Source organism: Rhinopithecus roxellana, chromosome 12 (genome assembly GCF_007565055.1).
Source record: "Rhinopithecus roxellana isolate Shanxi Qingling chromosome 12, ASM756505v1, whole genome shotgun sequence".
NCBI classification, from domain to species: Eukaryota; Metazoa; Chordata; class Mammalia; order Primates; family Cercopithecidae; genus Rhinopithecus; species Rhinopithecus roxellana.
The window spans coordinates 44,666,924-45,230,588 of record NC_044560.1 but is presented as its reverse complement, the minus strand read 5'-3'; the positions used below and the strand labels follow the sequence as shown (position 1 = coordinate 45,230,588).

General features: G+C 41.6%; 2 protein-coding genes and 3 pseudogenes across 2 annotated transcripts; 1 reads left to right on the top strand and 4 right to left on the bottom strand.

The window, feature by feature from the left end:
• The first annotated feature begins 117,977 nt into the window (after nucleotides 1-117,977).
• On the top strand, nucleotides 117,978-547,581 carry ROR1 (receptor tyrosine kinase like orphan receptor 1). Its single transcript, XM_030912981.1, has 9 exons — nucleotides 117,978-118,476; nucleotides 356,382-356,453; nucleotides 404,317-404,604; nucleotides 405,360-405,390; nucleotides 503,501-503,628; nucleotides 506,252-506,569; nucleotides 508,579-508,824; nucleotides 525,332-525,543; nucleotides 543,544-547,581. Exons 1-9 carry the CDS (start codon nucleotides 118,386-118,388, stop codon nucleotides 544,969-544,971), a joined length of 2,814 nt encoding a protein of 937 aa, XP_030768841.1. The 5' UTR covers nucleotides 117,978-118,385; the 3' UTR covers nucleotides 544,972-547,581.
• On the bottom strand, nucleotides 132,506-133,090 carry LOC104668068 (annotated as a pseudogene).
• LOC104668069 (cytochrome b-c1 complex subunit Rieske, mitochondrial-like) lies at nucleotides 140,667-141,833 on the bottom strand. Its single transcript, XM_010370705.2, has one exon. The coding sequence runs from the start codon at nucleotides 141,766-141,768 to the stop codon at nucleotides 140,944-140,946; it is 825 nt and encodes a 274-aa protein (XP_010369007.1). The 5' UTR covers nucleotides 141,769-141,833; the 3' UTR covers nucleotides 140,667-140,943.
• On the bottom strand, nucleotides 187,867-188,353 carry LOC104668070 (annotated as a pseudogene).
• Nucleotides 376,597-376,692, bottom strand: LOC115892488 (annotated as a pseudogene).
• Nucleotides 547,582-563,665: the final 16,084 nt, after the last annotated feature.

The following is a 563,665-nucleotide window of genomic DNA, read 5'->3' as shown; positions in this document are numbered from 1 at the left end:
GCAGTGAGCACAGTATCTAGTGTGTGGTACGCTGTTAAATAAGTGAAAACTAGGATTATGTTTATGATACCATTTTTAGATTTTAAAGTACTGTATATACAGGAAAAACAAAAACTATAACACTAATATTTGTAACACATTTTACATTTCCAAGGTACTTCCACAAAGTCACCTTGCCATATGGGCTATTCCAGAAAGTCAGCCCAGCTCTGTACCCTTCCCCTACACAGTGTGGACTCCCTAGCACAGGTGGCAGGATCTTTATCTGGGGTAAGATTTCCATTGTTGCCAGCTCAGCAAACTGTGCTTTGACAATGATGACAATGATGGTTGTGGTGGTGATGAGTTTGTCTGGAACGTTAACCCCATGCCAGGCACAATTCTGAGTGCTTTCCGTATACTCTTTATCTTCCCGACAACTCTGAGGTAGTACCCTGAATATTCCCATTTTACAGATGAGGTTCAGTTACTCACTCAAGATCACACTGCTGGGGAGTGGTAGATGCCCCCAGACAGTGCAGCACCAGCCCTACACAATTCAAACCACTTCAGATTTCTTCTATGGACTGGCTACTTCTAGGCTACACCTAACATGTGGAAGAAAGGTGTGCAAATGCCCCCGTGCTTAACGCATTAAAGGGGGATACTATGTGCCCTGGATGCCAAAGACTTTGTTATTTTGGCATTATATTAGCTCCTGCAGAGATCTGGATATCTGGATGTATCAGTCAGCCTGGAAATATGTATTGACCCACATCAAGTGTGAAGTGTTTGGGAAGAAGAGCTGTATAACAGAGTCTGTGCCGTCAAGCTGCCTGTAAGACTAGCTGGGGGAATCAAGTCTAGCACAAGTAGAAACTGTATGGGATAAATGTTATGAGTTGTATAGGCAATACCTACATATTCTCCAAGCACCTATTCTATCTCAGATGTTGGGCTAGATGCTTTCCAGTAACCCTCGAAGCGAGACATTATTCTTCTCATTTCGAGTTGAGGCAACTGAAGCTCAACAGAGGCTTATTAATTTGCCCAGGTTCTCGGCTACCATGTGGTGGAACTAGAATTCTGACCCTAAGTCTCGTTCATGTTTCCTGACCCTTTTCTGCCTCCTCATCTGTTGAATCAGCTGCGGACACTCCCAGTTCTGTGGCCCCTGGAATGGCTTCAAAAATTTCCTTCTTCTCCCTGATCGTATTTCAGCTGCTTTCCCTGCCTCCACTTGGCAACAGCTTGGAAGTTAAAAGCTCAGGGAAGGAAGAAGAAGGTGGCTGGAGCCATGGGGCAGTGGAGGTGGGTGTGGGTAATAAGGATCACTATCTCTCCACGGCTTCCCAAGAAATACCGCAGTGCGTGTGCCCCAGGGAATGTGGGAGAGGAGTCCTGAGAGGTGGGCAGCAGCACCCAGCCAGGCTTCCCCGCCTTCCAGCGTTGATGTGGTCTGTGAGTCAGGCTTGTTTTCTTTGGGGTGTGGTGAGAATTTCAGTGAGAAAATTGGGTTGGAACTGTTTGGGGCCCAATTCTGAAATTCCACTTTTCCTCTCCCTCTTGACATTCAACTGTTCTCTCAGAGAAGCAGTTTCCTGTTCAGCAATGTGCCCCAGGCCTACACAATGGCCAGGCTCCCAGTGGCTGGGCTCTGCCTCAAAGGGAGTGAAAGCAGAGGCCAAGGTCACTGTGGTTCTGGGGAGTGTCATCTCCTTGGCCCTTCGAAACCAGGCTTGGGGACAGGGTACTTCTGCCTCTTCTGCCATGCTGCTTTCTTCAACGTTTCTTGTTGACTCATTAGAAGCTGGCCGTGCTTATAAGAATTCTCCAGAAAACATATTACCATGAGTTAAGAGGCGCCCTCCTTGTGTTTCTGCATTCCGAACCCCTCAGCAGAAGGGGTTGGATATGAGTATAACAGCCTTCATGCAGGACTCACTGCATGGCCCCTGGGCTTTGGCGGTGGCACCCCATGGCCTTCTGGCCTTCCCACTTGCCCCTTCTGATCCATTCTCCACACCACCAGCTAAGTGCTTTTTCAAATGTTGAAGTGCAGAGGCCTTTGTGTAGCCTCCAGGCCCATGTGACTCGCCTGCCTGTCGCTTACCTACCGCTTACCTACCCGCTCCTCTCCCTTTACTCTCAGCCTTGCATTCCAAGCTTCAGTCATGGGGAACCACGGCAGCTCCCTCCTGCCCCCAGGCCTTGGAAGCACCTCTTCTTTCCACCTGAATCACCTTTCCCCTCCATCCCACCCTCCACTACATTCTCCACCTTTCTCCACCTTTCCCCTCTATCCCACCCTCCAATACATTCTCTGCCTTTCTCTGCCTTTCCTCTCCATTCCACCATCTGCCATATTCTCCCAGCTCCTACTTGTTCTTCAGGTCTCAATTTCAACATCGTTTCCTCCAAGAAGCGCTTTCTGAGCCTCTGGTGTCTGGTTTGGGAGCTTTTTCTGTTTTTTCTATCACCTCTATTTCCCCCTTCGAGGTGCTTATCCCACTCTATGTTCATAACCTGTTTACTTTCCATTTCTTCTACTGCCCTGGGAACTCCCAGATGGCAGAGACTGCTTTTTTCACCAGTGTTTACCCAGGATCTAGGCCTGTGTCTGGCACATAGCAAAAGCCTCATTAAATATTTTCAGAATGAGTGAATGAAATCTACTAGTTGCACAGCAGAGTGTTTCATTATGCTGGAATCTCCCTGACCTATGAGGCAGGATTATCTCAATTTTACAGGTGACAAGTGATTTGAGCAACTTCCATAGCTAGTCACTGGCTAACCAAGAACTCTTTCAAGAAGTGTTAGAGGCTGTAAGTGAGAAAACACCCAGGAGAGGGGGCAGGAGGGTACTGGCAACAGATGGGAGTTATGTGTCATGGTCACTTTGAAGAAAATGTTTAATTATTTCCCACTGCTACAAAATTAACTGGTGTGTATACTTGGGGAAGAGTTCTACTGAATACAGAAATGAATTCTTTAAGGAATAGAATCAATAAAACCAGCCTCAATCCCCAAAGCCCCCCTCTGAGCAGATTCATGGAAAGGAACCCACGATGGGTAAAGTGGGTACCCTGGCACTGGGTGTCATGCTGGCAGGGCACACAGCATCTATTTCTGGAAGACTGAAGGCTCTTCTCAGTTCTCATTATCAGAACAAGAAGCATTCCCACAAGTTGGTGTGTCGTTATTCAAAACAAGTGAGGTCACTGGCGGGAGCATGTCTCATGTCTGTCTGATCGTCCTATGGAAACTGTGGAGGGCTTTGGTTTGGTTTTCACCAAATATGAAAGCTCCACCTACATCCAGTAAGTTGTCATTGTGGGTTTGGGTTAATAACTATTTTCCAGAAAGCATGTCTTATGTGATTCACTGAGTGCAGCTCTCCAATTAACAGAAAGGCTAGTTATGAGTAGCAATCTCTTTGCTTCTCATGATGGTGTCATTTCATAAAAGCTTCATCTTCATTGGTTTCTGACTTCATTTTTACATGATGGTAGGAGGGCTATTATTATCCCAGATAAAGAAATGGAAGTTTTGAGAATTTATGTGATTTGTGCGGAGTCACATGAATGATGAAGGAGAAAGCAGACCAACCACCTCCAATCACCCTTGGAGGTTTGGATTTTTTTTTTTTTTTTTTCTGTTCAACATTTGCTGTATAACAAAGTACCCCAAAATCTAATGGTATTAAACTTTTGCATGATTTTATGATGCTCACAGATTCTGTGAGTCAAGAAACCAGTCAGGGCACAGTGGAGATACAAGCTTGTCTTTGCTCCACGATGTCTGAGGCCTCACCTGGTATCTTTGTCTGTTTGGGCTGCTATAACAAAATGCTATAGACTGGTTGTTTTGTAAACAGTAGAAATTTATTTCTTACAGTGCTGGAGGCTGGGAAGTCCAAGATCAAGGCACCAGCAGATTCAGTGTCTGGTAGGGGCCCACTTTCTAGCTCATACATGGTGCCTTCTTGCTGTGTCCTCCTATGGTGGACGGGGCAACAGGTCTCTCTCAGGCCTCCTTTAAAAAAGACACTAATCCCCTTCATGAGGGCTCCACCCTCATGACCTAATCACCTTCCCAGAGGCCCTGCCTCCCACTGCCATCACCTTGGGGATTAAGATTTCAACATTAATTTTGGGAGGACACAAACATTCAGACTTTGGTCCTAGGTTCCCAAATTTCATGTTCTTCTTACATGCAAAATATACTCATTCCAACCCAACAGCCTCAAAAGACTTTTTTTTTTTTTTTTTTTTTTTTGATACGGAGTCTCGCTCTGTCGCCCAGGCTGGAGTGCAGTGGCCGGATCTCAGCTCACTGCAAGCTCCGCCTCCCGGGTTTACGCCATTCTCCTGCCTCAGCCTCCCGAGTAGCTGAGACTACAGGTGCCCGCCACCTCGCCTGGCTAGTTTTTTGTATTTTTTAGTAGAGACGGGGTTTCACCGTGTTAGCCAGGATGGTCTCGATCTCCTGACCTTGTGATCCGCCCATCTCGGCCTCCCAAAGTGCTGGGATTACAGGCTTGAGCCACCGCGCCCTGCCGAAAAGTCTTAATTTATTCTGTCATCAACTCAAAAGTCTGAAGTCCAGAGTCTTTTCTAAATATCAGCTAAATTAGATATGGGTGAGGCTGAAGGTACAACTCATCCTGAGGCAAATTTGCTCTCCAGCTATAAACCTATGAAATCAAACATGTTATGTGTTTTCAAAATACTGTGATGGGATAGGCATGGTATAGACATTCCCACTGTAAAAGGGAGATACAGGGAAGAAGAAGAGGGGTTACAGGTCTCAGGACCAAGGTCTGAAAGCTAACCAGGCCAACAATGTTCAATCTTAAGACTGAGAATAATCTTCTTTGGTTTGCTATCCAACCTGCTGGGCACACTGGGGCAGGGATTGGGACCTCAGGCTCCAGAAGACCCTACCTCCATGACTTTGCTAGGTGCAGCCTATGCTGCAGCTCTCATGGGTTTTAGGCAAGTGCCTACCCTTCTCCCAGGCTGGAATCACACATAGGTGACTCTACTGATCTGACAGCAGCTCTACTAGACATTGACCTAGTGGGGACTCTGTGGTGGCCCAGCCTTCTTGGCAGCCCTCTGCCTGGGTCTCACACCTGAGGCTCTGGGTAGCTCCATCCTTTGAAATCTTGATGGAGGGAGTAATGCCTCCTTGGCTTATATACTCTGTGTGCTGGTCGAGGTGGCATCTTGTGGACACTCCCAAAGTTTACGCTCTGTGCCCTCTGGAGGAACAGCTACAGAGTACCACTGTGCACTTGAACTCACTAGACCTGAACTTGGGGCAGCCAAAGAGCTTGGCAAAGAGCAGAGTCTTGAAATTGTTCTGTTCCCCCAGTCCCTTGCAGTCTGGACCTGTGATGTAAGGAACAGCCTTGATGATCTCCAAAATGCCTTCAGGATTATTCCATTGTTTTGCACAATAGGTTCTGGCTTCTGTTTAGATGGGAGTCTAATCTCCCTATTGTCTGGATGAATAGCTCCTAGCTTTGATTGAGATGGCCCATCTGAACTAACTTCCTTATCAAACTTGGCCACACCCTTCATGTTCTTTCTCAAACAAGCTTTCCGATTTTTTTTAATATGGGTAGGCTGAGAATTTTCCAAATTTTTAGGTTCTGCTTCCCTTTTGATTAACAGTTCCATTAACTTTAAATCATTTCTGTCTTCTCATATTTCACTATAAGCACTCAAGAGAAGCCAAACAGCACATTTTATACATTGCTTGGAATTTCTTCAGTCAAATATCCAATTTCATTGCTCACAAGCTCTACCTTCTACAAAACACTAGAACATGCACATAATTCAGACAAGTTCTTTGCCACTTTATAAGAAGCATGGCCTTTCCTCCACTGTCCCCATAACATGTTCTTCATTTCTGTGTGAGTTCTTATTAGAATGGTCTTCACTGTATTTCTGTAACTGCCCGACGGGTTCAGTTTGCCCCTGCCTAGACAGAGCCAATTTCTCAAGACAGGGGAATTGCAATAGAGAAAGAATAATTCTTACAGAGCTGGCCATGTGGGAGATCAGAGTTTTATTATTACTTAAATCAAGTCTCCCCAAGCATTTGGGGATCAGAGTTTTTAAGGACAGCTTGGTGAGTGGGAGAAGCCAGTGAGTCAGGAGTGCTGATTGGTCAAGTAAGAGATGAAATCATATGGAATTGAAACTCTCCTCAGTTGCTGGGTGGGGGCCACAAGATCAGATGAGCCAGTTTATCGATCTGGGTGGTGCCAGCTGATCCATCAAGTGCACGGTCTGCAAAATGTCTCAAGCACTGATCTTAGGAGCAGTTTAGGAAGGGTCAGAATCTTCTATCCTCCAGCTGCATGACTCCTTAACATGATTTCTAATCTTGTGGCTAATTTGTTAGTCCTACAAAGGCAGTCTGGTCCCCAGGCAAGGAGGTGTGTTTTGGGAAAGGGCTGTTGTCATCTTTGTTTAAAACTATAACTATAAACTAAGTTCCTCCCAAAGTTAGTTCAGCCTATTCCCAGGAAGGAACAAGGACAGCTTAAAGGTAGGAAGCAAGACAGAGTCAGTTAGGTTAGATCTCTTTCACTGTCTCAGTTATAATTTTGCGGAGGCAGTTTCTTTTCTACCAATGTTCTGCTCACATCCATATAGGTATTCTGTAAGACTGAAGCTCTCTCTACAGCTCTCCTCTTTTTTTTTTTTTTTTTTTTTTTTTGAGAGTTTTGCTCTTGTTGCCGAGGCTGGAGTGCAATGGCACTATCTTGGCTCACTACAACCTCTGCCTCCCAGATTCAAGCAATTCTTCTGCCTCAGACTCCCAAGTAGCTGGGATTATAGGCCTGTGCCACCACACCCAGTTAATTTTGTATTTTTAGTAGAGACAGGGTTTCTCCATGTTGGTCAGGTTGGTCTCGAACTCCCAACTTCAGGTGATCCACCTGCCTTGGCCTCCCAAAGTGCTGGGATTGCAGGCATGAGCCACTGTCCTGGCCCAGCTCTCCTCTTTTTCTAAGCCCTTGCCAGAATTGCCTTTTATAGTTAATTCATGGTAATGTAAGTATTTTCTAGCATGCAACTCAGAATTCTTTCAGCTTCTGTTCATTACCCAGTTCCAAAGCCACTTCCATATCTCAGGTATTTGTTACAGTAGCACTCCCACTTCTCAGTACCAATTTCCTATCTTGGTCTGCCTGTCTGCTATAACAAAACATCATAAACTAGCTAATTGACACAACAGAAATTTATTTCTCACACTTATGGATCTGGGAAATGTAAGATCAAGGCAGATTTGGTCTCGTGAGGACCCATTCTTTGGCTCTGGTAGTGCTGTCTTGCTGTGTCCTCACATGGTGGAAGGTGTGAGGGGTCTTTCTTGGGCCTCTTTCATAAGACCACTCGTCCCATTCATTCAACCTTGTCACCTCCCAATAGGCTCCAGGTCCTAATACCACCTCCTTGGGGCTTAGGATTTCTTTTTTCTTTGTTTTTGAGATGGAGTTATGCTCTTGTCACCCAGGTTAGAGTGCAGTGGCACGATATTGGCTCACTGCAACCTCTGCCACCCGAGTTCAAGCAGTTCTCCTGCCTCAGCCTCCTGAGTAGCTGGGATTACAGGTGTCCACCACCACACCTGGCTAATTTTTGTATTTTTAGTAGAGATGGGGTTTCACCATGTTGGCCAGGCTGGTCTCAAACTCCTGACCTTAGGTGATCTGCCTGCCTTGGCCTCACAAAGTTCTGGGATTACAGGCATGAGCCACCACGCCAGGCCAGGATGTCAACATACGAAATTCAGGGAGACACTCATTCAGACCATAGCACCTGGAAACACTGAAACAGCTGGGAATAACTCAAATAGCTAGTGCTAGAGTCATCTGGAGGCTTCTTCACTCACGTCTAGTATGACTCAATGTCTTGGGTCAGCTGGGATTGTCAAATCTCACACCTGCACATGACCTCTCCTTGTTGTTTGGGTTTCTCACAGCTTGGTGCTGGCTTCCCAGTGAGTATCCCAAGAGCAAGTACACCAAGAGGGTCCAGTGGCAGCTGTATTTTCTTTTCCTTCCATTGGAAGTCACGCAGCATCACTTCAGCCATATCCAATTGATTACCATCAACTCGTTCAGCCCAGTCCAGATTCAAGAGGAGGGGAATTACCCTCTACCTCTTGTTGGGAGTGTGGCAAGGTCATATTGCAGAACAGTATGTGAGATGGGGGCTAGTGTAGCCATTTTTGGAAAATACAGTGTCACAACAGGATTCCTATTCTAAGCATTTCATCTCATTAGAACTGTGTGATACGTGGCCTTTTGTGTCTGTGGAGCTCTTATTTTAACACAAGGCAAATTTCCGTAAACTAACTGCTTTGCTCACTATAACTTCATGAGATGAGTACTGTAATATCCCCATTTTACAGATGGGAAACACAGAAACGTTCAATAACTTGCTGCAAGTCCCAGCTAGTGAGTGGTGGAGCCAGACTTTGAACCCTTGTCCCTGGCACTGCTAAACTGTGTACAAATGAATGTCTTTTAGAGATAGGGTTTAATCCCCTCTATCTACAGTAAGAAAATGGAAGTCAACGATGCATTCATAGCTATTTATTGAGCCCCTACAATGTGCCAGACACTGCTACATCAGAGGCCACAGATTAGGCAAGAAGAAAGGTAATTAAACCAATAATGGGAATTCCCGGCACCAGGCATTGGGATGGAGGTCTCTGTGCATTGAGAGCTGTGGGAATAGAGGGGTGAAGGCATCTGGTCAGGGCACACAGCCCAGGGCCTGAGCCAACCTTTCTGTCTCTGCCATTAGCAAATCACACCCCCAGATGTGAGCTCTTAGGGTTCATTGCCGCCCTCCTTCAATGCCCCTAGGGCCTGCCTGGGAAAGGTGCCTGGCTTCATCTGGCCTGTCAGGGTCCAGGCAGAGAATCCTGCCCTGGCAGTGGCTGTCAAGGCCCTGCCTTAATCTCTCAGGTAGGCAAGCAGCTGCTTCCTCTGACTGCAGGGCAGGGCAGAGCTGCCAGCCCAGTGTTTCTGGCACACTCAGGGCCTTTCTCTTCTCACAAAGACTGCTGTGTTGGATCTGTTTTTCTAAGTCAGATAGTTATTTGATTTCCACCTCAGATCTCAGTGCCAGCATTTAGTGTTGCCAGCCTCACCGCCACCGGCCATGGTGTGAGAAGGAATTCAGGTTCCTGGAACATGGTCAGAGAATGCACTCCTTGATTCAGGTGGGTGGAGGTCAGGAGTGGCTTCCCACACCAGCGGTCTAACACCTGCCTGACTTGAAGGGGTTCTGGTGTCAGGAGGAGCTCAGGCTGTACTCAGCCATGTCACCTTTGTAAGTTGCCACAGACCGTAATGAAGACCAACCCAGAACATGCTTCTAATTTGTCTGTTCCTTCTGTCTGGGTCTAGTAAGCTGAGCCAGGGCGAACAGAGAGGGCCATCATCTGTGTGGGGTCATGCCTGGATGTGAGATCATTCCTGGATGTGGGATTATACCAGGATGTAGAATCCCAAGGCCAGGCTGGGCCTAAGTGGTGGAGAAATATTGTTAGTGGGGGCAGCCAGAGCATCATAACCAAAGGGGACCCCAAACTAGGTTGAGAGGGAGGCAGGAGGTCTGAGCCAGACAATGAGACAAATATGAGGGCTCTGGCTGGCTCAATTCAGGCCACAGGCAGGAAGGGGAATCATGAGGACAGAAACCAGGAGGGTCAGAAACAGGTTGGGAGGGGGCCAGGAATGGCCAGGTAGCTGGCGGCCGGCTAAAGGTGAAGGACTGGCTAAAGACACCAGCTTGGGATTGTGGGCATGCACTCAGCGAGCATTTTCTGTGGGTGCTTGTGCATCCTAGGCTGAGGGTCTCTCTCCGGAGAATTTGTATGTGTGTTTCTCACAGATGCCTCAAGGGTATAGCTAGCCTGGAACCCTTTTTAAAGTTAATTTATCAGCTTAGGGATTACAGGACCCCACAAGTGGAATGAAATGTAATCCCAAACCCATGAGAATTTTCATGTTTAGAAAGTCCCAAAGGAGATGACTTTGTTCTACCCAGAGCCCAGGCCAAGACACAAATGATCTCTCCATGGTGATGGGTACATTTTTCCCCCTGGTCCATCATTTCATCATTTGCTGAGATGCTCAGCTCTTAAGTGGGGTTTGGGTAGTGGAGAGAAAGGATGTCAGATCTAAAACCCATGTTATTTAGGCCCAAGACCTTGTCTTGTTTCCCCATGCGACTTAAAATCCAAATCTCTTGGTTACCTAAGAACTTTCTTTTTTTTTTTTTGAGATGGAGTTTTGCTCTTGTTGCCCAGGCTTGAGTGCAATTGTGTGATCTCGGCTTGAGAGAAGAGAGACAGGCCCTCTCATATTGTTTTATATTGTTTTATACTCAGAAAAAGAAAGACAAGCAAAACTAAAGGCAGATAGCCTGGTGCCTAGGAACCAGACCTGAAACCAAGGAATCAGACCTGAAACCAGTCCTGGGCCTGCCTGACCTAAGCCTCGTAGTCAAAGATCGACCCCTGACCTAACCGGTTATGTTATCTATAGATTCCAGACATTGTATGGAAAGGCATTGTGAAAATCCCTGTCCTGTTCTGTTTCGTTCTAATTACCGGTGCATGCAGCTCCCAGTCACGTACCCCCTGCTTGCTCAAATCGATCACGACCCTCTCACATGGACCCCCTTAGAGTTGTGAGCCCTTAAAAGGGACAGGAATTGCTCACTTGGAGAGCTTGGCTCTTGAGACAGGAGTCTTGCTGATGCTCCCAGCCGAATAAACCACTTCCTTCTCTAACTCGGTGTCTGAGGAGTTTTGTCTGCAGCTCATCCTGCTACAGGCTCACTGCAACCTCTGCTTCCCGGGTTCAAGTGATTCTCCTGTCTCAGCCTCCCAAGTAGCTGGGATTACGGGCTTGCGTCACCATGCCTGGCTAATTTTTATATTTTCAGTAGAGATGGGTTTCTCCATGTTGGTCAGGCTGGTCTTGAACTCCTGACCTCAGGTGATCCGGCCGCCTCGGCCTCCCAAAGTGCTGGGATTACAGGTGTGAGCCACCATGCCCAACCTACCTAAGAACTTTCTAAGGGAGCTACAGCTTTAGCTTCTCACTCAACCTTGTTTTCCTGTTTCTACATTATCTTTGGCACATGAGGATTTCTCATACTTTCTTACAAATTCTATTGTGCATTTACAAGGGCCTTTGCTGTCGTGCATGGAGTATTTCTGGGTAACTCATAGATAGCTGGGAGGTGTTTCAGTGTGCCCAGAATCTGAAGTCCTTTTGCTTCCACTCATGCCCCTCCATTCCACCCTTACAATAGCCAGTGTCATCTTTAAAAAATAATAATTTGTTTATAGTTTTTCACTTGCAACTTTTCAATAGTTTCTCATAGCTTTTTGCTCATTATAATATTGTTTTGTCAGTGTTTTTGGATATCCCACAATCTTCCTAACTTCTCTCCTATAATCAGCACTCTGTTCCTTGAGCGAAACTCCTCTCAGATTCCATGTGGCCCCAGGGCTGTCAGTCACAGTATCTTCTGCTTCCTTTCCTTTCCACCCCCATTCCTGCTACAGGGGCAGGAACATGGCCCATGGTAGCCTAATCATTGGACCACATCCCTGTGGACATAGTGATTGGGCCAGTGAGTAGGCATGTGAACCAAGATGGACCAATCAGAGCCTTTCCATGATGTTTTTCCAAATGGAAGGTAAAGGGGTAAGCTTCTTTTTGAATCATAGGTTACAAGGATATAGGCCTGATGAGTATCAGTGACTCTTTTCCTACCAGATTGACAGATCCTGTCAGTGCAGGAGAGAATGAGGTAAACTAACAAATTTAGAAACAAGCAGAGATAATAATAACTTAGTGGAAAAGAAAGTCTTTTTACATTTTTTCATTTCTTTAGAAGATGGGATCTCACTTTGTCACCCAGGCACCATCATAGCCCACGGCAGCCTCAAACTCCTAGCCTCAAGCGATCCTCCTGCCTCAGACTTTTGAGTACTTGGGACCACAGGCGCATGCCACCACATCTGGCTGGAAAATAAAATCTTTTTTTTTTTTTTTTGAGACAGAATTTCGCTTTTGTCGCCCAGGCTGGAGTGCAATGATGTGAGCTCCGCTGATTGCAATCTCTGCTTCCCGGGTTCAAGCGATTCTCCTGCCTCAGCTTCCATAGTAGCTAGGATTATAGGCGTGTGCCACCACACCCAACTAATTTTTTTTTTTTTTTTTTTTTTTTTTTTTAGCAGAGACGAGGTTTCACCATGTTTGCCAGGCTGGTCTTGAACTCCTGACCTCAGGTGATCCGCCCACCTTGGCTTCCCAAAGTGCTGGTGAAGCGTTGTTGTCTGGGTTAAATACCTGAGATTCATTGTCTTGTGCCAAGACAATTCAGGACACGGACACACACAAGGAGTGACTTGAGGAGCAGAGGTTTAATAGGCAAAAGAAAGAGACAAGAGAACAGTTCTCTGTCTTGTGAGAGAGATGGGCGCCCCGATGGGAATTCTGGCCTGTGGCAGACTGCACCAGATTTTATAGACTGGCTTGAGGAGCTGGTGTCTGATTTATGTAGGGCCCACAGATTAGTTGGACTAGGCGTGAGGTTTACATAGCGAGGGGGGAAGGCTGGCCACCCCATCCTAATCTTATTATGCAAATGGCCTTGCCACTTGGCCGGCGCCATGTTGTCTGCTTTTTACTGTAAATGTGGCCGGCTAAAAGAAGAGAACATGAAGCTGCCATTTTGAATATGCCTAGTCCCAGGTAGCCTTTTCCTGTTGGCACAACTGCCGGTATTCACCCTTGCAGTCTTCCAGCTTGCTTGTCTATGTCTGCAGCTCAATTTTACAAGCTGCTCTTTGTTAGAAAAGAAAATGATTTGGGGGCTGCTTTTCATTAAAAGGAAAACCTTGCCGAGAACTTTCTTACCCTCACTATCTGCCTAAATAATTTCTTCTTAACTCCTATATCCCTGGGATTACAGGTGAGCCACCGTGTGAGCCACTCTGCCCCGCCACAAAAACCCTGGGCTCCTGGATCCAGCCATATCTGGAGCTTCAATTACATGAACCAGTAAATTGCCTTTTTACTTAAATGAGTTTCCATGTAACAAAAAGAGTCTTGACCGAATGTAGAGCCACATCATTCACTTGACACTCGAAGACAAGGCCTTTTGTGATCTCCACCCTCACCTCACACTACTGTTTTCCTCCTCCCAGTGATCCATCAATACAGAATTTCTTTTAGTTTTTTAGTTAGTTTTTTTTTTTTTTTTTTTTTTTTTTTTTTTTTGAGATGGAGTCTCACTCTGGCCCAGGCTGGAGTGCAGTGGCACGATCTTGGCTCACTGCAACCTCCGCCTCCCAGGTTCAAGCAACTCTATCTCAGTCTCCCGAGTAACTGGGATTACAGGTCCCCACCACCACTCCCGGTTAATTTTTGTATTTTCAGTAGAGACAGGGTTTCACCATCTCAGCCAGGCCAGTGTTGAACTTCTGACCTCATGATCCACCTGCCTCAGCCTCCCAAAGTGCTGGGATTACAGGCGTGAGCCACCGTGCCCGGTGTTCTTTTAGTTCTTCAAGCGGGCCAGGCTCCTTCTTATCTCATGGCCTCCTCACATGTGGTTCTTAACTAATTCCTATATATCCTTCAGGTGTCTGCATGTAGGTCATGTCTTTAGAAAAGGCTTCCCTGACTGCCTGACTAGGCCAGGGTCCCCCTACAATCCTCCTCTACATTATAAACTCCTGCAGCACCCATGCTCCCTCTCAGCACTCGTTGCAGTAGTAATGAATACATTCTTTGTTCACAAGATAATTCCTTGTTTACAGTCCATCTTCACCACTGGACTATAAGCTTCATGAAGTTAAGGACTATTTGTCTTTTTTAAATTGTTATTCTTTTTTTTTTCCAGAGTTTCGTTCTTGTTGCCCAGGCTGGAGTGCAATGGCATGATCTCAGCTCACTGCAACCTCCACCTCCCGGGTTCAAGCGATTCTCCTGCCTCAGCCTCCCGAGTAGCTGGGATTACAGGCATGTGCCACCACGCCCGGCTAATTTTGTATTTTTGGTAGAGACGGGGTTTCTTCATGTAGATCAGGCTAGTCTCGAACTCCTGACCTCAGGTGATCTGCCCGCCTCGGCCTCCCAAAGTGCTGGAATTACAGATGTGAGCCACTGCGCCTGGCCTAAAATTGTTATTTCTTTTGAGGCAGAGTCTCACTTTGTTGTTCAGGCTGGAGTTCAGGGGTGCAATCATGACTCACTGCAGTCTCTACCTCCTGGGCTCAAGCAATCCTCCTGCCTCAGCCTCCTGAGTAGCTGGGGCTACAGGTGTGCACTACCACATCTGGCTAGTTTTATTTTTTGTAGAGATAGGGTCTCACTATGTTTCCCAGGCTGATTGTGAACTTCTGGGCTCAAGTGATCCTCCTGCCTCAGTCTCCCAAAGTGCTGGGATTACCAGCGTGAGAGACCACTCCCAGTCACGACCATTTATGTTGTTCATCCTTGTGTACTCAGTGCCTAGCACAGTGCTTGGCACAAAGTAGATGCTCAGTAAACATTTGTCAAATGAAAAAAAAAGAATAATTGAATGTTTGACGTGGAAACCCATGCTTTCGATCTCCACAGGCTTTGTAATCTAATACACAAACCTAGGCAATCCTGATTCATAACGTGACCACAGAAGGTTCCCTGGGGTGATAGAGAGCCTCATGCACGATTTAGTCAGGTATTTTGAGCTGGGATTCTGTCTGACCAGGCCAGAGTGGACCTTGCTCCCAGGAGATGGCAGTGTTGTGCAGTCTCTGACTCGTCAAGGCTCCCACACTGACTTCCCTGAGACCCTGGAAGCTATAGAGCAGGACCTTGACCTCTCAAGCTATGGACGCCATGTCCCAGGGTCAGCTTTTTAAAGGAACTGCATGTGTTCAGAGCAACTGAGAAGCAGAGCCTTTGTTCCAGAGACTGGCAGTCCCCCAATCCAAGATAAACAACCCTCCTCCCCAGTTCGAATGATGGATCTGGTTTGGTCTTCTGTTCAAGAACTCTCTTTCCAAGAGTGGCTCAAAGGCTCCTTTGCAGCTTTTAAACTTTACAATCTCTTAGGAGAGAAGACCCAGGCCGCAGAGTTGCTACCTCCTGGTGCTTTGGAAGATTCTCCCTATTCATACTTTCTGTCAAATCCCACAGCTGTTACTTGCTGTGAGTGCAAACTAGCACAACCACCAACACAGACCCACAGGTAGACCACCCTGTTCAGTTCCTTGCTCTGCCACTTACCGTGTGACTCAGGACAAAGCCCTTACCTTTTCTCAATAAAAGGAATAGTCATACCTATTTCTCAGGCTTGTGCTGAATGATTAAGCCAACAGTGCCTGGCACCTGCACCTGGCACTGTGCCTGGAGCATAGTGGGTGCTTAGTAAACATCGGTTCCCTTCCTGTCCTCCTCCCACACTGTGCTGCGGAGGGGGTTGGGAGAGGGAATGTGAGAAAGGCTCCGCAGCAGGATTTCACTAGCAAATGTCTAAAAACAACAACCTTCTTCACTTCCCTGGAGCACCTTCCTATCCCCAGTGTGACTGGAAAGCCAGATTAAAAAGCGCCCATGGTCATTGGAACTCACCCAGTCAAATAATCCACGTTACCAGTCTAGTCCATGTGAGCCTGGCTCCTGCTGCTCCCCACTGTGGGGAGCCACGTGCTCCTGGGAATCCTGAGGTTCACCCTGGCCCAGGGGCCTTGGCTCCCTTTCAGTTCGTTGCTTTCTTTTGTGGTGGAGCATCTGGGCTGTAGCACTGGAAGCGTTTTGGCCCTGCTGCTGGGGCCTTTATCTCTGTGCTGTGTGAGCCCCATTCCTGCCATGTCAGAACCCATTAGGGACCAATCTGCTGAGGCTTTTGAAGGAGTAATCAGTTTGTAGAGGGAAGGGGCCGTGCCAAGCCAGGCCAGATGGAGTAAGTAATGAAGGCCCCAGATTAATCTCGCCTGTCTCTTTTTTCCAATATGAAGGCTCAACCCAAGAGCTTGGCAGTCTCAAGACAAATTATACTTGTCAGCTTCAAAGCATAAGTTCCCTTCCAAGCCAGAATGCACTTTCTCTCTTTCTCTTCCCATCTCCTTCTCCCTCTCTCCTGAAATACAAAACTGGAGTAAAAAACGGGGTGCATATGAGATGTTGTGACATTTTTGCATCATCGTAATAATAAGAGCCTCCACTGGGCATTTACAATGTACTAGACAACACACTGAGTCCTCTACATGCATTCAGCTTATTTATTTCTCACCATAGTTCTATAAGATCTATACTAGTATCCCCATTTTATGGATTAGGAAATCAGTGTTCAGAGAAGATGATTCATTCAAGGTCACATAGTAAGTTGTGAAGCAAGGATTCAAACCTAGGTTTGTGTTACTCCAACCGCTACGGTGTACACACCCTGTAGTTAATCTGTCTGACTTAAGTCTTTGCCTGAAGGGAGAGTCCCTCTCTGAAGCCAAGAATACAGTATCCTGCTCCTTTCCATTGTTAAATGTTTTCCCTGCAATCTTGGGGTGAGAGCAAGGGATAAGGGTTGGGTTCTCAGAAAAAGATTTCCAGAGGTTACTTTTAAAAAATCCTAGTCTTTGAGATACAGATACATGGGAACAAAGATCCTGTGGTTAAATAAATTTAGGAACCACTACATATAATTGTTTCTCCTGGAGTCACAAGACATGTAAGCAGGCAAGAAGTCTTAAGAGGTCCTCAGAGTAAAGAAGCCCAGTGAACTTAGTCGTATCCACTGTTTCCCCAAATTATTTGGTCCACTTATGTTTTTCAAGGCACAGCTAGAAACCCCCATGTCTGTACTTGCTACTTCAAGTACTGTGCTCAGATCAGCACAGCAGCATCGCCTGGAAGCTCGCTAGGAATGCAGAATCTCAGGTTGCACCCCAGACCCACTAACAGTTTCCTTCCTTGACAACAGGGCTGTAGCAGGGAATAAAGGGGATCTGGTAGGGAGAGGACAAGAACATTAATGGATAGAGAGAAACCATAGGTGAAGAATGGACCTTCCCAGTGTAGCAGTGCTTCAGTGTTGCTCGGAACCAAGCTTGACTCTGCTCTTTGCCTTTAATGCTTCCAGCTCATCCAGCTATTGTAGTGCCAGTAGCTCCTGTATGCCCCATTGCGAGCAGTCTCCAGTATCCATTCAGATCTGCTCCCCTGCGTTCACATGCAGCACCCCTCCATTGTTCTCTTCCTGGCTTTCTGATTCTCTTGGTTCCAGAGGCCCCCTCTGCTGACACCCACTTCAGGCCACTCTTGTTAAGAAGATTTAGGACACTTCTCTTTGGTTTTGCCCCCAGGCCCTCTCCTGGACCTGGTTGCAAAGTCTTCCATTACTCATTTCCCCAAAGGCTTATGCAAGATGCTGCCAAGAGGAGGATCAGAATTGTAGGACGATCTGCAAAACACTCTTTTTGGGGAATTTTAACTCATGGTCTCACATGGAGACCTAAGCATTCTAATTATCTTAACTGGCAGGATAAAGTAACAAGCAATTCTTGAGTGGCTACTGTATGCTCATTGCTGTATTTGGGATCATGTGGAAGGCATACTGGTCACTGGACAAGGATGCCAGTGGATTACTCTTTTTTCATTGGACAAAGATTACCCTTTTTTCTAGGTAATCCTTTCTCAAAGAAATTAACTGCCTGCATGCCTGCCTTCCTTTCTTCCCTCCTCCCTTCATCAAATATTTATATGCCAGCTGGGGAATGCAATGGTGAACAGGACATAGTCTCTGCCATTAAGGAGCCTCAGTCTGGTGAGGGAAAGAAAATACAATTATAGTTAAATGAAAAAGGTGCACACAGATGGCTGTGGAAGCACTGAAAAGGGGCTTCTAATCCAGCCTCGGGGAAGGGGAAATAGGGCTGTCAGGGAAGGTATGGAGGCAGTGATACCTGGCAGGGTCTAGGGCAAAAGCAGGTTAAATAAGGTTAAAATAAAGTTGCAGGCCGGGCACAGTGACTCGATCCTGTAATCCCAGCACTTTGGGAGGCAAGAGGTGGGCAGGTCGCTTGAGGCCGGGCGTTCAACATGGTGAAAACCCATCTCTACTAAAAATACAAAAATTAGCCGGGCATGGTGGCGCATGCCTGTAATCCCTGCTACTCAGGAGACTGAGGCAGGAGAATGGCTTGAACTCGGGAGAGGGAGGTTACAGTGAGCCGAGATTGCACCACAGCACTCCAGCCTGGGCAACAGAGCAAGTGAGTCTCTGTCTCAAAATAAATAAATAAATAAAATTTAAAAATAAAATAGGGTTGCTAAATTTTTCAAATACAGATACAGAATGCCCAGTTATACTTGTATTTCAGATGAACAACAAATAATTTTTTTAACATAAAGATGTCCCAAATAATGCTAAAAATATTTCCATTATTTAAATTTAACTGGATGTCCTGGATTTTACCTGGCACCACTAGAACTGTTAAGAGATGTGGAAAAAGAGTTCTAGGCAAAGGGAGGAGCTTATTAAATACTGGGAATTAAGAAGACTGTGAGTCAGGGAAACCACAAGATGTTCAGTGTCTGGGAAGAGATGCTCCTATTTCCCAGCCTACAATAAAGGGATCTAATAGCTCCTCGAGAAAAGAGCTCAAATCTTGCTTTTTTGTCTGTGCCTTCCTATAGCATCTACATGGACACCTGTGGGCATAAGGAGTCCTTTCAACTTCCACTGCCCTTGCCCACCTTCAGGCCCATCCCATTACATATCTCCCAGCAGATGCTCTGCTTTAAACTTCTCTACCAGCATGCATTCCTGTCACGTAAGACTGAAGCTTCCAGGATCACCTTATCATCATAGATGGCTGGAACTGGAAGGGCATTTGCATTTCAAAGATGAGGCAAGAGTGGTTCAAAAAGAGAAAGTGGGTTGTACCAAGGACACCCTTGATATACTGAAGGTTAGTGGCAGAGCAAGCATGAGAACTCACATCTGTGACGCCATCCAGGTTTCCTTCTTCTGTACCTCTCAGCACTCTTCCTGTAGTCTTGCTGCTATGACCCCTCCAAGCCTCACAATGAAATTTGGTCCCCAGTGTTGGAAGTGGGGCCTAATGGAAGGTATTTGGGTCATGGGGGCAGATCCCTCATGATTGGCTGATGCTCTTCTCACGCTGATGAGTGAGTTCTCAGTCTGTTAGTTCCTGAGAAATCTGGTTGCTAAAAAAGAGGCTGCCCCCTCCTTTCTCTTTTTGCTTCTCCTCTCACCATGTGATCTCTGCACACACTGGCTACCCTTAATCTTCCACTGGTGAGGCTGGTGAGCAGCCTGAAGCCCTCACCAGCAGCAAATGCTGACACCATGCTTCCTGTACAGCCTGCAGAACTGACAGTCAAATAAACCTCTTTAAAAAAATTAATTGCCCAGCCTCAGGTATACCTTTATAGCAACACAAATGGACTAAAACAACAGCTTTACCCATTTTGTCCAAATCTTTCTTTTTTCTTCATTATCTCAGGAGACAATTAGCATCCACTCAAACTTTGTCTTATTCATTGTGGATGATTGTGTTTTCTCACCTTGAGTAGGTTGCTAACTCTCTGAGAACAAATTAAGTATGTTTGGTGCTTGGGCGTCATGCTCTTCCCATGGGAACTTGTGAAGCCCAGGTGAGTTGATGTTAAGTTTTGGGTCCCAGAAGTCAGAATTGGGCACAGAACTCTTACCCCAATGAGCAGGAGTACAAACCACTAGAACAAAGGCTGAGCCAGAGTTCTTGGAATTATCCAAGGATCAAACTGCAGAACTATTATGTTGGTGCACAAGTAATCGCATCTTTCATAATTAATTGTGGTTTTTGCAATTAAAAGTAATTGTAAAGGCTGCAATTACTTTTGTACCAACCTAATATCTCCATGGGTGCCCTGAACAGGAGCATGTGGGGCCAGGATCTGGACAGAAATGGAATGAAATGGATGTAAGTCCAGAACAGAGAGAAGAGGCAGCAGAGTATGCATGGCGTTGTGGGATGAATTATATCCTCCACAAAGAAGGTTTTGAAGTGCTAACTTCCAGTACCTCAGAATGTGACCTAATTTGGAAATGGAATCTTTAGAGAAGTAGAGTTAAAATGAGGTCATCAAAGTGGTCCCAGTCCAATATGACTGGTGTCCTTCTAAAAAGGGGAGATTTGGACACAGGGACAGACATGCACACAAGAACAACACATGGACATGAAAGTGGAGATTGAGGTGCTGCATCTATAAGTCAAGGAACACTGAAGGTTGCCAGCCAACCCCCAGGAGCTAGGAGAGAGGCATGCAATAGATTCTCCCTCACAGCCTCAGAAGGAACCAACCATGCTGACACCTGAATCTCACACTTCTGGCCTCCAGAACTGTGGGACAATAAGCTTCTGTTGTCCTAAGTCATCCAGTTTTTCGTGCTTTGTTATGGCAGCCCTAGCAAATGAATATACATGGAGTACCTTGGAGTGCCTCAGGGTTCTGCCATGGACCCTTGCTGTCCTCTAGGTGGCATCATCTAGTTCCTTGGCTTCAAAGCCATACCTAAATCAGTAAATTCCTAATTTAGATCTCCAGCCATGGGCTCATCCCAGAACTTGAAGCTTCTATATCCCACTGTCCATTTGTCACTTTTTGGGATGTCTTTTAGGCACCTCAAATTCATGGGGCTTAAACAGAAATCTTGATCCCCTGCATGATCATAATCATCTTATTCTTTCCCTGGTGTGATGGTTAATTTTATGTGTCAACTTGGCTGGTCCAGAAGGTACCCTGATATTTGGTGAAACATTATTTCTGGGTGTGTCTGGGAGGGTGTTTCTGGGTGAGATGAACTTTTGTGTTTGTGGACTGAGGAAAGTTGATTGTCTTCCCCCTAAAGTGACTGGACTTTATTCAGTCGAGGCCTGAATAGAATAAGAGGCTGAGTAGAAATAATTCTCTCTATATATCTGACTATCTTTGAGCTGCAACATCATTCCTCTCTTACCTTCAGCCTTGGACTGGAACTTACCCCATGGGCTCTTCTGGTTCTCAGGCCTTCAGACTTGAACTGGAGCTCTACCGTCAGCTCGCCTTAGTCTCTAGTTGCCACCTGCAGATCTCAGACTTCTCAGCCTCCATAATCACATGAGCCAATTCCTTACTGTCTCTCTCTCTCTCTGGGGTGTGTGTGTGTGTGAGTGTGTGTGTGTTCTGTTTCTCTGGAGAACCCGGACTAATATATGTAGTTTTTCCTGTCTCAACAAATAATCCCCAGGCATCCAGATGCTCAGGCCAAAAATCTAGGAGCTATCCTTCAGTTCTTTCAGTTCAATGTACCTGACAGTGCCATCGACTTGACCTCAGAAATGTGCTCTGAAACTCTCCACTTTTCTCTGCTGGTGCCACACAGTTCAAGGCACCCGGATTACAGCAATGGGTAATTCCACAGCTTCCGCTCTTGCCTCACCCCCATTCTCCACACAGCAGCCAAAATGAACTCTTACAAACAAAACCACAGCATGCCACTCTCCTTTTAAAACCCTCTAATGACTTCACAACGCACTTAGAATAAAAACCAAACATCTAGCCCCAGCTCATAAACGTTGCAGGATCTCGCCCTGACAACCTTTTCAACCTCCTCGCCTGGTGCCCTGGCTACCCTGGCCTGTCATGGGTTCCTCACACACTTCGAGCTTCTTTTTATTGAGATAAGGTCTCACTCTGTCACTCAGGATGGAATGCAGTGGCACGATCTCGGCTCACTGCAACCTCCACCTCCCCGGTTCAAATGATTCTCATGCCTCAACCTCCTGAGTACCTGGGATTACAGGCGTCGCCACCACATCCAGCTAATTTTGTATTTTTAGTAGAGACGGGGTTTCACCATGTTGCCCAGGCTGGTCTCAAACTCCTGAGCTCAAGGGATCTGCCCGCCTTGGCCCCTCGAAGTGCTGGGATTATAGGTATAAGCCACCGCTCCCGCCTCAAGCTCCTTTTTGATGGACTCTGCACTAGCTGCTTCCTTTTTGCAGAATCCTCTTCATCCCCCGCCCCGTCAATATTCTTATGATGTCCCCATGACCTTCTGATCTCTGCAAATGCCACCTCCTCAGAGAAGTCTTCCCTGACCAGCCATGCTGAAGCAGTTGCTTCCTCATTTACAACCCCACAGTACAATTGTCAGCATGAGTGTTATCTAATGCTATCAAACAAGCTGTCTATGTTTTTGTGTGTTCATTTCTTTATTTGTCTCCCCCTCACAAGAGTATACAGTTCAAGAGAGAGACAAGGTCTGCCTTGTTCACCATTCTTTATTCACTTCCTAAACAATACCAGGGCCATGGTGAGTGCCTGACAGGCATTTGTTGAATGACTGCCGTGTGGCTTTGAGATGTATATTTATGGCTCTTTGGACTATGCAGGTAGATCAGCCTGGTTTAAAAATAGAGGATCAGATGGACATCGGCTCCTGGTACATGGTTGATATTTGTGGCAAGCATTCCCGAGGGCCCATGCCACAGCCCCGAAGCCCACCTCTGATTTCAGCTGAAGCTGTGGTGGGCAGTTCTATGCTTCCTGCTCCCTAAGCTTGCTTGCTTGCTTGCTTGCTTGCTTGCTTGCTTTCTTTCTTTCTTTCTTTCTTTCTTTCTTTCTTTCTTTCTTTCTTTCTTTCTTTCTTTCTTTCTTTCTTTCTTTCTTTTCTTTCTTTCTTGCTTGCTTTTGCTCCTTCTTTCTCTTTCTTTCCTTCTTTCTTTCTTTCTTTCTTTCTTTCTTTCTTTCTTTCTTTCTTTCTTTCTTTCTTTCTTTCTTTCTTTCTTTCTTTCTTTTTTTCTTTTCTTTCTTTTCTGACAGTCTCACTCTGGAGTCTCACTCTGTGGCCCAGGCTGGAGTGCAGTGGTGCGATCTCAGTTCACTGCAACCTCCTTCTCCCGGGTTCAAGCGATTCTCCTGCCTCAGCCTCCCAAGTAGCTGGGATTACAAGTGTGTGCCACCACGCCTGGCTAATTTTTGTATTTTTAGTAGAGATGGGGTTTTGCCATGTTGGCCTAAGCTGGTCTCGAACTCCCGATCTCAAGTGATCCTCCCGCCTTGGCCTCCCAAAGTGTTGGAATTACACGTGTGAGCCACCATGCCTGGCTCCTAAACTTTTCTTAGGGTTTTTGAAGAGGCAAGGCAAGGAAAAGCAAGAAGAAAAAGGCACAGTGCAAAAGAGCTACAGAGTTCATGCCCCTAGGATAATCTTCAACAAATGAGAGGTGGGAGTTTATGGATAAAAAGCCTCCAGTCTTACAAGGAACTACCCAAGGTGTATGCTTCACAATTTCTCATGAGGGCTCCTGCAGAAGTGAACCATAGTTGCCCTTAGTAGTAACTCACTCACACTCTCCTGTTGGCTGTTCCTCCTCCTCTGTCTTCCTCTCCCTGCCCCCTCCTTTCTGTTTTCTGGCTCACCTCCTAAGTAAACTACCTGTGTCCAAATCTTTGTCCTGGACTCTGCTTTCAGGGGATAAGATAATGCTTAATAGTTTTTGGATGAGTGAATGATTCAATTGTAGTAGACAGTTTCAAAGCAATTTAAGAAGTGTTCTTTGCCATATACTTGGAAAATATTATTAAAAGCTATTCTCAACTGCTTGTCTAGCCTATAGATTAATATGTTTTTGTTATGCTGTTCCTTTTTTTAAAACAGATTTTTATTTGTATGGATAATATCGATTTACAAAAGGATAATTTAGGTTTACATGCTTGAAGTTTCCAAGGTACCTTCTTTCCCATGGAATTCATTTGCCTGTTAGGCTCTAATTATTCCAGTCTGTATGACCTTGACCTAAACACTTCACTTCTTGTTCTCCCTGCATATAAAATGAGTGAGCTAGATAGATACTTTCTGCAGTATATTTAGGTGCTGAGGTTCTGTAGGTCTATATGCAAGACCAGATTGTGTTTATTGAAGGCAAAACAGTCCTATTTCGAGGCAGGGGCTGCTTCCTGTGACCAAAGGTGGATGTATCATGAAGCTAGTAAAGCCTAAGCTTCAGGATCCTGCCCTTCCTCTGGCCCCGTGCAAGGCCCCACTGGGAAGCACCCTAGCAATGTGCTCAGGTGGTTATATGCTTTGGTAAAATGTGCAATCGCAATATTGTTTCTTGTTTTTCTCGATGAAGGTCTCCCTTTTTTATTTTTGGAAATGGAGATTCAGTCTTATTGCCCAGGTTGGAGTGCAATGGCGCAATCTCGGCTCACTGCAACCTCCGCCTCCTGGGTTCAAGCGATTCTCTGGCCTCAGTCTCCCAAGTAGCTGGGGTTACAGGCATGTGCTGCCACGCCCAGCTAATTTTTGTATTTTTAGTAGACGTGGGGTTTCTCCATGTTGGTCAGGCTCGTCTTGAACTCCTGACCTCAGGTGATCCGCCCGCCTTAGCCTTCCAAAGTGTTGGGATTACAGGCTTGAGCCACTGCACCCAGCCAGGTCTCCTATTTCTCTCTTTTCCTTCCTTCCTCCCTCCCTCCCTCCCTCCCTCCCTTCCTTCCTTCCTTCCTTTTTTAGACAGAGTCTTGCTTTGTCACCCCAGGCTGGAGTGCAGTGACGTGATCTCAGCTCACTGCAACTTCTGCCTCCCAGGTTCAAGCCATTCTCCTGCCTCAGCCTCCCGAGTAGCTGGGACTGCCACCACGCCCGGCTGAGTTTTGTATTTTTAGTAGAGATGGGGTTTCATCATATTGGCCAGGCTGGCCTTGAACTCCTGACCTTGTGATCCACCCACCTCAGCCTCCCAAAGTGCTGGGATTACAGGTGTCAGCCAATGCGCCCGGCCAGATCTCCCATCTCTTATAAGCTCTGCAAGCCTGGATCTGCCCTGTGGCCTCTTCCTGTGCCCTGGTTAAAGTCTGTCATAACTTCCTGCTGTGGCCACAGTCTAGCTGCAATGACCGCAGCCTGAGGGGTCTGCATGGAGAGATGCAGTCCACTCTTATTTGCTGTGTAGGTAAACAGTGGGTGCATTTAGATTTCAAAATGACTCTATCTTCAAAGTCCCTGAATTGAAATCCTTGCGCTGCTGAACTATCTTTTAGATTTTAGAATCTGGGTGGTTCCAACCCTTAATTAGCACACTTTAGTCTAGACTACTTCTGTCTCCCTGAAAATGGTTTTAACAAATGATAGGTCATGCTTGTTAGGTAGACTCTTGGCCACAAAAAGGCCTCAAATTAATCTGCTCCACAGTATTTATTTATATGTAAAGTTTACTTGTCATTATTGAGTGTTAGGCACTGTGCATTAAGAGCTTTACAAGCATTGGTTCTCCTCCAAAGAATATTGTAAAGCATTATCCCCAATATATCGATGAAGAAACCTAGGCCCAGAGAGGTTAAGAAAATTCCCCAAAATCACACACAGCTCAGAAATGGGAAAGTAAAATTTTTTTTTTTTAGACAGATCTCTCTCTGTCACCCCAGCTGGAGTGCAGTGGTGCGATCTCGGATCACTGCAACCTCTGCCTCCCAGGTTCAAGCGATTTTCCTGCCTTAGCCCAGCCCAAAGTATAAATTTAACACAAAGTTTTAAAATCCTCCGGGCAAAATATCCATAGACTCTTGGAGATGACACATTTGAGGGACAACATTGGTTTTCAAGTTAACATCTTGATATACTTTTTAAAAATCACTACTTTTTCTTTTCTTTTCTTTTCCTTTTCTTTTTCTTTCTTTTTTCTTTTTTTTTTTTTTTTTTTGAGACAGAGTCTCGCTCTGCCACCCAGACTGGAGTGCAGTGGCATGATCTCGGCTCACTGAAACCTCTGCCTCCCAGGTTCAAGTGATTCTCCTGTCTCAGCCTCTCAAGTAGCTGGGACTACAGGTGCATGCCACCACGCCCGGTTAATTTTGTATTTTTAGTAGAGATGGGGCTTTGCTGTGTTGGCCAGGCTGGTCTCAAACTCCTGATCTCGAGTGATCCACCCACCTCGGCATCCCAGTGTGCTGAGAATACAGGTGTGAGCCACCATGCCCAGCCAAAAGTCACTACTATTTTTGTACTTACGCTTTATAAGTGACTATTATGCCATATATGCAGTGACATCATCATTCATTCCTTCATTTATACATCCACCCCTCCATCCATTCATCTACTCATCCATCCATCCATCCATCCATCCATCCATCCATCCATCCATTTGCTCATCTGTCCATCTATCCATCCATCCATCCATCCACCCACCCACCCACCCACCCACCCACTCACTCATTCATTGGTCCACTCATCACATTATCCACACATCTATCTATCTACTCATCCACCCACCCCTCCATCTATCCCCCATCCATTCATCCATTCACCATCCATCCTTCCATCCATCCTTCCATCCACTTGTTCATCCATCTCTCCACCCATCCACCCATCTGTTCATCTATCCATCCTACAATCTTCCCTGCACGGGGTCCTATTCTAGGTGCCAGACATCACACATCCATTTCCATGACACATTGCCTTTCATATTATTTCTCAAACTCAGAACAGCATCCCTTCTCCTCTCTGTCCATCCAGATATTACCAGCTCTCACATGCAGTTCAGATTCCTCATCTGCATTGAAATTTTCTCTGCCTATATTAAACCAAATAATTTCAGTCTAAATCTGGATTTGATGTAATATTAAGACCACAAGGCTGGGTGTGGTGGCTTACATCTGTGTGAGGCATTTTGGGAGGCCGAGGTGGAAGTGAAGATTGCTTGAGCCCAGGAATTTGAGACTAACCTGGGCAACATAGTGAGACTCTGTCTTTACAAAAAAAAAAAAAAAAATCAGCTGGTTGTGGTGGCATGTGCCTGTGGTTCTAGCTACTGGGAAGGCTAAGGTGGGAGGATTGCTTGAGCCCAGGAGGTCAAGGCAGCAGTGAGGAAAAAAAAAAAAATCCACAAGAGTTAGAATTTGGCAGATTTGGCTTAAAATCCCAGCTCTGCCCCTTCAATGGCTGTGTAACCAAATTGTTTTATTCTGTCTCTAGTTTCCTCATTTGTTAAATGGAAATAATAATAATAATTAGAATAATAATAATGGTAATATCTATCTTAAAGGTGATTGGAAGATTCGATGAGCAGCTGAATGTGAAATACATGGCAGGAAGTAGATGTCATTTTCTCTGTCTCCCTGTTGCTCCTTTCTTCTCCAAAAAACTGACCCAGTGGTCTGTACTGCAGCTGACTCAGATTCAATTTGTTAATCATTTAATGTGTTTAAATCATTTCTCTAATAAGAAGCCTATTAATTCCTCAAATGCATAGACTACATCTTATGAATCTGAAGCATCTTTCTCCCTGCATGGGGATCCATATGGCACTAGGGATATAGGAGATGCCCCCTAAGTAGTTGTCAGTTCAAATTGGATTCAGCATTTCACTCACTTCCTTCAGTTGCCATGAAAAAAAGAAGGAGTGAGGAAGCTCTGCCGGAGGTTCTGGAGGCCCTGAACCAGCCAGGGGTCCCGCATGCCTGCTTGCTCCTAGTCCCCAGCAAGGCTGCTCATGTCTTGAGGGTTTCTCTGTCAAGACTCTTATTCTCCCACCCAGGGTCTGGGGAAGGGATGAGGGTCAGGTGGAGAGGCAGGCAGTTGCAGAAGTCATGTCCTGAGTCTGAGTCATGTGCAAGGCTCAGGTTGGCATCTGGCCATGGAGCCCCACAGCTCTTGTCTATCAGGGTCTCTTAATGCTGAAGGGAAGGCAGCCCAGACAGCACCAAGAAGGCAGGTGAAGATGAATGCAGGGACAGCCAGGCGGTGGCCAGCCAGGATGCTGAGTTACGCAGGGGACCGAGACATCATGGGATTAAATTGGAAAGACGTAAACTGGTTCTTCTTCCGCCGAGGGAGATGACGTCTCCTCCCGCCGAGGGAGATGGCGACCGTCAGTGGGAATGGAATGAAGCACACTTGCTGGCCCAGGCTAATCTCTGCTGAGTTTTTGTGAAACTCAAACATTCTGTATGTGTGGGACTCATACATAATCTGCTGAAGTTCTAAAAACCACAGGATGAATGCATACTTCATGCTATTTGCCAGGAACTTTCTAATTTCAAAACCTTTTAAAGTGTCTCTTTAAGAAGTCTACTTTAGGAAGTCAGCAAGGAAAACCCAAGAGGGAACCAGAACTCCAGAAAGGGTGGAAATATTGTCAAATTTTCCTGAACACATATTCTGCTTTAGGCAGTAAACAAGAAGTAGTAATTAGATTGTTTCTGTAAGTAGATTCATTCATAGGAAATCAGCATTTACTTATGACATTTGTCCATAGGAAATCCCCAGCCCCACTTAATAGCTGTTGAATAAATAATTCGAGAATAATAGCGGATAGCACAGCAAATGATTGGCGCCAGGGTGTGCCTCTGAGGACAGGGATGTAGCTCATCTTGAGGGGAGTTTCCTCACACACAGGCTCCAAGACTAAGATTCTAGTGCAAATGGTTTATTTAGGAAGTGTTCTCAGGCAACTCTTGTAGGGGAGTAGGGAGGCAAGGCAGGGAAGGGAAGGAGGCCAGTGAAGAATGAATTTTTTTGATCACCTTACCATCTGGGAAGCTGGAGCTTAACCCCAGTGGGGACACACTGGGAGCTAATGTCAAATACCTGCCTTAGACTTTACCTGCCTGAGGAGTGGGGGAGCTAGAGCTGCCCTGGGGCTGTTAATTCTAAGACTTGTGTGTCCTGTCTTGTACATGGGTGCAGCAGGTTTCCTCCATTTTAAAAAAGAAAGGCCTTAAAGCAAAGACATATGGATGCTGAGAGTCTGTTGGGCTAGTTCACCCCAAAATGAGAAGACCTTAGGGCACATAGCAGCTCTGCCACCCTGCGGTATCACCAGCCCCTAGCACAGTGCCTGGCCACAACAGGCAGCCTGTGTTTTTCCACTAAATGAATGAGTCCACAGCAGCACCCATTTTATTTTTATTTATTTATTTATTTAACTTTTTTTAACTGTTTAAAAAATTATACTTTAAGTTCTAGGGTACATGTGCACAACGTGCAGGTTTGTTACGTATGTATACATGTGCCATGTTGGTGTGCTGCATCCATTAACTCATCATTTACATTAGGTATATCTCCTAATGCTATCCCTCGCCCTTCCCCCACCCCACAACAGGCCCCAGTGTGTGATGTTTCCCTTCCTATGTCCAAGTGTTCTCATTGTTCAATTCCCACCTATGAGTGAGAACATGCGGTGTTTGGTTTCTGTTCTTGCGATAGTTTGCTGAGAATGATGGTTTCCAGCTTCATCCATGTCCCTACAAAGGACATGAACTCATCCTTTTTTATGGCTGCATAGTATTCCATGGTGTATATGTGCCACATTTTGTTAATCCAGTCTGTCATTGATGGACATTTGGGTTGGTTCCAAGTCTTTGCTATTGTGAATAGTGCCACAATAAACATACGTGTGCATGTGTCTTTATAGCAGCATGATTTATAATCCTTTGTGTATACACCCAGTAATGGGATGGCTGGGTCAAATGGCATTTCTAGTTCTAGATCCTTGAGGAATCGTCACAGTGTCTTCCACAATGGTTGAACTAGTTTACAATCCCACCAACAGTGTGAAAGTGTTCCTATTTCTCCACATCCTCTCCAGCACCTGTTGTTTCCTGACTTTTTAATGATTGCCATTCTAACTGGTGTGAGATGGTATCTCGTTGTGGTTTTGATTTGCATTTCTCTGATGGTCAGTGATGATGAGCATTTTTCATGTTTCTGTTGGCTGCATAAATGTCTTCTTTTGAGAAGTGTCTGTTCATATCCTTACCCACTTTTTGATGGGGTTGTTTGTTTTTTTCTTGTAAATTTGTTTGAGTTCTCTGTAGATTCTGCATATTAGCCCTTTGTCAGATAAGTAGATTGCAAAAATTTTCTCCCATTCTGTAGGTTGCCTGTTCACTCTGATGGTAGTTTCTTTTGCTGTGCAGAAGCTCTTTAGTTTAATTAGATCCTATTTGTCAATTTTGGCTCTTGTTGCCATTGCTTTTGGTGTTTTAGACATGAAGTCCTTGCCCATGCCTATGTCCTGAATGGTATTGCCTAGGTTTTCTTCTAGGGTTTTTATGGTTTTAGGTCTAACATTTAAGTCTTTAATCCATCTTGAATTAATTTTTGTATAAGATGTAAGGAAGGGATCCGGTTTCAGCTTTCTACATATGGCTAGCCAGTTTTCCCAGCACCATTTATTAAATAGGGAATCCTTTCCCCATTTCTTGTTTTTGTCAGGTTTGTCAAAGATCAGATGGTTGTAGATGTGTGGTATTATTTCTGAGGGCTCTGTTCGGTTCCATTGGTCTATATCTCTGTTTTGGTACCAGTACCATGAACAGCACCCATTTTAGAATGGCCACAGTGAAGGCTGGAGAGGTAACCCAACACGCAATGGCAGAGCACCCAAGTGCAGGCATTTCTCCACATCCCAGGCTTTTGGATACAACTATAAGACAACTTTGACTTGGAGGTCTTGGGACTCTATTGTGATGGAGATGAAGAAAAAACTTAAAATTGTTAAAACCAGCTAAAGCTGGAGAGTAAACAAGATACTTGCCCAAGTCTAGAACGCTTCCTACAGATGTCCAGGAAATGCTGCCCCAGACTGATACTGTGTTTGCATCTTAGACCAGAATTAAAAGCAGTCCCTCATTTAGAAGCCAAGCCAGTTGGTGTGGGAGGCAACATTTTATGGCATTAGAATTGGATATCAGAATAGGTGAGGTTGAGGATGCAGCCAGAAGAGGCAGGGGATTGAGAAGAAGACCACACCCAAGCTCTTTGGCTTCAGGAAGCTTCCAGGCCACAGTGGGGACATATTTTGGCAATTGGGCACACTGATTAGCTAATCTTGTCTGGATTGTAAATCTAGTTTCATCATCTATTAGCTGCTGGCTTTGAACATTTTCTAGACTCAGCCTTAGTTCTCTCATTTACTCAGGGGGCTAATGCTCATCTCAAGGCTTTGTGAGAATAAAATGAAAGAATGGATGGATGACTTTGCACAATGTCTGCAAGGAAGAGTGCTGAACACACGGTTGATGTTATTCTCTCCCAGACTCTGATCTGTTGGGCTGCCATCAGGATCCTCAACATCTAGCACAGTAACTGGCATAGAGCAGATCGTGAGAAAGAATGTGGAACTGGGTGAAGTCATTTGTATTCTCCCATATCAATGAACTCATCACCTTCTCACCTTCCATCCAAGAACTGGAGTTTACTTCCAATGTCCTGAGCAAGTGAAACTTGAACTGAAAGTTTACATGAAGAAAACTTCATGTACCAAGTACCAAGGCTGGGGACAGATTTACCGATTTTACCTTTGTGCCAGGCACTGTGATAAGCACTTTCTATGGAAAGTTTGATCGAATCCTAAAAACAAGTAGTAGGTTAGAATAGGCCAAAATGGTTTAATATTTACAGTTTCATATGCTTATACTCTATACATGGATTAGGTCTTATTATTTTTTTACATTGTACACATGAAAACTGTGAGACATGAGAAAGTAAGCAATGTAATCATGGTCTCATGGATGGTGTTTCTCAAACTGTAATGTGCACTGAGGACCTTGTGTAAGCGCAGATTCTGATTCAGTAAGTCTGGGAACCATCTGAGATTCTGCATTTCTCCAAGTTCCCAGGTGGTTCCTGCTGGATGGACCACATGCTTTGAGTAGGGCATTTGAATTTTTCTGACTCCCAAAGGGACTCTAGAGCTGAGATGGCAATCAGGTAAGGAGACTACCAAACAAGCATCCTGTAATATATTAATATTTTCATAGAGGAACTTTTTTTTGATCCAACTTTATTGCCTACTATACATTGAGCATATGATAGACACACATTTGCCAACCAGAAGACTCCAGGATCTTTCTCTTTTCCTTCCCGCCCTCCCCTCCCCTCTCCTCCCCTCCCTCCTTTCTTCCCTCCCTCCCTTCTTTCCTTCCTTCCTTCCTTCCTTCCTTCCTTCCTTCCTTCCTTCCTTCCTTCGTTTTTTCATTCTTTTTCTCTCTCTTTTTTTGACTTCTCTTTTCCCTTTGCTTGTTATAAATTCATTAAATTTTTTTCAGATACAAGTAATGCAAGTAGCAGAAACTGAATTTGGTTTAGTTGAGTCAAAAGGGGAATTAATTGGAAAGTCTTCCAATGTGGGCTCACAAAATGTCCAGAAAGTCTGGAAGACCATGTTTGGAACAAAGGCTAGAGCCAAGATGTATTAGTCAGGGTTCTCTAGAGGAACAGAACTAGTAGGATAGATGTATATATAAAGGGGAGTTTATTAAGGAGTATTGACTCACACCATCACAAGGTGAGGTCTCACAATAGACCGTCTGCAGGCGGAGGAGCAAGGAAGCCAGTCTGAGTCCCAAAAGTGAAGAATTTGGAGTCCAATGTTCGAAGGCAGGAAGCATTCAGTGCTGGAGAAAGATGTAGGCCGGGAGACTAAGGCAGTCTAATCTTTCCACATTCTTCTGCCTGCTTTTTATTCTGGCTGCGCTGGCAACTGATTAGATTGTGCCCATTCAGATTAAGGTGGCTCTGACCTTCACAGTCCACTGACTCAAACGTTAATCTCCTTTGGCAACACCCTCACAGACGCACCCAGGAACAATACTTTGCATCCTTTAATCCAATCAAGTTGACACTCAATATTATCCATTACACAAGACAACTCCAGAGGGTCAAGAAGCTGGAGCCCCAACTTTCACTATCTGGAAGGTGCTATGTCTGGGGCATGGCCTCCTGATGGAAGCATGGAATCTCCAGCCAAGCTTACCCCTGGGTCTGTGCCCTTCACCCCCAAAACTACTACTATAAAATAACTCTAATGACCTTTCAAGTTTCACCATCCCCTCATGAGTCAAAGAGTATTCAATTGGCTGATGTTGCCTTACATGCCAGGTCTGTGACTGCCAGGTGACCAGGAGAAGGAGTCCCCTTTGTTCCCCTAATGGAAAGGAAGATTGATGCTAGCTAGACAGCACAACCTGCAAATGTCCATCGCAGCTCTGCATGACTAGTTTCTTTGATTCTGCCTTCTAGAAAAAAAAAAATAACTCAGCTGCCTTGCAGTTACCAAGAACCTCAAAGAAAAAAGTGAAAAGCACAGCCTGAGAGTCTGAAAGCCTAATCACCTTGATTTAAACGATGTCAGACATTCAATTCTGCTCAACTACAGGAAAAAGAGGAAAAGGGAAAAAATAGTTTTTTCCCTGATTTTAGAATCTGCCGATGAAAATTCGGAAGCACTTCTTAGTGATGAAACCAAACCTGGCTTTCTGTAGCTTGCCACGAGCTGAGAGACATAGAAAATCTTCCTCTCTTGGCCAGGCGGGGTGGTTCATGCCTGTAATCCTAGCAGTTTATTTGGGAGGCCAAGGCAGACGTATTGCTTGAGCTCAGGAGTTTGAGACCAGCTTGGGCAACATAGTGAGACTTCGTCTCAAAAAAAAAAAAAAAAAAAAAATTAAAATCTCCCTCTGGAGCTCCCTTCCTTCCTTCCTTTCACGCTTTAACTAATTTCCACATACATGTATTCAATGAACATTTATTGTGTAACTACTCTGTCTCCAGACCTGTGCTAGGTGCGTAGGAAACAATGATGAAAAATACAATTCCTTAGGAGAAGCTCTGATGGAGTGAAATTGTAGGATATGAATATGATACAATGAAAGTAAGAGTTGCCATAAAATTAGTCCTGGAGGGCTCTGAGAATTGGGGAAAGGTTTTTATTCAGGTGAGTAAATTGAGCCTGCCACTGGCAGGCAGATTTACTATTGAAAACAAAATGTTCTTAGCTACAAAAGCGACTGAATATTTTCAAGGCAAAAAGCCTCCACGCCCTAGCCTTATAGAACAAGTCACCTTCCATTTGTCACCAGTAGAAGGCGACAACACGACGGATTAAAGCTGGTCCTTAGTGAAGGAAGCCCAACAGGCAACATCTAACTTCCTATGTAAGAGCTGGAAAAATAGTCTGGCAGTAAATTCTTTTCTTTCTTCCTTTTTTTTTTTTTCCCCTTGTACAAAGCTGTTTCAAAACTTTACAATCTGTTCTCAGGGAGTAGGCCCTTATGTTAGTGAGGAAGGAAATTCACATAAAGAAATCAGGGCCAGTGTAAAATCAATGGGACTTAGGCTGTAATAAAAGTCTAGGGGACCAAAAACCTAACAAAAATATTCCTCATTGTTAAGATATAATGTGTCTCTATGCACCAATTGATTAACGGTATTTATAGAGTAACTACTTAGTGGCGTTCTAGGGACTCAGAGGTGTTCAAAAAAGGTAACCCTTCAAGAGAAATATGAATTTCAAGGTTTTGTTTTTTTTTTTTTTCTTTTAAGCACATGACATTTTTATTTTGGGCTGTACTTTATAAGGTATGAAAAGTAAATGGGATTTGCAATCACCATTTCTGCAGTGTAACTTTGGGCTGCTGGTTGATACAAACACCTCCATACTCAAAAAAATGCAAAATTATTTCTGTAGTTGAGTCATCTTGTTAGTCAACCGTTTAATTAATACAGCATAAGCACTCATGTGTTGGGATACTGAGGTTTCAAAGGCACATTTTTCTGTCCAGAAGGAAATTGCAATCCAGCTAGAGAAGAAAAACATGGGAACAAACATACTATTTAATAACAAGTAAAGGGCCTGGTATGGTGGGTCATACCTGTAATCCCAGCACTTTGGGAGTCCAAGGTGGGCGGATCACTCAAGGTCAGGAGTTCGAGATCAGCCTGGCCAATATGGTGATGGACTGAGACTGACTCAAAAAAAAAAAAAAAAAAAAAAAAAAGAGAGAGAAATAATATGAGAATTGCCACTTAAAAGGCACTCCAACATATTGCAAACTCTGTGAGACCAGAGACCATTTTGACTTGTTCATCAAACACCTTTCAAAGAGCTGGCATTTAACATAAGTTCTAAGCATATTTACAGAGTCAATGAATCAACACACAAATGAATACTATCTAAAGGGTAAAGAATAATTCATTAATGAAATAATATGAGGGCCAGGCTTGGTGGCTTACACCTGTAATCCCAGCACTTTGGGAGGCTGAGGCAGGTGGATCACTTGAGGTCTGGAGTTTGAGACCAGCCTCGCCAACATGGCAAAGCCCCATCTCTACTAAAAATCTAAAAATTAGCCAGGCGTGGTGGTGGGTGCCTGGAATCCCAGCTACTCTGGAGACTGAGGCAGGAGAATTGCTTGAACCTGGGAGGCAGAGGTTGCAGTGAGCAGAGATCATGCTACTGCCCTCCAGCTTGAGCCACACAGCGAGACTCTGCCTCAAAACAAAAACAAAAACAAACCAAGAAAAAGAATCAAGTGAGTGGTGGTTTGGATGGACAGTTGGGTGATGGAAGGCTGTCTAGAGCAGGGGGTGAAGCATGGGCTTGCAGATCAGGGGGTACCTGGTTCCACCTGTGCTTGGGGATGACCCTAGGCCATCATCATCCTCACTGAGAAGCCAGTGGGGCTGGGTTTGATCCTGGATGCGTGACCTAATCTCTATGAGAATTTGAATCAGTTCACCATTCTGAGCCTCAGGTTTCTGGTCAGTTCAGTTAAAATGACAGTAACAGTACCAACTTAATGGGGTTGTTGTGAGGATAATCTAGATGATCCATGGAAAGAATTTAACCCACTGTCTAGTACACGATTAGCTCTTATGTTGATGGGGATTTCATTCCCTCTTCTGAAAACTGGGGATAACAATAGCCCACATTTAATAGGCCTCTTGTAAAGATTAAGTAATAAAAGTAAACATATTTTATGTGTATTACATGTATTACATATAAATAATGCATGAATGTAAATTGCCAAGCACAGTTCTTAGCATACAATAAGTATTCAAGAACTGCTGCTAGTGAAAGTAAAGACCACTTATGACAGGGTAGTCAGGGGAGGCTTCTTGGAGGAAAAGAGGCTTGAAGGATGAATCATCTTTGGAGATAATACAGAAGCAGGCATTCTAGCGGGGGCCCAGGCATATAAGCAAGTCATGGAGATAGAAATATGAAAGATGTGTGCTCGAGAAAAAACAGAATCCCTAAAGGAAGCACCTGATCAAATCAGAAACTTAGAAAGGCCGTTAGACTCAAGGATGGTCATGCTTGCAGCAGCCAAAATTGAGACTGGGTCATGAGATGAATCACTTCAACAAGCCACTTCCCTCTCTGGGCCTCAGCTTCTGGGTTGGTAGGGTTAGACAGGAGTGGTTCCTCATCAGGGACTCTTTCAGTGCTAACATTCTGTAAATACAAGTTTGTTCCCACAGTGCAGTGTGAGCACACATGTTTATGCAGCCCTGGAGGACTTGAAAATGGATGTGTGAATGTCTTCAGTGCTTACACCATGGAGGCTAGGTTTCCTTCAAGCCATTCATTCATTCATTCATTTTTCTAAATATTTACTAAGCTCTGACTATGTGCAAAACACTATTCTACATGCCAGGGCTTTCTTTTTTTTTTTTTTTTTTTTTTTTTTTTTTTTTTTTTTTTGAGACGGAGTCTCGCTCTGCCGCCCAGGCTGGAGTGCAGTGGCCGGCTCTCAGCTCACTGCAAGCTCCGCCTCCCGGGTTCACGCCATTCTCCTGTCTCAGCCTCCCGAGTAGCTGGGACTACAGGCGCCCGCCTCGTCGCCCGGCTAGTTTTTTGTATTTTTTAGTAGAGACGGGGTTTCACCGTATTAGCCAGGATGGTCTCGATCTCCTGACCTCGTGATCCGCCCGTCTCGGCCTCCCAAAGTGCTGGGATTACAGGCTTGAGCCACCGCGCCCGGCCATGCCAGGGCTTTCTTTCTAAAACCAATATCTGACTGCATCCCAGCCCTGCTTACTTACTTCAATGACTTCTGGTTGACAAGCGCAAACTCCAGGCCACATAAACTATGTCCTTCCCTATTGCCATGCCTTTCTTTTGTTCCTGTGGTTTCCTCTCTCTAGATTGTCCCTCCAAGTCGTCTAGACTGGCCAGCATCTAACGATCCAGACTCCTTTAAAATTTCCCTTCCCTTCTGAAGCCATCACCAAATCTGCTTGGCCCTTGGCCCTAACCCACACTGGTGTAACGCTTTCTTCTCTGTGCTCACACAGCACTTTGTATCACCTCTGGTTACTGTGCTTGTCACTTTTTCAGTTCATTGCTTTTGTGGCTTTCTTTCCTGCTAGATTTTCCAAACAATGAGGCAGGAACAGTGTTTTATTCATCTTTGAAACCTCAGCACCTGGCGTAGTGCTTGGCACATGAGCAATAATTAAACATTTGATGAATGAGTTTGTTGAAGCTTTGGAAGTGGATGAGAATGGTGATATGAATAATATGACAATGATAGTGACTATTTTATATCATGTACTTCTTACACACCAAATTCTGAGCCAAATGCTCTACATTCATGATCTGTTTAGTTTTAATCCTTACAACATGCTGTGAGGTAGGGGCATAGGGGGTTGGTGAGATATGCTGTCTCTGGAGTAACAGAGGCCAGAGTTTGAATTCTGGTTCCATGAGTTCCTTGTACACTCTTGTACTTTGTGCCTTGCAGTAGGCGACTTGGTTAAGGAGATGAGTGGGGCTAAATGCTCCCTTTGCTTACCAAACTAAGTACTCTGAAATGGGGTTGCACCTGCCCAGAGGAAAGCTAGTGCCTGCCCATAGGGTGCCCTTTTTGGAAGTGGATGAGAATGGTGATTTCATATTTGAAAAAGGGCATCCTATGGGCAGGCACTGGTCTTGTCTAGCTCCAACCCATGCCAGCTGTGTGGCATTGTACAACTTACTTAACCCTGCTTTTTGCCTAGCCTTTCTCATCTTTATAATGAGATTATGACACCCCTAACCTCATCAAGTTTTTGTTAGGGTTAGGCAGGATAATGCATGTGGTATGCTTGGCACTTGTCTCAGATACATATCCCATAGATGTTAGTTTTTATTATTAGTAGCAATAATAGCCCTATTTGCCAAATAAGCAAATTTAGAGAGAAAAGAGTTGGCTGAGAGCAGAATTTGGGGGCACTCCTCCATTTAGAGGCAGCAGAAAGAACCAGGAGAGAAGGGCTGAAAACATTGTGCGAGGGTAAGTTAGAGGAGAGGCCGATCAGGTATCAAGAACTTCTGAAAGATTAAGCTAGAAAAAGCCTGCGAACAGTCCCCTGGATTTACAGTAAGAGATCACTAATGATCTTTGAATGAGAAATGTCATGACAGCAGTGGGAGAGGAAGCCAGATTGCTGTGGGCTAAGGTGTCAATGAGTGGTAAGGCAGAAATAGTAACTCTGACCTATTCATCAGAAATTAACTTGTGAAATGCTTGCTTCTTGCCCCCAAATTCATATGTTGACATCCCCAACCCTAAGGTAATGGTATTAGGAGGCAGGGCATTTGGGAGGTGATTAGATCATGAGGATGGAGCCCTCATGGATGAAATTAGTGCCCTTATAAAAGAAGCCTGAGGCTGGGCGCAGTAGCTCACACCTGTAATCGCAGCTACTTGGGAGGCTGAAGCAGGAGAATCACTTGAACCCGGGGGAGTGGAGGTTGCAGTGAGCCAAGATAGCACCACTTCACTCCAGTGTGGGTGAAAGAGTGAAACTCCATCTTAAAAAAAAAAAAAAAGAAGAAGCCTGACTGAGACAGACCTCTTGCCCCTTCTGCCATGTGGAAGGTGCTGTCTATAAGCCAAAAACTGGGCCCCCACCAGACACTGAATCTGCCTTGATCTTGGACTTTTTCAGCCTCCAGAATGGTAAGAAATAAATTCTTGTTGTTTATAAGCTACTAGGTTATGATATTTTGTTACAGAAGCCCAACCAGACTAAGACATGAAGGGTCAGAGGCAAAGAGGTCAGTTGCTTTAGGGGGATTCAAATTGATAAACACCTTCCACATACTTTATTTCTTTTTTTAAAATTTTACCCACATGCTTTATTTTAGGTGATAGGTATCCCCTTCAAAGGACCAGATCAAGGGAGCTCTAGGGAGACATGGACCCCTGCCCAAACCCCATATCTATCTGGAGAATCTGGCCATCTCACCATCTCTCCAGACTCCTGGGATGATAAGAAGGATGATTTATCTCGACTACTCAAACACTGAATGGGACTCTCTTGTATTTAAGGAGAGAAGAGAGCTGAATGTATTTTTTTTTTTTTTTTTTTTTTTTTTTTTTTTTTTTTTTTTAGGCACAGTACAGTCAACAGAATACAAAGCGATAGAAGGATGATGTCAATGACCCAGGTGGATGGATTCATCCTGTTGGGTGGTGGGGATGGAGAATGCAAGGGAGAAGACAAATAGACAAGTCAAGGATGCAGCAGAAGGAAGATGAAGGACTCTCTGATGGTCTGTCTTTCTTGGAACAGAAAAAGGTAAGGTCTGCGGAGAGTTCAGGGAGCAAAAGGTGAAGGGCCATACACTGGTCAGGACAGGCTAAATGCTGCAACAAACAATCCCCAAGTTTTAGTGGCTTACTATAATGAAAGTTTATTTCTCTTCATATCAAGTCCAGACAACATGGGGTTGGCAGGAGCCTCTGCTCCATGCAGTGATCAAGGATCCAGGATCCATCCATTTTATGGCTCCTTCATTTTGTGGGGCCTCAAAGCCCTTTTCTGAACCTTCTTCATCTGCTGGCAAAAGCAGGAAGAAAGAAAACGTGGAGGATGGTATAGGAGATTTTATAGGCCACTCCTGGAGGTGTCGCACATCACTTTTGCTTATGTTTTATTGGCTAAACTTCAGTCACATGATGAATCTTAACTGCAAGGGAGGCTAGGAAGCATCATCAAACAGTGTGCACAATACCATCTTATCTGTGTCCTCAGTGCCCAGTGCCTTGCACAATGTCTGTGCAATAGTAGATACTCAGAAACATCACTGAATAAGTACATAGGTGAACATGATCTCATTTGGTCTTCACTATTCTCTCTACTGGTACCCTGCTTGAGATTCAAAGACAACATAGACCTAATGTCCTAGATATGATCTAAAGGTTGGGCTTATGCTTAGAGCTGGTCTTCCTCTGATGCTGATGTACTGCAGGGATCCATTCATACTCTTTGCACTGGTATGTTTGCTAGCTGGGGTTAGACCTGAAGTCTGTAGTTAGTGAATCTGGCAGAATTATACTGCCTTCCTCTCAGGGAAAGAAATATCAGATCTTCTCTTTCAAAGTGCAGCACTATAACAAGTTGAGCGAGTGTTTCTACAAGTACATTAACCAACTACAATTTCCAGTCCAAATATGAGATAACCAGCCCATGATTTGGCTAACCAGATCCTACCTAAGCCATCCAGCCCCTTGCTAAACTAGCAAGTCCCAAGATGAGTGGACATGTTGCTGACTGAACTAACAAGTCCCCACTTAAGCTAACTAGTTCCTAGGGCCACAAGGTACCGCTGATTCGACTGTGTCCTACAGAGAAAGTTTAAAATCCAGGACTGGGGTTAATCTTCTCCATGACCTTTATAATGATGCTTTTTATGGATAACATGCACTCTAGAAGGGGAAGGAAAGCTGGTGATGTGAGTCATAACTTTTCTAAAGGTCAAATAAAGGGCTCTTTATCAGGCTGGCGAAGCTTGCCTGCAAGTGCAGCATGATGCGGAACCGTGTCGGGCAGAGAATGCCAAGGATATTTTTATAAACAACTCCAGAGCCATCAACAGTGTGGGTCTGGTGCAGAGATTCCCATATTTGCAGATGATATTTCATGAGCCAGGGTGCCTGTGAATGAGAGTGAGTGCCAACAAGCCCAAGAAGGAGAAGGAAGCAGAGGCAGGCAGTTCTAAAACAAGTCGGTGTTTCAGGCCTGTGGAGACACAGGGGCTGAAGCTGACATCTGTGACTCACTCAGCCTGGTATGGGGCAGTAGAGGCAGCGCTAGGTAGCAGGGTGTTGGGTGGATGGGAAGTGGGTAGGGTGTCCTAGTGCCAGGAGTCCTGCCCAGACAGTAGAAGGCAGCTGGGCCCTTAAGGATAAGAGTTCTGATGGCAAGGAGACAGGCATTCCATTCAAAGGGCAGATCCATGGAGCCCTCAAGGAACATGGACCACCCCCTGCCTAAACCCCAAGTCATCTGGAGAATCTGGCCATCTCTCCAGCCTCGTGAGATGACAAGGAGGATGAATTTCCTCAACCACTCAACTCCAGACAGGATTGTGTCCCGTCTCATGATAAGGCAACTCATTTCAAAGCAATTTAAGGTCCAGGCTTTGGAGTCAGTGGCTTCTAAGTCCCCAGTTACCACCTAGTAGCTATGTGGTCATGGGCAATTCATTCAACCTCTCTGGGCTTCAGTTTTCTCTTCTATAGAATAGTGATACTATTTTGCAGGTTAGTGAAGATTTATTTAATGAGATTGTGCATGAAAAAAGCATAACCAACTGCCCAGAAAGCAGTAGGTACGTAATATTCAAGTTTGATTTCCTTCCCCTCAAGCCTGGCTTAGCGCTCTCTGGACCAGGCTTAGGCCTTCCCTTGTCACAGTGGAGCCTTGGATAGGCATGTGGCATCACTTCTACAGTGCCCACTTTGACTGCCTGCCCAGCAGACATGGGATCCTGCCTTGCTTCCCTGGCCCATGTGGGCCTGCTGATGGCTCCAACCTCCCTGGCAGGAGTTCTCAGCCTATGATCATTCTGAGATCATTCAGGCTTATAGAGACACAGCGGGTAAGGCCTCATTCTCAGGCTATGATCAGGACTCATGCCCAGCATACTTATTCTTGGAAATAGCACAGTACAGGCAGGCAAGGTACTGGCAGGTATGGATCAAGGCTGGGAACCTCTGCCAGACTTCACGTAAAGAACTAAATCTTGCTTATGAATGAAGGCAGTTGAGGCTGGGCCGACCTCTCCCTCATGTCTCTTTCTAACAATGTCCAAATTAATGTTCTCCAGCTCTGCAGAGGAAATGTTCTAAAGCATAGTAGTTTGACCTAAAGAAGGACTAAAAATCAGACAAAAGCTCTACCATGTAATTTATATGTGCTGAGCTGATGTGGATGGGAATATGTTCGTGGTCAACCAGGGAGCCTTCTACATTCTTGAGTCAAATTGGAGTGGTGTTTATTGTGGTCTAGGGAACTCTTTGGACTGGCAAGACTCCAGGCCAGTGTTTATGACAATGGGGGATCTCTAGATCACCTTTCCCAGCACATCCAGGGATGCTTGTGCACATGTGCACACTACATTTTAGGAACTCTATCCTTCCTTCTTCTTCTTTTTTTTTGTTTTTTGTTTTTTGAGATGGAGTCTCGCTCTGTTGCCCAGGCTGGAGTGCAGCAGTGTGATCTCGGCTCACTGCAACCTCCACCTCCTGAGCTCAAGCGATTCTCCTGCCTTAGTCTCCTGAGTAGCTGGGATTATAGGCACGTGCCAGCACACCTGGCTGATTTTTGTATTTTTAGTAGAGATGGGGTTCCACCATGTTGGCCAGGCTGGTCTTGAACTCCTGACCTCAAATGATCTGCCTGCTTTGGCCTCCCAAAGTGCTGGGATTACAGGCGTGAGCCACCGCGCCCGGCCCATCCATTGTTCTTGACTCCATCTCCATTCTTCTCCATTCACTCTGCACCAGCCACCATGGTCTTCCCAACTTGAGCACTCTAATCATTACCTCTGGAGCCTTTGTTTTCACTCCTCCTCTTGCCTGGAAACTCTTTCTTCCCTCATCTCCTTCAGGACTCATCAGAGAGCGTCTCACTGACCATCCTTTATAAAATGGCACCCCCGCAAACTACTATTCCCTTATCATGGTGATTTTTCTTCTTACTACTTAGCTTCAGACCTATTACTACCTATTTTTTGTTTACTGTCTGTCTGTCTCCTACAAAATCAAGCTCCATGAAGACAGGTTTTCATTTTCATTTTGTTCACTGCCATTTGCTCAGTTCTTAAAACAGCCAGGCCCCTAGTAGGCCTGTAATACTTGGTCAATAGATGTGGGACTTGACCTTCAATTTGGCCTGCTGTCCATATACAGTGAATTAGGTAGAAAGCTATCATTAATCTCTTTACACAGATGAGGAAACTGAAGTTCAGAGAGGTTAAATGACTTGCCCAGGGTCAGTAACTAGTTAGAAAGAAGGTCATAACCAGAACCCAGATATCTTGAATCTCAATATTATGCAAATGATGTGAGTCATTTGTGCCTCCTTAATTCTTGAGCGCATTTCCCAAAGGACATCATATTGTGTTGCCTTAAAGACTGCCTTTAAATGGAGCACTGACATTTAAGCTTGATTGATTCTGCTCACAGACTTCTCAGAAATTGGAATTTAGAGGTAATAGGCAGAGACTAGTGCTTTTTAGTATAAACCACTTTTCAGTTTGTCCAGCATCTACTCTGAACTCTGTTTATTCCAGGTCTAATGCAGAAAATACATGCACTAAAAAACAAATTAAAAATAAATGATAAGTGAGTTAGAAACTGCCTGGGGCTGTCAGGAACTTATGCACCATGCTCTGTGGGTTTTGAGTAAATATTTGCTTTGCAAGTCAGGAAGCAGTATGTATTTATCGAGGCAGTCTCCGGCTGAAGGGCACACATGCTACTTCTGGGGCTTAGTGCAATCTTTCCAGAGAAGTGTGCACGCGGGCCTAAGCACCACGGCCTTCTGCAGAGAGGAGGCAGCTTGGCATCAGAGACCCGGGTTCTCGTTTGAATTCTGCCCCTCTCTTGTTGGGCAAATTTGGGCAACTTACTGCTCTCGCTGGACCTTTTTGCCCTTAGCATCTTATGACTTTAATACAGGCCTGAAAGACTTTTATCAAAATAAAAATAGTTAGAAAGAATAATAAGACCTAGTATTTGATAGCACAACAGGGTGACTGTAGTCAGTAATAATTTCATTGAATATTTAGAAATAATAAAAAGAGTATAATTCGATTGTATAGTTTTGCAATTATACAATACAATTACACAGATGAGGAAACTGCAGTTCAGAGAGGTTAAGTGACTTGCCCAGGGTCCCTAACTAGTTAGAGAGGAGGTCATAAGCAGAACCCAGACATCTTAACACAAGACATAAATACTTGAAGGGATGGATACCCCCTTTTCCATGACGTGATTATTAAACATCGCATGCCTATATTGAAGTATCTCATGTACCTCATAAATATATACACCTACTATGTACCCACAAAAAAAAGAAATAATAAAAGTAAAAATTAAGAAATCGTTTTGTGGTCAGGAAATAGTTCAGATGTGAGGGGCGGGAAGAGGTTGTGAGTGCTTTTCTGTCTCTTTCTTCTTCTGTCTTTTCCATTGAGTTAACTCTTTTCTTTCTTGTTTTTACTCTCAATTCAAGCATCTCTTTCTCTAAGCACTTGTAACCAATGCCAGAACTTCCTGAGGGCCTTTGCTGTGTTCTTAAACAACAGCTAGTACCTGTGCCAAAAACAATCTGTGCTTGCAGGATAAGTGTTCGGCTATGTGGGGTGATGCGGTGGGCAGCGCCTAGAGTTTCCTCTGTCTAAAACATCACTCAGCAGATCACACAGTGGGAAAGATGCTCACTGAACACGTTCACTCGGCAGCTGCATACTGAGCTCCTTCCAGAGGGATATGTCAGCCGACAGAGCTCAGCCTGGCCCTAGCGAAGCATAAGGTCTGGCAATGAGAGATGGTTAGGGAATTAGCCCTAGTTCATGCTCCTGTGAAACTACTACAGGGAGCTGTAGCCACAGGAGGGGCAACTCCTTCCAGTCTCAGTCTTGGCAAAAACCCTGGCGAACCTTTCCAAGATATAATATGTGACCTCTAAAACAAGATCTGAAATTATTCAGATAATTTCAGATAATAACTTCAGAGAGCTGAAGTTATTCAGGCAAAGGTGAGGAGGGAGAAAGTGTTCCAGGCTGAAGGTATACGTGTGTGTAAATGCAGAGGCCAGACTGGGGGTGGATGGATTCAAAGAAGGCAGAGAGCAGGGGCTGGAGTGGGAGAGGGGGGCAGGAGATGAAATTAGAGAGGAAAGGGGATGGGCTGGGTCTTGCCTAGAGCCTTGTGAGCACTTGAAAGAGTTTGGGCTGGCCAGGCACGGTGGCTCACGCCTATAATCCCAGCACTTTGGGAGGCTGAGGCAGGTGGATCACCTGAGGTCAGGAATTCAAGACCAGCCTGGCCCACATGGTGAAATCCAGTCTCTACTGAAAAAAAAAACAAAAAACAAAACCAAAAATTAGCTGGGTGTGGTGTCACATACCTGCAGTCCCAGCTGCTCGGGAGGCTGAGGCAGGAGAATCATTTGAACCTGGGAGGCAGAGGTTGCAGTGAGCTGAGATTGTGCCACTGCACTCCAGCCTGGGCTACAGAGCCAAACTCCGTCTCAAAAAAAAAAAAAAAAAAAAAAAAAAAAAAAAAAATTAGGTTTGGGCTCTGTGCCCAGGGCAGTGGGCAATTTCTGGAGCTTGGGAATGTCACATTCAGATTTGTACTTTAGCAAGGTCACTCCCCACCTCTGGAGAGTATACAGCCCCTCTCTGGAGGGAGGCAAGGCTGGAAAACCAGAGACTGGGTGACCAGGTGAGAGAAATCATGGAGCAGAGGAATCTTTTGACTCCAAGAGCAGGTCCGGGCTGTGGAGCTTCCAGAACAGGTTTTGTCTGCTGTTCTTTCTCAAACCCCCATGGTTCCTTTTCTCCATGTGGCCACAGCATTCTCAAACTTGATTTTAATACATTCTGGGGTTTTGTCACATTAGAACAATGGGATACAACCCCTTTGAGCATGAGAACTGTTTCTTAATGTAAAAGACTTCACCCCCACGTCACTGTTCTGGTGCTTTTAGTGTCTGTTAATTGAGAAAATAACTAAGGAACAAAGCCACCAGGAGATGGAGGCACACTTGAGAATTACACCCACATCTGTAAGGGAGCCAGGATTTAACCAGTCTGTTGACATGGCTGTTGTAAGGTACGCATCCCTGGAGCCATCTGAAAGAACTCTGCATCCCCCACCCCCAAGGGATTGGGAACCGTTGTGCTGGAACATGTGTGTTAAGAAGCCACATAGACATCTGTCCCCAGAGTGCAGTGCATGGCTGCCTTCTCTGTAAACCGTGGGGTGCATAAACTCAGCTGGTTCTAATTGCTCAGGGCATGCCATATTGTTGCCCGATGTAATGTCAATTTTTATTTATTTGTGTTTGTGAAAAGCAGGGCTGATTAGACCACTTAAAACTACACAGGCTGGTTAGAGCCAGGCTGGCGTTAGTGATTTCAGCTGCCTTCCCCAAAGTCATCAGTGCTCCCAGCTCTCAGCCTCCCTCTGAGAATGTAAACTAGGGGCCTTGTGCTATCATGATTTCTATTTCATCCTGACTCTTATAAACTACCATATAAAAAGCAGCCGCTGATGGTTTTTTTACATTTCAATTTCATTTTGAGGCTTGGAAAATCACAAAATAAAAATAGCCCTGAGAGTGGAAAGTTTGGGGGAGTTTGTTTAGCTTTCTTTGAAATATACTTTGTGAAGAAATGTCAGTCATGAGATCTCTCTTGGTGGAGTGCTTTACTGTTGGTGTAATTTTTTTTACATCGCTTTCTCCTGTGTAATCCTAAGGGAGACGCTGTGAGGTGTGAATGATTACTATCCTCATTCTGCAAATGAGACAGAAGCTCAGAGAGATGAAAACTCTGGCCTGGGACAAGATGGCATGACCGGGAATGTCAGAGTCAGTCCAGGTAAATCCTTACTCCAAATCCTGGCCTCCCCTTACAATCTTACGTCTCTCCATGCCTGGTTCCTGCCTTCCTCCTTCCTCGGGTGTCCAGACCGTGTCTGGACAAGCATAGGCTCTGGATTAGTCACCAGGCAACTTCCTCCCTGCCAAGAAACCTACTGCTCGGTATAAGACTATTTACTTACAGACCCTCTGGGTCCCCTTGCAGGTGGCCAGCTCCTTGAGGACAGGGCATTTGACTTTTGTCACCCCTGTGTCCTTAGGACCTAGAACAGGGTTTAGTACATAGTAGATACTTGGTAAATGTCCTCCAAATGGAAGCATCATTGAATAAGAAAGTTTTTTTTTTTTTAATCCTTCTATTTCATTCCATTTTGGTCCTGATTATAAATTGGCCATTAAGAGATTGATTAAAGTCTTGAGGTTATTACTGGGCTTATCATTTTCCAAACTGTGTTTTGAGGAATGTTCTGAGACATGTCAATAGGCATTCCCCTAAAATTAAAATTTTCATGGTCATAGAAGTTTGGGGAATGCTGATTAAATTCAGCAGGTTTTTTAAATTGCAGATGTTCTCAAAGCATAGATCCTTCTCCAGGTCTGGTTCCCTTCGAGATCTCCCCATCTGTATGAGTTGGAGGCATACTTCTCCATTCTCACGGTTGTTTAATGAGTAACTTTTAAACACACACATCTGTACTTGTACATGGAACTCTTGTCCTGAGCGGCCCATCGTTTTCAGGGCTGCTTCTCTCACGGTGTCACCAGTTCTTAGCAAAGCCGCGAGTGTGTATGTTTCTCTTGTTTATCCCCTTCTCTGCCTCCATGCATAGCCAGGCCATAGACCTCCTAGTGCCTGAAAAACTCCCTTCCCTTTTGCCTAAGAAGTACTGAAGTCTCCTTCATTTAAATAAACATTTCCTTGTTCATACTGCTTCCTCAGGCTGTGGCTCCCTTTTACGTTTACTTCTGCTCTTTGACTTCAAACTTTCTTGAGGAGTTGAGCACATCCAAAGTCACAATGCCTTCCTGAGGTCAGTCTGCCTCCAATGAGTAGTGAATGCAGAGGAGTCAAGCTAGCCTCTTCGCCCCAAGTCAGGATTACTCTGCAGGTCCATCCAAGCTCCAGAGCTCCACCTGGGATTAGCTGAGACCTTTGCTTCAACACGCCAACTTCTTCCCCTGGCCAATTCTGTTCCTTCATGTCTGTCAAGGTATTTATTCCAAGAATGCTCCCCAGTTCTGATATGTTTATGTCCATCTCCAAGTCTGCTTCTCGGGAAACCCAGCCTGCAGCAGATGGTTCTCAGAGTAGCCAAGAATGTAAATATTAGTGGGAAAATTTTAAGCTGCATTTTGAGCTGGCAATAAGAACGCCATCATTGGTGGTAGATGGAATAGAGATGGCTCCTGGCACGAAGGAGCAGTTCAGTTGTGAAAATTGTCATCATGGTGAACTGGAAAGGTATATACATTTAAGGAATATTTTGGTGGGTCAGGTGTTTGGGTAATATGGAGTCATAAAGAGAATGAAGTTGGATGGGTATATCTGAGAGTTAGTTATTGATGCTTTTGAGAAAGATAATGAAAGGCTGAGAGTAAATATTTAGCAGCATAGAAAGAAGTTCTCATCTCCTGAGATCTGGAATAGAAAGAGCTGAGGGTCAGGCCCAGGATTTAATTATAAGAGAAGTAGAGCTTCTAGACCCAGATGGGGCTATTCCACCAAGGTTGAGTCCCAACCGGGAAGAAATGGAACCCTGTGTTATGGCAGGAGCACATCTGGGTTGATGCGCTTCAAAATCTTGAGTGTCCAGATTCCCCTGAATTCTTCAGGCTGGCAGAAGTAGCCCCCCACTCCCTCTTAGAGGCCAGTGCTTCCCCCTTGCTTGTAGACAATGTAGAGACCATTACCCTGCAAGTAAACACATGACCTCCCTCTTTATCCACCTTTTGGCCATGAGACAAAAAAAGATAGAATTAAATCAAAACATATCCTTGCCAGGAAAGTACTGAGCCTATTTAGGAAAGAAAGAAACTAGATTTCAGAGAAGCTGTAGGAGCTAACCCACAAGTACAGAAGCTGGGAGAGTATGTGTGGGCCTGGACTCTGAGAGTGCTGGATCAAGGGGAGGCCGACCATACAACTGGATGAGGGAGAGTTTATAGGTATGGCAGCAATCTCCCCGCCTAGGACCCTGGGAGGCAGTGTTAGCACACCTCCAGGTGACTCTTAGAAGGTTGGAGAGGGCTTTAAGCCACAGAAGTGAAGTGGAAATACCAGAGTCACTCTGGAAGACATTGAAAGAAGAGACTGAATGGCTCAGAGAACTGTGCATACCAGAGTGAATAAACTATGTAAGGCTGGTAAATCCACCAGAAGACTCTGTTCCACAGGTGGGCTCCGAAAACACTTCGTTTGCCAAAGCAATAGGCAACACACTGACAAAAAGACCATCATCATGGAGAAGCTCAGTGATGGCTGCTGTCTATAGACCAGAGTTAATGCTGGGAGATTTGGGCTCCTAATAACAATAGGGATGATTAGATATCAAAAATAGAGGCCAGGTTTCAGCATTTAACTGTGAGAAGCAAGGGAGGTGCAATTATCATAGTAACAATAGGAATGATAAGATCTCAATAAGAATAGGGATGATAAAATCTCAGAAATAGAGGCCAGTTTTCAGGATTTAACTGTGAAAAGCGAGGTTGGCACAATTATTATAGTAAATTATTATTATATGGCACAGGGTTCCATTTCTTCCCGGTTGGGACTCAACCTTGGTGGAATAGCCCCGTCTGGTTCTAGCAAAGCCCAGTCTGCTATGGAGATGGTGTAATGTCCCCAGTAGGTCAAATACGCAGGTCAAGGAACCCAGGGGTTTGTGTAGGAATAGCCCCCTTATCATCACTCTCAGTTATTCACTTGGGAATTTGTGCTTCATTTTCACAGCCCTGGTTTCTAGAGGTTTAGCAGTGTTGGCTCACAGGGAGAAAATGCTTCAACCAAGGGACACAGCAAGAATCCCGTTAAATGTTAAGCCACATCTTTCTCTCTAGTCCTTTCAGGCTCCTGGCAGGAGTAATTGATCCTGACTATCAGGAAGAGGTAGCACCGGTGTTACACAGTGGGGGCAGGGAAGAATATGTTTGGCACCCAGGTGATCCATTTGAGTGTTTCTTGATACTTTTTGCCCAGTTTTGATGATAAGTAGGTAAGTGTAGCAGTCACTGCCTGAGAAGGGCAGAGGAACAAGAGTTCAAATCCCTCAGATATGAAGGTCTGGGTCACCCTCACCAGGTAAGCTATCTGAACCTGCAGAGGCAGTAGCTGAGACTGAGGGGTGTGATAGGAGATGAAGAAGATGCTGAGTATCTGGTTTGTCCTTGGGACCAGGTGCAGCAGGCAACACATTAGTTTACAGCATTAACCTTCTTTTAAGTTTCTCTAGAAAATGAGGTCCACTAGAATCCTGAAAGATCTGCTTTCAGGACACACACCAAAGGATCGGATCTGAGCCACATGAGGTATGGACTGGCGTGGATGCTGTGGTGCCCCAGCCAAATTCTGTCTCCCCACTCCCAGGACCAAAGCACTCATTCCCCCAGCTACTAAGAGTGTTGGCAATTGACAGCGTATGGCTGAGTCCAGTCCCAGAGGCTGCCCTCAGCTGAAGAGAGTTGCCTTGCTCAATGCCACACACCTTCCTTAAGGGCAGCCCTGAGCCTAATGGGTCATTGCTGTGCGGTCATAAAAGCTCAGCCCCATTGCCCCAGTTGGGAAAAATGCTTTAGGGCCCTTCAAACACCAGAACTCTCTATGGAATGGGATGAGGGCTTTTTTGTGACTGCATCACAGCCCAATTCCACTCTGTGCCCAGTCCTATTCCTTTGCTTCCTCCACAGATCCCAGTTCTGAGAGCCCTCCCGAGAGTTTTCGGCATGCTAATCTTTTACTCAGACTATGTGTTCCGGAGAACAGGGAGGCAATACAAAGCAACCCTCAGTTCCAAACAACAATAAATTCCAAGCTGGATAATAAAAAAATAGGTATATGTATATATGTGTATATATTAATATATGTGGGGAGATATATATATATATATATATATATATATATATAGGCAAATCATGGCAAAACTTCAGAAAATCAAAAAGATATTTAGGGATGGGAGGAAGGAGAAGATAATGTCAGAAAGACATAACTTTTCTCAAAAGAGCAGCAATTTTTCTGAGGGCTGACTTATCTCAAGAAAATATTGAAGCCGGAAAAGGGTGAAATGAAATTGTCAATGCAGTGACATAAAACAAGCTAGAATCTCATACCCAGGAAAAGAACCAGTCAAAAATAAGGGCAAAATACAGAAATTTTCAGAAAAAACAAAAATGCAGTAAGTTTACAAATAGCAGACACTTAATGAAATGTTTGTTAAGGAATGTATCTAGACAGAATATATGGAGGGTGCAAGGACCTATGGTGAATGTGTATTTTGGTAAATTTGCAGATAAAACTTAAGAAAACATTTAATTTATGAAATAATAATAATGTCTAATATCTGTTGGGGGCAAAGAGCCTAGAATAGACAAAAGTAGCATGTGAATTTAGAAGAGTGGGAGATCAGATTTAAGGCATCCTGAAGTCATAGCATATTTGGAGAAAAAAATACTATTTAAACTTTGTTCAAAAGAATGACATAGCACTTTAATTAATAAATTCCAAACATGTAGGGGGAGAATTAGGACAGGGAAGAGAAAAAATGCAGTCAATCCAAAGGAGGTAGGAAGGGTGGGTGTAAAACAGGAAAGGCAGAATGAATAGAAGGATAAACAGTAATAAGAGAGTAGACATAAATCCAAACAAGTCAGTAATCAAAATAAGGGAAAAAATTCTGGGCATAGTGGTGTACTCTTGTAATTCTGACTACTTGGGAGGCTGACGTGGAAGAATTGCCATAGCTCAGGAATTCAAGATCAGCCTGGTCAATTTAGCAAGACCCCATCTTGAAAGAATAAGAAAGCAGGAAGGAAGGAAGGAGAAAGAGGAAGGAAGGAAGGAAGGAAGGAAGGAAGGAAGGAAGGAAGGAAGGAAGGAAGGAAGGAGTGAGGGAGGGAGGGAGGGAGGGAGGGGGGAGGGAGGGAGGGAAGGGAGGGAGTGAGGAAAGAAGGGAGGGAGGGAAGGAGGGAGGAGAAGAAAAGAAGAAAGAAAGTGGGGGAGGGAGGGGAGAGACAGAAAAAAAGAAAGGAAGGGGGGAGGGAGAGAGAAGGAAGAAAGAAAGAAAGAAGAAGGAAGGAAGAAAGGAAGGAGAAAAGAAAGGAAAGGAAAGGAGAGGAGAGGAGAGCAAAGGAGAAAGGAACATGGTGGCTCACACCTGTAATCCCAGCCCTTTAGAGGCCAAGGTGGGTGGATCACGAGGTCAAGAGATTGAGACCATCCTAGCCAACATGGTGAAACCCCGTCTCTACTGAAAATGCAAAAATAATACTAATATTAATAATAAGCTGGGTGTGGCGGTGTGCACCTGTAGTCCCAGCTACTTGGGAAGCTGAGGCAGGAGGATTGCTTGAACCCGGGAGGTGGAGGTTGCAGTGGGCCAAGATTGCGCCACTGCACTCCAGCCTGGGGGCAGAGTGAGACTCTGTCTCAAAAAAAAAAGAAAAAAGAAAAAAAGATAAAGAGATAAGAAAGAAAGAAAATAAAGCAAGCAAGAAAGAAACAGAAGGAAAATGGATTAAGCTGTCCTGTTAAAGCACAAAAACCCTCATGCCACATAGAAACAGACTCCAGCTATGTCCTTTCTACAAGAGACTAACTAAATAAAACACAAGGAAAAAAAAAAGTTTGAATGTCAAAACCTAGAAAAAATATGTCAGGAAACTATTAACCAAAAGAAAGCAGGCCTACAAAACAAAACAGACTGAGGAAAAAAAGCATTTAAAAAGATAAAGAAAATCACTACATAATGCTAAGGTTTGATTTGTTAGGAGCATAACAATTGAAACTTATATTTACCTAATAGTACACCTTCAAAATATAGAAACAAAAACAGTTTGATCTATGAAAAGGCATTAACAAATCCTTCACTATTTTAATACAGCTTTCTTGGTTATTGGTAGATCAAATAGAAAACAATGTTGGCAAGGATATTTGAGATTTGAACAGCATCATTTAAAAGCTTTCAGGACACTGCTTTGGTTTACCGTTTCCCCCAGGTCTCCACTTCACCCCGTATACACTCCCATCGCTCGTGTCCTGACTTTTTCATTCACACATCTCAGGGTGGTCCTTGATTTGTGTCTGCGCCACCAGTTTTATTATCTGCCTCTGGTTTGTGGCTTTCCTCATATTCTCAATTTTGTCTTCATAGTTTCTTAAGCAAAATTTCTCTCTTCCAGTATCTTAGCCAAAGAGAAGCCTAAGCAGGGCTAGACTTAAACCCCCTTGTCTTCCTCATATTACAAAAGGAGTCGGGGGACAGGTTCAGACATATAAATGTTAGCGCTTGGCACATGTTAGGTAAGTGCTCATAAATGTATATAGAACAAAAACAATAAATATTAACTTATTTGAAGGATTTTTCTCCCAGCATCATTTATTTCTAAATCAAAGTGCTTAGTCATATCAGACCCTAACCCTAAATGCAGACAGCTTTATCCATTTTCCTTCTCCCAGCCCTGCATCCCTACACATTCCAGGTCTTTATCTTTCTTCTCTAGTCCCTATCTCCTACCACTTAGTGCCAGCCACAGAATGAGAGAGGCTGGGGATGGTTCTTCCAGTAGAGCTCATGGCAGAGACAGCAGTGGTGTATGGAAACTACCTCATATGCAGCGCTCTCCCAGCTGATAGCCTTCTTAGAAAATGAGAATTCATCTGGCAATAAATAATAAGGGCTACAGAGTTGTTCCTACTCTTTGACCCAGTAATTCCACTTCTGGGAATTTTGTCTAAGGAAATAACTTAAGGGAGAAAAAATCCATCTGTCTAAAGATGTTCACAGCAGATCAATGCATAAGAAAGGAAAACTGGAAACAATCCAGATTCCCAGTATTGGGGAAATGGCAGGCAGATTGCGACACAGTATCACAATGGAATACACTATAGCTATTACAAAGGACAGTTATATGCACTAGGCCAATTCTTGGAAGTGTACTTGTGAAGTTACATTCTGAGAGAGCAGCCTACCAGAAAACTCACCATTTATTGTCTATTGCTTGTAAGACACTCCAAACCTGGTTCTAAGGATGAGGAAACTGAGGCTCAAGGTGTTTATTGCCCTGCCTGGAAAGAAATTGGAATTCAAGACTGGATCTCTCTGATCCCAATGTCCACGTCCTCCTGTACATGTAGCTCCCAGCTGGTCTAATTTTCCAGCAAAATAGAAAGGGAACAGAGAGTGATCCAAGCAGATTAGAGTTCTGTTTTTTGATTTTTTTTTTTTTTTTTTTTTTTTGAGACGGAGTCTTGCTCTGTCACCAGGCTGGAGTGCAATGGCGTGATCTTGGCTCACTGCAACCTCTGCCTGCCGAGTTCAAGATTCTTCTGCCTCAGCCCGCTGAGTAGCTGGGAACACAGGCGCCCGCCACCATGCCCAGCTAATTTTTGTATTTTTAGTAGAGACGGGGTTTCACCATATTGGCCAGGATGGTCTCGAGCTCTTGACCTCGTTATCTGCCCACCTTGGCCTCCCAAAGTGCTGGGATTACAGGTGTGAGCCACCACACCCTGACTAGAGTTTATTTTTAATTGTCTTAATAATGAGAAATGTTTAAATTTTTTTTTAAAAAAAAGAGGAATTAAACAGATCTGTCTCATGAAGACCAGGCCTGACAATAGCTTGATCCAAGGGTCTGTGCCATGTAGACACCCACATTAACTCTCTCTCCATTATGTACCCAAATAACCTAAGGGGTTTGTTCAGTGCACACATGCTTTCTTCCCTGAACCCCTACTCTGCATTGAAACTTTATGTCTATGACACAGTGAGCTACTGCTCGTGTTAGAAATATGGATATTTATTTTTGGTTTGGAGCCAGAAAGAAAGATTGAAAATCACTGGTTAAAGCATTGTCCTCAAAAGGTCCCTGTGAAAACCCAGGAGCTTGTGACACAAATAAGAATGAATGTTTTCCAGTTTTTGACATATGACTTGATATAGGCCCATTGGGTAAAATGGAGGATGCTTGGGTGTTGTGTGAATTTTGGAGTAAGAGGGATTTAGGTTCAAGTCTTGGCCCAGTTGTAATTGTGGGTAAGATCTATTTTATTTTATTTTTAAAAATATTTATTTATTTATTTTGAGATGGTGTTTCACTCTTGTTGCCCAGGCTGGAGTGCAATGGCATGATCTTGGCTCACTGCAAACTCTGCCTCCCAGGTTCAAGCGATTCTCCTGCCTCAGTCTCCCGAGTAACTGGGATTACAGGCATGCACCACCACACCTGGCTAATTTTGTATTTTTAGTAAAAATGGGGTTTCTCCATGTTGGTCAGGCTGGTCTCGAACTCCTGACCTCAGGTGATCCACCTGCCTTGGCCTCCCAAAGTGCTGGGATTACAGGTGTGAGCCACCGTGTCCAGTCAAGATCTATTTTAAACACACACACACACACACACACACACACCCCTGGCATTTGCCCTTAGAAACTGTTAGAACAGCATGTCTACCTTGCCCTTTACTCTGATATCATTGAATTTTGCCACTGAGAAAATGTCATGGTTCTTGGGCTAATGATGTCTCAATGAAATGTAAGGATTAGAAATACTTTTTTCTAAAGATCTTCTGTTCTTTAGCTGATGCCTGCGTTTCTGTTCCTTGTCCTTCCCTGGTACATTCACCAACCAAAGTTGCAATGGCAGGAGCCTTTCTGGCTTCTCTTAGGGCCACCTGTACCTCCCTGCAGTCCAGATGGCTGACTTCCCTACTTCCTCCTTCATTACCTCTCATTAGAGAAGCAATTGGATCACAGGTTTGGACTGACCAATGAATAAAGGGCAAGGGGCCACTTCGAGGTATTTTTAGTCTTAAAGAAACTATAAAACCAACCCAGACACAGCAATGGGAGGACTCCAGGCTCAAGGGCAGTAGGCCCAGAGGACAGCTTGGCGTGAGTGCATCAACTTCAGAGTTGTGCTTCTTGGCTGTTCTTCAGAGTGAGCAGTTGTTCCCTCAATGACTTTGCAGAAGTGGCAAGATGAGGTTGGTGGGGAAAGACAAGTGGCATGGGTTTGTAAGACCCTTGCCGTCAACTGACCCACCCACCCTGCTAGGTTCCTGCTGCCATGACCACATCCTTCTAGTTAAAAGTAATACTTTTCTTCATATTTTATGGCAGATAGTTGGGATTTTTACTTTGCCATTTCAAATACACAGAAAGGAAACAATAACCCCGGGGTGAGGAGCGGGCAGAATAATTCAAGATATTAAAGTCAGAACTGGGTCACTGGACAGGAATTAGAAGAGGGAGCTTGTGCTGTACAGACCTCTAGGAACTACCAGCAAATACAGTGCTTACTTGCACTGTGACTTTGAGCCAGGTGCTTAACCTCTCTGACCTTGAGATTCCTTATCTGTAGAATGGGCTAATCCTTCCCATGATGCAGAGTTGTTATAAATATTAGAGAAAATATGTCCAACATACCTGGCTATTAGTGCCCAGAGTGACCTTAATATGGAAATAGCATCTGGTCAGAACGAAGGGTCCCACCCTCCATGTGCCCTGAACACATAGTATAACTACAGCCATGCACTATCCCAGCATATTTTAATGGCATGCCGTCTTTCTCACTGGTGTGTAAACTGTGAGGAGAGACTGAGTCAGATTCATCTCTGTGTCCTCAGGGTGTGGCTGGTACCTGGCACCATGACAGGCTCAGAGTGGATACTTTTGTATTTTGAAATTGTAAATTAGTATTTGGATGATGAAAGCACCTCACTGTTTTTCTCTTTCCTCTACGTTTGCCTCTTTTGTTTCTTAAATGCAAAGGAATTTAAACCAAACAGGCTTTTTGTGATCAGATTGTGCTAGGCTGTGTTTCAGTAACAGCCCACTCTGAAATTTCAGTGACTTAACTTAACAAAAGTTTATTTCTGACTCATGCAAAGTCCCCTGTGGTTATGGGCAACTCTCCAGGACAGCTGTTCTCCATACAGTGGCTCAGAAACCCCAGGCGCCTTTGATTTGGTGGCTCCATCATCTCAGTACAAGGCAAAGCAAGAGCCCACGGAGAGCTGTACCCTCCAGGCTGTGCTTCAGCCCAGAAGTGCTACCTGTCACTTCCCTGCAGAGCCCCTTGGCCAGACATAGTCATGTGGCCACATCTAACTGCGAGATAGGCGGGAAGAGTAGTTTTCAGTGTGCCCAGGACGGAGAGGTGAGCTGGATCCTAAGGTGTCCTAATCATGCGCAGTATAAGGGCTCAAGCTAAAATGCAAAACAGTCCAAAGCAAAAGCGGAAAAATCACCCACATTTGTTGTTCCTTTTATGAAACGTACATTTACTTATTTATCCAATGAGTATTTGTTGAAAACCTCTAAGGTACCAAGCATTGCTCTAAGTACTGGGGCATAGTGGTGAATAAAAAAAGGTCCCTGACATCATGACCTTATGTTCTGTTGGGGAGAGACAAACAATAAATAGGTATATAAACTCTCAGATGGTTATATGTACTATGAAGGAAAATAATAAAATAGGGTAAAAGGATAGAAAAGGAGAGAGGAAGTTACTATTTTGGATGTGGTAGTAGAGGAAGTCCTTGCTGATAAGAGACTTGATGAAGTAAGAGATGACATGCCAGTACATGAGGTGGAGGAGAGGAGGAATACAGTCAAAGGGAAGACTCAGTGCAATGATTAGTTCAATCATTTAGTTCATTAATTCATCAAACATTTATTGAGCTCTTACCACTGTGACAGACATTCTCTAATAGAGTTGGTGATACAAATGTGAATAAAACCCAGATGACAGCTTCCAGAAGTCCACAGTTCAGTAAGGGAGATAGATGTGCAAGCAAATATGTACCCTAAGAAGTAAGGAGTCAGATGGGACACAAAAGAAAGAGTGAAGTTTCCGTTTGGTTAGAGAGGGTCAATGAAGATGTTATACAAGAGGTGACTTAATAGTCTAAAGTAGAAATTAAGAAAGTCAGAGATTAAGATAAAAATGTTGTATGTATTATCTATTGCTTTATAACACAATACCCCCAAATTGTGGCATAATCCATATTTTTTTATTTCTCATGATTCTGTGGATTGGCTGGGCTCCGCTAGACAGTTCTTCTGGCACATCTGGCATTAACCAGGTCACTTGTGTGGATACATTCAGCTAGGAATCTGGAAGGGCTGAATATCCAAGATGGCTTTATTCCCATGTCTGGTATAAACATGGGGGTGGCTGGAACATCTGGGGGATGACTGGGCCTCTCTCCCTCCTGGCGTGAGATCTCTCCTCTAGTCTAACTTGAACTTCTTTACATGGTAGCTGAATCCCAAGAGAATGCACAAAGGCTGCAAGGTCTCTTAAGAACTGGAAGTTGGCCAGGTGAGGTGGCTCACGCCTATAAGCCCAGCACTTAGGCAGGCTGAGGCAGATGGATCACCTGAGGTCGGGAGTTTCAGACCAGCCTGACCAACATGGAGAAACCCCATCTCTACTAAAAATACAAAATTAGCTGGGCGTGGTGGCACATACCTGTAATCCCAGCTACTCGGGAGGCTGAGACAGGAGAATCACCTGAACCCAGAGATTGAAGTTGTGGTGAACCGAGATCACACCATTGCACTCCAGCCTGGGCAACAAGAGTGAAACTCCAATGAGATACCATCTCACCCCAGTTAGAATGACAATCATTAAAAAGTCAGGAAACGACAGGTGCTGCAGAGGCTGTGGAGAAATAGGAACAGTTTTACACTGTTGGTGGGACTGAAAAATAGTTCAACCATTGTGGAAAACAGTGTGGCAATTCCTCAAGGATCTAGAACTAGAAATACCATTTGACCCAATCATCCCTTTACTGGGTATATATTCCAAAGGATCATAAGTCATGCTGCTATAAAGACACATGCACATGTATGTTTATTGCAGCACTATTCACAATAGCAAAGATTTGGAATCAACCCAAATGTCCATCAATGACAGACTGGATTAAGAAAATGTGGCACATATACACCATGGAATACTACACAGCCATAATAAAGGATGAGTTCGTGTCCTTTGTAGGGACATGGATGCAGCTGGAAACCATCATTCTCAGCAAACTATCACAAGAACAGAAAACCAAACACTGTATGTTCTCACTCATAGGTGGGAATTGAACAATGAGATCACTTGGACACAGGAAGAGGAACATCACACACTGGGGCCTATTGTGGGGATGGGGGAGGGATAGCATTAGGAGATATACCTAATGTAAATGATGAGTTAATGGGTGCAGCACACCAACATGGCACATGTATACATATGTAACAAATCTGCACGTTGTGCACATGTACCCTAGAACATAAAGTAGAATAAAAAATAAATAAATACATAAATAAAAAAGATTAAAAGTAGCACAAAAAAATAAATAATATGCTATAAAAAAAAAGAGTGAAACTCCATCTTAAAAAAAAAAAAAGAAAAAAAGAACTGGAAGTCACAGGATTATTTCCACTGCATTTTATTGGTCAAAGCCAATCAAAAAGGCAGCCCAAGGCTGGGAGCAGTGGCTCATGCCTGTAATCCTAGCACTTTGGGAGGCTGAGGTGGGAGGATCACTTGAGCCCAGGAATCTGAGACCAGCCTGGGCAAGATGACGAGACCCTGTCTCTACAAAAAACAAAACAAAACAAAACAAAACAAAACAGAAAAACGGAGCACTGTGGTGTGCATCTGTAGTCCTAGCTACTTGGGAGGCTGAGGCAGGAGGATCCTGTAAGCCCAGGAGTTTGAGGTTGCAGTGAGATTCAAGAGGAGGGGAAACAGACTGAACCTGCAAGTCTGTCCTGGCTGGGAGGAATTTTTGGAGGCCATGTTTTCAGATGATCTATTAATGCCCTGAACATTAACAGTACAGTAAAGCAGGTGTGTCTGTATGCTTCCATGCTACCTTCTCCCCACCATATGTGCCTATGCAGAAATCACTAACTGATTTCAGCACAGTTACCTGCTGAGCCTAGGCTCTTTCTCAAGTCAGTACCTCAGGTAGACTGGCCAGAGTTGGGGCAAGAGATGAAACTCATTTGCCATCCCAACCAGAAAGGAATATAGAAACCACCAAAATTGTATCTCTGGTATGATTATACTGACTATAGCTCTTGGGTCTGCAAATGAAGAAGGATGGGGACAAGCAATTAGATTGTGAGTCACGCTTTTTGTCATATTTTTGTAATAAGTAGGCAGTTTTAGATGCCCAGGGGATGTAAACATTAAAAAAATTATATTATAGGGCAAAGATATAAAAAAGAGAAAAAAGCTCTCAACAAAGGGATTGAGTGGAACAAGCATGGCTGGCCCACAGAGAAAGGAATTTGGAGGGACCTAGAAAGGGGAGCAGGTGACACAGGCTTGTCAAGGGGTTCTGGAGTGAGCAACTTTGGTCTGAACAGGAAACTGTGCTTGGTTTCCAGCCAGAATGAGCTTGGCACTCCCAAGCTCTGAGGTTTGGGTAACTAGTCTAGTTGGGCTTAGAGATATAACAGGTTGGAAAGTCAGGGCAGCTTTATGTGTCCAACTGTGCTAGTTGAATTCTACAGCAAGGTTCAGTGCCTGCATTTGACCTGTTTCCATGGGGTTGGAATCCCCAGATGTGTCATAATGTGTTAAAATCAGTTTTGTGCTCTAAACTGCTGAGAGTATTGTATTTCAGGTACCTCACCATAAAAGAAGGTTACAGAAATTAGGGCTGCACCTGTAAGGACACAGGGAACATAGAAGAAGTCTATGTTATTGCTTTTGGTGGTGGCGGCAGCTGAATTAACTAAGCTCCAAGGCAAGGGGCAAGGCGTCTTCTGAGAGATTGGATATATGGCATCTCCTGAGCCTTAAAATCATAGATTATTTTAGCCCTACCTCTTCAGCAAAGCAAAATCCTCATGTAGAGGGACTGTGTGTGATATAAGGCAAAATGTCTTTCCCTTTCCCCTAGTCAGGGGTGATGTGGTGGGAAGTATGTTGGATTTGGACTCAGGAGGGGGATTACCTAAACAGCAACTGTAGTGCATAGTGGGTTTTGGTGCCATCTAGACCTGGACTTGAAGCCAGGTCTGCCATTTCCCAGCTGGATAACTGGCATTTAGTTAGCATGTTTGTAAAGTGATGGTAATGATACCTACTTTTCAGAGTTGTTGTGAAGATAAATATCTTCAAAGTACTAGTGATAAAGGAATAGTATTTGCAGAACTCTTGTCGTCTGGTACCGTCTCTCATCATTTTATTAGTGCTTATCAGCCTGCAGGCCTTCAGATGAATGACTTTCTTTTTTAGCTAAAGCATTTGTATTCAGCTGCAACTTAGAGGGAGCTAATCCAGTTGCCAAATGGTCCCAGAAGTAGTGGTCCAGATCCTCTCCCTAACAAGCAGAGGAAGATGCTTTTGTGTAGTGGCTTCAAATCAGACTATTTGTGAGGCCACGTCACTGTAGGTTCTGGAATTCAGGGAAAAACTTTTCCCCAGATAAAATAGAAAATTGCATTTCCTGACATCTCAGCAACCATCTGGGTTTCTTTCTACATCAAGTATCATATTTTGGCTACTGTACCCTGTTAAAACATTTACCATAAACTCTCCCTCAGGATATTTCAAGGACCTCCCCCCCGCCATAAAACTTCCTAACCAGAAAAACCCCTTTGGAATACAAGGGATGGTCATGGATTAGGAGCGGGATCAAAACACTTCAATTCATCACATAGCAAATCTTCTCTGGTGAGGCCTTCACAAGGATATTTTATGGAGAGATTCCTTCTTTTGTTTATTATCAATGTAATGTTGCTTAACTCCAAAATATTTCTCTATTGCCATGTGCTACAGTGTTTGTCTGATTCCTATCTGGGTGAGGCTCAAGGATTAGTTCAGATTCCCTCCTAAACATTCTAGAAATGCTCCCTGTGTTTCTGGTTTCAGGGTATTTGCCACTAAGTTTCAGTCTTGCAGCTACTCATGTGTTCTGGTGGCAGAGAGAAGCTGGAGGGTTATCACATTCAAGCGTGTACTAAGAATCTAATACAAGCCAGGTACTGTGCTAGACAGTGGAGTGAGGAAAGCCATGAGACAGGCTCAGCCCTGGGGTGTTCACAATCTGACCAAGGGCCTTTCCTGTTCTCAGAAAGCGTGGGTAGCCTATGTGTAGTGTACCTTATTGGTTTAACTGACCATCTTTGAGGTGGAATGAATTATTCCACAACAACCCAGAACTTTGGCACTTTGGCCTCATCTGCCATATTTAGTTAAGATAATGCTAGATGTCGCAATACACCCCCTAAATGTAGAATGAATCAACAGAGTAGAAGTTCATTTCTTGCTCACATTAAGCCCAAATGCATGTTTCCAATTGCCAAGCTGCTGTTCTCCAAGCAGGGATGCAGGGACCCAGCGACCAAAGGAGCCCTTGTTTTTCCCAGTTGCTGGGGAAAGTGGTTAAAGAAGGTGCCTCACTTCTGAAACACTCCAGCCCAGAAGCAACAGGCATCACTTCTGCTCACCTTCCACTTGTGAGAACAAGTTACATGGGCACACCAAGGTGCAAGGGGAAAGAGAGACCTTGGCCTGGCAGTCTCTTTCTGATGACATCTCTCCACTGTGAAAGGGGAACATGAACCTCTGTCGGACAGCTTGCTGTCTTTATCACATCTGCCCCCCATTGGTAGGTAAAAAACTTTGATTCCTTCCCCACCGATTCACTTGTCTGCCTCCTTTTTGCATCTCTGGTCATGTATCTTACTCAAGGATCTTCTAATTCTCTTTCTACTATGATGTGATTAAAAGAACACTGAGCTAGAATCAGAAGACCTGAGTTCTGGAATTATTCACACTTCCTCACAGGATGATCTTGAGCAAATCATTTTCCCTCATGTGTCTGTTTCCTTATCTGCAAAATAAAGGTATTAATAGCTGCTATACAGGGGCATTAGGAAGGTTAAATATGATTCACACCGAAAGCATGTAGTACAGTGCTTGACAAATAAGAGAAACTCAATGTATATTTAGTTATGAATTGAGTGAATGATGAAAGAAACTTTTATCAGTCATTTTCCTACCACCTTCTACTGGTCCCTGTGGCTGTGTATATTGGCATTATTTAGGTATATGGGGGCATGGGGAGGCGATGGGAGGGGAACTGGAGTTTTCCCAGCTGCTCAAAAAAGTCACTGAAGGCAGGAACTGTGTGTGAGCTCCCTTTTATAGGTCCGCCTTCAGGCACATGGAACGGATGCCTAGTAAACTGGTGAATGCATTTTGTTGAATCATGGATGAGCGTTTACATCTTTGCCTCCAAGGGGCTGAATACTGAGGCAACCACAGTTATGACTGTACCCTAAAACTGGAGCTGCCTCATCTCCAAGAATCAGACTATGTTTGTTCTTCTGGTTCCAGGGTGAAAGGCAATGTTTCCAAGGTGGGAAGGTCAGTCCTGGTCCTTTCCTGACTGAAAATTGAGAGGACCCTTCTGTTCACCAGGCAGATGGCTTCTGGCCTCTGAGCTGACCTCAGCAGTCAAATTGCCCACTTGGGTATTGAAAGCAATAAGTCCTTCTAGCAAACCATAGGCAACTGCGGTTAGGCTTGAGTTTGATATTCAAACTCAAGTCCTGAATGGGCCACTAACTTAACAGGGCTGAGTGGTCAAGTGAAAAGAGCAGGATCTTTGCAGTTCCACAGCGCTGGCTTCAACTCTGGGCTTGGCAGGGAGGCTTTAGGCGACTTCTTCAGCCATGCCAAAACTCAGTTTCTTCATCTGCAAAATGAGCACCACCATCATCCCGCCACCCTCTCTTCCTTTCTCCTTCTTGTACAGGGTTGCTGAGAAGCAGATTCATATTAAGGTTGAGAGGTTAGGTTCTGAAGGCAGACTCCTGGTTCATGTGATTGTGGCACGTTACCTGACCTTTCTTTGCCTCAATTTCCCTGTATGTAAAATGGGCCAATAATACTTCCTACTGTATATACTTGTGAGTTAATTTATGTGAAATGCCTAGAGTAGTGCCTGGCAATCAATAATAAACAATCAACTAAAATAAGTAATTAATAGCTACTATTATTTTTAAATCATTTATTTTATTTTTTAATTGACAAGTAATTATTATACATATTTGTGGGGTACATAGTGATATTTTAATACATATAATGTGTTGTGATTAGATCAGGGTAATTAGCATAGACGTCATCTCAAACATTTATCATCTCTTAATGTTTCAAATACTCCATATCCTCCTTCTAGCTATTTGAAACTAAATATATTATTATTACCTACAGTCTTCCTACAGTGCTATAGAACACTAGAATTTATTCCTCTTATCTAGCTATAATTTTGTATCCTTTAACAAATCTTGGCTGGATATGGTGGCTCATGCCTGTAATCCCAGCACTTTGGGAGGCCAAAGTGGGAGGATTGCTTGAGCCCAGAAGTTCAAGACCAGCCTGGACAACATAAGAAGATCCTGTATCTACAGATAAATTTTTTAAAATTAGTGCATCCGTGTAGTGCCATCATGTTGGGAGGCCGGAGTGGGAGGATTACTTGAGCCCAGAAGTTCAAGACCAGCCTGGACAACGTAAGAAGATCCTCTATCTACAAATAAATTTTTTAAAATTGGTGCATCTCTGTAGTCCCATCATGTTGGGAGGCCGGAGTGGGAGGATTACTTTAGCCCAGAAATTCAAGACCAGCCTGGACAACATAAGAAGATCCTGTATGTGCAAATACATTTTCTTAAATTAGTATCTTCTGTTTACCTTTCTACTTCTGTGAGATTAACTTGTTTTTTTTTTTTTTTTTTTTTTAGTTTTCACATGTGAATAAGAACATGTGGTGTTTTCTCCTGGCTTATTTCACATAACATAATGTCCTCTCGTTTCATCCATGTTGCTTGGAATGACAGGATTTCATTCTCTTTTATGGCTGAATGATATTCCATTGTGTATATGTACCACATTTTCTTTATTCATTCATCTCTTATCAGACATCTAGACTGATTCCATATCTTGGCTATTGTGAATAGCACTGCAATAAACATGGGGGTACAGATGTCTCTTAATTGCTCTTATTAGAGCTATGATTACTATTAGGAGAATTCAGTGAATGTAGCATTGTTTGATAACTCTGAAGTCACAACCCTTAGATTTTATTACTAAAGCAATAGGTCTTCCCTGGTCCCCACTGAGTCATGCTGCTGCTCCAGCCCTATTTTCTGGTGTCTTTGCACTTGTGGGAAATTCTCAGCACCCGTGGGGGCACTTGCTTGACTTTTATGCTTCTCTTTGCTGTGGCTGAGAGCTGGTGGGCTTCTTCCACGTCTGGGGCTGTGCTCTAGTGTATTCTACCCTACAGTGCTTAGAATACATGTTCTCCTCAGTACAACTCCTAATCGCACTCACTGAAGCATATCTGCGTGTTTATACTGTCCCTGGAGTGAGAGGGAACTGGCCCCAGGCCAGTATCACAGACTACAGAGGGGAAATTGCGATGCCAGGGTCTCTTTTAGTGTGAACCATCTTCTGATACCGTACTCAGGGAAACTGTGGGACACGGGGTTCGTGGAGGGAAAGACCACACACCTGGAGGTTAAGAGGGTGGGGCTTGGGATCTAACGAATCTGCATTTGAATCTGTTCCACCTTTCCATAGTTGAGTTATGTTTACTCATTGACTTCACCCTTCTGAGCCTCAATTTCTTAATCTAGAAACTGGGCATAATAATACCTACTCCATATTGGTGTTGTGGATCAGATGATTCAGTAGCTGGCATGCAGCAAGTGTTCCACTAAAGCCAGTAGGCTTCGAGTCAGCAAAACCGGGTCCTAATAAATCAGCTACAAATGTTCTGCAAAGCACGGGGCAAGTCACTTAACATCTCTGGGTCTTCATTGTCTTCATCTTTATACCACATCAGTTTAGCTAAGCTGGAATCATGTTTCTCAGAATTCCTTTTCCTGTGCGGATCTGATTTTAGAGTTGGCCACAACAGAAATCTGTGCCAGATCTGGAAGGTGGAAGTGAAGCAGCAGCCATTGTTACGCTGTAGCAGCATACACACTGTTGCTAATCTGCTTGCTCAGCTTGGTGAGTGGCTGCCCGGGTCCCACAGGATCAGCTCCTGCAAGATCCTTTAGCTTTTTCAAGTCCCATGCCAGGGTATATGCAGTTGCATGCTGTATTAGTCAGGGTTCTCTAGAGGGACAGAACTAATATATATAGATATATATATCCCATATATCTATATATAGATCCCATATATCTATATATAGATATATAGATCCCATATATCTATATATATAGATATATAGATCCCATATATCTATATATATAGATATATAGATCCCATATATCTATATATATAGATATATAGATCCATATATCTATATATATAGATATATAGATCCCATATATCTATATATATAGATATATAGATCCCATATATCTATATATATAGATATATAGATCCCATATATCTATATATAGATATAGATCCCATATATCTATATAATAGATATATATCCCATATATCTATATATATAGATATATAGATCCCATATATCTATATATAGATATATAGATCCCATATATCTATATATAGATATATAGATCCCATATATCTATATATATAGATATATAGATCCCATATATCTATATATATAGATATATAGATCCCATATATCTATATATATAGATATATAGATCCCATATATCTATATATATAGATATATAGATCCCATATATCTATATTATAGATATATAGATCCCATATATCTATATATATAGATATATAGATCCCATATATCTATATATATAGATATATAGATCCCATATATCTATATATATAGATATATAGATCCCATATATCTATATATATAGATATAGATAGATCCCATATATATATATAGATATATAGATCCCATATATCTATATATATAGATATATAGATCCCATATATCTATATATAGATATATAGATCCCATATATCTATATATATAGATATATAGATCCCATATATCTATATATATAGATATATAGATCCCATATATCTATATATAGATATATAGATCCCATATATCTATATATATAGATATATAGATCCCATATATCTATATATATAGATATATAGATCCCATATATCTATATATATAGATATATAGATCCCATATATCTATATATATAGATATATAGATCCCATATATCTATATATATAGATATATAGATCCCATATATCTATATATATAGATATATAGATCCCATATATCTATATATAGATATATAGATCCCATATATCTATATATATAGATATATAGATCCCATATATCTATATATATAGATATATAGATCCCATATATCTATATATAGATATATAGATCCCATATATCTATATATATAGATATATAGATCCCATATATCTATATATATAGATATATAGATCCCATATATCTATATATATAGATATATAGATCCCATATATCTATATATATAGATATATAGATCCCATATATCTATATATATAGATATATAGATCCCATATATCTATATATATAGATATATAGATCCCATATATCTATATATATAGATATATAGATCCCATATATCTATATATATAGATATATAGATCCCATATATCTATATATATAGATATATAGATCCCATATATCTATATATATAGATATATAGATCCCATATATCTATATATATAGATATATAGATCCCATATATCTATATATATAGATATATAGATCCCATATATCTATATATAGATATATAGATCCCATATATCTATATATATAGATATAGATCCCATATATCTATATATATAGATATATAGATCCCATATATCTATATATATAGATATATAGATCCCATATATCTATATATATAGATATATAGATCCCATATATCTATATATATAGATATATAGATCCCATATATCTATATATAGATATATAGATCCCATATATCTATATATAGATATATAGATCCCATATATCTATATATATAGATATATAGATCCCATATATCTATATATATAGATATATAGATCCCATATATCTATATATATAGATATATAGATCCCATATATCTATATATATAGATATATAGATCCCATATATCTATATATATAGATATATAGATCCCATATATCTATATATATAGATATATAGATCCCATATATCTATATATATAGATATATAGATCCCATATATCTATATATATAGATATATAGATCCCATATATCTATATATATAGATATATAGATCCCATATATCTATATATATAGATATATAGATCCCATATATCTATATATATATGAGTTTACTAAGTATTAAGTCACATGATCACAAGGTCACGCAATAGGCTGTCTGCAGTCTGAGGAGCAAGGAGAGCCAGTCTGAGTCCCAAAACTGAAGAACTTGGAGTCCAATGTTTGAGGGCAGGAAGCATCCAGCATGGGAGAAAGACGTAGGCTGGGAGGCTAGGCCAGGCTCATCTTTTCACATTTTTCTGCCTGCCTTGTATTCTAGCCATGCTGGCAGTTGATTAGATGGTTCCCATCTAGATTAAGGGTGGGTCTGCCTTTCCTAGCCCACTGACTCCAATGTTAGTCTCCTTTGGCATCACCCTCACAGACACACCAAGGATCAATACTTTACATCCTTCAATACAGTCAAGTTGACACTCAGTATTAACCACCACACATGCAAAGGGCACAGCTTCTCCTGCAGGTCCTACACAACACTGAGGGCAGAGGACATGGTAGACAGATGCAGCTTCCAGTTTACCTTCATGGGTTCCTCATTTTCCACTAAGTTCCAGTTCATTCTTGGTCTCCATCATTTCATGTCCAGCTGTCCTTCCTGACTTCTAGCCTGGCTGACCTGTGTGAACTTTAGGCACAACACCCAACACAGACACTTCGGCAGCCAATGCAGTTGCGTAAGGTCTAATTTCTAGAATAATTCCTTATGCTACCTCAGTCTTAGTGAATCTACTTTTCTGCTCAAACTCTAACAGATACAGTGGGGCTAGTAGCAGCAACCTCACAAGGTTACTTGAAGGATCAAATGAGATAATGGATGAGAAACTGCTTTGAAAAGTATAATATGCTTTAGGTGTGCCTTTTTAAAAAATCGCATATAGAAAAATGTATTAATGAAACTCAAAAGTTTAATTCTTTCAGCTATTTTAAAAGCAAAACAAAACTGCAAGCAGAACTCCTGGTCTCCCTAAGCCCTGCTCCACTATCTTCTCTCCAGTTGCTCAAGCCACAGTTCCTAGATGACCTTTGACACCGTTCTCTCCTACACATCCTTGCTCATATTCAGAGCTTAGTCACATCTCATTGCCTACACTGCTAACACCCTGGTACAAGCCACCATGCCTCTTGTCAGGTTTATGGCAACAGTCTTCTCCCTGGCCCCTTGCTTGTACTCTTGCCCCAAAATGATCTGGTTAAAACTCGAGTTAGATTATCTCATTCTCTGCTCAAAGCCAGTCAGTTTCTTCCCTCTTGGAGGAAAATCCAAATTCCTCTTGATGACCTGACAGGCGCTTGGCTCTTCCTGCGTCTCTCATCTCATTTCCTACCACCTTTTCCCTCGCTCACTGGGCTCACCATACTGGCTTCCTTGCTGCCCTTAAACAGGCCAAGTGTGTGCCACTTCTTAAAACCCCTTTTCCTGTTTTTCAGAGAGAAGGAATCATACCCTGAAATGATGTGTCTCTGGTGTGACTATTGGCTTAGACACATCTGGGAACTTTGCTTGCCACCCGTACACAAGTACTTACCAGTAAACTATATAACCACAGACGAAAGCTGGATGTCATTCTGGAAAATGCTTTTTACCAGGAATTAAATGAGAAGTGAGGTTGCTGTTAGTCTTATGGTTAACAGTGACAATTTAGATTTTAATTATTACTATCCAAAACAACATCTTGCATCTCTGTAGCTATCCAGGGTTTTCAAAATGCTTTCGCGTCTATTATTTACTTTGGTCCTCACAACAGAACGAACAATTGGGTATTATTTTCCCCTGTTTTACAGATAGGAAAACTAAGGCTCAGAGGAATCAATTGACTCCAGAGGCAAATAGATAGTGGTTGACAAGATTAACTTTCAGGCAGATTTGCTGATTCAAGGCTCTGTACTTTTTGTACTACAATTAGGAGCTTGCCAGAAGAACCTTATTTGTAAGTAGGGTCAGATACAACGCAAGGAAAGTTACTCTTGCCATTGCCACTGCCCATGATTCAAAATGCTCCCAGCATGCTGAAACTTTTGAAAATTTTACACTTCCTTTCCAATGCAAATATCCCTGGAATTTGTGTGAGCGTCAACCATTTTGCTTTCCTCCTGAGATACCGCCACAGCAGAAATGGCCTTTTTTATTAATTAGCTGGGTGTGGTTGTGGGCACCTGTAATCCCAGCTACTCAGGAGGCTGAGGCAGAAGAATCACTTCACCCAGGAAGGTGGAGGTTGCAATGAGCCAAGATTGCACCACTGCACTCCACTCTGAGCAGCAGAGTGAGACTCTGTCTCAAAAAAAAAAAAAAAAAAAAAAAAAAAAAAAAAAAAAAAAAAAAGGCCTTTTTTGTTTTATGGGAAATTGAGGAAGAGAGAAAGGAGAAGTGTTAGGTGACAAAAATTATTTGCTTAATGAGACTTTAGTCGTGCTCCTGAACCTTTTTCTAGGCCCATCTGTACACTTCCTTATAAAATCCAGTTTTAATAAATACCCCGCTAAGTCATTTTAGCAAGAATGCCCCACCCTCTGTATATGATCAGGTTTCTCATCCTCCACCATCCCCCAGGTGACCTCAAACCACCCTGGCCTGCCTTCAGCAAGAATCCTGTTAGGTCTGTGTATTAGTCAGTTCTTGCACTGCTTATACAAGTACCTGAGAATGGGGTATTTTTAAAGAAAAGAGGTTTAATTGGCTCACAGTTCTGCAGGCTGCACAGGAAGCATGATACTGGCATCTGCTTGGTTTCTGAGAAAGCCTCAGAAAACTTACAATCATGGCAGAAGCTAAAGTGGGAGCCAGCATATCACATGGCTGGAGCAGAAGGAAAGAGAGGGAGGGGAAGAGGTGCCACACATTTTTAAACAACCGGGTCTTGTGATCACTCACTTAATATCCCAAGAACAGCACCAAACCAACAGGATGGTGCTAAACTATTCATAAAGGACCACCCCATGAGCCAGTCACCTCCCACCAGGCCCCACCCCCAATGTTGGGGATTACAATTCGACATGAGATTTGGTGGGAACATAGATCCAAACAATAATAGTCAGTTTAGCCAGAATTCTCCTCACTAATTTCTTAGTAATTTTCCATCCACCCACTCCCATCCTGCTTCTTGGCTATAAATTCCCACTTGCCCATGTTATATTCAGCGTTAAACCCAATCTCTCTCCCAGTGTGCAAAATCCCATTACAGTGCTCCCTGTACCTATTGCAATGATCACGAGTAAAGTCTTCCTTACTGTGCTTTAGCAAGTATTGTTGAATACTCCCTTTTCTTTAGCATAGGAAGTATATCATTCAGGTAAGTGGAGTAGGCATATTATCCTCACTTTTTGATTGGGCAATATGATTCAAAGTGCTCAAAACGAGTTGTCAAAGGGCAAAATCATATCATGTTGTTTCCCTTGTAGAATGAAGGGTATTGGATTAAATACTGCTAAATTTGTTTCTGACATCCCATGAGCCCAACTTACTGAACTTTTGCAGCAAAGTTGTGATGAGGGGGCTGCAGAGAAGTGTATCCTTTATCAAAAGTTAGAAAAGGTCATATTTCTCAGCACTACAGGCATGCCCTATAAAAGCAAACAAGTGTTTCAAAAAATATAGGATTTTCTGTCACTCAAGTAAGAACCTTGGTTATACCGCTGGGACATTTGTCGCAGACTCAGAAGTGCAATGTTCTTTGCAAAGTGGAAAAGATTCTGGAATTTGGAGCTGAGAAACCCTCAGTGCATGTGTCATGGTTCTCATAGTTATTGCTTATTACTAATACTATTGCTATTTTTTTGGACACCAATACCAGTATTTTGTGTTTTCCCTGCATTATCTCACTTAACTAATCCCACCCCCAGCAATTCTGTTAGGGACATGTTATTACCTCCATTTTATATATGAAGAAATGGAGGCTTAAGATCACAAAGCTGCTATGTGTAAGAGCTGGGGTTTTTTTCTTATTTTCTTTTTAGAGACAGAGTCTCATTTTGTCACCCAGGCTGGAGTGTAGTGGCATAATCATAGGTCACTGCAGCCTTGAACTCCTGGGTTGAAACAAGCTTCCTGTCTCAGCCTCCCGAGTAGCTGGGACCACAGGCCTGCATGACCATGCCAACAAGGGCTGGGATTTTAATATGGGTCTCTCCCACTCTCAAATCAATGTTAGTCAGGAGTTTTGGGGAGGGCACAAAACTAGAGGTGATTGCTTTAATTGAATTTAAAAGATTTTAGGTAAAGTCCATTTGAATCCTAAAGGTTGCTTACTACTATGAGATACTGCCTCCTTTGCAGGATGGTTTTGAGATTAGAGAAACCCATTGATATGGTTTGGCTGTGTCCCCACTGAAATCTCGTCTTAAATTACAGCTCCCATAGTCCCCATGTGTCATGGGAGAAACCCAGTGGGAGGTAATTAAATCATGGGGCTGGGCTTTCCCATGCTGTTCTCATAATAGTGAGTAAGTCTCATGAGATCTAATGGTTTTATAAAGGGTTGTCCCCCTACACACGCTCTCTTGCCTGATGCCATGTAAGACGTGCCTTTGCTCCTCCTTCACCTTCTGCCATGATTGTGAGGCCTCCCCAGCCATGTGGAACTGTGAGTCCATTAAACCTCTTTCCTTTATCAATTACCCAGTCTCAGATATGTCCTTATAGCAGCATGGAGAATGGACTAATACACCCATATAAAGGACCCAGCATAAGGCCTTGCACATAGTTGGTACTGAGTAAATGGAACAGGAGGTGGTATAGGATGGCGATTGGGAACCCTGCTCTGGAGTGAGACTTAGGGACTACAAATCACTTCTTCTACTTAGTAACTGTGTGACCTTGGGAAAGTCATATAATCCCTCTAAGGCTAACTTTTTTCACATATAAAATGGGGATGATAACCAATGTATTCCAAGGATTAAATGAATGAACTGATATGCATGAAGAACCTAGAACTGTTCCTGGCTCATTGTTGTCACCAGGAAATTTTGACTGTTATTGTTATTAATATGATTATTTTTTTCAGTCTCCACCTGTGCTGCTCACTCCAAGAACAAGGATGGTGGCAGGAGTTGTGGTGAGTAGTGAATGGGGAGGGAGGTGGATATGGTTTGGATGTGTGTCCTCTGTAAATCTCATGCTGAAGTGTGATCCCCAGTATTGGAGGCGGGGCTGATTGGAGGTGTTTGGGTCATGGAGCAGGTCCCTCATGAACATCTTGGTGAGGTCCTTGGGTAATGAGTGAGTTCTCACTCTATTAGTTACCATGAGATCTCATTGTTAAAAAGAGTCTGTGACCAGGTGCAGTGGCTCACACCTATAATCCCAGCACTTTGAGAAGCCAAGTAGGGAGGATTGCTTGACCCCGGGAATTCAAGACCAGCCTGGGCAATGTGGGGAAACCCCATCTCTACAAAGAATGAATAATTTTCCCAAGTATGATGTGTGTACCTGCAGTCCTAGCTACTTGGGAGGCTGAGGTAGGAGGCTCACTTGAGCCCAGGAGGTTGAGGCTGCAGTGAGCCATGGTTGTACCACTGCACTCCAGCCTGGGTGACAGAACAAGACCTTCTCTCAAAAAATAAATGTATAAAAAGTAGAGTCTGGGGCCTTCCCACTCTCTCTTGCTTCCTCTCCTACCATATTCCATGCCTACTCCCCCCTTGCTTTCTGTCATGAGTAAAAGCTTCCTGAGACCTCACCAGAAGCTGAGCAGATGCTGGTGCCATGCTAGTACAGCCTGCAGAACTGTGAGCCAAATAAACCTCTTTTCTTTATGTTACCCAGTCTCAGGAATTACTTCATAGCAATGCAAAATGGACGAACACAGAAGTGAACACCCCACATTTCTGTGGGGCCTCCTCTTCAGCAAGCTCCCTAGCATGATGAGAAGGCCTCCAACAGTCTGCTGGACCCATTTCTCCATCTTCTATCAGCTCAAGCTCCCTTGAGAGGCTTGGATAGGGGGCACCAGTGAACCTGTGAGGAGAGCAGCTTAGGCCCTGTGGTAGGGGAGGACAGAGAGTGAGGGGGTGGAGGCAAGCAGGAGAGGAGAGTGCTGGCATTCCTAGGAGGTAGGGCAGAGATACTGGGAACCCCAGGCTAGGTGTCAGATTCCCAAGATGTGGTGGTTTTGTATTTACATCCCTGTGTGGGCAGGGCAGGAGGCCAGGGACTCAGACCGTGAAGCCTCAGGCTGACTGTCACAGGTGCAACACTGGCAAGCAGGGGCTGGTAGCTTGGTTTTTCCAAGGGCTCAAGGGCACGATGGACTATCTAGAGGTTTTGTGCTCTTTTTTGTGACAAAGTAACTAAGGCCTCCAGCCTGCCCAAGCCTCAGGTCAGCGAAGGTAAGAGTAGGTGTGGGGTGTGTGGTGTGGAAAGGCCTGCTCCTATCAGATGAGGATGCTTCTCCTGTTGAAAGGGCTTGTGTGTGACTGGGGCCGTGGAGCTGCCCAGAGATGAGTGACCAGCACTGCTCTTCAAGCGGTTAAAGCAGCCTGCTCTCCCCAGCAGAAATGAACATGAAACCTCCAGACATCATACCCTGCACTACCTCCTGCCTCCAGGATATCCCAAGAGGCTCCCGGGGCATCACCTCTGGCCTCAAGAACAGAGTTTAATTTTGAGTGTTTTTCAGTTGTCTTTATCTTTTCTAATGCTGGAAATATAAGCTGTTCATACTATTTGGTGAAAATGGGGAAAAGATTGTGTCTACCACAATGACTACCACAGTGGAAAAGAGCATGGTGTCTGACTTGTAGTTGCTGCTCAATAAATATTTATTGAATGGCTGAATGAAACTCAGACAGGGACAAAGACTTGAAGGAAAAAAGTCCCTCTAAAATGTTGTTATTGGTTGGTGGTAGGATTAGTGGTGATTTTTTATATCTTCTCTAGTCTCTGGAGTTTTGTATTGTGGTAATAAGATTATTATAATAACAGGTAATTATGACCAAAAGGAAATTAGAGCCAAAATTAAGTGGTCATTTTCATATGAAGCACAGGCCTGCTTGCAGCATCAGCAGTTCAGCTGTGGGAACCAAGGCCTGTTGAGGGGACACATTTTTACATCTATTTCAGGTCGTGTATTTCCACCTCTGCTCTTCTTCTTCAAAAAGAAGGAAATCTATCTCTACTCCAAGTGAACACATGCTGACCTTCTTCTTCCCTAAACTAGTGCCTCGTCTAAAATCCTGCTGAGATTCTAGAGAGGCAAGGTTTTATAGTGGTTAAGGGGCTTTAGGATAGACACATTATCTGGGTGCCTTATAATGTACCGCTAATTCTGAAAAAAAATTTCCTCATGGTATGTATTTTTTTTCAAAAAGCATTTTCTCCTTATTTTAACACCGCATTGCAACCTAGATAAAGTCGGCAGTAAACAGTCTGTCCCTTTACTGTGAACTAGCACAGTCCTAAAGACTGTTGTCCAACCAAGAACAGATTAGATTGGGGGAAACTCACTCCCAGGCCTCCCTGTTCTTTTATGAGGAGTTCATCCTAAAATATTTACCCATTGTCTTCCAACCCCATAACCCCCCCGGCTAAAGTAAAGCCTGCTAAGGGAGCTGTGGCCATTTGAGGATTAGGCCAGAAGAGCTGGCTCCTGTGGTATCAGGTGACAAGATTCAGAGACAAGATAGAAGCACCTTCCTCATCTCCTGAGACCTAGTCGTGCCAACTCCACGGGAAAGTGACGGTTGCTATGGTGACAGGCTACATAAGGCACACTGTCAGCAGAAGTGCCATTTAAAAAATAACTCCACCTTTTCTTTCTGCTTTTCTTTCCTTTTTGTTTTGAGACAGGATCTAGCTCTGCCACCCAGGCTGGAGTACAGTGGCACCATCACAGCTCACTGCAGCCTTTACCGGACTTAAGCGGTTCTCCCCACTCAGTCTCCCAAGTAGCTGGGACTACAGGCATGCACTACCACGCCCAGCTAATTTATTTTTATTTTTTGTAGAGATGGAGCCTCATTATGTTGCCCAGGCTGGTCTCGAACTCCTGGGCTGGAGGGATTCTCCTGCCTCAGCCTCCCAAAATGCCTGGATTATAGGCATGAGCCACTGCACCTGGCCCTCCACCTTTCCTCAAACTTTTCAGAAACCCTCTTTGACACAAGGTCAGGTTAAGATGCCTTGAACTTTTGGATAAAGAACAAGGCTGGGTGCCGTGGCTCATTTCTGTAATCCTAGCACTTTGGGAGGCCAAGGTGGGTGGATCGTTTGACTCCAAGAGTTCGAGACCAGCCTAGGCAACATGGTGAAACCCAGTCTCTATAAAAAATACAAAAACAAATTAGCCAGGTGTAATGGTGTATGCCTGTAGTCCCAGCTACTTGGGAGGCTGAGTGGGGAGGATTGCTTGAACCCGGGAGGCTGAGGCTGCAGTGAGCCATGATGGAGCCACTGCATTCCAGCCTGGGTGACAGAGCCAGATCCTGTCTCAAAATAAATAAATAAATAAATAAATAAATAACTTTAAAAAAATAAAAGAAGAAGAAAAGAAAAACATCGTGTCTGAGAAGTCCTAATAGAGATTTATAGAATGAATCCTGAATTCCTAATCAAGATTCTTGGAATGCATCCTTCATACCAGGGAATTTCCATTCCTTTCTTACTGGGCAATTGTTATGGGGATCTGGATTTACTTCTGACTCTGTCACTAACTTTTTGGGTAATTCTCATTCAAGTCACTTTGCTTCTTGAGGCCTCAGTTTCCTCATCTGTAAAATGGGAACAATAATCCTCACCTCATAGGGTTGTTGTGCAGATGAAATGAGATGAAATATGTGAGAAGATTCCCTTCCCTCCTTTCTCTACAAAATGTCAGGACTGCACCTATCACAGGAGAACAGTAATATTCTCCTCAGTGCAGATTGTCAACCGCTGTATCAACCTGTGCTAAGTCTGTCCACACATACTACCTGAGTCAGAGCTTTTCATTAACGCCAGGGGAATTCCAGCTCAGGAGTTCTGAGTCATGTTTCAATCAAGGATTTATTGCAGGAGTACTCTGGGAAAGAAGGACGCGTGCTGCTCTGAGGAATTGGGACCACACCCTGGTGCTTGGGAATTGGTAGCGGTGGTTGCATTTTGTTGTTGGCTTGTTTGTTTTAAAATATCCACATCCTGTCCCACAGCTGGAGCATAAAATCAAGCTTTAGTTGTGGGATTTTTGTTTACTTTATTCACTAGTTGGGCTGGTCAGGAGTTTAACGGAGGTCAATGCCTTTAACGTTGCTTGGATTCTGTAAAGAGAATTCTAGCAGTTTTTGGCTACTAAATATCCAAGTGTAAAAGAGGAACTTAAAAAAATTGACCCACATGGTCTGGTTGCTTTTAGGAGAAATTAATTTTTGTTTTGCTTGCAAAAATAATAACAACTTCTGAATGTTTATATGTTTTCATTTTGCACAGGAAGCTTTGGCAATAGAAAATGTTGGTAGAAAAACCAATTAAAGAAATAAATGTGGCAACTCTCACAGCTGTAAATCATTGATTTAGCCCCATTTGTCCCACCCCCCACTTCCCCCCAAAAAGAAAGAAGACAGAAAGAAAAGCGGGGAGGGAGAAAGACAGAAAAAAAAAAAAAAAAAGAAAAAGAAGGAAAGAAAGACAATCAGCCTTATTGCCAGAGGATGGTTCCCTGTCAGTTTTCAAAAATCTTCCTCATGTCCCTTCTCACAGAACATTTCAGAGGTCTGGAAAATATTTGATTTGTAAAGACTGAGAGTAGGCAAAGTAGAGCGTCTTAAAAATATCTTTCAAAATTGAGTAACACCCTGTGCTGTTTTCATGATGAACGTAATACTTGTTTATTCAAGAAAAATGAGAAAATATTGAAAAGCAGTAAGAGAAAGAATCCCTGTGCCCAACTGCAACTGTGACTGACATTGGGTGTATTTTCCAGCAGTCTTTTTACTTTACCTGTGTCTCCTCACTTGTTTTTCATGGAGATAATGATGGGGCGTACGTGCATTTGCACTCTGGGTCTTTCACATAACAGCAGCATTTGCTGAAGGCTTGCCGAGTGCGGGTACTGTCTGCCACTGCTCAGGGCCTTTAAGCCAGGCTGACAGTCTCATATGTCCACTGGCTCATTATTCAGCAGCAGCAGCAGCAGCAGCAGAAGTTACATAACCATGACTCAGTTTCTCTCTGTTTCCTTGGCTCCACAACATGTGAAAACAGCTGGATGAATTTCATCCAGTTTGAAGGGTATTTGAAGGTGGTTTCACTTCAAATATGGGGTATATGACAACAATTCACCATGGGAAGCTCAGGGTGAAGGCGAGCCTCAGTTTTTTATTTCCACCCAGACGGAGGACTGTGACACTTCATTCTGAAGATTTCCCTGAGTTCAGACATTTACCTTATTTAAAGTTTGTTATGATTCTATGAATGGGGAAGCTTCTCGGGTTCATTATATTTCCAAAAAATTACTTTCCCTCAGTGGGTGCACATAAGCAATTATACCTTACTGAAACCCCTTTAAAGGCATTAATTCAATGTCAGGAAGAATTTTTTCAGAAGAAAACGTTTTTAAAGAGTCTAAAATATTAGAATGGGAAGGATGTTTGAGGCCCAAAGAAGCGACATGCAATGAGATTTCTTATGGCAGTTGACCGAGAGAGACACACTTTTCCAAGGCACCTGGGGAAGATGTCTGACCCGGGCATGTTGAAACACCCAAGTCGATGGGTGTTCATCCTCTGCAGCAATGAAACTTAGGCATAAAGAGGGGCTCTTATGATGCCAATTGGGAGATACAGGTCATTGGATTAAGCTGCCAGGGTCATACAAAACCAACAGTGGTTTCAAATATGAGGCTTAACCCAAAATTCCTCTTGGCAGATACTCCACAATGTAACAATGAAGCTGTTTGTCACATGGCAGCTCCATGGACTCTTCAGGGTGAGACGTGAAAATGTGTTTATCCGTATCCCAACAACTAAAGTGTGTATACGGGCATTTTTTTTTTTCTTTTTACTGAGCTGAAAATTATTAGAGGTCTCTTTGAATTATTATCTCTCTGAACATTGATTTTCAAGCAGTTTCTATTAAACTTGATGATTCTTCTGAGCAATGATCGCTTGGAATTATAACAATGTCTATTTTTCTGGAGTTAAACACTCACTAATGCTCAATTAGAAATATGCTAGATGCTGTCCTTAGTACACTACATACTTCATTTCAAATAATCCCTACAGCAATTCCAGGAGATAGGTATAGGCACACCTCATTTTATTAAGCTTCACTTTATTTTTATTTTATTTTAAACATTTTTTATGGGTACACAGTAGGTGCATATACTTATGAGTTACATGAGATGTTTTCATACAGGATATAATGTGTGACTATCACATCAGGGTAAATTTTAGGTTTTCCCGTTTATTGCCATATAGTCGCTCATAGTGACCTCTAAAGATCCTTTGAATTTCTGTAGTATCGGTTGTAATATCTCCATTTTCATCTCTGATTTTATTTATTTGGGTCTTCTCTCTCTTTTTCTTAGTCTGGCTAAAGGTTTATCAATTCTGTTTATCTTTTTTAAAAAACAACTTTTTGTTTTGTGGATTTTTGTCTTGTTTTCTTCATTTCAGTTTTATTTATTTTTGCTTTTATTTTATTTTTTTATTTTTATTTTTATTTTTGAGTTGGAGACTCACTCTGTTGCCCAGACTGGAGTGCAGTGGTGTGATCTCGGCTCACTGCAACCTCTGCCTCCCAGGTTCAAGCAATTCTCCTGCCTTAGCCTCCTCAGTAGCTGGGACTACAGGCATGCGCCACCATGTCCAGATAATTTTTGTATTTTTAGTAGAGATGGGGTTTCACCACATTGGCCGGGATGGTCTCGATCTCTTGACCTTGTGATCTGCCCACCTTGGCCTCCCAAAGTGCTGGGATTACAGGCATGAGCCACCGTGCCTGGCCCTGCTTTGATTTTTATTATTTCTTTTCTTCTACTAACTTTGGGTTTGGTTTGCTCCTGCTTTTCTACTTCTTTAAGATGCATCATTAGGTTGCTTATTTGAAGTTTTTCTTTCTTTTCTTTTCTTTTCTTTCTTTCTTTCTTTTTTTTTTTTTTGAGGCGGAGTCTCAGTCTGTCGTGCCCAGGCTGGAATGCAGTGGCTTGATCTTGGTTCACTGCAGCCTCAACCTCTCGGGCTCAAACTATCCTCCCACCTCAGCCTCCTGAATAGTTAGGACTACAGGTGCATGCCACCATGCCTAACTAATTTTTTCTTTTTTGTATTTTTGGTAGAGACAGGGTTTTGACATGTTGCCCACCCAGACTGAGGGTGGGTCTGCCTCTCCCAGTCCACTGACTCAAATGTTAATCTCCTTTGGCAACACCCTCACAGACACACCCAGGGTCAATACTTTGTATCCTTCATCCTAATTCTTTTTTCTGCTTGATTAATTCTACTATTAAGAGACCCTGATGCATTCTTCAGTATGTTGACTGCATATTTTTAACTCCAGAATTTCTGTTTGTTTCTTTTTAATTGTTTTAATTTCTTTGTTAAATGTATCTGATAGGAACCTGAATTCCTTCTCTGTGTTATCTTGGATTTCTTTGAGTTTCCTCAAAACAGTGAATTTCTCTCTCTGGAATTGGCCCCTGGTGCCTTATTTAGTTCGTTTGTTGAGGTCATGTTTTCCTGTATGGCCTTCATGCTCGTGGATGTTCTTCAGTGTCTGGGCATGGAAGAGTTAAGTATTTATGGTAGTCTTCACAGTCTGGGCTTGTTTATACCTGTTCTTTTGGGAAGGTTTTCCAGGTACACAAGGGCACTTGGGTGTTGTGATTTGAGTTTTTGGCCACTGCAGCTTTACCTGCATTAGGGGGCACCCCAAGCCCAGTAACACTGTGTTTCTTGAAGACTTGTAGAGGTACCACCTTGGAGGTCTTGAATAAGTTCTGAAAGAATTCTCTGGATTACCAGGCAGAGATTCTTCTCTTCCCTTACTTTCTGTCAAACAAACAAAGTCTCTCTGTCTGTACTAAGCTCTCTGGAGCTGGGGAAGGGATGACACAAGCACCTCTGTGGCCACTACCACTGGGACTGCACTGGTTCAGGCCTGAAGCTAGCATGGTGCTGTGCCTCACTGAAGGCCCACTGTAAAATTACCTGGCTACCGCCTATGTTCTCTCAAGGACCTAGGGCTCTATAATCAGCAGATAGCAAAGCAAGTCAGGCTTATGTCCTTCCCTACAGGGCAACAAGTTCCCCTAGGCCCCAGGCGGGTCCAGAGATGCCATCCAGGAGCCAAAGCGTGGCGCTAAAAACCCTAGAAACTACCTTTACTCTATTCTACTGCAGCTGAGCTGGCACCCAAGCCACAAGACAAAGTCCTTCCACTCTTCCCTTCCCTTTTCCCAGGCAGAAGAGTCTCTGCCTGTGTCCATCATCATCACAGGCTAATGGGAAGTACTATCAGGCTACTGCCAGTGTTCACTTAAGGCCCCAGGGCTCTCCAGTTAGCTTGTGGTGAATGCTGCCAGGCCTGAGACTCACCCTTCAGAGAAGTGGGCTCCCCTCTGTCCCAGGGCAGGTCCAGAAATGCCATCCAAAGCCAAGGCCCAGAGCTAGGGATCCCAAGAGCCTGCTTGGTACTCTACTCCACTATGGCTGAGCTGGTGTTTAAGCTGCAAGAAAAAGTCCGCTTTACTCTTCTGTCTGCTTTTCTCAAGCAGGAGTCCCTCTTCATAGTCACCACAGCTGTGAATGTGCTGGGTCACACCTGAAACCACCGTGTCTCAGAGTCTCACCCAATGCCCGTGTTGTACTACTTTGGTATCACTGCTGTTTGTTAAGGGCTTAAGAGCTCTTTAGTCAGCAGGTGATGAATCCTGCCAGGACTGAGTCCTTCCCTTCAAGGCACTGGGTTCCCTTCTGGTCCAGGGTGTGTCTAGGTTGCCCAGGAGATAGATTCTGGAATGGGAGTCTCAGGACTCTGCCTGGTGCCCTATCTTACTGTTGCCAACCTGGTATCCAACTTGCAAGACAAAGTCCTCTTTAATCTTCCTTCTCCTCTCCTCAAGTGGAAGGAGGGGTCTTTTTCAGAGCTACAAGCTATGCTGTCTGGGTTTGGAGAGGGGTGGTGCAAGTGCTCTCTTAGCTGCTTTGGCTTGTGTCTCATTAGGTTGCATACCCCCAACTCCACTGGCTCTGACCCCAGCACAGCATTAGGACTTACCCAGGAGTTGCAGTCCTTGTGGCCTAGACTGCCTTTCAAATTTATTTAGAACCCCAGAGCACTTTAGCCTGTGGTGGTAAGGCATGCTGAAACTCAAGTTCCCATTTCTGAAATGTATGATTTCCCTCTGGCTAGAACTTGTCTAAATGCTCCCTCCATGGATGTTGTTCTGCCCAGTGTTAGCAGCACTGAGTTCCAATGCAAAGTTCCACAATCACTGTGCTCTCCCTCCCTCAAGTGCACAGATTCTCTTTCCATGCCCCGCAGCCACTGCTGGAGGATTGAGGAGGGGTGGTGTTGGCAATTCAAGATTGTCTTTCCTGCCCTGTTCATTATATTTTTCCGGAATCTATAGGTAAAATTAGGTACTGTGATTGCTCACTTGATTTTCGGTTCTTCTGATGGTGTTTTTTTTTTTTTTGTGTAGATATGAAATTTGGTCTTCCTGTGGGGAGGATGATTGATGGAAGTGTGGGATTATGGGTGTGAGCCACTCCACCTGGCCAAATGTGTGTGTTCTGACTGCTCCAAAGACCCACCATTCTCCCATCTCTCCTTCTCCTTGGGGTTCCCTATTCCCTGAGAAACAGCAATACTAAAATTAGGTCAATTAATAGTTCTACAATAGTCTCCAAGAGTTCAAGTGATAGGAAGAGTCACAAGTCTCTCACTTTAAAAAACTATAAATAATTAAGTTTAACGAGGAAGGCATGTTGAAAGCTGAGATAGGCCAAAAGCTAGACCTCTTGTGCTCAATAGTGACATTGTGGATGCAAAGAAAAAGTTCTTGAAGAAAAAAGTTTGACTCCAAGGAACACACAAATGATAAGAAAGCAGAACAGCCTTATTACTGATATGGAGAAAGTTTGAGTGGTCTGGATAGAAGAACCAGTCACAACCATCCCTTAAGCTAAAGCCTAATCCAGAGCAAAGTCCTAACTCTCTTTCATTCTATGAACAGTGAAAAAAGTGAGGAAGCTGCAGAAGCTAGCAGAAACTGGTTTATGATGTTTCAGGAAGAAGAGGAAGAGAAAAGAAGGGGAGGAGGAGGAACAAGAAGAAGAGGAGAAAGAGAAGAAGAAGAAGGAAAAGAAGAAAAGGACGAGGAGGAAGGGGACAGGGGAGGGGGAGGAGGGAGAGAGGGAGGCAAGGGAAGGGAAGAGAAAAGGAGTAAAGACAGGAGGGATGAAAGGCACCAGTAACCTGGTGTACAGTTTGAGATTTGAAGGACTAAATGGCACTAAAAATTTCCCTGATGAAGAGGAGACTAAAAAATATTTGATACCTAGGAATGTGTCTAACCAAGGAGGTGAAAGATCTCTACTATGAAAACTACAAAACACTGATGAAAAAAATTGCAGATGACACAAACAAATGGAAAAAATATCCCATGCTCATTGATCAGAAGAATCAATATTGTTAAAAATGACCCTACAACCTAAAGTAATCCACAGATTCAATGCAATTCCTATCAAAATATCAATGTTATTTTTCACAAAATTAGAAAAAGCAATCCTAAAATTCATATAGAACCAAAAAACAGCCTGAATAGCCAAAGCAATCCTAAGCAAAAAGGACAAAGCTAAATGCATCACATTATCAGACTTCAAATTATATTTTAAGGCTATAGTAACCAAAACAGCATGGTACTGGTATAAGAATAGACACATAGGTCAATGGAACAGAGTAGAGAATGCAGAAATTAAGCCACATATCTGCAGCCAATTGGTCTTTAACACGGCTGACAAGAACATCCACTAAGGAAAGAATACCCTTTTCAATAGATGGTGTTGGGAGAATTGGATTGCCATATGCAGAATAATGGAACTGGACCCATATCTCTCACTGTACACAGAAATCAACTCAAAATGGACTAAAGATTCAAATGTCAGACCTGAAACTATAAAAATACCAGGGAAAACTCTTATGGACATTGATCTAGGCAAAGAATTTATGACTAAGACCTCAAAAACACAAGCAACGAAACCAAAAATAGACAAATGGGATTTAATTAAAGTAAGAAGGTTCTGCACAGCAAAAGAAATAATCAACAGAGCGAACAGATAACTTGCATATTGGCAGAAAATATTTACAAACTATGCATCTGACAGGAAACTATTATCCAGAATTTACAAGGAACTCAAACAACTCAACAATAGAAAAGCAAATGATCGCATTAAAAAGTGGGCAAAGGACATGAATAGACATTTTTCAAAAGAAGACATACAAATGGCCAAGAAGCATATGAAAAAAAATGCTCTATATCACCAATCATCAGAGAAATGCAAATTAAAACTACATTGAGATGTCATTGTAACACCAGTTAGACTGTCTATTATTAAAAAGTCAAAAAATAACGGATGTTGGTGAGTATGCAGAGAAAAGGGAACACTTAAACACTGTTGGTGCGAATGTAAATTAGTATGACCTCTATGGAAAACAGTATGGAAATTTCTTAAAGAACCAAAAAAATAGAATTACCATTTGACCCAGCAATCTCACTACTGAGTGTCTACCCAAAGGAAAAGATATATACCAAAAAGATACCTGCACTCATATGTTTATCTCATCACTATTCATAATAGCCAAGATAAATCAACTTAGGAATCAACTTAAGTGTCCATCAACAGATGACTGGATAAAGAACATGTGGTACATATACACAATGGAATACTATTCAGTCATAAAGAATGAAATCCTGTCTTTTGCAGCAACATGGATGGAATTGGAGGCTATTATTTTAGGTGAAACAATTCAAAATAGAAAGAGAAATACCACATATTTTCACTTATAAGTGGGAGGTAAATAATGTGTACACATGAACATAGAGTATGCAATGATAGGAAATGGAGACTCAGAAAAGTCAAGGAGGGGATGGTTGGAGGGAGGAATGATAGGAAATTACTTAATGGGTACAATGTACATTATTTGGGTGATGGATACACTAAAAGCCCTTACTTCCCCACTATGCAATATAGCTAGGTAAAAAAAAATTATGCTTAATTACCCCTTAAATTTATCCCTTAAATTTATACAAATTTTCTGAAAGAGAAAAAAGAAAAAAAATTTAAGAGCAGAAACATCACTGCAACTCCTCCAGCCCCAGCCCAGGATTTTGGTAGTCTTCTGTACTACAAAAACTTGGTATCAGGAAGGTTTTGTATAGGCAAATGTGGGCAGGGCACAGCACCACTGCTAGCCCATGCTGTACATTTGTGCAAATTAGTAAAAAGGACCCCATTCTGGATGAACGCAGAAGGTGAGCAGGGCACAGACTGGTTTTTCAGAATGTCTTGCCCCCTTAGCTTGGTGCCCTTGAGCAAGGCACAGTCTACACACCCCTATCCAATGACCCAGGTGTGACCAGGGTCAACATTGTGCAGACTAAAGGAAGTAGGCATAGAAGCAGGAGCTGAAGACAGGAAACCAGGAAAATATAGACCCTGAGAAATTCACAGAAGCCATGGGAAAGTCTTTAGACTTTCACAAAGTATAGAATAGGGATTCAATGGACCTTATCCAGCTCTATGGGACTAAGACCTGGATTGCTTATGTAAACACAAAACCACACCAAAATATGATAAGTTTGCCAATGGAGGTAGGTACTTAGTGTTGTGGAGTCCAACAGCAAACCTTCTTTGGGACCTCTGGGGGGACTTCCTGAAGGAGGTGACATTCAAGATGCCATTCAAAGGATAAGCTTGCGAGAATAGAAGTAAGGAAGAGACATTTCATGGGAAAGGGCATTTTGGGTCAAGGGCATGAGGAGGGGTTCAATTTGGTTGCAATGAGACTTGTTTATGAGGAAGTGGCATATCATGGGGATGGAGGAAAACCACAGGAGACCTGTAAGAGATCACACATGCAAGGTTTTGACTATCCTGTAGGTACTGGACAACTACTGAAAAATGGCTGATTAGCACATTTTCTCTGGTATCAAAGGAGAAGATGAAGCAGGGAGGAAACTGTTGCCATGTTCCAGGTGAATCAGGGTGAGACCAGAACTAAGCTATGAGTAGCCGAAATGGAGAAGAACATGTACTTTGAGGAAATATCAATTAATGAGGGTTGCCAGGACTTGGTAAAAGTACCCAAGAAGCAGTCCCCAAATGAAAGTGCACATTGCTGTGTTTTGAAGGCACATTTGCCCCTTCATGTTTTGCCTTTCAGATAGCACAGAAAGTATTTCTCAGCTCTTGGGGAGGTTGTGCACTCTTCAGTCTCCCCAGGCTCAGGGTTAAACAAAGGGGGAGTCTTGGAAGGGAATGACTCCAAGGGCAGGGAAGCCATACACAACAAGCTGACTTCTTGCATGTTCGGGGTAGAGTGGCCACAGGTCATCTACAGTAGGTGTCCTGCCTTTCCAGATGATGGCTGATGAAACAGAGAGGGGACAGGAAGTGAGAAGGAATCCCTTCATGTATTTCTACTGGCTTCCTGACAGCAGTGCAGATTAGCTGAGCATAGCACCCGGCAGGAACACAGTAGAGTATGCGAGCATGGAATTAATGATACAGACAAGGAAATAGAAGAAAACTAGTAGAGGAATGACTGGATCCCACTTTCTCCTTCCAAATGCCCTATCCTTATGGGTCAGCCTGAACCAAGGCTTGTTTCCAAGACAGTTTCAGGGACAGGAAAGCCCATCTGAGGTCTGAAGTTGAAGGATCCAGTAAAGTTAGTGCTGTAGGTTTGACAAGGAATATTGCTCCCACTTTACAGATGATATCCAGGCAGCAAGAGTTAAGCCAATAACTATAGACAATGCTCTGGTGGTATGTACTCCTGCGTGCATTGTTCTCAGCATTTTAATTTGAATTATGTTATCCCTGTGAGGTTGGTAGTTTTTTTAATCCCCATTTAATAGATGAGGGAATTGAGAAACAGAGAGGCTAAGTAACCTGCCCAAGGCTATATAATGCATAAGACAGAGCCAGAATTCAGATCCAGGCAATGGGACATCAGAGCGTATGCCTGACCACTATGCTCCATTGACTTCAGCACCAGCCAAGTCTTCTGATTCCAACCCCATTGCTCTTTCCAATACATTGTAACAGTCACATCTTGGCATAAAAATGTCAAATATCATGCCAGTAGTATCATGTAGGGGATTTCAAAGGTGTACCTCTGGGAAGCGTATGATCTCAGCCACATTGTAGGAAATAAATTGCAGAAGTTTAGTGTCTTAAATTCAAATCACAAACATAGTATTAACAGTGGGGTGGAAGTATTAGTAAAAATTCATCTTATTAGATGAACATCTGTTTCCTGGAATTTGACAGCATTCTCATACAAGTATGGCCTGGCTGGGATGGCTCACTGAGAAAGTTTAAGTATACTTTCTAATGAAACTTTCATAGTTATAAAAACTACAGCGATGAAGTCAGTGGTTAGTAAAGAGTCTGAATTTTAGTACCTCTAAAAAAGAAGTCAGACACATCCTTTTATCTGCCCAATTCTAGAGTCATTATATCTCTCCCTCCCCAGTCTAGTGTTAATAAGACAGACAGACCGGGGCAGGGAAATGGCAGTAGTGAGCAAAGGGTTTTTGGTAGGGAAGTGGGCATAGTCCAGAATATTGGGAAATGCCACTGCCTTTCATCTATTTTTGGGACTAGGATGGTTTCCATGTCAGATTGATTGCAAAAAAATGGTTGCAATTCTTCAAGCACTTTGCACTGTGACTTTGCCAGCAACTCCATTAAGAAATGGAGTCTATTTCCCTACCCCTTGAATCTGGGCTGTCTTGTGACTTACTTTTAGCCAGTAGAATGTGGCAGAGGTAATGGTATGTCAGTTCCAAGTCTAAGGTCTTGAACCAAGACCTCTTGGTTGGTTCTTTTTTTTGAGTTGGAGTCTCATTCTGTCACCCAGGCTGGAGTGCAGTGGCGCGATCTCGGCTTACTGCAACCTCCATCCCCCAGGTTCAAGTGATTCTCCTGCCTTAGTCTCTCAAGTAGCTGGGATTATAGCCTGCAACCGCACCCGGCTAATTTTTGTACTTTTAGTGAAGACGGGGTTTCACCATCTTGGCCAGGCTGGTCTTGAACTCCTGACCTCGTGATCCACCCGCCTCAGCCTCCCAAAGTGCTGGGATTACAGGTGTGAGCCACCCCACCTGGCCATCTTGGTCAATTCTAAGATCGAGAGTTCTTGAACATTTCCATTCTCTTTTGCCCCTCTGCCTTCATTAGGAGAACAATCCCGAACTAGCCTGCTGGAAGATGAGACATGACATGAAGCAGAGATTCATATTCCCAGCCGAGACCATCCTAGATCAGCCAACTCCAGCAGACCTTCCAGCTGTGGGCAGTCACATAACAAGCTCAGCTGCATACTATGAGCCCATCCTGGATCAGCACGGTTGCTCAGCCAGCTCCTAGATGCATGAGAAAGAGTAAATGGCTATGATTTAAAGACACTAGACATTGGGATGGTTTGTTATGCAGCATTATTGTAGCAATAGAGAGCTGACAAAAGCACCAGAGGAAAATCTCATCACTGACTGGAAGTCTGCTCCCCTCTATCATGCCCTCTTTCCTATGCTTGTGGCTTTTGCATTTCCTTCTAATAGGGGCTGCCCCACTCTCACCCAGCCCCACAGAAACTCTGCAGTCAGGCCACTGGTTATCTACTGGGGAAAGATGGCCAATGCTTACATTACAAACACACAGAAGAAACCATACTCATGTTTTCTCCAGCCCAGAGCAAGTCAGCAACATGTCAGAAATCAAGACCTTCCTCCTTTGTTCCTTTTGTGTTTGCACTTTGGTCCACTTTCCACCCAATTCCCACCATGGCTCCTCGTTCTACTTAAAGACGGGTGTATCAAACGGTTTCTAATCAAGAAATCTGCAGTTGCACAGATTTGGATTCACACTCTGGCTCAGCCTCCTACTAGCTGTGTGCTGTCAGAAAAGTCGCTCAAGTCATTGAGTGTGTTTCTTTGTACATAAAATGGAGATGATAATTCCTACCTATAGGGTTATCGTGAGGATCAACTGAAGTATGTACTTAGGATGTATTAAATAATACATCAATAAATGGTAGTTTCAACTAACTGGTGGGCCCCATCCTCTCCGGTTCTCAACTCTAGGGCTCCTTTCAGAATTCTAGTTTGGGTTCAAACCACCTGCTAGCAGAACTCCATGGAATCTAGTCTCTTAGGACCTGCTCTAATCTCTAGTCCCTGCGGACACCCAGGCTGATGTATTAGAGTGTCCCCATGCAAGTTCCCTTTACAACAGAAAAGAGTCAAAGCCCTTTTGCAAGTGGGTCAGTGGGCTATCCTGCCTCCCCAAACCCCAAGCTCTGCTGACCTCCTGCAATTATTTCCACATGATGCAATGCTCCCCCTCCCCTTGGGAGCAGTATTAGGTTTCCTCCCATTCCCATACACTTCAGAGACTGCTAGCCTCTCACATTTCAGATGCTGACCTGCTCCTTTGCACTTTTCCCCTCTGCTTGTCTGGAGACCTGCATAATGAAATTCAGACAGCGGTGACTAACTTCCCCTCAGTACGAGGTGGCACAGGCTGGCAGGGAGCATGCTTCTCTGAAGGCTGGGGCATAAAGCTGGGTGAGAGGAAACTTGGTGACTTCATTGCTTCATGTCAGATCAGAGGTTCCTCGCTCTGAAGAGAAAGGTAAACACTTTTGATCTGCCTATGGGAGGCAGGGAGAATACATGCCATCTATAAAATGAAAGAGGCTTTCCAAAAGCAACAAGGCTGAATCATAAGAACTTACATTTGTGGAACACTCTGCCGTTTCCAAGGCTCTTTTCACACTCATTGTCTCGTTTGACTCTCACAGCAGCCCTGGGAGGCACGGGGGACCAGGATTAACATCGCTGTTAGACCAACTTTCCCACTAGACCTTCCAGGGGAGTGCTGAGGTCACACAGCAAGGAGATGGCAGAGACTGGGCCCACCTGCAGGCCTCTGGACCCCACACCCAGCACTCTGGTCTCTGTGTGGTGCCGCCTTCTCTCTTGCACTTCAGACCATGACTAAGGCCCAACATGTTTAAAGCTTTCCTGTAGAAACACCCCTTATGGTAGAGGGGAATGAACACCTCCAATGCAAACTTACTACCAAATCTTGTGTCTTATCTAAAAAATTCATTTGAACTATGAATTTTGTTATGTTAATAGCCACATTTATATTAAATATATTGTATATTCTTAACGTAAAGGTAAAGCTTTTTATTTTTGCTTCCCTTAGATAAATGTTTCAGGAAGACAGCTTTGCTTAGCCTCTGGTGAATTCAGGAGTCCGTGGCACCAGGTTCTAGATGCTTTCAACCAGTGTGGAAGACGAGTGTGTGGCCCACATGTGACCACCTGGAGAAATGCTTTATTGAGCCCCCACCTCAGTAAGGATGTGATTTTTTAGTTGGTATTGTTGACTGGGGCTTCTTTTAAACCATATGTCCCAAACATTCCATGCTACGTTCTTTGACAATGGAAAGACACATGTTTGTAAGGTGTGTTTAGTGTCTTGAGAGGCTGGAGGCAGGAGCTTTCATGCATTCCCAGATGCACTGAGTGCACTTGCAGAGCAGAAAACATGCACTTTAAGCAGGAACCAACGATGGGAGCAGACACAGCCAGAAGACCAGCTGTGTGTGGAGCTCAGCAGAGGGGTCAGAACACAAGATTTAGGGGCTCGGATTTGTTGTAACTCTATGCCATACCTTACGTCACCCTCCAGGCAGCTCTGTCTTGGAAGAGTCTTGGGGAGGAGTCCCACTGTCAGCCAGGGAGCATTCTCCTCTCTGTGCCTTCCAGGAGGTCCAAGATCTTTAAATCGTAACTTGGACACCACAGAGCCCTGCGGTGCAAGCCTCAGCTGACTCTGGCTAGCCTTGCTGACTCCTGCTGTCCGTCCCAGAGCTGACTCGGCCCTTGTTAGGGGATTTTTGCTTCAGAGAGGACTCCTGGCACCACCAATCTGCAAAGTTAGTTGAGACAATTATAGCACACTTATCAGAACAGGTGGGATCAAAATCTCAAGTCAAAGGTGAGTGAGGTGACCATCATGAGGGCCACCTCCTTTGACATGGGCTTGAAGTAGATGGGAATATATTCCAAAGTGGTCTTGCAATTGTTTGCAATTATAGACTTGGGATTTGCTGAAGGAAAGAAAGAGAGTCATCCAAGAGGACAGTCTCAACAGCTAGCATGTATGACGGTTTCTTATGTGTGCCAGACACTGGCCTTAGCATCTTAAGTGCATTTGTTCATTTACACCTCACAGCAGTCTTACAAGGTAGGTACTAGATGTTAACTTGCCAGGAGTTATATAGCTAGTAAATGACCCTAAAGCCGATACTCTTAATCATTCTATTTTGCTGCCTTCTACGTAAACTGCATAAACTCCGACTAGCTCAAAACAAATAAGAGGTTTTTTTTTTTCTTTAGAGAGTGTCTCATGTATTCTGGACACTAAATAAGTGCATACTCATTTCCAAGAAAATGCTTGTAGGATGTGAGATCTGGGTGGTAGGCAGTATGGTGAAAAGCAAAGAACCCTGAGCTTGCAGTCAGAAGATCTAGTCCAAGTCCCATCTCTGGCACTTGGCTTTCCAGTTTCCTCATTTGTAAAATAGAGCAAACGAGAAAGCCTGTCTGTGGGAAATGAATGATCAGACGTATGTGGTGCCGTTATTATTTAACATATGGAAATAGTTCTCTTTTTAGCCCAACTCCTTTCATTTTTTTTAGATGAGAAAATAGAATCCTAGTGAGGTTAAAAAAAACTTTCTCGAGTCCCACAGCTAGTTCATGACAGTCAGGACTTGAAATTGATTCCTCAGTCTTGCAGTCCAGCACATTAGCTACTTTACTGGGCTGATACTCTGATACTCCTTAGAGTTTGTGTTTTAGGATTCTCCTCTCGTTACTTGGATCCATTTGTTAAACTGCTGCTTCTCTTGTATCTGTGGATTAAGGGTCAAAAAGAGTTTTGATAAGGTGAATGCACACTCTCCACAACTATCTAGTGGATTCCTGGTTTCCATTTGCAGAAAAGAGCAGCTAAAAACTCATAAAATTGGTAGACAGCTCTCCATCTCCCTGTCTCTTGTTCATCTTTAAAGGATGTGCCACCAAATGGTGATGTGAGCAGAAAAACAAGGAAGGCAGCATAGAGCTCTCCCAGGTGATCTTGTCTGGTCTAGTGGCAGGTGTGGTGTTGTGGGGAGAGGGAATTACTAAGGAAGAAATCAATAAGGATCAATGGAAAGTCCCACAGTTAGGTTCAAAACATCAACTGTACCTCCAATGCAGGGTAAGTAGAATCATTCACACATAAATGACCTTGAGGTTTTAGTTGTATAAGCTCAGTAAGAAATAATATTGCTATGGATTTATCTAAAAATCAGTTGTATTCTGAAAGTGTGTGGTGGCTAATATTCTATGTCAACTTGACTAGACTAGGAATGCCCAGATAGTTTGCAAAACATGACTTCTGGGTGTGTCTGTGAGGGTGTTTCCAGAAGAGATTAGTCTTTGAATCTGTAGTCTGAGCACAGACGATCCATCTCACCAATATGAATGGGCATCATCTAATCCATTGAAGGCCCAAATAGAACAGAAAGGTGGAGGAAGGATGAATTCACTCTCTCTCTTCTTGAGCTGGGACAGCCATCTTCCCCTGCCCTTGAACATCAGAAATCCTGGTTTGGGGTCTGCAAACTCTGGGACTTGTATTAATGGCACCTCTCCTTCCAGGTTCCCATACCTTTGGACTTAGACTGAATTATACCACTGGCTTTCCTGCTTCTCCAACTTGCAGATAGCCTATGATGAGATTTCTTGGCTTCCATAATTGTGTGAGCCAATTCCCATAATAAATCCCCTCATATATCTATATATCCTATTGGTTCTGTTTCCCTGGAAAACTCTGACTAATACAGAGTGAGTTAAGAGTTACTTTTTAGTCCCAGCCTGGCACAGTGGCTACACCTGTAATCCCTGAACTTTGGGAGGCCAAGGCGGGCTGATAACCTGAGGTTAGGAGTTTGAGACCAGCTTGACCAACATGGTGAAACCCCTGACCAACAGACCAGCTACTTGGGAGGCTGAGGCTGGAGAATCACTTGAACCTGGGAGATGGAGGTTGCAGTGAACCAAGATTGTGCCACTGCATTCCAACCTGGGCGACAGAGCAAGACTCTGTCTCGAAAAAACAAATAAACAAACAAACAAATAAATAAATAGTTACTCTGTAGTCCTGATCCTTTCACAAACTGGCTGAGGAACTCAAGCAAGTGTTTTAAAGCCCTCAAAATGAGGAATGGTATAGTCCCTCTGTGTTCTGTACTTAAGACAGATGCATAGAAAGGCTTCTTTCTGAACGTCATATTTTAACGTTGTATTGACAAGCTGGAGCATAACCAGAGGCTTCGGACTCAGCACTGGAAAGAATTCACCTTTGTGGGGCTTTCCATCATGTACTAGACACTGAGCTAGGGTTTTACCTATATGATCTCAGTTAATCTTCACATCAACGCTGAAATCTTTTATTATTCTTTAAAAAAAAGAGTTTTGTCTTTTTTTTTTTTTTAAGAAACTTGCCTAAGATCGCTCCCACTGAAAGTGAAAGGGCTGACTCCTAAATGCATGTCCTTCCCACTACTAGGATAGTAAAACATCTAAAAACCATGCCATGAGAGGGCAGCTGTGGAAACCAAGTGTAACAATAGCTATCCAAAAAAATATATGAAGAACTGTTAGGTCCAGGAAAATAGATTTATTCCTTTTTGATCCCAGAGAAACTTGATCCATGGTAGGAAAATAGGAAGTTGGTGTCCGGAAGAGCTTTCTATTAGAGGCTATTCAACCAAGGACGCAGCTTCCTTAACTCATCCTGAGCATCCTTCAGCAAAGGACATGCTGTCAGTATCAGGCAGTGTCCCTCTAGCTTGCACCTCTGCTGGGTGTGGTGTACCAGCCTCAACTGCCAAATCCTATGAATCTTTACCTACGGGATTCTCTGGTCTTGGGAGCCCATCTACTTGCATACTGGAAGTGACCAGGGAGTAATCACTTCCCCCAGCAGCTGACATGGAATGACTGATGGGATAAATGCCCTGGCCCTCTTGCCCCTTGTGGGATAACTCTGGGGTGCATGATCTATGTTGTTTCCCAGAGTTCCCAGCAGGATGAAGCTCCAGTTGGTGGAAACTTGTTTCATTGTGTTCTTCTCTTGCCTGTCTCGCTTCCGCTGCTCAACCAGTGTTCCCTGGAATAACTTCTCAAATAAGCCACTTGCATTTGAATCTTTGCCTTGGAGTCCACTTCTGTGGAACCCCAAAGTAAGGCAAGCCCTATGATTCATGAGCACTGGACTGAATGTCAAGGGATTTAAGTTTTCATTCTGCTTCCTGACCATGTGCTTTTGGGCAAGTCACTAACTCTGTGTGGCTCCTCATTTTCTCATTTGGACTAGATGAAATATATTTGTGTCATTTATATTCATGATCATGAGTATACCTAGCCCTTCAATTTGTAGAGTCCTTTGGCTGCTTTTGTTTTTATTTATTTTGAGACAGAGTCTCACTCTGTTGCCTGGGCTGGAATGCAGTGGCACAGTCACAGCTGTCTTCAGTCTTGATCTCCCAGGCTCAAGTGATTCCCCCACCTCAGCTTCCTGAGTAGCTGGGATTACAGGTGTATGCCACTACGCCCAGCTAATTTTTAATTTTTTTTTTTATTTTGTGGGGATGGGGTCTCACTATGTTGCCCAGGCTGGTCTTGAACTCCTGATCTCTGGAGATCTTCCTGCCTCAACCTCCCAAAGAACTGGCATCACAAACATGAGCCACCATGCCCAGCTCCTTTGCCTGCTTTTGAAAGGCCCTTCCCATCAAGGCCCTTCCCATCCATGTCTCATTTGATCCTCAAAATACCTCTAGGAATTACACAAGGTATGAACAACTTTGCCCGTGTAGAAGATTAGATAATTGAACACCATAAGGGATTAGTGTCTTTTTTTCTCATCTAAATATTTTAACTAATTTGCTCATATTATTCCCCAGTCTGAGTGATTCTCATGCCTTATTCTTCTAAATTTCCATCTCCAACTTTGATGCATAGAACAAGTTTCCTGCTTCCTGATGGCTAGGAGACATCTGGAATTGTGGCCAAAATAAGAAGAGATTTGTAACCTTGAATGTAAAATTCTACCTTCAACAACCTATACTAGGTTAAGTGCTGTGTGAGACAAGCATGTGGAGGTGGACATAGTCCCTGGGCGCAGTGCTGGTGGGCTGGGGAACTATGTATGTGCACTCTGAGAAGTGTGCAGCACAGGACACATTTCAGAAATGACATAAATAAAGTTTGGGCTCTCTGAGAGCTGGACTGTGCGTGAGTGTGTTTGATCTCTGTATCATCAGTTTCTAAAACTGTACCTTGGATATAGCAGGTATTAAGTAAATATTTCTTAAGTGTTAATATATGCCTGCATAAATGAATAATAGCACCCTGGGAGTTCTGGGAAGATACTGTATCACTGTGAGAGTGGTCAGGGCAACTTTCCAAAGGGGATGGATGGAATTTGAGGTAGGCCTTCAATGACTGTCAATATTTCCATTGTCAGAGAGGGCATCCCAGGTGGAGGATATGGCATGGGCACATAAGCAGAGACAAAAATACTCTTAAGTATGTTCAAGAGGGTGGCCAAAGGCCTTGTGCAGCTGATGCCTAATGTTAACATGGGGCATGGTGGAGCCAGATTGGTGGAGGCCTTTGAGGCCAGGAGGAGTTCAGGATGCAGTGGTGAACTGCTAAGGGTTCTGAATGCGAGAGTCATGGTCATGGCTAGGGAGGAAGTGTAGTCAGGTGTCAGTGCAGAGTACGGACAGAGGAAGGCAGACAGAAACAAAATCGTGAGGAGCGGATTACCGTAATTCTGGCAGGAATGCGAGGGTGTCTGAATTAGGGAGTGGAAGTGAAAATACAAAAGGAAGAATGGGTCCAGAATTCACTAGAATATGGATTTTAGGAGCACAGGCTATGGGGTAAAGCAGCCTGGTGCCAAATTCTTTCCCTGCTGTGCAGTAGTAGAATTATGTATCCTCTGTTGTCTCATTTGCAAAAAGGGAGTCATAGGATGGTGATAAGAATGAAATGAAATAATGTATTTAAAGAACAAAGCAAAGTGCTGTCACATACACTCTACATGATAGAAGTTTTAAAACATTGTTATTTTATTAAAGAAAGACTCAGCTGCTGTTGAATTACCCAGCATTTAGAGATGGTTATTATTAGTGTGTCATACAGTCTGTTCACTGGAACTTTGTTGGTCCTGGAACTGTTTTTCTAGATCCATGAAAAATGAAGTGTGTAACTAGTACAGGCCAGAAGCACTGAAGAAAGTCAGTACTATGGGGTTCATGGGCACTCTGGTAGTGTATTAGTCCATTGTCACACTGCTATAAAGAACTGCCCGAGACTGGGTAATTTATAAAGGAAAGATGTTTAATTGACTCACAGTTCTGCATGGCTGGGGAGGCCTCAGGAAACTTATAATCATAGCAGAACCAGAAGTAAACACATCATTCTTCACAGGGCAGCAGGAGAGAGAAGTGCCAAGCAAAGGGGTAAAGGTCCCTCATAAAAACATTAGATCTCGTGAGAACTCACTCGGTATCATGAGAACAGCATGGGGGTAACTGCCCCCATGATTCAATTACCTCCCACCAGCTCCCTCCTATGACACATAGGAATTATGGGAGCTACAATTTAAGATGAGATTTGGATGAGGACACAGCCAAACCATATCAGGTAGTTATAATAAAGACCCCCCAAGGATGTCTACATTCTTATCCCTGAAACCTATACATATGCTACTTTATGTAGCAAAAGGGACTTTGCAGATGTGATTAAATTAAGGATATTGGGATGGGCAGATTATTCAGTAGGTGGGCCCAATGTCATCACAAGAGTCTTTGTAAGAGGGAGGTAGGGAATGCAGGCAGCTTCTAGAAGCTGGAAAGGCAATGAAGCATTCTCTTCTAGATCCTCCAGAAGGAACACAGCTCTGATGACCCATTTTAGACTTCGGACCTCCAGAACTGTAAAATAACAGATTGGTGCTGTTGTAAGCCACCAAATTTGTTACAGCAGCAATAGGAAACTAATCCAGGCAGTGTAGATGGTATCTTCATTCTTCACATTGAGCAGCAAAGGGTTTTCTAACTAACTTTTTGTTGGTTGCATGAGTAATGTTCTGTCTCCACAACAGTATAATTTGTGTTAGTTGGGGTAACAGTAGCTGCTCTTGCAAAGAGACTGCAATAAAGAATGACTTAAAGAATATTGATGCTGTTTCTCATGTAACATTCTGCAGTGAGTGTTTCAGGCCAGCAAGTGGTTCCACTCCATAATTATTCAGATAATTAGGCTAATGGTAGCTTGACCACCTTCAATGAGTGACTTCCAAGACTGCTAATTGCATTTAGCAGGCAACCCTGGTTGTGCTATGACAGCTACCAGGAAGTGGGGAGTTTTAGAAGGCAGTGGAAGAGGCAGACCTCACTTGGAGAGAACTTGGTCACAAGGCCACACTAGACACAAAGAGGTCTGGGCAGCCACATTCCAGTCAGAAACTATTACAATGGATGGAAGAAAGAAAGAGCTGATTTTAGGGGGCACCCAGCCATCTCTGTCACATCTAGTCCCTTTCTGACCTTTAGACTGCTAGTTTCCCAAAACTAGGACTGCACTTTTGCTCACCCGTTGCATCCCCAGTACTTGGCACAAGTGTTTGATATGTGTTATGTGCTCATAAACTATGTGTTGAATGAATGAAGGAGTGAATGAGTACATAAAAGGACAAGCGGACTTTTCTTTAATAGCGGTGTGACTTCAAGCCCATCTCTTCAGCTCCCTAAACCTTCACCTCCTCATCTAGAAAACGGGCCTAGAAATGCAGGCTCTGCTTGCCTCCCAGTGTTGTTTTGAAGACAAAATATAATCATAAGAAAAAACTTCTAAAAAATATTTCTCTGCAGTTTACAAAAGCACTTTCATATCTTTGGTCTCACTTGACTCCCACAAACTTGGGGGATGCTGTTATTTGTTATCCCCCTCTTGATGGGGAAACAGGTCGCGGGGGACTGAGTGCATGTGATCAGTGTGAAGCGCCCATTAGCATGTTGAGGCGGATGGACGTGGGGGTTGTCATGCTCAGGCCTGTTCCCTAGACAGCTGTGTTGTACGAGTTCTGATTCTGTGTAAATTCAGTCAGAGGTACTTGCCAGAATAAACCAGGCTCACTCTGTTGTAACTGTGCTGTCATAAAAAAGGAAGAGCGGGCCGGGCACAGTGGCTCATTCCTGTAATCCCAGCACTTTGGGAGGCTGAGGCAGGTGTATCACCTGAGGTCAGGAGTTCGAGACCAGCCTGGCCAAAATGGTGAAACCCCATCTCTACTAAAAATACAAAAATTAGCCGGGCGTGGTGACAGGCACCTGTAATCCCAGCTACTCGGGAGGCTGAGGCAGGAGAATCACTTGAACCTGGAAGGCGGAGGTTGCAGTGAGCCGAGACTGCACCATTGCACTCCAGCCTGGGCGACAGAGCGAAACTCTATCTCAAAAAAAAACAAAAAAACAAAAAGGAAGAGCAAAAATGATACTACAGAGTCCTTAAGTTATTATTAGATGACGCTGTGTCATTTTCTAGAGAGCAAAACCAGATTTCAGCACTCTCCACAGAATCTTAGCTGTCATTCTGGTCCAAATTCCTCTTGGTCCAGAGAGGGGAGGTACTTTTCTGAGGTTACACTACTCCTGGAGTGACTACCCATCCTAATTTGCACTGAAATTCCCCCCTCCCAGTAAACTCCTGAGTCCTGAGCAAGTCAGGATGATCGGTCACTTACAATGGGTCAATGTTTTCAGATTCCCAAGTCTCCCTGATTCCAGAATAGTACTTGTTAACCACACTGGCACTAAATGTAATCACAAGTTAGTTACTTTGCCCCTCCAATCTTAAATTTTCTCATCTGTAAAAGAGAGGCAATAATACTGAACTCAAAGAATTGTTGTATGGATTAATTCAGAAAATGCATATAAAGTGCTCACTAGATTATAGATACCATGACTATTATTATTACTTACCAGGACTAGAAGCAGGTTATCCTAGCCATCCAGCTAACTCTCTTTCTATTACCCTTGGTGGCCTCTGGTAGAGTTAATAAATCATCATTACGGGAATTTTCTGTATGTGAAATAAAGATATCATATTATAATTGGAAATTTTTGTAAACTTATATGCCCCCCCGCCCAAAAAAGTGTAGTGAACAAAAAGTTTTTGCTGTCCATACTAAAAGCCTCACCTTCCAAGAGGAATTTAGTCTATAGCTGAGCTATACCCAAATGATTTCTTTTTTAGATGGTGAGAACAAGCTGCTATCAAGTACACTATAAGACAGAAGGATTTAGATGATTCTGGCACCAAGGGTTTAACTAATGTTTATGGCAGGAGAGAATGACTGTATTTCTTATATCATATTCAGTTATGTATAATAAAGGCTATTTTGGATCTAGCTACCCTCTGACCACATTTTTCTGTTCTTGCTGTGCCTGCCCACGCAAATACGCTCTATGGCATTATATAGAGAGAATAACAAAATCTGGCGTTTCATGCTAGATTTAGAAGGCTGCCTGTTCCCCTGTTGTAGTGCTCTGAGGGGGTGTTTGAACTCTGAAGCCCTGGAGACTGAGTCCCTCAAACAGACTCTCTCTGTATCTCAGTGGGAAACTCTCTGCTTCTCTTCTTCAGTTTCTTCAGCTGTAAACAGGAATCCAAATAATTCTTTGGATTAGCCCAGGGATTCTTTGAGCTGGTCTGTAAAGTTACAGAGAGATGAAAAACCCTGTAGTGACAATGCATGCCTAGTGTTGCTGTGAATCTATAGCTCAGAGTTCCATGAAATTTAAAAAAAAAAAAAAAGATACAGCATCCAAGAGGTACTGCTCAAGCTGTTGTGGTTTGTGCATAAATGTGGGGAATAAATTTCTGTGCAAGTTCCTAGGGTGATCTTGTAAATGTTTTTCTAATCTTTTCTTTAAAGGCAGTCCTCTTGTTTTTTTTTTTTTTTTTTTTTTTTTTTTTTTTTTTTGGATTCCCTACACACATCTCTCCTTTTATTTTTGTAATAAAGAAAAAAAATGAGTACAGCTTTCTTGCTCATTGTGGGGAACAAATCTGTATCTCTTTGGAAGCTTGTTGATCAAAAGATTTGTGTCATCTGTGTGTAGTACATTTCTCTGAGGGGAAAAGGCAGAGTAATCAAGAATGCTTCTCTTTTGAGAGGAAAACAGATGTACTGTGTGTGTAATGGGACTATGTTTTTAAAACAGAGTCAAGAGCCCTGGAGAATGATAATAGTGATCTCTCTGAAAATGTGTGGAGATGATGGTAGCTGGAAAAGATATCCCCACATTCCAGAGTTTTTGGTGTCTGTGGTGAAAAGCAAAAGAAGTGTGTCAATAAAATCTGGCATTTATTAGAGAGATAGGGAAATCTGGAGTAAATAGTGGACTCTGAGTAAGACAAGAAAAGGAAAATAGAAACATTTCTGTACCCTGATACCAACTTCTTCCTTGGGTCTAGTGGTACCTGGGTTTATTATTTAAAATTTATAACATGTATCCTTAAAATTATCATTGGATTTTGAAGTCCTCCCTTTCTGGCTTGATAGTGTTTACAAATCACACCAGACAATAGATCTTTAACTCTGTTACTAAAAAGTAATAATAGAAAATGGGTTTTGTATATAGTACATTTTCTCTGGGGCAATGAAATCCAGAAAAATATTGACCACAAACATTTTACTGTTTAACAAAACAAAAATTGTAGACACACAAATAATCAGCTGATTCTCCTCCCGTGGGTGGCTCTTCCGTAGCTATATATAACCGTTTAGGGCAATTATTCTCACAGTAACCTGTTTAATAGTGGCAAAATCCAATATAATCAGAATGCTTAAAACTTTAGGTTATTCTTTGTGTTTTGTAGTTATGAGGACAGACAAATGGGAATATGTATCTGTTTCTAGAATTTGGTTTCCAAACATGTTTTTAGATTGGATAGTACTATATAGTTTCATTACAGGCTTCCTGATTCAATGTTTACATTGAAAGAGGAAAAATATTTTGTACTGACAGAGAATCAAGAGCAGATGTACTCCAAGGTCTCAAGCACACGTTTTAACTTACATTTGTATGCTGTGACAGACTATCTCAGAGCCGAAAAGTGATCTGTATTCACTAATTGTAGGTGGTTTGGTAGGTTTTGCATATAAAAATAATGTTTGATGTGTTACTGCTGTTGGGTTTCCCGTCTCTCCTCCTATGTTTTGTGTGTTTACTTCATGGGCTTATTTAAGGTTGAATGTGGAGCTATCTCACGTCCTAGGCTGCACTGGTTTTTACACCCATAAGTTTCCTTAGGAAATTTAATGTGGCTCTTAAATTCCACTGCTGGAGCACAGGTCCGTGGAAACAGGGCAGTTGCCAGGTAAATTTGATTAAGTTGGAATGTCAAGTTGGATTATTTGAGAGTCAGGACCTCCAAAATAGATCCACTTTGATGTGAAAAAAAAAAAAAAAAAAAAAATCCTGACTGCATATCTACGTTGCTGTAACATGCCGGAAGGTTGCCAGATCTCCACTTCAATTGGTGTGTGTATAAACTGCTTACATATGCAGCCTAAAGGGAGTGCTTTCTGTTGAGTGGTTGGCCGAGTGTCAACACAGCTAATTGTCATTTCTAGATAACAAATCATAAACACGGTTGGTCCACTAGAAATGAAGGTTAACTGCATGGGGCAGAATGGTGTAAAACGCGGGTTGCAAAAATCAATGCCTGCAGGGGCTAGGTTCCTGTGATAATGAATGAGGTGGGCCTGGTGTCAGGGCATGAGGAAATGGTGGGGACTGTGATGATCGGAGAGGACCCGCCTCATCTGAAGGGGCACTTGCTCCTTAGCTCTGGCTCTCCCCTGCCCTTCCTCCATGAGGGCTCCATGTTGTCTGATCTGTTAATTTTTTGCAAAACAAGTAGGAAATTCAGACTTTTATTTGAAATCTCTCAAACTCTAAATGTTGGCTTGAATTTCTTAAAACACCATGCACTCAGAGTCTAAAGACTTAAGAAGGCCGCATATGGCCAGTGGCCGCCATTTTGAGACTCCTGAATTAGGCGATTCTTTGAGAAGAAAAAAACCTCCTGACTTCCCACTTAGAGGCTTTTTAGCATCCCCCCGCCCCGACCAGAAACCTCAATGGGTGTCTTTTTTATAACAGAACACTGGACTAGGATTTGGGAGACTGGATATGCCAACTCTCCATGACATGACCTCTCTTGGCATGACCCAGGGTAAGCCCTTAATTTCTTACATCCTTGGCTTTATAAATCTATCAATTCATAATATATATTTCATTACTATCTCACAGATTAAATTCACCCAACTGATATTTATTGAAAATGTACTTGAGCATATCCTATTTTATTTAATCCTCAAGAAGTCTTTATGAGGTAGATATTTCTAACATCTGTGTAGAGATAAAGAAACAGATTCTGCAAACTAAGGAAATTGCTCAAGGTCATAGAGCTAATTGGTGATGGAGTGGAAATGCAGACCAGACCTTCTGATTTTTAGTTCTGCTTTCCATTGCAAAGCAATTCTTAAAATAGATAAAAAGCTAAAATCCATTTAAATCATCACTGTCATCATCAACAGCAGCAACAACAACAACAACAACATTATTTTGGCCTTTCTTATCCAGCCTCTTAATACTGACTTTATAAACAGAATCTGACCAGGTCAATTTACTATATCTCTCTAGGTCTCAATTTTCTTAACTCTTAAATGGCAGGAGCAAAACTCGAGCAAATTTGCATTTTGAGGGCTGTATTTAGCTTAGTAGTGTTTGGTTGGGCCTAAATGCATTTTTTTAAAAAGCAGGTTATTTACATATAACTGACATAATATGAAGCAACATATTTTAAGTGTACACTTTGATACATTTCATCACATGAACACACCCATAAAACTATTGCCACAATCAGGATAATGAACATATCTATCACTCCCAAAAGCTTCCTTATGACCTTCTGTGATCCATTTGTGTCTCTCCACACCTTGCCCCAGGTCACCATGGATCTGTTTTCTTTTGCTATACATTTTTTTGTTTTATACAAATGGGATCATATAGAATGTAATTTTCTTTACATCTGGCTTCTTTCAATAAGCTTAAATATTTTGCTATCCATGCTATGGTATATATCATTATTGGTTCATTTCTTTTGATTGCTGAGTAGTATTCCACTACATGAATGTACCATACTTTGTTTATTCACTCACTTGTTGATGAACATTTGGGTTGTTCCAGGTTGGGGCTATTAAAAATATAACTGCTATGACCATTTGTGTATATATCTTTATATGAACATATATCTTTCATTACTCTGGCGAAAAAGCCTAGGAGTGATTTGGCCGGGTCCTACTGTAGGTGTGTATTTAAACTTGTAAGAAACTGCCAAAATATTTTTCAAAGTTCTGCCATCTTACTTTCCCACCAGCAGTGTAAGAAGAGTTCCAGTTTCTCCCCATTCTTGTCAACACTTGGATGCACAGTCTTTTTTTCCATTCTAATATGTAAGCACTTATTATGATTTTACTTTGAAGTTCCTTAATAATTCATGATGTTGAGCATCTTTTCATGTGTTTATTTGCCATCTGTATATCTTCTTTGGAGATGTATGTAAGTCTTTTGCTTATTTTTATTGTGTTGTTTGTTTTTTAATTATTCTTTGAGCTTCATAGTTTTAGCTTTTACATTTATGCTTCATCTCAAGTTAATTTTTCTTTATGCTATGGAGTACAGATTAAGGTTCATTTTTTCCCCAGTTGGTTCAGCATAATTTGTTAGACTTTTTTCATTGAATTACATTGGTGCCTTTGCAGAAGAATCATTGTCTAAATATGTGTGATCCTATTTCTGTACTCTGTATTCTGTTCCATGGATACACTTTTCTGCCTTTATGGCATATTTATAGTATTGAATCTTTTAAGGTGTATATAACTCTCCCCTTATTTAGGTCTTCTTTCATGTCTGTCAATAGTATTTTGTAGTTTTTTCAGTGTAGGAGTCTTTTTAATTCTTTCATAAACTTTATTTTTTTTATTTTTATTTTTATTTTTATTTTATTTTTGAGATGGAGTCTTGCTCTGCTGCCCAGGCTGGAGTGCTGTGGCCGGCTGTCAGCTCACTGCAAGCTCCGCCTCCCGGGTTCACACCATTCTCCTGTCTCAGCCTCCCGAGTAGCTGGGACTACAGGCGCCCGCCTCGTCGCCCGGCTAGTTTTTTTGTATTTTTTAGTAGAGACGGGGTTTCAGCGTATTAGCCAGGATGGTCTCGATCTCCTGACCTCGTGATCCGCCTGTCTCGGCCTCCCAAAGTGCTGGGATTACAGGCTTGAGCCACCGCACCCGGCCCATAAACTTTATTTGTAGGTTCTTTATGGTTTTTGGTGCTATTGTAAATAAAATTTATTTTAAAATTTTATTTCCAATTGTTTATTGCTCATATATAGACATACAATGGCTTTTGTATATTGAACATGTATCCTGAGGCCCTGCTAAATTCACTTATCAATTTAGTAGTAGGGTTTTTAAATTGTTGTTGTGTTAGGCCATGTGAGGTGGGTCACACCTAATTCCGGCATTTTGGGAGGCCAAGGCAGGAGGATCACTTGTTGCCAAGAGTTCAAGACCAGCTTAGGTAGCAAAGCAATACCCCTTCTCTACTAAAAATTTTAAAAAATTTAGCCAGGTGCAGTGTGGCCTGTGCCTGGAGTCTCAGCTATTTGGGAGGCTGAGGTGGGAGAACCCCTTGAGCCCAGGAGTTTGAGCTGCAGTGAGCTATGGTCACACCACTGTGCTACAGCCTGTGTGACACAGCAAAACCCTGTCTCAAAAAGAATACACACACACACACACACACACACACACCAGCAAAATCCCAAAATGTTGTTGTATTGATTCTTTTGAATTTTTTGCGTCCACTATCATTACCTACCAAAAATAGAATTTTACTACTTTCTCAGTATTTTTGCCTTTTATTTCTCTTTCTTGCTTTATGCAAGACATGCATGACATGGCGAATACCTCCAGTGTGATATTAAATATAAATGGTGAAAGTTTACATCCTTTGCATTGTCCCTTACATTATATGGACCATTTTTAACATTTCACCATCAATTATGATGTTAACTCTAGGTTTCCCTTAGAAGCCTTTTTTTTTTTTTTTTTTTTTTTTTTTTTTTTTAAGGCAGCCTCACTCCATCATCCAGGCTGGAGTGCAGTGATCTTGGCTCACTGCAATCTCCACCTCCTGGGTTCAAGCAATTCTTGTGCCTCAGCCTCCCAAGTAGTTGGGATTACAGGCGTATACCACCATGCCCGGCTAATTTTTGTATTTTTAGTAGAGACAGGGTTTCACCATGTTGGCCAGGCTGGTCTCGAACTCCTGGTCCCAAGTGATCCTCCTGCTTCAGCCTCCCAAAGTGCTGGGATTACAGGCATGAGCCACTGTGCTTGACCCCTTTAATCAGATTTTTCAGAGGTTCTCTTGCATTTCTGGTTTTATGGGAACTATTTTAAAATATATAAATGGGTGCTGGATTCTTTTTCAAGTACTATTTTGCAGTCATCATTAGGTGATTTTCTTTTCTTGAAACGTCTTTTATCATAATGTTTTGGTGTTTGGGACATAGAAGCTTATACAGTGAATTAGGAATTGTTCCCTCCTTCTCTCTTTTGTGTACGAGTTTGCCGAATATTGGAATTATTTCTTCCTAAAATACTTGATAGAATTCACCTGTAAAGTCATCTGGGCTAGGGATTTTCTTTGTGAAAATGTTTTAATTTAAGATTTCAGTTGTCTTTTGTAGGTACATAGCTATTTAGGTATTTTATTTATTCTTCTATCTATCCATTGTGGTGAGTTGTGTTTTTCAAGGAATTTGTCCATTTCATCTACAACTTTATGTGTTGGCATAAAGTTATTCATAGTAGTCCCTTATTGTCCTCTATTGTCTGTAGAACCTGTGGTTATAGTCTCTCTCTCTCATGCCCTATGTTGGTAATTTGTAGGCTTTTTCTCCTCTTATTTTCTTTGATATCACTAGGAGTTTCCCAATTGTATTAATATTTTCAAAGAAAAGACTTTTATCTTTCTTGATTTTTATTATTTACTTGTTTTCTATTTCATTAAATTTTCTTCTTATCCTCATTACTTTCTTCTGCTCACTTTGGATTTACTTTGCTCTTCCTTTTAAAGCTTTCTAATATGGATGCTTAAATCATGATTTTAGCTCTTTCTTGTTTTCTAATATAAATATTTAAAATCATGAATTTTCCCCTTCATACCACTTTAGCTGCATCTCTCAAATTTCAATAGGCTATGTTTCCTTATTTAGTTTACATATTTTCTAATTTTCTTGTCAATTATTCTTTGGTTCCAGAGTTATTAAAATGTTGATTAATTTTTAAAAGTAAATGGATTTTCTACGTATCTTTTTGCTATTGATTTCTAATTTACTTGACTTGTGGCTAGAGAATATAGTCTATTATTTCAATCTTTTGAAATTTATTGAGACATTTTATTGCTTAGCAGATGGTCTATCTTGATGAATGTTATGTAAGTGCTTGAAAAAAATGTGTTCTTTAGTTGTTGGATGTAGCATTTCATAAATATCTACTAAATCAAGTTAATTGATAGTGTTCCCATCGCTTACATACTTACTGATTTTCTATATTCTTGCTCTATCATTTACTGAGAGAGAAGTACTTGGGTCTCCAACTATGATTGTTCATTTTCTATTCTCCCTTTACTTTTGTCAATTTTTGCTTTTTAAGCTCTATTTTTAGGAACATACATACAAACACACGAAAATTTAAGATTTTTATGTGATCTTAATGAATTGATTTTTAACTATTTGTGTTTTTAACAGTGTCTCTTTTTAATTTTATTTTAAAAATTCTAAGTTGACACATAATAGTTGTACAATTTATGGGGTACATAGTGATGATGCAATACATGTGATATATTGTTCTCTCTGATGATAGTAGAGACATGATAGTTTTTTAAATGATAACTGTTTGTATGGTACATCTTTTTTTTATGCTTTTGCTTTCAGCCTATGTCTTTATATTTAAACTGTATTATCTCCTGAGTGCTGCACTTCCCCTCCCAGTACCTTGGTCTCTGCTCCCATTGAAAGAACCCTCCCATAAGGCTCACAACAAGACCTCATCAAATGTGAAAGCTATAGCTATAGTCTATCCAGTTACTTCAGATTCCTCATACCAAGAGATCCATCATTGAATAAAGGAATTACCATCCTGGCAAGAGTAATTACGCCAATCATCAGCAAGGGGGTGCTGTTTTTTGGACAGTAATCCTTTGCTACACATGGCATGGCCACACAGAACCTTTAACGATCTATCCTGTGATTCTCTGATTGATGGAATTAATTGCCATTAATTTCATATAACACCTTTCCCCACTGCAGACACCCTCCAATAACATAGGGCCTCCTGGCTTAAATGGGCCAAAGCAGCAACAAGTTAGACAACAATTCGTACCATGGCTTGGTTCTGCAGAAGAGCTTTTTCTTTAATGCACTCACTGTGTCATAGGGAACGTCTTCTGAGGGTCTGACCTTTCATTTACTCAGTGTATTCTGGGTCAGAAAACTGGTCCTGGCCTAGAGCTGATAAACTACTGTGATATTTTATCAGGGAAGCTGTCTTTCACCTCCTTGATTTCTTCTAGCCAAATGGTTTGAACAATGTCCTTGTTGGCTGCCTACACATCTATATATCTTGCCCCTAGGAATGCTGTGTTCTATAACCATCTCCAGACTACCCTGGCGGCCTTTCCAATCTCACTGCTCATCACATTGATTGTGTCCCTGCTGCTTTCACCTGGCCTTTATTTTGGGATATTATCATCTTTATTACTATTAGCAATCCCAGTTTCATAACAGCATTTCTTACCTTCAGCTCTGGACTGGCCTACAGAGGAGAGCCACTACTGAGCTTCTCAGTGATGCCAGTGTCCTCCCATAATCCAGTCCCCTTTTCCACATCTATTTCGTGATTTCAATGCTTTCAGTATTTAGCTTCAGGACCTTAAATAACATATAGCTACATCTTAATATTTCAGTGGCAGGTATTACCTATTGACTTTCCACTATGAAATATGACCTCTCTTTTACAACCACCACCACTACCACCACCACCACCATACACTTCCTATCCTTCTGTGCTCCCATCATAATTAGATCATAATTTTGGTTAGATTCAGTGTTTATAATAGTATGTCTATGCAATCTCTATTGACAGGTAAGCCATGTAATACACAATGTTTACATTTGTCTTTTTTGTATAATTTCTTGTGTTCCATGGAACTAATAATTGTCTTATATTTGTGTTTATTTCGTGATTTCTATATGCTCATCACTACTTCATTCCAAAACTCTTCCTCAAAAGTGAAAGTCTCCTTCAGGCCTAAATCCATCTAGTAGTCTATTCTATGGTAACTTCTCTCCCAGAGCCTTAGACCTGTTCCAATCTTGGCTAATTGTCTCTAATCAGTTATTTGGGTTTCCTCCTGGAACCTCCCTTCCTTCTTATCACTTTGGGAATTTCCTTCACTTCTCTTTTTCCTAGATTTCATGTTGATTTTGGGTGGGGGGGGGGTAGGGGTAAGTGTTGATTTCTTGAGTAGCTAGAGTTTATTCTCTGTTAGTGTCTTTAGAAAGGGTGTCTGGTAGGCTGAGATCTTCATATCTGAATCCTCGAAACTTATTAATATGTTATCTTATATAGCAAAAGAGAGTTTCAGATGTGATTAAGGTAAAAATCTTGTGATGGTGATATTATCCTGGATCATCCAAGTGCATCCTATGGTAATTTGAAGGGTCCTTATAAGAGAGAAGGCATTGTGAAGATGGAAGCAGAGAGAGTTGAAGATGCTACATTGCTCATTTTGAAGATAGATATTGTTCTCAGCTCCAAGCCCACCCTTTAATATATGCTCGATGATAAACAATGGAATTTCTTTAAGCATTTCTCCTTTAAAGTGAGCTTTTAAAATAGAGGACTCTAGAGGGATATTGCAAGAAGAAAAGCCTTCTTGCAATTTCCAGCATGGGCCAAGTGGTGTGAGTGTGAGAATATTTGATGGAGGCTGCCTCGGCCTCAGGCCCAGAACCCACTTGCTCTGCAATCTTCTAGCCTTGGCCTGATGATAATATTTCTCACAGCCTTCTTGACATGAAAACCAGAGCTTTGCCGGGCGTAGTGGCTCACGCCTGTAATCCCAGCACTCTGGGAGGCCCAGGCGGGCGGATCACCTGAGATCATGAGTTGGAGACCAGTCTGGCCAACATGGTGAAACCTCCTCGCTACTAAAAATACAAAAAATTAGCCAGGTGTGGTGGCTAATTGTGCACCTGTAATCCCAGCTACTTGGGAGGCTGAGGCAAGAGAATCCCTTGAACCCAGGAGGCAGAGGTTGCAGTAAGCCTATATCGCGCCATTGCACTCCAGCCTGGGCAACAGAGAGAGAGACTCTGTCTTACAGGAAAAAAAAAAAGAAAGACAGACAGACAGACAGAAAGAAAAAGAAAGAAAGAGAGAGAGAGAGAGAAAGAAAAAAGGAAGGAAGGAAGGAAGGAAGGAAGGAAGGAAGGAAGGAAAGAAAGAAAGAAAGAGAAAGAAAGAAAGAAAGAGAAAGAAAAAGAAAGAAAGAAAGAAAGAAAGAGAGAAAGAAAGAAAGAAAGAAAGAAAGAAAGAAAGAAAGAAAAGAAAGAAAGAAAGAAAGAAAGAAAGAAAGAAAGAAAGAAAGAAAGAAAGAAAGAAAGAAAGAAAGAAAGAAAGAAAGAAAATCAGAGCCTCGATGTGGCTTGCATGCAGTCATCAGTGGTTGAGGGGGTCACACACTGAGAAGCTGCTCCTTCTGGAAGTCCCTAGAGCCCACCTGCAGCCGCAGGGTGGGAAGAGTGCACACAGAAGCTGCTGCTTCTTTGCAAGCTCCACATTGCCCACATGTTTTGAAGGCCTCCTGCCCACACCAGACTTTCACTGCATGCCCATACCATTAGTTGCTGCTCCCCCGCTAGAAATTTAGGAAATTCCCTTTGCATTTCTCCTGAGGGTGGCCTATCATTTGCCTTACTCTGGCGATACCAGCAAACTCCTCTACTGTCCAGTGGTTGACCATGCCTTCTCCAATGAGGTCTGAACCCTTTCCAAGTTTGTAATTCTTTAGGTAATCTCCCTTAGGGTACCATAGATAGTTGCTTTATATTTTATGATGATTCTTTATATCATAGTTAATATTTCTTTCTTTCTGTTAAACTTCTGCTTAATCTACTGTGTGGTTTCTATGTCTTGATTAGACCCAGATTGCTACAGTAAATTTTGATGTAGGTATATACCTGCGAAACATCATCACAATCAAGATAATGAACAAATCCATCACCCCCATAAATGAATGTCTCTATGCCCATCTGTCATTCATCCTTCCATTTCTCTGACCCCAGGTAAACAATGATCTATTTTTTGGTCACTGTAGATTAGTTTGCATTTTCTAGAATTTTATGTAAATGAAATTATGTAGTATATATTCTTTTAAAACTCTTTTTTTCACTCAGCATAATTATTTTGTTTTTCATCCATACTATTACATACATTATAATTTATTTCTTGTGTTTGCTGAGTTTTATTATATGTCTATACCAGAGTTTTTCCACTCACTTGTTGATGAACATTTGGGTTGTTTCCAATTTTTGGCCATTACACATGTAATCACTGTGTATTTTCATGTGTAAGTGTGTGGACATATGCTTTCATTTCCCTTGGGTAAAATACCTAGGAGTGGAATGGCTGGATTATATAGTAGATATAGATTTAGCTTTTAACTGCAAAACTGTTTCCCAAAGTGTCTGTAACATTTTATATTCTCACTAGCAATACATGAAAAATCCAGTTGCTCCACATCCTTGCCAAAACTTGATATGGTTTATCTTTTTTTTTTTTTTTTTTTTTTTTTTGAGACAGAGTCTCGCTCTATCGCCCAGGCTGGAGTGCAGTGGCCGGATCTCAGCTCACTGCAAGTTCCGCCTCCCAGGTTTACGCCATTCTCCTGCCTCAGCCTCCTGAGTAGCTGGGACTACAGGCGCCTGCCACCTCGCCCGGCTAGATTTTTGTATTTTTTTAGTAGAGACGGGGTTTCACCGTGTTAGCCAGGATGGTCTTGATCTCCTGACTTCGTGATCTGCCCGTCTCGGCCTCCCAAAGTGCTGGGATTACAGGCTTGAGCCACCGCGCCCGGCCGGTTTATCTTTTTAATTTTAGTCACTGTATTAGGTATATAGTAGTTTCTGACTGTGGTTTTAATTTTCATTTCCCTGATCATTAATGTTGTTCAGCATCTTTTAATGTATTATTATTATTTTTTTTGCCATTCATATATCTTCATTGGTGAAGTGTCTCTTCAATTATGTTGCCCATTTTTAAACGTCAGGTCGTTAGTCCTCCTATCATTGAGTTGTTAAGAGTTCTTTGTATGTTGCAGATGTAAGTTCTTAGTCAGACATAAGTGTTTCAAATATTTTCCCCTAATCCATGGCTTACCTTTTTATTTTCATAACAATGTCTTTTTTTTTTTTTTTTTTTTAATTTTACTTAAGTTCTGGGATACATGTGCTGGATATGCAGGTTTGTTACATAGGTATACATGTGCCATGGTGGTTTGCTGCACCCATCAACCCGTCATTTAGGTTTTTTTTTTTTTTTTTTTGGAGACAGAGTCTTGCTCTGTCGCCCAGGCTGGAGTACAGTGGCCGGATCTCAGCTCACTGCAAGCTCCGCCTCCCAGGTTCACGCCATTCTCCTGCCTCAGCCTCCCAAGTAGCTGGGACTACAGGCGCCCGCCACTGCGCCCGGCTAGTTTTTTGTATTTTTTTAGTAGAGACGGGGTTTCAGCGTGTTAGCCAGGATGGTCTCGATCTCCTGACCTCGTGATCCGCCCGTCTCGGCCTCCCAAAGTGCTGGGATTACAGGCTTGAGCCACCGCGCCCGGCCTAACCCGTCATTTAGGTTTTAAGCCCTGCATGCATTAGGTATTTGTCCTAATGCTCTCCCTCCCCTTTCCCCCACCCCCCGAAGGGCCCCGGTGTATGATGTTCCCCTCCCTGTATCCATGTGTTCTCAAATAACATCTTTTGAAAAGCAAAAGATTTTAATTTTGAAGAAGTCCAATTTATCAAGTCTTTCCCCTCCCTCCCTCCCTCCCTCCCCTCCCTCCCTCCCTCCCTCCCTCCCTCCCTCCCTCCCTCCCTCCCTCCCTCCCTCCTTCCTTCCTTCCTTCCTTCCTTCCTTCCTTCCTTCCTTCCTTCCTTCCTTCCTTCCTTCCTTCCTTCCTTCCTTCCTTCCCTTCTTCTTTGTCTCACTCTGTCTGGCACCATCTTGGCTCACTGCAACCTCTACCTCCTGAGCTCAAGTGATTCTCCCACCTCAGCCTTTTGAGTAGCTGGAACTACAGCTGGAACTACAACCACCTCTACCTCCTGGGCTCAAGTGATTCTCCAACCTCAGCCTTTTGAGTAGCTGGAACTACAGGTGCCCACCACCACACCCAGCTAATTTTTGTGTGTTTTTATAGAGACAGGGTTTCGGCATGTTGCTCAGGCTGGTCTCAAACTCTTGAGCTCAAGCAGTCTGCCTACCTTGGCCTCCCAAAGTACTGGGATTACAGGCATGAGCCACTGTGCTTAGCCTTATCAAGTTTTTCTTTTATACTTCATGGTTTTTGTGACATCAAGAAATCTTTTCCAAATCCAAGATTTTCTAAGATTTTCTCCAATGCTTTCTTTCAGAAGTATTATAGTCTATAATGTCTGGTAATAGCTTCAATAGCAATCCCTTATTCTTAAGTTTCTTATTTATGAATTTCTGATAACACTACACATATTATTTTTAATCTTGTTTTCTACTCATGTACAAATAGACCTAAGAGGCTAATGGAACAAAATATATGAAATCAAGATTGTGTTAGAAATTCAGGTTGTATGATCACCAAATTTATGCTTCTCTCCTATCTCATAATGTAGTTTTAGAGAAAAAACAATAATAACAATTTTTTGAGTAACATGCTAAACACTATTTTTAAAAATATGTATATTTCTACAGAAATGGGGGTCTTGCTATATTGCCCAGGCTGGTCTCAAACTCCTAGGCTCAACAGATCCTCTCACCTTAGTCTCCCTAGTAGCTGGGATTATAGAAACAAGCCACCATGCCCAGCTCCCCAAATACTGTTTTGCGACTTTTGTATTCAAAGTATAAAATACATTATTTTATACTAAAAATGACTTTATATGATTGGTTCTATTTGTCTCTCCTTTTAGCAGGTGAGAATGTTGTATCTTAAAGAAATTAAACAACTTGTTCAGATCATCTAGCCAGCTCCGTTTAATGTTAGAGTCTTTTTCTTAATCACTAACAATAATAGCTAATAAATATTGGCTGCTTACTGTGTGACAGGTACTGGGTTAAATTCTTTACAGGTATTAACTAATTTAATCTTCAGAACAAAGCTACAGGTAGGTATTATTATTATGTCTCTTTACAGATGAAGAAAGTAAAATACAGGGACCCAAGATCTCACAACTGTTAAGAGCAGAGAAGGATTTGAATCCATGCAATCTGGCTCCTGAGCCCTTCCTGGTAAGCATCATACTACACCGTTTCTCCAAGAATAACTAATGGTTGTATTTTTGGGGTAAATCAAGTGGATGGCCCAAATGAGTCTCTCCTTGCAATAACTTTTTGAAACGAAAGATAGTTTTCTATTTAATGCTTCCTTTGGCACCTGACCCCATTGATTTGCTATTGTCCTGCTCTTGTTCCATTTTCCCACTATGCCTCACAGTGATAATAAACAGAACTGTGTCTGCCAGTGCAAGAGGCCAGGGGAGATGAGTGCCTCCGTAAGTAGCAGGAGCCTCTGCCAGTACCTCAGCTTGAGCCAGGCCCCTGGGAAATGAATAGCTTCACCTGGATTCTCTAATCCATTTGTGTCAACTGCTGGCTTCCTGAAAGAGAGGGCAGGGCCAAAAGAGGCTTGCGAGAGGAACATTTAGATTGCCTGGAGCTTTTTTGATAGCCCACCAGGGATGAGACAGCGGTGTGTAGTGTAGAGAGATATTTGACTTGGGATGGAGTCCTGCCTTTTTGCTTTAATGTTTTGACTTTGGGCAAGTTTTAAAAACTCATTTCACTTAGCCCATTTGTAAAAAATGGGCTAGGATCAACCTTATTTTGATGATATAAATAGGTTCATGTAGTAAATAATAAAGAGAATATCTGCCATTTATTAGGTGCCTCTCTGTGCCAGATACTCATAAAAGCACTTGCTATGAGTTAACTCAGTTAACACTAACCACAGCATGAAATAGGTGCTATTATTATCATCATCATATTACAGGTGAGAAAGAAAAGTATAGGGACCTAAGATATTTGTCTATAGTCACTCAGCAGCAACCAAAGAAGCTGAAGCATGAGACCAAGCAGCCCAACTCCCCAGCCTGTGCTCTTAAACACTGGCATTTACTGAACTTGCATAAATATATATATATATATATATATATATATATATATATATATATACACACACACACACACACACACACACACACACACATACACACACACACACACACATACACACACACATATTTTGCATATATATATATTTTACCTCTTTTACTTTTTTAAACAGGAAAAGCCTTTTCTAACACCCCCCACCCCAGCTTTTTTTTTTTTTTTTGAGATTGAGTCTTGCTCTGTCGTCTAGGCTAGAGTGCAGTGATGCTATATCCGCTCACTGCAATCTCCACCTCAGCCTCAAGTACTTCTCATGCCTCAGCCTCCCAAGTAGCAAGGATTACAGGTGCGCCACCATGCCCGGTTAATATTTTATATTTTTTTGTAGAGATGGGGTTTCACTATGTTGGCTGGGACGGTCTTGAACTCCCGATCTCAAGCAATGAACCCACCTTGGCCTCCCAAAGTGTTGGGATTACAGGCGTGAGCCACCGCGCCAGGCCACTTCTAACCTTTTCTTTGGAAACGTATGTGCTATAGCTAAACTGAAGGAATCTGGGATGACTTAATGATGGTCCTTACCCAGGTCTGGACTGGCAGGTCTAGGTCCTAGTTTTGGCTCTGGCCAGCTTTGTGACCTTGGGCAAGGTGGTTTCCCCCTCCTGAGTCCCATATTTCTCCTGTATAAAATGTTCAGGGGGGTGTACTAGTTAATTTCCAAAGCCCTTTCCAGGTCTCACATTCCTTATGTCTATGATTCTGTGATTAAGTTCCTGGAAGGTTAAGAACTGATAAAAGTGCCATTAAGTTCTGTATACTCAGCACTGGCAGCCATCTGTTACCTAAGATACCTGGGCCTAGGAGTTATAGGGTGGGGGCTGGGGGCAGGGTGGGTAGATGAGAAAGGCTCCTTGCCTGACAACTGTGTGTATTGACTGTAGACAACAGAGGACTGCCCAGCACTGTGCAGTGTGACTGAGTATCCTCTGATTTCTGGGCTGTGATATACTAAGACTGACCATCAAAGACTGTTTCCCAACAAGAGAATCTTGTGCAGTAAGTTCCTCAGGCAAGAGGCGAGATAATTGGGACAGAATTGAATAGATCTCAGGCAGAGAAACTTGGGGGACAGATCAATGCAGGTGATGAACTGGTTGACCCAAGGCCTCTCTGTCTATCATTTTTTGACCTCAGGTCAGAGCGATAGAAAGGGGGAAAGCTACCAACACAGCTCCTGCCATGAAGTCCTGGAGAAGAATAAGTGACTGTTTGTCCCGCATGGGTTAGTCATTCACCTGCCTGAAGGCAAAGGGCTGGGAGTCTGGAGTCCATGACCTGCTGGGACATACTTTGGGCTGCATTTTTTCCCCCCTTCTAATGTCTCAACTCTCAGGGATCTGCTTTTCCTGGTGCCAAGGAGTATAGATGAAATTTTGTCCCTCCTCTGTGCACCCCTACAAAACAAATATGATGAAAAATTAATATTTTCCAAATGGTGACCTAACCTTTGCTCATTAATTGAGCTCCTATTGCATTCCAGGTACTGTTAGAGGCCGGTAAGATACCTAGATGATTGAGACAGAGTCCTTGCCCTCCACGAAGTGACTGTTTGTTTTAAAACCCTAAAGCTGGGTTCTTAGAGGCTACTGCAACAGCAACAACCCCCGAGTGAGTGCTTATCATGTGCCAGGCTCTGGTTACAGGCTTTTAGCTCTCTCAGTGGAAACAGCCTGAGTGCTGGCTTGGCTGCCCCATATCTGTGTGATTGTGGGCAAGTCATTTACTTTCCCTTTGAGTTTCAATTTCTAAAACTGTAATATGGGGATAATATATATAAAACAGCTAAGAAGTATATACTTTTAATGACTCTTTTTAGTGTCAGTGGAGGATTTGTGAGCAAATGCATATAAAACACAAGGCAAACGAGGTATTTAGTAAGTGGCCATGTGATTATTGATAGACTATGGGCTTCTTCCTGTTCCTCCAGAGCAAGACTGACAGTGTCCTATTACCCTGGCATCTTCAGAGCCTAGAGCAGAGCCCTGAAAACAGCAGGTGCTCACCACTTTTTATGATCAAAGGCAGTCTCGACAGGGAAAGTCAAATCATTATGGGTATTTATGAATTACAAGATCCATAAAGTTAAACCAGGAGAAATGGACAAAGACACACTCATTGCAGAGGTCTTTAATGATCCCTTGGCTCATGGCAGAGCAGCTAGACACACACACACACACACACGCGCGCGCAAAGATTCAGAAGGCCTGAAAAAATAATGAATATAAATATAAAGAAGATAAAATCGACACAATATTCTATCTTCACATTCGGAAGACAGAAACACCTTCTTTCAAGAAACCATGGGACATTGACAAAAATAACCACAGATAATCCTCAATAAATCTTGCCAGGAGGCGGTACGGATGACATTGAATTCAGTGAAACTACAAATTAAACACAAAAAGACGAAGTATAAATTACTTGTGTAAGAACTCTCTCAACTCTTGGGTCCAAGAAGAAATCAAAAGGGAAATTGTATGATAGCAATAAATGTTCCATTACCCGGAGTCACACAGCTAACAGTGACAGAGCTGAGACTGCTAGAACCTGAGTCTCCTGTCCAGCCACGAACTGGCTTGAGATCCCGGAAAAGTGTCTCTGAGCCTCGGTTTCCCCTTCTGTCAAGTAGCCTCGAAGGTCCCCCGGGCTCGGTTCGGTGGCGTGTTTGAGGCGTGTGGGGGAGGGGAGGGAGCGTGCCCGTGACGCGGGAGCCGCGACCGCTTTCTGCGAAGTCGGGGAGGGTGCGGGCGTTGAGAGGCGGCAGCAGAGGGCGCTGGGCCGCCGGCCTGGGCCGCGTCTCCCATTGGTCGGTGCTGGGGCGCTGGGCTGGAGAGTTGGTGGAAAGTGACAAGTTGAGCGAGAGAGGGAGCGTGGAAAGCGGGAGCAGCCGCCACCGCCGCCTGCTAGGCAGCCCCGGGACAGCAGCCCCTGGGCGCAGGGTGCGCTCTTCTCAGAGTCCGAGCCGGGGCGACTCGGCGCCCACTGGTGCGACCCGGACAGCCTGGGACTGACCCGCCGGCCCAGGCGAGGCTGCAGCCACAGGGCTGGGGAGGGATCGCGCTCGCGGCATCCAGAGGCGGCCGGGCGGAGGCGAGGGAGCAGGTTAGAGGGACAAAGAGCTTTGCAGACGCCCCAGGCGTCCTGCCAGCGCCAGCGGCCGGGAAGAGGCGGTCGGGAGCCGGGAGAGAGCCCGTGGATGTTCTGCGCGCGGCCTGGGAGCCGCCGCCGCCGCCGCCGCCGCCGCGAGAGGAGGAATGCACCGGCCGCGCCGCCGCGGGACGCGCCCGCAGCTCCTGGCGCTGCTGGCCGCGCTTCTGCTGGCCGCACGCGGGGCTGCTGCCCAAGGTAAGAGGCGCCCGCCGGTCCCCGCCCGCCCCCACCCCCTGACCCGTGGCCACCCTTCCTTCGGCCAGCCGGGCGCGGGACACGCAGGAAGCGCCGCGCTGGCCCCGGGGCGCGTCCGGTCACCCGCCACGGGGCTCGCCGGCGCCGCCAGGCGAGGGTTTGCCCCAGAGCCCCGCGGCGGGCCGGGGTGCGCCCAGGGACTCGTTTCTCGGCGCGCAGCAGCGGTTGTCAGCGCTGACAGAAGCGTGGAGGGGTTTGGGGGTCCTGGGGGTGATGGGGCACTTCTGTGCAGGGCGTCCCCCCTTGTCTCCCCGAACCCCTAGCGCGACCCAGCCGGTGTTGTGGCAAGTCTATCCTGCCCCCAAGTTGCGAGCCGGCCCTGAAGGCGCGGTCCAGGAGGGAGTTCGGATTTTCAGTGGTGCCTGCCAGAGCCCGGGCGGCTCTCGGATCGACGCAAACAAAAGCCCTGCCCTCCTGGTGCTCCGGCGGCCTCGCATCGCCACCGCCCCCGGCCCTCCGGCCCTTCCGAGGGTCATCATAGAGGCCAAAACTTGTGCGCCGCTGCAGCCGCTGCCACTTTGTGCAAAATGTGCTGTCAGAGGCGGCCTGCGGCTCCAAAGTGCTTTGGGTGTGCACGCGCGCGCGTGTGTGTGTGTGCGTGTTACAAACAAGAAGGGGAAAAGCCGTCTAATGCATACTTGATTTTGGTAATCTCCAAAGACAATCGCAACAGTTAGAGAAAGACTTGCGCCCAAGCGCTGCGGGAAGCTGGGGTCCTTGCTGCGTCTGGGCCGGTACACAATAAGAGGGAAGAGCCCGGCTGAGCCTGTGGAGACAACTGATTCATTCTTTGGAGGTTGGAGGGGGAAAGTTGATTAAAGTCTCCGGGGTCTCGGGCCTCACTTTTAACATGCATCCCTTGAGGGGTGAGGAGCCTTTGGATTTTGCCCTCCCCCACTCCCAGCCCCAAACCTGAGCGGGTAACTAGGTCTCTGCTCTTTTATCATGCATCTTTCATTTTTAAGTTAGCACTGTGTTTAGGAAAAGAAACGGCTCTGCGCTACTTAGCAGTTGAGAGGAAAAAGATGTATTCACTACATAGACTACGAATACAGAATTAGTTTTTACTGAAAGTTAGCTGACTTTCTTGGTAGAAAACACACTCTGGAAGGAAGTTGTGTGTAAATTTTGATTTCTTGGAGGTGGTTTTTGGAAGCTAGAGTAGCATTTTCTGAGGATGATTTCTGAAACGGATCCTATAATGTGGTCGTGCTAATCTGGAAGCTCCTGGGGGTAAATAGAGCTCCTAATTGTAATTAAGATGTACATCAGCAGGGAATGCACCTTCCTGATGAAAAATCCTAATGAAATGTAAACAGCTTGGTCACATAGATGTTTTGCTTGGTGATGCCAAACATCTGGCCCTGCGCCACAACACCTGGGTGAAAAGTAAAAATGGGCCATGCTGCCTACGTAATGTAAACATCCTTCTCAAGTTGGGTTGCCCAGCAAATTGAGGTGGAGATAAGCAGGGTGATTTTAACTAAGGTGGGACTCCTGGCTTGGGGCTTTGATTAATTCAGTTATTTCCTCTGTGGACTCCTTTACTTTGTACTTCACCTTTCAACAATGGTTGCTTTTAGATCATAGCCCCTTGTGGGGGTGGGGGTCACTTGCCTTTAAATAAATGTCCCTGCATTGATTTTGCTCACTGTAAGACACCCTTGTTATCAGAAGCCACCCCAATTCTGTCTCTTTTAACTGTGTACAGCCTTTTAGAATTGTTTAAAAAAGGTATTGCCTATTCCATACTCTTTAGTAATGAGCTAAAATCTGTTATTATTGTCTTATTTGTTGTTTTATGCATCCCTTTCCATTTCTGTGAATGTCTGATCTTCTCTCTGGGGTCAACACTTCTGCTAGAACTCACATTTACTTTCTCCTCTTGGACTCAAGATTCCTAAGGTAGCCCAGCCAGTGGCTCAGGAAATCAGCTTAAGGGGAGATATGTTTCATGTATTTATTTAAAAAGATACAAAACATTTCTCCCATCATTTTTCTATTTTATTAGCCAGAAGAAAGCCTTTAAATTTATTTTTTTCTGGTCTGTCCGTTGTTGAGTTCTCATCTACCCCCTCCCTAGGCAAAGCTCAATTTCTTTAGGAACCTGAAGCTTACCTTATAACTGCACCCAAGCCCAGGGCTTTAGGAACCTAACTGGCTTTTCTCAGAATCTTGTAGATTCTGTGATTTGGCTGCTCGGGGCCAGAGGGAGGTGGCCTGCTACTGTGTTTGCTATCATTTTGTAAACCTTCCGTCGCCATTTAAATAGGCGTTTGTCTGTACTTTTAGAATAGAAGTCTCTTGAGGGCATTAAGACTGTGAGCTTTTCCAGTGAAAACACTGAGAGCCCAAGTCCCCTAGTCCCAACTTTATTAGAAATGCCTGAAAATCCTCCCTGGCTGACTTGGGGGAGCCACACCAAGGTGGGATGGGTAAAGGGTGTAGTCAAATTGTCTCCTTCAGTTTTGGAAATATTTAATTTCCAATATAGATTCAGCGTGCATGGTAGGCTGTTTTGCTACTCTGATGCCTGAGATTATCTGCCTGATAATTAGTGAAGGGTCAGCTTTGCCCCATAGCATCCTTTTTCTTCTGTATCGTGAGCATAGGCCCCCAGTTAGACTTTTGGAAAGTTTCTGAAAGTGTCACTTGCTCTGAAATTAGTATCAGGTTTGGCCAGTGGTTTGATGGTGAACATCTACCCCATTTCAAATATTTCTGAAAATTTTACACAGCATCCTATGGAGAATGGAACACTTTGTAAGCTATATGTACTTTGATGTAAATGTATATGTACAGATAGACAGCATATGTATATACACACATATATAGTAAGTGGTCCATAGATTTTTGTTGAATGAATGGAGAATAACTTTTTTGGTTGTATGCAAAATTCTGATATATGCTTTGCTTAGTAAAAATGCAACGTAGCATATTTTCAAGGATTTTTCCTTTTCTTGTCCCATCTTCTAGTATGAAAGAAGTATAGTATAGCAGAACTTGACAGTAAAGCTAAATGGTTACAAGCACAGGCTTTGGCATTTAACAGACCTGGATTTGAATCTTTTCTCTGTTGTATAATGGGTATGTCAATTAGTTTTCCTGAGCCTTACAAGAGTGTTATGAGATTGAAGTGACGTCATGCATGTAAAGTACTGGAGAAGAGCACCCAGCCTAGAGGTGAGTGCATGAAATTAACTTGGGGTACATGAAATGAAGGATATGTGAACTCCCAGAAATAATATTCACAATTTTGTGTGCATTTTTACCGTTCTGTATTTATAGCTATAGCTATATTTTCCAAGAAAAATGTCAACCCCTGAAAAATAGGAACTGCTGACTTGGAGTGTTTGATGCCTGAGGCAATGGGTTGCCTTTCTGGGGAGGTTGAAAGGGGTTGAGTGTTGGTGGCCAGTTCTAGGCCTTATCCCAGGTTAGCACACTCCATGGAGCCTCCACTTCTCACCTCCCCAGTTTCCCTTCCACCAGGCAGGCTGTTAATTGGGCCTGAGAAAAGCTGAAGAATGGTGCCAAGTCCTTGTGACCTCAAGTAAGAAAATATGTCTCTGAATCCAAGCATTCTGAGATGCAATTTGTACAGTTTAGTTAACAAACATTTATTGAATCCTTACAATGGGCCAATCACTCTTCTAAGCCTTTTGCAAGTGTTAACTCACTGAATCCTCACAACAACCCTATAAGGGAGATGGCATAGCTCATTTTACAGACGGGTAAACTTAGGCACACAGAGGTTAAGTTACTTTCTTACACTGCTAAAAAGTGGCATTGCTGGGCTTATAAGCACTAACAGTTCATGCTCTTACCTTAATGGCTGTCCTAGACATTCTCTCCTTGTTTAATTCTTACAATTTATATTCTTTTAATGTATGGAACAAAGGTGGTATTTCCCAAGGTTTTCTAATAGCAGCAAAGGGAAGCTTGCTTAGCCATAATCTAGAGGTTATAAGAAATTACTGAAGACAGCCAATTTCAATTTTCCCTCCGGTGCTGGAGTTCCCTAAGACGGTCTTGCTGAAACTCAGAGACAGACTGGAAGCACCTTGTTGGATAGCCTGGATCTCTGGTTCTGGAAGAATTATATTTTTGTAGTGAGCTTCAACTTTGATGTGGTTAGAGAAGTGTGCTTGCCAGTTTTTTCCATCTATCAATGAGGTATATTGTGATGAAGTGCCTTTGTATTTGCATCTTGGTGGACAACTGTGGTTGTAAGCTGAGGAGGCAGGGATTTATTAGAGTGCTGTCTAGTGGGACAGCTGGCTTGCCAGCTCAAGGTCCCAGTGAGGACCAGACCCTGGCAAATCCAGCCCCACCTGAGAAACACTCAAGTCTTCAAGGCCTCTTTCTCAAACAGAAGGGCGTTAGCCTGGCTTCACCCATTCCCTGGGGTGTGACAGGAGAGACTGTTCTGTAGACACTCGAAGAGAAAGGAGAGTCTGAGAAAGTTCTCTGGAGTTGAAGGGGGAGGGGATGGGGGCAACTCTTCGAAAATCCTTAACTAAATGCAGCTGCTTGTTACACGGAGACTGACTTGCATGCCAGGAATATCTAAAAAGCTAACGAATACAAAATAAAAATAAACAGCAGTAAAAAGGCTCTCTCTTTGTTGCAGTAAGCTTGGTTGGGGTTTTCAGTTTGTTTAGGAATGGGATAATTGTGGCATCCACTTTATTTTGGTAAGGCAGTGAAACGTGGATTAGTATTATGTCATTGGGATGCTACCACCACCTGAACTTTTTCCTTCATCCCCCCGTCCCCAGCCGCACCTCCCAGAACACCCAGGCATGGACATCCATAGCGCCTGAGTCTCAAACAGTTGCCCCTTAGTGAATTACATTGGAAGAGGGCAGATAATTTAATGGGATAATCTTGGCAGGGCCAGCAAATTTCACACCTCATCTCTCACTAATAGAAAGGCAGCAGAAGGCTACAACATCCTCAGATGAAAAGGTTGTATAAAAAGGCTCTGCTTAACAGTAACTGTCTGTCCATAAATAAGGTTTTGTAGAGTCTTGATCCAAAAGCTGTTATGAAATACTGATAAGCCAAGCCTTATATTGTTTGGCCTCCTTACATTTCCTTTTCCCCCTTCTCTCCATAGAACCATAGATTTTTTTTTTTTTTTTTTAAGAGAAAGAAGGGGGCTAAAAGATCAACAGTCCAAACTTTTTTTTTTCAAGTATTTCTATATAGGATGGACTTCCTTTGATAGCTGTTTAAAGAGGTGGCATGGAGTAACGGAAATAGAATGGGATTTGAGCCTGATAGGGAATGGGGGTTTGAATTGGGGCTTTGTTGCCTTCTTGGGCAAAGTTACCTAACCTTTTGTGCCTCTGTTTTCTTATCTGTAAAATGGGAATAGCAATAATATGTGGCTTACTGGGGCATTTTGTGAGAATAAAAGAATGTTATGAACCTATAGCACCTAACACAGCACCATGGACTTAGTGAACGTGAAGTATGTTATCTTGCATCTTGGTGGACAACTGTGGTTGTAGGCTGAGGAGGCGGGGATTTATTAGAGTGCTGTGTAGTGGGACAGCCACTCAAGGTCTCAGTGAGGACCAGACCCTGGCAAATCTGGCCCCAGTTGAGAAACACTCAAGTCTTCAAGGCCTCTTTCTTCAACAGAAGGGCCTTAGCCTGGCTTCACCCATTCCCTGGCTTCACCCATTCCCATCATCATTATCAAGGACTTATTGGAGAAATCTGAAAATCTGGCTTCAAAACGATGGTCCTGCTGCAAGGTAGCACCAAAGCTCAGAGAATAGCAACTTTTACAAGGTTTTAGGACTCCAGAGTGTTTTGTTTTATAGGGAGCATGCAGACGCTCTAGATCTGAGCAGTACCCAGGCCAGTGCTGGGGACCTGGATGGAGGGGATTCCACAGTGCAGTTTTGCAAAGCCTTAAAACAAAGGCTTTTTTCAGAACAGCAAGCTCTTTGGGGGAAGAGCAACCCCTCCCGGGTGCGGGTGCTCGGTGTAATTCCAGAATCCTACAATGGGGAATGTTACATTTCAGGGACCTCCACTTGTAATCTGACCGTTTTTAGCTCCAATATCCAAATAATCTTGCTGAGCACAACTTGAAAGAGAAGGATAATGGCCGGAGGAAAGGATCCTGAGGTGCTCTGTTTGCCATTTAAATTTTCTGAGTAGAAGAAAAAAAGTTCATGTTACCCAAAGAGAGAAGAGTAATGAAGTGTGTGGGAAGGGGGAGGGGTGATAAAGAGGACTTCTAAAGACAAAGCAGAGGTTGGGTTTGTTATTTTATTTTTCAACAGTGAAGCTTATCACTCAGTGTATTTCAACTAACATTTATTATATATTTATCACATGAAAGATACAGTATTCGTGTCCAGGAATAAAATATTACCTTTGCCCTCAAGGAGAGAGAAGGAGAACAATTCTCACTTTTTTCAGCACCTGCTATATGCCAGGTATCATTTTTTTTTTTTTTTTTTTTGAGAAGGAGTCTCACTCTGTCACCCAGGCTGGAGTGCAGTGGCCAGATCTCAGCTCACTGCAAACTCCGCCTCCCGGGTTTACGCCATTCTCCTGCCTCAGCCTCCCGAGTAGCTGGGACTACAGGCGCCCGCCACCTCGCCCGGCTAGTTTTTTGTATTTTTTTAGTAGAGACGGGGTTTCACCGTGTTAGCCAGGATAGTCTCGATCTCCTGACCTCGTGATCCGCCCGCCTCGGCCTCCCAAAGTGCTGGGATTACAGGCTTGAGCCACCGCGCCCGGCCGGCCAGGTATCATTTTTTGAAAGCTATTACATTTACACTTCTCAGCATTCCTTGGAGTTTGGACTTCTGATCCTATTTTACAGATAAGAAAATCGAGGCTCAGGAAGGTAAGTATCTCAGCCAAATTCATACAATTATTAAGTTGGGATTTGGCATTTGAATCTAGGTATTTTGACTCTCAGGTGTATGCTCTTTTTGTTATCCTTAAGGTGTGATTGGGGAGACACCAATGAGCAGATATGTTACCTCCACACGCAACTATCTCTCCCACAAGTGAATTACAGGAAAGGGTTGTGGAAAAAATGCTGTGGGAACATGGGGAAGAATACATTAATTCTCAGGAGATTAGAGGGTCAGAGGAAGAACATGAGTGCCTCCTTCATAGACTTGTGAAGAGTCAATGAAATAATTCATGAAACACACTCAGACTGTGCTTAGTGAGTGCTCAGTGAGTGTTCTGCTATAGTTCTGTAGCCAGTGACAGGCCTGATCAGGATTTATCTTTCTCTAAAACCCATGTACTCTTGCTCCCCTGTGCACTTTTTTAACAGACATGTGGTTGTTGGAAGAGTAAGTAACTGTGCAGTCACCAAATGAAAGGGAAAACACCAATATAGTTGCTCTGGTATATTAGCCACCTGCCCTAATCCTGGCTTTTAGGACTGGACTCTGCTTTGGGTACAGAAGGGGATTTCGATAGGCATGGGGTTGGAGAGAATCAAGATGTCTCATCATGAACTACAGTGCTCCTAGAACTCTGGTCAGGATTTACCACCTGCCCTCATTCGTTCATTGATCATACATTTTCTGTGCACTTACAGTGAACCAAACATTCTGATAGTCTTACTGGAGATGTAAAGTTGAATAGGTTAGGTCATTGCCTTGGAGGGTTTTTCAAATGGCAGATTTATGGCAGAGATTGCTAGCTGATCACCAAATATGTTTCCATCTCTTCTGGTCACATGACTAGACAACATTTCTCAGCTTTCTCACAGTTAAGTGAAGCCATGTGACTAAATACTAGCCAATGAAATGAAGTTGGAGGTAATTTTTGTCACTTGTAGGCTTGACCCATAAAAAACTCCCCAGGCAGAATCGCTCTGATCCTTCTTTGGTGGCTTGGCAACCTTAGAAGTCATGTGTTGAAAGTGTCACAACATGGAAAGAGCCTGAGACTCCCCCTGAATCACTGTACGGTGGAAGCCACACTTGTTTAGGTTTTATGTGAACCAAAAACAAATGTCTATTATTAAGGCTGAAGTTTTGAGGTTTTTTTTTTTTTTTTTGTTACAGCTGCTAATGTTACCTTAACTAACATGAGGTTGTAAATCATATTGTGTGGTGAGATCAACTTAGTGGATTAGGACCAGCATTTTTAGATAGAATAAAATAGGAAACCTGGTTTGTGTCTGACCACTTCATGTGGAGCCTGGGGCTCCATCCACTGGGGAGTTTACCTCTTAGGGGCAACAAAATAGGCACTTTATACAGCCAGTGAGTACAGAGTTGGCAATTATATATGCAGAATCCCGAGAAGGGAGAGGTCTTTCGGGAGGAAGTGGGATATGATGTGAGCCTTGAAGGAAGGATTGAGAGGGTGCGGGATTGAAGGATGGGAGAGGAGAAAAGGAGTTAGACATTCCACTCCTGGAAAAGGGCTGGAGTTCCATAGCAGTCTGCAGCTGCTCTGAGGTCTCCAGGGACTTGCTGAGACTATCCTGGGTTCTTAAACCAGGCCTTCACTGTGGAATGAAGCTGATCTCCAGGGGATAGGAGAGTGAAGAAAAGAAAGACAGTGTTGAATGAAGCCTGTTGTGTTTTTAGCATATGAAGGGTGGAGGAGGAGAGAGAAGGAAGCAGTTTCACTCGGAGCCTGAAGACTTGTCTTTCTTCTCAAAGGGTGTCCCAGGGAGTTAAAAATGTGGTGCATTTCAGGGCTGCTTGTCAAAGGTATATGATTGTGTCGTATTCTCTCTAATGCAGCTGTTTTGTCTTATAGTGCAGGCTACTTAATTTTATTGCCCCCTCTTGTCTGCTTGGTGAAAATAATAATAGTATACTAATAATTAACACACTGAGCATACTGTGGGCCAAGTACTATTCTAAGTTCTTTAAGTGTTTTAACTTGCACAGTCTTCAGGGCAACCCTATGAGGTAAGCCAGAGTTCTAGGAGCATTATAGTTCACTATTCGGCATCTTGATTCTCTCCAGCTCCACACCTCTGTGAATCCTCTACCATGCCCAAAGCAGAATCCAGTCTAAAAGCCAGGATAAGGGCAAATGGGAGAAGATACAAGAGCAACTGTCTTGGTGTCTTCCCTTCCATTTGGTAACTACACAACTACTTACTCTTCCAACGGCCGCGTGTCTGTTGAAAAGGTGCACAGCAGAGCAAGAGTATGTGGGCTTTAGAAGCAGATTAATCCTGACCAGGCCTCTCACTGGCTGCTGAACACTCCTTGAACACTCACAATGCATGTGGCAGGGTGCTCAGTGTGTTCCATGGTATCCCCATTTTCCAGATAAGGAAACTGAGGCACAGAGAAGGTAAGTAATCTGCCCAAGACCACACAGAGAGTTAAATGGGAAAACTAGGATTTGAACCTACATATGCTAAGGCTTGGGTTTTGTTCCTAATCATTATTATGCCAAACTACATTGTAGTTTTTTTTTTTTTTAAACTCTGTCTGATGATTAAAATTCTCTGTAAGATCCCAGCCAAATAGCTGAGTCAAAATAATTATAATTAAATCCTCCATTTGTATAGGGCTTTGCAGCTTACAAAATCCATTTTATATATAGTATTACCTTTAATTTTCCAAAAAATACAGTTAAATAGGATTTATTTCTCTCTCCCTTGTGTGAGTTTGGCAGCTCACACAAGGTCATTCTGTAGCTGTCAGAGCCCGTCTAAAACCCAGCCCCTTTGACTTAGGGCCCATTGAACTTTCTGCTCTAAAAGACTACATTTGTTTGGAATTTGTGCCTCTAATATACTGATATATGACAATTTTCACTACTGTTTCACCAGCAGGTGAATTTGCCTGATTTTCACTTGTTTCATCCATAAAATCTTCAAATCGCTGTTGTCTTTAGAAACAGTTGAAAGACATTGGTAGATGGGACCTGGCTCTGGGATTTCTGCAACCTAAGAAAATTTACTTGCAAAAAGACAGAGAAGTTAACTTAAAAACAGGATTTTCCTAAGTGGTTAGTGATTGTGGCAGGGAGAGGAGCCAGAAAGAGAAGGACTTTGGCATCAGATGGACTAGGATCACTACTGCTCTGCCAGGTCAGCAAACTACATAACCCCTGAGACTGGCTTTCCGCACCTGTAAAATGGGAGCCATAATGGCGCCTACCTTGACAGAGGAGGAAGGACCATGGGCAGTGTTTGGCACAGTGCCTGGGCCATAGTTGGTGGTTGGTGTGTGATTGAAGCTACACCTCTGAATTGAATGGAGAGCAGCAATTCTTCCTTTAAGATTTTTCACAGATGGGATAGGGCAAAATTGCTAGTTCTCAGCACCTTGTTGGCATGATTTTATAATACAGTTATCTCTGGCGCGGACTTTCTTAGCATCTGGAAGTCTTAGGTTATAATTATATTAATGTTTCTCAAGGGCAGGGACTTTCTTATGCTCTGTGAAGGTTAAACATCATAAGGTAAAAATAGAACATGCTGCCTGAAATCCTAGATATCTTTGAAAGGCTCTTATCTGTTTTTCATGGGAAATTGACACCATTTCCGGATGGGTTTAGACAATGTACATGAAAGCAACTTATTCTACTTTTTCTCCGTAAGAGAGATTATAGCCTCGCCTTGGGGATTTCACTCCAACTGGGGTATATCAAAGTTTTTACATATTTTCACACCCCCTGGAGATTACTGACTGTTTTTCTTTTTTCTGCCTGAACCACACTGAAAGTGTGGTGATGGACTGTATTAGCCTTTCATATGCCTACCTTAAAGAAGTAATGCTTAACCCAGTCTGACTGTTTTATCTCCTCCCTTCGGAGAACTGTTGTGTGTTGTATAGGGATTTTCAGTCCCAAGATACTGCCTGTTGGAGACCAGTGGCGTCTAGACCACTGAAAACAGGCAGCAACAATTTTTTTTTTTTTGAGACGGAGTCTCACTCTGTGGCCCAAGCTGGAGTGTAGTGGCGTGATCTCAGCTTACTGCAACTTCTGCTTCCTGGGTTTTTTAAATGATTCTGCTGGCTCAGCCTCCCGAGCAGCTTGGATTATAGGTGCCTGCCACTATGCCCGGCTAATTTTTGTATTTTTAATAGAGACAGGGTTTTACCATGTTGGCCAGGCTGGTCTTGAACTCCTGACCTCAAGTGATCTGCCCGGTTCGGCCTCTCAAAGTGCTGGGATTACAGGCATGAGCCACCACGCCCGGCCTAAGCAGCAACAATTTTCGACGATGTTCTTAATCTACCAGTGATTTGCCCTCTTTTTCTCTGCGCAGCTCATAGCGCTTTGCCCACTCACATCTGGTGTCCCTAAGTCAAAGTGTTGAAAACTTTGCCTGTGACCAGATGGTCTTCAGTGGGTTAGAGTCTGCTGTCAGGGCCTCCCAGTGAACACTTGATAACTAATGTCCTTTTTCCCTGCTGAGGACGGGAGGAGCTGAACTGAGCATGTCCAGTCTGTGCTACCCAGCTCATCCATAAGTTGCTGCCTAGGACTGTGCTCCAGGCACCTGCAAGGAGAAGTTAGTAAAGGTGCAGAGAAAGTCCAGGACTTAACACTGATTACTCTCCCTCCCCAGAAAGAAAGCACCAGGCACAGGGAATAAAGCATTTTCCCCTTTATGCTGGCTATAACTTGATTTTTTTTTTTTAAGGAGCAATTGTCAGATTTGGTGGTTGTATTGGGGTTAAAACTATATAGATAAGGTGGTCAAAACCTTTTACAAATAATCCTCTCACATCTTTGCCCGAGGGCTTAGATTTAGAAAGTTTCTTAGCCATCCCAGGATGTGGGTGAAAGTGGCTTCACCCAGACTCATCAAACACAGAGCAATTGATCTGAGTGCTGGTGGATGGGAGAGAAGGAAAGGAGGGGTCCAAGAGGCATAGCTGCACCTGCCCAAGGGAGACATCCTGTGTAAACTAACAAGAAGTCACTGGTGCTTCCGTTTGGTTAAATACTGATTTAGTAACTGAAAGGGATGCGGGAGAAATATGGCAATATCCTCTCCTGTAAGAAGTTTACTGTTTTTATTAGGGAGGCAAGAGTGATACACCCTAAATGGTATGGAAATAATGAATTGATCCCAATGTCAGTGTCCTGCCCTTGGTTTAGGGCCCTTTGCCTATCTTGAAGCTTCCAGGAATTTCTTCCCTCACACCGGCCCACCTCCCTGGCAGACTCTTTCCTCTTTTCATTTCTTCTTGCTGAATTCTTACTTGTTCTTCAGCCTGTATTGCATCCACATCCGGGAAGGCACCCTGGCCTGTTTCAGCCTCTGTCAGTCCTTCTTTTGTGGTCTCACCTTCCACCAGTATTCTCACATAGTCCATCTAAATCACACCTGCTTATTCTGATTTAACCCAACACCTTTGCGATAATTGTCACTGTCAAGTATTAAGCATTGACTGTGGACCGAGCACCTGGCAAGGCATTTTGTATTTTGTAGTGGAATCATATTATTTTCTCCCTGTAGAACTATTGCCCGCCCTTCCTTCCTTCCTTCCTTCCTTCCTTCCTTCCTTCCTTCCTTCCTTCCTTCCTTCCTTCCTTCCTTCCTCCCTCCCTCCCTCCCTCCCTCCCTTCCTTTCTTCCTCCCTCCCTCCCTCCCTCCCTCCCTTCCTTTCTTCCTTTGCTTCCTTCTCTTCTTTTTTTTTTCTTTTTTGATGGAGTTTCGCTCTGTTGCCCAAGCTGGAGTGCAATGGTGCAATCTCAGCTCACTGCAACCTCTGCCTCCCAGGTTCAAACGATTCTCCAGCCTCAGCCTCCCGAGTAGCTGGAATTACAAGCACCTGCCATCACACCTACCTAATTTTTGTATATTTAGTAGAGATGGGTTTCGCCATGTTGGCCAGGCTGGTCTCAAAATCCTGACCTCAAGTGATCCACCCACCTTGGCCTCCTAAAATGTTGGAATTACAGGCGTGAGCCACTGCGCCTGGCCTATTGCCCTGATTTCGATCCCTCATCCGTCACTCCCTCCTTCTGGGAAATGCCCCTTCATCCGTTCCAAAGAGGAACTACTCTGGCCCACACTAATCATAGTCTTTCCTTGGGATTTAGGGGCAGCTCTTCTGGGGTGGGGAAGCTGAGAGATGCCCTTGGTCGTGTCTGAGCCCAGGAAAGAAGCTGGTGTGTAGGAGAGAATGTCTTCATATCCAGAGCAGGCATTGCTGAGAGGCGGAAGAGGTCTGACAGCCTTCCAATCTCTCTCCACCTCCCTCGGGTTTCCTTATCGGAGCCAGTAGACGCTGCTTTCATGAGGTTATTGTGTCCCTACAATGCACACAGCCTCACCTCACTAATCCTCATAACAAAATGAAGTGGGTGTTATCTTTTTTTTTAAGCCTAAGGGGAAGCAGTTTTATTGCTTTTTCTGATGAGAACATTTATTTCCATTAAAAGCAAATTCAGAAATATATAATGAAAACACATTTCACCCATTATCCTACCATTCAGAGATAACTTCTGATTGTGTTGTTTATACATGTGGATTTATAAAAGGAGGTTATGCTTTTATTCCCAAAAGAAAACTGAGGCTCAGAGATGTTAAGCAATTCCTCTAGGGTCAAAACCAGTGCAAATCACTAAAACATGTTGACTGTTAAATTCAATGTAATTAAGTGCCACAGGGAGTTACAGGCAGTGGGTTTTGTGGATCAAGAAGGAGAGAGACTGGCATTGATTGGAATTACTGGGAGGGTTTTCTGAAGGAGGTGGGGCTTGACAGAGTGATCTAATATATATATATATTATATGATATATCATATATGACATCTGATATATATCATGATACATATATATCATATATATCAATCATATGTATGATATATATGTATATTTATATATCATATATACGATATATGATATATCATGTATATTTATATATCATATATGATATATATTTATATATCATATATATATATTTTAAGGCTTGTTTTATTTTAATGGCTGATCTGTATAATCACAGAGGCCAGTATGTACAAAGTGGGAGCTTTTATTTCCTAGTCTCTTCCTCCTTGGACAAGGTCTTGATGATTTCCTTCTTCTTGGCCTAAAGGCACTCTTTACGACACTTGCATGCTTCCTTGGTCTTAGACCTTTGGGCCTCAACCTGTTCAGCCAGGAGCTTCTTGTGGGCCTTGTCTGCCTTCAGCTTGTGGCTGTGTTCCATGATAATTGCTTGTTTTTGAACATTCCCCTTCACCTTCAGGTACAGGCTGTGATACGTGTGGAGATCAATCTTCTTAGATTCGTGATATCTTTTGAGCAGCCGGCGCAGAATCCTCGTTCTCCTCATCCATGTGACCTTCTCTGGCATCCGGGCATTGGCTGTACCCTTTCACTTACCTATGCCCATGTGCCTGCCCTTCCGGTAGGCCAAAGTGTTTTCCTGGCATTGAGCCCGGGAATGGACAGTCATTGGCTTGCGGATGATCAGCCTATCTTTGATCAGCTTCCGGATCTGCTGATGGGAGTTGGCCTTGGCGATTTCATTGGTCTCATTGGGGTTCAACCAGACCTTCTCGCCACAGCGGAGGACCCTAAAGGCAAGCCTCTTCTGAAGCCTGAGGATATTCATGGCTGTGGCCGTAGCAGTGAAAGGCGAGTGATCTAATATTGACTTGATTCCTCCCATTAAGTGGCCTCTGAGTGGGCGAAGCCAGTGAGTGGGGCCACCTGAGCACTGCCTGCTGTCGAGACTGGGCGCTGCCTAAGACGATGATTAGTTTTGAGCTTTTCTGAAATGTGAAAATTAAAGTGCAAATAAGTCAGTGTGAACATGGCAAAGAGGGACAGAGAAAGAGACATGATATCTAGAAGGAAGCTGGCAGGTTAACAGGGTGCCAGGAAATTAAGACCTAAAGAAACAGAGTGGAGGAGTAGGAGGGTAGGGGCACAACAGTGGATTGTGGTTTTGCATTTGAATCAGGAGGAGGGAAAAACCACCCATCCTTCCTCTCCATTTTTTTTTTTTTTTTTTTTGTCTTTAAACAGGCACTGTCACTCTCTTCACTCTCTTTTAGGATTACTTGTTTATATGTTTGTCTCTCCCTCTGCACTGTGAGATCTGGGTGAGGAGGAATGGTGTTTAATTCTCATGCATATCTTCAGTGTTCAGCACATTGAGCCTGGCACAAATCAAAGAGACACGCATTAAATATTTTTCTTTTTTTTTTTTTTTGAGACAGAGTCTTGCTCTGTCGCCCAGGCTGGAGTGTAGTGGCCGGATCTCAGCTCACTGCAAGCTCCGGCTCCTGGGTTTAAGCCGTTCTCTTGCCTCAGCCTCCTGAGTAGCCAGGACTACAGGCGCCCACCACCTAGCCCTGCTAGTTTTTTTTTTTTTTTTTGTATTTTTTAGTAGAGACGGGGTTTCACCGTGTTAGCCAGGATGGTCTCGATCTCCTGACCTCGTGATCCGCCCATCTTGGCCTCCCAAAGTGCTGGAATTACAGGCTTGAGCCACCGCGCCCCACCTAAATATTTTTCAAAGCAAGGATCCACTGACGTGACTTTCAGGCAGGTCCTCCCAGGCTGTCTACAACCCCCTCTCTGGTCTCATAGAGCACCTATTCACATGGTGGCTTTTTGTGGGCTGTTCCCTCCCACAGGAGCACTTTTCCCCTACCCATCAGCTACAGTCCTTCTACCCTGGCTCAGATGTCACATCCCTGACTCAACAGGTGAGATTGGACTTCCACTCCCGTGCTCTCCTAGCACTTTGTATTCTTAAATAACCTTCATTATAATTTGTCGTTATTTATTTGTGTAATGACTATTTTTTGGGATCTTCTCTATCACCGGGTTGGACGCTCCTTATGGTAGGGTCTGGTTCTGGATCTCCTGAGCCTGGGCCTGTGGAATGGATTCTACTTTTACTAAGCTTTGTTCTTCCTTCCTAGAGGCCGAGATAACTCCAACTTACCTTGGTGCAACAATCTAGGAATTTAAAAATGCGTCTTTGGACAACTGAAAATCTCCAGGCTATCTCTTCCAACAGTTGAGGAATCCAGCCCTGGAAAAAGTCAATCAGGCTAAATGACACCTGCTGTGCGTTCTGTTTGCAGGAGAGCAGTGAGCAGCTCCAGAGCTGGGCTGTTTTCCCACATGGAGTCTATGATAACTGGGTTTTGCTGCTATAAATTAGGGTCACCCTGCTCTTAATTGGCAACCAATTCAGAGTCTCCCTTATAGTCCTCCTCTTTCTCCTTTTTCATGTGGACTGTGTTTGAGAGAAGGTGTGGAAAATCCTGGCACTATGCCGCAGGGACGGTGCACCTGCAGGCTGGGAACAGAGGTGGTGAGTGCTGGCTGCTGGCCCTCAGCATCTTTTTTCTCCCTCCGTGTTGCTCTGCCCTTCCCTTTCTTTTCTCAGGAATTTTGAAAGAGGTCTCATTACTAGGGAAATATCCCCTGGGTAGCTCTTCCTTTCTCTCTTCTTTCTCTCAATAAGTAGAGGGGAAAGTGTTCTCAGTTTTGAACCTACAAGCCATCTGGATGCAAAGATGTCCAGAAAGGCCCCCGTGTCTTTGGATTTCCTACAGCAACTCTGCCTTAGCCTCCCAGTGCCATCTGCTTCAGGCTGGGACATCTTTCCTTCATGCAGGAGAAAGGGGAACTTAATAAAATTTTGCTCGGGTTTCTTGGAGCCTGAGGCAGTGGTGGGGAGGAGAGAAGCCTGGGCTGTTTTATTTCTTGCACCTGCTGTGAGTCAGGAGTGGTCCTTGGTCAGCAGGCACATGGAGGTCCGTTGGGTGCCAGGTACTGGGCAGGTGTTGGGGCTACAGGATTATCTGCTAGGACCTCAAAGGCTGGCCTGGTGGGCAGCATGACAACAATGATGGTGACACAGTGAGCGTTTGGACACAGGTCCTGGAAGGTGTGGAGAGGGAGCAGCCGATGCAGGCTCCTGTTAGAATGCTGGAGGCAGAATCAGGAAAGGTGACTCAGGGGAGGCTTCACTGGAAAAAATGTGTCTGGGAGGCACTAAAACAAGAGCCCATTATGTGTTTTAAAATGATATTAGTAATAATGTATGGGTTTATTTGGACAAATGAGTTCACAAAATTATGCTGTCTGTAATGTTGATTCTTGACTGAGCGATGAAACTCACTTCCCAGGCCCCTTTCTGTAAGCCGGTCCTCACCATCCCCTTGAACCTCAGCTGCTCCACCAGGGCCAAAGCAACTCAGAAAGAGGCCGAGACCCCCATGCCTCATTGCTAATTGATGGGCATGGCATGTGGGCATGGGGGTGGGATTCAGGACCTTACCTAGCGTCTGTCTTCCCAGAATGTTGCTCTGCCCTTTCTGGGGACCAGATGTCTTAGTTTCTTTATCTCTGTAATGGGAATTATAACCCATTCCCTGAAAATTAGGAAAGATTATAGGAGATGAAGGCTATAAAGTCACCTTGTAAACCTAAAGTCCTATCTGAGATCGAGAGTTTAGACAGCAAGCACCATTTTGTCTTCATTTCTTGATGAATGGATCCATGAGGCCTTTTTTTATTCACTCAATAGATATTTACGTGGCAGGCATCATTGTTGATACTGAGGGTAAAGCTGTGAACAAAACAAAGACCCCAGTCATGGAGGAGTCAGGAAATACAGAAATATGCGTGACAGCAGATAACAGGAAGGGCTAAGAAAAATGATGCAGAGTAAAGAGTTTGTGATGGAGGTGGGGTGGGTGCTGTTTTATGGGGCAGTCTGAGAGGCCTCTAGGCTTAAGGGATTTGAGCAGAGAGACCTGTGTGAAGGGAAGGGGTGACCCCGAGACTGTCTGAGGGAGGAGCAGTGAGTGCGGAGGCATTCAAAGCAAATGCCTTGAAATGGGAGTGTTATCAGTTTACAATACAACCAGCAATTGCTTCTACTACCACTGGTAATATTTATAGAGTCTATAATGTGTGCCAGGGAGTATTCAGGCACCTCGACAACCCTATTCGGTAGGTCCTATTTTTATCCTTCCCCCATGTCACAGATGAGGCATTCTTAGAACAAACCGAGCATCCAGATAATACGAAGAGGGAGCAGTTCTCATTTACATGGGGAGTGTATAAGTCAGAGCCCTACACAGAGGGAAGAGTGTATGGTTTGGAGAGAAAAAATATCTCAGTTTGGGCCTGGCCTGCTACACATTTTATTAGCCCATTTTATAAATAATCCTCTTAATCTCAGAGGATTATTATGTATATTAAACGAGAGATCCAAGTAAAAGAGTGTTGCAAACTGCAGGGCACCATGAGAATATCACTTTATTCTTCTTATTTTTACATCAATTCTCATTCCTTGCCTCTTGCAAAGAGAGAGAATGAGAGAAAAATGGAAACTTGCAACTTACTTAACTTCCTTGGTTCTTTTCCTGAAAACTTGTTTTCTACTAATGTCTCTGGGAGTGAATTAACTAGAGTGTCCGGTTGAATTAAGTATTTTGCTGAAAGATGAAGGGACTGTGAGATAAAGTTGGTGCCGAGGATTCTCACATTTCTAAAGGAATCACTTGAGGTGCTAGAACTCCCAGTCCACTCTTCCACAATACCAGAAACCTGTAATCTCCAGACCCAGAATCTTTTTTTTTTTAATTATACTTTAAGTTCTAGGGTACATGTGCACAACGTGTAGGTTTGTTACATGTGTATACATGTACCATGTTGGTGTGCTGTACCCGTTAACTCATCATTTACATTAGTTATTTCTCCTAATGCTATCCCTCCCCCCTTCTCCCACCCTACAACAGGCCCCAGTGTGTGATGTTCCCCTTCCTGTGTCCAAGTGTTCTCATTGTTCAATTCCCACCTATGAGTGAGAACATGCGGTGTTTGGTTTTCTGTTCTTGCGATAGTTTGCTGAGAATGATGGTTTCCAGCTGCATCCATGTCCCTATAAAGGACGTGAACTCATCCTTTTTTATGGCTGCATAGTATTCCATGGTGTATATGTGCCACATTTTCTTAATCCAGTCTATCACTGATGGACATTTGGGTTGGTTCCAAGTCTTTGCTATTGTGAATAGTGCTGCAATAAACATACATGTGTGTGTCCCAGACCCAGAATCTTATGACAGCTTTCTCTGATTTCACATTGTGTAGATTATCTAGGCAAAAAAGTAAGTGGCCTCAAATAGTGCTACCCTTTAAAATTATTCTATGCATCTATCCCAGAGTCTTGTGGGCTGAATGGCTAAATCCTAGTGGATTAGGTGAGATGGGTATTATTATTTGGGGCTACAGAATGGAAAAACTCAGGTGAAGGAAGTTATCCCAAACTTCATAATTGATGGTGAGCCTGGATACTCATTCTCAAATCTGGTAAGGCATCGTTGGCTTATACCACGATGGCGATGGTAGGCTCATTTGTCAATCAAATGATTGATTGGCAGTAGGGTGATGACAGTTAACAATAATCTGTTGTATATTTCAAAATAGCTTGAAGAGAATAATTAGAATGTTCCTAGCATAACATTATGGCTATCCCAGTTACCCTGATTTGATCTTTATGCTTTCTATGAATGTACCAAAATATCACATGGGCTCTGAAAATATGTACATCTTTTATGTGTCAATAAAAAAAGTTAACCAAATGATCGATGAACACCTACTATGTGCCAGGCACAATGCTGGGTGCTGGGAATACAATGGTGAATGAGACAGGGACCTGGGTGCTTGCTCTAGGGAATGCCCTTAGGAGAAGCTCAGGGTATGTTTTTTTATTTGGAATGCTTGCTGATATCCTTCCCAGGACCTCCAGAAAGAAGTGGTGGTTGCTTCAGCGGTCACTTGCTGATGACTGGCAGGTGTGTACCCGTGTAGCCGGCACATCTGGTGCCTGTGATCACAGCCGAGCCATCCAGTCTGAGCTTTGTTTTCCCCAGCACAACAGTGGCTTTCTGCAGTAAGCTCCATCTTGGCTGTGCTGCCCTCCCCACTGGGGTTGGGATAACAGCCTCCTGGGGACTGTGGCTAATCTCAGGAGAAGCAGACCCCCCAGGGAAAGACTTCTGTCTCCGTTGTGTGCACCTAGGATTAGGTAGAACTACTGCTAATGCAGTTAGGTAAAGGCAAGGGCTCTGGTTGCTGGGGAACCAGGAAGCACAGGGTGAGCCTCCCATCTGCTGTCAGTGAAGGATATCCTCACTGTCACCGCTTTCTAGGGCCATAGGGGCTTCTGACAAAGCTAATGTGACCAAAGTTAAAATACTGGCTCTGAGAGTCAGCCAAACCCATTCAACTAACTGTGATTTTAGGCAAATCTCAAAGCCTCGGTTTCCCCATCTGTAAAAATTGGGGTACTAATCATATCTACCTCATTACCTTTTGGTGAGGGCAAAATCAGATAATACTGACGGACACTGGCATGTCCTGAGTGTGCTTGGTGAGCTGTCCATCAACAAGAGCTCAGATGACCATGTTCCAGGCGAGGAACCTGAGGCCCACTCTGGCCTTGATCAGAAATAACTACCCTGAATTCCTCAGTACCCGAGTCTGGTGTCGAAACTGGCTTCCCCGGCCTCCAGCACTAGGCCACGAAGAAACCAGCTTCTTTCTCTCACTGGTGGTGGCCTGCTGTGCCCTGCTGGCTGGGTGCAGAGGAGGAGCTCAGGACCAGTCATCAGAGGCCAGAGGGCGGCTCTCCAGCTAGACTGCTAGCAGGGCCACAGTGATGGAAGCACCTGAAGGTCTTCTTCAGTTTCCTCATCTGTAAAATGCGGTGGCTTGACTGCCCCTTCTAGCCCTAAAATTGTTTTAGGAAGCCCACTGAGGAAGCAGCAAGCAAGAAGGGAACAGTGGAGGGAGCATATCAATATGATGTAAGAATAATAGGTCTCATTTTGTAAGTCCTGACTGCATGCCTGGGACTGTGCTGGGTTATATAGGGTCCAGAACGTTATCCACTTTCTAGGGGATCCTGCACTCATGAAACTGGTGGTAGTGGCAGGGTGCAGTCATATGGGGTGGGTGGAGAGACATCATAACCGGCAGAATTAGAATTTGTTTTGGTACGTGCCTTAAGAGAGATCTGCACAGTGACTTGTGGACCTCAGGCGAGGCTGCCTGTGTGTGCAGAGCCTCGAATGCCATTCAGTGAAGGGAGGTCGGAACCCTGCATTCAGGGAAGCGGACTTCATGGTTGGGAGGGCAGGTTCAGGAAGATTCTGATGGGAGGGTTGGCGGCCAGGCTAGTGCTCCAGGGGGCTGATGGATTACATTCTTCGAGTTAGAAATCATCAGAAGCCCCGCTGAGAGGGCTCTTGTGGCTTTGGAGCTATGCCGGAGGTTCTCTCTTGCAAGGGGAAAACTTGGCTGTGCCTTTAAGTGTTATTCTCCTGTCCTCTTGGTTTCCTAGTATGGCAAGATTCAAATCCAAAGTATTTGCATTGAATTTGTTAGTTTCAACCAGTGGTAGAATATAATTAGAAGTCTAAACAGCCATTTTTTCTTTCCTTTGAGGGTATGTTTTCTGACCTTTTAAGGAAAATCCTGTTGAAACCTTGAAAACTTGTGACTCTAGGTGCTGGATATGACAGTGGGTCAGGGACATATTGTGGACCTGCCATGTGCTTGGGCCTGAGCTGAGCAAGCTCATGGAGTTAGCTCTCTTGAACTCTTAAGATCGTGAAAATACAGTTCCAAGCCACAGAAGCCCTTTGGAGTGATTCTGAATGGTGGGAGGGCAGAGAGGCTTTGAATGCTGTTTGAACACTTAGACTGCTAAGTGCGACTCTTCAAACACTTCACGTGCCTTAGATGGTCTGGTGCAAAGGCTATGCAGGAACATAAAATATCCTGCCGCTACTGGAATAAAGGCCCCTTATCTTCTGCCTCAATATTGATTTAGAACAATAGCTTGTTTTGAACTTTCTCCCCATAAATTAAATTTTAATTTAGAAAATGCCATTAGGGGGAACTTAGTATGTAAGTACAGAAAGTTTTGGAGATGGGGGGTGGGGGCTGGCTGCTCAGCAGGGAGTCTTTAAAGAGATGACAAAGGTAAAAGCATTACTCTACTCAGAACATTTCATTAAAACCCCCGTCAGATTAATCCATGGACACATAGTATTTTGAGTATCTTTTGCTTGCAACATTCTGTGCTGGAAACTGGGAGAGAGAGAGTTTAGCTTTTGTCCTCGATGTATGTGCACATTTTTTTTTTTTTTTTGTACACCAGTCTGTAATTTTTAATTAGAATTAGCTAAAAGACATTGTACCTTTCAAGTGTATGACTGAGCATAACAATGCTTAACAGTGGCTTTATTAAGTGAATGCTTGAAAGTATTCAACATTAAATTCAATTTACTTCACATTAATGTTTGCAAATATATCATCAATTCTTACATATTTCAAATCAACTTCAAGTACAGAAGGCTTGCTCTCAAATAAGTCTTCTAAGGTGACATAAAGACTGAAAGAAGCCTATGACTTGAGTCCAAGTCTCTAACCAACAACCACCATATCGTCACTGGTGAACTCATACGTGGGGACTTCAAGGTTGAGAGGAGCAGGGCCCAATCTGATCCTGCCAGATGCATCATAATGTGACCCATGGCAAGGGCAGTAATAACCACCAAAATCTCCTGCATTTGCAATGGGTACACAACCAAGATGAGTGCAAACACCTATCAGGATAACCCATTCAGGTTTCTTCACTCGATCTAGATCATGCTGTGGGTCCCTCAACTGGGACAATTCAACTGCAGCTTCCTGCTCAATTTCCTTCTGGGTTCTATGACGCACAAACAGGGGTTTGCCTCTCCATTTGAAAGCCATGTTCTTGCCTTCTGGAATATCGGATAACTTGATTTCGATTTTCGCCATGGCCAACACATCAGCAGAAGCACTCATGCTGGAAACGAACTGGGTGACCGCATTCTTGGCAGCATATGCAACACCCACAGTAGTTACTGCAGTTACCATATGGGAGAAACCTTTCCTAGCCTCGCTGCTCTCTCTGGAAGACTTCGTACTATCTAAAACTTCAGGGCGGCGGTAGTCACCGAAATCAGGCACCTTGACGTCTGTGTGAGAATAACAAACAGAGGCAGGGACACTGAGGCCCACGGAGGCGACCAAAGGCCGGCGCACGGCCTGGCCGCTCAGCGACTCCCGGCTGAGGAAGGGCCGCTTCAGGTCCAGCACAGGCGGCTCCGGGGTGGCGGGCACCGCGGCCTGCACCAAGGGCCGCAGCGCGCCCACCACCCCGCGGGACGTGGCCGACAGGACGGGCGCGAACGGGCCCGAGCGGGCTGCGACCGACAACATGGCGACAGCTGCTCCAACCGCCAAGCCGGTCACAGGGACGACCTTCCAACCACGGCGCAGGCGCGAAGGGGATATGTGCACATTTATATGTGTTTAGTATTGTCTTACATGGGAAAGGACAATGGGATTTTTTTTTTCAGAAACATTTTTCCCTCTACAAAGGATGACATCAGGGCATAGCAGAAATGGCTCTGGACTGAGAGTCAATAAACTTGAGTTTATCTCCTAGCCCTACCTCTAGCTGTGTGGCCCCAGACAAAACACTTGCCTTCTCTGATCCTCAAGTTCTCATCTGCAAAGCAGTAAGGTTGGACCAAGCCCTGTGTACTGGCAGCGTCAATATCACCTGGGAGCTTGTTAGAAATGCAGAGTCTCAGGCTCCTCTCCAGAACTACTGGATCAGAAGCTGTATTTTAACATGATCCCAGGTGATTTATATGCAAATTAAAGAACCATGGCTTTAAAGAACTATTCCTCCTCTAATAGTGCATTATTTTGTGTTTTTTTCCAAATGCATGTTAAAATATGGTTATGAAGAATTTATCCAAGACTGCATCAAACATTCTACATAAAATGAGTGTATCATCTCTTACCCTTCAAAAGTTTGTACTTTGTGAGAAAAAAGGGTTTAAAGGCAGAAACAGGCACAAGCAATCATACATTCAGTTCCAGTGCTAGATATACATATTTCTTCCTTTTGCCTCCTTTGTGTTTCGGGCCTTGACAGTGTGGTAAGGGCAGCGGTGGGGAGAGGAGAGGAGGAGTTGCAGAGTCCACGTGACTGAAGGTGGAAATGGCAATGCACTGAGCCCTGAGCTGGCAGGTGGTCCAGAGAGCAGTCAGCCTCAGCCCAGCTCCTCAGAATCATTGCAAGGGTTTTGAGAATCCAGCATCATCGGTGATAAGAAAAATGTTTCACATTTTTCAAGCATATGTGAAAGTGCTTTGGTTAATGGAATAACAATTCATAGTGATTTTTTGATGTTCTATATTTTTCTAATTAATTGATTATAAATGTAAACCTATTAAATGGGAAGATGACTCTAGTTCATTTGCATTAAAAGGGGTCTTTCTTACTTGAAGTTTGTGGGAACTATGGAAGAGGGCATAATAATTAATAATGATGATGATAACAACTAACACATGCCGAGAACTTTCTAGATGCTAGGCACTGCGCCTTGCAAGGAAGGACTTTAGGCATCTGTTAATTAATTTATGGATAAGGAAACTGAGGCTCGGAGCAGTGAAGTGACTTGCTCCGAGTCATCCTATGAGTAATTGGTGGATCCAGGGCTAGAAACCCAGTGTCCTGGCTGTGGGGCCAGCTTTTTTCTGCTGTGCCTGATTTTGTGGTTTGTCTGTCTGGTGCTCTGGAGTAGCATGTGTGGGAAGGCTGAATGGAGGGTCACGAATTTTCCCGAGTTCCTCCTCTGGGAATCACAGACTATCAGAGTCCAGAGGACTTCAAAAGCATGCAGGCCACAAACTCCATTTACAGGTAAGCACATCCAGCCCAGCAAGGGAAGAGAACTTGCCCAAGGTCAAACAATTAGTAGGGTTTATTTGTTCTGGTCTCCCTCTACCTGAAATTCAGGTCTATTTGAACAAGTGAAACAAGCCCTTCTATGAATGCAAATGAACATGGTTTTGAATATTGCATCTCAGGTTGCTGTGAGGACTATATCTATCTTTAAAAAGGATTCAGCATAGTCACTGGTAATTGATAAACACTCAAATAATGTTTGTTATTGTTATCATTTTTACTAAGCTTCACCTATTAAATTTAGGGACTTTTTTTTTTGTTGTTTTTTTTAAAGCAGAACTGATTGTAGTCTTGTCTTTTTTTTTTCCATGTTCTTTATCTTCAGGATAACCTTTGAGAGGACAGACCACCAAATCCCTTTTCACTGAATACTGCACCATGTAATCATTGGAAGCCATGTACTGGGAAGGGAGAAAGTTGTCCCTTTGAGAGGCTGTGTTCTTCATCTTATGAGCCCATGCCATGCTGGCTCTCATTGAGCCAAGAAGCTATCTTTTTGGCAGTAGGTCTCCTGATCCTGAAGATTTGAATGGAACAGACATTTTCTGAGAATCAGTCAGACATCTTTCCACTCTGCATACAATTGTTACCAATATAGAGAACTAGGGACTGGTTTAGAATCAGAGCCAACTTCATAGGTTTGCAACCTGTGCAACCGCACAGACCATCCACACTGGAGCCCCCGGTTGATTCACTGCTCTGTGGGGAAATTGGAATTCTTAATATTATTTTCAATAAGAGGCCCCACTTTTTTATTTTGCATTGGGCCCATCAACTTAAGTAGGTACTCTTGGTTAGAATAATCTAGAACAGGACCAAGAGCCTCTGAGGGACAAGTCAGTGGGGGTTGCAGTTTTTGGGGGAGGAGGAGGCCACAGACCTGACCCCTTGTGATGGGTTCTGGTATTATGCATGGGCTTGAGCCAGGCAGCATGCGGTCTGCTGCTGCAGAGAGGAGGTAAGCAGGGTGGTTTGTGGTCTTGCCCACCCATCACTTTGCCCTGTGAGTACAGACAAGTCACTAACTGCTCTGCATGTTTCCTGTGCATCCCCAGCTTTGATCACACATAGTACCCAGCACATAGTAATCACTTAACACATTGTGGCTATTTACTTTATTGCTGCTCTGAAGTAGTCCAGAGATGAACCATCTTTGGTTCATATTCAAAGGCTATTCAGGGGCCTTAACGTTAATTCCTCTGCTAGTAACCTCTTTCTTTTATTGATTCAACAGCTGGATTAACTTCCCCAGCATCATCATTTATTAGCCACGTAACCTTAGATACTTTTGCTTAATGTTTCTGAGTCTCAGTTGCCTCATCTGTAAAGAAGGGACGATCATGTCTACCTTGAAAGGCTGTTAGGAAAACTAGAGATAATACATGTAAAGCCCCTGGAATAGTAGTGACTGGCACATAGTAGGTGTTCGAGTCACTTTTCTTATTATAAAGTTGACATACAAACAGCTTTCACTGTGTTATTTCCCTTCCTCAAAAAAATCTTCAGTGGCTCCCCATTGCCGTGGCCATGGTGGATCAAAGCTCATCATGACCTAGCTATGGTCTACATTGTCTGACTTCTCTTACCAGTGTTTAAAAAATTCTCCAATGTTAGCTGTGTCTTTTTTTTTTTTTTGAGATGGAGTCTCGCTCTGCCGCCCAGGCTGGAGTGCTGTGGCCGGATCTCAGCTCACTGCAAGCTCCGCCTCCCGGGTTCACGCCATTCTCCTGCCTCAGCCTCCCGAGTAGCTGGGACTACAGGCGCCCGCCACCTTGCCCGGCTAGTTTTTTTGTATGTTTTAGTAGAGACGGGGTTTCACCGTGTTAGCCAGGATGGTCTCGATCTCCTGACCTCGTGATCCGCCCGTCTCGGCCTCCCAAAGTGCTGGGATTACAGGCTTGAGCCACCGCGCCCGGCCTGTGTGGCCACTGGAACCTCCTTGGTGATAGAAGTCCATGTTGTCACTTGAGTGCCTAGGAGCGTGCCTGTCACAGTGTCTGTATGGCTGATTGTTAACCACAGTGTATTTCAGGAATATTGTGCAATTCTGCTTTTTTCCCCATTTGTGTATAGCTCTTAGTTCCTTCAAACTGGAAATGGATTATGGTTTTGCATTTGACTCAGGAGGAGGAAAAAAACACCCATTTTTCCTCTCCTGTTTTTTTTGTTTTGTTTTGTTTTTAAACAGCTACTGTCACTTTTGGGATGATTTGTTTATATGTTTGTCTCTCTCTCTGGACTGTGAGATCTAGGTAAGGAGGAATGGTGTTTAATTCTCATGTGTATCTTCAATGTCCAGCACATTGAGCCTGGGACAAATCAGAGAGACACTCGTTAAATATTTGTCAAATCGATGAATATTGGAAAGCTCAAGTTTTTATGGCAGACAAGGGAGACAGTGGGAGCTGCCTTTTTACTGGAGAAACATTGTTTATTAGATCTGTATGGATCGTTTAGAAAATATGCAGTTGGTTATCTTTTATGGTCAAAGAAGAAAATCAGTATAAAATGCTTAATTAAAAGCAGGAGCTAACATTTCCCCTAGTAATGAAGGCAGGCTTGTGAATATTTTCCTTTCTTCAGCTCAGGAGATGGGCAGGCAACCAGGCTCAAAGATGGGGATGCTTCATAGACAGATGAGAAGGTTGGACTTAGGAGGACTGAGTCCCAGGGTTACCCTGGGTCCATTTTGCTTTAATGTTTCTCCTCATGGATGTTGAAAATGTGAATGAAGAGTGTTAATTCCTTAAGATATTCTGATGACAATGTCAACCCCTTTAAGGTGATTTTGCTGTTACCTATGAAATTACCACTTGTTTGTGAATTGATTATAATGGCATTATGTATTTTCTTTAACCCAGTGAGTCCAAAATATCGTCATTTCAACATGCAATCCTCATAAAAATTCTTATTGTGATATTTTGCACTCTTCTTTTTTTACTAAGTCTTTAAAATTAGGTGTATATATTACTTTACAGCACAGCACATCTCAGACTAGCCATATTTCAGGTGCTTACTCACCACATATATTGAAAAACACACCTCTGAAATTTGAGGAGAATATTGTAACAAATCCAGGCATGTGAACACTTGGAGATCCAAGCCTCTAATACTTTGGGGCCATTTAATCATTTAATTTCGAGACAAATAGTTTTACAGATTTCAGTGGCTCTAATAATGACTCCAAATCATTAAAAATAAGATTCAATTATCTACATTGTATTTAAGAGAGCCAAGTATGGTATGAAATATGTATTTAGAAAACTCTCCATCAAATTTTTTTTTTTTTTTTGAGATGGAGTCTCGCTCTGTCGTCCAGGCTGGAGTGCAGTGGCGCAATATTGGCTCACTGCAACCTCCGCCTGCTGGGTTCAAGCAATTCTCCTGCCTCAGTGTCCTGAGCAGCTGGGACTACAGGTGTGTATGCCACCATGCCCGCCTAATTTTTTGTATTTTTAGTAGAGATGGGGTTTCACCATGCTGGCGAAGCTGATCTTACACTCCTGACCTCATGATCCACCTGCCTTGGCCTCCCAAAGTGTGGGGATTACAGGCATGAGCCACCATGCCCGGCCCAAAAATATTTTTTAAAAAGATTTGACATATAACCCAGCCATTGTACTCCTGGATATTTGTCCCAAAGAAATGAAAACTGATGTTCACACAAAAGCCTGTGCAGGATTGTTCGTGGCAGCCTTGCTTGTGATAGCCAAAATCTAGAAACAAACCAAATGCCCTTCAGCGGGTGAGCGGATGAACAAACTGTGCTGCATCCGTGCCATGGAATACTACTTCACAACAGAAAGAAGTGAACTATCGATGCACTCAGTGACTTGGACGGGTCCAAAGGGAACTGTGCTGAGTGAACAAAGACTCAGCAAAACTCAGTGAAAATAATGTTTTACTGGGTAAAAAATAATGAGACATTAAAAAATGTACGCTTTTGAGATTATGCTGAGTAATCTCTAAAGGTTATATTTATAGAACATTCCCAAAATCACAAAATTAAAGAAATAGAGAACAGATTAATGGTTGCCAGGGTTAGGGACTCAGGAGGGGGGCGTCCTGGGAGGCGGATGACCGTGGCTGTGAAGGAGGATCATGAAGCAACTCTGTGGTGGTGGAACAGTCCTGTATTGTAATTGTAATGGTGGTTACATGAACCTATGTGTGATAAAATTGCACAGAACACACACACACACACACACACATACACACACACACACACACACACAAATACACGTGAGTGCATGTCAAACTGGTCCAATCTCAGTAAGGCCTATGGATGTACCAGTGCTGATTTCCTGATTTTTCTGTTGTATCAGTGTTATAGAAGATGTTACCAGAGGGCAAAACTGGATGATGGGTACGTGAGACCTCTCTGTGCTATTTTCACAACTCCCTGTGAATCTATAATTATTTTAAATTAAATAAAAGCCTGGTGCTTGAATGGATGTTCTATTATTTGTAAAGCCTCCTTCCTAGAACTCTGCAGTGAAGAACCCCAGTGAAGATGTATGAATGAGGATGAGCATGGACATCTGTTCAGGGATGCTTTTTATTTATTATTATTATTTTTTTGCCATTCTTTCTTTCTTTTTAATTATACTTCAAGTTCTGGGATACATGTACAGAATGTGCAGGTTTGCTGCATAGGTGTACATGTGCAGGGCTGCTTTTTCTACAAGCTTGGGGCTGGGCTTACCTCAGTGCACAGGGGAATGGTTGTGGCCTAGCTGCAAACTCTCCCCTAAGTAAGAAGGGACCCCATTCTTGTTCCAGTTTCTTGTTAAGGTCACTGCAGCAGAGGATGCTATCTCTAGGCTCCTGAATCAGAATGTCCCCTGAGGTGCCACTGGGCTGTTTGACCTCACCTTGGGAATGCTAGAGCCTGAGATCTTGTCGTTTGCTCTTCACATTTTCATATTAATGTGTCACTGGCTTTCAGCAGTTGCCTCTCAGTAATGCATTTAGTCCCTGGTGAGTATTTCATAGCCAGATGAACTTTAATCCCTGAATGTGCTGAAAGGGAGGGTTCCTTTTCCTCTTTTGAAGATTCTGCTCCCCTATAAGAAAAGTGCATGATTTAATTAGTGGATGAAAGAAAAGGGCCCAAATGGAGCCAAAAAAGAGTCAGCAGCATTGCCACCCACCTGCAGACACATGATAAGATAAAAGCAGCACCTGATCTGGGAGGGGACGGAACCAGGAGGGAGAGGGACAGGCTTGGCCACAGGTGTAGCCCGGAGTCAGGAAGCCCCGTGGCCCAGGACCAGCTCAGCCACTGGCTCAGTGTGACCTTGGAGCTCAGCCTCTGTGGGATTTGTTTTCTCATCCTTTTAAAATGGAGATGGTAATATAGAACCTTCCTACCTCCAGAAACGTGTAGACAACAGAAAGAAGATGTGGGCAAATCTATGAAAGTATAAAATGCACTATAAGAAAGTATAATGCAGTTTTTAAATGATTGCTCATAATGCATCACCTGGAGTGAAACTAGCCAGAGTAAGAGAGGAAAGAGGGGAAGATGCAGATCTCTGTTCTTGTATCTTTTTAAAAAAGCACAAAAAGATGATGTTTTGGTAAAGAGTAGAAGTTTGACATGTCTAGTTGTGATAAGAATAGAATTTTAGTGGTGATTGTCCATTTGTCCACTTGGGATCCAAGCATTCCAAAGTATAAGATGCTTCATTACAGGCTGGGTATGGTAGCTCATGCCTGTAATTCCAGCCACTTTGGGAGGTGGAAGCAGGAGGATCTTTTAAGGCCAGGAGTTCATGACCAGCCTGGGCAACATAGCAAGATCCTGTCTCTATAAAATATATTTACAAAATTTGCCTGGTGCAGTGGAATGCACCCGTAGTCCCAGCTACTAGGAAGGCTGAGGTGGGAGCACTGCTTGAGCCCAGGAGTTCGAGGCTTCAGTGCACTATGATTGCACTACTGCACTCAAGCCTGGGCAACAAAGCAAGACCGTGTCTCAAAAAATAAATAAAAATGCTCCTTGGCTGTATAAGACATATTTTATTGCCCTTTTGGAGATTTATAATGAGCACATTAAAGTTTTGGAAAAATCCTGCAACAAAGAAATCTGTTTTACTTTGTTTAGTTCAGTAACTCCTTAGTTTATTATCCATGGACCCCTCTCCTGTGCTCTGTGACTTCCTCCTAACTTGTTACATAGCCTGGTCAGGTTCCCTGGAACAAGGGTACTGCTTTGCAGAATTCTGAACTGAGTTCCTGGGGTTTTGTTGTTAGCTTGTTTGTGCCTGTCAGACTATTTTTGTTTTTGAGATGGAGTCTCGCTCTGTCGCCCAGACTGGAGTGCAGTGATGCAATCTTGGCTCACTGCAAGCTCCGCCTCCTGGGTTCGCACAATTCTCCTGCCTCAGCCTCCCAAGTAGCTGGGACTACAGGCGCCTGCCACCACGCCCGGCTAATTTTTTGTATTTTTAGTAGAGATGGGGTTTCACTGTGTTAGCCAGAATGGTCTCGATCTCCTGACCTCGTGATCTGCCTGCCCTGGCCTCCCAAAGTGCTGGGATTACAGGCGTGAGTCACAGCGCCAGGCCCAGACTATTTAATTTTTGTAAATAATTTAGTGTTTTGTTTTTGTTTTTGCTTTGGCCTCAAGGAAACTCAAGGAAAATTTGTACCTCAGGGTTAGTTTACATTTTAGAGTGTTGTGATCTTTGTATCTTTGTACTGTTTTTCAAGTTTTCTTTCCTTGACAGACTCACAGGCCCTGACTTAAAATTTCTTGTTACTATACTGTTTGTTGTATCATAAGCCATTTCAGAATCTCCCTGGATTGAGGTGAGCTATGAATATAATTAAGAAACAAAAACAAACTAATAAAATTACAATAACAACTTTTCTGAGGGCCTATCATTTTTCGGGCATGGTACTGGGTTCTTTGCATAAATGATTTCTTCCTTAATGTGATCAAGGTGTTCCTCAGTTTTGTCCTAGGAGGTTTTAGATCTCATGGTTCTAATTTAGTTTCTCAGAGTCTTAAAACTGGAAGGGACTTTTGAGAGCATCTGACCCTAAGAAATAACCTCGAGGGAGATGAAAGTCTAAACCAGCCAGGACAGATGGTCTTCTGAGACTCTCCATGGCAACCTGCAGCTAATCTCTGCCCTTCTGCCACTTCTGGGAAAATTGCTTTACGGAAATGCTGTTTTAACTGGGAGCATGAAATCACTAATGATGGGCAAGGTGGGGGTGGCTGGTTTGTGCTTGGGAAATCAAGGTTCAGTGCCTGTCTCTCTGGGGAGAGCAGCCACTGTGAGCCAGGATTACCTAGGACCATTTCTGTCTGATGAGAGAAGGGGACAATGCCTTCCTCCACTCAGGTGGGCAAAGCAGGACTCTCACATGTGCTGAGTTTGTGCTAGCCTCTCTCTTTTCATTGCCCTGCCTTCACATACCCCAGCATCTCATCTGAGATCTGTCCTGCTGACATGAGCCAAGTGATGACATTCTTCCTCATCCAGGGCCATTTCTGGCTGTCCCAGGCTTTAGAGAGATTTCCCTCACTTGGCACAGGGCTTTGCAATTTTGTGTTATGTCATATTTCCATGTGTAGGTACCACCTTGTCTCCTTGTGTAGACTGGGCACTCCTGAAGGCAGGGATGATGCCCTACGCATGGTTGTTTCTCAAGTTACAGTTCAGTACCGGGTGCATATTGGTCGTGGGGTGGGGGGCGGAATATTTATTGTTGCTGCTGATTGGCATCAGTATTTGGTAAATAGAGTGCAGGGATCTATGCTGGTCTCTGGAGATACAAAGATGCATGGACACTTTTCAGCTCATAGTAATAACTGAGCTTCTTGAGGGGAGGGACTGAAATGTATTCATGTCTATCCAGCACTGTACCTGGCATATTGAAGTGTAGCAGAGGCTGCTACTTGTTCTTCCCAATATTATTATTTTTAGTGGTAGTTGTAGTAATAGTATTAATAGTAGTTTTCCCCCTCCTTCTCTTTTTCTTCCTCTTCCTCCAACTCCTACTCTTCCTCTCTTTCTTCCACTTTCTCCTCCTCCTCCTATAGTAATAGGCTGGCATGTTTGCCAGTCTTCCTTGCAGCAGAATATGGTCATGTGAGATTCAGGTGAAAGAGGCATAAACAGAGGTGATAATTGTAACTTCCAACTTGTGCTTTCAAAGGAAAGCAGTGGGCCATCTCCTTTTTCTCCTGTTGGGCTGGAGCACATGTGAGCCATCTTTGACCATATGAATAAAGGTCACACTTTTGGGATGGCAGGGCAACAAAGTCGAAGGAGCCTGGGTCCTCGTCCTTGCTGAGCTGTCGCCATAACCCTAGACCGAATAACTGAACTGTTTTTATTTGTGAAGTAACATTTACATGAGAGACAAATATACTTCTATCTTGTTTAAACTTTTCTACCTTTGGGTACAAAAGGCACTTGTTATGGCTGCCTAGTCTGTATTCTGTTCAATTCAGGAGGTATTGGTAAATGTCTGTTAAATGGATGAATGAATTTCTGCCTTCCCTTATTGCGCAGCTTTAATAGTGGTCAGTGCATACATTTATATTGAGAAAGGAGGTTTTCCAAGTGACTTTCACCGTATTTCATTGGACAGAAATGTGTCATGTGGGTCTCTCTGGCTGCAAGGAGGCTGTGGATGTGAGTTTTATTTTCCAATCACTGCACATGAAGAAGGCAGAAAAGGGGTAGGAAAAAGAAGGAATGAGTGAACCAATCTATAGTACCTGTCAGCAGTCACATATAGGAAAATTAGTTTTGATTTTTTTTTTTTTTTTAAAGAATGTAAGCCACCTAATTTGAGTATTGCCAAGAAGAGATGTACTTCTTATCCTAGTTGAACCAGATTTTGGGAAGACAACATGTTTTCAAAAGAATAGATAATTATCAGTGTGGACTTTGGGGCTAGATGTAGTCATCTTGTCACACAACTTGATTCATGGCCATTTGGAACTGTCTACAATGGGATGGATGTTGATGCTGAGGCCACCTCGTGCTTCAGTGTTGTAAATGCTTTCTTTGGGGCCATAGCCAATTCCAGGCAAGGCATGGCAATCCCATAGTCTGTAGGTGATGTGGAAAAGGTAGTGTCAGGGCAGTCAGAAACCCTCAGCAAATACTTAAGTACTTCTGTGCACCAGCAATGCTCGGTACCAGGGAATCCCATAAATGAGCTCTCTGCCATCAAGAGGGAGATGAAGAGATAAACTGATGAGTGACCCACAGAGTAATGAATGCCATATAGAACATCTGTGGTGAGTATTGGGAGCAAAGCGGGAGAATAAGACAGAATGTTTCCCTGGAAGAGCAATAGGAGATACCTGGAGCCTCTATATTTAATTGCTAAAGAGATTCCAAAACAGTGGGTCTGAAATACATAGTCTGCTTCCAAATTCGGTTTAAATTAGCATCTTGTGTATCACATATACATTGTACTTGTTACTCTGGGGAACGGAGAGTTTCAAAGAAGTCCAGAGTTGAAGCATTGTCCTTATCTCTGTCTAGGGAGGACGCTTAAGCAAACGTGAGTCTACTTCCAGTGTGGCATCTAAGCAGAGAGACCATGAAAAGGCCAAGTTTTAAGAATCGAGTGTTTCTCCTTTTGATTCAAGAAAGAAAGCTGCTCTTGAATATATGTCACTTCAGGCAGTGGATATGGGATCCTGAAAATATCTGTGTCAGAAAATCTTTGCAAACAAAAATAATCTTCCACACCTTTCCAAAGTCAAGAATACGTTGGACATTTAACATTTTAGGTTTTGGATTTTCTTAAAGCAAGGCACACAAGAAGATCAAAGAAAGTGCACTGACATGTTGGCAAAGAAGATACATGGAATTCAATTCTGTGGAACTCATTTTACCAGAGAAATTTCATAAAACAAAGTAAACTTATCAGTGGTTTAAGTCACCAGCCCTTGGATTCCAACACAACGAGCAGGCTGGATGCAGGCAGCGTGCCCAGGTTCAACGGAGTTTAAAGGCCAGGTGTTTGTGTAGGGGAAGGAAAAACATTGTCCTTCTCAGGAAAAGTGTATTCCAATAAGAAACGAGAAACCCATTTTGAGAATTTAGTGCATATGTTCATTTTATAGGTGTGTTGGGAAATTATCGGCAAATGAATGGATTTGGTCACAAAGCCTTTGGGTTGATTTGGGGGAGGAATGTTGCTTCTTGGGAAACAGCCAGAGGAAGAAAAAGATATTTTTGGGAACATTCTAAGGTGTTCTCTTTCCTCTTTTTTGTTGATGGCTTCCAAGTTGTCTAGCCCTGCATCTCTTATGTGCATTGGGGAGTTACATAGCGGTAGAAGGCACGCATCATTTCTTTACTTAACTGTGTGTCCAGAACCAGTGTTGAGTTCTGGAGATGAAGAGACACACTTCAGCCTTTAATGAACTGCTAGGCAGGAGGGGGAAACACACATATAATCTAAATAATGTAATGTAATGCCTTAAGTGGTGTAAAGGCTTGTGGTTTTGGAAAAGAGGAACAGATTAACTGTCCTGAGGACATCAGAGAAGTCTTCACAGAAAAGATGGTATTTGAGCTGGATATTGAAGGATCTTGAAGGTGATTGCCAGGAATAAGGGAGGAAAGGGTAGACCAGATGAAGGTATCCACGTATGCAAAGGCATGGAGGTGTGAAACACGATGCCTCTAGGGGATGGCTCATTTAGCTGGAACAAGGGTTTTGGGAGGCCCATGGAGGCTATTTTGGGAAATAATACTGGATCACAAATGGCCTGATATGCTTGCTAGTCTGCAGACCTAAACTTAATCTTTTAGGAAGTAAATAACGTCTCTGTAGGAAAATAACTACAAATGATAAAGAAAGACAGGCTTGTCAAAAAGGCCAGAACTCCTGAAGGCGGAACCCAGGAACTCACATGGACTATCTGGTCTCCCCCAGGTTCTGCAGGGACATCAAAGACCTGAATTTTGCCTGGAAACTGACCCTAAGAGAGACAGGAAGTACTGAGAGGATACAGACCCAACCAACTGTAGAAAACTGTGGGATTGAGGTTAATATATAATTTGATTTAACTTGGGTGAATATGGAATAGGGAGAGTGGCAAAACGTTAAGTTCATACTCATCTGTTTATAGTTGTATGCTCTAAGCACCTTTTCCTTTAAAGTGGGCTGCACACACAGAGAAAGAAACATTTTTCACACAGTTTGGGGCAGTGCCTGAAAAGTCAGACTCGGAGCATCCAGGAGCTGAGCTGCCTGTGCTGGACAGCCCCTGATTGAAGAGGAGTTAATGATCAGATTCCCTAAAATTGTCACATAGGCAGCTGATTATGAGAAATTGGGCCAGATGTTTATGTTACTTTTGAGATCAAAATTTTGTGTTTTGTCAGGGGAGTGAGTTGTCACAAACCCCACTTGGTGAAGGAGAGACTAGTAGCCTGTCCTTGTGCCCAAATGTTGCAAGCTTCTGTGGGCAGCTGATTTTGGTAGACCTTATAGGGAAACTCCTTACTCCGTCTTTTTTTTCTCCTTCCGACACTGAGATGTAGCAGGAAGGACCCTGGCCTCCGGGACTGGAGGTGTGGTTGGCTGGAAGTATAATTCTGCTAGTTCCTTGGTGAACATGGAATGCCACTTCTTTTTTCTGTTTCCTCATCTATGTGGTAAAAACATTCAGAGACTCAGTGTTTCTTATGAAGCTGATAAGCTAAGTTTCCACTCCCCTTTCTGGCCTGTTTTGAGTTTTCCCTGTATACTCAGTGAGTGCATATGATCTAGAAAGGTCTGGGTGGCTCAGGAGGTGGGTGTGAGAAGAAGAGCTGCCTCACCTTGGGCTCTGTGTCCTTAGGTCCAGATTGGAATCAAGTCCAATAAGCTAAAAAAGGCTTTTGGGAAATAATAAAACCAGAGGTTTTTTGTTGTTGTTGTTTTGTTTTGTTTTTTTTTTTTTTTGAGATGGAGTCTTGCCCTGTCCCCCAGGCTGCAGTGCAATGGTGCGATCTCCGCTCACTGCAACCTCTGCCTCCTGGGTTCAAGCGATTCTCCTGCCTCAGCGTCTCCAGTAGCTGGGATTACAGGCATGTGCCACCACGCCCGGCTACTTTTTTGTATCTTTAGTAGAGATGGGGTTTCACCATGTTGGCCAGGTTGGTCTTGAACTCCTGACCTCTTGATCCACCCTCCTTGGTCACCACGTTGGCCAGGCTGGTCTTGAACTCCTGACCTCTTGATTCACCCACCTCGACCTCCCAAAGTGCTGGAGTTGGCTAACTAAGGCCTGCAGGCCAAATTTGGCCTGGGGCCTGTTTTTACCAATAAAGTTTTATTGGAACACATTCACCCACATGCATTTATACATCGTCTGTGACTGCTTCCATGCTATCATGTCAGAGTTGAGTAGTTGTAACAGGGATCATGTGGCCTGCAAAGGTAAAAATATTTACTAGCTAGCCCTTTATAGAAGCATTTTGCTAACTAACCCCTGTCCTAGATCATAAACTCCAGGAGGGCTGGGGACATTGAAGGTGTTCAGTAAGTTTTGATTGAACAAATGAATGGATGGGTAGGAAATCGGAATTTGTTGAATATGTAATTTGACAGCAAACTTTTTATGACATACTTCAGGTTCCAGTTTCCCTATAAATAAAATAAGAACAGTGCTACCTATGAAACAGGCAGTACTTAAGAGGATTATTTCCCATAATACAACTTGAGTGTTTAAAATGCTATTAAAAATATAACTACCATCTATGAAGCTTTATATGTGTTGAGCACTTTATTAAGAGCTTTATTTTTATTACCTCCTTTAGTCCTCAAAACCACCCACTGTGAGGGAGGAATTATTGATCCTAGTTTATAGATGAAGGAGCTGAGCCCAGAGAGGCTAAGTTACTTGCTGAGGTCACAGAGCTGGTAAGGCATTGAGCACAGGGTCCAACTCCAGGGTGTCTGGTTCTAAAGCCTTCCCACCATGCCCCATTGCTTCTGAGTGCTGTTAGGTGCTTCCCACCACTTTTTAAAATAAAAGAGACAGATACCAATTTTGGAGAGGGGTCTTCAAGATAGAAACAAATGGCAAAAGAAAAAAAAGTTGGTTATCAAACCTTTTAAGCTGTTTATGTGATTTAGAAAACGAAAGGTACTCATCATTAGAAGTGCACTTTAAAAAATTCTCTTCCTTAAGGTTCAGCTCAGTGTGCTTCATGGAAAGAGCTAAATAGGGGAGCATGTTTTATTTGGGAAAACAAAATGGTAAGTTTTAGGGAGTTGGAGAATTTTCATTTGTTTAGCAATGGTGTATGTAGTGGTAACACACATTTAAATGCTCCCTTCTCCCAGAAACCTTCCGCCAATTCCACACATTGCTCACAACTGGGTACCCAGCACGTAGCAGACATTCAATAAATATTGATTGAATGAATGAATAGAATGAATGAGTGCCTTCTAGCATTTCACACATACTGACTTCAGTATAGTTGGTTTTACATGTATGTGTGCCCTTACCTATTATAGTGTAAGCACTAGAAGGGCACTGGTGTCCTGCCCACTTATTTGTACCCCCTGTCGTGCCTACCTAGCACAAGGGCTGGCACTGAGTAGATGCTCAATAAACGTTTGTGGAATTATGCTGATGGACAGTCTGTGGCCCTCAAAGCTTTGTGGCCGAGTGAATGGCCCATTAAAAACCAGCATGATGAGGCCAGGCATGGTGGCTCACGCCTGTAATCCCAGCACGTTGAGAGGCTGAGGCAGGCAGATCATGAGGTCAGGATATGGAGACCATCCTGGTTAACACAGTGAAACCCCGTCTCTACTAAAAGTACAAAAAAAAAAAAAATTGCTGGGCATGGTGGTGGGCGCCTGTAGTCCCAGCTACTCGGGAGGCTGAGGCAGGAGAATGGCGTGAACCCCGGAGGTGGAGCTTGCAGTGAGCCGAGATCACGCCACTGCATTCCAGCCAGGGGGACAGAGCGAGACTCCATCTCAAAATAAATAAATAAATAAAAATAAATAAATAAATAAATAACCTAGCATGATGATCACATGCACTTTTCTCTGTCTAAGTGCATTGATTTAGACCCACATTTATATTGAGGGTTGAAAAGTCCAACAAAGACAAAGAAAAACATATTTATTACTTTAAATAGAAGTCATATTTGTTTCACTCTGGAAGATATAGTCACATAAGGTCATGAGCTATTTTTTCTTCCTACTTAGTTGCTAGTCTGTGGGTTGATATAAGCTCACATGCTTAGCTTTTCAGTGAAACCTTCACAGTCCATGTGGCTCTGAATCATAATTTTTTCCCCTATCTGCTTCTTCTGTTGCCAATTCGTTGTTTATCTCCTTTGTGTTTTACATCTGACCTATTATTTTGCATGCTGTTTTGGATTACTGAGTTAGCAACATCCAAATAGTTTCTGTGAACATTTTAGCTTTTGGGAGTCAGGCAGCTGCTCTGGGGCCTGCTTGAATCAGGCCAGGGGCAGAAATGCCCTTCTGCTTTTATTTCCATGGAAGAGTTGGCCTGGAACTCTAGAGAGACATGGGTACCGTCTGTGCCCTCTGGCAACCAGAAAAGCAAACTCATTCATCAAAATCTCAGATTGGAGCAACCCCTTAAAACAGCTTCCCCTGTTCTTGCACATACTCCTTTCTTGATTTGTTGCATATCATTTCAGGCACCTCTTTTTTTTTTTTTTTTTTTTTTTTTTTGAGACGGAGTCTCGCTCTGTCGCCCAGGCTGGAGTGCAGTGGCCGGATCTCAGCTCACTGCAAGCTCCGCCTCCCGGGTTTACGCCATTCTCCTGCCTCAGCCTCCCGAGTAGTTGGGACTACAGGCGCCAGCCACCTCGCCCGGCTAGTTTTTTGTATTTTTTAGTAGAGACGGGGTTTCACCGTGTTAGCCAGGATGGTCTCGAACTCCTGACCTCGTGATCCGCCCGTCTCGGCCTCCCAAAGTGCTGGGATTACAGGCTTGAGCCACCACGCCCGGCCTCAGGCACCTCTTTTAATGCAGCTATTCAGGCTGCTTAAGGCGGTGGTCCCTATCCTTTTTAGCACTAGCGACCAGTTTTGTGGAAGACAGTTCTTCCACAGACAGGGGTGGTGGTGGTGGTTTGGAGATGATTCAAGCACATTGCATTTATTGTGCACTTTATTTCTGTTGTAATATATAATGAAATAATTATATAACTCGCCATAATGTAGACTCAGTGGGAGCCCTGAGCTTGTTTTCCTGCAACTAGGTGATCCCATCTGGGGGTGACGGGAGACAGTGCCAGGTCATCAGGCATTAGACTCTCATAAGGAGCGTGCAACTTAGATCCCTCACATGTGCAGTTCACAATAGGGTTCGCTCGTATGTGAATCTAATACCACCACTGATCTGACAGGAGGTGGAGCTCAGGTGGTAATGCAAGTGATGGGGAGGAGCTGTAAATACAGATGAAACGTTGCTCACTTGCCCGCAGCTCACCTCCTGCTGTGCAGCCAGGTTCCTAACAGGCCATGGACCAGTAGGGGACCCTGGTCTGAGGGACAAGGAGAGTGGCCAGTGCTTTTCATAGCCTCTTAGTACTTCTGGTGGAATGTCTCTATTCCCCTCAGTTCCCTCTTATTCCCCTCGGAGTTTGAAACTGCTTTGCCCAGTTCTCTCCTGCCAGCCCTTTTCCTTTCACTGAATTGCCTTCACTTTTTGCCTATAGCTTTGATCTCTTTGGAAAAAAGGGCACTGGAGTATTATTACTGCCTTTGTTTGTTTTTGCAAATGCACTATGATTTGTGGCTGGTCTTTTGGCTAGCCTGAGACTACCTGACCCTCAGCAGCCCTAATTCCCCCAGGTCATTTTATAGTTTTGCCCATTTCTTTAATTAATGTTGGTGAGAGTCTTCCGAGCGATGAAGACTTTTTGGATATGGAGAAAAGCAGAACCAGAGGGATACCAGTAATTATGCTAATCTGAGAGCATTAAGTCTTCAAATATACATTTTTGGATAAGCAATTCTGTTGTTTTTGAAGTTTGGTTGTCTTTTTGTTCTGGGTGGTGGACTATAATTTTGTATTAAGGAAAGAATGCCTGCCCTTATATATTAACTTGCTGTGGAACACAGGACTGGATTTTTTTTTTTTTTTTTTCTTTTTGAGTACTCATGAAAGGAAACCAGGAGAATGTTTGGGTCTAATAATATACTTCCTTGTGTATGAAGATAAAACCAATAATATTATTAGTACTACCTTCAGTGGTGAAATGCTTTAACCTTTCAGAACAGCTCCTTTTATGAACTTATTCTATCAGTTGGCAAGGTGATTTCAGGGCTATCCCCTGTGGTGATGATGGATCTGAGGGAGCTTTTCTGATTGTGTGGATAAATTTGAGAGACCCCATCCCAGTGGTTCTTGTTCAGGGGTGAGTATGGAATCATGTGGGGAACTGCCGTGCATTACACATACCCCAGTCCTACTGACACAGTTCTGGGGTGGGGGACCTGCCCACTTGGAAAACTTCCTGGGACTTCCTCAGCTGGACCCTCTGAGGATTGGGAAATGCATTGCAGTCACCTGCCTAGGGTAGTGGGGGCTGCCACGTCATCTGTGACCAGAACCCAAGGAGAGCAATGACCCATCTTGGGATCATGCAGAACACACAGTGGCAGTCCCTTTTGGAAGCTGGCCACAGGCTGCACTTTATTCATTATTTTAACAGCAACGAAACATTTGCTGTATGCCTGCTGGTGGCCGCTGGACAGTCTTCCCACCCTTTAGCTCATGTAGCCATTTAAACTGGTTCCATCACCAGAGAAATGTGTTACTGGCCCCTTGAAGGAGAGTGGGCCTTCAACTGGATTCAGGAGGTGTGGTCTGAGGAGAGTGATTGATATGGTTTGGCTCTGTGTCCCCCCCCCCAAATCTCATCTGGTAGCTCCCACAACTCCCAGGTATTGTGGGAGAGACCCTGTGGGAGATAACTGAATCATAGGGGTGGGTCTTTCCCATGCTGTTCTCATGACAGTAAGTCTCATGAGATGTGATGGTTTTAAAAATGGGAGTTTCCCTGCACAGGCTCTCTCTCTCTTTGCCTGCTGCCATCCATGTAAGATGTGACTTGCTCCTCTTTGCCTTCCACCATAATTGTGAGTCCTCTCCAGCCATTTGGAACTGTTAGTCCATTAAACCTCTTTTTCTTCCCAGTCTCAAGTGGGTCGTTATCAGCAGCATGAAAATGGACTAATAGAGTGATTTAACAAGTTTCACCAGCATGGGTTTCTTTAGCCTCAGTTTCTTTGTCTGCAGTATGGTACACACCTCGAGGTTGTTAAGGGAGAATAGACAGGCTGAAGCGCTGCCTTTGTCTTACTAACATTATGAAGCCTCCTTGAGCAGCCATGTCTTCATTTGCAAGATGAGAATAAGAGCACCTGTTTTATGGGCTTTTTGTAAGGATTGCATGTGCTCATGTAAGAAAAACTCCTTGCACCCTGCATAGTACCTTGCAGACGCTCAATCCATGGTAGGTGTTTCCTTGCTACTTTGTACCATAGGTCTGTGTGGATGGCAGGGGTGTGTTTTTTCAGCTGTCATCCTGGAATGTTCTAAAGCCTAATGCCCTGCACCCCTGGTAATTGCACAGCAAATGGTGGTGATAATGACAGTGGAAGGAGCTGTCTTTATTGAGTGCTTACTGTGTGCCAGGCACTGTGCTGGGCACTGGACTACAACAGAGGGGAAAGATAGGCATGGTTCCTGACCTCACTGAGTTTAACAAAGAGAAGGCTCTAAGAGAAAGTTTTCAAAGCATTACCCTTCTCTGTATACGTAAGAGGAAAGCTTTAATGTTATAGGATGCCTTCTAAATATGTATTTTGTAACAGTGGGTAGAATGTGGAATGTGTCTTCTGGGAGGAAACTGAAGTTTTGCATTTCCTGCCTGCTTGTACTTTTGAATTTGTGGCTGTAATGCTGCCCTGCCTGAGGTTTCAGCAGTTAATATTTCCCAGGGCAGCATGATGTCAATGCCCTGTGGTCTCTTATCTACCAGAAGGGTATAGCCAGGGCAGAGGGAAAGAAAGGACTATTTTCAAAGCCCCTCTTGAAGACTTTGTTGAGCTTTAACTTAAAATTTTCCCCATCTCCTTCCTCAAACGTTTGTTCCTAGTGCTTGATATGCATAAACCACGCCAGTGTTTTGGAAGATTCAAGTTTGACCACCATAAATTGGTTCATATTCCAGCAGGGCAGTTATTTAATTTCCTGTTGGAAGTCTACAAAATGTTGGCACTGTTTGCTTTTTGGCAAAAGACCAAAACTCAGTACAGTATCATTAGCATGCTCTGGTACATAGATTAAAGCACAATTGTCTATAATAAGAGGCCATCCCTGTTTAGGATGGGGCTTTGGGGGCTACAAGGGTGCAGGGAAGCACAACAGAGCTTTCTAATCAAAATCAAAGTGCAGTTACTGGGACTCACTCAAGAGAAGGGTTAGAGGGAGGGCAGAATTCTGATTTCTTGTCTCAATTTCATTTGTTTGGGTTATTTTGCTCTAGACTCTGGGAGAGTTTTGGAGGCCAGGGCTGGCTGGTTTGTGGGATGCCCTGGTCTGAGGCCTCGTGTTTCTTCTGCCTTCCTCCCTCTTGGCAGTTTGGCTCATGGGAGAAGCCCACCTCTGAATCCCATAGAGAAATGCAGAGTGTCTCTACGGAGCCCACTGTAGTAACTGAAATGTTATAACAGTGGGCATTTACAGAGGCTCTGTTATCAGTGAGGCACTTTACATGTGCATGTTCAGCCTTTACAGTACCCCTGTGAGATAAGTATTATTATTGCTATTTTGAGGATGAGATTACTGAGATGCAAAAAGATTAAAGTATCTATAGCCAGTGAGTATCTGAGCTGGGGTTAGAACCCAGTTCTGTTCCTTGGAAAGATTCTTACTCTTCTTATATACCCTAATAAGGGCCTGGGGAAGGGAAGGATCTGAGTTTTCAAAAAAGTTTGAAAATTTGCCTAACATGAATCTTGGGGAATTATTTCTAGGCGCTTCTTACCAGATTACCTCTGTTTTTCTTTAGCAGAGGCCCTTCAGTGTTGGCTCTTTGGTAGAATGAGTATAGAAATGTATTTTTTTTGCTACAAATTATATTGTATCATGAAAAATGTCAGACAGACTGAAAAGTTGAACACCACCTAGATTCTACTATTGCTGTTTTATTCTATTTACTTTATCACTTGTTTCTCCATCTAACCTCCAAGATCTATTTATATTTGTTAGAACATCTTTTCTCTCTGCTCTTCTGTTCCTTTGATTGATGGCAATGGCCTGATGGGAAGTAATTCATAAAACCAGAGGGAAAGTACCATGCTTACAACAATCTTTTTTTTTTTAGGAAAAAGAGAAAATTGTTCTTATGTTTAGGTAGAGCCCCAAATGGGCATTTTCCCCCTCCTTAGGTCTGTCATATAAAGGATGTGACAGAAATAATTATGATGAGGCTGATGGTGAATACATAAGGTATAACCTATTATTACTGTCTTCTAGGCACCAGGCATGATGCTGACTGCTTTAGTAACCTTTTCTCATTGATCCTTTCAACATTCCCAATTTACAGATGAGCAAACAGCCTAGAGAGGTTGACTTTCTGAACTGGGATTTGAGACTGGTGTGTAGAGACTATGGTGTGATTTCTCTGCATTTCAAATTATGCTTCCTTATATTTTCTGTTCCAGGGTCTCAGTGGGAAGCCCTAGAAGGTTACTACTAATAAGGAAAAATTGCTAAAGCCCCAGAAATTGAAGGCTACCAGAACCTTGTAAAGATTCTCTGGGACTAGACCTCATTCCTCTGAGGATCCTTGTCAGACAGTCTCCAGGGAATGGGGAGATGTTCTGCTCTCCCCCGAGTGTCATAGAAAGTTTCTGTGGCTTTTGGAGTTTCTGATGACTGATTCACATCTTCTTCTCCAGCTTAGAAGAAAATCCAAACACTTACCTTTGGGTCATCAGTTGGTTAATGTTGTTTTCTTTTTATGGTAGGATCATCTATGGCCTCCTTAGACCTATACAAATGACATCTTTTCTTCCTGGGGAAGAAGATGGTTTCTGTAGGCACTCACCTATGAGGGCAGGTACATACCTTTTGTAAGGGATGAAACTTGAAAAACAATGGGTGCTTTTCGGCGTATTTATGCTTGAACCTGCTTCCTTGTTGAGTGTGATCTTGAGCGAGTCACATAAGCTTCTTAAACTCTTGGCATCCCTGCAGCAGTTATTGTTGTGAGGGAGATGGAAAAAAGGTATGGATAGAGTTCTTTCCGTTAGAAAATGTAATATTCTTCAGGAGCCCATGAAGAGGATGCTGCTGAAAACTGAGGACGTGGCATAGATAGGAATTGCTAGAGAAAGGCAGTAGACACCTGTTGATTGAAATAGTTGATTGGAGGAATAAAAAATGCGTGGAACTTACAGTTACCTTCGAATACCAGCACTGTCAATCAGCAGCTATACAAATTAGCCTCTTTGGTCATCAAGTTTCATCATAAAGTGGGATTATTAATACCTACATCATAGTCTTATTGTAAGAATAAAGTTTACATAATGTATGTAAATCTCCTAATATCGTAGTTCTTGGTACTTGGCAATAAAAGATATCTCTTAGAAGTAGGAAATGGGGAAACTGAGGTATACCTTGACGCCTGAGTAGGATTTGGATGCGTGAAATGGTCCAGTTCTGAAAGTATTTTACAAGTATCACCATGGAACACTATGCAGGCATCAAGAAGCATGGTTGAAACCCAAAACTCTTCTTTCTTTTGATAAGGCAAAGGTGGTTAACTTGTTAAGCCAAAAGGTCCAAATTGTTCAGTAAAATGTCATTGATAAGATATCAAAATATCAGATATCATTTTGGTTGAAGCTCAAGTTGGTGGGGACCAAGGGTGGAGTTGCTAAGCTGGGTGACACGTTTGAAGCCATTGGAATGTTTTAGTGATGTCCATAAAGCTCGTCATGAGGTTAGTGGCTCTCCCTGTCCACCTGCAACCCCTGCAATCTGGCTGCATTTTCTACACACTGGTTTGGTTGTTTCATGAAACCTACCCCCCTGTACTGCTGCAGGCCACAAACAGCAGTGTTCAGTAAGGTGGATTTTGGAAACCGAAGTTGTGATTGCACTGTAGAAGGCTTTCATTGTTTGTTTTGTTTTGCTTTTAGTTTATGGAGGGCTATTGGGAGATTAGGAGAAAGAAAATGCCCCAGGAGAACTGAAATCCTAGTCTAGTACCTGAAAAGATTGAATTTTGCCTTCTCTTTTTTCTCTGCTACCTTGCAGTCATTTCTGCTGTATGCAGATTCAGGTTTGATGTGAATTTTGAGTTTAGCTAGAATTAGTTCTTTTATGGCCTTGGGGAAGATGTGGATACAAGAATGAGCATACCAAGGGTTGACAGTAAAATTCAAAGGTCAGGTAAAGTTCTGCATGCATCTCCTGCCTGGAGCGGTTGTGTAGTGACAGTGTTAGGACTTTATAAATCTTTTTCTCATATCATCCTTATAACAAGCCTTAGAGATAAGTATTGTTTTTATTGCTATTGTGCAGATGGAGAAACAGATGAGGAATGGAGAAGTTCAATAACCTGTGGGAGGTGGTACAGCTAGGAGGTGGCAGAGATGGGACTTGAATTCAAATCTCTGACACGTAAACCCTTCCAGCAATTGTGGTGGAATATGCTATCTCTGTTACAGGCTTCTCTTGTAACAAGCTGTGCTTGTTAGTGCTCCATAAGGAGCCTCTGGGAGCAAGGAAAAGGGAAAGATTTTTTTGTGTTCACTTTCCATCCACACAGCCCTTTCTATTCTCAAGATTATGCTGGGGGGAGGAAGCACGAGAACTACCGTGAATTAAGTATTCACATTGTACCTAGATTAAAGCAAGGTGCTCTGCATAATTCTCACATTTAACCATGCTATCATTATCCTTATTTCATTGATGAGCTTCAGAGAGTCAAGTTCCTTGACCCCAGGTTCCACTCAGAGAGGAAGTTCTGATGGTGAGATTTGAACACAGAACGAGTCCACCATCTTGCCTCCCTCTTCGGTTTTCAATGACTTCTCCCTGACAGTCCCGTGATGATGGCATTTGTGGTTTTAATTTCAAAGACCCTTACAATTGTTGATGGTTGATAGCATTTGGTATCCATTGGAAACTGCCAACACTTTTCACTGCTGCATTTGGAAGAAAATCATAGTGGGTTGACGTGTTAGTGATTCAGGACTTCTGGGAAACTGAGAGCACCCGTGTGTACTTATTTTGAGTCAATACTTTATGAATGACTTTGGCCCAAAAGGAGAAAAATCTGTCTTCTGAAATTGAGTGCAGGTCTCTTAGTGGCTTACCTCAGCAGGGAGCCAGTTATTACATAAGCTGAATACCAGGTCCGTGGGTTTCCCTAGCCTGAAAAGGAAGCAGTGTCTGCAGTTATGAGGAAAACAGAAAGACCCATTTCTCTGTGGCATGATACTGAACAGGCGGCTTCAGCCATGAGGATATTTTGGCCAGAGGAAAATGTAGCTTAAGAAAAGTCCCAGCTGGTTCAAGTAACTTAAGCCCAGCTATTCATGAAATATTATCTGACAGCTCCCCCCTCTCCTCAAGTGGCTGGGGACTGAGTCTGAATTGCCCCAGAAACCTGTGTTCTCATATGGGATTTCGGTATTCCAGGTTTACTCTACTTTGCACACTGGACAGCTTCATGAAAAGCTGTATTTGGTGCAGACATTTTCTTGTGATGATAAAAGCATTTAGTAAATGTACTGGGAAGCTTGCCATGATGAATCCTTTTGTTAAGAAATTAACCAACGTTAATTTCGAATGTAGGACTGTCCCACGTGCCCAGCACTATGCTTGCTGATGTGGGGTTCAGAGATTATGGGACATATGAAACACTAGAATCTCCATGAAGGCAGCGATTTGTCGATTTTGTTTGCTGATGAAACTGTAGTATATGTAACAATGTCTGGCACATAGTAGATGCGAAATCGATATTTGTTGAACAAGCTCATAAGAGCTTACAACCTAGTTTGCTTGCATTAATTAATCAACTAATTATTAATTAATGAATAATTTTATTCCTTTATTCTACTTGTATGAGCATCCTGAAGTCCTCAATTTTGTTAGGATATCTTTAATTCTTTTTATTATTTAAAAAGGTAGACATGATGTGTTTGTTGTAGAAAATGAGAAAAGAGCAAAGATGTAAAAAGAAAAATAATTGAGACAATAATTATTTTCATTTAAGCTTATATCATTAGAAACTTTTTCCATGTAAATATCTGATTTTAAAAAATGAGTTTACTTCCCTTGCAAGTTGATTTTATAACTTGCTTTCCTCCCGCTTGTCAGTGTTATTGCGAACAGCTTTCCATATCAAAATACACTGTTCTCAAATCATCAATTTTTAATCATCACACAATTTAGCATTGTGTGTGATTGCATCATAGTTTTCTTAATCCCTACTGTTGAATTGCTGGGCATTACTCCTCTCTCTGTTTCGTTAGTATAAACAATGCTGCGATTATCTGTTAATTTTTGTGCATATCCATGATTATTTTCTTGGCAATAACCCTTAGAAGTGGAATTACTGAGTCAAAGGTAAAAGTCTTTTGATCTACACCATCATTGTGGCTACCATAAAGGTTACAGAAATGCATCCCCCTCTCTGTGTTCTATGGAAATAAAGTGGTTTTTTTCTTTACACATAACTGACACCAAGTATTGTCATTTAAAAAAATACTTAACTTTCTGGGTTAAAAAGGAATATTATTGTTATTTAAGTTAATCTACTTTTGATTACTGGTGATGTTAAAAATCCTTTAAAATATATTTTGTCATTTGTATTTCTTCCTTTGCAAGTTACTGGTTTATATCCATTTTCTTACTCAGAGACTGGAGGACAGCTCTTCTTTTCTCGGTCCCTCCCATTCCATGACAGGACTTGCTATGGAATTGAGTCCACAGTTACCCCCGGTAAATGTTGAATCCTCCTATCCACCCACTCATTTATCTACCCACTCACCCATCCATCCATCGATTTATATGTTGATTTATTCAATGAGTACTGAAGACCTAATAGATACAAGGTTTATAATTTAAGATAGCGCTTTGGAAGTTTTTTGATATTGCTGCTGTTAACTGCAAATATTACTTTCTTTTTTTTTTTCAGATAGGGTCTCACTCTATCACCCAGGCTGGATTGCAGTGGTGCTATCATAGCTCACTGTAACCTCAGTCTGGGCCCAAGTGATCTTCCTGCCTCAGCTTCTTGAGTAGCGGGGATAGGAATGTGTGCCACCACACTCAGCTAATTGTTTTAATTTTTGTGGAGATGGGGGAGTCTTGCTATGTTGTGCAGGCTGGTCCTGAACTCCGGGTTTCAAGCAATCCTCTCACCTCAGCTCCCAAAGTGTTTGAATTACAGGCATGAGCCCCCACACCCAGTCCAAATCTTACCTTTTTTTTTTTTTTTTCTCAAGACGAGGTCTCGATCTATCGCCCAGGGTGAGGTACAGTGGCACAATCCCAGCTTACTGTAACCTCTGCCTCCTGGGTTCAAGCCATTGTCCTGTCTCAGCCTCCCTAGTAGCTGTGATTACAGGCATGTGCCACTACTCCGGCTCATTTTTGTATTTTTAGTAGAGATGAGGTTTCACCATGTTGGCTGGGCTGGTCTTGAACTCCTCAGGTGATCCACTCACCTTGGCCTCCCAAAGTATTGGGCTTGAGCTACTGTGCCTGGCTCCAAATCCTACCGTTTAAGAAAAGGCATATTAATATGAATTAATACAATGAGCAACTAATCCAAAAAGATTTTTTTTTTCTCCTAATGAGTTTTCCTTTGGATAATAGAACTGATCTGGTCTTTTCTGTGCACCCATCAGGGTTGGGTAGACAGAAATCAACAAACGTTTTCTGTAAAAGTCTGGATAGTAAAGATTTCAGGCTTTGCAGGCCATATAGACTCTGTTGCAACTATTCCACTCTGAGCAGCAAGAGAGCAGCCATAGATAATTTGTAAACAAATGAGCATGGCTATGTTCCAATAAAAACTTATATATAGAAATAAAATTTGAATTTCATACAGTTTTCATTTGTCAGTTTGTCTTTTGTTTTTTCCCCCCAGTCATTTAAAAGTTTAAAAACTATTCTGAAGTTTGTAGGCCATACAAAAATAGACAGTGAGCTGGAGTTGGCCTGGGGTTTGCATTTTGCTGATCCCTGGGGTGGGGTCTCAGAAGCATGCTTTGAGGCAGTGAGAAGCGAATCTGGTTTTGCACATTTGCTACAAACAACCCCAGAATAGATGATTCATAAATGAATAATAGAATTCAGTTTAGCTGAGGCTTGGATATGTATCCTACCTCTTAATGACTGGCAATGCATAATTCTTAGTGTTTTAGCAATATTTTAAACTTCTAAAAATATTTTTATTATATATTTACTCATAAAAATTTTACAGTTATGAGCAAAGAAAAAAATGCTTTCCTATCCTTTGTCAATATTTTGACGTGACTTTTTTCAGTCTTCCTATACGTATAGGGCTTGCATATGTATAAGGTCTTTCTTTACAAACTATGTTGAATCCTGCTTTGTTTCTCTTAGTAATCTGTGGTAAATATTTATCAGTGTTGTTGAATATTCAAATATAAACTCAAACCACAATAACATACCACTACATACGCACAGAACGGCTATGATTAAAAAACAACTAACCATAGTAAGCACTGGTAAGGATGTAGAGAAACTGAAATCCTCAACCATTTCTGGTAGGAATCTAAAATGGCGCAACCACTTTGGACAACAACTTGGCAGTTTCTTTAAAAATTAAACTTAGCATATGACCTAGGAGCTCCAGTCCTAGGTATTTATCCAAAAGAAATGAAAACACATGCCCACACAAAGATATGTATGCAGATATTCAAAGCAGCATTATTTATAATACCCCAAAATTAGAAACAAACCAAATGTTCATTAACTGGTGAATGGATAAACAAGATGTGGTGTAGCTATACAATAGAATACTATTTAGTAATTAAAAGGAGCAAAATACAGATAGGCTACAACATGGATAAACCTCAAAAACATTATGCTAAGTGAAAGAAGTCAAGCACAAAAGACCACATATTGTGTGACTGCATGTACATTACATTTCTAGAAAAGGCAAAAAACTAGAGACAGAAAGCAGATCAATGTTTGCCTCGGGCAAGGTGGGAATGGTTAGCAGTCATTTCCAGGAGCAGCAGAACTTTTGGGGATGATGGAAATATTCTAAAAGTTGAATGTGATGATTGCACGACTGTATATATTTACTAAAATCATTGAACTGTACATGAAATGGGGTCAATGTTTTGTGAATTATACCTCAATATAACTGGTAAAAATATTCTTTGAAAGCTGAATTTTTAATAGTGTCATATTATTCCATCATGTAAATGTTTTATTTCTTTATCCTGTGTGACTTGGGAAAAGTATTCAGTGTTTATTTCCTTTTAAGCCAAAATCCAGATTCATTAGGTTCGATTTGAGCCATTGGACTTAAACAAGAATGATTCAGAGGAATGAATCCCAATCCAGTTTTCAAGAAACTTAGCGTGGTCTCAATCCTGCCTGCAGCTGGGTGGACCTCAGTTCCCTCATCTGTAAGATCTAGAACAGAAATAAACACAAGGAAATACTGGACTCCAGGGAATAGAGGATTAGAAATAGAAAACATAGTAGTGGCAGTAATGAATAAGACTGATTGCCCTAAAAGTAGGAGGCCAGGCACTGATTATTTTTATTTTTATTTTTTAGCTTTTGAGTTCAGAGGTACATGTGCAGGTTTGTTACACAGGTAAACTTGTGTTGTGGGGGTTTGTTGTACAGATTATTGCAACACCTGGGTATTAAGCCTAGTACTCATTAGTTATTTTTCCTGATCGTCTCCTTCCTCCCACCCTCCACCTTCCTATATGCCCCAGTGAGTTGTTCCTCTGTATGTGTTTATGTGTTCACATCATTTGTCTCCCACTTACAAGTGAGGACATGATATTTGGTTTTCTATTCCTGCATTAGTTGGCTAAGGATAATGGCCTCCCACTTCACCCATGTACTTGCAAAGGACATGATCTCATTCTTTTTTATGGCTGCATAGTATTCCATGATGTATATATACCATATTTTCTTTATCTAGTCTATCGTTGATGGGTATTTGGGTTGATTCCATGTTTTCGCTATTGTGAATAGTGTTGCAATGTATATATGCATGCATTTGTCTTTATAATAGAATGATTTCTATTCCTTTGGGTATATACCTAGTAATGGGATTGCTGGGTTGAATGGTAAGTCCATTTTTAGGTCTTTGAGGAGTCATCACACTGTCTTTCACAATGGTTGAACTAATTTACACTCCCACCAATGGTACATAAACGTTCCTTTTTCTCCACAACCTCACCAGCATCTGTTATTTTTTGACTTTTTAGTAATAGCCATTCTGACTGGTGTGAGATGGTATCTCACTGTGGTTTTGACTTGCATTTTTCTAATGATCAGTGATGTTGAACTTTTTTTCATATGTTTATTGGCCACATGATAGACTGGATTAAAAAAATGTGGTACATATACACCATGGAACACTATGCAGCCATAACAAGGAATGAGGTCATGTCCTTTGCAGGGACATGGATGGAGCTGGAAGCCATTATCCTTTTTTTCATATGACTGCTGGCTGCTTGTGTGTCTTTTGAGAAGTGTCTGTTCATGTCTTTGCCCACTTTTTAGTGGGGTTGGTTGTTTTTTTCTTGTAAATTTAAGTTATTTATAGATGTTGGATATTAGACCTTTGCTGGGTGCATAGTTTGCAAAAACTTTCTCCCATTCTGTAGGTAGTCTGTTTACTCTGTCAGTAGTTTCTTTTGCTGCACAGAAGCTCTTTAGTTTAATTAGACCCCATTTGTCAATTTTTGCTTTGTTGCAATTACTTTTGGTGTCTTTGTCATGAAACCTTTTCCTACAGGTGCTGTTTATTTACACTCCTGTCCCAATCTCACCCCACTCCCTTTCTTTTGCTGGTGGGAAGTCAGTAAAAACTGTGGGTGGGGTTCTGACGTAATCAATACAAAGGAGAAGATAAGAAATTGGAGGCGACTCAGGGGAGATGGCAATGCTGACAAGGGGTTGGATGGAATTTGTTCTGTAAACTGGAAGCATTCTACTTGGCCTCAACACTTGCCAAGGCATTGATGACGCACAATTTGGATGATTTAATCACTAGGAAACTATCTAGGTTTCTTGTTCTGAAGTATGAGAGGAGAGCCTATTAAAGGAAGACCAAGGCTGGATATTGCCATGAAAATAATACATTTTAATGTTTGGCTTCTGAGTGGGGAGCTGGTACCCTATTCACTGCAGGGAAATTTAAACTGGGTGAAACTGAACTGGTTTCCAATTCCTTGTGTTCTCCATTTCCAGCCAAGTTCCAGGTTTTCCTAGAGTACAGCCAGAAGCATCTGTACCCAGGGAACACAGAATAAAACTGTGGAAACCAAACTTGTAAATGTTTTTTTCATTAGCTTCGGGCTCGCAGCCACCAATAAACTGTAGGTTTTAAAAAATCTTGTATTATTTTGCGAGTTAAGAAAATGTGCATATTCTCCTTATTTATATGTTCAGGATTTTCTTAAAATGTTACACATCAAGCATTTATCTGCTAAGCCACCCCAAAGGTAACAGCATTCTAGTTTTTGTACAAAAGAGAAAAAAATTCCACTTAATAAACTTGCTGTAACTTGAGCCTGTTGGTGGTCTTGGAGGAAACCCAAATCCAGGTTTGGTTGATACTGTGTAAGTGAATGCAATTAGTAGTGGTTTTTCTAAAGTAGAAAGAGATGTAGAAAAATAATGCACAGCAAATTTAGGTCAGAGCTGGGAAGCTTATAAATCCTTATTTTTTTTCATTACTTTAAGTAATAGGGCTTTTGTCTTTATTATGTAATTTCCCTAGCAATAATACATTTTAAAACATTTTTCTGTTAGTTTCATACATTTGATCAGAAAGCCACAGTTCATAAACCCCTGTGATGTGGCAGCTGGCACTGTTTATATACAGAAGATGACTTCTTTTTCATCCCTGGGAGGCCAACACAAAAATTACTGATGGGGGCAACTTTCACTACCTGTTTTTCTATTTAGCAGAAGGTTTGCAAAGCAGTTTTCAGTTGATCAGCATCCTCCTGATAGGCTAAGAAGTGAACTGACCTTTACATGCATGGTGTATTTCAGAGCATGTGATTTGATTCCAGCATGTTTAAACCTAAGCAACTAGATTGTAAGGTCTGTAAAGACAGAGAATTTGTCTTTCTGGTTTTTTACTCTATTCCCCTGGCACATAGTAGGTGCTCAGGAAATATTAACTACCATTCTCCTCTCCAAGATGCGCTACTCCTCTCGAGCTGTACGGTCCTTGCTGCTCCTCCTTGAACTTGCCAGGCTACTCCTGCTTCAGCACTTTGGAGACCACAGACCAGCAGGGATCACTCCGTCTCCTCTTCTGGGTCTTTGTTCAGATTATACCATCTCAGTGAGGCCCTAACTATCTCCTTCCTGTCTTTATTTTTTTTATGTCATATCATTGCCATCTGATAAACTGATATATTGATGTACTGATATATTGACTTACTTATTTGGGAACGTGAGCACCACCAGGACAAGTGTTTCTGTCTGATTTGGTTATTGCTGTATACCCAGTGCCTAGAACATAGTTGCTATAATTTACTTGGATGAATTGAGTAAATGGATGTTCCACCAGGTACTGGCTGTGTGGTAATAGCTAATGCATTTGCTCTCTTGGATACTTTGTTTGAGTCCCCATTTGTTTCATATGGCATATGTGGGTCAGATGAGATGTTGCACATGAAAGCTCTTTTATGCTATGTGTTATGCAATGTATTCATTCATTTATTCATTTAATCAACCAGATGCAGTTCCTGCCTTCACAGAGCTTAATAATTGGACAAATAAGTAATTTCACCAAAGTGGGATAGCGGGTGATAGGGATAGTGTGATAGGGAATGTGCAGCCTGCTATGGGAGCACCCCCACGAGGGATTCCTAATTCAGGTGTGGGGACAGGACCCTGGAAGGCTTCCAGGAGGAAGGAGCATAGAAGCTGAGATCTGGAGATGGAATGGGCATTCAACAGGCAAAGGGAGTGTGATGTAATTGATGGCATGGAGAGTATTGCAGGTAGGAGGAATAATGTGCAGAGTCTGGAAGTGCAGAACCATAGAGTACTGGTGGAACTGAAAGTAATTCAGTCTTTCTGGAACATCCAGTGTGGGGGCAGATAAGTGGATAGGGACGTGGCTTGTGATATAGTCTGGGGACAGATCAAGGAGCACTTTGCAGGCCATGCTGGGGAGCTTGGACTTGATCCTAAGGACAGTGTGGAGCCATGGAAGTCTTCCAAGAAAGGAGTGACTTGGTCCGACTTTCATTTTCAACAGTCATTTAATGGAGTAAGACAGCTTATTTCCTCGCCAAGGAACTTGAACACAAGCTCCCAGGAAGGGAGGTTGTGAAAACAGTGAAAGGGCCTTCCAGAAAGTAAATCCTTAAGTTCCATGAAATCTGCTGAAATTCTGTTGAATCTGACTGGTGAGTATCATAGCAATGAGGCCAAAAAAAAAAAAATTTCATAAAAAGCTTAATTATCTTTGAGGCCATAGCTCATACTTAAGGGAAGGGACATGGTAATGCTACAGACATATATATTTGTGTTAACTTTTATGCCACTATGGGGCAGACAGTTAAAGCAGGGGTGGAGGAGTCAGAGCAGTTTTGAATCTGCTTTTAAGGCCCAGAAAGTGTCACAGTACCTCCTGTCCAGCACTGGTTGCCAAAGTAAAAGAAAGTGGCAACAATAGGGCATAAGGTGGTGGAGAAGAGGCTGGGTAGACCTTGGCTGTATTCTTGCTTTGCATCTTACTTATTGCCAGTGTTTTAATTCATTTTTACACTGCTATAAAGAACTACCTGAGACTGGGTAATTTATAAACAAAAGAGGTTTCATTGACCCAGAATTCTGCATGGCTGGGGGGGTCTCAGGAAACTTAAAATCATGGTAGAAGGTGAAGGGGAAGTGAGGCATGTCTTACATGGCAGAGCAGGAGAGAGAGTACTAAGAGAGAAGTGCCACTTTTAAACCATCAGATCTTGTTGGTTTAAAACAACCACTATCATGAGAACAGCATGGGGGAAACCACCCCATGATCCAATCACCTCCCACCAGGTCCCTCCCTTGACACGTGGGGATTACAATTTGAGATGAAATTTGGGTGGGGACACAGAGACACACCATATCATTTCACTCCTGACTCCTTTCAAAGCTCATGTCTTTTTCACATTTAAAAGCCAATCATGCCTTCCCAACAGTCCGCCAAAGTTTTAACTCATTCCAGCATTAACCCAAAAGTCCAAGTCCAAAGTCTCATCTGAGACAAGGCAAGTTCTTTCTGCCTATGAGCCTGTAAAATCAAAAGCAAGTTAATTACTTCCAAGACACAATGGGGGTACAGGAATTTGGTAAATGTTCCCATTCCAAATAGGAGAAATTGGTCAAAACAAAGGGGCTGCAGGCCCTGCGCCAAGTCCAAAACGCAGCCAGGCAGCCATTAAATCTTAAAGCTCCAAAATAATCTCTTTTGACTACATGTCTCATATCCAGGGCATGCTGATGCCAGAGGTGGTGGGCTCTCAAGGCCTTGGGAAGCTCTGCCCCTGTGGCTCCCCAACACACAGCTGCTTTCATGGGCTGGCATTGAGTGCCTGTACCTTTTCCAGGTACACAGGGCAAGCTGCCAGTGGATCTACCATTCTGGAATCTAGAGGCTGGTGGCCCTCTTCTCACAGCTCTACTAGGCAGTTCCCCAGTGGGGACTCTGTGTGGGGACTCCAACTCCATTTTTTCCCTCTGCCTGCCCTAGTAGAGGGTCTCCATGAGGGCTCCACTCCTGCAGCAGGCGTCTGCCTGGACATCCAGACATTTCCATGTATCCTCTGAAATCTAGGCAAAGGCTTCTGAAGTTCAACTCTTATCTTCTGTGCACTGGCAGGCCCAACACCAGGCGGAAGCTGCCAAGGCTTGGGGTTCCCATGCTCTGAAGCAATGCCTGAGCTGTACCTTGGCCCCTTTTAGCTATGGCTGGAACTGGAGTGACTGAGACTCAAGGTGCCATGTCCTAAGGCTGCACAGAACAGGGAGAGCGGGAGGGACCCCTGGCCCACAAAACCAGTTTTCCCTTCTAGGCCTCTGGGCCTGTGATGGGAGGGGTTTCCATGAAGATCTCTGAATTGCCCTGGAGACATTTTTCCCATTGTCTTGGGTATCAACATTCAGCTTCTCTTTACTCATGCAAATTTCTGCAGCTGGTAGCTCGAATTTCTCCCCAGAAAATGGGTTTTTCTTTTCTACAACATGGTCAGGATACAAATGTTCTAAACTTTTATGCTCTGCTTCCCTTTTAAACATAAATCCCAATTTCAGACCATCTCTCTGTGAATGCCTATGACTGTATGCTTTCAGAAAAAGGCAGGTCACATCTTGAATGCTTTGCTGCTTGGAAATTTCTTCTGCCAGATACCCAAACCATCTCTCTCAAGTTTAAAGTTACACAAATCTCTAGAGCAGGGGCAAAATGCCACCAGTCTCTTTGCCAAAGCATAGGAAGCGTGACCTTTGTTCCAGTTCACAGTAAGTTCCTCATTTCCATCTGAGACCACCTCATACTGGACTTCATCGTCCATATCACAATGAACATTTTGGTCAAAACCATTCAACAAATCTCTAGGAGGTTCCAAACTTTCCCACATCTTCCTGTCTTCTTCTGAGCCCTTCAAACTTTTTTATTCTCTGCCCGTCACCCAGTTCCTAAATCACTTCCACATTTTCAGGTATCTCTATAACAATGCTCCACTTCTCTCAGGACCAATTTTCTGTACTAGTCTATTTTCACACTGTTGTAAAGAACTGCCTGAGACTGGGTAATGTATAAGCAAAAGAGGTTTAATTGACTCACAGTTTCGCATGGGTGGGGAGGCCTCAGGAAACTTACAATTATGGCGAAAGGTAAAGGAGAAGCAATCTCCTCTCTTGACATGTGGGGATTACAATTCGAGATGAGATTTGGGTGGGGACACAGAGCCAAACCATATCAACCAGTGATGTGGCTTTAGGAATCATTTAGCTTCCCTGAGCCTCTGTTTCCTTTTCTGGAACATGGAATTAGTACTACCTATTTTTCAGTGTTGCTAGGATTCAATGAGATAAAAAATGCCTGCCTGCTTGCTTGCTTGCTTGCTTGCTTGCTTGCTTTCTTTCTTTCTTTCTTTCTTTCTTTCTTTCTTTCTTTCTTTCTTTCTTTCTTTCTTTCTTTCTTTCTCTCTCTCTCTCTTTCTTTCTTTCTTTCTCTCTCTTTCTTTTCTTTCTTTCTGATTGATCTAAGAGAATAGTTAGCACATGTGCATATTTATGCACTGATTTTTTTTTCTAGTCAGTGCTGCTATAACAGTTGTTTCGAAAACACACACATTTTTTTTCAAAGCTGATTGATATATTCAGAAAAATTTGAGAATAATGCAAATTTTATGTTTACTTACATAGTCAGTTGTATCCATGAAAAGCACTAGGTGGACTCAGAAGATGGTACTCAGCTAAAGTGAGCTGCATGGTAATATACAAACACACACACCTGAAACATCTACCAGCTCCCTCAGTTCACCAGGTGTGTGGAGTTACACTCGAGTTACACTCATCCACGTCTGCCATTACAACTTTCTGTCCATTTTCTGATAACCAGCCCCCCATCCACCACTTCACAATAACCCATACGCTGTAACCCTTACAATGCCCATTTCCACAAGAAAGTAGTAGTGTGTCCCAATCCTGTTTTCCCATAAACTCCACTCTTTTTACTGCATAATTTTGCATAGTATGGTGATTTCTCAGAACTCATATGTTGTGTTATAGCAGAACTGACTCTGTCTAACACAATTCCTGGCAGACAGCAGACACTCAGTAACAGGTAGCTGTTTTATTATTAATATTAATCCACTTAAGTACAATTTTGGGTTGGGGCAGGGATCACTAGTTACAATGTTGAGTTGCTTTGATTGTGAGTGTTAAGTGAAATGGACTGCCTGAGTGGAAAGGTTTCAGTGCTTTTATCTTTTCTAAGTGTGTGCTGGTCAGACCACCCTTGGGGTATGAACAGTGACAAACCAGGTATGTCCAGAAAAGAGCAAGCCAGAAAAGGAGAAGACATGAGAATGATCTTTAAATAGTTAGATGGCCATCTTGGAGAAGGATTGCTTTGTTTTGTTGGGCTTCAGGGTGACAAGGGGAAGCTCCCAGGGCCCAGGGTACTGGCGAGCTCAGGGACAGAGCCTCAGAATGATCCCTGGGGGTGATGTGTTCTCCAAGCTCTGACTGGCTGCTCTGGGAGGGGAGAGGACAGCGAGGAGTCAAACATGGGTTTGGAGGTTCTACCTATAAAGTTCCTTTTCTTTCTTTCTTTTTCTTTTTCCTTCGAGGTGGTGTGCAAGGACAGATTCTGCAGGGCTGATCAGAGTAAATTTCAGACAGAAACAACCCAAACTTTTTCCAGCAATATTTGGACTTCTGGTTGCCTTCCTTCCTTCCTTCCTTCCTTCCTTCCTTCCTTCCTTCCTTCCTTCCTTCCTTCCTTCCTTCCTTCCTTTCTTTCTTGAGTGATCTATCTAAGAGAATAGTTAGCACATGTGCATATTTACACACTGATTTTTTTTTCTAGTTATGTCCTTGAATGTTGCAAATATAAAGACTATGCTTTACAAATATTTATGGCTTCTGGCATGCTTAGGAATAGTGAAATTACATCAATGCTTTCCGTCCCAAGGGCTTTTATTTGACTTTTCTTCTTTTTTGGTTTTTTTGTTTTTTTCCAACTCAGGGAGAAAGCTCAGTTAGTTACTGACCTGGCATTGCTTTCTCTCTAACATCCTGTGTAGCTTTTGTCCTCTCCATCTAAGCAGGCTGTTAAGCTCTTGTAGTAAGAAAGATGTTACCCTGAGCTTAGACCCTCTTGGTGGAGCTGAGATGGAGAGGCCTCAGGAAGCATGGGGCATTTGAGCTGAGGGTTGGCAGGGTCTCCTTCAGATATTTAAAATGGGTTATTCTGAGCCTGCAAACTAGAGGGTCTAGTGTGGTGTCTCTAGAATAATTACTTTTGTACCCCTAGATGAATTAAAAAGTAATTATACTGAGTGTTTTATCCTGCCTGTATACAGATATATAAGATTCCATGTTTCTAGTTGGTGTTACTGTTAAGAACAGAATATGTTTCAAACATATTTGATTTTATTAAATTAGTTTACCCTGTAGATATAGGAGGGGTACTGCTGTTTACATGCTGAATCTTAACAAAACTATAAAATAGCGTTTTTTTTAAATGGCAGCTCTTCTGCTCTGATGCTTTGACAATGAATGTTATCTCTTTTTGTTTCTATGATGAGCACATGGGACTTAGCCTTACTCTTAAAATTGATTTTTCCAAAACCAAGAGTCATTAAATTTCTTCCTCTGAGACAAAGTATTCAGGCCTCCTCCTCTTCTAGCACTAGTCTAGAAAATGTGGTTAGTCTTTCCATGTGGGAGTTCTTGTGCTTTGTGCATTGGCTCCAAGATGGCAAGTGGACTCCTGTTCCAAGATCTAGGCCCAAGGCATTCCGATGGGCTCACCTGGACTTGTATATAATGACCAGAAGGAATTGGTCTGGACTGCCATTACCGCCAGCCACTACCTGGTCAGTTCTGCTTGGGAAATGGCTCTAATCAACATTCTTCAAGAGCTGCTGTTCATGGCTGCAGGTGGCAGGCCCATGGATCAATAATTGGCTGGGGTGGTTGGCCCCACTGGTCAGCTTCCCTCCTTGAACCCGATCTACCTGTTGCTGCCTCCTCCGTCCTCCCCTAAAGTCACACAGCTTCAAATAAGGTGGTCTCATCTATTTTGGTGCTTTCCCTTCTTTCTTAATCTCCCATAATGGAAAAAGCACAGGTTCCAGAAGCCTGGTTTTAAATTCCAGCTCTGTTATTTATCAGCTTTGTGATTTTGGACAAGTGACTTAATCTCTCTGAACCCTTGCTCACTCATTTTAAAAAGATGCCACTCATCCCTATCAGAGCTGTTGAGAAAACATCATGCAAACCATCTTGTACAATGCCAGGCACAGAGAAGGCCTTCTGAAACAGGAATCCACACACACCTTACCAATTACTTTTTGAGTAGGTCAATTGCTAGCATGTCTCCAGAACCAAAAGATTAGTTGATCCTCCTTTCTTTGTGCCAGGCTCTGCCCAGGCCCAGGGGCTACAGAGATGAGTAAGAGGAAGTCCCTACCTATAAAGGCACTCCCAGTTTTGCTCAAATCCATTTTCCAACAAATGTATTTTGATACCTACTATGTACAAAATTTATGTGCCTTTAGGGAGGATATTGAGATGATTCAGTCGCTCATTTATTCCTCGGTCATCTGTAGTGTGCCAGATATTCTTAGAAGCACTATGGGTAGAAACAACAGGCAAGACATTGTCTTTCCTTTTGAGAAGCTCATAGTGCAGTAAAATACTCTAAAGTATGGGAAAAGTAGATGGAAAGAGAATATGATTTCATTGTTAAAAGGCACTTGTGTTGTTGGACAATATAGGCTGCACACAGTAATGTGGATTTCATTTTTGCAAGTACTCAGATCTTGATAGAGCTTCATTGAGACCACCCTCTTCTTTTAAAGCTGAGGAAATGGAACTTGGGAGTGATTAATATGTCACACATTTAGGTAAAAGTAAAGCTGACACTAGCCCCACAGCAACTTTAATTTGTGTAGTGACTAAAGTGAAAACACTCTCTTCTTGATTCTGTTGTCTGCCAGCAGAGATTTTATAATTTGAAAACATTGTTCCTTAGGTGGCCCCAAGAGGTAGAATTTCAGATCTGCTGCTTGCTTTTTGTAAACTATTGCATTCCATCCTCCCAATAGTCCCACTGGGGTCAGGACCATTTTGAACTTAAAGAACTTGCTCAAGGTTACGCAACTTGATGTACAAAGTCAGGATTTGAATCCAGGTTTGCCTGATTCCAGAGTCCAAGCCCTAAGCCTCAACCCCATAGTCCATCCATGATTCACTCTCATTGTAGTATCTGATGGCTTTTGAGACTTTGTAGAAAAAAGCACATCTTATATCATTTTTAGGACCTGCTTATCTGAACCAGTGGGAAAACTACATTTATGAACCATAAATAGCATCTATAGATGTGGAATGCCAAGTGAGTTAGGATATATTAATAAATAGGAACAAAAAGTTATGACCAAAAGTTGTTTTCCTATAGCCAGTTTCTTAAGATTTCATAATTAGCAGGGGGGAATTCTGAATGGATGAGTATAAAAAGGCCTCTGCAGATAGCCCAAGAGACGATACTAAAGTCCAGAGGTTATAAACAGAAAGAGGAACACACACTGTAGATTTTTCTCTACTCCATGACATCTTTTTGCAGAAATTCTACACTTGGCACTAATCAGACCTAAAGTTAATTTCTTAAAATCACCAATGCCTTATTTAAAGAGGTTAACATTCTGCATGTAGCTGATCCACTACCAAACAAAAACACCCCTGGTTCTTTTGTGACCACTAATGCAATTGACTTTCTGTTTTTTAAAAAATGTCCCCTCCTATCCCTCCATCTTTGTCTCCCAATTAATTTGTGTTTATTTTGTAAAAAGCTTGTGGGCCTGTTGAGTTGATATCGCTAAAGGCTGACAACCACATAGAGGTACCTCTTACAGTGATGAAGTGTGTGTGCCTGTTTGAATTATCTGTTAACCAGCATCAAGACGTTGGTGCCCTGTCTTGGATGAATGGCAGGGGAGGCTGAGCTTAACTTGGCCAAAGCAGCAGGGGTCTAAGAGAATGTTTCTGTTCCCCATAAAGAAAGGTAGTCAATCATCTGTACTTTCCACTGAACTCCAGTTTCTATCCAGCTTTGAAAATTGTGCTTACCCTATAAGAGCCACATGACAAATGTTCAGTATGTCAGATTTGTTTTCATTTTATACTGTGTATGAATTTGACCTCCACAGTAGGGCTGCGTTAATTTCCCAAAGCTCTTCCAATAATTGTATTCTTTTTTAAAAAATATGCATACTCTTATTCTTTTTCGGATTGTGTTATGGCTGGTGTTTTGAAAGTGGTTAAAGCGTTACTGGTGGCATATGGAGCAATGTGTACATGATGCACATTTCCAGATGGAAACAGCCTCCAAAGTTCACTATGTAGTTTGTGTAGCTATTCTAGTCATTTCGTTGGACTGAACTCAGTACTTTCTGGCCAGTAGAGTAGGTTTTTTTCTCTGACAAAATTAAGTTTGGATAACCTTTTCTGAAAAGCAGTTTCAGTGTGTCATATTGACATTTATATTGATAATTAATTGTTTGTGGCTGCCAAAAGAAAGTGTGTATTTTTGCTTGAGGCCAGGAGTTCCAGACCAGCCTGGCCAACGTAGTGAGACCTTGTTTCTACAAAAAATACAAAAATTAGCTGGGCACAGTGGCGTGTGCCTGAAGTTCCAGCTACTTGGGAGGCTGGGGTGGGAGAATCAATTGAGTCCAGGAGGTCGAGGCTGCAGTGAACCGTGATCCTGCCACTGCACTTTAGCCTGGGTGACAGAAACGAGATTCTGTCTCTTAAAAATTAAGTATGCATGTAATTGTGTATGAGCTAAGTTACTCTTCCTGTCACATTTGTATGGTAGCTACAGTCAGGCACTGCATAATCATCTTTCTGTCAACGTTAGAACTGCATATAAGATGGTGGTCCAATAGGGTTATAATGGAGCTGAAAAACTCCTAGAGAGGCTGTAGTTGTTGTAATGTTGTAGTACAGTGCGTTACTCATGTGTTTGTGGTGATGCTGGTGTAAACAAACCTGCCCTGCCAGTCCTGTATAACTATAGCACTGCCAGTTATATACGTATACCTAATTGTATACTGATAATAGTATACTTGATACTTGATAATAGTAATAAACAACTATGTTACTGGTTTGTGTATTTACTATACTTTTTATTATTGTTATTTGAGAGTGTACTGCTTTTGCTTCTAAAATAAAACATTACCTGTAAAACAGCCTCAGGCAAGTCCTTCAGGAGGTATTTCAGAAGAAGGCGTTGTTATTGCCCCTTGAAGAGCTTCTAGGGGACAATACGTGGAGGTAGAAGACAGTGATATTGATGATCCTGACCCTGTTGTAGGCCTAGGCTGATGTGGTGTATTTTTAACTTAAAAATGTTTAAATAGAAAAAAGCTTATGAAATAAGGATATGAAGAAAATATTTTTGTGCAGCTGTACAATGTGTTTATGTTTTAAGCTAAGCATTACAAAAGAGTCTAAAGTTAAAAAATAAAAACTTTATAAAGTAAAAAAGTTACAGTAAGCTAAGTCTAATTTATTACTGAAGAAGCAAAAATACTTTATAAATTTAGTGTGGCCTAGGTGTCCAGTGTTTATAAAGTCTACAGTAGTGTATAGTAATGTCCTATGCTTTCACTTTTACTCACACCGATTCACCCAGAGCAACTTCTAATTCCTGTAAGCTCCATTCATGGTAAGTGCTCTCTACAGGTGTAACATTTTTAATCTTTTATACTGTATTTTTACTGCATCTTTTATATGTTTAGGTATGTTTAGCTATACAGATACCATTGTGTGACAGTCGCCTACAGTGTTCAGTGTGGTAACGTGCTGTACAGGTTTGTAACCTAGGAGTGATAGGCCATATCGTAAAGCCTAGGGGTGGAGTAGGCTGTACCATCTAAGTTTGTGTAAGTACGCTCTATGATGTTCACATGACAGCAAGCATATCAACTAAGGACGCTTTTCTCAGAACATATCTCTGTTGTTAAGCGATGCATGGCTGTAATTCATGCATTAATTGGTTACCTGTACCCTCTATTTAGGGCTTAAAAAGTCAGATCTATCCATCTAAGATGCTTTTAAGTAACATTTACCTTAAAGAAATAGATGGTTCATTGGTTTAAAGAAAGAGACAGCTGAATTGGACGGGGAAGCCAGGTTTTGACTGTATTTCTAAGAGGAGCTATTCTGTAATGTTTTGGTAAAAGAATGTCTGTCTCCATATCTATCTATCTATCTATCTATCTATCTATCTATCTATCTATCTATCTATCTAGTTTGGCATCTATTCACTAATCTGTCTGTAATACAAATATTCTGAATACTTAAAAAGTATAAGAAGGCTCTGTAGTGCAATGGATAGCACACTGAACTTTTTTGTTTTTATATTGATTTACTGCAATTAAAAAATAATATATGTATCAAAGAAAATTCAGAAAATAAAGAAACATTGAGAAGGTGAAAGACTATTAAATCTCCCCAGGCTCAAATTATTAACACAAAAAATCACTTTTAATATTTTGGTACATTTCCATCAGGCTTTTTTGCCCTATGCATACATTTTCATCCATAAATGTAATCATCTTGTCGATGCTATTTTGTAGCAAGTTTTTTTTTTCACTTAATATATAATACTATTTTTTCAAGTCTTTATAGCTATTGTTTTTCTTTTTTTTCTTAAGATTGGGTCTTTCTATGTTGCCCAGGCTGTACTTGAACTCCTGGGCTCAGGTGATCCTCCTGCCTCAGCCTCCTGAGAAGCTGGGACTTCAGGCGCATGCAACCTTGCTTGGCGAAATGTTATCTTTAGTGTTTTGTGTGATATAACACTGAGTGAGCACAGCCTACATGGTTTATTTAGCCATTACTCAGTGGTTGGATATTTAGGGTATTTCATCATTATTGTCTTTGAAAATTAAATAAAACAAAATTTGATGAAAGTCCAAGGTGGCCCAACACAGTGGTTGAATATATCCCATCAGTCTGTTACATTATTCACGTGTAAGGGAAAAACAACCCCCTAAAACTCTGCATCTGAGAGGAGTATATATTAAATTAAGCTTAAGGAAGTGCTTAAGTAGAAAATGAGAGTTGGTAAATGGAGTCATTTTATTTCATAAAGGTGCCTCAGAGCTTTAAGCCCAAACCCCTACACTTTGAGTCACTTTGGATTTTGTGCATCCGTCCACGATGCACCGTGATTTTGTCTTACACAGTGTTCAGTGAGACACATTAAATCTTCCTTCCTTCACAGTTGTCAGAATCTGTGAAATAGGACCCGAGCAAACCTAGAAAAGTCTCTCTGCTTGTCTGTTTAGATTTTTTTTTTTTTTTTTTTTTGAGATGGAGTTTGCCTCTTGTCACCCGGGTTGGAGGGCAATGGTGTGATCTCAGCTCACTGCAACCTCTGCCTCCCAGGTTTGAGCGATTCTCCTGCCTCAGCCTCCCCAGTAGCTGGGACTGCAGGTGCAGGCCACCATGCCTGGCTAATTTTTTTGTATTTTTAGTAGAGACGGGGTTTCACCATGTTGACCAGGCTGGTCTCGAACTCTTGACCTCAGGTGATCCACCCACCTTGGCCTCCCAAAGTGTTGGGATTACAGGTGTGAGCCTCTGCACCTGGCCCTGTTTAGATATTTTAAAACAATCTTTCAATTCTGAGTAGAATAGTATTTGTATAATAGTTTTGAGTTGAAGGCAAATACTTTCAAAGAGTTCAGTTCTTTTCTTTTCAAAATGTAAGTTATAAAAATGCATGATTCTCCCTGAGGAGCCAGCTAGGCATCAGACTCTGGAGCCAGACAGCCTGGGTTTATTTCCTGCTCCACCACTTTCTGCTGGGTGAACCTGGGTAAGTTACCTGACTTGCCTGGGTGTCAATTTTCTCATCTAGAAAATGGGAATAATACTATTCACTCATAGGTTTGTTGGGCTGGTTTAAATAAGTTAAAACACAGTGGTAACTACTGCTGTTCTCAACAGGTTCCTAAGGGTCTGCGTTTCTAGTGCTTTAGCACTTCAATGGCATTTATAATGTTCTGCACTATCCTTCACTGAGTGGTTTTTCTATGAGTAGTTCTTTGAGTATTTCTTCCCCAGTCAGTTTATAATGATGGTAATCATACTGCCCACCACTTTTGATGGAGTATTATAATACGCACTCTACATGTATTACAAAATGTAAGTCTCATTGCCTTTTATGAGGTATGCGTTTTCACTATTTTCTTTTTACAAGTTTAGTAACTAAAGGTTGTAGAGGTTAAGTAACTTGCTCAAGGTCATAAAATTGCTAAATCTGGAACTTGGAACTAAATTCTGGTCTGGTGTATGTGCCACCACCCTACTTTTGTAATTTCCTTTAAGGAAGGGACTTTTATGCTTTTTAGATCCCTTACAGATTTCAGCACAGTTCCATGAACATAGTAGATCCTCAGTAAGGTTTTTTTTTTTTTTTTTTTTTTTAATTTGAGATGAAGTCTTGCTCTGTCGCCAGGCTGGAGTGTAGTGGCACAATCTCGACTCACTGCAACCTCTGCCTCCCGGGTTCAAGCAATTCTCCTGCCTCAACCTCCCGAGTAGCTGGGACTACAGGTGCGTGCCACCATGCCCGACTAATTTTTGTGTTTTTGGTATAGATGGAGTTTTACCATGTTGGCCAGGATGGTCTTGATCACTTGACCTCATGATCCGCTAGCCTCAGCCTCCCAAAGTGCTGGGATTACAGACATGAGCACTGCGCCCAGCCAGTTTTTTGTGTTTTTAAATGAATGGAGGTAGAAGTGATCCTGTGGATAGTAGAATTTTTTTCTCCAGTAAGATAACCAACAATACTGCTTTTTAATCAATGAAATTATGAGTCTTAGAATTTTGTTCTGCTTCCATATTACATCTATGAGATGATGAATTTGTAATTATTTGTGTATGAAACTGGTTGTAATTCATGTGAAAAAGATGTACAGACCCTGTATTTGAGACTCTGATTTGAGAAAACCTGAATTAGCATTACTTCGATAACCGCTGAAGCAATTATAATTTAAATAAAGGATACAACTAATTCTGGATCTGTTTTTAGCTATTTCATTGACACACTTTTATTGAGCATATACATTGTGCAAAGCTCTCTGCAGGGGACTAAGGATTTGAGGATGAATATGATGGTTTCTATATGTAAGAGGATTTTATCCAATATCATGGGTTTAGCTACACCCTGATGCTAATGACCCCCATATATCTTTAACCCCAGCCCTTACCCTTTTGTCTTCATTATTCAGCTCTGTGTTGGATACTTCCACATGGATGTCTCATAGATCTCCAGACTGAATTATTATCTCATCCCCAGCACACACTATGCCTCATTACATATTAAATTCTTGTACCTGTTCTATATTCCACCTCTGTTGGTGACACCACTGTCTAAAGTAACCATTCAAACCGCTGTCCAAACTTCAACCTTCAAACAAACAAAAAAGCCACAAGTAATCTTTGATTCCATTCTCTCCCTAGCATTCTACATTTGGCCATTCACCAATCCTGCTGATTTTTTCCCGCTAAATATCATCAAGAACTGTGAAGGATTTGAGACTTTATCTTACTTGCAAATGAACTTGCCTGCCTCAGTTACATGGATGCTGGCAAAAGACTAAGGATTCCTGGGTTAAAGACAAAGAACGTTATTAGTCATAGCAATAGCAATAGCCAGAGTGTTTCTCCAAGACCCAACTCCCATAGGATGTCATGAAGACGGCCAGGTGACATCCATACATGCAGTGCATTGTGTTACAGGAGAGGAATTCTGAACTTAAGGAAACCAAATCTTTTATATTGGGTTACAAAGATCCTTCACCTTTGCTCCAGAGGGAGATCATTTCTTCCAAGGCTGTTCTCCATATTAACATCTTTGAAAAGTTAGTCTGGAAATAAGGGCAGCCTGTGCTTTGCTCACAAGATATGCAGAAACTGAAGGGACTCATGGAGAATGTCTCCCAACAAATACTTCTTGCATCTGTTCCCTCTGCTCCTTCTTCTTTTTTTTTTTTTTTAATCAAAGGTCCCTTACTGGTCGTGCTTCCGTGAGTAGCAGTGACCAGGGGAAAAGGGAGGGGAACCAGCCGTCACAGGGAGGCGTCATCTCCACAACATTCCATTTATACACAGAACTAAACAGACAAACACAGGGTCACTACTGCGGTTAGAAGTTGGCAGCAGAGGAAAGGGGAGGAACAGATGGGGAGTGGGGGTGTTGTTAAAAAAAATACAGGCCACCCCCACAACTGGGGTGCCTGGGGGGAATTTGGTTTGCTTCCACCCAAGAGGAATCAGAAGATCAAAAGCAGTTTGGGAAGACTAGAACCATCAGGGATGGAGGGAGGAGGAAAATCCGGGGGTAGGGGGGTCTGTTTGGCAACTGGGGTGAAGGGATTGCACTCCCTCTGCTGGGATCCTCCCCAGCGCTTCAGGTCTGAGAGGAAGGGAAGAGCCTGCAACCCCCAATGGCAGATGTGGGCCTGCCAGATGCTCCAGGCAGGGGACCAGAAGGGGCTCACAAAGGCTTATCCTCCAGGGAGATGACCGTACTGCCCCCCAGCTTCTCTGCCAGGGTGCAGCAGTCCTTGACCTCCTCATAGCAGTTTGCATGTAATTCATGCTTGACCCCTGTCAGGTTCTTCTTGATGGCGTCGTTGGAGCTGGCATAGGTCATTTTGCTGTTAAGGGGCGCAGACTCAGGGACCCAGAAGATAAACACCAGGTCCTCCTTCTTGCTCTCGTTGGTCCTGTAGGTTGTGTCATAGAGGGCGTAGTGGCAGTCCTTATCTGGCAGCATTCTGACAAAGGTGGTGTAGGGGTTGTCGATGGTCTGGCCCACATTGCCCACCAGGATCTTCTTGATGACGTTCTTCTTGTCCTCACCAAGGCAGAAGAGCACCACCTTCTTGTGCTTCTTCACCTCCTCTGGCATTGAAGACTTATGCACCTTCATGCCATTGAACATGTTCATGACACCATCAGACAGCCACACCGGAGGCCATGTTTCCAGAAGCGAAAAGGAGAGGTCTCGGAGAGCCGCAGAAGACGAGAGCTCTGCAGCCGCTGCCGGGACCTGACTGCCCTCTGCTCCTTCTTTGCACCATTAGATGAGGCTGCACATTGCTCATAGGAAGACTGCAACAACTTTTTAGCTGATTTCCCTGAGTCTGGGTGGGTCCCTCTTCATATCAGTCCTCCACACCTTGCTGAAGTAGCCTCCTGAGACACAGATCTGACTCTTTCCTGCTTAAAGCCATTTACTGCCTGCCTGTTGTCTATAGGAAAGGCCCAAGCTCCTTAGCATGACACCAAAAGGATTTTCAGACCAGCCCTTGCTGATCCGTCTAACGTTAGGGGGGCAGCATATCAGAGTGATTATCTCCTTTACTGCCCCAGTGGCTTAACCTTTGTAGCCTCGTTTCCTCATTGCTAACATTAGGATGATAAAATCTACCTCATGGGTTGGTGAGAATTAATCAGCTCACACAGGGTTAGCCCTCAGTAAATGTTGGCTGTTATGGTTGTGTTTTTCCACTCTCTGCCTCACACTTTAGATCAGGCTACATGGTTTTCTGCTCACTCTGTGTCCCTTTTCACCGTGGTTAGTGCCTTTATTCCTGCCACCCACTCTTCTTGCAATGTCCTCCAAACCCTATTGCCAGGCTTCACGCTGGTTAGGCACATCCTCTTCCTTCTCTTGGATGCTCCATGCACATGTCGGCCATTGAGCTATAAATATCTACTAGTAAGTCAGTTGTTGCTGCTAGACTATTAACTTTATGGGGATGGGGGTTGTTTTATTTGTCTTTGTGTTGCTAGCATATAGCATGTGTTGAAGAAAGTGGTGGATGAATACACGAAAGAACAAAAGGAATTCATAGTCTGTTAGGGTGTTTGGGGTCTAGGGATGAAGGGTGGAAGGCAGCTAAGTAGCTTAATAATAACAGGTGAGAGAATCTGGGTAAAGTTGGGGCTGAGGTGAGAATTAGGCCCTATAGGAGTCCAGTGTAGGGAGTTTGCTTGTTGAGTATGGTGCATGTGGTGAGGCAGCCTGTTTAAAGTTACCTCCTCAATGAAATAAAGCAGCCCCTTCTAGGCAATCTTAATTACTCCCTTTCCTGAAAGAATCTATTGCAATTGGAAGGTCATGCAATCTGCCTTCTTGTAAGATCTTCAATTCCTCGGAATACAATGAATTCTCTATTACCTGGAGGAGGGGGTAGAAAGGAGCTTCTTTTTAATTAAATTGTCTCTGCAACAGAAAGTGACTTTTCCCTGCCTTTTGAAGTCTTCCAGTTGTCCTGAGCCTGGCTCAAATCACTCTCCTTGAATTCATTGTTACATTAGTGCACCCTGCATTGTGAGTTATAATTTAATGTGAGCATATCTAATTCCCTAATGAGATGGAGACTCTTTGGGAGTTTATGTTTTTTTTCCTGAAATATTTAATGTCATGCTTTTGAATTAGGAAGGCCTTCTACATATATTTATAGACTGGGTGAGTTTCTCCATATATGTGTTAAGAACTTTCAAATAATTAGAACACAGCCTCAATTTCAGAATGCCAATGATCTTCTCCAGGGCTTCAGCGTCCCTGAAAGAACAGTTACTCAGGGCCTATTATTAAATGTTTAAGGTGCCATTTTTTATTAACTTTGAAATAAAAACAAGTATTTGGAAAATATTGATAAATGAACAAACAAAAAAACCTGATGTAACCCTACTAGTAGTTGTGATAACTACTATTATAATAGTATTTGGAGTATGTCTCTATAGTCTGTCTTCCTTGGCTTCATGTTTTTGCATCTCTGTCTCTTTCAATGAGTGAGGTCATCTTTTATCACTCATCTGGCAATCTGTTTTCTTCTCCTTAACATCAGTAACATCAGTAGATATTTATTAAAAGTGATGATGCTGGAGAATTTCTTTTAGGTTCCTGTTTCAACCCGTAACCCACTGTTTTGCCTTTTTTTTTTTTTTTTTTTACCACTGCCTGCCTTTTTTTTTTTGATTTCTGTTTGTCTCTCTGGATTTACCCACTATTGTGTTCTGATCTCTGATACCTGCATGCATCTTCATAGTAACTTCCAACTTTTGGAAGTGTCTGCTGTGCCCCAGATATTTGTATGTCTTTTACCTGCTTTAAATATCTAGTTTTGGATAGACTGGATATTTGTAATCTCCATTTCACAGATGAGGAATTTGGTGTAGAGATTTAGTAATTTATAAAAGATCATGAAGCTTAGATGGAGCCTGAACTTATGTTTTTATACTCAGCACTTCTCTAGTATGTGAAACTGCCGTCTTTAGCTTCAGACTTCTTCTGGAATACTGGTTTTTGGGTGCCGTGTCTAATCAGTTTTCAGCTCTGCAATATTCCTTGAAGGGCACCGCAACCCACACCCTGGGACCAGCATAGTGAATTTTATATTTTTTTATATTTTTTATTTGAGAGAGAGAGACAGAATGTGTGTGTGTGTGTGTGTGTGTGTGTGTGTGTGTGTGTGTTTGAGAAATCAGCTGTGGTTCTTGCTTTCACTCCTCATGATGAGGCCTGCCCCTCACATCTGTTTTCAGCCCCTGTTCCTCAATACCAGAGTTATTTTCTATTAACTCAATGCACCTTTTCTTTGTCATTCTTGTCAATTTTCCCTCCAGCCACCTGCACGGTCTCTGGCTTGCTCTCAGGCTGTGAGTAAGTTCTTTGTATACTTGCTGTTTTCGATAACCTCAGCCTAAGATTTAATGTCAAGGTGGGGGCCCTATTAAAGATGCCATGAATCATCCTTTCTTTGTTTGAAGATTTCCGTGTTGGCAAGTGGGCAGATAGAAGTAGCTGTAGGTTTCCCAACCAGATGTACTGGTAGCTGAGATGTGGGCATTCAGCTGAAGTACATTCCTATCATTATTTGGCAAAGAAAGAGCCACTGAGATTAAGAGCATGATCCTTGCTTGTGATCTGGCTTCATCAACGGAATCATAGAGCCTCTGTGTTGGAAAGGGACTTAAAATCATCTGCAACTGCATGGCTCGATACTTGAAGGAACTGAGGCAATAGATAAAGGAAGTGATGTAACGTTATAGAATGCTAAGCCTTCAAGGGACTTTTGACATGACCTAACTCTGCACTCTTATTTTATGGGGAAGAATAGTGAGGCCTCGAGAAGCTCACTAACACTCCTAATGAGGCACAGCATGTTACTGCAGAGCAAGGACTCTACTGACTACAGGACATGGGCCCTGGAGGTGAAGTCGCTAAGGGGGATCTGTAGGATTTGGCTGGTTACGAGAGCTCCCCGACTGTCTCCTCCAGGCTGGCTTCCATGGGCCTCTGTTGAACTATCAGTCCGGTGTTCTTGCCTCTGTCCCCACAGCCCTGTGGAGGTCTTCTTCCACCTGACAGATGGTGACTGCCTTGTCCACAGTGGTGGGAGTGAGGGAAACAGTGAGGGGAAATTGGGAAACAGGAAGCCAGGGAGAGGAGCAAGAGGTGTTGGGGCTGTACATGCTGGCTCCGTGCCTTGGTGTTATGTGTTTCTAGAGGGTTTTAACTTTGTAGTAAAGACAGAACTTGGGGAGAAATTCTCCCTGTGGTGGGACAGGAGTGTTCACAGCCTTCACAAAGTATTCCCCGCAAGAACTACTCATCCTTCACGGCCTACTTCCATCATAGCAGTTCAGTCTTCTGCTGTTTCTTCTGGTACCAGCCTATGAATTGGGCAAGGAGAAAGATCAAGTTTGTAAAGAGATCTTTCTGGTCCTTCCAGTAATAAAGCCCCTTGGACAAGGGCCAGGGAGATTCATCTCCCAGAGACTCCTGTGCTCTAGGTGGTGGTAGAGGCTTCCTGCCAAAAGGATCTGAGGCAGAGGACGTGAATGGTGCCATGCTGGCGTCTCTGTGCATCTGGCAGCGCAACAAAGAACTTCTGTCTGCCCTGCGAGGCTGGGTCGATAAAACCCACTTCAATTGAAAGCCACCACACTTTAGCAACTTGATAATTAAAATTCTAATATGTGAATTAAAGAAAACAAGGGGCTGTGTTCCTACCATTTTAAAATACAGCTGCAGTGATTCCACTATTGTTTCCTTTGACAGAGCTGTGGTTTTCCTATACACCTTTGTTTGAGGCTTTGATTCAGATATGCTCCCTGCGGCTAATAAGTCCCATGTGTCTACTCACTCGTTAGATGGTGTGTGGGGATGATTCTTCTATGATGTGGAGAATCAAAGATTGTGTCTTCAAGTTATGTGAGGTGGCTAAGTGGCATCTCATCAAGAGCAGAGGTAAAAACAAAACTCGTGGAAAAGGTACTTCCTGAGCTCCCTTTTTGTTTCCTGAATGATTTAAAACAATAAAGGCCAAATCGAAGAGAAAACCGGTGCAGCCAATACCTGGACCTACAGACTGGTTTATTTTCGTGAACACTCTGGGAAAATGGCTACTTGTCGCTTTCTGTTGTTAATAAAGAGGTCACTTTATCATTAGGCCTTTGAATCTGTATTTAATGGCTAAAGCAGATGGTTATAATTTCTGACTTGGTGTGGCCACCTTATTAATAAAAAAGAACTGATGGAGACAAAAAGGCGTCTTCATTTTTAACTCCAGAAGCATAACACAAATGCTTTCCAGTCTTTCTTTGTGTGGAGAGCAGACCGAGTGACTGCAGTAAGATCCTGTTACACATTTGAAAAAAGACTTTGCAGAGTGGAGGTAACTCAGTTTGAATCCTTCTTTTGTTAAACTTTAAAAGAACGCTATAAATATATGCCCCTTTTCTTGAAGAAGGTATTTCGAAGGAAGCTTCAGGATTATATTTAGAAGTCAATTAATATTTTAATAACATAAGGAAACTAAAAAACACCTAATTTATTTCAAATCGTGGAGGCCTGTGGTACTTTCTAAAATTATTCTTTTTGCTTAAACTACTATGAACTGCTTTTTTGGATTTAGTTACTAGGCTTAGATGAATGTGCCATGTATCTTATTTTGGTTATTTTAAAATTCATTTGGAATTTAAAAAAATCAATAATGGCACAAACGTCTGGCAGTGGATTTCTGCTTGATTTCATCAAGCCTGTATATTCCCCTGTAATGATCAGGAGTTTGAAATCATGGTTATCATCCTGGAAATTTTTTGTCCCCGAAGGGACAAACCTACATTCGTGAAGACAGAATGATTTAGAATCTTAATGTACCCAGTCAACCGAGTGAACAGAGCAGAAAAATGCTGCGAATTCTTCTTGTAGGCTCAGAAGAGCTCTTTAATTCACTTAGATACCTAAAGACTTACTGATATGTCAGGCTGTGGGCAGCGTCCTGGGGTCTGTTATGGCAATGAACTCCTGGTCCTTAGGTGACAAGAATGGGATGAGTGTGCTATGCCTGGCTCTGAAATAAAGAAAAAACATGGAATGTTAAGGATCTTAAAGTCTTCAAGGGTTTCTTTGCCCACTTGTTTTCAATCTTTTTTTAATTAATGATGTCTGTCAGAGCTGTCCATGGACTCACATTTAGAAGTGGTTTGAATTTCAAATTATCAATGGTAATTATTGTTTTCTATTTTCATTAACCAAAGGCATGTATAGCAACCCATTCAGTTCATTCATTTATTGTTTTTATTGTTTATTCTTCAATATTTAGCCTGTATTTACTTTTGGCTTGGCACCATGCCAAGAGTTTGTGATGGCCATCAGACTTGTTTAGAATGCCTAAAATAGGGTCAGGAGCAGTGGCTAACACCTGTAATCCCAGCATTTTTGGAGGCCAAGGCCGGAGGATCACTTGAGCTCAGTAGTTTGAGACCATCCTTGGCGACATCGTGACACCTCATTTCTACGAAAATGTAAAAAGTTAGCCAGGTGTGGTGGTGTGTGCCTGTGGTCCCAGCTACTCCAGAGGCTGAAGTAAGAAGATCACTTGAGCCCAGGAGGTCAAGGTTGCAGTAAGCAGTGATGGTACCCCACACTCCAGCCTGAATGACAGAGTGAGACCCTGTCTCAAAATAAATAAATGAATAAAAATAACTAAAATGCTCCAAAACAGTAGATGGATTTTTGTTTTTCCTCCCATCTCAGATTCCTGGATATCTAGACCAATCCATGGCTAAGCCATCATGCTTTGTTTTCTTTTTCAACCTCTGATATATTTTAAGTACACAGAAAAGCAAACAAAAGTGACAAAACCCATTTCAGATAAAAATATTTTTTATTTGTTTCAGATTTTTAAAAGAAATAAAACATTATAGATACAACAAAAGCTCCCAGTGTACCCCTCCCAAATCCTGTCTCTTTTCTTCTCCAGAGATAATCTCTCCTCTAAATGTGATGTCTTTTCATTCCCATGCATGTTTTTATATTTTTGCTCTCTGTGCATAAATGCACTAATAGGGCTACTAAAAATAGTGCTTTGCCTATTTTTAAATTGTGTATAAATGGGAACTTACTGGACCTGTCATACATCTTGCTATTTTTGTTTTTGATATTAACTTTGTTAATTTAGGAATTGCATGTTGATCTAAGAAGTTATTTTAGTACTGTGCAGTAAGTATGCACAGCAACTAAATCACAATTAATGTACCCATTCACCTGTCTTCATTTTTTGTGTATTATAAACAACGCTGCCATGAAAACTTTGACTTGTCTTTCTGTAAAAACGTGCGAACTTTTTCTAGGCCAAATACCTAGGAATAGAATAGAGTATGCATGTCTTCGGCTTCCCTAGGTGCTGCGGAATTGCTCTCCAACAGCCTTATGCCAGTGTGAGCTCCTTCCTGCAGGATATAAGTTCCCATTGCTCTTTACCCTTTCTAACTCTTGGTATTGGAAGTATTTTTAGATTTTGCTTATTCAACAGGTATGAGAGAAACTATCACAGTTTGGATGTATAAAGATATGTCAAGTTGAGTAAAGATGTTAGAGCAAAGACGAGATTTTTTTTTTTCCTTTTCCTCCTGTTCTAGCTATATTGTTCTAGCTATATTATAGGGCAGATATGAGTTTCTGCTTGAGTAGAATTATCCTCATCAAAGCCTACTTTGGCCCTAATTAGTTTGCTATACATCCATTGTACACAGAACACATTATATACCTTTCTAAGGAACTGAAGAAACAAAGTCCAAACTTATAGAACCTATGTTGGGGGTGCATAGCAGGAGATACTGGGGCCCAATTTACAGTGGGTTCATTGCACTGGCCAGTGAATTCAGGGGCCTTGCTCTCTATACCAGCAGAGATTGCTGCCTGGGTGGCTCTTTGGGTGTTTGGTTTGTTTATTTGTTTTTTGTTTGTTTGTTTTGAGATGGAGTCTCACTCTGTCTCCAAGCTGGAGTGCAGTGGCATGATCTAGGCTCACTGCAACTTCCATCTCCCGGGTTCAAGTGATTGTCCTACCTCAGCCCCCCAAGTAGCTGGTACTATAGGCGCATGCCACCATGCCCAGCTAATTTTTGAATTTTAAGTAGAGACGGGGTTTCACCATGTTGGCCAGGATGGTCCCAATTTCTTGACCTCGTGATCTGCTAGCCTCAGCCTCCCGAAGTACTGAGATTACAGGTGTGAGCCACCGTGCCCAGTTGCTTTTTGGATTTTAATGTCCATAAACTGAGAGATTGCATTAGTCATTCCTTCTTCAAGTGCAGATTTTCTTTTCTGCTTTCAAAATTGCATGCTTCTAAGTGGCGTTGACCCTTGTTACTTTAAAAAGTCTTAAAAATCACTAATACTTAATTGGTATTGAGAACAGAAGAACTTAATGCAGGAGCCACCACTAAGTGGAGAGCAGTTAAAAATGCTAAGAAGTCACCTTCAAAATTCTAGTCTAATTAAAATTATGTAAAAAAAAGACCACCATCACTTGTGTATAAAGATGACAGGGAAAAATAACAATGAATAGACTGTGGGTGATTATTCCCCTTGTTGCCATACTTTTCTGTTTTCCAAAGTTTTTTTAATGGTCATGGAGTAATATCCTTGGAAGAAAATAATAAGCATATGCAAACAATTATAAGCTCATTTGGTAGGAAAATAAGAAAGTGATTTACACAAAACATATGCTGGGCAAAGGAGAGAACACCTGTATATGAAAAATGATTTGTAATGATTTTGTGAATAATCCTATAATCCTTCCTTGGGTTAAGGTTGGTGGATGATAAGTGTTTTTCTTTAGGTTTTGCTGTTGGAAAGATCCAGGGAAGATGGAAGACAACTAGACTGGCATCTTACCTAAAAGCAGTGGTATAGCAGGTGGTAGAACAATTTGAGCTTCTCTCATTGGGTTTTAAGACCAAAGATGGAACGTGTCTGAAAATAATAAGAGCTATTTATGACAAACCCACAGCCAGTATCATACTGAATGGGCAAAAACTGGAAGCATTCCCTTTGAAAACTGGCACAAGACAGGGATGCCCTCTCTCACCACTCCTATTCAACATAGTGTTGGAAGTTCTGGCTAGGGCAATCAGGCAAGAGAAAGAAATAAAGGGTATTCAGTTAGGAAAAGAAGAAGTCAAATTGTCCCTGTTTGCAGATGACATGATTGTATATTTAGAAAACCCCATCTTTTCAGCCCCAAATCTCCTTAAGCTGATAAGCAACTTCAGCAAAGTCTCAGGATACAAAATCAATGTGCAAAAATCACAAGCATTCTTATACACCAATAACAGACAAACAGAGAGCCAAATCATGAATGAACTCCCATTCACAATAGCTTCAAAGAGAATAAAATACCTAGGAATGCAACTTACAAGGGATGTAAAGGACCTCTTCAAGGAGAACTACAAACCACTGCTCAGTGAAATAAAAGAGGACACAAACAAATGGAAGAACATACCATGCTCATGGATAGGAAGAATCAATATTGTGAAAATGGCCATACTGCCCAAGGTAATTTATAGATTCAATGCCATCCCCATTAAGCTACCAATGAGTTTCTTCACAGAATTGGAAAAAACTGCTTTAAAGTTCATATGGAACCAAAAAAGAGCCCACATTGCCAAGACAATCCTAAGCCAAAAGAACAAAGCTGGAGGCATCATGCTACCTGACTTCAAACTATACTACAAGGCTACAGTAACCAAAACAGCATGGTGCTGATACCAAAACAGAGATATAGACCAAGGGAAGAGAACAGAGCCCTCAGAAATAATACCACACATCTACAGCCATCTGATCTTTGATAAACCTGATAAAAAGAAGAAATGGGGAAAGGATTCCCTATTTAATAAATGATGCTGGGAAAATTGGCTAGCCATAAGTAGAAAGCTGAAACTGGATCCTTTCCTTACTCCTTATATGAAAATTAATTCAAGATGGATTAGAGACTTAAATGTTAGGCCTAATACCATAAAAACCCTAGAAGAAAATCTAGGTAGTACCATTCAGGACATAGGCATGGGCAAGGACTTCATGTCTAAAACACCAAAAGCAACGGCAGCAAAAGCCAAAATTGACAAATGGGATCTAATTAAACTAAAGAGCTTCTGCACAGCAAAAGAAACTACCATCAGAGTGAACAGGCAACCTACAGAATGGGAGAAAATTTTTGCAATCTACTCATCTGACAAAGGGCTAATATGCAGAACCTATAAAGAACTCAATCAAATTTACAAGAAAAAAACAACCTCATCAAAAAGTGGGCAAAGGATATGAACAGACACTTCTCAAAAGAAGACATTCATACAGCCAACAGACACATGAAAAAAATGCTCATCATCACTCGCCATCAGAGAAATGCAAATTAAAACCACAATGAGATACCATCTCACACCGGTTAGAATGGCAATCATTAAAAAAATCAGGAAACAACAGGTGCTGGAGAGGATGTGGAGAAATAGGAACACTTTTACACTGTTGGTGGGACTGTAAACTAGTTCAACCATTGTGGAAAACAGTGTGGCGATTCCTCAAGGATCTAGAACTGGAAGTACCATTTGACCCAGCCATCCCATTACTGGGGATATACCCAAAGGATTATAAGTCATGCTGCTATAAAGACACATGCACATGTATGTTTATTGTGGCACTATTCACAATAGCAAAGACTTGGAATCAACCCAAATATCCATCAGTGACAGACTGGATTAAGAAAATGTGGCACATATACACCATGGAATACTCTGCAGCCATGAAAAAGGATGAGTTTGTGTCCTTTGTAGGGACATGGATGCAGCTGGAAACCATCATTCTCAGCAAACTATCGCAAGAACAGAAAACCAAATACCGAGTGTTCTCACTCATAGGTGGGAATTGAACAATGAGATCACTTGGACACAGGAAGGGGAACATCACACACCAGGTCCTATTGTGGGGAGGAGTGGGGGTAGCATTAGGAGATATACCTAATGTAAATGACAAGTTAATGGGTGCAGCACACCAACGTGGCACATGTATGCATATATAACAAACTTGCATGTTGTGCACATGTACCCTAGAACTTAAAGTATAATAATAGAAAAAAGAAAAGGTAGAAAGCAGAACTAAAGAGATTTTATTCATTAGGTCATGTAGATATTCCTGTTCCAAAGGCATATGACAAATCCATAAGAGTGGAAGTAATCATAATGCCTACCATATATTAAGCATTAAATATACATATATTTTTCAATTCTGGAATAGCTGTGAATGTGGGAATAACTGTACTGACTGACAAGGGAGAGATCAGATAGGTTAAGAAACTTGCCCCATGTGCACAGCTCATCAGTGGTGCTGCCTGGACTCAGCTGCCATCTGTTTCACTCTGCTGGGGCATACATGTATGTGTACCCTTGCCCTGGCAAACTCTTCCTTTTGTAGAGATAAAAGCAGCCTCCTGCAACTTTCCTATATATTTATTCTCATCCTGCCCTCCTGAGCACCCATCCTTAGAAGTCTGCTCCCTCTTTCACACAACAGCCCTTCCGATCTTCAAAGAGGGCTATCGTGTCCATTTTTCCACTTCTCCCCCTCAGTCTGTCATCTTGGAAAAGCTCAGAGAGGTGTTTTTATTCACAGATGCCTTGAGAAATTTCATGGTTTTTAGACTCATGCTGAGTTTGTCCAGATGTGCCAATATTTGTCTTATATGATATAAATTAATTGCCCAGAAGAGGAAGAAACCCTTGTAGACACTCACTAATGCAAACCAGTTCCTTTGTGTATTGATGGAACTAAAAATGAAATATTGATGGAACTAAAAATGAAACAGATCATTTTCACTGTGAGAGTGTAGTTGTTGAATTCACATTCTACTTTTAGGACAAATCTGTTGCATGACAGTTCAGTCTTAGCACATGCATTAACCATGGGAAACCCAGGGCAACATTTGTAATAGAGTCCTGCTTTTCTGTAAGGACTTTATACAGATGGAGAAAGTATGATACTCTTACATTTTATTACCAAGTTCTTATTAAAGCCCAGGGTTTACAGGATAAGGTGGCAAATAATTTAGCTCCGCTCAGATTTGGAAGAGTAACTGTTATTATTATAAGTAAGATTATTTTATTATAAGTAAGATTTAAACTTATGGACAAGTACATACTCTTTAAGAAGAGTAAGACTAAGATGTTGTGTCATTATCAGTACCTGGCATAAATATATGTATTTGAGTTCTCTTTGAGAATCATAATGGAAAAGATGTCTAAGATGATTTAACCTCAAGACATTAATAATGATTACACCTGTCCCCTGCTCCCAGCATCATAGTCATCAACTGCGGCAACAGATGCTGCTAATGTTCTTTGAACTCCTGTGGTATGCCTGGTGACGTACTTTATATCAGCTAGCTCATTTTCAAAACTTGAGAACGCACTACATATACCATAGTAAGTACTGTTGTTAGCCTGGTTTTATAGATGAAAAAACTGAGAGGTTAAGTATTCTGCTCAAGATCATATATAGGTTGGGTATCCCTAATCTGAGAATCCAAAACCCAAAATGCACCAAAATCTGAAACGTTTTGGCATGCCAACATGATGCTCAAAGGTGCTCCTTGGAGCATTTCAGATTTTGGATTTTTGGATTAGGAATGTTCAGCTCCTATAAATGCATATATTCCAGGATCTGGAAGACATCTGAAACATTTCTGATCTCAAGCATTTTGGATAAGGGATACTCAACCTGTATCTTGTATATAGCAGAGTGAGAGTCTAGCTCATGCTTTGCTGTTATATCTTGTTTCTTTCTTCAGCAAAATAGACTATAAATTGAACATTAAACAGTGCAGTGGGAATGAATGAAAAGTTTCCAAATATGAGGTTTCCTTAGTGAAACACTCCTTTTTAGGAAAACTGTTGAACCAGGGCTTATGATAAAGGATCCATTCCACATCCAAATATACTTCTCCTGTATCAGCATAATTCTCTATTAAAATCACAGCACAAATTTGTTCACTGTAAGAGATGGATAAAGACTATATGGTTTCATGTAAAGATCGCCAGCTTCCCAGAACTAGGATGATGGGAATTTTAACTAATGCTACTACTAACCTTGCTGTGAATGTGGCCTAGCCTCTTACTCTCTCTGGATCTCAGTCGTCCCACCTCTAGAATGTGAGCATTGGCCTCTGTGATAATGAATGTTCCTTCTAGCTTTGTATATTGCATAGTGCATTACTGCTAGCTTTAGGAAAAATAAAATATTTTCAGTGGAAATATCAGATCACCAACCTGGTGCCAGTGAATTTTTTTTATTCACTTAGGCTTTATGTCATATAAAAATATATGACGTATTACTGCTCTGCTGACCCTCTATTTAAGGCGTTCTTCAATAGACTTGTCAGGGCTTATCTAAATCTTAGCACCACTTAGGCGTGGCTGATTGCTTGGCAGGAGGAGGTTCCTCCATTTTCTTCCTCTTGTGTATTAGTGAATTGAAACAAAGGGAAAAACTACTTGGCTTTCTGCTTCCTTTCATGGTACGTAGACTTTTCTACATATTTTCCAGCAGTTCTTTTTGACAGCCAAGTCTGGAAACAGGGCAGGATGGAGGTTTTAGAAATAGGTGACAGTTGTTTGTCTCATGAATTTCTTCTATTTCCTTTCCCTAGTGGAGTTAACTGCCTCCTTTCTGCAACAGTCTGAACATACTTGCATCACAGAGTATGTAGCAGTGTGAGAAATAGCCATTTCTCTCTTTTACCTCTTCCGGATTCTAAACCCCATCATACGTAGAGATGGAACATGTCTGTGCTTAGATAGTATCTGGCACATACAGGTTGCTCAATTAATGGTGAATGAATGAATAAAGAAGAAAAAGTGATGAAAGAAGAAAAACTAGAGTCGTCTGTTGGTATCTGTGGCATATTCATTGCAGCACCCTGATGGATGCCAAAATCCTTGGATGCTCAAGTCTCTGATATAAGATGGCATAGTGTTTGCATCTAACCTACATACATTCTCCTGTATACTTTAAATTATCTCTAGGTTACTTATAATACCTAATATAAGTGCTATGTAAATAGTTGTTATACTGTATTTTAAAATTTGTATTATTTATTTACTTTTGATCTGTGTTGATTGAATCCATGGGTGTGGAACCTGAGGATATGGAGGGCTGACTATATATACTAATGAACACTACTTTTGATTATATGAAAATGCCCATTTATGAAATGGACAATTCAAATGTTTCCTCTTTGACTATTCTTAACCTGACCTCCCAACTTGAAGTAATCTGTTCCTCTCCTCTAAACAGTTATGTGTACTATATGTTTGGTAATTAATTATGTACTGACTTATGACATTTTTTTCTGTTCTTATAATACTTTTTGATTTTCAAATACCTTATGACCTTGTTTTTTATTACAATTTGTTTTCCCATCAAGATTGTAAATTCTTGGAGGCAAGGACAATTGTTAAATACTATATTTAGTATATTTAATTCTCTCCTCTCCTTTGGGGGCTCCAGTTACATGTATATTAGACCAGTTGAAGTTGTTCCTCAACTCACTGATTCTGTTTATTTTTTTATATCTCATTGGATCTCAATGTATCTCATTGGATACAGAGGGAAAAAGGGAATTAAAAAAATAAACAATTTGATTTTTGTGTTTTCAAGTTTACTAATATTTATCCTCTGCAATGTCTAATCTGATATTAATCCCATCCAGTATATTTTTCATTGCATACATTGCAGATTTCACCTCTAGAAGTTTGATGTAGCTCCTTTTTTTTTTTTTTATTGAGATGCAGTTTTGCTCTGTCATCAGGCTGGAATGCAGTGGTATGATCTTGGCTCACTGCAACCTCCGCCTCATGGGTTCAAGCGATTCTCCTGCCTCAGCCTCCCAAATAGCTTGGACTACAGGCACGCGCCACCACACCGTGCTAATTTTTTTTTTTTTTTTTTTTTTTTTGTATTTTTAGTAGAGACAGGATTTCACCATGTTGGCCAGGATGGTCTTGATCTCTTGACCTCGTGATCTACCCACCTTGGCCTCCCAAAGTGCTGGGATTACAGGCGTGAGCCACCGCGCCTGGCCAATGTAGCTCTTTTTCATGTCTTCAAGTGTCTCCACTGAATTTTTGAACTTAGGAAATATATTTATAATAGTCATTTTAATGTTCTATCTGCTAATTCTAACATCTGTGTCAGTTTTGATTGATTTTTTTTTCCTCCTCATCAGGGGTTATATTTCCTTGCTGTATACGTGCCTGGTAATTTTTGATTAGATGCCAGACATTGTGAATTTTCCTTGTTGGATACTGGCTATTTTTGTATTCTTGTAAATATTTTTGAACTTTGTTCTGGGATGTGGTTAAGTTGTTTAGAAGCAGTTTGATCCTTTTGGAAAGTCTTGCTTTGAAGATTTGGAGGACTGAAATAGTTGTACTTAGTCTAGAACTAATTATTCTCCATGACAGAGAAAACACTCTTCTATGTGCTGTCCTCGTTGCCTGGGGAATCATGAGGTTTTCCAGTCTGGAAATATTTTTTCTGATATTTCTTTCCCCAGTTTTGGGTAGTTGCCACACATGTATGCATTGATCAGCCCTCTGCTGAATACTTGGGGAGGATTCTCTGTGGCTCTTTCTGCACCTCTCTTTTCTCTGATACTTGGCCTTGCAAACTCTAGTTGCCTTGGTCTCCCTGGACTGTTAGCTCAATTCACTCAATGCAGGCAGTTCACTGAGCTCTGCCTGAGTTTTCCCTTTCCTCCAGACATATGGAGCTGGAAACTCTCTCAGGCAGTAAGCTGGAGGACTTGTAGGATTTGTTTCATTTGCCTTCCTTCTTCCAGGGATCACTGCCCTTCATTGACTGTTAATCCCAGTATTGACAATTATCCTGTTACTCCAACTTCGCCAGAAATGGAAGTGATACATTTTATTCCTTCTGTCTCAAATAATCCTCCAACCCTAATGTTTAAAAACTGCCATCCTTGACTCCACGTGACTGGGTTAGGAGCCCTTTCTCTGGTCTCCCATCATACCTGTGCTTATAGTAACTTAGTGCAGCACTCCTCTCCCTGCATTGTTCTTGCATTTTTTTACCCTCCCTTTCCTCATTAGATTTTATTTCCATGAGGACAGGGAATGTCTTTAATCTCGGGATTTCTAACACCTAATATAGTCTCAAGTGTGTAAGAGTTGCTCAATAAGTACTTGTTGAATGAATGAATGAATGAACAAATAGGATTCAATTTTCTTTTTTTTTTTTTTTTTTTTTTTTTTTGAGAAGGAGTCTCGCTCTGTCACCCAGGCTGGAGTGCAGTGGCCAGATCTCAGCTCACTGCAAACTCCGCCTCCCGGGTTTACGCCATTCTCCTGCCTCAGCCTCCAGAGTAGCTGGGACTACAGGCGCCCGCCACCTCGCCCGGCTAGTTTTTTGTATTTTTTTAGTAGAGACGGGGTTTCACCGTGTTAGCCAGGATGGTCTCGATCTCCTGACCTCGTGATCCTCCCGCCTCGGCCTCCCAAAGTGCTGGGATTACAGGCTTGAGCCACCGCGCCCGGCCAGGATTCAATTTTCAAAGTATCTGTTGTTGAACAACTTTCAGAAGTTTTTTTTTTTTTTTTATGCAATTGAAATCTCTCTTAAATTTCTAGATAATCAGTTTTTGTTAATGGCTTGGACATGGTTTTTACCTATTTACTTTTGTAGCCTCTTATTAGAAGGTGTTAATAAAAGCCACCTAGTTGATGCTTCAAATAACATGTGGAAGTAAAGGGAACAAGAACAGAATAGCCATATTCTATAAATAAACAAAATGAAGGCTAACTTTTAGGTATCTATTTTATGATTGACCCTCAGGTGTGGTATATCGCAAGTCTGTAAGGAGATTGTTCTTATCTGAAGTGCCTTTTCCTTGTTGGACGTACTTGGAGCCTTTTATCCAGGTAGACTCAGATGGTTTGCCAATAGCTCTATGGATTTGGTATTGGAAAACCTCATTGTTCCCCAGGCAGTGGGGAGAGCACATAGAAGAGTGTTTTCTCTGTGATGGAGAATAAATAGCTATGAGTCGGTGCATTCTTACCAACTGGAGACAATTGACAGTGGATATGTGCCGCTAGAGTTATGGTCAAGTGCAAGTTCATACTATATTTGGATCTTTAAGAGTCGGTAGAATGAACCATATTTGGTAAGCCTCTTAAGACTATCTTGCTCCATTTCCTCAGCAGCTCTTGGTTACCAAAGGTGACTCTGGAGCCCCACCTCCAAGTCTCCATCCTGCACAGCTAGCCTGATGGAAATGGCTTGAGGTTCTTGTTCTTTTGGATTCAGTGTTTTCATCTGTGCAGTAGGATGTAAGTAGGATAAGATGTAATCTGTCAGGTTGCTATGAGGAATAAATGAAGTAATAAATGGTAGTTGCCTACAGTTTCAGGCACATGGGAACCCTCTCCCACCTCCCCCAAACTTAATTGAAAAGATAGCCATCAGCCTCTGAAGTTGAATTCTGCTGAGTGGTTACTAACATTAAAGACATATGGAGTTATTGTATCTGTATCTTTCGCTTATCAGCTTTTCCTTGAAGGTTTAATGTGTGTTCCTTTGCTTTTAGGCCACATGCTTATTTTCCTGAAAGGGGTCTTCTTGACTTAAAGTACAATCTTTGCTTTTTTGTTCTTTTTTCACTGCTCTTGCCTGGTGATCCAGTTGTTTCAAGACATCTCCATCCTTCCCTATCCTTCTCCCTTTCAAATCTATGGCCCAGACTGGGGGTGGCTTTAACACCACCACTCTGCATTAGTTAAGTAGAATGGAATTTCTCATTCTACCTCTCAGATATTGATGAAACCTCTCCCTGATGCACAAATTAAGACTGGGTGTATTTCGCATATTTTCCTAGAATGACACAGTGATTCTGTGGCTAAACCAAGATTAGACCCTACCACTTTAAAAAATCTGACTTTTTGCTTAAGGAGTAAACTGTGTTGCTTCTAAAACTACTAGTTGAATTTAACTTTCAAGTGTACTTTGTATTTAAATCTGATGATAGTGTTGTTTTTCCTTTTGTCTTGTTTAGATGAGGGTGTTTTCTTCACTTCCCTGACCCCTAGTGCCTCAGTGACCTAGGCAGCAAGTTTTTTGATGCTGTCCAGAATGCTAATTAAGATATTTATTCTCTTTGTCCCTATTGTTTATGATACTTGTAATTATGTCTATTAGATGGTAATCTCTGTTATCTCCTGCTATACTAAGTATAATACTCTGCACATAAATGTGTGAGTATGTGAATGTATGGTGAATAAATCAATATATTTGTATAGTTACTGATTTAAATGTGTTCCGTCTTGGGATGTGAGATGGGATAACTGAATAAGAAATTAGCCTGTGTGTGTTAAGGTAGTCAAAGTTCTTATGGTACCTTTGTACAAGCCGCCCCTTCTGTTGTGTGTGCTGACCCATGTCATGATGCTCAGCATGACTAGAGGACTCCTGGTATGTTTCTGTCCTCACTTGCTCCCTGGGTTGGACACCCCTGTGCAGGGTACAACCAACACAGTTGTATAAAGACCCTCTGACTTTCATTTTCTGGCTGGCTGGGGTTTTTGGTATTGAGTGCTTTTAAGGAAGACAGTCACCTTATCCTACTTAATGTTTTCTTGAAGTGCAGGCCCTGTGAAGATGAAGATCCCCTATTCCATTTTGGGGACACTTTTGTGATGCTTTTATCTGTCTCTCCAAAGTTTGATTTAATGAAAATATGTACCTCCCTCACTACATTCTACAAAGCTTGTTTGAGTTTTTAAAATTTAATAGTAAATATGTTAGTACATGTTGATTCTAGTGCCCAGCACATAGTTTCTGCTCAATACTTAGCTATAATTATTGCTTTATTTAAATTGCCTTAATCATTTATTCAATAAGCAAACGTCCCCTCTGTAGGCTCTTCTCCAGATCTGGGATACAGACATGGGTAAATCTTGGAGCTTGTGTATAAGCAGCAGGGTTGATCGCCTGCCAGTTCACTGGAGAGATGCCATGTTTGGAGGGTGGATGTCTGACTGTAAGGCCCTCCCAGTTGCCAGACTCTAAACTTCTAATGTGCCCTCCCTTACTGTATACCTGGTCAATGAGTGGCACTAGAAAGTGCAAAGGCTTCAGTGTTGGATGAGTGTGGATTTGAATCCAAGCTATGTTGTGGGCTAGCTCTGAGCTTCAGTCTCTTCCTCTTAAAATGGGAATACTAGGGTAATTGCAATGTGTCATTGTTAACTAGGCCCTGGGCTAAGTTCTTTACTCTTGTGATTTTATGAAATCCTCAAATAGCCCTATGAGATGTATCTTGTTAATATCTGTATTTTATAGATGAGGAGCCTGAGGCACAGAAGGGTGAAGAAACTGGCCTAAGTGGTAGAGCTTTTCACTGAACCCAGGCCTATTAGAGAGCAGAGGCCACATTCTTCACTGTTATGCAATGTCATGCTATATTATCTGTCCAGACATGTTATAATCCCTGGCACACAGGATCAGAGCAAATAGTAGCTATTATTATTACTATTATTGTTCTAAAATTCAGGCCTTTCTTCACCACACTGACACTGAGTAATATATATTGTAGCTGTTCAATAAAACTTTATTGGATTTAATTGGTTATGAATTTTATGTGTGGGAAGGTGGTTAACTTTCCTATCTGTAAGGAGAAATGCTCAATGGAATATCTTAAAATGGGGGAAGTTATGAAAATATAAAATAATAACCAGAGAGGCAAATCAGTTTATGAGAGTCTATATTGGAAAGCTGGAAAGAAGTTTTTAATAAGAAGAACAGGGGCTGGGTGCAGTGGCTCACACCTATAATCCCAGCACTTCGGGAGACCAAGGTGGGCAGATCACGAGATCAGGAGTTCGAGACCAGCCTGGCCAACATGGTAAACCCCATCTCTACTAAAACTACACACACACACACACACACACACACACACACACACACACACACTCAAAATAGCCAGGTGTGGTGGCATGAGCCTGTAATCCCAGCTACTCAGGAGGGTGAGGCAGGAGAATCACTTGGACCTAGAAGGTGGAGGTTGCAGTGAGCAGAGATCGTGCCATTGCACTCCAGCCTGGGCAACAGAACAAGACTCTGTCTTGGAAAAAAAAAAAAAAAAGAAGTATGGAAGGGTAGAATCTGGTGGTAGACAACATTTGAAAATATTCTGGCTAGCAAATAGTGTTTTCGACTAAAAGAAATAGACATGACGAATCAATTATGTGGCCATCCCTTATAACAATGATGAACAGATAGGAGGGTGTGCAATCTTTAAAGTTTAGAAACAAATTTGTCCTTCTGACATCCTTCCCTTCTCTTGACACACGGTTGGTAATGGCCAACATTCTGCTTTGCCTGATGGAGTCTTGAGTGAGTTAAGTTAGGTTGTCTTGAAAATAGCTGAGCCAGAAAATAAAAAGATTTTCTCTCTTTGGAAAGAGGCTTTACTCCAGGGAAGAACACAGCTGTCCAGGAGGAATCTGGGACTGTTGAGTCCAGAAACTTTGCTCCTTCTCCACCCTTTCCCCAGTGTTTCACCAGCAGAATAAGAATGTTATTAAAGTCTGTGATGAAACAAAGCTGCACACTGAGACGTGGCTGCCAGAACTTTCATTTTTATGGTTCTCTTGAGTTTGGGGAGAAATAATTAAATGTTGCAAATGTAAAAATTGGGAGTAACATTTTCCGTTTTGCCAATAGTCATTCCTTTGGTTTTCCCTTGGATTTTATTTATTTCTTTCTCCTTTGGGCCATTGCTGTGTCATAGCCTGCATGAGTATTGTGTCTCTAGGAAGGCCAGAACACCAGGTTTGGATGTTACATAGCCAAGAACATTGTGTAGCAGTGCCTGGTTTTGCCACAAGACGGGTCTGTGGGAAATACCACCGCCTTTGCAGCCCAGCACATTGAACTGACTGTGCTCAGGAATGAGATAGTTCACTAGTAGTAGGCTTACTGGAAGGTCTTTCTGCATCCGTGATTTGCAGAGGAGCATATGATTGCCTTGCTGCTGGAAACATAGGAAATACAGTTTTTGGGGCTTCTACTTTGAAATAACGGTACTCATCAATGCAGTGGGAAACTACAATATCAGGATGTTAAGAAGGGGTTCAAAAGATTTTAGGAAATCTTGGAAGAAAAATGCCCATTCTGATTAAGCCAGTAGGTCAGTCTTCTAAGGGTTTCTGTGATAATATAGGACCTTAGAGTGGAGAGGCCTTTCCTGACAAGTCTGGAGTTGTTTGCTAAGATTTATTAAAATAAAAATGACATATTCTATAAGGAAAAAGAATATTAATGGTATTTTAATTAAGCTTAAGCAATAAATAATGGTTATCACATAATTTTTATTTATTATTATTTACCTTATTTTAGGGTCTTTCTTACTGTGAAATTTCAATAAAATGCTTAGAAATACATTTTGCTGGCCAGGCACAGTGGCTCATACCTGTAATCCAAGCACTTTGGGAAACTTAGGCAGGTGGATCACTTGAGCTCAGGAGTTCGAGACCAGCCTGGCCAACATGGTGAAACCCAGTCTCTACTAAAAATACACAGAATTAACCAGGTATGGTGGCACATGCCTGTAATCCCAGCAACTCGGGAGGCCGAGGCAGGAGAATCGCTTGAACCCAGGAGGCAGAGGTTGTAGTGAGCCAAGATCATACCACTGTAATCTACCCTGAGAGACAGAGTGAGACTGTCTCAAAAAAAAAAAAAAAAAAAAAAAATATATATTTTGCTTTATTGCAGGCAGGATACATTTCAAGAGGCTTACTTCACCTTCTCTATCTGATCTATCCGCCAAATATCTTGGCTTTGTATTTCCCATAACCCATCTGATCTTCATCTAGCTGTGAAAGAAGTATATCTTTGAAAGTAGAATTTTGAGTAAAGAAACCTGGAAGTTAGGGAGAGATGATCAGATTCCATGGCTCCTTGTTAATTTCAGCTTCAAGCCATGTACTGCCTTTTCTTGGGCCCTTGATCTATGCTGAGCACATCTTTTTCTTTCTTGGTGTGAATTTTGTCTCTCAGTATAGGTGGTATTTGTTAATTTAACTCTGACATAAACAGGGGAACACTCTGTGCCTCAGTGTCATTGTCTGTAAAATGGGGCTATAAGGTATTTCCTGACCCACTTAAGGTTACTGTGAGGATTAAGTTATAACATACAAAGAAGACTTTTAAGAATTAAATATAGTATAAGCATAAAGTGACATACAATGAATTATAGTCTTTATTATTGAATTTCACTTTGTGACCTCATAAAATTTGATTCCTTTCAGCTCTATCAAGGACAGCATCTTGCCTAGTCATTTTTTTTTTGAGATGGAGTCTCGCTCTATCGCCGGGGCTGGAGTGCAGTGGCCGGATGTCAGCTCATTGCAAGCTCCGCCTCCCGGGTTTACACCATTCTTCTGCCTCAGCCTCCCGAGTAGCTGGGACTACAGGCGCCCGCCACCTCGCCTGGCTAGTTTTTTTGTATTTTTTAGTAGAGACGGGGTTTCACCGTGTTAGTCAGGATGGTCTCGATCTCCTGACCTTGTGATCCGCCCGTCTCGGCCTCCCAAAGTGCTGGGATTACAGGCTTGAGCCACTGTGCCTGGCCCCTTTTTTTTTTTTTTTTTTTTTTTTTAGAAAAGTTAGGTGCTTGTTCAATGTCATAAAGCACGTTAGGGTAGAGGTAGGGCAAAAGCCCTGGTCTCCTGACTCCCACACCAGCAGGATGCTTAGTTGTGATTTCTGCCTTGCTTTACCACTTGGGTCATCTTTTAGTGAAGGAGGTAACCATCTCTTCTTTCTTGGGTTAAAATGATACCTTAGTAGAAGCAAAGAACGCTATCACTTTAGTTCTTTTCAACCTTCATTTGCTGTTGCCTTCTGTGTCTAGGCATGCTGAGTTGGTATGAAGGTGACAAGTATGATAGATTCTGGCCTCTAAGGGGCTGTCAAGTCTAGTGAAAGGAGGTAAATGAGTAAACAGATAGACCCTTGGGTGTCTGAGTTTCTGGTGCTGGTCCTTACACACAGGGTCTATCTGGGCAAGTCATGCCTGTCTTTGGACTCAGGTTTCCCAGCTGCACATTGAGGTCCTGGACTAGATGTACAGAATGATCATGATCACTGAGCTCCCTTCTAATTTGTCTCCATCTATGGGTCTGTGATAATTCAAAGCTGTGTGCTTGCCAACTGAAACTGAAATGAAGGAAAGTGATTAATTCATTTCACAAACTGAAATGAAGGAAAGCTGTTAATCTGATGGTGTATTTTTCTTTATTTGTGATAAATTTCACAGACTACATTTTCCAATATTCATCACTGCCATTGTATTGTATTGTATTGGAACATAGATGGCGATACTTGTTCAGTTAACCAAATGGTCAACTTTGCAAAAATAGCAGAAGCAGACGTCTCATGATGATTTAATACAGGGCACAAAAATCAATGCTAGCATTAACTACTGTTTTTGGCCTTTCTGCAGTGTTTTCCTGATAGGAACCTTTATATTAAGCCACCTTCCTTTTTTCCTAACAAGGACCATAGAATAATAGCAGCTAGAATTTATTTAGTGTTTTCCTGTGTGATAGGTATGTGTTGTTACAACATTTTGAAGTAGGCATTATTATCATCCCTATTTTAGAGAGAAGACAACCGAGGTATAAGAAATTAAGTAAAACTTATTCAAGATGACATAGCTGTTAAGAGATGGAGGAAGGATTCAAACTCAGGCAGTCAGCCTCAGGCAGCCTCATGTTTCATGGCTGGACCATCGCCTAAATGAAAGCTGCTCACTCTCAGCCTATTGAGAACCTGGAGAAACCGGCCTTGTTACGAGGCCACAGGCTAAGAAAGCAGTTGTATCAGCTTACTTGTGGCTCTAAACTTGGCCAGATCCTCAAGTCTAAGGATTCTTACTATGCACAGGTGTTCTCAGTCTGGATTCATGTCTCAGGTGACTCATGAACCCTTGGAAATTGTGTGCCAAATGCATTTATGTGTCCATGTGTGTTGTGTTGGTATGACTGGGGGTAGGTGGCTTGATGGTTTTCTGCACAGTATCAGAGGAGCCTCCACTCTGTCACTGGCAGGATCCTAGCTGTGCAGGCCTTTGTCAGCCCAAATCTAAATCAGGATTCTGGGCTGGGAGTTAGGATATAGCTACCCATTGAACAAGTGAGTGGCTATAGGAACGTGGAAGAATTGGGCTTTCCAAATGTCCTCCCTCCCCTTGGAGCTCTGCTGCTGTGGAGCAGTTGTACAACGTCCTTTTCTCTCTTTGAAGCTTTCCAAATTTTTCAATCTTTTTTTTTTTTTGCCTCCAAATTTTGGAACCTCAGAATTTCAAGGTTGTTTTTGTTTTTGTTTTTGTTTTTTTCTTTTGTTTTACCTTTTCCTTTCTGGCTTTGTTCAGAAATCAGACATCAATAGGCTTTTTATTACTCATCCAATCTGTGAGTTCAGTTTCCAATTTAACTTTTATGAATGTTTTCTTTGTTAAGATGGGTCCTTTCAAACCCCTGTAAAGAATGTTTCACTATAGGCAAACATAAAAATGAAGTGTTAAAACTAGAAAATCCAAATGGAAACACAAACATGCATATACATTTTTCCCTAGGCAATTTAGCTTCATAGAAATTGAGTGCATTGGCAAGGGATTTCTTTTTTTTTTTTTTTTTTAATGTTATTGGTAGTTTTGTTATTTGTATTACCTCTTTGGTCCTAGTTTTTATAGTTGATTACTCTAGGTAAGTCTTTTTAGGACTGAAAATAGGTCACACATATCATGCTGATCCCAGTATTAGAGAGATGATAAAATTCTATTACAAAGTAGTTTTGTCGTGCTTTTGGTCTAAATGAGTAATACAACTAGCATGTCCAATGTCATTTTTGCTGTAATCTGGAAAACTTTTGCCGTCTGTCTAATCCTTATATACTGCAACAAACTTCTGGTATTATTTCAGTTGCAGTTCAGGCATTGCCCTTGACAGGCTTAAGTTCAAGTCTCAGCTCTGTTACTTACAAACCATATGACCTTGGGCAAGTTTATTTAATTTTGCGGAGTCCTTTTTTTTCTACACAAGGGGAAAACAATAATTATATGTTGCTCAAAGGGTTATGAGGAGTGAGGTCAGGCATGTTTATATGTTTCACTCTGGCCTTTTGCAGAGTAAGCACTTGATAAATGATGCTTGTGTTGTTGATTGTCATTATCATCATTAATATGTGTAATATGCTAAGTACAGTGCTTGGCACATAGTGGGCACTAAACAAATATTTTATTGGATTTGACTGTACGTAGTTAGTGCTTGTGACTGAATCAGAGGTTGCCGGGGGTAGCTTTTTGCTCAGTAGATTAACAAGGAGGAAATTGTTGAACAGAACAAATGATGGCTCTACCTTTAAGTCAACAAATTTCACAGTGAGGTGGTTTTGAATGCAAATGATGAAATGTGGCAAGTCTGGTGGAGAAAAAACCCAACAACCTTGAAGCTGTTTTAAGGAGTAGCAGTTGCCTAGTCACCCCAATTGCTGAAATTTTCCTTCTCTCCCTGGAATGAGGAGTAGAGAGGGGCAGAAAGGTTACTGGTCATGTTCATTAATTTTCTTTCAAGAACTGCCACATGTCACTAGTGGTGCCCCCCCAGCACCAGTGCTGTTTGGCGGTCTTCTCTTTGCCCCAGAGAAGCCAAAATGTTAAATTGGTGGAGCTTACTAGATCTGACAGAGAAATTCTTCACGTCTGGCCTGGATGTCTAAGTAAATTTGGTGTACTTCTTGTGGTCTGGGGCAAATGCTGGAAGCTATTAGAATTCTGAACAAAACCCTCCATTCAAAGACTGCTCGTTTCCTGCTGGGGTAATCCAAGTATCAAACATTAAGAAATATGGGCAAGGCAAATGTGGCTGCTCAATGCAAAACCCACCAAGGTGTCTACGACATCTCCCCAAATGACTTGGAATGTTACTTCCACTTGATCATCTTGAATAAGTGGTTTCTTTTGAAAACAAGAGATCTACTTTTCCTACACCAAGTATAGATGAGAATTGGCTGAATTTCCTCTTGTCAGTCAAATTTAGGGGAAGAAAGCTTTCCTCCTTCCCTTGAAGTTCTAGGGACCTACATTTTTTTTTGTTTGTTTTGTTTTATTTTGTTCCATTCTCCTTTCCTTATACATTTCTTTCTGAAATAAAAAAAGTATCTTTCATTAGATATAGTTGTGGATCTATTGTTTTAGACTAGGCCTGCTCAGTGGCTGGAAACGATTTTATTAAGAAGGCTTTATGGAGAAGCTTTGGTTTATCTCATGAAATATCTGAGTTTGTCATAAATTGTTTCCTTTCTGTACAGAAAGTTATTTTCTGTGAAATTCCAGGTGTTCTTTACATAGACTTGAAAGGATTTGATAGTCAGTTCAGGTTTTTTTTTCCCTAAGAAGAATATGTTCTTGTGGTAGATTAATTGAGGATGAAATCAGATAACATAGGTGAAATCACTGGGTAGGCATAGTGAAAACCATTATTTTAATTAATCTAGCTACAGTGTTTGTACAGCCAGCTATGCAGCTGAAGGCTGCCATGTAGTAGCTGCTACACTGTTTGCCTCCTGTACTTACACTGTATGGGGACCTCTTTCTTAGACAATCTCACTCCTGCTGGACTGTAAACTCCTGGAGAACAGAGACAAAGCCTGTTCATCAAAGTATTCCCACTGCATTCCACTATAATAGACACATAATTAATACTTTTAAAAAATGAACAAATGAATAAGACATTTGTACAAAACTTGAGTGTTAGACCAGGTGGTTTCACAAAACAAAGCGCTTATGGAGGTTTATTGGCCTTCCTCCTATGTCTTCGACCTTTTCCTTAGCTTGTGTCTATGCTTTGTTTCCTGTCTATGAGATGGTGGAGATGGCGAGTCCAGTTTTCTTTCATCATGAAAGGATTCAGCTCCATTACTTAATCGTCCCAGTCGCGTTCCTTTCCTCCTAGAATCTGTGTATGAGACGTGAAATCCATGAAAAGATAATGTTGAATGGGAGAAAATTAACCTATTTTGATGACTTTTAAGGAGTTCTAACTGTGCATGATAGCAGGCGACTCCCTTGTCAGTAGGCAGCAGGCCTGTGTTATGTCAGGGGTAACGAGGTGGTTCACTTGTGGAGAGTTTTCTGTCTTTTCTTCCAAGTTATGCTGACCTCGCCGACAAAAATATTCCCCATCTAATAAAAGTCAGAGCAAATTTATGGGCCTGCCCCTGACCACTTGTCCTTTATCCTTTAAAAGAAAAAATAAATCTAGGATAAGATCCATAGATTACTGTTGGACCATGGAAATGGTGGGCAGGGGCCAAATATCCCACCTTCCTTGGTCTGCTTCTCTCTTCCCGATTCCAGCTGTCTGGGGGATGCTGAAGCTTGTGGCGTGAGGGTTACTGCCGAGCATGGTCATGTCATTAGTTCTCTTTGGAAACAAGCTGTTGCTCTCCCTACCTGGAGGGCCACACGCCTTGGCACCACACTGAAGAGACCCCAGGCGTGGCTGGAGTGAAGCTGCTAATGAAAAAGCAGAAATGGCAGGTCAGGATGAATCAAGCAAAAAGGAAGACATTCTGTAATTGAAAGTTCAGAGAAAAACTAGCGTGTTTTCTTGTTGTTGTTTTGTTTTTGCCAACGTTATGACAGTTGCTCTTTCTACCTGTTCCCATGGGTTTTCTGTCATTTGATCACTCGTTAAACAGTGTTTATTAAATCTCTACTTTCTGGGTGCTGTTTACCTGTGTGCTGTTGACTATACTTCAGGGATTACTTAAAGCATCAATGAATGTGCGATGACTCAGGAATGAGTCGGGTCCTCAAGGATCTTGTCACCTAGTAAGAGAGAGAGAAATATGAGGAAGAGGGAGGCTGGTCCATAGGATATGGCAGGATGCAGAGCAAAGAGCTCCAGAGTCTGATAGACCTGGGATCAAATTCAGGCTTTACCACTTATGAGCACATTTGGCTTTGGGCAATTTACTTAATCTTGAACTTCAGTTTCTAAATCTTTGAATTGTACATAATACACAGCATCCTGGAAGGGTTGTTTAGGATTTGAAATAAGCTGTGAAAAGGGCTTGGCCTAGAGTTAGCACTTGACAAATGGCTGCTCTTATTATTTTATTATCTCTGGAGAGGTACTGATAACCATGTGAGTTCAGGGGAGGCCGTCTCCACCCCCTGGACAGGAGTGAGAGGATCAGCGAGAGGATCAGGAGTTTCATGGGGCACATGCATCTGCACTGACCTTGGGAGGATGAGTAGGATTTGGGAATGTAGTGAAGGAGAATAGAGAAGAAACTGTATTCAAGACATAGGTTTTTACACATTTTGTTTTGTTTTTAGCAAATAGGCACTTATTTTGCATCATTTTTATTTGCAGTATGTGAATCAAATTCTGAGATTACTTAAGCCTTGGCATGAATCCCAGTGCCAACAGTTGTGTATTTCTTTTTTCTGCTTTCTTTTGTTGTCCCCCACAACCTTCTCTAAACAGCATTTATTAAGTGATTGCAGAGACTCATGACTTGGCTGTGTTGGAATCTCTGCATTAGTGGGGACACCCTTCCAATTCCTTGTTAGGATCAGATGTGTTTTAGAGAAGGTATCTGGTTCCCCAATTCTCTGTTGTTTCTTGGAACCACGAAAGCCTAGAGATATTATGGCAGGATGTCCCTAATGTGCATGGCAAGCGCTCGACAATGATTATGGCAGTTGTTACTATTATTGATTATTTGTAACCTCTAATAATCCAGAATTTAAATTGATCAAAGACACACTGCTCCTCAGTGAGTCTGAATATGCTAGTATCAGCCCAGTGTCCTTCCACACTGGCCTGCAGCTCATTGTGACTGGGCCAACTTTGGCCTTTGTGCCTGGCTTCTATGCCAACCTGCCAAGTCCTTGAGATGCTGTGCACCTTCCTATTTTTTGTCAGGCCTGCTAAGAAGGGGGCTTGTGTCCTACAGATCAAGGACCAATAGGAAGCCCTCACCACAAACCTGATTCACAGTACTCTCTCCTCCTTGCACTTTCCAATCTGAATCATCCTCTCCTCCATACACATTCTTTCCCCAGTACAGAACTTAGCTTTGTGGTGCTGGGTTATTAAGGAACCCAACTGTATCCATTCTAGTTGTAATCTTGCTAGTCTTTGTCTGAGTTGCAAAACAACACTCATGGAAGGCCTCATTCAATTATTCTAGAACACTTGTTGAGCTCCTAGTAGAGGCAGAGTGCTGTCCACCAGATTTGTGCCTGATGGCACAAAGAATGATCAAAAGGAATCTCGCAACTGGACATAGTTTCTTTAGACAGAGACAGAGGTAAGTAAGTAACCCCAGATAAGTATACTAACTCTTATTTTCCAAATGCTAATGCTTGACTGGCATATTATAAAGCTAATTTGTTTATAGTTGTGCCACATAATTATGCACTCTCTACATAATATGCTTTTGAAATTATTATTTATTGCACAAATATTACAACAGAAACTGAACTCAAAACACAAGGAAAAATGTGTGTGGGCTCACCATTTGTACAAGTAAAACTTCTAATATATTTGTGCATTCACTCATAGTCCTTATCCATGAATTCATAACTTTTGCACACAGTGGAAATCATACTGTAGATACTATTGGGTGTTCTGTTCTCCCCATTCTCCTCTCCACATACACCATAATATTATTCATGTATGCTCTAAAGTTTAGTCATGTCTGCATGCAGACATTTAGCTATCCTTAGAGAGCCCATAATTTGAACTCTGAGCATCTAGAGGAAGCTGCTGCCCCCAGCCCACTTAGGTACTTTCTTTTCTCCTTGTGGTGAGAATAGGAATTAGGGACAGTAGCAAGAACGCCCAGACTTCATTGTCCAAGGCTGTGTTAGTATTTTCATCAGAAATCTAGAGGCATTGCCTATTAAAGCTTCTTTACCTTTCTTATTGCAAGAAGAGAATTTAGAAGGAAATATTTGAAGGACTCTAAGATGCCCAGGAGAAAGGTTCCAACATTATTACTTTTAGTAGACCAAGTTCGGTGTGGGTATATATTAATAGTAACTGAAACACCTCGCAATTTGGTATATTCTGGAATGCGCTTGAGTCGGGCTGAATGCGTCTGATGCTCTAGGTGTTCTTGCTGTCTCTGTCTGTCATCTGCCTGCCATTCTCCTCTGAGGGTGAGTAGGATCCCTTCCCAGACTGAGGATGGAAGTTTTGGGGGGTGTAAAATGATAACTCAAAGCTTTCCAAGAGTCCCCAAAGTGTGTGCAATGCATATGAAATTCTCCAAAAAGAGAAGAAGGATCTGGAAGTGCCACTGGGAGTGAGAGGCAGGGGAACCAGTGGAGTAGAGAATAGAAGTGGCTTGAAGTCACAAAGCAAGAGTTCAAAACTTTGCTCTGGCACTAGCTTGGTGGCCTTGGGCAAATTACTCAATGTTTCTGAATCTTTCCATGAGGAAGATAATTACATTGCCCACCTCACTTGGTTGTGGTCAGTATTAAACTGGATAATGTAAATAATGCACTTAGCACAATGCCTGGCATAAATAATAAGCACTCAATAAATGTGAAATGTTATTGTTGTTATTTCCTGCTTCACATTATAATTTTATTGCTTTCCAGAGTAGTGTCTCTGAACTTAGGTAGTAGTGGAGTCTGTGAGCTATTTTCAGTATTTCAAAACCTATGGAAAGGAGACAGTTCTGGTCACCATAGTAAGTACATGACAGATGGAGTCTTTGAAACATGGTACCCACAGGGGAAGAATCCAGAAGGGGTCCTTTGTGTTGAAAAGTTGAGGCCTCAAGCTGAGGAAGTTAGCAAGTGCTTCAGTGAAAGCTTGTGGGTTTCCAGTAATAATGGGAGTAAATAGAGGATGTCATGAGCAAAGAACTTGATTGGTTGCTATGAGGGATGGTTCCCCTGTGGAGCATCAGAAGTTGATGCACTCTGGAGTACCCAGTTGCTCTGTCATGTTTACCAGATTGTAGAGTGTGTTATCACTGCCAAGCACCTTGGAAGCAGTGAGAAAACTGCCAGGCAAATGGAAACCGGTTTCTCTACCCAACTTGGTAGAACATTTGCTCTAGGCAACCAGACAGGCTCCAGGAGACATTTGCCTTGACAGTGCCTTTTTTGTAAAGCTGTAATTTAAACTGACATAACATTGCAACAAGGTCTCTGTAGACTTAACACTATGTTCATTTTCCCATGCTCATCCTTACTGGATACTGATGGTTTTATACCAACATGGAAGCTGGTTAGAATGGAAACCATCCAGAAAATGATTAGGGAACTTGAAGCTCTCTGAAACTGGGCATAGTGTGTATTAAGTCATTATTGTTTTAACGAAACTTGTCTTAGCTGGGGTCTCTTAACCACTTGTTTTCTAGTTTTAAATATTGAGTCACTAATTTACACTAATGAGATGCTGTTGAGATTAAACACCAATCTTATACTGCGTTTGTCAAAGTGTAAGAGCTAACCTGAAGTATAGTTTTGCCAAATAGTCTATTAAATAAACTTGGTGGAGAAGTAGCAACAAACAAACTGCCTGCTTTGAGCAGAATCTGTTAACATACACATCTATGAAGAAATTCATGTTTTATACCAGGGTGGTCTACAGTAGGTCCCATTAGTAAACACTTAAATATCACCCTTCCCTGGTAAATTCGAATACTTACGTGTCTGTTGTGAAATGCTGTACACAGCCTCTTTTCAGCCTTTTTTGATGATCTGCCTGTGAATTCTCCATTATGAGAATTGTATCTTAAAAATGGGAAGCAGCAAGACATAGTAGAAATAATATAGGCATTGGTGACACACATATTTAGGCCTGAGCCCAGCTCCCAGTTGGTGACCAAGTAAGTTCTTTAACCTCCTTTTGCCTAGATTTTATTTTCCTCCCTGCAACTTGGGGGTGGTAGTACTTATAGGGCAGTGCTATCCAAACACTTAGTAGAGATAATAATGTAAGTAGTGAACGTAGCTCCTGACATATAGTTGGTGTTCCCTAAAGGATAGATTGAAAGATATGCACACCACAAAGTTGAATTCCTCTCAGATTTGTCCAAGGCCACCCAGCCTTTCTTGGCCTTTTCTCCCAAGATTGGTTAGTGTGTGTTCTTGAAGGCAGTCTGATTTTATCCTTGGCTTAGAAAGTGGGGAAATATTTAGGAAGCCTAGCTTAATGTAAGAGAACTCTTACTGTAGGATCAAATACAAATGGTTTTTGGATTGTCCATTATTTATCTTTCACTTCTCTTCATTAGTGATGCTAATGGAAATACAATTATCTTCATAGACTTTGTTAGTCACCATCTCTTGGTTTCTTCAAACCCCACAATAGCAAGAATATGTTGTGGCTTTTATAATCTCTATTGGTTCCCCAGACCCAAAGAAGGACAGTGAGAAGGTGGGAGGTGATTTGAGAGGGTATTTACATTCCCAGGATTTTCAGATATAATTTTATTTTTTTGGAGACAGTGTTCCAATAGAGGGGTATTCTGTCTTCTCTTCTCTTTTTTCTCTTCTCTCTCCTCCCCCCAAATCGAGGTTGTAACTGATGTGAGAGACCTACTGTGAACTGCTGTTATTCTCTTTGTACTTAGTTCTGAAGTCATCAAGGCTACATGGAGACATGTACCTTCCAGTGATATGTTTGCTCCTTGATTCAGGGCTGAGTGCCTGTTTGAGTGATTCTAGCTACAACTAAATGGTGTTTCTGTTTCCAATAGTATTATAAACTACAGAGTAAGAATTTTGTTGTTGTTGTTGGAAGAGTTTGTTTTTCTTCTTAGTGTATTACCTCCCACCCCACTCCTCCAACCCATTCTTTAAAAAAACAAAAAAACAAACAAAAAAAACTAACAAACAAAAACTTGCATTGAAGCAACACCCAGAAGGAGTGAGCAGGCCTAGGCTGGAGTCTTCTCCTGACATGGTAGGATCCCCTTACCATCTCTTCGAAGACTCATTTAAATTGTTTTGACTGATTCATGCAATCTCTCAGTCCATTGATCAAGTCAAAAGAAAAAGTATCACTAAAAACTCAGAGGATTGGTTCAGGTAGAATATTCTTTATCTATGGAAAATTCATTATCCTATCTAGAAGGATGTCTCAAAATAGCAGAAGATTTTTATTATGTTTTTTTTCCCCCAAGGAGTACATGGTTCAAGAAAAAAGAAATTTAAAAAAGCCACACTAATAGCAAAACTAAAATAAGCATGAACCTTAATTTTAACAAAGATTGCAGTAGTCCATGGGAAGTATTGTCTGCCTTGAATTTAAAAGCATTGCAGTGGGTTTGATTGGTTTTTTAATTTGGAAGTGCTCATATTCTGGAATGTGTTTATAGATGTTGACCTCAGATACTTCTCCTGACTCAGAAATTGTAAAATGTTTTGCTAGAGTAGCCAGTGGTGAGAGACCGCTACTGCTGTATGTTGCTGAGGGCTAACCTGTTAGGAGCTGGTCTTGTTGCCCAGGGAGAACCATGATGCTGATGCCAGTTTCTTGTTTATGTAAAAACATTTAAAAATGGGCAAGACACTCTCTAAGTACAAGACGGTTATTATTGAGATATGTTCATGAATAAATTAATGGGAGAGGAACTTGAGATAAAGGAAATGGAGGAGAGAAATTGCATTTTTCCTGCATAATTACTTGCTTGTTTTAGAACACAAGTAGTCCTTTGGCATATTTTCAAAGTGTGGTTTTGTTCACTTTTGTTCAAACTTGTCAAATTCTCAGTGTAAAAGCCATTTAAAACATTTTTTTTTCCTGCTTTTTTGAAGGTTGCTTCTTTTGGCCTCTTAAAGATAATTAAGAGCTGTAATTTGTGAGGATTTTGATGGCACTTTTTGGCAGTGGTAGTGCAGGACAGGATACATGAATCATACCATCTGCTTATTAGCAAGGTCTCATAGATCACTTGTCCAGCTTTCCACCAGGTGCTGAAATGGTTGATCTCTGTTATCTGTTCTTCCCACTTCTGCTGGATACATTCTGGGAAAAGAATTTCGTTGATCAGTGAGCTGTACTTCCATTTCTAAAATACAAAAGTTATTAAGCTAGGGAGCATTTCCTCCATTTGACACCTACAGGCCATTCAGTAAGAGCAAATGAATGATGAATGAGTAAGGTCCCGGGGCTGCTTCCTACTTCTTCTTAGAGTGGTTAAGGCCCTCTTGACATTTTTGGAGGATGATAAATGGGTGCCCTTGAAGTTTCCTTGTCCAGGCCAAACAGCCTCAATTTCTCCATGATCTTTGGACATTGCTTCCACATTTTCTCTCCTTCTTGCTCTCCACAGAGCAAGTTTCATTTTGTCAAGTTTTTTTGTAAAATACTGTAAGGATATCTGAATGAAGTAGGCCAGGTATAGTCTGATGAGCATACAGTATGGTGGAGCATTTCTCCTAAGGTTCTGGGCATTGTTATTATCCTACTAATGGAGCCAACATTTGCTGGACCTTTTGGGGCCACCATGCCTTAGACAGGTAGATAATGTAATGGCATAGAGAACAGCCTGAAGCCAGCTGTCTTGGTTTGAATTCAGACTTACCATTTATGAAATGTTTGACCCCAGGCAAGTTGTTTAACCTCTCTGTAAACTTGTCCTCATTTGTAAAGTCGGGGGTAATCATAGTACTTATTTATAAAGTTATTATAAGGAGTAAATAAATTAGTTTGTGCTAAGTGCCTACAACAATGCCTGGAGTGAAATAAGTTTTAGCTTTTATTGAATTTACAATGCAAAACATCCAGGTCTTACTATCTGAAGTGCAGTTAATTTTTTCAACAAGCCTTTAGAATTGGATAGGGCTATGTTTAAATCTTAGCTCTGCTGTGTGTTTTGGGGCAAATTACTTTGCCTTTCTAAGCTCCTATTCCCTCATCTGCAAAAAGGGCATAAAAGAATAAAATCAGTTGAATTTCTGAACCCTAATTAAGATCCTTGAGGGCAGAGCCATGGTTTACACTTGCTTTTTTTTTCTTTCTTAACTTTACCTGGTATGCCATGTTTATAATCACTGCTAAATTAAAATAGTAAATATTTAAACTGAGTTTTCCCTTCAGTCTACCTTGTACTGGAAAAATGAAATACTTCTATGTTACTTAAAACTGTGCACTCACAAGTTTATGGTGGTGTTTTGATTGGTTGTTCTGAAGAATGTATTCTGCTTGCCACCATGAACTGGGCTTCAGAATAAATAGGCTTCCTTGATCACTTTTCTCCACATTAACTACTGTCTGGAATTTAGAGAGAATACATAGGCTGGTAGCTACGTTGCCTACTAATCTTGCAAATGGCCTGTGAGGTGGGTAAGCAATCAGGTGAGTGACAAAGGTTATAGTCAATTTTCCTGGCACTCTGGGATTTATTTTTGTGTCCTTGAAGTTTTAAGCAAGTGAGTTTTAAGGTTGTTGAGAAAGTGGAAGACTATTTTTAAAAATGGTTTATAGTTATTAATGTTTTCAAATCTTGGTGAGATTTTAAAGGTGGGTTAAACTGCTAAAGTGAATATAAGTTAAAACCAGTTAAATAGAGGAGTCCCTCGTTCATTCTGTCTTTGGTGTGCTTAGGATTTCATAAATTTTATGGGTTTCAAAATCTTTGCCTTGTTTTGAATGTTTCTAATAAGATGGAGTGAAGTGGCTTACACCTCATGAGACATGGAACCGTTACCCAGGAATGCTGCTTGGCGCACATATAAAGAAAGCCCTGGTCTATTGATTCATAAAAAATGTGTGGCTGATTTTCCTGGGACATGTGCATTATTTTCACAGAAGAATTTCATTTTTTACTTCCTCCCACCCTGTGCATCACTTGCACACGTTTGCAATTCATCAACTCTGATTTCCAAAACTTCTGCTCCCTCCTCCCCCTAACCACCTCCATCCAACTACCTAAAGAGAAAGATATTAGATGGGGAGGAGGGAAATTTCCTTAAGTACCTAATTTTTATGTCTATTAGGAGCATGGTGAATTTGAGAAATGGTCTGAATGTTAGCCCAGATGACTCAATGCAATTATGAAACAAATTGGAAGCTGTTTCTATGAAAGAGAGTATGTATGCATATGTTTCCACGAAAGGGGTGTGTGTGTGTGCGTGTGTGTGTGTGTGAACATGTGTTTAGGTCAGTTCTTTCATTCGTTCTCTTTCTTCCTCTTCTTTTTGTCATTTCAAGGCTATATTTTAGGTTGGTTGTATAGAAATGAGGTTGCACTGCACAGCCTCATCCCCTAAAGCCAAAATACAGCAAGTAGAAGACTGCTTAGCTCATCCAGTGAGAATCTCATGTATTATACTCTTATTTATCATTGAGTTGCCAGAAAAAAAATAAATAGCTTTGTCTTAGAAAGCAATAACTTTTCTGCAATGAAAAGAACGTATTAAGAAACTCTGTGCATTATTTTTCCTTTGTTAGAAAACGAGGGCACACAATGATTAGTGCTAACTTTGTCTTTCACGTGTCCAACTTAAGATTTTCTAGTGAGGCAAAGTTATTTCCCCTTACATGCTTGGTGTAATGGAAAGGGCCTGGCCTTCAGTTTTGTTCATATTCAGCTCCCAAGACCCAAACAGTTAATAACTTTGCCTGAAGTTGAAAGAAAAATTCCTCTGGGTACAGAGTTAAATTCCTCCCAATGTAGAAGGCCATAGTGGTTAAAAACTTAGGCTTCAGAGCCAGATCAACATAGATTCAGATGTGCCTCTGCTGCTCAACATGTGACTAGGGCAAATTGCTGAACCCAAGTCTCAGTTTCCTCATCTGTCTGATGGGGATCATAATGCACATCACCTGACGTTATAATAATGGCACGACAATGCGTATAAGGCACTCATGTAAGATCTGGCACTTGGCAAGAGTAAGTTGCATTTTAGCCTATACTTTTTACTCTTCATTTGTAAAACTGTGGTAAAGGGATTGGCTCTGGAGGGAGTAGGATGAGGTGGCGTTTTCAGGAAGGTAGCACAAGGGTACAGGGAGGACAATAGTAATGTGTAGGATGGCTGAAGAGTCAGTAAGTAAATAGCATTGCTTCTTACAGCAGGCCAGAGGAGACCTCTATATTTTTCTTTATCAGAGAAAATTTAAGGGATATTGACTTTTTAAGGGAAGATTTATATTTCAATTTTAAAGAGGAAAATTTATCAGCTCCTATATTCAGAAGAAACAATTTATGAGACATTTTGAGGGGAAAACAGTGAATGAATAAGACTGGTCCCATTTGATGTATGCTGTCAAAGTTTATAAACGATCTGATGAATTAGTAAGAACATATCAAACAAGACAAAGAGGCTCCTTGTTAATGTGTGCAGGTGAGCCTTTGCAGGCTGCTTGTGGGTGAGGGAAAGCTTTCCTTAACCTCAAGCCTGGATTCTGACCGCAGAAACATCCCTCCTGAGTAAGTAGTGCTTCTGAAGTGCTTTCCTTCAAGGACCTCTCTGGCATCTGGCTCAATCGCATGCCATCTTTTTCTCTTTTACATCTGCTTCCTTGCCCCACTTTGGCACCCAGCTAAGTGTGGGCAGATGGTGTGGACTTGGGCACTCAGAAAGGTGTTGATGTCCTTCAGCAGCACGGAGTGTACAGCAGGGTCTGCCAGTGGAGAACCAGGAAGGTGAAGGGCCTTACAGGACTCATGTGGAATGCTTGTGAATGCTTTATTTCCGAATATCCCTGAGCATTTGCAAGCCTTTTTATATCCCTTTATTTCCATGTTGCTTAGACAACACCATTACCATTCCTTGGTGATGAGGAACTGATCAGAAATAAACCTAATTGTTATTTGCTTAACAGTTTCAACCTGCAACTTGCAGCAGTCTCCTGATGGTCTCTGTACATTTTCTCTGTCCCCTTCTAATCTATTCACCACATTATAGCTGGAGGGATTTTTTTTTTTTTCTTTAAAGCAGAAATTTGATCATGAGCCTTCTTGGTTTAAAACTCCTTCACGGCTGCCATTTGCTTACAGGCTAAGGACTGAAATCCTCGCGTGGCTTGGCTTCAGGACTCTGTGGGTCTGGCCTCTGCTGACTTTGCTCCTCAGCACCAACCTATTCATCTTTCATCCTTCCTTCTTTCCAGAAAACCTAAAGGTGAAGCCCTCTCTACTCCATCTGCTGCCCTGGTTACTCTCATCCAGGGCATTCTTTCTCTTTTTATAAGTACTGTGAGGCCTTTTCACAATTTGTTACTACTGCATAGTTATGTATTTATTTCTTGCCAGTCTCCCTCACAAGGCTGCAAACTTCACGAGAGTGCAGACCACAGCCTGTTCAGTCCCCATGTTATATGAAGCCTGTTGCATTACAGGTCCTGAGCCTCCATTTGTTGAATAATTTCATTAATTAATTAACCAATTAATTAATTTCCTCTAGAGAGTTTGGAAACCCCAAATGTTAAGGCTCATATTGAAAGGACAATTTAAAGGGAAATAAACTGGTAGAGGAGGGGGAGACAGAAGCCCCAGAAACTTGGAATGAGTCAGACCTTACAACTGAGCAGGAACGCAAGCTTTGAGGAAAGCTTTATTTATTTAAACAGCAGTCTCATAAGGAAGGCAGAAAAAGGAAACCCAAGCAGATGACTTGGTTCCTACTCTCTGCTGAGAGGAAGCTCATCTGGAGTGATGACTTTTTCCTGGCACTAAATTTGACCTGAAAATTATAAAATGAATCCATAATGAATAAAAAATACCCTCCTGCTCCCATTGTGGATGATGTCTTCTATTGTAGTTTGTCAAAGGAACAGGGTTTGCGAGAGGGAGTGAGTTGAGGTGAGGTGGAAATGAAAGCCTGTATATAATTTAGAGAGAACTTGAGGCAAACTAGGAAGACAGCCTGTGGTCTGAGATGAGGGCCAGTGCCACAGACATGGCTGCCCTTTCCTTTCTGGCAGCATTTTCTTGTGTGTATTCCGGGGGCCTTCAAGGTATTCTGTGACAAAAGGGCACTCTAGTCAGATAGGCTTGCAAAACACTGCATATTATATCCTGGCCCACCCTTGAAGATGTATAATGCATATCAATAAATAAAGACCCTGAGAAGTGAGAGTCTTATAGTGAAGAGATGTCTAGCTGTTTAATCCACCATTTTTCAAGCTTATTTGACCTCAGAAAACATAATCATAGAACTTCCCTCAGAACAGACCTAAGTAATGCTAATTTAGGAGTTGGAGAGAGCAAGAAGTACCAGCATGAGATCAAGGTAGAGAAACTCAATTATCTTTGTAGAAACATTTCTACTTTGAAATAGAAATAGAATGATCTAAGCTGAAAGAGAATTTTTTTCTGTTTTATTATAGTAGTGGTTGGAGTGGGGGTCCCCAAAAAGTAAGGATGAAGGGAGTCAGGATCTTCCCTTTATGAAAATGATATGAACCAGAGTCATTTAATGGAGGGTTTTGGTGGTTAGGAGGACAGGTTGCTGGGGGTGAATTCAGGGTCTACCATGTTTTAGCTGGATGACATAAGAAATCGCCTACCACCACAGTGCCTCCTTCCTCATCTGTGAAATGTGGGTAATAATAGTAATGACTACAAAAGCTCTTCTAAGAATTAAATGTGATGACGCATGTATAATGCTGAGAACAGTGCCTGGATCAAAGTAAGAGTTTAATCAATGTTAGCTATTAGTATTGCTGATTAAAGAATGCCAAAGAATTAATAAGCATGGAAAGATTGGAGCCCTTTACTCAGAACAAAATCTAGAAATGTCTAATAGCCAAAATATTCTTCTCATGGGGCCTTTTCCAGCTTGAGGCAAATGATAATATGTTTAGAAGCTGATGGAGTAATAGTTTCCCAGCTGGAGAAAAACCCAAGGCATCATACAAGGAGAGAGAACCACACTGTGTGTTCCTGCAGTACTGCTGTGGAAGTCATGCTGTATGCAAGTACGTCCAAATCAACAATCATAGGTAGCCCTGATGGCTGAGCCCAAAGTCTTTTTTATAGTCTTTTAAATTATTTCTTTAAAAGGCTCTTTGCCTGTAAAAGAATCTGAATCTAGTAAATTTACTCGTGATTTAATTTGAGCGCTGTTTGAGGTGTTGGCTCTGTTTGTTGATTATGCCAGGCTCTTTTTGGTTTCTAAGCATTGAATCAAGAGATAGAATGTCTGGTTTTCTAGTTGCTTCATACATTAATTGCATATCCATCCATCCATCCATCCATCCATCCATCCATACATACATACATACATACATCTATCCAGTAAATATTTATCAATTAAGTACTACTAACCACTTCCAATTTATGAAGCATCCTCACAAAGTCCCTAAATGTGGTTTGAATGTAGCACTAGAATTCTTTAGACCTCTGAAAGTTACTTTTGAAACTGAAGGAGACTTCTCTAGATTTTCTTATCCTCCTGATTTATAAGTTCTGTTCTGTGTACACTGTGACTTTGTAAGAGTAATGTTGGAGACTAGATTAAATCTAAAACCTAAAATATCCTGTCCATAGGCAGAGATAGGTAAAGAATGGCTAATTACTAAATAATTAATAATAGTCAGTGATGCTGCTGGCCCTTATTTGACCTTTACATAAGCACAGCTGCCTCTGGACTCATCCCAGGGGCTATCTTTATCAACATTAGAGTGTGATAATAAATGAGTTTCTTTAGGGAATTTTTCTTTTTGGTTCAGGCACTGTCTCTGAAGAGTGTTCCATGGGAAAACAATCTTCATGATATACATTTTTTTTAGAGATAAAACTTTGGCAGACCCATTTTCAACCCTGGCATTCAGATCTCCTAAAATTGCTATCAGCTAATAGAGATTTAGGATACAGAAAGCTGGGAAGGCAGTCAAATTGCTTCCAGGCCACTAAGGCCCTGCACGCATAAGTATCACATGAGGGCTATGGACACCAAGACCAATCAGGCCAGGCTTTTCAGGAAGCTCTGCTCAGAATCAGGTGGAGAATGTTCTTAAGCAGTAGTCAATTATTATTCTTGAATATTAATCACAATTAGTGCAAAAGACTACCTCTTGCCACTACTAGAATTATTTTATATAGAGAGATCTTATATGAGCATGGGAAAATTTATTTTTTAAATGCTAGCTCTCTGGTAAACAAGGTCATTCATTCACCAGATATTTATTGGGTTAATTTTATGCCAGACACTTTGCTAGGCCTAGGGATACAAAGGTGAATGAGGCATGGCATTGCCCCTAAGCAAATATAAAATCGTATGGAGTTTCAACTTAAGTGTCAGATCCAATCTATTAATTGGTAGTGGCTGCCTGGAAGATTGTGTTGGGGAGAATTCTGAGACTTTGTCTGGACACAGTGATTGATTAGAACAATCTTCCTTGAGGATAGAAAGGGGATAATATGGCAGATGTACCACCCATTTTCTGTACCTAGTCTTCTGAGAGACCGGCAGGCAGTTGCAGCTCCATATGGTAGGTACTATAGGAGAGGATCATACAGGGTACTCTGGGAACACCTAACTCGGCACATGAAGCAGATGTAGCATCACAGGCCGTTGAAACTTCGAGCTGAGACCTGAAAATTAGTAGGAGATTCCCCCGGTGAATAAACAAGAGAAGTGCATTTTAGGCAAAGAAGCAAAGTTGGACATGGAAGCAAGAAATAGTAGGATGTGTTGGGAAAGGCAAATTGTTCTTTGTGCCAGGAAACTTTGCCAAAACCAGATCTCACTGAAGGATTTGAACGTTAGGCCCAGGAGCCTTGGAGGACTGTGAGACAACACTAAAAAGTACTGATCCTTGAAAAATATTAATCTGAAAAGAAGGCACTGATGGCAGGCACCCTTTAGAGCTCTGGCCTCTGACCTGTTCTGTTCAACCTCTATACTGGTGGCTTGGTTAGACACAGATGACATGCATGTTGATCAAATTAATAGAAGACACAATGTTTGGAAGGTTTGTGAACCTGTGGATGACTCAATCTGAAACCAGATGTCTCAAACAGCTTGAATAATTCCAAACCAGAGGATATTTACTAGGGACAACGTAAATTCTGTACTCTGGCTGGAACAACCAATTGTACAAGAGCAGAATGGAGGAATATTTAGCCTGGCAATAGTATGTGTGACAAGAATCAGATTTTGGTTACAAATGTCACCAGTCCACAATGTGACATGTCCACACTGAGAAAATAGTAATGATAGGCATGAAGAGTTCTAAAAGAGTTCTAATCATCCTGTCCCCTTCTGTCATGGGCCAACTACAAAAGGAGTGTTCATTTTGGTAAAGATGTTAAGATAAAAATTAGGTGGCATGAGTCCAGAGGAAAACATCTAGGCTGAGGTGATACTTTGTTTGATGATTTTAGGGTTACTAAACCCAGCAAGAGAAAATTAAGGAAAGTCTTCAAATATTTTGAAGATAATCCGTAGCCTAGCACTTAGGCTTATGTTGTTTGGAGTGCTGAAAAATGGGTAGACATTTCTAGAAAGCAAACTTCAGCTCAGGTTCTCGATGAAGCCTCCAATGATGGGAGCTTCTTTGAAGTGGAAAGGGCAAATAATAAGTTTTCTGTCCCAGAAGTGAGGATGCAGAGAATGGGTTAACACTTGTTGGAAAGATTGTAGAGGAGATTTATGTATTAGATGTTGTTTGGACTCAAAGCCCTTCCAACTCTGAGATTTTTTTTTCATTCTAGAGAAAAAAAATATCCCTACACTGTACTGTCTTTGAAGCCAGAAAAAGAACTTCTATAAATTTGAGCCCAACCTTTAAGTTGTGTCTCTTGTTGGGGCAGGTTTCTTGACTTGCTGTGATGACAGTGGAGCCTTTCTGTCTCTCATCTGGACTTGACTTGTTGTATTCTTAAAAGTCCTCTCTCTCTCTGTCTTTTTTTTTTTTTTTTTTTTTTTTTTTTTAACATCTCTTTCCTCTGTTTTCTGGGCCATTCACTCAAAGACACCCTATAAAATATTTGCACAGGAAAGAAGGCAACTTCCAATAAAAATACCTATAACCTGGAGGACAAGACACAAAAGCCTCATTTCCCAGCTCTGAGCTTTTGTTAAAACCTGTGTTATGACTGGGTGAAATGAGCTGGCCTCAGAGAAAAGGCCAGAAAACACAGGGAATCCTTTGGCTGATTGGCATCCTCTGCCATTTGTGACTCTCCATAACCCATGTTGTTGTCTCTGGCCGCCAGCACCCCGTCAGATGTTTTGCCAGCTTGAGTTCTGAGTCTGATTTCTCATGCCAGCTTCATCTTGTTGTTGCTGAATAAAGGAGGTTCCCACCATCACTCCTTCCCCCGCCCCTAGGAGAAATCTTCCTCCAGAGGGATGGGCAGCCGTGTGACTGAATGGGTTCCTGCTCAGAGGAGAGGAGGTGAGGAAGAACACAGTGCATGTGCTGAGCAGAGATCCAGCTCCTACTCCTGGTTTCTTCCAAAACCTGCCTGTTAATCACCTGTTTACATTGCCAAGCAGGCTTGACTAGGTAATGATAGTAGGGGGGAAAGCAGTGAAAGGAACTTCACAGGTTTTACTCAAGTGCAGTAATCCCTTCCTGATTTACAGGCATTTCGGTGGCTTTGGTGCAGACAGAGTGGCTGGTCTCATTCTTTTCACACCAATGGCCAGCAGCCCCCAGAAAGCTGTTGGACTCTTTGTACCCCTTTGATGTCCCCTCTCGGGTGGTTCCCACGTGGAGGGTGGTGCCACTGGGCTTGGTTGCAGTCTGCCACCCCACCTTCCCAGTTAGTGTTCCCGCCTGCTGTTCCTGGTGACTCTTGGGAAAGTCAGACTGATGGCGCCTGCACCTGTGGGTGTGATGTGAGGGACACATGGAGACTAGTTTGCCTGTAGTCTCTTCTCTCACTGGCCTGCCCCAGTGCCATGATCTTAGGATACCACAGCTGAAAGGAAACTCAGAGGTCATCAAGCCCAACCCCTTCATTTTGGCAATGAGGAAACTAAGGACCAAAGAGGTGAAGGAAGTTGCTCAAGGTCACCCAGCTAGTTGGTGACAGGGATTGCAGCCTCAGCCTTTTGATTCACAAACCAGGGATCCTTTTTCTCTCCTAGGTTAAAGCATTGCCCTTTTTTTAAATGAATATATTTGTTTATTCAGAAATTCAGCAAATATTTATTGAACTGTGACAGAGATGAATAAAGCAAACAACTCGTAGACCAGGGGAGGAGACAGGGAATTATGCAAATTAACTCAAGGTGGAAAGTGCTGGCAAATGGAGGGATAAAGAGAAGGCTATTCTTTCCCTTCTCCGGGGAAAGTGCCTGACTCGTGTGTTTTTGTTTGTTTGTTTGTTTTTGTTTTTTTTTTTGTTTGTTTTTTTAGGAGAGTCAGAAAAGGCACCAAGGTAACCTGGAGACATAAAATAGCATAGTGACCCAGGAAATGGCTCTGGAACCAGACTGCCTTCATGTGAATCCAAGCTCTGCTGCTCACCTGCTGAGTAATGCTGAGCAAGTTGCTTAATCTCTTTGTGCCTCTGATTTCCACTCTAAAAATGTGGGAAAATTGATAATACTTGTCTCCTAGATTTGTTGTAGGAGTTCAGTGGGTTAATACATGGAAAATACTTTAAAAGTGTATTGGCATATGGAAAAAACATAATAGCTACTATTGTTATTATTATTTTCAAAAGCTGTGTTTGAATAGTATGCTGAGTAATGAGACAGATGCCTATGTTTCAATGGTGACCAAAGATTTAGAAATGTTAGCATAGTTGCTAGTGAGCGATGCTGGTTTTGCTTGCGGCTCCTCCCAGGGAAACCAGGCACGTGGGTGGGAATGGACAGGTACAGTCTGGAAGCAGTGGGTGAGAAGGGATTTGGGGAAGAAGAAAGCCTGAGGGCTAGTATTTCTTTTTTCCTTCCTGGGTTTGTCTAAGTTGGGGCTACAGAGGGGTGAGTATTGTTCTGTTTTTTTTTTGTTTTGTTTTGTTTTTGTTTTTGTTTTTTTTTTTTTGAGACGGAGTCTTGCTCTGCCGCCCAGGCTGGAGTGCAGTGGCCGGATCTCAGCTCACTGCAAGCTCCGCCTCCCGGGTTCACGCCATTCTCCTGCCTCAGCCTCCCGAGTAGCTGGGACTGCAGGCGCCCGCCACCTTGCCCGGCTAGTTTTTTGTATTTTTTAGTAGAGACGGAGTTTCACCGTGTTAGCCAGGATGGTCTCGATCTCCTGACCTCGTGATCTGCCCGTCTCGGCCTCCCAAAGTGCTGGGATTACAGGCTTGAGCCACCGCGCCCGGCCTGAGTATTGTTCTGTTGAACAAACGGGGGGATATGGCAGTGTCTGGGGCTTTGGGGGACTAGTGATGGTTTCTGGGTATGGCTTTTGTTCTGAAGGAGCTTCCTTCCAGAAGTGGGGACGTGTGCCCACAGATGCCTGTGCCCTGAAGAGGTGCAACAATGAGGTTTCTCTTTTGGGAAAGAGGAGAGAGACCAGTATCTTAGGATGTTGTCATCTGGTTCCAGTTTTCTCTCATCGCCTCTTTAGCATCTCTTACCTAATTATTTGCTTCCTGAAAGCATTCTTCTCCCAAGAGTTGGTGCCCAGAGATGCCCTTGGGTATAGGATCAATGCAACCAAGCAGACTGATTCCTTCAAACGTGAACCCTCATATGTGTTGTTATATCAGTGATCCCCCAACCTTTTTGTCACCAGGGACCAGTTTCACGGAAGGCAGTTCTTCCATAGACAGTGGTAGGGGAATGGTTTTGGAATGATCCAAGCACATTACATTTATTTTGCACTTTCTATTATTATTACATTATAATATATAATGAAATAATTATACAACTCACCATAATGTAGAATCAGTGGGAGCCCTGAGCTTGTTTTCCCACAACTAGGTGATCCCATCTGGAGTGATGGGAGACAGTGTCAGATCATCAGACATTAGATTCTCATAAGGAGCATGCAACCTAGATCCCTCACATGTGCAGTTCACAATAGAGTTCACACACTCCTATGAGAATCTAATGCCATCGCTGGCTGATCTGACAGGAGGTGGAGCTTGGGTGGTGATGCGAGCAATGAGGAGTGGCTGTAAATACGGATGAAGCTTCGCTTACTCTCCCACCGCTGACCTCCTGCTGTGTAACCCAGTTCCTAACAGGCCATGGACTAGTACTAGTCTGTGGCCCTGGGAGTTGGGGACCCCTGTGTTAGACCATTTCATATGAGCTGCATTCTTTTTTGGAAAATGAGGTGGTTGCAGTGCGTGGTTCCTAAGGTCCCTTCTTAGCACAAACATTCTTGTTCTTGGGCCCTGGTATTATGGATTTTACACACATGGTTTTTGCTACTTGCCAAGGATCTGGGAAGGCCTGTGGCACCCGGTAATTTATAATTCCGCTGAGACAAGGATTTGGCCAGAAGGAGTCACATGGCTGGTGAGTCAACCTAGCTGATCACCCAATCTCCACACTCAGTTCCTGGCACTTACTAACTGAGGTTGCAAAGGTCTCTGCGTCTTCTCCTTCAGAATGTTGAAGGTTGACTGCTACATCATCTTCCCTTAGATTTAGAGAAGAAAAGTTTTTCTACTAGAGTTCATATTTCTCTCTTCTTCAACAGAGGCTTTTATTTAAACTATTAGGAGAGAAAACCCTCCATATTCAACCACCCACCTCCACACTGGCACAAATCCAGCCTAAATCAGAACTCTCAGCTCACCCTGAGCTGAGCTGTGGACTTTTCTGCCAGGCAGGTGGGATGGGAATGGGAGTTGAAGTTTGAGCAACTTTTGAATTATTGCAGTTACCTAGATATATGATGTTTTTCTGTTCTGTATAAAGTGGGCTGGAAGGATCCTCACTCTTCCACACTCTATCCTCCTCCCAAATGAATTTCCTGTTTGTTCAAGTTTCAGGATTGACAGCCCAGGAGACCTCGTATCTCCACCTGGGCAGGTCAGACCGTGGCCTATGTGGGTGGATTGGAACATGTCTGTGGGAAGTGGGCACAGACCGCCTTTGAGGGAGAGAGGGGCAGTTGTCTGAGGACCTTCCTTTGCCCTACAATCTCCTGTTTTGTTTTGAGTTTTGGGATGGGGGATTTGGGGATGTATAGACCATGTCTGTTCAGCCTGAGTTGCTGTCCTTTCTTCCCATAACAATGTCTGAAGAAAGAAGAGGGTGGGCTTGAAATTATGACAGGGGCCAATGCTTATTTTGAATACATGAGGCAATTTTTTGGGTTTTTGTTTACTTTATTCTTTTTGTTGAGGTATAATTAACATAGATGAATTATGTGTTTGATTCCGTCAGTCTTAACAGTCATGTCCTCCCGTGAAACCACTACCTAAAGCAAGTTATAGAACATTTGTGTCACTTCAGAAAGTTCCCTTGTGCCCCTTTCTAGTCAATTGTAGTCCCCTGCCTCCCATCCCTACTCCCGCACCTCTACCCAGAGGCAATCATGTTCTGGCTTCTATCACCATAGTTCATACACAGGGTAATTTTTAAAAGCATGTATTCACTGCAACCTGTGTAAATCCAAAAAGGGTTACCGTTCATTTGGGACTGTTTTTAAAAAATCAGAAGGCTGGAGCTAGGAGCTGCTTTCTCCCATACCTTGAGCAAATCTTTGACGATAATGGGCCTAAGTGACCTGATCTCTAAAACAATTATAATAATAACTCCTACCACATAGCAGAAAATGATAATAATAGCTGTATAACTTTATTGATCACTTCACTCTTCTGAACATTTTACTTCATTATCTTGTTTAATCTTCATAATGACACCTTGAGATGTGTACCATTTTTCCTATTTTAACACACAGTGAAACCAAAGCTTTCGGAGGGGAAGTAACTTGCTTAGGGCCACAGAGCAGTCAGTCACAATTCAAATCAGGAGCCTTTGTGTCCAGGGCTTTAACCTAGAGCAGGTCTATGAGAGATGGACTCTTGTGAACTGAGGTAGCAGCTAAGCAGAGGTCATTATTATTTTAAAAGCAGTATCTATTGGTCAGAGAGCACAGTCTTCCTTTTTTTCTATTTCATTACCTTTTAAATATTTACATAGAAAAAAATCTAGTTTTCGGAATGCTTGACATCAGTGGGTATCTGCAAATTAGAACTGTGGGTACTAAGTTTAAACCTTGTAGTACCAACAGGAAACATGAAAAAAAAATCTGTTATTAAGACAATGCCACCTGGGCATGGTGGTTCACACCTATAATCCTAGCACTTCGGGAAGATGCGGTGGGAGGATTGCTTGAGATCAGGAGTTTGAGACCAGCCTGGGCAACGTAGGGAGATACCATCTCTACAAAAAAACACTTTAAAAATTAGCTGGGCATGGTGGCATGTGCCTGTGGTCCCAGCTACTTGGGAGGCTGAGACAGGAGGATCACTTGAGCCCAGGAGATCAAGACTACAGTGAACTATAATTGCACCACTGCACTCCAGCGTGGGTGACAGGGCAAGACCATGTCTCCAAGAAAACAAAAACAGACTGATGCTCCTTCTACTAGTTTCTTTCCCACAGAAAAGCATTATGATGGATCTATAAATATTATTTATAAATATAAATAACAATAAAACTAAATATTAATTGATATATACTTATTAGTGATATAAATTTTTATAGCTATCATTTGAGTTCTTAATATGTGCCAAGCATACGCTCAGCATTTGACATATATTATTTCAACATGTAATGCACAAGAGGCATTGTATTAGTTATCTATTGCTGTATAAACAACAACCCCAAAATTTAGCAGGTTAAACCGATGAAAGTTCATTATCTCATATAGTTTCTCAGGATCAAGAATCCACATGCAGCTTGGCTGAGTGGTTCATGAGATTGCCGTGAGGCTGTCAGCTGCATCTGCAGTCTCTGAAGGCCTGAGCCGGGCTGGAAGTTCTGCTTCCAGGCTCACTCAGTGACTGTTGGCAGGAAAATTCCTTGACATATCAGCAAGGAATCCATGAGTCTGTTTAAGACATGGCATTCCCAGTGAGTGATATGACAGAGGGGGAGAGAGAGAGCCCAAGATGGAAGTCACAGTCTTTTATAACCTAATTTACAAAAGTGACATGCCATCACTTCTGTCATATACTATTAGTCATAGAGTTTGACCATGATAAATACGGGAGGGAACTACACAAGGATGTGAAAGCCAGGAGGTGGAAACACTGGGGCTATCTTGAAGGCTGGTTACCAAAGTCTTTATTAGCCCCATTTTACTGCCGAGAAATGCATGCTCAGAGAGGTTCCATAAGTTCCCAAAGTCATCTACCCGGGAAGTGAGCAGGCTGGGATTTGAACACTGATCTGGTGAACTGTACTGCCTGTGTGCTTTCCAGAATGAATGCCCAGTGCAGAGAGTCCTGGAAGAATGAAGTGCATGCAGCCCTGGCCTTAGGTATTCTAGCATGTTTCTGAGGGTGCCCCCAGATGGCTGTTTGCTCACGGTTACCTATCCTTATATAGTTAGTATGTCCCTGAAGAGCTGAGCATAAACCAAAGATTTGCAGATTAAATTCATTTAAGATGCATGGTGGAAGTTCAATATTTAAGGGACTTCTGCTTATATCTTCCTATAGCACTTGGTCATTTATCATTGGCTTTTAAATACACATTCAGGTAGTGGAGTATACCAGTAGTATTGCAATTGTGGGTGAATGAAACTACCCTGAAGGGAAGATTTTATTTTTCCCTTCTAGGGTAAATGTGGAATTCAATCTTACTTAAAAATATTTTGAGATCCAAAGAGGATACTAATAAACCATGTGAAAGTCTAATTGTGTTTAAGATTCTAGGTGGTTGGTGTATAGATGGTGTTTTCCCAGACCATCCCAAGCCACCCTGGCTTACCACATCCAGAAAAGGGCATTTTTATAGTTGCCTCCACTGCAAGAGGAACTGACCACTGAGATATGTCTTCCTGTCATGACCTACTTAAGGGAATTTCATTTTAGGGAAAGAATTTGGGAAGATTATATGGTCTCTGGCTGGCCTATTAAAAATGTAAACATCTATCTGCTTTTTAATGTCCATACCAAGCAAATAATCAAAGTTACACATACTTCTCAAGATCCTTTTCTTTGGAGATCTTAGACTATTTTATAGAAACAGAGAAATATCACCTTTCTAGTCTTGTTGACCAATTCCTTTTTTCTTATTAATTTGCTCATCTGTCCTGCCTAGGTTAAGGGAATTTGTTATTCATTCTACTCATTCATTCATTTAACACTTATTTTATACCTGTCCTGTGCTAGAAATAATAGGTATAAAATTACATACTAGATATTAGAGGGAAAAAGATGAAAAAGACTAATTTCCTGCCCTCAGGGAACTCATAGTCCAATGGGAGATTCAACAAAGAGAAAGATGGTTACAACTCAAGGTATCTTTGATTTGTCAGGAGTCATGCAGGAAAGAGTAATTTACTCTGGTTAGGAAGTACTGGAAGATTTCTCAGGGGTGATGATAGATCTAGAAGGATGAGGGGGAGTTTGCTAAAAGAAGAAGCAAGGAAGGAAAATGAAAGTTTGGGGTGGTGATGGAGGAATTTCAGGTAGAAGAAATCAATCACAATGGCATAAAAGTGAGAGACCGCCTGATTCATTTTGGAACAAGAAATTGGGCCATAATTTATGTTTGTTTCTCTACCTTCCATAGTCTCAGCAACAAGAACATTTTTCTAGGACTGTTCCAAGTCAAATGTTGTATCATTTATCACCCAAAATATAGTGTATAACAAGGAGCTCAAAAATGGTCAGTTCTTCTTATTCTCATTGCCATGACTAATAATATTTTAAAACTACATTTTTCTGCCTGGTGTTCATCATGACCCTTAGGGACATATCTGGGACATGTCACATGGGCTCACCATGAGTCAAGTGTGGGAACGTTGCATGTCAAACTACTTTTGCTAATCAAATACACGAAATGCTGATTCCCTCACTGTTCTTGAGATTTGCAGCAGTCATAAGTTCCAGTGTGGTAAGAAATTCTCCCATGCCTGATTGGTTATATTATTGTTTCCATCTCTTTGCATCATTAGGGCCCTGTTGTTACAAGAAACAGCAAAATAAAAGTCTTTCTCTTTTTGTTGTGGTAAATTGGAAATACCCTAGAGACTGTCAAAGAGGGATGTGAAAATATTTTAGAAATATTATTTCATGACCGGGCGCGGTGGCTCAAGCCTGTAATCCCAGCACTTTGGGAGGCCGAGACGGGCGGATCACGAGGTCAGGAGATCGAGACCATCCTGGCTAACATGGTGAAACCCCGTCTCTACTAAAAACTACAAAAAACTAGCCGGGCGACGTGGCGGCGCCTGTAGTCCCAGCTACCTGGGAGGCTGAGACAGGAGAATGCCGTGAACCCGGGAGGCGGAGCTTGCAGTGAGCTGAGATCCGGCCACTGCACTCCAGCCTGGGTGACAGAGCGAGACTCCGTCTCAAAAAAAAAAAAAAAAAAAAAAAAAAAAAAAAAAAAGAAATATTATTTCATGCCTTGTGACTACAGGGTGGTGGTGAGGACGCCTTTGTCTGAGGCACTTAGAGCTGATGGAGGTGTGTTGCCTGGAAATGCACCTCATGGGAAGACTTGCAGGTGTGAGTGGTTGCCTAGGAATGTCATTTCAGGATTGGTTAAGTGTGATGTTAATTTTAGGTGTCAACTTGACTGGGCTAAAGGAGGCCCAGATAACTGGTAAAACATTGTTTCTGGGTGTGCCTGTGAGGGTTTCCAGAAGAAATTAGCATTTTAATCAGTAGACTGAGTACAGAATATCTGCCCTCAGATATTCATGCCTCAGGTAGGCATCATCCAATCTGCTGAGGGCCCAATAGAACAGAAGGACGGAAGGTGAATTTGATGTCACCTTGAGCTAGGACACTTTTCTTCTTCTGTCCATGGACATCAAAGATCCTAGTTCTTGGGCCTTTGGATTCTGGAACTTACACCAGTGCTCCCCTACTCCTGGTTCTCAGACCTTTGGACTCAGGCTGCATTATACCACCGACTTTCCTGTTTCTCTCACTTGACTTTTAGAGATGGCATATTGTGGGACTGCTCAGCCTCCATGATTGTATGACCCAAACCTCATAATACATTTCTACATATATATATATATCTATATCTATATATCTTCTTGGTTCCGTTTCACTGAAGAACTCTAATACAGCAAGCCAAAGAAGGAAAGTATATTCACCTTTAGTTTGTCCCTATCACTTAGTGATTTTATTCACTTCTACGCTAATTCAATAAGCATTCATTAATTCACTTCTAATGGACCATGAATAGTGCTAGGTGCTGGAAATGCAAAGATGAATGGACTATGATTAAGGCACAGTTCATTTCCTTGACTCTCACAATTGAATAGGGGAAAAGGTACAAGGAACGGTTATACTATGGTGCAAAGATAGATGTGTGTGGGGGAACTGGGCACTCACTGCATCTGGGAGGTCAGGTTCCGAAGGAGATAATAGCAAATTGGATCTAAAAAGATGAGTAAGAATCTGTCTGACCCGGAGGTTTCATGGGTCTTTAAGCACATTAAGGAGAATTGAGTGTGGTTTATAAAGTATGATTTGTACAAAAAGCACAAGTCATATTCCTGTAAACACTTGAAAGTATCACAGTTTCACATCCACGTAGTGAACTATAGCTACGTGAATGTTTTTGTATATTTATTGCCTATTTTACAGATGTGAAAGCCTGAGAAGGCAGATAGATAAATGCTACTTGCCCTAGGTCACCAACTAGTGATTAGCCACTCTAGGACTGAAAACCAGTATTTTTTTTCTTACTGTAAAACCCATGCTTATAGAAGTCCATATTGGACAGCAGTCCTGGGTTTGGCTAAGCTCTGCCACCACTAATGAGTCCTGTAAACTTGGACAAGTTGCCAAACTTCTCTAAACTTAGACTTTCTCATCTGCAGAGTAGCGAGAGTAGAACTTGAGGCCCTTCTAGCTATGCAGTCCAATTTCTAGAGACAGAACAGCAAAGGGCAATAGGGATGACAGGAGAGACCAGAAGCTGCCGTCACAAAGACTAGCTTTATGGCAAGTCTGGTTTCCCAAAAGCACAGACCCTTCAGCAGCCAGTGAAACTGATGTGTTTGGATTTATCAAGTAACTTTGCCAAGGACCAGCTGGCAGAAGAAAGCAAAAAGCAGCACGGCAACTTTAAAGATGAGTTCATTTATATGGTGTCAGCTGCAGAGGGTATGGTTTCCCTGTCTCTAGAGTGGTGGACACAGTCTACAGTGGGAAGCATGTTTCTTTGAGGGGAGATTGACTGTGCGCTTAGGCAGTAAACATCTTCTGGGCACAGTGTCACTGGGAGGATTTTTGTATTGAGAGGGCAGTGAGGCGTGAAACCTCAGACTTCTGTGGTACTTCCTGCTACCCAATGATGTCAGAGGCTTGCTGCTCAGAGTCCCCAGCTCAGGGCCCTGTTTCTCCAGCTCTGCTTACACAGTGTGGGAGAGGAGCAGCAGCCATGAGAAAACCTAGCTCCTGGAAGGGCAGAGATAGAGACTGGGATGAAAGGGGGGTAAAAAAAGAATTCATCAAATCTGGCCATGAAGACAGTTATTTACTTGTTTGCTGTGCTTGCTAATATGCCAGATGAATGGAAAAGAGGCTGATTTTTGATGATATCATTTCAAGTGTATCCTTCATGATGTCCAGATTAAAAGGTTTTTGTGGGTTTCTTAATTTTGTTGTTTACTGACTGGACATGGACATATGGACTCTGTTTTTTTTTTTTTTTTTTCTGGTTGCCTTTGCTACATTTACAGGCTTCCGTGTTTCTAAGGAACAAAGGAAGCAGCCGTCTTTTCATCAATTAATGGTATCAAAAGTGTTGGTAATCTCTGGATGGTGCTATACAAAGTGGGTCAAGAGATGTACACTGGTCCCCCCTTATCTGTGTACTGGGAATATGTTTCAGGACTCTTGGTAGATGCCTAAACTGCAGATAGTATCAAATCCTGTATATACCAAGCATGAATTTCTTTTTCCTTTTTTACAATTTCATGCATAGAAGATTCATTTTTACTGTAGATCTTAGCAACCTCAGCATACGATTTTTTTCTTTCCTCATTAAGTCAAGATCTTTTTCACCTTTTCACTTCAATCTTTTACCTTTTCACTTTATGGTTTATTGGTAAATTAAAATGCCAGCATCACTACTCTTGTGCTTTTGGACTATTAGTAAGTACAATAAAGGTTACTTGAACAAAAGTACGTGATATTGTGGCAGTTGACCTGATCACCAAGACAGCTACTAAGTGACTCATGGGCAGGTAGTATAGACAGTGGGAATACGCTGGACAAAGGAGTGACTCACATTCTGGACAGGATGGAGCAGGGTGGCCCAAGATTTCATTATGCTACTGAGAATGCTGTATAATTTAAAATTTATGAATTGTTTATTTCTGGAATTTTCCATTTCACATTTTCAGACCATGGTACCTTGGGTAACTGAAACCATAGAAACCAAAACTACAGATAAAGGGGGAGACTACTATATTGTAAAAGTTTATAAGAGAAAGCAATTTGATGGTGATATCAAATGCCATTGCACTGATCTCTGCAAAAACCCCTTCCATTCATTAATGCATCCCTACATACATATAGCCTCCCATCATCTTCACACACAACACACACCTTACATTTAGGCACCTGATTTTTGTGAAGCTGATGTTTATACTAATCATGTTCAGGATGGCGCTCCTGTAGCACAGGGGAGGTTTTTGGGATAGATGGGTAAGAGAAATATAAGGAATTCCAGAAGAGCAAAAAGGATTTGATTCTTTATTGTTTATACACCAAAACCACTGCCCTATGCATAATCCCTCCTTCTGGGCACTGGGTAGTGAGTTGGCAAAATGAGAAAGACGGAAATGGTAGTTACGAATATTCTACAAATTGTTAGAATAAACACTGGTTTTCATTTGAGTTGGCCATTAGGTTGGAATCTGCTTGGCCAAAAGGTCAAAACCCTTTATTTGGCAAGAGTGATGTATCTTAAGTGTACTTTTTTTTTTTTTTTTTTTTTTTTTTTTGCCAAGTAGACTAAAGACCTTCAAATCTTTGACAGAGGTGTGGGAAATCCTACAGAGCATGTTTTCTCTCAATCTAGAAAAACTCCTGCATGTGGATTACAGGAGCTTTTAGATCTTAGAATGCTCTTTAAAAAACATATTTGGATGACACAAGACACAGACAAAGTCTTATGGCATGCTTGTGTTTTATGTAAGTATGTGATTTGATCAGGGCTTAGTAAAGTTTATCAAGCTTTTTAGATATAATCTTATAATCTCTCAAGATAGAGATGGCATTTAATGGCATGATAGCTGATAAAGCTCACCGGACAATTTAATAGAATGTTGCATTCTTGTAATATATTCTTGTTCTTCTTTGAACACAGGACTATTACTCAGATTTAGAAATACAAATAATAGTTACCTGCATTTTTCTTCATTGTCTGTTAGACAGTGGGATATAGTATTGTCTTTAGTTTGGCTACATTGCTGGACTTGAAACTCTGGGTAAAGGCTAACACTCACTTAAGAAAATGAGCCCTGTATCTTGGTCTCATGAAGAAGATGGTTAGACCTGAGAAAGGATGACCTCTGTTGACCAAGGTGGAATTTGAAGTGGAGGTAGTGTGAAGTCAGGGTGAGGTTTTGGCATGTTTAGTCTCCCAGATAGAAAAGATAAAGACCAAGAATTGATATTCACACATCTCGATTAGGTACCTGGAATATCATTAGTCTTTCTTGAAGTCATCGACTCACAGACTGTTTGGACGGATAGTGAATTTTGAGGTGCTGTCTCTTCTCCCTCTCATTTTTCCCATGAAGGAACCAAATCTCAGAGTTGAAATCATTGACCCTGAACATTTACCAGCTATTAAATAGGCCTGTTCTTTGATAATTGTTGAAAAATTTTAGAATTTTTTCTTTTCATCTTGATTCTAGATGCCTTATGATTTTCTTTCTATTTTGTCTTGCTATTTTTATTTGATTTGATACTGAGTGTTTTGTGCTCAGAAGTTAATAACCAGTGGTGTCTTGGAGTTGGCACCTGTGAGATTAGAACTATGACATGACCCCTCTAAGTTCTGGATACCCTCTGCTCAGTAAACGGGCACACAGGTCGCTATGTGGACTTGAAGGTCCTGATAGCCAACCTCCTCTAAGATGAATGCTTGCACCTACAGTGCCCTAGATGAGTGGCTACCCCCTGCTTGAGTCTTTCATTCACAATGTGCTTCTTCCTTAACCAAAACAGCCACTCCCATTATTACATATTAGATTTCATATTATATCGTATTTATTCTTCTGTCAGACTTCTATCAGATTGTTAAAAAAAAAATACAAATAAATAACACATGTACTCTTTCTGGGGTTGTTTTGATAGCTCCTTTGATAGCAGGTGGAATTGTTACAAGATGCCTTTGGTGCCCAGATTGTCAGAACTTTGCTCGGATTCTGGTGGCACTTCTGAAAATGTGACTAATGACCCCTCCAGTGTTCTCAAATCTGTGTTCAATAACTTAATCTCCATGCCATCTGAAGCCTTCTCCAAAGTATGTGCTGGGTCCCTCCTTTACTCTGAAAGATTTCCATGATACTTGGTAGACACTAAAGAATGCTTCCTCCACCTTCTCCTTCATTATAAACTGACTTGTTGGACTTAACAGTTCCTTTCTCATCTAATCAAGGAGCTGGATTCTGTTTCCCAATAATGTAATCAGGGTAAGATGGTGAAGTTGGCAAAGCACCAGAAATGACTGGCAGGACACTGGGGAAAAACTGACTAGTCTACAGTTTCCTTAGAAGACAGCCTGAACTTGCTTATAAGCAGAGGGGCGCAGGTCACTGAAAATATAGACTCGTGTGTGAACACATTTAACCCTCTGATTTGGGGGGTGTTGGGGGGCTGTTTTCTGGAAAGCCCCTTAAGTATGCCTTGCACACCCACATCTCACCTTGGAGCCTTATTTCAGATGCAGAATAAAAAGACCAGAGTTCGAGTTCTGATTCTCTATTAATTATTAGCTGTTGAGCTTGGGTAAATCCCTTAACCTCTTTGAAGTTAATAATAACTACCCCAGAAAGCTATTAAATGTGTCAAATGAAGTAATAGGTATGGGAATGCTTTGTAAACTCTACAAGGTCATAAAAAGTCAAGCTGTTATTATTAACAGTATTTTCTGTAAATTTTTCATGGCTATTCCAGCTCTCAGGATTTTGTATTTCTCTTATTCACTATTGGTACTGCCCTTTGGCCCTTTCACGTATTCATCTGTGATGCTGGTCAACCCTTCCCCTGGATAGAAATTTTCTCTCTAGCAGGTTTATGTCTGTCACATTTTAAATTTTGTACTAGTTTAAAAAATGTAGCCTTCGATAAAAGGATATACATGACATACATACATTTTAAAGCATAAGACTGTTTTAGTCAACATTTATTGAGCACCTATGAAATGCTTGACATTGTGCCAGGTCCTGGGGATACCCAGACAAATAAGACAACCCTTGCCATGAGACATCTCCCTATCTGAGATTGCGTGCAGAGAGCAGTGTTCATATTCAATAAACAGAAAAAAGGGAAAAGAGGTTTTTCCCCTCAGTGAAATTGAGGCTATGTTCCAAAAGTATTTACTGTTTTCCATGTAAAGTTTCCTTGCTTCTCAGTTCCTTCATTCTTTTTCCTAAAATGTAAGCTCAATGAGTCTTTAAGCTATGTCTTCCATAAATATTTTTTGAACACCTACTCTGGAGCTAGGTACCCAACAGGAGGTCAGCAGCAGAAGGGCAGAGATATTTGTCTCTTTTGTTCACTGATCTATCCCCAGACAATATCTGCTATATAGAAGTGCTTAATAAATATTTATCAAATGAACTGTCACATTGTATTAGTTAAGCTAATACTAGCTGTCATAACTGATAATCCTTGGTAACTCAGCTTAATAAAATAAAAGTACATTTCTTGCTCATGTAAAGCCCAACTTGAAGTAGACTGAGCAACTCTGCTCCATATAGTCATTCAGGGACCCAGCCTGACAGAGGTTCTGCCATCTTCAACCTGTGTCTTCTTTATTTAACTTACTGTCAATCTCCAGCCAGGAGACAGAGGAGAGGAAAGGCGTGGAGGTTCCCAAAAGGGCCTTTTTGGCCAGAGCTCATTCTGTTGCCAACTACATTTAGATAACTGGAGGGGTTGTGGCAAGAAATGTAGATCCTTGCTGGTCTCATCCCAGCAATGATTTTGTATCTTGAAAGGGGTGTACAAATCTTTGAACACCTGACTATCTCTGCCTTATGGACAAAATGTCATTTCTTTTCTGTTCACTTATGGGTCTTTCATGACCTGTGAGCTCCTTGGGGCCAAAGGCTATATATTATTCAATTCTGTTACCCTTAGTTCCCAGTATAGTACAGCAGGTGAATAGATGTTTTCTGAATTGAAATTTAAAAAATAGTTTTTGTGTTGGATGTCGGTAACCATAATAGATGCTTACATTTTTTTTTTTTTTTTGGATAAAGGAGTTAAAAAAAAGAATAAAGGAAGAAGAAGACACCATTTGCTATAATAAAGGTCTGCAAAACGTGGTACCAGGTTCCAGGATGGTAGGTGTTCAAGAGATACACAGTGAAAAAAGGTGAAAGAAAAAAAAGAGAAAGAGAATGAAAGATAAGACAAAGGAGGAGGGAAAGAAAGAAGGAAGGAAAGAAAGAGAAAAAAATAAAAAAGAAGAGAGGGAAAGTGGAAAGGAGACACAGGAAAGGAGGGGGTGAAAGATAAGTTGAACAAGAGAAAGAACAGGGAATGGAGTGAGAGGAGGAGAGAAAGGAGGGAAGAGAGAGAGAACGAGAACACAGGAGGTTCCTGAGAGGTAAGCTGTATGACGCCATACTCACTGCAGAGGGAGTTTTTCCCCCTGCCTGGCAGGTCAGGGAAGGCTTCCCAGAGAGACCTTGCTCTTTGGCTTCTGCTTTTCTTGGTCCTTCTGGCCTAATTTCTGCAACTTTATGATCTGCCCACCCCAATAGAGGACAAAAATATCTCCCTGTTGTCTGATGGGGAAATGAAGTTAATAAATCTCCTGGAAAGTTTGTGCTTCTCCATGGAAACAGTACATAAAGTACTCCTGCCACCCACCAAGAAGCACTGGGACAGGCAAAGCTCTCCATCACACAGGACCTGCTTCTTCAAGCCTACAGTTTCTCAGGCCAGGTTCTGTGCAGCCCAGACACAGTTGTTCAGATCTAGGGTGTGGACCAGGTGGTGCCAGAGGTCCTAAGAACACTGTTTACTTTGCCTTCCTCATCAGTCTCTTTTATTCCTAACTCACTGAATTTCTCCACAAAATCTGCATTCAGAAGATCTTCAGTAATTTGACTGACTGTAGCCGCATATGCAGGCATGAGTATACTGTACTCAGATGCCTGCCAGAGTCCCCCGACCACAAACTCAGTACGTTGATAGTTGCATCCTTGCCATATACACAGTGGAATCTTTTGCCTTTTCTTTCCTTTTGTGCCTTTAACATTTTCCCCTTTGTATCTTCTAAATTTGCATACTTTGTAACAATTCTTCAAAGCAATATTAATATGCCCATTTTATAGATGAGGGATCTGAGGCTCAGAAAGTTTCAGTGTCTTGTTTATGCTGCCTGGCATCAGTCTGAATTGCTCCAAGCCTTAAGCCCAAGTCTCTTTTCAACAGTGCTGCAGCCCTGCTGTCAAAGATGTACTTGTGAATTCAAAACAGCACTCAGGCATATAGGTTACATTGGCACCAGGAAACCTGAGCAGCATTTCCATGACCAAATTCTAAGTGAATTCAACACCAAAGGAGAAAAGGAAATGTTCTTTGCTCTCTGTATAGATTCTTCTTCTGCTTGCTTGGGTTTTACAAAGTTCTTCTAATTTTTCTGTGCAATTGAACAATGCAGTTTTGGTAAAATTGTTAAAACCGTAGACTGTTACTCTTGGTTTTAAATATCAAACCAGGTAAAAGGGAGGGAGGAACTTCTTAATGTTACAGAAGGGAAAAATCACTTAAATATCCTAACAGACACCATATGGGAAGCTTTTTACTCCCCTTTCCCCCCTTAAAAACAGTGTGTTATTTCTCTCTCTAGATTCCAGTTACTATAGAGGGATTTAGGATTTAGTGAGACTAGTGTTGCTGAATCAGCTTTGTAAGACAAGTCTGTTTACTTTTTATACTAATTTTCATGCTTACCACTGACTCTGATTAGTTTGAAGAAAGCTATTTCTAAGAATCTGTTCTTAACATTATAGGAAGGAAAAGTTGGCCGGGCACGGTGGCTCATGCTTGTAATCTCAGCACTTTGGGAGGCCAAGGCGGGCAGATCACCTGAGATCAGGAGTTCGAGATCAGCCTGGCCAACATAGTGAAACCTTGTCTCTACTAAAAATACAAAAATTAGTTGGGTATGGTGGCAGGTGCCCATAGTCCCAGCTACTTGGGAGGCTGAGGCAGGAGAATCACTTGAGCCTGGGAGGTGGAGGTTGCAGTGAGCCAAGATGGTGCCATTGCACTACAGCCTGGACAAGAGAGTGAGACTCCATCTCAAAAAAAAAAAAAAAAAAAAGGGAAAAGTTAACGATTTAATTTTCTTCAGCTGGGCATCTGGTAACAATGTATCAGAAGGTGAAGCATGTGAGGTGCCTTAGAGATCATGGAATGCTGCCCCCATCCCATAGGTTAGGAAACTGAGGTCTGTGTAATTAATATGAATAATTATTACCATTTTTCTTACACTAAAATATATTAGAAACCGGGGAGAAAAAGACACAGATGATCTGCAATTCCATGTCTAAGAGAAAGCCTCATTAATATTTTTATTTACCACTCTTCTGTTTTCTATTTGTATGCATTATATATTAACATCTTACTGTATGTATCTGTTTTGAAATGTAATTTTTTAAAAATCTAAATACATCATGAACATGCCTCATATTATGGTTTCATTCTTCATTTATTCAACAAATGATAATCACTAACACTTAACATGGCTCTGTGGGCCATGCATTCTCCTATGCATATTACAAACAGTAACTCATGTATCCTCATAATGAGCTTCTGAGGTGGTAGCATTATTATCCTTATGTTACAGGCGAGGATGCTGAGGCCCAGAGGGGTTACGTAACCTGCAGGCTCATGCAGTTAGGAAGTGGCAGAGCCAGAATGGTCACCCATTTTGTTTGACTTCTCTGTCTCCTGGGACCTGGCCTGGCCCGCTGTAAGCTAGCAGACATGTGTGCTGAACGAGTGCTGGTGTTTAGAAGACTTATATGGTGCATGAGAACAGGGTCTTCATGGTTTGGGGAATGGTGCTGATTCACACTTGACATGTGTTTATTTCCTGGAGGTTCTATGGCCAGCAGAGCTCTATCCTGACAATGTTTCTGAACCACGAATCACCTACAGGTGTGCAGAGGTTGTGCCACAGCAGTTTTACACTTGGCCTTGGGAGTTGTTGTCTGGTTCCCCACTATCCCCAGTTTATACACTTTCGCTAAGTCAGGATTCCAAAGCCTGGAGCTGTAATAGCAGTGTAATAGCACTGTGCTCCAGAGCCTGGAGTGTTCCTTGATGTGTTTTGGGATTTCTAGCCAAATGAACTCAGTATAAGTTAATCTCACTTTTCAGATTCTAATGATATCTTTAGAGATTTTATCCTAAATCAGTGAACAGAATTTGATTCTGAGTAAATTTAATTTGGAAAAAAAAACAAAAACAAAAAACAAACACCCAGATACATACTTTCTTGTTTGTAGAATAAAACCTCCCTTTATTAATTTTTTTTTCTTAAAGGACACAACATTAGCCCTTTTAATTATGTCTTTTGATTTTCTGGGGTCCAGCATAACCTATTCTGTATGGGTTATACATACTTCCTTCCATCATATATTAATGAATACAACTCCCTTTAGATGGAGATTGTGCTAGCTAGTGTACAAACTAGATAGGCCCTGACCTCAAGAAGTTAGCAAGCTAGTGAGAAAGATAAACAAAGATACTATGTTCTGTTTCTTTATTTATCCTAAGACATATGAATAAAGAGTAAACAAAGGATACACGACTCTAAATACTGCAATACAGTATAGTGGAGGAAGGTTGAGTATGAACTTGGGAATAAGGAAATATCTTTTTTTATGGTGATGTTATTGAAACATCCAAACCATGATATAGTTAAGTTATATTTTCGGTGGTTGAACTTCAAGGCTTTTTTTGAAGATATTCAGTCTAAGTCTGCAGATAATAGGAAAAGAGCTTATCCTTAGCTTTAAGAAATTCTTTGTTCATAGCCGTTAAATGGAAAAGAAGGAAGAATTGTCATATGCAACATTTTAAATGTAATTCATAGTTTCATGTGAATTAGTGGAATTAACAGTAACCAGGGAAACTTCTGAACCTTAATTTGATCAGACCCTAGTAGAAAATAACAGACCTTTTTTTTTTTTTTTTTTTGAGAGAGAGTCTTGCTCTGTTGCCCAGGCAGGAGGGCAGTAGCTCAATCATGACATACTGTAGCCTCGACCTCCCAAGCTTAAGCAATCCTCCCACTTCAGCCTCCTGAATAGTTGGGACCATAGACACATGCCATCATGCCCAGCGATATTTTTTTTAAAAATTTACTTATTGTAGAGACAAGGACCCACCAGGTTTCCAAGGCTGGTCTCAAACTCCTGGCTTCAGCAGTCCTCCTGCCTCAGCCTCCCAAAGTGCTGAGCCTGCAGGCATGAGCCACCATTGCCCAGCCGAAAGATGTGGATTGTAAATCTAGCGCCATTACTAGCCACAGCTGTATTACAATCTGCATTCAGCTGTGAGTTCAGACACCTGAAAAGTATTGGCATAATACGTTATGGAGAGTTCCTAAAACTCATTCTTTAATTTTCTCATGTAATAAAAAGAGGAGATAGGCAGTAGACATTTCCATGGAAACAGACATTTCCATCCCATAATGTCTTCTGGGACCTAGACACCTTTTCTCTTTCCCCCAATCATCCTTAGTGTGTGCTTCTCATCTGTAGTCATAAGGTTGCTGATCCTCCTTTTACCTCACGTCCATGTTTTTGTTAGAAGAATGAGACGGGCAAAGTATAGGCACCAGTGGAATCAGCCCTCTTTCAAAAGCTTGCTCAGAAACCCTACCTAGTCACTTCCCAGTCCATCTCACGTGCCAAAACCATGTCACATGACCACCCTCAGCTGCAAGGGAGGCTGGAAAAAGTCTTTTAGCTGAGCACATTGCTGCCCCCAATAAAATCAGGGTTCTGTTAAGACAGAGGAAAAGTGGGGGCTGGATATCAGTTAGGAGTCTACTAATCTCTGTCCTATCAGCTGAGAAATAAACTTAATCAGCAGTTAGTTAACTTTTTTGAATGCACCCTCCCTGCCTTTTCTTCATTAAATCTTCACAGACCCAGGTTCACATTAAAGTGTATTTTCTTTAGTTGAAGTTCAGGTTGGAGTGCTAGGGATATTTCTCCCTTCCACTCCCTCTTGATGATATCATTCATTTGAAATATAGTTGGCTTCATTTATTTAGTTTGTCTTCCATTTTAGGTTTATTTCTTACCCACTTCACTGATTTTATTTATGTGTTTGTCTGCTTATATGTGAAACATTCATATGTTTTAGAAGTCAGAACAATACAGAAAGAAATACTCAAAGACACATCCCTCTCATCTTCCTTCTGCTCCTTTCCACCCTCCCATCATTCCACCTCATTCCTGCTCACCCCATGCCCATAGGTGATCAGTCTCATTTGTTTCTGGTTTAACTTTCCTATGTTTGCTTTTGCAAAATGTGCACAGATTATATAACTATATAGATATATAAACATACATAAACATAATTATATATAGCTATATACTTATATAATATATAGATATGTATTTTTATATATAGATATATTTTCTCATTCCCTTTTTTTCTTACACAACAGGTAGCATACTTTAGATACTCCTTTTTACTCAAGAGTCTATGTAGATAGTTATAAGAAACGAAATAATCATGAGACTAGGGAGAAAGACAGGTGTCCAGTAAAAGGTAAAACCAAACAATACAAGGGAGAGACCTCTGCTTAGGAAAGGTTTCATGAAGGAGGCTGCATTTGAACAGAGTCTTGAGAATGGGGGATATGGCAGGGAAGGGAAAGATTTTTCTAGACATTGACAGAAGGGGAGAACAGTCAGGGAATGATAGGGAAGCGGGGCCAGATCAGGGGCATCAGTTCAGGGGACCCCCATGGTGGAGCTGAAGAATGCAAGTCTCTAGGGAAGAGTGTGACAAGATTGCGATGATGCAGAAAGTAAAATCTGAGTGTTGTGTGCTTTTTGTGGATTACGGGGTTTCTAGAGAATTTAGGCATCATCTAGTGATTTGTTTTAAACTGACACTGTGCGCCCATGTTATAGAGGAGGAAACTGAGGCCGAGATAAACAAGGGTCTTGCTCAAGGTCTCATAGCCAGATGTTGGCAGAGTTGGAATAGTCATCCCTTGACTCACAGCCCCATACTCTTTTCCTCAGGATTTCCCCAGGATGTAAGGTGGCCCCTGTGCTTCACAGACCTGGCAGTTTTTCCTTGGCCAGCTTGGACTTCTCAATTCATTTAGTCCCAAGCCTCCAAATCCAACCAGACTAACAGCAACTTTAAACCAGCCTGTTATGAATTGAGGTGTGTCCCTTCCTCCTTCTCTTTAAATTTGTATATTGAAGGCCTAAGCCCAGTTCCTTAGGAAGAGACTGTATTTCGAGATGGGGTGGTTAAAGAGATTAAGTTAAAATGAAGTCATTAGGGTGAGCCCTAATCCTATTTGACTGTTGTCCTTGTAAGAAGAGGAGATTAGGAAACTCATCCCCACAGAAGAAAGACCACGTGAAGATGCAAGGAGAAGACAGAAGACAGCCATCTGCAAGCCAAGGAGAGAAACTTTAGAGGAATCCACCCTGCTGACATCTTGATCTCAGACTCCTAGCTTCCAGAATTGTGACACAAATTCCTGTTGTTTGAGTCTATGGCACTTGGTTATAGCAGCCCTAGTGTATCAGCCTATGCCTTAACCTGCTTTTTAACTGGCTCCTCGTTGGATCGTACACCCAGGCTGGTATCTTAGCTCCCGGTTGTTACAGCTCCTCATCCTTCCTGTTGTTAAGAGTCTTCTCTGGGCCCTATCCTATGTCACCCACTCACTCAGCCATACTGCTTCAGAGGCAAGAGAGTAGTGGAAGGGAGTTTGTCTTAGTGCAGAGAACATGGAGGGCAGATTGGGAGACTGATGGAGCCACTCACTGGCGAAGAAAATAAATCACCTAACCTTCTGGATTCAATAGTGCAGTTGAACTAGGAATCTCTGAAGCCATGGGGTTTAAAGGTATTTTTTTAAAATTATGCTTTTTAGCTTTTTTAATATTCTCAAATGTTTTGCCTCACTACAAACCTTAATATACCCAGGATATTAACAAGTTTTAAAAATCAGGTGATGGGATTATGAGTTTTAATTTCTCCCTTATGCTTTAAATTCCTCTTTATGTGAAGAAAACTAATCAACTTTCTAATGCAGATGGTAATGAAACAAAGGGTATACAAGTTTGTATTAATTGACATATAGCATGTGGAAACGGATGTAGTTTTTAAGATAACAAAATGTGAAAACACAAGTCAAGTTGAGGATGGAAAAAGCTGTCACAAGGTATCTATAATCTGTTGTTTGGGTCATGGCAAAGCATACATGGTAATAGACATACACCATCATGGAAAAGCTCATCCTGTTGATGTTCTGGCTGGACCTTAGGAAAAGGAAGGTGCAGATAAGAGTCTAACTTAAAATTAGAAAAAAGGAACTGAATTCAAAAATTATAAACAACCAAATAGTCTCATAAGAAAAATGAGGGCCGGGCGTGGTGGCTCAAGCCTGTAATCCCAGCACTTTGGGAGGCCGAGACGGGCAGATCACGAGGTCAGGAGATCGAGACCATCCTGGCTAACACTGTGAAACCCCGTCTCTACTAAAAACTACAAAAAACTAGCCGGGCGAGGTGGCGGGCACCTGTAGTCCCAGCTACTCGGGAGGCTGAGGCAGGAGAATGGCGTAAACCCGGGAGGCGGAGCTTGCAGTGAGCTGAGATCCGGCCACTGCACTCCAGTCCCGGCGACAGAGTGAGACTCCGTCTCAAAAAAAAAAAAAAAAAAAAAAAAAAAAAGAAAAATGAGAAAATTTTGCTGTGATTTATAGCTCAATTCTTCAAGTAACAGGAATTTTTAGTTACTTAACTTGATAATAATCAACATAAAATAATGTACTTGAGGTTATTGGCACTTCATAGATCAGGGAATATTATAATTATTACTGATAATTAGCTACATGTAATCAAATTGTTCCATTTAGAATGTTTTTAGGTAATCTGTATTCTTGTTATTTCCTATAGACATTTTATAAGCAAAGGTGAAATACAACATGCTTATGATATGGGGAAGAACAGATCTTGGCAAATGGGATTGTTTTGAGGCCTTGCTCCAGGGCACTAACCAAAACAAACTAGATGAAAAATCATCCACCTCTGTGAACGTTTCAGAGTCAACTGCCTGTTCTCAAACACGCCCTCAGCCTCATAGATACGGGTCCTGATAACCCGAAGTCCTATGCTTTGGTGTTAATTACAGCAGTGCTCTCTCCTCCTGTGTCCTCTTTTGTAGAAAGCAAGGATCATTTTGTAAACATCTGGTTTTACCTCAGAAGCACACGTGCTATCAAGATTTGTGTGTGTGTATGTGTGTGTTTATAAAAGACATTTTATGTACGCCTGCGAATGACCTTTCCAAGAATCTTGCACAGCTTGTGGCTATTCAGGCCTGTTCCATGGATTTTTCTTCAATGCAAATCCAGCTGTGTCAGTTCCCGTAACCCCTCCTGTGCCTGCTCAAGGTTAAGCGCTGCAGTCTGCTCCTTAGTAAGTGTCCAGAGGGTAATTACCCAGGTGCATCTGGGTGGGGTTTAACCCCTTTCACCCCCACCCTCTCTGCCAGATTCATGGGGGAGATTCAGATGTGCAAGAGAGGCAGTTAGTGAAATCAGTTCCCTCTCTTGGGGTAATTTGATCTTGTCAAACAATGCTTTTTACAGAACATATGTGCTTTAGTTTTATTTTAAGGTTCTGAAATACCATTCTCCATTTTGCTCACCACTGAGGCATATGTACAAATCCGAAGATCCTCTTTTGTTACACGTGAAACTTTATTATTTTTTTGTCAAAAGAAAAGTCCTAAGTTTGCCAAATACGAAGCAAAGTGAATGCTTCAATATTACTTTATCCAGAGCCAAGGCAGGAGAGAAAAGTTGTGAAAATCAATTCAGGAAAGACCAGGAGGAAAACAAAATGATCACCCCAGAAATGAATATTTAACTGTTGTTCGTTGGCTGGATTTGGGAGAAGAGGAGGTAAAATGGTTTAAAAGGCAAAACATTAAACTGCTCAGATTATGGGCAGCTCTCTCCATAGCTTTCGCCCCCAGATACTCTGGGTCTCATGATACTAGAATATCTGTCATGTCTCAGAGGCTAGGACATTCTAGGCTGAGAGTGGTTGTTACAATATTTTGCCCAGGAGTATGGTGTGGGAGCAGCACGTTGGACAGGGACTTGGTGATGTTCTTGCAGGTAGAGTCTGGCAAATAATGAGCATGGGGCTTGGGCAGCCAAGTGGTGATTCTGTTGTGTGACCCCAGGCAAATTGCTTAAGCTTTCTGAGCCTCAGTTTCCTTCTCTGTAAAGGGGCCACTGATTCCCACCCCCTGGGGTTATTTTACAGATGAAATGAAGCCAACTATGCTAAGTGTTCAGTGCTTGCCAGGCACATTACACTTAAGTGGTAGTTGTTATTTTATTATTTAAAAAGATAGCTTTTCCACAAACCAGATATGTGACATTGAGTAGGTCATGCCATGTAGGTGGCTGGGCTGTGGTTTTCTCATGTATAAAATGTGAAATTTAGAGCTATCGTCCCTTCTACTTCTAAAATCCACTGGGCCTTTGAATCCCCTCTGAAGCCTTAGTTTACTGGAAGAATAGTTTCTGTGCCTAGCAGTGTGCGGAGTTGCCAAAGTTTAGATTAAATTTTTAGTAGGAGGTTACTAGAACTTGAAACACTTCTTGTCCATGGATTTCAATGTAATTCGTCATTTGAAAGGTGAAAACATGTGTTCGAGTCCTGGGCAGTGACTTAGCCCAGGTGAGTTACTAGCAAATCCTAGGTCTCAGGCAGTTCTCTTTGTCCTGATACCAAAGCTAGAGAAAGAAATCTGCTTTATTGCTCCTCAGTCTTATTTATGAATCCAAAAATCCTTTCATATCCAAAATCTATATTATTCTGCATCTGAAACTTTTCTGATCTTCCTTAGTCCTTTACAATAATATGATCTAATGCAGAGATAATGCATGGTTGCTTCCAGAGCACTTTGATTTATATAATTACACTCATTTGCTCCTCAGAACAATTCCATGTGGCAGGTCTGTTATCACCCCCAATTCACAGATAAGGAAACTGAAGGCTGGATTTGCTGAGGTCACATAGCCAAGAGTTGTCAGATATGGGTTACATACTCACGTCTTTCACTGCAAAACACACATGTCTCCCCCTGAAGCAAGCTCCCTCTGCAGTGCCAGAGCATTTTGTTTATGAATGAGGAGTGGCAAAGCAAAAGTTGAGGTCACAGTTGGAAACAGGATACAGAAATGCTGGTTCCTTCGTGACCCACAAGTTCAGATCTGTGATTCCCAACATCTTTTTATATGAGGGCCTATTTTTCTTTGGTAAACAGAAGTTTATTATTTTATTATACAGGCAAAATACAGATGTGCGAAAGAGAAATATGTTCATATACTGGTGATTATCAGTGTTAACATTTTGGTGTCTTAACCTCTTCACTCCCCCATTTATGTCTTTATATGTATTTGAATGTGTATTCACCAGAATGTTCTTAATTTGCACATACTGTTGAGAACCCTTCTTTACTAACAAAACATGATGGATTGCCCACAGAGAGTTGTATGGGACCTAGATTTCTCACCAGATAGGCTTATCCTGCCTGCCTCTTGCTGAATTTTGCTAGAAAGTTGTTCCTACCACCTTGTACTACCTCATTCCCCAGGGGAAAACTGCAGCTCAGTCTGCATAACTCCTGGTGCAGCAGAGCCCAGCAGTGCCAGCAGCCAGGTGTGATCCGGCTCCTACCATGAAAGCCCTGACTTCTCCCACCATGCCAGGACTCAGATGAAGAATGTGCCAGGGAGTAGGAAGTGGTGTCTCCAGTGGCTCTCTAGAGCTACTGATACAATGTGGAAGTGCAGGGAGTTAAGGCCCACAGGTGAGCCTTGGCCAAGGGGAGATAGAAGCGCAGGAGACTGCTCTGACCCACCCATATGTGGTTTCCATAAAGCCTTTGTCTTGGCGATCCAGCAAACTGGACTTTCCTGTGAAGTTATGACAGCTTAGTAACTAATGCACAACTCTATATTTGCTCTATCTCGATTCCTACCTCACCTCCCCCTGCCCCCTGCCTACCTGCTTTCCACCCTGGGATCCCCACCCCTGCCCCGATAAAACTTGAGCACAAATACTTTTCTTCAGCTTCTTTTTTTTCCTTTTTAAACTTAGGAAACTGAGCTGATGGTCATTACATTTATAGTATCTCTGTTCAGTAAGTACTTACAAACAAAAATTCAATAGCTTTTAGTGAATGTGGATTTTATTAATTACAACAGAATCTGTATGCACTTGAAGAAAAGTAGTGTGTTGAGGTTATCTTCAGATGCCATTTGGTGATAGGTGAATTAAAGGATTCCTTGAAGCCACTCTGTGCCTCTCTCTACCTGCGTGTCCTCAAGAAGAAGACACAGTCGGGTTGTTTAGGTGAGATACAGGTCATCATAGCTATTTTACCCTCAACTTGACCTTTGTGCTGTAGTTGAAGACTCTCAGATAGAAACTCAGTCCATCCAGTCTCTTCCTCCAGCTGCCTTTCAAGTGCGTGAAGTTTTGAAGTCTGCACACATTTTCTCAGGGTGAGGCAGTATACACATCTGGGTCAGCTTTATTCCAGTTTTCTTTTTTTGAAATATATAAAGTCAATCAGTGTGAGTAACTGCTACATGAGACCACGGAGAAAATGAAATAAATATGTTGGAAATGCTAGAAAGTGATCTGCAGTTGTTTATTCGCCTCAGTCTCACTTCCTGGGCTTATTTTAAAGCATTCAAAGGGTTTGAACAATCTTTGAGTTGTTTGGCGTGCTGCAAAAAAAATATGGTCTGTCCTCTAATATGAAAGAATTTTACACTGTGCTTCCTGGCCTGGAAGTGTGTGGGAGAGTGAGGAAAACAGGGAGAAACTAGTCTCAAGGGACGGGACCTCTCGTGCTGATTAACATTCTCTTAACAAGGCACTTAATATATTATATAATTCAGTGCACTTCATCTATGAAGCCATATTCACAGGGTTTCCTTTCGTTTCTCAAGGCCAGGGATGCTGCCTGGTACATCTCTGCACTCTCCAACAGTGCTACATTTAACAGGTACTGGCTGAACTCTTTGAATGATGAGGTGGTTGGTGAACTTTTCAGCTAGCTAAGTCAATTATGGTGAGTTGCACAAGATGCCCATGTAACAAAGAACAAATGCTGGAAACACAATTTATATATGGACAAATTACTGACCAAGACAATGTCCTTGTTTGTACAATGGACATTGTTCAGGCAGAGCTCATGGCCTGTATTCACAGAAAGGGCTCATTGGCTGGTTTAAACAGAAACCAAGAAGAGAGGGGTCAATGAAGGCAGGACTGGTGAAGGAAGGCTGTGTCCAGTGCCTTATAGGGATGAAAGGGGATGAGACAGTGGACGTAAGGACTGAGAGTTCTGAGTTCCAGTCTTTGCCTCTTGAAATCTAGTGTCACTTTTGAGGCCTGTCCCCTCCAGAAAGCTTTTCCTGATCCCTGAACCAGTTAACTAACCTCCTATGACCCCATAGCCCTGTGTTGGGACCTTTATCCTGGTGTGCTCCTGCATGACCATTTGTGTTCTTCCTGATACCGTCCTCTAGATACTAAGTCATGTCTGTGAGGGCTGGGCTCTTTCTGGTTCATCCATATGATTCCCAGACTGCCTTGCACTCAGGCCACTGCACGAATGCCTGTCGAAGTAGACGTTCCAACCCAGAGGTTCAGCACGACAGGGACATGCATCCAGCCTTTGTAGTGCAGTGGGTTGAAGAGTGACGCCCTGAAAAAAGATGTGGCCACGTCCCTTCTCACCAGCCCTGGGCTGCATTCTATGTAACAGTTTTGTTTTTCTGTGTCAGAGAAAAATAAATGATGTTTGTGTGAGTCATTGTTATTGACTCCCTCTCTCTCCAACTTGAGAACTGCAGGAAGATTGTTTGCTCATTGCCTAGCCTTCAGGTATCTGATGGAACAGGAATCAAATGATAGACACTTTGAACCTCTCCTTCGCCATGATGCTTGGACAATAAACTGTGGCCTCAATTCTTTAATGAGGAGCCTTGAAGGATAACCTCTGGAGTTAAACAGGCCTGGGTTTGAACCTTGACTGTTACTCATTTCTGTGGTGTGGCTTTATTTCCTTGTGTCTCAGTGTTCTCATCTGTGAAATGGACATAACAATGACTGCCTCTTACAGGTGTTGTTCTGGGCATTAGAATGATACTCTGTTAGTACAGGGGTCCCCAACCCCATCATCTGTCCAGGGCTAGTTAGGAACCAAGCCTCACAGCAGAAGGTGAGTGGCAGGTGAGCGAGTGTTACTACCTGAGCTCTGCCTCCTGTCAGATCAGCATTAGATTATCACAGAAGCGCAAACCCTACTGTGAACTGTGCATGCCAGGGACCTAGGTTGTGTGATCCTTATGAGAATCTAACTAGTGCCTGATGATCTGAGGTGGAATAGATCCCGAAACCACCACCCCCCACCCGCAACGCTCGTCTACAGAAAAGCTGTCTTTCATGAAATTGGTCCTCGGTGCCAAAAAGGTTGAGGACAGCTGTAGATAGTAGATACTGTTAGTTGTAGTATTGTGTCATTATGTTGTTTGTGCTAGTGAAATCACTAAGACTCTTGTTCCAGGGAAAAGAAGAAACAAAAAACGGAAGGAATAAAAAGTTTAAGCCATAAAGCATTAACAGGAACACTTGGACCTGTACAAGAGATATGCTGAGGGGCATGGGGAAGGAATTCCTTCCTTCTCAAGCTGTACGTGTCAGGCTTTGGCTGTGAAGATGACACTGGATTTTCTACTCATTCACCAAACATTTCTGGAACCCACATCCCATGCCACATGTGTGTGGGGGTGCTGTGTGGGTGTACAAAGACGAATTAAAATGTGGTCCTGGGTCAGGGACAGTGGCTGCCACCTGTAATTCCAGCACTTTGGAAGACCAAGGTGGAAGGCTTACTTGAGCCCAGAAGTTTGAGACTAATCTGAGAAACATAGTGAGACCCCCATCTTTACAAATAATAATAATAATAATAGTAAGACTAGTTAGCTGAGCATGGTGGCACATGTCTGTAGTCCCAGCTACTCTGGGGGCTGAGGTGGGAAGATCACTTGAACCCAGAAACTCAAGGCTGCAGCAAGTCATGATGGTACCATTGCACTCCAGCGTGTTCAACAGAGTGACACCTTGTCTCCAAAAAAAAAAAAAAGACATGATCCTGATCTCTACTCTCAGGGTTTCATATCCTCCATTGAGGGAAGATAAAATTTATTATAATGCAAGTAGAAACCGCTCTAAATGCAGCATTTACAAAACCCTATGAGAGCACAGGGGTCTGTTTGAGGGAAGTGGAGAAAGGCAGAGCTATTGCCATTTGGATTGGGTCTTGAAAGATGAGTAGGAGTTCTTCAGGAGGGGTAGGAAGGATAGATAACATGTACAAAGGCAAAGCAATGCAAAAATACAATGGTATGATGTTGGCTGTGACTGGCCTCTTACATTATAGGGCTGGGGAGAGAGAGTTAAGCAGAACATTCAGCCACAGTTGCATCCTTGACACTGTTGGGCTAAGAGGCTGGGTTGCCTTGTTTTAGTTTGAGGAAGGCTGTGGACCTTTTAAAGGGAGGGAATGATACGGGCTGTTCTCATCTGATACTTGTGCTTCTCTTCTCCCTGTTCTTTTGAGTTGGACTGTGGCCATGGAAGGGCAGAGGAGGAGAAATCTTCCAGCAGTCATGGGAGACACAGATATCATTTATCTTAGTTGAGATTAACAAAACAAATTAACTTTGGGTGTGAGGAGAAGCACTTCAGATAAGAAATGGGCAAACTTGGTGGGGGTTACTGATAGTGGCACCACATCTTCCCTATCTTTACTTGGGGGCCATTTATTTTTATTTTCCCCCTCTCTTTAAAAGCTGTTGTATCTCTAGGAAAAAAAAAAAGCCTCTACCTTTAGGAATGTGGTGTGGTTTTACTTCTGATAGGTGAAGAAAATTTAGCTTCTTGATTTTTCTATGCTTGATAAAGGGTATAGTGTATAAATGTAGGATACAAAACTATCTCTAACAGGATCTCAAATTTTATGAAAGAAACACAAAATATGCATATATTAATGTAGAATAGACATGTGTAATATACATTGCCCTTTGGGTTGCAAGTTTTTCTTCTATATTTCTCACGTTTTTTCTGGGAGAAAAATAAATCTTAAATATTTTAAACAAAAGTTCTCGGTGAGTGTGATCTCTGTACTCAACCTTGGAAACAAAAACAGATTTCTTGGGAGGAAGAGGGATAAAATTGAGGGTATGCTGTGTATTTTGGGAAGAATTTGGCTTATTTCTTGTTCAAACCTTTCACTAGTTGCTGTAGATTCAGATGGTTCTTTCATTATTCATTCTACATATATTTACTGAGTAACTACTCATCAACCAGCTGTACCTTTCTGGACAGGCTTATTTTGGACTGAAAGGCATTCCCTTGCCTGTCCCATGGCCTCCTAGATTTTCTTAGCTGCGCTCAGTGTGGCCACAACACCCTGTGATTCTGTCATCACCTCCCTTGCTACGAGGCTGCTCTAGAGCCCTCCATAAACAAGCTGTCCAGGCTGTTTGGATAAGAGCAGGGGAAAGACAATAATAAACTCGGGAGGATGGCATGACCAAGGTGATTCGCAGTGGAGGTTTTTAATGGCTTTTTACACACGATGCCTTATTGTCTGCAGTTTAAAACGCTGTCCTCACACGGTGGCTCTGTGAATACCAGCCTCTCCTGGGGAGCCTTCCCTAGCAGTGCAGCCTCAAATTCAGGGAAGATTCTGGTTGTTTCTTCTGTGAACAAATATCAGAAGTTCCTGTGCCTGTGTCAGGAGCTCTAGGTTAGGTGTGTAAAAGAGATGGCTAAGTTTGGGACGCTACATTAGTGTTTTTTTGTTTTTTTTTTAAGTTTTAAGATTAAAAAAAAAATTGTTAGACTTCACTAGCTCTTGCTTTCTCCTTTTCAGCACCGGCTAAATAACCAGAACCCTGAGCTGAACTTGAGTATTCAGGAAGGTGAAGCACAGGGGAAAATGTTTTATTAGAAACAGGCTTTCTAGCTGTGACAAATTATATGTGAAATTTCAAGTACAGACCCGCAGGGCTGTGATGACTTCAAGAATGATCAACTATGGCTCAGCCTAGGAAAGTGAAGGGATGGGAACCCTGTGTGCCTGGTTTATGGTGTGGCTTCACTTCCTAGGGGAGAGGGAGGCAGAAGGAGAGAGAAAGTAGCATGCTGCAGGGTGCTGCTGAGTTCAGGCTGTGGCTGTCCCCAGTATTTCAGCTCATGCCAGCAATCAGAAGACCTCCAGAAGGAAGAGGCGGGAGCTGTTACGCAAAGCTGAGAACCTGTAAGTTGAGGTAGGAAGAAGACAGTTCAAATCCCTTTGGATGACTCTTGGGCTTTCTAAAGTCAGATCCCAATTTATCTTTCCAGATCATTCTATTAACGTGGCCAAACACCAAATCTTTTGTGTACACGTGACCCTTGGAACCCTCTTCTCTGTTTGGCAAACTCTAAACCCTCCTTCAAGAACCAGTTCAGAAGTGATCAGTGTAATCAGCCATTTAAAAAAATTGGTTTAAATCTGTACCCCTCCACCCCTATTTCTGCTTCATCTCTCCCCAAGGCAGAACCAGTCTCTCTTCTCTGTTGCTTCCATGTGACTTGGCTGATGGACGCTGTTAGAATTGACGCTCACAGCTTGGGGGAGCAGATGGGGTCTGGGAGAGCCTCCTGAGTTCACTGGCACAGGATCATACAAGACAACAAGTGTGAAAGTCATTTGTTAATTGCAAAGCACTGTACCAGTGTGTTCATAGCTACCCTTTATTGAATACATCATTGTGCTTGGTATTTTCTCATCAAATCCTCACAAAAACCATTTGAAGGTAGGTATTATAGTCGCCTTCCTTTTAAAGATATGAAAACTGAGTCTCTAAGAGGTTAAGAAGTGGGCTACCCATGGCCACATTAAATAGTAAGTGGCAAAGTTACATTAAACCCAATTCTGACTCCACCATCTCAACCCGTGTCACCATTTTGCTGGGCCTGTGGGCAATGCAGACGTGAGGGAGACATGGTCTTTGCTGTCAAAGCTTCTAATCCAGGCTGGAGGTAAGTCACTGCCAGCTGGTGTACAGCCTAAGGTGGGATACAGGCTCTAAGAAGGGTGCACATAAAAAGTGTTTGGAGAGCAATAAAGAGGCTTTGTGGAGAGAGCTTTCCTTCCCTGCACCTTGAGGAGTGGGCAGGGTTTTTATAGCAGACTTAGAGAATAGGGAATGGCAGAAACTACAGGAATAAAGGCTTAGGGGGGTGCAAGAAGACTGCAGCAGAGAGAAGGGTATGAGACTAAGGCTGTCTTAGTTACATGACTGTTACTAAGGACTTAGAGCCCATAACATCTCCCACCCTCTGCCCCCCATCCTTGGTCTTCTATGATGGGAGACAGTTGCTAGCCTGCATGCAGGGATAGCTATGCTTATACAGAGGTTCTCACATGGAGTAGTATGGCTTCCCTGGGTTTGGAAGCACTTTTGATTTTGCCACAAAAATTGACAGGGGGTGGGGTGGGGTGGATGCGTGTGAAGGTGGGGTGGATACATGTGAAGCCAGGGTGGTGTGCTACAATTGGCACTTGTTGCTCCCTGAACCAAATATACTAAATATATTGTAATGGATACATCAGTCCTGCCAGGGAATAATTCTCCCACTCCAGAGACCAGCATCTCCTGTGTGGGATCCCCCATCTACAAGTATACATGTAAACTTTCCCCTGGGCCACTGCAGTGTCCCTCTGGGAAACATGAATCTGTTCCTGGCACGTCTCTAAACACTCTAGAATGGTTCAGTTGTTTTATCCCTATACATACTTGACCTTCAGAACCTGCTATTTATGCTACTCCCAAAGCTTATAACTGAAAACAAACATGTCTACCCTATTTTTCTTCCCTTGAAATATCCTCTGGCTCTGAGGTCATTTAAGGAATAGGCAGCTCTTGCAGATTTTTTCAAGCTTCCTCTTAGCATGAACAATCACTGCAAAATGATCCATCTGATCTGGCTACTGTTGTGGAAGGGAAGAGGATAAAAAGAGCATTCATTGGGCCAGGCGCCTTCTCAAGAAGGGCTCATCAAGGTGTAAAACCAAGTGGCACATACTTGTGGAGAAAGTTTGAAAGGAGTAGGGGTTAAGGGAGTGGTAGGGATTGGGGAAAAGCCTAATAACATGGTAATAGGAGATAACAGACTACAAAACCCCTGTGAAACCAGGAATAAAAGAGCCCCATGCTTCACAAATACAAGATTGAATGGGTTTCATGTTTAATGTAAATACACCTGCCATTTGTTCTCTGAAGCACTGGTTACAGGTTTTGAGATAAAATAGAGTTTTGAACATTGTGCCAGTGTAATTTGCCTTTGCCCAGGCATAGACTGTACACTTTGTTCCTGAACAGTCTCTAGAGACAAAATAGTGCTCTGATCAGCTCAAAGGTCTCACCTCCTGATGTGAAACCTCTGCTTCCACCTGGCCTGCATCTGGGACTCCTTGGCTATTGACAGAGTAGGGGGAAGGGAGGCAGTGGCCCAGGGTGCCAGTGATCTCATGGCCAAAGTGGATCGTTTTACTCTCCTGCTTTGAAGTTACCCACTGCATTAAGGGTAAAGAGCAAAACCCTCAATTTCTCCTATAACGCCCCGGCCTACTTTTGCTCAAGTCTCACTATCTTTCTCTGCGGTTGCTCAGGCCTGCTTTCAGTTCCTAGACTGTTACTGTGCAGGGTCCAGCCTCAGGGCCTTTGCTGTTCTCTGCGTGTGAGCCCTTCTCCTCCCTTCCCCTTCAGCTTTTAATTCTTCTTTGCTTACGTCGACATTATATATTATTTCTTTAGGGACGCTTTCCCTGAACCCAGCCTCGCTGCAGAAGACATCAGATGACCTCTTACGTTGGTCATTGTGCACCATACTTTCCCTGTTGCTCCTGTCCCAGTTTATAATTATAAATTTGTGTGATTACCTGATGAATGTCTCATCTACCACCGGACTGTGAGTTCCATGAGGGTAATTCTGGCCTCAGTCTAAGCCTGACACCTGGCGGGTACTCAACAGGTATTTGTTTAAGAAATTAATTATTAAATTTATCACAGATACATCAGATGATGCAAATAAGCAAACAGGAAGAAAAAAAGCAATTGCAATTCTACAACCAAAGAAAAGCCACTTTCCATTTTTGGGCATATACTTCTTAAATTTTTTTTCTATTCTATAAAATAATATGATTTTCCCTTAATTGTATGGTAAACAGGATTAAGCATCCACTAAATTTAATTTGCCATGATTTTATTCAACCGATCCCTTATTGCTAGATTCAAATCAGATTGTATGATCTGTTGTTTCATGGACATTGATGCAAAATTTAAAAATTAAATCATTTTTGCATCTCAATCAGATTTTACTTTATCCAAAAGGAGTATATCATGAGAAATCAAGAGTGACTGTCCAGGAAAATGGAGATGTGGCGGATGGAGCTGCAGACCATGTGGGGAGAGCCCTGGCCACAGGAAATGGCTGTGGTTGGTAGAGGGGAAAGTATGGGGCAGTTAAGGAGTTGCCACTTGACCCTGATGGAGGCAAACGTTGTTTTGTGGAAAGCACATGGCATAATGGCAGGGCCTCTCCAGCCTCAGTGATGTGGGTGAGCAAAATGGCTGCCTTGGGATTGATTATCTGGGAGCTTCTGAAGGCAGTAGGGTGGTGACTAATTTCTTAATGCTGCTCTTCCATCCTAGTGATGGGGAGAGAGGATGAGAAAGCCAGCTCTGGGGAGACAACTCTTGTTCCAAAGTGAGGAGTCACCACCACCTGCCATCTCGCAGACTCTTGTCTAGTGCCCCCTTGAGGCCATCCTTCTTAGCCCTGACTCAGGTGCCCTGGCACCTGCTGTAAACCAAGCTAGACCCAGATTGAGTTTGGGTGCCTGGAACAGGAAGAAGTTTTAGAATTTATGTTAGAGATTCACCATGTTGTACTTTCTGCCAAAGCGTCCTTCCCTGAGTCAGAATAGTGGAAGGCTGACTGTATTCCATGCACTGCCACGCACTGAATGCTTGTTATGAGTAGCATATCATATGACAGGAATCTCACAACAAAGCAATGAGGTAGTTACCACTATGATCTCCACCTTATAGATGAAGTACATGAGACTTGGAAAGCATCAAAACCAGAATTTGAACGCAGGTCTGTCTGAGCCCAGATGCTTTGCTTTTTAAACCACTCTTTATGAAGAATCTTGGTAGGTTCTTAAGAATGGGGCGTGATACTCTCTAGAGCGTTTGTGACCCAACACTGTGAATTGAAACAAGGCAAGCTCTCTGCTCCCATTTGGGGAAAGTTAATATTTCACATGCTCTCGAGAATTTAGGAGCTTGGTAAAAACTTACTATTAAACAGGGCTTTTCTTTAATTCCTTTTGTTTAAAGATTTTCTTGTGAAACACTCTATGTACTGTGCCTCCCTCTGAGACGTCAGTGGTGCCAGAGACCGTTAGGGAGTTTGTGTAAATAGAGAGAGGGCCAAATGCTGCCCACACAAGTAGTGAGGCATGAGGCTGAGTGTGTGGAACAGTTCCATAGCTAGCCCGAGGCTCTGAGGAGTGCCCTGAGACCTCATCTGGGGCCCCAAATCGGTGGGCAGTGTTGTCTCTGGGAGACAATGACCAGCGTGAGGAAATATCTTTAACCATTTATCTTTTTAAAAAGATAAGTTTGCTAAGCAAATAAAACCAGTTGGCCTTGAAAGTTCAGTATTAATGAATGCTAATGCATATCTTGATGATTTCTTTAAAAACTGACAACTCTTACAAAAGACAGGAATATCTAGAGGGTAAATAACAGGACCAAAATGCTTGGAAACGTCTTTGAAATGATGGTTCAATGCACAGGGTCAAAGGGTAGGACTGGTTCTCTTCAAACATTTTTTAAAAATGCCTCATTTTTATTTAACATTGTTTTGGGAAGGAGTGCATTATATTGACACATTGAGAAAAAAATTTCTTTTTGTTTTTCTAAAACTAATAGGAGCTTAGGCATTATGATTAAGGACCAAAAAGAGCCAATGCCGATGAATGCCCTCTTTCTTCAGCTGTAAAATTTAATAGCTGCCACCGAGAGGTTTTTCTTTTAATCAGCAAAAAATTTATTTTGTCCTTGACATTTTATGCCAAAAATCAGCCCAGAGAATGTGTTTTATAGCCTGGGCTGAACTACCCTAAAGGTAGAGTTTTCCTATGAGCAGTGTTCATTGAATTGGCTTTTTTTTTGCACTAGATAACTATATTAATTTATTAGATAATCTTTTTATTGTTTCAGCAAGATAGAGGAAACTTACACAGAGACAGCAGAGCATAATGGGTATGCGCCTTGGTTCTTTTGGAAGATGAGATATTGGGTTCCATTGGCCTCGCTACTTCCTATCTCTCTGACCTTGAGTAAATTACTCTTCCAGAACCCATTTCTTCGTTCAGTTGGGGATCATAATAGTGCCGCCGTCATCATGCTGTAATGATTAGTGCGCCTAAAGCGTTTAGCACAGCTGTCGGCACTTATTGAGTATTGACTAAATATTAGTGATGCACAGTGATCTATAACTTAAAACTTCGTCTCAGAATATGAAACTTCTTATGATCTGATAATAATAGGAATCAGCAGAAAATAAGGTGGTTCAACTATCCGGGAAAACTACCAAATATCCGCTTAGCAGAGGCAAAATAAATGTAGCTTAAATGCAGCTGAAAATGCTGAAAGCTGCTTTTGTTTCTCACATTATAGAAATGCAGTTATTTTTATTAAAAGTGATGGGAAATCCATCTGAAATCTCCCGTCTCTCTTTTATCTGTTTGTAAAAATAGCTCAGTAAACCCATAAATGCCGAGACCCTGTTCAGTGTGAGGAACATTGTTGGGCGAGATGGGGAGTTCAAAGAAATATCAGATGCAATCCCTGCTTTGGTGGAATTTTTGTGTAATTTGGAAAATTAAATGGAAAAAAATTAAACAACAAAATAGCACCTATCTGCCAAATAAGTGAGAAAGGAAAGACCTCAGGCTGAAGCACTGGTAATAGGGATTTATTTGAGCTGGTTCTTCAAAGGATGGGTAAGGAAAGAGTAGCAGGAAAGCCTCTCATAGGTATGGTTTAATGGCAAGAGCAAAGTCAGTGTAGTGGCAAAGAACAAGGCAGGAGGGTGGAGTGGTTAGCAAGTGAAGGCTCATTAACGCTTAAGGCTACCTTTGAACCAGAAGTGTCTGTCTGACTGGATTCAGGAGGTCTGTCCATCATGCCATTCTCCACCACCATGATTCATTACTCCAGAGTCTCTTATCTTCAAATCAAAAGCAAGACGAGAGGCAGATACAGATATGAGGAAGTGCTTTGCTTTTCGCTACTCTGCCAAACATAGTTTACATACCAACACTGATAATCTGTCAGCCCACCTCTTCTGGACACTTAATCATTTCCCTGGAATCCACTGGAATAATTTTTTTATGCATTACAAAGTATGCTTCAGAGTGTCTGTTTCTTAAGATAAGTTTGCATTCCTTCAACCAAGTGGCATTCCCACAAAGCCCCAAGGTGGCCCGTGTTACACATTCCTTCTCACAGCCAAAGTGGTCAGTTAGGAAGGCAGCTGCCTTCATGTCCTGTTGGTAAGAATGCTGGACACTTGTTGGGCATTTACTCTGTGCGAGACACTGTTCCCAGTGCTTTACATGTCCAAATTCATTTAACTCTCCAGAAGAGGGAGCAGTAGGAGAGAAGGGTGATGAATAGACCCTACAAACGGACTAACTTATTAAATAATGAACCAGCAATTAGTTCTAAAAATGTTTATGTAGTGCTTACTGTGTGCCAGACACCGTGATTAAAGGACAATCGAAGTAACTCAGGAATCACCGCTGAACTGCCAGTATGGGTGTTTTATCACCTTCCATGTTCTGTGTTGATGGTTTATTGAACACATTTTTAGTTTTTCAGGGCAGTGCTTATGAAATTCAGTGTGCATTTGGATCGCCTGGGGATCGTGTTAAAATGCAGATTCCGATTTGAAAGTGCTGTGGTGGAGCCTGTGAGTTTGCATTTCTAACAAGCTCGTAGTGGGTGGCGACACTGCATGTCCAGGTGACCTCTTGAAGTAGCAAGATCTTAGAGAACCAAGTAAATGGCAGAGGAAATACAAGCAGGATAAGACAGGAACATATTGTCACTTTCACACCAGAAGAGGCAGCAGGCCTGGATTTGGCCCCAGGCCCCAGTTCAACATAATCATTATGATTGTTGTCGCTACCATGTGCACCAAAGGAATCTAAGAGCTTGGAACCTCAAGGCCCAATGGCACGGTTTACAATGCTAACACACCTTAAAGTTAAAGGAAGCATATACGCTCTCCTAGGAACATGACTGATAAGGTGCAACAGAGAAAGCCGGGTGCGGCGGGTGGGGTGGGACGCTAGAAGTCAGGAAACCTGTGTTCTCATCAGGGCTCATTTACAGACTTGCTATGTGACCTAGTTTAATCACAGAGCCTTTCAGTGTCCCAATATCCTCATCTGCAAAACAGACGGGTAACATCTTCTCTGCCCACCCAGGACTGCAGAAGTGAGAGAGGATGCACAAAAGCTTATGGAAAAACCAAAGAAGCACTGCAAATGTGCATTTTTATAATTAAAAATACGGAGTCTTCAGCAGTAGGCAGATAACGGGGTATCTTAGGAGCTCCCACTTTGGTTTATGTCTCTCTGAGGGCTTGTTATGCTTCTCAGCCTATTCTGTATTCAGGAGATGCATAGAGCTTCTGGGGAAACTGGCTTCGTGCTATTTCAGAGCAGCCCACTTCAGCCTCTTCTTCACCAATAGAAACCGCTAGACTATCACAGCTTGTCCTTCTTGCACTGAACCCATTAAGAATAAAGGAAGTCTCTGGGCTGGGGAGTGGAAGGGAGGGACGTAACATTTACTGAGTATTTTATGTGAGTTATTTTACTTAACCTTCACAACATTCCCAGGAGGAAGGTAGTTTGAATTATGAAATTGTTGCAGTTTCATAGATGAGGCACCTAAAGCTCAGACAGGCTCACTTGCCTGGGGTTTGGTTTTGTTTCTCTTTGTAAAAGGTAAGTCTTTTCAATTTAGTAGCTCAAAACACATGATTCTTTCCTTTTCGTAAGACTATAAAGTTAGCAACCTCTGGTATCTGCTTAACAGTTCACTTTGTGCAGGTTATTCCGGAGGTAGATAGCATGAGTTTAGGTCTAAGCCAAGAATTTTGTGCCAAACACCCATCTCTTTGCAACAGAATTGGAGTATTGTTTCAGAATTCTTTGAATTCTTAATTTGCAGAATTTCATAAAGAGTTCTACAGCTCACTTTTCGTAGCAATAGAGGAGAGCAGCAACTGAAGACAGCAGGCTTTTTCTTTTTAGTATTGATGATGATGATGATGATGATGATGGGCTTTAACACAGATTATCCAGGTAATCCTTGTGTAGTCCTATGATGTTGATGGTTTTGTTACCCATATTTTAGAGAATAGGAAACTGGAGACTTAGAGAGTTAAGAGACTTTTACAGAGCCTAAGTACTCCCAAGCATTTAGGACGAAGTGGACTTTAGTTCTGGTTATTCCAGCTCCAACTCTGAGGCTTGTTTCCATATTCCCCTGTATCACATGGATTAACCAGTGTTAGTGACCATCCGGCTAAAAAATTAGCAGTGACTCTCAGTGGAAAAGAGCTACTTGATTCTAATGATAATAATAATGAAAACAACTACCAGCTTCCTCTGCTGTTGGTAGGGCCTCCTGGGTTGGTCCTGTCACATCCCATCATGTCACGGGGCATGTGAGATCACGGGGCCGAAATAACCCTGGGCGACTAATGTAAAACAGATTGCATGTGACACCTGCCCTTGGGCTTCCCAGCATGGCACTTCAGCCCCTCTTGGCTCAGAGAGCATTTAATATACCCGCAGAGTGCTGGGTTCCCCCCCAAAACTTCCTGCAGACAGTGTAACTCTGGAACAGGATCCCAGGCCGTGTGGAATCTTGAAAAGGTGGATGACATTAGAGACACAAGGTCCTATTGCTTTGGGCTGGTTACTCAATGTCTCTGAGTCTCAGTTTTTCACCTGGAAGTGGGAATAAGGATAGTACTCCGTTCTTTGAGTTGTGAGGGTTAATTGAGCCACTGGTGCCAGATCCACAGTAGGTACCCAGGCAAAGAAGATCATTGTAGCTTACTTTCTTCTGGATTACATCATCCTTAATTTTTCTCTTTCCCTCTCCTCTCAGAAGTCATCACGAATTCTGACACTTCTAAATTATGCCTTAAGCCTATCTGTATTGTGCCTAGTTACCACCTTAGTCTAAATCAGCTTCACCTCTAGCCTAGATTACTATACTAACTTCTTACCTGGTCTTCTGCTTGTACTCCTGCTTGACAGAGCATCTAGAGTGATCTTATTAAAATATAAACCAGATCATTCATTCACTTTTGTAAAACTCTTCAGTGGTTTCCAATTGCACTTTAAATCAATCTGTACCCCTTACCCTGCAAGCTGCCACCTGCTCTGGTCCCTGCCCACTTGCCTACCTCCACTGGATGCCCCTTGCTCCCCAGCTCACTGTGCCTCAGTCATGATGGCCTTTTTCTTCCTTGGATGCACCAAAACCAGTGGCCTGAGGACCTTTGTACGTGCTGTTTGTCCCCTTCGCCTGGCATGCTGTTCTCCAAGATCTTTGCATAGCTGGGAAGTTTGTAGCTCTAAACACGTGGTTCTTTCATTTTCATAAGACTATAAAGTTAGCAACCTCTGGTATCTGGTTAATAGTTCACTTTGTGCAGGTTATTCCAGGTGTAGATAGCACGGGTTTAGGTTGTCATTTAGAGAACCACCTGACGTCTCCATAGAAACTCACCACATTCTCTCCCCCAGTGACTTTCTAACACATTACAGTGTTTTAATTTTATTCATGTACTCAGCAGTACTTGAAGTTTTCTCATGTATTTGTTAACAGTTTTTCTCCACCCACTGGAAGGTATACTCTGGCCAGGGTTACAGCACTAGTTCCAAGCAGTGTCTGCCGTATAAGAGGCACTCAGCAAATATTGATTGATTGAATGAATACATGTTTTTATTATATATTAAAAATAAGTAGAAATGAGTTTTTAAAAATAAGAGAGAAGTCTTTCAATGTCTATGTTCAAGCTGAGGTTTGGGATCCAGTGGCTGTGGAGAGGCCTGATGGGAAGGGGTGGGTGGAGGAATCACTCATCTTCAGAGCACTGAGGTATGGTGAGAGACCATCTCATACAGCCTACTGCCTCCTGATACTTTGATTCACTTGTTTGGTTATTTGACAAGAGCTCGCTGTGTGCTGCTCTGTGTGCTGAACTCTGAGCTCATAGCAACTAACCATGAGAGATCTGGCTTTGCCTTTACCGAGCTTATAGTTTGACAGTGAAGACTGGCACTGAGGGCAAGAATTTTCCACTGAAACAAGTATTTAACAAGAGAGCAGCACAGGAGGGTCTGGGAGCATTTTGTAGAAGGCCCTGTTCTGGAGGATCAGGGAGGCATCTCTAAAGGAGTGACATCTAATCTAAATCTGGAGAATGCCTGACTCTGTCCACATTTTCTCATCAGCACTTGAGGAGGGTGGAAGGTTTTGCAGATTGGACCAGCAAAGGGGATACTTTTTTTTTTTTTTTAATTCCTCCACCCAGATGGCACCTTTTTCTTTAAAAAAAAAAAAAAAACATAGAGTAGCCTATCTGGACTAGCAGCAATCCTGGGGAGATGTTGATATCCTCATTGTAGATGAGGAAGCTGTGGCTCATTCACACCACTAGTAATTGGTGGGTGAGGCCCATGTCTCCATGACTGAATGCCCCATCCCTTTTCAGACAACTAGAGCTGTACCCACTCCATTGTGATCATGAGGAATTTAAGTTTCAGGACATTCCATCTTGCTTCTTTTGTTTCCTCAACTACTAGATCTGTTCTGGATTTTTAGGAGTTAAAAAGTTGGCTGATGCTCTTTTCAATCCTAACAAAATGTCTCACTCTCTATAGTCCTTTGACATCCCCTGGCAAGTGAGAAACCAAAATGTAAAGGGGTCCCCCCCTTTTTTTTTTGCCAGCCAGCCTAATGATTTGGCATGCTGGCAAATGTGTGGTTTTGAACCATGAGGCTGCTCTGAGTACCTGCATCCTTGTCCTCATGCAAGTCACCAAAACCGTTTGTCAAATGGCCAATACCATCTTATGCAGGGAGTCGGGGAAATGCTCATGAAATTGATCTTGAAGCACTTGGCAATTGCAGGCTCCATAAGTATCCTGGGTAGGAGTAATTAACTTATTTTGGAGGATGGATTTACTTAGGAAAGCTCCAACTGCAATGAGGGTGGGCCCTTTGCCTGTTGCTCCTGGCATGTGCTCTTCTCCAAGTAACATTTGCAGCAGTCTGGGTGGTTTGTCTGCTTACAGCCATCCAGAAAAGTTGGTGGGAAAAGCCAAGAGGCCATTGGCACTCAGAGACTGGGGTTGGCACCAGTCACAGTGAGAAGCATTACTTTTATTAGCAACTTAGTCATTTTACAGCAGGCGTGGCAGAAGTGCCTCCTATGCAGATGCAAGATGCTAATGTGGTTATTAGGGTAAGAGGAGCAGATATACCCAGTATCCCACAAAAGTCCCAAATTATAAGCATAGCACACCTTTCACTAATGTGGTAAGTCTTAGCTTATAGGCTTGTGTCCTGAAAAACCTGCTCTCAGTCTCTCCTAGGTCATGTGCTGTGATGTTTGAATCCTAATTCTGCCATTACCAACAGCGGGACTTTGTCATCACAAGACTAACTTCCCTATTCTCATCTGTAAAGTAAGGATGTTAATAGCATCTACCTACTAGAATTGTTTCAAGGAATAAATGGGTTAATACAAGTAAAGCTCTTAGAACAGTGTCTGGCACTTAGTGCTCGGTGAGTCCTTGGGATAACCCTCCAGAGAGGCCAAGATCTGGGCTGTGCTGCCGACTGCTCTTTACCTCATCCTAACAATGAAAGGACACGGTGTGCCCTCCATCAGACCCTGTTACAAGCTGAAGCTCATAAAAGTCAGAGGGAGAGGTTTGGAAATTTAACCCAGCTGGGGCATCCCAGATGAAAAGGATTAGTATTTAAAGAGCCGTTACAGTTTATACTAGCAAACACACAAATAGGCAGATTGACACTTCCTGCCTCAGGGATATGGGGCTTCTACCATTTCCAGACTCCAAAACCCGCTTTGCTGTGTGTTTTCTCTTTCTTCCCTTTTCTTGTTTAATATAATGTTTGCTTCCTTTGCCCATCAGTAAGCACTGAATATTGGACGTCTATCTTGTAGAGGACTGGGATTGCTGGTGTGATAAGGGAAAGTCATAATTCCTGACCTTGGGGAATTTTGCAATGTTACAAGCAAGCTGGGAAATATACACTTATGTGTGAGCACGTTTACCCTGGCCAAATTCCATTTATTCTTTAAATCCCATCTCAAATATCACCTCCCCTAGGAAGCTTTCCCAGAGTTCTCTCTCTCTCTCTCTCTTTGTTTTGCTTTCATAAAACTTTGCCTTTACCTTATTGGAGATGTGATAATCTGCTTGTCTGACTCATGTGTTAGATTAGGAGCCCCTTGAGGGCAGAGACCATGGAAAAGCAGCCTAGGGGGGTGGTATACAGTTCTTATTTATCTCCATAGCCTCTAGTCCTTGGGGATGCAGTGTATGCTTATCGGTCAAAATGATAAATAAATGTAAATGGTAAATCATAAAATAATAGCTAACACTGAGTACCTCTTGAAAAGCAGTTCTTATTCCTTCTCTGCTATAATGGTAACCAACATTTACTAAAGGCTTTCTTTTGTTCAGTGTGCTTTTTCCTTCAGTAGCTCATGTGATCATCCTGCCTTAGGAGGAAGTATAGTTAACAGATTATAAACGAAGAGACAAGAGGCACATGGAAGTTTTGGATAATTCCTGCTAGTATTCGGATCCAGCAATCTGGCCCAGAACCTAGTCTCTAAACAACTACATGAATCTGTCTCTCACTGTGAGTCTGTAGACAGTTTTAGGACTTTTAATAAAATTATTATTATACTTTAAGTTCTGGGGTACATGTGCAGAACTTGCAGGTTTGTTATATAGGTGTACACATGCCATGGTTGTTTGCTGTACCCGTGAACCCATGATCTACATTAGGTATTTCTCCTAATGCCATCCCTGCTCTAGCCCCCCACCCCCTGACAGGCCCCAGTGTGTGATGTTCCCCTCCCTATGTTCCTGTGTTCTCGTTGTGTAATGGGGTCTCCTCTCTCTTACTTTAAAGGCAGGGATTCTGGCTTATTGGACTCTGCTGTGAACTGACCAAAGTCTTTATCTGTTCAACAGTGGTCAGGTTCTTTCTAGTGGGTTTGGGAACCACATTTCCTCCCCAACAACCCAAGTTACAGTGAAAGCAAGTCATAGGCTAAATTCTTCACAAGTACAAGCATTTATTAGCCAGCAAGCATAAAAATCATCATAAATCTCTTTTCTTTAGGCTCCAAGTAATTCCTTCTTTCTTTGAGGCCCATGCACCATTCTTGCATAAAAAATTCAGGATAAGACAAGCATAATATTCTGATATCAGGGTTGGCCAGTCTTGCAGCTGCATCAGGTGAGAGACTTACTGAGTGGGACACACAGAACCTTACAGAATTTTGGGCCTAGGTAGGACTCCTCTTGTTTGTGCTAGAGTGGAGATGCCCATACAACATTGTAAGCCAATCACATTTCCTGACCATCACTCATTTTATGAATGAAAAATTATTTCTAATGCCCCATATTAATTGATGCTCATTAATGATGCCTCAAATGCAGATTTAGATAGCAATATGTGAAGTGCTTATGGTCTCCTCCTTTATATTCTTACCAACTTCTTTTCACATGTGTGAATTCCTAATTAGGGTACTAGAAATGTGAATAACCATGCCAGGGATATAGGTCCCTATTTAGGCTACACAAACGTTAACTGTCCAACCCTCAGAGGTAGATTAAATTTAACTTAGAAACACACATGTTCATCTCACTATCAGTACTCAAGAGCTTTAAAGTAAATCACAGAAGGCTGGGCACAGTGGCTCAGCTTATGCCTGTAATCCCAACACCTTGGGAGGCCAAGACAGGTGGATCAGTTGAGGTCAGGCGTTTGAGACCAGCCTGGTCAACATGGCAAAACCCCATGTCTACTAAAAAGACAAAAAAATTAGCTGGGCATGGTGGTGGGTGCCTGTAATCCCAGCTACTCTGGAGGCTGAGGCACAAGAATCGCTTGAACCTGGAAGGTGGAGGTTGCAGTGAGCCGAGATGGCACTACCACACTCCAACCTGGGTGACAGAGTGAGACTGTGTCTCAAAACATAAAGTAAAATAAAGTAAATTACAGACAATATAACAGAGGTGCTCAGAGGTTGTGTGGAACAGTGGAAAGAGACATAGCTCTGAGGTCAGACAGAATGGGTTCAAATCCCAGCCTCTTTGTGGCAGTGGGCCAGTGACCGCATCTCAGAACCTCGAGTACAGTAGTCTTCCTTTCTCCAAGGTTTTGCTTTCCAAGGTTTCAGTTACCCTCAGTCAACCATGGTCTGAAAATATTAAATGAAAGATTCCAGAAATAAACAACTTCCAGGTTTAAATTATGTGCTGTTCCAAGTCGTATAGTGAAATCTCATGCCTTCCTGCTCAGTTCTGCCTGGGACCTGCATCCTCCCTTTGTCCTGCGTATCTAAGCTGTCTACAATTCCTAGGGCCTGTTAGTCACTTCATAGCCATCTGGGTTATCAGATAGATCCTCACAGTGTATACTTGTCTTGGTGTCACAGTGCTTGTGTTTGAGTAACTCTTATTTTATTTAATAATGGCCCCAAAGTGCCAGAGTAGTGATGCTGGCATATTACTAGGTTCTGTTTTATTATTAGTTATTATTGTTAATCTCTTACTGCTCCTAATTTATAAATTATACTTTATCACAGGTATGTGTGTATAGGGAAAAATAGTATATATAGGGTTCTGTACTATCCACGATTTCAGGCATCCACTGGGGTCTAGAAACGTACCCCTCCTTTGGATGAAGGGAAACTGCTATACTCATATTATCTACTCATAATAATGCCTACCTTACATGCTTGCAGTGAGGATTAAATTAGGTAATATTTACAAAGCACCTAGCTCAGGGACTGGCTCTGAGCCATCCAATACATAAAGCCAATATTATTAACCTCAGTTCCTGGCCTGTAGCAAGATCAATAGACCCGAGGGGAATGAGTGAAGGGAAGGCTACCTGGCATGGGAGGAAGAGGTGGAAAAGGTGGAGGGTTGATAGATAGGATTCTTGGCTGGCCTCTGGGGGCCCCAACTGAGTGGGAATGGAGAGGAAGTGGGTTGATGGAGTCCCATTATGTGTAGAAAGAGGGGACCTCTGCTTGGGTGGAAAATGAGGAAAAAAGGCTACACTCAGGTCTTGGCAAGAATAGCCTGGCCTCCCTTCCTTCAGCCCATCTTCTGAACTGGAAAAAGGCTGTTGGGTGCTGTATGAGAGGTGAGGCCTACCGATGAGAGGCATCGTCATGTAAATTCTCTACCATCCTGGCTTGGTCGATAGCATTTCTACTGCCCCCAAAGCCAAGGAAGAATGATGCCCCTGATGGTTCTTGCCATTTAGAAGAAACTGCAGTTTACACACATTACCTTGTCTGGTTCTCAGATGTCCTCAAGTGATGTTATCATGATCTATTATTATTTTCCTTGCTTTATAGAAGGGAAAACAGTCCCAGAGGAGGTAGGTGACTCCTTTAGCCAGTAAGTAGCAGAGGCAGGATTTGAACCTGCATTCAGCTGATCCTGTTGCTCTTGCTGTAGAGGGGAGGCAGTGTATGGGTGTTCTCCCAGCTTGCTTGGTATTCTTTCCATTGGTTTTTACCTGGAGCTTGAAGGCTGGAACTGGGTGGTGGAATGGCAGGTGTAGGGCCAGAGCTGGTAGAGTGAGTGGTGACAGTTCTGAGCCTTCTTTGCCCACCTGTCTGACAGCCCTTTATCTCTGTAATAATTGCCAAGAGACCTGAAAGATGCCTCTTCCCTTCCCAGTTGCAAGGCCTGAGATTGAGCCCAGGGATCTTGCCAGCCTTAATTGACTTGTGTTGAAAATTATAAGAACTGACCCTCTTTTTAATTTTCCCTAAATTAAACACTGTGGAAGGATCAAATGATGGAAAATGACCAAGAGTCCTGAGAAAGGATTATCCATCTGGCACCTGATGGAACTTAAGAGTCAGGGCAGCATAGTGGTGGTACCTGCTGCATCTTATAGCTGTGGGACCTTGGCCAAGCTTCTGGACCTTTCACAGTGCATTTCATTTCCTTATATGTAAAACAGGGCTAATAATACTGGCCTCAAATAGTTGTGACAGTCACTGAGATTCTCCATGTTACTTGCATGGTACTAGGCAGGAGCTTAATCAGTGTCCCTTTACATCCCCAGAAGTTGGCTTAAATAGCCCAGTAGGAGTATCAAACCCTTATTCAAATGTCTAGCATATAATAGGTGCTCAATAAGTATTTGCTGAATGAATAAGCGTGGTTGTTTTGCTCTCTTTCATAAATTTTCCAACTCCATCACAGAAGGGTTAAGAGACCATTAGGATCTTGCCTTTTCATGGGCAGAGATACTAACATTTATTAAACACCAACTGCTTTATATGTTTCGTTTAATTACAAGAATTCTGAAAAACTTTACTATGCCTGTATTTTAAATGAATAGATTAGGGCCTTGAGAGGTTCAGTGAGAAAAGCAAGGTCACCGAGCTAATTGGTAGAGTTGGGATCTGTAGGCAGAACTGTGACTATAAAACCTGTGTTCCCACCAGCAAATGCCATGCAGTGTTGAACATACACATCCCAGGTGAGACATGCCCTCTGCCTGGACTGAACATACAAGAGCCAGAGCAAGTTCCACACCTTTGTGTCTGGATGTGGGGTCAGTACAGCTTCTGCACAATGAGCCACAGTGAATGAGGAAGTACAGAGAAGCAGGGTGAGGGCTGATGGGAGCCCCAAGGCTCAGGAGCTGGGCTCTGTCTCAGCCTCAGCCTCCAGCTAGTTGCTGCTTTGCAGGTGCAGGATTTAGTTTGGGTTCTGGGTGGTGGTGAGGAACTATGTCAAGGAGAGCAATAAAGCAGTGATAAACATCCCTCATGGTAAATCCCCTATGGTGAACATAAGGGATTCGATGATAAGAATGAGGTCAAGATCCTGTGGGTGAACTCCACTGGTATGGACTTGGGTGACCGGTATGGAGCAAGAGGCCTTGAGCTTCCCAATGAGGGCCTGACTCTGAGCTGGACTCCCCTGGTTTGGACCGAGTCATACCACTCATCCTCTGTGTGACTTTGGACAGAGACTTACACTCATTAAGGCTCAGTTTGCCATCTGTTAGGTGGGCATGATGCTGGTGACACCAACCTCATGGACTTGCTGTGTGAATCAAAATGGTGTCAGGGCCATACAATCTTCAGCATAGCACCTGGCTCCTGTAGTAAGCGCATAACAAATGTTAGGTGCTATCATTGACAGAAAGGCCACATTTTACCCTCAACTTCACTTATTTCCTAAATGGATCCTATGGGATGGTTTTGACAGATAAAAGTATTTACCAAATTCTTACCTCCTAACTTGGACTTGCAAGGACTGCTAGGCAGAATCTAATTTAATACTTATTTAAATTTAACAGAAAGAAAACATTTGGGTTGGCTTTGGCAGGGTTTCCTTTTTTTAAAAAAAGTGTATTTTACAATTTTGGCTTTTGAGATATCAGGGTCTTGAGGGACAGACAGCCTATGTCTAATGTCTGGGCCTGAAAAGATCCTGTAACAGACAGGTCTATGGGGTCAAATTGGCCTTTCAGACTGAGCCTGCCATAGATTTTCTGAGGATTTAGACGATGTGAAGGGGAGTTAACCCATCCCACACTGTAAATTATTTTTTCAAAGGAAGGATGAGGGAGCCAAGAAACAATTTATCATGCTTCTTTTACGTTTTGACTCGGCAAGAATTTAGCAATCTGCCATCCATCTCCAGCTTTGTTTGATTTGGGAGAATTTTTTTTTTTTTTTTTTGGTAGAAGGGAGAATGATTATAAACCGAATGTTGAAAAGTAGCCTGTTGGTTTTTCGGTGCAGTGTAAAATATGGTTCAGTAATTCATTGCCCAGCCTCCCTCCCCTACCACCACCACCACCAAAGAAACAAAAACTAATGTCCATGTTCCTGGACAGCAAGAGTTAATTTTCAGCCTTTGGTTAGGAAAAGAGAATAGAGGGAACTTCATGAACTTTATGCTTATAACTTAGTTCTGCAAGCCCAGGAGATCATTGGTCAGCATCAGATGAGCTAAGATGCAGTTCTGCAGCTGCTGAAGACCAGGTCCTGTTGACAAATACAGTGAAACTGTATTTGTCTTCAAAATTTAGCACAAACAGTTGAACAGTTGAAAATACTATACTCTCAAAATACAACGAGGAATAGAAGTGTTCCTGAAGGGGGCATAGAACTTAATAATATTGATGAGGATGATGATGATTAGAACTTTATAATATTGATGAGGATGAGGATGGTGATTAGAACTTACTTACATTGATAATGATGATAATGATTAGAATTTTGTACTATTGGTGATGATGATGGAAGAGGAGTAGGAGTAATTGCCATGTGTACAGCATCTATGCCAGTAACTTTCTGTACCTTATTTAATCATCATAACAGCAAATACCTGTTTGAAGTAGATTTTTTAAGCCTCATTTAATAAATATGGTAGGGAAAGGTCTCTGATATTAAGCATTTTGCCCAAGTCTACGGAGAAGTGAGTAGATAAGCATGAATTTAGATGCAGATCTGCACTTTCAAAGACTGTGCTCGAAACCCTGATGCTACAGTACTGTCCAGTGATTAAAGCAATATGGAAGGAAATCACTAGAATATAGTGTCATGCACATTAAAACAATGGTGTCCAAGAGGCTCACCTTTGACTAGAATGCTGGGCAGGGTCTCCTAGAGGAGGTTCCACTTAACGTTGGGCCTGGGGGGCGAGTGAGCAGGAGTTTCCACTAGTGAGGAAGGGGAGTGAAGGATTTGCCAGCAGAAGGCATAGCCTGTGCCAAGGTACAGATAATGGGAAGTCAGAGACAGAGTGAAGTGGTCAGGTTAATTGTAGAGGGTGGCACAGATCAGGCCTAGGTGTGCTGAACTAAGTAAAATCAAATTTCTCTAATGGAAACCCCAAAAAGTGGTTAAAACACAACCTCCCTCTAATCATTTACCACATGGTTTTTAAATTCTGTGGTTAGTTTACCAAGAAGACCTCTTAGGATTATATATGATGTCCACATACTTGATTACTGAGAAAGGAAACCGAGACTATATTTAATCACAGACTGTACAGTGTCAGAAAAAGTCCTGCTACCCTGTCTTGTCACTATCCTGAGTGGCAGTAATTTATAGCTTGAAACAGCAGCTGGAGCAGGAAGGAGCCTTTAAAGCAGTCACATTTGTTGGTTAACTTTGGTTAACCCAGAGGTCAAAAGCAGTTTCTGTCTAGCACATTAGATAACTTTTGAAACGTTTGACATATTGCAGGTAGCATTACAGGAACATCCACACTTGTGATAAAAGGAGTTATTTATGAGGTAGCTGTGGTTTCCAATGTAAAGGAGAAAACAGTCCTGTAAATTATGAAAGCTTTGGTAACAATCCCAAGTTGGATGCTGCTGGCCTTTCTGAGAGGGTGAAAGGGAGATTAGACAGGAATAAAATGGAAAAGTCCATTTAAGTACACACTGGCATCCCAGTGGCGTTACCTGCTGATTGAAAGACCATTATGGAGAAAGGATTAATGCCTTCAGCCTTCCCATTAGTTGTCTTTTATGTCATGAGTTGCTATGAAGAACTGTACTACTGGTGCTTTCCAGCTGACCTGGTATTGTCCAGAAATAAGTGAAAAAGATCTATTGGTTCCAAACACATGGTCGCAGAGCACTTGTAATCTATTCATTTTCTGCCTTGGTTTATCAAAGCTAGGAAAGGGATGCTCTGAAGTGAAAAGGTAGAGACTTCAGATTCAGCTGCTTTCTGAAGTCTCTTCTCTTCTGCCACAGAACACTCATTGTGGTATTTAGTAATAAAATGCATGCTTTAGGGGGAATAATGACTTTTGTAAAACACCCTTACCTGAAACGCTTGAAGGTTTTGCTGGAATGCTAACTTTCAAGCATTTAAAGAATATATGACTAAGTTAAGAATTATGTTTTAACGCATGAAAGTTGAAGTTAATTGAAGAGAAATAAATTTATTTTATTTTATTTTTTTTTTTTTGAGATGGAGTCTTGCTCTGTCACCCAGGCTGGAGTGCAGTGGCGCGATCTCGGCTCACTGTAAGCTTCGCCTCCCAGGTTCACGCCATTCTCCTGCCTCAGCCTCCCGAGTAGCTGGGATGACAGGCGCCCACCACAACGGCTGGCTAATTTTTTTGTATTTTTAGTAGAGACAGGGTTTCACCGTGTTAGCCAGGATGGTCTTGATCTCCTGACCTCATGATCTGCCTGCCTTGGCCTTCCAAAGTGCTGGGATTACCATTAGATTCTTTTCTTCTTCCTTCTTTCCTTCCTTGTCTACATTCAAGTCACACACCACATGATGTAGTGATCTGGGAACTGGCCTTGGAATAACACATCCTGCCGATGCCATTTTTAGCTAGAGATCTGGGGCAGGTGATGTTACCCTTCTGAGCACTTTCCTTAGCTCCTTGTAAGGTTGCTATCAGGAACAAATGAAGTTCTGTGTATAAGAGTCCTCTGAACATTTGCAAAGTACTGAGCGGATGTGCAGTGGTGAATGTAAATTCCCTGAGGGCAGGGGCCGTCTCTGATTTAGGCCTCTTCATATTGCCATTACCAAACACAGGGCCGTTTGTTGACTCAATGAGGCAATCAGCCAGTAGACAACTTTATCTCATCAATAGCCCAGTTTTATTATGTGTCCAGTGTGTTTCCTGTCCGGAGCTTTGATAGTTTTTAGAGCTAGAAGCCAGTGATATGGTTTCTCAATTAGGAGATGTCTGATAATTGGCCAAGGAAATGGGCCAAGATGTTATTAATTTTCTGCTTCGTTCACTTGACTATATGCTCCTCCAGGCCAGGGGTCATGTCTCATTCATCTTTCTGTCTCTTAGTGACTGAGCTTAGCACAATGTTTTGCACTTCTCAGTAAGCAGGCAATGCTTCTGGATGGAATGTTCAGTGGCCCTGGGCCGTCCTTTTACTGCCATCCCAGACCCATTGCCACTCCCTGTTCTGAAATGAGATCTGAACTTCAGCAGGTTTGTGGACTTGGTCTTCTTCCACTCTAGGAATACTCTACCAGGTACCAACACTACAAGATGGACCCTTCTACATTCTGCAGTGAGTTCATTGCATAATCTCTATTGCCCACTTTAGAGTGCAGACATCCTTCTAACTTCTGCAGATGTCATTGAAGTTTTTTTTTTGTAATTATATGGCTGAATCATTTACACATGTGTGGTGACCACATCTCATCTTCTAGTGCAAGCTGCTCTGGATAGCCATCTTGGGCATGGCTGGCTCAGAGAAGTGAGTGGTCCTAACATTGAATAGAGAAAGGAAGGAGCCACATTGGCAGTACAGTTGTAAATCAGAGCCTGAAGGTGCTTTTGGGAAATGAGGATTATATGAACCTAGAGGCAAGAAATACATCACAGAAGGAAGTTAATAATTTCATTAGTGTGTTTTTAGTGTTCATGTGACATGGATTGCAAAGGAGGAAACTACTGAGTCTGTAGATGTTGATTAGTTACTTGTTCCAGTGTTTATATAGTTCCTGTTGCTGTAGAGCCCATGTAGACAGGCATTTAGACTTGATCACACATTCAGAAGGTTCACAGTTGGTCTACTACAGTGTTCTTCTGCCTAAATACCACCAGATTCTCCCTAGTCCTCCTTCCAAATCCTGGCTCCCTCTACTGTTTCTAGTCTCAGCTGAGATTTTACATCCTCAGAGAAGCCTTCCTTGATACCCCCAGAGAATATATATTTGGCCCCCCATATCCATGGGTTCTGGATCCACGGATTCAACCAACATCAAATGGAAAATATCAGAAAAAAAATGTGTCTGTGCTTCACATGAGCAGAATTTTTTCTTCTCATTGTTGCCTAGACAATACAGTATAGCATCTATTTACACAGCACTTACATTTTATTAGGTATTATGAGTAATCTAGAGATGATTTAAAGTATACAGGAGGATATGCATAGGTTATATTGCAAATACTAAGCCATTTGATATCAGGATCGTGAGCATCCATAGATTTTGGTATCTGAGGGGATCCTGGAACTAATCTCCCAAGATACTGAAGGATGACTGTATCTGGCTTGGTGTTCCAGAGCTCCCTGCACCTCCCCTAAGTGGCTTTCCCCATACTGAACACCATTTATGGCCATTACCTTTTTACTCAAGGCTCCTTGAGACCTGAGTGTACCCACTTACTCCCCACTGTATTCCCAGTGCCTTGCAGAGGGAGTTGCTTCATAAATACTGACTGGATTGCTGTTCAATGAAATCTCCATGAAGCCCATAATATTAATCACATCTTTCACTAAGGTAGGTTTCAAATTTTTGTTTGTTCTTGTAATTTTTTTGTTTTAATTTTTAAAAATTGGACTTTAGGCTGGGTGCAGTGGCTCATGCCCGTAAACCTAGCACTTTGGGAGGCCAAGGCAGGAGGATCACTTCAGCCTTGGAGGTCGACACCACCCTGAACAACATAGGGAGACCCTGTCTCTACAACAAAACAAAATAAAACAAATAGTCAGGTGTGGTGGCACATGCCTGTAGCCCCAGCTGCTCGGGAGGCTGAGTTGAGAGGATTGCTGGGGCCCAGGAGGTGGAGGCTGAAGTGAGCAGTGATCGTGCCACCGCACTGCAGCTTGGGTGACTGAGGGAGACCCTGTCTCAATAAATAAATAAATAAAAATAAAAATTGGAATTTTACTAAGGAGCAAATTTCTGCTTTAAATTCATTTCATATAATACCCTGGGTCATTGTCTGAAGGAAGAAGGGTCAGGTTGATTTCCAGAATGCCCAGATCACTCCTTAAATTTCTGAACAAATTGAGAAGCAGTTGTCTTTGCCAGATTCTTTTATTGCGGCTGGCAGTGGTTTCCAACCTTTGCTGCATGTTAGAATCATGTAGGCATCTTTTAAAAATTCCCATGCCCAGGTCAGCTTTAAACCAATGAAATCAGATATATGGGGATGAGAGCATATTTTGAGGATCCTAGGTGATCCTAATGTGCAGCAAAGTTAAGGAATACAGGAGTATGGATTATTTTTTCAAGAGGGTGGTATGCCAGGTATACAGCCCCTAAGTAGTAAAAACTTTGCTTATTTTTCTGAAATCTAGAGGAACAAAAGTTAAATAAATACTTTTGGAGAACACATTCTACATTCTATTTTAATGAAAAAATTTCCAGGCATGTCAGAAACAATGTTATTCACAAAAAAACAATGAAGTTAAAAGAAATACAAATGCAAGGAAAGTATCTACCTAATGGGCTTCTTTTTTTTTTTTTTTTTTTTTTTTTTGAGGCGGAGTCTCGCTCTGTAGCCCGGACTGGAGTGCAGTGGCCAGATCTCAGCTCACTGCAAGCTCCGCCTCCCGGGTTTATGCCATTCTCCTGCCTCAGCCTCCCGAGTAGCTGGGACTATAGGCGCCTGCCACCTCGCCCAGCTAGTTTTTGTATTTTTAGTAGAGACGGGGTTTCACCGTGTTAGCCAGGATGGTCTCGATCTCCTGACCTCGTGATTCGCCCGTCTCGGCCTCCCAAAGTGCTGGGATTACAGGCTTGAGCCACCGCGCCCGGCCCCTAATGGGCTTCTACAGTATATTTCAAAGTATGTGCTTTGGATTTGCATTCTGATTTTACAGTTCACCAGCTGTGTTACCTTGAATAGGGAACATTATACCTCTCTGAAACATGCAAAAATAGGGATGAAACCACCTACCATGGAGAGGTGTTATAAAGATTAGAAAGGATGTTGTTGGAGGATCTTGTTCTTAATGTTGGCTCCATTTCTCCTTCTGTTTCCTGCATGTTTTGAGTTATTGCATTCAGCTTTCTTTCCTAAACCTGCCACCACAGACAAGTCTGCTACAAGGATCTCTGAAGTTTAGAGAGATTGACTTCCCCAAGTACTTTCTCAGTTCCCAAGGATGATTCATGCAGTGGGTTTCTACACTCATTTTCTTGTGAAGGAAGAAAAATGAGTGGGAAGGGAGGAAGTTAGGAGTTGGACCTGAGTATCCTGCATACAGGAGTGTCTGAAAGTGCACTGTTGTGATCCGTCCATCTTTTAGGAAGAGTTGGATGATGATTTTCTGGCTCTGTAGTGACTCATGACAGGGAAGGCAGGTTTTTATTCGTTCAGTCATTTGATCAACAACTACATGCCAGGCCAAGAAGTATCAGGTTATACCATTTTTCACTCTAAAGAACCAGGGGTCCTTAAGTAAAAAGGCTAATTCCACGGTTTGGGCAGGGAAGGTATAAATTAAACCTGGAGCACTTTGTTGTACCAGAAAGTATGCAAACATGATCAGTGATGTCAAGAAGACAGAGAGAAACCAGCTTAAAGGTCTTCTGCTGGCCAAATCTGGGACAATTTGAGTAATGGAATCAATAAGAACAGCAATGGATTATAAGCCATTGAATAAAATATGAAGCCACAAGTCTATTCTGTGACAGGTAGGTAAGTATGTAGATAGATAGATAGATAGATAGATAGATAGATAGATAGATAGATAGATAGATAATGTGGAGGAAAGGAAAGGGCTCTTCCTTACAGTGTAATGCCAGCTGACATATGTGACATGTTATATATGTGGAGGAAGTAGTGAATTTGTAAAGTCATCATTTTGCAACCCTAGAATTGTTGGGCAAAAATCATCAATGGATGTTAAATCTAGAGAGAGAGAGGTTGATAAGGAACAGGATTTTTGCATGGGTTAAAGTATCTCCCCACATATTGCTTATTGGCTAAGACTGGGCAAATGGTAACTATCCAATGGAGAAAATGGACAACATCTCAGCCAGATGATCAGGTTAATAACACGAATCAGAAGCAGATGGACATCATGAGGCATCCAGGTGTCCAGATGCAGGTTCGTGATGCACTGGGAAGGGCACAGCATCATTTGTGTAGTATTCTGACCAACATCACATAACCTGAATTTAATCAGGAGGAAATATCAAGCAAACTGAGTGAAGAACATTCTGCATAATAACTGTCCTGTATTTGTTATAGGCTGATGTCATGAAAAGCAAAGGCTGAGGAACTGTTCCAAGTTAAAGGAGACATGGTCACTAAATGCAATAGGTCACCCTGGACTGGGTTTTGTGCTGGAGGGTAGAAAAAAAAATGCTCTGAAGTACATTATTGAAACAATTGAAAAAACTGGGATATGACCTCTGGATTAGATATATATAAATATTATACACATATATCTAAAAATACATACTGAAATATTAAGGGGCAAAGGGATATGGTGTATGCAACTTATTCTTTAGTAGTTCAGAAAAAATAAATATACACACAGAATGATATAGCTGTGCTGAAATGTTGAAATTGACAAGTCTGGGTAGATAAAGGGAATATAGGAGTTGTCTGGATTACTCTGGAGTTGTCTGGATTGTTCTCTAAATTTGAAATAATTTCAAAGTAAAAGGTTTTTTAAGTATTGGAGTATAGTAAATAAGTGGAGCCCAGCTGTCTGCCACCACTTAGCTGTCTTACTTTGGACAAGTCACTGAGCCTTGCTAATCCTCAGTTTGCTTGTCTTTCAAGTGGGGACTACATAATACCAGGTCTTTTTGCATTATAGGGTTGTGTGCATGACAGGCTTTCTAACTGCAAAGATGTATAGACATAGTTGTGACATTTTCATCTAAACCCTTCCATACCTCCAGGGCTTTGTATTGATCATAAGGCTTTGTTCCCTTCTATATATTAGACACATGTTTATAAACCATGAGGAAATGATACTACTACTACCGGTACCATTAATAATAACATCTTGGCTAGCCTTAAAAAATAATAATCGTATCTAACACTTACATAGTACTCCAGCTTGAATAATACTTATGAGCTTCTGGGTGCCAGACACTGTTCTAAGTACTTTACATGCATTATCTCATTTAACCCTTACAAAATTATCTCCATTTTACAGAGGAGGAGACTGTGGCAGGAAGAGGAGGCAGAGTGAAGTTTCAAATTCAGGCATTCTACTCTCAGTTTATACTCTCAACCAGAGCCCTCCAGTGAAACCTTTATCTCCTGTTCCCAGCACCCTGCCTGGCACGGTCTGGTGCAGACCTGATAAATGTCTATAGAATGAATGGTGGGAAAGAGTGTTTAGAAAGTGTAAGGACTCTGCAACTAGAAGGACCTGACCTAGAATCTTCACTCGTTCTTCAGTCTCTACATTCAGCTTTTCTGAGCCTTGGTTCCCGTGTTTGATAAGAACAAACGGCCGGGCGCGGTGGCTCAAGCCTGTAATCCCAGCACTTTGGGAGGCCAAGACGGGCGGATCACGAGGTCAGGAGATCGAGACCATCCTGGGTAACACGGTGAAACCCCGTCTCTACTAAAAAATACAAAAAAACTAGCCGGGCGAGGTGGCAGGCGCCTGTAGTCCCAGCTACTCGGGAAGCTGAGGCAGGAGAATGGCGTGAACCCGGGAGGCGGAGCTTGCAGTGAGCTGAGATCCAGCCACTGCACTCCAGCCCGGGCGACAGAGCAAGACTCCGTCTCAAAAAAAAAAAAAAAAAAGAAAAAGAAAAAGAAAAAGCTTTGCAGGGAGGAGAACTGGTCAGCAGATACCTGTATGTAAAGAAAAGGCACCCTGTCCTTGGAGGGTCACATTTCTCTGTTAGGAGGCACAGCTTGGCAAGTGAAGCTATATTTTACCTCCTACTCTTCCCCACCGCTGGGCATTTTGTGTAATCTACAAAATAAATGATTAAGTGGGCTTGGCATGGTGGCTCATGCCTGCAATTCCAGCACATTGGGAAGCTGAGGCCAGAAGATCATATGAGTCCAGGAGTTCGAGAGCAGCTTGGGCAATACAGTGAGACTCTATCTCTACAAAAAATAATAAAATTAACCAGGCATGGTGGAGCGTGACAATTGTCCCAGCTACTCAGGAGGCTGAAGTGGGAGGATCACTTGAGCCCAGGAGGTAGAGACTGCAGCAAGCTGTGATTATACCACTGCACTCCAGCCTGAGCAACATAGCAAAACCCTGTCTTAAAAAAAAAAAAAAAAAAAAGATTAAGTGCAGCAGCCATGCCTATGAGCTACTCAGGACATGTTGAATGAATGAATAGGTACGCAGATGACACCTCCTTCCTGGATTCCTTTATCTGTTTAGACTTCAGACTCCCATTGTGCCACAACTCACTCAGCCAGAGATATGATCCCAAGGCTTCTTGTTGAACTGTGGGAATGGTTGCTCCTCTGTAGTAATGCTTGAGCGAATCCCAAGAGAGGGCTAAACCTCAGCACAGGCACTGACACCCAAACTCAAATTACCCTTCCCAGGTTAGAACAATTGGTCTCAGCTTGGATACAGCTCAGGGCAAGCCTTCACAGCCTTGGTCTTTAAGAAGTCCTTAGAGGTACCTGGCTCCACTGGTCCCTCACCAGTGTGGTCTCCAAGTCCTTCCTGGAGAGCCACTCTCCCCAGGCCCAGGAAGCGAAAAAAGCTAATTTGGTAACTGCTGGCATTAGCAGAGCAGATACCTGGTGAGAGCTCTGTCTCTGCAGGCTGGAGGTAGAGCCATGTGGTTTACTGCTCCCGCCCCCAAGCTGGCTGCTCACATTTGCAGAGAGAACCTTGACTTTGTCATTTGATTATAGGTAGAGGCGTTCCTACTTTTCACTTGTGATTTATTATTGTTCTTTTTCCATTAAAATAATTTTCTTCTAAGATAGCAAAGTACTAAGTATTTATTATAGAAAAGTTATGATAATGCAAACAAAAAGAAAAGAAAGAAACCAGTAATGCAGCTCAGACGTAATCACTGTAAATACCAGAGTTTATTCTTTCAGTCTCTCTTTTCCCCCCATGCACACAGGCACACACACATATACACACATACACAACATAGCATCACCTTCATTTACTCATTGCATTTTGGAAACTTCATTCATTGCTTGGAAATTTAGAGATCATATTGATTTGTGAAAGCAGTTGAATGATCTAGGAATATAAAGTATTATTAACATGTTGGGAATGGAGGTGAGCTTATACCTTAAATTCCACAAATATATACTTCTAGTCTCTCATGCCTGAAATAAACTTGCTGGAATGTGAGTCTTTTATGCCAAGCATTTAATACACAAAGAACTTACTTCCCAGGAGATTGGCTAAACCAAGCACGTTGTGTTCCATCTTTATGATGAAATACAGATTTCCCATTAAAAGAAAATCTCTTCCTTTCAGAAGGTTGAAAAAGATGATACTTACAAAAAAGGGAAGAAGAAAAAAAAGAATCCCAGCTGGTTAAATTTAGGGTGCTGAAAGAGATCCAATTGGCAGATAATCCCTGGCCATGGGCCCACAACATTTTCATTTGATTGTGCATTGGATACATTTTCATTCATTTTAAGCCCTTGCCTTTCAGTATTTTGTTCCTTGGAGACAGGCAATCTAGTATCAATAGCTCTCTTAGCCTGCGTCAAATGGTTTGATTTACTTAAGTGGTCTATTTCGTTATTCCAGTAAGGAGGAACTTGTATTTGTTGATGCATTTCTGAGAATGCTTATGCAAAGAAAGGCTGAGATTCTAACCATTTTTCTTCTGTCCTCTCAGTGGTTGCCTTGTTTTAAATGGAAAGACGTTGGATAAAATGGTGAGTGTGGTTCATGGGATGAGGGTGCTCTGGATACAGAGTCAGGAGACCTGGCTTCTCACCCAGTTCTGATGCTGACATCATGGATACAGCCTTGGCCAAATCTCCTAATTGCCGTGGGCCTTAATTTCCTTGTCTGAAAAGTTGGGGTAATCATCTCTTCTCTGCTTTTCCCATAGGGGTGTTATAAGGATAAAATGACCTAATTCAGTGTCTCTCAACCTCTCTTACATATAAAAATTACCTGGGTAGGTGTTAAAAAAAATACCTTTTGTTAAGCCCCACCCAGACCAATTAGAATCCTGGGCTTTGATAATTTTTTTTCTATCCTAGGAGATTGTATTGTGAAAGAAGGGTTGAAAATCATCGAACATCAAGGAGATAATACACTGGAAGGCCTGAGAATGTAAATTATGAGAAAAGATTAAAACGACCCACATGAGTATGGTCCTCTGCAGTTTTCGAATGATGTCACTTGAAGACTTGTTAAGTGTCTGTAAGGCAGTGGACTTCAAACTTTTTTGACTGTTAAACTAAAAAAAAAAACATATCTCGTTATACACACGCAATAACATGTAAATACACTCAGTCCCATGTAAATACAGCTTTCACGGAACAATACTTTCTGTGTGTGATTCACTGTAATATTTTTTCTTATTTTCTATTTCATTGCAGTTTAAACTAGTCCATTTCATTTCTTTCATTGTATGCGGGTGCAGAGCCATGGAATTGATTTAATGATCTGTTGTACAGTCCCCTGACCTATAGTTTGAAAAACAGTGATGAAAAGATGGCCTATTTCTGGGGAGCAGGCTCACCCATTGTTTAGTGTTGATTCCGTCTAGTTCCAGAATCAGTCTACTGTTGCCTGGATCGACTTTCCCACTCTTCCTCCCTTTTGTACCTTTACTTGCTACATCAAACATACTCAGTAGGGTTGTCCTGGTTCTACACTTATTCGGCCCTTAATTGGGTGACTTAGAGCCTTGCCTTCTCTTCCACATTCTAATCTCTGAAGTGATAGATCTTAAACATTATACCTTATTCCTCGCATGAGATTTGTGAAACAAATTCAAGACATATTGTCAATTGAATTACATGTAGTTTACTAAATAGATTCTTAGCAAAAATACAAGAAGCTGCAGTTCATAGGTTGCTCTAGCTGCAACATGGTGCTAGTGATAATTTTGGTTCCTGCACTTTGGATAACTGGGGAGCCCCCAGGCCAGATCCTAGAGGAATCATCTTCCTCTTATTCTGCCCGGATCTTTTCTTCCATGCTTCCTGGTCCTCCTAGGCAATTGTGCTATTAGAAGTAAGTTTGTTTCAGCTACAGAGAATTCCCAGCTTCTCTCTTGCACTCATTAAAGTTTGGCTGTCATAGCTCAGACACATCCTCTGTGACATTTCTTTATCCGTGGCTTGGTACTGCTTCTGTTGGCAGGTGTGTGGCTCTAGGCAGGTGCTTGAGGCTCATCGTTCTCTCTCAGGACACACACTGTAATATTCACCCTAATCAAATAGCTATTGGTTCCTTCTCTCTGCTTTACTGCCAAGGAGACTAGAAGGTTTGGGTATAAATTTGGGCAGGAAGAGAACATCTTCCAGGTATAACTATCTCTGAAAACTTCCCCCAGCTTTTTTCCTGAATGTCTGTTTAATCAGTTTTATGTCTGCTTCATTTATGCTATATTGCCTCTAACTTTGTTTGACAATGGCACAGAATCAAATATATTCAAGTTAAAAAAATGTTTCTGTGATGTACAACATGATGTTTTGATATATAGGACATGTGTGGAATGGCTAAATCAATTTTCAGCATATACTAATTGAGCATATACCTCAACTTTTGTTTTTGTCATGTAATTTTTAAGGCAATCTTTGAAGAACGATATTATAATTTCCACTATATAAAGGAAGTAACAGAGGCTCAGAGAGGTGAGATGATTTATATGACTATTAAGCATCAGAGGTAGGATTTGAATTCAGGTCTTTAGATTCTAAATCATGGCCTCTTTCTTCTACGTCCAGGCTCTGTATATCTGTGACAGGCACAGGTCATCCTTGCTTCCTTAAGGCATGTTGAATCCAAGACAGAAAAACTGGTACAAAGGATACCCTAATGCCAGGCGTGATCTTGTCAAGGGTTGAGGTGGTGGATACCACCATATGCCTGGCTCCTAACAGGGGGAGTAAGGCTTCACCAGACCTCTGACCCTTCTGAAGCCATACCTTTCACAGACAGGTTTGCGTGAAGCTACCATGATTCACCAACATACCAAATCCTTCCTGGCAGTGGAGGTTGAATTAGGCTGGGAAGGGAATCTTGTGAAAAAATAGATCTACTTCTCCTGACCCATGCTCTCCAGGGGATTCAGGGAGTCCTCTCTCAGACGGCTGTCTCGGTTCCACGGTGATAGGCGTCCTGAGTAAATACTCTGATAGACTAAACACACGTTGCCCATGTTGGCCCAGGAGCAGCAGTCCGGGAGCGCGCCCAGTAGAGTCCCCTGTGCGGCAGCCCAACTTGTTAATCATCGCACTGGCAGGCTAGCCAGAATGGGGATATTTAGCTTGGGGCTTATGCATTACTGTCTATGCTAATATGGCATTCTTAGAACTATAATTTCCGTTCTGACCTCTATGGACACTCCTTATAGAGAACACAGACATAAAACAATTCTTGAAATGTCAGGAAGAAATTGCATCTAATGGAGGGTACCTCTGCCAAGGAAAACATACTTCAGTGTTAAAGCATTCCCATCCAAACAGGGAAATTTGAAAACTGCTCTTGGATCTGCATTGAAGCCCGAGCATTTTTCCATGCCCTTTAATAACCTGTAATGTATGTACCAGCCAACTCCACTGCAGGCTCCCCACCAACCAAGAGGGCTTACTGTGAAGGAGGTAGGGTGGCTGGCAGGAGGTGATAGTTGAGACCTGTGTGAGCTGGTGTCAGCTAGAAGACCTTCCTAGGGGCTAAAGCAAGAAGATTTATAATGGGAACAGATACCATATGCCATAATGTCCTGCCTGCATCTGTTTCAGTGAAGAATATGATCCCCAGTTGGGTCTTGAACCCTTGGCCCTCCTGATACCCGATACCAATGAAGCATATCCTCCACCCTTTAGGATTTCATATTAGGAGACACACAATCCGTCTTCTAAAATCATGCTGGTGAACAGATACCACTTAGTAATAATAATATTATATTGCTAATAGTTGCTGTCATTATGAGTGTTTATAATATTGCCAGGAATAAATACTTTACCTAAATTATCTCATTTTTAGCCTGTCAATAACACTGCATTGGGTACTGCTGTTTTCTCCATTTTACAGAGAAAACTGCAGTACAGAATCGTTAGATAACTTGGCCAAGGTCACACAGGTAGTGAGTGACAGACCTGGAATTTAAAATTGATTTAGCCATTCCACACTGTTCTAGACCTGTACAAGTTGATCCCCTGAGATAACAAAACAAACAAACAAATTATCTTATCCTTTACACATTTCTATTTTATGTAGATGTTTTACAATAGATACTGTAATAGTACAGAACTTCTTGTATGTAAGTCCTGAATAAATAAACATACATATATAATGGAGGTTTGTGGTCCATTTTTTTGTTTGTTTTACTAATTTACAAACAGATTTGGAGATTGCTATACTTAATACAAAGTCCAGTGGAAAGAAGAGAGTTTCATTTCCTGATAATATTATGGGAAATCTGATACTTCCAGAGGATATGAGCCAGATATTTTTGTCTCATTTGCTCACCACCGTATTCCCAGTACCAAGCCTAATGCCTAGTAGACATTCAATAAAGAAGATGACCATAAAGTTTAAACCAGTGAACATACATAATGCTGATTGAATGTCTGTGTCCACTCCCTGATGCCACAGATTCTTATATTGAAACGCTAACCCCCAATGTGATGGTATTAGGGGATAGGGCCTTTGGAAGGTGATTAGGTCATGAGGACAAAGCCCTCCTGAATTGGATTAGTGCCCTTATAAAAGAAGGCCCAGAGAGTTCCCTTATTCTTTCTGCCATATGAGATTTATAGCAAAAAGACAGCCCTGTGTGAACCAGGAAGCGAGGCCTTACCGGACTCTGAATCTGCCTCTGCTGGTGCCTTGATCTTAGACTTCCCAGGCTCCAGAACCGTGAGATTTAACTTTCTGTTGTGTATAAGCCACCCTGTCTATGATATTCTGTTATGCCAGCCTGAACTAAGACACACAGTAAATTGTCTATTGCTATGACATTATAACTCATGGTATGTTCTGTGACATTGTGCACTATGTTTAATGAGCCACCCTACATGTGCTTCAGTGTGCTGTGAAGAACTGCGGTGAGCCAGGTGTACTTTTCTCAAGCCCCAGTCAGGCATCTGAACCATTTGATATAATGGAGGCAGGAGTGAGCGCTTGCAATGAAAGGGGTTAGGGCAAGTCAGGGACATGGAAAAGGGAAAAGGAAAGGCTAAAATAGATGAAATCAGGTCCAAATTCAATTGCATACGGTGATTTTTCCTGATTACCTATTGCTCCTTACCTTCTTACCAACGACTTTCTTTTTTCCCACTCCATTCCCCGCCCCCAGAAGGAAAGGTTTTTGCCTGAGTGGAGGTAATGGGGTAAGCTTCCATTAAGGGGGATGATTTGAACCTGGCTTTGTGTAGGCAGGAGAACAGCCACATTTAAATAATGTTTCTGTAGAAACCTGAACTTGTTTCATTCTGTGAGATAGCCTGGTTTTCTGCCCATTTTATGAATTAAGAAACAGAGGCTGAGAGTGTTCCAGCAACTTGCTTAAGCTTACTTGGAGGGTTTCCTGTTTTCGGGTGCTATTTTCTTTCTGCTTCACTTCTCCAGGAGCTGGACCACATTGACAGAATGTGTCTGGAAAGTGCCGTCATTCCTCCAGGTGCAAAGGGCTTTCATTCACTCCTTCAGTCTCCTGCTTGGTTGTCTCAAAATTGAAAAGGTTTCACGCCATTTTCAGACATGCTTTAGTTTCTCAAAGAGGGTAGCCTGGGAACTTGAGACTTAGTAGTTTTTCCTTCTTGAATGCCCCTGTCCAGCCAGTGCCCTAACTTGTACAAATCAAGGAAAATGGTTTGTGTGGGGTGGAAGTGGGGTGAATGTTTTCATTTTTCATTAGACGACATTTATAAACATACTTGTTTTTTCTGGGTTGGTCCAGTTGTCTTGACCTTTGTTTTGTAAGTAACTTGGAGATTCCTTTCTTATCCAAATCTCTTGGAATCGCTGCAGTTTCCAAACTTGGCTAAACATCTGAATCACCTGAGGTGCTTGTTAAACACAGGGAATGTCCTGACAGCCTCTGGAGGTTCTGATTAAGTGGACCTGTTACCAGGAAGCAGTCCCGATCCAGCCCCTATGAGAGGATTCTTGGATCTTGCGCAAGACAGAACTTGAGTCGAGTCCACAGAGTAAAGTCAAAGCAAGTTGGTTAAGAAATTAAAAGAATAAAAGATGACCACTCCATAGGCAGAGCAGCCCAAGGGCTGCTGTTTGACTGTTTTTAATGGTTATTTCTTTATCATATGATAAATTAGGGGTGGATTGTTCGTGAGTTTTCTGGGAATTCTTCCTTTTAGACCATATAGGGTAACTTCCGGATGTTGCCGGAAGTGGCATTTGTAAACTGCTATGGTGCTGGTGGGAGTGTCTTTAAGTATGGTAATGCATTATAATTCACATGTAGTGACCAGTGAGGATGACCAGAGGTCACTTCAATCACCATCTTGGTTTTGGCTGCCTTCTTTACTGCATCCTGTTTCAGCAGCAGGGTCTTTGTGACCCCTATTTTGTGCCAACCTTCTATGTCATCCTGTGACTATGAATGCTTAACCTCCTTGGGAATACAGGCCAGGAGGTTTCAGTCTCGTTTTACCCAATGCCTATTCAAGATGGAGTCACTCTGGTTCCAAGGCCTCTGACAGACCTAGGGCAAGTTCCCCAAATGTTTGTTTTTAGCAAGCACCACAGGTGAATGCAAGGGCAGCCAGATTTGGGAGCCAGTGAGCTATCAAACACTTTTAAGGGGAATACACGAGAGATTCCCTGCAGGAGTTAAACTATTTGAAACCACAGTGAAGGAAGCAGAAAATGACATTGAAATTTCATCAAAGCTGTACACCTACACAGGTGAGATTACCACTCATCGTGGGAAAGGATGATGAAAATACAACCAAAAACCTTCATCAAACAATAATCTTTACTACATTTACTAGAAAATCCTGGCATCTCCAAAAATAACATGTGAAATAAAGCCCTGAACTTTCCATCCTTTAGGAGCAAGATGTTCTCTTTGGGGATTGGCTAAAGTAGAAGGAGCCCTGCAGAGCCAGTAAGTGGTTCATTGTCTGTGGTCATTAGCAAAAGAATGACCATGGCTCATCTCAGAGGTCACAGAGAAGGGAGGTAAAGAGGACAGTTAATTTCTTCACCAGGATCTAATTTATCATTTGGGGTTTCAGAGAACGTGGGAGGTGGCTGTTGGGCTTGTTTTCTTTTGCAGCAAAGCTTTTTAGAGCATGACTATGAGGCAGACATTGTTCCAGGCACCCTGCACTGTTGCACCAGACAAAGTCCCTTAAGAGCTGACATTCTTGTGGTAAAGACAGATAATAAACAACTAAATGAAATACTAATACAGATCATGTCAGTCAATGAAAGCGATATGAGGAAAATAGGGTAAAAGAGGGGGGCTACGGAGAACTCGTCTCTGAGGAGGGGACAACTTTGAATGGAGGCCTGGCTGGCACAGCAGGTGCCATCAGGAGACCTGAGAGAGAATGGTCTCTCACAGAGGCAAAGGGAATAGGAATGTGTGTGGGAGGATTTCCCAGGGAGCCATGAAGGTGATGTTCTGGGCTCCACCCTATATGCCTCTCCAGGGGCCTAGGAGGGGCCTTAGCTATTTTGCATTTGTAATTTCTCTTAAAGACACACACCCCGCCGCCCCGCCCCCCCACCTCCACCTACCCACATCTAGTTATAGAAGCTTTAGGCCCCATAAAACCTGGATCTGCCCCTGAGAACCAGAAATACAAAGACGTTGAAGTAGGGGACAAGCTTGGTGTAGTCTAAGAGCCTTAAGAAAAAAAAAATTGGTGTAGACAGAGCTGTGCTTAAGATGGAGTTTGATAGTAGATTCGTTCATTCATTGATTCATTTATTAAATATCAATTTACTGAGTGCCAGGCACTACTATGAAAAAAATAACGTCCCTGTCCTAGTAGAGTGTCCATTCTAGTAAAGAGAAACAGAAAATAAACAAATACCTATATAACATCCCAGGTGACAATGGTGAAAAATGAAATAGGCCAAGGTGGGATATAGGGTCAGGGTATGATGGGGTGGGAAAGTTTTGCTGTTTTATAAGGGATGGGAAAGGAAGGGCTCTCACAGTTCTGGTCTGAGCTGAGATCTGGAGGAGGTGAGAGAGTGGGCCATATGGGGGAAGAATACTCCAGGCGGTGGAATAGCAAATAGAAAGGCCCCCAAACAGGAACATGCTGGACCTTTTTGAGGAAGGTCCTAGAAATTGAGGAAAGCGGTACTAGGTGATGGAGGACCTAGGTAAGGAATTTGGATTTCATTCTAAGAGCTGTGAGCAGCCTTTGGACAGCCAGTACTCTAGAAGTCTAGGGAAGGAGAGAGCACAGGGCATCAGAGGCCTCACAGCTGACTTCAAGTTGGGTCTGGAAGGATCCAGTGGGCAGAGTTCAGCATAGAAAGAAGGCCAGCGGCAGCCACTGCAGGGCCCCAGGCACGGAGCTGGGAAAGGTGACCTGTCTGAGGGCCATTGACAGACCAGTGCTGCCTGGAGCTGGAGTTCTCTGGGGGAAAGTGCTGGGGATGAGGTTGCAAAGGTACCTTTGCCTGAAGCATGCAGAGCCTTGAAACCAGGCCAGGGGAATTTGATATTTACTAATATGCATACCTGAGTACCCTGAGAGTAGTGGGGACTCTGAAATTTCTGTCTAGGAGCAATTTGAGGATAGCTCTCAGGTGGAGGGTAGGGGTGATGGAAGAGATAGAGGATTTGTCTCAGAGCTAGCAAGCAAAAGATTTTACCTAGGTTGTGTATTTACTTGAGGGTGGTTTTGCGAAGGGCCAGTGGTAAAGGTTTGAGGTCTTGTCCTAAAGTTACACAGCATAGCAAACACACTGTTTTTACTTGGATGGTATTCTGTTTGGGGTTACTAAGGGGATGGGGATCAATGAAAATTATGGGGGCATTGATCCTTGGCTCTGTCCTGGGAGAATGAAAATTACATAATGAAAGGTGTGATTTAGAAAAGTGGACAAGAGTGAGTGTGGGGAGGCATTCACTCATTCATCCATTCATCCACTTAGCAATTGTTTATGAATACTCCACTGTGCCAAGTGGCAGAATGGAACTTGTATATTCCTGTGTTCACACTCTGTTCCTACCACTTACCACTTGTGTTACCTTGGGCAGGTTTTATTTAATCTCTTAGAACTTCAGTTTCCTTATCTATAGAATAATAATACCAGCAGTCCCCTCTTATCTGTGCGGGATATGTTCCAAGATGCCCAGTGGATGCCAAAAACCACGGATAACACTGAGCCCCTATTTACTATGTTTCCTACACATGTGTACCTATGATAACAATAATAACTAAAGGACATTGACAATTATATCAATGTCCTTTAATAAAAGTCATGTGAATACAGTCATGATCCCTCTCTCTCAAAATGTTGTTGTACTATACCACATGTAACTGAAACAGTAGAAAGTGAAACTGTGGATAAAGGGGGACACTATAACATGCCTACCCTTGTGGTGCTTGCGATTAGAGAGAATGTGCATACAGTGCCCAGCCCAGTGCTTGGCACCTAGTAGGTGCTCAATAAATGGTGTTACCTACTGACTTGCAGTAGATGGAGAGTACTGTAGGCAGAAAGCCATTACTGTGGCAGCACAGATTTCCCACAATGAGGGCCTTCATTAGGGCGAGGGTAAAGTTTGTAGGGCAGGAGATAGTTTTGAGAGGCTTAGAAGAACATCTTGAATAGGACTTGGGGCCTGAAGGATAAGATGATAATATGAAGATAATACGAAGGTCTTCAGCACAGAAAATGTGGAACTAGATGGCCAAACAAGAAGGACAATTGGGAAGAAAGTAGACTGGGGAAGGAGTCACACTTTAGGTTGAGTCTGGGGCTGGGGCCGTAGCCAAGTAGAGAGAGTCTCTAGATTTGGAGGATACAGTGGTTTGCAGGAGTGAGACCTGGGCTAAGCAGACACATTGATTTTAATATCACTGTGGTGGCATACTAGTCAGGATATAAACTTGGCTGCTATAACAAAGACTCCCAGATAACAGTGACTTATGTAAGAGAGATGGCAGAGTAATCCGTGCAGGGCTTTGATCCTTGTCCTGTTGCTCCACTGTTCCTAATTGGTAGCCCTCATTTGAATGAGCCAAGGTGGCACAGCAGTGTGCCTGCATTCCACTCCCAGGGAGGGGGAGATGGGAAAAAGTGAGGGCACACCCAGCTCATTTGAAGGCAAAACCTAGGTATTGCAAACCCAACTTCTCACATTCCGCAGGCTAGATTTGGTCATATGGTCACACCCAGCTGCAAGGGAGGCTGGACAATGTATACTTTCTTCCAAGAGGCCTGATTCTTAGCTACAGTTCTATTATTTTGGAAGAGGTGAAGAACAGATATTCAGGGCAGCTAGCAATCTCTGCCATAAGCAGTGTTAAATAAAGACCTGAGGTTGGATGAGAACATGGAGAAAAAGAGTGTGACAGAAGTATGGTCCGCCCTCAGTATCCATGGGTTCTGCATCCATGGATTCAACCAACCTGGGATCAAAATTATTGGAAAAAACATTGCATCTGTTCTCAACCTGTACAGGCATTTTAATACAGCATAACAGCTATTTACATTGCATTAACATTGTATTAGGTATTATAAGTAATCTGGAGATGACTTAAAGTATATGGGAGCATGTCCATAGGTGATGTCCAAATGGTATGCCATTTTATGTCAGGGACTTGAGCATCCTTGGAGTTTGGTATCTGTTGGGGGTCCTGCAACCAATCCCCCACAAATACCAAGGGACAACTGTAATTAGTTGGATTCCATTATGGCAATGGAGAAAGACCTAAGAAGTCAACGAAAAACATGGAAGACAGACAAGTAGGCAAAATGGGATGGTGTGGGTTGTGGGGTGGAGCAGTGGTTAGCTGTGTCTGATCCTGCAGAATGCAAGAGAATTCCATTTGGTGATTAGTAACATATTGGGTGGGGACAAGCAAAGTCTGGACTGAAGAGGTTAAGGCACAGACAATTAGAGGCAGTGGATGTGGATTAGGCTAGAGAGGTTTAGCAAACACAAGGACCTTGGAAACTCCAGGGGCCAGCCAGGTTATGTGAAATTAAGTTCAAATGTCTGAAGGGGTTTACAGATATTAAGTTTACTTTTTTTCCTAATTAGGAAGAAGCTTTAAAAAAATCCTCTTAACTACAAGGACCTAATCCTTTTGGGGAGTTTGCTAATATGAGCATAAATTTTTTCTTTGGCAGTTTTTTTCTCCATCTCCCTCAGATAACCTTATCTCAATTTTGAATCAGAAATCTTATTTATAGCTTCTCTGGAGAGAATTATTTCAAAGGGGGCAGATTCTTTGCCCTTTGGACTTATTTTCTTTTTAAGAACAGATAAGTTATCCCTCCTTTTTCTCAGGAGAGACAGTTAAATTATTAATTTAAAAATAATGATTGTGAGCTGAAAGGAGGCGTAAATCAAAGTTGAAGCTATAAATCCAGCTGCTTCCTGTTTTTGTGTTTCTTTTCTTATTCTTCTTCTTCTTTTGAAGGGAAACTAAAAATGCCAAAGCTTCATCTATCCCTCAGGACCAGAAGAGAACTTAGCACAGCTCACATCCTTAATAGACCTGGAATGAAACCGGGAATGGCATGGACTTCCAGGGTCCTTCCTTCCACCCTCTAGCTTCCTGCCCCCTGCACCCCGACCATAGCAGTTTCCATTTTTACTGTTATCCCAAGTACATTGCTAAGGAAGTGTGACTCAGGGGCCCTCTCAGCTAGAAGGCCTCTGAGCCTGGTTTTGAAGGCCATCTGAGTCCTAGGCCTTTGTGCGTGACCCATAATTATCTCTGCAAAGATGTTTCCATTGAGTACTTATTTGGGAAGAGAAGGCAGAAGGGCAGCTGCAGCACTCCCTGCACCTGGTGACTCACTCTGCTGGCCTCAGCCCATGGAGATGCGCAGTCTGGAGATCAGATGAGATGGGTTTGAGGCCTCTGAGCTTACACACTCACTGAGTCTTAGGAAAAGGAACTGTCACCGATGTTTCACAGGCATGGAGTGAGCAACTAGTCTGAGTCCCACAATGAGTCCCTGTCTCCAAATACATCTCTTCTGTATCACTCTAGCTGGGTGGCTGGTCCTCCTCAGCTGATCAGTTCCAGCAGAGCTCATTTCTAAAGAGGCCAGGGAGTCACTGATCAGCAGAGCTCAGCCCTCACGAAGCTGAAGAGGAAAGTGGATGAAACCAGGGGCCCAAGAGCAACAGCCCCAGATTCTTACCTAAGCTCCGAGAGCTAACTCATAGGGTTGTTGAGGAGTGAGTGAGTTAACGCAGGTGAAGGGCTTGACGTAGTACCTAATACATCGTAAGCATTTAAGAAACATTGGCTGTTATTTATTATCAGCTGGGCCCAAGGCAGTGGCCCAAATTCCCTTAATTCTCACTAATTCAGTGTATCCGAGGGGTCCTTAATACTGGCATCGATTTACTTTGTGAATCACTCACAAACATTGTGGTGCCTTGTGGAAAAAGCTTGTGGAACCAACTCTGTTGAGAAAGACATTTTTAAAACTTACGATTTTAAATATTTTGAAAGTAATAGATGGCTGTAGTGAAAGAATTCGAACCTGACTGAAGAGTATAAAGAAGTAAGTCTTCTCCCACTTTTCCCCTAATTCTCAGTCCCATTTCTTAAACATCAAAATGGTTACTTGGATATCCTTCTGAAACTTTAACCAAATGCATGTGCAAATATAATGGAGTTGAAAACACTACCTTGCAGATATGCCAAGAAAATGTAGCACCTATTTTATTAATTAACTACTTTTCCTGAGTGCTGCCTCCTTCCTAGTTTGGGAGGGCCAACAGAAGTGGGTAATAGAGTCGAATTTAAGTCCTGGAGTCTGGACTCATGACATCCTCTGCTTCAGGTCTGGCTGGGTGTCTTGGGCTGGTGTCTATTAAGGAAGTCTGTGACTGGTGAACCTGCAGACACTTCTTCTGGTGGAGGTTATATGCAATGACAAATGTAGCAAACATTTTGCTATCAATGTAGCAAACAAATTGGCTATCACCATTGGCTCCTTCTGCATTTTCCTGAGAGCAGTGGTAGCTTTGGGGTACTACCCTCTTGCAGTCTGAATGTGCTCAACTGCCAGTGTTACTATGTTGTTGTAATTTCATGAAACTGCAGGATCTTTGGGTATGGAAGTCCCTCTGTCCCTGAGGAGTTCCTAGTGGGAAGTAGCTTCAAGCAGCTTACTCTTAACAAACATAACTCTGACCCTCTTCATCTTTCTGGCATTTCAGTCCCATGTGGGAGATGCGAATCCATGATGCCAACAAGCACACCTCTTCTTTTTCCTTCTTCTCTTGTCCCAACAACAGAGCATGAGGACCCCCTTGCATCCTATTCTCCTCCTGCCCTCATTCTCCCGCCTTCCCTGAGAGGGTAGGGGAGTGGCTGCTGGGAAGGAAATGGAAAGTTCATGGGTTGCATACCTTCAGAACACTATCTCCACTGCATGAAGTCTGTCAGTCATCTGTCAGTTCATCTAACGTTTCTCTACATAATGTTTTGTAACTTTCTCTTTCACCAACTCATAACTCTTTTTTTTTTTTTTTTTTTTTTTTTTTTTTTGGAGACAGAGTCTCATCCTGTCACCCAGGCTGGAGTGCAATGGCACGACCTCGGCTCACTGCAACCTCTGCCTCTGGGGTTCAAGTGATTCTCCTGCCTCAGCCTCCTAAGTAGCTGGGATTACAGGCTCATGCCACCATGCCCAGCTAATTTTTTGTATCTTTAGTAGAGTCGGGGTTTCACCATGTTGGCCAGGTTGGTCTCGAACTTCTGACCTCATGATCTGCCTGCCTCGGCCTCCCAAAGTGCTGGGACTACAGGCATGAACCACCGCACCCTGTCTCAATAACTCTTAGTGACCTTTCCATTGCGGCACTTACTGGAGTTCCTCATTCCTTCTAACAGCTGTATAGAATTTTGTCATATAACTATATCAAATTTTATTTACTCATTTTCTTACCAACATGAATTATTTATGGTTATGCAAGTATGTCTGAAAAATACTTTATGCCCTCTGCCTATGTTTTCTTTCCTCTTGCTTTGCAAATTTCCTTACTTGTCACCTAGTGTACAATCAATAGTATGACAGTTAACTTATTCTTTTTTTGTGAGTCCCCCAGATACTGCCCATGCTTCCTGTACACCTGTAATCCTTTGCTTAACAATTTGACAATAGGAACATAGGATTATGGTTTCAGGAAAAGAAGCAGCAATAATGGTAGTTAAATTTTCAGATCCCCAGGTGCATATTTCTTCCTTAAGTGCATACTCTGAGTCCCAAGTGAGAGAATAACATATTTAGAAAGAATTGTAAATTATTTCTCTTTGCCAAGAGGAAGGGCAGGAGGGTCAAATTATGTGGTTGATCAGTTAGGATAAATCCTGAATATGGTAGCTTCCACAATTTAAAGTTTTATCCTCTTACATAAAAGAGGTCTGGATGTAGGTGGCAGTCCAATTCTCATATAGTGGATCTATGAAATCATATCCTTCTGCTACACCTATGTCCATAGTATGTAGTTTTTACCCTTAGGACCACAAAATAGCTGCTGGCACTCCATCCATCACATCAACATTCCAGACAGGGAAATGCAAAAGGGTAAAGGAAAACTGATGCATATGTCAGCTATCTGTCTGCCTTTTTAGGAGCTTTCACAGCATCCCACATAGCACTTCTCTTTACATCTCACTGAACAGAACTTGGTCACATGCCCACACCTACCTGTACCTAGGCACAGTGCCATCCTGAATAAAGCTAGAGATCTGTTAGTAAAGAATAAGGGAAGAGTTGTGTATTAGTCTGTTCTCACACTGCTAATAAAGACATACCCGAGACTGGGTAATTTATAAAGGAAAGAGGTTTAATTGACTCACAGTTCAGCATGGCTCAGAAGGCCTCAGGAAACGTACAGTCATGACTGAAGGGGAAGCACACATGTCCTTCTTCACATGGTGGCAGCAAGGAGAAGAAGAAAGAGTGAAAGGGGGAAAAGCCCCTTATGAAACCATCAGATCTTGTGAGAACTCACTCACTATCACGAGAAGAGCATGAGGGTAACCACCCTCGTGATTCAATCACCTCCCACTAGGTCCTTCCCATGACACATGGGGATGAGGGGAACTACAAGATAATATTTGGGTGGGGACACAGCCAAACCATATTAAGATGATACTGGGTAGACAGCTAGCAGTAACTATCTCTTGTGATTTGATCCATGGTTTGGATTTCTCATGTCACCAAGTGCTGACATGTGGGATAATAGTTGCTACTCAGAGCAGAGATGTGCAATGGCTTCAGTTGATTTCCTCACCCTCCCCCATCATCTGGGTTTCTTCCTCCTTCCTTCTAAGGATTTTGCCTCCTGAATGATCAGGGAACCCCAGTGTAGCATTTGGCCATAATGTAGAAGCATATCACATGTTTAAAGTTTCTTTTTCTCAACCTCCTCTTCAAAACTTACCTGGTGTGTGCACCATCTTTGCTGGGCACAGTTAGGCAGCTGGCTTGCTACCCAAATCAACATGAGCTAAGGAGCTAGGATTCACTGGCTTCCCATTCCAGCTCCAGTTCCCATTGCCCTCCTTACCCTTCCAAGTTCTTACCCTCCAGCTATGCTGAATCCCCTTCCTTGGATTCTTCATGTCCTTCAATAAGTCCGGACACTTGCACCAGCAGCTCCTTCGACCTGGAGTGTCCTCCTCATCCCTTCACTTCTTCTGCAGGCCCATCGCTAGCATTCTCTACTCATTTTAAATGACCCACTTCAAGCATCATCTCCCATGAGAAGTCTTCTCTAATCCCTTAGCATCACTATCCTCTTTCAACATCACAGAGTCCACCACATGCACTGCTCTGACAGCATTTATCACACTGGGTCATTGGAGTTAACGCACAAGCCCATTTCCACCAGGTAGACCCTGCACTCTTCCAGGGCAGGACAGTAAATTTACCACACAACCTCTTACATCTAAAAGAAACGTTGTCACCCATTGTTGAATGAAAGAATGAAGGAGAATTAATGACAACTTTCAGTACTTAGATCTACAGAGGGAATAAAATAATTTCCCCTCTGGTGGGGAGATCTTTTGGGAAGGGAGACCTTCCCACAGCCATGTTATGATGAAGGTGTCTCCCTACTTTGTCAAAGCACGAGCATGCTTGGAATTGCTGTTATATTAAACTCGCCAATAGCAGCTCTGTGGTCAAGACTGTCAAGGGAGAAAGTCTTAGTTTGTGCAGCTGAAGGGACTCATGAGACATCATCAGCCACTTGAATAAAATGCTGGGCTTTCTGTAATGGTTTATTTTTGAATAGGAACTGGTCCTCGGCACTAATCCTGTTTGAATTCTGAAGCTCTGTTCAGCAGAAAGATGAGCCGGAGACCTCAGGTTACATTTGTTGTTCAAGTTTGACCAGATACTTGTGTAAGTGTGTGTCATGCTGGACTTTGCTTAAGTAATTAACATTCCTGTCAAGGCTCCTTAAAAGAGTCCTGTGTTATAGAACCCCTCAACAGGCTGGTTTAAACCTTTGAACTCCCAACCTTTCCATTCATTGCCAATTACTGATATGCTTAAGTTTCATTTTTCTAAAAAAAATACAAAAAGGATTAGGTTTTCCAGGAGAAATGTTTATTATTAGGAGAACCAACCTTGGAAAGTAAGGTAATTTCGAAATGAAGAGAGTAAGTGTAGAGGTGGTATTAGAGAATGTGTTGAGGAGGAGTCTGAAAATATTTTTTAAATTAGGAAAGAGGAGAATTAACATAACTGTGATGGCGGCTTTCAGATATTTTAGGGACTGTCATGAGGATAAGTAATTTGATGTACCAGATGGCTGAACTAGCATTTTCTTTTCTTTCTTACCTTTCCTCTATCTCTTTTTCCCCTTCCTTCTTCCCTCCATTCAACCTTTCCTCCTTTTTGCCATTCCCTCCTTTTTTAAAACTCCTATTAAGCTCCTTTAATATTATAAGGTCTGGAACAAAAAATAACAAATACTGGCAAGGATGTGGAAAATGGGGAACCCATACACTGTTGGTGGGAATGTAAATTAGTATAGCCATTATGGAAAACAGTATGGAGATTCCTCAAAAAACTAAAACTGGAACTTCCATATGAGCTAATAATCCTGTTACTGGGTACATGTCCAAAGGAAAGGACATCAGTATGTTAAAGAGATGTCTGCACTCCTATGTTTATTGTGGCAGTATTCATAATAGTCACAATATGGAATCAACCTAAGTGTCCATCAATGGATGGATGAATAACGAAAATGTGGTGTATATACACAGTGGAATATTACTCAGCCATAAATATTATCAAATCTTTTTTTGTGGCAACACGGTGAGCCTGGAGGACATTATATTGAGTAGAATAAGCCAACCACAGAAAGACAAATACCGCATGTTCTCACTCATATGTGGGAGCTAAAAAAAAAAGTTGATTTCTTAGACGTAGAAGTAGAATCATGGTTACCAGAGGCTAGGAAGGGTAGGGGAGAGTGGGAGAGGGAGAAGCTGGTTAATGGATATGAAATTACGGTTAGATAGGAGGAATAAGTTCTAGTTTTCGACAGCACAGTAGGGTGATCATAGTTAAGAACAGCTTAGTGTAAATTTCAAAATAACTAGAAGAGAGAAACTGGATGTTCCAAATCCAAATAAATGACAAATGTTTAAGATGATGGATATTCCAACTACCCTGATCTGATCACTACGCATTGTGTACATATATTGAAATAGGACATTTATCTCATAAATATATACAATTATTATGTGTCATTTAAAAATTTTAAAAATAAAATTACCCAGCACTTTTGAGAGGCCCAGGCAGGAGGATCCCTTGAGCCCAGGAGTTCAAGACCAGCCTGGGCAACATGGCAAAACCCCATATCTACTAAAAACCCAAAAGTTATCTGGGCATGTTAGGGTGCACCTATAGTCCCAGCTACTCAGGAGGCTGAGGTGCAAGGATCACTTGAGCCCAGAAGGCAGAGGTTGCTGTGAGCTGAGATTGCACCACTGGACTCCAGCTTGGGTGACAGAGTGAGACTGTCTCAAATAATAGATGAAATAAAATTATTTTAAAAAATTAAATGAAATAAAATCATTTTTTTGAAAAATGATTTTTCATTTAAAAAAATGAAATAAAATGATATGTAAAAGATCTTTTACATAAGGTCTGTAAGATAGGAGATGGATCTAACTTGTTAGCAGAGGTCCTCTTGAATAAGTGAGCAAAGTAATGAATGTTATTACAGTGTGCCAAGCACTGAGAATACAGAGATGAAAGACATAAGCTAGAAGAGAAAAATGACAAGCAGTTCACTGCAACCTGGAGATGTTAAGTACCTGGAGATGTAAGTACAGAACTGCTAAGGGAGTGGGAGAGGGTAGGCATCTGTCCCTAACTGCAGAAGGAGGAGTAGGGGACTGAGAAAGCCTCCCTGGAGTTGGTGATGATTTAACTGCACCTCAAATAATGATCAGACATCCATCAGATGAGGGAGTAGGGAGAGTGCCTCAGGCAGGGCCAAGTGTGAGCAGAGGCCTGGAGTTGAGAGTGTCACAATGTAGGCTGAGCCCAAACTGTCTCTGTGCTACCTGTGGGAAAATCAAAGGTGGGTGTGATGGGAGATGGTGCTAGGAGAGGTCAGTGGGGCCACGCAGTGTATAGCAAGTGAAGGAATGTGGGTTCCATCTGGACGTGATGGGATACACCCGTGGATTTTAAGCAGGAGGCCAACTGGTAGCTGCGTGAAGGGCACCTCTGAGGGGAAAGAGAATATTCAGGAGCTGTTCAGTAGGCCAGGCAAGATGGTTCTCAAGACCAGGTGAAGGCTGGAACTTGGACATATAGGGTAGAGGTTGGAGAAGAAGGGACAGATTTGAGAAGCATTAGAACTTCCTGCTTACTCGGGTTGGTTGACTAGATAGACGATAGATAGACAGTGGGTTTCTCAGTTATAGATGACATCTGTTATCTTTATACCCTTAATCTCCAGATCAGTATTTGACACCTAATAAGGTTTGAATTTTAATACTGTTTTCTGAAAAAGTGCTTTAATGAATTATTTCATGATAGTAACTTAATATGCAATATGTGTCAAAGAGTGCTAGTTTTTTTTTTCTTCTAATATCTATTTCTCTTTTAGAAAAATAATCCTGGGCTGGGTGCAGTGGCTCATGTGTTTAATCCCAACACTTTGGGAGGCCGAGGTGGGCAGATCACCTGAGGTCAGGAGTTCGATACCAGCCTGGCCAACATGGTGAAACTCCATCTCTACTAAAAAATACAAAAATTAGCCAGGCATGGTGGTGCACACCTGTAATTCCAACTACTTGGGAGGCTGAAGCAAGAGAATTGCTTGAACCTGGGAGGTGGTTCTGCAGTAACTCCTTCTGCAGTTAGGGACAGATGCCTACCCTCTCCCACTCCCTTAATTCTAATCTTAATACCACTAGCCTCCCTAACCGAAAACAATTGCACTAACTGAAAACAACCTAGCCACCATTGCACTCCAGCCTGGGTGACAGAACAAGACTCTGTCTCAAAAAAAAAAAAAAAAAGAAAAAAAAGAAAGAAAGAAAGAAGAAAAAGAATTCTGATTTGTAGCTGAGTACATTGCTTTCCAGTGGAAGAAAAGCTGCATTTCCCAGGCTCCTTTACAGATACGTGACTAATTCCTCACCAAGGAAATCCAAGTAAAAGTGTTTTCTGGAACCCCAAGAAAGGCTCCTAAAAGGTGAAGAGGAAGCACCTTCGGCCCCTCCCCTCTGCTCTCCTCTCCCTTCTTCCTGCTGTCTAGAATGCAGATGCACTGCCTGGGGTACCAGCATCCATCTTTCTAAGGATGGCAGAGCAGTAAGATAGAAGAAATTTGGCCTTTTCTGACCATGAAGCTACTATATCAGTCTTACGTTTTTTTTTTTTTCAGCAAAAAACACACTTCCATTTAAACTACTTACTTTAATTTTGACTTTTCAGATACATGTAGCTGAGCCTAGTTCTAACTGGGACACTTACGAAGTGTTCAGGTATGTAATCTCTTTTGACTTTAACAGCTACCCTGTAAGATATGATCATTCTTATTTGACAGGTAAGGAAACTGAGACTCAGAGGCATTATTTGATTTCTTTAGGGGCATATATCCACCTAAGTCTTCTGACAGAGTTCACAGCTCTTTGCTACCAGATCCCACTTTGCTTAGCAGGCACACAGCAAAGGCTTATTAAATGGAATTCACCCGAACTGCACTGTGTTTCTATACCCGCTTTGGGCTGGGTTTCATAGCAAGAGTTCAGTGTCTTGTTGGCTTCCCTGGGATAAATAAAATCAGTTCTATCCTCTTTCTTCATACATACACCTACATATATATGTGTGTGTTTATGTAAAAACTGACATAGCAATCTGAATTCAACTTATCCATTCCACCAATTCCTCATCAAATATTTGTAAAAATCTTATTATATGTCTAGAACTGTGCCAGGAGTAGTGAAAACAAAAATAAACAAAAATAAATAAATCACATTCCCTGCCCCACTCGGAACTTACAGTTGATCTTCAAGGGTTTTGACGAATTTATTTCCCTTCCTAATTCTGAGGTGATAGTAGATTAATATGCCACTTTATCAGTTTGTATGAAATTAGTTGGACTTTTCAAAGAAAGCCCATACCCTCAGCAGTGGGGTAGTTTTGATGGCACACCATGTGCTGATATGAATACATAGTGGTCTGATTTAGGTTGTGATTCTTGGTTTCTGAATGTGTGCTGTCACATTTCACCTCCCGTGTCTGAGCACCTGGTTATGAGGGCCAGAGGCATGACCTGAAGTTTCACCAACTTTTTGAGAACTGAGGATGAGTTTCTACGCTGGGCCTTGAGATGCTTAGCAGTAGAAAACCTAGGCAAGGGGTGTGTTCAGAGTTTGCTTAGGTGTGAAGTTTGTGTTCAACTTTCCTTATGGCCTTATCTCTCAACAGGTACAAGAAAATAAAAAGAAAGTTCTAGTATTATTATTGTTTGTTGAACACTTTTAAATATGCCATGCACTTTACATACTGTCAATTATTTCATTCTAATAACTCCATGAAGTATCCTCATCTATATTTAACAGATTAAAAAACTGAGATTCAGAGAAGTTAAGAAATTTGCCCAACTTTAACACAGATGGTAAGTGGCAGAGCTCAAATCCAGCTCTATATGACTCCAAAGCTCCGCACTAAACTGGCCCGCCTTCTTTGGTAATTTTAGATGTGTGTACTTACAATCCATCCTCATTGAGGCTGGACCAGAAGAGTGAGACCACCTGGCTTCTTGGCACTTGCTCATCGCAAAAGTCGCCAGTACTAGCTGGTTACCACCATGAAGAGTGTTGTCGTTGGAAACTTTAGTAATAGTGTTTCTGCATTTAACATCTCCCCAGACATTACATTTGCTTAGGAAAAAAAACCAACTTGTTAAACCTATCTTAGCAAACTGACCACAATTTGTAATATTTTCTTTAAAGGAAGAAAAATTAAACCCTGAGTTTCCGAAAGCCCATAAAGGCAGTGAAAGGACTTTTTCCACCAGGGACTTGCATAGTTGCATGTTGTCGCCTCTGAGAATTAAAAGTGTTTAGAGCATTATTTTATTCTATTGTGCTGTTATCACCTCAATCAGTATAATTCTACAGTTTTACTTCCTGGTCTAGGGACTCAGTTTTGATGAGATTTATTGCTTATTATAGAGGATAGCCCTTTTTTGGAGACTATCGATCTTCAGATTAGTTGACAAAGTAATGGAGAAGCTTAGAGTGATCTTGAACTAAACATCATGGGAGGCAGTGGTGCTAGCAATGAATACCGCAAGGGCTGTGGAGTCAGATAAATCTGGCTCCTCTACTCACTAACTGTGTGATCTTGTACAAGTCAGTAAACCTCTCTAAGCCTCAGTTTATTCCTCTTTAAAGTGGGAATAGGACTGTTACTGATAGTAACCCCTTGTAGGATTGTTATGAGGATTAAACCTGATGTTAGAGCTTGGGTGCAGTGCCTGACACAGGGCAAACGCTGAACATCTGCCACTCATAGTTCATTATCATTCTTATATTCATGTTCTATCATGTAATTTCACCAATGTGGTTAAAACCAGTTAGTTCCCTTGGAAGTTGTCAAACAAGGAGACAGGCATAATATGCTGAGCAATTGGAGATGCCGCTCTCTTGGTTCAGTTATGCAGAGCTGTCAAAGCAACAGCCGGAATCTCCTTCCTGAAGCGTCGGCTGTGCGTGTCAAGGCTGTGCCTCCTGGGTCTCCCACGTGAATTCCTCACAGATGGCAGGGCACACCCCAGCTCCACATGTCGACATAGTCACCACCGTGGCTTTTAATGAGAACCATTCATTGTAGACTGTCGCTTTCGAGTTTTACACAGAGATAAACAGATGGCAAGGTTTGTATAATTTCCTGCTGGGTAATCTGGTACTAGAAGTATGATCTATCTGGAAACCACAAAACGTTACCTAGTCTAAGGTGAGTTTTTACAACAGAAGAAGTTAAGGAAAGGCTGAATGGGTCTCTTAATGGAATTATGCCCAAATGTTTTACCCTCAACTCTCATTCAGTTTGCTAAGCAACAGTTCTGTCCCATCTCAACTAAGCAGTCCTAACTTAGAGCCTCTTGTTTCTTTGTTTTGTCTTTTTGTAACTACTTTTTCTGTTTGTTTGGCTGCCTCTGAAAATATTGTTTCAGGATTGTCAAGTTTTAGCTTTCCTTTCAACTAACAGAACTGGCATTGCATATGGTGAGGCTCATCTTCTTTAATGCAAAATGACCAAGCATTGAACCAATTGCTTGAAAAGTTCTTACTTCAGATCAATTTCCTGTACCAAATGATATCAACTTACTAGGAGTCCTTCACATCTTGTTTTTCAATGATCCTTATTTCCTCTGCTTATATGCTTGCATTCTACTTTGGTTAGGTGCTGCCTCATCAGAATGGATTCTTAAACTTGATCAAATTTAGTTTTTTGGCCCCACCAGGTTTGGGATTTTCTAAAATTAGTTCTTAAGAGGACTTGATATGATTTAGGAGAAGCTCAAATGAAAGGGATTACTATAAGTAAAAGATTTAGAATGGTGCTTGGCACATAATAAGCACTCAATAAATGCTAGCAATTGTGGTGGTGGTGGTTATTATTCTGTCATTTTATGCAACTTGTTGGATAGATTCTGTCCAATTGTGGGAATAAGTATAAGAATTTTTCATTCCTTCTGGAGAAATCACATCATGAGAACCCAGACTGAGAAAAAAACATTCCTACATACAAGGTGAAGGGTGACATATTAAAGATACTATCCTATTACATAAAAAAATTCATAGTTTCCTTTAATGGCTCCTCTTACTTTTTAAAATTTGGAAATGGATTCTCGCTATGATGCTCAGGCTGGCCTTTGAACTCCTAGGCTCCATCAGTCCTCCGGTCTCAGCCTTCTGAGTAGCTGGGACTACAGGTGCATGCCACCACCCCTGGCTTCCACTCATCTTAGGAGTTCTCCTCCTCTATCCCTACCACCATCATCAACCCTGTTGTGTTCACCTCTATTTTCAGCATCTAATACAGTACCTGGCATTTAGAAGATGTTCAGTTGGCACCGAACTGCTCTAAACTGACCTGCCCCAGTTCCAATTCTGCCATGGACTATTTGTGTTACTTTTTCACTAAAGTTGGTGATAAAATCAGATTTTGTCCTCAGAGCCCCAGCTTCCTCAGGCATAGAATTGGAGGGGGAGCTTGGATTCTAGGATCTCCCGAGTTCCTCCTGGCCCTGAACTTGATGTTACCTTGGGGCATTTGGGTTTCTGTTGACTGGTGTTGTGCTGGAACACTTTACGCATAAACAGTCATGTGAAGGTGAAGTATAGTTTTACACACATTTTTTATCCTGGAAAGTGAAATTAGGAAGTTCTTCTTACAATAGATACATAAATTCCTTCTTACATTTTGTTCTCTTTAAGGCCTATAGAAATTAGTGGGGTTGTCTGTGTGCATATGCCTGTGCATACTTCTGCATCTGTTTATAATTTACAGATAGATGGTAAGAATTTTTTCTGTCAGATCCAAGAATGTTAAATAGTTGTATCCGAAGCTAGTCATCCACTTTTAGGAATCTGTTCTAGCAAAATAGCCTAGAATGTAGATAACAATTTATGGATAAAGTAATTATAACAATTTTATTTATAGTACTGACAAGCAGAATACAAAATAAAATGCTCAGCAATAGGAGAATGATTATATAAACTTGATATATACATAAATAAGAATATTTATACTAAAGAACCATATACAAAGATATTTTGTTCCATCTCAGCTATTTAAAACAGTAGATATAAAAAGTAGAGGGAATAACCCCATATGATAATGGTTATTACTGGATAGTGGATTATGAAATATTTTTATTCTCTTATTAACACTTTTCTATTTTTTTTACAATGAGAATTATTTTTCTTATGAAAAAATTATATTTCAAATTTCAAACCTTATCTAAAATATAGATAATCCTGGTAACAAACACCAAAAATGTCAATGCAGGTTTCTTCACTGTGTGGGAAATACCTTGACAGAAAACAGTGAGATGGATCAAACTCTTCTGCTCCCGAATTTATTGTATACACCCACTAGTTTCATGCTTAGCATCAGGACCTTATTTGAAACATCCTAACTATAGCATCTGTTGGACTGCCTGGCTGGGCTCCATGTCCATGGCACTGCGGTTACAGGCAGAAAGAAAAGGTCACCCTGTAAACTTTTCTGCCAATGACCACAGCAGCACAGCCAGCATATGTCTAAGTGTGCAGGAATTTGTTCAACACAGAGTTCAATGTTTATAGAAGGGAACACAGACCCAGGAAATAATAAAATGTATGAATGAATTTCCCACTAAGTGTTTTGTGATGGAGAGCATTAAATAGGAGCTTCCTTGGAATGCTATTAATGCAGCAAACCCTCCATATCACTTTACTCCAAATCCTGGATTCTGTCAGCCTGCAGGGGGGTGAGGGAGAAGAAATCCTATCTGAAATCATCCAGACTACTGTAGTTTTGCCAGTTTCTGATTGTGTGACCTTGGACAGTTTACTCATTCACTCACAAAATATTTACTGAGTTGCTGCTTTTTGTGCCAGGTGCTGGGAATAAAAGAATGAAGATGGAGGACTTGCCGTCATAAAGATTAATGCCCATTGGGGTTGGAAGGAGATGCAGACAAGATATTTCACTTCTTTGCAACTCTTGTTTTCTTTGTCTTTTCCTTGAATTCTTTGGTTTCTCCCAGTTTGGTCTCAGGCCTTCTCTTACATTGTGTAATCTCACTTGAGAGTTTCAGTCTCTCCCATCCTTGCAGATACTGCTTATTGAGGAAGGACTGATCATCTCTAAGTCTAGGCTGGGGTGCCCTCTTGAGCTATGGACTCATAGCGCTGGTAGTCAGCCGGATAGTTCCCCTTGTGAGTCTAACAACTGTGTAAAAGTTGGCTTGCTCAAAACTGAGTTTGGTGTCATCTCCACTTCCCTTCCCTGCAAACTGGCTTCTCCTGTGTTTCCTGTCTCCATAAATGGCCCCATTGTCCATCCAGTGTCTGAGCCAGAAATCTCCACTCTTCCATGTGTTTTCCTCCCCTCCATGTGTGATGAACCATCCAGTTCTGTGGATTCCCCCTCCTGTATTGATCTCATTCATTTCAGTCCCCTTCTTTCTAATCTAACCGCTACCTCTCTTCAGGTTTCCCTGCCACCTGTCTTCCTCCCTTTCACATTCCAGATAGATGAATCTCTCTCCTATGTAACTCTGATCACATGATTCCTCTGCACAGTGCCTCCTGCCTGGCTGCCCACTGCCCTTTCTCTGTAACATGGCTTACCTGAGTGCTCCAGTCTCATTACCTGCCCTCTTTTTCCTCAAATCTTAAGACTTTAGTCACATATCGTTACTTTCTTTCATCCATATTGTAATCATTTTACCTTATGACCTTTATATCTTCATGCATGCTGTTACCTCTGTCTAGAATGTTCTCACCCTTGCATCTTCCTCCCTGACTCCTTCCCTCGTTTCTCTGAACCAACCTATTTGATTCTTTAGATATTGAATCAGACAATACTTCCTCTAGGAAATCTTTATCAAATTTCCAAATCTAGGTTGGACACCTCTACTTCCTGTTCCCATAGACACTGTACCTCCTCCATCATCACCATTAAGGCACTGGTTGGTCTGTTTGCTCTCACTAGAAGACCATGGGCTTGGTGAGGGCAGAGGCCACCACTTTTTGTGTTTCTAGAATCTAGGCCAGTAATATGTAATTGTAGGTACTTAATACACATTGATTAAAAGATAAATTTTTGTTTCTCCAGATGCCATTAGTCTGGACATAAAAGTAAGGTTACACAGTAATAATAACCCACCAATTGTTTTGTTCTCTTGGTCCTTCCTTGGACCAAACCCTGGTTATAACTTTTGCTTTCTTTAGGAAGCTCTGGCAAAACCTCTCTGGCAAACTCACATCATGTAATTCATACCACTGAATCCTAAGATCAACCACACTTTAAAAAAATACATGGGAATAAAAAGAATCATACATGGGCTGCTGTCTAAGATTCTGATTAGAAAAGGGAAAAAAATTGCCTAAATAAGAATACTAGTTAACATTCACTGAGAGCCTGTTCTGCCAGGCACCTTCTAACTACTTTACATGAGTTATTTTGATCCTCCCAACAACGCTATGAGCAAAGTATAATTATTTCCATTGTACAGATGAGAAAGTTGAAATCCAGAGAAGTTAAGCAGCCAGCTTCAGGGCAGAGAGCAGAAGTGATGGAACCAATGCAGGCAGTCTGATTCCATGGTCACCACCCTTGCTGCCTCCCTCTATGAACTCTAAAGAATCTTTAGCTCTAACCTTCTATGTTTCTCTGGTTGTCAAAAGCAAAAGCGGGTCTGGCCAATAAGGCATTTGCAATTGCAGAGCTTCCTCTCGCTCAGACACTATCCCTGGTTGCCGGAGGATGCAGCCAATGCAGATGGGCGTCAGTCCTCTCTAAGCCCTGTGTGATCACATCCTTATTTCCTAGATAGATTTTCATATTGTTCATGAGAAACAGTGTAGTGCAGTGACTAAAAAGTGGACTCTGAATTCTGACTACCTGAGTGCAAACCACAAGTCTTTAACTCATTAGGTATATGACCTTGGGCAATTTATTTAACCCCCTTAGGCCTCACTTTCCCCATCTGTACAAGGAAGATATTAATAACATTACTTAACCCATAAGCTATTATAAGGATTAAAGGAGTTAATATATGTGTAACACACTTAGAACAAGGCTTGGCCCATAATAAGCACTAAGTGTGCTTAGTCCACTTTTTGATTAGTATTTTTGTAGTTTAAAATCATCTTGTTAATATTTACTCAAGCTGGTGTTAGAGTGCTTTGATGAAGTACCACGTTAGCTCAACTACTGATTGGACTGTAGATATGTGGTAGATATCTACCAGTTCTTTCATCTCATTATGGACTTTAAAATATGTATATTACCCAGAAAGATAAAAATAAATCATCTGCAAAACCCCACTTGAAAGGTTTTCATAAATCTTGTAAAAGTTGGGCCAAATTTAAAGATTGCTGCCTAGATTGGTTTAAAGCCCTTCATTGTCTATGATCTAATGGGGATACTTATAAAGGGAGGATCTGGAATGGTCTGTCTGGCGGTGTGTGTGGTCACCAGAATCACGGCCTTTTATCTACCTGATGGATATGAGTAGGAGGAGTTGGCTCAGGCTGCAGGAAAGTCAGCAGATGATAAAGTCCTTGTCCTCAGCTTGCTCATGCCAGCAGTTGGAGAGCAGTATATTGTGTGTTACCAGGTTCTTGGACCCTAGCCTGGCATTCATGGGCTATGCTCCAGCCTTGATCAAACCCATCTTTCCACTGTATACCCTTCCACACTTACCCTTTCTTCTGCCTAGAATTTTCTTACCCTATCTCAGTAAGACCTAATCTTATGTGTATCTTAAGGCCCAGATTAAAAGCCATTTCATTCCTGATGCTTTTTTCTCAGCACTTCACTGGCTGTGTTCTTTTCCTTCTTTGCACCATGCCTACGTCTCGTGCCTGTTTTCCCTTTCTATCTTTGTTGTACTTATAGGAATTTGCCATCTAGCCTGGGCTCTCAAATACTTAAAATTTTCACATCCATTCTTTTATTTAGCCCTTAAAACAGCCCTGTGAGGAATGTAGCATTTTCATTCTCACTTTTCTGATGAGGAACCCAAGGCTCAGAGAGGTTATGTGATTTGCCTAAAACACAAAGCCAAGTCAGACTCCAACTTTGGTGCATTTTTTCTCTGCCCCAGGCTCCCTCCTTGAATTCATATGTCATATCTTGCTCAAGTTTGTATCATCTCCCTGCAGTGCCTAGCACAGCTTTAGGCTCAGTAAGTTTTTTTTTTATTTATTCAACTTACATTTATTGTACCTATGAGGTGTTAGTTAGGTCTTGGGTACTAGCATTAACTAAGCAAACATAGATATTTGTGCAAGAAAAGAAGGAAAGAAGGTGATGTGGGCATTTTTGTTTTACTTAGTAAGGTGAGTTGCATACGATTCATAAGCTCAAATGCCAACCAGGGCAGGTAAAAATGAGTTAAGAAGGTTCAATTACCCATTGAAGAGTAATGGGGACTTTTGCTAACTGGACATCAACACTGTCTAATGGAAGTGACCACAGCTTAATTCCAGTCAATCATTGCCATGTTGGAATATGGGCCTCGTGTTTCGAGATTTTCCATTTTTTCAAGAAAAGCTGGAAGTCTAGACTTACTGTACAGTTTCTTTATAGTCAGTGTTGCCAACTAATTTGTTTTTATTTTTTAATTGAACAGCTAAACAATACATGCCTCATGGTTACCACTAACCCTAACCTCCTTGAAATGCTGAGGATTAAGCCAATCATGCAGCCAGTGGTGCCCATGCTTTGGAGGCATGGAGCCAGTGCTGAGGAAGAGCAGGCTGCTTCTTCTCTCCTTCTCCGCCTTGTTCGCCCTCATGTGGGTCTCACCCACCTGCAGGCCTGTCCTGGCTTTGCCGCAGTACTCCACCTCCTTGTCCCTGCCCTTTGGCTTGTCTCCCTTTCTTTCCCTGTTGTCAGGGGTGGTGACCGTCCCGTCTCCTTCGCAGAGATCCTCGACACTGGATCTCACTCTCGAATTTAGCTCCTTGTCTTTATTGTGATGAATGACATTGAGCAGATGACAAACAGAGATCCTTGGGCAGAAGATCAAACACTCCCCCTGGGCTGCCCAGAGCGTATTTATGACTGCTGCTTTGGGAAGTTCCACCCACGATAATGTGGTGCCTGCCGAGAGTGAACTTATCTACCCTCTCTATACCTCTCCCCAGTTCCAGTGGAAAGATAGAGATCTGTAAAGAAGACCTTAGAAAGCAGAATCCATGACAACCTGTTTGGAATTTTCTCTTCAGCTTTGTGATTTGGTGACTATAAATTAATAGAACACTCATTTAAAATATGACTGGAGATAGTTGTGCTAAGTGACTCCTGCTTCAGGGACTAGTCATAGACGCCCCAATATTGGGATACATGCTGGCTCAAAATATGATTTTAGGGGCATCAGGAACAGACTTGCTGAATGTTTGTTAAAAAAACCCAAAACCTGAACTGCATCCCATATTTAGGGGTGGGGTCTGGGAATATGCATCTTAACAAGGATCTCAGCAGATTCTAATGTATGTGAAGATTAGAAACCTGTGACTAATGATAATAATGAACACAGAGCCCTAAGTATTCTAAGTGCTATATATTTATTTCTTACAACATGCCTGTGAGACACCAGTTTTTCTGAGTGTGGAGTAGATATCACTGTTTGCAATTATTTTGGGTGCCACATGGAGACATTTTTTTTAAAAAAAATTTCAAAGTTATGTGTTTAACTTACATATAAAACTCATATGTGTAATAAATCCACCAAACTCATAATTTCATCAATATTGTTGCTTAAGTAAAGGCTAAATGTATTTATAAAAATAGTGAATCAATTTAAATGGAAATATTAAATAAATACTAATTCTAGTAACAAACATTGTGAGGGTAGAATGAGAAAAATTCAAGTTTGGAAAGCATTGAGATGAATGGAAAACCTCCGTAGCGAGTCAAAGAATTTGGGTTTAAATCTTGAATTAAATTCTTAATAGCTGTGTGGCCTTGAGCAAATCTCTTTGTCTCTCTGAGTTTTAGCTGCATTCTTAGCAAAATGGAAATGCTAAAACAAACTCAGCTAGGCTGTGGTGAAGAGCATATGAGAAGAAAAAAATAAAAGAACACCTAATAGCTGGTCAAGAAATATTATTAAATATAAATATTACTCTAATCTTTCTAGTATTAATTCAACATGAGCTGTTTTGTTGTTGTGGTTGCTGTTTTGAGACAGAGTCCTTCTCTGTCGCCCAGACTGGAGTGCAGTGGCGCGATCTCAGCTCAATGCAACCTCCGCCTCCCAGGTTCAAGCGATTCTCCTGCTTCAGACTCCAATATGAGTTTTTGATGTGGACATTACTTGAATCTCCTTTAAAACTTGTTAGAAATATAAACCCTTTTTTTTTCTTTTTTATTGTTTTTAGAGACAGGATCTTGTGCTGTTGCCCAGGCTGGAGTGCAGTGGTATGATCATAGCCCACTGTAACCGCACACTCCTGGGCTCAAGCAATCCTCCTGCCTCAGCCTCCTGAGTACCTAGAACTATATAGGTGCACACCATCGCCACCGGCTACCAACTCTTATTTCTCATATATTTCTCTGAGTTATGTTTTCACTATATTTACTGAGTGATATGAGGGGGAGAGTGCTGAACTTGGGTTCCACCTCTGCCTTTAGCTATCAATGTGATCTCTGACAAGACATTTTGCCTCCCTGTGCCTGTGCCTCAGTTTCATAATCTGTAAAGTGGGATTGCACTCAAAGACTTACAGGTTTTCTCCCAACCCCTTTGTATTGGAGCTATTTCTTTATTATCTATAATAAATTGAGAACAGTCAGAGCATAGATTAAATATCACTTTTGCCCAGTAGGCAATTGGCCAGAACTGCTCTACAGTGGCCCAACTTACAAAGGTTTCATCTTCTCACATTCTTTGGAGGTGCTAATGAGCAGTAAAACCAAATGACTGGCAGAAGGAAGAGGAAAAAGGAAGATACTGGAGCAAGAAATCTGGATTCTCTTCAAACTCAAAATATCTCCCCAATGAATAAAAGTTGACTGTGTTTTTATAGTACTATAGTTTGATGGTACGATATATCTTGTTAATAGAATCATGCTAGCACTGGACTAGAGAGATTCATGATTAAGTTGTGTCTATTTCTTTCTGCCTTAGAAATAGCAGTGAAATCTGGATTTTTTTTTTATGTGGGAGCTCCTCAGTCTTTAAAAAAATGAATTAATAACTGAGATGGCATAATTAGCTGCCTGGGTGAGCTCTCAGAAATCAACTTTTCTTTGGGTCAGCTGTCTCCTGGTTAAGCAGTTATGCGGAAATCTTTCTTTTTCATGCCCGGAAGTATAAAACAGAAAAATCATGGGATGCTGAAATTGCTGAACACACACGAAGTGGTGCCACAGTGTCCCCCCACTGTGCCAAAGCAAATTTCTGAGCATTATGTAATTTCTCCCTGGCTTTGAGCTCCCATGATCCTGTCTGAGGTTGATGCTGTACAATCTGCTAGAGCTGAGCTCCTTCAGGCATTTCTTTGGCAGGTGACATCTTGTCAATATTAGAGACCTGTGATTGGGAGAGGGGAGAGAGGCTCCCATCAGTTCAGTCTACATCCAGCGCCCTGCCGTTTTCCAAAATTCATGCTGGGGATTGCTAACACAGACGGCATTTGTTGGCTGCAGAGTAAATCACGACTTTTGTGGGTACATTCATTCATTTGGAAAGTATTTTTGATCATTCACCGGGCTGATAGTGCTGTGGGGAATTTGAAAAAATGTATTTTATATGGTTTCAAAAATAAAGTCTATGGTAGAGCTTTTGCCCTCAAGGAATTTACAGTCCTTTAGAGAGCCAAGACACGTATTTGTAAGTTAACTAACAGCACACACAAAAACTAGATACCACTGTGATGCACTAGTGGTAAAGCTAACAAAAGGTAATATCATGGAGTATGAGTTCTGGTTGGGTGATCTTGTCTAATTCTCTTATGTTCCCAATGAAGAAACTGAAGCACAGAGAGGTAGGAAAGGCTGACCTGAGGAAGCACAGCCAGGAAAGGATTGCATTTAGGGTTGAATGCAAATCTCCTAATGCTTTTTGTGCTCTGCTTTCTGCTACCCGACAGCCATCTCTCTGTATGTTTAAGCATGAAAGTGGTGATTTCGGAAAACTGTTGATGCTCAGAGGGAGAAAAGTGGCCAACTTTAGGAATCAAAATTCCAATATTACTCCAGGTCAATGCCAGAGAAACATAATTTGACTTAATATGGTCCACATCTTTCTAGTCCAGTGCCAACATCATTCATTAACTAGATATACACTATTATGTACTGTAAAACCATAATCAACTTTCCACGATTTTGGAGAAATTTCTAGCATAAGGAGAATCTAGATCCCTGGTTTGTCGGTGTCATCTTTTTTCTTCCACCTTTTGTCAGTCACTTGGTCATATTGCTCATTGGCACCTTCAAACGGAGATAGGAAAATGAAACTACAGGTTGAGTATCCCTTATCCAAAAATCTTGGGACCAGAAGTGTTTTGGAGTTCAGAATTTTTTGGATTTTGGAATATTTGCATATATATAATGAGATAACCTAGGACATGGGACATGGGTCTAAACACAAAATTCATTTATGTTTCATATACACCTGTCTTAGTCCATTCTCACACTGCTCATAAAGACATACCCAAAGTGGGTAACTTATAAAGAAAAGAGGTTTAATTGACTCACAGTTCCGCATGTCTGGGGAAGCCTCAGGAAACTTAGAATCATGGCAGAAGGTAAAGCAAACATGTTCTTCTTCACGTAGTGGCAGCAAGGAGAAGAATGAGAGTGAAGTGGGGGAAAAGCCCCTTATAAAACCATCAGATCTCATGGGAAATCACTAACTATCACGAGAACAGCATGGAGGCAATTGCCCCCGTGATTCAATTACCTCCCACTGGGTCCCTCCCATGACACATGGGAATTATGGGAACTACAATTCAAGATGAGATTTGGGTGAGGACACAGCCAAACCATTTCAACACCTTACACACATAGCTTGAATATTTATTTGAATAATATTTGAATAATTAAACATCTTTTCTTTATAAATTACCCAGTCTGGGATATATCTTTATTAGCAGTGTGAGAATGGACTAAGACAGGTGTATATGAAACATAAATGAATTTCGTGTTTAGACCCATGTCCTAGATATCTCATTGTATATACGCAAATATTCCAAAATCCAGTATTTTTAAATAATTTTGTGCATGAAACAAGATTTTGACTGCATTTTAACTGTGACCCATCACGTGAAGTCAGGTGTGGAATTTTTCACCCACAGTTTCATGTTAGCGCTCAAAATGTTTTGGGTTTTGGAGCATTTTGGATTTTGGATTTTTGGGTTAGGGATGCTCAACCTATAGTAAGTTGACTGTCACTTGGCAGCTCTGGAAAATTACCTGTCTGCACTGAATGTCCTCATCAGTAAAATGGAAATGATTATAGTACTGACCTTGTAGGATTATTCTAAAAATCAGAGAAGCTCATGCAGCTTAGAACAGTGCCAGGCACATGGCAAATGCTATGGCATTCTTAAGCATCTTCCTCTGTGGTGCCTTATCATTACCATGTGATTGTGCCTTGCTTGTCCCTGTTTCACTTTACAGAGGGAGAAAAGTGGCCAACTTTAAGAATCAAAATTCTGATATTACTCCAGGAAATGCATAGAGCCAGAAAGACACAATTTGACTTAATATGATCCACATCATCCCCTCAGGCTGAATAGTTGTAGCTTGCACATCTATACCAACATTTTTTACCTTTATTGTGGAAGGAAAATATTTATATCTTCTATTCCATATCTTAGATATTTATAAGAGTGCTTAAGTTCAACCTCCCAAGAAACTGCCAGTTCTGTTGATGGTGATTGTCTGCACAGATTTTCATACTATTTAGTGTTGGGAGTGCCTTAGGGACCATCAACAATAGCCCACTCCTTTTATCCATGAGAACACAGGCCTGGGAGGTTATTTGTCCATCCATGGCAGGTGCACACTAGAGGTTATCTGGTTAGTAGCCCAACTAAGATTAGAACCCAGGAATTTTTATTTAATCTCAAATGACCTCTTTTATTTCTGCATCCGGGAAGGAGAAGAGGAAAGTAAACAGGAAATTCATGTTATCTATGGAAAAGTTGATCAGTTTAATGTTTACTAGATGATTTGTTTCAGGAGATTGTTTACAAGTTTTATCTTCCTAGCCAATAATTTTCTGTAAGAGTAAAGTCTTGGTCATTAAGATAGTCGTATGAATGTATTCAGAAGCTGTGTGGTGTGGATAATTTTGGTTTTGAGAGTAATTATAATTTTATTGGGCACTTCCTGTGTGACAGATCATTTATATTCTTTTCTGCTGAAAATTCAGTATGGGCTGGGATCACATTTATTTTGTAGATTATTCTGTCTGCAGTTCCCAAATATAGTGGGTGGCACATGGTAAACACTTTGTAAATAATTGTAACATGTTGTAATTTTGTTATAGCTTTATTCTTTGTAACACTAAAAGTAGGTATATGCTTCTATGATCCAGAAATTTCACTTCTGGTTATATAAATCAAAGGAATCTTCATATGGTTCTATAAGGGAACATGTATAAGCATGTTCATCACAGCATTATTGGTGATAGCTGGGAATTAGAGACAATCTGAACACACATCTGTATTAGTCAAGGTTCTCCAGAGAAACAGAACCAATATACATAGAGATTTATTACCAGGAATTGGCTCATGCACTTATGGAGCCTGGAAAGTCTGAAGTCTGTGGGGTGGGCCAGCAGGCTGGAAACCAGGGAAGGGCTGATGCTGTAGTTTCAAGTCAAACACTGTCAGGCCGAAGAGCTGGGAAAGAGTGAATGTTGTAGTTCAAGTCTGAAGGCCATCTGCTGGATTATTTCCCTCTTGCTCTGGGGAGGTCAGCCTTTTGTTCTATTTAGGCCTTTAACTGATTAGATGAGGACCACCCACATTATGGAGAGCAATCTTCTTTATTCAGAACCTACCCATGTACATTTTAATCTCATCCTAAAGCACTCTCACAGAAACATCAAGAATAATGTTTGACCACATATCTGGGCCCAGCCAAGTTGATGCATAAAACTAACCATCGCACCATCTCTGTGAAATTATATAGGTAAAATTTAATGGCTGCTGACTCTGGGATACTGTATCAAATAAACTTCCAAAGAAGAAAGAGATGATATGCTCAAAAGAGTTCAACTGAAAAGAATTTAATGAAGGTGCTGCTTACGATGGTGAACAAAGTTAAGGAATCAGCAGAGACAGGCACCCAGGGCCTGGGAACTAGGCCTGAAGGGTAAGGGGAGAGAATGATGCAATTGGAATCCAATGAGACTGGAACCATAGAAGAGGGCCATGCTGCTAGAAGCTGTGGCCATAAAGGAATGGACCTACTGCCAAATGCTCAATAAGGCAGAGAGGGAGGGATAGGTGAGGGGCCAGGGTGGTAGCCTGTAAACTTGACCTCTTTCTTCTGGCCTTCAGTCTTCTTTGGGTGTCCCTCATTGGTCAAACACAACCAAAAGCCACTGGGCATGGGGCTCTGGGTGATGTGTCTGTAGAGATCAGCCTTAGGGGCACAGAGCTGGGCAAGGCATGACTCAGTGGCCTGGAAAGGGCACATGATGAAAGGCCATCATAAACAGCACACAGCAGTTAGAAATGATGAAGCAGATATGCTCAAAACCACATGGATGAGTCTGAAAACCTAGTGCTTGTTGACAAAGGTAAGAAATAGAAAGTTCTAAAACACAATTCTAGTTATGAAAGTAAAATACATATGCACAAAACAACAATGCACGTCTGCCAGACTATTTAGGAACAAAAGCATACACATCAAACACTGTGGAATAGCTGCATGTGGTAGAGGAAAGTAATGTGGATTAAAGGGAATAAATAGAAGAATAAATGAGAAGGAGAGAGAGGTCTTTCATGGACCAATGATGATAATGTGCTATGAACAGAAGAGAGTGATTAAGTCAACTCCCTGCACTAAGGATCCAACTTCATGAGAAAAAAATATATATTTATAAAATATATATAACGTACATATATGGTATTAATTTTTCTCATGCTGCCAGATTGGAGGAATCCGAGGCCTGAGGGGTTCAAGGAACTAGCCCAGAGTTATGAAGGTAGTGGGTGATCGCTTGAGGAAATGAGATGCCATGGATATTCTTGATGTAGATTCTTCTCTTCAGTGACATTGCCATGACCCCACCTCATTGAGACATTTGATCCACACAATACAGTGATTTAAGGCCTGTGTGAATGTAAATTACTGCTGTTCATTTTTGTGTTCTTGCCTGGGACCAGGGAAGAAATTCTCCAAATACAAACATCCTGCTTTCTGAGTTTGAGGACTTACTTTAGAAAAGTACTACCATTGACCTTATACCTATCATTAGCTAAACCTTCTGTAAATGGCATCATTTTGGGAGCAAGGTAATTGTCAGGTCGGGTCTGGGTAGACCTATACCTCATCTGTTATCTCCAAAGTGCTTTCAGTCTCTTTCTTTTCCATCTGTCTACAGGCATCTCAATTGGTTTATGTTAACCTTAGAAAATGGGGCTTGGGTTTAGCCAGAGGGGATGGAAGATGGCCTCAGCTACATGGCTCTGGAAGCGAAGGTGGTAGGGATGGCCCTAGTCACACTGGGCCTTTGTAAGAGGGCCAAGGAGCACTTACCCCTCTGAGGACCCTTGTCTCTGGGGCTGTACTTGCCACAAACCTAATCCTCTTCATTGCATAGCTCCGCAGGCTAGGTTTTCAGGAGACAGCACAGATGGAAAAGCTCCATAAAGCTGTTGTGATCCTGTTAGCACATTGTGCAAGGAGCATGGATAAGACTTTTGATTACTGGAAGAAAAAATATACATTTGTCTGAATCACTCATGCTGCCAGATTGGAGAAACCTGAATCAGTTTGGTGTTATTCATAACAACAATGGTAGTAATAGTAATAACAAAATCTGTCCCCACCATTTGTTTACCTACTCTGTAGGAGGAAGAGTGCTTGAAGGTTGGCATCCATGATCTCATTCCATTTTCACAAAACCTTGCATTTTGCTGGCAGAGAGACCAAAGTCAAACAGGTTAAGCAACTTAGCCAAGAACAGAGCCAGAAAGTGACCCAGTCCAACAGCCTCCTCAGCTCCTGCCCTGTCCTCACAGTGGTTGCATCCCAACTCCAGTAGCCAAGTCTGTCCTGAGACAGGGTGGCGTTGGGGTGGAAGCTCAGGAAGGCTGAAGCTTCCCAGGTGTGGCTAAGTGGAATGTCCCCAGGGCCCAGATTGGTGCCCATTTTAAGGGCAGGGTTTTCTTGTTGAGGTTGTTCTCTCTTCTCACCTGGAGAGAGAGCCTGTGTTATCTTCTGAAATGTCCCCTCAGGTAAGAAGGGAGTGCATTCTATTATATATCAGGATATGAATCCTGTCAGACTGCAGTGAGGCAAGGCCGCTTCATGATGTCTTGAGAGCTGGTGTCCTGGGATCCTTTGGCTGGGCTGGAAGGTTCAGCTGGTCCACATGGATAGGAGGATGTGTAGGGAAGACAGAAGGATGGCCTGTCCTAGGGGTTTATGTTTGCTCCTAGATAGCAGAAGTCCTGTCATAGAAAAGGGGATTCCTGGGCTGTCACAGTGAGTCCATATTAGTTTCCCTTACTCCGATACTCTTCAAAGTCCATCCAACTGGAGTCACATACTTCCTTCTTCCTTTTGCAAGCAGTGCTCAAAAGTGAATCAAGCCCACTCAGCCCAATTTGTTGTTAATGCTTGTTGCTCTTGCTTGACTCCCTTTTTGTTTTCTCTTTTTAAGGATGTTTTGTCCTAGTAACAAATGATACAAAAAATAAAATAAATAATAAAATACTACTACTACTAATTGGCAACAAGCACCATTCTAGTTGCTTTAGGTAGATGATCTCATTTGATCCTCTGCAGAACCTTATAAATTATTATCCCCAACTGGCAGATGAAGAAACTGAAGCTTGGAAAGGTTGAGAAACGAGTTCAAGGTCGCCCAGCTAGAACACTGAGGAGCGGGGAACAGAATGCTATTCTGTTTTCCTTCAAAGCCTGAGTTACTCTCTACTTCACCACATTGCCTATAAAATGGGGATGGTAATAACAGTTGCCCTGCTTGCTTTGCAAGCCTGCGGTGAGGATCAAATACGACAGTAATTGGGAAAGCACTTTGAAAATTGCAAAGCGCTATGTAAATATATGGTATTATTCTAATGTATCACGGGCCTACAAAAACACTGCTCAAACATTTCATTTAAGAGAAGACACACCGAATCATTATTCAATAAGATAACACCATATGTGATCCTTTCATCATTCCAAGAATGTTTATGAAGTCCACAAAACCAAAGCCATTAGGAAGGTTTTGTTTTCTGGGTAGGCTCAGCAAACTTGGAGCAAGCTCAAGTGGTCTTTAAATAGTCAAGTTAAATTGAAGAGACCGCATTAAGTGTCAAATAATTAAATGCCCTTACAGACTCTGGGAGTTTAGGATATATGCTTTCAATGCATTAGAATATTCCTAAGAGCTGCTTTCAAGGAGTTGAATGGGAATCCCTTTGGTACTAAAGGGAGAGGTAATAATAATAACAGAAAATAATAGCAGTAATTTTAACCAGTGGAGTAGTGTGAAGAACACTGGCTATCCAACCAGACTCCTGGTCTACTAGATATATAACCTGGAAAATAATTTAATCTCTCTGTGCCTTAGTTTTATTATTGGTAAAATGGGAGTGGTAATAGCACTGACTTTGTAAAGGCTGTTGTGATGATTAAATGAGCAATTGGAACTGCACCTACCATATATAGTGTGTACTCTGTAAATGTAAATGTTACCTCATGCTATTATTACGCTTTCTTAAGCACATAAAATATTCACAAAAAACATGAGAATAAAATGGTAAAGAAACTGAATTCAGCTGTAATAACTAAGGTCCTCCAATGTGCCAGGTACGGTGCTCCATACTTTATATACATTATCTCTTTAATCATCATAACAACGTCAGGGAGAGATTTTCTCACTCTCTCCCTCCTCATTTTACAGATGTGGAAACGGAAGTCCAGAGGACGTGGTGTGATCATCTGAATTGCTCTTTAAGATTTTTTTATTCTTTACTACTTTCCCAAGCTGCCGAAACCTGGCAGCTAGCAGCGACTCCTCTGCCCCTGGATCTAATTGGTTTTGAGAACGGGGAGCGCTAGTTCTAGTATTCCAGCTGTGCCTACGCTGCTGAGAGATGGGCAATAGGGGAAGCGGAACCCCTCTAGAAGTGATGGCTGAGACACTTGAGGCTGGACTTACTTTCCACACCTTTTTAGGGTTCTGGAGTGAGTCAGTGTTACTCAGCCCACTTAGAGCTATTCTTGAAGCTGCTTTGAACCAGGTTTTAAGGTTTTAGAAACATTCGGTAAGGCAGGAGTGTGGCTGGTACCCTGCAGTTCCTCCAGAATGGTCTGGTTTCTAACTGGGTTGATTTAGGATGACATCACATCAGTTCACAGCATTACAACTGCCTTTAGCTCCTCATTGTCCAAAAGGACAATGTCCTCATTCTTTAATATTGTGGTTGAGTGGAGTAAGTTTTGACTTCACAACCTAACAGACCCAGATCTGAATCTTGGCTCTGTCATCAATGAGCTGAATGATTTTGAGATAAGGTATATTTCTCAGAGCCACAGTTTCCTTATCTACTAAATAATCCTTACTTGCCAGATCAAATAAGATGTAAAGGGATGCAAAGCACCCCACACCCGGTGTGGCTCACAGTGAGTACTTACTAAACATTAGTTCCCTTCCTTTCTCTTAGCAAGGCACACATAACCCTTTCTAAACACACCTCGATCTATTTATTAACATGCTGTACTTTTTTAATATGTGCATGATAGTTCATGAAGACCAAGTTGAAACATGCCTTTCCTAGTTTTGCCACAGAAATGAGATAATCTATGTGGAATTACCTAGCTTACTGCCTGGGACAAAATGGGCTCTAAATAAGGAGGAATGAATGAAGGTGGCTGAGTGGTAGGAGCTAGGACTGTTAGTAATATTTTCTCCTGAAGGGTACCCAGACTTCTCTGGGAACCTTGAATTTAAGAAAGCTTATAAGGGGGACTGTGCAGTGGAAGGGGTCTGGTCAAGGAGAAACAGAGCACTGGTGCCTGTATACTGCCTTCCCTCAATAAAATATTTGTCTCCTCCACCCCACAAGCCAGACCACAGCCATTCACATTTAAATGTGAACATGGTTTGTCCATCCTTGGGAGGGTGCTACGTGGAATAGGATTATATTAAGTGCATAGTGATGCCTTTGTGGCTCAGGCAGGGAATTGTCCCTGGCTAATTTCACATTGGATACTAGTCCTGTAAATGTTATTAGGGTATGCAAGCTAGCTGCTACTATTAACTTTATGTTGACTTTCTTTGTTCCAAACACAAGCTCTCAAAAGAGTTCTTTGCGGAGTGCCATTTAAGGGCTCGTGCAGCCTTTGGAAGTTGATTTGGGGATGCCTGGGAATACAGACTCCTGGAATTGCATTTAGGATCCTGACTCAATGTGTATTTTCATTCTGGTGTTTCTTTTGGTCTTATTCCATGTGTTGGATAGCTGAACATGGACAGATATACAATATGAAGTCTCTTTGGTTTCCATAGTAACACATTATTTGTCTGGCATTGTCAGCTCATTAACTGTTCCACCCAAGTGAATTTTCCAACTAATCGAAGCATTTCTCATTAAATGCCAAACAGTTTGTTGTTTAATGGAAATCTTTCCTAATGGATTACCCACGCACCTCTGTCTTCCGAAGGAGGGCTGTCTTTTCACAATACTCCTTGGACTTCATTGTGAGTTTTTGAATGGTGCTGTCATATATAGTACTACGTATCTGGGGTGTGTTGAACTCTGGACTAATTGCCCTAAGCTGTTAAATTTTTTGAGTCCCTGGGTCTCCGTACTTTCTCCTGAGTAGTTTCTAGTTTATCTGCCTCCATCTCCTTTCCTGATCTCAATTTGTTGTGTCTAGTCAACTCCAGACTAGGAAATGTGATAACGAAGCTTGTGAAAAGTACATATTAAACAGCTTCTGAGTGAAAACCTCTTGAGCTTTTCTAAGGAGTAAGAGCTTCAGTGCAACAAACTGCACTGGTTCTCCACAACAGAAAGCATTCTGCCTCAGACATTATTTTGTCAGATATTTGTTTACCTATCCTGCCAAATTTGAGTTGCAGGAACCTAATCCAAATGTTAATTGGAATTTCCAAATCACCACAGATTGCCCATCCCTAATCAAAAAATTCTAAATGCTCCAAAACCTAAAACATTTGAGCACCAATATGACACCACAGGTGGAAAATTCCACATCTGACCTCATGTGATGGGTTGGAGTCAAAACTTTGTTTCATGCACAAAATTATTAAAAATATAGGGGCCAGGCATGGTCGTTCACACATGTATGTAATCCCAGCACTTTGGGAAGCCGAGACAGGAGAATCACTTGAGTCCAGGAGTTTGAGACCAGCCTGGGCAACATAGAAAGACCCTGTCTCTTAAAATAATAATAATAATAATTAGTATTATATAGAGAGAAAATAAAATTACCTTCAGACTATGTGTATAATGTGTATATGAAACATAAATAAATTTTGTGTTTAGATTTAGGTCCCATCCCCAAGATTTCTCATCATTTGTGTGCAAATATTCTAAAATCTGAAAAAATCCAAAATCTAAAACACTTCTAATTGCAAGATTTTTGGATAAGGGATACTCAACCTGGACTATCCAAGTGCTGGCTTTAAGTGGGATGTTACAAGGCCTTCAGAAAGGTTCGTTCAATCATTTCTTGTTCACTGCCAGGCACTGAGCAAAGCATTGGCTGACTAGATAGTTCTTGCTCTTGGGTTGCTGAAAGTCTAGGTCGAAAAAAATTTAGAAATATGCAGATAAACTTGAAAAACAGTATAGAGGAGTGCGTGACTAGGTTCCGCATAGCACAAAGAAGGGAATGATGTCTGCTTAGAAGAATCAAAGACCATAAGCAAGAGGAGACAATTTGCCTTCTCTCTACTTCCCTTTTAAAAATTCATTTACGTCTTTCTATATTTATCTCATTCCTATAGTCAATAAACACTTACTCAATACAAACTGTATTCCTTTCACTGAGATTGCAATAGCGTATAAAGGAGATATAATTCCTGTTTTCACTTTGACATAAAGGACGAATAGAGAGGAAGGGAAGAGGAATGAAAATGGGCATCCCGAGAAGGAGAATCATGGATTGAAAGGGCAGGTATGTTTGGAATGGTGAGCTGTAATGTAGCATGGCTGGAATTATGGGAAATGAGGTTTTAAAGTATGCTCTGCTGAGGACTTCAAATTTTATTATATGTGCAGGAGTTGCCCAGCGAAGGTTCTAACCAAGGGGTTCTTAGAACAGTGTCATCAGGCTGGGCATGGTGGCTCACACCTGTAATCCCAACACTTTGGGAGGTGGAGGTGAGAGGATCCCTTGAGCCCAGGAGTTCAAGATCAGCGTGGGCAACATGGTGGAGACCCTCTCTACCCAGAAAAAAATTTTTTAGTTAGTTAGACTTGGTGGTGTGGACCTGTGGTCCCAACTACTCTGGAGGCTAAGGCAGGAGGATCACTTGAGCCCAGGAGGTCATGGCTGCAATAAGCCGTATTCGACTCACTCCAGCCTGGGTGACAGAGTGAGACACTGTCTCAAAAAAAAAAAAAAAAAGAAGTGTGACCATATGATGGGGGATTGTGGCATGGAAGGTGGGCAGCAGCAGAGAACCAAACCTACAACATCTAATAAATGACATGTACTTTTCGACTTCAGATTTAGGTCTTAAATTTTGGGTTTTTTGCCTCAGTTACCCAGAATCTATCAATGGCTCTTCTGTTGTTTCTGCCTCTGCTTTTTCCCCTTGAATGCTGTCACACAGATACAGGAAATCAGAGCCTACAGAAACCAGTAGAGGCTGCCTGACCCTAGGAATGGGCTAATAGATGACTCAGCCATAGTTTTGCTGCAGAATTATGTTAGTGGAATTTATTAATGCCTGAATTGCATTCCATGTTATACTGGTACTTAACCCGTATCTTGAGGATTAAATGAGATAAAGAGTGTGAAATTTTCATGCCTGCCCCATAAGTACTAAATAAACAGCAATTGTTTTTAACCCATGCTTATTCCACTCTGTCATACTGCCTGCCAACTTAATGCACTTGGTCTTTTTTCAAGGTATATGTGCTCTCAGCTTATCTTCACTGAACTGTTAGCTCGTCAACTGTGGGGTCTGGGAATGTTAATCTTTGTATCATAGTGACTTTTAAGTTAGATTATTTAAACATGTCATTCTAATCGTAATGCAGAGACACACGCATGCTTTCAGAGAGCAGCAAAAATTCAATTTTAATTTATCATTGCATTGAAGCTGGAAGAAAACCTGAGGGTAGTGTTCCCAGAAGTTTTAACGAGAACAACATTTTCCTTGCATTATCAATGTTCCTCAGTCCCCAGTTGGCTGGAGCAACTACCTCTGGCTTCAGTTAGCTATTTACATTCCTCTATTTTTATATAAATTGTGCTATATTAGCATATATTTCACACTGTGACCTAGTGTTTCCCAGATCCTTTAAGCCAGGCTATTTGTACATTAGTCAATGTCAACGGAAGTAAAATAGCAAATTGAGTACAGACTATAGCCCTGCTGCATTGCCCACTCTGTCATGCTGAAATGGATTCCTTGTTCTAAGAAGATTTGCTGTGAAATACAGTCTATTTACATTAAGAAGACCTCTGTATATTTAAGGCATAATTGTTTCAGGGCCTTCATTAATTCTTGAACTGCAAGACCTAGATTTTCTTTGCTTGTATCTTTTCTATAACAATGGAAGTCAGGGGTTTCCAAAAAAATAACAAATTTTTCCTCATTAAAATGGAACTGGAAATAGTTTTCTGGTAATGTGCTTTACAAACAATGAGAGAATCTGATTGTAAATCAACTCCAGGACCCAGCTGTCTCAGGGTCCAGGCTGGGAAGCTCCAAGATAAAAGGTAGTCTGTATTTTTATGGAAAAATAAAACAATTTTTTACTTCTGTAATTGATGAAGTGCTTATCTTGTCATACAATTTTAAAGTTGGAAGAGATCTCAGAATTCATTTAATCCAGCCTTTCTTGGAAAATAACTTCTTCCTCGGTATCTCTGACATGTGGACATCTAGTCTCTTCTTGAACACTTTTAGCCATGGGCAACTCACTCCTTTTTCAAAAAAAATTGTGGTTAAACATACGTAACATAAAATTACTGTTTAACCATTTTATGTGTACAGTTCAGTTGCATTAAGTACATTTTGCATTGTTGCATAATCATTACCACCATCCAATGCCAGAAATTTTTCATCTCCTCCAACTAGAACTCTGACCCATTAAACACTAACTCTTGATTCCACCCCACCCCTGCCTCTGCCCCCTGGCAACCATCATTCTACTTTCTGTCCATATGATTTTGACTACTCTACGTACCACATTTAAGTGGAATCATATAGTATTTGTCCTTTGTGACTGACCTATTTCAGTTATCATAATGTTGTCAAGATTCATCCATGTTGGAGCATGTGCTAGAATTTTCTTCATTTTTAAGGTTGAATAATGTTACATTGTATACACATGCACATTGTGTTTATCCATTCATCTGTCAGTATCCATTTGGGTTGTTTCTACCTTTTGGCTGTTGTAAATGCTGCCATGAGCATGGATGTGCATATTTGAGTCCCTACTTTCAATTCTTTTGTGTATGTATACCCAAAAGCAATTCCAGACGTGGAGTTCCTGGATTACATGGTAATTTTATTTTCAATTTTTTGTGGAACTGCCATATTGTTTTCCACAGTGGCTATACCATTTTGCATTCCTATGAGCAGTGCATAAGCATTCCAGTTTCTCCACATTTTTGCCAATACTTGTCATTTTCTGTTTTGTTTTTTTTTTTTTTTTTTTTTTTGTTTGTTTGTTTGTTTTTAAACTCCTTTTTAAGCAGTATAATAGAGTTGTAAAGGGCATGGACTTTGGCTTTGAAACCTGGCTCAACCACATACTAGGTGTGGGAATTTGAACAAATTATTTATTCTCTCTGAGCCTGAGGTTTGTTTTTTGTTTTGTTTTGTTTTGTTTTGTAAAATGTGGGTAATGGATAATATTAATTTGTAAAATTATGTGGATGAAATGAGAAAAATTCATGTAAAAATACTTAGTTCAGTGTCTGAAAATAGGAGGCTATCAGTGAATATTTGCTCTTGTTTTTTTGGCGGTCATTGATTAGTCCATTAAATGTAGGGCTACTCTGATGTTAGACTGACTTCTTCATTTTGAATTAAAACCTACTTTGGTCTAACTCCTGTGGCTTATGTAACAGTTGCCTTTAATTCATCAGTCCTGACTCTGCTCTTTACAATGTCACATGAGAAATAATATCCCCCTTCCACATGTCACCTGTCTGATGTTTGAAGGCAGCTATCAGTTATTCACTAGTCTTCTCTTGCTTTGGTCAAACACTCTGGTTTCCTTCAATTGTTTCTTAAATGATGTGGTTTCTAGATCTCTCATCATGTATATCAATCAATTCTGGACTGCAGTCTAGTAAAATAGGATAACTGGAAATCACACCATCTTTCTCCTTCTTTTGGCTTTCCTGCCAAACAGTGATGGCCACATGAAAGATCAGATGCATGGATATGGGTCTCTCAATCAGTTCAACACATTGAGCCCTTGGCCATGCTTCCATCCCTTACTCAACCTCTCTCCTTCCTCATTGCTCAGAGTGCTTGATGTCTGAAGCACTTGCTTTCATTGAGTTTAGGATCAATAATAATTTCAAATTTTTTCCATTTTGTTTTTTTCTCTCCTGTTAGCTCCTTAAGAGAGACCAGGGACTACCTGTTCCCATATACCTTCCTCATGGTCCCACTAGCAGTCAGCAGGCATGAAAGCTGTACTTTTGAAATAAAATTCAGTTTCACTCTGAGACGTGGAGCTGTGTCTTCTGACACAATCACAAAAACCACAGAGGACATTGGCTAGAGTATGAGCCTTTTCTGTTGTTGAAGTGAATACCTAAAGACTTGCCCAGGAAGAGAAAGCTAGAGTGGGAGAGTGTTTTGGCTGGAACGCCAAGGAGCACTTTGAACTTGGGTCTTCAGACATGAAAGTGTAGGGAGGGCTTCACTCCACCCCACCCTGTCCATTCATTGACTCTTCAATGCCAAGCAAAATTATCAGTTTCTAAATTTGCCCTTAGGAGGGTGAATAGAGTGCCTTGGAAATACCAGTGCTGTTTCTGAAAGTTCCCAAGCAGTTGAAAGAATTCTGGATGTTTCTGATTTACATGCCTAACTCATCTAAATGTCTTTTCTTTATGAGCGTGTTGACATCCAAGAAGACTTTTCAGTTTTATTACGAACCTTTTTACCTTTAAAAACAAAAATCCCAAACCTCTATTCCTGAGAAGGGAAGTTGTAATTTTGTCAAAGATAAAATATTTGAATGGTGCTCTGTCCCAGCTCCTCCACTGTGTGTTTGAAAACCTAGTTCCTCATGTATTATCCTCCCAGGCACATGTTATGTGTTTACATTTAAAAAAGGTAAAAGCCAGATTCTCTTCCTTTCTTTAAAAATAGAAAAAAAAAAGTGAAGGAGAGGGAAGAGTAACTTATTTCTTGGCGTTTTAATACAGTACCCAGAATCCTTCTAATATAAGGCACTCTTATAGTTGAAAGGCATATTAAAACTATGTGTAAATGAAAAACCCTGTCTTTTAAAAATCATTTATTTATTAGACTGGAGTGCAGTGGTGCAGTAACAGCTCACTATAACCTTGAACTCCTGGGTTCAAGTGATCCTCCTGCCTCAGGCTCCTGAGTAGCTTGGACCACAGGTGCATGCCACCATGCCAGGGTTTGTTTTTGTTTTGTTTTGTTAGCTTTTTTGTAGAGTCAGGGTCTTACTATGCTGTCTAAGCTGGTCTTGAACTCCTGGCCACAAAAGATCCTCCTGACTTGGCCTTCCCAAAGTTCTACGATTACAGACTGAGCCACCGCACCCAGCCTAAAAGCCCTATCTTTAGTAAAGGACTGGTAGATTTACTTAGGATGCACATGCATGAGCTTTAAGTTTTGTGACTTCTATATTAACCACTCAGAACATGACAAGCTGTAAAAATATTATAGATCACAGCCATTTTTCAGATATTTGGGGGTTGCCAGATTGCTGATATGCAGATCTTATTTTGCAAAGTCAAGGCAAAGTGGTCCCTTCTTAGTTTGCCTGTTTGCCATATATGCATTTGGAATGATGTCACACTGGCTGGTGAGGCCCCAACAAAGGCATTACTTGGTGGTATAGAAAAATAACCATTTTCCAGGGAAAGACAGAAAGAGGCAGGTCTTCTTCACCCATATGGGCCCATTGTCTTCCAGGTCTAATGTGGGCTGTGTTTGGTCTATCTGTGTGGCAGATTTCACTTTTCTTACATTAATTATTTGTGATCTGCCACCTGGGGAAGTTGGAAAACATCAGGGGTTAATGCTGTTGAGTTTCTTTAAGGAGAAAAAAGTAAGGCCTCGAGGTGTCTTTGCAACAAAGAAGGTAGCTATTAACCTTTAAGGGTGTTGTAGAAGCCAGTATACCATCACTAATATGGTTGTCATGAAATGCAATGACCCTTCTCTTTTCTGTCACCTGTCTCGCTTGACTAACTCTACCACTCACATTTCATGATTCAGTGTGGAGAACATGATGTGACGATGGGAAAGGAGAATGTAAACACCTGTAGTAATGTCTGTCTAGTGTGACCAAAATCCCTGACCTTATATTTTAACACTATAACTTTTGGGAAGAATTTCTTTTGATATGTGTTTCTATTTTATGAACTTAAAAACAACCCACAACCCTTGTATATGTCAGAGTCTGTTAGTGCTGTGTGATACATTAAATAGCAGAGAATGGAACAAATATCTGTGGAATAGGTTAATTATTATTATTATTATTTTATTTATTTATTTATTTATTTATTTATTTATTTATTTATTTGAGATAGAGTCTTACTCTGTCACCAGGTGGGAGTACAGTGGTGCAATCTTGACTCACTGCAACCTCCGACTCCCTGGTTCAAATGATTCTCCTGCCTCAGCCTCCTGAGTAGCTGGGATTACAGGTGCATGCCACCATGCCCAGTTAATTTTTGTATTTTTAGTAGAGACGGAGTTTCACCTTGTTGGCCAGGATGGTCTTGAACTCCTGACCTCGTGATCCGCCCGCCTAGGCCTCTCAAAGTGCTGTGATTGCAGGTGTGAGCCACTGTGTCAGGCCAGGCTAATTATTTAATGCAGACTTCTGCTCAGGGTATTTGTGTTTAAAGAGATGGACTGTATAGACACATTGTAGTAAAAGGCTTGGGTTACTGGTAGTTTAAACAGAAGCCACTGATGAACAGGGGAAGAACTATTGGTTCAAATTCAATTTGGCATCTTTTTAGGAGTGACATTTGGCACATTACCCTCTAATCCTTGGTTTTGTCATCACTAAAATGGAGATAATAACACATCAGCAAATGTTTGTGAAAATGTATAAATGTTCTTTGCAAACTATCATGGATAGATAATATGTTGTTAGTGTGACTGCTCTGCTAACGAGTGTAGACTTTGCTGAAGTTCTCCTCCTCTTCTTCCTGCTCATTACCGTCACAACTACCCCTTATGAATTTGTGAGCCATTAGGGTAGATTCTGCATCTCTTAACTCAGGTCTTTTTCTGCCTGCCAGTCAGAGTCAGCAAATATTAGATACCTAATAAGTGCCCAACATGAAGGATATAAAGACCAGTATTCAAAATATACAAGTGGACATGCAGTGATACCTAAGCGACTGTTTATAGTTCCCCAAATTAATATGGCTCCCTGGGGCAGAAAAACCTTTTGTCTACGTAGCTAATGTGTACTCATCCTTAAAACTCAGCTCAAAGGTCAGTATCCCTTGGCAACCTTAGATGTTCATTTGTTACCCTCCTACCTGCTCTTATGAGGTGCTCTTTCTATGGAGTTCCATAAAACCCCAGGCATACCTCATGAGAAACACTTGTCATTTGAAAGAGGAATCTTTGAGAACTGAACTCTTTTTAATAAAAATTCTCCTATTTTGCACGTGGTATAAAATTTTAAGAGTGCAAAAGGATGTACAGTAAAACATCCTTCTTGCCCCTGACTTGCAACCACCAGTTCCCCTTTTCTGGTGTAGACACTGTTCCCAATTTTGGGGCATCTCTTTTATAGATATTTTATAAAGATGTATATTTATACATGTAAGAATATGCATACACAGCATACATAATTCATATTATACATTCCATATATATCTGTGTATAAGAACACACAAGCACATTTTTGTTTTTGCATAAATTATATTGTGGTATACACACTATGAGTACTTTGCTTTTATTTTTAAACCTAATGATTTATTTTGGTGATTGTTCCAAATACAGTGCATACAGTTTCCTTGTGTTTTATAACAGCTGCATTGTATTTCATTGTGAATTTTGAATAGCCATAATTCATTTAGATAGTCTGCTATTGCTGGACAAGTAGGTTGTTTCCAATCTTTTTATATTATAGACAATACTGCCATGAAAATGTTGTAACAATATCATTCCACATCTGTTTGAGGGCATCTGTCAGATTAAATTCCTAGAAGTGGAATTGGTGTTCACACAGTTACTAACATTTTAAATTTTCATAGATATTGTCAAGTTGTGCCAATTTGTGCTGCTTTTGATATAAGGGTTCCTGACTGTTCATATCCCTTTCAATATAGTGAGTTATCAAACTCTTCATATTTCCAATCTGATTGGGGAGAAATAACATCTCATTGAAGTTTTAAATAACATTTTTATATTATCAGTGAGGTTATCATGTTTCATATGTTTGAAGACCACTTATATTTCCGTATCTGTAAATTGTGCACTCATATCCTTTGTCCACTTATCTATTTCCTCCTTGGATTCTTTTTCTTACTGATTGGTAGGAAATTTTGCTTACTATATTGTAGCCCTTTGCCTTTTGAGCTGCAATAATTTTGTCTCCCTAGTTCGACATATGTCTTTTGATATTAATAGCCCATTTATGCCTAAGTGGCAATTTTTTGAATTTTTGCAATCAGACCTTGGCGGGGACCTTGAGCAGTAGGATATCAATAACTCTCACGTGCTTAGCTTACAATAATGGAACATGAGGCATAAATGGTTAATACAGTCAAATTTCTTACCTTTTTAAAAGCTTTTAGATTTTGTGTCAAACTTTGAAAAGGTCTTTACACTACAAGGACCTTGAAGCAGCAGGTCAGAAAAAATGGAGACAATGGAGGCGGCTTGTGGGGAAAGGCCCAAAGAAGAGGGGTCCTCCTAGTGGAATAGCTCACAGTGTGGGAGAGCTATGAACTCAAGGGAGAGGTAGTAAAATGAAACTCATCGCATTGCTTCTCTCTCCCAAGTGCTTCCACCAGCCACAGCAAATTCCCCCAAATACCTCGGTCATCCCTGACTGAAAATGGATGACCACATTCCATATGGGAAAAGTATACACCACCTCTGAGCATCCTCTTATCAGCCAGAGATCAAGTTGCCCATCTCAGAAGGAGATACACAGGAGCAGACAGGATGCCTCATCCATCAAGTGCACGGTAGCTTTGGTCGTTCCTGTTCATTGCAGTTGACTGGAAAGGCCTCTTGAAATGCTGATAGCTCTGGGAGGAGGGAGAGCCCTCCCTTTCCACATATGAGCAGATCTTTGGCAAATTCAAAGGATGGTCTTGCATTTTTGTGAAAGTTCCCATGCCTAGGTTGTTTGTAAAAGCTGCAGGTGGAACGCCATTTCATTTTGGATGTAGATATCGACACCTGGCAACCAAGTCGAACTGTTTCCATCAGATCTAAAAGCCAAAACAGTCTTGGCAGATTGATGGCTAATGAAAAGGAGTTGCAAAATTAATTACATGGAAAATTATTTTTTTCTAATAAGATAATGAAAAAATACGTATTGGATTAGGGAATGACTTGAATCACCAAGCTTCAATAGCAGTTGTTATTAGCTGAACTCTGTACTTTTGGATGTGAGAATATCATTCTTCCCAGATCATTATTTGAAAGAGACCTATACTTTTGCCCCTCTCGACTTTAATTAAATGAGCTGCCCACACAGGACCCTGTCAGACTAAGATGACTCACTCTAGTAGGCAGTTCTCCGTAGCGCTTCACAGCAATGAAAGTAAGTTCCTCACTCCATTTGTCTTTTGCCTTTAGTTTCTCAAACTTATTTCTGAATGCATAAGGATTTTTGAAATCTTGTCAGTTTATTTAGTGGAAGACTATGGGCTTTGCAATCAGGAAGACTGGATTTCAAATCCTGGCTTTGTTAATCTATTGCTTTAGATGAGTTCTTAACCTCATTGAGCCTTAGAGTTCTCATCTGTAAATGGACATGTATTACCCATAAATAATTCTGTATAGTAAATTACTCCAGAATGCAGTATCTTAAAACAATGAGCATTTATTTAGCTCAAGAATAAATGAGCTATTATTTGTTATTATAGCTATTATCAAAAAAGATTAGTTAGGCAGTTCTCTGATCTGGACTGAGCCAAGGTGATCTCGGCACATCGTATTAGCCAAAGCAAGTCTAGATTCAATGGTACAGAAATACACTCCATCTCTTCATTGGAGGAGATACAAAAAGATGTGGTTACGGGGAGGAATGAATTGTGGGCATTTTACAGTCTACTACACTACCTTATAGGAATAAATGTGATGACATAGGGAGCATGCAGCTATCATATCACCTATGCATTCGGAAAACATCTATTGAATACCTACTATGAGTTTGGTGCAACATTGATACTGTTAGTAATGTAGAAGAAAGTAAAATCTCATCCCCAGCCTCAAGAAGCATACAATCTTATTAAAAAGATGTACCCCCAAAGAAATTATAGATCACCTTACAAAGTGCAAAGTCTCTTAAGAGTGGAACAGATAAAATACTGTGGGGTTTCAGAAGAGGGAGAAATTAAACTAAGAGGCTCTGAGAAGAGATTCTGGTCCCAACTTATGCTCTGCTAATGTTTTCCTCAATTTAACTTTAATTCTTGATCTTCCTAGGCTATCAGTAATGACATGGTGCAGGAAACCCAGTCCAGACGGGTGAAACATTTTAAACTGGTGCAATTTTAGGTGAATTAAGTATTTGAATATTGCCAGCCATCCAGATTCTACACGCTCAAGCTAATATGGCTGCAGCAAAACCATCTTACTATCTTGCAGGATAGTAGTAATCCTCCTAAATTTACCTCTCTGATTGAGATAATTTCCACTAATCCAGGAGTCCCTCAATCCCATTAACTTAACTACTTGATTTCCAGGAATAGCCAGAAGGTACAAATTACACTTTCAATATACTTTTCTGAAAATAGTTCTTTTTTTTCCCCCTTTCACGCCTCACAGTTTGGAGCTTTGAAATAATTGAATTAACAGTGTGCTAGAGGGGGTTACACAAAAACAAAAACTGGGAAAGGGGCTTTACCAGCAGTGCAGTAGAGAGCCTGAATGGAGCCAGGATTGGGTGAGGAGAGATCATGGCAATGTTCTGGCAGTTGGTGACATGTCAGGGGACCTTAGGCAAGTTCTCTGCCCGAGTCTGGGTTTCTTCAAGTCCAACCCAGGGTATGATTATCTCAGGCCTTGATCCTTTGCATGTGGAGTCATGAGCTAATGTCTGTTCTGTGTACAAACTTTCTTGAAAGGAAAAGTGCTACCTAAATACAAGGTACTTGTATTACTGTAAGGTGCTTGGAATCTTAATAGGTTTCTCAACTGCAGCCAAAGTGGGCTTCTCTTTGTGAATGCTTTAAGTGGTTGAGAATCAGGGCTGAAAAAGGGTTCGTTTCTCTCCCCATCTATGTCTAGAGTAGGATGGCTGCACATTTTTAGGGCTTGCCCAATTTGCCCATTTAATGGAGGGCTCCACAGACATCACAGCCATTGAAATCCTATGTAAAATAGAGAATGGCTAAGACAATACTACCCTGCTTTTTGCAGGAAAATAATTTTCTATGTAAAAGTATAGTTGTCTAATTCAGTAGTCAACCAATTAAGAGAACCTTCAAGTTAGACATAAATATTTGGCTTTGAAAGACGTTCAAGAGGTACCAGTTTTGTTGCTGGTTAATATTTATTGAGCTGTCTCAATGTTGAGGTTGCTGCCCATATTGAAATTTTATGATAAAAACAAAAGTAACATTTTAGTTGGCTAACTCCCTTTCCCCTAGACTCTTAAATTACATTAAAGTTCTCAGTTCATTTAAAGCTTTTTGTGTTTTTCAGTTATTTTTACAGACATATTATCTGGGTTTCCCTACCCTGGTGATTTGCAGAGGATCAGTGCTAGGCTGCAGGTTATATAAGACTCACCTGGGGAGATTCAATAGTTTAGAGGCAGGGGTTCAAAAATCAGCATTTTTTTAAACATGCTCCCCAGCTGAGTTTGGGAATCACTGCATTAAACACCCTTCAGGCTGTATCTATGGTTAGTTTCTGTATCTATGATTAGTTTTTTTTTTTTTTAAAAAGTCTTGACCCAATTGTGACAGCTGCTACTTTGCTAAAAGTTTACCATTTGCTGGATACTGAAGTCATCTCAAAGTATTATCCTAGTTAAGCCTCATAGCAGTCCTGCAAGGTCATTACTATTATGCCCATTTTATGAATGAGGAACTGAGGCTTAGAGGTATGAAGTAATTTTAAGCTGGTGTGTAACAGAGCTGGGATTTGTGTTTGAACAACACAAAGTTGACATCTTTCATCCTTGTGCTGAACTGCCTCCCATCTAACCTATTCCGGGATCATTTAGTAGTCAGGCAGGACACAATGAAAGCATGAGACATGACCCTCCCTCTCAAGAAGGTTACTGTCTGAGAAGAATGAAAGGAAGAACATACTCACTGGTGGCCAAAGGAACATAAAATTAAGTGGAAAATTGTAAAGTAGAAAATTAGGATAATTCTAGGGTTTTTTGTTTTTTGTTTTTTCATCTTTTCAATAGTAAACTAAATATCATTGAATTAGGAGGTTTATTTTCTTTCCTGTTAAATTGCATGGTTGTTTTGCTGTGATTTGAGCATAGCGTGAATCAGAAGCATCCTTCTGTTTGAGATCCCGACATGAAAAATATTTTTATTGATATTAGTGTTATAATCTTTCAAGGAGATGGAATTTGTTCATCAACATATTCTGTTTTACATATTCTATTTTGTCATTTGTCTCTAATCACACAGGTTGGAGCAGAAATAATTTAACCTGTACCTAGTACCACGTTGAATGGACAATTATTTTATCTTTTGCAGGGGCTAAGTGTAAATTAGAAAGACAAAAGGAACCGAAAGTTTAGAACGTCTTAGACAAGTACGTTAGGCTAACCCTCCATTCCCAGCAGATATTTATGTTGCTAGGGAGATAAAAGCAATAAAGACTCAGTTTTGATTGAAGAATCAATTTAGGAGGTTGATATGGTTTGACTCTGTGTCCCCACCCAAATCTCATCTTGAATTGTACTCTCATAATTCCCATGTGTTGAGGGACCCAGTGGGAGATAACTGAATCATGGGGATGGTTTCCCCCATACTGTTCTTGTGGTAGTGACTAAGTCTCAGGAGAGCTGATGGTTTTATAAGGGATTTCCGCTTTTGCTTCTCTCTCAGCCTCTCTTGCCAACGCCATGTAAGAAGTACCTTTTGCCTTCCTCCATGATTGTGAGGCCTCCCCAGCCATGTGGAATTGTGAGTCCATTAAACCTATTTTTCTTCCCAGTCTCGGGTATGTCTTTATCAGCAGCATGAAAACAGACTAATACAGAAATACAGATATATATATGGCCAAGGCCAAATCACTAAAACTGAGGGAGGCATTCCCTGTTTCCAATAGAAGGCTCCTTTGAGTATCCAAGTTTGCAGGCAAAGACAGGTATGTGATTATGACAGGTGAAGATGTACCCACTGTAGACCATCTTTTCTATGAAGATCAGAGTCTTTCTTGGGGAGGTGATATCCTCACCAGGTCTCAGCTCACTGTTTACTTGTGGTGGAAAATTCTGTTTTATTCAAAGGAGGAAATTAGATTATCCAGGATCCCATGTCTATCTAAATATCTGGTTTGCCATAAGCCACGCAAGGCTCATCACCAAAATCTTTGGTTAGGACAAGATCCTCCAGGACTGTGCTAAGCCCTTTGTCCTTCCCAGGTCCCTATCACAGCATTTGTCATACTATACTTTAAGTTTTCGTTTACTTCTCTGTGTTCCTACCAGAAAATAAGCTCCATGAAGTAAAGAACTGTCTTGATTTTGTTCACCATTATATCCCAGCACCTGGCTAGCACTTAGGTAATCTGGAATGGAATAGGTGCTCAATAAATATTTGTTAGATGGATGGATGGATGGATGGATGGATAGATAAATCAATGAACAAATGAATGAATTTAATATCATTAAACTCCAAATGAGCATAAGGAGTTGTGTAGCTTCTTGTGGCCATATAGTTTTCCAAACTGTTTGCTAATATACTATGGCTTTAGGAAACACCCAGTATAACTTCATTCCCATTGTATATAGGACTTAACCAAGACTTCGTTTGTTTTTCAAGAGTCAAGAACAAACTCTCAGGCTGTCATGGAATTGCAGCTGTGAAAGCATTTTCCTTGTGTCTGTTGTTTCTTTTGAGTGGCATGTGACTTCAAATTGGCCAGAGACAGTTAGTAGGTAATAGACTTTTATTATAAAATGGATTATAGAATATGAAATGAAAATGTACGTGGGCCATACAAAGGGGGAAATGAAATGGCAAACTCCATAAGACAAAGACAGATGACACAGAAGGATGAGTAAGAAGAAAAAATTGCCTGGAGGCACTTTTCAGGGGAAGCATGTGTAAGGAACGGCAGTCAAGTGGAAATAGGAAAAAAAAGAATAAAATTTGTTGATGTCATTAGAAACCTGAGGTGTCCACAGCTACTGAAAGGAAGTGAAATGGAACCTCTGTAGGGAGCTGAGACCAGTTTCTGAGTGAACCATTCTTCAGTATGCTTCCTCCCTTTTATACTCTGTCTTTGCCAGCTTCTTCTGAGGCCAGAAATAAACCAATTCTTTTATTGTACTAAGCATCCATTGAATCCCCAGTGGCACCATGGATGAATGAGGGAGTGTTAACTTTGGGTTCACTCATTTGGACTTCTCCCTGGGGAAGAGCAAGATATGAACCATTTTGAAATTTCCTTTAGGACTTTCCACTGTCCCTGAGGAGATCCTGCCTCCTTAGTAACTAGTTGGGATGTTTCTTGTCTTTAACAAACAAACAAGCAAATAACAACAAAAGAACTAGAAGGCCCTGGATTGGAAAAAGTTGCCTTGGCTGTAGTGGAGTGAGACCATTATTGAATTATTTGCACTTCCTCCAATGTGCCATGGTCTTTCTAATACCTAGGTCTCCTCTTAACCCAGAACAATCTTTCAAAGGACCACCCTCCCGTCCTTTGGGATTCCTCCTCCCCAAACGGGAATATGTATTCTTCCTAAGTGATGTCTTAGAACCCTGTGCCTACCTCTGTTGTACCTTTTATCACATATTTACTTTTAGAGCCAAGCCTTATTTAAAAATATTAAACACATTTCCCAATGTATTTGCTTATTATTGCTTCTTACGTACAACTCCTTCCTTCTAAATGCAGTTTCCTTTTTACAGGAATAAATAATTTAGCATGGAAGTCTATGCATGGGTTCATGACAGCTTTATTTGTAACAGCCAGAAAATGGAAACCACCAAATGTTTGCAGCGAATGGTTAAACAAAGTGTGGCATGTCCATACCACACAGCAATAAAAACAAACAAATGATTGATACATGCAACAAAGTAGATGAATCTTAAGGGCATTATGCTGAGTGAAAGAAGCCAGTTTTTAAAAGGTCATATACTAAATGAGTCTGTTTATACAACATTCCTGAAACAACAAAATTACAGCAGTGGAGAACAGATTAGGGGTTGCCAGTGTCAGGAATGGTTGGGAGGAGGGGGATGGGTAGGACTGCAAAGGGGTTGCATGCGGGAAATCTTTGTGGTGACAAAGTTGTTTTATCTTGACTGTGGTAGTGGTTACTCGAATCTACACTTGCAATGAAATGGCAGAACTATATACACATATTTTAACAATGTCAAACTCCTGGCTTTGACATTATACCATAATTCTGTGAGCTGTTAACTATTGGGAGAAACTGGGTGAAGGGTATGCAGAATCTCTGTGGTCTTTACACAGCCTTTTGATGTCTTATGGAGACGTTTCCCCCAACCCCACCCAAGTCCTGAGTGGACTTTCAAGAGTCCTAGCAGCTTCTCTGGACTGTTAGGAGAAGTATTTCCAGGCCCTTCCCATGGTAAGGCAGGTCTCCCAGGCTCTAGTAAAGGCTTTACGCAGGAAGCTCAGATTTCGCTCTGGCCTAGGGCTACATCTTGGATTATTAAATGAACATTAAAACTGCAGCCCCTAGACCACAGGGCCCATATTCATAGGCACCTTCAGCATCGGCTTCCACTTTCTATTATCCTTTTTGGCACCAAGAATTTCCTTTTCTTTCCATCTCAGCTATGCATCATTTATTTCCTTGTGACGTTTTATTCAGTACTCTTCATGTTTTTAGCCTCGTTGTGGTAGGGGGGTGGCTAGGGGATGGGGAGGCTGTTTCTGTCAGGTCTTATTGTTAACCCCATCACACTGTTTATAATTGCCTGTTTGTGGTCATGTACTCCTCTCCCACCAGACTGTAAGGTTTTAGAAGGTGTTAGGGACCAGTTCAGCCTTTTTTTTTTTTGAGATGGAGTCTTGCTCTGTTACCAGGCTGGAGTGCAGTGGCACGATCTTGGCTCACTGCAACCTCTGACTCCCTGGTTCAAGCGATTCTTCTGCTTCAGCCTCTGGAGTAGCTGGGATTACAGGCATGTGCCACCACACCCAGCTAATTTTTGTATTTTTAGTAGAGATGGGGTTTCACCGTGTTGGCCAGGATGATCTTGATCTCTTGACCTTGTGATCCTAGCCTCCTAAAGTGCTGGGATTACAGGCGTGAGCCATCGCGCCTGGCTTGGTTCGAGCTTTTTCATCCGAGTTCTTACACATAGAAAGTGCCAATACATATGCATATATAATGAATGAACGAGTGAATCTCTATAGTTCTGTGGAAGAGAGCCCAAGTATGATAGTTTTAAAGTGAGATAGTTTTCAAGAATACAGACTATTTTTATTCACTTTAAAGATGTGTGTCATTGTGGTGCTTTTTGTAGCATAGTTTCTTTACATACAAGAACTGCATGTGATCTATAAGATGAATTTAACAGATTTAGAAAAGAGAACAGTATCTCCAAAGAGAAAATTAAAAAAGGCATTTAATTGTAATTCAAGAAATATTTCATCTCCTGCCTTTATGTGCTCTGCCATCCTTTGGGGGTTTTAGAATTGGTGAAACAAGCATTGATCATTGAGGAGCTTGCCCTCTGGTATTGGTTTTCCAGCTATGTACTGCAGAGCTTAGCATTCCACAGGGGACCTCTGGGGCTGAAGGGGGTTTAAGCCAGGGAGCAAGTGGTTATGTCTTTCAGCTCCTTCCCCCATCCCCCATATGGCACAGTTGAAGATACTCCGACTCTGCTCTCAGTCTTCTGGATTTGATGACGATCCCCCTCCCTACCCCGACAAACTGATAGGGCAGCTGCCTTCATATCTCTGCCTCAGATTCATCAATCATGAAATGAAGGTAATAAACGTACCTACCTTTTAGACTGTTGAAGGTTGAGAAGATCTCTGAGCACAAGCAGAGTCTTTTGGACTTTGACAAAACCTAGGCACCTTTTCCTTCCTTTTTTTTTTCTTTTTTTTTCCCTGCAGATCTCACCATATAAAAATACAAATAATAGCACAAATTTTGCTATATTATGAATTTTTCTTCAACAAAGTAGTGGATTCATGACATATATAATAATTATGCTGATTACAAAGTCATTACATGGTTAAAAAATGATTTCATACTGCGATATGGGTAGTGTGACTGTAACTGAGCAGGGGTTTAAGGTTGCAGGATTGTGCCATCTTCTTTCTTTGTGACTATATTGATAATTGTATTTAGAGATTACATCAGAAATCCAAATTGGAGGTCACTGAGGACTAGAAGATCCTTGTAGACATTGAGCATAGTACTTTCCAGTCCTGACTATCCTGTAAAGAATGAAGAAAACTCCAGATTTTCTCTCTCCTCAGTAAGTCAGCTGAATCCCTAGCGTGGAGAGGCCCCCTCCTTCAGGACCCCAGATGTGGGGCAATTGTGAGCATAGGGCTAGAGCATGGCTCAGGCTGACTGACCTCCTTCCACTACTGGGGAATGTAGCCTGCCTGTCCTTTTAAGTTACAGCAGACTCTTACTTTTTCAATAGGCACCTTTGGTTAAGGCAATTTACCTGGCTATGGGCTTCTCCACTGAGGCACTATGGAGAGGAAAGAAACAGGGCTAACAGCCTTCACCAAACAACGTCTAAAGTAACACTGAGAACCAACAGTCTTAAAGCCATCAACATCTTTGATTCTTTTCCCGCCACCCTCCAAATGATCACAAGTGGAGGCCTTCTTTTACCATAGGAAGAAAGTGTGCCCCTTCTATGTGACTGACCCTGGCTGCTTGGAAATTCCTTGAGTGTCTCTCAAAGGTCGGCCTCTGAGGATACATACCACATCTTATGGCTATACACAGCAGAACATGGAGCTCAGTGAGAAGTCAGCATGTATTTCCTTTTGAGCCACCTCTAAAGTCTGGCTCTATCTTAGAACTTCTGTGATTTTGGCGAAGCCACTTCCCTACCAGGGGCCTCACTTGCTTCATCTGAAAAGTGAGGAGATTGTATGACATAATGTTTTTTAAAAATTTAAAACATTGGAGCATTTTCCCCAGTGCCTGTAAACACAACAATATATAAAATAGATAAAAGTAGAGTTGTTCCTTCTGAAGGAGGGTCTAGAGCCTGTACTCTTGTCCTCTGGAACCCCAGATCCTCTTATGTTCCTCTATAAATAGCTCCAAAACATCCTGTGGCTCCAAAGAATATAATTTGATAAATATGTCCTGGGCCTTGAGGGCCCACCCAGTTATAACATTCTAAGACTCAGTGAGTGGTCAAGAAAGGCGCTGGGGTAGCCACTTGCTTCTCTTGCATTCAGCCTTTGCAGCTACTGGACTGGCCGCTGGTTTTGTGAGTTTGTGCATGCCTGTGCAACCTCACGCATCACTGAATCGGGGATACAGGATGTGGCATGGCTGGGAGCTTCTTGGAAGGGCTTCCACATCCTGTGAACGTTGGGTCTCTACCTGCCAACTGCTGAGATGAACCAGTAATCCTTTCAGAGAGCACAGGCTTTTATCAATGAGGAGGATTCAAGGCTTATTTTTTCCTTCCTTCCAAATAACACTCCCACTGTTGAGGCTTAAATACCAAAACCTTATGGTTTGCAGAATCAGTGCCAAAAAGTCAATCCTCCGAGAAACTGCAAAGATAATAGCTCCTATTGATCAAATCGGGAGAATAGCTTTTGAGGTTTGCCCTCCTAAAGGAGGTCGAGAAAGATAAGGGCTGGAGTTTTCTAAAACATGCTTGGTTTGCTCAAATTGGATAAAACCATATAAAAACACTTATGTTCTTAGAGAACTGGTGACCAATTCAGGAAAATCTCACGAAATGAAAAGATTGGCTTGGATCAGTGAGGCATGTGAAATGCAGTGTCTTTCTAAGAGCATGGTAAATGTGTTATTTCAAATACAGACAGTGACTTATTAGTTAACCAAGTACATCCATGCAGAGGATGGCCACTATCTGCCTTACTAGACAAAGGAGAGGTATGAAAGCCCTTGAGTCTCTATGCTGGACACTGTACAGGAGCCTTTTGGTCCTTTATTTAATCATTACCTCAGTCCTTTGAGATGGCTTTTATTGCTCCCATTTTATGGATGAGAAAATAGAAGTTAAATGATGTTCAGTAAGTTTCTCATGATCACAAAATTAATAAGTGTCAGATAGTAGTATTAAAATCTAGGTGTGTATTTCCATTAAATATTCTACTGTCTTCTAAATGGCACATACACATTTGCTATTACCATAATGCTTTTGGTGAAGAGAGGCTGCCAGGCTGGTGGTAAATATAGTTGGAAATGTCTCATGCTTTTGCCAATGGTGAGGCAAATAGGAATCTGTCAGTGAGGTTCCTACAGGGCCAAAACTTGTGGCCATGTCTCTCTGAAGCCACTGGTGGTCATGGAATTGATGGAGTTCAAGCTGACATGTGCTTGATTTTTCTCAAACTTCAGTTTTCCTTTCAGTGAAGAAAAAAACTTATTAAACATCACTTCGTGAGGGGAGATTGTTAATATTCAACTTTCTATATAAAATAATCAGACTTTATTTTTTAAAAATATGACCTTGGAAGATAATATTTTTCAGGGAAGTTATTCATATTTTAAAATATTTTATCTGTTTTTATTATCATTTTATCTGAGAAGCTGAACACGTGGTTATCTAAAGGAATGGATCTTGAGGCAGAGAACAAAATTCTCTAGAATCAGCACAATCACTTCATGATCTTGTGAACTGAAATTATCTTTGCTACAGCCCAAGAACTGAGTGGTAATTAGTGTCCAGGGACACGTGGGGAACAATTTCACTGTTAGCAGTGCCAAGAATCTATTCATTTGTCATCAGTCCCAAATTATATTCAATCAGCAATTCAACTCAGCTTGGAAAAACCAAGTGACATATAGCTAACTGTCTATAAAATTAACACTGTAAAATGAAACCTATATTTCTGGCAATTTCACTGTGAACAGCAGTAAGATGAAGCTATGAAAATATTGCATGTAAATGCTGTCAAGGTTCCTCTTAATCCCACCACTTTCCAACCTAGGCTTCCTTCCCTGAAATGCCTCCTTGGCTGCCAGCCTTCTATTCCCAAGCTCCCTGAAGTCTGGGTGTTGGAGTGTTTGATGAGCCTTTTCATAGGTGAACCACAGCAGTCCATAATACTGCAAACAAGGGCTGTCATTATTGAAAGAGCCAAAGTGGGTGGCAGCAGCATGGGGTTCAGAGTGGAGCTGGGGTTGGAGTCATATGTGGAAGGCCCTGAAATGTAGACAATTAGCTCTTCCTGGGGAAATCACCTGCATGAAATACCCATTCCCCAAACAAGGGGTTGATAACAGAAGCACTGCTTTCCATTGTGGCTTTGTATTAAGAATTTCTCCTACTTGAGTAAAATTTTCTTTTTGTTTTCATGTTTTGGAATTAAGATCCCTGCCATGATTTCTGGTCCCCTTAAAAGAGTCTATGCTATTTTTGGCTCAGGACGTTGGAGGAAACCAGGGCCATTGTAGGTGGGGAGGGTATGTGTGGTTCATCTACTTCTTTCTCACCTGTTTCTAGGACTGGGAAAGAGGTAAGCCAAGGAGGTCTGCACAAACCAAACAATCCTTTTGTCTCTGCTGTGGCAGGGAGATAAACTAGAAGTACACCTTTGCAAGGTCTCAGTGGGTCAACATCCTGTTCTTGTTCAAGCTTAGTCAGTGACGATGACATGTGGCCATTTGGCAGACAGTTACCATCAGTAAATATGGAAATACAAAAAATGTGCTTATCTCTGTGAAAAGGTGAGGCCAGAGGTAAGGTGGAAAAAAAAAGCCAGGTTTCACAGGCTTGACTACTTGTCAGCATGGGCTGCCAGAAGGTGTGGAGTGCTAGAGTCAACGAGACCTGGGTTTGAATTGCAATTCTTCCACTTAATAAAGTTCATCCTGCATTCTGTCTCAGATCCATTTTTAGTGGCTACCTAGAGCACTGTGCTTAAAGGACTCTATGACAGATCCCAGGCTTAACAGGCAAACAGAGCCATGATTGATTAAAGATGCCTACACTGGATTGAAGCGGGAGGGACTGACAGCTTGTATGCCTTATATCTAATGACCCTGGGTCCTCCAAGGTCCTGTCTAGTCCTAATATTCTCTAATAATGTTCGGAGTGTGTGCGTTTGTGTGTGTGTGCGTGTGTGTGTGTGCGTGTGTGTGTGTGTAGACATAGCCTAAGGGAAGGTTAGGATAACCCCATTACAATATATTAATAGCATGGCTTAAATTTAAAAAAAAAAAGAACAACAACAAACATTATTTGTATATTACAGTCTATTATTTAAGAGTTTTAACAGCCCGTAAGTACTTCTAACAGTCCGTAAGTACTTCATAGTGTATTATGTCCTTTAGATTATTGATTTGTGTGTTTGCTTTAATTCATGATGGCTTTGAAAATTATCTTTTAAGTTATTTACCGCAAATGACTCTCTATATTCAAATACTTAGCTTTCATTTGTCTTGACCTAAAGTTCCAATGTAGAGAAATGAATTTCTCTGTTCACAGAAATGCTACCAATTCCAAACACAACCAGTGAAGTTAGTTACAGGAGCAATGTTGTTCTTCCATAAGAAGGCTATTAAATTTATTAGTCTAAGACTGGTCTTTCAACAAGAAAAGGAGTTTATGTTTGATTATGTGTGGTCATTTCTGCAGATTTGTTTTCTTGTTAATACAGTATTTTAGGGCAAGGTGTATTTTGCCCTTGTTCTTTTTTTTTTTTTTTGCAAGTTTCATTTTTATTTTAGATTCAGAGGGTACATGTGCAGGCTTGTTACAAGATTATATTGCATGATCTTGAGGTTTGGGCTTCCACTGATCCCGTCACCCAGATATTAAACATACTACCCAATAGGTAGTTTTCCAACCCTTGTCCCACTCCCTCTGTCCTTTTGTAATTCCAGTGCCTATTGCTCCTATCTTTATATCCATGGTACCCAAGATTTTGCTCCCACTTATAAGTGAGAACACATGATATTTGGTTTTACGCTTCTGTGTTAATTCGCTTAGGCTAATGGCCTCCATCTGCATCCATGCTGCTACAAAGGACATGATTTCATTATTTTTATGGCTATATAGTATTCCATGGTATATATGTACCACATTCTCCTTATCCAGTCCCCGGTTGATGGGCACCTAGGTTGATTCCATGTCTTTGCTATTATGAAGAGTGCTGTGATGAACAGACGAGTGCAGGTGTCTTTCTGGTAGAATAATTTATTTTCCTTTGGGTATATACCTTGTGATGTGATTGCTGGACTGAATGTTAGTTCTATTTTTAGCTCATTGAGAAATCTCCAAACTGCTTTCCACAGTGGCAGAACTAATTTATATTCCCCCAACAATGTATTAGCATTCCGTTTTCTCTGCATCCTTGCCAGCATCTGTTATTTTTGGACTTTTGTTTTGTTTTGTTTTTTGTTTTTTGAGATGGAGTCTTGCTCTGTCAGACAGGCTGGATTGCAGTGGCACCTTCTCAGCTCACTGCAACCTCCAGCTCCCGGGTTCAAGCAATTCTTCTGCCTCAGCCTCCTGAGTAGCTGGGATTACAGGCACATGCCACCATGCAGGGCTAATTTTTGTACTTTTAGTAGAGACGGGGTTTCACCATGTGGGTCAGGCTGGTCTCGAACTCCTGACCTTGTGATCCACCTGCCTCGGCCTCTCAAAGTGCTGGGTTTACAGGCATGAGCCACCACGCCCGGCCTGACTTTTTAAAAATAGCCATTCTGACTGGTATGAGATGGTATCTCATTGTGGTTTTGATTTGCATTTCTCTGATGGTAAGTGATGTTGAGAGGGTTAATGTAATATTTTACATTTTAATTTTCAAGCCAGTGTTTTGAAGTAAAAATCTTTAAATCTGGCCCATAGATTGTTCATTTGGATGGCATCTAAAATGCTGGCACCTCTACTGGCATCTAGAACCTCCATTCCAGTCTAATAAGCTATGGGATTGCCATGGTCTCTCTCCAAAGGCAGGCCCTTTGGAAATCTGTAATGCTTCGAACAGCCCATAAGTTACTATATTTAATATTGCCCTTGTCTTTCTCCCTTCCCTTCTTTTTCTTTTCAGAAACAGAGCTGTCAGTCAGTGCTGAATTAGTGCCTACCTCATCATGGAACATTTCAAGTGAACTCAACAAAGGTACACAGTGGGGGCACACAGGGGAGGTGAGGAAAGAGGTGGGAAACTCTGTTTTTAATCCTGGCATGACCTTCTTTGAAATCAACTGTTTTTCAGATCACTGCAAGGAGGTGGGGGCCAAATGAATCCCCAGCTTACTTTGTGATCACTTAACACTGAATTACTTGGGATTCTATTATTTCTGGAGGGTTTCTTTCCCCCCTCATTCCTTTCTCTTCTTCCTCTAAAATGTTCCACATGGTAAAAATGCTTCAAGATGTGAAATAGGGTTGTTTCTGACCTTTCTGACACTACATCTAGTGGATCTTATTTAGACGATTTGATTCAGCCCAAGCCAGGATTGATCAGAGCTGTTTGCTCGGTGACCTTTCATGATGAGCATTTGATGTGCTTGCAGGGTTCAGAACTGAGTATCTGGAATGTTTGTAATTGCCTGCGCATAAGGATGGCAGCTTCCTTTGTGCACGTGGGGAACAGGTTTCTGCTAGGAGATTGTTGTTTAGCATTAATTAAGCCCCACCATATGTTAAGCATTGGGTATTTTATAAAGACCCTATATCCTGGAGTGGTATATCAGGACACATTCAAAACCCCTGCAGTCTGGCTCAGTCTACCTTTCTAGCCTTAGTTATCTTTATTCCCCTTTATGCATTTCTAGCCAAGTTTCGATTTCTTATATGTCCTGTGCTTTTCTGCCTCTCTGCTTTCGTCTTTTCACCTAGATTGCCTTTCCTTCTTTGCCAATACTCATTCTCCTCCTTTTGCAAGGCAACAAATTACTTCTCCTTCAAGACCAAGCATAAAATTTACATTATCCAGTCTTGTCTAATCCCTCCAGCTGGAAGTGGCCTTTCCCTCTTTGAAACTCCCATAGCTCCCTTCTCTGTTCTTCTTTTCACATTTTCTACATGATATTATGATAATTTCTATACCTATCTCACCTCCCCACACCGCCCCCCCGCCCCCACTTTTTTTTTTGAGACGGAGTATGGCTCTTTCGCCCAGGCCGGACTGCAGTGGCGCTATCTCTGCTCACTGCAAGCTCTGCCTCCTAGGTTCACGCCATTCTCCTGCCTCAGCCTCCCGAGTAGCTGGGACTACCGGTGCCTGCCACCGCACCTGGCTAATTTTTTATATTTTTAGTAGAGACGGGGTTTTACCATGTTAGCCAGGATGATCTCGATTTCCTGACCCCGTGATCTGCCCGCCTTGGCCTCCCAAAGTGCTGGAATTTCAGGCATGAGCCACCGTGCCCAGCCACCTCACCTCTCTCACCTTTAAGCTTAGAAGTTTCTTATAGGTAGGTTTTTTTTTTTTTTTTTTTTTTTTTTTGGTCTCCGTCACAAAATCTAGCACAAACCCTTATTTATAGGAAATTCTCAATAAATGTGTGTGGAATGATGAGTCACATCTTACCTGGTGAGAAGCCATAGCCATACATATGTGTGCACATACATTCAGCAGACTTACTGAGTTTCTACTTTAGTTCAGGTATGATTCAAAGTTCTGAGATTACAGTAGTAAAAGGAGCTCAAAATCATTGTCATAAATGGTCTTTTATGATCAGCTCTCTATTGCCTACTGATATGGTTTGGTTGTGTCACCACCCAAATCTCATCTTGAATTGTAGTTCCCATAATCCCCACGTGTTGTGAGAGGGATCAGGCGGAGATAATTGAATCATGAGGGTGGTTTCCCCCATTCTGTTCTCATAATAATGAGTTAGTTCTCATGAGATCTGATGGTTTTATAAGGAGCTGCCTCCTTCACTGGGCACTCATTCTCTCCCCTGCCGCCCTGTGAGAGGTACCTTCTGCCATGATTGTAAGTTTCCTGAGGCCTCCCCAGCCAAGCAGAACTGTGAGTCAATTAAATCTCTTTCCTATATAAATTACCCAGTCTTGGGCAGTTCTTTATAGCAGCATGAGAACAAACTAATACACCCACTAATACCTTCACTGTAAGTTGTATTTCCTCTCTGAGAAGAGATAAGTTTATTTTATAAAACAGCAATGGGTGAAGTTATTTTGCTGGTTATACTTTACTAGGCACTTTAGGATGGTGGAATGAAGTGAGATATCTTTTCACCTTAAATCAAAGGACATTTAGAATTTTTTTTTCTATTGTGAAATTTGACCTGACATTATTTTTCTATTAAGTATTAAATCAGGCACTACATGTTATTCCTCTCCACCTCCAGCACCAACCATAATGCCTAGAAAGAAGATTTTCAACAAATATTTATAGAATATGTTTAATGGAAAAGAAGAAATAAAAGACCCTGAACATTAACTTAGTACCTGCTCTGTGCCAGGCACTGTGCTGGGTGCTTTCATGTGAACTTATTCTGCAAGTTCCTTATGGTGCCAACAGAAAAATTGTATCATTGCACACTGCATGTTAGTGATCAGATGGCAATAGAAAAGCATCAGTGTGTGCTAAGAAAGGCAGCAGAGTCAGCAGTCTAGAACCCAGCCTGCCAGACTTGGAATTTCTACCAGACCAGCACTGTAATTAGTAGTAGTTGCCCATCAAGAAAGAAGTGTGTCGATAGTATGAACCTGCTGGCCGAAGGGAAGGATAAAGGCAGGCCCCAAACTCCTTTGTTTGTTCAACACAGACTTCCAGAGAGTGTGGATGGCTTTCTGGAGGTGTGAGGATGCTTGGCATCATCTTTCTCTAGAAGGTAATTAGTGTATATTCTTTAATTTCCATTTTGAATGAGAGAGGAAGATCATTTGTTAATCAAAACCTTATTGATTCCTCTGCTGTGGTCTAGGAACTCTGAAAATTAGGATATAAAGACAAACCAGACAAAGGCCCCTGTCCTCCATGAACTCAGAGACTATTTGGAAAGACTGATCGCTAAATGCATAATCAAAGCCTTCTGGTCAATTTGATAGATTGAGCTTTCAAGAGACACTTCTTCCAATCACAGAGAGATACTAGTGAAATATACAATGAAGAAAATAATCCATTGCCAGGCTGGTACACAAAGAGGTGAAATCCCTAGGCTCCAGAAATGAAGAACAAGTTCAATACTAGAACAATGATCTGTGAGGAGGAATTAAGCAAAAGAGTCCATGATAATTTGGAAACTATGTGTACTCCCTGGGGCCTGGAGTTTCGGTATCCCATGGGGATAAGAATTGGAGCCACAGGAAACAAACTTCCTGCATTAGGATATGAATGAAGAATGACTGGCCTAAGTATGAAATAAGGAAAATTCTGCTGAGGATGTGATTACAGAAATCTATCAAGCACCTTGGGCCATTGGGATCACCCATGAGAAATCAAAACCTCAGCCTGTACTACATGTGGGAATGGGGTTGGGGTTCTACTCAGGTATTGCACAAGCCAAAAACCAAGAAGGTAACATTAAAAACTTGGCCTGGAATTGATTATACTAGGAGACACTGACAGCAGCAAACCTAAAACCAGCTCTTAAAAATGTCTGAACATCCTGATGCATGAGGGTTTTTCACCAGAGACAAAACTTTAAAAATGAAAACCACAAAAAATAAATGGCAAACTCCTGCTGATGTTGAGCTTACTTAAAAAAATTATAATGCCTACAAGAGAGGGGAAGAAAGCCACCGTTACTAAGGGTCAGCAGACAAAACACATGGAAAAGTTCATACCTTAGAAACTACAAACAGTGGACCAATTTGACAGAGTATATATGTTTAAAACGATCCATGGTGAAAAAGTAGAAACCCTGGGGCAAGTGCAAGATAATATGACAAAAAAGGCATATTTCAAAAGAACTAAATTAAAATTATATAATTGAAGAATAGAGCTATGGAAATTAGAAGTTTATCAAATGGGCTTAAAGTGATACACTCAGGTCAAGAATAATAGTGGTCTGGGAGATAGATTTGAGATAATATGGTGGTTTAGAAAATGGACTTGAGCCAGGGTGACTGCCTAGGTTTGAATCTTGACTCCACTGTGTGTTTCCTGTGTGACTTTTGGCAAGCCTCTCAACCTATCTGTGCTTTGGTCTTCTCATTTGTAAGATGAGGTAAGAAAAGCACCTACTGCATAGGGCTGTTGTAAAAATTCACCTGGCCAGCAAATCTGATAAATTCATTGGAGAGTAAGAAGTGATAGCTGTTCTGGGTTAATATGGTTATTACTTTGAGCTTGATATTAAAATATCATGGGTACTTCGACAGTCTGGTAAGGCAGGCATATTTTAGGGTTAGGGTAGATATCTTAGATTCCGATAAATCATCCCATTCTGGCCTTCCACACTTGAGTGTTCATTCATACAAGTGACATACTTCTTAGCCTGGCAACACAAGATTCTCCATGGTCTTACCCCTACTGACTCTTCTTACCTTACCTCCAGTCCCTATACTCAATATTCAATTTATTTCAATAACCTGTGTCCAATTCCCTAAACATACCCTTCTCTTTCCAGCCTCTATACCTTTGTTCATGCAGCTTCCTCTGATGGATTTGTTCTTCACTTGGCTAACTCCTCTTTTACTTAAGCACACCTTTAACATTCCCTCCCTCCCCATTTCTCCACAGTGCCCCTAATGGACATACTTCTGAATAACACAGGCAGTATTCCTTCCTTGGTGGACCTCCTGGAGGAAGAGACAGATGATTAACAAATCCTTCCATCAACCCCTTTGACCATGCCATCAACAGTGCTCCAAATTATGGGGTACCATATTAGCCTATGTCTATCTTGATCAGAATCCTTACCTCGCTGTATTGAAATTATCTATTTCATGCTGCCTCTTTAAAGTCAGGGTTTGCCTTATCTATTGCATAACACCATGCAGTAGGTAACATATAGTAGGAAACATGGCATTAAATTATTTGGGTTCAAATCCCAGTTATGGTGCATAAATGCCTACCGGGTGTGAGGCACTTGCTAAGCAGGTTGCACACATCATTTGAATTCACACCACCCTTTGCAATAGAACAGATAGGTAACTGAGGCTCATTTGGGCTAAAGGATTTGATGGAGGGGAAGTGCCAGGATTCCCACCAAGGCCTCAGGGCCAAGTCCAAGGACCATGTCCATTGTGACAACTGAGTGCATTCATAAACCCTCCTCTTGTGGGGCAAGTTCCCTCACGTGGAAAAGCAGTAAAATACAATCCATCTCTTGGTGGGCTTTAATGCCTTCCTCTTCACCCAGCTGCTCTGTTCCACCCCTCAGTCTCACTGCAGCTCCCCAGCCACACTCAGTTCCTAGTGTTCTGTTAAATGAGTCCAGTCACTGGCATTAACCAGTTACCTGTCTATCCTTTCTAACAGGAAATGAAATTTCAAAGAGACAAGGCCACCCTGGAAGAGCCGCTGAACACTACTATTGATGGCTCATGGGGGTAATTTCTGAAACAACTGCTTCAGAACCAAATACCGCCTAAAATAAATGGATCTACAGGGGCTCAACCTCAGCTTCCCCATGAGAGTGTTGGGGTGGGTGTGATGAGGGCCTCTTTCCCCTTCTTCCATACTCAGTCACAAGAGGTCTCAGAGGTTCTCTATAGAAAGCCAAATGTTTCTTTTGGAGAAGGGGCTGGAAATTGCTCCCATAGGCAGCAGAAAGGGAGGGAACCTACTATTTAAAAAAAAAAAAAATACTGAGGCCTGTTTCCAACTGCAAATAGTTCTCTGTGCTGACAGACTATATATATATGTGTGTGTGTGTATATATATATGTGTGTATATATATGTGCATATATGTATATATGTGTGTGTGTGTGTATATATATGTATATTTTGTCCTGGTTTGCCTTTTCAAATGGCTTTCTTTACCAGGTTGGAGCTTTAGTAGGGAAGTGTGCAGTGTGGGGCTTATAAACAGGGCTCTAAAGTTACTTTGACTCTGAGCTTCCCTTTGCTCACCTGTGGATGGAGGTATATGTATCTATTACTGTATTAGTCCATTTTCATGCTACAGATAAAGACATACCAGAGACTGGGAAGAAAAAGAAGTTTAATGGACTCACATTTCCACGTGACTGAGGAGGCCTCACAATCATGGCAGAAGGCAAGGAGGAACAAGTCAAGTCCTACATGAATGGTGGCAGGCAAAGAGAAAGCTTGTGCAGAGAAACTCCAAGTTTTAAAACCATCAGATCTCATGAGACTCATTCACTATCACAAGAACAACGCAAGAAAGACCTGCCCCCATAATTCAATCACCTCCCACCCGGTTCCTCCCACGACACATAGGAACTGTGGGCGATACAATTCAAGATGAGATTTGGGTGGGGACACAGTCAAACCATATCAATTACCTAAGGTGGTTTTCCTAGCCAACTAGCATGTCTGTGGGTTTCATGCCCATGTTGTGATAGGATAGCAGCTTGCTCAGTCGCAATAGACAGATACATCCTAGACTCAGCCCCCTGGCCTGCCTCTTCCTTCAAAGCTTCACCATCAAGGCCTATGACCAGGTTCTCTAGCTCAGGAGTGGTTGCTCCCTCTTGTCCCCACTCTGTTACTTGATTTGTCCTTGGCACATGATCTATTTAAATGGTATTGACTGGCCTATAAGCTTAGAGCTTGATGCTTAGCTAGTCAGAATGGGGTGGCTGAGTCATTTTCTTGTGCTTCTAGTTGTATATATTTGGAGCTATAGGTTGAAGGTGGTAATGTAAGGATAGACTGGATCTTTGGCTCTTGACATGTGACAAGCTATTGAACAGTCTTCCTAGGACTGGGGTGTCTGAGCACTTATCCATCCTTGTGTTCCATCTTCAAAACTAGTAGCTGGTTGGGGTCATAAGCAACATCTTTCTAATATTGATAGCACCATTTTCTTTAAAGATTGTCACCTTGCCATTATCAACTACTAAACCGCTTAGAGCCTCTCTAACCTCATATGGAAAATAGAGGAGTGATTGATATGGACTTGAAAGAGCTGGTGTATGAATTAAATAAAGTATAAATCCCATCACAGTCTCTGGCATATATAGGTGCTCACTACTGGTAGTTCTCTTGACCGCCCCCTCCCCACCAACTCCCTTCTCTTTCCCAAGGGGAGGGCAGTATGATTTCAGGAAAGAGCACTTAACAAGGAAGCTGGGTTCTACTTCCAGCTCAGCTCTATCACCAGGTCAATGACCTATTTAAGCTCCGGGCCTTGGGGTTTTCACCTGTTGAAAGGGAGGCATCAATCCTTGTTCTGGCTGCATTACCCATTATGTGACTCCAATGCTGCGTGACCCAGTATAGTAGCCACTACCCACCTGTGTCTATTGAGAATGTGAAATGTGGCCAGTCCAAAGTGAAGGGTAGCATCAGTGTAAAACACACTGTATCTCAAGGCCTTAATATAAAAAAGAAAATATCTTACTAATAATTTTTACATTGATTACATGTTGAAATGATATTTTCATATACTGAGCTAGTAAAATACATTAACATTAATTTGTAGTACCTGATCCTTTTTAATGTGGCTACTAGACAGTTTAAAATTACACATCTCACATTTTTGGTTTATAATGTATTTCTATTAGATAATGCTGCTCTCAGGAAACGATCACTGGAACCTTAGGTAAATGTAACCTGTGTTTCCTCCTTGCAGCATAAAGAAATGCTCTCATATCCATTCCAGCTTTAAAATTCTAGGAACTACTTTTTATAAAAAGAAATGTTTCTAAACACTGATTTTGTTGGTGTGTGTGTGTGTATATAATGCTTTAAAATATATAAAGATTTTATGTGAGAGGGATTATCATTACTGATTATAGTCTGATCACTATTATAACTAGATTACAAATTGACCACTAATGGGATTAGAGACAAGCAATATCTGGAGTCATTTCTCATCTGTGGAGAAAAATATTGTGGGTTAAAAGCTGAAAAACACATAGGATTTTTTTTTTCTTTTGAGACAAGATCATTCTGTCACCCAGGCTGGAGTCCAGTGATGTGATCATGGCTCACTGCAGCCTCCATCTGTCAGTCTCAAGCAATCCTCCCACTTCAGCCTCCCAAGGCGCTGGGACCACAGGTGCACCTCACCATGTCCAGCTAATTTTTGTATTTAGAGACAGGGTCTCACTATGTTTCCCAGGCTTGTCTCGAACTTTTAGGCTCAAGCAATCTGTTCCCTTGGCCTCCCAAAGTGCTGGGATTATAAGCATGAGCCACCACACTCAGCCAGGAACACCTTCCTGATAGGAGAGTAGGGATTTGGATATATGCGGGGAGCTCCTTGCCTGCTGTATATCTCCTGTATCCCTTTGCTGGCAACCAGCTCTTATTCCCTTTGCTTACACCCAGCATAGAAGTATGCGACATGGAAATCAGCTCCCCTTCAACCAAGCAGCTCTCTCTCTCTCGGACCGGTATTAATCCTCTTTACTTGACAAGTCTATTCATGTTAGGGAAAGGCACCGGTAAGATGAGGGATATGGAATTCTATCCAGAAATAGAGGGAAAATGACCCTTTATGGTCCATCTTGATTCTTCAAAACCTGCTCAAAGGGGAGAGATTTGCCATCAGCCTCCCCTGTCATCCAGTCATCAATGGAGCAGAAGGGTCTTCCTCACCATGCAGGGGTCTTTCCAGCCAGTTATTCCAGGTCTTGGCACCCAAGCCCACCCATCATTCCTCATCTCCCCATCTGCGCTGTTAGTGGGGCATTCAGCCTAGAGGAACAAGGCCCTGGGGGTGCTCTGCAGATGGCTGCCTGAGCAGCACAGAACCCCACCTCCATCCTCCCAGCAACCGCTGCCCCAGCCTCTGCAGGTGAGCAACCAATCAAGCTTGGAAGTGTTTGTGCTCCTGTTGTTACCATTTAGAATGAGGAGAGAGCTTATCTACCTTCTATCTTGGGTCTCAGATTCCTTACTCCCTTGGTACCATTTTCAGTAATTCCTGGCTAAGACAAGGCACATTTTTGGACTCATAAATAATAAGGCAGTCACAAAGAAAGTGTATCTGGCTTTTTCCCAGGCTGCCTTTTCCTTGCCTGTGTGTCTTTTAGTTTGGATTTAAGCCTATCTCCTCCTGTTGCACCCACTTCAAAAATGGCTTTAGAGTTTGGCCTCAAGGTACTTCCAGAAACCTATGGACTGTTGTCCTGCTCACAGGGATCAGGGAAGTCTTTTCTAGCCCTGGGTCCACAGCTTTGGCTAACCTTATCTAAAGACTTGCTGGGACTTTCGGACTTCAGGGTCTGCTTGGCTAAAGGGAGGGGAAAGGGAGATCGTACAAAGTGCTTTACCATGGGGCTCCTCCCTCAGTTTCCTGCTTCTTCTCCACCTTTGCTTGTTGTGCTCTAAAACCAAACTGTTCATTGTTCCTTATCCTACTTCAAGCATCTGCACAAACCTTACCATTTGGTCTGGTGAGAACACCCTCCCCCAACCTTTTGTCATTGTTAAAGACCCAGCTCAGACTTCACCACTTCCGAGAAGCCTTCCCAGACTCCACCTTCTCCCACTGGTGATCACACCTTGTGCCTCCCCACACCAGGTGATGCTTATTTGCGAATATGTTCTTCCTCTTCTTCTCCCCATTCTTCTTCTTTCCTCATGCAAGAAATATTGAAGATCTTCATCATTTCAAGTAAGGCCCTCATGTGTCTCCAATTCAAACAGAGGTTGACCAGGAAAAGCAGTGTGGAGAGGGCTTTGAGAGAGAAAAGAAGAGTGTGTCAAGCTGTGAACTTCTTGAGGTCAGAAGTCATGTCTTCTTTATGCATCCTTATCTCTCCAGCATCTAGTGCAGTTGTTTGACTAAAGAGAGAAATGAATGACTGTTGAAAATCAGAATATGGGAGCTGAAAAGTACTTTAGAGTAGCTGTCCTCAAGCTTTGGTGGGCATTAGAATCACTTGGAGAGACCCAGGTTCGTTGAATCAGGCTAGACCCTATTCCCCTCTATTTTTACCATCTTCCAGGTGACTCTGATGACCACTAAAGAGGACCATTGATAGAGCAGTAATTCTTAACCTCAGCTGTAATTGGTATCACCTGGGGAATTTTAAAAATTACTAATGCCTGGGTCTGTTCTCCTCCTCCCCACATTCTTATTTTATTGGTTTTGTGTGTAGCCTGTGATTTGAGAGGTTTAAAAGGTCTCCAGGTGACTCTAGTATGCAACAAAGTTTGAGAACCACTGCTTTAGAGTTTTCTAGGCTAACCTGCCCTGTAGTTTGACTCTTCATAATATTCTGACAAGTGATTAATACAAGTATAGGTGCTTGGCACTTTGTCAATTTCTGTCCTCAATTTTCTGAGGTAATGTAGAAAAGACCTGGACTTGGAGTGAGAAGTCCTTGGTTTATATTTAACCTCTGTGGCTAACTCCAGATTCTTGAATATTAAGGTCTGGATTTTTTTTTCCCCATCTGTAAAATGGGGAGAATACCAGCCTTCAAGGGTTGTTGTAAGTACAGAATGTAATGACGTATGTGAGACAGCTGAGCATAAGCCCCAGCACTCATAAAATAAATACAGAGAAGGGTAGATTGATAGTGACGTTGATATATTTTTAAAATATCTGAATGTGTTGGCGTAACTTCATCACTTTTTCCTTGTGGACATCGGGAGTAACACCTCCCTTTCTCGTGAAATAATACCAATTATTAATAGATACCATCTATTGAGGGCTTATGATATGCCAAGAACCATGTTAAGTGACTTACATGGATTGTCACATTTAATCCACATAATTCTGAGATACTGTGACAGATTTACAGATGAACAACTGAGCCTTAGAGAAAAGTCACATTTTGAATAGTGACCTCCTTTCTGCAAAGATGTGTCCATGCCCTAAACTCTGGAACCTGTGAATTTTTCTTTATTTGGAAAAGGGGTTTTGCACATGTAATTAAATTAAGGATCTTGAGATGAGATCATCCGGCATTATCCCCAGAAACCTAAATGCCTACAAGTGTCCTTTTAAGACAGAGACAGAGAGAGATTTCAGACAGACCCACAGAGGAGAAAGCAGTGTGAAAATGAAAGCAGAGATCACAGTGATGAAGCCACAAGCTCAAGAATGCCAGGGCAGCCCTCAGAAACTAAGAGACAAGGAATGAATTCCACTCCAGGGCCCTCAGAAAGAGTGTGGCTCTGCTGGATTTTGTACTTCTAGCTTCCAGAAATGTGAAAGAATAAATTTCTGTTGCTTTAAGCCACTAAATTTGTGATAATTTGTTAAAGTAACATCAGGAAACTAAGAGATTTAAGCAACTTGCCGTAAGTCACAAAGCAGTGAACCCAGAACTCAAACCCATGTTCTTCACCAATATATGATATTGCCTCTAAGCTGAATTGAACTTTGTAATAAAATGTCTTGGATTCATTTATTCAACCAATGTTTATTCAGTGGCTACCATGGACAAGGCCTGTACTGGCTGAAGATATAACAATGAAAAAGGCAGAAACATTCTTCCTTTTGGATACTCTACAATTTAGTGGAAGAGAAAAACTTTAAACAAGTATTTTCACATACACACAAATACTGAAAATCATTGAATTCCAGCAGTGATAGGTGCTGCAAAGGAGACGAAAAAAATAAGACTTATCCTGGAATATAAGATCAGATCCATCCTAGGTAGGCCCAGCTAATGGCTGAGGTAGAGGTCAGCTCTTCACTCCCTCTGGCCTGTTTACTGAGGGTTTGAGGCTTACAGCTCCACTTTAGCCCTCCTGAGCTTGCAGAAGTTGTTCCCAACAGATTATTTGGGGATAAAGACCCACAAAAGAAGAAAGACAGTAAAGAATTCAGCAGAGAGCGAGCTCTGCAACCCACTGCAGACATTATTATGAGGCAGTGGAGTGTGTGGAAACTTCTTTTAGACAAAGTTTGAAAATGTTGTGTTCCTGTACCAAGCAAGATTTCCTGTAGGGTCATGAGAAGCTCACTAATCATCTCTTTAGATTCCAAGCTATATTACTTCAGGGAAGTTTCTGTCAAGGCTTCATGCTTAAGTATCTCTTTGTCTGGGTGTATTCTGTCAAATGCTTATTTGCTTTAAGAAAAGTAAAAAAAAAAAAAAAAAAAAAATGCCCCAAGCCTTAGCTGGTCTAGCAGCTTAGGAAGTTCAAATCCCCACATACCTCAGAGGCCTCCTAGCCTCTGCCCCAATTGCTGCAAATAACTTATTTTCTGACCATTTTCAGCAAATGATTTCATTATCTGTGGGCCCAAAGTCAGACCTAACGAACTCTGGCCGTTGGACTGTGGTTGTATAGAATTAAAACTGACCTACAAGATTTTTCTATCCATGGTCTTTACTTGTCTTCTGAACTCAGAGACCTGAATTCTTCCCAAAGATCCTTCCTAGGACTCTAATTTCAACCCCAGAGTCCTCAATAGTTACATTCACGGCCGGGCACGGTGACTCATGCCTGTAATCTTAACACTTTGGGAGGCCAAGGCAGGCGGATCACAAGGTCAGGAGATCAAAACCATCTTGGCTAACACGGTGAAACCCCGTCTCTACTAAAAATACAAAAGAATTAGCTGGGCGTGGTGGCGGGCGCCTGTAGTCCCAGCTACTCAGGAGGCTGAGGCAGGAGAATGACATGAACTCGGGAGGCGGAGCTTGCAGTGAGCCAAGGCCACACCACTGCACTCCAGCCTGGGCAACAGAGCGAGACTGCGTCTCAAAAAAAAAAAAGTTACATTCACTTATTCATTCAACAGGTATTTACTGAGTGCCAGCTGTGTGGCAGGCACTGTGCTGATACAGAGGTGAAAATACAAAATTCCTCTCTCGTGAACCTCACTTTCTGGTGGAGTTAGTAAATCCATGTGTGGGAAGTACTATTATACCTGACACTTCCTGAGCACCATTTAATGTGCCATAAAATTGCTGCAAGGTAGATACTATTATGTACATTTTACAGGCAGGAAAACAAGTTCAAGGTAAAGTGATGCAGCTAGTGTATGGCAGAGCCAGAATTCAAATCCAGGCTTTCCTGGCTATCGGGTCCATGTTCTCAGTGACTATTTATTTCCAAAATAATAATCTGTGTGTATAGGGAGAAAAGAAGGAACGGGCTTAGAAGGCTTTTTGCTGGTAGGATATCCCTTCTGGAAGGGGATATTCTTGATTACCCTTAGGTGGGTTTTCTTATTTGTATTTTTTCTTTGATTTTTACATTTTCTTTAATAAATATCTTATACTCTTATAGTCAGATAAAATATAAGTAAAAGATATAAAAATTGTAAAACTCATATATGCCCCCCAAAGAACTGGAAACAGGTATTCAAAAAAAATGCAGGTACGCACATATTCACAGCTGTATTACTCACAATAGCCAAAAGATGGAAGCAGCCTAAATGTCCATCAGTGGGATGACTGGTAAACAAAGAGTGGTACAGACATACAATGGAATATTATTTGGCCATAAAAAGGAATGAAGTTCTGATACATGCCATAACATGGATAAATCTCAAAAACACTCTGCTGAGTGAAAGAAGCCAGACCTAAAAGGTCACGTGTATGATTTCATTCATGTGAAATATTCAGAAGAGGTAAATGCGTAGAGGCAGAAGTTGAGTTGGTTGCCAGGGGCTGGCTAGAGTGGGAAAAGGGAGCAATCACTTTATAGGTACACACTTTCCTTTTGGGCTGTTTTCCAGTTAGATAGAAATGGTGGTTGTACAACATTGTCAATATACTAAATGCCACGAAATTGTTCACTTTAAAACAGTTCATTTTATGTTAAGTGAATTTTGCCAAAATAAAACAAAAATAAGAAAACTCTAAATGAACAAAACAGTCACATCTAAGCTTTGGTCTTGCTATTCTTCTGTACTGCCGGGTCTCTGAGGGCTACAAAATGAATGTAACATTGCAATGCTAACTGTTTTTACTTAGTGTTACAGCCCCAGTTCTGAGTAAGAGCCCTGGCATGTCCACTAACAAGGTAACCCTAGGCCATTCACTAAACCTCTCTGCACTTCCATGTCCTCAGTTGTCACACAAGGGTAAAAATGTCCACTGAAGTCATTCGCAGATCCTAATATGATAATGTTGTGCTTTGTAAAATGTAAATTGACTTGAATATGCGTTTCTTTATTTTTACATCAAGAAACAGTAGGTGATCTGAAATGATCTCTGCTTACCAAGCATCTGTGTTAAAAGAACTGTGAGCATAAGGGGTGAAATCTTGGTAAAGTGTCTATTTAGAGGCCATGCTTTCTGTTGATGTTGACATTGCTGTTTTTTGTTTGTGGGTGTTTGGTTTTTGTTTTTACTTCATAATAAAGTTTATTCATGTAAAAAGGAATGTTTGGGCTGGGGCTAAGAGAAATGTTGAGGTAATGGAAAACTCTAACAGTGCGATCATCCATTGAAGACATGCGCTCAGGGAAAGCCTTTCTGCTGGTGACAGGCATTTTTCTGCTAAGGATTCCTAATAGGAATCAAATACTGCTGATGATAGTAGAATCAGACTTTTGTTCTGGATCTCAGGTAAATCCTGGATAGACCTTGAGGATGCTACCCTTGCAATGGTGCTAAGTAACAGAAGGATGCTAGCATCCTGCACTGAGTGAGAGGAGCTCACCATAACCCATCCCTCCGGTCCACCCAGACTAGCTAGACAGTGCCCTCCCACCTCTCAGCAGCCCTCATCCTGCTGTGAGAGGATTTTGGAGAAGACCTGGGGAAACCTTGAAAGACCACCTCAGAATCCAGCTAAACAGCTTGGGTCCTCTTTCCCAGGGTCAGTTGAGGCAGGAGACTTCTAGCAGGAAGATAGATGGCTCCCAGCAGCCCAGCTCTTTTAAGGTAAGGCAGCCTGATGTGTCACCTGTACCATTTATTGCCCTTATCCTTAAATCATTTTCTTCCTTTAAAAACAAAACAAAACAACTAGCTCTTGTAATATCTAAACATATTTGTTTATTGTAGAAAACCTAGAAAATAAAATGAAGCCAAAATTATGTTACTGCTGACAGATACTCTTTTAGTCTTTTTAATGCATATATTTTTACAGGTATATTTACTGAAATGGAATCATATGAGCCATTCTCTTTTGTAAACATTTGTCCCTCAGAAACAATTTCACAAACATCTTTCTGTGTCATTAAATATTTTAACATCATTTTTATTGGCCATATTAAATGTTGATATGCTTTGGTTCTATGTCCCCACCCAAATCTTATCTTGAATTGTAATCCAAATTGTAATCCACAAGTGTCAAGGGAGGGACCTGGTGGGAGGTGATTGGATCATGGGCACGGTTTTCCCCATGCTGTTCTTGTGATAGTGAGTGAGTTCTCATGAGTTCTGTTGGTTTAAAAGTGTGTGGCAGTTCCTCTCTCTCTTTCTCTCCTGTCACCTTGTAAAGAAAGTGCTTGCTTCTCCTTCACCTTCTGCCATGATTCTAAGTTTCCTGAGGTTTCCCCAGCCATGTGGAATTGTGAGTCAATTAAATCTCTTTTCTTTATAAATTACCCAGTCTTAGGTAGTTCTTTATAACAGCATGAAAATGAACTAATACAAATGTGGGCTGGGCGCAGTGGCTCATGCCTTTAATCCCAGCACTTTGAGAGGCTGAGGCAAATGGATCGCCTAAGGTCAGGATTTCAAGACCAACCTGGCCAACATGGTGAAACCCCGTTTCTACTAAAAGTACACAAATTAGTCAGGCATGGTGGTGCACACCTGTAATCCCAGCTATTTGGGAGGCTGAGACAGGAGAATTGCTGGAACCTGGGAAATGGAGGCTGCAGTGAACCAAGATTGCACCACTGCACTCCAGCCTGGGGTCAGAGCGAGACTCCATCAAAAAAACAAAACAAAACAAAACAAAAAAAACACATACAAATGTGTTCCATTGATTTATTGAGACCTATTATCACCTATTGTTGAAAAGTTAGAATTATTCTAGCTTTGTGTTATTATAAATGGTAGGGTGATGAAAAATGCCTTAAAGGGTCCAGGACGGTACCTGGCCTCATGAAGGTACCTACAACACAGTGTTCTCTTAAATCTCTCTGCATATTTACATCCTGGCAACAGTGCAGGAGAATGTCCTATTCTACTATTTACCTTCACTCAAAGTAAATATCGTCATTTTCTTGGTCATTGTCAATTTTAAAAGCAAAAAATGGTATGTCATTGTTATTTTAAATTTCATTTCTTTGATAACTAAGGTTGAATTTTTTATGTTTAGTAGTCAGTTTTTCTCAAACATTCATTTCTTTTTCTCATTCTACTATTAAGATACTTGTCTTTTATTTGAAATCTGCATTTTTTCTAGTTTAACTTTTAATTTTGTTTGCATATATATTTTAACATGGAAAAATTTTATTTTTATGAAATTGAATGTATCAATCCTTGACTTTGGTGTCATGCTTAGAAAAGTCTTCCATTCCCCAAGGTGATCAAAATAGTCACTTATATTTTCTTGAAGGTGTTATAAGTAATCACTTCCTTTTCAGTCTGAATCAAATTGAGCAATATTTCCAGCCCTAGAAAGGGCAGCAGATTAGTCAGGTGCCAGAGACAACTTTTCTCCACAACCTAGACTCAGGAAATCTCCAAGTTGAATGACCTCTAGAAGTCGTATAATGTGGGCTCCTGGCTAATATGTGATTCCTGTCTTCCAGAAGCCTCATAAGTGGTGGTTCCTCACTTCTATACTAATGGTAGGAATATAAACTAGTACAACCACTGTGGAAAAAACAGCATGGAGATTCCTTAAAGAACTAAAAGTAGAACTACCATTTGATCCAGCAATCCCATTACCCAGAGGAAAAGAAGTCATTATATGAAAAAGATACTTACACACACATGTTTATAGCGGCACAATTTGCTATTGCAAAAAATGTAGAACCAGCCCAAATGCCCATCAATCAATGAGTGGATAAAGAAATTGTGATATATATATACACACACACATATATACACATATATATGCATATATAAACACATATGTATATATATGTGTTTATATATATACATATGTGTTTATATATGCATATATATATAAGTGTGTATATATATATATATGATGGAATACTTCTCAGCCATAAAAAGGAATGAATTGATGGCATTTGAAGCAACCTGGATGAAACTGGGGACTGTTATTCAAAGTGAAGTAACTCAGGAATGGAAAACTAAACATCGTATGTTCTCACTCATAAGTGGGAGCTAAGCTATGAGGATGCAAAGGCATGAGAATGATACAATGGACTTTGGAGACTTGGGGGAAAGGGTGGGAGGAGGGTGAGGGATAAAAGACCAAAATATCCCAAATCACCACTAAAGCACTTACTCATGTAACCAAACACCACATGTTCCCCCCAAAACCTATGGAAATAATTTTTTTTAAGTGGTGGTTCCTTCTAGCTCAACACTTTATTACGTGACATTACACAAGAATAACCTATTCTGCTTTTTGAGAAACTCTAAAATTAGGTAGGTCTTTCTTATATTGAGCCAACTGGTCTTCAGTCTCACTCTTCTCTGTTTTATTCCCTCTTCTGCTCAGAAAGTGACTGGGGGCTATTCTCTGGACTTTGCAGTAATATTGGCCTGAGTTTCTAATCTTATACTCAGTAGCTGTATGGCTTTGGGTAAATTACTTAATCACTTTGAGCTATAGTTTTATCATCTATAAAATGGGGGTTCAAAAATTACTATTACTACACATTCTAACTTTGAGACAGACAAAGCTGAATGCTGGAGCAAGTGGGCATCAATGCTATTTTATTTAGCAGTTATGTGTGGTCATTTTAGACTTGATTATGACTCAAGTTTTCCTTTAGTTCTATGCTTCTAAACTGTGTACGCTTTATTCAAAGCAGTATCTTGTAGCATAATTTATGCTTAATAAAGAAAACCAAAATATATCTCTACTAGTCCATTTTCATGCTGCTATAAAGAACTGCCCTGGACTGGGTAATTTATAAAGAAAGGAGGTTTAATTGACTCACTGTTCCACATGGCTGGGAAGGCCTCAGAAAATTTACAGTCATGGCTGAAGGGGAAGCAGGCATGTCTTACATGGCGGGAGGTGAGAGAGAGTGTGTGAATGGGAAACTGTCAAACACTTATAAAACCATGAGATCTCATGATAACTCCTTCACTATCAGGAGAACAGCATGGGGAACCGCTCCCATGATCCAATCACCTGCCACTGGTTCCCTCCCTCAACACATGGGGATTATGGGGATTACAATTCCAGATGAGATTTTGGTGAGGACCCCAACCATATCAATATTTCTAGATAAAATTGTAAATATTTTGAAAAGAAGCAAGAAGACTCACAATCAATGTCATAATATGTTAAAACCAACAATCTGTTATGAAACCTGTTGTTACATAGTTGTGTCCTCATTAGTTCCAGTGTTGCTTTGAACTTTGGATAAAATGACAGACAACCTTTCAGACCTTGTCTGTTTTTAGGTAGAGGACCTGGTATGTGGACACCTAGAGGTTGCTTTGAGAATTACAGGAGATCATGCAGAGCTCCGATAGTGCGTTTTCATTATGATGTTACTGCCCACAGAATCTCTTCTTTCTCTGACTAAAGTTTCCATTCATTTCATTATCCCCTTCCTAGCTCGTTTTCCAGATCCTTCCCTCATAAAAGGTGGTCTCCTGGAGTGAGCACACAATCCTTTGTTCTGCCACTTCATTTTGCACTCTTTTTTTCTGCTAATTCATTTTATGCTTTTATTTCTTGACCTAAATTATCTGCTGCTCAGTAACATCAACTTATTAACTTATTGTTGACTTTTAATCAGCGACAGTTAACTAAATCTCCTGTGACTTTCTTGCAGTTTTTACCATTCACTTGCATCTCCCTTTTCTCATACTCACTGTTTAATTCTCATCTCTCATTGTATAATCGGTGTTTTTGTCCCAGCACTCACTATAAACTATTCCTGTTATATTTCAACGTCTTAGATTTGTCATATTATTTGATGCTATCATTTTGCATGCTCATAACATCCCAACTTTGTGTATTATATTAATTTAGTTTTTTTTTTTTTTTTTTTGATGGAGTCTCGCTCTGTTGTCAGCCTGGAGTACAGTGGCTTGATCTCGGCTCACTGCAATCTCTGCCTCCCAGGTTCAAGCGATTCTCCTGCCTCAGCCTCCTGAGTATCTGGGATTACAGGCACCTGCCACCACACCTAGCTAATTTTTGTATTTTTAGTAGAGATGGGGTTTCACCATGTTGGCTAGGATGGTCTCGATCTCCTGACCTCATGATCTGCCTGCCTCGGCCTCCCAAAGTGCTAGGATTACAGGCATGAGCCACTGCACCTGGCCTTAATTTAGTTCTTATCTAAGGCATTGATATGGCTGTTGGCAGGAAAAGGATGGAGACAGAGCCTCTATCATCATTATACCTTGTCTTATTGCCAGTGTGGAGAACTGCCTCTTCTTTTACAAATGTACATAGTTTAGATTTTTTTAAAAAATTCTTTTCACTGATTTCAGCATCTTCCTGTTCCTCTGAACTTCAAAGTCAGCATTCCCATTTTGCCGCATTAATTCACTCAACAAGCATTCGTTGAGCTATGTGCCACATACTGTGGTAGGTGTATAAATAAGTAATATGCATCTGTCCTCAAGATGCTCACAGTCTAGTGGAAGAAATAGATCAAATGAATTGGGCACATAATAGGTTTGGGGAAGTTTGGGATAAGACTTTGTGGAGGTGACATTTGAGTTGGGTGTTACAGAATGCATGGGCGTTTGCTAAATAGGAAGCAGATCAAGGATACATCTGGCCGTGACCCACATCTCCTCTCTAGCCCACATGAGTGCCAACATTGCATGCGTATTTTCTCTCAGAGTTGCTGCTGTTTTTCTGAAAGCAGTGTTTTCTCATTCACAATTAGATTTTTGTTCTTAACATTCTAGAAGAGGCAATTGCCATCCAGAAATGCTAAGAAGAAAGAATATGCACCATTCTAAGAGGACTTAAAAATTTTTTTTGGATACATAGTAGGTATATATATTTATGGGCTATTTGAGATGTTTTGGTACAGGTGTGCAATGTATAATAATCACATTATGGAAAATTGGTTATCTATTCCCTCAAACATTTATCCTTTGTGTTGCAAATAATCCAGTTATACTCTTTTAGTTATTTAAAACTGTACAGTTAAATTATTATTGACTATAATACCCCTGTTGTGCTATCAATACTAAGTCTTATTCATTCTTTTAAAAATATGGAACACTTCATGAATTCGCCTGTCATCTTTGCCCAGGGGCCATGCTAATCTTCTCTGTATTGTTCTGCTGCCTAAGCGAACTCTAGAGAAATTGTTAAGATGTATTCAGATCATTGAACATCCTATATCACTCTTATGTCTTGTTTCAGTACTAGTTTTATGATCATTAATTATAATATATTTATATTAATAAAAATAATAGTATTTGTTAACATTTATAGAGTACCTTCCACATGCTAGGTGGAAGGTACTTAACCTATCATCGTCCTGTGAATAGTACCTGTGAATCATACCTGTGAATGGTACCTTACATATATTATCTCCATCTACCATTAACAAAGAAGAAATCTGAGAGGTTGAGTAACCTAAGGTCATGCAATTAATAAAGCAGCAAAACAGATTTGAACATTGGTTTCTCTGTCTCCTAAGCCTGACCATTTACATTTTCTTATTCTACCCCATTGGTCAATATACCCTCCAACTCTCTGCTTGGTTTTTACCCATTGATTCTCCTCTGTAATTGCCCTTTGTATTAGTCTGCTAGGGCTGTCATAACAAAATACCACACACTGTGTGACTTAAACAACAGAAATGTATTACAGTTCTGGAGGCTGGAAAGTCCAAGATCAAGGTCTAGCAGGGATCATTTTCTGATGAGGGCTCTCTTTCTGCCTTGCAGATGGCCACTGCCTTCTTGCTGTGCCCTTACATGGCAGAGAGAGACAGATTGACAGAGAGAGAGGTCTCTTATATTTTTATGAGGCCACTAATCTTATCAGATTTGGGCCCCAAACTTATTACCTCATTTAATGTTACCTCCTAAAAGCCCTGTCTCCAAATACAGTCACATTGGGGTTAGGGCTTCAACCCTAACTCCAATATAAATTTTGGAGGAACACAGTTCAGTCCATTGTACCTTTCTTAAAACCACATATATTTTCATTTCTCCATGGTTTTGCTTACGCTGTTTTCCCAGCATAAGCTTTCTGTCTTTTAAAATCTTTCCAATTATTCATTACCCAACTCAAACGTCGTTTCCCATGAAGCCTTGTCTGGTTTTCCAGTCAAATTTAGTTGCCTTTTCTCCTGCTCAATAATGATCCTTTGAATGTATTTTGATTGAGCTCCACTTTTACCCAAACTACATTATATACTTAAGCTCCTTAAAGTTAGGGACTCTGCCTTAATATGCTCCCAGTTTGCTCCCAGTTTTATTGGGACTCCATAACGTTTATGACTTGAGTTTTTCATTGGCTCTAAAGAATGATAGAGGCAATTGGGTGGGTTTAGGCTAGATAAGAGAAATGCTTGTGCCTGTCTCCAGGTGTTGGAAGTGATGCCTTACAGAAGACATAAAAATGTTGCTTGAGGAGTTTAGACTGAGACCACCAGGTAAAAGTTACAAAGAAGCACATTTCTGCTCAGTATGTGGAAGAACTTTTTAATAAATAACAAAAAGGTGAAGGAAACTAACACTCATTGATAATCAATTGCTAAACTGCTGCTTTACAATTTCCACTTCCACATAGTCTTATAAAATAGTTCCCATCTTTTATAGATGAGAAAACCAAATTTCCATAAAGTCTAAAGATCTGATATAAGATCATGTAGCCTACCTCCTTCACCCATTCCTTCATGGAGAAGTAATCTCCCTTTCTCTAGAGGAATTGAAGCCAACTGCATGACCAGTTTTCAGGAATGCTATATCGAGAATGCTCTGGGGGTGTTGGTATAACTAATATTTTAGTTTTCTTTCATCTCTAAAGTCTTATGACTCAGGAATTCTCCATCCCTGACATGGATTTAATGGAAATAGACCTATAAAACCTAACTTCTCCTATCCCTTTGTGGGTAATATATATTAGAAAACTTGCATTAAGATTATTACAAATTATTTTTACATTGTTTCGTGTATGTTGGTCCAGTGAATTAGGGGTGTGTGTGTGTGTGTGTGTGTGTGTGTGTGTGTGTGTGTGTTTTGAGACAGGATCTCACTCTTCGCCCAGGCTGGAGTGCAGTGACATGATCACAGCTCACTGCAGCCTCAACTTTCTGGACTCAATTGATATTCCCACTTCAGCCTCCTGAGTAGCTGGGATTCCAGGCACTCACCACCATGCCTGGCTAATTTTTGTAAAGACGGAGTTTTGTCATGTTTCCAAGTCTGGTCTTGAACTCCTGGGCTCAAGCGACCCCCTCCCCTGCCCACCTCTGCCTCCCAAAATGCTGGGATTATAGGCATGAGCCACCAGGTCCAGCTTCTATCAGTTAGTATTTATAAAGCTGTTTGGAGGACAGAGCTTGGAAATATCCAAACTAACAAAATTGACTTGGTTCTGACCAGTAGAGGCTATATTTTTCAACCAAGGGCTACCCTATCTGGGGAAGAAAATGGTGATATGCATGAGTTGTCCACAACTGTAGAAGTCAGATGGATGAGGTATTTAGCTTTGCTGTCCTGAGTACATTCCATGCTGAAGGTGGGTCCCAGCAGCCTGAGCGCCCCACGGTCAGCTTCTGGGGCAGGCAGCCAATGTTCTGATGTAGCTGCCATTTTTCTTGGATGATTCATGTGTGAAAGTGTCTACCCCGAAAGAATTTGGGTCATCTTTTTCTTTTTCCCAAAGCCAGGCTCTTATCAGACCAGAAGAGTCTCTTCATACAAATGGATCCCAGTTGGGAAGTTTATGAATGTTAAGGATAGTTGTTCATTCCGAATACATAACCCTTTTTGTCTATGGCATCTTATATTTGACTATATTGCTTTTTCTACTCAACAGAATTGGATCTTAGAATCCTGGAGCTGGTGTACATTTTGATGTGACTTCAGAGATAACTTAAAAATGATAATGTATCTCTGTCTTCTAAATTCAGATGGTTTAATGCATTATTTCTTTTTTTTCTTGTGAAGGCATAGCCTTGAATTCGATCACAGTTTTTGCTTGTATGTGTGTGTGTGTGTGTTTGTGTGTGTGTGTGCGCATGCAGTATAACATTTTGGCACGTGCTATGAAACTCTTTTTTTTTTTTTTCTGGTCAGAAGAAAGATGACAACACTGAATCGACTGCCAGTAACATCCAAAACCAGTTCAATATTGACCCCTGATTTCTTTTCCTAGGAAACATATCACAGGTATCTTCCTCCTCTTCCATTTTCATTATACAAAATATGTTTTTCCTGGATGGAGATTGGGGGAGGAAGAGAATTATATTTTGCAGTGTCTTGCAAGGAATAAATGCCATTAAAACACTTGAATATCAAGTTGTTGACACTACTTTGGAATAATGTAGCCCAGTGTGCCTGAAACTTAACAGACATGACCCAAAGAAAAGAATGGTTCACACAATATCAAGAGTACTTTGTGGCAGCAGTGGGACCAGACTCTATCCCCTGGTCCTCACTGCACAGCCTTATAACATTATAGCTTCTCAGAAGTATCCTAAGATTGCAATGGAGATCAGACCAAGCAGTCGGCCCCATCAGAGCTTGGAGGATGCTGTCATGGAAGTGTGTGTTCGTTTCTTCTTAATCACAGCCCTATTGTAAGCCTCAAGGATTTAGGACCCACAAAAGGAAATTCTCGATTTCCATTGCTTTTTGTACTCAACTTTTAAAGTCAAAGATGGAAAAGGTAAGAAAATAAACAAGGGGCTTTTTAAAAAAGCAATATTCTGTATGACACCACTTATATGAGGTACCTAGAGTAGTGAAATTTATAGACAGAAGGTAAGATGGTGGTTGCCAGGGATTGGGAGGAAAGGAGAATGGAAAGTTAGTCTTTAGTGGGCATGAGGTTTCAGTTTGAGAAGATGAGTAAGTTTTGGGATGGATGGTGGTGATGGTTACATAACAATATGACTGTATTTAATGCCACTGAGCTAAACACTTAAAAATAATTAAAATTGTACATTTTGTCATGTGTATTTTACCACAGTTTTCAAAAAGCACAACATCCTTGGTATAATCTGTAATCTCCATACCCCCATGCACAGGCATCCCCAGAAACAGGATATCATATTCTAAAGAATGATAATAACAAATGTATGCTGTTTTTAATTCACCTTAATTTTGTTGTTTTCAAAATAATTGCATATACATGGTTGCATCTGATAGTCACCAAAACTGGGAGAAAAGCTTAACAGATCTTTTATTTCACAGACAAGTAAACTGAGACTCAAAGTTACACTGCTGACAAGTAACAGAGTGGTACTAGAACCCAGGACTTCTGATATGTATTCCTGGAGCCATGCATGATCCCATGTAAAAGTTTTAAGTTGATACTTCATATTATACTTACTAATCTTGGAAAAGAGACTAATACATTTTAAAAGGATTTTCAAAAACTTGAAGTGGTTTAGAGCTTTTGAGCATGAAAATAAGTTAACTTAGTTACCTCATTGTCTAGACATTCTGATTAATGGAGGTTTTACTATATAGTAATAATAATGGCAAACCCTTATATAGAACTTCACTGTGCACCACGTACTGTTCTAAGTGCCTTAAGTATACTCTCATTTATCAAAATGTACTATTTGTATTTAAAATGTATAACGAAATTTATTGAGACTTCGATGTGCCAAACACTTTCCTAAGTGCTTTATATACTTTATCTCATTTAATCCATATAACAGTCTGAAGCAACAGGTATTACTAGAGCTTGGAGATGTGAAATAATTTGCTCAAGGATACGCGAGAACAAGTGACATAGCCAGGACTCAAACCCAGGTCCACCCATCTCTTTCCTATGATTCAGATGGTGTCATGTGGGTCTTTCTAATCACTATCATCTCTAAATGTTACTTACGTCATTCAGGCAGCTGGAGCAATGTCCAAGTAGGGATGCTGGTTGGCTCATAGTTTACTTCTTGAAGACTTCTAAGTTTTACCTTGAAATTCTGACTGGAAATTTGATTCCATTGCTGAAAACGGAAGAAATACAGCTTTCATGTTCATGCGCAATTTGCTTTTTCATTTTTTTTTTATTATCCTGAGACTTACTGTAAATCACACTTTCCCATCAGTCCTGGGGGTTCTGATTATGTTCATGGGGTCTAGCTAAGAGCAAGGGCAGTAAATTACTGCCACTTTGTTTGAAAATTTTTTTAGCCACAGTACATTAGCTGCTTTTGTTTGCTTTTCCACTGGTGGTGTGCCCATTTTTATTTCAGAATTTGTGTTTCTTGAATGTCTCATTTGTGAATAATGTAGCTTCCAAAATGGAATGATTGGAGAAAAAATATGAACGAGGGTGTCTTGTTTGGCACCTGTAAGATTTTAAAGCATTTATAGCAATGAATTATTGAGTCCACTCTCTTTCTCTCATACTCTCTCTCACTCACTCATGTGCATTCTCTTTCCTTCCTATTCTCTCTATTCTACTCCATTTCCCAAAAAACAATTGCTAGATAATGACCATTACGGTGGCTAACATCAGGTAACTACCATGAAACGCCTTCTTCCAGACTTCTCTAAGTATTCTTGTTTATTTTAAAGATTGATAGATCAGAGGGTCAGGGGACGTGTTTTACTGCAAGTTTCTGTTCCAAATTTCCTGACATTTTCCATTAAAAATATATAAACAAATAAGCCTTTTAAAAGGAAGAAATGGAACTAATAAGAACCAGACTCTAAAGTGATGGTCAAGATGTCAAAAATAACTGCTTTTCCTTCATTTAATATCATTAATCTTGAGGTAGATACCTACCTTCCCATAGAATCTCCCTAATAGCTTGACCTGATTTTCTTGCTGGGCTATTCACAAATAGAGTGACTTCTAAAGTGACACCAAAATCCTCACTAGCTCTCAGGAATTGGTGTGGGAGTTCAGTGGAGACATTTGCATATGTTTTTCAAATCACATTTTTTGGTAAAGTGATGAGAAAGGAGGCTGTGGCACACACTAGCAGTCCAGAGCACAAGGCCTCCTCATGAGTCTGCATCGTCATAATGTTTGTGGATCATCTTAAAGGTGCTAGAAAACAATGATGCTTGTGTGCAACCTAGATGAATTTGAAAATTAACTGACTTTCCTCAAGTTTATCACAGTTTCTAAAATGGCTTTGGAAGGGGTTCCAGTGCACATGAAGAGGAAGCTTAAGTTAGAGAATTTTTGTCCTTATCAATAATCCATACAAAAATTGTTTATTGGGGGATGCCCAAGATGGCTGAATAGGAACAGCTCCAACCTCCAGCTCCCAGCTTGAGTGACACGGAAGATGGGTGATTTCTGCATTTTCAACTGAGGTACTGGGTTCATCTCACTGGGGCATGTCGGACAGTTGGTGCTTGTCAGTGGGTGCAGCCTGATCAGCAAGAGCTGAAGCAGGGTGAGGCATCACCTCACCTGGGAAGCATAAGGGGGAAGGGAATTCCTTTTCCTAGCCAAGGGAAACTGAGACACACAACACCTGGAAAATCGGGTAACTCCCACCCTAATACAGCGCTTTACCAGGAGTCTTAGCAAATGGCACACTGGGAGATTATATCCCATACCTGGCCCGGAGGGTCCCACGCCCATGGAGCCTCCCTCATTGCTAGCACAGCAGTCTGAGATCTAACTGCAAGGCGGCAGCGAGGCTGGGGAGGGGTGCCTGCCATTGCTGAGGCTTAAGTAGGTAAACAAAGCCACCAGGAAGCTCGAATTGGGTGGAGCCCACAGCAGCTCAAGGAGGCCTGCCTGCCTCTGTAGGCTCCACCTCTGGGGACAGGGCATAGCTAAACAAAAAGCAACAGAAACCTCTGCAGATGTAAATGTCCCTGTCTGACAGCTTTGCAGAGAGCAGTGGTTCTCCCAGCATGGAGGCTGAGATCTGAGAACGGACAGACTGCCTGCTCAAGTTGGTCCCTGACCCCTGAGTAGCCTAACTGGGAGACATCCTCCACCAGGTGCAGACCAACACCTCACACCTCACACGGCTGGGTACACCTCTTGAGATGAAGCTTCCAGAGCAAGAATCAGACAGCAACACTCACTGTTCAGCAATATTCTATCTTCTGCAGCCTCCGCTGCTGATACCCAGGCAAACAGGGTCTGGATTGGACCTCAAGCAAACTCCAACAGACCTTCAGCTGAGGGTCCTGACTGTTAGAAGGAAAACTAACAAACAGGACACCCACACCAAAACCCCATTAGTACATCACCATCATCAAAGACCAAAGGCAGATAAAACCACAAAGATGGGGAAAAAGCAGTCCAGAAAAGCTGGAAATTCAAAAAATCAGAGCACATCTCCCCCTCCAAAGGAATGCAGTTCATCGCCAGCAATAGAACAAAGCTGGATGGAGAATGACTTTGACGAGTTGAGAGAAGAAGGCTTCAGTCGATCAAACTTCTCAGAGCTAAAGGAGGAACTACGTACCCAGTGCAAAGAAACTAAAATCCTTGAAGAAAGAATGGATGAATGGATAACTAAAATAATCAATGCAGAGAAAACCATAAAAGAACTGATAGAGATGAAAACCATGACACGAGAACTATGTGACAAATGCACACGCTTCAGTAACTGACTCGATCAACTGGAAGAAAGAGTATCAATGATTGAAGATCAAATGAATGAAATGAAGCGAGAAGAGAAGTATAGAGAAAAAAGAGTAAAAAGAAATGAACAAAGCCTCCAAGAAATAAGGGATTACATGAAAAGACAAAATCTACATCTGACTGGTGAGCCTGAAAGTGATGGGGAAAATGGAACCAAGTTGGAAAACACTCTGCAGGATATCATCCAGGAGAACTTCCCCAACCTAGTAAGGCAGGCCAACATTCAAATTCAGGAAATACAGAGAACACCACAAAGATACTCCTCGAGAAGAGCAACTCCAAGACACATAATTGGCAGATTCACCAAAGTTGAAATGAAGGAAAAAATGTTAAGGGCAGCCAGAGAGAAAGGTCAGGTTTCCCACAAAGGGAAGCCCATCAGACCAACAGAAGATCTCTCGGCTGAAACTCTACAAGCCAGAAGAGAGTGGGGGGCAATACAACATTCTTAAAGAAAAGAATTTTCTTTTCTTTTCTTTTTTTTTTGAAATGAAAGACCTCACGTATTTATTACTGAACCCAGCCAACCAACGCATTCATAATAGATTCAGAGAGGAAAATACGTCAAACATTCCAGAGAGTGGTGACATTTTCAGTTTGATATGGTAATGTGATCGTGACCTTCAGACAGCACAAATATATGTGCCATCTCGTGCAATTCCTTATAGACTCAGCTTGGTTCTTCTCCAATGTCTCCTTTTGGAGTTGTACCTTATTTTATTTCCAGTTTTCATCCAAATCCACTGGGGAATGGGACAATTTTGCTTTTGTTTCTTGGCCAGGAATCGCTTAATCCTGAAAGTCTTGTGAGAAGACATGGCGAGAAGTGGAGGCAAGAACACACCACGATGGCAGAGAAAAGAAAAGAGGGGGGGCAAGAAAAGAAATTTCAACCCACAACTTCATGTCCAGCCAAACTATGTTTCATAAGTAAAGGAGAAATAAAATCCTTTACAAACAAGCAAATGCTTAGAGATTTTGTCACCACCAAGCCTGCCCTACAAGAGCTCCTGAAGGAAGCACTAAACATGGAACGGAACAACTGGTACCAGCCATTGCAAAAACATGCCAAAGTGTTAAGTCCATCAATGCTAGGAAGAAACTGCATCAACTAATCAGCAAAATAACCAGCTAATATAATAATGACAGGATCAAGTTCACACATAACAATATTAACCTTATATGTAAATGGACTAAATTGTCCAATTAAAAGACACAGACTAGCAAATTGGATAAAGAGTCAAGACCCATCACCTTGCTGTATTCAGGAGACCCATCTCACATGCAGAGACATACATAGGCTCAAAATAAAGGGATGGAGGAAGATCTATCAAGCAAATGGAAAACAAAAAAAAGCAGACGTTGCAATCCTAGTCTCTGATAAAACAGACTTTAAACCATCAAAGATCAAAAGCGACAAAGAAGGCCATTACATAATGGTGAAGGGATCAATTCATCAGGAAGAGCTAACTATCCTAAATATATATGCACCCAATACAGGAGCACCCAAATTCATAAAGCAAGTCCTTAGAGACTTACAAAGAGACTTGGACTCCCATACAATAATAATGGGAGACTTTAACACCCCACTGTCAACATTAGACAGATCAATGAGACAGAAAGTTAACAAGGATATCCAAGAATTGAACTCAACTCTGCACCAAGCGGACCTAATAGACATCTATAGAACTCTCCACCCCAAATCAACAGAATATACATTCTTCTCAGCACCACATCGCACTTATTCCAAAATTGACCACATAATTGGAAGTAAAGCACTCCTCAGCAAATGTAAAAGAACAGAAATTATAACAAACTGTCTCAGACCACAGTGCAATCAAACTAGAACTCAGGACTAAGAAACTCAATCAAAACCGCTCAACTACATGGAAACTGAACAACCTGCTCCTGAATGACTACTGGGTACATAACGAAATGAAGGCAGAAATAAAGATGCTCTTTTAAACCAATGAGAACAAAGATACAACATACCAGAATCTCTGGGACACATTTAAAGCAGTGTGTAGAGGGAAATTTATAGCACTAAATGCCCACAAGAAAAAGCAGGAAAGATCTAAAATTGACACCCTAACATCAAAATTAAAAGAACTAGAGAAGCAAGAGCAAACACATTCAAAAGCTAGCAGAAGGCAAGAAATAACTAAGATCAGAGCAGAACTGAAGGAGATAGAGACACAAAAAACCCTCCAAAAAATCAATGAATCCAAGAGCTGGTTTTTTGAAAAGATCAACAAAATTGGTAGACCGCTGGCAAGACTAATAAAGAAGAAAAGAGAGAAGAATCAAATAGACGCAATAAAAAATGATAAAGGGAATATCACCACCGACCCCACAGAAATACAAACTACCATCAGAGAATTCTATAAACACCTCTACGCAAATCAACTAGGAAACCCAGAAGAAATGGATAATTTCCTGGACACTTACACTCTCCCAAGATTAAACCAGGAAGAAGTTGAATCCCTGAATAGACTAATAGCAGGCTCTGAAATTGAGGCAATAATTTTAAAAAGTCCAGGACCAGACGGATTCACAGCTGAATTCTACCAGAGGTACAAGAAGGAGCTGGTACCATTCCTTCTGAAACCATTCCAATCAATAGAAAAAGAGGGAATCCTCCCTAACTCATTTTACGAGGCCGAAGCCTGGCAGAGATACAACAAAAAAAGAGAATTTTAGACCAATATCCCTGATGAACATTGATGCAAAAATCCTCAGTAAAATACTGGCAAACCGAATCCAGCAGCACATCAAAAAGCTTATCCACCGTGATCAAGTGGGCTTCATCCCTGGGATGCAAGACTGGTTCAACGTATGCAAATCAATAAATGTAATCCAGCATATAAACACAACCAAAGACAAAAACCACATGATTATCTCAATAGATGCAGAAAAGGCCTTTGACAAAATTAAACAGCCCTTCATGCTGAAAACTCTCAATAAATTCGGTATTGATGGAATGTATCTTAAAATAATAAGAGCTATTTATGACAAACCCACAGCCAATATCATACTGAATGGGCAAAAACTGGAAACATTCCCTTTGAAAACTGACACAAGACAAGGATGCCCTCTCTCACCACTCCTATTCAACATAGTGTTGGAAGTTCTGGCTAGGGCAATCAGGCAAGAGAAAGAAATCAAGGGTATTCAGTTAGGAAAAGAAGAAGTCAAATTGTCCCTGTTTGCAGATGACATGATTGTATATTTAGAAAACCCCACCGTCTCAGCCCAAAATCTCCTTAAGCTGATAAGCAACTTCAGCAAAGTCTCAGGATACAAAATCAATGTGCAAAAATCACAAGCATTCTTATACACCAGTAACAGACAAACAGAGAGCCAAATCATGAATGAACTCCCATTCACAATAGCTTCAAAGAGAATAAAATACCTAGGAATGTAACTTACAAGGGATGTAAAGGACCTCTTCAAGGAGAACTACAAACCACTGCTCAGTGAAATCAAAGAGGACACAAACAAATGGAAGAACATACCATGCTCATTGATAGGAAGAATCAATATTGTGGAAATGGCCATACTGCCTAAGGTAATTTATAGATTCAATGCCATCCCCATTAAGCTACCAATGAGTTTCTTCACAGAATTGGAAAAAACTGCTTTAAAGTTCATATGGAACCAAAAAAGAGCCCGTATTGCCAAGATAATCCTAAGCCAAAAGAACAAAGCTGGAGGCATCACACTACCTGTCTTCAAACTATACTACAAGCCTACAGTAACCCAAACAGCATGGTACTGGTACCAAAACAGAGCTATAGACCAATGGAAGAGAAGAGAGTCCTCAGAAATAATACCACACATCTACAGCCATCTGACCTTTAACAAACCTGACAAAAACAAGAAATGGGGAAAGGATTCCCTATTTAATAAATGGTGCTGGGAAAATTGGCTAGCCATATGTAGAAAGCTGAAACTGAATCCTTTCCTTACGCCTTATATGAAAATTAATTCAAGATGGATTAGAGACTTAAGTGTTAGACCTAAAACCATAAAAACCCTAGAAGAAAACGTAGGTAATACCATTCAGGACATAGGCATGGGCAAGGACTTCATGTCTAAAACACCAAAAGCAACAGCAACAAAAGCCAAAATTGACAAATGGGATCTAATTAAACTAAAGAGCTTCTGCACAGCAAAAGAAACTACCATCAAAGTGAACAGGCAACCTACAGAATGGGAGAAAATTTTTGCAATCTACTCATCTGACAAAGGGCCAATATCCAGAACCTATAAAGAACTCAAACAAATTTACAAGAAAAAACAACCCCATCAAAAAGTGGGCAAAGGATATGAACAGACATTTCTCAAAAGAAGACATTCATACAGCCAACAGACACATGAAAAAATGCTCATCATCACTGGCCATCAGAGAAATGCAAATCAAAACCACAATGAGATACCATCTCACACCGGTTAGAGTGGCAATCATTAAGAAGTCAGGAAACAACAGGTGCTGGAGAGAATGTGGAGAAATAGGAATACTTTTACACTGTTGGTGGGACTGTAAACTAGTTCAACCATTGTGGAAGACAGTGTGGTGATTCCTCAAGAATCTAGAACTAGAAATACCATTTGACCCAGCCATCTCATTACTGGGTATATACCCAAAGGATTGTAAATTATGCTGCTATAAAGACACGTACACACGTATGTTTATTGCAGCACTATTCACAATAGCAAAGACTTGGAATCAACCCAAATGTCCATCAGTGACAGACTGGATTAAGAAAATGTGGCACATATACACCATGGAATACTCTGCAGCCACAAAAAAGGATAAGTTCGTGTCCTTTGTAGGGACATGGATGCAGCTGGAAACCATCATTCTTAGCAAACTATCACAAGAACAGAAAACCAAACACTGCATGTTCTTACTCATAGGTGGGAACTGAACAATGAGAACACTCGGACACAGGAAGGGGAACATCACACACCGGGGCCTATTGTGGGGAGGGGGTTGGGGGAAGGGATAACACTGGGAGATATACCTAATGTAAATGGTGAGTTCATGGGTGCAGCATACCAACATGGCACATGTATACATATGTAACAAACCTGTACGTTGTGCACATGTACCCTAGAACTTAAAGTATAATAATAATAATAATAATAATAAATAAAAAATAAATAAATAGAAATAAATAAATAAAGAATAAATAAAAAAATTGTTTATTTCTTTTTCTTGGACTTTATACAACGTACCATTCAGAGAGGCTGCCTACCTCATAATAACCCTCTGTTGTCTGATAACTGCTTTCACGACCTATCATGAGGGTCCTTCAGCAGCCATATTTGAATTTATAACCCTGTCCTTCTGGTAAGAGTTGATTGGACCATGGAAAGGACACCTGGCCCAGGTTACACCAGAGTCTCTTTCCCAGGAATTTGCAATTGGAACTCAGAGGTAGCCTGCTAATGTTTGTCAGTTGCTGTTAGTGCCAGGAGATCAATCTGGGGGCCATATAGTGTTGATCTTCTACTATAGGCATAGAAAAGCCAAGAAAGCTGCTTTTCAAAGAGAGATTTAAGCAGATTCATAAAGAGAATTAGAGTCTGGGAGTGAAGGGAGATTCCCGATCTGGTTCCCAGCAGCTTTCCAGTTCTTGGTTCCCATTTCTCCCAAAACCTGGCCAGACATCTTGCCAGAGTTTCGCAAGAAACCCTTCCATCCTATGTTAAATTCCCCATCCACCTCATCTGCTTTTCCTCACCCTCTTACACAGGCTTGAGTTAGTTCCTGTTGCATGTAATCAATGAGTCTTAACAAAGACAGATTGACACCTCTCTGGTATGTGTTTGTTTGATTATAGAGATGGCCAAGTAAACACATAGATGGATGTTCATACTTGCCCTTTGGTACTCTAGAAGGTTTGAGTTTGGAACAAACCTCAGAGATCTCCTAGCCTTATGCTCACATTAGACAGACACGGAAATTGAAGACTATAGACAAGTAAAATAAGTGATTTATCCAGGGTCACACAGCTAGGACTTGATCCCTAGCCTTCTGGTCCTCAGGCCAGCCAACATTCTTTCTAGTCTGGCTCCCTAGTACTATCCATCCATCCACCCACCAATCCATCCAGTAAATATAAACTGAGCAAGATTCTGCTACATGACAGGTACTGGGATACATGTTTTTTGTCCTCAACAAACTCACAGTGTGGAAGAACCAAAGTTCTTTGTTTATTTTTACTTCATTCCGTGGGGTTCCCCATCTGGAGGGCACTTTGCTAACTTTGCTAGCCCACGATCAAAGCGAGTTCATCCAGGAATCTCCCAGAATATACTCCCATCATATATTCTTTGTGCCTCTTGTGTCTATTCTTTCCTAATATTTGTGATAATCCATGTTCATATTGAATCTCCCCTGGGAGATCCTTGAAACCAGGGACTGTGTCTAAGTCATTGCTTTTACTTCCTAGCACAGAATCTGTCACAAGGTACTTCTCCAATAAATGTCTGCTCTTCTAGAGAATTTATTTCACTCCTTAGAATCTCAAGTAAGAGCTGTGTATCAGTTAGCTCCTGCTAGGTAACAAACCACAATAAACATAGTCGCTTCCAGCAACAATCGTGTATTATTATTCTCTCTCCTGGTTCTGAGAGTTGACTGGGATCAGCTTGGGATCAGCTTGATGATTCTTGCACAGGGTCTCTCATGTGGTTGCAGTCAGATGGTGGCTGCGTCTAGGGTCATCTTAAAGACTTCATCATTCACATGTCTGGTGTCTCGGCTGAGAGGACAAAAACAGCTGGAGTCTGGAACAGCTGGGGCTGTTCCACACACAATTGTTGTCTATACAAGAGATGTCCAAGAGCATCTCTTTGTTCTCTCCAAGTACTCTCCATGTGGTGGCCTCAGGGTAACTGGTGACTGAAGGCTCCCAGACGGATTGCCTCAAGTTTTTTAAACCTGACTCTGAAGTCTCTCACACAGTGTCACTTCTGCAACATTCTGTTCTCAGAGGTCCTGCCACATGCAGGAAAGACGTGATCACAGAGGTCCTGCCAAGTGCAAAGAGAGGGCACACAGACTCCACCTTCTCATGGAAGGAGCATCAAACAATTTGCAGATATGTTTCTACAGCTCTGCTTTATATGTCTTCCTGCATGAGAAATATGAAAAAATGAACACTTTTCAAGGAACTTTCATTTCAGCTGGAAGCCATGATTTTCAGACAACTGATAGTTTCTGGCTTCACTGACAGCTACATCCATTGCAACTAGTTTGCTAGCCCTAGCTGCAGTTACTCACAGAATTTGCTAATTATGGACTTTAGTGGCCTAGGAGTTAGTATGGGCAGGGAAGTTGGATCAGGGACTCATTTTATCATGCAATTCTTGTGTGCTGGGAACTGGCTAGGCTCTATGATTAGTAAGACCATGATGAAAAGATGCCTCTGGGCTCCTCAATGTAGTCATATATGAGTGGTTCTGTTTTTAGTTGTCACCATCATGAGGGTGTGCAGTTAACACTTATTGAATAGGGGTTTAGGATGTTAAACACCCTACCATGTGCAAGCAATCCTGCTGGAGAAGGAACTTCTCTACCTAAAATGCTAGTAATTTCTGACCTAATGTCAGAAACACAGTAAAGTGGGGAAGCTGTGAGAAGTGCACTGTGGAGTCCTCAGCAGACACACATGGTACATGTCACCAAGGATGGCATCTGGTTTGTGTGCCACACTCTCCCCAACAACTGCTCAGCTTCTGCCCTTCCTCTCCCCTCTGCACCCTTGCTCTCCGTCAAGGCCCAATGCAAGCATGCCCCACTCTTTCACACCTTCCCTGATTTCTAGAGCCGGACAGGTTCACCCCTCTCCTGAGCATAAAACAGCCTTTTTCTTACCTCTTTCCTTGTTCTGATTATTTTCATAAATTTCTTTTCTATCACTATTTTGTGAGGCCAGGGAGAGATGGGACAGGTCCCCCCTCCATGTTCGCACAAGTGTTTAATAAGTATTTGCTTATTTATCTTCTGTTTCCCCTCTCCTGTCTACTCCTCGCCTCCCCTAAAGGCCTGCACATTCCAGCAAGAGGACAGGAAGTCTGGGGTTTCTCTCCCTCTCCACTCCACACTGGATCTTGCCCACTCTGCCTGATAAAAGTCAGGGAACCGTCTGGCCTCTCTGCCACCACCTCAGTAACCTTGGCCAGCCTGTTTTGATCTCAGCCTCCCTCTCTCCACTCTCTCTCGTGAACACCTTCAACACTCAACATCTTGACCACACACTTGGCTTTTGCTCTCACTCTGACTTGTACTTTCAAATTAGATCCCTAGAATAGCTCCACTTTCCTTCCAGATCTTAAGGGGCTCCTGAATGACAGAGGCCACATCGCCTCTTTTTTAAAAACTTCCACTGATTGCAAGGTGTTACCTCCTTTGGAAACCCTTCTCTGACACCTCTGGCCTGGAAAATGGGTTGTTTCCCCCTTCTAGGGTTCTTTGCCACCCTGAACATACCGAGATCACACTTTATCATGATTATCTCTTTACCTGCATGACTCTGTAGCTAGGATGAGCGATCTTTGAGTACAGGCTCTTACGTATTTGTTTATCTATTCATAATAGATAATAAAATAAAAATAGATCTGTTCATCTCTTCATCTAGCATTTTACACATCTATCTTTAGCAAGCCTGTGATCAGTTTAAGGAGCCACAGCAAATGAAAAAGGCGTGGTCCCATCCTCAAAGTTCACATCCTTGTGTGTTGAATTGATTTTTGTCTCTTGCTGTGAAAAAAAAATAGTACCTCCTTCAGTCTTCATCTCCAAATTTCTCAGTGCTTTTTTTTTTCTTGAAAAGCAGTAGAGCAGATGATTTCTACTTGTTGAGGAATCTGGTTCAAAATTTGAAGGCAAAACCGCACCATTCATGAGAGAGAACATTCAAGTGACAGGGCCTTCACCATTGCACTGCCCTGCTAACAAGAGATCTTGACTTGTGGTCAAGTCAGCAGATTCTTTCAAATTTTGAAATACAGATCTTGCACAATGAATGGAGAAAGGGGGGAAAGAATGGCTTGTGTGCCCTTTTGTGCTCCCTGAAGTTTACAATCTGGGAAAACATGAAACTGGAATGTCAACCTTGGTGGAACTGAGTTGGAATGCTGACTGACACACAAAGGGATTCTGGTTGTGTTTAATCAAGACGTGACTTTAGAACACTGAGATTGTATGACTGTGTGATCCCCAGAGGAATAGAAATTCATGGGCCAGAACGACACACTTTTATTTTGAAAGCCACCTAGGCTCCACTTAGAGCCTAAATTCTCAACCATCAAATGCTTGAGAATTTATTATGACTGGGCAAGCCACTGCCTAAGAGTCAGACCAGGGTAGTGAAAATACACATGGACTTTGTCTTTGAAGGACCTGAATGTGGCCTAGTTCTTCCTAGCACGGGGCACTCTACCAGGGCTGAAAGCACAACTGTTGCATTTGCATGACGTAGAAGCAGCCAAAAGCTTCCATAGCGAGGATCATGTGTCATGCTGATGCTGAGGCATCTCCTGCGCATGGTACTGAAATCACAGAGATGACTTATGATGTGTTCTGTTTGTGTTGGCCCAAAGCCCAAACCAGAGATGTATTTCAGGCTTGGCTTTCTAGATTCTATCTCCAGTCATTTAAAAGTTCATTACGTGGACCCACTCATCCTGTCCTGCTATAGTTAAGGTCTGTCAGCATTTTTCAAAGGTTTATAATTTAACCACAAAGGAGAATGCAGTCCTTAGGTTGCAATGTGACCTGTAAAGCTTAAGCCCAGGAGTCAGAAACTTTGCTTTTTTGTTGTTGTTTTTAAGTTAGGCCCTTACTAAGTTACAGTAAAGCAAAGTAATAGCTGGTGGTTTTGTTATTATTATTAGGTTTGGTTTTACAGGGATGGGAAAAGCTGCAAGTGACTTCTTGGAATGTAGATGTACCCTTAACCTAAAGAGTTGTTAGGCCTATAGATTTACTTATCATCCTAGCCTTCAGCTAAAGATGGGGGTTTCGTTTTTAAAAATTTACCATTTTAAAATTGGGATGGATGAGGCTGAGAAAGTTAGAAACATGATTGGGAATATTTCACCAAAACTCAAGGACCAATTCTAAAGCCAGAAACTTTGTATTCAAATTTTCAGTTAAAAGATTTTGGTCATATTATATAAAATGCAAGTCATTGGCCTGATGGTTAAGTGTGGTTCTGCTCATGAATTCTAAGTATTCCCACTTAAAAATTTAAGTGAAAAAAACACATGTGATAGATATAAAGTAACAAAATGATACCCTCTCATAATAAAAATACTTGAAAATTTGAGGTAAAATAGATATTTAAGCCACATAAATTCACTTTCTATGTCTGTTCAGCTGCTATAATAAACTACCATAGACTGGGTGGCTTATAACACAACAGAAGCTTATTTCTTACAGTTCTGGAGGCTAGAAGTTCAAGATCAGGACACCAGCATGGTCAGGTTCTCCCTGGTGAGGGCTCACTTCCTGGTTCTCAGAGAGCCATCTTCTTGTTGTGTCCTCACATGGTAGGAGAGGCAGGGGGTGTCCCTGGGGTCTATTTTATAAGGGGACTAATCCCATTCGTGAAGGTACCACCCTCATGACCTAATCACTTCCCAGGGCCCCACCTCATCACCCTGAGCATTCAACATATACATTTTAGGAGGCCACAAACATTCAGACCATATATCCACAAAAGCTTATAATCAGGAAAAGGTCTCTTAGAGTAACCTAATTGGTGGTTACGAAGGATCCCATTAAATAACCTGCTCCTGGGGTAAAAATAAAGACTGGTAAAAATCATCACACCTTTGGTGTAGGAAGGAGGTTTAATCTGGCTGATCTCAGGTCAATTAATTGTGAGAAAAGTTATTAATGACAGTATGTTATAAAATGCAGATTGGGAGTAGGGACAGGAGAATAGTGTCAATGGAACTGAGTTCCAGTCCTACCTGTGTAGAGTCTAGCTATGCTAAGACCTATATAAACCTTGGTATCTTCCTTAAAAGGGAGCTGGAAAATCATACACACACACACACACACACACACACACACACACACACACAGGATTCTGGTGAGGACAAAAATGCAATAATACATGTAAAATACCTGATAGAATCAGTGCCCAACACATGTTGTTCCCTTCTCCTCCCACCTTTATTAATTATACCTGAGACATAAAGCAATCTAAATGCTGGAGACCAGCCACTCTCATTTGGTATAGATCTTTTCTTAAAAGGAAAAAGTAGTTTCCCTGAGGTCTTAAGAGTGTATTTACATACAATTGGCCTATTTGTAAAAAAGACCTATTCATTAAAATAAGCCTCTAACTAGCAAAATCGAAGTTTTCTTAAACTCCTTTGAGTTGCTCCATGTGCTCACTGGGCTTCCTAAGGAAAGACCTATAAAGGTGGCTGTCTTTCCCCATTAACCCTGATTTATAGGGGTTTTGCTCTAAGTGCATGTTTGCAGAGCCATTCCTAATGTATGTGTGTTCTCTCCCCAAAAAGGAGGCACATTATTGGCCATTTGTTGTCTTTGGTCCAGTGGATACTCTAACCCCACTCTTACTACTCCGTAGTCAATAGCCCAAGCTCAGCTTGTGTTTTCAAGAAAATGTGTTTGGCCAGCACCCAGCCCAGCACAGCACTTCTTTTCTTTTCACTTTTCACCATCATATCCCCTGCTTTCCAGCAGGTTCATTCAGCCAGAAAATGTTTATCTTCATTGTGCCACCTCAGTACTTAACCTGGGGCAGAGGTTTGGATACTGGAGAGTGCAAGACCAAGGGTTGGGTTGGAGATGCGGTTTCACTCTTTATCAGTAATGTGACTGTAGGCAACACACTTAATGTCTCAGCATTGGTTTCTCTTCTAAACAAGGGATTGTAGTGGAGAATACTCCTGAGGATTTTTGACGAATAAATTAATTACAGGGTTTAGCAGGAAGCCAGGCAAGAATCAGGGGTCAGGAAATGGTAGTGATAGTTACTGTAACTAAGTGTTCTCTTATTCACTGCACAGGAGAATCATCTGGAGAAGGGCTTTTAAAAATGCTCATGTCTAGATTCCATCCTCAGACAATTAAATTAGAATCTCTAGGGGTGGGACCCAGATATCAGTATTTTTTTCTGGAATGCTTTTGATATTCCAGAGATGGATTATATCCTTTAACCCCCACAGCGTCCCTAATGGGTGGGTATCATTATGAGCCCATTTCACATTTGAGGAAACTAAGGCTTATAGAGGTTAAGTCACAGCAAGTAAGAGGTGGTCCTCAGATATGAAGCCAAACAGTCTAGCTCCAGAGCCCCTGTTCTTGGTTGGTGTGACACAGTCTATTATTATAAGTAGCGTCTCCAATGATGTCCAGTGAGAACTGAGATCCAGCAGGTGGGTTCATCTGATGGCCTTGGGTCCCTTCATACCTTCAGGTTACCTACCTTCTGCTTTTACCTTCAGCCCTGTGTGTTTGGGACTTCCCAGCAGCCCTGTGTCAGATAACGAACTGTGGTTATTCAGAAGTCCCCTGCTATTTTCAGCTGATTTTATTAAACTCAGCTTGTGGCTTCGACTCAAGAATGTGCAAGCTGATTTAGATTATGCTTTGCATTGAGTTTATTAAGATAAAAAATATTTCCTGAGATAGTGAGTCAGAAGTATTTATGGTGAAGTGTGCTGAAAGTGAATGCAGGTTGATAGCGTGAACAGAATGTTCTCTCCAAGTCAAATGCGATGACCTAACTGTGTCTGGCAGCCTTCCTTTATGTTTAGCTAAGCATTTTATTTCATGTTGGGAACCTCCTCCCTCTTCTGAAAAGCATCAATCATGTGGGAGGCTAGAATTTTGGCATGTGCCTCTTTTGATACCGAGACCCAGGCCCTAAGCCTAATTGTGACTGGCTCCTCGGCTGACTGGCTGGGTTGCCATGGCAAAGGACTGCTCAACTCTTTATATCTCAGTTTCTCTCACCTGTCAAAATGGGAATATAACTCTTGGCCCCACCTCCCTCCCTGAGGAGAGATGGGGGCACTTTGAAAATTAAGTAATAAATGTTGGGAAGGATTTGTGGATTTGCGGATGTGACATCTTGTCAAGTGGGTAAATAATAAATGGGGTGTCTCCAAAGCTAATTTGCCTAAAATTCACTTGAGCCTTCCATTTACTTCATCAACCAACGTTTATTAAATGCCTATGAAGTTCACAATAACACATGAAGTGCTGAGGGGAATACAAAAAATGAAAAAAGGAGGAAATAGAGTCTCAATTCCCAGAAAGCTCATAAACTAACTTTTTTCTTGCAGTTTGCTTTTTCTGATTCATTAAGCCTCAGTACAGACCATGCCTGCGCTGTATTTAGAAAGCTCCTTCTCAATGATGACTTCCAGTTACGTCATAAGCAACTAGTGGTGATTTAGTTGTTTTCAGTACCAGTGGGTATTGTCATGTGCTTGATGAACTCATAAAAAGGCAAGAATATTTTTTAGTCCAGGTTATGAGTGGTTCAAAGGACAATGAAAGACTACAGGTTGGATTCATTGGGAATCTGATTGCATCAGATCAGAATATGGTCTCTGCTGTTCAAAGGCCTGGGTTTGGGTCCTGGCTCTGCCACTCTCTGGCTGTGTGACTTTGGGAAATTCCTTAACTTCTCTGTGTCTCAATGTCCTTATCTCTAAAATGAGGTTAATTTTAGAGTCTACCTCATAGGATTGTTGTCAAGTTTAAGTTAAAATGCATAAGATGCTTAGAATAGTGCCTGGCATTTTGTAAATGCTCAGAAAAATGTTAACTACGATCATCACTTTCTATTGTTAATGGGAGAAAATGGTGGCACTAAAAGGATACTGGCATTTCATTTTCCTACATTGTAAAAAGAACAAATCCTTTTTAATTCAGAGTCCTAAACTTTTGCCCAGATCTGACACAATCGCTTGGGATTGCCCCAAAGCCCCAATCTGCTTGTTCGGAAATAGAAAACATGCCATCCAAGCCACTCTGCTCTCTGACTCATACTGCTCAGGGCCTGAGCTAACCCATTTTGTTCTGAAAGTCTTACACCACTCTAGGACCCTGAGGACTGGGAAAGGGCAGCTATGGAGTGTGATGGAAACAGCACTGGGCTTGGTGTCCAAATCCTGGCTTTGCCTTTTATTAGCTGGGAACTCTGAGATAGGCCTTTAAGTCCTCTGAACTGCGGTTTACCCATCCTAATTGTGCAAAAGCAATGGTGGGTGAAAGTGCTCAAACAAATTCAGACAGTGGCACCAACTGTGTACCAAACTAGTGGTCACTGTACATTCCACTGCCATATACTTGCAGTTGAAAAAAAATCCAATTGCACTTAAGAATGTCTTCCATGAAGCAGTAAAAATTATTAATTGTATTAAATCTTGACCCTTGAATACACGTATTTTTAATATTTCATATGGCAGATGGGCAGTATACGTAAAGTACTCCTGCCAAATACTATGACTGTCTCAAAGAAAAGCATTTGAGTTCTGAGCTGAACTAGCCACTTTTACTTTAAAGAATGACCAACAGAAAAATTATGCTTATTCTTGAATATTCTTTAAAATGAGCAAAATGAACCTGCCACTTGAAGGAAACAGTAGTATTAGTTGCCAATAATAAAATTTGAACTTTTCAGAAAAAGTTAGAATTTTGCAAAACTTTTAGCCACCATCACGAGCTTGACAGCTTCTTCCCAGTCATAACTGATGACACTGGTGGTGATATTAATGCATTGGAGCTTTCTATATTAGATAAGTGAGGGTGTCCACATTTTGAAAATGAGCATAACTCAATAAACCAATGTTTTCTAAATGGGCAACGCGTGATGTTACAAAGTCGTATGTAGGTAGAATAACCATTTAAAGTACAAGATAAATCAATCCATTATAATGTAATAGATTATGAAAAGTTTATTGATATGATTTCAGATTTCACTTTGCAACCAACCTTTAAGAAACTACCACCTATCGAATTTTGGTGTAGTATCAAAGAAGAATATCCTATATTATCTGAAAGACTGTTAAAAACCCTTCCCTTTTCCAACTGTGTGAAGCCAGATTTTCTTCAACTAAAACAACATACCTCAACAGATTGAATGCTGAAACAGGAGGCTTCAGCTGTCTGATTTTAAGGCAAATAATAGATATTCAATAATAAAAAAAAGTGCCACTTTTCTCGCTGTTTTTGATATATGCATGTGGAAAATATTTTTCACAAAATATTTTTATTAAAATATTTATATTAAGCAATGGGATTGTTTTTATTTTTAAATAAGTTGACAAATATTTTAAAACATTCTCCCCTCAGCGGCATCAATATTTTAAAGATTATCTAGGAGTCCTGAGACCAAAAAATTTGAGAACTTCTATCCTGTAGTGTGGACTCTGGAGCCAAAATAATTTGTTTTAATCTCACTTCTACTTACTGTCTGTGTGATCTTGGACAACTTTCTTAGCCTCTCTGTGCCTTACCCTCTGTGTTTTCCATGTGTAAAATGTTCATAACAATACCTGTCATGATGATAAATACCATTTAGATGTTAGGTATTATCACCATCATTATTATATCATTATTGTTGTCAGTGTCATCATCATCATTATTACCAGTATTAGCACTGGGAGATATCATTTGCTCAGGGACACAGAGCTAGAGGTATATTCAGTGGGACTTGAACTTTTCCCTTAAGCTAGACTATACCCTACCTCCCACTTACCATCTGCCGTATCGACATTTGCAGTCTAGGGAAGAGGTGAAAAAAGGATGAGAAATCTTCCATAGCTCAAGCACGTATCATCAGAGCTACTGAATCAAATCACTGAAAAAGGTACAAACAGCCAGGTTTATACATAGAAGCCAGATTGCTTTGTCTGGCATTCAAGCTCACTGGACACCTGCTGTCTGTCATCCAGTTGTTCTGCAGCTGCCCATATAGAAACACAAACTGTCTCAGAAGAAACAGACCCAATCCCAAAGGCCCAGATTGTGAATCCAAAGCCCAGGGAGGCGAAGTGATGGCCTGACACACATCGCTAGTGAGTGGCAGAACTGCTACATGAGTCCAGTGTGTATTCCCTCTGGACCGGACACCTTTGCTGGGATGCCCAGGTGTTCTCTGAAGGGAATGACTAGTCCAGAACCAGCAGTGGTCACCTCAAGCTTTGGGTGTAGAGAGAGAATGGGTCCCCTAACATGGTCCATGAGGCTACCACAGAAGGATCCAGCTGGTTCTGGGAAGAGAATGGATCATGGCCAGAGGCTTGTTCACAACAGGAAAAATAGCAGTCAGTAACAGAAACGCATTTTTGTTTGATTTTATTTCAGTCACAGAATGCTTTTGTGTTCTTTAGGCAAAAGACTGTTCTGATGCTTCTGGTCTTTACCAAACTGAGGACCAGACTATCTGTTAGTTCTGCTTACTAAGTAAGCAGCTACAGATGGCCAACAAATTTGAACCTTCTTCTTTGTCAGTGAAAAGTTAAAACCAAATTCCCCATTTGTGGCAAGGCTCCTTTGTTCAGTAAACACAAAGATCTATTTACATTTCTTTTGTTCTCTCTGGAAATGCACTGCTTGGGTCATCTACTACACTGATTTCAAGGTGCCCTGCAACCCTCATGTTTGTTTTTAGATAGATATTTTATAGAGCAGATCAGGTGAGGTGCCTGGCCTCTGGAGGGAAACCAGAAAGAACATCGGCTAGCACCCATGGCTAAAGCTTAGGCCCATTAACCAGACAGGCTTGGCTGCAGTTAGGGGAAGAGCACAGCCCTGTGGGTTTATGCATGTCCATGGCCCACCTAGGTTTAGGGAGATATTCCAACTCTCAAAGGGTCTTGTGGCACCAAATCCCAGCCCTCATTGGGTCTCATGGTACCAAAGCAGTCTGGTGGAGTGAAAAGAGTTGGGCTTGGCAGCCAGAGAGATGTAAATTGGACCTCAGTTCTGCTACAAGGCCTCCGGCAAGTCACTAAACCTCTCTGATCCTAGCTTTCCTCATTGTGAAACAGTGATAATGACTTCTCCCTTGCAAGGTTAGCATACAGGTGAATATTAAAGTAAAGCCCTAGCATATAGTAGGATTTCAAAATAGTCCATTATTGGTCCAGAACTGACCAGCTGCCTCAAATGGACTCTCTTTAGGTGCTTGGCTGAGCCTGAGGATTAAAGGCCATTAGTGATGGAAGCTTTGGGCAGTTTCCTGTATAACCATGGGGCAAGTCTGCCAATCTCTGAGACATGACTTCCTCATCTGCACTGGAAATCATAGTAATTCATGTGCCTTTCTTACTTCTCTAGATTGTTAGAGGATAACAGGAGACAGAGGCTGTGAAAACATTGTGTAATGTGAAAAGCAGTATATAGAAGTTATTGTTATAAAAACAATAGTAATAACATTAATTAACATTTTTGAGTGCTTTCTTTTTACCAAACACCGGTTGAAGTGCTTCCCAGATGTCACCCACTTTCATTTTAATCCTATTCTAACAGTTCCCTCAGATAGAGCCCTGTTTATTGTTTTGGTTTTTCAGTTGGTTGAACTGAGGTACCAAGAGGTTAAGTAACTTGCCCAAAGTCACACAGATAGGCAAGGGGCTGACCTGAATTCAAACCCAGGCAATCAAATTCCAGAACCTGTCCAATGGAGTATTTATCGCTATGCTTATAGTGGCATTGTTATGTGATTGCTGTCTCTAAGCTTCTCTCCACAGAGGGTACATAGTTATCTATTCTCAATGAATGATATGGGGCTATAAAGGCATGATAATGGCTCCATAGAGTCATCTGCTAATTAGTCTCCCTCCTTTCTGGGCATACCTCAAACATCTTAGGAACATAGGTGCTTATATCCATGAGCAAACACATTCATGGATTGAGTATAGTTGTGTATAGATTAGAGAAACATGCCCAGAGATAGAGATCAAAATATAAATGTTAGGAAGCAAAGCATTAGCAAGATCATTTATGGGCTCATGAATCTGTTGTGAAGGATAATTATTCATTGGCTTAAGTGAGATGGAAAGTGTCATTATGGTAATGCAGTCATCATGCTTAATCTCTTTCCTACTGCACACGTGATAAATGCCATTCATATGTGAGACACACTCCTGTGAGGCAGCCCAGACGTTAACAATGTTTCTTCTGAATTTGGGGGGGGGGGGTGGGGGGGAATTAGAGCAAATAGTGAATCAATTATTTTTAGCATTTATGAACTCATTTTACAGATATTTGGGCAATTAAATTACCCAGTTAAATAGCTCAGAAAAATGTTACTTTTCAATAAACTTCCATTAAATTTAACAAATTTGCTGTGTTCTACCTGTGCTGTCCAGTACAGTAGTCACTAGCCACATGTGGTTATTTAAATTTAAAAATTCAGTTTTCAGTTGCTCCAGCCATATTTCGTGCATTCAGTAAACCCTGTGTGACTAGTGGCTATCAATCAGACAGTGCAGATTATAGAACATTTCCGTCATCGCAGAAAGTTCTGGTGGATATCGCTGCTAGACAGTAGTATACATTGAGGATGCAGTGATGACCAGAACATTCCCTGCCCTGCCCTTCTGGGGCTTATAGCCCTGCAGTGAAGACAGCTGCTGAACAAGTCACCGCAGATTTGAACCTAGGGAAGGACATAGGACAATGAGAAGGTATGGCAGGAGATCTACCCAAGAAGGGGTGCCTAGGAAAAATGAAACCAAAGAAAGCTCCCTACACATGAATAACAGAGCAAGTTTTTAAAAGAAATCAAACTTAATTAAAAAGAAATACTGTAGTCCCAGCACTTTGGGAGGCCGAGACGGGTGGATCACGAGGTCGGGAGATCGAGACCATCCTGGCTAACACGGTGAAACTCTGTCTCTACTAAAAAATACAAAAAAAACTAGCCGGGCGAGGTGGCGGGCGCCTGTAGTCCCAGCTACTCCGGAGGCTGAGACAGAAGAATGGCGTAAACCCGGGAGGCGGAGCTTGCAGTGAGCTGAGATCCGGCCACTGCACTCCAGCCTGGGCGAGGGAGCGAGACTCTGTCTCAAAAAAAAAAAAAAAAAAAAAAAAAAAGAAATACATTATTTTCTCTGCGACTGGATTCTACAACTAATATTAATATTGATGTTTAAATACTTTGTTAAGAATAAGCTTAAATAAAACTGATTTTGTTATTAAAATTTATAATGCAATGAATCTTAAGAGGAGCCAAATGCAAAATGTACGTGCAGCATGATTCCATTTATATGAAGTTCTGAAACAGGCAAAATTAACCTATGGTAATAGAAATTAGAACCTTAGTTGCTTTGAGGTGGGGTGGGAGGGAATGGTTGGGAGCAGGGACCAACTACAAAAGATTGTGGGGGTACTTTCTGGGGTGCTGATGTTCTATCTTGATAGGGGCATTTGTTACATGGGTGTATGCATTTGCCTGAACTCATGGAACTGTATAACTAAGATCTGTATATTGCACAGTATTATACATGAATTAATCTATATATATGTGATTGAAAGAATTACATAACATGCTATGGTTGATAGGAGTAATATTATGGAAATGTCCATTGCTTTATTGCTCTGTCTGCCTCTGACCTGGCCTTCATAACCTTATGTTGTCAGTAACATGAAAGTTTCAGGCACCCTTTCTGATCATGTGCCATGTGGATATGAATGTGTTGCTCCTACTTTTCCAATTTTTGATGCTTTCTTTCTTATCAAAAGTGAGCAAACTGGAAGGATGTTTGCCAGGATGTTTAAAATGGTGTTATTTTGGGGTGGGGAGATTTGAGATGAACTTTATTTTCTCTCTCTTTTGCTGTGTTGGAATTTGGAGCAAGGAATGTATATGATTTTTATGATCTGAAGCACAAAAGCTCATCCATGTAGTCATTTGGAGACTTTGAGTTTTATACTCTGATTAGTGACAAATTTTCTTCCAAGCAGCAGGCTCTATGGGTGGTTATTTAGCAGTCCTGTGGTCTTAGTCAGTGTGATTGTTTCTTTCCTTGTCTGTCTCACCTGCCTCTCCTGCTCAGCCTCTCTGTGATCCCGAGGGTACACTGGAGAGGATTTGGCTGCTTGGAAGCATTCTCAAGCCATCTGCCGCTCTCACCTGCCTCCTCTCTGTGTTCACAGATTCTTACCTGACCCTTGATGAACCAATGAATAACATCACCACATCCCTGGGCCAGACAGCAGAACTGCACTGCAAAGTCTCTGGGAATCCACCTCCCACCATCCGCTGGTTCAAAAATGATGCTCCTGTGGTCCAGGAGCCCCGGAGGCTCTCCTTTCGATCCACCATCTATGGCTCTCGGCTGCGGATTAGAAACCTCGACACCACAGACACAGGCTACTTCCAGTGCGTGGCAACAAACGGCAAGGAGGTGGTTTCTTCCACTGGAGTCTTGTTTGTCAAGTTTGGTAAGCAGACCCCTACTGGGGATGGACTTTGGCCCTCAGCCCAATGTGATAGGATGGCTAGAGTCCACAGGGACAGGAAGGAAGGAATGCACACTTAGTGAGAATGTACTCTGTGCCCACAACCCTAAACCTGATACGGTTGTACCCATTTTACACATAAGTAAACCAATGCCCAGCAGTTAGTTACCATGTTACCCAATTACCATGTTACCCAGCTAATAAACAGCAGAGCAGGAAGGAGGTCCAGATCTTTCTGACCTCACAGCCCCTACTTGAAACCATCGTGCCATTGAGCTCTTTTCAACAAGGATGCTCCTTGTCCAAGAAGTTGGAAATGTTTGCAGCGTGCATAGTCCTTTTCCTGCCATCAAGAACTAGAAGGAAGCCCCACTCATTGTTGCAATCAACACCTTCATGCAACCACTCAGCCCATTGGAAACTTCCTGCATAGTTTGAGGATGCTTACTCAATTCACTCACTTTTGAGTACTTGTCTCAGAATTTTCAGGCCCTGAATTGTGAGACGTAGACACGTTCTCACTGGTGTGTTTTTTTGTTTGGTTTGGTTTGGTGTTTTTTTTTTTTTTTTTTTCGTAGAGATGGTTGGGGGAATAGAGCAAAACAATAAATTCCAGAAAAATAAATACTACCTCTGGGTGGTTGAGAAATTTAATTTGTAATGATTTGACTGTATCCATACTCACCCTCCAATAACCCAGACTGACTGTTTCTTTTGTTTTTCTTTAATTTCTTCAGGCCCCCCTCCCACTGCAAGTCCAGGATACTCGTAAGTACTTTTATCTCCTTTCTTGTCCTTTCCAAGTATTTCTCCATGGTTTTCTAGGGCAAAGGCAATGTTGTCCTCTTTTTGAGCCAAAACACTGTGTTTCCAGATATCATTCCATTTTGCCCTGCCCTCATTCCATTTGGCTTGTTCTCTGCTCTAAAGATTCACAGGAGACCACCATTGGCAGAATTCTCAAGTGTAGTAATGTTGATTTTGAATGATCAAAGCAAAAATCTTCCATTTACTATTTTAGAAGGAATCTAACATTTAGTGGCAACAATGGATTGATTTGGTAAAATCAAACAAAAAAATGATATTGTGCTGGCATAGGAACCTTTACTCTCGCGGTCTTTGTTTCTGCAAGCATTTTTGATGCATTCATTGTTGATCGGGGCAGCAATTAGGTAATCACTTTATTTTTTGTTCCCTTTAAAAAACTCAAAAGCAGAAGTTCTGGCCGGGCGCGGAGGCTCACGCCTGTAATCCCAGCCCTTTGGGAGGCCAAGGCGGGCAGATCACGAGGTCAGGAGACCAAGACCATCCTGGCTAACACGGTGAAACCCTGTCTCTACTAAAAATACAAAAAGTTAGCCGGGCGTGCTGGCAGGCACCTGTAGTCCCAGCTACTCGGGAGGCTGAGGCAGGAGAATGGCGTGAACCCGGGAGGAGGAGCTTGCAGTGAGTGAGCCGAGATCGCGCCACTGCAGTCCAGCCTGGGCGACAGAGCGAGACTCCATCTCAAAAAAATAAAATAAAATAAAATAAAATAAAATAAAATAAAATAAAATAAAATAAAATAAAACGCAGATGTTCTAACTTACACTGGGAAGGAAAGTCCCAAGCCTGGATTGAGAGTTGCATGAAAGTTTGATTCATTTTGAGTCCCTTGTTAATGGAGTCTAAAGGTCCAATTTCTTTCACCGATGCTATTGTTGATGCATTTGTCCTTGTTCTGGTTAAAGGATTCTCATCTTTCACTTTAAGAGTATCTACTTGGGGCACTTTTCTTTATCTATATTTTTATTCTGGGGTAAGGACTCACTTATTAAAACTCTTACTCTACAAAAAAATATCCTCAATACTCTGTAGACTTGTGAAATACAATTTTTGTGGCTCTGCCACAAGAACATCCAAATGTCTGATCTAGACTACACCCATGGAAATATAACAGCCACTTAATTTGCTCCAATCCCCTCTGTGCCACTTAATTACAGTGTGGGGTATTTTAATACATTCATGTGTGCCTGGAGGCCCAGTGGCCCACAATCCCATTAATGAAATAGGTAATGGGTAAAAATAAACATTGGCCTTCAGCCACACAGTTCTGCTATTTCATCAGCTAGTTAAAGGCAACTGTAAAAGAGTCTTTAAAATCACTCAAGTGCTAATTGCATTCTACTTGCTTAGGTAGAAAATGCTGATTGATCTTAAAACAGGTCAGAAATTTGGTCACTCTGCCTTGCATTTCTTGATGCTAATCTGTTTTTTTGTTGTTGTTTTTTTAAATGGTCTCACCATTGGTTATATGTGGAATCCTTTTGAAGTCTTAGTTAAACAAAGATTAAAACTTTTGTTACTTGTAAAAATGTCTCCCACCCTGGTACCTTATTTGTTCCTGTTAATCTGTGTTTCAAATGTGGCTGATAATCTATATCCCAGGCTGATTAATGTGGTTCACTAATCTGCCTTTACTATTAAGTACTGTGTTGTTGACTTTCAGCCTGTTGTATTTACATTAGAGTTCTTTTTATTATCAAAATTATGATTATACCCTTCTATGTTCTTCTTGAAGTTTTCATTCTTCACTGCTGTCTTTCTGATGAACCCAGTCTAGGTCTCTCATGGTTTTTAATTTTATACGAAGATTTTATACCGCTGTTGTGAACCGATGTCTATGGAGAGGGTATTGAAGTTCCTTAAAGATGCTCAACCACAGCTAAAAGTATCCTTTGATGTCAGGCATCCATGTTTTATATTAGCTGTCAGATTATCTATTACATTAGTCAATAATAGCGTGAAATGTATAGTTACCATGTTTGCTTGCAGGGAGTTACAATAAAATGCAATTCAAATTAGAAATTCCATGGGACCTTTTGCAGTTACATTTCCATTCTGTTTTTGGCATTCCTAGTTGGCATTTTGGTACCTTTTTTTTTTTTCTTTCCCAGTGATGCATCCTGCTCTTTATCTCTTCTCTTAATTGCCACCACTTTCCCTGTCTCTAGGAGTTCTTCACTTCCTGAGACTAACTCCCAAAAAGAATGCTGGTTCCCATCCCTAGCCTCGGAGTAGCCCTCAATAGGCAGCCAACCCTCTTTCCAAGGGGACAGGCAGAACATAACAAAATGATAGCCATAGGAAATATCACAACACTGAGGTCCCTCTGAAGGTTGTTTGTCAAATTGTACACTACTATTTCCAAAAGAGGAGTGAAATACCATTGTAAATTGCTCTGTTTATTTGAAAGTGGCACAGAGTTACTGCAAAAGAAATAAAAGGAGCATCTATGACCCAATTCTAACATTCAGAACGTAAGGACTGTGAAATGCATTAGGCATATGAAACCTGGTGAGAGCTGAGGTCCACTGAGGCAACAGGACTAGTAACTCCTGCCTGGGAAGGGCTTGTAGGGACCCTTGGGACTATGGCCCAGAAAGGCACTTGTCACTTGCTCTGAGGGACTGCATCAGGTTTCCACATGAAGCTTTAGGAATGATATTTTAGTTTATAGTAGGAAGAAGCTTGATATTTTAGTTTGGTTTGCATTCATAGATTTAGGCTTCATTTCTTCTGTCATTGCTGGGTCCTGGCCTACCCCTAACAATTATAGGACCTGGGGCATGAGTACAAGTGGAAGTTCACATACCATATACCTAAATATTTAAAAGTTACAAATCAAGCTAGCAAAATTGTTGAATAAAATATGTTCTATCCTCCCACAGTGTCAAATATACCTTTTTAATGATAAAATTTTAAAATACATAGAAAGTTATGGGGTGTTTTAAATGATTAAGAGCCAGGAACTACAAAAAATGGCTATTTTAATCATTATTATGCATGTCTGGATGTTTTGTTCATGGGCCAAAGATATTATATATAATTCATAAGTTATATATTAGTTCCATAAAAATTTGTTTGCCTTCCTTTCAGGTAAATGACTACCTAAGTTGTTTTATGTAAGATTTTTACAGTGTATATTCTATTGATAACATTGCTAAATTAGACAAATTTTCTTTTTCTTTTTCTTTTTTCTTTTCCTTTTTATTTTATTTTATTTTTTTTTGACAAGGTCTGGCTCTATCACCCAGGCTGGAGTGCAGTGGCATATGATCTTGGGCCACCACAACCTCTGCCTACTGGGCTCAAGCCATCGTCTCACCTCAGCCTTCTGAGTAGCTGTGACCACAGGCACGCACTGCCGTGCCTGGCATATTTTTGTATGTTTTACAAAGATGGGGTTTCTCTATGTTGGCCGGACTGGTCTCGAACTCCTGGCCTCAAGCAACCTACCTCCCTTGGCCTCCCAAAGTGCTGGGATTACAGGCATGAAGTACTGCACCTGGCCTGAACAAATTTCGTAAGTTCTTGTCGTTCTTCCTTTTTTTTTTTTGACAGGTTCTCTCTCTGTCATCCAGGCTGGAGTGCAGTGGCATGACCTTGGCTCACTGCAACCCCTGCCTCTGCATTCAAGCAGTCCTCCCACCTCAGCCTCCCGAGTAGCTGGGACTACAGGTGCCAGCCACCATGCCCAGCTGTAACTCTTACGTTGTAAAACTAATTTAATTTGGAGAAACTTTACTCCCCAGAGCCAGTGGCAACTATAGTTATCAATAAAATTCCTAAAGTGATACTTAAATTTGGAAATGAACTAAGAATCATATATGTCATATTCAAACACAGAAATGGGATCATATATGACAATCATTATTGTAGAATATATTACATAATATTATAATTTAATCATATAAATCAATATCATACTTCATACATTATCCTAGGTTTATACAAATTTAAGAATAATCTGAATTGTTTAATGTGTTAATTTTCTCGGGCTGCTGGAAAGTATCACAAGCTGCATGGCAAAAACAATAGAAATTTAGTATCTCATAGTTCTGGAGGCTAGAAGTATGAGATCAATGTGTTCATGGGGCTGGTTCCTTCTTATGGCTATGAGGAAAGATTTCTCTTTTCTAGAAGTGTGTCAGAATTTTTCCGTATTCATTGGCTTATAGATGCATCTCCCTAGCCTCTGCCTTGGTGTTCACATGGTAGTCTTCCTACATGTGCGGCCCTCAATTTCCCCTTTTTATCAGGACACCAGTCATATTGTATTGGGATCCACCATGATGACCTCGTTTCAACTTGATGACCTCTGTAAAGACCTATTTCCAAATAAGGTCACATTCCGAGGTGCTTGGAAATTAGGACTTCAAGATACATATTTGGGGAGGACATGGTTCAACCCATAACACTTGATATTGCAAAGTTTTTCTCAGCCCTGCAAAACTCTTGCAAATATTATTCTAATCTGTGAGAGCTTTCAGAAGCGCTGGTTGGAATATAATGAAAATAGATGTTGGATAATATTGGGAATGATAGTTTGTTGTGCAAGAATCTTTTGCATTAAACTGAGAGGAAGAATTTGACACATTGGTTAATTGATCTTTTCTCCCGCTGAAGTGGCTCTGCCACTGTAGTTTCTTCTAGGCTCTAAGAAGTGTCCATCTCCTCCATTGGCAGTGTCACAATACACCAAACTTTGACCGTATGCAATTGTGGTCACCTTTTATTCCAAGGACAGAGGGCAATACATGTAGAGAAATGTTCCCTGGGCCAGAACAGTGCTGGTCACAGCAGTGGATGTCTAAGGTTTTGGTTACATTGTGCAAGCACTCATTGCCAGATCCCAAGAGGCGAAGGGTTCCATGCATACTCTTTACTCTCATTACATATATTCTCTGTATATTTTTTGTATGTAGGCCCAGGACAGGAGCCTTTCTCTCTTTTTTTAATAACAGTTTTATTAAGATACAGTTAACAGTAAAATTCACTGTTTTGAAGTGTGCAACTCAGTCTTTTTACTATATTCACAAAATTTTGCAACTCTCACTACTATCTTATTTTAGAACATTTTCATCATCTCAAAAAGAAACTTCTCCCAGCTATAGTAGCTTCTAATTTACTTCCTATCCCTATGAATTTGCCTATTCTAGACATTTCATATAAGTGGAATCAGACAATATTTGTCCTTTTGTGTCTGCTTTCTTTCACTTAGCATAAGGATGTTGAGGTTCATATAAATTATAGCATGCATCGGTGCTTCATCCTTTTTATGGCTGAATAACAGTCCATTGCATGGCTATACCACATTTTGTTTATTCATTCTTCTATTGGTGGACATTTAGATTGCTTCTACTTTTCGCTTATTCTGAATAATGCTGCCATGACCATTCATGTGCACTGGGGAGTATGTGTTTTGAATTCTCTTGGGTATATGCCTAGAAATAGAATTCCTGGGGTATATAGTAATTCTACGTTTAACTTTTTGAGGAACTGCAAAACTGTTTTCTAGAGGGGCTGCAGCATTTTATCTTTGCAGAAGGATAGTATATGGGTTCCAGTTTCTCCACATGCTCTCCAACACTTATTTTCCTTATTTAAAAATTATTTGTTTATTTGTTTGTTTATTTATTTATTTAAAATTTATTATAGCCAGCTGGGTGCAGTGGCTCATGCCTGTAATCCCAGCACTTTGGGAGGCCGAGGCAGGTGGATCTCCTGAGGTCTGGAGTTCAAGACCAGCCTGGTCAATGCGGTGAAACCCCCATCTCTACTAAAAATACAAAAAATTAGCCAGGTGTGGTGGTAGGCATCTGTAATCCCAGCTACTCAGGAGGCTGAGGCAGGAGAATCACTTGAACTCAGGAGGCAGAGGTTGCAATGAGCCGACATCACGCCATTACACTCCAGCCTGGGCAACAGAGCAAGACTGTAAAAAAAAAAAAAAAAAAAAAAAAAAAAAAAAAAAAAAAAAATTATTGGCCGGGCGCGGTGGCTCAAGCCTGTAATCCCAGCACTTTGGAAGGCCGAGACGGGCGGATCACGAGGTCAGCAGATCGAGACCATCCTGGCTAACACGGTGAAACCCGTCTCTACTAAAAAATACAAAAATCTAGCCGGGCGAGGTGGCGGGCGCCTGTAGTCCCAGCTACTTGGGAGGCTGAAGCAGGAGAATGGCTTAAACCCGGGAGGCGGAGCTTGCAGTGAGCTGAGATCCGGCCACTGCGCTCCAGCCTGGGCGACAGAGCGAGACTCCGTCTCAAAAACAAACAAAAAAAAAATTATTATAGCCATCCTTGTGAGTGTGAAATGGTATCTCATTGTGGTTTTGATTTGCATTTTCCTAATGACTCATGATGTTGAACATCTTTTCATGTGTGTATTGGCCATTTGTGTTTTTTCTTTTCTTTTCTTTTTTTTTTTTTTTTTTTTTTTTTTTTTTGAGACTGAGTCTTGTTCTGTTTCCCAGGCTGGAGCACAGTGGCCGGATTTCAGCTCACTGCAAGCTCCGCCTCCCGGGTTTACGCCATTCTCCTGCCTCAGCCTCCCAAGTAGCTGGGACTACAGGTGCCTGCCACCTCGCCCGGCTAGTTTTCTGTATTTTTTAGTAGAGACGGGGTTTCACGGTGTTAGCCAGGATGGTCTCGATCTCCTGACCTCGTGATCCACCCGTCTCGGCCTCCCAAAGCGCTGGGATTACAGGCTTGAGTCACCGCACCCGGCCCATTTGTATGTTTTCTTTGGGGAAATGTTTGTTCAAACTTTTTACCCATTTTTTAAATTGAATTAATTGTCTTTTTATTCTTGAGATGTAAGAGTCACTTATTTTGTGTATATACCCTTATTAGATATATGATTTGCAAATACTTTCATTGTATGGATTTTCTTTTCATTTTCTTGATAGTGTTCTTTGAAACACAGAAGTTTTTCATTTTGATGATATCCAATTTATTACCCATTATTTGGTTGGTTGTGATTTTGAAAATCATCGCCTAATGTAAGCTTACAAAGATTTACTCCTCTATTTTTTTCTAAAAGTTTTTATTTACAGTTTTAGCTCTTACATTTTGGTTTTTGGCCCATTTTGAATTAATTTTTGTATACAGTGTGAGGTGGGAGTGCAGGTTCATTCTTTTGCATGTGGATACCCTGTTGTCCCAATATCATTTGATGAAAAGACCATTGTTTACCCATTGAATTGTCTTGGCACTCTGTTAAAACTAATTAATCATGTGTCTATGTGTCTATCCCTATTCAGTTCTACATAGTCTTGATTACTATAGGTTTGTAGTAAGCTTTGAAATCAGGAAATATGAGTACTCTGTATTAGTATTCCACTGGAGAAACAAAACCAGTAAAATTTGTGTATGTATACATATATAAAGAGATGCATTACAAAGAATTTGCTAAAATCCTTAGGGCAGGGAGCCAGGAGGCACAGGCTAGGAACTCTGGAGAAGTTGCTCATACCATAGTCCACAGATAGAATTTCTTCTTCCTCAGAGAAACTTCTTCTTAAGGCCTTTCATCTGATTGGATCAGGCCCACCTAAACTATTGAGGATGACCTCCTACAACCAGTCAGTTGATTGTAGATGTTAATAAAATGTATAAAGTACGTTCACAGCAACACCTAGACTAGTATTTGAATAACTTGGGACTGTGCCTTGCCAGTTGAGACATAAAACTGGTCATCACATCTTTCTATATTGTTCTTCATGACTTTTTTTTTGTTGTTATTCTGAGTGCTTGCATTTCCATATGAATTTTAGGGTCAGTTTATTAATTTATGCCAAAAAGTCAGCTGGAATATTGATAAGGATGACATTAAATCTGTAGATTAATTTGGGGAATACTGTTGTCTCAACAGTATTAAGTCATCTAATCCATGAGCGTGGGATGTCTTTCCATTTATTTAACTTCTCTAAATGATATTTTGGAGATTTTTGTGTGCAAGTCTTGCTCTCTTAAATTTATTCTTAAGTATTTAATTCTCTTTCATGCTATTGGAAATGGAACTTTTTTCTTAATATCATTTCAGATTATTCATTGCTACTACATAAAGGATGAAATTAATTTTTGTATATTAATCTTATATCCTATACCCTTGCTAACTTAGCTCTTGCACTTTTTTTGTGAATTGTTTAGGATTTTCTATCTACAAGCTTGTGTCATCTGCAAAAAGAGATTGTTTTACTTTTTTCTTTTCAATTTGGATGCCATTTACTTATTTTTCTTGCTTTATTGCCCCTGGCTGGAACCCTCAGTACAATGTTGAATAGAAGTGGTGAGAGTGGACATCCTGGTTTTTTTCCTTATCTTAAGTGAAAAGATTGCAGTCTTTCACCATTGAATGTGATGTTAGCTCAGTTTTTCTATAGATGCCATTTATCAGATTGAAAAAGTTCCCTATTATTCCTATTTTCTTCTGTGTTTTTTTACTATGAAAAGCTATTGGATTTTGTCAAGTGCTCTTTGTGTGTCCATTTAGATGATCTTGGTGGGTTTTTTTTTTTTCTTTTTTTTTTTTTTGGTCCTTCATTATATTAATTTGATATATCACATTAATTGATTTTTGCATGTTAAACCAAGCTTGTGTTAGAATAATTTCTACTTAGCCATAGTATATAATTTCTTTTTATCTTTTGCTGGATTCAGCTTTCTGGTATTTTGTTGAGGATTTTGAGTCCATGTTTATAAAAGATACTGGTCTGTGCTTTGCATTTCTTGTGATGGCTTTGTCTAGTTCTGATATAAGGATAATATTGGCCTCAGAATATACTGGAAGTATTCTTTTGTCTTCCATTTTTTAAGAAGAGTTTGTAAAACATTTTTGTTAATTATTTAAATGTTTGGTATAATCACCAGAAAAGTAATCTGGGCCTGAATTTTTCATTGTGGGAAGTTTTAAAATTACTAATTCAACTTTCTTACTTGTTGTAGGTCTATTTAAATTTTTCTATTTCTTGAGTCAGTTTTGGTAGTTTATGTCTTTCTAGAAATTTTTCCATTTCATTGAGATTATCTAAGTTATTTTATTCCTTTATCATTCTTTTAATTTCTGTAACATCAGTTACAGTCCCTTTTCTATTCCTAATTTTAATAATTGGTGCCTTCCTTTTTTTTCCTTGGTCAGACTAGCTAGTCTAACTAAAGATTTGCCAATTTTGTTGGAAAGAACTAACTTTTGTCGAAAACTGGATATTGAAATAGTGTATTGTGACAACTGTGGAAATCAGATTGCCTCTCCTCTGATGTTGCTGTGTGTTGTTTTTGCCATTTGTTTAGTGAATTTCCTGAATTAATTCTGTATGGTCTGTATTTTCTGTCATGTACTCCCTTTAAAGAGAGGAGTCTCAGCCAGGTGCAGTGGCTCACGCCTATAATCCCAGCACTTTGGGAAGCCGACGAGGGCAGATCATGAGGTCAGGAGTTCAAGACCAGCCTGACCAACATAGTGAAACCCCATCTCTACTAAAAATACAAAAATTAGCCAGCCATGGTGACATGGGCCTGTAATCCCAGCTACTCAGGAGACTGAGGCAGGAGAATATCTTGAACCTGAGAGCCGGAGGTTGCAGTGAACTGAGATTATGCCACTGCACTCCAGCCTGGGTGACAGAGTGAGACTCCATCTTAAAAAAAAAAAAAAAGATGTCTCCACTCAGCCTAGTAACTAGTTAATGATTGGACAGAAATTTCCTTAAACCAGTAAGTCTCCTACCCTTTGCCAAGAGGTTTAAGGAAATCTCTGTCCAATCGTTAACTGATCACTAGGTTAACTGAGGAGCTCCGAATTCATCCTGCCTCCTCTAGTGACAGCTGGGGTGCTAGTTTTCACAGTTACCACAGAACTTGAGAAAGGAAAATGAGAATAGGGCAAATTAAAATGCCATAAAATTCCATTCTTAAAAAGCATTAGTTTTTTTCCTGTCTATCCATTCTCTCACCTATCTTATGACATATGAGAAATCCTAACATGGGACTTGGTGTATAATTAGCTTTGAATGAATTTAAGTTTTCTTTTATCTTCTGCAGTCTCCTGCAGAATCAGTCTATAAAAAGGGCATGGTTAAAAAAAAAAATCTATCTCATAGGGTTGTTGAGAAGATTAAATGACATAATAAGATGATGCATATATAGTAGCTAGCACTGTACCTGACACATATTAGGAGCTTGATAATATTACTAACATTATCATCATCAATGCTATCTGAGCAAAGAGGCTATTCCTTCTTTCCAGCCAGAGTTCTTCTGTTGGATAATACTTCCAGCTGTGAACCCCAACCAGAGACCTTGAAGCCTTTATTTCCTTTTCTCTCATTGGCCTTTGGCTAAAGTCCCTTTCTGCAGAGAACAAAGTGACCAGCTTTTGATGAACTATTTTCCTCTTTTATCCATTTCCAAGTGTTAGCCATAGTGAAGAAGCGTGGCTGGGTGCTAGCCCAACTCAAGAAGTGATAATGTATGCAACCCAAGATAAACTCAAGGATAACTTTCAACACAGCTACTCAAGCAGTTCAGGGGTGAGACATCTTGTAGAGAGGAGACCAGGAAGTCACTTGGCAGCTGGGCCGGGACACAGAGCACCATTGCTCCAGTAAAGCAGCTAACCTCCATCTCTTCATCAAACCATCCTAGACTCAGCACTCTGCAGAGAAGGAGCAGATGGAGGGAATGTGTGGAGAGATTAGATAAGAAGGATTTCCCAGTCCAGTGGGGGAGTGAGTAAAAAGTACAGAAGGTTCAGAAGCCAAGCTCTTATGTCACAATCCACCCCCATCACTCAACAATCCCCACTATAGGAATAAAGCCTGGAAACTTTCCTATTAAAACAGTACTTGTGAATATTGGCAAGTGGTATCTTTGTGTGCAGGGCACGTTTAAAGGGAGAAGGGCGAAGATACATCCTTGCCTTCTAGGAGTACAACTTTTTGAGAGCTTGTTCACCAGGCTGTGAGTTTCTCAGTCTATCTGTTTCTCAGTCTGTTAGTAATGAATGTATCTCCCACTTAGCACAGCAGCTAGCACATTGTAGATGCTTAACAAATGTGTGTTAAATTGAACGTTGGAAGTCTGTGTCCTGAAAGCTTTTCTTCACATACGACAAGGTTTTTCATTTGTTCAACACATTTTTACCAAGTTTTTTTTCTGTGTTCCAGGTCTTTGATTAGCTGTTTTTAAGTCACAGAAATGGGTGTCAGCAACAAAACCAGTCAAAAGTCTTCATTCTATGTCATTTACACTTTCCCTTCCTACATTTATAAGTTTTAATATCAGCTTCTACAATAGGTTGCAGAAAAAGTAGTGCTCAAGGAATGGAGAAAATGTCTACTCCAACCTTGGCTGTAGGTGAACCAAAAACCCCAGAGAAATCAAAGTGTACTTTAAAGCAGTGCTTCTGAAATTGTAATGTACATATAGATCACCTGGGGTTGTTGTTAAAATGCAAATTCTGAAAGAGCACGTCTGGGAGGGGCCTGGGACTGCATTTCTCACACTCTCCCAGGGGGTGCTGGTGCTGCTGGTTCACACACTTAGAGAAGCAGGGGTTTAGAGAAGAGGTGCCTGGCCAGATGCTAGTTCTTTCTATGTAACTCACTAGTTCACTAGCCAGTGACCCTGGGCAAATTTGCTTACTTTCTCTGGGCCCCAAGTTTCTTTCTTTGCAAAGTGAAGCACTTGGGCTCAATGTCTTTTATGATTTTTTTTCTATTTACATTTGATGACTAACTGAAACTCAGTATTTCCTCTATTACAGTAAGATCTTTCCATTGCTCTGAATTTCATGCAATTTGCTCCTAGATTCTCTTTCTGTACCCTGAGGTGTTAATGACCCTCTTTTATCTGTCAGGAACTTCTATCCTGTCCATTCTAAACAAGATCTTATCTAGGTAGTTTCAAACAGTGTGAACGATTTTTCCAGGGAACTCTCACCTGGAAACACTCCCTCAAATTCTGAAGTGACTGTGGTATTGTGCCCTCCTGGGTGCAGAGGAAATTACTGCTCCTTTTGCTGGTCAGTAGCAGGCTCTGCTTGCCTCCTGTTAAATAGAACAGAATTTTCTTGCCGTATTTCTTTACTAGGCCCCTGCCATGTTTGGTGACTGCCTGTGTTTTAAATTGAATGAAAGGATTATAGCAGGAGGCAGTGTGGTGGTGGATTCAGCCTCTTAATGTCTTCATTAAGACATTAATGTCTTAAGTGTTTGTTGTTGTTATTGTTGTTGTTTTAGATGGAGTCTTGTTCTGTCACCCTGGCTGGAGTGCAGTGGCGTGATCTCGGCTCACTGCAAGCTCCACCTCCCAAGTTCATACCATTCTCCTGCCTCAGCCTCCCGAGTAGCTGGGCTACAGGCACCTGCCACCATGCCCGGCTAATTTTTTGTATTTTTAGTAGAGACGGGGTTTCACCGTGTTAGCCAGGATGGTCGCGAAGTCCTGACCTCATAATCTGCCCGCCTCAGCCTCCCAAAGTGCTGGGATTACAGGTGAGAGCCACTGCTCCTGGCCCATGTGGGTGTTGTTAAAACACTCACCTTTTTGCCTGAATGGTAGGCCCAGAAGGCTGATAAGAAAACAAGATTTCTAGCTTTGCATGTGTGACTTGTGAATGCAGGTTCATTATTGATTCATCACATCTTATACACTCATAGAGCTTTTTGAGGGAAACAACTGAATCTCACAACAAACATAGCTAATGAAATGTTATGAATAATCTTGATGATGTTAAAGGGTGGCTAAGCATCATGATCAGTTCTTTGCATAAACGTTGTATTTAATTAGCCTTTGACTTTGTAGAGTAGGAAAGATACTCCTCTTCCCTCTTAGGTTCTGTGGCTGGAGCCTAAAAATGAATTTTGAAAAGACAGATTAACGAAAGAAAAAACATACAAATTTTATTTGATGTTAATATTTTTACATGATACAGGGCGTTTCTTAGAAAAAAGTGAAACCCCAAAGATATGGTTAGACCCAGGGGCTCATATACCATTGTAATCAAGAATGATAAATTTTGAAGACATGATAAGGCAAAGGAAAAAGAGGTTTGGGATAGGGTGGTAAATTGTGGGAAAGTGACTAGAAAATGCATGGAAGAAACTAATGAAAAAGAAGTGTTATGTTAGCAAGGTTTGTTTGTACAGATTCCTCTCATCTTCAACTCATCATCTTCTGTGGCATGAATGTTTTCTTCTTTGTGGTTTAGGGAGGAGATCTTTCTCACAGGAAATGTATGTGTTGACTTTTGATAGAAAGGGGGAAGACAGCCCTTCCTGAATCTTTTGTTTCTCAGTTGCCTTCAGCCCAAAATAGCGAATATGCCAGTGAAGCATAATGTGGGATGGCATATTCTAATCCCCTCCAACTTCTTCAGTGGAATGTGCAAGTTTCTTCTTTCTTTGTTAAGCCTCTGACTTTTGTCAGTGTCAGTGTTGACAATTTTATCTAATTGCTCTCCTCTTTTTTAAAAATTATTTTAAAAAATTTTTTATGGATAGTTTGTCATCTGTTGCTGTCCTCTATATGTCTCTTTCTCTGTCTCTCTCTCTCCCATACACACACAAACACACTCATTCACACAGTCACACATGCTCCAAAAGCAACAACAGCTGGGGTCTCATTATCTAGGGCAGTGCTTCTCAACTCCATCTCGACCTTAGACTCACCCAGGGAGCTTTATAAATTACCTATACCTGGGCTACACCCTAGATAAGATAAATCAGAATCTCTCAGAGTGGTGCCCAGTCATGATATTTTATCAAATCCCCCCAAGTGATGTCATGTCCATGCAACCAGATAGGACCCTCTCCCATCCCCCTTCTCACCTGAAAGGAACTTGTGTTAGTCCAGCTCTACCTCTCCCTCTCTCTGCCCCAACGCCATATTGTAGACACCAAAGGAGTTGCAGCAGCAGAAACTTTGCCTGGATGGCAACATGGCTACAGCATCACCAGGATCCAATCAGGAAAGCAGAACAAATTCTGGACTGTTTAACACAGGGAATTTAATGTAGGGAATTTGTTACACAGGTGATGAAGTTTGCCAAAAAAAAACAAACAAGGAATTGTGATGCAGCATCAGCAGCAGACAGAAACCCCAGCTACACTTAGGTTGGAGGAACAAATAGAAGGGGTAATATTACCAGAGCCTAGGTTTCGGGTCATCTTTGGAGGCTGGAATGGTGGCATGTCTGTTCTGTGGGCACTGGAGTCATCAGAAGATGCTTCCACTGCTGGGGTTATCACCCAAGGCAAAAAGAAATGGAAGAGACAACTTGGCTGCTCTCTTCCTTCCCACTTTCAAATGCCAGCCAGTTTCTCCCATTAGGGGAATGCTGCAAGAAAGTCTATGACACAGGGAGCCTGAGAATCACAGCCTGCAGAGGTCATCTGCCTTGCAGATGCTGACCCAAGCAGGAAATGGGCAAGGAACAGATCTGAAGACAAACAGACCCAGCAACAGCACTCATACCCCAGATTGATTTCCATGCAACTAGATAGCTGAGCCTGGAGACAGCCTTGAAGAAACAGGCTGGGGAGAAGATAAAGCATTCAAAGCTTCAATTCCTGCCCAACCTTCAGGTAGAACATTCAGTGGACAGTTTGGATTGTGGAACTGAGGCCTGGAGCAAAGGTCAGGGCTGAGGGGGCTAAGTTGGTGAACAAAGCTTTGAAGGGACTAAAACTCCCCAAGAGAAACTAAAAAGGAACAAGAATAAGCAGACCTCTTATATTTATAGTACTGTCTGTGATTTTCAGAATATTTTTTCTTTTCTCCTTTGATCTTACAGTCATCTGATAGCTTTGACTAGATACCCTGCTATTTTCTTTTTCTATCTAGCAAAATAAAAAATTTGATAAATCATCATACCCTTGCCCTTTATCATAACAAGTAATTTTTAATTGCATAGAGGGCTGCTCTGATCTAGACCTCAATATTAATGAACTTTTGAAGGCTAAAAACAGAGACAGTAAACTTCTAGATATTTGCTTCTTGGGCCTCCAAAGACAGAATTTGCTAACTGTGGCAAACTCTTACTGAGTGCTACTCTGTGCCAGGCATTTTTATAAAACTTTGCACAAGAACTAATAGACTGGCCAGGTGCGGTGGCTCAAGCCTGTAATCCCAGCACTTTGGGAGGCCGAGATGGGTGGATCACGAGGTCACGAGATCGAGACCATCCTGGCTAACACTGTGAAACCCCGTCTCTACTAAAAAATACAAAAAACTAGCCGGGCGAGGTGGCGGGCGCCTGTAGTCCCAGCTACTCGGGAGGCTGAGGCAGGAGAATGGCATAAACCCGGGAGGCGGAGCTTGCAGTGAGCTGAGATCCGGCCACTGCACTCCAGCCCGGGCGGCAGAGCGAGACTCCGTCTCAAAAAAAAAAAAAAAAGAACTAATAGACTATTAGTTCCCCATTTGCTTACTCAAGGAGATTCAGCAAAGGATGAAGCTTTGATTTGAGCCCATGCAGGTGGACTCCAGAGCTCAGACTTTGGCCAGTCTGCTATACTGCCTGTCCTTATTGTGGGGAGATGATCAGTTGATGAACTCTTACCTGAATTGCACATTTAGTCACCTTAAGTGTTTGATTGCTGAAAGGACTCACAACACTCAAATAGTTTATCCTCATGGGGCAGTTTTATTACAGACAAGGGAAACAGCACAGCAACAGCAGAAGACAGATAGGTAATGCAGGGGTCCCAGAGATGTCAGATACAGGCTTCTTTATCCTCCTAAAACTGGGTTGCATAGGGCACTCTATCTCCAGGTCTTGAAAGTTTACTGGCAAACATGTGCAGAACCTCGGTTCCAAGAAGTCCAGTAGTGGAGGTCACTTATAGTGAGCTGATCACATGGGCACATTCCAGCTGTGTGACATACACCTCAGTGATTGAAGCCCGAAGACTCCACTGAAACCAGGTGCAAATCATACATCCAATAATTATTACTAAGTAATGCTAACTGACTGATACATCCTGCCCCAAACAACTTGAAGACTCATAGTTTCAGAGCATCACTTACCTTTAGCAAATACATTTCATAGTGATTGCCGATAGTTAGTGGTTCTGAAGATTAGTCTGGGGTCAATTCGGTCCAGCTGGGATCACCCTGTGCTTTTCAACCCTCTTGGCCTTGCTTAGTATGTAATTCAGGAACCCACTTCTAGAACTTGAACAATGGTAAAGTCATCCAGGTATAAATACTTGCCAATGGGATGGGACGTATTCCATAGATAATAGAAAAGTTATCATGGTTCAGTCATTACAAATGCCTATTACTTCAGTGGATGGCCTGGTATTTTTGTGGCCAGCTTCTGATGTCCTTGTCTTCTACTCATTATTCTAAGACTGGCTGGGCAGCTGTCCTATGTGCTTACATGAAACCCTGACTTTCTCTCAAGGCCATTAAAATATAACATGATGAGGGCTGTGATACTTATCTGTGTCTTAGAGCAATGCTGTCCACTAGAAACATCTTACAGGCCACATATGTGATTTTAAACTGACTTTTTTTTTTTTTTTTTTTTGCGATGGATCTCACTCTGTCGCCCATGCAGGAGTGCAGTGGCGAGATCTTGGCTCACTGCAAGCTCCGCCTCCCGGGTTCATGCCATTCTTCTTCCTCAGCCTCCCAAGTAGCTGGGATTACAGGTGCCCACCACCACACCCAGTTAATTTTTTATTTTTAGTAGAGATGGGGTTTCACTGTATTAACCAAGATGGTCTCGATCTCCTGACCTTGTGATCCCCCCACTTTGGCCTACCAAAAAGTGCTGGGATTATAGGCGTGAGCCACGTGCCCAGCCTAAACTCACTTTTAAGCCACATTTTTTAAGGCTAGTCAAATGAAGCAGTGAGAGTGGAGAAGGAACAAAGAAATTTGCAATTGCTTGTGATCAATCAGTGGTAAACATGACGGCACTTGGGCTAGCCTTAAGATAAATTTTTAAAAGTTAAAAGAAACACATAAAGTTAATTTTAATATATATTTTATTTAACCCAACATATCCAAAATATTATCATTTCAACATGAAATCAATATAAAGTTATTACCCAGCTTTATTCAGATATAATTGACAAGTAACAACGATATATAATTAAGGTATGCAATGTAATATTTTGATATACATATACATTGTATTATAGTTATTATAATTATTATAATGGGATAGCTCATATTCTTTTTTTGTAAGTCTTCAAAATCCAATGTGTACCTGTAGTTTATATTTACAGTACATCTTAATTCAGATGCTAAATTTTCATCGGAAATACTTGAGGCCAGGCACAGTGGCTCATGCCTATTATCCCAGCACTTTGGGAGCCCGAGGTGGGTGGATCACGGGAGCCCAGGAGTTGGAGACCAGCCTGGGCAATGTGGTGAAACCTTGTCTCTAATAAAAATATGAAAATTAGCCTGGCATGGTGGCGCATGCCTGTAGTCGCAGCTACTTGGGAGGCTAATGTGGGAGAATCATGAGCCCAGGAGGCAGAGGTTCCAGTGAGCCAAAATTGCACTACTGTACTTACTTCAGCCTGAGAAACAGAGGGAGACCCTGTCTCACAAAAAAAAAAAAAAAAGGAGGCTGATTGAGGTGGCTCACACCTGTGATCCCAGCACTTTGGGAGGCAAGGCAGGTGGATCACGAGGTCAGGAGATCAAGACCATCCTGGCTAACACGGTGAAACCCCGTCTCTACTAAAAATACAAAAAATTAGCTGGGCGCCTGTAGTCCCAGCTACTCGGGAGGCTGAGGCGGGAGAATGGCGTGAACCTGGGAGGCAGAGCTTGCAGTGAGCTGAGATCATGCCACTGCACTCCAGCCTGGATGACAGAGCGAGACTCCATCTCAAAAAAAAAAAAAGTCATACTTGATCTGTGCTTATATTTTATAAAGTGAATAATTAAAAATATAGGTTTACATTCCCAAGTTATTTCAAATATACTCAATTTTCTAGTAACTGAATCAAATACCAAAACACTATTTTTCTTTCATTTTTGCATCCATGTTGATAAAACTGGTTCATCATTTTTAGAATAATTGAATTGACTTTGAACCACAGTGTATCATTTTTCAAACTATTTCTATCGAAGTTGAATAAATTCACTAAATCTTATATCAACTCAGTATTATTTATATTAAATTCAAAGGGATATTGCATAAATTGAAAAGCAACACTAAATTTATCAATGTCAACAAAACATTTAAATTCTTCTTGTAGTTTATGCAGGCAATTTACAAAATGATGTCAATTACAATTAAAATCTTCAGCATATTGATTTTCAGAAATTTAACATATTGTTAAATGTCTAAAAACATCATGATTGTTGATTTGTATTGTGAAAAGCCTCAGTTCCAACATACATTCTTATACCTGTCTAGCTAGGTTACAATAAGCTTTTCCTTTTCCTGGAGCTGCATATTAAGTTTGTTCACATACAACATAGTATCAGTACAAAAATGTAAATCATATTGCCATTTTTTATTTTACTTTGATTATTATTTGGCAACCATCCTTCCATTTCAAGAAAGTCTTAAGGTGGAGTTAGCAGTGCAGTAAATCTTTGTAATACTCTTCTACAGTCAATCAGCAAGCACTGGCAAAGAATATAAGATCATTAAATCCATTGCCTTTGTTTTTTTTCAACATCTCTGCAAACTGTCCATGATTCTGTTTGCACATATATATGAAATGATTTTAACAACTGTATCCGTGATACCTTAATTTATAACGTTTGTCTCAGAAAACTGGGCACATGCATTTTCAGTTTGTATCACAAAGTACAACAAAACAATAAAAGAACCGTCAGGATTGTTTTACAGTTCCACTAAATCTAGTTTTTTGACCTAATGGCTAGAGTACCATCCATCGTGATAGAAACTATTTTTTTCATACCTAAATGAAATTCTTTGATAGATATAAGAGATTATAAAGTACTCCACAAGTTCCGTTTTACAGGCTGCAAACTGACATTTCTTTGTGAATTTGGAAGTCCTTTAAAGTAAACATACCCAAAATATATATTTTCAAGTTTCTCTTGTATCTCATCTTCATCAAAAACTGAAGAAACGTTTCTGCAATTTTTCAAAATTTTAGTCAGTTGATTTTGTTTTTATATTCTATAAGCTAAATAATAGCTAAAGTAATTATTTCTTTTACCATCTCTGTATCTGAAAGTGGTTTTATAGCTGTCCAAGTTGCAAGCACAGATTCTGTTAAAATTATGTAGACATTTTTTTGTAGGAGATTTATTTAATTCAGTTTCAGATGACCAATTTCATCAATTTTTTTTTAACTGGGGAGGGGACTTTTAAAAGAAATCAGAATCACTGTGTATTTGCTGAAAAGGATCTCTTTATTTGGTCTGCTTTATTATGTTTAAAATTCTTTTTGCACAACAAACTGTTATGTGATCCACTATGAAATTTGTGGCATATCTTCTTCCCATCTCTTTTTTCCATTACTTTTCTGTTTCAGAGAGACTTTCTTTGCCTAAAACACTACAGAACTCATAACTTCTCCACAATAGTACATGTTTGAATCAGTTTTCTGTTTAGGGCTAAAAATAGAAATTCAGAAAATAGGAGCAGCAGTCTGATAGGATTTCAAAGCAGCGTTCAGGAGGCTACATTTCCTCTTGGGTTAAATTTGTGTGTGTGTGTGTGTGTGTGTGTGTGTGTGTGTGTGTGTGTGTGTGTGTGTATGTGTGTGTATGCACGTGTTCATGTGTGTTATTGTTTAGGTGATCATCGTGATTAAAGAGAAAGGGTAAATTGCAAAAAGAAACACCACGAAGTTGCAAAGTAAAATGTTATTCTTTTAGATTAGGGTTAATTTTGAAACAGCCCACCACTCTAGCAGGCAGATCCCTGCAGAGGTTCATGACAATGGGGGAAGGCAGCCAGTGCTGCAGAGGAGCCAGGGAGGCCACAGTTCCTGGCCCAGTCTCCAAGTAGGTGTGGGTACCTGGCTTTCCTGGGAAATCTCCCTTTCTTCTTCTTATTATTATTGTGGTAAACTATACATGACATAAAATATACAATTTTAGTCTTTTTTTTTTTGAGACGGAGTCTCACTCTGTCGCCCAGGCTGGAGTGCAGTGGCACGATCTCAGCTCACTGCAAGCTCCGCCTCCCGGGTTCACACCATTCTCCTGCCTCAGCCTCCCGAGGAGCTGGGACTGCAGGCGTCTGCCACCACGCCCGGCTAATTTTTTGTATTTTTAGTAGAGATGGGGTTTCACCATGTTAGCCAGGATGGTCTCGATCTCCTGACCTCGTGATCCTCCCGCTTTGACCTCCCAAAGTGCTGGGATTTCAGGTGTGAGCCACCGTGCCCTGCCCAATTTTAGCCATTTTAAAGTGCACATTCAGTGGCACTTGGTACATTCACAGTGTTATATGATCCTTACTACTGTCTAGTTGTAGAACAGTTTTATTACTCCAAAAAGAAACCCTGTACCCGTTAAGTGGTCACTCCCCGTCTTTTCCCACCCCCAGCCCCTAGCAACCACTAATCCACTTTCTGTCTCTATGATTTTGTCTACTCTGGACATTTCATATAGGCAAATGATCCTGCCTATGTCCAGGATCCAAATGACAATTATTATAAATGGAATCATACACAGTCTTTTGTGTTTGGCTTCTTTCACTTAGCATGTGTTCAAGGTTCATCCATGTTGTGACCTGTGTCTGCCTTGTGTTTTCATGACCCCTAGAGACTTCCTGTCATAGCAATGAGAGGCCTGGCATTGAAGCCATGCATACCTGGACTTGAATCTTGTCCCGCCTTTAAGCTTCAGTTTTTTATTTTGTTTTTTGAGAGAGGGTCTCATTCTGTCACTGAGGCTGGAGTGCAGTGGTGCAATCATGGCTCATTGCAACCTGACCCTCCTGGGCTCAAGTAATTGTCCCAAGTAGCTGGTTCTACAGGTGTGCGCCACCACACCCAGTTAATTTTTTTTAAATTTTTTGTAGAGATGGGATCCCACTGTCTTGAATTCCTCACCTCAAGCCATCCTCACACCTCAGTCTCCCAAAGTGCTGGGATTACAGGTGTGAGCCACCACACCTGGCCTATGCTTCAGTTTTTTCATCTGCAAAATGGAAATGATATTCATCTCAGGAATCCTTGTGGGGGTTCATTTGCTCATTCAAAAAATAGGGATGGAGCAGCCACTGTGTGCCAGGCTAAGGCTTCAGGGATATAGTGGTGAACAATACCAGGCAAGCTCTTTGTCCTCATAGAACTTTGTTCTATCAGGAGAAATGGACAATAAACATGGAGACTGATAAATAGGAAGAAGAAAGTCTAATGTGTCAGAGGTAATATCTGGGAGTAGGAAAGGGGCAACTTTGACAGCTTGGTGAGTAATGGTTTTCTGCCAAGGGGCTGACATTTGAGCTGACCTCTGAGGAACAGAATGAGCCAGGCTTGCAGAGAGCAGGGGAAGAAAGACTATTCTAGGCAAAATAACAGCAAGAACAAAGTCCGTGACATGGGAAATGGTTTTGTCACAATCATGGAACAGAAAGAAGGCCAGTGTGGCCGAAATTGGATGAGCGAGTGGTGGAAAGTATGACTTCAGGTTAGAAAGGCGAGCAGGAGCTACACCTTACTGAGCTGTGCAAGCCAGTGTTTGGTCTTCATGCCAAGAGCCATGGAAGCCTTGGGAGGCTTTCAGCTAATGGGGTGATGTGTCCTCATTTACAATAGGAAGAGCAGTCTGGCATCTGTGCAGAGGGTGGACAAGAGTATGAGCAGGAACTGGAAGAGCAATAAGGAGGTTTTTGCACTAGTCTAGATGTGAAAATAGGTGGTTTGATTACTTGGACCAGGTGGGGGTAGGTGAGTTGTAAAGAAGTAAGAGGATTTGAGATGGCTTGAAGAGGAGGCAGGTGGAAAGGGTTAAATTAAATAAATAAACAGGATAAATGGAATCAAATCAGAAAATGCATCCAAAATGCCTGACTGCTTAGAACAGAGGCAGTGGTCAACTCATGTCCCGTTCTGGTCCACCCTTCCACACACACACTCATAAAACTTGGTGGCTCTTAGAAGTATTTATGGGTTTCATCCTCATCTGGATTTTCCCATCATCAGCAAAGAGTGGAAACTGCAGGGAGAGGGATGTGGATGTATCTCTAATCTTCACAACATGAAGACAGAATAAGTCTACCATTTTCTATTCCTCTATAATCTTGGTCTCTTAGAATAGTCATAGCCTTCAGCAATGATGGAGAAGAGGGCTTCCGTGGGATGAAGCAATTAGCCGTGTTCTAGGAGACGAGGGAAGAGCCAATAAGGAGGGTGTTCTCTCCTCTCTCTCAGCTGCCAGAGCTCAGCCTGAAAGGGATTCCTTTTCTCTGCTCTCCCACCACTGTGATGCTTCCCTATGTTACATGATGTTGTGGTCCATGGTTTAGTTCTCCAAGCAGGACCACTCATCTTTGTAAACTACACCTGGCACGAAGAGGGCCTTGATTAATATCTAAACACTGAATGAGCAATGGAAAACACCAGTGCTTCTTGTCTTAGAGACGAGAAACTTCTGAGGTTGCAGAATAATCTGTGAAGTTTTTTCTTTTATAAAGATAGGAATAACAATAGCATCTATTCGAAGAATTGTAAGGATCATGAGAGATAATTTGTGTCATCCACTTTGCATGATGCCTGGCATATGACAAGGCCTTGATAGAAGTTTGCTATTACTAGGGACCTGCTTCCTATGGCTTCTTTAAGAGTTATTGTGTGTAAATGGCCCTCAGAGCCTCTTTGAGAGCTCTGGATTAAGAGGGAAATATATATGGCTAATCTCCAGGAAAGAAGGACTCTGGTGCAGGGACCCAAATAAGCTCTATCAGTTCTCACTGTCAGTAGGGACTTGACGGTGGAATTAATAAAGTGCCTTAGGTTTACTGCCAGTTCCCTGATAGCCTGATTTCCCGTGTATTGTGTACCAGATGAGACATAAGGGATTGTGAAGGCAAATGAAAAGTAGGATATTGTTTACTGGGGCCAATATAAGTATGTTTGTGGGGAGAGGAGAACAAAGACCTCAAGGCCTGTTGTTGACAAAAACCACGTTAGTGTTTAATACATGACGTCATCCTAGTAAAAATAATAGTTCCCACAGGCCTGTCAGAGAATGGGAGAGCCGGGGTTATCTGTACCCACACATGCCAGGAACCTCAGGGGTGCTGGCAACTGGTATATGACCCTGACCCAGCTTCCAACTAGCTCCATGGCATGTCCGAGGGAGGGCTTTGTGGATGGTGTGGATGGTGTCCTCCTCTGAGTTCCAAACACACAGATCCCAATGTCTGGATTCTATCTCTGCTAGACACCAGCTTGTAGCAGAGACCTCAGCTGGGAGCCTGGTGTTTTCGCAAATGTAAATTCAGATAAGAATTCAATACCCCCTAGAGTAGTTGTGATGAAAAAACAAGATACATAAAATAGACAAGATTTAAAGGAAATGCTAACTGCAAGAGAGCCTTTGGTATTCATGGCAACCTCACCCACTTCTGTGTGCTCCTCTCTCACCTAGGCAGAAGCATTGAAATTCCAGGCTTCATCTCCAGTCTCACCACCCTGAACCTCTACTTTGCTTAGCTTCCCTCCTCTATATAAATTTGTTTTATTTAATTAGGCCTCTTGTTAAGTGTGTGAAGGTATCTGGGCTAAGAGAGTAGAAGGTCAGTGAACCCCTGAGAAAATACTAGCCAACTGGGGGTCCCTATTCTTGCCCAGTCAGAATATCCAACTTCTCCTCTGTGTGCCCCTTCCTGCTGCATGTGCTCCTTTATTTTACCCATTTTTCTCCATGGTAAATGCAATAGTAAGGTTTTGAAGGCACAGGGGAGCCTCTACAAGCCCTGGGTGGAAATTCCCAGCCAGTAAGTGAAAGCATGACTTCAATTTTATGAAGACTGGTCCCTAAGAACTGGACATGATGAAGCTTACCAGTTTGCCAATCTTCACCTTCTATTTTCTTCCCCTGAGAGTTTCCACTAGAAATTCCCCAGCTTTGGTTTGAGTGCTTGGGTCTGTAATCTTGGAGACACTCTGCATACACCCCACAATTAAGACATTGCAACTCCATGCAGTGTTTCTTCAGAGAAAGTTAGATGCAATTAGATCATTTGAAGATGGATTAGCCTGCCGTCTGCACAATATTAAGAAAAATCATGTTGGCAAATGATGGGGCCTCTTTGAAGAGCTCTGAAGGAAAGCCACTAATGAGCTCTACACTGGGTCTCCCCCCTGTTCCCGAAGGGTTAACACAACGTGTGGGAAAGGAAAAAAAAAAATCCCCTGTGGCATTAAAATGCTGTGTCAGAGATTTGTAAGCTCCCCTTTGTAGCTCTGCCCTGGGGCCTGGCTCACTTCAGTGGAGCTGAGGTTAATAAGAGCTCTGTCGCTGCTTGGCAGTTCTTAACGGGGTTATAGTCTGGTGCCTGACCAGTGAAGGACAGTTATTATTAAAGTGCTGAGGAATTTAATTCAATAAGGTAAGGGACATCTGTTGTGCTTGCTTGCCCAATGTCCGTTTATTCTTCTTTTGACAAGAACTGCTTGCTTTTCCTTTGTGGCAAAACACCTCATGCCCATTCTGTCTGGGTGGAGCTGACCCTTACCTAACTGACACAGTATTTTAATACCATGTGACCCTTACCTAAATCAGGGTGGCCACATGACCAAGCTGGCCCAGTTGGTGTATTTGGGCATCAACCGTGCCCCAAAGTCACTGGACTTGTCAGTTACATAAGCCTATGAACACCTTTACCCCTCAACCCTCACTTTTCTTTTTCAGCTTCTGCCAGGTGGAATAGCTACATTAACTATTTAAAGGATTAAATGGCATGGAATATAATTAGATAGAAACTAAAATCTGTGGGAAGTCAAGAGAGGGAGAGGTTGATGTGGGTGGTTGGGCTTCCTGGCAGAGGCTGAACTTGAACTGGTCCTAAAGGTTGGAGAGGATTAGGTGAGACCAAGAGAATGCAGAACTCTGTGCAAGGCACCAGGAGAACTTAGTTAAAATGAAGATCTGTGGACAAGAAATGAAAAGTGGGTTTTGACAGATAGAGGCAGGGAAGATGCCAGAGGACTTGGAATCCCAGGATGAGAAGTTTGAACTTACCTGGATAGTTCTCCAGTGTGGACTTATATACAGGTAGGGAAAATCCATACCGGATTGTGCTACCAGTTTGGGCAAGTATATGACTCTGTGCCTTATCTGTGTTAGAGACTGGCACAGGTGCGGGCAGGGCACCAACCTTGGCTTTTCCACTTAATAACTGAGCAACAATGAGGGAGTTACTTAACCTCCAAATCTCAATTTTTTTCCATCTGCAAAATGAAGATAAATAACCGGACACTCATGTTTGTGAGGATAAAATGAGGTAACCTATGTGGGAGCCCTTAGGATAGTACCTGGCACATGATAATAATAGTAAATAATATCTCTTGAGTGCTTATTAGTGTTCCTGAGGCACTGTGCTAAGCTCCCGGCATAACTTATCTCATTTAATCCTCCCACTAGCCAGTGCTTTTAAAATGTTGGCTGAATCTGATCTAGGGTAACCTTGCCATTCCTGTGCTTGATCAAACAATAAGCTTATCAGACATTCACTGTCCAATGAGATCTGAGTATATAATCTGAATATTCTAATTTCTTAATACACACCCTAAAATGTTTTAAATTTAATAAAATTACACTTCAGAGCCTCTAGAGACTAGAGTAAAAAAAAATGTACATATAACTGCACTAACCACAACAGAACCATGTTTTTCTAATATAGAGGGGGTTAAGGTTACCTGCTTTTAGGCCCACCAGATCACCACAGTGTGATTTGGGGCAAATTACTTTATCTTCTCTCAGCCTTAGTTTCCTCGTCTGTCCTTATATGATGTTTCTAGAAACTTCTTCATAGAGGTGTTTTTTTTTGTTTTGTTTTGTTTTGTTTTTTGGCAAGGTTTAAGAGTGATAATTCATGCTGTATGGAGCATCTGGCACATAATACGCCGTCGGTGTTAGCTCCTGTGAATGCCTTTCAGTCACTGTCCTATACATTTTCCCTATGATTGCAGTAACCGTGTATACACAGTTGCATCCTTATTTTTTCACTTAACACTGTATCTTAGATATCTTTATAAGTAACAAGATTTCTCTATCTCATTCCTAATGTGTATGTTCTCCTAAAATCACTTTAAGTGTATCAACTTGCACTTGCTTCATCTTTTAAAAACATGTATAAATAATGCTGCACTACACACCCTTACACTTAATGGCTCTAAGAGTTCACATTTTAGTGCACTATCTCTTTGAGTTCAAATTATGGTTCTGCCCACACCTTTTCAGAATGTGGTGAGAATGAATGACACCCAAGTCAGTAAAGGCCTTTGACAAATTACAGATTATGCTGGCTTGATAAGTGACCACAGGAAAATATGACTGTCACTTTTCCAGCAGTGCGTTCCCTCCAGTGTGATATTCTGCACCTCACCTATCAGGAGGTGTTACTGGTGTTACTGTAGGTCTTCCTATCAGTTCAGTTCTCCTACCCTTCTTGCTGACAGAGCAAGAAGAATCCCACTACCTTTTAGCTGGAAGTTATTCTCCGGTCTTGCTGAATCTTATTTCTTGGAGTAGCCAGGAATCTGCAAAACAATTTGAGGCTGTCTTTCTGTTGCAAATCAAAGCCCCAACCTCTTATTTGGGTCTCAGAGTAAGAGTTCCCCAGGTACTTTGAAATTGGACCCTTCTGTACACACCTGGAGTCACCAGTAAGCCTGGCCCATAGATTCCCTGGTTGATGGACACACAAAGCTAAGGGCAAAGGTGATCTTTTCATTTCTTCTTCAGGTCCTACAATGCCTTTGAAATCTTTATGATCTGCACCTTCAGGGATTATGCAAACAGCTTGAGGAAATCCTAAAATTGTGTTTTCTCCAGATAAGCATCCAGGTCAAAGAAAAGACCTCTGCATGCCTTCCTGATAGAAAGAAACTTGCCTCAATTTAGAGAATGCCACCAAGAACAAAACTGGCATGCAGCCATTTGTGCAGTGCATTAAAAATCAATTTACAAATAGTAGTACCATTCTGGAAGTCTCAGACCTCACGGGCTTTGGAGGGTGTAGTGGAAATCCACAAACTACCATATTTCAAATGTCTTACTGTTTTTAAACAGCAGCACAGGATAACCAGAGTAACACATTTCTTTGTTTCTGTCTCAAATTACATCAATTAAGTAAAAATAAAATTTATTATCATGCAAGTTAGAAGCTTTCTTTGGCAATTATATTTTGATATATTTATATGCTAATTTTAACAAATTTGGGTTAACATATCTTACAGCAGTGTTTTTTATTTTAATAACAGTAAGAGGAACAGTTACTTTTTCACTTAGCTATTATTGAGATTATTTTAAAAGCTGTGTGACATTGGGAAACTGATTAACTAATACAGTTATTTATAAGATGTTTGGTCTAAAATAAGTTATTTAAACTACCTGATCCTCAGTTTCCTCATATAGAAAAAATATACACTCCTCATAGGGCTGTTATAAGGGGAAAAAGACACAATATGCCAAGCACATAGTACGGAGGCAAAGTCTTCAGCACATAATACGGTTCAATAGAGAAATAATTTTCCCATAGCAGCTGCAAATTTATATATGAGACAAAAAACATTTCAAGTGTAAGTTCTTGAGGGCAGGGAGATGTATGGTTTTTAAAGTGTCTTTGATAAAAAGGTTGGAGCACAGCTCTTTGGCTGTGACCACTCCATTGGATCCTTAAAACAATGATCGACTCTGTCATCAGAATGAAATGTCCATTGATTCATCTCCATTTCTTAACTACCAAGCAACATTCATTTGAGGACTTTCACACCCTTACATATCCTTTCCACCTGAACCTCAGTGGCTGACTTTACCCCGGGCCCTGAAGGCAGAGGTGGAGCTGAGCTCTGTGTCTGGGAAGAGAGAAACAGTCACAGTCCTCTGATCCTTGCCCAAGGGCCTGCTTTGTGAGTGGGGCATCAATGCCGCTTTTGTTCCACCTTCAGTGTCTGGCCCACAGCTGAACCCAAAAAGGCTGGCTGCTCAGGGCAACCCTGGCCCACAAAGGACAGACAGCACCAAGCCCAGCCAAGGGTTCACTCAAGACCCCAAGATCCAGCACGGTGGTTCTCCCTACTGGGGAGACAGCCTCAGGGAACATTCTCTCTCCCTTTGGCATTCTAAACCATTTCTAATTTCATGAAGATAAGTCAGAGGTTTGAAATGTGGTATCCCTGCTGAAAAGGCCAGAGCCATCAGCATCGAACCAGTGTGTCCTTGCTAACTACAATATACAATCATTGCCTTGTGTTGATGCAGTTATTTGCTCATTCATCAGCTATTGAGTTCCTACTATGTGCTCAATGTGATGCTCAATGTGAGGGACATGGAGGTGAAAAGATGATGTCCCTGCCCTTAACTATCTGGTATACTGGCAAAAATACTGTTGCCTGCTAAGACAAATAGAACATAATATCTGGACCCTTTAACAAACACCTAGAGAAGTAGAAATAGAGTCTACCGAAGGGGCCATAATACCCATCGCTACAATTGATCAAGCATTTGCTGTGTTCACTCACTGTGCTAAGCTCTTAGTGTGTATTATCTCATTTAATACTTAAAACACAGCTATAATAGTGGTTTCATTCTCTTCCTATCTTTCTAGGAAAGGCCATGCAAAGAAAATGGCATCTGAGGGTCTTGAAAAAAGAATAGGAGTTTGCCAACTAGACAAGCAGGGGAGATCATTGCGGGCACAGGAAACAAAATGGTCTGTTTGGAGAACATATCTTTTGGTATGCATGGAGCAAAGGGAACGTGCAGGGCCTGGTGTGAGAATAGTGATTGCAGTGAAGTGAGAAATAAGTGGGATGAGGCTTCAAATGTGGAAGACTCTAAGCAGAGCTAAGATGTGGAGGAAGGAGACGCAGTAGGATAGTGCTTCAGTTAGAAGGAGGAATGGCCACATTTGTTGGTTCACTTTGGAGATGCAGAGCCTACTCATAGGGTAGGCTATGAAAAGAGAACAATGAGAGGGAGAAACTAAAAACGCCGGACAGAGAGAATGACTGGTGGAGATAGGACCTCACCCTCCTCTGATTGGAGGAAAGATAAGAAGAGAACCAAAGACATAGATACATTCTAAGTATAGGTGTTGGGAGGCAGAACACAGGTAAAAGGGGACAGAAGAAAAAGATATGATCTTAAGAGTTGTACCTGCATGATGCCTGATGCCTCTGAGGTTAAAGGCAAGTCCAACAAGGAGAGTGAGAGGTGACAGAGTATTATAGGGGCCTTGATGAAAGGGGTAAAAGTTTGGAGTCATTGTTGAGTACGATGATGAGGTGCTGATGACACAAACTGTTGATTTCGAGGAAGGAGTGTTCAAAGAAGGAAGAGGAAAATGACTGCTAGAGAGAAAGGTAATGGATGGCATGTGAAAACAGTTGAGTGTGCTGAAAATGGTTTGATTAGAGTGGTGAAAAGTGATGAAGGAAAGACTTAATAGGTGATTTCAGGTTCTACCTTCAGACATCTGAATGAGGGCATGGACTTATTCCATGTAGTTTCAGGGGATAGAACGAGGTCCAACAAGTGGTCATTCCTCGGAGACAGATTCTCTACCCCCAAACATTAAATATTAAAACATGTAGTAAGTGTACATTAAACATTAAAACGTGTAAGTAAGTAGCACTACCCAGCAATGGAATAATGTTGAAGGATTTCAACATTGAAGGATTTCAATCATTTGCCAAGGATGTTGTGCTGGAAATTTGGTATACTTAATTAGATGACTTCTTCTATCTTTTTTAATACTAATATATCATAGATACTTAATACATGGAGCATTGAAATAGATAGAAGCAGTTTTGGCATTCTTGCAGGTTGTCCCACTGTCTGAACAAGATAATCTTGATTGGAATTTTTTTTTTTTTTTTTTTTGAGATGGAGTCTCGCTCTGTTGCCAGGCTGGAGTACAGTGGCACAATCTCAGTTTACTGCAACCTCCACCTCCCGAGTTCAAGGAATTCTCCCACCTTAGCCTTCCAAGTAGCTGGGATTACAGGCACCTGCCACCACGCCCAGCTAGTTTTTGTATTTTTAGTAGAAACGGGGTTTCACCATGTTGGCCAGGCTGGTTTCAAACTCCTGACCTCAAGTGATCTGCCTGCTTCGGCCTCCCAAAGTGCTGGGATTACAAGCATGAGCCACCGTGCCTGGCCTTGATTGGAATTTTCAGTAAGATTTATGCAGTTCAAGAACTGTGGAAACAATCTTGGAATTTTTCTTTTTTTAATTCCAGGAGGATTTTTGTTAAGATTGGCAGAAGCCATGCTCTAGTTTGAGAACAATCCACATGGTATTATTGAGTTAACAGGCATGATGTGTATATAATACTCACTATGGAGAGGGCTTCTTTCTATAATTAAGACAGAATGCCCATCCCTTCTCACTGTGGATCTGGAGAGGACTCTTAGCTGGGATGACTAAAGGAGGAGCCTCTGTTCTTACCTGATTTGCAGTCCTCTTTTCATAGGTGTTTGCACATCTTTCATACCCTGTACCTTTCTTTTCATTTGCACCCTGCGTTTAGGATGGATTGCTTTCTTTTTTGGAACCTATGAGACTATTTCAGTGGTTCTCAACTGGGGATGATTTTACCCTCAGAGGGCATTTGACAATGTCCAGAGATATTTTTGATCGTCATGACTGGAGAGGGATGCCGCTGGCATCTGGTGGGTAGAGGGCAGGGATGCTGCTCAAAGCCCTCCAGCACACAGGACAGCCCCTCTCAGCAAAGAATTTAGGGAATGGATGAAGAAGACAAGCCAGAGGGGGAATAAGCTAGTGGCGGTGATCTGTATTAGATAATAACCTATATGGATTAGCATGGTGGCATTGGGACATGCAAGGGAATAATAAAGCTGATAGGCATTTTAAAATAAATTAGGGTTGTAAATTACATGTGCGAGATGAGGGTGATGGAAAAGCCAAATATTACTTGAACCTCTCTAGCTTGGAATATGGAAGAATGCTGATGTCAAGGAAAGCGATGGGATCGTTGAAAGAGATGCATATATGGTAGGAGTGGGGAAGAGGTTAGGCTTAGTCTTGTATGAGTTGGGTTTGAGAGCTCCCTCCAAGAAAATAACTGCCCTAAGAAGTGCAGTTATCTGAAAGTCCCCAGCTGCAACCCCTTGGGGATCGGCCATACCATGCAAGCTGAGGTTACCCTCTGCCCAGGCAGCTCTCAGCCATGACTAAGCTTAGAAGCAGCATTAGAGCTGATCCTCTCTGCCCATGGGAGCCTCCTCTAGTAAGTAGGCAGTCCTTGCACATGGGCTCCCCACTAGGCAGGCCCAGATTCTGAGGGCTGACCTTGGTTTAAGCCCTTCCCATTCAATCTCCCTTCTTCCGCCTCTTCTTTCTCAGATATCAAGTCTGTATCATGGTCTGAATTCTCTCTCTGCCTGCTCTTCTCTCTGTCCCTCTTTCTCTTCCACAAACACTGCCCCCAGTTGATCCCTTGCACTTTTAATTCCATCTTGGCATCTGCTTTCCAGAGGACCAGAACCAACACAAGTGATGGTTACATATCCAAAAGAAATTATTGTGGAAGGAAAATAGTACAGTTCTTGAAAGCAATCAGGATTGAGGAATAACTGAATCTCAAGAGTCTCCCTAATCGCATAATTAGAGGGAGGAGTGGAGGACAAGGTTTGAACCTTAGGTTACAGTCATAATTGGGAAAGAGTACAGTTAGTCTTGTAATTGGAAAGAGAATTCAGGATGGTGGGGGGAAGTTATTAAAAGAGTAGACGGAAACCCTGGGAAGTGTAGGATCGTAGAACATGAAAGAGAGAGAGAGCTTTTTAGGAACAGTTGATAATCAGCTCAGATGTCATCAAAGAAAATCTGAGTAGGGACTGAGGTCTTACATTTAGAGACCGACACTGCGTCTGGCTAGCCATCAAGTGTTCATTTCAGGGAAAGAATGAGAATAGGTGCCAAGTTTATAGGAATGAAGAAGGAACGTAGTGGGAAATAGCTGGAGGTAATGACAGTAGACCTCACATTGAAAATGTTTGTCCGTGAATGGGAGGAGGGAAATTGAGCTAACCAGAGTAATAATTTCCAAGACTGAGTGTGTGTGTGTGTGTGTGTGTGTGTCTGTCTTTAAGAACACCTAACCATTTCCAGAAGAGGGCTTTAAAGGTGCTAGAGAGAGGGGAACAAAAAAAAAAACTATTGTAGAATTAAAATACTGAAGGCAGTGGGAAGAGAAAAGCTACTGAGGCCAGAGAGAGGGCTTAGATTTTAAACGGAAGAGAGAAACCTCTTTTCTGGAACATGGCAACAAGAAGATGGCAGAAATGACAGATATAAGGGGTGAGAATGAAGAACCTCACACTTAGAATGTGTTCCTGGTGAGGGAGGCTTCGTGGGCGTGGGACCCTCCCGGCCAGGTGTGATGGGTGCAGCACACCAACATGGCATAAGTATACATATGTAACAAACCTGCACGTTATGCACATGTACCCTAGAACTTAAAGTATAATAAAAAAAAAAAAAAAAAAAAAGAATGTGTTCCTGGTACAAAAGTAACAAGACCAACCTCTGAGAGTAAGAGAATGAGATGGGGAAAATGTGTAAAGACAGTGGAGATGATCAGGAACGACTGGTGAGCATACTGTTATCCCCTAAGAAACGTGATGGGGCAAAGGAAAATCTTGCCTTAAATGCATGAAGTTGGATCTCTGTCAAGTCCTGGTCCAAAGGACTATGACTCTAGTTGGTAAGAAAGTACTAATAAAGTCCTGGCATTTCTCTTACATTTTGAATTTTCCTAGTTCAACTATAACTCAAGTGTTCAGAGAAACAAATTGGTTTTATGCAGTCCACTTTTGTAATTATCAACAGTCATAAAAAAGGAACTAGTATATAGCTACTTGTTTGCTTTGTTTGAATGGTACTGTACTTTATCATAACAATGGGTGATAAAGATGATAAAAATATCCAAGAACCACCAGGCTCTATGTCAGAACTAGGTTGACTGGAGAAGAAATGCTCTCTGAAGCAAAAGTTCTGGATACTCAAAAATTGGACTCGTACAGTGGTCTTTAGTCATTATAACTCTATCCAGGCCCCTCAACACTTACAGCTACCAAGGAAACTTTATTATTGATATTCTACAGAAAAAAATCATGATTACTGCAAGTCTGTAAGCTCTTAAGTACTTTTCCCATTGAAATTATTGTTTCATTAGTATAATATATTCAACCTTGCGCTATCTTGTGTATGCAACTATACAGTTAGAGCAGATCAAAGAGCAGTAGCCTGAAAGCAGCTGAATAACAAAATCCATGGCATTTCTCATTAGTCTTAGCCAGACATGGCTCTTTATGGAGAGGACTCACCCTGGTCTTGTGAAGAGAAATGCACTGAAACTGGGAAGGAATGAGCCAGCCATATCAGTTTCTTCAAAGCTGCCAGTTGATATGTCTGTGTCTACAAATATGACTTATGCCTGTTAATTACCCCCCAAACTCCTTCAACAAGACAAAGCTCTTCATTCTGCTGACTTTGAAGTATAACTTGGGGATGCCTTGAGAAGGTCAACCCGACAGGCCAGCTTTTGCCTTGCAGTGGGCTGTGCAGGTGTGTGTTAGCTGCTGCCTTCCAGGGCTATTTTATTCCAGCCCTGGCAGAGTTTGCAGGAATGTCATGAGAAGAGATTTATAATATTTTCTGATTCCACCCAGTTTCAAATCACTTTATGAATAATCTTTCTCATAGCATACTAGTAATTCTACAAGCAGTCTTGGCCAAAATCAACGGAGTGAGCATGCTTAAGGAAATAATTTTCTTTTTCCTTTTCAAGAAATCATTTTGCTGAAGTTTTACAAACCTCATAAAAAGTAAGGGTTGGTTTGAATTTGGGAGAAAGACTCACTTTATCTGAACTCATTTGCCAAAAATATTTAAATGAGCACATGCTGGATGTAAAAATGCCAAAGCAATAGCATCAATTATGCATTCTCAACCTTCCAGACTTTCCAGAGCCATTAAAAGGCAGCGTTTTCCTACAGGTGTTAATGGGATCCTGCAAAGAGGAAGGTGGTTTTAGGTAGGATTGTGACAGAGTGGCTCGTGGGTTGGGTGCTATGGAACCCACTGAGGGGCTTCTGACCACAGTCCCAAGCAGAGCCAACAATGGCATTCGTTGTTATAATCAAGTGTCAGTCACAAGAGAGCTGCCGTTACTGAGTGTTGCCCAGCTTTCCGTATTCCCAACATGGCCAGAGGTTTCATTCTTTGAGAATGTGTTTATTCAGCCTAGTAAAAACATTAAAAAGGGGAATAAATCTCTGCCGACCCCAAAATGCTTTTCACCACAGCTGTAAACCATAAAACATTTAGAAAGGTAAGCAGGACTAAAGATAATATGGTTCCCCCAAGCAGCATGGAGGGCAGACCTGGAGGTGGCCCTTACAAAGACAGCTGCAGTGCACAGAGCTTCCCCGCAAAAATCATTAAGAAAGGGACAGGTTCTATAAGGTGCTAAATTATTATTAGTTTTTTTTTTTTTTAAGTTGGGGGAGGGCAATAATAAAAACCATGTGCTCAGCAGCCTGCTTGGCCATATAAAACAGAAAGGCCTGTGACTTTAAGTGTTGTAAAAGGGGTTAATTGTCGATTTCTGAATGTGGCAAGTTTACTGATCTTGTTAACAGCAACGGGGCATGTGCCGTTGGTTATCATGGCGGGAAAGAAAAACAGCCATCCATCCCTTGTTCCCTGGATGCCGTTATTAGTCTTGGAATTCAAGTTAAGGTACATATGGGTAAATGCAGTCTTAAAATTGCTCCTTTCAACAGGGGAAGTAGCGGGAGCCGGTGCAGACGCGAACGACTCTGTCTGACAGCTTTGGGGAGAGCCGTGGATCTCCCAACGCGGAGGTTGAGATCTGAGAACGGACAGACTGCCTGCTCAGGTGTGTCTCTGACCCCTGAGTAGCCTAGCTGGGAGAAATCCCCCACTAGGGGCAGTCTGACACCCCACACCTCACAGGGTGGAGTACACCCCTGAGAGGAAACTTCCAAAGGAAGAATCAGACAGGTACACTCGCTGTTCAGCAATATTCTATCTTCGGCAACCTCTGCTGCTGATACCCAGGCAAACAGGGTCTGGAGTGGACCTCAAGCAATCTCCAACAGACCAACAGACAGTCCTTCTGACTGTCAGAAGGAAAACTATCAAACAGGAAGGACACCTATACCAAAACCCCATCAGTACGTCACCACCATCAAAGACCAGAGACAGATAAAACCACAAAGATGGGGAAGAAGCAGGGCAGAAAAGCTGGAAATTCAAAAAATAAGAGCGCATCTCCCCCTGCGAAGGAGCGCAGCCCATCGCCAGCAACGGATCAAAGCTGGTCAGAGAATGACTTTGACGAGAGGAGAGAAGAAGGCTTCAGTCCATCAAACTTATCAGAGCTAAAGGAGGAATTACGTACCCAGCGCAAAGAAACTAAAAATCTTGAAAAAAGAGTGGAAGAATTGACAGCTAGACTAATTAATGCAGAGAAGATCATAAACCAAATGACAGAGATGAAAACCATGACACGAGAAATACGTGACAAATGCACAAGCTTCAGTAACCGACTCGATCAACTGGAAGAAAGAGTATCAGCGATTGAAGATCAAATGAATGAAATGAAGCGAGAAGAGAAACCAAAAGAAAAAAGAAGAAAAAGAAATGAGCAAAGCCTGCAAGAAGTATGGGATTACGTAAAAAGACCAAATCTACGTCTGATTGGGGTGCCTGAAAGTGAGGGGGAAAATGGAACCAAGTTGGAAAACACTCTTCAGGATATCATCCAGGAGAACTTCCCCAACCTAGTAGGGCAGGACAACATTCAAATTCAGGAAATACAGAGAACGCCACAAAGATACTCCTCCAGAAGAGCAACTCCAAGACACATCATTGCCAGATTCACCAAAGTTGAAATGAAGGAAAAAATCTTAAGGGCAGCCAGAGAGAAAGGTCGGGTAACCCACAAAGGGAAGCCCATCAGACTAACAGCAGATCTCTCGGCAGAAACTCTACAAGCCAGAAGAGAGTGGGGGCCAATATTCAACGTTCTTAAAGAAAAGAATTTTAAACCCAGAATTTCATATCCAGCCAAACTAAGTTTCATAAGTGAAGGAGAAATAAAATCCTTTACAGATAAGCAAATGCTTAGAGATTTTGTCACCACCAGGCCTGCCTTACAAGAGACCCTGAAGGAAGCCCTAAACATGGAAAGGAACAACCGGTACCAGCCATCACAAAAACATGCCAAAATGTAAAGACCATCGAGGCTAGGAAGAAACTGCATCGACTAACGAGCAAAATAACCAGTTAATATCATAATGGCAGGATCAAGTTCACACATAACAATATTAACCTTAAATGTTAATGGACTAAATGCTCCAATTAAAAGACACAGACTGGCAAACTGGATAAAGAGTCAAGACCCATCAGTCTGCTGTATTCAGGAGACCCATCTCACATGCAGAGACATACATAGGCTCAAAATAAAGGGATGGAGGAAGATCTACCAAGCAAATGGAGAACAAAAAAAAGCAGGGGTTGCAATCCTTGTCTCTGATAAAACAGACTTTAAACCATCAAAGATCAAAAGAGACAAAGAAGGCCATTACATAATGGTAAAGGGATCAATTCAACAGGAAGAGCTAACTCTCCTAAATATATATGCACCCAATACAGGAGCACCCAGATTCATAAAGCAAGTCCTTAGAGACTTACAAAGAGACTTAGACTCCCATACAATAATAATGGGAGACTTCAACACTCCACTGTCAACATTAGACAGATCAACGAGACAGAAAGTTAACAAGGATATCCAGGAATTGAACTCATCTCTGCACCAAGCGGACCTAATAGACATCTATAGAACTCTCCACCCCAAATCAACAGAATATACATTCTTCTCAGCACCACATCGCACTTATTCCAAAATTGACCACATAATTGGAAGTAAAGCACTCCTCAGCAAATGTAAAAGAACAGAAATTATAAGAAACTGTCTCTCAGACCACAGTGCAATCAAACTAGAACTCAGGACTAAGAAACTCAATCAAAACCGCTCAACTACATGGAAACTGAACAACCTGCTCCTGAATGACTACTGGGTACATAACGAAATGAAAGCGGAAATAAAGATGTTCTTTGAAACCAATGAGAACAAAGATACAACATACCAGAATCTCTGGGACACATTTAAAGCAGTGTGTAGAGGGAAATTTATAGCACTAAATGCCCACAAGAGAAAGCAGGAAAGATCTAAAATTGACACTCTAACATCACAATTAAAAGAACTAGAGAGGCAAGAGCAAACACATTCAAAAGCTAGCAGAAGGCAAGAAATAACTAAGATCAGAGCCGAACTGAAGGAGATAGAGACACAAAAAACCCTCCAAAAAATCAATGAATCCAGGAGTTGGTTTTTTGAAAAGATCAACAAAATTGACAGACCGCTAGCAAGGCTAATAAAGAAGAAAAGAGAGAGGAATCAAATAGATGCAATAAAAAATGATAAAGGGGATATCACCACTGACCCCACAGAAATACAAACTACCATCAGAGAATACTATAAACGCCTCTACGCAAATCAACTAGAAAATCTAGAAGAAATGGATAAATTCCTGGACACTTACACTCTCCCAAGGCTAAACCAGGAAGAAGTTGAATCCCTGAATAGACCAATAGCAGGCTCTGAAATTGAGGCAACAATTAATAGCCTACCCACCAAAAAAAGTCCAGGACCAGATGGATTCACAGCTGAATTCTACCAGAGGTACAAGGAGGAGCTGGTACCATTCCTTCTGAAACTATTCCAATCAATAGAAAAAGAGGGAATCCTCCCTAACTCATTTTATGAGGCCAACATCATCCTGATACCAAAGCCTGGCAGAGACACATCAAAAAAAGAAAATTTTAGACCAATATCCCTGATGAACATTGATGCAAAAATTCTCAATAAAATACTGGCAAACCGGATTCAGCAGCACATCAAAAAGCTTATCCACCATGATCAAGTGGGCTTCATCCCTGGGATGCAAGGCTGGTTCAACATTCGCAAATCAATAAACGTAATCCAGCATATAAACAGAACCAAAGACAAGAACCACATGATTATCTCAATAGATGCAGAAAAGGCTTTTGACAAAATTCAACAGCCCTTCATGCTAAAAACGCTCAATAAATTCGGTATTGATGGAACGTACCTCAAAATAATAAGAGCTATTTATGACAAACCCACAGCTAATATCATACTGAATGGGCAAAAACTGGAAAAATTCCCTTTGAAAACTGGCACAAGACAGGGATGCCCTCTCTCACCACTCCTATTCAACATAGTGCTGGAAGTTCTGGCTAGGGCAATCAGGCAAGAGAAAGAAATCAAGGGTATTCAGTTAGGAAAGGAAGAAGTCAAATTGTCCCTGTTTGCAGATGACATGATTGTATATTTAGAAAACCCCATCGTCTCAGCCCAAAATCTCCTTAAGCTGATAAGCAACTTCAGCAAAGTCTCAGGATACAAAATTAATGTGCAAAAATCACAAGCATTCTTATACACCAGTAACAGACAAGCAGAGAGCCAAATCAGGAATGAACTTCCATTCACAATTGCTTCAAAGAGAATAAAATACCTAGGAATCCAGCTTACAAGGGATGTAAAGGACCTCTTCAAGGAGAACTACAAACCACTGCTCAGTGAAATCAAAGAGGACACAAACAAATGGAAGAACATACCATGCTCATGGATAGGAAGAATCAATATCGTGAAAATGGCCATACTCCCCAAGGTTATTTATAGATTCAATGCCATCCCCATCAAGCTACCAATGAGTTTCTTCACAGAATTGGAAAAAACTGCTTTAAAGTTCATATGGAACCAAAAAAGGGCCCGCATTGCCAAGACAATCCTAAGTCAAAAGGACAAAGCTGGAGGCGTCACGCTACCTGACTTCAAACTATACTACAAGGCTACAGTCACCAAAACAGCATGGTACTGGTACCAAAACAGAGATATAGATCAATGGAACAGAACAGAGTCCTCAGAAATAATACCACACATCTACAGCCATCTGATCTTTGACAAACCTGAGAGAAACAAGAAATGGGGAAAGGATTCCCTATTTAATAAATGGTGCTGGGAAAATTGGCTAGCCATAAGTAGAAAGCTGAAACTGGATCCTTTCCTTACCCCTTATACGAAGATTAATTCAAGATGGATTAGAGACTTAAATGTTAGACCTAATACCATAAAAACCCTAGAAGAAAATCTAGGTAGTACCATTCAGGACATAGGCATGGGCAAGGACTTCATGTCTAAAACACCAAAAGCAACGGCAGCAAAAGCAAAAATTGACAAATGGGATCTCATTAAACTAAAGAGCTTTTGCACAGCAAAAGAAACTACCATCAGAGTGAACAGGCAACCTACAGAATGGGAGAAAATTTTTGCAACCTACTCATCTGACAAAGGGCTAATATCCAGAATCTACAAAGAACTCAAACAAATATACGAGAAAAAAACAAACAACCCCATCAAAAAGTGGGGAAAGGATATGAACAGACATTTCTCAAAAGAAGATATTCATACAGCCAACAGACACATGAAAAAATGCTCATCGTCACTCGCCATCAGAGAAATGCAAATCAAAACCACAATGAGATACCATCTCACACCAGTTAGAATGGCAATCATTAAGAAGTCAGGAAACAACAGGTGTTGGAGAGGATGTGGAGAAATAGGAACACTTTTACACTGTTGGTGGGATTGTAAACTAGTTCAACCATTATGGAAAACAGTATGGCAATTCCTCAAGGATCTAGAACTAGATGTACCTTATGACCCAGCCATCCCACTACTGGGTATATACCCAAAGGATTATAAATTATTCTACTACAAAGACACATGTACACGTATGTTTATTGCGGCACTATTCACAATAGCAAAGACTTGGAATCAACCCAAATGTCCATCTGTGACAGACTGGATTAAGAAAATGTGGCACATATACACCATGGAATACTATGCAGCCATAAAAAAGGATGAGTTTGCGTCCTTTGTAGGGACATGGATGCAGCTGGAAACCATCATTCTTAGCAAACTATCACAAGAACTGAAAACCAAACACCGCATGTTCTCACTCATAGGTGGGAACTGAACAATGAGATCACTTGGACTCGGGAAGGGGAACATCACGCACTGGGGCCTATCATGGGGAGGGGGGAGGGGGGAGGAGGGAGGGCATGCATTGGGGAGTTATACAAGATATAAATGATGAATTGATGGGTGCTGACGAGTTGATGGGTGCAGCACACCAACATGGCATAAGTATACATATGTAACAAACCTGCACGTTATGCACATGTACCCTAGAACTTAAAGTATAATTAAAAAAAAAAAAAAAAAAAATTGCTCCTTTCCACCTGTCCAAATTTCTACCCATTCTGAAGCTTCCAGTTCCACCTGACAACTACAGTTTTACTGCCATTTTTCAAGTGCCTGCTGTGGATCCTTTCACACAAAATGTGTTGTCTCTTTGTATGACAACCTAATGGAGTGGGCAAGGATGATACAACCATTTTACAGACAAAGCAACTGAGGTTCAGAGAAGTTAAGAAAGTTATCTATGGCGACAGAGCTATGAAGCAGAGGTTCAAACTCCAGTCTTTATATTCCAAGTCCAGGTCTTTTCAACTAGTTATTCAAATAATTCACTCATTCATCTATTTACTCAATAGATAGTTATTGGCCATGCACTAAGAGCCAGGTGCTGGTCTAGTTGTTGAGGATAGAGCCCTGGACACAACTGGCAATATTCCTGCCATCACAAGGCCTATGTTTTAGGAAGCACTAGTCTAACTTCCGATAACCATCCTCTCTTCTAACCTGCTTTCCCATGCACAGTCAGCATCTGTAATTTGATATTTTGCTGTTGAGTATTGTGTGTTATCTTTGGCTCCCCCAGCTGGGTGATGAGCCCGGTGAAGGTAGGGCTATTGTCTAATATTTCTCTTTTTCACAGTCTACGCAGCACAACTCATTAAATAAGTGCTTTTTTTTTCTCCTGTAGAACATCTTTATTATTACTGTGATCTTAAGATCATTTGGGGTTTTATTTAGAGCTTAGCTATTACAGCTTCTGCTATTGAGCACTTTGTCAAATGTTATGCTTATATTGTCTCATTAGTGCTGACACCACCCAACTATAAGACCCATTTTACAGTTGAAGCAATTGTGGCTTATGGGGGCTGAGAAAGTTGCCCTAGTTCTTAGAGTCAGTAAGAAGAAAAGCTGGGATTCTGCCAGTGACTGAATTCAAAAGCCCAATTTCTGTATACCGCGTACTTGAGCCTGAGCAGTGAGGGAATCTTTGCCCACCTGAAACATATAGAGAATATCAAAAGACCCTATGATATGATATACATGATAAATAAGGTGAATTTAATGCCAGCCATTGATTCATCCAATCACTCCAATCACTCAGACCTTCATAGTAAAATTCATGCTACATCTTGGCTCCTGCCCTACCCTCTATTTTGTGGTCTTCTTAAAATGCTCTCTTTTTTCAATAGAATAATTTTCAAAGGAATCTCTGTGTTCCTAGAAAGGTGACAAATCAAAGATTGACTAGCATGAGGAGGGTAGTGGAAGGTTCACACCTGTTTGTAATAACTGGCTTATTCAAAACATAAGTACAAACACAATGGATGGTGATTGTGTTCTGCCAATGCGGTTGGCATTCATTCTGAGAAAAGATGGCAGACCAAGGCCAGAGCATGGCCCAGTTGCTGAAAATCAGAACCACACTGGAGCCACCAGGGACCCTGGAAACTAGGTGGAGCTGAACCACTTATTTCCGTGTTGATGGCATAGTTTCCACTTTAAGTAATGTGGGCTTAATCTTCATTTACATTCTGCAGTCTACACAGAAGTGTATTTATTATTGTCTTGTGATAAGCAGTAATGTTAATATAAAGCAGTGCTCCCTGAAACTGCAGGCAGTTTCCAAGGTCTGGTCAAAAAGAAACAAAAATGTAGAGAGGGGAGCCCTGCAGTATGACAAGAGTTTTTGAAAATGAAAACCAAAAAAATTTTAAAGAAAACAAATCCTAATCCCTTTGAAACTTTTATCAATCAGTCTGTCAACAAGGAACTGATAATTTCTGAATGTGAAGATTTGGATAACAAATGAGTTACATGTATAACTAGGCTTTTGCTGGGTTGCTCTATGTGGATAATGACTCCATTGGTGAGTACCATCAGAGAAAGGCCAGTAGACTGGGTGGCCTGTGAAAGCTTGTGTTTATTTGATGCAAGGCTCCTGCTTTCGTTGGGGATTGCTGGAAGAGTGACACACGCCAAGCTATGTTTCTGCCAGTTGTGGTTTTGAGATAACAAGGCTTAACATGTGTATGCCAAAATTAAAATTCATGATCTTTTTCCTATAGGTACATTTTAGTTCAGTCTCTTTGCTCAAAAGATTTTGACAGCAATTATTGCTTTTCAATACTATTGAGCATGAGACAATCTAAAGAATAATCCAAAAAGGAGGATCTATAAGTGTACACCTTCTCATAAAGGGATCATGGATATTATTGCTATGTATGTCCAGAACAGCTCGTCTTACTTTTGAGGAGAGACTTCTCTCCATCTGTTAGAGTCTTACTGGGTGCCAACCACAGTGCTTCACATTCTTGCCACAGAGATTGGTCTAAGGATAGGCAGATGACAAAGCCAGGCAAATTCTTATTCTTCCACAAATGTTTTCTAATATAGAGCACCAAAATTGCTCTCCTGTGTTTTTTAGGTATGCAATTGTAATGTAAACCTGGAAATGCCCTTGGCCATAAAACCAAGCAGCTGAAATGAAAGATAGCATTATCTGATTCTTTGGATCTAGTCTTCCCTGAGCCAGCCCCACTTTTCCCATGCATTGGCTAGCGAGCCAATAAATATTCATTGATTGCTTAAACTAGCTCAAGTTCTGATTCTACCATTTGTAACCAAGTGTCCTGAGTGATATAAATAATTAAATCAGGTCCAGAGAAATATGACCGTTAGTATCTGACAATTAGGAGAAGCATACAAACCACAAATTAAATGACATAAAAATAATTCTTATGCAAAGGACAGCATACCTCAAGACATCAAGGGTTGCTTTGAAATCCTGAGAAAGCAATACAGACTGCAGAATATAATTCTTGTGGGAGAATCAGTCTCCACAATGTTTTCTGCAGAACTGAAAAAGTATCACCTACCTGCCAGAGCAGGGCTTTAACATGACAAATCTAGTTTGTTCTGGACACAGTGACTTTTTTAGAATGTTTTTTACTATACTTTAAGTAGTAAAAATACATTTTCATTGTTATTAAATATTATTATAATACTTTTATTGGTATTTTTTAGGAGCATTTCTCCACAGGTGATGAGAAATTATTATATACAAAATTGTAATGTGTTTCACCTTCAGAATGCTATTTTATTTTCTCAGCTAATGATTATCATTTTAGCAAGATTTGACCATAATAGTAAAATAATCAAACCAGGGTTTTTTTGTTTTTTGTTTTGTTTTGTTTTTTTGAGACATGGTCTCACTCTGTGTCTCAGGCTGGAGTGTAATGGCATAATCATGGCTCACTGCAGCCTCAACTTCCCAGGCTCAGATGATCCTCCCACCTCAGCCTCCCTAGTAGCTGGAACTACAGGCACATGCTACCATGCCCAGCTAATTTTTTGTATTTTGGGCAGCGTCACGGTTTTCCCATGTTGCCCAGACTGGCCTTGAACTCCTGGGCTCAAGTGATACACCCACCTCACCCTCCCAAGTTGCTGGCTTTATAAGGGTGAGCCACCATGCCAGGCCTCAAAGCAGTACATTAAGAACTGTTGGTGTAAATAAGCTCTGTTGAGGGACATTAACTGGGGAATAAAGTGGCTAGAATGGACATATTGAACTCATTTTTCATCTTCTCTGAAAATGTTAATAATAACTGGGGTACATCTCTGTGTCTATAGCTATACTTTTCATAAGTGAGGAAAGAATATGTGAAAATTTGACCAAAACTTAAAGTTTTTGAATGCAGGAAAATACTTGTCATTCACAGTGGAACAAGGGAAATATAAGAAGATGATATGGTTTGGCTGTTTCCCCACCCAAATCTCATCCTGAATTGTAGCTCCCATAATTCTCACATGTTGTGGGAGAGACCTGGTGGGAGATAATTGAATCGTGGGGGCAGTTTCCCCCATACTGTTCTCGTCGCAATGAATAAGTCTCATGAAATCTGATGGTTTTATAAGGTTCTCATTCCCTTTTGCCTGCCACCATGTAAGACACTTGGTTCGCATTCCCTCTTGCCTGCCTCCATGTAAGACTTACCTTTCACCTTCCACCATAATTATGAGACCTCCCCAGCCATGTGGAACTGTGAGTCCATTAAACCTCTTTTTCTTTATAAATTACCCAGTCTCAGGTATGTCTTTATTAGCAGCACGAAAACAGACTAATACAGAAGACTTCTGCATATTGAAGAGAAAAAAACCTGTTGTCTTCTCAACGTCCAGATCAATTGCATTTATTCCAAGTCTGGGGTGTCTCATGGTTCATTCAAGGAACACTGACAGTGAGTCATATGACAGGCCTTGGGAAAAAAACATAATTATGTTCATAAATATTATTAAGAAGAGCAGAGGATCTCAAAAGTCAGATTTGGATGAACTTTAGTTGATGCATTGAAACATTAATTATGTCAAATATGCCATGAATTCTAAGCTGCCTTAATTGTAAAAACTCTGATGCTCTGCTTAGTCAGTACGTGAGCACCTTCAACTGCTGTCACGTGTACATACAGCAACAATTAAAGATGAACAAATAAACAAATTGGGATATGCTGTCATCAGAGTACAGGGAAATGACCCAAAAACTCAATGTTTCCAAGAGGAAATTAGTTCCTACACCATGTGGCCATTGTTACAGACTAGAATCTGGATTTTGTTTGCACTTGATTACACAGAGGAAGAAACAAAAAATAAGTTGTCCTGGTGAGACGCAAATGGCTGGGATGGTTTTCCTCAGTGAAAATCAATGTGATGTCTTATTCCCAGGCCTAGAGAAAGGTGAGATATGGGGAGGGAAGCTATTTAGTCTACCAGTATCACTAAAGTTGCCCTTTTTTCCCTGGTGGATTTCCTTTTTCTGATTTCACAGCTTAGAGAGCTCAGTTCTGTCTAGGGGCCCTAACATCCGCTTCCCACACTCACATGGGCCTACTGCATTCATGGCCATTTTTTTATGTATAATTCAAGTAATCCTCAAAGCAGCCCTAATAGTTTGGTACCTTTATTGTTATCAGCCTCTCTTGAGAATTGGAAAAGTTAAATACTTTTCTAAAGATCCCTGTAGATGGTTAGAGGCAGCTAGGATTCAAATGCCCATCTGTCTGGATCTGAAGCCCATCTCTTAATCCCTAAATCCACTGCAACATGTAGTCCATTCCCACATGTGCAAGTGCATCTAACCCATAAATGCTTTTTTAAAAAAATTATTCAGTGTGAGCTGGTAGTGTTTCCTCCATACCCCAGCTAGTCACACTTCAGCATCGTGGGATAAGTGTGGGATAGGTCTGACTAGAGTAGAAATACAGATTGTGCTCAGCCTCAAAACAGAAACATGTTTCTTTCACATTTCACATTAACAAACCTAAACAGCTGATGAAATACTGTAATCCTAGGATTATGTACCATGAGGAGCCTAAGAAACCATTTTTAATTTATCAAAGATTCAGTATATTTGTAATCACACGTTATAAGTGAGGTTGCTGATATAGAGGAAAAAGAAATGACAATCTTTGATACCGTTGTACCCTGGGATCCTGAAAATCATCCTTAGCCTGCTGGTAGCCAGTCTGGTCTTTGGTGTTAGTGGGCATGTGTCCCATTCTGAGCCACGGAAATACTCCTTCTCATGTCCTACCCTCCCACGCATAATGCGCACCTGGTGTTCTTCCTTCTCACTCCACACCACACTCCCCAACTAACCACAGCCACAATTATATTCTCTTCTTGCCTCTTCTCCCCTTCCCTGCCCTTCCTTCCTTTCTTTCCCATGTCTCTTCTCCTACTCTGTTCCCAACATAAGACTTAGCATGAAGCCGTGCCTTTTCTCCTCAAAACTGAGTTTCTCAAAGTCCAGAATCATTCGCCTCCATATCCCTGCAGGAAGTGATGGGTATGAGCAGTGTCTACTAGTTGGATGGACAGATCAGTGTATGGGTGGGGCTTTTGACCATGTGTTTCTTTCAAGACTTGTTGAAGTCACTGAATTTAGTGAACAAATAGCCATTTTGATATCATCGCTTTTCCCCTTTCAAATTACTTATTACAAATTTGGGTATGGCTTTATTGTGGGCAGGGGTAGTAGCCCATGCTTTTGAAGCTGAGATGTAATTCTTCCCTCGCTCCCTCCTTTCCTCCCTCCCTCCCTGCATCCCTCCCTCCCTCCCTTTCTCCCTGCATCCCTCCCTCCCTTCCCCACTTCCTTCCAGATATTCTTTAGACAAGCAAAGAAAGAAACTTCACGGAGACTTTAAGCAGTTTATATCTGACTGTGTGACTCCCAAGAGGTGACCTCAGGTGGTTTCAAAAGTCTTCTGGGAATGACCCCATGTTGTATAATAATGAAAACACTGAGCTCAACATTAGAAGGCCTGGCTTTAGCTTTGGTCTCCCTTTTCAGTATGCCCAGAATTCTGGGCAGATCACTTGGCCTCTCTGTGCTTAGTTTTGTCATCTGTAAATAGGGAAGGTAGGACTAATGAGTGATTTTTAAACTGTTCCTGGGCCTCAAAGATTCATGGAGGTGTCCTGAGAGTCTGTCCTACAAGAGATGTTGTGGTAGAGAAGGAGGTGGTTGCATAGATCAGGCAGGGCTGATTCCCTCATTCCTACTTCAACCTGAATTAATGTTCTGGTTAAACTTTTTGAATGTATCCCATTTTTAAGCTTTCTGCTAGAAAACCAACTCCAAAAAAGTTTGAAAACTACCAGACTAGATTATCGTTAAGGTGCCTTCCAGCACACCTGACTTCAATATATAAATTATCTGTGTGTGATCTTCCTTTACAGAAATCATGGAGCCTTTCTTTTCCTCGTGTGGTTGTTGCTCTAAGAACGCGTTTCTTATCAAGAGAATAATCTGCTTTTCATTCTGCTTCCTACCTAGTTCAGCAGAGCACAAAATGCCCAAGCTAGATCCCTTATTCCCCTGTGAATATCTTCTGTTTAGACTCGTCCATCATCGGTGGGGCTTATGGCAGACATAGATGTTTTCACAGTTACCACACAGGGCCAACTGTTTTCGTAAGGGTGACCACTTAGGACAGCTTTGGGCTCTTGAGCTGTCCTCTGTTGAAGCCGGGAAACCCTAAGCTGTCATCTAAGCAACGCCGGGTTGTTCATCCACTTTGAAAGAGACAACTTTATGGTCCTGATGACATTTCCTATATTATATTAAGGATGCATCTTGAGAGGATGTGTTGGATTTGTTTTCTGGACAAGCTGGAAGAGTCTTTCTCTTTCTGTTTTAGCCACGGCCCTTTGTAGGGTTTGTTTTTCCTGCTGTCCCAGAATAGACGACTTAATGGGTTGCTGAAAATGTCCAGGCTGCCTCTGGCTCTGGGGGTAGCTCGGCCTTAACAATGGAAGGCATTTAGCAGAGCCTCATGTTTTAGAGCAAGAAAGACTTGAGAAAGCATCTCATCTGGTATTTTTCAAGATGCTTTTTAATTTTTTACACAGCAAGACTTTTTTTTCCCCAATACAAATCTGATGCAAAACCTCAATTTATAAAACAGATTTTTAAAAAAGGGGTGGGAGGTAGAAGAAATTCTACCAAATAGCACTCCCCCGCATAGTGCCTCCTACCACACAGGCACACACTCAGCAATACCTAAGCACTTCTAGGGAACCCTTGGCCTCCCAAAAGAAATAGAAACCCCCTGGTCCGAACCTCTTTTTTTTGTTGGTTAGGAAACTGAAAAACAGTGAGATACAGTAACTTGCCTAAGACCCCACAGCTAGAGATCTTATACCCATTTTACAGAAAGGTTAAATCACTTGTCCAGTGAAACTCAGCCAGAAATGGCACAACTCAAATTGAAAGCTAGGCCTATCTAATTTCAAAGCTGTTCTTTTTTTTTTTTTTTTTTTTTATACTTTAAGTTCTAGGGTACATGTATGTGCATAACGTGCAGGTTTGTTACATATGTATACTTGTGCCATGTTGGTGTGCTGCACCCATCAACTCGTCAGCACCCATCAATTCATCATTTATATCAAGTATAACTCCCAATGCAATCCCTCCCCCCTCCCCCCTCCCCATGATAGGCCCCGATGTGTGATGTTCCCCTTCCCGAGTCCAAGTGATCTCATTGTTCAGTTCCCACCTATGAGTGAGAACATGCGGTGTTTGGTTTTCTGTTCTTGTGATAGTTTGCTAAGAATGATGGTTTCCAGCTGCATCCATGTCCCTACAAAGGACGCAAACTCATCCTTTTTTATGGCTGCGTAATATTCCATGGTGTATATGTGCCACATTTTCTTAATCCAGTCTGTCACTGATGGACATTTGGGTTGATTCCAAGTCTTTGCTATTGTGAATAGTGCCGCAATAAACATACGCGTGCATGTGTTCTTATAGCAGCATGATTTATAATCCTTTGGGTATATACCCAGTAGTGGGATGGCTGGGTCATATGGTACATCTAGTTCTAGATCCTTGAGGAATCACCATACTGTTTTCCATAATGGTTGAACTAGTTTACAATCCCACCAACAGTGTAAAAGTGTTCCTATTTCTCCACATCCTCTCCAGCACCTGTTGTTTCCTGACTTTTTAATGATTGCCATTCTAATTGGTGTGAGATGGTATCTCATTGTGGTTTTGATTTGCATTTCTCTGATGGCGAGTGATGATGAGCATTTTTTCATGTGTCTGTTGGCTGTATGAATGTCTTCTTTTGAGAAATGTCTGTTCATATCCTTTGCCCACTTTTTGATGGGGTTGTTTGTTTTTTCTTGTAAATTTGTTTGAGTTCTTTGTAGGTTCTGGATATCAGCCCTTTGTCAGATGAGTAGATTGCAAAAATTTTCTCCCATTCTGTAGGTTGCCTGTTCACTCTGATGGTAGTTTCTTTTGCTGTGCAGAAGCTCTTTAGTTTAATTAGATCCCATTTGTCAATTTTGGCTTTTGCTGCCATTGCTTTTGGTGTTTTAGACATGAAGTCCTTGCCCATGCCTATGTCCTGAATGGTACTACCTAGGTTTTCTTCTAGGGTTTTTATGGTATTAGGTCTAACATTTAAGTCTCTAATCCATCTTGAATTAATTTTCATATAAGGGGTAAGGAAAGGATCCAGTTTCAACTTTCTACTTATGGCTAGCCAATTTTCCCAGCACCATTTATTAAATAGGGAATCCTTTCCCCATTTCGTGTTTCTCTCAGGTTTGTCAAAGATCAGATGGCTGTAGATGTGTGGTATTATTTCTGAGGACTCTCTTCTGTTCCATTGGTCTATATCTCTGTTTTGGTACCAGTACCATGCTGTTTTGTTTACTGTAGCCTTGTAGTATAGTTTGAAGTCAGGTAGCAGGATGACTCCAGCTTTGTTCTTTTGACTTAGGATTGTCTTGGCAATGTGGGCTCTTTTTTGGTTCCATATGAACTTTAAAGCAGATTTTTCCAATTCTGTGAAGAAACTCATTGGTAGCTTGATGGGGATGGTATTGAATCTATAAATAACCTGGGCAGTATGGCCATTTTCACAATATTGATTCTTCCTATCCATGAGCATGGTATGTTCTTCCATTTGTTTGTGTCCTCTTTTATTTCACTGAGCAGTGGTTTGTAGTTCTCCTTGAAGAGGTCCTTTACATCCCTTGTAAGTTGGATTCCTAGGTATTTTATTCTCTTTGAAGCAATTGTGAATGGAAGTTCATTCATGATTTGGCTCTCTGTTTGACTGTTACTGGTGTATAAGAATGCTTGTGATTTTTGCACATTCATTTTGTATCCTGAGACTTTGCTGAAGTTGCTTATCAGCTTAAGGAGATTTTGGGCTGAGACAGTGGGGTTTTCTAAATATACAATCATGTCATCTGCAAACAGGGACAATTTGACTTCTTCTTTTCCTAACTGGATACCCTTTATTTCTTTCTCTTGTCTGATTGCCCTAGCCAGAACTTCCAACACTATGTCGAATAGGAGTGGTGAGAGAGGGCATCTCTGTCTTGTGCCAGTTTTCAAAGGGAATTTTTCCAGTTTTTGCCCATTCAGTATGATATTGGCTGTGGGTTTGTCATAAATAGCTCTTATTATTTTGAGGTACGTTCCATCAATACCGAATTTATTGAGAGTTTTTAGCATGAAGGGCTGTTGAATTTTGTCAAAAGCCTTTTCTGCATCTATTGAGATAATCATGTGGTTCTTGTCTTTGGTTCTGTTTATATGCTGGATTACGTTTATTGATTTGCAAATGTTGAACCAGCTTTGCATCCCAGGGATGAAGCCCACTTGATCATGGTGGATAAGCTTTTTGATGTGCTGCTGAATCCGGTTTGCCAGTATTTTATTGAGGATTTTTGCATCGATGTTCATCAGGGATATTGGTCTAAAATTTTCTTTTTTTGTTGTGTCTCTGCCAGGCTTTGGTATCAGGATGATGTTGGCCTCATAAAATGAGTTCGGGAGGATTCCCTCTTTTTCTATTGATTGGAATAGTTTCAGAAGGAATGGTACCAGCTCCTCCTTGTACATCTGGTAGAATTCAGCTGTGAATCCATCTGGTCCTGGACTTTTTTTGGTTGGTAGGCTATTAATTATTGCCTCAATTTCAGAGCCTGCTATTGGTCTATTCAGGGATTCAACTTCTTCCTGGTTTAGTCTTGGAAGAGTGTAAGTGTCCAGGAAACTATCCATTTCTTCTAGATTTTCTAGTTGATTTGCGTAGAGGTGTTTATAGTATTCTCTGATGGTAGTTTGTATTTCTTTGGGGTCAGTGGTGATATCCCCTTTATCATTTTTTATTGCGTCTATTTGATTCTTCTGTCTTTTCTTCTTTATTAGTCTTGCTAGCGGTCTGTCAATTTTGTTGATTTTTTCAAAAAACCAACTCCTGGATTCATTGATTTTTTGAAGGGTTTTTTGTGTCTCTATCTCCTTCAGTTCTGCTCTGATCTTAGTTATTTCTTGCCTTCTGCTAGCTTTTGAATGTGTTTGCTCTTGCTTCTCCAGTTCTTTTCATTGTGATGTTAGAGTGTCAATTTTAGATCTTTCCAGCTTTCTCTTGTAGGCATTTAGTGCTATAAATTTCCCTCTACACACTGCTTTAAATGTGTCCCAGAGATTCTGGTATGTTGTATCTTTGTTCTCATTGGTTTCAAAGAACATCTTTATTTCTGCCTTCATTTCGTTATGTACCCAGTAGTCATTCAGGAGCAGGTTGTTCAGTTTCCATGTAGTTGAGCGGTTTTGATTGAGTTTCTTAGTCCTGAGTTCTAGTTTGATTGCACTGTGGTCTGAGAGACAGTTTGTTATAATTTCTGTTCTTTTACATTTGCTGAGGAGTGCTTTACTTCCAATTATGTGGTCAATTTTGGAATAAGTGCGATGTGGTGCTGAGAAGAATGTATATTCTGTTGATTTGGGGTGGAGAGTTCTATAGATGTCTATTAGGTCCGCTTGGTGCAGAGATGAGTTCAATTCCTGGATATCCTTGTTAACTTTCTGTCTCGTTGATCTGTCTAATGTTGACAGTGGAGTGTTGAAGTCTCCCATTATTATTGTATGGGAGTCTAAGTCTCTTTGTAAGTCTCTAAGGACTTGCTTATGAATCTGGGTGCTCCTGTATTGGGTGCATATATATTTAGGAGAGTTAGCTCTTCCTGATGAATTGATCCCTTTACCATTATGTAATGGCCTTCTTTGTCTCTTTTGATCTTTGATGGTTTAAAGTCTATTTTATCAGAGACTAGGATTGCAACCCCTGCTTTTTTTTGTTCTCCATTTGCTTGGTAGATCTTCCTCCATCCCTTTATTTTGAGCCTATGTATGTCTCTGCATGTGAGATGGGTCTCCTGAATACAGCAGACTGATGGGTCTTGACTCTTTATCCGGTTTCCCAGTCTGTGTCTTTTAATTGGAGCATTTAGTCCATTAACATTTAAGGTTAATATTGTTATGTGTGAACTTGATCCTGCCATTATGCTATTAACTGGTTATTTTGCTCATTAGTTGATGCAGTTTCTTCCTAGCCTTGATGGTCTTTACATTTTGGCATGTTTTTGCAATGGCTGGTACCGGTTGTTCCTTTCCATGTTTAGGGCTTCCTTCAGGGTCTCTTGTAAGGCAGGCCTGGTGGTGACAAAATCTCTAAGCATTTGCTTATCTGTAAAGGATTTTATTTCTCCTTCACTTATGAAACTTAGTTTGGCTGGATATGAAATTCTGGGTTTAAAATTCTTTTCTTTAAGAATGTTGAATATTGGCCCCCACTCTCTTCTGGCTTGTAGAGTTTCTGCCGAGAGGTCTGCTGTTATTCTGATGGGCTTCCCTTTGTGGGTAACCCGACCTTTCTCTCTGGCTGCCCTTAAGATTTTTTCCTTCATTTCAACTTTGGTGAATCTGGCAATTATGTGTCTTGGAGTTGCTCTTCTCGAGGAGTATCTTTGTGGTGTTCTCTGTATTTCCTGAATTTGAATGTTGGCCTGCCCTACTAGGTTGGGGAAGTTCCCCTGGATGATGTCCTGAAGAGTGTTTTCCAATTTGGTTCCATTTTCCCCGTCACTTTCAGGCATCCCAGTCAGACGTAGATTTGGTCTTTTTACATAATCCCATACTTCTTGCAGGCTTTGTTCATTTCTTTTTCTTCTTTTTTCTTTTGGTTTCTCTTCTCGCTTCATTTCATTCATTTGATCCTCAATCGCTGATACTCTTTCTTCCAGTTGATCGAGTCGGTTACTGAAACTTGTGGATTTGTCACGTATTTCTCGTGTCATGGTTTTCATCTCTGTCATTTCATTTATGACCTTCTCTACATTAATTATTCTAGCTATCAATTCTTCCACTCTTTTTTCAAGATTTTTAGTTTCTTTGCCCTGGGTACGTAATTCCTCCTTTAGCTCTGAGAAGTTTGATGGACTGAAGCCTTCTTCTCTCATCTCATCAAATCATTCTCTGACCAGCTTTGATCCATTGCTGGCGATGAGCTGCGCTCCTTTGCAGGGGGAGATGCGCTCTTATTTTTTGAATTTCCAGCTTTTCTGCCCTGCTTCTTCCCCATCTTTGTGGTTTTATCTGCCTCTGGTCTTTGGTGATGGTGACGTACTGATGGGGTTTTGGTATAGGTGTTCTTCCTGTTTGATAGTTTTCCTTCTAATAGTCAGGACCCCCAGCTGTAGGTCTGTTGGAGATTGCTTGAGGTCCACTCCAGACCCTGTTTGCCTGGGTATCAACAGCAGAGGTCGCAGAAGATAGAATATTGCTGAACAGCGAGTGTACCTGTCTGATTCTTGCTTTGGAAGCTTCCTCTCAGGGGTGTACTCCACCCTGTGAGGTGTGGGATGTCAGACTGCCCCTAGTGGGGGATGTCTCCCAGTTAGGCTACTCAGGGGTCAGGGACCCACTTGAGCAGGCAGTCTGTCCGTTCTCAGATCTCAACCTCCATGTTGGGAGATCCACTGCTCTCTTCAAATCTGTCAGACAGAGTCGTTTGCTTCTGCACAGGTTTCTGCTGCTTTTTTTGTTGTTGTTTAGCTGTGCCCTGTCCCCAGAAGTGGAGTCTACAGAGACAGGCAGGTTTCCTTGAGCTGCTGTGAGCTCCATCCAGTTCGAGCTTCCCAGCGGCTTTGTTTACCTACTTAAGCCTCAGCAATGGCAGGCGCCCCTCCCCCAGCCTCACTGCTGCCTTGCAGTTAGATCCCAGACTGCTGTGCTAGCAATGAGGGAGGCTCTGTGGCTGTGGGACCCTCCCGGCCAGGTGTGGGTATAATCTCCTGGTGTGCCCGTTTGCTTAAAGCGCAGTATTGGGGTGGGAGTTACCCGATTTTCCAGGTGTTGTGTGTCTCAGTTCCCCTGGCTAGGAAAAGGGATTTCCTTCCCCCTTGCGATTTCCAGGTCAGGCGATGCCTCACCCTGCTTCAGCTCTCGCTGGTCAGGCTGCAGCAGCTGACCAGCACCGATCATCCGGCACTCCCTAGTGAGATGACCCCAGTACCTCAGTTGAAAATGCAGAAATCACCGGTCTTCTGTGTCGCTCGCGCTGGGAGTTGGAGACTGGAGTTGTTCCTATTCGGCCATTTTGTTCCGCCTCCCCAAAGCTGTTCTTTCTATTATACCACAGGATTTAAAAATGCCAACTATTGCTTGTCATAAATGAAACCCTCTCTTAACATGACAAGTCTGTCTCAAAAAGCCTGACTCATAATTCATGAAATACTAAGCAACTCTTCTTAAATAACTACCATAGACTGTCCCTCTCCAAAGTTTTGTATGACTATTGCAAGCACGTTTTCCCTTTAACAAACAACACCCCTTTCTCTAGGAATCATTCCCTGTCACTCCTCTACCCTATCCCATCCAGAAATTGGGGCTCTAAAAACCATGATTTTGATGTTTAATTCAAGTCAGGTCTTGAGTGGGCCAAGCTAGGAATGAGGACCAGGGAGAGAGTTAAGATGTATGTAAAATTTTACTCACTGTATGGATTGAACAGTGGAAAGAGAACCAAAGAAATGAAGAGAGATCTTGTGACAACTTACATCTCCGGTTTTGCCTTTCAGTTCAATGAAACAGACTACTTACCATATAATTTAGTCTGCCTTTTTTTCCTGAAGCTTTGGGGTGTGTGTGTGTGTTGTTGTTGTTGTTGTTGTTGTTGTTGTTTTGTTTTGTTTTGTTTTGTTTTGTTTGAGACAGTCTTGCTCTGTCGTCCAGGCTGGAGTACAGTGGCACGATCTTGGCTCACTGCAACCTCCACCTCTTGGGTTCAAGTGATTCTTATGCCTCAGCCTCCTGAGTAGATGAGATTATAAGTATGCGCCACCATGCCCCGCTGATTTTGTGTGTGTGTTTGTGTGTGTATTTTTAGTAGAGATGGGGTTTCACCATATTGGCCAGGCTGGTCTAGAACTGCTGACCTCAAGTGATCCACTCGCCTTGGCCTCCCAAAGGGCTGGGGTTACAGGCATGAGCCACTGTGCCCAGTCTCCTTCCTGAAGCTTTGAATTTATGTTACTTGCAAGCCAAACAGTCCTACTGACTATATTATCAAATCGGATGGCCTGAGGATTCCTCAGATAGGTTCAGGCTGCCTTCCTGTTGCAGTCATGCTTATTTTACATTCACATCGTACAGTGCTGCCATGACTGGAGTCCTCAGCAATCAGTTATTCCAGTCCTCTTTGTTTATACTGAAACAAGTCGCTATAAAATCTCCTGTTCACACAGATAAGGTATAGTATCCAGAGAAAGCCAATCTGCTCTAACCTTATTGATTTTGTCTCTTAGACTTCTCCCTGCTGGACAGAAAATGTAAAATAGGAATGTTCAAATACATAAGCCAGGGATACTAAGTTCAATTAAATAGAACAAAATGCTTTATATTTTACAAACATTAACTTGAGAAATCTACGTTATTATGGTCTCCAAATGGCAATAGCCAAAATTTCTACTAGCAATAAGATAGATAATTATGAACTATATATTCATACAGCAAAATCACATACAGCAACAAAAAGTCATGAATTACAGTTACAGGCAGCAACATGATTGAATGCCATGTTATTTCTTGTGATAGAAATCAAAATAATAGTTACCTCATGAAGGGAATGACCAGGAAAGTCACAGGGTAGGTTCCTGGGTGCCATAACGTTTGATACCTTTATTTAGGTGGTAGTTACAGAGCTGTGTTCACTTTGCAAAAATTAATTGAATTCTATATTTATCATTTGTGCACAATTATTTGTGTATATTATACTTCAATTGTAAAAGCTTACCCCAAAAATATCTGAATTATTAGAAATTAGACATAAAACTTACTTCCTCTAGGTCATGCTCTCCCATTATACAAAACAAGAAATTAAACTCAACATTCTTAAAACTGGAAGTGATCTAAGAAAGAGTATCTAGTTCAAACATGAAATGTTTTACAGAAAGAGAGACCAGGGCCAAAGAAGTAAAGTGATAGGCTATAAATTATGAAGTTTATAATTGGTAGAGCCAAGATTAGTCCTTAGATCTTTTAGCTGTGTTAACAAAGATATTCTAAATAAACCTCTTAATACTATTCTAAAATAATTTGCTCTGAAGTATACTTTTGTACTAGGAACAAAGGGTTTGTAAAATAAATAAATAATGTGAACAATACCATCAGTGTTTGCATAGAAACAATATGATATCATTCTTAAAGATAAAATCCCTTTGTCTCTCACTCCATGAGATACCATCTGATTTGGTTTCTGAAAATTTTGGCAAAGTTATACATTGCTTGAAATCTCATTCCCAGGCTGTATTTGAAATAAAGCCCCCCCTTTTTTTTTTTTTAACTTTAATTTCAGGGCTACTTGTGCAGGATGTGCAGGGTTTTTACACAGATAAATGTGTATCATGGGGTTTGTTGTACAGATTATTTCATCAGCCAGATATTAAGCCTAGTATCCATTAGTTATTTTTCCTGATCCTCTGTGTGCTCCCACTCTCCACCCTCCAATAGGCCCCACTGTGTGTTGTTCCCCTCCATGTATCCATGTGTTCTCATCATTTAGCTCCTACTTATCAGTGAGAACATGTGGTATCTGCTTTTCTGTTCCTGCATTAGTTTGCTAAGGATAATGGCCTCCAGCTCCATCCATGGCCCTGCACAGGACATGATCTCATTCTTCTTTATGGCTGCATAGTATTCCATGGATTATATTATACATACCACGTTTTCTTTTTCCAGTCTATCATTGATGGGTATTTGGGTTAATTCCATGTCTTTGCTATTGTGAATAGTGCTACAATGAACATACTCATGCACGTGTCTTTATAATAGAATGATTTATATTCCCTTGGGTATATACCTAGTAATGGGATTGCTGAGTCGAATGGTATTTCCATCTTTAGGTCTTTGAGGAATCGCCATACTGTCTTCCACAATATGTAACTATTTACACTCCCACCAACAATGTATAAGTATTCCTTTTTTCTCCACAACCTCACCAGCATCTTGTTTTTTTTTTTTTTTTTTTTTTTTTTTAAATAATAGCCATGAAATAAAGTCTTGATGATGATAATGATAATGATGTCAGGGATTATGACAATGTAAACAATGATGACAATGGTACAGTCTTATGAGTGGTATGTTTCCTAATTTGCTAAATTAGTTTCTAGTGCCTACTCTAACAAAGTAGCACAAACTTGTTGACTATCTTACAGTTTTGAAAGTCAGAAGTCCAAAATGGGCCTCACTAGCCTAAAATTAAAGTTCCTTTTGGAGGCTTAAGGGGAGAATCCATTTCTTTGTCATTTCCAGGCTTTAGAGGTGGCCTGCATTTCTTGGCTAGTGGCCCTCTTCCAAATTCAGTCAGCAACAGACAGTGGAATCCTTCTGAACACTGCCTCATCATAGCATTCTGACTTTCTGCCTCTTTCCTCTATATTTAAAGGATGCTTATATTCCACTGGACCCACCCAGAAAATTCAGGAGAATCTCCTTATTTTGAGGTCAGCTGATTACTGAGCTTAATGCCACCTGCAGCCTTAATTCCCACTTGCCATGTAACATATTCAAATGCTCTGGGGATTAGGACATTCACATTTTTAGGGGCCTTTATTCTGTTTATCACAGACAAGATTGTATTTATGCATTTTTTAAATATATATACACATATGTATGTTTAAATACATATAAACATATATATGTTTAAATATATATAAAAACATACATATGTGTATATATATAAAGCCTTGAGACAATGCTTTACCTAGAACAAAGTTATTTGGTTCTAGGTATAATTATTTCCATTTTACCAAGGGAAAAAAAGAAAAGAATAAGGTGAAGCAAATTGCCTACATTTCTTGAACTGATTATGGCAGAGTCGGGACTGGAAGCCAGATTTCCAAACCCAGTGTTCTCATTCAGTGAAAAGCAATTTTCCTAAACCCAGCTGTCCTGTTCCTCATGCTCCAGAACCTCTGGAAGGTGAGCTGTGGTGGATAGTTTGAGAATTTAGGTGGGTTTTGTTTCAGAGGTTGAAGGATTTGAGAGATGAAGGATTGGCAGTTGCCGTATAAGAAGTGCTAGTCTATGGACAAATTTATGCAAAAGGCTGCATTCTCCATCAATTTACATACAATTGCTACTCATCTGTAAGACTTAGCATCTGCCTCACACTCGCCTATATTTAATCCTCAGCTTGGATAATGTGCTTGTCACAAATCAATATTTCTCCCACTCTACAGGAACTTCGGCCCTTTCAAATTTGTTCCAGGTAATTTGGGGAGACTCTAGGGCGGTGATGAAATGAAGTGAAAGCCCCTGATTTACTGGATCTGGAGGCTTGTGCTGTGAGTGAGTAGTGAGGGTGAAAGACCCTTATCACAAGTATTTGTGCTTTTAGATGCACTGAGTCCCCACCCAGAGGTAGGCTCCCTGCCAACTCAGTCCCAAATTCCCTCTGAAACGGGGAAGAAGAGGCCTGAGCTGTGCAGTTCAGTTCAAGCACCACAAGTTCTTTACTTGTCTTTGCAGCAAATCGAAAAGCATGTTTCTGGATTGGCCCCTAGTGTGAGGTCTGGTCTTGGAGGTTCCACAGTCTCTCTTAAGACTCTCACTGGCTCACTTCTGCTGCCCCTCCACATGCCAGAATTCTCAGGCAAACTAAGCTCAAGCACAAACTAGGGCTCCAGTGCAGCCCAGAACGTCAAGCACTTTGCTAGGTGCAGACCTGGCTTTGGTATGAGTCTGTGTAATTTGTCCCATTTTGTCACAGTTTTCAGTCACCCCTCCCTGTTTATAGTGGTTCCAGGGCTTTGGGATTCTTCAGGATCAGTCCTGCATAGTCCAGCCAGAGGGGATCACTGTTCTCCAAGGTACTACAGACCTCTTCTTTCATCCCAGATGACTGTGGGGCAGAATCAGCTTTGTGATATTGATACAGACCTGAAGTAGATCCTTTTAGACTTCAGGACTTCATCAGGCTGAAATAATTTTCTCAGTACTAAATAAATTGTTGCCCCAATAATGATGAAACATAAATATCAGGGCTATGGGTGAAATAAGTTGCTGAAGGAAACTTAATGTTATCAATAATATAATGGAATTTTGCCCTGTTTTACAGTTCATAAAGCACTTTCACACATGTTATTCATGTCATCAGGAAACGTTTACTAGCGGGCTCCAGTGCTATAGATACACCAGGAAGTGAAGCAGAGATTGTGCTCTCGCAGGCCTTCTTCTGGGATTATAAAGTGAGGCTGCTGAAGAGTGAACCTGTAATCTTACACATTAATGTATACTCCCACCATGGAGCCATATCCTGCTCACAGTGCATGTCATCACAAACAACTCCCTGAGGCAGGCAAGACTGCTGATACTACATCCATGTCAGGGATCAGGCAACTGAGCCTCAGAGTAGTGAAGAATCTTGCCAAAGCCCCAGAGATTGATATGTTAAATCTGTATTCAGTTCTGGTGATCCTTCCAGTATGCCAGTTTGTTGCAAAGCATGGTGCCTGGTCCATAGGAAGCCCTCAGTAAATATGAATAGCTGCTAAGTGCTCAGTCAATGCCACCTGCTATTATACTTGTCACGGTGGCGTGAGAAGGATGACAAAAGTCATTTGAGCATCTGAACTCATCAGAGGCCGCCAGAGGAACATTCTGTGCCAGAGCATTTGCATTCCAACTGGAAATTATAAAAGAAAAATAAAACGTTTATATTTTCTAGTTGGCTGTAAATAAAGAAATAATGATAAAAATAAATTAGTTGCCTGACCTAATGCTTTAAAGCTTGCAGATTGAGTAATGTCTTTTTCCAGCAGTAAATTTAGTTAACAGTTATTTGTAAAATAATTAAAATTTCAAGCAACACATGCTCATTTTGCTTAACTAAGTTTGTGGGTTTATTGTTGAAAATAAAGATCAAATAGTCTGCGTGCGGTGGCTCACGCCTGTAATCCCAGCACTTTGGGAGGTCGAGGCAGGCGGATCATGAGGTCAAGAGTTCGAGACCAGCTGGCCAATATGGTGAAACTCCATTTCTACCAAAAAATACAAAAATTAGCTGGACGTGGTGGCACACGCCTGTAGTCCCAGCTACTTAGGAGGCTGAGGCAGGAGAATCACTTGAACCCAGGAGGTGGAGGTTGCAGTGAGCCAAGATCGTACCACCACAGTCCAGCCTGGGCAACAGAGTGAGACTCCATCTCAAAAAAAAAAAAAAAAAAAAAAAAAAAAAAAGGTTGAGTTTATTGTTCAGCTAACTGGCTATTTTAAATTTTTGGAAAAATTTAAAAATATTACAAATCATACACAATAGATGTTGAGTTAAATTCAATTCAGTTGGCTTTTTTTTGATTTGATAATTAAAAAAAAAAAAAAGTTGGCCATCTGTGGTGGCTCATGTCTGTAATCCCAGCACTTTGGAAAGTTGAGTTGGGAGGATAGCTTGAGACCAGGAGTTTGAGACCAGCCTGGGCAACATGGCAAGACCTCATCTCTACTGTTTCTTCTTAAGCAATTGTTCTTTCCTAGCATCCTTGGGTTCCCGCTCAAGGATGTAAGCTCCACAAGCAATAGAGCAGAATTTGTGCCTGTTTCTTTCACTGTCATCTCCTTTTTTATTTTATTTATTTATAAAAAATAATTTTTAATTTTATTTATAAAACATAAAAAATTAGTTAGGTATAGCAGTGCATTCATATAGTCCCAGCTACTCAGGAAGCACAGGTGGGAGGATCACTTGAGCCCAGGAGGTCGAGGTTGCAGTGAGCTGTAATCACACCACTGCACTCCAGCCTGGGTGTCTGAGAAAGAACTTGTCTCAGGAAACAAACAAACCAAATAAGCCTATCAGTAATATCCTCAAATGTTAATAATTGATACCCTGATTTAAAGATAGTGATATCTATTTACTTTATATCAGCATCACTTAATTCTGATAAATACTCCAAGCCTTCATTTTGCTTTTAAGTAAAAGGTGAACAATTCATCTGGGAATATATCAAAACCCCTACTAGTGCCTGCCCTCAAATGATCAAGCCGACACATAGCTGAATCATAACAAATGTGTTTTAAGGGAATATCAAGCATTAGCAATCCACCCACCACAGGAAATCATCTAATTCTATGGAGTCAAGAGTTAGTCCTCATTCTAAATGCAGATACTCTGGGGTATGTAATTCAACCTATGCAAGTGCCCCCTCTGTGCCTGGACCATGGAATAGATCGTTCGTAAGATTGCTGCATCTCAGGAGACGGGTCTTTTCAGGAGCACTCGATGATTAGGCCAAGTTATTTGGGAAAGCCAGTCACTATATTTATTTTTACAAGCCAGATGCTGGCGCGTAGTGCATTCTTTCACAAAAATAAAAGGGATTTGGAGAAAAGGAAAGGTTCAGGGTCACAGATGAAATCATGAGGGTATTATACACAGTTTTATGGGTAGAAATTTTTACTTTTACCTTCTACAATGGTTCTGAAAAAACCGTTCGGCTGCTCTGTGCAGAAAGTAAACAGGGAAGAGTTTTATGCCCACAGTAGAGTAAAAACCTTAAACTGGGACATCAAGGGACTCCATGCCTAAGGCTATGGAGAGGCTAATAGTGCCACGGGGTAGGGAACAGGGGAGTCTCTGTTCACCGTGGTGCTGTCTCATTCCTAAGGAGTCTTTGGGAGCACATATTTAAGCTGTTTTGATAAACACTAAGTAATAAGCAGATATGGACATGTGGGATTGATTAAGAGAGGAGGGATTAACTAATGCACTAAATAACCCATCACACGTGATGGGTTGGGGAGGAGGTAGAGACATAATGGTACAAGCTCCTGACCAAGAAGGGCCCTGAGATTTTCCTTCAGTCCACAAATATTTACTGAGCACCTACTGTGAGCCAGCTCCTGTTCTAAGAACGAACGAGATGACAGTGAAAGAAACAAGCACACATTCTGCTCTATTGCTTGTGGAGCTTACATTCTTGAGCGGGAACTCAAGGATGCCAGGAAAGAACAATTGCTTAAGAAGAAACAGAAATCACAATGAGAAGAAAGAGAGTGACGTGGTAGAGGGTTGCTACTTTACATGGGTTGATTAGGGGAGGCCTCTCTGATAAGGTGACATTTGGGCAAAGGCTTGAATGAAGTGAGAGAGTGAGCCATGCGTTTATCTGAGAGAGAGAGAGACAGATAATTCCAGGCAAACGGGACAGCTAACCTAAAAGCTTTGTGACAGAAGCATGTTTGGCAGAATCAAGGAGTAAAAAGGCATCTTAGAAATTGCTTGGGTAATGCTTTACGATTAATTGTCATCTCGTTTCAACTTGTTACAGACCCCTGCTTGTAGGTGTATGCTATATAGTTATTGGCCAAACATTAAGAGCTGGTCCCCATTAATAACTGTAACACTTCCTGTATTCAGGCAATGAGGAAAAGAAGGTCCTGCTCTCAAGAGGTGCAAGTAGGGCTGGGGAGAGGTCTGGAGAGAATGGGAGACAGAGGCACCAACAGCTAAGTAGACTACAAGTAGGTAGCAGAACCCTGACCTCTACATTTCTCCTGTTTGTTTTAACAGCTCCACTTAGCAGCACCACAAGAAGGAGTGTGGAAAGTATGGAATCAGATCTGTTTGTGCGGTTTTTACATTTCAGGCGATTAAGTGAAATGGTAAATGCAACCAAATCTATTGCCTCTATCCCTGTCAGTGTGAGGCAAAGAAGGAAAATAAACTTCAACTCCTGGTGTAGACAGCGGAAGGGTGAGACAAGCAAACCCAGCTCCTTCACACACACCACCTTTCTTCTCACAAAGAGAAGTCCCTCTCAGTCCGTCAGAGCTTACATTAATGTGTCCAGAGAGGGAGGTTAAGGGAACCCTGGAGATTCATTGTTGGGCCTCATAGTTGTACTTTTATTCACCTGCCTTTTATTACATGTCCACAGTGTGTCAGCATTGTGCTGGTGATACAGGTGCCGTGATGGGAATATGCACAAAGGTCAGCTTAGAAAAAACTTACTGAAGAATGCAACAGGTATCTATCTCAAAGCCAGACAAGTAGGGTTTGATTGACTTCCCTTTTTTTAAACAGTTAATTCATTGTTCATCTGCCCAATTCATCTCAGAGCCATGGTCTAGAGCAGGATTTTTTAACCTTGTCACCTGAACCTGGATAATAATTCCTGGTTACAGGGGCTGCCCTGTGTATTACAGGATGCTTACCAGCATTCCCTGGCCTCCACGCACTGGATGCCAGCAACCCCTCTCTCCCCAATTTCAACAACCAAAAGTGTCTCCAGACAGTGCCAGGTGTCCCCTGGGATGGCAATCACCCCCCTGTTGAGAATCATTGGTCCAGATGAGGAAGTCCCAGGCCGGGCCTGGTGTTACTTACAATCTCCAGGTACACAAGAATGAGGCAGTGAGGCCCTTCTTATGAACATCTGGTCTCATTTTCCATGAAGCTTGAACAATAGGAAACAGGCTAAAAAAGCAGCAGGGAGACATTAGGTTCACTGTGGAAAAGAATTTCCTGCTTAAAAAGTTAGTAAGAAACTAGAAAATTTCAATGCAACATTTATAAAATATCTTCTACTTTATGTGTGAGTGAAACAAAACTTCATTAAGCTGCTTATTTAAAGGGAAAGTTAATCTGCAGTAAGAGGATAAAGTCAGAAAGAGTTTATTTGTTTCTTTAAAAATATATAATTGCCATTTCAATATATTTAACTACAATTATCAGTTAAAATTTGCCTGAAATGGTTGGTGATTTAAATGTGTTTTCTGAGGCTTTGAGAACTTAGTATATTAACTGAATGTAAATGACTTTCATGTGAGTCCTTATAAATAGTATGTTTTCATAAGTGAATACACAGTGTTCTCTAAATAACTGTGGACACTATTAATTTTTTCATATTACTGAAAATACAGATTTCAGTTCTCCCATTGTCTGAATTAACATGATTCCAAATTAGTCGTGTCTCACTTCACTTTAAAAAAAAAAATTTCTATCTAAAAGGAGGGAAAGAATGAACATTTATTGACCACCCATTTGTGCTAGACTTTGGGCAAGGTCAGCAGTTCTCTACCAAGGGTGATTTTGCCCTCCAGGGGACACTTTGCAATGTCTACAAACATTTTTGGTTATCACAACTGGAAGGGTATTAGCATCTAGTGGGTTAAGGCCAGAGATGCTGCTAAATATCCTACAGTGCACAGGCCAGTTTGCTCCAACAAACAACTCTCCAGCCCCAAACGTCAATAGTGCTGAGATTGAGAAACTCTGCACTAGAATATTTATCTATGTTATCTTATATCACCCTTAGGATGTTTCTTAAAACATCTTTACTATTATTAATCCCCTATTATAGATGAAGTAACTAAGGCTTAGAGGGGTGAAGCAACTTGTTCAAGATCCTAAAACTAGTACATGGAAGAGTCAGGGTTCATATCCACACCCTAGGTGCCATGGGCAGCTCTCTCTACCACACTGAGCTGTCCTCTTGTAGGTAGTTTTTTATTTATCATTATTATTTTTACTTAAAGCCATGTGTGACAGGACTTTGCAAGGTGGATGCTGATGAGTCCAAAGGAAAAGTCACAAGTGTACCCAGCTCTCTACTAAGCAAAATAGCGTGAAGTAATATATATCCTATCCCCTCATGGGTAATAAATTCTTTTTTTATTATTATTTATTTTATTTTACTTTAAGTTCTGGGATACATATATAGAACATGCAGGTTTGTTACACAGGTATACATGTGCCATGGTGGTTTGCTGCACCCATTGACCCGTCCTCGAAGTTCCCTCCCCTCACCCCCACCCTTCAACAGGCCCTAGTGTATGCTGTTCCCCTCCCTGTGTCCATGTGTTCTCATTGTTCAGCTCCCACCTATGAGTGAGAACATGCGGTGTTTGGTTTTCTGTTCTTGCGATAGTTTGCTGAGAATGATAGTTTCCGGCTTCATCCATGACCCTGCAAAGGACATGAACTTATCCTTTTTTATGGCTGCATAGTATCCCATGGTGTATATGTACCACATTTTCTTTATCCAGTCTATCATTGATGGGCATTTGTGTTGGTTCCATGTCTTTGCTATTGTAAACAGTGCTGCAATAAACATATGTGTGCATGTGTCTTTATACTAGAATGTTTTATATTCCTTTGGGTATATACCCAGTAATGGGGCTGCTGGGTCAAATGTTATTTCTGGTTCTAGTTCTTTAAGGAATTGCTGTACTGTCTTGCAGCAGTACAGATATGGCAGATATGGACATGTGGAATTGATTAATAGGCAGATATGGACATGTGGAATTGATTAAGAGAGGAGGGATTAACTAACTAATGCACTAAATGACCCATCACACGTGGTGGGTTGGGAGGAGGTAGAGACATAATGGTACAAGCTCCTGACCAGTAAGGGCCCTGAGATTTTCCTTTAGTCCACAAATATTTACTGAGCACCTACTGTGAGCCAGCTCCTGTTCTAAGAACAAAGGATATGACAGTGAGAGAAACACGCACAAATTCTGAGTTTTTAACATGAAGCAATGTTGGATTTTATCAAAGGCCTTTTTCTGCATCTGTTGAGATAACCATGTGGTTTTTGTCTCTGGTTCCAGTTTTACATTTAATTAGTGGGAGCTAATTTGCATTCCCACTAACAGTGTAAAAGTGTTCCTATTTCTCCACAGCCTCACTAGCATCTATTGTTTCTTGACTTTTTAATAATCGCCATTCTGACTGGTGTGAGATGGTATCTTATTGTGATTTTGATTTGCATTTCTCTAATGATCAGTGATATTGAGCTTTTTTTCATGTTTCTTGACCATGTAAATGTCTTCTTTTGAGACGTGTCTATTCATATTTTTTGCCCACTTTTGATGGGGTTATTTTTTTCTTGTCAATTTGTTTAAGTCCCTTATAGATGCTGGATATTAGGCCTTTGTCGGATGGATAGATCGCAAAATTTTTCTCCCATTCTGTAGGCTGCCTGTTCACTCTACTGATAGCTTGTTTTGCTGTGCAGAAACTCTTTAGTTTAATTAGAACCCATTTGTCACTTATGGCTTTTGTTGCAATTGCTTTTGGCGTTTTTGTCATGAAGTCTTTGCCCATGCCTATGTCCTGAATGCTATTGCCTAGGTTTTCTTCTAGGGTTTTTATGGTTTGAGGTTTTACATTTAAGTCTTTAATTCACCCTGAGTTAATTTTTGTGTAAGGTATAAGGAAGGGTGATCCAGTTTCAGTTTTCTGCATATGGCTAGACAGTTTTCCCAGCAACACTTAATGAATAGGAGATCCTTTCCCTATTGCTTGTTTTTGTCAGGTTTATCAAAGATCAGATGGTTGTAGATGTGTGGTGTTATTTCTGAGGTCTCTGTCCTGTTCCGTTGGTCTATATGTTTGTTTTGGTACCAGTACCATGCTGTTTTGGTTACTGTAGCCTGTAGTATAATTTGAAGTCAGGTAGCTTGATGCCTCTAGCTTTGTTCTTTTTCCTTAGGCTTTTCTTAGCTATACAGGGTCTTCTTGGATTCCATAGGAAATTTAAAGTAGTTTTTTTCTAATTCTGTGAAGAATGTCAGTGGTGGCTTGATGGAGATAGCATTGAATCTATAAATTACCTTGGGCAGTATGGCCATTTTCATGATATTGATTCTTCCTATCCATGAGGATGGAATGTTTTTCCATTTGTTTGTGTCCTCTCTTATTTCCTTGAGCAGTAGTTTGTAGTTCTCCTTGAAAAGATCCTTCACATCCCTTGTTAGCTGTATTCCTAGGTATTTTATTCTCTTTCTAGTAATTGTGAATGGGAGTTCATTCATAATTTGGCTCCCTGCTTGTCTATTGTTGATGTAAAGGAATGTTTGTGATTTTTGCACATTGATTTTGTACCCTGAGACTTTGCTGAAGTTTCTCACTAGCTTAAGGTGTTTTTGGGGTGAGACGATGGGGTTTTCTAAATATACAATCATGTTGTCTGCAAACAGAGACAATTTGACTTCCTCTCTTCCTATTAGAATATGCTTTTTTTTCTTTCTCTTGCCTGATTGCCCTGGCCAGAACTTCAATACTAGGTTGAATAGAGTGGTGAGAAGAGGATGTCCTTATCTTGTACTAGTATTCAAAGGGAATGCTTCCAGCTTTTGCCCATTCAATATGATACTGGCTGTGGGTTTGTCATAAATAGCTCTTTTATTTTGAGATACGTTCCATCAATATCTAGTTTATTGAGTTTTTAACATGAAGGGATGTTGAATTTTATCAAAGGCCTTTTCTGCATCTATTGAGATAACCATGTGGTTTTTGTCTCTGGTTCTGTTTATGTGATGGATTACGTTTATTGATTTGCATATGCCGAGCCAGCCTTGCATCCCAGGGATGAAGCCGACTTGATCGTGGTGGATAAGTTTTTTGATGTGCGGGTAATAAATTCTTAGCACACAGGTATGGTCTTTTGTTTCACTTTGTTTTCCTCATTATTCTCTAAACATGCCAGTTTATGCATGTCAGAGATCTAGAAGGTCTTGCCAGTTCCTCCATCCAGAGTCCCCGCCCTGCCACTGAGGAGTAGCATGCAGTTTCACAAGTCATGTTACCCCAAGAGCTTCAGTTTCCGCATCTGTAAAATAAGGATGATAACACTTTCCTCACATGGTTGTTGAAATGATCATAGAATAATAGTAATAGTCAGAGGTACCACTTATGGTGTGTGTTATGTACTAGGCATTATATTAAGTGCTCTACACATATTATCTTATTTAATTTTTAGAATAACCTTTTCAGTAGTTGGTGCGCCCATTTTGCAGATGAGAAAAGTGAGGCACTAAGAGGTTGTGTAATTTACTTGAGTGCAGGTGGTCAGTAAGTAGCAGAGCCAGCATTTGAACTTAGGATGTCTGGCTCTAAGTCTCAGACTCTCTTAACCACAAGCCCTCTGTCAAGTGCTATAAAACGTGAGAATGATTATGAACAATGATAGCTAGTTTAGGTGATTAAAAAGCTTTATGTGCTTCAGAGAGTTTTCACGGGGTAATCATCATAAATTCCTTTTTCGTTTTCTTTGCTGTTCCATCCTTGTGATCATTATGCAGTGCCTATTATGTTTCACCTTTGTGTTTTTTTCCTTCTTTTCACAAGTTTAAATAAGGGAACTAGGGGTCTTTTTTTTAAAGTCTGGCTTTGTTAATAGATTTTCAGAATGCACTTTAAAGTGCCAGCAAATTGAGTGCTTTTCTTGATTAGTAAAGATTATATTAGGTTTTTTTTTTTTTTTTTTTTTTTTAACAATTCACTTTTTAGATTTCTATTTTAAGCCCACTTAGAGCTGATTACAATAACCCCTATTTATAAATATACTTTTACTGGGCCTCACCTCTGACGTATTTTCAAATTTGGTCTCACTCACTCTATTACTAAGTAAAATAATCATTCATCAAGTGGAAGTAGGGTAGAATAAGAGCATATTTCTGCAGCTACCTCTGTGTTCTGAGGGAGCCAGTCATAAATATTCAGCATCAGTGGTCAGAGTTTAGCTCTGCATTAAATCATAATCATTTTACTGGTGAATAAATGACATGTTTAATTATTTTATATGGTTGTATAAATTTTGGTTTTGATTTGGGCATCATATTTTTAACATCTAGGTTTTTTTGTTCACTTGTTTTTTTTTTGTTTGTTTGTTTTGTTTTTAAATCACTGTTTAGGCCGGGCATGGTGGTTCATGCCTGTAATCTCAGCACTTTGGGAGGCTGAGGCGGGTGGATGGTCTGAGGTCAGGAGTTCAAGACCAGCCTGACCAACATGGTGAAACCCTGTCTCTACTAAAAATACAAAAATTAGCATGGCATGGTGGTGCATGCCTGTAATCCGAGCTACTAGGGAGGCTGAGGCAGGAGAATCGCTTGAACCTGGGAGGCAGAGGTTGCAGTGAGCCCAGGTCACACCATGCATTCCAGCATGGGTGACAGAGCGAGACTCCATCTAAAAAACAAAAAAAGTCACTGTTTAGCTTTAAGTGGTAGGACACAAAATGTGAAGTCACTGTAGTCTTTAAAAATCTCAATTAACCAGAACATTCAAATGACTGGGTGTATTCAGCACTCCACTTCTGGGAGGAAGAGTTAAGTGACAAGGGCGGAGCTGGCCGTGGGAATCACTATGGGGCTCCCAATGCCTAGGCAAGTCAGGTTGAGTGAGCCTCCAGTCCACCCATCACATAACACACACACACACAGACACACACACACACACACCAATACAACATTCTAAAACAAAAAGTGAGCGAAAGAGTGTTCAGCAATGACAGTCTGAAATGGAAAAATCAGAGAGATGAGGTCTCAAAGGCACATTCTGTGTTCTGGAGATTGTGTAGAGAGGTACAGAAGAAAGTCATTTGGCAACACGTTTCAACAAGCTTCTGTTATATGGGTCACCCTTACAGAGTCATAAGCATCCCTTGGGGGATTGTTGAAAATAATGTTTAGGACCCTATCCTGGTCCTCCCAAATCCAAATCTCCAGAAAACCCAGGGAAAATGATTTATTTAAAGGACCACAGGTATCTTGGACCCACCCTAGAACTACTGAATCACAATCTCTAGAACTTGGGCCAGGAATTAGAATACAAAAGAAGCTCCACAGATACTTCTGATACAGACCCCTGGCTTAGATCTCTGGGGGTGGTTCCTGGCAATCTGCATTTTAGTCCACCCTCTAGGTATGTCTTACAGATACCCCAGTTTGAGAGACGTGGCATCAACTATTGTTCTGAGTTTTATCAGAGCAGAGGCAGCCAAATCTTCTACACCTTATTGATCAGCTCCAATGCACAAGATGGGCATGAAAACAGCTTATATTAAAGTTTACTTAAAAATTATACATTTCTTATTTATGTTAATCTTCACAGTGTTGTGAGGCTGCTGTAGCTGGAATTATAAATGAAGAAAATGAGATTCAGAAAGGATAAGTAACTTCTCCAGGGTATTTTCTGAGCAATCTGAGCAGGTGGCAGAGTTTGGGCTCAAATCACATTTTTTGACTCAAGCCCTGAGCTCCATTCCTACACTTACAATTTGGTGCACAGTGCCTAGATAGCACCTTCACACATAGAATCTTCCTTGTGCTATAGAAGAGCCCTGTAGGCAAAGTTATTTATCCTTTCTGAAAAATCACAATCTCAGCTCACTGCAACCTCAACCTCCCAGGCTCAATCAATCCTCGTGCATCAGCCTCCCAAATAGCTTGGACTATAGACACACCAGCATGCCAGCTAATTTTTGTATTTTTTGTAGAGAACAGGGTCTCACTTTGTTGCCCAGGCTGATCTCAAACTCATGGGCTCAAGCAGTCCTCCCACCTCTGCCTCCCAAAGTGCTGGGATTATAGGTGTGAGTTACCTCATTCAGGCCCTCCTCCCTTCCTTTTATTATATGGTAGGGTGGGATGGGCAGGAATATGTTGTCTTTTGGGGGCTTCTGATTTCCAAATGTCCTATTACTTAGCCCTACCAACAGATACAACTCAGACCAGAGCTAACCCTGTCAATTTAGACATCACTTCCTCTAGGAAGCCTTTGCTATATCCCACCAGTAAAAGGTCACATGACCTCCTCTGCATACTCAGTCTCCCTGTCTTTGGCCATACCACATAGCACTATCTGTTCCATGAGGCCAGGTATTCTCCATAGGTACAATAGGAACATAACTCTTAATCAAATATTCGTGGAGTTAATGAACAAGTGCAATTAGAATCGGTGGGTAAATCCTGATATTCAAAGCAATGAAGGCAACTCACTTTTCTCCTCTGCCTATTCTAAAATCAAATTATTCTTTTATTCGTATTGTCTTTTTTAACTAGATCTTATGTGCATAAATGTATTGTAAAGTGGAAAGGAAGACCATTAGAGGCAAGTACTTCCTTCTCCATTTGATGATGAGGAATCTGAAGGTAAGAGGCAGCAAGTACCTTTTCTAAGGTCACACAGCCTATCAGGTGTAGAGCTGGGTTTTGCATTCAGGTCAGTTGAACATTGAGCCCTGAGGACAGGCGGCTGGCAAGTATCACAGCTGAGATTAAAACGCAAGTCTTTGAATTCCCATCCTCATCTTTTTTCTGCTCGCTTCCTGCCTGAAAAACAGGATAACTAAGGAGGGTTGTTTCTGTTTGTAATTTCAAAGTTAGTACTCAATTTATCACAAGGGTGTCTTAAATCATACAGTGTTCATTGCCTACATATTCCTTGTGAGGGTTAAGCTTTGGTCTTCCTCATTTTACCAGATGGGAAACCAAGGCCAGGAAGTTTCAACCTTCTCACCAGCTCTTCAGAAAGCTCATGTATCTTGGAAACAGAAGGCAGGATGGTGCTGGAGGGGCTGAGAGTAGGTAGGGAATTAAGAGACTATGTTAGGAGCAGTGGAGTAAAGACCTTTAACTTCAAACCATTTAAAAAATACTTTCATACCATATTTTTGTGAGCCCAGGTAATTTCTGAATTTCTGATCCAAATCTTTTCCTCCAAAATGCCTGCTAAGAAACTCTAGAGGTGGGGGGTGAAGCGGGGAGACAGAAGGGAAAAAAAAAAAAGGACAATGATTCCATTCAGAAACTTAGTCCAAATCCTTGTCTCTTTCTTCTCTCAGAAATCCTCTGTTGTCAGTCCCTGGCATCACCTAGAGATTTCCTTACCAGCAGCATTCTTATGTTTTCACTAAAACTTCTCCTAAAAGAGCATGTTTTGCTTTTAGGAGCCAGACTTAAGAAAGTGCATCAGCTTAAAAATGCATTTGGTTGTAATTTTTGTCCATGCTGCCATCTGACAGGATTTGAGGATGCTTCCATTTCTGCCAGGATAATAGCTTTGTTATCTGCTGAGATCTGCAAGAGCTCGACAGTACAGGAAATCTGTGTCTCAGCCCCCTGCTCCAAATTTAGCTCATGCATTACCTAAAATTGGGTTTACACAAGGAAAATTACTTTAGTGCTAATCCAGTTGACTTGTAAAGTAAATTTAGCTTCCTCAGGTTCCTAGTCCCATAATCTAAACTGATTTCAACAACAGCTTTAGGAGTCCTCCCACACTTCTTAAGCACCCTCAGGAGCATGGGTCCCCAGCAACTGACCACAGCTACTAGTCATCTTCAAGCCAGTGATGTTTGCTGCCTTGGTACATTGTCCATGGCTCCACAATTACACACTGCAGGGTAGGGCTGGGAGTAGTGGGAGAAGATAGCCTTGGACTATTCATTTCACATTTATGTGTCTCCATCTGTAAAACCCTGGTAACAAATGAGGTGTCACATAGAGGGAAAAAGTGGAATTAAATGTTTTGAACCTAACTCACAGAAAATCTGTGGAGTAAAAAGCTGTGATTACAAGTAACAAAATCTTCCTGTTTTCTCCCTTGTTCCTAAGTGTTAGACCTGGGTTCACTTGCCACAACTTACAAACCAGTCAAATGTGATGATGTTTAAGACTTGGTTACAGTGGTTTCCCCAAAGGTAATCAATGAAAAGTCCTTACATTCCACAAACTGGTCAGCTTTGCAGCAACAGCCTCACCTTCTTGGGGATGTACATGATGTGAGTCACACAATTTTCATGCCAGCCCAGAGTGTTGGATGCCATTACAAAGCCATGGGTGCCTTACATGAGTGGGAGCCTCGTGGGGGGTTGAAGAGGCTGATCTGATCTGTGCTTCCTCAATTCAGAGGCCATGAGCTTTTGAAAATACGCCTTTCTAGGTGGATTGGCCTGCATGTCATAGTTGACACATATTGAGTGCTGATCATATATCAATAATTGTTCTAAGTTCCATTGTGGGTGAGTGCTATTGTGTGTGTACTATTGGGTAAGTGCTATTGTGATGTTTATCAGATCCTCATAATAACCATATGAAGCAGTAACGGTATTGTCTCCAACTGGCGCACAGAAAAAAAAGGTTAAGTTGTCCAAGTCACATAGCTAGTAAGTGACAGGCCTAGAATTCCAACCCAGGCATTCTATCATGATTACTAGTGGCCACGAATCAGATGATTATAGTAACTTGTCCTGGACTTGGGAGAGCTGTATGTTGACTCATAGAGCCCCAACAATGTCTTAATTGATAAACCCAGTGGTTTCTTCTCAGTCACCAGTGAACTTTGTAGAATGGGATGCAGCTGGTTACCTTTTCATAGCAACTTTCACCCTTTTTTCCCACCTCTCCGAGACTCTTTTTAGTGTGTTTTGCTGACTTCTCTTCCTCTTTCAACCTCATATTTGTGCCGCAAGTTTCTGTCCCTGCCCCTCCTCCTTCCCTCACCATCTAATCTCACCTGCATACCTGGTGTGCTCATCAGTTCCTGTAGGTTCAACTGGCAGTTCTATAAGCATGACTGAAATTTATCGGCCAACCCTGACTCTTTTCCTGAATGCAAGACTTGCATTTCCAGCCTCCCATTGGACATTTCTCTATGGGCAGCCTGCCAGCATTCCCTATGTCACCTCTCCACATTGGCGCACTAATTTGCACAGTAGCCCGTACATAATAAGCATGTGATAAACTGGTAATAGATGAAAGAATGCGTAATTTAATGAAATAGTTGCCACCTTCCATAGATTTAATCTTCCAGACCGCTCTTAACTAAGCTACTTTCTTCCATTTTTCTGAATCCCCTCACTTAACCCTGCTCTCAGGTCCCCCTCAACCTGCATCTTGTGTTTCTCTTTGTTCTGGTGCCTGTTTTCTTCTCTTCTATACTCTTTTACAATTATTTCTGTAAATGTCTTTTCTATTCAAGAATGTGCATACATTAAGGCAAGAGATTGTATTTTCTTCGTCGGTTTTCACTAAATAGCCTAACACCATACATTTCACAAAGAGGTACACCATATCTATGGAAAGAGTGAATCAGTAAAAGTAGACATAGCACTCTGCAGTTTACAAAGGGCTTCACAGATACCATCCCTATATTCTGCAGTAGGCTGAAGAGACAGCCGTTGAGTCATTAGCCCCACTGAACAGATGAGGAAGCCGCAAGTTAGTGTGGTTGTTAACGGTCCAGAATCTCACTGCTCTTAAGTCTCCAAGCCATTCTTATGATTTTAAACTGGAAGGCAGATCATCCCCTCGTCATGACTTTCTCCCCCATGTACTCGGGAAAAATGAAGGAGAGAGAGAAGAGAACTTTGGGGTAAAAACTCACACTGGGAACAATTACAAGTGTGTCTGATTTGGTACCTTGGATATTACAACCACTCATCAATTTTCATGTGGCTTCAAAGACCCTCATTTGAAGCTCCTAAGAGCAGCTCACTTCAGAAGAGACCCAGGTACCAGTTTATTCTGGAGAGTTCCAGTGTTTCATCCTAAAAAACATAAGAAAGCATCAAGCTTAAAAAGATCCAAGGATTTTTCTTTTGGAATCTGACAGATCTGGGTTGGAGGCCCAGCTTTAACATTTAACAGTCGCCTCCCTGCCCCCATCTATAAAATGAAGATAAAAACACTCTTACTTGTGGTGACATATGTGGATTAAAAGGAGAAATTTTAAAGTGCTTGGCATGACTCCTAGCATGGGAACTCAGTCCATTTTCTCCCTCTGCCCCTGAATTGTGCTTCTGCCTTTAACTCCTTCTATATATGGGACCACGACCAGTGAATTTGGGGCCAAGATGAGACTTACCTACCATAGGGAGAGAGTAGAAAGCCCAAGCTGATGACTGAAGCTGGGAAGTGTCAGCTTCTTGCACAATTGCTGCCCTGTTGGAGCCGCTTGAGGCCATCTCAACGTGCAACATGACTGACATGCAGTTAGGTCATTGAAATCACACCATCGGAATTCTTCAGCTTAATATGTCACTTCTTAGAAAGTTAATGCCCTTTTGATACTATCAGTATGAAATGTTGAGAAGCAAAAGCTCAAAGGCTTAATTTTAGAGGAGAAAGAGCAGTTTCCAAAGGAGTGACTGACGGGAGAGAGACTCAGTTGTTGACTATGCAAAGGTGCCCAGGACAGGTGTGAACAACAAAGCTGGCTTCCTGAGACAGGTAATACTGAAAGAACCCCAGCTCCACAGCCCTGCAGCACCTTTAAAGAAAGGGTCGGGGAGACATGCTTAAGCATTTTTTTTCTGCTCCACAACAGGGCCCATGGTATTGACAGCGCTGACAGAGCAACTGAGAAGTTGTTTAGGTTGGCATTAACAAACTCGGCACATTGCCTTTTCTGATTGACACAATTCAAACGGGTATCAACTGCCTTTCAGTACCACCGAGAAGTGATGAACGATGAGGGAATCATAGGGCCATCCAAGTGCATTCCTGGCAGGGACCATGAATCAGCCTTATCTTGTCCCACCTCCTCTTTACACAGGGAGGTAAGCCAAGGCTCAGGACATCATCAGATGTGTGATAAATCCATTAACTGGAATAGTTAGTTGACAAGACTTGTTTGCCTTTTATACCTTTATAGTCCAATTTTGGTTAAGTAGAGGTACAATAGGTAAAAATAAGATGGTTGTTTTTTGTTTGTTTGTTTGTTTGTTTGTTTGTTTGTTTTTGAGACAGGGTCTTACTCTGTCACCAGGCTTTTTTTTTGGGGGGGGGGGAACTTGCTCTGTTGCCCAGGATGGAGTGCAGTGGCGCAATCATAGCTCACTGCAGCCTTAAACTCCTAAGCTCAAGAGATCCTCTTGCCTCAGCCTCCTGAAGAGCTGGGGCTACAAGGCACATGCCACCATGCCTGGCTAATTTTGTATTATTTATTTATTTATTTATTTATTTATTGTAGAGACAGGCTTGCCTTATTGCCCAGGCTGGTCTTGAACTGCTGGCTTTAAGCAATTCTCCCTCTCTAGCCTCCCAAAGTGCATTTCTTAAATTCTTATATATGCCTCAGTTTACTCATCTGTGTAAGAGGGTAAATAGAACTTACCTCTTATGGTTGTAATGATAAATAAATGAGATAAAGTGTGTATATATATGTGTGTGTGTATATATATATATCACTTAAAAAGAATAAGCACTCAATATATATTTATATTTTATTAATACTGCTATTATCATCTGCTTTTGCTCTACCTCTATTCCTGCCTGATGCACCTGAAGGTTGAGCGGCATTGTAAACAGAGGGTGGCAGCATGAGCTTAGGCATTGTGTGGAACTGGGTGTGAACCTGGGGAAGTTGCTTCATTCTCTAAACCTCAGTTTCCTCATCTGTTAAATGGGAGGAGTAATACCTGCCTCTGCGTGATTCTTGTATGGAACAAGTAAGATCATATTTACAAAGTGCTTAATACACACCTGACAACAAATGGTCAACATGATTATGGTTAGAATACAGATTCTAAAAGCACTATAAGGTGCTGGATCATGAAAGATCGTAGCTCTTCATTGATTCAGTATTTATTTCTTGAGTACTTACTTTATGCCAGATACAGAGTTTGGCACTGGGGACGCAGACTTACAACATGTTGAAACAAATAGGGAGTTTCTTGTGAACTCTTGGTCACTAATGAGATGAGACCATCCCGTTCCACCCCACTTTCAAGTTAATCCATGCTCTTCTGTAGAATCCTTACATTCCAGCTGTGGGATGGCTGTGTCTCACATCTCCTCAGATCAAAAAGCATTTCTGCGAACAGCGATATTGAACGTTAAACTGGCTGCATCAAACTTGAAAGGATGGGGCAGTAATTTTGTGTCACAATATTTTTAACATTATGCCTGGCGAATGTGCACATCACATGGTAGATATAAAGGAGGTTTCCAAAGGGGAAGCTTTACTACTTGGACTTTTAAATTGCCAGGCTGCATTCTTGGGAAAGCCACATAAAAGAATACCCCTTTTTAAATGAGTATTACCTCAGAAAGTATAGCTCTTTTACGAAAGGAATATGTTGTTCCGAAGCCTTGTCCTTGATGATTTTACTGATATTGTGATGGTTATTTCAACTAACATAAGAAGGAACCTATTAGATAACATTCACAGATTGCCTCTGCTTGCTGGGAATTACATCCAGCAGCTCAAAGAGCTGGGTGTATTTAAAGGAAAAGGGCATTTTAAATGTATAATCTACTCTTCCCTTTGGCACCAATCTGTGTAGTGAGACAACACTTGACTGGGACTCAGGATCTGGCCCTGGCTTCCATTCTACCATGACTTTGGGAGGAAACTCAAGTTCTGCCTTTTCCGGGAAGTTCTCCCTGACCACCCCAGCCTATGGTGGATTTTCCTGCACTGAATCTATTATGCTTAGATTCCATAGTATATGATTTAACACATTGCCTCTAGTTATTTCAACATTTTATATCTTGTCTCTCCAGAAAGATTACATGCTCCTTGAGGGAAGAAATCAAGTCTAACCTGCCTTTTGAACCCTCTGGGTAGTGCTAGAAAATAAATATGTCCTCAACCAAGGCCTGACTGACTAAGGAAACCAGTGGTTGGTCAATGATGTTACATTGTCTTCAGCGAAAGATTTTTGGGGCAGGGGATAGAGGGGTGTGGGAGAATGGGGGTTCAACTCAGAGGAAACTTAGTAAAGAGGAAAAGATGGAACAGACCTGGTATTGAGTCCCCATCTGGCCAATTAGTCACCAAGTTATCAAATAAAGCCTATTTGATCTCTTTGACCTCATTTTCCTCATCTTTGACATATCTGCCTCTTAGCATGATTTTGAGGATGCAATAGAGATAATGCATGGAAAATGCTTTGTATGCAGGAGACCACTTTGTAATGTTATTCATTGCTTCAATTTCCAATTTGGCTTGGGTTAAGAAAAAAAGCATTATTTTTTTCCTCTCAAACCAATGAGGGGGGGAAGCATGATAAAAATCCATTCTCTAAAATTACTCTAGCTCATGTAAGAAGTTAGATCTGCCAGTATTTGCCTTTTTCTCAAATCACCTGCTGCATGCCACACACCTGATTTGTCTGTTGTGTTCACGTAGGATTTTGTAGCTCACAGAAGCATTTTCACATGCATTATCATACGAAAACCCTGTGATACAGGCACTGGTGAAGTAAGTATTCCCCTTTCATTGATGAGCAAACTGAAACTCACAAAGGCTTTAAAAATGCCCCAGCATCACCCTGTCAGGCTCACAGTGCCTGCCTCCCTCCAGCCTTGTCCCCTTTCCACAACACCACACTGGTTCTCCTGTACAAATATTAGGCAGCTAATATTCACATTCTCAATCACAAACATGTTCACCATCTACTTCCTAATTAAGGAGATCAGTTCACTAGCATTTTGTCTTCATAAAAATAATTAAAACAGGAGCTGGGTACCTTTGGCTCATGCCTGTAATCTCAACACTTTGGGAGTTCAAGGTGGAGAGATCACTTGAGCCCAGGGGTTTGAGACCAGCCTGGGCAACATAGTGAAACCTTTTCTCTACAGAAAAAACACACAAAAATTGTCTGGGTGTAGTGGCAGGCACTAATGGTCCCAGCTACCTGGGAAGCTAAGGTGGGAGGATCACCTGAGCCCAGGAGGTCAAGGCTGCAGTGAGCCGTGATTGTGCCACTGCACTCTTGCCTGGGTGACAGCATGAGACCCTGTCTCAAAATAATAATAATAATAAAAACATTCAAACAAGATCCCATTCAGTTTATAAGTCATTAATAATTCATAATAAATGTAAACATTATAAGCCTGGCCTTTCTGTATTTAACAGTATAGCAAAATGGTTAAGAATTAGATGGACCTGGCCGGGTGCGGTAGCTCATGCCTGTAATCCCAGCACTTTGGGAGGCCGAGGAAGGCAGATCATGAGGTCAGGAGTTCAAGACCAGCCTGGCCAACACGGTGAAACCCCATCTCTACTGAAAATACAAAAATTAGCTGGGCGTGGTGCGCATGCCTGTAATCCCAGCTACTTCGGAGGCTGAAGCAGGAGAATTGCCTGAACCGGGACTTGGGAGGCAGAGGTTGCAGTGAGCTGAGATCGTGCCACTACACTCCAGCCTGAGCTACAGAGCGAGACTCCTTCTCAAAAAAAAAAAAAAAAAAGAAAAGAAAAAAAGAATTAGATGGACCTCATTCTAACCCTTGTTCTGATGCTTGGATCAAGGGGAAAATGAGGAGGTTTTGTAGGCCTTGGTAAATCAAAGTTAACAATACCTAGTTAACAATCCCAGTGTTGCAGTGACAGTGAAATGAGATAATGCATATATAGCACTTACTCCCCCATGTGACTTGTGGATAAAAGCTGTTGGTATTTCAACTGTTCTGGGCTATGTAAATTTAAAAAGATTCATGTCTAGGTGACACGTGAAGGTCCAGCACGTGGACCATAAATGTTGTCATAGTTTGACAGTATTAATGAAACACTTCATCGTGTGTCAGCCAGCCTCACCTTGACAGGTCATCTCTGGCTGGTGTAACCAGAGGGCCAATATGAAAGGGACATTCCACCTAGGACACAATGGGGTTGCCTTGTTTTTCCTGCTTCTTAAAGAGCTATTTCAATTGATGTTTTTCACACATATTCCTGAGCCCCTGGCCTCCCAGTAGAATGCTATACGTGCACAATGGGAATTTTGGCGTTTGTTGTTTGTCCTCTGGGGGAATGTGGTCCCCCTTTTACTGCCTTTTTCAGCCCTCTCCCCCTAGTAGGATTTTACTGAGAGGCAGTGGAAGGGAAAGTATATACCCCCATAGTCAAATTTTTTTATCCTTATTCATGATTCTAAACAGCTTTTTAACAGTGATGGCTGGCAGCCAGGCACGGTGGCTCACGCCTGTAATCCCAGCACTTTGGGAGGCTGAGGCGGACAGATCACAAGGTCAGCAGTTCGAGACCAGCCTCGCCAACATGGTGAAACCCCGTCTCTACTAAAAATATGAAAATTAGCCAGGCATGGTGGTGGGCGTCTGTAATCTCAGCTACTCGGGAGGCTGAGGCAGGAGAATCGCTTGAACCCAGGAGGCGGAGGTTGCAGTGAGCCCAGACCGTGCCATTGCACTCCAGTCTGGGCAACAGAGTGAGGCTCTGTCTGAAAAAAAAAAAAAAAAAAAAAAAGTGATGGCTGGGGGCCTGTAGTCTATAATCTGAGCTGACCTGCATCCATGGCACATGTGTTAAAGGTGGAACCAAGTAGGTCAGGACAGCCATGTAAGGTGTAGGTGATAATATCCTCACTTTGGAAATGAAGAAATGGATGCTTAAATGGCTAAGTAATTATTTAAGGCCACATGGCTAAGAAAGGGCAGAGCTAGGATTTGAACTCTGGTTTATTTGATTCCAAAGCCCTTGCTCTCGGATACTGTGACTTAGAGTTTTTCAAATGCCACTTTCTTAAAAAGGCGTCTTCTAGAAATAAAAACTTTTGAGAAAAGGCAACTTCCAATGGTGGAAATGTGTGTATTGTGGCAGTCCAGGCAGGAAATGCTGTGTTAGTTTTGAGAAGCAACACATTTTGGTGCTTCTCAACTGTTCTCCAAAGAGGCAATATGCACTGGGCCTCCACATAGGGAACTCCCTTTGTTGAGTCTTTAAAGGAACCTACTGGGTGATGATGATTATTATTAATAAACTCTAATATCCTGAGAGCAGGATTCTTTCCCATGAACAGTACCATGGAAAGGTTGGAGTTGGGGGAGGCCTAGGGAGTCAACAATACAAAGGTAGGTTCATGGAGAGCACTGTGTGGGGGCACAGTGAGGAATTACTATGGGGAGCCTAAAGCAGCATTGTCCAGTGGAACCACATACGTCATCTTCAGTTGTTAAGAGCTACATTTTAAAAAGTAAAAACGAATGAAATTAATTTTAATGATCTATTTTTAACCCAAAGGTCCAAAATATTTTCATTTTAACATGTAATGAATATAAAAATATGAATGAGGTATTTTACTCTTTTTTTTTTTTTTTTTTTTGGTACTACATCTTTGAAATCCAGAGTGTATTTTACACTTACTACACATCTCAGTTTGAGCCCACCATATTCAAATGCTCAAAAGCAGGCACGAGTGGCTAGTGCTACCATACTGGACCATGTAGGTCTAATGGTAACAATGGCACTGCAGCCTCCTTGACCCAGTAACACTCACTCTCCTCCACCCCACTTTATTTTCCTGCATCCACTTAACACCTGCCAGACTATACATTTCCTTTATTTGTTTATAGTCTACCTCCCAGTATTATTTAGGGTTCGTCTAAGTTGATGTAATAAAAGGATGGATGGGTGGATGGATGGATGGAGGATGGCTTAATCAAGGTAGAAATCGATTTCCCTCCAGTCTAGAGGAGGCTCTCCATAGCTGGAAGGGTATCTCTGTTCCCAGTGTTCACCCTAACATCTAGGCTCAGTCTGTCTTATTCCTCTGCCAGCCTCAACCTGTTTACCTTGTTCTGGATGACTTCTTCAGCATTTCTCTTCATGGCCACACTCCAGTCACGGGGATACCATTGTTTTTTTCTTTCTTTCTTTCTTATTTTTTTTTTTTTTTTTTTTTTTTTTTTTTTTTTTTTTTTTTAGAGCTCAGCCCTATCTTCTTTCCTTTCTTCTTTCCCTTCCCTTCCTTCCTGTCTCCTCACTGTTTCCCTGTCCCTCCCTTCCTCCCTTCATTCCTCCCTCCCTCCCTCCTTCCTCCCTCCCTCCTTTCCTGCTTTCCTCGTTTCCTTCCTTCCTTCCTTCCTTCCTTCCTTCCTTCCTTCCTTCCTTCCTTCCTTCCTTCCTTCCTCCCTCCCTCCCTCCTGTTTCTTCTTTATTTTGATAAGGATGTGACCCAGAGGTGGTACACCTTGATCAGAAGGTAAACACCTCCTTGATCAGAATGTAGTCACATGACCATATCTAGCTGTGGTCTCCAGCTGGTGGTCAGTTAATGTAAGGAGTTCTATTAAAATTGGGAGAGAAGAGCAGATCTTGATGGACAATTAGAAGTCTCCACCACTGTTCCTCCCCCGGAATGTAAACTGCCATGAGGGCAGGGATTTAGGGATCTTTTGTTCAATGTAGTAGACCCAGCAGTGGTGTACCAAGGGGCGGGCAGTGGGAACATCCACCCTGGTGGGGAAGAGTATTTTAAACAACATTGTTTGAATTGCCGGTGCATAATGGTAATAAAAGTGGACTAACTTATAATTGGTGTCGTTATTGTTTTTAAATTATCCACAGAGTCTGCACCCCATATTGGCTGCACCAGAGCAGACTGCTCTGTTGCCCAGGCCTTGGTACACCACTGAGCCCTGGCACCTAAAATAGTGGCTAGTCATAGCAAGCACTCAATATCTGCAGAATGAACCAATAGATCTACCTCTGCATCTTTTCCTGCCATTTCTTCCTGACTTCTACCCTTGGAGAGGCAGTCCTCACCAGGTAGTAGCCCTTATGGCATTTCATTATGGTTAGCTACTTCCTTCTCTTTAAACTGTGAACTCTTTGAGCACCAGAACCTGCACCAGCTGCCACAACCTGGCACTGACCAGGTGCTCAATTAGTGCTAGCTGAAGGAACCAGTAAAGTTCATTGAAGGCTGCTCCTCTTAGCTTCACCTGGCCTGCATTTAGTTGTCTCCAAGCAGGAATTTTCTATCTGATTCTCCTTGTTTTGTCTGAACCCGAGACGTTGAGGCAGGAAATATACTCAAGCTCCAATTTGTGAGCTAGCTTATGAGTCAGGTTAAGGAATTTGCACTTCATCCTAAAAACAGTAGGAGTCATCAATGCCATTTAACCAGATGGAACTTTCATTAAAATGTAACTTAGTGATGTGAGGATGGGGAAGAAGGAACTAATTGGCCTTTTCTCCTCAAACCTCTTGACTTCAGCTTTCTGGGGACTGGCATTTCCACTGTTCATCCACCATTTCTGAGGGTATCATTGGTTTACTCTCTCAATCCAAATGTTCCTCCATGGTTCCCCATTTTGATGTTTAATCTTTGAGGCATCCACTTATGTATTCATCCATCCTTCAGCAGTCATGTACTGCAAACCCTTAGGATGCATGCTCTGTAAGGCAGGGGTTCTGCCTTGTCCACTGCTGTAGCCCCAAGAGTGGGAGGAGTGGACTGTCAGTAGGCCACCAATAAATATCTGTGTTCTGGCTGACCCCCATATGCTAGGATACTGGAGATGAGGACCTGGAGAAGGCCCTTAAAGAACACATCTGTCTGGTAGAGGACACAGAGCTGTCCTTCAAGCATTTGAACGATGTTCTCATTTTCCTGAAGTCTTCTCTCCAGGCTCCCATCTCTAGCTCCTTCAATGATTCCTCTTGTTACATCATTTTAGTTCTCTTCCCCAACCTAGCCTCTTTGCTTTTGATGAATGATCACTGATGTATAGCCCTGATGATATCTGGTGTCCACAGTGGTACCTGATGCTCCAGGTGAAGTTGAAGTTTGACCAGTAAGAGGGAAGAAAGAATGGCTCCTCCCTCATTTCAGAGAATACATCCTAGTCACAAGTGCCCCTAATGTCACTCAGCTTTTTTGATAACTACATTCCCTCACTGATCCAGTAGAATATACTACCAACTAATGCACCATCTTGATTTACAACAGCAAGCCTCCCCTTCCTCAGCTTCTCTCCTGACATGGTCTCCCCCTCCAGCTTTGCTTTAAGCCTGCCACTCTGGAGGGGACAATAGAGATCATTTAAATAAAACATGTTATAGAAGTGGTTAACAGGCTACCTCCATAGTTTGGTGAGCATAATCAAAGACCAAAATGCTGTTTGATCCTCGTGGAGGGACACCATGTCTTGGTATACTATTGTAAATTCCCTGGGTTTCATTCATTTTGGCATTCAGTGGATTTGTCTTTGACATGTTGGATTTAAGGACATTATTATTCTTGGAATTTAGAAAAGAACACTGTGCCTGGCATGACATGAAGCCAACTTAGAAAACTCAAATTTGAATCCCATTTTTGCCATTTAACTAGCTGTGTGATCTTGGGAAAGCTGGCCAATCTCATAAAACCTCAGTGTTTTCATCTAATAAAGAATACTAATATAAACATAGAATGGACAGAAAAAGTGCTAAAAATGTACAAACAGTTTATGTAATAACTAGCACTAAAGTTTTACAAACATGAACATATGAAAAAGATGTTTCACTTTACTAAGGATAAAAAGTAAGGTATAATCTTAAAAAGTGATTATACCTAGTAGACACTTTAACAGGCACTTGCAGACATTGAGTGCAGAAAATACTCTCCCACATTGATGGTAGAAATATAAGTTATAACAATTTTCTTAGAAGACATTTATAAATACATGTAAAAACCCTGAAAAAGTGCATACTTTTTACCCCAAAATAATTCCACTTATTGTTATGAGCCTAGAAAAATAATCATAGAGGTATATAAGGATCTATCTACAAGGATGTTTATCTCAACATTTTTATAAATGATAAGTTGAATGTAATGGTAACTGTGTAATTGTGGTCACTGAAAGTAATATTTTAGAAGAATACTTAATAATGTAGAAAATACATATTACATTAAAAAGAAAAAACTATGTCTAGTATAATTCCAGTTTGCAAAAATAATTTGTGTTATATGTATGCATACAGAATATATGGTACATATTAACCTTAATTATCTGTGGTTTGTGGATATAGATGATTTTCATTCCTTTCTTTGTGCTTCTATTCTTCAAAATTGCCACAACAATTATTATTTTTAAAAGGGTGGAATGAGAATGCCCTGGGGTATCTTATAAGGATGTGATGAAAGTCTAAATTTAAATTATAAATTACATCAGGAACATTTATTGTATTATTATTAGATATTAGACTGATCTCAAGCTTTGCCTTTCTTTTTCTCCCTTCTTCCCTTTCTCCTTCCCTCTCTGTCTCCATCTGCCCCTTTTTCTTTTCTTCACTGTCTGCTCTCTCCTTTCCTTCTAGACCCAGTTTTCTCCTGCTCCTGTCCCTGGGGAGCATTGCTCTGCTGCCCCTAAGATTCAGAGTCAAACAGTTTGCTGACCCTGGTCTGAAGCTCAGTTGATCCAAACTGAGCAAGAAGTGAACAAGTTTCTTGCATTTCCTTCCAGACCTCTAGTAGCCCGGACACACATCCTGGACTAATCAAGACTGTGTGAAACATACGTCCATCAGTTCAGAGTTGAGCTCTTGTCGTATAGGAGCAAATTACCAACTTCTCAAAAACTGCCAGGGGTAGGAGGGTGTTCATTTCTTCTGTATCCCAAATGCTGGACGCCTGTGCCTTCCAACACTATTCAAAAATAGCTTTGTCAAACAAAGCATGAACACTAGGAGTTTCCTGACATTTTCATAACTATGAGCATATGATTTGCAGTTCATATTGAATAACGATGTAAGAAATCTGCCAAGAAAGCTCCAAATACTATTTCCAGCACTGGTTCATAACCAGTTACAGCTGCCTCACCACAGAATGTGAGCACAATAGCCTACCATGTTCCATGGTCTCTTGCTTGCAAAGTTTGTATTGAGTTACTAGGAGTCATTCTAATGGGGGAAGTCACTCTCCTGGAAAGAATTTAAGATGAATAAAGAGAAGGGTTTAATGTTCTAATGAAAAAATTTGTCAATATTTAAATCAAACGTGTGAACACTAAACGTTTTTACATATGTTTGCTGCAGAGGTTTCAAGGCAGGCTTTGGCTTTCCAGACTCAAATAAAGTAGATAGATGCACTGTTAAACTTTCGAACAATGACAAAGGAAAACATGGGGTAATTGCTTCACTCAAAGCCTGCCAGGAGATTAATTGCCTAAGAGATGTGTTTTATGCAGTATCCAAAAACTGCAGAATCTACAGGAGTGCCTTGCTTTCACTAGGAGAAAACATATGTCACCTCTCACCAAAGATGTTTATGTCTTTTCACAAACCTGTCTTTTTTCAGCCTAAAAACATTCCAACTGGAAATGACTACAAAGCCGGGAGTTGATAGGTTAGGGGTGTTTAGTAATGCTTCAAATACTCCCATGGAGTCAGATACGATTCTGTACTACGAGCCCCACACAACAGCAACCTGCATCCAGGGATTGAAGCCTTTCCATTTCTGGTTAGAGAAATCAGCGGGGGTTGGGAAGCCCTGAGCCTGCCTTTGACCTGCCAGCTCCTAAACTAAAAGACTTAAAGTTGCAGGGCTTAGGGGGAGCTCGCCTAGTGCACTTAAGAAGTAGGGATGGAACTTGCCTGTCCCACCTTTGGGATTGTGTTCAAATGAGGGCTTGCTAAAGGCTGATGGTGTTGGAATCTGGAGGAGGTCTGTATAGCCATAGCAGAGAAACATAGAGTGCACTTTTATAAACATTCATTTGGTGGCTTCTACAAACCAGGTTATATGTTCTAGACTCTGCTGGGAGTGAGATTGGGGTTGCATTACGACTACATGGAAAAGTAAGAACAGTTGTGTATTTCAGGAACATTCTGCCTGGTAGAGGAAAGACTTCTCAACAAATAATAATTATACAATGAAGGATGCTAGAGAGCACATATTTTCTCATTAACTAATCTGAAAGTTTCAGTAAAGTATCTTAAAGGAGATGAGATTGGACCGAAACTGGAAGGATGAGGGAGAGAGAGCCAGGTGAAGAAAGATGAGAATAGATTTCCTGGAAGGGAAATAGCCAAGGCACGAACATCAGTGCCAGTGTGATATGTTCAGAAACTATAAGCTGTTCTTTAATACCAGGACCTGAGGACCAAGAGGGGCAGTGCAGGAGACGGGGCTGAAGATGTCCATGGGGCATCTTCCCATGTAGGGACCTTGTGATTGCTGTTAATGTGTTGGGACTGCTGCCAGTTGACTTTATACAGTAGAGAGTCACTGAACATTTGTAAGAAAGAGATAATGTGATCTACCTATTAGCTCATCATTCTACGGCAATGGGAAAGATAAATTTACAGGCCCAGAATGGAGGTAGAGAGACCAGTTAGGGGATTCCTGCAGCCATCTTGGTGGGATATATTGAGAGCTTACACTAGAGTAACCGTAAAAGATTAGAATTGGAAAGAACATATTATACCGTTCAACTTCCATATTATACACATGGAGTAAGTGAGGACAAAGAGGGTATGTGACCTATCCAAGGTTGTATGGAAATAACTTTGTTGGCAGCCAAAGTGGGTCCAAGACCCTGGTCTTCTCATTTCCAGTCCAGTGACTTTTCCACTCAGCAATTCCAAGTTCATCCCAGCATCATGCTTTAGTTAGGCAATGCCCTAGAGAAACTTGAAATGTACTTGGCTAGCATTTTTCCTGGCCATATCTAGGAAGTGAGAACAATCCTTGTTGGATGGAGGGACCCTGAATCCGGCCAGGCTGCCTGGGAGGGATCTTTTCTGTTCATTGTCTTTCTGGCTTTAGGTACCTCCCACATCTTCCACCTTCTTCTTCCCTCTAAAAATCCTTCTTTAGCCATTGCTTACAAATTCTCTCCCTTCTGCTAAGTCTAGGCAGTGTAGAACAAAGCCTAGCACCTTTCCTCGAGCTTGTTTCCTCAGTATTTTAACCTAACTATTGTATCATTGTTAAGCACGTGGGCAACTGTGAGGATGAATAATCCAATAAAATCAAACTGTTTCCATCTAAACTCCTTTCTTATACATATCAGCACTTTATATGGCAGTGTTATTTGGGCAAGTACTGTTTTGTGTTGTCTCTTTTTCACTAAGTCAGATATGTACACATTTCAAAGCTGTTGGCTTTATTATATATTTCTTATAATGGACAATGCAAGAAATTTGGAGCAAGACCTAAGGTTTTGGGAAAGAGACTTAATCTCTGGACCTAATTTCCTCAACTATAAGATGGAGATAATACTACCTACCTTGAGGGGTTCCTGGTACAAGGCAGGTGTATAGTAACTTTCATCTCTCTCTCTCTCTCTTCTTTCTCTCTTTCTCTTTCCTCTGTGTGTGTGTCTGTCTCTTTCACTGTCTCCTCTCTGTCTCTCTCTTGGTTGCTTCTGGTTTGGAGCAATGTCGTATTTTCATAAACATGTATGATCACAAATTATATCCATAGCTGAAAGTCAAAGGTAATTTTTCTGATGTCTACCTCAAGACCTAGAATACTGTTGAGCATAAAATAAAATCTTGATAATGCATAATTGTAGGAAGAAGAAATGAAGAAGAGAAAAAGAAGAAGCCATCTTAACTTGAAAACCAAATTAGCTGAGATTCTTATGAGCTCCCAATCTCATACAGGCATTCTAATAACAAGTATTCACTTACTGTGGACCCAAGAATGGCCAGATGGCTTGTGAAGAACATCAGCCTCAGCAATGACACAGATTTCCACCTTAAATGGCCTTTTGCAGCCTTTGGAGGATGGATTGGAAGAGTGGAAGGTTGGAGGCAGGGCTCTCATTGAGGGGCAGCTGGGAGGTGGTGGGGACCTGAGCCAGGAGGGAAGAAAGTGGTCAAATTCAAGAATTTCTTTGGAAGCAAATTTAGTTTTCAAGGTTGCTACTCTTAGAAGCTGCCCCTCTTCCTCTTCTCATTATTTCTTCCATTTAGCAAAACTAAATGAATGAGGAGGCCAGGTATGGTGGTTCATGCCTGTAATCTCAGCACTTAGGGAGGTCAAGGTGGGAGGATTGCTTGAGTCCAGGAGTTCAAGACCAGCCTGGGAAACATAGCAAGACCCTGTGTCTACAAAAAAAAAAAAAAAAAAAAAGTGAAAAAACTAGCCAGGCATGGTGGTGCAAGCCTGTAGTTCCAGCTACTCAGGAGGCTGAGGCAGGAAGATCACTTAAGCCTGGAGGTTTGAGGCTGCAGTGAGCCGTGATCTCACCACTGCGCTCCAGCCTAGGTGACAGAGTGAGATCCTGTCTCAAAAAATAAAGAAAAATGCATGGGGAGTTGGGTGGCTGGGGTGGGGAAGTAGAGAGATTGACTACACATTTCAGATTGCTAGAGGATCCCTCTTTGCTGCCACCACACAGAAATTTAAAAGTGGGAGAGATTTAATTCACTTATTAAACATTTATCAACAAGTTGATACTTAATAGCACTATTCTGGCCATTAGGGACATAGTAGTGACCAAAACAAAGTTCCTATTTCCATGAAGTTTGTTTTTAAACAATAAACAATTGAATATATCAATACAGAGTATGCCCGATGAGACTAAATATTAATACAATAGGTAATAATCAAGTAAGGGGCAGGGGGCAGTGGCAGGGCATGAGGTCAGAGAGGTGAGGTGGGGCAGGAGAAGATGATGTAAGGACACTGTAAAGATGCCAGTTTTACTTAGCATGACAAGGGAAGCCTTTAGGAGGATTGAAACAGAGGAACAGGACAAATCTGTGCATTACAAATTAATCATTATTTTAATGCGATTTGCTGCTTCTGAAATTATAAAAATTTGTAAGATTGTACCTGTGACATGGGCATCTCTGTATTGCTTTTGGGTGGGTGCTGGAGTTGAGGGTACAGAGAGGCATTAAACTCACCACTGCTTTTTACGGAGGCCAGTAGTCTTTTGTAACCACCATCAGCAGAAGGAATGGGAAACAAAGCTGAGATGAAACAGAAAAGCAAGAATTGGGGATTGGGTTTCACCCCACTTCTGAATAGTAAGATGAAATTAAAACCCTCCTAAGATGTCCCTAAATTCCATTTACCACTCTTTCCACAAACCTTCTCTTTTTTCAATCCATGGCCAAAGGCATAAAAGGAAAGAAAAAAAAAAAATCAAAGCAATTCCAGTAACATCTGTGGTAGAAAATCTGCCCAGATTGGTATGTGTGAATTTCGTATTATTCTAAAGTCCCATTATTCTCAATAGGCAATTTTAGGGGGTAGTTTGAATGTCCGATATTTGGAAAACTGCCAAAGCACATCCAAAGGGTCTCTAATAAGAACTCGGGGGTCCTGAACTCGGGGACTCAAAGTGTCACCTATGCATTTCCAGCTTCAGCGTAACCTTGGGGGCAAAGCAGGCCCTTAATAGAGGAAAAGTAAAAACATCCAAAGCATTCTTAGAAGGTGCAAGGCCGCCCTACCCTGAAAACCTCAGTAGATTGTAGACAGTAAAAATCACTCATTCTTTTGATTAGCAATCTTCTGTATTCTTGCAAATACTGTACTAGTGCAGTCCTATCATTTCAAATGTGTGTTTCAATAGGAATAAAATATAGTACACATGTAATTTTCCCTCAAATTACATTTGTGAGATACAAGCCTGGGTAATTCTGCTGCTGTTCCAAGTGAAATGCAAACCCTTGTGTTTCCAAACATCACTATGAAGCAAAGCCAATGCCTTCTCTTTTCTGAGTTGGACACAAGTAACTCTTATGTGCTGCTCTGGAAACTATGACAGAACGTTATTCATCTGTTTGTTTTAATGGTTCATAGCCAAGGGAAAAAAAACTTTAAAAATTTGATTTAATTTTTTAAAGAAAAAAGGTGTTATGAAACAGGGCGAGGGACTCTTTAGCTAAGCGAATAAATGTTAACCAAGTTGTCACTGACCAGGTGTGGGAACCTACATGTGATATTCGATACAGTCACCTCAAAATTGCTTATCCTTACAAAGGCATTCCAATAAAAGAAAAAGGGATGTAAGGGTTAGCTGAATTCTCAACCCTATAGATTTAAGGCTTCTCTGTGAGTCGTTGGCCCTCTGGGTTGACATGCCTTGATTGGCTCCCTTTGAAAATTGACCTTAAAGGTCAAGTATGTTAACACGTACTTTTTGATGCCCACTTTCAGACTGGTCTTTAGAAAGGAGAGTTTGTGAGATAACTTCAGGATCACGTATTTAACCTGTAATCTCTTGACCACAGCCAGCCTGAGGCGAAGTCTGCTTTTGGTGCTCCCGACAGCTCCCCTTCCTGGATGCTCACCCTCCCCAGCCATCCCTTTCCATGTCTCTGCCTATACCTGTCCAGATGCTGCCTCTCCCAGGGCCATCATTTCAAGGTGTGTGCAGCTAGAGCTGATAAGATTTAAAGGATGCCCCCTCCTCCTGGTTAGCTGTTAACCCAGGTTGCTTCCCAGCTTGAAGGCTCCTCAGAAAGAGGAAGGAGGTGGGTTGGGATAGGAGGTAACTTTTCAGACCACCTCCAATTATAATCTGTTCTTAAAAGTGTCTGTGTCTGATCTTCTATCTACATTGGAATAATTCTGCATCTTTTACTTGGATCCTTAGTTTTATAATGTAGTCCCATTTTATTAAAAGCCAGGGCTATTTTTACCTTAAGAGATCTGTTTGCCCTCCCCAAGGGAGAAGAACCCTGCCTCTGAAGTGGGAAGCTTCACACCCAGCTCGAGGTTACTAGAGCCTTGTGTGGTCGTACTTTCAACCAGATCTGCTGATAGGTGGCCTGATTCACAAGTTTTAAAAAGGGGTATTTTCCATTTATTCATGGCCGTGATGGTCTTTTGGGAAAGCATTAGTAAGTTGTGTTTGCTTGGGTAAAGAGAAATTACTATCCACATGACAGAAAGTAATTCCCACATTAGTCAACTGCCCACTGAGCAAACCTGTGGACCCTACATCTCTTTGAGCTGTGTGATGACTTTCCTTCAAGGGTTTTAGGGGCAGCCATCTTGATGTGATTTCCTCTCCATGGCTCAAAACAGCGTCTACGAGAGGGGCTGGGGGGATCAATTCAGAGGTAAGAGATGCTGGGTTATTTAATTCACTGCACTCTGTCCCTATGAAGCTGCCATGCTGTGGGATTGCTGAGCCACTGTCCCTGGCATTCCATTTGAAGAGCCATGAGAATCAGAACAAAGGAAGCTGCTATACTGAGTAAACTGCTCATGCTTATATCAGATTAGTCTGCTTGGAAGTGACTTACAAAGCTACCCCACAACCTCCCCCACCTCAAGGCTTGAATCTGAGACCATTGGCCCTCTTCCAAGGTCCCTCTACCTTGGCCCTTGTGTAAATGATATATTTTTAAATTATGGTGAAATTCACACAACATAGAGTCCACCATTTTATTTTATTATTTATTTTATTATCCTTATTTTTTTAAAGAGATGGTCTTGCTCTGTCACCCAGGCTGGAGTGCAGTGGTGCGATCATGGCTAACTGCAGCCTCGAACTCCTGGACCCAAGCAATCCTCCTGCCTCAGCCCCCTGAGTAGATAGGACTACATGTGTGTGCCACCATGCCCTGCTAATTTTTTTATTTTTATTTTTGTATAGACAGAGCCTCACTATGTTGCCCAGGCTGGTCTTGAACTCCGGGCCTCAAGCGATCCTCCCACCTTGATCTCCTAAAGTGCTGGAATTATAGGCGTAAGCCACACTGCACCCAGCCAGAATTAACCATATTAAAATGAATAAGTCAATAGTAGTTAGTATATTCATAATGTTGTGTAACCACCACATCTGTCTAGTTCCAAAACATTTTCATCATCCCAAAATAAAATTCCATGCCCGCTAAGCAGTTGCTTCTCATTCGTCCCTGTGCCCAGCCCCTAGCAACCAGCAATCTGCTTTTCTCCGAAGACTTATCTATTTTAAATATTTCATATAAATGGGATTATACAATATGTGCCCTTTTTGTTCAGTTTATTTCCCTAGCATGTTTTTGAGGCTCTCCCACATCGTAACCTGTTTCAGTACCTCATTCACTTTTCATGGCTGAATAATATAGTCTATTGTATGTATCTACCACCTTTTGTCTATCCATTCATCTGTTGATGAACACCTGAGCTGTTCCCACCTTTGGACTGTTGTGAATAGTGCTGCTCTGCACATTTGTGTACAAGTGTGTGTGTTTGAGTACCTGTTTTCGATTATTTGGTTTAAGTTAGATTTTACAGTCAGGAAAGTCCCTCTGCATCTCATTAAGAAGAGGTAGGAGGCTGGGCGCGGTGGCTCATGCCTGTAATCCTAGCACTTTGGGAGGCCGAGGCAGGTGGATCATCTGAGGTCAGGAGTTCGAGATCAGCCTGGCCAACATGGTGAAACCCTGTCTCTACTAAAAATACAAAAATTAGCCAGGTGTGTTGTCACATGCCTATAATCCCAGCTACTCAGGAGGCTGAGGAAGGAGAATTGCTTGAACCTGGGAGGTGGTGGTTGCAGTGAGCTGAGATCGTGCCACTGCACTCCAGCCTGTGCAATGGGAGCGAGACCCCGTCTCAAAAAAAAAAAAAGAAAGAAAGAAAAGAAAAGGAGAGGTAGGCATTTTAACTGAAATTATCCCCAAAAAGAACATTTTAGGGCCAAATTTGTCAGTACCGATCAGTTCAGCTATGTCTGCCCATGCCCTGTATATTCTGATGAGGGAGAAAATGGCTTCCAATTTAGAGGATACTCCTGGTATGGAGAAGGGTCCACATTGGTGGGCTAGCCTGGGATAGTCTCCTCATCTCTTCTAGTTCTGTTGGCCAGTCAGTGGTAAGATGGGCGCTAAACAGATTAAATAGTATATGAAACTGGAAATCTGTGGAATGGTTTGATGAAAGTACTGGGATTGGGTGGGGTTAGTGAGTAACTAACTGTCCAGAGAAGGTAGGGGCATTTGGATCTTAAAGATGAGAACATTCACAAGGTGAATGAGAGGGTGGAGGGCATGCCAGCCCTCAGGATGAGCATGGGCCACGCCATGTCAGCATCGAAGTGCATCCTGTGGTTTGAGACTAGCAAGATCATATGACTAGTATCATCAGGCTCGTAGGCTTGTCTGGCAAGGAAGGAAGCTGGAAAAGCTGGCAAGAACTAGATTATAAAGTCTCTGCAGAACAGCATTTCCTTCCCTTGCTCTGCAGTCATTCCTAGATGTGCACTCCTTTTGCTGCCGCAGTGTTCCACAATCCCTTTTAGCACTCTTCAAGTATCCTTCATAAGCTCCTTGCCCTGGAGAAGGAGGAGACCCTGGAGGTGGAGTACAGACCACATTTGCGTTTCCCAATCCCATGGCAGAGAATATGGCAGGTTATAGAGGCTGGCAACATGGTAACTCAGTTACCTTTATGAGAAACATGAGTTCCCATCACAAAGCACCCCTGCAGCTTGACATCACGGTGAGGCAGCCGGTGCACGCTGGTGCCAGCCACTGTGATCAATGGCCAAATTCCATCTGCCCTTTCCCAATGCACTTTTCTTCTCCATTGCATGCAGCCTTGGGCACACTCATGGCAAGTGCCCTTGCACTTTTGCTGCTTTGCCACTTGCTTCACGTTTTTAATTTGCTGAGTGTGGAGTGAGGCAGGAAGACATCAATGATGAAAGAAGTGTGAGCCGGAAAAAAGCATAAAGCTGATTAATGCTGGAGGAGCATTTCTTCCCCTCCAGCCAAAGCCAGTGGGGAAAAATGGTAAAGAATGAAAAGTGATTTTGACTTTATGTTTAAAAGCAAACCTTTTACCACCCAGCATACCCTAAAGCTTCTCCACAGCAGAAAGCCCCTGTAAACATTGCGAAAGCTCCATCACCAAACTACTTGGAAAGAAGCTATAGAGTGTAGTTAGAAACGCTGTTTAGGGCAAATCTAGCTCTTCTACTTGCTGTGTAACTTTGGGTAAGTTCTCTATGCTTTCTGACTCTCACTTTTCTCATCTGTAAAATGGGAATAATTACATCTTTACCTTCTTCATAAGATTGTTAGGATTAAATGACTTAGTATCTGTTTTAGAAGTATATGAAACTTAGTAGTATATGGTACAGAATCAAGACTCATTGTAAGTCTCCTTCTCGATTAGGCTGATTTAACTAAGAGTAGTATTGAAAAGCAGAACATAGTTACAGACCTAACAACATGGGATAGTGGCCTCATCTTGAGTTTCAGTTTAAATCCTACCTCCACCACTGACTGGCTTTGTGAACTTGAGCAAGTTACTTAACTTTGAGTTTAAATAACTTTGCGTTTCTCCTTCATAAAATAAGGATAATAGCTCATCAGGGGCTGCTTTGAGGAAAGCACCTAACACAGTACCCAGCCCAGAGCAGCAGACACTCAATACATGTTTGGTTTTTTTTTTAGTGTTGTAGTTCTCAACCACATTCAAATCACCTGGTAGGTTTCTTTAAGCATGGGTACCTAAGCCTCATCCCCAGAGACTATGATTTAATAGGTCTAAGGTGGGGCCTGGGCATTGGTCTTTCCTAAAGCTTCTCAAGATTTTTTCTTTCTTTTTTTTTTTTTTTTGAGATAGTCTCACTCTGTCACCCAGGCTGGAGTGCAGTGGCATGATCTTGGCTCACTGCAACCTCCACCTCCTGGGTTCTCCTACCTCAGCCTCCTGAGTAGCTGGGATTACAGGCACCTGCCACCACACCCAACTAATTTTTGTATTTTTAGTAGAGATGGGGTTTCACCATGTTGACTAGGCTGGTCTTGAACTCCTGACCTCAGATAATCCACCCGTCTCGGCCTCCCAATGTGCTGCCAAGGCAATTCTCATAAGGAGCCGAGACAGAGCCACTCCCCAGCAGATAACAGTACATACCGGTTTTGGGCTTTTTTGTGTTCTTTTTAAAAAATCTGTCCCCCAGGAGACTGAACAGGATAGGAGGAATTCTGGGAATAGTCAAAAATTTAATACACCTGCAGCTCTAAGCCCTTGATAAGAAATGTGCAGCCAAGGAATTGCATTCCATTTTATTCTGAAAAAAAAAAAAGTATTCAAAGAGTCTTTTTAAGAGTCGTGAACTGGAAAGGTGGTAAGAAGTTTAGCCTAAGCCTCACACATAAAATATGGGAACTCCCAGTAGGTTGGGGATTTATATGTGGGGATAATTCCAGGGTTTTGTCCTCCCAAGAGATATAAATTGAAGCCTTGAGAGTTTAATGTGGGGGAGAAAGAAGTGTTCTCATAATGACACCTTAAAAATCCAGGGCTCTGCTAATGCCTAGGGATAGAAAAGCATCATCTGTAATAGCAGGGGGGTGGCATGGGGGTGTATTCTGGTCTCTGTACTTAGGTTTCCAAGATCCAAGTGTAGGTCATCAAGAACCTTCTTTCTCCCCATAGGTTTATGGTATTAGTTACCCAATAAAAGTTGGGTTAATTTTACAACCCAAGTAAAATTTAAGCCAAAAAGCCTTCAGCATTACTCTAGGATTTATGAAAGTAAACATGTGGAGTGCTTGCAGGATTGTGCAACAGTAAAATTTCAATGTCTTTATGTCAGGTATATGATATATTCATTTGTATGTGTATTTAAAGGTTAAGTTTTTAAGAGTTTTGCAATACAAACTATTTTCAGGACTAAACTGAAGATAATTCCCCCACCTTCACCTTTAAAATGATTCTTTTAATGAATGGGAGTAGAGAGAAGCAGAAATTAGTGTCCTATCAGGTGATTTTTCCACTTGGTTTGCTGCTATCCTTTGACTTGCTAGACTCCTGCACTAGACCTTCAAGTGGGAAGTGCAGCACCACAGCGCTAACCACAGTCCCTCTTACGATGTAGGAGCTTAGTAAATAACTGTCTTTTAAATAAATGTCTTCTTTGGTCATTGTAAATACTTTAAGAATAGCCATATGTTATCTCTACAATTTAAAAAAGCTTTTACATTATCTGATGGGATCGTCATGACTTTCCCTTGTGGGGCAGAGAAGTCAGTTACTATGTCCAACTTGTAGATGAGAAAATTGTGGCTCAGCGGGCTCAGACAGCTTGCCTAAGGGTGCCCAAATGTTAAACTCAGGAAGAGAATTTTGTTCTCCTGACTTTGCTCTGAGGGATTTTTACTTAGAAGAAACCAAAGAGGAAAAACAATATATATATATATTTTTTGAAATGATATATTGAGGAGGAGCATCCGGGGTTGAAGTCAATTCATACACGTGGCAGGCAGACTTTGGTTTGGCTATGGTCTGCCTTTGAGAAACAGCTGGATGTTCTGCAATGGGGGGATCTTGTGCTCCTCGTAGGCCCTCGTGGGAGATGGTAGCCTCTGCCCTTTCAGGTTGAGCCTGCCATCTTGGGTCCTCATCTCCAGCTTTAGATCTCCAGTCCTTTTACCTGGCACATGAATCATGTGATTTCTGGTGTCCCTCTGTCTTCAAGATGAAATCTACTACCCCTTCTTTTAAAAAACTATTATAATTTTGAGGCCACAAAATTTTAATAAGACTATTTTTAAAAATTTTAGGGAAGCATGAAAGCAAAATTTCCATGGACATTTTCTCTCGATTTCCTTGGATTTAGTGCCTCAATTCAAACTCTCCAGGCCGTGGTTTGCCCTGGCCTCTTTGGGCAGGGTAGAGATAATGGAGGTTAAGCAGTGAAGAGCCACCTAACTGGGCTGCCCTCGGGTTTCTTTCCAGCTGCCCCCAGCTTCTCACCCCATGGATCCCCCTAATTGACATGTCAGTTGGAGTGGATCTGGTGGCTAATTCACCCACGCCTTTATAGCAAATGAAGCAGAAATAATCTGTGCTTAAAAAACAAAAAACTGCAGAACATGTGCCCAGATTTCCAACTCATTTCCTCTTTACTCCTATAACTACATCATCTTCCAGTCCACCACCAGCTGCGAAAATAAAAGCATTTTCTCCCATATTTAAGAATGATTTTGTGCTTCAGGACGACTTTCTGGGGGTGTAGGAAACTTGACCAATATGACCAACAGATGTTTTAAGAACTGAGCAAAAGCCCAATTCCTTAGCCCAGTCTTTTGTATATTGTGCCCAACTGTGCCCCCTAGTGACTATTTAGGGTATCGTGCAGTCAGAGCTTGCTGTGCCCTATATGTATGTGGTGCATCGGCTAATGTCTGTCTATGCTTCCTTTCAGAGATGAGTATGAAGAAGATGGATTCTGTCAGCCATACAGAGGGATTGCATGTGCAAGATTTATTGGCAACCGCACCGTCTATATGGAGTCTTTGCACATGCAAGGGGAAATAGAAAATCAGATCACAGGTAAGTAGCACAAATGAAATTATATTTGTCCCTTGAATAACTATTTTTCTCACCAAAAGTTTTATTGAGCTCCTCTCTTGACAAAGGATTAAGCTCGGCATGGGGGTTGGGAGCAGGACCATAAAAAAGCATGAGACATGATCTCTGTGCTCTGGAATTTACATTAAAGTAATTTATTGAAGGTTGCTCTTAGAGGAAAAGGAAGCTTTGCAAAATCTCACATTCATTCAAACACTCAATAAATATTATTAAGTGCTTTCAGCGTACCAGGAACTGAACCTGAATGGGAGAGATGATGGTGTGTAAATAAGCCAGGTATGTCTCTGCCCTCACAGAGCTTACTGTTTAGAAGCAACATGATGTCAACTGAGAGGGGATGAATTTAGAGTTTAGAATTCTGAATGCTCATCCCGGAACTATTATGACAGTGAACTTTGGGGAAATCGATTACTTTCCCAAAAAGTCCCCTTCTTCATCTGTGAAGTGAGTGATGAGGCAAGATGACCATCGGTCTCTTCTTGCTCTAGCTTTTAGTATTTCACCCTTCATTTTTCGTAATTGAAAGTATCCTTTTGATGGAAATCTAGTAGCGAAGCACTTGCTAGCAACATGAGTTAAAGTAGCATAGGCTACCTTGTAGGATTTTGCATGCATCGTTCTGGTGCTTACAGCCGCTTTGTCCCCTTCCATTAGTGTAGTTAAGATGCCTCTGTGTCACGTACCCTTTGCAATCCATTCACATTCCCTTCGTGAGATTCTAATGAGGTTGCCATATCTAGCAAATAAAAATTCAGGATACCCAGTTACATTTGAATTTCAAATAAACAACAAATACTTAGTATGTCATAAATATTTATCTGAAATTGAAATGTAACTGTTGTCTTGTTCTTTATCTAGCAACCCTAGGGTTTAGGAGAGGTAAGAACAAACCCAAGGCAGAAACATAGAACAGCAAAAGGTCCAGAAGCTATGTGGAAGCTGTGTGCTATGAGGAATGTGAAGGAACTGAGAGGAGGCCAGGGAGAACAGGGGGGAGGATTTTTTCTTTCTTTTTTTTTTTTTTTTTTTTTTTTGAGATGGAGTCTTGCTCTGTCACCCAGGCTGGAGTGCAGTGGCACGATCTTGGCTCACTGCGAGCTCCGCTTCCCAGGTTCACGCCATTCTCCTGCCTCAACAACCCAGAGGACTTTTTAACCAACCAAAAGAAGCAACTATAGGAATAGGTAGTTGCCATTTTCTGAAGCCCTCATTTCAACAGGAAGAAAACTCTGAAATTTCAAAGAGCAGTAGGACTGACAGAGAGGTGCTATTAAACACCCATTTCAACCTAATGTGAGAATGCCTTAACGTACTTTTAACTGAATATCCACAAAAACAAGTAGACATTTTGGGCCAGGCACAGTGGCTCACTGCTGTAATCCCAGCACTTTGGGAGGCTGAGGCGGATGGATCACTTGAGGCCAGGAGTTCGAGACCAGCCTGGCCCACATAGCAAAACCCCATCTCTACTAAAAAACATTATAAAAATTAGCTGGGTGTGGTGGTGGTACGTGCCTGTAGTCCCAGCTACTCAGGAGGCTGAGGCACGAGAATCCCTTGAACCTGGGAGGCAGAAGTTGCACTGAGCCAAGAGCGTAACCCTGCACTCCAGCCTGGGTGACAGAGTGACACTGTCTCAAAAAAAAAAAAAAAAAAAAAGTGAAAGTTTTGATGTAAATAATTGGTAACACTATTTAAAAATCCTCTCTTGGAGATTTCTAATGGTTATCAGCCTGGTGGAAAGTATCACAGTTTTTTAAAAAATTCATTTGCCTTTGTTTATCCCAGCTTTTCCCAAACTTGTTGGCTTGTTTCTCAAGCACTATTCTATTTCACACAATTAATGTTCTGAGCAACATACTTGGGGAAATAATGTGTCAATAACCTCATAGATTACCTTGTAAGGTGTAAGCTCCTTGTCAATAGCGATATTCAAAGGTAGGCTAGTGCCCTTTTTGTGCATCTTACCCTACTGGTAAGAGATTAAGCTAAGGAACCACTAATATTCGATGATACGCATTGGAACAATTGCACTGTGCTCTTTGAGAACTTCCAAGTAAGTTGCCTCATTTTCAGTAGATGGAGTAGAAAGTATTTAAGCCACACAGAAATTAAGCAAGTTACCCTAAGTCATCCAGCAACTCTTGCCATCCAGCAAGACACAGAACTGGATCCTGTGCTCAGGCTCAGCCACTGCAGAAACAAGTTCTGTCCCTACAGCTGTCAGATGTTTTAGAAGCCCCACAAAACCAATAAAAAGCACCAGATGAAACACAAAGTTCGATTGCTTTGTAGTAAAAAAATGAAAAATATATTGTACTTTAACCTAATTAATTTTTTTATTAGGAAATGGTACATATGTAATTTAATCCTGTTTTTTTAGCTTTGTAGTCAAAATGGTTTTTTTCAAGCCAGTGAAAGTAAGCTGCTTAGACATCTGAAATGAATCTTCTTCTCTGGGCCTTGTCTGTTTCAGCACAGCGGATTCCTCGCAATGTGTATTTATATCTGATATCTGTTGACGAGATAACCAAAGAAGATAAACCCTGGCCTCTGGGAGTTAATAATTGTGTTTGTTTTCCAGCTGCCTTCACTATGATTGGCACTTCCAGTCACTTATCTGATAAGTGTTCTCAGTTCGCCATTCCTTCCCTGTGCCACTATGCCTTCCCGTACTGTGATGAAACTTCATCCATCCCAAAGCCCCGTGACTTGTGCCGCGATGAATGTGAAATCCTGGAAAATGTCCTGTGTCAAACAGAGTACATTTTTGCAAGATCAAATCCCATGATTCTGATGAGGCTGAAACTGCCAAACTGTGAAGATCTCCCCCAGCCAGAGAGCCCAGAAGCTGCAAACTGTATCCGGATTGGAATTCCCATGGCAGACCCTATAAATAAAAGTAAGTGGTAGCCCCTGACCTTCTGTGCTATTCTAAGGGTCAGCAACCTCATGGCACAGGGAAAGCTGGACCTTGACCCATAGTGATTTTGATACTATTAATCAAATTATTTTCCAATGGGCTGAGTACTGTGCCTGAGCATTCAGTGGTGGATTAGACATAGTTATCTACAAGAAGCTTCATGAAGACAATAATTTTAAAATATGGGAGCTGGTTTCTCAATAACTTAAACATAGAATTACCATATGACCTAGCGATTCTACTCCTGAGTATGTAATCAAAAGAACTGAAAACAGATGTTCAAACAAAAACTCATATGAGAATGTTTATAACACTATTTACAATAGCCAAAGGGTGGAAACGACCCAAATGTCCATCAGTAGAGGAGCGGTTAAACAAATTGTGGTATATCCACACAGTGAAACATTATTTATCCATAAAAAGAAATGAAATACAAATACATGCTACAAACCTGGGTGAATCTGGAAAACACTATACTAAGTAAAAGAAGCCAGACACCATTGTATGATCCATTTATATGAAATTTCCAGAATTGGTAAATCCATATAGACAGAATTCAGATTAGTGGTTACCAGGGGCCAGGCTAGGAGTAGTGGAGAGTGACTGTTTAATAGATATGGGGTTTCCTTTTAGGGTAATATAAGTATTCTAGAACCTATAGTGGTGACGGTTGTACAATATTGTGAATGTACTAAATAAATGCACTAATGGTACACGTCATGGTAAGTGTATTATAGCAAGTATCAGCACATTCTTGCATTGCTATAAAGAAATACCTGAGACTGGGTAATTTATAAAGAAAGGAAGTTTAATTGGTTCACATGTGGTTCTGCAGGCTGTACAGGGAGTATAGCAACTTCTGCTTCTGAGGAGTCCTCAGGAAGCTTCTAATCATGGCAGAAGGTGAAGGGAGAGCGAGCTTCTTACATGGCAGGAACAGGAGAAAGAGAGAGTGAGTGGGGAGGTGCCACATGCTTTTAAACGGCCATGAGAATGAGAACTTACTATCCCAAGGACAGTACCAAGGGCGGTTGGTGTTAAACCATTCACAAGAAACCTGCTCCCATGATCCAATCACCTCCCACCAGGCCCCACCTCCAACACTGGGGATTAGGGAGATTTGGTGGGGACACAGACCCAAACCATATCATACCACTATTTTAAAGATATAGATGGGTTTGCCTCCATCCCCTACCCCCTCAACACCACCAAGCAAAAGACTATTTCAGTGTACATTTCCCTTTCATCTAGAATTAATCTCAGGGGCAATTTTTTAGTTTCCATTTGGTCATTAATGCTATTTTATGAGTTAAGTAAATGAATGCATCTAAAATGCTTAACACATGGTAAGGGCTCAGTAGCATCATTATTATTATTGTCATTACTTCTCCCAACTCCAGTTCAGTTCAACTGTACAGATTCTGTAGTGCTTTTAAGTCCCTGTGGCCACCTGGGAGGGCTACTTAATGGGATCTGCTTCTCAAGGGTGCTGACCCCATCAGCACAGAGATAGCCCTAACTTTTGTTAGAAACCCAGAATGCACAGCCTCTAATAAGCATGTTCTGTATATTACAATACCAACTAGATTCCTTATTACATGATTCATGTCTAAAGCTGTCAATCAGAATGGAAGGAAAAGTTTGGCTTGAACCTTCCTTGAACCATTCACTAAGAAATTACTTCTGTGCCCCTAGGTCCCACCCCAGTTCCGATTTCTTCTGTGTTCAATGTTAAAAATACTTTTGGAAGACTGATTTTATTACTGAAGCAAAAGCTTTAAATCCTCCCAGGAATGTAACTGCGAGGCAGGCCCTGGGTCCAAGCCCAGCAAAGCAGGGAGATCGCCCTGCATGGCGCCTGACCAGCAGGGAAGCTGTGGCCACGAGGTTAATTACCTGCCCTCCCCTCCAGAAACTGCTGGCTAGAGGAGAGCTCCAGCATCTCCTGTGTTTCTTTCTAATTGTTTGGGCTTTTGTGTGTTTTTCAGATCACAAGTGTTATAACAGCACAGGTGTGGACTACCGGGGGACCGTCAGCGTGACCAAATCAGGGCGCCAGTGCCAGCCGTGGAATTCCCAGTATCCACACACACATACCTTCACCGCACTTCGTTTCCCTGAGCTGAATGGAGGCCATTCCTACTGCCGCAACCCAGGGAATCAGAAGGAAGCTCCTTGGTGCTTCACCTTGGATGAAAACTTTAAGTCTGATCTGTGTGACATCCCAGCTTGCGGTAAATAGAAGTCATTGCCCCTAATGTATTCAAGCACCTTTAAAGATCCCTACCCTACCCCTCTTCATTTAGGAGAATCCTATAAGGGGGGCAAAGGAAATGGATAGTATTTGCTTGATCTCAAATTGTTCTTAGGGTAAACCTTGCTGTTTCTACATAAAACACATTGTAAGGTACCAAAACACACTCTCAAGAACTCAACTGCCTTTATACCTGCAGCCATTGCACTAGGGGATGTAACAAGGACCCAGCCCTCCAGAGGCACAGTTGAGACAGTTTATCACACTGATTTGTATAGAAAAAGATGTTACCCAGAATGGTCTGTGTCCGAGTAGACCTTTTTAGCAAAAAAGGAGTATTGGAAGCAGAAAGAAAATTGTTCTCTGTATGCCTTAAGAACACCACAAGGCAGGATGAATCTACAACCATTACTCGGTCATCCGGAGAAGCTGTGAGTAAACTGTGTCCTTCGTTACGTCTTTTAATACTGCAATAGAAGTATATAGGTGTCTAGTAAGAAAATGGAATTCCTGAGTTAGTTAACTGTTCCTTTTTCTAGAAAATGTTTGGAGAAAATAATGAAAATAGGCCAAGCATGGTGGCTTACGCCTGTAATCCCAACACTTTGGGAAGGCTGAGGCAGGAGGATCATTTGAGCCCTGGGGTTCAAGACCAGCCCAGGCGACATAGCACGACTCCATCTCTACCAAAAAAAAAAGAAAAAAAGGAAATGTTGGTGAAACCTGGAGTTAGGAACTACTTTGGAACTGATTCATCTTCCTGAGCCTAGTTCTCGTAGATATCATAGATAACGCCAAGTTTCCCAGGCATAGTGGGAAAGTCAGGATGTCACTGCTAGAAAAGCAAAAGCGACAGGTAGAGGGGTGGGCAAGCAAGAGCCATAGTCATGGGACACACAATACAAAGTGAGCTCGGTGTTTAACCAGATGATTATTCAAGCCATTCATTTAGAATATTTGTTGAGCATCTACTATGTGCCAAGTACTTACTCATCTGGGCATGGGGAGACACCAGGGACCCTAAAGAGGGAGTAGGCATAGCACATCCACAAAGGAGCAAGAAGTCATGGAGGTGGAACAAGCAAGAGGGAGAGTAGCAGAAGATTAGGTCGGGAAAGTAACAGGACCCAATCATGTAAGGCTCTATAGGCCATTGGAGGACTTAAGCTTTGACCCTGAATGAGTTGGGAAAGCGTGAGAGGGTTTTGAGCGGAAGGGTTACATGACCTGACTTACATGTTTGAAGGCTCACCTGGGCTGCTGGGTTGAGACTAGCCTGTGGGAAGGATGCAAGAGCAAAAGCAAGGAGATCAGTTGGGAAGCTACTGCAGGAATGCAGGGGAGAGATAAAGTGGACTTGACGGGAGGAGGAGTGGAAGATGGAGGGACATGTGGGCAGATTCTGGATATGTGTTGAAATTGGCAAAAAGAGGAGTCACCGATGGATCAGATGTGGGATATAAATGATGGAAGGAATCAAGAGTGACTATGGAGCTTCTCCATGGAATTGCCTTTTGCTGAGATGGAGAAAATTATAGGAGGAGTAAATTTAGTGGGAACTGGAATCAGGAGTTTTTGTTCATGCTGAGTTCGAGATGCCTTTTAGAAATCCAAAAAGAAATACTGAGGAGGCAGTTGGATATCACAGACTGAAGTTCAAGTCAGGGTCTGGGATGAGATGGATACGAAGGAAAGGTTGGCATACAGATGGCCTGTAAGGCCATGACACCTGAAGGAAAGAGGAGCATATCTGTTTAACAAGAGAGAAGGAAATGTCAGTGCAAGACAACGAAAGCTGGCTTTAGACTCTGGTAAGAGGCAGTAGCCTCAGTTCCGAATGTAATAATGACCTAACTGAGTGGCTACTATGTGCCAGATCCTATGTGAGACACCTTACCTCTGTCACCTCGTTCAGTCTTCATATCCAGCTTCTATCATCCCCATTTTATGGGTAAGAAAACTGACACTCAGTAAGAATTAAGAGGTTTGCTCAAAGACACTCAGCTTTCAGTGACTGAATCACGATTTTAACTCAGGTCAGCCTGATTCCCAAACCTATTAGCTCTTTCCACTAAGCATACTCTCTCTAGAGAAAGCAAAATGAATCTGCTTAATGGCAACAATAACAGGTAAACAACAAATACATAGTTTGTAGTAAAAGCACTTTATTGTAATAGGTAAGGACTTGGGTTCTCATGCTTAAGTGCCTGGGTTTTAATCCCAGGTCTTCAATGAAATAGCTGTGTGCTCTTAGCCCCTCCTAATCTCATTTTTCTTATCAGTAAAATTAGAAAATAACATATACACTTAGGATTTATTGTGAGAATAAATTAGTTGTTAACTGAAAAACTCTATGTTATCTGAACATAGAAAATGTTCAGGCGGAGCTTGCAGTGAGCTGAGATCCGGCCACTGCACTCCAGCCCGGGCGACAGAACGAGACTCCGTCTCAAAAAAAAAAAAAAAAAAGAAAAAAAAGAAAATGTTCAATACATCTTATCTATTATTATGTAGCCAATATATAAAGATAAATCTATTTGAATTATCACATAGTCAACATATGTAAAGAAATTCTTGCTCTCAGCTCAGCAAATATTGTTTGAGAGCCCACTATGGAGTGGGGAGGTTATAAGAGGAATAAAATGATTCATGCTTTTGAGGTATGTCACTTCTAATGCAGTATGTATGATACAATAGAAGTTAGCACAAATGTTATAGAACAAAGAAGAGGAAGGGCTTAAAAAAATACTAAAGAAATCCATAAGAAAAAGTATTAAAAATATTGAAAAGAACCCTAATGATGAAAATTTGAGAAACTCTTATTCTATAATTTTGTTCCTACCTGTTACTTGTTATTATAGTGACTTTACTTGCAAAATGGTTTTACGGATAGTTGAACACACCAAATTTTAGAAAGATCACCACATTCCCTTTTTGTTGCTGGGCTTTCATACACCTTCATATGGTCTTTAATATACCTTCATACATATTACAAAGTAACCTCTTGCAGAGCCATTGTTGATCATTTCAAGGAAAATTATTCTGTATTTTTAAATGGTTTACACATCATTTATGACATTTTCCACGTTACTTTCACAGCGATAAGAAAGGAATAAAAACAAAACATAGATTTACTTAGTTACCCCATTCCTTCTCCTAAACCAGGTAAGGTATGAGAGTCTGCAAGAGAGTCCAGGATAAAAGCAGTACTTACTAAGCACCTTCCATGCACCAGGCACAGTGCTAGGGTTTTCACATGCTTTCTTTATCCTCATCCTCATACTCTGACAGGTATTATTAACCCTACTTTTGCTGACATAGAAGCTGAGGCTGAGAAAGCCCCAGGGTCATCCAGCTAGTAAATGGAAGGTCTGTCTGATTCCAAGCTCATCTTCTTGCTACTCTGCTGTGCTACTTCAGGTTACCAGTTGATGTACAAAGGAAACCAAATGAATTGGTTTGGTTTGTTTCTTTGTTTTTGGAGACAGGATCTTGCTATGTTGCCCAGGCTGGTCTCTAACTCCTGGGCCCAATAAATCTTTCTGCCTCAGCCTCCTGAGTAGCTGGGGCTACAGACATGCACCACCGTGCCCAGCTTTAAATGAATTGTTTTAAGAAAGAAATGGGCCGGGCTTGGTGGCTCATGCCTGTAATCTCAGCACTTTGGGAGGCCGAGGCAGGCAGATCACTTGAGGTCAGGAGTTCAAGACCAGCCTGGCCAACATGGTGAAACCCCCTCCCTACCAAAAATACAAAAATTAGCCAGGCATGGTGGCACATGCCTGTAATCCCAGCTACTCAGGAGGCTGAGGCATGAGAATTGCTTGAACTTGGGAGGCGGAGGTTGCAGTGAGCCGAGATCGCACCACTGCACTCCAGCCTGGGCAATAGAGCGAGACTCAGTCTCAAGAGAAAAAAAGAAAGAAAGAAAGAAAAGAAAAGCATTATTCATTCCACTCTGGGTAAACACTATTTTTCTTTGGGTGACTTCTGACCCTTAATTTCCAACTAATGCCCATCAGAAGTAGGGAAGTAATTTGCCCAGGAGCTGGAAGACATATTGATATTCTGATTCAAGGACTCAAGCTCTATTATGATTAGTTTAAGCAAAAACTACAAATTATACCTAAAAAGTACTCGTTTTCACTTCAATGCCCTTCCTGCAGCATCCAGATCAAACACATGCTAGGAGGAATGAAAGAAACCTTTGAAAGGTCTTTGAGACTAAGTAGAAAGAGGGAGATCACTTACATCTACAGGATACCTACTATGTGCCTGTATGGTGCCTGTTGCTTTACATATTCATCTCCATTTAAAACTCACACCCATGCTGTGGGGTAGGTGTGATTAACATATTTCACTGAGGTTCAAAGGGGCTATAGAACTTGTCTAAATCACACAGCCAACCACTATCTACGTAGAGCTCTGACCAAACTCAAAGCTCATGTTCTTTTACCAGACACTCTGCTATCTCTCATTTAAAGATTTTTCTGAAATAAATACAAGCATGACAATAGGTTCCACCTCTGGATTCCACCATGCTGATATCCATTATATGATATGACATCAAAAAGCTTCCCACGCTGATGAAGCTATCTATCATAGTATTACTCAGTGTGTTAGTATCTGAGTATTAATCAGTATAGCGATGTTGAAAACCCTTGGAATATTTCTTTCCCGGATATATGTGCAGAGGACACAGTGAAAATTCTGAGGACTGGTGAATACTAGTCACATGAGAGAGGAATTTAGATGAAAGTTAAATGTAGAGAAGACAAGGCAGTTTTCACCACTTAGAATTTTTTTTTAAAGAACATTTTCATTTTATTTTAAAACAAAGCAGTTCCTCTTGAATTCTTCAAGCCAAACCACAAATACATCCATTAAAGGAACAGGGAAGCCTTGACATATGATCAATAAGCTGCTGGAGGGCCAGTAGCTCCCAGGTGGGATTCCTGAGAAGACAGCAGGTCGGCATCAGCTGTGCTCAGGGGTTTGTGTGGCTTCTCCCAGTCGCCCTCAGCAGCCCACCTCTAACAAACTGATCATCATGGAATCCTACTTTTATAACTCCTTTGGAGCATTTGATTTGTTTTTCTCATTTCATCATCACAAAACCATGAAAGATCAAGTAGGAATTTCCAGCCCTGTTTTACCGTATGAGAAAATCAAGGCCCAGAGAAGTGAGAATACTTACCTAAGATCACAAATGAATTCATGGAAACCAGGTCTCCTACCTCTAGGACCACTGCTCCTTGTTCTACACCAGTGATCCTCAACCAGAGGCAATTTTGTCTTCCAGGGAACATTTGGCAATTTCTGGAGAGATTTTGGCCATCACAAGTGGGTGGAGTTGGGGGATGCTACTGGCATCTGTTGTGTAGAGGTCAGGGATGTTGCTAAACACCCTACAATACCCAGAACAGCCCACACAGTGAATCATCTAGCCCAAAATGTCGAATGTTGGGGTTGAGGAACTCTTTTCTACACTGTACAATTGTAAACTATAGAATAATAATATTCAATAGTAATTTCCATTTATTGTGTGCTTACAATGAGCTGAAAACTATGCTGATACTTTTAGGCATTATCTCATGTTTAAATAGTTCTATCCCCCTAAGAGTAGGGTTTTATTATACCCAAGAAAGAAAACTGAGACTTGGAGAGGTTAAGTAACATGTGTCTGAGGTCACATGGTTAATAAGAAGTGGACCCAGGACTCACATCTGTAGCCAGCCTTTTAAACTGTAGTTTATGCATGTATGTTTGTGTGTGTGTGTGTGTGTGTGTGTGTGTGCAAACAGATAAAACTTGAGAATAACTTCATTTTACAGTGAGTTGTAAGCTAATGGGGCAGATTTGAAATGATCCCTTTTTCTCCTCCATCCCAAATGAGACAGAGTCTCATAGGAAAATTCCTGCATTCTTTAGCTAACTCAAAGTTAAGGAGATTTCAGAATCTCCATGGGGTTTCTCATTTTCCTACTGATAACTTTTGTTTTAGTTTCTACTAAGTAAAGCTAAAAGAAGCATAGGTCTAATTAAATAGAAAATGTGAACGTTTGTTGTACTTTCTCTAATAAAGGCGCTTGAGAACAGTCTTCTGCAGATTGTTTTATCTGTGAACTTTCACTCCAGAGCAGAATATAAAATTAAGTACAACCAAATATGGCTGTTGTAAATTCTGGGAATTGGCTTGGCTAGGATTATATGCATATGCCCAGACAGTGCTTAGAGAAAGTGGAAAAAAAAAAAAAGAAAAAAGATAGTTTGGGCAAGACCTGGCTTCTCATCCTCCATGTCTTTTCTTTCATGTCCCAGGCATCTAACAATTAGAATTACTAATTATTTATTCATTCACTCACAGAAACCAATATATGTTGAGCTTCTACTGTGTCTCAGACCCTGTGAACAAGCTAAATCAGACCATGCCCTTGTGTAGCCTACAATCTAATGAAGGAATCAGATGGAAAAAAAAAAAGACACATGAATCACATTAAGTATTGTCATATAGTTCCCAATTTTATGTCTGCTCTTATGTGCATGGCATTTTAATGATGATTGCTGCTTGTTGAATACTGTGCTAAGATACCTGTGCCGGCATCTAGCCTAGGACATAGTTGGTGCTCAATAAAATGTGTTGAATTAATTGGTTAAATCCTCACAGTAAACACAAGATAAAGGTATCATCTCAATTTTCCTAAAGGAAAAACAGACAATGTTGTTTTTACTGAAGCCAAGATTCAAACTGGTTCCATAGAACTTCAGATCCATTCCTCCATCTACCATGCCATAGCTGTTTAAACAATAGAGTCCTGATTATTTCAGAGGAACACACATTCCTTCATTTTCCCTTTCCCTTTGACCATTCTGATCTCTCTGGGTCTTTGGGATGCTGTCCATTGATTTTCTTATTTGCAGCTCCAGGGATATAGGAATGGAGCCCCCAGTCACAAAGACATCTATTCTGAGAGATCCTACTGTGCTCCTCTTAGATGCAGCCCTGATATAGACTAGCTCCCCAGCAGCTTCACCCACACCTCACAGGGCATACCCTTCTCCCATTAAGTACCATCTCCTCTCTTTCTGGAAGCCCCTTGTCTCCTCCAGTCCTCAGAGTTGGCCTTCTCCTCTGCCTGCAAAGCTTCATTCACTATGCTTTTACCTTTTGTTGTGGTCACCTTCCAAGTCAAATATCTTGGGTTGGGTGTAAACTAAATTGAAAAATAAGCATTTTGCCTAAGTTCTTTCTGACTGGCATCTAGGCACACTGCCTAGGTTCACCATTTCACTGCAGCCCTTTATCATTGCTTTTCTATGCAGCTCTGCGGGCGCAGCTGTGGAAACTGTCAATACCTCTGAGAGCTCCTTTTGCAACAATCTGTCCATTTTACTTTGGTTGTATTTTATTAATACCACAAGACTTATGTCTCTCTCTCTCTCTCTCTCTCTCTCTCTCTCTCTCTCATTTAGATCCACTATTTGTTTCTTTCTTGATTTGCATGGGAAGGCAGAATCCCGATTGTACTGGTGTTTTTATATTTAAACCGTGGCTCTTTATTTTACCCTTGATCAAATCCTGAGGCCACATTTCTTCCCCTAGCCATGGCAGCATGTCTGTTTCTCCTCTAAGTAAAGGTTTCTCCCTCTACCAAATAGAACTTCCAAGCAGCAGTATTGTTTTTACTCCTAAACCAGCTTCACTGAAGAGTACCCATGATAAGAAAAATGGTGAACCATTTGGCTCCATTTGGAGTTTTCATACCTAGCCTATTGCTTTTATATTTCCTTTTAAGTCATTGGCTTGCAACAATTTGCCAAAGGGCGCATTGCCCAGTTTTGTGCCTGAATAGCCTTGACTTGTCCCATAACCTTACAAACACCCACCCTGGGCTCCACTTTGTTACAGAACATATTCTGCAACGTGGTGGTTTACAGTTCGGGGCAAGGCAGATGTTTTCCAGATTGTGAACGCTGCCGTTTTTAACTTGCTCTGTCAGCAGCCTTCTCCCATATTTCATAGAAGACCTGTTGTAAGGCAATTTGTCTTTCAGCCATTTCTTCAAAATAAAATTGAACATTACAGTGAGTTGGATGGTGGAGAGGGGTAAAGGAGGAAGAAGTACAGCACTGTTTTATATAGTTTGAAGCTTTCTGGAAGAGTTATTTTTATACTACAGAGATTTTCAAGATGTGCTTTCATTTCCAGTCTCTATATGTTTTCAACAACAAAGTAAAGAACAATAGTGACCCAAAACTTATAGCTAAGTCATGTTCCATGAACATTTTTAACCATAAAATAATTTTCTCTCAAAGATTTTTGTTGTTGTTGTTCCTAGTATATATTGAGTCATTTACCCAGTGTGTAAGCTGCTCTAGCAATAAGCTTCTGAAACCTCTGAACTCTTTGGGCTCACCACCATGCCAGTAAGAAGTGCTTATTGGTATCTTAACCTTTGGTGACAGAAATCTGATATAACACCACAATGATTGTTGCCACTGGCTTTGTAACAAAGTGTTTTTTGGTTAAGCTTCTGGCAGGAAACATATGGCACAAGCCAACAGACTAACTAAGGGGAATGTTATAACGTAATTATTTAGGAAGTAAGGCAGAATTAGGAGAAACCAACAAGGAAAGGTGCGAGACCTGGGGCTAACAGGAATGGGAGGTATTACCATCCTAGATCAGTTACCTCACCTTGTTGAATATAGCTGAGGCTGAAGAGAGGACTGTCCAGCACATACTGTGGTCTTTGGTAGAGGGATATAGTCAAAACTCAGCAACCCAGCAAGGAGGAAGCCAGAGGAACAAGGGTTTCAACACATACTCTTCTCCTGTCTTTCATCTCCTGCAAATGACTCCCATAGATTCAACCTAACTAGAAGCCACAGGTCAAGGGTATCCATTGATACTATCAGTAGAGGTTGGCCTCAGCAAGGAGCTGGTCAGAAAGGACTGAGACTGGATCTGATGGGCTGAGGATACTTAGGGGAAATGTCGTCATTGACTTTAAATCACTTCATAAGAATCAGCTTTAAATGAATTGTTTTAAGAAAGAAATGGGCTTGGGCTCGGTGGCTCATGCCTGTAATCCTAGCACTTTGGGAGGCCGAGGTGGGCAGATCATTTGAAGTCAGGAGTTCAAAACCAGCCTGGCCAACATGGTGAAACCCCGTCTCTCCTAAAAATACAAAAAAAGAAAAATTAGCTGGGCTTGGTGGCGGGTGCCTGTAATCCCAGCTACTCAGGAGGCTGAGGCAGAAGAATTGCTTGAACCCAGGAGGGGAGGTTTCAGCAAGCTGAGATCACACCCCTGCACTCCAGCCTGGGCAACAGACCGAGACTCCATCTCAAAAAAAAAAAAAAAAAAAAAAAAGGTTCAGTAAGGGCCTAAATAAGTTCAACTCAATTTATAAAGTCAGAGAACCTTGGGAGCAACCATAGAAATCATCTAGCCTCTACTTGAACATTGCCAGACATCTCCAGAGACAGAGAAATCCTTCCACTCCAAAGTGATTACGGAATCATTCCAACTGCTCAAAAGTTCTGCCTTTGTAAGCTAGAAACCAAAACTCGTATGCAAAGTCTGATTTTTTAAAAATGTTGGCCACTGATTCAAATTTTTAAAAAAAACCTAATAAAGAACAAGTCTATGGACTAGATTCAAATTTTAACTTCTGGATAATTTCTTACACAAATATGAAGACATATATAACATCCTTCATTTGATTTTCTCTTTGGCCTAAAGATCACATGGATCCTCCTACATTTCCTTCCCCATTCTTCTCCTCTAGGTGTTTCCTGCTCCTTTAGAGCCCTTCTTAAAAATGTGGCTCTGAGAAGACACCTTTCAGTGCTTTTTAACCAGAGCAGGTAGAAGAGGACCACGATGTTCTTGATCATTACCCAGTATTGTCAATGAATACTATTATGTTGCTTATAAGTGCCATATATGAAATTTTTTGAGCAATTGCATCATGCTGTTGCTGGGTTCATCTGAGCCTTTAAATCTTCAGTAAAACTTATTAGTAATCTTTTGTTTGTTTGGGGGGTTTGGTTACATCAACAATTATTTAGTAGATTTGTCTAATCATGGATTTTATAAACAAGGTCTTTAACCTAAAAGCAACTTATCATATTTATTTTTTAAATTTCCGCTTCTGGTTTGGATTCATTATATTAGCCTGTTGAGTATGATCCTCTACAATTTTATTCCATAATTAAACCATTAGGTATCTTTCCTAGATTCTAACCATTTCAAGTTTGATAAACGTATCATCAACGATAATGTTTAGCAGGCAGGATTCCTCAAGCAGAGCCCTTTACAATTTGATGTTGATTGACTGATTAACATTATTAAAGAAAGGCAGATGATGAATTACAAATCCATCTGATGATATTATTATTCAACCCTTCATCTTGTCCATAAGAATGTCATGAGTCACTCAAGTCATTTCATCAAATGTTTTGCTAAAGTGTAAATGTGCTTGGTCTATTACTAATAATCTCATCAAAATGAAAGAGATTTAATTTTATACAACCTATAGAATTTTGTCACTTAAAGATTGGCCAGATTAAAAAGTAGGCAAAGGACTTGAATAGACATTCCTCCAAAGAAGATATACAAATGGCCAATAAGCATTTGAAAAGATGTTCAGTATCACTAATAATTAGAGAAATGCAAATCAAAACCCCAGTGAGATGCCATTTCACACCCAATAAAATGCCACTATTAAAAACAATAGCAAGTGTGAAGAAATTGGAACTGTTGTGATTGGTTGGTAGGAATGTAAAATGGTGCAGCTGCTACGGAAAACAGTGTGAGGTTCCTAAAAACATTAAAAATAGAATTACCATCCGATCCAGCAATCCCATTTCTGAGTACTTAATCCAAAAGAATTGAAGTCGGGGTCTCAAAATATTTGTTCACCCATGTTCACTGCAGCATTATTCATGATAGCCACAAGGCGGAAGCAACCCCAATGTCCATCAGTGGAGGAATGGATAAAGAAAACATGGTATATGCATACCATGGAATATTGCTCAGTCATAAAAAGAAGGAAATCCTGTCACATGTTACAGCATCATGAACCTAGAGGACATTAGGCTAAGTAAAATACACCAGTTACAGAAAGATAGATACTGCATGATTCACTTATATGCGGTACCTAAAATAGTCAAAATCATAGAAACAGAAAGTACCATGGTGGTTGTCAGGGCTGGGGGTAGGAGGGAAATGGGGAGTTATTCAATGAGCATAGAGTTTTAGTTTTGCAGCATGAAAAAGTTCTGGAGATTGGTTGCACAACAAGAATATACTTAACATTACTGAAATGTAAAATTAAAAATGGTTAAGATGGTAAATTTTATGGGTTTTTTTACAATTAAACATCTTTTAATTATTAAAAAAGATTAGCCCCCCCAATTCTTTTATAGAGGAGGAAACTGAGGCCCTGAGAGTTTATAGAAATTTTAGTGAACTTGTGTGGATACCAGTTACTAAGATTTTTCCCAAATGCTCACAAATGAGTTACTCTCCCTAACTTATTGTAGTTAAAACCTTTTCTGCAGGGGAAAATTTTAATCAATGTATATGGCCTATTCAGCTTTTTTTTTTTTTTTAAGAATTCATTTGAGAATACATAAGGCAATAGATCATCTACTTAGTATTTCCATCATCAAGTCAAGAGAGTGAATGCCTGGGCCCAACCTGCCAACTGAAGGCCTAATTACCTCTCTCTCTCAGCTTCCAGGCATATGCCTAAATCACTGGTGCAGGCCCCTATCTGCTACCAACCTGCTTATTTTATAGTTTTCAAATAATAAATCGGTAGTGATTCCTGTTTGTTGTCTATGTTTTTAAATTTTTTTCAGTCAAGGTTGTATTTTAAACTTGTTTAATTTCCCTTGAATTCTAAGGTCCTGTAAGATTTCTTCCCACTTTTGCCATATTTAAAACCAGAGCCTTTTCTTATTTTAATTTAAAGTAATATCCCAGATGATGTTTCACTTTATTAAAAGTACTTCTTTAATAAGAAATCATGATTACTTTGCTTTAAGCTTCAGGATAAGAAAGGAGTATTTTCTCCATTATATTTAATTACTAATCAAAGTATTGAATATCATTGTAAAAATAAAATAGGAATGTCAGATGTGAACTGTGATACCAAATTGTCGATTTTTAAAAGGAAATTAATCATGTGATCTACCCTAAGTCGTTGGTTTCAAAAAATCTCAAGTATTTAACTTGATGTAACTAATATGTGCATTTAACTTTTAAGCAGTTATTCCGAAGTATTAAAAATCTTCAACATTCTAACTTTCAGTCAATTTTCTCTGCAATGCATTGGAGGTGTCCTTACCCTTTAAAATGACTAGTAAGAATAATGTCCATTGTTCCAAAGTGATTTTCTTAAAATAGTATGATTCCCACCAGATATTAGTCTTCATTGAAAGAAAACTTTGGACTCTTAAGGAGAATAATGAAAAACAATTACGTATAATGGTTTGGGGGTAATTTTGATTAGTAATATAATTTACTAGAAGCACTGAAGGTAGACAGGCTTGCATTCCAACCCAGACTCTGCTACTTTGTAGCTTTGACAAGTTATTTTTCCTTTCTCAGTCTTAATTTCTCTATGTATAAAATCAAGATAACACCAACATGCCTGCCAGGTTAAAATGAGGAATACAAATGCTAGGACATCAAAAAGGACCTAGGCAGATATTAGTTTTCTAATTTTTCATTTTGAAGGATCATTGTTCTGTGGAATATTTTTATATAAGGTTTTCAGAGCCAGCAGAGACTGAATCCCCTTCTGGCCAAATGCAGAGAGCTGCGTAGGGAAAGAAGCACTTTGTATGGAAGACTTAGAATGGGCCTAAATGTGTTTCTGTCACTTCCAACATGACCATGTATTGTTCTCCTTAATTATTTCACTTGGCATAAAGACATTTGGCTCCTGGTGCTTGTTAGCATATCCTCAGTGTAATCAGAAGGAGCCAAGCTTGACTGTTTAATGGATTCAGCTTCTTGAAGTTTGTTCTCCTGCAGACCTACAGGGGGATTTGTCCCAGGCCCTCGTTTACAATAGAAGACCTTCCGTGAATAATCTGATAGGGCATGAAAACAGAATAGACTCCTTTATTTGCCAGACAGGTGAGGCCCTACTTTCTCTTGTTGCTAAAAATCTGGCCTGGAAAAATGACTAGCATTGCATTAGTACTAAATTAGCCTCATTGCTTTTGCAATCATTACCCTCAAAATGATTTCACTGAGAAACCAAGAATAACAACGGAGACTTTACCCCCTTAGGGTACTGAGAAATTTGAAAATGGTTTATAATGTTAATAATAGCCATAACATCCAACAATTTATGGCAATTTTCAATGATCCAAGGTTCTTTCATGAACATTATCTCATTTAATTCTCACGTGAACCAAATAAGATTGGTAGAGCAGATACGGTTATTCCTGACTACCAATCTTATTCATTCCATTGAATAAATGAGGAAATGGAGATCAGAGAGGTTGTTTCTTGTTTAAGATTATTTAGCCCAAGACTTCCAGCACAAAACTTTTATCTGTGAATCCCCCTCTAGTCTAAGGGTGAAGGGTAAACATTGAGTGGTAACTGGTACTAGAATAGATTTGTTGCCTACAGCAATTCTGTGAAGTAGGTATTACTCCCATTTTACAGATGAGTTTGCTTGGAGTGGTTAAGGGCCTACTGAAGGTCACGTAGATCATGAAAAAGGCATTATTCGGAGGTTTCTGTCTCCGTACCCTGTGGCAGACAGTCTTCTACTCAAGTGATTCCTTTCTATCTATAGGCATGTAGACACAATCATTACTGGTGCACCTAGCACTGACTAGAACGGCCTCCAGTGATGCCTGGGTCACATATTTACCTGTAACAGTGTATAAAGCAGGGATTGTCTGTAATCCCAGCACTTTGGGAGGCTGAGGCAGGCAGATCACGAGGTCAAGAGATCAAGACCATCCTGGCCAACATGGTGAAACCCCGTCTCTACTAAAAATACAAAAATTAACTGGGCATGGTGGTGTGTACCTGTAGTCCCAGCTACTCAGGGGGCTGAGGCAGGTGAAAGGCAGGTAAATTGCTTGAACCCGGGAGGCAGAGGTTGCAGTGAGCCAAGATCGTGCCATTGCACTCCAGCCTGGGGACAGAGCAAGACTCCGTCTCAAAAAAAAAAAAAGGATTTCAAAAGCATCACATTTGGCAAAGCTTCAGTGTTATTCCCTTCCTTTCAGATCACCCTCATCCTTCCTACCTCCATGAAACAAGAGGAACCCTACTACGAGAAAATAGGGGCAAAATTCTCCAATTATTGGCAGTGAAGTGTAGTAGCTAGAATGGTGGGCAAAAAGCAAGACCTACGATGGAATCCCAGCTTTTGACTTACTAGCTGCATGTCCTTGGGCAACTAACTTACTTAACCACTCTGTCTTCCAGCATCTTCACATGTAAAACTGAGGATAAGGATGTCATCTACTTTATAGAGTTGACTATGACATAAAATGAGTTTATGAAAAGCACCTGGTCCATAGTAATAATAGCTAACATGATTTTGCACCAGGTGAAAATATTTGATAAATATTAAAATTGGGTGTTTTTTTTTGTTTGTTTGTTTGTTTTTTGAGACGGTCTCACTCTGTCACTCAGGCTGGAGTACAGTGGCGCAATCACAGCTCACTGCAGCCTCAACCTTCTGGGCTCAGGTAATCCTTCCGCCTCAGCCTCTCACGTAGCCAGGACTACAGACACGCATCACCATGCCTGGCTAATTTTTGAAATTTTTTGTAGAGGTGGGGTTTCTCCATGGTGCCTAGGCTGGTCTCCAATTCCTAGGCTCAAGCAATCTGCCTGCCTCGGCCTCCCAAAGTGCTGGAATTACAGGCATGACCCACTGTACCCAGTCTAAAATTCTTACTATTTTTATTCTACTCTGTAACCAGATTGAACCCTTCTCAAGTCTTTTTTGAGGGCTAACTCACAGGGCACAGTCCCAACACCAGGTTTTGGTATTCCTTTCGAATAACTGATATGCCATATCTCACCTGCCAAACAGTTCCCAAATAAGGTGTGTACAAGTAAAAACTACATATAGTTTATTCTCATTTACATGTACTAGGGTAACTCATCATTTAAAGGAACTTTTTGGGTCTTTTCATCACTCTTTTTATACTTCCAGTTTAGCGTTTTCAGGACATGTAATTATCTTTCTTCTATTTTTCTTACCAGACAATGAGCTCCTTAAGGGCAGAGGACATGTCATACTTAATTTTATATTCCTAGTACCTACAATAGTGCCTGGCATGGGGTAGCTTTTGTTTATTGACTTACTGAATGAGTGGAAGGATAATTGAATGAATGCATGGTTAATTCTTTTGTAAGGTAAATAATAATCTCTGAATTTTGTGTCAATTTGAGTTGTCACATTTTGAGTTTTCTTAAAGATAGCTGATCTTGGTTATCAGGGCATGGCATTATGTAACCCCTCTAATTACTATCCCATAATTCTGTGTTTGTTTTACCAGTCACATAATTCATTAACGACAATATATGCCTAAGTATTTGGTTTCAATGATCAGGCTCAAACTGATAAAAAGAAAAGTATGTCTCATGTTCTACACATATTATATTCTTTTCCAAGCAATGGGATATAAGATTTCAAAAATATACTTCAAAGTGTTAGCACTCATAATTATTGGGCTCATATGAAACCATTTAAGAATTCTGGGGTTTCAATAAAGTGTCAGGTTATACAGTGCTGCCATGCTGGAAGGAATTATAGACACCAACCAAAACAGACACTTCACTTTTGCAGAGGTAAAAAATGAGGCCCAGAGACATGAATGTTTTGTTTAAGGTCACACAGCTGATCAAAGATCAAACTGACCCTGACTTCAGGCCCCCATATTCTCAGGCCAGTGGCTTTTTGGACACTGAGACTAGGAGTCCTTAGTAATGTTGATTCTGGAAGATGCAGGATTGGCCCCATAAGTCCAAACCAGCCAAGACAAGGTCATGATTTCTAGAACACCATCTTGTGGGGGCTGATCTGGGCTGGCAGCCAATGGAAGAAGAGTCCTGTGGTCCACATTAAGGCTCTTGGATGTATACAGTCCATTCACATGGCGTTTAACTTTTAAGGTGTTAGAGAAATGCGGGTCTGCCACTAAAGAAAGGCAACATCAGAGGGGCACCCACACACATACAAAGTCTTCATAATGTCCCTCTGCAGTTTTTAAACATTTGAACTTTAAACTTTTAAACTTCAATAAATTATGTTGAAGGTTTGATGGAAACAAATGGTAATAAGCAATGGATTCCTTTTTTCTCACAGTGGATTTGTGTGTATAGAAGAATAGAAGAGGTGGTTCATTTTAAACTATGCAATGTAATATTATACATGTTACTTTAAAGAGTATAACTTTGGCTCTTTTTCATTTCTGTACCCAGATTCAAAGGATTCCAAGGAGAAGAATAAAATGGAAATCTTGTACATACTCGTGCCAAGTGTTGCCATTCCCCTGGCCATTGCTTTACTCTTCTTCTTCATTTGCGTCTGTCGCAATAACCAGAAGTCAACATCACCACCAGTCCAGAGGCAACCAAAACACGTCAGAGGTCAAAATGTAGAGATGTCAATGCTGAATGCATATAAACCCAAGGTAATGTTAGCAGTACAGAGCTGCATTTGTTCCATGGGTTTCAAGTTAAAACAACATGTTATAACCCTCCCAAGCTTAGAAATCAAATGATATGGAATCAGAGTTTTGTAAGTGCTAAGGTTCATTTAAACCAAATGCAAAGATGAACTACCTACCTCTATCTTTTCCCAAGACGCTTTCATCAGTATGTCTACTTCAGTGTTGGGCCAGCTATATCACTGCCTTGCCATAGAGTTGTTGGGCTAGAGGTGATCCCCAAGAAATCATCCTGGCCAGCCCGACAGGACTCAGAATGTGAGCAATTTTTCAAAATTTCAAAGAGGAAATTTCGTACTTTTCCATCCAAATTGCAAGAGAGAACAAAATCCATCATTGTTCACAAACTTCACTGTCAAGAAATCCTTTTTGTTGCATAATGTGCAAATAGTTAAAACCACTGTACTATATACTTAAAAATTATTAAGATAGTAAATTTTGTTGTGTTTTTTACCACAATTAAAAACAAATCCTTTGTATGCCTTACATCCCTTTCTCTTTGGCTTAAGTGTATTTTAAGAGAAATGTTGTCCTTCCAATAGTCTTTGAATGCTGTTTTATGACAACTAACTTTAGCCTTCTCCACTTTGAGCTAAATCAACCCCTTCCCTTTTGTTTTTCATCCACATCTTTCAACATTTGAGTTGCTCAAGGTCCTGGCAAGGAAGCCAGGGTCACTGGCCCTTACCTTAAAGGGAGCCCCTGCACTGCATCTTGGAACTAAAACACAACAGAGTCTTTCTTTCAGGAAAGCCAGCACCATAACCCCAGGCCTCTCAGCAAAAATATTTCATTTAAATAATTTAAGACTCTTGCATCTAAAAGCCTGGTTTTTTTCTAATTATTCCAATTCCATAAGAACATTCATTCATCCATTCAACAAATATTTATCTTCCCTGTGGACTAGTAACCGTATTATTCTTTTGACCCTCATAAAGAGGAGAAGCATCACTTTTAATACAATTTTAGGAAAAAAAAAGTCTTCACACTCAAATTAACTAATCCTCTTATCTAATAAATGGAGTAGCATAATTGGGCTGACACAGAGCCCTCATTTTTTTTTTTTTTTTTTTTTTTGCTTTACTGTTCAGATTTTTTTTATTTAAAAAGTCTTGAAAATATTTTTGCTATTATAAAGTAATATTTATTAATAGGATTTGGAATTCCTTACATGATAAATATTCAGTGTATATATTCTGTATTCAGCAAAACCACTGTTCTCTTACTGAGTGTGAATTTTTATCATAAAAAAAAAAAATCTAAAGATCCTGAAGACCATAGAGTTCACACAGTAGCCCGGAGGATGGGCAGAGGTGGGGATTCAACTCTTTTGACATCCCAGTTTCTGGCTAACTGATTTACATTTTTTATAGCATTTTATATAATATCACATTTAATCCTTACTACTTAGTGCTAATATAAAAGTAGTGAAAGCAAATGGACAGGGGTTAATATTGCTGCACATTCACCTAGTTGACCTGGCAGATACTTTTACCTAACGCATGACTTCAAGCTTCTAGTGCAAGAGTAATTGTTCCAGGAGACTCTTTCCCTTTCATTTCTGTTGGTAAATGTTGAGAAGTCTTAGAAACACCAGAACTCTGGGTGGGGGAAAGACCTAGATCAGTTTGGTTACAGCAGACAGCAGTTTGGTGCAGTAGCCACCATCCTGGAAAGATGTATTCCTCATTGCCAGGGCAGGAACCATGAAAGAATCATTTTCATTTTTAGAAATTATCAATTTTGTGGGTTAGCCTTGATCTGCAATTAATTCTATTTTTAGTGGAGCTTTGTTTTATATCATATGGTGTCCAACAGAGATCCCAGAAAGCTTTGTGGCATAAATAGAAAAAAAGCTAATATATACATCGATGAATACAAACTGTCAAAAACAATACCAGGAGCTTTTACATCCATTATCACAATTAATCCTCACAGCTATTATATAAGGCAGGTATTATTATTACTATTGTACAACCAGGGTAGTTGAGACACAAACAGACTAAGTAAGTTGAGCAAGGTCCAAGAGCTAGTTATTAGAGGCAATAAAATGTGAATACAGGATTTTTCACCTTTTCTAAATAGAGCCGGCCCTTGCTCTTGCAGAATCTGTGATAACTTTTTCACAGAACAGATCAAGTGGGCAAGGAGGAGGGAGGGTTAGGAAAGCAACTGACTGTGATCCCATTTGGTCAGTTTGTGCTGCAGAGTAACCACAGGCATTCTCCTGGCTTCTGACAAATCTTTAAGGGGCCTGCATGGCAGTCACTGAATGATGTAGCCCTAGCCCTGCCAGGGACATGTACAATTTGCCTAGAGCAATAATAGTTCCCCATCCTTCATAGTCAAAGACACAAATGTAAAATATAGTGGCATGAGTTTTCCCAGAGACTAGGTGAAGTAAACATTGTTTTCATAGTTTCTGGATCATTTCTGAGGTGTGCCTTGCTAAATCTCCCAGTGTCAAGATTTGTCCAATATGAGGCTTAGAGCTTAGCCTTCAACTGTTCACAAACACTCCTGAACCAGAGAAGTAGAAACAGCTTAAATATTTGAATGGGTTGGGGAGGGGAAAGGAAACAACAAAAACAAATGCTAACTTTTTTTTCTGACCCTTCTAAGGGACTTGGCTCCGATCACATTTGAGTTATTCAATTGTTTGTTTTGGTTCTTACTGAGTGCCTTTCCTGGAAAAAGCACAAAGGACTTTGTAGACCTTAAAGAAAATTCCTAAATGTAAACAGAAAATCTCTAAAACTGCTTTGGAAGGTCACTGACACATAAATATTACATGTACCTATAAAATCTAAAAGGAAAGGACACACCTAAGAAAGAAAGAAAAAAAAGTCCTGAAAACAAACACTCCACCAGAGCACAATCAAAAAAATATTTGGAGGCGAGGATGAAAAAGGAATGAAGGATAGAAGCCAGTCTTCCCTAGCCTTATTCTCTTTTCCCATTGGCCAATTCAAAAGTCAGAGACTCTAGGGTTCTTATTTATCCAAATGAATATACCCTTCAGGGTTCAAACTCTCTGCTTCCATCTCTCTTCACTTGCTGAGCTGCTAAAATTCTCCTGAGTGTGCTCCTGTGGGAGATTAGAAACCGATACCCTTGAGAGAGGACAATAGGGACCTGCCAACAGACTGGCTGACGAGGCCCGGCTTGGGTCCCCAGAGAGGTAGGATGATGCAGTTGGAAGTAAAAGCTTTTGATGAGCCATGAGTTTCCTTCTGATCTGTGGGCAAAGGAAGCCAGTGGACCAGAGAGGCACCTTAACGCCGAAGAGTCAGGAAGATGGAGATGCCCTGGATCCCCCGCCAGCTGCTCTGTGACTCTGAGAAGCCATATAGCATTTTGCAATTCAATTTTCTCAGCTGTTCAGAGGAAGAAGTAGACTGAGCTCAAGGAGAAGACTGTTTATTTTCCTGTTATTTTGTTTAGCCAAAGATTTGAAGCCATTCCATCCTCTAATGAGTACTGTAGTGATGCCTAAACTAAGCAGGATTGTTCTATATTGCATTACAAATTTTACAATCTGAGTGAGGTTGCTTTTTCTTCTTTTAGTACTGCAGAAATTGAACCTTCTCAGAGGAGCCTGGAAACTCTAAATTCCCTGCTCTGTTTCTTTTCCTTTGCTTCTCCTTCCCTGGCCCCTACATCCTCTGCCAGGTATGACTCTGGAAAACAGCATTCTGTAAGCTTGCTTGGGTAAGGGAGAGAAGCTGTGGTATGTGCTACTGTGGGAACAGGGAGGGGGCAGAGTCTCCCCTTCAAGAACAGGATGGGCCCCATTCAGCCCAGGCCTCCTGGCTTCTCACCTATATGGAGATTAGGCAGGCAGAGAGGTTAAAAGATGGAGGAGTATGGTGGGGGAGTGGTGGGCATGGTTGCTCACACCTGTAATCTCAGCATTTGAGGAGACCAAGGTGGACAGATTGCTTGAGCCCAGGAGTTCAAGACCAGCCTGGACAACATGGGGAAATCTCATCTCTACAAATGCACACACACACACACACACACGCACAATTAGCTAGGCATAATGGTGCACCCCTGTACATGGAGCTACTCGGGAGGCTCAGGTGGGAGAATTACTTGAGCCTGGGAAGTTGAGGCTGCAGTGAGCTGAGATCATGCCACTGCACTCCAGCCTAGGCAACAGAGTGAGACTCATGTCAAAAAAAGAAAAAAAAAAAAGATGGAGGAGTCTGAGAATAGGGGCGAGGAAGAGTTAAGGCAGGCCAGAGGTGTGAGATGCAGCCAAACCTGGACAACCTCCATGAGTCAAACTCCTGTAGCTCCTGGCTGATGTAAGGAACATTGCAGGGGAAAGAAAGCAGGACTGGCCCAGCTTTCCAAAGCTGATGGCTGTGTTTTACTTCTCAATTTACCCTCATCTCTTGCCAGCTTCTCTGCTTTTTCACTTCCAGACAATTCATCTCTCCGTTCTCATTTCCAGCCAAAGTAGTTGCTGAATATACTGAAATTTGATTACATTCTCTGGCCCTGTCCCTTTTGCCAGCAACACGCTTCCATCTAAAAGCCCTGCTGGAGTCTGGCTACCCTTTTTAATTCCCTGTTCTTACCAAATATCACCACACTTCATGCTAAAATATCCTCAATAACTTTTCCACTCACTCCTTAAAGCCATTGTCTCCCAACACTTCTGAGCTCACCATTCTATTAACATAGGCCTCTTGGGAATCACCAGTGATGTTATTTAATCCAGTGACCTTTGCCAAGTCTTCGCCCCCTTTAATTTCTCTGGAGCCTTTGATATTCTTAACCACCATCCTGAAATTTTTTTTTTTTTCTCCTTGGCTTTCCTCCTATCTCCTTCCCACACTTCCTTCACTAGTTCTTTTAATTCCCTTCATGGGAGCATCCTCGGACATTCTTTTCCTCTCTCATTCTCTTGTGCTGATTTCATCCTCCGGCGTTGCTCTAGCTCCCCCTTGAGTGTGATGATTTCCCAAACTGGAAGGCCCAATTTCAAGTTTAAAATTCTTGCCACCAAAATCCTGCCACCCAAAAGTCCATACTTTCGGGGCCTAAGTTACCTTTCCAGCCACGCTTTTCTCTTAGTTTATTTCTGGAAAGTAGTCTGATACACTTCAAAGAGCAAGAGTGTAGAGATAAGGAAATATGATGACAAATCTTGGCTCCGCTGTCAACTGGTCACAAGATCTTAAGCAAATAACTTCTCTGAACCTTTTATTTTCTCATCCATAAATCAAGGATAAGAATAGTACTTAAAGGGATATTCTTTACACTTTGAGATAGAGTGTCTGCCACCTCACAGGTACTTAATAGAAATTACTATTATTGTTGTTATAACGGATGAGTACAAATCTTTTTTTTAACTTTTATTTTAAGTTCAGGGGTACAAGTGCAGGTTTGCTACCTAGGTAAGCTTGTGTCATGGGGCTTTGTTGTAAGATTATTTCATCACCCAGATATTAAGCCCAGTGCTCATTAGTTATTTTTCCTGATCCTCTCCTCCTCCCAAGCTCCACCCTCTGAAAGGCCCCAGGGTGTGTTTTTCCCTTCTGTGTGTCTATGAGAACAACATTTAGCTCTCACTTAAAAGTGAGAACATGCGGTAGTTGGTTTTCTGTTCCTGTGTTACTTTGGTAAGGATAATGGTCTCCAGCTCCATTCATGTCCCTGCAAAGGACATGATCTCATTCTTTTTTATGTTGATGTAGTATTCCGTGGAGTATATTATATGTACCACATTTTCTTTCTCCAGTCTATCATTGACGGGCATTTAGGTTAATTCCATGTCTTTGCTGTTGTGAATAGTGCTGCAGTGAACATACACGTGCATGTGTCCTTATAACAGAATGATTTATATTCCTTTGGGTATATACCCAGGATTTAAATTGCTAGGTCAGATGGTATTTCTGTCTTTAGGTCTTTTATTTCTCCCACAATGGCTGAACTAATTTATACTCCCATCAGCAGTGTAGAAGCATTCCTTTTGCTCCGCAACCTCACCAGCATCTGTTGTTTTTTGACCTTTTAATAATGGCCATTCTGACTGGTGTGAAATGGTATCTCATTGTGGTTTTGATTTGCATTTCTCTAATAATCAGTGAGGTTGATCTTTTTTCCATATGTTTGTTGGCCACACATATATCTTCTTTTGAAAAGTGTCTGTTCATGTCCTTTTTATGCAGTTGTTTTTTCTTATAAATTTCTTTAAGTTCCTTAGAAATGCTGGATATTAGACTTTTGTTGGATGCATAGTTTGCAAAATTTTTCTCCCATTCTGTAGGTTGTCTGTTACTCTGTTGATAGTTTCTTTTGCTGCACAGAAATTCTTTAATTACATCCCATTTGTCAATTTTTGCTCTTGTTGTGATTGCTTTTGGTGTCTTCATCATGAAATCCTTGCCTGTGCCTATATCCTGAATGGTATTGCCTACATTGTCTTCCAGGATTTTTATAATTTCAGGTTTTACTTTTCTTTCTTTCTTTTTTTTTTTTTTTGAGATGAAGTCTCACTTTGTCACCCAGGCTGAAGTGAAGTGGTGTGATCTCAGCTCACTGCAACCTCCGCCTCCTGGATTTAAGCAATTCTCATGCCTCAGCCTCCTGAGTAGCTGGGACTACAGGCATGCACCACCACTCCTGGCTAATTTTTTTCTTTGTAGAGACGAGGTTTTGCCATATTGCCCAGGCTGGTCTCAAACTCCTGACCTCAAGTGGTTGACCTGCCTTGGCCTCCCAAAGTGCTGGGATTACAGGCATGAGCCACTAGGGTTTTACATTTAGGTCTTTAATCCATCTTGAATTAATTTTTGTACATAGTGTAAGGAAAGGGTCCAGTTTCAATCTTCTGCATATAGCTAGCCAGTTATCCCAGCACCATTTATTTTACTAGGGGATCCTTTCCCCATTGCTTGCTTTGTCAAAGATCAGGTGGCTGTAGATGTGCAATCTTATTTCTGAGTTCTCTATTATGTTCCATTGGCCTATGTATCTGTTTCTCCACCAGTACCATGCTCTTTTGGTTACTGCAGCCCTGTAGTATAGTTTGAAGTCAGGCAGTATGATGCCTCAAGCTTTGTTCTTTTTTCATAGGATTGCCTTGGCTATTTGGGCTTTTTGGTTTCAGATCAATTTTAAAATAGTTTTCTCTAGTTCTGTGAAGAATATCAATGATAGTTGCATTTAATCTATAAATTGCTTTGGGCAGTATGGTATTGTATCAATGATATTGATTTTTCCTATCTATGAGCACGGAATGTTTTTTCATTTGTTTGTGTCGTCTCTGATTTCTTTGAGCAGTGTTTTGACTACAGATCTTTTAATGAAGCAAATGCTGTGCATACATAGGATACTGTGGGTTGGGGAGGAAGCTATAGGATCCAGCAATGCACAGCATTAACTGGGGTGAGGACACAGGCAAGAGAATCCCAGCAAAGATTATAGAGGTAGCTCTTTCGACAGTTCTTATATTCCTTGTGTCCATCCTGTTAGCATACGTTCTCCTGCCCTGGATAAAATCCATCAGGGTGGAGAAGGTCTGATAGCGAGGGCTGGAAGGCTGCCCAGTACATAACCTCAGCTTAAACCAATGTCTATAGAAACTCTACTTCGGGGAAAAACAAGTCCTATAAATGAATATATTATAAATTGGCATCATAAATGGACTAAAGTACTTCATTATCTCAATAGAATCTTTATAATAATCCTATGAAGTAGGTACTAATTTAAGTCTGATTTTTAGGGTGAGAAAACTGAGGCAGATTCAGAGTTGGCCCAAAGTCACACAATTATTAAGTGACAGAGCCAAAACTTGAACCCAGGTCTGCTCAGGTGCAGAGCCCAGTGCTCTACTCTATTTCCCTCTACTGCCTTTATTTTCAGGCTGACTGAAATATATAAGCACGTTATGAGCAAGTTATGAGCACGTGATGGCTCAAGCTGACATTAAAATTACTGGCATCTGTTCTGTCTATTTCCAGGCAGAACAGAACCTCTCCCATTGGCATTATAAAGTAACTCCACCACAGAATCAACCCTGCTCACCACCAAACATTCAAGCTAACTATCAGAAAGTTACGTTACAGAGAAAAGAAATGCTTCTGAAGTTAAATCATTTCCAGAGAAGGGTAGCAGAACTCCGAGCAACTGTGGCAAAATATTGGTTGAAACTGCCTCTAGAATTTGATTGCATAAGCCAGAAGGCACTTAATTCAGCTGTAGTCTTTGAAAATGTCCATAACCTCCCAAAACAAAATGGCTGTGGCCTCTAAGCTTTTAAAATGTAATCATTTCCATTTATGAGTAGAGTCAATTGTTTTATAATTCTAACACTGTTTACCTAAGAACCAGTAAAATGCACAAGAAAGGAAAATAGGTTTTGGAGTCAAGCAGATCCATATCAACAGCCAAGTCCAGATACTAAGAAATCTTACATTTATATACTCTCCAGGACTCTCAAGCCCAATTCAGGCGAAGGTTGCCATGGACAGGTTTTGTTCATCTATCCCAGTCAACTAGTAGAGACAACTGAGCATCATTAACAGAGTGAGGTCTAACTCAAAAACCAGAGAGCTCTTATACCTTAAGCATTTCACTTTTGCATCAATGGTCCTCATACTTTTAAAATGTAGAGTCCTTTGAGGATCCGATGGAAACTGCCTCCTCTTCCCAGAAAGCTCTGCAACTTTGGTGTCAGACATAACCTGGATTTGAATCTTGGCATCACCACTTAATAGTTGTGCTTCTTTAGGCAAGCTACTTAACCACTGAATGCCTTAATGTCTTTATCCATAAAATGGGGGCAGTCATAATATGAATCTCACAGGATTGTAACGAGGATTAAATGGGTTGATGCATTAAGCACTTCATGTCAGAGAGCAGAGAAGGGAGTGTAGTGTGGTCATTAGCAAGGCAGGCTCTGGTGTCTGAATTGACCACCTACCAGCTGTGAGACCACTTAACTGACCTGTTCTTTGGTTTTTCCATCTGTAAAACAGGTATGAGTCATAATTGCCAATCTCATGGGGTTAGTGTGAGGATGAAAGGAGCTAATATGTCTAAAGTACTTACAGCCTAACACATAAGCATTCAAAAAATCATAGCCATTATTAGGATCTCAGTGTCTGACACATGGCAGATACTTAATACGTGGTAGGTATTGTTAAATTCAGATTACAGATATCTAGGACAGGAGCCGTGTCTTCTCTATTCATGGTTCTTTCGTGGTCCCTCATATAGCAGTCTGTATGTATACTCTTCAGTATATTGCATATACAGTATCAGTTGACTGACTGAGGCAACCAGCTATTATAATATATCCTAAATGATTGGCTCTAAATGGAAACTAAAGGAAACTGGTGATATGGTCCAAGCTAAAGAAAGACTTATATTTCAAAACCTTGAAATATCAGACACACTGTGGTCATTCATCATACAGAGAGAAGGGACCCAGATCACTAAGGAATTGACTGATCCAGAAAACTACATCCATTTATTCCGGGGGCTCTCAAAGTGAGGCCTCTAAGCCAGCAGGAGTCTCATCAACTGAGAACTGTCAGAAATGGACAATCTCAGACCCACATAGGAACTCTTGAGGTGGAGCCCAGCATTCTGTGCTTTAACAAGTCCTCCAAGTGGCACTGATGCCTGCTCTGATGTAGACTATGCTGGTCAGTACTTGAGATTCAGGAAGCAAGTCAGCCCATAGGGAATACCGATCTCAGAGAAAACTGTGCTTCCAAAGAGAAAAAGGACCTGGGATAGCTCTCCTGTTACCAAAAGTACTCCTATAATTTCAGTAGGGCCAGGGTCTGCTCATCATTCCTCTGATGGGGTGTATTAGTCTGTTTTCACACTGCTGATGCAGACATACCTGAGAATGGAAAGAAAAAGAGGTTTAATGGACTTACAGTTCCACATGGCTGGGGAGGCCTCACAATCATGGCGGAAGGCAAGGAGGACCAAGTCACATTTTATGTGGATGGCACCAGGCAAAGAGAGAGCTTGTTCAGGGAAACTCCCCCTTATATAACCATCAGATCTCATGAGTCTTACTCACTATCACAAGAACAGCATGGGAAAGACCTGCCCCCGTGATTCAATAACCTCCCACTGGGTCCCTCCCACAACATATGGGAATTCAAGATGAGATTTGGGTGGGGACACTGCCAAACCATATCATTCGACCCCTGTTCCCTTTCAAATCTCATTTCCTTATATTTCAACACCAATCATGCCCTCCCAAAAGTCCCCCAAAGTCTCAACTCATTTCAGCATTAACTCAAAAGTCCACAGTCCGAAGTCTCATCCAAGACAAGGCAAGTCCTTTCTGCCTATGAGCCTGTAAAATCAAAAGCAAGTTAGTTACTTCCCAGATACAATGGGGGTACAGGCATTGGGTAAATACAGCCATTCCAAATGGGAGAAATTGGCCGAAACAAAGGGGCTGCAGGCCCCATGCAATTCCAAAATCCAGCATGGCAGTCAAATCTCAAAGTTCCAAAATGATCTCCTTTGACTCCATGTCTCACATCCAGGTCACTCTGATGCAAGCAGTGCATCAGACACCTCTGCCCCTGTGGCTTTGCAGGGTATAGTCCCCCTCCTGGCTGCTTTCATGGGCTGGTGTTGAGTGTCTGAGACTTTTCCAGGCTCACGGTGCAAGCTGTTGGTGGGTCTACCATTCTGGGGTCTGGAGGACAGTGGCCCTCTTCTCACAGGTCCACTAGGCAGTGCCCCAGTAGGGACTTGGTATGGGGGCTCCAACCCCACATTTCCCTTCTACACTGCCTTAGCAGAGGTTCTCCATGAGGGCCCCGCCCCTGCAGCAAACTTCTGCCTGGGCATCCAGGTATTTCCATACATCCTCTGGAATCTAGGTGGAGATTCCCAAACCTCAATTCTTGACTTCTGTGCACCCGCAGGCTCAACACCACATGGAAGCTGCCAAGCGTTGGGATTTCCACCCTCTGAAGCCACAGCACAAGCTGTACCTTGACCCCTTTTAGTCACAGCTGGAGTGGCTGGGACACAGGGCACTAAGTACCTAGACTGCAAACAGCAGAAGGACCCTGGGCCCAGTCCACCAAATGATTTTCTCCTCCTAAACCTCTGGGTGATGGGAGGGGCTGCCGTGAAGACCTCTGACATGCCCTGGAGACATTTTCCCCATTGTCTTGGTAATTAACATTTGGCTCCTCATTACTTATGCAAATTTTGGCAGCCAGCTTGAATTTCTCCTCAGAAAATGGGATTTTATTTTCTATCGCATTGTCAGGCTGCAAATATTCCAAGCTTTTGTGCTCTGTTTTCCTTTCAAAACTGAATGCCTTTAACAGCACCCAAATCACCTCTTGAATGCTTTGCTGCTTAGAAATTTCTTCTACCAGGTACCCTAAATCATCTCTCTCAAGTTCAAAGTTCCACAGATTTCTAGGGCGGGGAAAAATGCCGCCAGTCTCTTTGCTAAAACATAACAAGAGTCACCTTTGCTTCAACAAGTTCCTCATCTCCATCTGAGACCACCTCCGCCTGGATTTCATTGTGCATATTGTCAGCAATTTGGTCAAAGCCATTCAACAAGTCTCCAGGGAGTTCCAAACTTTCTCACATTTTCCTGTCTTCTGCTAAGCCCTCCAAACTGTTCCAACCTCTGCCTGTTACCCAGTTTCAAAGTCACTTCCACATTTTCAGGTGTCTTTTCAGCAGTGCCCCACTCTACTGGTACCAATTTACTATATTAGTCCATTTTCACACTGCAGATAAAGACACACCTGAAACTGGAATGAAAAAGAGACTTAATGGACTTATAGTTCCACATAGCTGGGGAGGCCTCACAATCATGGCGGAAGGCAAGGAGGACCAAGTCACATCTTACATGGATGGCAGCAGGCAAAGAGAGAGCTTGTGCAGGGAAACTCCCCCTTATATAACCATCAGATCTCATGAGACTTATTCACTATCACAAGAACAGCATGGGAAAGCTCTGCCCCCATGACTCAATTACCTCCCCCCAGGTCCCTCCCACAACATGTGGGAATTCAAGATGAGATGTGACTGGAGACACAGACAAACCATATCATGAGGCAAGCACAAATGCCATGTAAACCTGCTATTCTTCTGTAGACACTTGTGTCCAGCTAGAATCAGCTTCAAAAGAATAGCATAGATTTGAAAAAGGGTAGCAGTCAGTCTTGGGACATTAGAACATGGGTAATGAACTGGCCTTGAGTGAAAGGGACCACAGCGGGGGGTTTGGAGCTGACTTATGAATATGAGTCCTGTTTCAGCACCTACTGTTGTTAAAGCCCCCTTTCTGTCCCAGAGAACCACCCTGGGCTCAATTGCCTCCACCCTAATGTAGCTCGGTTTTTTATCTGTGTGTCTACTTCAAGTTGGACTCAAAAGTAGAGCAATCATATGACATTATGTTCAAGGCAAAAAGTGACAGAGCAGGCTTCGTGTTGCATACAAATGTTGGTGGTCATCACAAAATCCTCACCTCATATCCTATGGTAATCACTTCTGTAAAGCAAGCAGGAAATAGGTTAGTAGTAGGCTGCTTCACCAGGAGTCATTTCAAATGTATTGTCACCTAAGGTATAACTTCCCAAAGATGGAAAGAGATAAAGCCACTAAGTCGGCCCTCTTAATCTGTCTACAGCCACCAAGGTAATTACAGTTTTTAAAAACTCTACTCATAATTCATTGCTTTCATATCTAAAGTTAAGAGATCTAAAAGTTCTCCCACATCCCCACTTAGTAGTCATCACTAAGGTGAAAAAAGCCACCAGTATCAGCCTGGTCTCTTTTATCAGCAGTTTAGAAAGTACTACAATTTTCCCATCTGACTCACATCTAAATGACTCGCATCTAAAATGTTTCTCCTTCATTTTCCTTCTGTAAAGAGCTCATTTAAACTCTAATACTGTTGCTTTTCAAAAATTCCTAAAGAAAGAAGCATCTTGGAACAATGTATTAACTTCTGCATCAACTTTTATTTTATATAATAATTTTATATAATTTTTTAAAGGCCGATGTGTGTTTACTTTGAGAAATAAAAATGTTAACATTGAAACTGAAAGCCTGTTTCAGTTTTAAGGTACTTAATTGCCTTACAGCATATAATAAACCGAGGCCATCTTGTCCTTCAACTAATGGAGGGAGTGATAAAGAGATAGGAGCCCGGGACCCTATTCATTCCAGTTTTCCTTTGTACTTGGTTTACTTTGGCACCATGCCTCATGTGTATTTTACACTTCTTTACATTTTGTACATCCCTGTATGACAAATACTTGTCAAACAAAAACTAAACAGATTTATAACCCCTTAACTTGAAATGAGCCAAAATTGAACTGCCAAAACTTTATGACTTCATTTTCTTTCATAGTTTTCCACTACATTGGTTCAAACAGACAAACCCCACTTGAGGTCAAGCAGAGGTCATTTCACTTTCATTACTAAAATATAATTTACAATATGCCAGACCTAAACAAGTTTAGCCTAAAGGGTTTGTATAATGTAAACCATCTGTTCCTCAACAATACAGCTAATTTCCTGCCGTCACCGTACAGTCTACTGACTGCTTCTTTAAGGGTTTTTATGATTTTTTAACTAGTTCAGGATTTATGTAAAATTTGAAAATGAGTCTATAGTTAGGACTCATTTGTACCAGGTAACTTGAGCACCTTAAAAATGCAAATCACTGTGGAAATTGTTCCCCTGAAACCAAGCTAGGAGCATTTTTTTTTCTGGGCACTTCTTTGCTGGCAGCTGCACAGGTGTTCGAAGGGAAGATTTTGTGGACTCTGCCATTTTAGATGATTTCCATGCCTCTTTGCAAAGCAAACCCCCCAAATTTAGTTTTCAGTAGCTCTAGTAAATGACTCCTTGGAGAAGACTTGGGATTATATGCTATATGGCCCACTGGATATTGGTGAGCTTGGACAAGATATACTTCGGGGTAAAATCTACTTTCTTTCATGTGTCTGAACAGGGAGAAAGAACAATTATAATTCCATAGAGTGACCACATACGGAAGGCCAACCTCCTAGCCCTGCAAGGTGGCAGGCCTCAGGCTGAGCCTCTAGAGACATTCGGCTTCAATCTGGGATTGCTGGCCAGCAGGCTTCTCTGGTTTCAAACAGAATGCTGTGGCCCAAAACCGGAGAGCCTTGGAGTTGCAAGTGTGGCTCTTTTCGCTCTCCTGAAAATTCTTGATACTTTCTTTAGCCCCTTTCTCCATCTGTAAAATGGCAAAATTAAGTGTTCTTTTTCCAAAGGCAAATATATGAGAACAAATGTGCTTACCTCAGTGGAGGGGAATGCAGCTGGTCTTAGCCACGAAGCCCCAAGGCCATGTGTAGGGCTGGTGCCAAGGTCCTGTCCACCTCTTCCTCTTTTCCTACCTCCAGAAGTTTGACTGGCTTACTTCCTTTTCCCATCTGCTGCCATCCACTTTTCTACATGAATTCTTGTTGCCTTCACCTTCATTCACATCTCAGAGGAGTCAGCTGCAGGCCACTCAACTTCTCACCCACCCTCAAGCTCCAAAACAAATTCTCTGTCATTTTTAAAGGATTTTTTTTTTAAACTAACAACTACAGGAGAACAGAGAAAGATTAACAGGAAGAAATTTAAACACTCTGGAACTACTTAAGGCTTAAATGGATCTAAATCATTTGCATTATTTTACTTCATGGATGACTTTCCTAATAAGGACAATAAGAATGATTTAAAGAGCACTTATTAGGTGGGAATTACGTTCATACATCGTTGTATTTAATTTCTACTGCAACAGCGCAAGCTAGATAGTACATTATTTCATAGATATGGAAACAGAGGTTCAGAAAAGTTAGGAAATTCACCCAAGGTCAGTGATTAATATTATAGGACCTATGCCACAGGATCATGGTGTTAAATAAGTTAATATTTGCTAAGTGCTTAGAACAGTAACTGGCACAAAGTAAGTGCTATGTAAGTATTAACTATTATTAATAGAAAGCAGCAGATTCAAGACGCAAACCCAAATTTATAGGAGTCCAAAGCTCACTTGGTTTGAATTATACCATACTGCCTATGGATTTGTTTCAAGCAGTGAAGGAGGAGAGGGTATTGGGTTTCTAACTCCTCATTATACCAGTCTAATATTCCATGAGTTTACTTCCTAATTCCCATTTTCCACAAAGAAGTTTTAGTACTCAGTCCCTTAAACTTCTCTATCTCCAAAAGCCTAGAGATCTTATTTTTGTCCAAAAGTAAGTAATATCTACTGTGCCATTCAAGGGACCTTCACCTAAACTGGATTTATTTACATCATTAGGAAAAGTTCTGATGGAAATCTCCAATCTTAACATCATGCAGGAAAAATTCACTTTGGGTTACTCTTGCCAGCAAAAGTAAAATCTTCCGAGTGCTACAAGACAAAAAAGTAGGGTTGGCTCAACTGGTTACCTTTTTCATTACCCACACCTTGCTCTCTCAAAGGAATTCGACGAGCTCCCACAAGAATACAGACCCTAAAAGCAAAAGGAAAAATGGTGGATGGACTTGTAATTGCAAAAGATATTTCCTAGTTCAGTAAGATGGGAAGATTTCCCTGTTTTTTTAAAAAAATTAATTAATTTTGAGCATTGTTAATATATTCACCTGGTTGAAAAATTTTAAAGCATAAAAAAGCATGAAGTGAAAAATCTCTTACTTCTGCCCCCTTTTTCTAGTTCCTACTTGCATACCCCCAATAATCACTGCTATTTCCCAAGTATCCTTTTATAGTTTCTTTATGCTTATACGAAGAAATATATTTCATGTGTTATTTTTCTCCTTCTCTCTTACACAAAAGCAGCACCCAGTGTTAACTGTTCTGTTGCTTTTTATTTTTAGCTGAGCAAAGGATTTTGTAGCCCTTTCCATACCAGTACATAGGAAACGTCCTCTTTTTTTACAAATGTGGAATATTCTATTTACTAGCTCCACCGTAATTGATTTAATGTGTTCTCTATGGGGACATGGAGGTCATTTGTAATATTTTGCTATTACAAACAATACTATATTGAATAGAACTAGATCAATAAGCTTTAATTTGCTGAAAGTTTAAAGCAACACATTACCATTACTTTCTGCACAAGTAAACTTTCTAAAACTCATTTCCAAATATAAACCTCACAAAGTCTGCTTTGATGAACAAATGAGACCAATTTATAATGAGACAGATTATTTGCATAGAATAATTAATGTTCCAAAATCCCCAATCCCAATTTGTCCTTTTAAGTGGGTATTTTGCTGCAAGTTTATTTACACTTACAATTAGGTTAGTGGGCATTTTGCCCTGGAAAATATCAGCCTAGAACAAATCTAATTACCATGAATTCTAAATTAGCAGAGTTTGGATAAGAGAATTTTTTTACCAAATTTTCTAAACTGTTGTTTTAAACTCTGTACAGAGAGCTCTGGATTTCATATGTATTTCAACATTGTCAGTTTCAATTAGAATTTTCAGGGTAGTATTCTTTTTAACAAAATAAGGATTTCAAGGATGGGGATTATTTGAAAATCAGTTGTATGTAAAATGTATTGTTTTTATTACTTTCTTTTCTAACAAATTAAATGAAACATCAGACTAAATTTGAGGTACATTTTAAAATAGTAAAAACATATGACATTATAGACATTTACTTGCCAAGATCAAATGTCATGATTCAATACTTATTTTCATTGTGAGCTAGATGCCTTCACCTGTCTGTCTTAAGGTCAATTAATAACCCACTTGAGAAGCCCTAGGGATATACGTTGGTATGAAGGGCAGTGCTTCCAATAAGATTTCCCTTGAAATCTGGTTGTGAGGACAAAATATGTGCATAAAAAGAACAGAAACATCAAGTTGATAATAATAACAAAAGGTTAAATAGTACTTATCATGGGCCAGACATAGGTCTGAGTATTTTACAAACATTAACTCATAAGTCTGAGTGCTTTACAAACATTAACTCATTAAAAGTTTGCAATAACATGGTAAGTACAATTATTATCATCCCATTTTATAGATGAAGGAATTGAGGCACGAAGTTAAATGTTGCATCCGGGGTCACACAGCTGGTAAGTGGAGAAGGCAGGATTCCGACTCAGACTGTCTGGCTATGGAGGCCACGTGTGTAACCAGCCACCACACTGCTTTGTGTGTGTGGTGGCATTCACAGTAAAGGCAAAATATTCTAGCAAAGAAATGACCATAGTGGTCAGGGAAGGTTTTGCAGGAAGTGGGGCCTGAAACAGACTTAGAAAAGAAAGGATTTAATCAATGGAGAGGACCACATTTCAGACCTTCCCATCTCTACTGTGAGTACTTCAGAAGGACAATCTTTTGGTTTCTCTTTTAGCACAATAAATATTCTAAGAATGGCAGAACATTGGAGGAACAAAAGTTTTACACAAGAATGTAAATGGTTTCGCTGGTGGACATTGAGAAAACCTGTTTAACTAAAGAAGTAGCAAGGGATCATGTCAGGAAAGTGAATTAGGACCAGATTACAAATGCTCTGAGTACCAGGCTGTAGCCTCTGCAGTAGTGCTTCTGACACCCTAATAATCTTCACAGAAACCACTGGGGTCTTGTTAAATGCACATGCTGATTCAGTAGGTCTGAGGTGGGCCCAGGAGTCTGCATTTGCAGTAAGTTTGGGTGATGCTGATGCTGCTGGTCCCCAGACCACAGTTTGAGTGCCAAGACTCTAGACAACAGCAAGAAACCATTTCAGGGCTAGGTTGAGGGAAGGGGATAGGGTAGTGATGGAAAGTTGCCTATGGCACCTCCCCTGAGTTGCAGCCAACAATTTGAAAGATATACAGACCTACAATATTTTATTTAATTTGTTTATAGAACCTTTTTCTATATGCCCCATCCCTCCTTTTGGATGCAAAGCTGTCTTGCCTGAAGAAATGTTTTAAACCACCTTTTTCCTCTCTTTCACACAGAGCAAGGCTAAAGAGCTGCCTCTTTCTGCTGTACGCTTTATGGAAGAATTGGGTGAATGTGCCTTTGGAAAAATCTATAAAGGCCATCTCTATCTCCCAGGCATGGACCACGCTCAGCTGGTTGCTATCAAGACCTTGAAAGATTATAACAACCCCCAGCAATGGACAGAATTTCAACAAGAAGCCTCCCTAATGGCAGAACTGCACCACCCCAATATTGTCTGCCTGCTAGGTGCTGTCACTCAGGAACAACCTGTGTGCATGCTTTTTGAGTATATGAATCAGGGGGATCTCCATGAGTTCCTCATCATGCGATCCCCACACTCTGATGTTGGCTGCAGCAGTGATGAAGATGGGACTGTGAAATCCAGCCTGGACCATGGAGATTTTCTGCACATTGCAATTCAGATTGCAGCCGGCATGGAATACCTGTCTAGTCACTTCTTTGTCCACAAGGATCTTGCAGCTCGCAATATTTTAATCGGAGAGCAACTTCATGTAAAGATTTCAGACTTGGGGCTTTCCAGAGAAATTTACTCTGCTGATTACTACAGGGTCCAGAGTAAGTCCTTGCTGCCCATTCGCTGGATGCCACCTGAAGCCATCATGTATGGCAAGTTCTCTTCCGATTCAGATATCTGGTCCTTTGGGGTTGTCCTGTGGGAGATTTTCAGTTTTGGACTCCAGCCATATTATGGATTCAGTAACCAGGAAGTGATTGAGATGGTGAGAAAACGGCAGCTCTTACCATGCTCTGAAGACTGCCCACCCAGAATGTACAGCCTCATGACAGAGTGCTGGAATGAGATTCCTTCCAGGAGACCAAGATTTAAAGATATTCACGTCCGGCTTCGGTCCTGGGAGGGACTGTCAAGTCACACCAGCTCTACTACTCCTTCTGGGGGAAATGCCACCACACAGACAACCTCCCTCAGTGCCAGCCCAGTGAGTAATCTCAGTAACCCCAGATATCCTAATTACATATTCCCGAGCCAGGGTATTACACCACAGGGCCAGATTGCTGGTTTCATTGGCCCGCCAATACCTCAGAACCAGCGATTCATTCCCATCAATGGATACCCAATACCTCCTGGATATGCAGCGTTTCCAGCTGCCCACTACCAGCCAACAGGTCCTCCCAGAGTGATTCAGCACTGCCCACCTCCCAAGAGTCGGTCCCCAAGCAGTGCCAGTGGGTCGACTAGCACTGGCCATGTGACTAGCTTGCCCTCATCAGGATCCAATCAGGAAGCAAATATTCCTTTACTACCACACATGTCAATTCCAAATCATCCTGGTGGAATGGGTATCACCGTTTTTGGCAACAAATCTCAAAAACCCTACAAAATTGACGCAAAGCAAGCATCTTTGCTAGGAGATGCCAATATTCATGGACACACCGAATCTATGATTTCTGCAGAACTGTAAAATGCACAACTTTTGTAAATGTGGTATACAGGACAAACTAGACGGCCATAGAAAAGATTTATATTCAAATGTTTCTATTAAAGTAGGGTTCTCATTTAGCAGACATCGCAACAAGTATCTTCTGTGAAGTTTGACTGTGTCTTACCAAGCAGGACAGACACTAGGCCAGAAAAAAAAAAAAACAAAAAACATTGTGGGATGTGCACTCCATTGGAGTGCATGACATGGCATTGGGATTGGAACATGTGGTTTCAAGTACTGAAAACTGCACACCAGTGAAGAGGAAAAGAACCTTGTGATTAAATATAAAACCAAAAGTCAAATGGTGCTTTGTGTTTTAGCCTTCAGTCACCATGACTGGTCTCTCCCCCAGATGTATATATACCATAGCATTTGTCTACCTGCTGTCTTTTCTTCAGGACAGATGTTCAGGAATTATATTGATTCGGTTTAGACTCTGCACATGTTCTTATGGAAATGATGTTCAGAATCAACGAAGAAACTTCAGGCCAAATTTGAAACCCTGGAGGGAAATGAGCCATAAGACAAGTATAACAAGCCCTGAAGCCTTCTATGTCATTGGGCTTCTTTGAGAAGGTGTAGAGTGTGCCTTTTTGTGAATCCTCCTCTGATCATGAGGGTCTTTCCCAGATTTTCTCACAGTGTGCTTACACTGCCCTTGGAATAACACAGGGCATCAGACCATAAAAAGGTTAGATGTGGATGCTAGAATTGATTGTTGGTTGATAGTTCGCTTTGGTGGATTAGGAATGAGGCGCCAAAGGAAGCACAGCCAGGAAAATGGCCCCACAGCCTAGATCAGCTTCTGTGGGAAAGGAAAAAGGGTTCCCATGGGGACAGCCCCCAAAGGAGTTTTCTGGAACCAGTAACACTGAAAAATAAGTGTGTGGCTACAGATGAGCACACCCACCCCTTGCAACTCCCTGTTTACAAGTTGTCCGAGGCATTGGGGTGCTTATGGTCAATGGACTCTAGGGAAGTAGGAAACTCCATCATGATACCAATGTCTAGTAATTTTAAAGTTTCTCTCCCTTTTTTTCTGTGCTGGTAATGTTCACAGATTTGATTCCCGCCCCAAGAATTACAACAATTTATTCATACAGTTAGTTGGAATCCAAAGGCAATTAATTCTATTTTGCAAAATATGATGGTCTTCCTAAAAAACAAGTACTGAGTTCTCATTTCAAAAGTTACCAAGAACTGAATTCTTTAAGCTAGCAAACAGAAGCAACATGACCATTTTTGCCTTAGTGGGAGGTTTCAGATGTGCGGCTCATGGCATTTACCTGCCAACCATCTTTTGCCAAGTTTAGAATTCTTACGCGTTTCAAGTTCTATATAGAAAGTAATTTTACTTTTGATTATTTTCTTGTTAAAAAAAAACCTCCTTGATTCTAAGAACAGTGTCTCAAAGTCTCATTTTTACTTTAAAGGTATAAGAGACTTGTAAAGAGACTAAGGATATAAAAGTAATTCCCGGAAATGATATTTGATGAGGAGAATATAAGAGAATTAAAAACACATTGATGTTTTCATTTTTACAAAATACAACTAGCATGAGAAATCAAGAAAATATGTTTACCAAAATGCATTGCAAGTCTTCAGATAACAAACATGAACTTACAGGTACTGTGAACTCGAAGAATTGGCTATATCCAGATTTCTGGGAGATAAATTAAGACCTATTTTTGTGGCATAAATAAGCTGATTCAGAAGTTATGTTTCTTAACTTTAGGTCGAGGAGAATATTTGTATCCTTTTGTTGCTATGCAACTGTTTAATGATGAAGCTTCAAACCACAATTTTGTATATCATATGACAATCAATTGTTTTCCAAGAATATTTATTATTTTAAGTACACAATTTCAGTGAATCTGAGTTTTTCTAGAAGTCCCTTAAAGGGAAATTAGCATTCCATGAGCCAGTAAAATACCTACTCTGGTAAAACATTATTATGGTTAAAAAGTAAATTCAAGTTAGTTTTTTATAAAGAACTATAACATTTATTGTAAACATTTTATAATAACTGAAAACATTAAAGTGAGCAAATGAAATTTCAAAACCACTTGTAATAATGTATTTTATAATCACACTGTGATACTATATAACACAGTCTCTTTTGTATTAAAATAGTATTTTTTTCACAAACTGAAAAATATCTTTTCCTTTGCTGACAATGTTGTGTAAGATGACCTTGTTTTCAGATCTTTTTCTCTTTTTTTGCACAAAACTATGCTTATGGTTTGTGTCACAGAAGTGAAAATATATCTTTGCATTTTTATATCTGGTCTGTTTTTCTTGTTTCCTTTGTTTTTAACTTGATATAGATTTTCTTCAAATATATAACGGCAATTTTCAGATATCTCACCCTACCATATCTTTCCTTATTTTCACTGCATGCATTTAATCACTGTATTACTTAATGTTTGATTTGTTATTATGGGCATTTCAAATAGACAAACATTGAATTGTAATGACAAAAAGGCTATTTTATATTAAGGATATATGCATTTGTATTTCACACACCAGAGATGATATTAAACACTGATTATTTTATGCTGCTGTTTATTAAAAATGTTTACTATAAAATATTATTTCCTGAATATTGCTGTCATAGAGGTATTTGGGATTTTTAATATTTATATTTTATAGAAAGAGAAATCACAATTCCTATTTGCTGTTATTTCATTAATTTTTTTTTCAGTAGGCTTTTAAAACAGACTTGGGCATTATTTTGCTAACAACCATAGGTGGAGAGGGGAATCCTAATGATTTCATAACTGAATACTATCCACCTATATATGGCAAGCTTTGAATTTTTAAAATCAAAATAATATATTGAATAGTTGTAACCAATGGAATATAAAAAATGTTTGATTTTAAGAATACAGTTGCATCATTTTCTGCCTTGATGTTTCCATATAACCTTAGATATCAAAAGTCACCTCTTTGGACTCTAAAGAAGAAGAGGCTGTGTACATCTTATCATGTCCAACTTAGCTTCCAACCATATTGATAAAATAAATATGGCCATTTAATGGTCACAGCTTATCTTTATGACCTTATTTGCCCAAAAGAAAGAGTTCCTCATCTGGCAATTAATACACATGATCAAGGAAAATGAGTACCATTATGAAAGTTCAAAGAAGTTGTCCATATCTGCTATTTAACACAGAAAGGAATACATTAAAACCTTCAGGGCCTTGTCCATCTGTTTTAGGTACAACTCTTGTCACCACCTCAACAGTCAAACTCAATAAAGCAATCCCTTCACATGGCAGTGAGATCCATGTCAGGCTGGGTTTCTCCCTCTCACTTGAATTCCTCAGCCTGCCTTTCACTCCCATTTCCTTCTTTTATCTCCCAGCTCTTGGCCCTCCCACTATCCCCAATCCCTTCAACTCAGAGATTCCCTTAATTCCCTAATCACCAACATCTGCAAACTCCTAGCATCACCTTCCCATAATGCCTACTACAATACTGAATAAAGAGAAACTCTTTTATCCACACATCTTCAAAGATGATTACCTATCCCAGTAGTTCTCAAAGTGTGGTTCCCAGAGCGAAGAAACAGCGGCACCCTGGAACTGGTTAGAAATGCAAATTATCAAGCCCTACTTTGAAGTACTGAATCAAGGGATCCAAGGGAGGTGATAGCGGTGAAGTTCATCCTCTTAATTTAGACAGCATTTTTTTTTTCCTGCTAATAGCTCAAATGTTAAAGAGGAAATTCTGGGGATGAGACCCAAAAATTTGTGTTTTAACAAGCCTCACATGATTCTGATATACTGTAAAGATCAAGAACTGACTTAGGCCGGGCGAGGTGGCTCAAGCCTGTAATCCCAGCACTTTGGGAGGCCGAGACGGGTGGATCACAAGGTCAGGAGATCGAGACCATCCTGGCGAACACAGTGAAACCCCGTCTCTACTAAAAATACAAAAAAAAAACTAGCCGGGCGAGGTGGCGGGCGCCTATAGTCCCAGCTACTTGGGAGGCTGAGGCAGGAGAATGGCGGGAACCCGGGAGGCGGAGCTTGCAGTGAGCTGAGATCTGGCCACTGCACTCCAGCCTGGGTGACAGAGCAAGACTCCACCTCAAAAAAAAAAAAAAAAAAAAAGAACTGACTTAATTTAAAGGCATGGGTGATCATTACATTCTTAGTAATGTGTATATAAGCATTTAATGACATTTCAGCCCCTTTATTCACCTTTAAAGAAAATCAAGTTTTACTGTAAAATTCAGCACTAAAAGCTGTTTGTGTTAGCCATTTGACAATTAGCTATATTTTTTGAAGTGGTTCCCTTGGATAGAAAACTGACAACATCTAGTCTTTGTCAAGAAGATATTCCTCATCCAGTTCACCCGAGACCTAAATTCTTGGATAGTGGCCAAATGCTTTTTCCTTCATATGGACAAACTCAAAGAAGTTGGTCTCTTAGTACACGTTGTTTTGACCCTTGAACTGATGATTGACAAAACAAAACAAAACAAAACAAATCCCTTCTATGTTGCAACTTAACAAAGTTAAGGTCAAGGATAGGCTGGTCTTTGGGAGGACAGGCTCAGCTCTAGTAAGCATCAAGCAGGAAGCTGCTGCAGGGGCTCCCTTCCCTCCCTTGCACTTCCTGTGATGCCCTGACCCAGCTGGCTGGATGCAGACACCTGTGGCTTGTTCTGCTGTTTTCCTTGGCCAGCTGCAATCCATTTTCAGTCCCTGGCTGGCCATGAGTGCTCCTCTGCTCAGACTTTGCTCTCCTCTGGCCTTTAAAGGGCTGAAAGCTCCGAGGAAGGACAGAAAGAGGGATCCAAGGGAGGTTCTGGGGTGCAGTTCATACTCTTCTTAATTTATACGCATTTTTTTCAGCCAGTAGCTCTAATGCTAAAGAGGAAATGCCAGATTAGAGGAGAAGGAACAAGGCAGCACACACAAGAAAGGGTTTTTGCAGCCAAAATATGACTGCACTGAAGTTTGTTACCATAAATGCCAACTGTATTAGGACACTGTTAGCTCAAGAAAAGGAGAGTCTTACAAACCATCAAATCATGAAGGTCAATGTAATCCTCTGGGAAATTAGGCTGGGAAGGCTTAAAAATATAGACATATAGAGGGAGAAGGTCTGCTGACGTATTTATGACTAGTTGAATCTTAAGCACATATGAATTGCTTACTCACAAATGAGTACCATAACATTTGCTGACCAGGATTGGCAAGATACCTTACCAAATGACTATGTTAGTAAATACAGTCATGCATTACTTAACGAAGGGGATACATTCTGAGAAATGTCCTTAGGTGATTTTGTCACTGTACAAACATTATGGTGTACAATTACACACACTTAAATAGTACAGCCTACTACAAACCTAGGCTATATAGAGTATGGCCTACTGCTCCCAAGCTACAAACCTGTACAGCATGTTATAGTACTGAATACTGTAGGCAATTGTAATGCAATGGCAAGTATTTGTGAATCTAAGCACTTATCATGAATGGAGCTTGTAAAACTGGAAGTTGCTCTGGGTGAGTCAGTGAGTCAGTGGTGGGTGAAGTGGTGGGTATTGTACACTATAGTAGACTTTATAAACACTGTGCACTTAAACTACACTAAATTTATTTAAAAATTCTTCAATCATAAATTAACCTTTGGATTTATGAACTTTTTAACGTTTTGACTCTTGTAATAACACTTAGCTTCAAACATGTACAGCTGCACAAAAATATTTTCTTTATATCTTTATAAGCTTTTTTCTATTTTTAATTTTTTTAATTTACTTTTTAAACTTTTTTGTTAAAAACTGAGATACAAACAGACACTAGCCTAGGCCTACACAGGATTAGGATCATCAGTATTGCTGTCTTCCACCCCCACATCTTGTCCCACTGGAAGGTCTTCAAGGACAATAGCACACATGGAGCTGTCATCTCCTATAACAGTGCCTTCTTCTGGAATGCCTCCTGAGGGATCTGCGTGAGGCTGTTTACAGTTAACTTTTTTTTGTAATAAGTAGAAGAAGTACAATCTAAAATGACAAAAGTACAGTACAGCAAGTACATAGTTGTTTATTATTATCAAGTATTATATACTGTACATAATTGTATGTGCTATACTTTTATGTGACTGGCAGCACAGTACGTTTGTTTGCACCAGCATCTCCACAAACGTGAGTAATGCATTGCACTCACAATGTTATGATGGCTATGACATTACTAGGTGATAGGAATTCTTTAGCTCCATTAGTATCTTTTGGGACCACTGTTTTAAATGTGGCCTGTTGTTGACTGGAATGTGATTATGCTGTTGTTACTGAACTGAATTCTTACCTAACAATGCTTAAGAGAAAGGCCTCTCTTTAAAATTAGATGGGACGTTACTTACACTTTGAAAAAGGACAATATCTTGACATCCTGAAATAAAGATAATTCAGAGAATATTCAATTTGAAGGAAAGGAGTTTTAAATGTTTCATGGACTTGTGCTCCCAATTGTAAATCCAAACACACACAAAACAACAGAACTACCTACACAAAGCCATAGATTAATGCTTAAGCTCTGCCCAACCTTATAGGCATAAGGACCTTGCATCAGAAATAGGTCCAGGACAGATCCCATCCTATGGCAGGTGCTCCTTACCTACTGCAATCCTTGGGCATTAGAAAAAAATCAGTCCGGTTACCATTTGGGCCCATTTTAGCACAATTCCCTGAAGGGCTTCTTTTGGGTCTACATGCATTAAAATCACTTAAAAGGGACTGGAACTCCCTAATGGCATAACCTAGGTAGTTTACCAACAGTCAGTCTAATAAGACTAAAACTAACATTCAGACAAAATGACAGTTTAGGACTTATTTTTCTTTCCAGAGTTCACTGGAATTGATTTTAACTGATCGATTTCAGACAGATCAATTCCAAATTGGCCAACATTGATTGTATTGGTCAGCTTGGCTGCAGTAATAAACAACTCCAAAATCTCAGTGGCTTGCCTTTCAAGAGCAAATGTTTCTTTCTCACTCATGTCTATCAGCAGAGGTAGGTCTGCTGCAGTGGCCCTGTCTCCAGGTGTCTGAAGGACAAAGTGTTCTCATGACAGAGGGACACAGCAAGAGGCAGAACTGAAACACAATCACTCAAAAACTTCTGTGCAGACAAGTCAGCTGTCATATCCTCTCAGTCAACACAAATTCTGAGGCCAAACTTGACTGCAGGACATGGACATATCTCCACCTGCAGAGAGGTGCAGCAAGTTGCATAGTCATAAGCAGAAATATAGAATCTTCTTGCAGGGAAGGAAGTGAATAGTTGGGAACAAGAATAAGATCCCCCAGGCAGCTGAATCCCTGAGTGAATAGAGGCTGTGTAGCAAACCCAGATGGAAGGGAAATGGCTGTGCTTTAGTCAGGAGTAGGCCGAGGCGGCCTTCCGATGCAGCATAAATCAGCAGGTTTGGAGCCCAGGTGCACAATCCCGCATGTTATGTAACCATGCCATGTGAGGCACATAAGATGATCACCCATGTGAGCTTGTGCTTGGCTCAGAGCTGCTATTGTCTGTAAAACGTATAATTACCCTGCTAACGCTGTACATACAGCTCACTCGTGCCCAGAGAGAAAGTCATGTTAAAACTGTCTAAAATTCCTTGAGTGTTTTTCCAGCTACCTGCCACTCAACCACCAACTCCCCTCAGACTTCAGTTAGAACGTGACAATTGGCATCACAAACAGGATCCTGAGGTGAGTGAGCCTTTGGTCCCGTCTGATTCTGGGTTGGCCATGTGGTCGCAACATGGGTTGTGGTACCCGGTGGCAGCTGTGCTGCTCAGACAGGTTCCAGTGGAAACCTGGGAGGCAGTAGATGGGTCTGTCATGAGCATGGAGAAGGCGCTGAAGCAGTGAAAGAGCACAGCACCAAGAGGGAGCAAGCTTTTGCCTGCAGAGTTGGATGGGCACTTTTGACTGTGCTACAAGAAGTACACACCCAGTCCCTGAGGGATACAGCACTGGTAAGGGCCCTCCAGGCACAGGCGGGGCACCTAACACCTGGCTACACAGCTCAGAATAAGAGTTAGAAGCTGCCATCAATAGGGACTTTCAGGTGCAGATGGAGCACTTGGAGGCTGGCTACAGAGCTTGGAAAAGTAATTAGAGGCTGCTGTGAATCCAGGCCTGGGTCTGCTGTCTTGGCTGGAGACCCCCCACTGAGTCTGATACCGAGGAGGAAGAATCCCCGTTGTGGGCTTGCCCAGTGGTTCATTAGAAGGTAGATCATGAAGAGCTGTTGCAGCCCCCAGGGCAGGCCCAGGGACCCCCTGCCATAACACAACATACTTCATATACTGCCTGTACCCCAACTGAGTTGCAGGAATTAGGCAGGCAGTGCCACAGCATCCAGGGGAAACTGCCCACATGGATGCTTTGTTTGTTGAATAAGGGAGCAGATAGTATCTCCTATTCCACGTCTGAGATGGAAAAGCTGGTCTTTATCATTATTCTCTCCTCTCTCTGTCAACAGCTGCAAGTGAGTAGGTGGTTGGCACAAGGGCAAGGTGGCCGCACCCTGACTAAGTGGCTAAGGGCAGCCATATGGACTGTGTGGAATGATGCCTGTGAAACACCCCAAACCATGAGTAAATGGCAGTCGTATACCGATTTGGTGCAAGTCAACTGGGAGATGGGTGTGCAGCAGGCTGTGTTTGGCCTGAATACCCAGGGTCCAGATGATGAATGTTTCACCTACCACATGAGGGATCTCATATTGGGTTCTGTCCCCCTGAGTGCCTTTGGCTTCCTAGCTGCTGTCCTCATCCAGTACATAGGGCACAGCATACTTGAAGTGACCACTGCTATGGCAGCTCTCAGGGAAGCTGAAGGCCATCCACAGTACTAAGGGGTCTGTGCCATAAAGAAGGGGAAGATGCTCCACCTGAAGGGCAACCCCATAGGAGAAAAGGGGGCCCCAGTGAGTGACACATTCAGATATGTGGATAGACTTGATTTTGGCCAGGGTTGACTGAGGGAAAATCCATAAGCAGCCCAATGAAGGACTCTTAACTTTGTGGAGACAGTTGTCTCCAGAGCAGCAATTCCAGAAAATGTCCAAGGGAGAGAAGGACATTGCTGTGTGACCCAGTCCCACCCAGGCGCTTCAGCTTAAAGACTACTTGCTGCAGCCAGGCAGAAATGTAGAGCCTTTTCTCTTCGATTAGGGAAGCGGCCAAGGTGCCCAGCCTGTGTATGCCGCCCTTCAGGTTTGTGAGAATGTGACAGGACAGACTGTAGTCATCACACAGATGACTTACCCAATAGCAGAATGGGTATGTTCATGGGTAATGACCTCCCGAACTGGGATGGCACAGACATCCACTTTGCCAAAGTGGGGTGCATACTTAGAGCAGTAGAGTATGCTGAGTACAAGTCCCTTAGTAGCAGAGTTGCAAGAGGTCTTGAAAACTATAGTCCTAATGTAAGATAAGGCCATGAGGCCTAAGGCGCTCCTAGACCCTGAGCCTTCACTATTTAGGGAAGGGTGTCTCCCTATTCCCGATGGGGCATGGTACACAGGTGGGCCTAGTCAAGGTGCTACTGCTGCTTGGACTGCTGTTGCAATCCAACCTAGTACTGACACCATATGGTTTGAAACCAGGTATGGACAAAGTAACCAATGGGCTGAACTTAGAGTAGTATGGATGGTGATCACCAGGGAGGTGACACCTATAGTAATCTGTATCGGTAGCTGGGCAGTCTATCAAGGCTTAGCCTTATGGTTAACTACCTGGAAAATACAGAAGGGGTTAGTCAGCCACTGACCCAATTGGGGCCAAGTCATGTGGCAAGACCTTTGGGAAACGGGTCATCAGAAAGAGGTAACTGTTGATCATGTATCAGGCCATACGCCTTTGGCTACCCCCGGCAATGATGAAGCAGATGCCTTGGTTAACGTCCGGTGGTTAGTCGGCACCTACATGAGATGTAGCCTTGTGGCTACACTGGAAACTGGGACATGCGGGAGGTAAACTGATGCAATGGGTCAATAAGCATTGGGGTCTATTCTTGCCCAAGCAAGACATTTGGGAGGTTTGTCAGAAATGCCCAGCATGTGCTCAGGCATACCCTAAATGGAGGTAGCTACCCAATGTTACACAACAAGCGACAATAGGGTGAGTGCCTGCAAGTAGATTACATTAGGTGGCTGCTGAAGTTGCAAGGGTATACACGTGTGTTAACAGCTGTGGACACAGTCATGAGCCTGTTGTTCACCTACCCTTGCAGAGTGGCCAACCAACAGAACACCATCCATGCCCTGCAACACTTATGGGCCCTATATGGTCACCCTCTGGCTGCTGAGAGTGATAAGGGAACATGTTTCACTGGACAACAGGCACAAAAATGGGCATAACAAATGGACATAAAGTGGGGATTCCATGTACTATACAACCCGCAAGCTGCACACATAATTGAGTGGTATAAAAGGCTCTTAAAGAATGGGTTACACTTGCATGTCACACCCCTGTCTTTGTGGGGCTGGAGTTCCAGGCTGGACCTGGTACTTCAAATCTTGAATGAACAGTCACAGAAAGTTGACCTGGCCCTGGTGGAGGCTTTGTTACACTGGGCCGCCATCCCCATCCAGTTGCAGATACATACCAAGGGATGACCTCCTCCAACCAGGTATGGGGATGAACGGTAACCTGTTGTTACCAGCCCCGATGCCCTTGAAGGCAGGGGAACAGAAAACCTGGCTGTGGCCATGGACCCTCCAAGCCCCCCACTGCCAGTGGTTGGCCAGCATAACTCCCTGGGGGTAGGGCATACACCATGACTTGCATGTCACTCCTTGGGTATTCAATACATGGCCCCCATGGTTGACAGTTTTGTAGGGGAATGGCCAGGGCAGGAACCCTCCTCCAGGGAATATATGTATTGCTTGTGTGACCTATTATGAGTTCCCCCATGACTCTGGCACAGATATAGGACTCAAAAGAACCATGGGGAGCTGAGAAGATGTGTTATTATCACCCAGGGCAAAATCCCTTGGTGGCTGCATTGTTATCCAGGGATGAAAGGTTAGCTTATATTTTGCTTGAGAGATGTGATTTACCTCTGTTAGTACCTGTGCATGCTCTGTCATTTCAACCATAGGTTAACATGCTCCAACTGCATCGTGAACTGGGCCCACACCTATGCTGTGGTGACCAATATTTCCAACTGTTGGATCTGCACCACCCTTTCAGCAGCAGTTGCAGACAACTTGCCTTGGCGCATGCATTCAGCATCTGCAGAGAACTGGACATGGCTGGAGACTTGGGGTCCCATGGCTGACACCTGGAACGCAGTGTGGCAAGCTTTGGACAAAAGACACTACAAGACCCATGGCGCACCTACCTCTGGCTGGCCCATAGCATTTATGATAAGTGGGGCTAGCTAGTGGGGGAACATGTAGTACCCTAGCCCAGGCGCCATGGTGCATCGAGCAACATTGGGGTAACACCACTGTGGGATGGGTACCTGTCATGGCCTGTGTAAATATAACACATGTCACCCCACTGAAGTTATGGTGGGCATTCCTGGGCTCTGGCCTATGCTGGGCCCTAACAGTCATAAGTAGCATAACTGAGATCCTAGTAGTGAGCTGTTGCTCTCTGTATTGTTGCTGTGGGCTATGGATTCAGGGCTCTGCCCTATGGGCATGTGTCCCTGCCCAGAGGATGCCCTTAGCCTAGGGGGGTGGAGTGTATGGGAAATGGCTGTGCTTTACTCAGAAGTAGGCCGAGGTGGCCTTCCAGTGCCGCATGACTCACGGGTTTGGAGTGCAGGCATACAACCCTGCACATTATGTAACCACACCACATGAGGCATATTAGGTGATCACCCACGTGAGCTTGTGCTTGGCTTGGAGTGACTATTGTCTGTAAAACATATAATTACCCTGCTAATGCTGTATATATGGCTCGCTTCTGCCCAGAGAGAGAGTAAAGCCATGTCGAAACTGTCTAAAATTCCTCAAGTGTTTTTCCAACTACCCACCACTCACCCACTAACTGCCCTTGGACCTCAGTTAGAACCTGACACCAGGGCACCCATGCCCTTCTCTTTCCTCAAATTCACGTCAGACATCACTAATTGGCACTCTTCCAAGCTGAACTCAGATTTAGCCTTAAAATTTTCAACATATTTGCCTATATAACCTACCACTCAGAAATGGCACTAGAAATAAAACTTGTTAGCCATCCCTGGGCTGGAGCAATAGTTGTCAAACCAGGTTATTATCACCATTGTCTGGGGGAGAACCTAAAAATTATAACTTCTCAGGACCATTCCAGAAAGTACCAGAAAACCTTAAAAATCTCCTATAAATCCCTGACAGGTAGCATATAGCACTGTAAAATCTAGTTTTTCCTCCTTCCTGGAACTTGGACAAAGAGAATGTGAGCATACAGCATGTATTTTTCAACTGCACTGGCAGATAAACTAGCTGACCTTGAGCAAGTAAGGCAATCTCTATTATGTTATGCATCAAATGGGGTAAACATAGCATTGACACTATTCTGAACACCAAGGGTTCTGATGTCAGATTGGCTTAAATCTCCCCTTCACTCTTTGGTAAACATGTGAACTCAGACAAGTTACTGAACTACTGTTTCTTCACCTGAAGTATCTATTTTACAGAATTGTTATGAGATTTAAACAAGATAATTCATGTAATCTGAATAGAAGAGCAGCTGACATAAAGTCCTCAAAAAACACAGTCTATCTAATTTTATGATTTTTTTCTATAATACTTATCTCTCAGAATTGGTATGAGCATTTAATGAGAATATATGTGAGTATATGAGAGGTATCTGGGCATGTAGTAGATGCTCAAAGAGTGGTAAGATTGTTATTATTCAATGTGTTTTAAACAACTTTTACCAAGGGATATATTATTTTCTAGTATGGTAAACAGAGCACAAAATATTCCGTTTAATTATTCATGTATATGCCATCACATAGAACACCCAGAGGACTGGTGCCAAGGAGGTGCAGGGTGGGCTTAGCGAGCTCCTCATTCAGCTCTATCATCTCCCTTCAAACCACCCCTAATAAACATATGCTAACTAAAAACAGCTTCCAGACACATCCCTAAGCCATCCCTAAACCATATGTCATCCTTTAACCCCCTCTTCCAAGCTGATTGCCACCTCAAAGTCTCTCCATCGTCCAATTCCATAAATACCCTTGGGGGCAACTGAGAGCACTATAAAAAGGTATATTAAATTGATATATATGAAAAGAGCCTAGAATAATTACATCTTTTAAACACCTGTATACACACACTGAATAGTCACAATTAGATGTTATTGAATGCAGTATCGCTCAACAATTGAAATTCTCATGTGGGGAAATGAATGGAGAGCTGATTTTTCTAAAACACTTCAGTGCACGTAAAGTACGCAAGCAGGTACTGCTTTCCTTCATCACAGACACCTTTAAAGGTGAATCATCTCGTAACACAATTCTGAGCAAGACTTTTTATAACTTTAATCATGGGCTTTGGGCATCAGCCTGCCACGGAAACCAAACTGGGTGCCTTTAAACACCAAGATCCCAAAACCAGTAAACAGCTCTTGCCGAGTTGTTTACACAATTCCCACCCTAAAAATGTCCTTGATGCCCAAGTTAGTCCCAGCCGGTTTGCCAGGGACTGTCCCAGTTTCAGCACTGAAAAGTTCTTTGTCTCAGGCAAACCAAGACTGTTGGTCACCCTAGCTAAAGCAGAGACAGCAAAGTAAAAGCCAGTAAGTATTTATTCTGAATTCCTCCTTGTAAACACAAATACAGATACAATTAATGATTAAGTGGCCTCTGCATGTCAGGTGCCTTACAGAGAGAGGCCTAATTATTTTGTACTTAACACACTTCTGAAATGTGGGGGAGTGTACAACTCCAACTTTAAAAAGAGGAACCAAGCATTTCTTGAGCCAAGGCTTTTATAAGCTAAAATAAAATTTTTAAATGAGAAATTTCAGGAACTCAAGTCACTGAACTATGCTGCCCACCTCTTTCTTCCTGTTTGATCTTTGAAGATTAGCGTTCAGTATTTTTCATGACGTTTATATTGAGGAAGGAATATAAGATTATTAAAAGCAGAGAAACTCAATATTGGGAACTCACATCAAAAGGTCTTCAAGACAAAGAAGAGATCATAGGATTTGAAACCAGAGTTACTAGAAGCATGTGTGCTGCACTTCATTTTCTAGTTAACAACATAACCTACGTCAAAATATGATTTAAAACACTTCTCACAGCTGAGTTGACATTTGGCAATCCCCAGCCTTCTTTTGCTCTCGAGGATGGGGGTTCAAATCCACACGACGTTAGCACTTTGTACTGCTACATATTCCTGGTGGAGGAGGAAAACAGTCTTTTAGTTTAAGTAAAATGAAAACATCTGTTTGAGTCCTGAGGGAAAGAATTATTTTTACATAGTGGAGAGAGGATGCCTGGTTGTTAAAGCTGGAGTCAGCCTCAGTAACATTACAAAAGGGAAATAGTTACACTGTTAGTTGCCTTGCCTTGCTCACTCTGTCCGTCTGAACTGGGCATGGCTTGACTAGATTCTCTATGCAAGGTCTTACAAGGTATTGGCTGGGTTCTGCTGTGATCTGGAATTCAGGTACCTTTCCCAGCTCATGTGGTTGTCGCAAAATTCAGTTCCTTGGAATTCGAGGACTAAGGCCCCAATTCTCTTGCTGGCTGTCAGCCAGTGGTCACTCTCAGCGCTTGGAGGCTACCGACATTCCTTGCGTGGCCCCTTCCATTTCCAAAGCTAGCAACAGAGAGTCTCCCTTACATAGAATCCCTCTCATGCTTTGAGTCACTGATTTCAGGAAGGGTCTAGTTCCATTTAAGGGCTCACCTGATTAGGTCAGACTTACCCAGAATAACCTCCCTTTCTTCAAGTTGAATGTGCTACATACAACTTAACCGCAGCAGTAAAATCCATCATCTTCACTGTCCTGAGGATTGTACAGGGAGTAGGGATCCTGGAGGTCATCTTAGAATCCTGCCTACCATAAAAATACAATGCAAGATTTTTCTTTTCAAACTTGTAGTTCTATTTTTAGGGGGAAGAATTGGGAGAGAAAGTCCAAGAAAGCATATAGTAAGACTTAATTAAATCTACTTTCCCTTAAGGGTACAAATTTACTAAAAGTTAACATTTTAAAATTATTTTTATAAATAATAATCGTGGTATTTTCTGAGCTACATACAGAGTACTATAAGTGTATTCATAAGTTGCAGAGGTCAAACTCAGTTCTCAAGATATTTACAATCTGAAAGAGAAGATAGGATACACATTTAGTTAACAGATATGTATTTGGGCACTGGTTTTTATTTTTTAAGTTTTCAGACTTTATTTCACAGGGATCAACACAGAAATGTACTGGAGTTAGTAATGCGGTGCCCAGCCTTCCCGCCGCCTGCTTTATCTGATCCTGCTCCTAAGGTGACTGGGCTGGGGCTGGAGATGGGATGGCACATTGCAGTTTAAGACATTTCTGGCTTAGAAGCCATCCCTGTCACCCCTGCACCTGCCCCTTGACCTTGGTCAGACACGGGCTGGCCCTTGGTTATTCTGAGACAAGGACGACCATCACTGACACTGGAGGAGGGTTTGCAGTGAGGCAATTCTCTGCCACTCTCGGCCAAGATGGGAGAGATGAGACCCACCACTCCAGGGGTCAAATAAAATCAACACATGAAGAACACCGCTGGTGGCCAGGCCCAGATACCCAGGCAGAGGTTAACGCCATGGTACAGTGGGCTCCTCTTGGGGACTCCTCACAGGGCCTGGGGTGAGACAGAGGGACAGAGCCGTGTCCAGGGTGGCTGGGTGGCTGGGCAGGGCCAGTTGAGGGTCAAGGTACCCAGACTGGCCCTGATCTGGCCACTGTTCCCCAGCAGCCTGGGGCTGGCGCAGGCAGCACAGGGAGGAACATAGAGCTGCCCAGCAGTAACATTGTTTCTAAGTCACAGTATTGGCATAGGAGGCTCAGCCGGGCCCCAGGGTCCAGCCAGCCTAGGGGAAGGCCAGCCAAGGATGGGCGCTATTTTATACAGCAGTGGTCTGGCTTTCTTGGGTTTACATTTTAATAGCAGGTAGAAATGCAGTCACAATAGTCAACAAAAACAAAAATAACAGCTGGACAAAAACATTCTCACAACTATTGAGAGTAGCAATAATTTACTGAAGAAGACCAGAGAGCTCACTTAGTAAAACATGAGATACTCGTGAGGCAGGGTAGCTTAGTGGCTAAAAGTATGGACTCAGGTTTGCATCCTGGCTCTGTTGCATTCCAGCTGTGTAACCTTGGACAAATCATCTAGTGTCTCTGTGCCTTGGTTTTCCTCATCTGTAAATTAGAATCCTAAGAGTACCTAGTGTACAGAGCTATTAGTGAGGATGAAATTAATTCCCATACAGCACTTAGAACAGCATGCTCAGCACATGGAAAGTGCAGGTGTTTGCTAGTACTTACTCTATGCCAGGTGTGACTGAGTCATTGGCAGGGATTATATCTTTTAATCCTCATATGATCCTGCAAAATAAGTATTACTATTGGCTCCAAATTACAGATGAGAACATTGTAGGTACGGGGAAGCTAAGTAACTTCTTCAAGATGATCTTTACAGGTTAATAAGACACAGAACAGAACCCAGGTCTGCCTGCAAGTCACATTCTATTTATCAACAGACTTACTAATAAATTAAAGCAGTGGAAGGACAGAAGATGGGAATTTATTTTCCCATTTGAGTTGGTTTGTCTAACCTACAACCAAACACAACAAAGCTGATGAACAAGGTGGAGAAAGACAGGGCTCAGGAGTGAGAAGTGACAGGAAGATCATGACAGCAATGATATCATGTATGTGAAAAGTTTACTAAAACTAACATTTGTTGTAATAAATGGAAGGTGATACCATGCAGAGAAAATATTTTCAGATGGGCCTCTCCTTATAAATTTCCAATTTTGAGTGACTCAGATGGCTGAAGAGCTGATGCTATTAGTCTTCAGCTCCTGCTGCTATAATATTAATTGTAGGAGGCAAAGCTGGCTGGTTGCTACACAGATGCTAGATGCTAGGCACACACACACATGCACACACGCACACATGCACACACGCACACATAGGATAAGATATGCTATGATTGCACCAAGGCACTCCAGCCTGAGCAACAGAGGAAAACTCTCTAAAAAACAAAAAGAGAGAGAGAGAGAAATACAAGATGCTGGCCAGCCAGTGAGTACATCTGTGATCTTGTTTAGTTAGCATCTCCAAACACAACAGTGCCAAACCCCCACATTGGCAGGAAGCTTTTTACTTCTCAAAACATCCATTCCCAAAATATTTCTGGAAACTTTAACCTGTTTGTCTCCTCAGCCCCTCCGGGTGCGGTACCTTCGTAAGTGTCTTTCCCTTCCTTTTTGGCGACCTGGGGATTTTGCTTATAATCTGTGCCCTGGCTGCAGCTCTGCAGCCCCTTCTGCTCTGGTGGCTCTTGCTCTCAAGGGTGCTTCTGCTTCACTGTCTACTCTGTCACTGTCCTCCAGATTTTAGCCTCCTATATGTCATGGAGCTAGCTGAGCTTCTCTATATCACCCAGCTCTTCACATCTCTGCAACCCTCTTCCTTGGCTTACGCCTAGTTCTTTCATGGAAGGTCACTCTTCTGGCCTCAAAACTTTCTATTCTGCTAAGTTCAATTCAATCAGAATATACTGATACCGCCTCTGAGCCAGGTGCTTGGTGCCGGGAATACAGCGATGAATAAACAGGTCTCCATGGCCTTAAGAAATGATATTCTAGTGAGAGAGAAAACCCCATAAACAAATAGTTTCAAAATAATGTGGTGATAATATACAAAGATGAACCCAGGTCAAATGAGAACACAACCCATTCGGGCAGTTCAGGATGGCTCCAAGGAGGCATTTATGTCTTTCAGGATGTGTTAACAGTTTTTAATTAGATTTAAAAAGAGGAAGAAAGGTCAGGGAGAAAAGATAATGAGCCTAGGCAAGATGGGTACATACAGGAAAAAGATACACAGTTTAATGGAGTGGGTACCTCAAGTATGAAGCAGCGTGAGTGTCAATAAAAGTAGGGATAAATAGGAAAATATTATGGAATGCTCTGCTTTGCCATGTTAAGAAACTTATATTTAATTCTGTAGTGTGTGGTTTATCAAGCAAAAAAAAAAATAAGTCCATTTGCATACACATACAAATGTACAGAGAGACACATATAAAGTTGTCCGTGATTTCAGCCATCCCACCTACACCCCTGGAAGTAAATCCACATGTTGAAGATGGGATAAGCTGGGGTGAAGGGAATCCCTTGAAGTATTTTAAGTAGAGAATTTCATGATCACATGTTAGTTTAAATACATTACCATCAAGTTTCATGACAGGCAAGTCTGGAGTCAGGGAGTACAATACAAAGATGTTCTGTATCTAGGCAAGAGATGACAAGGTTATGAAATTGTGCCTTAGTGGTAAGGCTTGAGAAGAGGCTATGACAACAGCATGTCTTGTGAGTCATGAGGAAGAAGAGGAGTCAGAGATGACTTCAAATTTCCAGCTGGGACAGAAGCTTGGTTGGGAGAAACAGTAATTAGTTGATTTCAAACGTTTGAGTTT

What these genes read in the sequence shown, in the direction of transcription:
- LOC104668069 (XM_010370705.2), bottom strand. Translation starts at nt 141,768, where the DNA reads ATGTTGTCGGTCGCAGCCCGCTCGGGCCCGTTCGCGCCCGTCCTGTCG.
- ROR1 (XM_030912981.1), top strand. Translation starts at nt 118,386, where the DNA reads ATGCACCGGCCGCGCCGCCGCGGGACGCGCCCGCAGCTCCTGGCGCTG. An exon ending in ACGCGGGGCTGCTGCCCAAG is followed by an intron (nt 118,477 to 356,381) that starts GTAAGAGGCGCC and finishes TTTTCTTTTCAG; the next exon opens with AAACAGAGCTGTCAGTCAGT. An exon ending in GTGTGACATCCCAGCTTGCG is followed by an intron (nt 508,825 to 525,331) that starts GTAAATAGAAGT and finishes TTCTGTACCCAG; the next exon opens with ATTCAAAGGATTCCAAGGAG.